The sequence below is a fragment of the Bos javanicus genome, chromosome 7 (genome assembly GCF_032452875.1).
Source record: "Bos javanicus breed banteng chromosome 7, ARS-OSU_banteng_1.0, whole genome shotgun sequence".
Lineage (NCBI taxonomy): Eukaryota > Metazoa > Chordata > Mammalia > Artiodactyla > Bovidae > Bos > Bos javanicus.
In genome coordinates this window covers 6,286,104-6,852,967 of record NC_083874.1, presented here as the reverse complement: position 1 = coordinate 6,852,967, position 566,864 = coordinate 6,286,104, and the positions used below count along the sequence as shown (strand labels likewise).

Here is a 566,864-nt window from a genome sequence, read left to right as displayed (position 1 = left end):
CATCAGCATCCCCCTGCACACGCAGGTTCACAGGCGCCCTCCTTTACCCGCCGAGGCAGTCTCTGGAAATGGGGCCAGGAGACCGGCTCACAGGCTCTGCATGTGATTCATACGTGCCCTGGAGCCTGAGGACCGCTGCCTGGCCCATAGAGGGGGGTCTCGGCAGGGGCGTGGGCAGAAGACAGCTTGTCTGCCCACTGCAGTCACAGGCCTGCCCGTTCCTGCCTCCAGGGGCTATGTTTTCCTTTCCCTCTCCCATGTCACCCAGCTCCCCCTTGGAGGTCTGGTGGGCATCAGCCCGAGTGGAGTCTTGGTCATCCACCACATGGAGGAAAGGACACTGCCCTGGCCCAGGGCTCAGGCCAAAGCCCTTATAGGCGCCCCTGATGCCCCACCCCTCACTGCCATGCCCGCATCTGCAGCAAGCCCTGGCGGCCCCCTCCAGAAGACCCTGGGGAGCCACAGCGTACAAAGAGACAGTGGCCAGAATTTCCCCAGATGAATGAAAATCTTTAAATTCTCAGATTCAGGAAACCAGTGAGCCCAAATCAGGATCAATAAACCTAAGTCTATAACTAAGAAATATCACAGTCAAAACACAAAATATCAGACACTCAGTGAAGCGTATAAAAGCAATGCAAAGAAGATTAAAAACACAGAACACAAAAAAGAAAGAAGAAAAAAACAGGCTGAGAGCTGGCTTCATGATGGCAACAATGCTCAGATTGCTCAGAGAAGATGACCAATCTTGACAACCAATTCTGTGCCCGGCTAAGCTGCAAAAGAAGATGAAACATTCAGCAGTAACGACCCTCAATGAAGCAATGTGTGTACATCAGGGAGATTCAAAGGCTTCCCGGGTGGCTCGGTAGTAGAGAATCCACTTGCCATTGCAAGAGACGCAGTTTCGATCTCTGATCTGGGAAGATCCCACATGCTGCGGAGCAACTAAGCCCATGCACCACAACTGCTGAGCCTGTGCTCTAGAGCTCCGGAACGGAACCACTGAAGGCGGTGTGCTGTGGAGCCCATGCTTCGCAATGAGAAAAGCCGCCGCAACGAGAAGCCTGCTTACTGCAACGCAGAGTAACCTCCACTCTCCGAAACTGGAGAAAAGCCCTCTCACAGCAGTGAAGACCCAGCACAGCCAAAAGTCTATAAAATTATTTTTAAAAAGGAGATTCAATGCATGAGGAAGGAAAGAGACAAGGAATGCTGAAAATGCTTGGAAGCCATTGGGAATATCTAAACTATTGTTGACTATATATAAAGCAGTCATAATATTGAACGAGTAATGTCTGAGTAGTAACCTAAGGTACAACTAAAATTCTGCACAGCATCCTGCAAAATAGAGGAGATAGGAGGTTGGCATCAGTGGCTCCCAACATCTTTATACTGTTTGGGAGGAAGATGGACTAAAGTCTAAAACAGCTATGTATCCACGTATAACGCTCAAACCAGTGGTTGGGAAAGGATTTAAAAATTTTAACGAACCAACAGGAGAAAGAAGCATAGGAAAATCAGAATAAATGCAAGTGTCCTAAGAATCTTTTAATGATAAACAGCACTTAGAACTGCACCACGTGAGATTTCCCTGGTGGTCCAGTGGTTAAGATTCCACACTTACAATGCAGGAATGCAGGGGGCACGGGTTTATCCCTGGTCAGGGAACTAAGATCCCACATGCCACCCAGCGTGGCCAAAAAGTAAAAACTCCACTACAACTTTTCATTTTGTGCCATAGAAACTAAAAGTAAGATTGTAAAAATAAGTCCAAACATTAGGAGTCATACACATAAATGTAAATGATGCACATCTGCTAGTTTAAGATACTGTTAAAGAGACGGAACTAAAATCCCAAATCCAGCTATACCTTGTTTATGAAATACGTGCTGAGTCACTTCAGTCGTGTCTGATTCTGTGACCGCGTGGACTGTAGCCCGCTGGGCTCCTCTGTCCATGGGATTCTCCAGGCAAGAATACTGGAGTTGGTTGTCATTTTCTCCTCCAGGGGATCTTCCCGACCCAGGGGTCAAACCCACGTCTCTTATGTCTCCTGCTGTGGCAGGTGGGTTCTTTACCACTAGCGCCACCTGGGAAGCCCGTTTATGAAATACACACGTAAACATAAGTACACAGCACAGTTAAAAGTAAAAAGATGCTAACTTACCAAGATAAACCTCATGTAGTTACATTGATATCAGACCAAACAGACCTCAGGCAAAAAAAAAAATGTGATAGACCCTGAAAAAGTTTTCACAAATTTCTAAGAATTCTTAGTATTAGAGTCTACATTCTCTAAGAAATTCTCAAGAGAATTGAGCTAGAATTAACAACAAATGAGTTTTTTTTTTTAATTTCCAAATATAATTAGCTTTTAAAGGACACTTCTAAATTACCATGTGTCAAAGAAGAACATGTAATGGAAATTAGAAAATAATAGTGAATTTTTTTTAATCTGTATGTAGATTACAAAAGTGGTCTTACTTTTGAAAATGCATCAACAACTTACAATTTACTCACTCTTCTGTATATAACATTTCAGTAAAATGTTTACAGAAAAAACTAAAACCCTTAAAGCAGCCAGGGGGGGGAATATTAAGTTCAAAAGCATGACAGTGAGATAAACAGCTTACTTTACATCAGCAGCAAAGGAAGCCAGATGAAAGCAAAGTGACATTCTCAGCATGCTGAAAGAAAACTGCCCACCCAACAAAAACACTTCAAGACTGAGGTTGAAATAAAAACTTTTTCAGACAAAACCCGTTAGTTTGCCAGCAGCCGACTCACACTAAAGAAAATATTAAATTATAGTACTTCAGGCAAAAGGAAAGTAATGGCAAGTCCAGATGCAAGAAGGAGTAAGGAATAAAGTAAATACATGTGAAAACGTAAACCTAGGTTGCGTAAGACAGTGTTTCCTGAAGTTAAGAAAAATGGTAGAATTAAAATATACACAAGAAAAAAAACACGTCCTGAAGAAGTAAATGGAGGTAAAGTTTCCCGGTACGTGATTGTGACGGAGGACAGTGAAAAGCATGGATGGAATCTGCATTTTCATAAGCGTGCATTATCGTCTCTAAGGGCTCCTCTGGTGGCTCAGCTGGTAAAGAATCTGCCTGCAACGTGGGAGACCTGGGTTCAACTCCTGGGTTGGGAAGATCCCCTGGAGGAGGAAATGGCAACCACTCCAGTGTTCTTGCCTGGAGAATCCCATGGGCAGAGGAGCCTGGTGGTCCACAGTCCATGGGGTTGCGACCGAGCGACTAAGCAGAGCACATTATATTTGCTAAGAGAATCACTAAAATAATAAAATAATTGCAATTTCCAGATGTTCCGAGGAAAAGCAATTATTTTTTTAAAACCACACACACACACTGCTGCTGCTGCTGCTAAGTTGCTTCAGTCGTGTCCCAACTCTGTGTGACCCAATAGACGGCAGCCCACCAGACTCCCCCGTCCCTGGATTCTCCAGGCCAGAACACTGGAGTGGGTTGCCATTTCCTTCTCCAATGCATGAAAGTGAAAAGTGAAAGGGAAGTCGCACAGTCGTATCTGACCCTCAGCGACTCCATGGACTGCAGCCCACCAGGCTCCTCCGTCCGTGGGATTTTCCAGGCAAGAGTACTGGAGTGGGGTGCCATTGCCTTCTCCGACACACACACACAAAACAACCTTAAAGACGGCCAGAGAAGATAAAAAGGAACCTAAGGGGAAGAAACAGCAAACAATACAGTAGATTTAAACCTAGGTTTCAGTGTCAGATCGGTTCTTACATTAAATGTAGACGGGCTAAATATTCCAGCTAAAGGTCAGTTTGTCACGCTGGATTTCTTAAAATTCCAACTCTATGTTGTTTATAAGAGATGCATCAAAACCATTAAGATGCAGGCAATTTAAAAATAACAGCATGGGGAAAGTAACCATAGAAATACCAAAAGAAAGCTGGAATTAAGTTAATATTAGACAACATATGCTTTAAGGCAAAATCATTGCTGGAGATAAAGGACATCATAATAAAAATAATAAAAGATTTACTTCATTAGGAAGATAAATTTTTTTTTAATTTGTGTGACCCTAATAGCATGGTCTCAAAATACATAAAGCCGAAATCGACACAACTACAAGGGTAGCTAAGTCCAGAGTAAAAATGAGCACCTTAAATTCATCTCTCTCAGCAGCTGATAGAACAAGTAACCCCGAAGAAGTAAAGGGAGTATTTGAACAGGGCAGTGAATCTTACCTAATGGCCCTGTATTTGTGGAACACAGTATTCAGCAACTCCAGAAGACATTTCCCTTTGTTATAAAGCAAGCCTGAAGGAAGTAGTCCCTTGGCCAAATGCTGCTTAGTTAGGAATCAGTTTTAAAACAATAAGGAGAAAAATCTCCATTCTTTGGGAACCAGTTCTAAATAATCCATTGACCAAGGAAGGAATTCTAGGAAAATTATAGATTTTGAACTGAAAAGTAATGAAAATACTGCATTTCAAAACATGTGCAATGCAGCTAAACCAGCACTTTGAAGGAAATTTGTGTGGCCTTAGGTTTATAAATACTAGATATTACAATATATGTTTATGTGATGTATGTTGCATATATGTAACATATAATGCATGCTGCATGCCAAATCACCTCAGTCACGTCCAACTTTTTGTGACCCTGTGGACTGTAGCCTGCCAGGCTCCCCTGTCCATAGGATTCTCCAGGCAAGAATGCTGGAGTGGGTTGCCATGCCCTCCTCCAGGGGATCTTCCCAACCCAGGGGTGGAACGGCGTCTCTTATGTCTCCTGCGTTGGCAGGCAGGGTCTTCACTACTAGTGCACCTGGGAGGCCCATATACTATGACATTATGGATAAAATGTAAAAGAAAGACTTTTGCAACCTCATGGGCTGTAACCTGCCAGGCTCCTCTGTCCATGGGACTTCCCAGGCAGGAATACTGGAGTGGGTTGCCTCTTCCTTCTCCAGAGATCTTCCCGACCCAGGGATTGAACCCACGTCTCCTGCATTAGCAGGCAGATTCTTTACCACTGAGCCACCTGGGAAGCCCACTGTATATAAAATATAAAAGAAAGACTGAAAAGAATGAGCTTAGCATCCATCTCAAAAAGTTAGAAAAAGAATAAAATAAATCTACGAGCATAGAAAGGAAATAACAAAGAACAGATATGAGGGAAATAGAAAGCTTTCAATAAAAAGAATCAACAAAACAAGTTGGCTATTTAAAATTGAAGATCTTCTGGAAATTTTGAGCAAGATAAAGGCACTAAGGCTCTTATTGGAAATGGGGGAGAAACATTATTACGGCTTAAAAGTATTAAAAAGATGAGCGCAGGGCATGTGCCACTTCACAAAGACACTCAGTCCACTTTCTGTCCACCAAGTTGTGTGCCCGGCTCAGACTTCATCCACACTGGGGAGAGGTATGTTTTTCTGATCCTCCTGAATTAAACCATACGGGCAAGAAGAACACTGGATAAAGAGAGATTATGAGCAACTTTATGCAAGCAAACTTGAAAATTTTAGATACCTTGGATAAATTCCTGGAAGGGAAAAATATAACCTCAAAAAGAAATTAAAATCTAAATAGTCCTATAACTACTATAGAAATTAAGCTAGTCAGAACTCCAAATCCAAATGACTTTATTGGGAAAGTTCTACCAAGCATTCAAGGAAAAAAAAAAAAAAGAATTTAACAAACTCTCCCAAAGAATAAATAAATATGAAACACTCATTTTATGAGACTAGCATGTCCCTGAAGCAATATGAGACAAGAGAATTATAATCTCTCTTAGTGAGATTAGATGTGACCATAGATGTGGAAATCCTAAATAAAATTCCAGGGGTTCAGGGCAGGTGGTGGAGTTGGCATTGTATAGAAAGGACATACCACTGTGACTAAATTCAGGGTAAATCCTGGGAAGGCAAAGTTGGCTTCATACTGGAAAATCCATCCACTGTCTTAAAAAAAAGTAAGGAGGAAAGCATATGTGATCATTTCAATAGGTAGGTGCAGGTAAAGTATTTGATAAAATTAAACATCCATTCATGATTTAAATGAATAAACAATCCTTAAGCAAACTACAGGGCTTTCCTGGTGGCTCAGTGGTAAAGAATTCAACTAGAAACACAGGAGATGTGGGTTCGATCCCTGAGTCGGAAAGATCCCCTGGAGGAGGAAATGGCAACCCACTCCAGTATTCTTGCCTAGGAAATCTAATGGACAGAGAAGCCTGGTGGGCTACAGCCCATGGGGTCACAAAGAGTCTGACACGAGTGAGCACAGGCATGAAGCAAACTACAACTAAGCCACAGTGTCAAAAAATGAAGCACCCAGGGTTAAATTTAAAGAACTCTCCAAGGTCTGCATGGGGACTGCCGGGAGCCGGTGAGGCATTCCACTCGTGACAAAAGTCATGAGGAAGGAGGCTCGGCATATGCAAAGGCAGGATCGAGCCTCAGGAGTCCCCCGGATATTCTCGAGCATCTACCCCCCCAAAAACCAGAGTCTGCCTACTTTATTGCTTTGTGCTCTCATCTCTGACTTTACTGGGGGCTGTCCCCCACCACCATCTCGCTCTCTCTGTCAAAGAGTTAACTTATAGCTCCAATTAATCAAGTTCCTGGGCAATTAGGAGTATTTAAATCCAAACCCCTCAGATGGCTCTCTAGCTCGCCTGACAAGTTTACCCGGACTCCTACAGCTGTGCATACGATTGTTTACAGTCTCCCAGCCTCGAGAGGCACGGGAAGCTTAAGATATTCAAATAGCTTAGAGCCTCTCAGAGAGTTAGAAACTGTCAGAATAAAACTAGTAAAAGATTTCATTGATGAGCCAATGCTTGTTGCCGAGTTTTCACATCCCCTGAATTGTATCCTTGAATATGTATTAATTAATAGTTGGTATGTAGAAAAAATAAGTAGTGGCCTTGGTGTTAGTAACTTTAGACCCTTACGGTAATAAATTCTTTCCTTTGTTGTAAACCCATTACACATCCGCCCTATAAGAATGCAATTTTATCTTTGGAAGATGGCACCAAACCTTAAAATAATTACTCTTAGAGAAAATAAGTCTTTGTTGATAAGTCCTCGTCAAGAGTCATAAAATGTTAGTAGGCCTTCTGGCCAGAAGATGATGTAAATCACCTAAACCATTTGTATACGATAAATTTGCAGGAAAGAAACCCTGGTTTTTGATAAGGATCAAAAACTGCTGACTCTGCATCTCCTATTATCCTCTATGTGTAACTTAGGGTATATAAACCCCTGATGAAAATAAAGCTGCGGGCCTTGCTCACCAACGCTTGGTCTCCCCATGTCATTCTTCCCTTTAACTTCTGGCTGAAGTCTCCATCTGGAGCGTGGATATCCTCTGCGACCATTTATTTGCCTGGGCTTCTAAGACCCACTCGAGAAGGTGTCTAAGGTGGGGCACCTTCCGCTATTCGAGAGGGCGCCTGCGGCCTCTGTGGTCAGAGCTAACCTGGTGTCACAGGTTATATTGATTTTCCGTGTAAACTAAGCTACTCAGCCTCTTTTCTCCACTGAATTTCCCTACTGAGCTATCCTCATTCTATTACTCTTTATATCTCTAATTAGCATATAAATAGTCACCTAGGCTCTCTCTCCTTCGAATACCCTGGATCAGCCGGGGCTGGACCCCGGCAGGGACTTCATGCAAGTCATTGGAACCTCCTGGAGAAGGGACTGGCAACCCACTCCAGTATTCTTGCAAGGACAATTCCAGGGACAGAGGAGCCTGGTGTGCCACAGTCCTTGGGGTCGCCAAGAGTCTGACACGACTGAGTGACTAACACACACACACATGGTTAGATACACCCTGAGTATAGAGTCGCAATATCAAAGACGCCAACACTCCTTGTGGGTTCTCAAAGAGTCGGGCTCAACTTACCAACTAAACAGCAACAGCAACACTTCTTGTGGAAGGCAGAAGAGTGCTTCCCCCCACCCCAACTCAAGATGCCCACGTTCTAATCCATCAAATCTATGAATATGTTAAGTTATACGGCAGAGGGGAGTTAAGTTTGCCAATGGGCTTGATTGCTAATCAGCTGACCTCAGTAGGGAGATTGCCTTGAATAACCTAGGTGAGCCCAACATAATTACAGTAGTCCTTAAATGTGGAATAAAGTGGCAGAAGAGGAGGAGCCGGAAAGTGGCAGTGTGAGCACTCTGCCTAGTGTTGCTGGGCTCTGAAGATGGACGAAGGGGTCAGGGGCAAGGACGCAGGCAGCCTCGAGAGGCTAGAAACACTGAGGAGACATATTCTCCTCTAGAGACGCCAGAAAGGATACTTTCCTGCTGATAACCTGCTTGTTAGCCTGGTAAGACCCATTTTAGACTTCTGACCTCCAGAACTGTTATGTTCATCCATCTGTGTTGTTTTAACCTGGTAATTTGTTACCACAGCAATAAGAACTAACACACTCCTCAAGTTGAATTATGGATTAAATGCATTTCCCAATAAAATCTCCATCAGGTTTCTGTGAAACTTGACAAACGAATTCGGAAATGGACATAGAAGGACTTCTCCGGTGGTCCAGTGGTTAAGTATCCACCTGCCAGTGCAGGGGACATGGGTTCAATCCCTGGTCCGGGAAGATTCCACATGCCTTGGAGCAACTAAGCCCATGGGCCACAGCTACTGAAGCCCACACACTGTAAAGCCCGTGCTCCACAACGAGACAAGTCACTGCTATGAGAAGCTCCCGCTTGCTGAAACTAGTGAGGAGCCCCCATTTGCGGCAACTGGAGAAAACCCAGTGCATCCAAAAATTAACTAATTAAATGTACATAGAAGATCAAAGGGCCAAGAAGAGGAATCTTGAAAAAGAATAAGATGGGATGGCTTTCTTAGCTGGGCACTAAGACCTACTCGGGCTTCCCTGGTGGCTCAGAGGTTAAAGTGTCTGCCTGGAATGCGGGAGACCTGGGTTCAATCCCTGGGTCAGGAAGATCCCCTGAAGAAGGAAATGGCAATGCACTCCAGTACTCTTGCCTGGAGAATCCCATGGGGGGAGGAGCCTGGTAGGTTACAGTCCACAGGGTCGCAAAGAGTCGGACACAACTGAGCGACTTCACTCACTCACTCAAGACTGACTCAGTGAGCAGTGATTCAGACACAAAACAACATAGACAGTGTGATTCTTTGGGGATGAAGTTTAAAAACAGGCTTAACCTAAACTATATTCTTCAGGGATGTTTCTAGGGTCAAGGAAAACCTCTAAAGAGTGAGATGAAGATCAAGTCAGAGCACAGCTACCTGGGGGAGTGGGGAGGAAAGGAGAAGGACCAGAGGGTGTGGGTTGGGATGCTGGCCATATTCTATTTCTTTTTTTTTTAATTTATTTTTAATTGGAGGATAATTGCTTTAAAACATTGTGTTGGTTTCTGCCATACATCAACGTGAATCAGCCATAGGTATACATATGTCCCCTCCCTCTTGGATCTCCCTGCCACCTTCCACACCTCCAGGTTGTCACAGAGCCCCAGGTTGAGCTCCCTGTATTATACAGCAACTTCCCATTAGCTCTCTATTTTACATATGGTAATATATATATGTCAATGCTACTCTCTCAGTTTGTCCCACCCTCTCCTGCCCCCACTGTGTAATAATCTCTTCTTCATCTGAATCTCTATTCCTACCCTACAAATAGGTTCATCAGTACTATTTTTTCTAGATTCCATATATATGCATTAATATACAATATTTATTTTTTCTCTTTCTGATTTACTTCACTCCGTAATAACAGGCTCTGGGTTCATCCACCTCACTCAAACTGACTCAAATTCATTCCTTTTTATGGCTGAGTAATATTCCATCGTGTGTATGCACCATGACTTCTCTATCCGTTCATCCGTAGACAGACATCTAGGTTGCTTCACGTCCTGGCTCCAGTAAGTAGTGCTGCAATGAACACTGGGCATGTGTCTTTTTCAGTGGTGGTTTTCTTGGAGTTTGCTCAGTTGTGGGATTGTTGGATCATGTGGTCGTTTTAGTTTTTAAAGAAATCTCCATACTATTCTCTATAGTGGCTGTATCAACTTACATTCCTACCAACAGTGCAAGAGGGTTCCCTTTTCCCCACATCCTCTCCAGCATGTATTGTTTATAGATTTTTGATGATGGCTATTCTGACTGGTGTGAGGTGATACCTGATTGTAGTTTTGATTTGCATTTACTATGCCAAAGCCTTTGACTGTGTGGATCACAATAAACTGCGGAAAATTCTCAAAGAGATGGGAATACCAGACCACCTGACCTGCTTCTTGAGAAATCTGTATGCAGGTCAGGAAGCAACAGTTAGAACTGGACATGGAACAACAGACTGGTTCCAAATAGGAAAAGGAGTACATCAAGGCTGTATATCGTCACCCTGCTTATTTAACTTATATGTAGAGTACATCATAAGAAATGCTGGACTGGAAGAAGCACAAGCTGGAATCAAGATTGCCAGGAGAAATATCAATAACCTCAGATATGCAGATGACACCACCCTTATGGCAGAAAGTGAAGAGGAACTAAAAAGCCTCTTGATGAAAGTGAAAGAGGAGAGTGAAAAAGTTGGCTTAAAGCTCAACATTCACAAAACTAAGATCATGGCATCTGGTCCCATCACTTCATGGGAAATAGATGGGGAAACAGTGGAAACAGTGTCAGACTTTATTTTTGGGGCTCCAAAATCACTGCAGATGGTGATTGCAGCCATGAAATTAAAAGACGCTTACTCCTTGGAAGGAAAGTTATGACCAACCTAGATAGCATATTCAAAAGCAGAGACATTACTTTGCCAACAAAGGTCCGTCTAATCAAGGCTATGGTTTTTCCAGTGATCATGTATGGATGTGAGAGTTGGACTGTGAAGAAGGCTGAGCACCGAAGAATTGATGCTTTTGAACTGTGGTGTTGGAGAAGACTCTTGAGAGTCCCTTGGACTGCAAGGAGATCCAACCAGTCCATTCTGAAGGAGATCAGCCCTGGGATTTCTTTGGAAGGAAAGATGCTAAAGCTGAAACTCCAGTACTTTGGCCACCTCATGCGAAGAGTTGACTCATTGGAAAAGACTCTGATGCTGGGAGGGATTGGGGGCAGGAGGAGAAGGGGACGACAGAGGATGAGATGGCTGGATGGCATCACTGACTCGATGGACATGAGTCTGAGTGAACTCCGGGAGATGGTGATGGACAGGGAGGCCTGGCGTGCTGTGATTCATGGGGTCGTAAAGAGTTGGACACGACTGAGTGACTGAACTGAACTGAACTGAATTGAATAATAAGTGATGCTGAGCATTTTTTCATGTGCTTATTAGCCATCTGTATGTCTTCTTTGGAGAAAAATCTGTTTAGATCTTCTACCCACTTTGATTGGGTTGTTTGTTTTTCTGATATTGAACTGCATGAGCTGCTTATATATTTTGGAAATTAATCCTTTGTCAGTTGTTTCATTTGCAATTATTTTCTCCCTTTCTGGGGGCTGTCTTTTCATCTTGTTTATGGTTTCCTTTGCTGTGCAAAAACTTTTAAGTTTGCTGTTAAGTCTCGTCAGTTGTGTCCGACTCTGTGTGACCCCATAGACGGCAGCCCACCAGGCTCCTCTGTCCATGGGATTTTCCAGGCAAAAGTACTGGAGTAGGTTGCCATTTCCTTCTCTTTTGCTGTGCAAAAACTTTTAAGTTTAATTAGGTCCAATAAAAAAGTGGTTAGATGCCATGAAGTAGGAGGCAATGCCTTAACGATATGGATGTTGTCAGGCCCAAGGGCCTCTTCCATCCTTGTTAAAGGGAGTGCTAACCTTCTCTCCTTTCATACAACACCATATTCTATGTCTCAAGTGGGTGGTCATGACACAGATGTTTGCCTCATAATTCTGTTAAATTGTACATTTTTTTAAAGGAACATTACAAGTATAATATTATAATCCCCCCAATTTAATGCATTAAAATCAGATGACTCTAATTCCAGGCAATCAAAATGGTGGAAAGCTCCTGAATTCATTCTTTGAAGGATCCAGCACTTGAATACTAAAACAAGTTAAAGATAGGAAAAAAAAGGCAACTGTAGATGAGCCTTAGTTTAGGGCTTCCAAACAGAATATTCAATTCAGTTCAGTTCAGTCACTCAGTCGTGTCCGACTCTTTATGACCCCATGAATCGCAGCACTCCAGGCCTCCCTGTCCATCACCAACTCCCGGAGTTCACTCAAACTCATGTGCATTGAGTCGGTGATGCCATCCAGCCATCTCATCCTCTGTCATTCCCTTCTCCTCCAGCCCCCAATCCCTCCCAGCATCAGAGTCTTTTCCAACGAGTAAACTGTTCGCATGAGGTGGCCAAAGTACTGGAGTTTCAGCCTCAGCATCAGTCCTTCCAGTGAACACCCAGGACTGGTCTCCTTTAGGATGGACTGGTTGGATCTCCTTTCAGTCCAAGGGACTCACAAGAGTTCTCCAACACCACAGTTCAAAAGCATCAATTCTTTGGCACTCAGCTTTCTTCACAGTTCAACTCTCATATCCATATATGACCACAGGAAAAACCATAGCCTTGACTAGACGGACCTTTGTTGGCAAAGTAATATCTTTGCTTTTTAATATGCTATCTAGGTTGGTCATAAGTTTCCTTCCAAGGAGTAAGTGTCTTTTAATTTCACGGCTGCAGTCAACATCTGGAGTGATTTTGGAGCCCCAAACAATAAAGTCTGACACTGTTTCCATTGTTTCCCCATCTATTTCCCATGAATGCAGAGTTCCAAAGAATAGCAAGGAGAGATAAGAAAGCCTTCCTCAGCGATCAATGCAAAGAAATAGAGGAAAACAATAGAATGGGAAAGACTAGAGATCTCTTCAAGAAAATTTAGAGATACCAAGGGAACATTTCATGCAAAGATGGGCACAATAAAGGACAGAAATGGTATGGTGCTGGGGACCAGCTTCAGCAGAGTCCAGGGATACCCTCAAGATGAACGGCGTTGGTGAATAAATGACATGGGGAGGCCAAGCTTCGGTGAGCGAGGCCCGTAACTTTATTTTCAAAAGGAGCTTTTATACCCTGACTTGTACATAAAGGGAAATGAAAGATGTAAGGTCATGTAGAGTCAGCCCAAACACTCCAGCAGTTTTGTCCTTATCAAAACCAGAATTTTTTTCTGTATGCCTTTCCATAAACAAGGGTCTTATGTTATTTATTATATTTTGGCCTGGAGGCCTGTTGACATTTTATGACCCTTTTTTGATAAAGGTTGATCCACCAGAAAACTTGTTTTCCCTTGAAGTGTTTTTTCTTTATATTTTTAATCTGTATCAGCCTCAGAAAGTACTAAACAGAGTTACATTCTCACAGAGCAAAGGTGCAGTGGGTCACAACAAAGAAAGAACTTATTAGCTCAAAGGCTTGATGTGGTTAATTCCAAGGCCACTACTTGTTTTTCTTACATTCCAACTACATTAACTAACGCACTCCCAGGTGCACAATGGATAAGGGATATGGGAACTTGGCAGCAAGCATTGGCCCAATAATGAAGCCCTTTACCAGTGCTATTTTAATAATTTTTCACCCCTTAAAGGGCTCTATGCCCATTAGGACTTTTAGAATGCTTAGGCTTCCCGTGCCTTTCATGGTTGGGGAGTTGTGAACAATCATGTGCGTTAGTTGTAAGAGTAAGGAAAAACCTGTCAAGCAAGCTAGAATGCCAACAGAGGGGTTAGAATAGAAATATTCCTTTTATGCCCTGGAGACTTATCAACTTAGAGCCCTAAGTTGATTTTCTCCAGAGAAAGGTGATCGGGGATAGCCCCCTGCTAATATCAGAAGAGTGGTTGAAAGGCATAATATAGTAGACAGTAGACAGACAGATTTTGGTTTCAGGGCAGATGTTCTAGCAGGTCCAGGGAATCCCTCGAGTCCTGATCCGCTTTTGCCTGTCAGGTCTTCTCCACATGACCTTTGTCATGGGTGGGATCTCCCGTGGTGGCTCCCGGAAGTATGGACCTAACAGAAGCAGAAGATATTAAGAAGAGGTGGCAAGAATATACAGAAGAACTGACAAAAAAGATCTTCACAACCCAGATAATCACGATGGTGTGATCACTCACCTAGAGCCAGATATCGTGGAATGTGAAGTCAAGTGGGCCTTAGGAAGCATCACTACAAACAAAGCTAGTGGAGGTGATGGAATACCAGTTGAGCTATTTCAAATCCTGAAAGATGAGGCTTTGAAAGTGCTGCACTCAATATGCCAGCAAATTTGGAAAACTCAGCAGTGGCCACAGGACTGGAAAAGGTAAGTTTTCATTCCAATCCCAAAGAAAGGCAATGCCAAAGAATGCTCAAACTACCACACAATTGCATTCATCTTCCATGCTAGTAAAGTAATGCTTAAAATTTTCCAGGCTAGTCTTCAGCAATACGTGAACCATGAACTTCCAGATATTCAAGCTGGTTTTATAAAAGGCAGAGGAACCAGAGATCAAATTACCAACATCTGCTGGATCACTGAAAAAGCAAGAGAGTTCCAGAAAAACATCTATTTCTGCTTTATTGACTATGCCAAAGCCTTTGACTGTGTGGATCACAATCAACTGTGGAAAATTCTGAAAGAGATGGGAATACAAGACCACCTGACCTGCCTCTTGAGAAACCACTATGCAGGTCAGGAAGCAACAGTTAGAACTGGACATGGAACAACAGACTGGTTCCAAATAGGAAAAGGAGTACATCAAGGCTGTATATTGTCACCCTGCTTATTTAACTTCTATGCAGAGTACATCATGGGAAACGCTGGGCTGGAAGAAGCACAAGCTGAAATCAAGATTGCTGGGAAAAATATCAATAACCTCAGATATGCAGATGACACAACTCTTATGGCAGAAAGTGAAGAGGAACTAAAAAGCCTCTTGTTGAAAGTGAAAGAGGAGAGTGAAAAAGTTGGCTTAATGTTCAACATTCAGAAAACAGAATATTAGCAATCAGAATTGAGTGGTGGTCAATATTACAACATGACCAAGCAGGATTTACTCTTAGGAAAATATCTTTCCACAGAGTCTAATTGAGCCACATAACTCATCCCACCACCAAACTGAACCACATCAGTAAATTTGGGAAAGGAATGCTTAAATATAGCAGACATTTCTAACAGGAACAGGTGTAGAAATAGTCAGAAGCTACTTCCCCTTCACAAAGGAGTCCCATTCACCATCAAGCATCAGAAAGTGCTTCCCAGGTGGCGCTAGTGGTAAAGAATCCACCTGCCAGCACAGGCATAAGAGATGAGTCTCCACACAGAAGAGATATGAGTTCCATCCCTGGGTCAGGAAGCTCCCCTGGAGGAGGGCACGGCAACCCACTCCAGTAATTCTTGCCTGAAGAATCCCCAAGAACAGAGGAGCCTGGCAAGCTGCAGTCCATGGGGTCACAAAGAGTCAGACACGACTGAGCATCTAAACACGCACAGCAGAAAGTGCTCGTCTTGGAGGTCCTTGGAGGTTCTTTGCTTCTTGAATCACAGAAGGAAAGGTGTAGTAATGGCCTTCTCTGGCAGGAGCTCACAGCAGGGAAGAAGGGCCAGGAATCAATACCCCCAGCCCGTTGAGATTTCATAGCCCTGGCTCAGAAATGCTGAATTTTAATTGCATGCTCAGTCACTGAGTGCAGTGGTGTCTGACTCTTTGCGACCACATGCACTATAGCCCTCGAGGCTCCTCTGTCCATGGGATTTTTCAGGCAAGAATACTGGAGCAGGTTGCCATTTCCTCCTCCAGGTATCATCCTGAGCCAGGGATATAACCCACGTCTCCTGCTTGGCAAGCTGATTCTTTACCACTGAGCCATCTGGGAAGCCAAATTTTCATTAATTTTAATTAACTTAAAGTAACGATGCCATTGTTTTCCCCTGGCCCAGGCCCAAATTCCATCGCAGGCCCCCCTATACCCCTCACACAAGCGCAAACGGTCTAAGAACACTCACCACGGCTCTGTAAGAGCTAACAGTGGAAAACAACCAAATGGGAACAGGTGGGATGATGGCAGAGCAGTTGTCAATTCATCCATGCGAATATTCCGCTCACTCAGTGAATGGCCCAGGGCTGGGAATGCTAACACATCTCTCAGCTCCACCCAGTAGTCTTACCAAAGTTGACCGTTTGCCCAGCCTGGGATTCTGCCATTCCACCCCTGGGCACTCACCCCAGACAACTGAGCACACATATCATGAAAAGACAGGGGCTCCAAAGTTCACAGCAGCCTGACACACGAGAGCTTCAGACTAGAAACACAAGGAGTGGATGAGCCACGCGACGGAAGAGTTACAGCAGTGAGAAAGCCACGAGAGCCCGCCCATAACGTCACAGAGTCACCCCACACGAGAAAGCAGCAGCTGCTGGGGCCAGGAGGCTGCTGCCCGGACGGGGCCTTCTGGAATGATGGGAGATCGATTTCTACATAGTCAGTTGGGTGCCGCTCGTGGGCATGCAGCTCACGTGCACTGAAGACACGCACTTTAAACACTTCGTGCACACGTGCTGTCCCTCAGCTTTTCAACACTTAAAAACCAACGGAAAATACTAACAACTAGAAATCTGGCAACGTTGTTGATGAGATGAGCAAACCGCAGGAGGATGTGTCCGCCCGCCCCCCCTCCCCCCGCCCCATTCATACAAAGTTTAAAATCGCGTAGAACAGCACTACAACATTAATAGCCACATGGTTCACTGGTTCACGTGCTCAGTCACGTTCGGCTCTCTGCGACCCCGTGGACTGTAGCCTGCCAGGCTCTTCTGTTCATGGGATTCTCCAGGCCAGAATACTGGAGTGGGTTGCCATTTCCTCCTCCAGGGGATCTTCCCAACCCGAGGAAGGAACCCACGTCTCCTGCATTGGTAGGCAGATTCTTCAGCACTAGTACCACCTGGGAAGCCCTTATGGTCACATCAGTTCAGTTCAGTTCAGTCGCTCAGTCGTGTCCGACTTTTTGCGACCCCATGAATCGCAGCACGCCAGGCCTCCCTGTCCATCACCAACTCCCGGAGTTCACTCAGACTCACGTCCATAGTATATAATAAAATGCAAAATCACATAAGGGAAAGACTGGGGCTTCCTTGGCTCAGATGGTAAAGAATCTGCCTCCAATTCGGGAGACCCAGGTTGGATCCCTGGGTCAGGAAGAGCCCCTGGAGAAGGGAATGGAATGGGAATGGCAACCTACTTCAGTATTCTTGCCTGGGAAATCCCATGGACAGAGGAGCATGGCAGACTACAGTCCACGGGGTCGCAAGGAGTCATACACAACTGAGCGACTAACACACACACACACACACACACACACACACACACACACAAGAAAAGACTAACTCCAAATTCTAGATAACAGCACCTTCTGGGGCAGGGAGAGGAATGTCCAGGGCTGAGCTGGGGACCATGAACCTCGATTGCAATTGTCAAGTTTTATTTCTTCTGGTCAGTGATGCATACATGTTAAACTATCACCAGTGTTTTTGTGACAAGCCTAGGATCACTCTTTTTTTTAAAAAAAAAGTACTTATGGTTGTGCTGGGTCTTCGTCACTGCTCACAGGTTTTCTCTAGTTGTGAGAAAGGCAGAGAGCAGGCTTGGTAGTTGTGGCTCAGGGGCTACATTCCTCCTTGACATGTGGAATCTTCCCAGACCAGGGATTGAACCCACACCCTCTGCACTGGCAGGCGGATTCTTATCCACTGCACCACCAGGGACATCCCCTAAGATCACTCTCAATACAGACTGTAATTGAGATCATGTCCCACCCTTGCTCAAAATCCTGCCTTGGCTTCCCAGTGCCCCCCAGAGTAAGACCGTCCCTCTTGGCCTGAGTGTCTGGCCCCGCTCCGTCTAGATTTCCACTCTTGCGCTCCTCTCCCGCTTTGTGTTCTTCCCATCCCCGCATCTCTGCCCCAGGCTGTCTCCACCTCGGAGCCCGTGCACTCGCTGTTCCCTCTGCCTTGTGTACCCGTCTTTCGGCCGCCTCTTTCCTGACACTGCTTAACTCAAATCTCAAGTTCCCCCAGCCACGCCAGCTTGTTCCTACAAACAAAAGTTCTTTGTCCCACATTTCCTGTGTCCCCAGTCTGCCTAGAAGCCCCCGGAGGGAAGGATCCCCTGTGTGGCTTATCCTTGCTGTGTCCCCAGGGTCCAGGGCAGTGCTGAGCTGAGTTTCAAGCCTGTGGACACTCCCACAGGCTCTGCCAGTCGTGACCACCAGGAGGCACCCACAGGTCATAAGTAAATGCTTGGCTACCTTTGAATAGGGCAGGTCCAAGGCCACAGAGATAGGTGAGCGGTACAGACCTGCGGATGGGAAGGATCAGGCCCTCTCTGAGCACAGAGCTGCCCCCAAACACCTGTTATCCTGTATGGGGATTCTCATTCAGCCTGAGCAGGACAGATGTAGAAACCGAGGCTTGGGTTCGTCCTAGAAAGGTCTCAGGTTCTGACTGCTCCCAGATTGCCTGGTTGTGCCCTCTCAGCCCCTGATGGGTGGAGGGTGGGCAGAGTCGCTGGGGACTCTGATCTCAGGTAGTGCCTGTGGTACCCACCGAGCGGCCTGTCCTGGCTAGAAGGATCAAGTCAGGGCCACCAAGGGCTCAGGCTGACTCTCCCAAACTCAGGGGAACTTAGCTCATGTGGATGGCCCAGTACCTGCCTGAACCTCACAGCCCCGCTGTACACATGGGGAAACTGAGGCCCAAAGACAGGCTGGAGCAGTCCCCAGGGCACCAGGACTGCACATGTCCCCTATACCCAACTGCCCCCTGGGGGCATGCAGACAGGGGACCCCTCACCCGCTTCCTTCCAGCCATTCAACAGATGGGGAACTGGGTCTGTGCCTCATTCAAGCTCACCCGGGAGCCCCAGTCCACAGCCGAGCCTTGCTGTGTGACCTCAAGCAGACTCCCGACCCTCTCTGGGCCTGTGTCCATGACCACATGGAGCTTCTACATGCCATTTTGTTAGAAGAAAGCGAGTTCTAGGTTGCTGTCCACCAAGTAGGAATGACTCGTTGCCCTTTCCGAGGGGCCAAGATCCTTTGAGAAGGTGTAAGACCCTGGTGTTACCAGTTCACTGTGTGTGTGCTGTGTGCTCAGTCGTGTCTGACTCTTTGCGACCCCATGGACTGTAGCCCACCAAGCTCCTCTGTCCCTGGCATTTTCCAAGCAAGAATACTGCAGTGGGCTGCCGTTTCCTCATGCAGGGGACCTTCCCTACCCAGGGACTGAACCTGAGTCTCCGCAGTGGCAGGCGGTGCTGTGTTTTCAGCTGAGGTGAAATTCACATAACCTATCACCATTCGCAAAACCCTTTTGAAGTGGGCAATCCCATGGCATCTGGCACATCCAGAATACTATGCAGAAACAAGTAACCTGAAAGGGAAACCCTGGATGAGTAACAGCTGAGCTTTCAGCAGAATCTCTGCAGGCCAGAAGGGAACGGCAGGATATATTCAAAGTGCTGAAAGGGAAAAATCTACAACCAAGATTACTCTACCTGGCAAGGATTTCATTCAAAATTGATGGAGAAATGAAAAGCTTTACAGACAAGCAAAGGTTAAGAGGATTCAGCACCACCAAGCCAGCTTTACAACAAATGCTGAAGGGACTTCTGTAGGCAGAAAACATAAGAGAAGGAAAAGACCTACAGAAATAAACCCAAAGCAATTAAGAAAATGCCAGTAGGAACACATATATCAATAATTACTTTAAATGTAAACAGGTTAAACGCTTCAACCAAAAGACACAGACTGGCTGACTGGATACAAAAACAAGACCCATATACATGCTGTCTACAGGAGACCCGCTTCAGACCAGAGATCCATACAGACTGAAAGGGAGGGGATGGAAAAAGATACGCCTTGCAAATGGAACTCAAAAGAGCCTGGATAGCAATTCTCGTATCAGACAAAATAGACCTTAAAGAATATCATAAACGGTAAGGAAGGACACTAACACAGCTAACAAGGACCCAGAGGAAACAAAGAATGAGAGGCAAGCAACTTTGTGCAACCACAACCTCCGTCGGATCCCAGACCTTTCTCCACCCCACATGGAAACCTGTCCCCGTGAGCAGCCACTCCCATGCTCCGCCCTCAGGCCCTGGCAGCCACCAGCCTGCTTCCCACCCCTGTGCTTTTGCCTGTTCTCTTCATTTCCCGTAGATGGAATCGCGCTCTGTGTGCTCTTTTGTGTCTGGCTGCTTTCACTCGGCATGCTGTTTTCAAGACACGTCCACATGGAAGTGTGTGTCACTGCTTCCCTTTCTATGGCAGAATAATATTCCGTTGAGTGGATTGACTCATCTGTCGACAGATACTTGAGTTGTTTCCCCCTTTCGGCTCAGGGGAATTGTGTTGTTAAAAACACGGGTGTGAAAATGTCTATTTGCATCCTTGCCTTCAGTTCTTTCGGTTATGTACCTAGGACTGAAACTTCTGGATTATAAGGTACTTCCATGTTTTTTTGAGGCGTTTAACTGGTATTTTTTAATAAGACTAAAAGGTCATGGCCAAACTGGGAATACCATGCTTGGAAATTTCCAGCAAGTTCTTTCCAGTAATCACTGCCCAGCCTCCCTACCAGCGAATCACATGCATTTCACGTGCTGTCCAAATTGTTTTTGCCTTGTGTGCTTAGTCATGTCTGACTCTGCGACCCCATGGACTACAGCCTGCCAGGCTCCTGTGTCCATGGAATTCTCCAGGCAAGAATACTGGAGTGGGTTGCTGTTTCCTCCTCCAGGGGATCTCCCTGACCCAGGGATTGAAACTGGGTCTCCTGCATTGCAGGCAGATTCTTTACCATCTTGAGTTTTTAGTGACTGTATATATTTACCTTTGGATTGAGAGATACACAGAAATTCGTGCCAAATACTCAGATCTGAGGTGTACAGCCTGATGCATTTTTAACTCTGTGGCTGTTCAAATCGACACATAACAGCCCTCCATCCCCTGGGCAGTATCTCCCAGAAGAAACTATCCTGTTGGCCAACACCATTGGTTCATTTTGCCTATTCTTGAACTTCAGATGCACAGACTCACACCATGTGTCCTGTTTGGGATCTGTCCACTTTTGCTCATCATCATAACTTCAAGACTCACCCACATCCCCCTATCTTTTTGCTTTGCTGTAAACTATCCCACAGCACAACTGTGGGATACAAACAACTCAGCGGTTTGTTGGCTCAGTCCTGTCACTGGGCGTTTGGTTTGTGTTCAGAGCTGCTCCGAGCACGTGTGCCCAGGTCTTGTGGCTGCTGCATGTCTTCATCTCTTGCGGGTAAATACCGAAGGGCGTGACGTCTCGGTTATAGAGGAGGGGGAGACCTACGCTCCGTGGACACTGCCACACCATCTTGCAAAGTGGCTGGACCATTTTACCTCCCACAGCAGTGAGTGAGAGTTCCATCTGCTCCACGTCTTCACCACTTAGGGGCCAGTCTTCTCCATTTCATGCCTGCAGGTGGGGCTGTGGTCCATGCATGTTCCAACTCCACTGCACTGGGACTCTGTGCCCTCCAGAATTTTTTTTTAATATACTTACTTATTTGGCTGCTCCGGGTCTTGGTTGAGACACATGGGATCTTTGATCTTCACTGTAGCATGCATGATCTTTACTTGTGGCATGTGGGATCGAGTTCCCTGACCAGGGATCAAACCCAGGCTCCCTGCATTGGGAGCCCAGAGTCTCAGCCATCGGACCACCAGGGAAGTCCCTGCCCACTGGATTCTATGCCAAGCTCCCCTCTGGGAACTACAGGAGTGCAGACCACACCCACATCTTTGAAGGTTGGGGGGCCTCTGTCCTTGGCTTCCAGGCCACCATCTCCTTCTGTGTTTTGTCTACCCCTGTTTCTTCTCCATTCCCTCAGGGGATCCTCTATCTCAGCTTGATCTGGAAACAAAGTCTCCAGGTCCTCCCTCCTCGCAGGAAATGGCCACAGAGTCAAGGGATCCCCAGAAGGACTCAGCATTCTACTTTGCCTCCTCGGCCTGAGTGAGCAATTGCCCAGCCAATTCAAGGCACAAACGGGAACTCAAGGAGCGTGTATCACTGACTCTCCTGCCCTTTTCACCTCACTAGTCTCAGCTCTCCCGCTCCTCCCCTCGCCTCCCATCCCCATCTAGCCTAAGCCCCTGCATCTCCACCATCTCCACCGGATGAGCCCAGCTCCTGACACAACCTCCCAATCCTGGCACTTGCCTCTTGTCCAACCCACACCAAAGTGATGCTTCTAAGACCACCTGTGGCCCCCTTAGGTGTTCAGATAGCTTCTCAGCATCGGTCCTTTGCCTAAGCCCTCAGGTGCATACCTGCTGGATCTGGCTCCTCTGACCTCTCCAGCCCCTCCTCCCACACTCATTCATTCATTCATTCATTTGGGCATTTATTGAGCACCTGCTGTGTACCAGATCTCATTCTCAATGCAGAGAGGCAACTGTACCAGACCAAAAAACCTCTACTCTGGAAAGCATGAAGTAGGGGGTGGGGACAACAGTTATCTCCATGCTCACAGCATGTGGGGGGGCTGTGTGAGGGCAGGGACGCCTCAGCCTGACAGGGGGTGGGGAGACATCCCCGGGGAACTCAGTGGAGAGGCCAAGGCTGGGCGTGGCAGGGAGAACAAAGACCAGGAGCCCCCAGAGAATGGGATGGGGAGCCCCAGAGAGGTTGAGGTTTTCACAGCTTCCCCTGGTGGCTGATGGGAGAGCGGTGAACCCAGGCAGGAGGGAGGTGGGGAGGCCAGGAGTGCTGGGTGATGGAGAGAAGAGGTCGGATTTGGAGTGTGGCCCGAGAGCCAAGAAGGCCTGGGGACCCAGGACTGTGGGATGGGGAGGGTGTGGGGGGTGATGACGCCGTGGAGAGACTTCCCATAGTCTCTGGGCAGCAAACACATCTGAGCGGGGGATTCACTTCCTCAAAATTGCCACATATGCACGTGTGCATTTGCACACACACACACACGGGTGCATCACACACACGGGTGCATCACACACACGGGTGCATCACACACACGGGTGCATCACACATACATGCGTACACACCCAGAGACACATGAAAAGCACAGATATACACATGACAGACACAGAGAGACACACCTGCAATACAGATACACAGAAGGACACACACACAGCTCACACCTACAGGACACAGGCACGCATTCACCCTCTCCAACCCAGCCTTTAAGCGACATTCCTTTCTGCCCCTCTATCTCCCGGCCAGGGCCTCCAGCTCCCCCTGGCAGGGCCAGGCCAGGTGCTGGAGTCACTGAGGCAGAGCCAAAGGGCCCCACTGCCGCTCAGCCCCAGCCCCATCCTGACCACACGCTGTGCGTCCTGCTCTGTCCCCCACAGTGGGAGCTCCTCAGGGCACAGGGCAGGTGTGGGAGGGGCGGTCAATGCCTACTGAACAAATGGTCTTGGTTCCCAAGCCTCTCTCCCATGCCGTTGCCCCATACTCAAAGCAAGATTCCCCACTTCCCAACTCCTCACCAGTTCAGCCTCATCCCTTGACTAGCCAGACACACACACCCCATCTCAGAGAGGTCAGGGATGAGCCAGAAGAAGGAAAGGGCTGGGAGGCCCAGTGGCAAAGCAGGATCTACTAGGGAGATCCGAGAGGGCTGCCTGGAGGAGGGGGTGTTCGAGCTGGGTTTTGTAGGATGAGCTGGAGCTTGGCAGGCAGATGGTTTGGGGGTCTTCTAATCAGAGAGACAAACCTGGTAACTTCCTCTAGTGCAGTCTGAGCCCAGAACAGCTCCAAGAGGAGGGATCATTGGGCTCTTTCCTTCTTTCTTAAAATCGTGATAAGGCACATAAAATTCACCAGCTTAGCCAATTTGTAAAAATTTCCCAGGTGGCACTAGTGATAAAGAATCCACCTTCCCAACGCAAGAGATGAGGGTGCGATTCCTGCGTTGGGAAGATTCCCCTGAAGGAGGGCATGGCAACCCACTCTGGTATTCTTGACTGGAAAATCCCACGGACAGAGGAGTTACGTTCCATGAGGCCGCAGAGAGTCAGACACGACTGAGCGACTAGCGCATGCACACGTGCACTTATTTATTTGCTCAGCTTGCCAGGTTTTCGTTGCGGCATGTGGCATCTCCGATTTTTCACTGTGGCATGCAGAATCGTTTGGTTTAGGAGCGTGGGAACTCTTAGTTGCGGCGCATGAGATCTAGTTCCCTGACCAGGGCCCAAGCCCGGGCCTCTGCATGGGGAGCACAGTCACTGGACCCCCAGGGCCGTCCTACCGTCTTAGCCGTTTTAAAGAGCACAGGTCATGACATTAAGTACATTCACACTGTTGTGCAACCATCACCACTGTCCATCTCCAGAATTTTTCATCTTGCAAAACTGAAACTCTGTCCCCATTAAATGCTAACCCCCCTCATTTCCCTCCTTCCCTGGCAACTCCCATTCGACTTCCTGTCTCTACGAACGTGACTACCTTCGGGCTCTCGCATAAGTGGGATCACATGGTATCTGTCCTTCCACGACCGGCTTCTTCCACCCAGTGTAACATCCTCCTGGTTCATTCCACCTGCAGCAGGTGTCAGAATTTCCTTCCTTTTAAAGGCTGAATAATAGCTCATCAAACATATATGCCACATTGGGTTTATCAATTCATCTGTTGCAATTCTATTTTCAATTTTTTGAGGAACTGCCAAAATATACTGTTTGCTTTTTTTTTTCTTTTTGGCTGCACCGTGAGGCATGCGGAACTTCCTCTGACCAGAGATCGAACCCCTGGCCCCTGCAGTGGAAGTGCAGTTTTAACCACTAGACCCCCGGGGAAAGTGTTAATTGCTCAGTGGTGTGCAGCTCTTTGCGACCCCATGGACTATAGCCCACCAGATTCCTCTGTCCGTGGGATTCTCCAGGCAAGAATACTGGAGTGGGTTGCCATTCCCTTCTCTAGGGGATCTTCCTGACCCAGGGATTGAACCCAGGTCTCCTGCATCTCAGGCAGATTCTTTACTGTCTGAAGCCCAGAGTGTTTCTCGCGTGTCCCATCTAGGATCCAAACAGTCCTTCCTGTCCCAACTTCCACCTGCCAAGCAGGGCTCCCCCTTGCCTGAACCCCTAATTGTCTCATCCATCCCTCACACTGGGCTTCCCAGGTGGCTCAGTGGTAAAGAATCCACTTGCCAATGCAGGAGACACGGGTTTGATCTCAGGATCAGGAAGATCCCCTGGAGAAGGGGATCCAAAATTCTTGCCTGGGAAATGCTATGGACCGAGGAGGCTGGCGGGCTCCATGGGGTTGCAAAGAGTCGGACGTGAACTAGCGACTAAACAACAACAGTAATCCCTCAGATTTGCTCTGAGAGGCAGTAGCTCTCATAAAGCCCGTTTCATGGCAGAAAACTGAGGTTGGAGAGCAGGAGTGATGTGCCTAGCGATCACCCAGCAGGGGCTGCCCTGGCCCTCCTCCCGCGAAGCTCAGACTGCTCCCAGCTGCTCCCCCGAGCAGTTCCCGCAGAGCCCCTCCCCCACCCCGCCTGCAATCAGATGCTGAGCGCATTTCCCATCCCACTGCTGGCTCTGCTCCCTTCCAAGAGAAACAGGTTACACCTGGCACGGCTTCCCAGAAGGCCCAGGGCAGCAGGAGTCCAGCCACGTGAGTGGGTGTGTGGGGGCGTGTGGTCACATTGCAGCCCCCGCCGCACCGCCGCCTGGGGGAGGGAGGGGTCCTAGATCCGAAAGCGAGGGCTGGGGAGGTATACCAAGCACACCGTGCTGGAGCCAGCCGGACCTGAGTGCAGCCGGGACTCGGCTGCTTGCCTTCTGTCTGGGTGACCAAGGGAATCTGAGCCTCAACTCATCATCTGGGAAGTGGGCTCACAATGGCCCTTAGGAGGGTTCTGTGGGGGGACTGGGAGCTGGTGGGGGGCGGGGCGTGTGTGGCGCAAGGTCCAGCAGGCAGGCAGAGCTAAAGCTTGCAGGCATTTCATTACAGCAGGGTGGGACCACCTCGCCCCAGCTCTAGAAGCAGGTCTTCCTATGGAGCACTGACTGCCTAAGGGCACATCCCGTCCTCAGCCAAGAAAATCAGATCATAGCACAAGGCTTCACCATTTGAAATTTTAAACACCTCCCCCAGCCCTAGGACACTGCCACACAGCTAAAAAATCTTTTTTTTTTTTTTTTTGTAAATAAGCTGAAATTCACATGACATGAAACAAACCATCTTAAAGTGAACAAACAATTCAGGGGCACTCTGCATTTACAAAATTGTGCAAGCACCAGCAGTATCTAATTGTAGATCGTTTTCATCACCCCAAAAGGGAACCCTGTTCTCATAAGCAGTCCCTTCTCATAACCCCTCCCTCAGCCCCTGGAGCCACTAGGCAGCTTCCTGTCTTGATGAATCTGCCTCTTCTGGACATTTCATATAAATGGAATTACGCACTGTGTGACCTTCTGAGTCTGGCTTCTTTTGCTCTGGGTGATGAACTTGAGGTTGATCCACACTGTATCGTGTATCAGGCTCCATTCATTTTTATGGCTGAGTAATATTTCCTCATATGATGGACCACATTTTGTTTACCTTTCACCCATCAACAGGTATTTGGTTTGTTTCCACTTTCTGGCTACTGTGAAAATGCTGTTGTGAATATTCATGTACATGTATTTGTTTGAGTGGGGCTTCCCAGGTGGCTCAGTGGTACAGAATTCACCTGCTAATGCAGGAGATGCAAGAGACTGGGGTTCGATCCCTGGGTCAGGAAGATCCCCTGAAGGAGGAAATGGCAACCCACTCTAGTATTCCTGCCTGGAGAATTCCGTGGACAGAGGAGCCTGGCGAGCTGCAGTCCTTGGGGTCGCAAACAGTTGGATATGACTGAGTGCACACACACGTTTGTTTGAGTCCTCCAACCAGGAGCCCCAAATAGCTGAGGCCCCACAGAGGTAGCACTGATTTATGAACGAAGTTCCATATTTCACTCACGTCTCTTAAAAATGAAAGAGGAGATGAAAGCCAGCGGTTCCCTCACCTCTCACCCCATTGACCCTCCTTGTGTTCTGCACAAAAGCTCTAAACATGAGCCAGTATGGGAGATATGGGCCCAGCAGGCAGGGGCTGGGTCCTCCTGGAGAAACAGTCCTAGGACCCTGCTGTTCTGTGGCATCTTGGTCCCTGCCTCCGAGGGCAGGGAGGTGTGGACCACGTCCCTGAAGCCAGAGGCCAAAACAGCGGCAGGGCCAGCTACCCTGTCTCAGGCCTCAGCTGGAACCTGGAGATGCATCATTGACCCCGGTCCCTCCCTGCTTCTCCCATCAGAGCCCCCAGACTCAGGCCCCAGGGCTCAGAGGACCACGGTGGAGCCGGCGAGAGTCAGAGGTGAAAGACTGTTTTGAGAATCAGAGTGAAATGAGTAATGTTTAATCACAGTGTATCAATCTGATAAAGCGGTAGACACAGTGACTGAGCAGGACACAGCAAGGCAAGAAAATGTGTCACACTTTTACAAAATTGAGGATGTTGAGTTATGACTAGAGGCAACTTTAATTTTACACCTGCTGCCAAAATGAACTTTGTTTCCTAGAAAATATTATTCCTTTTATTGCCTATAATTTAAAATGTGCATACATATATATATATATAGTTTATTATGTGAATGAACTAATGCTATTATTTTGGTTGCAATAAAATCTATTTGGAAATTTAAAAAAAAAATCCCCCAGATCCCAGGGTCTCGACCGAGACGGAATGAGTCCTCTCCCAGGAGCTCAGGTCTTGGTCGGCAGATCTAGGAGGAAGAATCAGGTTTCAGAGCCATGGAATCACCCCCTCTTGGAATCTCAGCTTCCTTCTCTGTGAAATAGGGAGAGTGTCACTTGACTCCAAGCCTTCACACACGCTGTTCCCTCAGCCTGGTCATCCCTTCCATGCCTTCTGCCTGATGAACTCCTACATATCCGCTAAACCCTAGCTATGACACCATTCCTCCAGGCAGTCACCCTAGACAGACACCTGGATTCTTCCAGCCTCCTTCTAGCTGAGCTCTGAGCCTGTAGGGCTGTGTGTGCAGGAGGCATCTCCCCCAGACTGGAGGCTCCTTGATGCCCAGGCTGGGAAGGCCAGGGTGGGGAATGTTAAGTGAAAATGAAGCCACCACTATCCCCATTTGATGGATGAGGGTGACTCTGAGTGGGACTCAGCTCCTGAGGGTCACACAGTCACTGTAGCCGCAGAGCTGCAGTTTCACTTGGGGCAGTCGGGCTCCACTCCATCTCAAAACTTGAGAGTGGACCTAACTACCCACCACCCTCAGAGGGCTGCTCGCCCTGACCCCCTCCTGGGTCCCTGCAGCCCCTTCCCTGGGGCCTAGAACAGTCTGTCCCCTTGTTGGGGGGGGGTGTCCTCCTGGTGGCCCCAGGGTCACAGATAAGGCCACTGGGCCCAGCTATCAGCAGGAAACATCTTGGCAGGACAGGAAGCCACGGCATTGGCCTGCCGCACCCTCAGCCGCCTCAGCCTATCCACGGCCTGATATTTTGGGAGCCGCTATATAAACCCTGACTGGGCTGCCAGTTGTTCCCGGGGGAAGCGCGAAGCTTCACGTTCTTCGGCAGCCCTGTGGCCCTTGGGCAAGATGCTCAGAGCGGGGTGAACCAGAGCGCCAGGCTCGCTGGAGCGGCCGGGGCCCGTGTGCGACTCCCCCGCCCCATTCAATCTCAGTGCGGCCACTGGCTGGCTGAGCGACCCAGGGCAAACAGCTTCACCTCTCCGGGCCTTGGTGTTTCCGTCCCCACAGCCCTCCCCGGTCCTGTCCCAGGAAACAGTGCGTGCTCCGTTGCTTTAGTCGTGTCCAGTTCTTTGCTACCCTACGGACTCCAGCCCACCAGGCCCCTCTGTCCATGGGATTCTCCAGGCAAGAGTACTGGAGTGGGTTGCCATGCCCTCCTCCAGGGGCTCTTCCCGACCCGGGGATCGAATGTGCATCTCCTGTGTCACAGGCAGATTCTTCACCGGCTGAGCCACCAGGGAAGCCCCTCAGGAAACACTCACCGGACTCCAACCACACTCACGGGTTCTAGAGCGTTTCCTGAAGTTTGTCGGCCTGACATGGCATCTGCTGACACCTGAGGGCCAACCCTCCCCTGCTCCCTCCACACCCCCAGAAGTGCCTGGGAATCTGCATTTTATTTTTTGAGTTGCTAGTTAAGTTTTATTGGGGACAAAATGAGGACTGCAGCCCAGGAGACAGCACCTCTGCTTCCAAAGAGGCTGGAAGTGGGGAGGTCAATATATGTGATTTTGGTGAGGGGGGAGCTCAGGAATCTGCACTTTAAACTAGCCTCATACAAGCTCAAGCTTCTCAAGTTCGACACACCTTTGGTTCAAAGTCTCCAGGACTCCTCACCTCCCCCGGACAACCACCCAACCAGACCCCAAACAACCGCTGGGTCAGAGAAGCAACATTCCAAGGACGTGGTCGCAGTTATTCCCATCTTACAGAGAAGAGAACTGAGGTCCAGAGTGGAGAAGGGACTTGCCTGAGGCTGCACGGCAGGCCAGAAGCAGGGTGGCATCAGAACCCAGGCCCAAGGTCCCCTCCTGCACCCCACGCCCCTCTCAGGAGGCTCAGAGGGGCTAAGGATCGCTCCAGAGGCCACACAGCCCGCCGATGTCAGGGATAGAATTCAAACCCGGGTCTTTGTGCCCGCCCCCATCCCCACCCCTGATCGACACACAAGGGAACCAGCCCAGACGCAGCAGCTACTGCTTGGAGCCTGACTAAAATGTACATGTCACCCACGACCAGTAAAAGTGAAACGCAGAAGTGAAATAAAAATACTCAAGAGCTCACTGGTGCTCAGAGTCGGCTCCTGCTCTGAGACCCCGGGGCCCTTTCCTGGTGAGAGTCGAGGGGGCAGGCCGGCAAGCCAGGCGGGGGAGGCCAAGCATGGCTATGTAAAGCGGCCGGCCCAGCACCTGCGGCGGCCTGACTGTGCGGGTGGTGGAGCGTGCCCAGTGGCCCCCCGCCCCGGGCAGCTGCAGCCAGCGAGAGGGAACCGCCATGCCAGATATAACCTGACCTGAACTCCACCCAAAACCAGAGCCCCAAGGCCAGCCCGTGCCTGGAAAGCCAGTTTGGGCCCCGTGAGTTCGGGTAGGTTCTGGGCTTCTGTCTCCCTCCCAAGAAAGGTCCCAGAATGGCCACACGTCTCCTGCAGACCTCCACGCCCTTCTCTCTGCCAGGCCTGGTGTGATGTAAGAGGCTAGACTACCCCTGTCTTGGCGAGCCTGCAGTAATGAGCTCCTGCTCAGCTTGCTGTCCTGGGGAATCAGGCTTCCATCCCTCTCCTAACGGGATGATCACTACCATTAAAGGAGCCCAAAAATCCACACGTTGCTCAGAGGGGACCCTCTGCCCCTGCTCTGCCTTGCTCTGCCATTGAGCCACCTAAAGCCGGTGACAAGGACCTGGGCCTGTCCTTCTCTGAGTTAAATGCATTAAAGCCTCCAATGCCTTCTCCCAGGGCACACACAAGCACACATACCATGGTGGTCTTCACTGAACCCTCTGTCTCTGTGCCCCATTTCAAAGCGGCAGGGGCCACCGTCTGCCTGCTCTGATCAACCCAAAATGAGGAGAGAAATCACCTCCCTTGTTCTGGAGTCTATAACTCTATTAATGCAACCCATGGACCCAGCAGCTTATCTGGCAGCTACATCACAGACAGCAGGGCTATTATGTAATCATTAACCATCAATTCAAAAATTTTGAGCCCACCAGGGTTTGGCAGGAAGGATTAGGGCTGGGAATGTTCTGTTTCTTAATCTGGGTGCTAGTTACACTGGTGTGTTCACTTGAGGAAAAGTTATTGAGCTGTAGATGTCTATATGCTATACTTGAACGAAACATTTAAAAAGAAGGAAAGAGTTTGACATCAGGCTGAGACTGACAGGTAAGTAGACAACAACTAGATGAGGTTTGGAGACATGGGTGGATGCAGGAAGAGCGAGTGCTGGGGTCCTAGGGGATTCTGATGTGTTTGAGGATCTGGCAGAGACCCAGGTCTGGGGTGGGGGCAGGGACTGGCCACGTAGAACCTCCAAAGCCACCAGCAAGAGCATGGACATGACTCTGAAACCAATGCAATGCCAACAAGAGGTTAAAGTGGAGGCTGACGATGTGGAGTGGACACATACAAAGGCCGCTAAAGTCGCAAGCAGAAGTGGTCCCCAGTCCATGTGCCAGAGGGGGATACTGAGACCCAGTGAGGCCAGGCTACTTGGCTCCATGTTGCTGGTGGAGATGCAATGTGAGCCTCCTTGACCCTTCCAGGGGCTCTTTCTTTCTAGTCTGATGCCCTTGTGGAGGGTAGGCAGGCTCACTGCACCCAAGAGGTGAGGCTCCCTGAATTCGAGTCCTGGTCTAAGCTCGCTGGCCTCGGGGTCTCCTTTGTAAAATGGGGCTGGCGAGGAGGTGTCCTTTCCAGCCTCAGGTGCAGGGGGCGCTCGGTAGGCAGCGAGTCCAGCAGGGTCTTCCTGGCCAGCCCAGGGGTCATTTCACAAACCGGGGACCGCGGAGGTGGCTTTTCTGAGAAGCCTGAAGCTGAGGAGGAATTCCTCTGCTCATGGGGAACCGTGTGGTAGGAGCTGCACCGCCCCCCACCTCAGCGTGCACCAAGAGAAGGCAGGAGGCAGAAGTTTTAAAAAGAAGAAATGTCCCAATGATGCAAATTCAGACCCGTGGGGGTGAAACCAAAGCAGGAAAGAGAGCGACGAAAGAGATGCCTTGTCAGGTACCTTGTCAGGGGGTCACCATCAAGACCCCGCCAGCCCGTTTCCCCCGAGCAGGCCCTCGTTGCAGCTCTCAGACCCCACTACCATCCCACCATACTCTGTAGAATCACCTTGCTCATTTGGTTCTCTCTCATCTGTCCCCTGGCTATAGGCCATCAGTCATCTGGAGAGTAAGACCATTCTGGCTTGCTCCCCATCAAATTTCCGGCTCCCAGCCCCAGACCCTGGCACCAGGAGGAACTTAGTAAATATTTGTTGCCTGAATAAATGGTGGCAGGCCGTCTCCCCAGCTTATCTCAACAGGGGCTTTATCAGCCTTGGCTTGGCAACAGGCCAGCACCTCAAACCCTAGCCTGGCTTTGGTCTGGCCATCACACCTCTATGAACCCCATGTTCTCAGCTGAACTGTGGGCCTGGGGCTAACACATCGTTTGGGGGTCCCAGGAGATGACCCACAGCACAGAGAAAGCCAGGGACATAGGAAGTGCTCTGTAAATGGGCCCTGTCACCTTCCCCCACCCCAACCCTTGGCCTTGATCCCCTGCTGACCCCAGGATAGAGCTGCAATCTGCACCCCACCCCAGGGAAAGAGAGGACAAAGGTGGTGCCCGGAGTTGGTGGGGGTTGGCAGGCTCCCCCACTTTGAGCTCTTTCTAAGAAGACAGTAGTGATAACATTCCCCCAAAACAGGAACCAGCGGGTCACACTGGGTATTGCAGAAGCTTCCAGCGAGGGCTTCCCTGGTGGCTCAGTGGTAAAGAAGCCGCCTGCCAATGAAGGAGACTGTGGGTTCGATCCCTGGGTTGGGAAGACACCTCAGAGAAGGAAACAGCAACCCACTCCAGTATTCTTGCCTGGGAAATCCCATGGACAGAGGAGCCTGGCGGGCTACAGTCCATGGGGTCGCAAAAGAGCTGGACATGACTTAGCAACTAAACTAGCGAGGTCACCCCTTGTGCACAGCCCGAGGACCCCATGGCCGGCTTCAGGGCCCACTGGGCACAGCCTGGAAAGATTTTTATGTAAAAGTGGCCGATGCAAATCCAGGGGCCCTGGAACCACGAAAAGCCCCACTTCCCCCTTTACCATTCTAGCCTGAGTAGCTGCCACCTGGGCATGGCGGGTGGGGTGTCATTAGACACCCCAAATCTATCCTGGTCACTGAGTCAAAAAAGGGGGAAGGGACAGTACCTGTGGCCACCCCCCGCCACCAGCCCCCTGCTTTAGGGATGGTCTTAGAGGCTAGCTCTGATTTTTTTTAATCGAGACAAAATTTACATAACATAAAATGCACCATTTTAACCATTTTAAAGTATACAATCCAGTGGTTTTTTAGCATACTCACAGTGTTATGCAATCATCACCCCTATCTAATTACAGAACATTATCACCCCACAGAGAACTCCTGCCCCCCTTACCAATCACTCCTTATGGCCCCACCCCCAACCCCTGTCAACCACACATCTGCCTTCCGTCTCCACGGATTTGCCTGTTTGGATATTTCTTATAAATGGAATTGCACAGTATGTGGCATCTGGGGCTTGGCTTCTTCCACTCAGCATATTTTTGAGGTTCATCCACATTGTAATATGTATCAGAGCTTCATTCCTTTTTATGGCTGAATAATGGGTTTTCCCCATGGCTCGGCAGTAAACAATCCGCCTGTGATGCAGGAGCTGCAGGAGACGTGGGTTTGATCCCTGAGTCGGTCCCTGGGTCGGTCCCTGGAGGAGGGCATGGCCACCCGCTCCAGTGGTCTTGCCTGGAGAATCCCATGGGCAGAGGAGCCTGGCGGGCTGCAGTCCACGGGGTCACAGAGAGACACCACTGAAGTCAGTGAGCATAAACGCATGTGGTGAATAATATTCTATTGTACAGAGGGACCGCATTCTGTTTATCCCCTCACCTATCAATGGGCATTTAGTTGTTTCTGCTTTTCGGAGACTGTGACTGTTGCTGCTGTGGATGTGTGTGTGTGCAAGTGTTTGTGGGGACATGTGTTTTCACTTCTCCTGGGTCTGTACTGAGAAGTGGAATTGCTGGGTCATATGGCAACTCGATGTTTAACTCTGCAGAACAACCAGATTTTTCTCCAAGCTACTAAGCCAGTTTACATTCTGATCCGCAGTGTGGGGACTTCCCTGGCAGTCCAGTGGTTACGACTCGGCACTCCCAATGCAAGGGGCACAGGTACAATCCCTGGTCAGGGAATTAAGATCCCTGCACTGGGAAGTCCAAAGATTAAATAAAAAAAAAAAAATTTACTCTCTGTATGTTCCAATTTCTCTACATCCTCGCCAACCCTTGATCGTTTTCCTCTTTTTGAAGATAGTCATCCCAGTGTGTGAGAAGTCTCTGTTTTATAGATGGGGAAGCCGAGGCTCAGAGAGAGGGACCTGCTTGCCCAACATGAAAACTCAGCTCCTCAGACTTGAAGGCAAAGAGGAACGTGGGTGTATCACAAGGAGAACAAGATGGAAATGCTCCAGGGAATTCTTCTCAAGTGGGAATTGGACATCTGCTCATCCCATCCAACTTCCCTGTGCTTGCCAGAGCACTCCATAAGATCTCCTTAGGAACCCTTGGATGGCAAGGAGATCAAAGCAGTCAATCCTAAAGGAAATTGATCCTGAATACTCATTGGAGGGACTGATGCTGAAGCTGACGCTCCAATACTTTGGCCACCTGATGCAAACAGCTGACTCATTGGAAAAGACCCTGATGCTGGGAAAGACTGAAGGCAAAAGGAGAGGAGGGTGATAGAGAATGAGATGGCTGGATGTCATCACTGATGCAATGGACATGAACTTGGGAAAACTCCGGGAGATGGTGAAGGACAGGGAAGCCTCGTGTGCTGCTGTCTATGGGGTCTCAATGAGTCAGACATGACCTGATGACTGAAAAACAGAAGCCCAAACAGAACTTCCTTACATGCCCCCATGACAGGGCACTCACTACCTACAGAGCAGCCTGGTGGGACCCTCACCCCTGACAGCTCCCAGAATTAGCAGATTCTTTCCCAGATGGAGCCTCAATTTTTCCCTGGCTTCCTCGAAGCATGCCTTTGACCTTAGGGACCTCCTGCTCAGGGACAGCCTCACAGAAGTCCACAGACACCACCCAGCCCTTCATTCAAACCTTCTCCAGCTTCCCAGCTGGGTTTCCAATATATGTGTGTGTTTGTCACTCGGATTTGTCTGACTCTTTGCGACCCCGTGTGGCCTGCCGCCTGCCAGGCTTCTCTGTACATGGAATTCTCCAAGCAAGAATACTGGAGTGGGTTGCCATTCCCCTCTCCAGGGGATCTTCCTGACCCAGGGATCGAACCTTGGTCTCCTACATTACAGGCAGATTCTTCACCATCAGAGCCACCAGGGAAGCCCTTCCAATACGTGGAATCTGTATTTTAATTTTATTTATTTATTTGAGAGGAGAAAAGAAAATTCCTTTATTTAATTTTTTAAAAACTTTATTTTTGTCTGGGCTGGGTCTTTGTTGCTGCAAAAGGGCTTTCTCTAGTTGCAGTGAGCAGGACTGAGGTACATGGGATTCTCATTGTGGTGGCTTCTCTTATTGCGGGGGACGAGCTCTAGGTATGCAGGCTCAGTAGCTCTGACTCACAGGCTTAGTTGTCCCGTGGCATGTGGGATCTTCCCAGACCAGGAATCGAACCCATGTCCCCTGTATTGGCAGGCGGGTTCCCAACCACTGGACCACCAGGGAAGCCCTAGTGTCCATATTTTTAAAACAGCGCGGTGACTAAATGCAGTGTGGGATCCCGGAACCAAAGCTGGATGCCAGTGGAAAAGCTGGTGATGTTCAAATAAAATGTGGCATTTCATTAATAGTAACGTAAACATGAACGTCCCTTCAATTTGGCGAAGATACTGTGAAAATGTCAAATGTCGAAAGAGGAGGGTGAGGGGAGGGCTGCAGCGCTCCCTGCACTTCCTGTGTGACTTGCCGGGAAGCCTGAAATTATTCCAAAATAAAAAGTTTATTTAAAGAGTTAGCCGGACCCGAACACACATCAACCCTCAGATCCCATGGACAAGGGTGGGGAACAGAGAAAGAGATAATCTCAGAACTCGGGGCCTGAGCAAAGCCTGGGGACTCCGGCGACCCCTTCGCCTGGTGGTTCCCGGTGGCTCTGTGCCTGTCCTGGGTCACACCTGGGCCGACTTCCCCAGGAGCAAACTCTTCAAGCCTCCTTTCCAATGTCAGGTCAGAGAGGTCCCCCACAGACCTCCCCAAACCCAAACCAGCCCCACCTCACACCTCCGCTTGACTTTATCCATCTGTTCACAGCGATTTATTTTATTTTATTTTTTACTTTTTATTTTGTGTTGGGGTATAGCCGATGAACAAACAATGGCGTGAGAGTTTTGAGTGAACAGGGAAGGGACTCGGTCATACATACACATATATCCATTCTCCCCCAGACTTGTTCACAGCTATTTACTATGCAGTTGCTGCATGCCCGGCTAGGGTACCACAGCGAGCAAGAAAGCCATGATTCCTGACCATGAAGAAAAAAAAAATGTATAACAAGCAACAAGACATCAACATTGTTGTTCAGCCACCAAGTCATGTCCAACTCTTTGCAACCCCATGGACTGCAGCACACCAGGCTTCCTTCTCCTTCACTATCTCCCAGAGTTTGCTCAAATTCATGTGCATTGAGTCGGTGATGCCATCCAACCATCTCATCCTCTGTCACCCTCTTCTCCTCCTGCCTTCAATCTTTCCCAGCATCAGGGTCTTTTCCAATGAGTCGAGTGTTCACATCAGGTGGCCAAAGACTGGAGCTTCAGCTTCAGCATTAGTCCTTGCAGTGAATATTCAGGGTCTATTTCCTTTAGGAACATAACATCAGGAAAAATCTCTGTAATACAGAAAAACGAATCAGGGCAAGGAGGTGGGCAGGACTAGGGAGGTTATTTCTGCTGAGAAGGTCAAGGAAGGCCTTGTTTGAGCTCAGACCTGCAGGAAGTGAGGGAGTGAACCAGAGGGAGTTATCCATGGGAACAGCATTCTTGGCAGAAGGAACAGCTAATGTAAAGCCCAGAGGCAGACTGAACCCAGTGTGATCACAGCACAGGAGAGAGGCTAGTGAGTTAGGAATGAGAGAAGATGGGGTCAAAGGACATTAGGGATCAGATCACAGGGTCTGGATTTTTTCCCAAACGTGCCTGTGGATATACCTGGGACAGGGCCTGCATGCTCTGGTTGTTCTGAAAATATTTGCTCAAAATGGGTGGATGTACTGCAGACCCAGCCCTGCCTTTGGAGCTTGGGAGCTTTCAGGCCTATCCTTGGAGACCCCAGGGTGCAGGGAATTTGAGCCTGTTTTCCTGAGAAAGCTGAAACAGTGCGAAACTGTGTGGAATAGCTTGGATGCATTCTGGAGCCAAGGCTCTGTTTCCATCAAGGTTCAGCTGAGTTGGCCTCTCCAGGTCCCAAGTCCTTGGCTGGCAACTGCCAGCCTCAAACCTGAACCCAGGAAGACTGAAGCGCCCCTTTGCAGAGACATGACCATGTGACAGAAAAGAAGCCACCATTCTAGACATAGTCTCCTAAGCTACTGGCACTTCCTGCCAACCCCTAGGACAATCCACAGTCCCCCTGGATAGCTCCGGGCCTGATGGCAGCTCATTCCACTACTCCTGAACCCTATCTATGAACCAAGAGTGTTTGAGACCCATCTGGATGCCCACTTGGCCAAGATAGACCCAAGGAATGTGGCTTGTGGACCAACCAGACCTCAATTTCTCTTTTGTTGTTAATAACTTTATTTTTACTTATTTATTTAGTTTTGACTGCACTAGGTCTTCGTTGCCGCGTGCAGACTTTCTCTAGTTGCAGCAAGCAGAGCTATTCTTCATTGCTATGTACAAGCTCCTCACTGCAATGGCTTCTCTTGTTGCAGAGCACAGGCTCTCTTTGCACCGGCTTCAGTAGCTGTGGCTTGTGGACTCTGGAGAATTGGTTTAGTAATTTCGGCGCGTGGGCTTAGTTGCCCTGCAGCATGCGGAATCTTCAGGGATAGAACCCATTTCCCCCGCATTTGCGGGTGGATCCTTAACCACCAGGCCTGACCAGGGAAGTCCCGGACCTCAATTTCTTCAGTGTGAAATGGATGGAAAAAGCCCCACTGTGCATAATACCAACCCACTGCTTTCATCAGACGCTGGGGGCCCCCTGCCTCCCCCTCGTATCCCTGAGTGCCCCACGCGCGGCCCTTCACTCCTGACCACGGCTGGGCCCAGATACTGTTTTGATCTCACTCGGCTCGGTCGACCTAGCACCACAAGTCTGACTGCTGCGAAAACCACAGCTCGGGCGCTGTTATCTGCTATCAGCGCCGGGTGGGGGAGGGCGGTTTGGGGGCCTCTCCATATGCGTACTTCTGAGAAGAGTTGGCCCATGTCATCACAGGGCAGCTAGCACAAAACAGCTGGGTTATCAGGCCCCCCCATCGCGATTCCGGCCTATGAGAGCCTTTAATGCTGCCAGTGACTTGTTTACAGGACTTATTTTTCAGATTTTCAGCCAGATGCCTCCTGGTCTCACAGCCAAGGGCTCAGGGCTGGGGAGGGGGCAGGGAACGGCTATACCAGGGCCTCCAGAGGGTTTCCTGGGGGAAGGGATGCTGGAAGGGGTCTCGGGGGAAAGAGTGAGGGTTAGTTGCAGAAAGTGGGGAGGATGCTCCAGGAAAAAGGACCCACATGGGCAAAAGCTTAGAGGGGAGGACCACTTGACAAATTGAAGTTAATAGGCTGGGCCTTATCTCAAGGGCAGTGGGGACTTTGCAGAGCTAAAGCTGGGGAGGTGAAGGTTCAAATCCCAGCCCCCGCTCTGTAACAGGACCCAGAGCTTGCAGTCTCTGAGCCTTGGTTTTCTCATCTGTGAACTGGGCACAGTGAGTAGCACTCACCCCATGTGGGTGATGTGAAGATAAAGCAACACCACTTGACGTGGGCTGGAGGGAGACGTGCCAAGCAGGGACAGGCTGGAGGGAGCTGGACCAGTGACGCCGTCAAGAAATGGAAGCTTTGGGGACTTCCCTGGTGGTCCAGTGGTTAAGGATCCGCCTTGCAAAGCAGGAGATGTGGGTTCAGGCTTTGGTTGGGGAAGTAAGATCCCATGTGCCAGGGAGCAATTTAGCCCTTAATTGCTGGCGACTGCTGAGCCAGCAAGCTCTGGAGCCTGCGAGCCACAACTAGAGAATACACGCGCTGCAGCCAAAGATCCCTCCTGGTGCGACCAAGACCCAGTGCAACCAAATAAATAAAGGAAAGGAAGAAAGACAGAATCGGAAAATCTGCATGGCTGGAAAGTAGATTAGTGGTTGCTTAGGGTCAGGGGAGGCGACTGGAGCAGTAGGGAGATGATAGCTAAAGAGTAGGGCTTTCCCAGTGGCTAAGCGGTGAAGAATCTGCCTGCAAGGTAGGAGATGCGGGTTCGATCCCTGGGTCGGGAAGATCCCCTGGAGGAGGAAATGGCAACCCACTCCAGTATTCTTGCCTGGAAAATCCCATGGACAGAGGAGCCTGGAGGGCTACAGTCCATGGGGGTCTCAAAGAGTTGGACACAACTGAGCATGCACACAGCTGAAGGGTACAGGGTTACTTCCTGAGGTGATGAAAATGTTGGAAAATGGACCGTGGTGATAGATGCACAGCTCTGTGAATACACTAGAAACCATTGCATAAGATACTTCAAATGGGCGAATTAAAGGCTTTGTGCATTTATATCTCAATAAAACTTAAAAACAAATGAGGGGAACTTCCCAGGTGGTGCAGTGAATAAGAATCCACCTGCCAAAGCAGGAGACGTGGGTTCAACCCTCGGTCCGGGAAGATTCCACATGCCTCGGGGCAGCTAAATCAGCGTGCCTCAACTACTGAGCCTGGGAGCCGCAACCACTGAAGCCCGCGGGCCTAGAACCTGTGCTCCACAGCAAGAGGAGCCACCGCAGTGAGAAGCCTGAGCATCCAGCTAGACAGGAGCCCCACTCACTGCGGCTGGAGAAAAGCCCGCACAAAAGCAACGAAGACCAAGCGCAGCCAAAAATAAACAATGTAAAGAACAGACGAGGCCTTTTCTTTCTTGGAGCTGGAAAATGCAGGAGGCAGTGGCGAACCTCCTGTAAGAGATGTTTCAAGGGATGCTGAAGGACAGAGCTCATGAGTGCTCTGATACCCAAGCCGGGACTACGTGAGCCTCCACTGGGAACCCCAGCTGCCACAGCTGTTCCTGCCTCTCCTCAGCGGGGGAGGTGCCAGGGGCTGCCCTTCAGATGTGGCAGCAGGCACCGGGCCCCCCGCCCGCCCACAGCACCGGGCCAGCCTGGGGTTTCCATGCATTTGTTACCTGTCTACCTGCTAAGCCACTTCCTCTGCCGGCTGCCACCCGCCTGTCTGTCTGTCTGCTCACAGGTGTTTGGGTTCTCCTGGCCCTGACATGCCAAGGCCCTCCTTCACCTCGCCCCTCACCTGCAACCCACCATTTGACATTTTGGTAATACCTCCCAGAATGAACTGGGGACAAGTTGAGAGGAAGGCCTAGTCCCGACCCTCTTCCAAGAAAAAAGGGTCCGAAGTCAGAGACGGCTTTACCACAAACCCCCCGGGGGTACTTCTCTGGGATAGCTGAGCCTCAGTTTTTTCACCTGAGCAATGGGGTTAAAATTGCCAACCATTGGACTTCCCTAGTGGCTCAGTGGTAAAGAATCAGCCGGCCAGTGCAGGAGACGTAGGCTCGATCCCTGGACAGGGAAGATCCCACATGCCACGTGCGTGGGGAGCAACCAAACCAGTGTGCCGCAAAAATTCAGCCTGCACTCTAGAGCTGGATATCCGCAACTACTGAGCCCTTGAGCCACAACTCCTGAAGCCTGCGTGCTAGAGCCGGTGCTCCCTAACAAGAGAAGCCACTGCAGTGAGAAACCCAGGTACCACAACTAGAGAATAGCCCCTGCTTGCCACAACGAGAGAAAAGCCCATGCAGCAATGAAGACCCAGTTCAGTTCAGTCGCTCAGTTGTGTCCAACTCTTTGCAACCCCATGAACTGCAGCACGCCAGGCCTCGCTGTCCATCACCAACTCCCAGAGTTCACTCAGACTCACATCCATCGAGTCAGTGATGCCGTCCCGCCATCTCATCCTCTGTCGTCCACTTCTCCTGCCCCCAATCCCTCCCAGCATCAGTCTTTTCCAATGAGTCAACTCTTCGCATGAGGTGGCCAAAGTACTGGAGTTTCAGCTTTAGCATCAGTCCTTCCAAAGAAATCCCAGGGCTGATCTCCTTCAGAATGGACTGGTTGGATCTCCTTGCAGTCCAAGGGACTCTCAAGAGTCTTCTCCAACACCACAGTTCAAAAGCATCAATTCTTCGGTGCTCAGCTTTCTTCACAGTCCAACTCTCACATCCATACATGACCACTGGAAAAACCATAGCCTTGACTAGATGGACCTTTGTTGGCAAAGTAATGTCTCTGCTTTTGAATATGCTATCTAGGTTGGTCATAACTTTCCTTCCAAGGAGTAAGCGTCTTTTAATTTCATGGCTGCAATGACCATCTGCAGTGATTTTGGAGCCCAAAAAATAAAGTCTGACACTGTTTCCACTATTTCCCCATCTATTTCCCATGAAGTGATGGGACCAGATGCCATGATCTTCATTTCCTGAATGTTGAGCTTTAAGCCAACTTTTTCACTCTCCTCTTTCACTTTCATCAAGAGGCTTTTTAGTTCCTCTTCACTTTCTGCCATAAGGGTGGTGTCATCTGCATATCTGAGGTTATTGATATTTCTCCTGGCAATCTTGATTCCAGCTTGTGCTTCTTTCAGCCCAGCGTTTCTCATGATGTACTCTGCATAGAAGTTAAATAAGCAGGGTGACAATATACAGCCTTGACGTACTCCTTTTCCTATTTGGAACCAGTCTGTTGTTCCATGTCCAGTTCTAACTGTTGCTTCCTGACCTGCATGCTGGTTTCTCAAGGGGCAGGTCAGGTGGTCTAGTATTCCCATCTCTTTCAGAATTTTTCACAGTTTATGGAAACTGTGATCCACACAGTTTATGGAAACTATGATCCACACAGTCAAAGGCTTTGGCACAGTCAATAAAGTAGAAATAGATGTTTTTCTGGAACTCTCTTGTTTTTTCGATGATCCATCGGGTGTTGGCAATTTGATCTCTGGTTCCTCTGCCTTTTCTAAAACCAGCTTGAACATCTGGAAGTTCATGGTTCACGTACTGCTGAAGTCTGGCTTGGAGAATTTTGAGCATTACTTTACTAGCGTGTGAGATGAGTGCAACTGTGCGGTAGTTTGAGCATTCTTTGGCATTGCCTTTCTTTGGGATTGGAATGAAAACTGACCTTTTCCAGTCCCGTGGCCACTGCTGAGTTTTCCAAATTTGCTGGCATATTGAGTGCAGCACTTTCACAGCATCATCTTTCAGGATTTGAAATAGCAAGACCCAGCACAGCCAAAAAATAATTTTTTTTTCAAAAAATAAATTAAAAAAATTTTTTTTAAAAATCACCAACCATGCAGGATGGCTGTGAGGAGCACGGGGCCTTTGCACTGGCTGTTCCCTCTGACCTCTCTCACCTCATGGAAGACACCCTCCTGCCTCCTTCCAGCCTCAGGCATGAATAAGCCCCCCTCTCCCCCTAAGAGCAAGCACCTCAATGCCTAGAATTCTTTTCTGTGCCTGTTTACCAGTTCCTCTGGTGGCTTAGATGGTAAAGGAATCTGCTTGTAATATGGGAGACCTGGGTTCAGTCCCTGGGTTGGGGAGATACCCCGTGGGGAAGGGAATGGCAACTCACTCCAGTTCTTACGTGGAGAATCCCATGGACAAAGGAACCTGGTGGGCTACAGTCCATGGGGTCACGAAGAGTCAGACACAACTGAGCGACTAACACTTTCCAGTGGTCATGTGTGGATGTGAGAGCTGGACCATAAAGAAGGCTGAGCACCAAAGAATTGATGCTTTTAAACTGTGGTGCTGGAGGAGACTCTTGAGAGTCCCTTGGACTGCAAGGAGATCAAACCAGTCAATCCTAAAGGAAATCAACCCTGAATATTCTTTGGAAGGACTGATGCTAAAGCTGATGCTCCAGTACTTTGGCCACCTGATGCGAGGAGCTGACTCACTGGAGAAGACCCTGATGCTGGGAAAGATTGAAGGCAAAAGGAGAAGAGGGGGCGATGAAGGATGAGATGATTAGAGAGCATCCCCGACTCAAAGGACATGAACTTGAGCAGACTCCGGGAGATAGTGGAGGACCGGGAAGCCTGGTGTGCTGCAGTCTATGGGGTGGCAAAGAGTCAGACACAATTTAGCAAATGAACAGCAACAAATATTGCTATATCTTCTAGTGTTGGCTTTAGGAACAGGAACAACCCAATTAGCAGGAACATAAGAAAGATAGAAAGCTCATTTCATTCTCTTACCAAACTTGGAGACAGATTGACCACAGCTTGATTTTCTCATTTATACAATTGATGATGGCAGTACCTAGTTCATGGGCTTGTTGTGGCTTATTATCATCATTTCTTTTCTTTCACATTAAAAAAATTATTTTTAATTGAAGGGTAATCGCTGTACAATATTACGTTGATTCCTGCCATTCATCAACACGAATTAGCCATAGATATCCATATGTCCACTTCCTCCTGAACCTCCTTCCCATCCCCACCACTTCCCACTCCCACCCCTTCCCACTCCCACTACTACCCTGCCTCTAGGCTGTCACAGCACTGGGTTGAGCTCCCCACATCATTGCAGCGAGTTCCCACTGGCTGTCAATTTTACGTACAGTAACGTATATGTTTCCATGCTACTCTCTATCCGCCCCATATCGCTTGTTTCTATGTTTTGGTGTTTGGGCCCGGAGGCAGCTAGGATCTTAGCTCCCTGACCAGGGATCAAACCTACAACCCCTGCATTGGAAGGAGAACTTCCAGTCGCTGGACGCTGGACATGGGGATGTCCTATCCCATGTGGTTTCTTTGTATCTTGTTGCCGGCAGAGGTGTGTCCAGGTAGAAGGATGGCAACATGGCAGCAAAGGGTCCCGGGTCCCAGGCCTGCCTCAGATTTAGTGACTATTCACTCAGTAATGATAGGATTGAGTCTGGGGAAGTGTACGCACAGATTCAACAGAAAATTGCATGTGGTTTTACAGCAAAGTTAACAAGAAAATGTCAAGGGGGTGAGCGAAAACTTCAGAAATGTTTCAAAATACATCCTGAAACCTCAAAGAAATTCTCTGCTTGAGGTGGGTCAGGTTGGATCCAACCTCACTCCACCCCCACCTCCCACCTCCAAGAGGCAAGGTTTGAGCAGCAGAACCCTGGGAACCCCCCAAGGCCTGCCCTGGTCTCACCCCTGTCTTCAGATAGTCACAAAACTGGAAGAAAAAAAATGGTAAAGGACACTTCCCTCCAGACCTTTGGGTGCTACAGAGCTCCTGGTGGTTCAGGGACTGTCCTAAGCCCCAGGCCTAAAAGAAGGAAGAGCCAGGATTCAAAAACACTGGGCCTCTCAAAGCCAACCGGAGCTCCAGGCAGGGGCCTGAGCTACAGCATACGGCTACCCCATACAGCTGCTTGGGCGCAGGCCCCGGTTTGGACACTGCCTCTGAGAAGCCCTCTAGGATACTCTTGCTCATCCTGGGTCAGGTTGGGGGTTCCTAGGGCTCTGCCATGGTTCCTACACCCTACCCGACCACCACACACACAGACATGCACCTGGAACCTAGAGGGACCTGGTGAAATGCTCACCGCTTCCCTCACCCTCACCTCGAGCACTTATCGTTGTTGTGCAGTCGCTAAGTCGTGTCCAGCTCTTTGCAACCCCATAGACTGCAGCACACCAGGCTTCCCTGTCCTCCACCATCTCCCAGAGTCTGCTCAAGTTCATGTCTTTTGAGTCAGTGATGCTCTCTAATCGTCTCATCCTCTGTCATACCACCCACCACCCCCCAACCCCACATCAGGGTCTTCTCCAATGAGTCGGCTTCTTGCATCAGGTGGCCAAAGTACTGGAGCTTCAGCTTTAGCATCAGTCCTTCCAAAGAATATTCAGGGTTGATTTCCTTTAGGATTGACTGGTTTGATCTCCTTGCAGTCCAAGGGACTCTCAAGAGTCTTCTCCAGCACCACAGTTGGAAAGCATCAATTCTTTGGCGCTCAATCTTTTTTATGGTCCAGTTCTCACATCTGTACATAACTACTGGAAACTAAGCTTTAACTAAGTGCAGTATTTATAACTCGTTGCAAAGCCAGGGGAGATGATTCTACTTTCCAATGCACACCTCCAAGATGAGAGGCAGGCAGATGGGGATGTGAGGGTAGATGGAGGGCTTCAGAGGCACTACACAGCCACATGGCCCCAGAAAGGCAGATGCTATGAGAAATTACATCTGAAAGCCTGATTCGAATGTTTATCCCCGAACTGATCTCCTGGTTTCCTGAGGTTTCTGGCAAACCTCCACCCACCTCTCCACCCCGGGTCCCTCCTTGCCTGGGCCACAGGCTTTCAAAAGCCCAGCTTGTTCTCTACCCCAGGATCTTTGCACATGCCGTTCCCTCTGTCCAAAGCATCTTCCCCCAGATTCTCACACAACGCATTCCTTCACCTCCTTCAGGCCTCAGCTTAAATGTCACCTCCTCAGAGAGGGCCCCCTTGGGTCCCCTAGCTACTAAACAGCCCCCATAGCACCCCTGCCTCAACACCCTATTTATGTAATTCCCCGTCTCTGTCATGACCTGTCATCAAATCATCAGACGTGATCCCCTTGGAATGTCAGGACCATCAGGCAGGACTCGACCTGTCCTATTCACTGCTGTGGCCCTGGGACAGGGGTGGGGCTGAGCTCAGCACGTAGTAGGTGTTCAGGAAACTCAGAGAACCGGGGAGGTCAGTTTTTGGAAGCCTGAAGTCTGTAGACAGAGAGGGAAGCAGAAGAATGGGGCTGCCATCTCAAACTACAGGTGAAGCAACAGAGTCAGGGAGGGCAGGAAGGTGACCGGGTCCTCTCTCCCCTACCCCTCCACCCAGCAACCAGGTGACCTTCTTCTTTCTCAGTTTCCCTGTTTGAACCACTTCCCTTCCAGGACCACCTTGTCCTGGGGGAGGGAGGGGGCCAAAAACACTCTCCTGCCTGTGGGTTCCTTCCAACCTCACTCCAACCCCATGGTGGTAGGGGGGAAGATATTATTACTATTATCCCATGCAGATGAGGATCAAAGTCAAAGGGGTCCAGAGGAGGGAGGTGGGGGGCCCAGAGTGCTCTAAGAATAGACATCAATAATATGTAATGCAATCTTTTTGAAAATCAAATGAGTGCAAAAATATCCATGATGAACAAAGTATTCCCTTTCTAAATAAAGACGAGTCTGAGCCAGCAGGGGTGGGATTCACCTTGCTGTCCTAACCCCAGTCCCAGGGGGAATCCGGGCTTTAGAGGGACAGCTGTCCGGCCCCAAACGCAGCCCACTCAGAGGCTGGGGCTCCAGTAGGTGGTCACTGGAGGCTGTGAGGACAGGACGTGACATTGTGGGGTCCCTCAGATGACACAGAGCCCCGGGACCTGTCCTGTGTCTCAAGGGGGCCAACCATGCTGGAAAATCCACACCGAGCCACAACCAGGTGAGTGACACACACGGATGCCAGTGGCAGAATCTAGAGGCGACCCCGGCCCCTCAACAAATAGAAAGCAAAGGGGAAAATGAAAGGAGAGAGGAAAAACTACATGTTAAAGAGACAAAAGAGACATTCCAACCTAATGCACATTAGCTTGGAACAGGATTCAAACAAACCAACCATAAAAAAGAAAAAAAAATGTATATATCAGTTCAGTTCAGTCACTCAGTTGTATCTGACTCTTTGTGACTCAGTGGACTACAGCACACCAGGCTTCCCTGTCCATCACAAGCTCCCAGAGCCTGCTCAAACTCATATCCTTCGATTCGGTGATGCCATCCAACCATCTTATCCTCTGTGGTCCCCTTCTCCTCCTGCCTTCAGTCTCTTCCAGCATCAGGGTCTTTTCAAATAGGTCATCTATTCGCATCGGGTGGCCAAAATCTTGGAGTTTCAGCTTCATCATCAGTCCTTCCAGTGAATATTCAGGACTGATTTCCTTAAGGATTGACTGGTTGGATCTCCTTGCAGTCCAAGGGATTCTCAAGAGTCTTCTCCAACACCACAGTTCAAAAACATCAATTCTTCCACACTTAGCTTTCTTTATGGTCCGACTTTCACATCCATACATGACTACTGGAAAAACCATAGCTTTGACTACACGGACCTTTGTCAGCAAAGTAATGCCTCTGCTTTTTAATATGCTGTCTAGGTTAGTCATAGTTTTTCTTCCAAGGAGCAAGCGTCTTTTAATTTCATGGCTGCAGTCACCATCTGCAGTGATTTTGGAGCCCAAGAAAAGAAAGTATCTCACTGTTTCCATTGTTGCCCCATCTATTTGCCATGAAGTGATGGGACCGGATGCCATGATCTTAGCTTTTGAAATGTTGAGTTTTAAGCCATTTTTTTACTCTCCTCTTTCACTTTCATCAAGAGGCTCTTTAGTTCTTCTTCACTTTCTGCCATAAGGGTGGTGTCATCTGTGTATCTGAGGTTATTGATATTTCTCCTGGCAATCTTGATTCCAGCTTGTGCTTCATCCAGCCCAGCATTTCTCATGATGTACTCTGCATAGAAGTTAAATAAGCAGAGTGACAATATACAGCCTTGACGTACTCCTTTCCCAATTTGGAACCAGTCTGTTGTTCCATGTCCAGTTCTAACTGTTGCTTCCTGACCTGCATACCGATTTCTCAGGAAGCAGGAAAGGTGGTCTGGTATTCCCATCTTTTTAAGAATTTTCCACAGTTTGTTATGATCCACACAGTCAAAGGCTTTGGCATAGTCAACAAAGCAAAAATAAATTTTTAAATTAATTGTATTGGAGTATAGCTCCTTTACAATGTTGTGTTTATATATATATATATATATACACACATAGTATTTTTAAAATGTGTGTAAATATGTTTATATATAAAACTTTACATGTATTACACATTTGTGTATTATCACATATTTGCATATATTTACATATGTTCACATATTGTGTGTGTGTATGGTCAGTTCTCATTATACTCCTAAAACACTGAATTAGCCAATATTGGACCCATAGCCCCTAAAGAAAATACAAGGCTAGGTTCCTGCAAGCCTCTGGTCACAACGTCTTCATCAACCAGTAAATGCATAGCCTTGTTTTCCACATGTTTCTATTTCAATACACTTTTTAAAAAAATTTATTGATTTGCATTAATTTTTAAAAAATTTTTAATTGAAAGATAATTGCTTTAAAGTATTGCATTGGTTTATACCAAACATCAACATGAATCAGCCATAGGTGTTGGTTTTTTTTAAGATATTTTTGGTTGCACTAGGTCTTCGTTGCTGCGAGAGGGCTTTCTCTAGTTGCGGAGAGCAGGGGCTACTCTTCATCGTGGTGTACGGGCTTCTCGTTCCAGTGGCTTCTCGAATCAGGGAGCACAGGCTCTAGGCACGTGGGCTTCAATAGTTGCAGCGCGTGGGCTCAGGAGTTGCAGCACGCGGGCTCAGGAGTTGTGGTGCATGGGCTTAGCTGCTCCAAGGCATGTGAGATCTTCAGAGACCAGGGATCGAACCCATGTCCGACAACATTGCAGGCAGATTCTTATCCACTGCACCGCCAGGGAAGTCCTAAATACACTTTGTTTAATATATATTGTTGATTCACTCACATTCACCTCACTGCCAACAGAACTCACACCTGAATGAAGTGACACGTGTTTTTCCCCAACATGCATCCCAGCCTCTATTCTCCTAGGCACACCAGACAGTACGTGAGCATTACCCTTGGGGCCTTCTTAAACAGCAGGATCATCAATGAGAAGCATAGAAGTGGGGAAACTGTGGCACTAAAAAGGTACGAAAAGGATGCTTGTTTACAGTCTGGAACAGGAAGGCAGAGCGTGGCCTTGTCCGGCCTCGGATGGGATCCTGCACTAAGTGATTCAGATTTGTCGCCCCTCTGTGTGTGTCCTTGAATTGATTTGGGTGTTATAGGTAAATTTTAGCAAGTTGGAGAATTCACAGACTCTCTGACTAACAAGGATTGACTGTCTATATCTGCATGTAATAATTGTGGAGCTGGAGAAGACTCTTCAGAGTCCCATCGACACCACGCAGACCAAATCAGCCAATCCTAAAGAAAATCAACCCTGAGTATTCATTGGAAAGACTGATGCTGAAGCTAAAGCTCCAATACTTTGGCTACCTGATGCAAAGAGATTGGAAAAGACCCTGATGCTTGGAAAGACTGAGGGCAGGAGGAGAAGCGGGGGACAGAGGATGAGATGGTTGGATGACATCATTGGCTCAATGGACATGAATCTGAGCAAATTCCAGGAGACAGTGAAAGACAGGGAAACCTGGCATGCTGCAGTCCATGGTTTGCAAATATTCAGACACAACTTAGTGACTGAACAAAAACAGCAAATATAGTAAATTATATAAGATATATAATATATTGATACATAAATATACAAATAGTTATATAAATAAATATATAAGAAAAATATTTATATATTTTTATACTTATAAATATTTGTTTAGGTAATTATATATTGGGAGAAGGCAATGGCACCCCACTCCAGTACTCTTGCCTGGAAAATCCCATGGGCGGAGGAGCCTGGTAGGCTGTAGTCCATGTGGTCGCTGAGGGTTGGACACGACTGAGCGATTTCACTTTCACTTTTCACTTTCATGCATTGGAGAAGGAAATGGCAACCCACTCCAGTGTTCTTGCCTGGAGAATCCCAGGGACGGGGGAGCCTGGTGGGCTGCCGTCTATGGGGTCGCACAGAGTCGGACACAACTGAAGCGACTTAGCAGCAGCACCTATATATTGATACTATATGTATAGGATGTTGGATATTTGCTAGTTAAAAACAATAAAGATAAATGAGCCTTGATCCATCCCAGCTTGCCCCTCCTCTTGGTCTCACCTCCTAGAATTTGACTTGATGGGACCAAGTGTCATAGTCACAGCTATGAACTCCACTCGCACGAGACCCTCAATAAATCTCTTATGGAATAGGAAAGCGGTGACTTCCTTGGTGGCCCAATGGGTGAGACTCCGAGCCCCAAAGCAGGTGGCCCAGGTTTGAGCTCTGTTCAGTGAACTAGATCCCACAGGCTGCAACTGAAAAAAAAATATCCTGCATGCTGCATCTAAGATCCTGGTGCAGGCTAATTAATTGTATGTGTTAGTTGCTCAGTCGTGTCTGACTCTTTGTGACCCTATGGACTGTAGCTCTGTCTATGGGATTCTCTAGGCAAGAATACTGGAGAGGGTAGCCACTCCCTTCGCCAGGGGATCTTCCCCACCTGGGGATCGAACCCAGGTCTCCTGCATTGCAGGCAGATTCTTTACCGTTTGAACCAAAACAGAGGAAAGGGAAGATCAGGATGGTGGCTGCCCTGCCTGGGCTCACACAATGACAGCGGCAGAGCTAGGGTTCGAACCAAGTCCCCTGAAACCAGATCAACCACTGGCCTCTATGCAGTTTGATCCTTCTTGCCTCGTTCCTGGGGCCCTTGCAGAGTCCTTGCTAACCCCACATCCTCCTCAGAGGTGCTCTCAGAGCCTCAGATTCCCCCTCTGTAAAATGGGACTTGTGCTGTGGATGAACTGAGGACTGTTTGCTGGCCAGCACGTGGAGCTATACTGTAACCCAGATGCCCTAGGGTCTCCAGACATCAGGGGGCATCTCCCTCCTCAACACTTATCGGATGTAGTCCAGGCCCCATCTGTGTATTTCAGAAACCACCCCAGGAGTCATCACGGTCATTCATTTATTCACATATTCAACAAATAATATTTATTTAACACCTGCATGAGCCAGGGCTGGCTCTGGGTGAACTAGGCAGAAAAAAACACTGACTCTTAACGGGTGGATCAGTTGGAACTCTCAAACACAGCAGCAAGAATGTAAAAAGGGTACAACCAGTTTGGAAAACAGCCTGGCAGTTTTAAAAGGTTAAATATCTTGGGGCGATGGAAATGGTCTAGAATTAGATAGAGACGATGTTGCACAACATTGTGGATGTACTGAATGCTCTGCTGAACTGTTCACTTGAAAATGGTTAATTTCATGGCATGCAAATTTTACCTCTATTAAAAAAGTGAGACACATACTTAGAATTTGACCCGGTCATTCCACGCCTAGGTATTTACTTAAGAGAAATGAAAACACGTGTTCAGAGGAATGTTCATAGCAGCTTTATTCAGAATTGTCAAGAATGGCAACAACCCAGATGCCCATCAATGAAGGGAGAAACTGTGTCGGTGGCCACCACAGAACCCTCCTCCACTCACAGGAAGGAATGGACTGCAGATGCACGTGATGGCCTGGAGGGAGCTCAAGACTGTGATGCTGAGTGGAAAAAACCAGCCAGGAAAACTCCTGATGATTTCGTTTATGTGAAATTCTAGCAGGTGCAAACCAATCCATAGTTAGAGAGAGCAGACTGTGGATGCCTGGGATGAGGGAAGGGGTGGAGATGGGAGGGACGGGTGAGGAAGGGGAGGGGAGAAAGGAATTACCAAGAGACTCGGGAAATTTACAGGCATAAACACGCTCGCCAGTTCCACTGTATGCGTGCAGTTTTACCAAAACCCATCCAGGTGCATGCTTTGAAAGGGTTAGTTGTGTCCGACTTTATGCGACTCCATGGACTGTACCTGCCTGGCTCCTCTGTGCACGGAATTCTCTAGGCAGGAATACTGGAGTGGGTTGCCATTCCCTTCTGCAGGGGCTCTTCCTGACCCAGGGATCAAACCTGGGTCTCCTGCACTGAGGGCATTTTTTTGTTTTTTGTTTTTTTACTGTCTGAGCTACCAGGGAATTCTTCATGCAGCCACTGTATCACAGTAAAGCTGCAAGGAAGCTGAGACAGGTTGGGACCTGGGACCCCTTGCCGCAGTGTTGCCAAGCTTGCACCTGGACACACCTCTCCTCCAGCAACAAAATACCAAGAAACTGAATGGGACTAAAAATAACTGGGTGCATCCAGCAGTTAGGGCCAATTCTAAAAGACACAAGGAGACCAAAAAACCTAATTGCCACTTTTAAAGAGCCTGGATCAAAAGCAAAGCGTTGGGGCAAAAGCAGCTTAGTGTGCACGCACCCTGCACACAAAACCACCTAAGGGGTGGGCAAACCACCTAAGCCATCCCTCCAGCCTGACCCTCGGACACATTCTCTACCCTCATCCCATGAACGGAATGAGCTTGACTCCCCCGCCCCAGGGAGCAAGCAAGCAAGGAAAGCTGGTACATGCAGCTGCTCTCTCCTGCTGCAGTAGGGGCCCCAGTAAAGCCTTGCCTGAATATTTTGTCTGGCCTCTAGTCAATTTCTACTGGCTGGGGAACACCAAGGACCCTGGTGGGTAACACCTGTCCTCCTGGAAAGTGAAGACCTGGCAGGGGAGACAGATGATTCAGCAAAGCAGCAAACAGATGAGAGGGGACTGTTTAATTCAGAGTGACAAGGATGACTGCTCCCAGGTGACTCTGGAGCACAGAACAGGAGGAAGTTAGAGGAGGAGCCACATGGCTTCCTGCGGGGAAGGGTATTCTAGGCAGATGGAATAGCCAGTGCAAAGGCCCGGAGGCTGAAAAGTCCTGGACAAGGGGGTCAGGGTGGCTGGAACAGAGTGATGGAGGAGACGAGGCTGAAGAGGCCAGAGGGATGGGTTGGAGCAGGGATGAAGGCTGGGTGGTGCCAGGTAGTAGAGAGAACAAAATCAGGATGCATTTTGGAGGCAGAACCAACAAGACTTTCTGGTGATCCAGAGGAGAAGGGGAAAAAAAGGAAAGGGTTGGGTACTTATCCCTCTTGTTCCCAAGCCTGCTCCTCCCTCCAATCCTCTTGGCCCCGAGGCGGCCTTACACTCATGTCTGGTGAGCCAAGGCCCCCTGACCCAACGTCACCGATTCTCGAGGGTGACAAAGGGCTCCGTGTACTCTGTAGCCTGAAGCATAAGCCTCCCCCAGAGACACAGCCCCATCTGGGCCAAAATTCATGTTGACTTCATGAAAAGGAAGTTTTTACTTTGGATAGGTTTAGCTCATCCAGACTATTATTTCAGAAAAGTTGCAATGATGTACAAAGAGTTCTGTCTTCCCTACCTCCACTCCTCAGCCTCCCCAAAGCCATCTTCTCCCATGTCTGCAGTCCATTTGTCAAAAGGGAGCAATTAAATAGCTGCAGACGGTGACTGCAGCCATGAAATTAAAGGATGCTTGCTCCTTGGACGAAAACTATGACAAACCTGGACAGCATATTAAAAAGTAGAGATACCACTCTGCTGACAAAGGTCTATCTAGTCAAAGCTATGGTTTTTCCAGTAGTCATGTACAGAAGTGAGAATTGGACCATAAAGAAGTCTCAGTGTCGAAGAACTGATGCTTTTGAACTGCGGTGCTGGAGAAGACGCTTGAGAGTCCCTTGGCCTACAAGGAGATCAAATCAGTCAATCCTAAAGGAAATCAACCCTGAATACATGTTGGAGGGACTGATGCTGAAGCTGAAGCTCTGATACTTGGGCTGATTTGAAGAGCCGACTTATCGGAAAAGACTCTGATTCTGGGAAAGATTGAACGCTGAAAGAGAAGAGGACAACAGAGGATGAGATGGTTGGAAGGCATCACCGACTCAATGGACATGAGTTTGGGTAACATTGTTGACGAAACAACAACCTTGGAACAATTCTGGTTTGCCGAACTCCAGACCTTTTTTGGATTTTCTCCAGGTGTCCCTTTGCTGTTCCCCAGGCTCATCGGGAATGATCCCTCCTCCCCACAATAGCATTTAGGTAGCACATTTTTAAAATAGCTCTTTCCCCCACTTCCTCACCACAGTGAAGAAAACGAATATATTTTGCATTTATGAAAGAGTTGTGCAGCTAGGACAGAGTTCTGATCACCCAACCACGCTGTGTTGTATCAGAAGAACCCAACGCTGCCCCTGTCTCTGAACCATCAAGGGGAGCCTTCCCCTGTTTTTCAGGGCCTTCACAGCTTGGGCTCAGGCAAATTAGAGCTTCTAGTTCCACCCCAGCCACATCCTGCTGGGTGACCTGGAGCGAGTCACTTCACCTCTCTGAGCCTCAGTTCCCTCTTCTGTAAAATGGGTGGATACAATGCTGGCCAGGCACGTGGCAGGCACGGGACAAACACCAGCACGTTTGGGGGTTTTGTTTTCTTGTTTTTTATTTTTTTAGAATTTTATTTATTTACTTTTGGCTGTGCCGGGTCTTCGTCACTGCCCAGGCTTTCCTCTCGTTGCAGAGAGCAGGGGCTCCTCTCTGGTCTGGGCACGCAGGCTTCCCGTTGTGGCAGCTCCTCTTGCTGCAGACCCCAAGCTCTAGAGCACGGGCTCAGTACTTGTGGTGCAGGGTTTAGTTACTCCTCAGCATGTGGGATCTTTCTGGACCAGGGATCGAACCTGCGTCTCCTGCATCGGCAGGCAGATTCCTTACCACGGAGCCACCAGGGAAGCCCCAAGTTTTAGTTTTACGGTTGCTCAAGGTGCTTGGCATCTTTCTGTGCAATAAAGTGCAGGCATGGTGCTCAGTCAGCCAAAACAGAACATTCAAGGTTTGATTTCCCAAGCAGGACCTGCAAAATGTGGGGCGCCCCTTCCCAACCCCATCTGGTTTCCCTACATGACATGTTAACCTTCCCAGTGACACCGGGAGGGGGGCCCCCACACCCCCAGTTTGCAGTGGAGGAAACAGGCACCCAGAGAATGAGCTGTTCACCCTGCATCACCCAGCGAGCCCCACCCTGGGTACAAATGAATTATCTATTCTCTTACAGACACATCTCAGAGTGTGTGTGGTTTTTTTTCAAATTGTGGTAAAAATTGTGGTAAAATTCACGTAACATATAATTCACCATCTTAACTATTTTTAAATGCACAGCTCAGTGGCCCTGAGTACATTCACACCATCATCACCATCCATCTCCAAATGCCCTTCACCTTGCAAAAACGAAACCCTGTCCTGGTTAAATGCTAACTCCCCACTCCCCCTCCCCCAGCCCCTAGCAACTAGCATTCTGCTTTCTGTCTCTGAACCTGCTCTAGGAATTTCCCATAAGCAGAATCATGCCCGCTTGTCTTTTTGTTACTGGCTTATTTTACTCAGCATAATGTCTTCAAGGGTTATCCACGTACTGTGCGACAGCTTCCTTTCTTTTAAAGGCTGAATAATATTCTGCTGTATGGATGGACCGCGTTGTGCTTGATCATCCGTCCTTTGCTAGACACTTGGGTGGCTTCCACCTTTCAGCTATTGTGGAAAATGCTGCTATGAACACGAGTGGACAAGGATCTCTTAGAGACCCCAATTTCAGTTCTTTGCGGGATCTACCCAGAAGTGAGACTGCTGGATCATAAGGTCGTTCTATTTTTAATTTTTCGAGGAACTCCTGTACTCTTTCCACGGCAGCTGCACTTTTTCACTTTCCCCCCCAACAGTGCACAAGTGTTCCAATTTCTCGACCTCCTCGATAACATTTGTTATTTTCTGTGTTTTTGATAGGAGCCGCCCTCATGGGTGTGAGGTGGTATCGCTTTGTGGTTTTGATTTGCATTTCCCTGGTGATTAATGATGTTGAGCATCTTTTTATGTGCTTGCTCATTTGTATAACTTCTTTAAACTAGAACTGGGGCGGGTGGGGGGCGGCTTTAATTCCTAGGGGCCAACCTGAAGCAAAGAGGATGGAATTGGCTCGTTTCCTCCAGGCCAGGGCAGGCATCTGAAGCCGTCTGAACACCTACTGTGTGCTGGGTGTGTCTGAGGCGGAAACCCAGCCTCTCTCCAGGTCTGCCCACTGTTCATCATCACTCTGCCACACAGCTTCACATCTCCAGGGCTTTCCCTATGCCATTCCCTCTGCTGGGAATAGTGCATTTACCCCAAGCCACTGAGTTCTCACAGCTGTTATGAAACAGGTCCTATTCTTTTATTTTCTTTTTAATATTTATTCATCCGGCTGTGCTGAGTCTTAGTTGTGGCACTTGGGATCCGCAGCATGCAAACTCATAGCATGTAGGATCGTTCCCCAACCAGGGATCGAACCCAGACCCTCCACCCTGACCCTCACCACACTGGGAGCGCGATGTCCCAACCACTGGACCACCAGAGAAGTCTCAAAACAGGTCCTATTCTTAACCCCACTTCACAGTTGAGGAAACTGAGACTCAGAGAGGCCCAGTGGCTTGCCCAAGGCCATAACGGCTGGTAAGTGGCAGAGTTTGGGATTTGAATGCCATCAGCCCAGCTCTAGAGTTAACACTGACTATTTCTCTTTGAAGGGATGGGTTCTGAAATTTTCTCAGCCCTGCAGAGCTCTTCCCCAAATCCCCTGCTCTTTGTCTTTGCCTCACTCCACGGCTGTGGTCTGGCCAGGGAACCCACCTCCCTCTTCCAGACCCTATACCCCTGTTGAGGGGCAGAGATTCACTGCGTCCCGGCCCCGCCCCTCCCCCCGCTGAGTCATATCAACCCAACGGAACCCCGAAGTTTTTTTTCACAGGTGTTGCTGATATGCCGTTATCTCCCCCACCTGCTTCCAGACACTTCCTTTCCTTGAACCCAAGGGTAGAGCTGAGTTGCTTTTTTTTTGCAATGAAATTCACATAATGTGAAATTTACCATTTTGAAGTAAATTTAGTGGGCTTTGTAGGTTCACAAGGTTATGCAGCCATCATCTCTAGTTCACCACCTAGTTCCAGAACATTTTCATCACCCCCAAAAGAGAACCTGTCCCCATAAGCAGTCACTGCCCATCTGCCCCTCCCCCAGCCCCTGGCAACCACTAGTCTACTTCCTGTCCCTACAGATTTGCTGATTCTGGGCAATTCCTGTAGATGGGATCGTACACTCTGTGGCCTTCTGTGTCTGGCTTCTTTCAATCAGCATGATGTCTTCAAAGTTTATCCACATGGTAGCACGCATCAGTGTTTTTTCTTTTGATGGCTGAGTAATATTCTATTGTACACCTCACCTCGTGCTTGCTCAGTCATGTCCAACTCTTTGCGACCCTGTGGACTGTAGCCCACCAGGCTCCTCAGCCCACGGGCTTTCCCAGGCAAGAATACTGGAGTGGGTTGCCATGCCCTCCTCCCAAGCCAGGGATTGAACCTGCATCTCTTGTGTCTCCTGCATTGGCACACGAATTCTCTACCACTGTGCCACCTAGGATCAATTGCATGCATGGACTGCATTTTGTTTATCCATTCATCCTCTGGTGGACATTTGGGTTGTTTCCACCTTTCAGAGACTCTGACTAGCGCTGCTGTGAACATGCATGCACAAGTTTTATTTGAACGGGTACAGGAAGCACATGCATGGATACTCAGTCGCTCAATCGTGTCTGACTCTTTGCAACCTCGTGAACTGTGGCTCACCAGGCTCCTCTGTCCATGGAATTTTTCAGGCAAGAATACTGGAGTCGGTTGCCATTTCGTACTCCAGGGGATCTTCCTGACCCAGGGACTAAACCCCATCTCTTATGTCTTCTGCATTGGACTATCACTGTGCCACCTAGGAAGCCCTTTTTCATTTGAACCCCTGTTTTCAATTCTTTGTGGTAGGACTGGAATGAATGGATCATTGCGTAATTCTAGGCTTCCCTGATAGCTCAGTTGGTAAAGAATCTGCCTGCAATGCAGGAGACCCTGGTTCGATTCCTGGGTCGGGAAGATCCCCTGGAGAAGGGATAGGCTACCCACTCCAGTATTCTTGGGCTTCCCTTGTGGCTCAGCTGGTAATTCTACCTTTAACTTTTGGAGGACCCACCAAACTTCAGCGACTTGACCATTTTACACTCCCACCAGCCAGGGCTCAACACTGTCTAACCCTGTGACGTTCACCTAGGTAGGGCCCAACTTCAAATCTTGGCTCAACCACTGTGACCACATGACTGTTTTCATTCCCATCATGCATCCTGCTTTCTCTGGTAGAAACACCCAGGCCTCCTTCCAGGAATTGTTCATCTCATCCTAGCCAGTCAGCCCATCAATCCCAGAGACCCACCCTCTCCAGGCTTGGGGTGATGGGGAAGTGGAAATTTGGGGAACCAGGGACAGCTCCTGCAGGTAGGAAAATCTCCATGGACAAGGCAAACCTGAGATTCCCCTTGAGGGGAGTTGAGAGAACAGGGCGGCCTTGGCAGCTGCCAGCGGCTTCTGAGCCATCGAGATTTTAAATCTGTTTTTGCACAGAAATAGTCGGATAGACCTTAAAACAGGAATAAAAAAGAACCTGTGTTTAGAGCCTCAAGCCGAGCGTCTAGGCAGCTGGCAGCATTTAGCCTGGCACAGACTATCGAAGGCAAGTGTGCGGTTACGGTCGTGTTCAAAAATACGGCTTCGACGCAGCAAGCTTGGGGCTGGGCTGCACGCCCTGTAATTCTCTTTCCAAATAAAAGGCAGAACTATTCCTGGCTCAGCTTGGGGACTTCTGCGGCTGCTGGGCTCCAAGGAGACTGGCCTGGAATGTCAGGCACGGCTGGGCCTTCTATGCCTGGGAGTTTACATTTCAAGTCTGTCATTCTAAGACCTTTTTAATTAAAATGTTACTCCCACGGGGGCCATCGAAGGATGTCCGAACCCCGAATCTTTTCAATAGGAGACCCTTGGGCTTGTGGTTAAGCGTTGGGAGTGTGTGATGTTTGGCAGCTTGAGTCAATTTTGAGCTATTTGTGGAGGGGATAAAAAAAAAATGAAACCAAACATCATTTGATGTTTGCCAAATATAGCATTTTGCATTTCTATAAGCAAAGCCCTGATTTTAAAAAATAACATATTTGGTCAGCCCTAAAAAGGAACAACTGAAGGCAAAAGGAGAAGGGGCAGCAAAGGATGAGACGGTTAGAGAGCAACATCAACTTAATGGACATGAGTTTAAACAAACTCCTGGAGACAGTGAAGGACTGGAAGCCTGGTGCGCTGCCGTCCATCGAGCTGCAAAGAGCTGGACACAACTTAGCGACTCAACAACAAGGAAGAAAGCACTGACATAGGCTGCAACACGTAGGAAGCCCGAAAACTGATGAGCAATAGAAGCCAGACCCGAAAGGTCACATTGTATGTGATTCCATGTATATGAAACATCCGGAACAGGCAAATCCACCGAGATAGGAAAGAGACTGGCAGGTGCCAGGTGTGGGGGGAGAGGAACGAGGAGTGACAGCTTGTGGGGACGGGGTTTCTCTGCCCTCAGGCGTGACAAGCACATCAGTGTGTGGCCGACAGGCCTGTCAATGCCCACTTCTGCAAAATGGAGCAAACACTGCTCTCATGAGGGACAACTCAAGAGACCAGAAGAGAAAGGGACTGAGGCCATTAAGGTGGGGGAGAGGCCGGAAAGGGGCATGTGGACCTTGCCCAAGACTGTACCCGACGCCCACCCTGGCACCACCATCCCCACTGGCCCTCGGAGAAGGGCCCCTGCCCTGGTCCTGCTGTTGCAACCATGATGCTTCCATAGTCCATGGACAGAGCAGCCTGGCAGGCTACAGTCCATGGGGTCACAATGAGTCAGACACGACCGAGCGACTAAGCGTGCACATAAGGACACCAGTCGGATTGGGTTAGAGCCCACTGCGCGGCATCATTTTAACATAATCATCTTTTTAAAGACCATACCTCCAAATACAGTTATATTCTGAGGTACATCGGAGAAGGCAATGGCACCCCACTCCAGATGGGGTTAGGGCTGCAACACATGCATGGGGAGGGATATAAATATTAAGTGCAGAGCAATGTAATATAATTTTTAACTATTTGAGAATACACAGCTGACATCATGTTCCATGGCCCCTAAATTCTTCTGTTTGTATATCCTGAGATACAGGCGATTCCTGAGAACCAGGAGATTCCCACCCAACTCCAGGACAAATGTTGCACTCCCCAAATTTTTCATTGAGAAATGCCATGATCTTACTCACATTTTGTAGGGTTTCCCTGGTGGCTCAGCAGTGAAGAATCTGCCTGCCAATGCAGGAGACCCAGGTCCCATTCCTAAGTCAGGAAGATCCCCTGGAGAAGGGAATGGCAACCCACTCCAGTATTCATGCCTGGAAAATCCCATGGACAGAGGAGCCTGTTGGGCTACAGTCAATGGGGGTGGCAAAGAGTTGGACATGACTTAGCAACTAAACAACAATAAACTGACATTTTGCAGTCAAGTGAACCCCGCTGCTGCTGGTCTGATGCTTGTGTCCTCCCAAAATGCATACTCTGGGATCCTAACACTCAGGTGGTGGTATCAAGGAGGTGGGCCCTTTGGGGGATGATTAGCTCATGAAGGTGGAACTCCTCTGAATAGGATTGCTACTGCTAAGTCACTTCAGTCGTGTCCGACTCTGTGCGACCCCATAGACCGCAGCCCACCAGGCTCCCCCGTCCCTGGGATTCTCCAGGCAAGAACACTGGAGTGGGTTGCCATTTCCTTCTCCAATGCATGAAAGTGAAAAGTGAAAGTGAAGTCGCTCAGTCGTGTCCGACACTTAGCGACCCCATGGACTGCGGCCCACCAGGCTCCTCCGTCCATGGGATTTTCCAGGCAAGAGTACTGGAGTGGGGTGCCATTGCCTTCTCTGGTGAATGGGATTAGGGCCTTTATAAAGAGATCCCAGAGGGCTCCCTTGCCCCTTCTGCCATGTAAAAACCCAGTGAAAAGACAACAACTATGAGCCAGGAAGACCTTATCAGGTGCCGAATCAGCCCTTACCTTGAACTTGGACTTCCAGCCTCCGGATCTGTGAGATATAAGTTTGTGTTTATAAGCCACTGAGTCTCTGGTATTGTGTGGCGTGCATGTGTGCCCAATTGTGTCTGAGTCTGTGACCCCATAGGCTATAGTCCGCCAGGTTCCCCTGTCCATGGGATTTTCCAGGCACAAATACTGGAGTGGGTTGCCATTCCCTTCTCCAGGGGATCTTCCCACCCCAGGGGTCAAACACTTGCCTTCTGCATTGCAGGTAGGTTCTTACCACTGAGCCACCTGGGAAGCCTTGATATTGTGTTATGGCTGCACAAGCAGACTAAGTCAATATCCCTTAAGGCAACATTTTCTTTCCTCATTTAGGATCCAGTCCAGACTCACCTGTTGTCTTTTTTAATAATTTTTTTTAATATGCATCACTTTTAAAGTCCTTATTGGATTTGTTACAATATTGCTTCTGTTTTTTGTTCTGGTATTTTGGCTGTGAGGCACACGGGATCTCAGCTCCCCCACCAGGGATCGAAGCAGCATCCTGTGCATTGGGAGACAAAGTTTTCATCCCTGGACTACCAGGGAAGTTTCTCACTGGTTGTCTTTTGTTCTCATGTCTTTCCGTTGTTGTTGTTGTTCAGTCACTAAGTCATGTCCAAGTGACCCCATGGACTGCAGCACGCCAGGCTTCCATGTCCTTCACTCTCTCCCAGAGTTTGCCCAAACTCATATCCATTGAGTCGGTGATGCTATATAACCATCGCATCCTCTGTCACCCCCTTCTCCTCCCGCCTTCAATCTTTCCCAGCATCAGGGTCTTTTCCAATGAGTCGGCCCTTCTCATCAGGTGGCCAAAGTACTGGAGCTTCAGCTTCGACATCAGTCCTTCCAATGAATATTATATTCAGGACTGATTTCCTTTAGGATGGACTGATTTGATCTCCTTGCTGTCCAAGGGACTCTCGAGAGTCTTCTTCAGGACCTAGTCTCCTTTATCAGGAGCATTTTTTTTTTTCAGCCTTTCTGTGTCTTTCAAGAAAGTGACATTTTTGCAGAGTGCAGTTAGTTATCTTACAGCCATTCACCAATAAGCACGCCTGCTGGTTGCTGGTGCCCAGGCTTGGTTGTGCATCTTGGGGGCAGGATCTGGAGGAGCCATGATGGTCCTCCCCATCCCTCGTATCCCAAGGCACCTGACCCTGGCTTATCCCTTTGCCGGGGATACCGTGTTCACTGAGTTCAGATGGGATCGTAGGTCTTCAGGTCTCCCCGAGGTCACTCGAATATTCAGGCAGAGTTGGAAACAACCGGCTTCAATAGCCTTCTCTTTTCTGAAAATGCAGAGAAGCCTCAAAGCTCTAACAGCCTGAGCCTCTAACAGCCTTCTCTTTTCTGAAAATGCAGAGAAGCCTCAAAGCTCTAACAGCCTGAGCCTCCACGCTCTTCTCAAGGTTCCCTCACCTCGACATCTTGTCTCACCAGTTGGTGAGGAGCCTTCAGGGCCCAGGGGTGGAGGCTTCCCTAAACTTGAGGAGTTTTATAAAGCAGACCAGGTGAGAATGGAAGGAATGCACTCCTGGAGGCTTCCTGGAGGAGGTGACCTCTAATCCATGCCTCCAAAGCTGCACCCAGCACCATCTCAGGGTCCCACATTCTCACCAAAATGTCTGTAGGAGCCTCCTTCTGAGCTCACTGAGCAGAACAGCCTGGGGTGGGACTCACTGGCAGGGGCTCATTTTGTGATGGTTCCCCACTGCCGTGGGCAAATACAACCAGGCCCCCTCATCAGGGACCAGACTGCTCTGCCTTCTTTAAAGCTTGTGATCTCCAGTGGATGAGAATTGAAGCTTTTAAAAAAAATCTCTGCAGCTGGGAGTCTGAACCACAGGCTAGTGTGTTCAGCAGCTGCCTTGGAGAGAGAGAAACAAGCTATTTGGGACTCTGAGGGCTGTAATTTCTGCTGCCTGGAGACAACTTGAGGGAGCAGGAGGGTAGATTACTGGCTTTCCTGGCTAGGTCTCAGTTTACCCATCTGCTAAAGAGGCGAGTAATCGACATATTACAGGAGGGCGCTGAGGAGTGGGAGAGGTGTCAGGTGTGAAAAGCCCAACTCTTGGTGTGTCTGCGTGATGAGGGGGAGGTCTCTATTCACTTTCTATGCTAAGTCACTTCAGTAGTGTCCGACTCTGTGCGACCCCAGAGACAGCAGCCCACGAGGCTCCCCGTCCCTGGGATTCTCCAGGCAAGAACACTGGAGTGGGTTGCCATTTCCTTCTCCAATGCACGAAAGTGAAAAGTGAAAGTGAAGTCGCTCAGTCATATCTGACTCTTAGCGACCCCATGGACTGCAGCCTAACAGGCTCCTCCGTCCATGGGATTTTCCAGGCAGGAGTACTGGAGTGGGGTGCCACTGCCTTCTCCGATTCACTTTCTACCACCCACCAAGCCAGGCCTGGTGGGGTCAGACAAAAGGGGAAGGTGATTTTAAGCCCCGGGGACGCTGGGCAATGTCAGGGGACATTTTTGGTTATGTTGGTGGGGGAGGTTTTATTGGGGGCTGCTGGTATCTGGTGAGTGGAAACCAGAAATGCTGCAATGCACCCCACAATGCACAGGACAGAGGTCTACAGCAAAGAAGGGTCCCCGTCCACGTGTCAGCAGTGCCCAGGCTGAGAGGTTACCGGGGACGAATACTGTTTCTCAAACAGCCAGATGAGTCTCATGTAGGTCCTTTTGTGATTTAAAATATGACTCAATGTTACACACAGGAAGCGTGTTACATTATTTCTAAGAAAGGGGAAAAACCAGAAGTAGCGGACGCATCTATCAGCAGGGAAAGAGCTACATATACACGTAATATTGAATATTAAACTGCTTAGATACAAATGAAGCAGTTCTATTGCAGGGATCCTCACTCAGGGGCAATCCTGCCCTGAAGGGACATGTAGCTACATGGGGCCATTGTTGGTCATCAGTGCCAGCAGGTAGAGGATGCTGCACGCGTGTGGTGGGCAGACATCAGGGTTGCTGCTTAAAACTCTACAATCTGGGACTTCCCTAGTGGTCCAGTGGCCAACACTCCACGCTCCCAAGGCTAGAGGCCTGGGTTTTATCCCTGCTCAGGGAACTAGATTCCACATGCTGCAGCTCAAGAGTTCACATGCCAAAACCAGAGATCCAGCACGCTTCGACAAAGATCAAAGGTTCCAGGTGCCACAAATAAGACCCAGCACAGCCAAATAAACAAACACTCAGAAAAGCACCCCTACCATGCGCGGGATGGCCCCCCACAGAGGACAATCCCGTCCCAGATGTCCGCGGTGCTGGCCCTCAGAATTCCAAGCTAAGGGAGCCACTGGATGGGACATCTGAATTGAACTCTGAACACACCATCCACAGTGATGTTTGCAGGGCCTCCCTGAAGGAGGCATCCTTGACACTCGTGCTCCTGGGCATAACGGTCTGTCAAGGAAGGAAGCAGGAGGCTGGTGCTGACATCCCTGGGCAAGATGGAGGGGGCTCAGCTGGATTGGGGGGCTTCTCAGGTGACCGTAGCAGTAAAGAACCCACCTGCCAATGCAGGAAACATGATGAGACGTGAGTTCTATCCCTGGGTCGGGAAGATCCCCTGGAGGCACGCACGGCAACCCACTCCGCTCTTTTTGCCTGGAGAATCCCATGGACAGAGGAGCGTGGTGGGCTACGGTCCACAGGGTCACAAAGAATCAGACATGACCTAAGTGACTTAGCATGCACACACAGCAGGACTGGAGCCTGGATGATGAGGTGCAGAGAAATTGCAGGGTCAGCAAACTTTTCCTGCAAAGGTATACACGGTACCAAGGCTCAGCTTTGTGAACTATACAGTCTCTGCCCAAACCACCCAACTCTGCTACTGTGGCTTGAGAGTAGCCAGGGACAAGATACATATCTGGGACTCCTCTGGTGGTCCAGTGACAAAGAACCCGCCTGTCAATGCAGGAGACATGGGTTCAACCCCTGGTCTGGGAAGATCCCACATGCCATGGAGCAACTAAGCCCGTGAACCACAACCACTGAAGCCTGGGCTCTAGAGCCTGGGCTCCGCAACAAGGGAACTCATTGCAAAGAGAAGCCAGCACAGCACAGCACAGAGTAGCCCCCACTCACTGCAACTAGAGGAAAGCCCACGCAGCAACGAAGACCCAGTGCTGCCAATAAATAAATAAATATTTTTTTTAAAAGACTCTGTGCTTCTAATGTAGGGGGTATGGGTTCAATTCCTGGTCAAGGGATTAAGATTCCACATGCCACGCACCAGAAAGAGAGAGAGAAAAAAAAATTAGTATGATTATGCTGTGGGTGAAAGAATAAAACTTAAAAAAAAAAACTTCTTAAAAAAAACAACCAGATGTACATCAATGGGCAGGGCCAGGTGCCAATAAAACGTTATTTATGGACACCATTTAAATTTCATAGAGCTTCCTTTTGTCTCCAAATAGTATGTTTCCTTTTGTATCTTTTCAACTACTAAAAAATATAAAATCATTTGTATCAGGGGGTTACAGTTACGAGATACAGGTTTCTTTCATGGTAATGAACATGTTCCAAGATCAATTGTGGTGACAGCTCTGTGAATACACAAAAATCATGGAATCGTACACCCTGGGTGGGTGAAATTATATGGGATGTGAACTATATCTTAGTAAAGCTGTTATAAAAAGAAAACACACAATAGCTAAAGGTGGAAACAACCCAAATGTCCATTGATGAGTGAATGAATAAGCAAACTATGGTCCATCTGCACAATGCAATATTATTCAGCCTCAAAAAGGAAGGAAATTCTGACACAGGCTACAACACGGATGAATTTGGAGGACGTTACGCTAAATGAAATAAGCCAGACACAGAAGGACAAATACTGATCTCACTTATATGACCTCACTGAAATGATCTCACTTATATGAGGTCCCTAGAGGAGTCAGACTCACAAGAGACAGGAAGGAGCATGGTGGGTGTCAGGGTCGGGGGAGAGGGAGGGGGAATGCAGAGTTCATGTTTAATGGGGACAGAGTTTCAGTTTGGGACGATGAAAGAGTTCTGAGGATGGACGATGGTGGCACAGCAACGTGAATGTACTTACTGCTACTCAACTGTGCATTTTTAAAATGAATTTTATGTTATGCACCAGGCTTTCCCTGGTGGCTCAGACAGAACAGTAAAGAATCTGCCTGCAATGCGGGAGACCCAGATTTGATCCCTGGGTTGGGAAGATCCCCTGGAGGAGGGAACGGCAATCTACTCCAGTATTCTTACCTGGAGAATCCCATGGACAGAGAGGAGCCTGGCAGACTACAGTCCATGGGGTTGCAAAGAGTTGGACATGACTGAGAGACTAACACTTTCAATTCATGCATATTTTACCACAATTTAAAAAAGAAAAGATAACAAATAGTCTCAGCTCCCAGGCTTTACAAACGCAAGCGGCAGGCAGGATTGTCACCCGCCCCAGGCTACAGATTATAGACCCCTTGTGGTGTTGGGTTTAGTTGCTCAGTCGTGTCTGGCTCTGCAACCCCATGGACTGTAGCCTACCAAGCTCCTCTGTCCGTGGACTCCTGGGCCACCCCATATGGGTTGGTTGGCACTGGGATTAGCAGCGTGTGAATCCCAGCTGGTGGTGGCCAGTGGAAATCAAAGGGGAATTTGTTCCTGAGGCAAAACTGGGTGAGGAACGCATCTGCTCTGGTAGATGAGCCAGGGGTCGTGGAGGACCAAAGCAGGCTGAGTGCCAGGCTCCCCAGGGACAGGGAAGGCATGACTGAGATGACTGAGTAAATGAATAAAGGAATGAGTGAGTGGGTGCGGAGATAAATTGTGGGAGGCAGAGGGGGCATCCATCATGAAGTAAAATGCTCCACATTTAGACAAGCCACGGGTCTTGGAAATGAGAAACCAGGAGATGTTTGCAGCTCTTCTAGGCGAAGGCAGCAAGATTCCTCCAGCTCAGCTGCCCCCACACTCCCCCCTGCCATGGACCCTCCCGGGTAGGATGGAACCCAGCTGTCTCTCCCTGTCAAGAAGGCCCCTCGGGGAGAATGGATACAGGTTTGTATGGCTGAGTCCCTTCGCCATTCACCCGAAACCATTACAACACTGCTATTCGGCTATGCTGTCGAGTCATGCGCAGTCGTGTCCGACTCTTGGCAACCCCATGGACTGTAGCCCGCCAGACTCCTCTCTCCGTGGAGTTTTCCAGGTAAGAATAGTGGAGTGGGTTGCCATTTCCTTCTCCAGGGGATCTTCCTGACCCAGGATTGAACCTGAGTCTCTTGAGTCTTCTGCACTGGCAGTAGGATTCTTTACCAGTAGAGCCACCTGCAAAGCCCCTGTTAATCGGCTATATCCCAATACAAATTAAGTTGTTTTTTTTTTTTTTTTAAAGAAACCCTCTTGGGCTTCCCTGGTGGCTCAGTAGTAAAGAATCCACCTCCCAGTGCAGGAGACACAGATTCAATCCCTGCTCCAGGAAGAGTCCACGTGCTGTGGAGCAACTAAGCCCCTGGGCCACAGCTACTGAGCCAGAGTGCTCGAGCCTGGGAGCCGCGGAGAGGGAGTCCACGTGCTGTGGAGCAACTAAGCCCCTGGGCCGCAGCTACTGGGCCAGGGCGCTCGAGCCCGGGAGCCGCAACGAGGGAGCCCACGTGCCACGACTGCTGCAGCCCCTGCACCCTAGAGTCTGAGCTCCAACACCAGAGGAGCCACCCGCACACCACAGCTAGTCAGTAGCCCTCGCTCGCTGCAATTAGAGAAAGCCCACGCCGAGCGACAAAGACCGGGCATAGCGAAAAATAAATACAGAAATAAAACAAAAGCTTAAAAGAAAGAGAAATCTGCTTGCCTTCAGGTCAAGTCCAGGCTTCCAGTCTTCAGGCACCGCTGACCTGGCCCTGGGCATCTCCACCCCTCTTGGCTGGCCCAGGCTGCCTCAGTTCTCCAGGTCTTTGCACATGCAGTTTCCCTACCAGGGGATCCCCTCTCTGCCCCCGCATCTCAATTCCATGTGTCAGATCCCATTATGGAGCCTGCTGTCTCCCCCTCCCCACATCCCGTCCCGCCCTCGGGTCCAGCCCTGACTGCAGTCTGGGGTGTCTGTGTCCTGCTCTTTCTCCCCGGACCCAGGGCTCCTCGGGCATGGCCTGCAGGGGGTTGTATCCCCCAGCCTCACACAGCCCAGAGGCTGAGGGTTTGCTGAGTGACTTCAGGGACCCATAGCTATGACAAGGGGCTCCACCCAGGGCTATGCGAGGTCAGAGGGTTAAGTTCAGTGCTGGGACCTGGCTGGTGGAGCCAGCTACAAAGGGTTAGGTGTCCAGGGCAGCAGACCCAAAATAAGGTGACAAGAAATAGCTGCAGGCTTGGAAGCTGCTTCGGGTATTAAATTTAGGTGCAACTTTTAAACTTGCCCTGAGTTGAGGTCCCCTGTTCCTACTGGGATGAGGTTCCCAACCACAGCTGCTACCACCTTGTAAGATGCTGGGGCAGGGATGGGAGGTGACAAGAGAGAGGATCCGGTCCCCATAACTGCTCTTCACACCACCTCCAACTCTCAGTGTCGTTGCTGAGTCTCTGAGTCGTGTCCAACTCATTGCGACCCCATGGACTGTAGCCCGCCAGGCGCTTCTCTGGGATTTCCCAGGCAAGAATGCTGGAATGGGTTACCATTTCCTCCTCCAGGGGATCTTCCTGACCCAGAGGCCCGACCCACATCTCCAGCCCTGCAGGCCGTTTCTTTGCCGATGAGCCACCAGGGAAGAGCCACTCACATTACAATCTTTTCTAATCTAGGTTCACTTCCCTAGATTTCCTTCTGACATACTGAATTCCTCCTGTTTCCCAAATTTGCTGAAGTCTCGCCTCCAGACCCATGCCCTCTACCTGGAACACCGCTCTGCTTGTTTGCCTGAACCTACATACCATTTCCCTGGGCGGTGCTCCCCAGTCCCAGGCAGAGACCCTGTTCCCGCTCTGGGAGCCCCCAGCACTGGGTCCTTCCCACTGCCCCGTCCGAATCCCACAGAATTGGGGATGTCTATGTCCAAATGTCCCCCTCAGGCTGGAGCCCCCCCACATGCCAGTTCCTCACCAGAAGTCTGTGTCCCTACTAAACCGTACCTGGCCTAGATAAACACTGATGAAGGCTTATTCGGTGACAAGCTGGGCTGCCATTCCCCTCTTCAGCGGACCTCCCCTCCCCAGGGACAGATATGGTGGTCCATGCCTGGACCCCCAGGAGGAGCCCAATGAAGCTGGCCCCCTCCCTTCTGCAGCCACAGCCTGCAGCTGCTGTTACAGAAACAGCCCTGCTCGTCTCTTTCTCTCTCCAGTACCTCTCCTGAACCCTACTTGGGTCGCCCCCTCCTTCTTGGAGTCCTTTAGCTCTCCCAAAGGGGTCCCCTCGAGGCTCCCTGCCTCAGTCAAGCCCACATCCGGGGCCCAAAGCCATCTCCCCAACACAGACTCAACTGGTTTCCTCCCTTGCTTTAACACCTCTCATGGCTCCCTACTGCCCTCAGAGTGCAACCTGAGCTCCGCTTCACACGCAAGGCCCCTCCCCTCCCTGGGTCCCAGTTTCCTCACCTGGGGATAAAGGATCCCACCTCACAGGGCTGTAGGAGGATTCCAAGTCTTGGGAGGTGGGAAGGAGCCAGCCCACAGAGGACCCCGGCCCTTTCTGATACAGACACATGAGTCATCGCTGGGTTGGGATTTCTTGGCACTGCTGATATTTGAGACTGGCTTGTTATCTGTGATAGGTTAAGTAGGTAGATAGATAGGAGATAGATAATTGATAGATTATAGATATGGCGAAAGTGATAGTCGTTCAGTCCAACTCTTTTTGACCACATGCACGTGGGATTTCCCAGGCAAGAATGCTGGAGGGTGTTGCCACTCCCTTCTCCAGGGGATCTTTCCTCCCCAGGGATTGAACCTGGGTCTCCTGCATTGCAGGCAGATTCTTTACCACCTGAGCCAACAGGAATAAATATGGTAGATAGATATAGACAGATGACTAACAGATAGATGCCGGATAATTAGATGGATGGTAGATACATAACTGATAGATGATTGATTGATGATTGAAAGATGATAACTAGATGATCAATTGACAGATGATAGACTGGTTGATGATAGATAGACAGCAAACAGGATCTCTTGCATGTTGAGGCAGGGTCTCTCTCATGTCAGTGCTGACATTTGGGGTCCATCATCCCTGTGGGTAGGGGACATCCTGGGCCCTGTAGAGTGTTGAACAACATCTCTGGTCTCTACCCACTCAAAGCAAATAGCACCCTCTACCCCAAGTTGTGACAACAAAAAATGTCCCCAGACATTGCCAGACATCCCCTGGAGTGCAGAACCTCCATCAGGTAAGAACCACTGACTCAAGCAAATGTCTTTAGACATGGTGACAAGATCTTATCTCAGACAAAGCCACAAAGGAGCAAACAACAGGATGGGTGACTCCAGGAGGTACTGACAAGAAAAACTGGAAAAGGAGGCAGTGGCTCCTCTGAGGGGCCAAAGAAAGGACCCCGGGAGGGTCAGGAGAAGGCTGCTCACAAGGATGCCAGCCCCCAACCAGGAGAGGAGCCCACCCAAGATCAAGCTGGGGCTGCATCCCTGGCATTTTTGTTTTGTTTTGTTTCCTTTTTATTCCCCTTTGGCTGCACTACGTGGCATGTGGGATCTTAGTTCCCCGACCAGGGATCGAACCCGCACCCCCTGAAATGGAAGCATAGAGTCTTAACCACCGGACCACCAGGGGAGCCCCACCTCTGAGCTTCTTGTACCCCTGAGACCCTGGGCAAGTCATACGCCCTCTTTAAGTCTCGGTTTCTTCATCTGCAAAGGAGAGGGCCCTCCCAGCACAAAGATCTCTGGATACTGGGGGCTGATGTCAAAGAATAAGGGTTTTAGGCTTTAAGAGAACCAAAGGGCTTTGTCCAGCGTCCCATGGTTGTTAAGCAAAGGAGGCTGGATTGAACCAGATCCTAGCTGCCCCCAGCAGCTCACTGCACCCCCCGGTGAGAAACCATCACTGCGCACAAAAGACCACGGGAAGAACAGGTCAAACCAGAACGGAAGTGCTGAGATGCCTCTGTCGCCAAGCGCTTTTCCTCCGCACCTGCTGCCAAATCGCAGACACTATGGATGACTCGCTCTGCCCTCAAACGGCCACACTTCCAAAAAAAAATGACACAGCATTGACAAAAATAGTTTCTTCTGAACCTAAGCCTTCAAAGTATGTTGGAAAGCAACATCCATCCATCAACAAGTAGGGACTTCTCTGGCAGTCCAGTAGTCAAGACTCCCACCGCAGGGGGCATGGATTCAGTCCCTGGTCGGGGAGCTAAAATCTTGCCTGCTGCCGCCAAAACAAACAGAAGAACACAGTGGGGTGGATAACACAAAACACGGGGGCCTCCATGCAGTGGAATAGTACTCAGTCATAAAAAGGAGTGAAGCTGCTGATTCATCCTGCAGGGTGGATGAACCTCGAAAACTGCTATGGGAGAGAAGACAGACGCTAGAAGCCACACAACGCACGATTCCATCTCTAAGAAATGTCAACGACAGGCCAAGCCGTAGAGACAGAAAGCAGATCAGTGGTTGCCGGGGGCTGGAGGAGGAGGAACGGGGAGTGACTGCTGATGGGGGCTGGATTTCCTTCTGGTGTGGTGGAAATGTTTGGGAACTCGGTAGAGGTGATAGTTGCACAGCACGGAGAATGGACTCAATGCCACCAAATTTTCCCTTTGAAAATGACTAATTTTATGTTACGTGAATTTCCCCTCAGTAAAAATACATAGGTAAAAATTTAAAAAAAACAGAAGCATAAAAAAATCCACCAAGGCAAGTATTTGTCTCTCCAAGGGGCGTGGTGGGGGTGGGGTGGAGAGCACAGGTTTTTCTACCCACCTTGGGAAGGGGTGATGGAGTTGGGGGCCCCCTGCCTGAGGGCCCTGGACACAGTCTGGACCAATCTATCAGCCCTGCGGGGGCCATGCTCTGGCTGGCGGGAGCGCTGGGCTCTTAAAGGGTTTTGTCAGGGCTTTGAAAGGGGGCCAGGTTTTTTTTTTCCCCCGGAGCCGAGCAGTCTTGAGCCTGTTGTTCTCAGCAATCTCAGGGCCGCGTGTTAGCAGGAAACACAGCCAAGTAGGGCTTCCTGCGAGTCGGAGAGAGGAAGCTCCGTAATGTTCTGGAAGGCCGGGTTAAAAATAACCCCGGTATATAAGGACGGCGGAGGGTCCCCTCTCTGCCTCACTCACACGCAGGCCGGCTGGACGCTGGGCCGAGCAGGTGGTTTGGGGCCTAAGGCAGGCCAAATCCTGGTCCCTGGGCCCCTGGGGCTAGGGGAAAACACCAGCCAAGTTCAGAGTCCTGAGGCTGCCCCGCTTCCAGAACTTAGGCAGACTTAGGGCCACCGTGGGTGTTCCTGTTTTAAATCACTTTTCTCCAGCTGAATATGCAAACCCAAGCAGAGAGGAACGCGGGTGGAGCTGTGATTTCGGTCGGCAGTAATGACCAAAGCGCACACAGGCTGGGGCGCTGACAGCCAGAGTTCGAATCCTGTCTCTGCCACCAGCTCTGGATCTCAGTGTTCTCATCTGTAAAATGGAGCAAATAATGGCTCTAAGGAAGCTAAATAATTATTATGAATCCTTCCAAGGTGGCTCAGCGGCAAAGAATCCGCCTGCCAACGCAGGAGACACGGGTTTGATCTCTGAATTGGGAAGATCCCCTAGAGGAGGAAATGGCAACCCATTCCAGTGTTCCTTGCCTGGAGAATCCCATGGACAGAGGAGCCTGGAGGGCCACAGTCCATGGAGTCACAAAGACTGGGACACAACTGAGCATGCACACACCATCATTATTTTCAGGATGTTTACTTCCCTGGGTGTGGCATCCATATATTATTATATATTTAATCCGTGCATCAGTTCTAATTCCATCTCCTCCCCCTCTTCACAGGTGTAGCAAGCAGGGATTAGCATCACCTGTTGTCATGGTAACCCAAGACACCAATGGCCAAGTTGTCTCCGTGAGCTTTCTCCAACCTTGCCTTCCACAAGCCTGCTGATGGACACCTCTTTCCATTTTACACTTGGAGGCCTCACTTGCCTTACTCTAGCCCAGTCCTGACAAAAAGGAACGGATTTGAGCCAGGGACTTTGGACTTCACAGGGCCCAAAGTTCTTTCTGTTCTATGCTTAGAAGTTAAAGTTAGGGAGTTCGAAGGGTGCAGCCAGAAGATGGGTTGACCATCACCTTTACATAGGCAGGTTGTTCGCACAGGCGGGGTGGCCTTTCCAAAAGGACCTCTGATGTCATTGCCATCAGAACAGTGAGAACCACAAGCCCACTACTGCCCGAATTTTGGGACAAAGTCAACACCAAGGTGCGGAGCTTCTCATCCTGGGCTGAGCCACATGGATCAGAAAAATAAAAGAAGACACAAATGATCAATGTCAGGAAGGAGAGAGGGGACCCTGGGGACAAGTCCTACACATATCAAAAGGTTCACCAGGGCATTCTATAAAAAACTTGCTGCTGCTAAGTCGCTTCAGTCGTGTCCGACTCTGTGCGACCCCATAGACGGCAGCCCACCAGGCTCCCCCGTCCCTGGGATCCTCCAGGCAAGAACACTGGAGTGGGTTGCCATTTCCTTCTCCAATGCATCAAAGTGAAAAGTGAAAGTGAAGTCGCTCAGTCGTGTCCGACCCTCAGCGACCCCATGGACTACAGCCTTCCAGGCTCCTCCGTTCAAAAACAACTTGATTCCAATCAATTCAATGGCTCAGATGACACGGACAAATTCCTTGAAAGACTCAAATTCCCCCAACTTACTCAAGAAGAAGCAGATCACCAGGGGACCACCCTGGTGGTCCAGTGGCTAAGACTCCACACTCCCGATGCAGGGGGCCCTGGGTTCAATCCCTGGTCTGGGAACCAGATACCACATGCCACAGCTAAGAATTCACATGTGGCAACTGAAGATCTGGGGTGTTGCCACCAAGATCTAACTCAGCCAAATAAACAAATATTCTTAAAAAGAAGACAGAGATCGCCAGGATAGCCCTGTATCTATGGAAGAAACCGATGGGCTGGTGGAGAACTTTCCCGCGTAGCAAGCCAGGTCTGAACAGCGTCACTGGTAAATTTCCCCAAGCATTTGGGAAAGAAAGAATGCCAGTGCTACAGAGCCGCTTTCATAACACTGGAGAAGGAAGCCTTCCCAACTTACTCTAAATGGGGGAAGGGGGCTGCCTTGGGGTGCCCCGGGAGCTTCTCTCTGTGCCAGCATTCAGTAGAGCCCTGGGGCTCCCCCCACACCCCCAAAGAGATCCTGTTCCCTTCCAGGGGATGTTTTCTTCTGCCGTTAGGGCAGATCCCTGCCGGGGCTCAGGGAAATGAAAGAAGCGTTTGCTCTCCAGAAATCCGATCCAGACACGCCGGTTCCCCTGAAGGCGCCTTTGTACTCTGAGTGCTGCCACAGTGAATGCCGTCACTGGCTGTGGCCTGCACGTCGTGGCTGGCTGGGCTGAGGCCCCTTTCAGAAGTCACCGTGGTCCTCCACTAGCTATTTTTAACTGGACTTGTGGGCCAGGGGGATGCAGGAGTGGGGACAGAGGACATCCGTGAGGCTGGGGGATGTTGGGGGCTCCACCAGAGCTGCACCCACGGGTGCGGGTGATGATGAAAGGAGGGCACTCCCTCCACCTCTCAGCTTCTTTCTGCATCTGTCAGATGAAGGTTTGAATCCCATCAGGGGCTTCAATTCAAAGTAGCTCAAAGGCTGAATTCTATCAGCCAATCTCAGGGTCCCTCTCTCACTTTCTCTGTCTCTCCCCATCTCTCTGCAGTCCCCTCTCTGTCTCTTTCTCTCTGCCTTTAACTCCCCTTTGCATGGGACGCTGTGCCTTTCTGTTCAGCTCTGCCTGAGCAGGGAACCTCTCTCTCTTGCAAGAACAAGATGACCCCATCTGCTACCTTGTTTTCTTGAAAGTATTATCCATCGTTCAATCCATCAGTCAATGGATTATCCTAAATCTCCCACCCAGAGCACCCTGTGTGTGCTTGCCCCCCAGCCCCCAGTTCTCAGCAGGGTGGACTGACTTTGGTCCTGTTTAAACATTTCAGAATAGCCGGTGTCCTCTCCGCGATGCTCATTTCTCAAACAGATAACTAGATGTCCAAGCCCCTCGGGGGAGGGGTTTCAAGGCTCGATCGAGATGCCCTGGGGTGTGGTGAACTCTCTAGGGATTGGGTTCAACGCCACACCAGCCCATGCATAGCATCACCTTCTGCTAATGCTGACCCTCGGGGGGAGGGGCAGGTTCAGGGGGGAAATTGAGGCTCAGAGGGGTGAAGTCCTTCCCCTAGCCCAACAAAGCCAGCTACTTGGTTCCAGGAACCCAGCTCTTAACCAAAGCATCTCCTGATTATGGGGATTCTGGCCTTTTTCTGATCCTCCGTCAGCCCCTGTATGCTGGGCCTGCCAGGGGCTGTCAGAGGAGAAGCCCTTGGCTCTCCCCGCTACAATGTCCTGCGATGGCTTTCCTGGGCCCACCCCCAGTGTGACTTGAGCACCTTTGGCCTGCAAATGGTATTTCCCTGGAAGGACCTGCTGGGCTTGAGGTCCCACAGGCAATCCCAGCTGCTCACGCTGAGTCCCTGGGCGAGTTCCCTGACCTCAAGGGCCTCAGTCGCCACTTCTGTAAGGGGGCAGCACACCGGTGGTCCTGCCTCCCAGCATTCAGTGGAGCCTGACATCTATAAACGGCACGGGTCCTGACAGCAAGTAACCAACCAAAGTGGGCGCGTGCCTGCATGCACGCTCTGTCACTGTCGTGTCCGGCTCTTTGCAACCCTATGGACGGTAGCCCGCCAGGCTCCTCTGCCCATGGGATTTCCCAGGCAAGAATACTGCTGTGGGTTGCCACGTCCTCCTCCAGGGGATCTTCCTGACCTGGGGACTTGAACCTGCGTCTCCTGCATTGTGGGTGGTTTCTTTACCCACTGAGCCACCTGGGAAGCCCACCAAAGAGGGTCCCTGCTCACAACTTTTCCAGGAATCTGGCCACAGGCCTGATGATAGCCCAAGTTTCCTCTTAGCCAGCCCCTCCCTAATATTTTTTAAAAGTTGTGGTCAAATAAACAATATAAAATTTACCATTTTAACCATTTTCAAGTTTGTGTTTCAGTGGCATTTACTACATTTATAGTGTTGGGCAATCAGCGCCTTTATCTAGTTCCTAAACATTTCCTTCACCCCCAAAAGGACAGCCCATCTCATTAGCAATCACTCCCCACGTCCCCTCCCCCAGCCCCTGGCAACCACCAAATCTACTTCCTGTCTCTGTGGATTTGCCTATTCTGGATCTTTCATATAAATGGAATCACATATAAACTTTTGTGTTTGGGCTTCCTTCACGCGGCATGGTGTTTTTGAGGTTTATCCACATCATAGCATGAATCAGCGCTCCATTCCTTTGTATTATTCCTTTGTAATTGTATGGATGATCACATTGTGTTTATCCATTCATCCACTGATGGACATTGGGCTTGTTTCTACCTTTTCCCTTTTTCTTTTGGCCACAACTCACAGCCAGCAGGATCTTAGTTCCCCAAACAGGGATTGAACCGAGCCCCCCGCAGTGGAAGCTTGAAGCCCTGACCACTGGACCGCCAGGAAATTCCTTTGTTTCTACATTCTGGCGATTGGGACCAGTGATACTGTGGACATGTGTGTGCAAAAACTCGTGAAAACACTTGTTTTCAGTTTGGTGCGGGTGGGATGGGGTAGATCCCCAGGAGTGGAGTAGCTGTGTCATGTTGCAATGCTACATTTAATTATTTGAGGAGCTCTGCTCTGGCAGGATTAAACCTGAATTCTGCATGCCTGTGTGGACACGCCTGCAGCCGCCCACCAGAAAGACCTCCACTCCGCACCAGCATCCCGCAGCCCTCAGCCTCCTCATCTGTTCACTGGCTGTGGTGATGACGTAAGGAGATGACACTGCTGGCCTGGCACCCACTACCACCTCAAGCTAGGATGCGTGCTCCCCCACCACCTCCCGACAAAACACAGGACACCCAGTTACATCCGAATTTCGATAAACACTGGGTGACTTTTCAGTATATCTCATTCCATGCAAAATTTAAGATATACTTACATTTTAAAATCTTTGTTTAGGACTTCCCTAGCGGACCAGCAGTTAAGACTCCACGCTTCCAATGCAGGGGGTGAGGGTTCAATCTCTGGTCAGGGAACCAAGATCCCACATGCCGTGTGGTGATGAGGTGGAGGGAGAGGAAATGGTTGTTTATCTGAAGTCCCAGTTTAATTGGGTATCCTGCCTTTTATTTTCTCAATCTGGTGACTGGATTTTGTTACAGCTTGTTTCCTTTTTTAAAAAGTTTATTTTTTTTAATTGGAGGATAATTGCTTCCCAATATTGTGTTGTTTTTTTGCTATACTTCAACATGAACCAAGCATAGGTATAGGTATGTCCCCTCCCTCTTGAACCTCCTCATAATCAGGCAGAAATCACGCAAAAATCATGGACATCATAGCCAGACAGAAATCAAAGGCAGTTCTGGGTATTTGGGGCCCCAAATATCTGATCCACCTGGCTCATCTCAACAAAACCCAGCTGGGGCCCAAGCTGCCAAGATGGCTCTGACCCTCTAGTGGTTCCTCGAGAAAGGTCTGGTGACAACTTGTTAAAACCCTGGGAAATTGTTGAAGGTCTACTTCAGTCAGATGACCAACGATCTAAATTTGTCCTCAAACCCCAGGCTGTCGGAAGGCCAGTGAGCAAAGGGGTGAGCATTCAGGGTAGCCCCTTGGAAAGACACCTCACTGGGCCTGCCTCCGGGGGCGCCGAGGTCTGATTCATGCTTCCTTGTATTCAAACAGAGCCCCTCAGGACCGGAAGCATCTCTGTGAGGGGCAGAGCAACCTGAACCAGCGACACTTCTCCCCGATTTTTCCCAGAACTGGCCTGAGGCCTGGGAGATGCCGGACGGTGTCACTTAAGGGAATCTCTGTGGTCACTGTCCACCCAGGGAACTTGGACTTAAATGAAGGCCACCTTTTCCAGGGCCAGCTGATACATCACGGACAGGAAGTCCAGAGCCCTGGTACTTTTAGGAGTTCACAGAAATGTTGTAATTTCTTTTTTTTAAGATTTTTTTTTTTAACGTGGGCCATTTTTTTAAAAAAGTCTTTATTGAATTTGTCACAACACTGCTTCTGCGTTATGGTTCAGTTTTTTGGCCTCAGGGGATGTGGGATCTTAGCTTCCCGACCAGGGATCAAACCCACACCCCCTGCATTGGAAGGATAAGTCCTAACTACTGGGACTGCCAGGGAAGTCCCTTGATATCTTTTCAAATCAGAAGAAAAAAAAAATTTAGGGCAGAGGAAAAGAAAAGTTTTATTTTTTCTTACTTCAGAGGGTGAAAATGAAATTTTTAGGTTCTAAAACCTAAAAAAAATTTTAAATGGAGGAAGTATGTCCCATTTCATGTGAAATTTGGTATATATTTATGCTAAAAATGTGCTGTTTGAATCTCCATTTAACTGGGTACCTCACGTTTTATCTGATGAGGTTAAATTCTGTGATGTTAAATCTGACGACCCAGTCATTTGGTAACACTTAGACCTCTTGGCCAGGCAGAAAACTAATGAAAAAGGAAATGTGCCTCAGACCCCGTGAAGACATTTTTTTTTTCTTTTTCATAAAAATAAACAGGTAACTTTCTTTTAAAAAAAATATTTATCTGGCTGCGTTGGGTCTTAGTTGCAGCACACGGGATCTATAGTTGGGGCATGCAGGATCTAGTTCCCTGACCAGGGATTGAATCCAGGCCTCCTGCATTGGGAATGTGGACTCTTAGTCATTGGACCACCAGGAAGTCCCTCCCAGAGGTCATATTTCAACCCTGAGCTTTACTCACAAAGATCAAGGTGGCCTTGTTACAAGTTTGCACTACAAAGGCAGGAAAAAGCCTCCTCCAGCGGACATGTCAGTATCTGGTGGAGTGTGGGGAGGGACTCCAGACCACATATCTAGCAAGTATCAGGAGATAAACCCATTTCTCAGATAACAAAACTGAGGACTGGAGAAGAGAAGCAACTTGACTCAAGCTCTAGGCCATGGTTCTCTAAAAAATCTCTTTGGAGGAGCGGTTTTGTATTTTTTTTTTTTAAATATTATTTAGCTGCCCCAAGTCTTAGTTTCAGCTCATGGGATCTTTAGTTGTGGCTTGTGGGATTTAGTTCCCTGACCAGGGGTCGAACCCAAGCTCCCCGCATTGAGAGGGGAAGTCACTGGTTTTGTGTCTTTTTGATGTCCTGGGGCCCTGTGTGATGAAAGCTGGAATTATTCATGGTAGACATATGCCAGCAACTTACCTTCAGTTTCAGGGGGTCCATGGAGGCTAGGTTCATACAGGGAAACAAGCCTGGGTCAGGATCAGAGACTTCACACTCGGACAGTGGAACTCCTGGCTAGCCAAGGATTAGCAGTACCTCTGATTCCTTCCCCCACCCCCAGAAAAACTAATGGCTCTCTGAATCCTGAGGCCCAGTGGGGGCTCCACATAGGCTCTGGCACATTGTAGGTCTTCAATATTAGTAGGTCCCTCAATCCTCAAACACACATACACACACACAACCCTGGGCTGGCCATTTTAAACTCAAGCCTTCATATCTACTCTTGGGAGAAAGAAAAGGAAAACTCCTACTACACATATTTAAAAAAAACTGCCCTTGCGGTGGAAAAGTTTTTACATCTGAAGAAAACCCTGATTGTTAGACTCAGGTCTGCAATAAACCGTGGCTATTTTTAAGCGCCTGGGGACATGTGCTCACAACCCCGGGAAAAGCAGCAGCCGTTCGCCCTCCTCAGCACGTCCGGAGTGGCCCGAGTGATGTGGTGTGGAGGGTGAGGGGCACGGGCTGTCAGCCTGCCAAGAGCACAAGGGCCTCCTAGAGTATTCCGGAACATTCTTCCCCAGGTCGTTAGAAATCCTGCAATCGGGGCCGTGCCTCCAAGTTCCAGTTCTGCCAGCAGTTGTTTTCCATTTCATTTTTCCTCTTTTTTTTTTTTTCCTTTTTCGATTTCTCAAATCACATTTGTTTTTCCACAATCGAAAGCACTCACACACATTTTGGCCGGGCCTCCAGACACGCTGTTCTAACCAAGACGTGTAAACAACCCCTTCCCCATCCCCCCTCCTGCAGCTGGGTATTTGGGTGACACTGGAAAATCTGGAGGGAAAGAAAAAAAAAAAGGTGCTGGGAGGAGGGGGTGCGAGTTTTCCAAAAATCAGCTCAGGGCTTACGTAACACAGAGTTTATGCAAGCGGCCCCTGGACACACACCCGAGGCTGCGAACCAGCGAACGAGCGCGGGGCGGAGGGCTCCGCTGGCAGCAGGCGGACGCGGAGAAGGGAAAGTGACGCCTTGGCTGGGATCTCTGACTCCTCCACCGGAGTGATAAGGGGAATGTGGATGCGGCTGGGAGGCCAAGCACATATTTGAAATATGTTGGCAAGCCCCACCGCTTGTAAACCGTCACAAATCTTCCGAGGAAAGTAAAGGAATCTTCCTCTAAGAACCACCGGCAGCTGGGATCCAGCGCTCATCTGCGGGTCGCCCACAGTGAGCCGGGATTTTTAAGTCACTTTCTATCAACGTCTCCCTTTAAATATATATATTTGGCTGTGCTAGGTCTTAGTTTCGACATTCGGAATCTTTAGTTTCAGCATGTGAACTCTTAGCTGGGATCCAGTTCCCTGACCAGGGATCCAACCGGGGCCCCTTACACTGACGCTGTGGAGTCTTAGCCGCTGGAGCACAAAGCCCACTAGCAGCGTCTCCGTACTGCTCATAGTGCCCTTGGGAGTTCCCAACGCCTTTCCCATTTTACAGAAAAGGAAGGCCGAGGCACAGAGAGGGGAGGCGACTTAGCCCAGCAAAGTCACACTTGGCTGAATCCGAAGCCACAGTCAATGTTTTTCAATATTTTCCTGAAAGGCCACTTCCGTGGGCATAGAAGCTGGTGATTGTCAGAATAAGCACCTGTGTGTGTGTGTGTGTGTGTGTGTGTGTTAGTTGCTCAGTCATCTCTGACTCTGTGACCCCGTGGACTGTAGCCCACCCGGCTCTTCTGTCCATGGGACTCTTCAGGCAAGAACACTGGAGCGGGTTGTCATTTCCTCTTCCAGGGGCTCTTCCTGACCCAGAGATCAAGCCTGAGTCTCCTGCCTTGCAGGCAGATTCTTTACTGTCTGAGCCACCAGGGAAGGCCATCAGGACCTGAGTGGGCATAATAAATGTTCTCCGGCTCAGATGTAGTGGGAATGTCTCATTTCACAAAATTCAACCCGAGCATTATTCCCTTACCTGCTACATGCCCCCTCATCAGCCAGTCTAGGGGGTACTCTCAAATCTTGTCCACGGTTCGTGTTCCGGATTTTCTTTTTGCAGACTCTGCAGGCCATGCTCCTTAAGTAGCTGCAGTCTCCCCTCGGGGTGGTTGTTCTGTTTTCACGAGCAATAAATTGGTCCAGCCACTTTGGAAAAGTGTTTGTCAGTATCTCCTAAAGTTACAATCCTGTAATCCTGCTCCTAGATGTGTACCCCTAAAGGAATAAATCTGTATGTTTGCACTAAAGAAATATAGCCACAGTATTCACAGTGAAGAAAGAAGGAAGGGAGGGAGAGAGAGAGGGAGGAAGAAAGAAAGAGAGGAAGGAAGGGAAGAAAGAACCCAAATGTCATCAATGAATGAACTATAGTATATTCATTTAATGCAAGGAGAGAAAACCAGTCAGTCCTTAAGGAAATCAACCCTGAATATTCACTGGAAAGACTGGTGCTGAAGCTGAAGCTCCAATACTTTGGCGCCCTGATGCAAAGCTCTGACTCATTGGAAAAACCCTAATGCTGGGAAAGGTTGAGGGGAAAAAGATCAGGGGGCACCAGAGGGTGAAATTGTTTAGCATCACAGACCCAACGGACATGAATTTGAGCAAACTCGGAGACAGTGAAGGACAGAGGAGCTGGAGTGCTGCAGTCCAGGGCTTGCAAAGAATGGGACATAACTTAGTGACCGAATAATAACAATACACCAATGGCAGGGTAGGCTGAGGTGGAGGAGTTCTACTACATACAGAACGTGGGAACCCCTGAGCACCAAATTGAGCAAAGGGACCAGACATGACAGAGGGCATAATGGTGATTCCACAGTGAATTCCATCAGTGAAATCAACAGCTGGCAAAACTCATCTCCTGGGATAGAGGGCAGAAGCACGGTTTCCTCAATGGCAGACGGAACCTTGGGGACACTGGATGTTCCCATGTTTTGATCTGGGTGATGGTCACATCAGTGCAATCCACTAAGCGTACCCTCCAGGTTAGAGCCCTAAGCTGTGTGCAAGTTTTTTCCTCCTTTGAAAAAAATTGGGCAGGTATTTATTGAGCACCTAGTGTATTCACTAAGGGGCAGCAATGACTTAGGCTTCAGCAGAACCTTCCACACCTGGATCGGAGCTGGTGCTCAGAGTCCCACCAGCCCCAGGACCCAGGGAACCCTGCTCTAATGGTGCTAACTCTGGCGGGATTTCCCAGAGGAAGGATAAGGCTTCGTCTTACAGGCCATGGAAGGGTGGTGGTGAAAGGATCTGGGCTCACAGGGGCCACCTCCCTGCCCACGAGGAGCTGTCACTGATGATGGTGGCCACTGTAGGTGACTGCTCTCCATGCACCACGTGCTTTATAGCCATGGACTCACGATCCACCCCTCCCCCACCCCAAGCCCCACATGGAAGCAGCCTCAGTGACATGCCCAAGGACCCCAAACTGAACCCAAATGTGAAACAGGAATCCCTGAAGGAGCTGATGATCCACGTGGAACCCCTTAGGCAGCCCCCTCAAACCTGCCGGTGTCCCCACTGCCCAGCGGTTTCCCTGGTGACTCAACCAGGTGTGTCCGGGAGCCACACGCATGCACACACGCAGCCTCCCCTGACGGTCACCACCTTTGGTACACAGCCTCCAGGTGCCTGGGACACCATGAGTCATGGGGACTCAGCCCTCTGATTGTCTGCAAAAGGTCCTTCATCGCAACAAATCAATAACCTCGGTAAGAGGTCTGGCCATCAGCCAGTCAGTCCTTTGAAAACCTTTCCGAGGGGTTCTCTTGGACCCGATAGGGACAAAAACCAATGGCCAGTCACTTCCAAAAGGTCTCAAAAGTGAGCAGATGCTTCCTCTGTGCATGGGGACAGGGGACTTGCAACTTGAATGCGGTCCCTCCATTCCTGCCTGCAGGGTCTTGTCATCCAGGGCATTGACACTCAGCCCAGAGGACAAAGGACTATCATTATCTCAATGCACGTGGTCTTTATTTGGAAGGATGGGGCACTGTGTTTCTGATGAGGAACTCCCCACTCCCAATTCCACCCCCCAGCCTCCAGAGCAATCCTTTCTAACTGCCCATGGGCAATGGGAGGTGGTGGGGCTCATGGTAGGAGGGACTCAGGTTCCTAAGATTCCTGTCTGGTGTAATACCTTACTTATGGGTGGGACCAGTGAATAGTTGGGACATTGCTCCCTTCATTAGGTTACATTATAGGGCCAAAGTGAAGGGATTTTTGCAGATGCAGTTAAGGTTCCAAATCATTTGATTTCTGAGTCTGTGTAAAGGAGGGTGGGCCTGGCCTAATCAGGTAATTTTAGGTTATGTCTTTGTTTTTTTAACAACAGTTTTCTTAATCAAAAAAATTTTTTAACTAAGTTGGATAGTAGAAGCAACCCAGGTGTCATCAATGGATAAATGGATAAACAAAATATGGTATATCTGTACAACACACTATTAACCATAAAAGAAATGAAATTCTGACCCATATGACATGAATGTACCTTGAGAATATGACTGTGCGTGAAACAAGCCAGGCGCAAAAGGACAAATGCAGTATGATTCCACTTACCTGAGGTCCCTAGGGTAGACAGATTCATAGACAGAATGTAGAATGGTAGTTCCAAGGGCTGGGGGAGGAGATATTGGGGAGTTAGTGTTTAATAAAGGCAGAGTTTCAGTTGGGGGAAATGAAAAGTTCTGGACATAAACAGTGGTGATGGTTGCACAATAATGTAAATGTACTTAATGCCACTGAGCTGTACATTTAAAAGGGGTTATACCCAATATTCTTTAATAACCTATAAGGGAAAAGAATATGAAAAGGAATATATATATATATATATATATATACATATGGACAGAGGAGACTGGTGGACTATGGCCCAGAGGGCCGCAAAGAGTTGGACATGACTGAAGAGAGTTAGCACACACATATGTGTGTGTGTGTGTGTGTGTACATATATATTTGAATAACGTTTCTGTATACCTAAAACTAACACAACACTGTAAATCAACTACACTTCAAATTTTAAAAATTAAACAAAGCATAAAAGGGGGGCTAATGTTATGTATACTTTATTTTACACAATTTTACAAAAACAATGTTGGACAATCCAAATTAAATTAAGTATTTGAAGGACAATTCTTTTAGAGAAGAAGGTCTAGCAGCCAGAAGTTGGAGGCAGCAGAGAACTGCGATGCCACGAGCCTCGAGGAAGCCTGTGGCCAGGTTGTAAGGAGGAAGAACAAGCAGCCTACAGGAGCCGAGGGGCTCAGTCCTACACCCACAAGGAACTGGATTCCGCCCGCACCCAGGGAGGAGGACCCCAAGTCTCAGGTGAGGCTCCCCCACCTGGACCTTTGCTGGCAAAGTGATGGCTCTGCTTTTTTACACCTTGACTGCAGCTTTGTGGGATCCTGTGTAGAGGACCATCTATGTCATGCTGGGCTCCTGACCTGTAAATTGGGAGATAATACAGACTGTCTCCATCAGCACAGGCTGCTGTTAGCAGAATACCATAGACTTGGTGGCTTGTAAACAGTAGATTTAAAAAAAAAATTTTTTTTTTTAATTTGTTTGTCCGAGCCAGGTCTTAGCCGAAGCATCTGGGATCTTTAGTTGCAGCATGCAGGATCTTTAGTTGAAGGCGGCATGCGGGCTCTTAGCTGAAGCACACAGGATCTAGTTCCCTGCAGGGATTAAACCCTGGCCTCCAGCACTAGCACTGCAGAGTCTTAACCACTGGAGCACCAGGGAAGTCCCTAAACAACAGATTTTCACCTCTCACAGTTCTGAAGGCTAGTAGTCTGAGATCAAAGTTCCAGCATGGTCAGGTTCTGACACAAGCCTGATTCCCAGCTGCAGACAATATATATTGATATAAACACTGATACAGTATATATGGTATCCTCACAGAGACGGATTTTATCTTCTTGGGCTCCCAAAGCACTGCGAACAATGACTGCAGCTGCAAAATTAAAAGACACTTGCTCCTTGGAAGAAAAGCTATGACAAACCTAGACAGCATTAAAGAACAGAAACATCACTTTGCAAACAAAGGTCCAGATAGTGAAAGCTATGGTTTTCCCGGTGGTCATGTACAGATGTGAGAGCTGGACGATAAAGAAGGCTGAGTGTCGAAGAATTGATGCTTTCGAATTGTGTTGGAGAAGACTCTTGAGAGTCCCTTGGACAGCAAGGAGATCAAACCAGTCAATCCTCAAGGAAATCAACCCTGAATACACATTGGAAGGACTGATGCTGAAGGTGAAGCTCAAATACTTTGGCCACCTGATGCGATGAGCCGACTCATTTGAAAAGACCCTGATCCTGGGAAAGATTGAAGGCAGGAGAAGGGGACGACAGAGGATGAGACGGTTGGATGGCATCACTGACTTAATGGACATGAGTTTGAGCAAGCTCTGGGAGACAGTAAACGACAGGGAATCCTGGCGTGCTGCAGTCCATGGGGTCACAAAGATTTGGACGTGACCTAGCAACTGAACAACACATGGCAGAAGGGGTGAGCAAGCTCTCTGGGGTCTCTTGTATAAGGGTGCTAATCCCATTCATGACAACTCCACCCTCATGACTTAATCACCTCCCAAAGGCCCCACCTCCCAATCCCATCACATTGTGGGTTAGGAGATCAACATGTGAATTTTAAGGGGACATAAACATTCAGTCCATAAAAAAATAAGTTCTGTTTTCACTCACTAAAAAAAAAAGGAGAAAATCTTTTGGGAGACAGCTGGGTCAATGCATCCCCCAGGACACAGCCCAGATAGATGCTCACCCTGGGTGATTGGGGAAAAGAGGCAAAGGGACAGGGTTTGGGAAGCCAGCCAGGCTGGTCCAGCCTCCAGGATGAGCAGTGCTGGGGGGACACCCAAGGCAGCAGGGGTAAGGGAGGGGCAGGCAGGGTGTCCTGGGGAGGGCAGTGTAGCCCTCAGCAGAAAACAGAGCCACCACAGCCTCCCGCAGGAGGGACCCCAAAGAACCAATTCCCTAGTCACTTTCCTTCTGCCCTCTGGGCCAAACTCAACAAGGAGCCTTTGATGTTTTAAAGGCCAGCCTCCCAGCCCAGGGCAGGATGAAAAAACAGGGTGGAACCAGCAGAGGAGATGACTGGCCCCAGAGCAGACCCCCACCTCCGACCCCAACCCTTGGCCTCATCTCTCACACTCCTCTCAGGTACTGGACAACCCAACCAGACAGAAAACCTAGAACACCATTCCTGATCATGCCAGCTCATGAGTCGGAGTGATGTACACACTGATCCTTCTTAGCTTAAGAGTTGGCAAAGTTTTTCTATAAAGAGCCTGACATAAACATTTTTACCTTTCTCAGTCATACATTCTCTCGAAATGATTCAATTCTGCTGTTATAGTGAAAAGCAGACATAGGCAACATGTAAATGAGTGAGCATGGCTGTGTTCCAATAAAACTTTATTTGCAGGCTTCCCTGGTGGTCCAGTGGCTAAGAATCCACCTGCCAATGCAGGGGACATGGGTTTGATCCCTGGTACGGGAAGTTTCCACATGCCCTGGGGCACCCAAGCCTGTGCGCCGTAACTACTGAGCCTGTGCTCTAGAGCCTGGGAGCCGCAACTACTGAAGTCCTTTCCCCCTAGAGCCTGTGCTCTGCCACAAGAGGAGCCGCCGCAAATGAGAAGCCCAGGCATCATAACTTAAGGGTAGCCCCTGCTTGCTGCAGCTAGAGAAAGCCTGCTCGCAGGAACAAAGACCCTAGTGCAAGCAAAAATAAACAAAAATTTATTTGTAAAAACAGGCAGCTGACCCATGGGCCATAGCGCAAGACCCTTGTAAAAGTGAAAGTGTTAGTTGCTCAGTCCTGACTCTGCAGACCCCATGGACTATAGCCTGGGAGGATGCATGGGATTCTCCAAGCAAGAATACTGGAATGGGTTGCCATGCCCTTCTCCAGGGGATCTTCCCAACTCAGGGATCGAATCCTGGTCCCTCTGCTCTGCAGATGGATTCTTTACTGTCTGAGCCACAAGTGAAGCTCTGTCTGATCCATTTCTCCCAGGAAGTCTTCCTGGGTGCCCCTCCTAGCCTGGTCAAGAGACATATGCTCCCACTGTTCCAAGAGTCCCCATAAATTCTTCCAGGCCCCAGGGACCACTCCCCCTCCCCCCACCCCCATAATACTTGGGACAGAGTCTACACAGAGCAGATGCTTTAAAGTGGATGCAAATCAAATTCACTAGGTTGCCTCCTGCTCCCCACCAAAAAAAAAAAAAACACAAAAAAATAAAACAGGAAAATAACAAGTGTTAGTGTGGAGAAATTGGAACCTTTGTGCACCACTGGCGGGAACGTAAAATGCTGTAGCCGCCATGGAAATCACTTTGCCGGTTCCTTGAAAGGTTAAACATAGAATTATCACATGACCCAGCAACTCTACTCCTAAGTGTAGACCCCCCAAAATTGAAAACAGGTGTTCAAACAAATATTCGTACACACATGTTTGGAACAGCACTACTCACAATAGCCAAGAAATACGTATATATCCATCAATTGATGAAGAGATTTAAAAACTGTGGTTCATCTACACAATGGAATATTATCCTGCCTTAAAAAGGAATGAAACCCTGATTCCTGTGCTAATGTAGGTGGACCTTGAAAACAAACGGAGTGAAATAAATCAGCCGGCACCTTGATCTTTAACTTGCAACCTTCAGAACTTTGAGAAACGAAGTCCTGCTGTTTCTAAGTCACCCGGCCTATGGTAGTTTGTTATAGCAGGACTAAAACAGGTTAATTTTTGTTGTTGTTTAGTCATTAAGTCGTGTCTGACTCTGCAACCCCATGAACTGTAGCCTCCCAGGCTCCTCTGTCCATGGGATTTCCCAGGCAAGAATACTGGAGTGGATTGCCATTTCCTCCTCCAGGGGATCTTCACAGACCAGGGATCAAACCCGAGTCTCCTGAATTGGCAGGCAGCTTCTTTACCTCTAAGCCACCAGGGAAGCCCAGGTTAATTCTATGTAATAGGAATTTCATCTCACTTTTTCTTTTAAGTTAAAGACAAAAATGAATACACAGAACCAGAAGGCACGTGTCTGAAGTTCTGCTCCCCTGCCCCTTTTTCCATCCCCAGGAGTCTCGGCCCAGCACCACCCTCCACAGCTGACTCAGCCTGCCTCCTGCAAACAGCCCGGGGCTCCCCAGGAGGGTGCAAAGCCATCGTGGGTCCCACATCCCTTCACACCCTGGGTGCCGCGAGCAAGCACAGGGCCGAGCCTAATGGCCATGGCTTGAGCCAATATTTTCTCAGAAGGGTGCCGTCCCTGGGCTGCAGCACAGGTATGACATCGCCGTGAGTCAGCGCTTGGCCGAACTCCCAGCACAGCAGCATATGAGTCAGGAGAGCTGACAGCCCCTCTGGTTTTTCTTGCTCTTCACATACCCACATGTGACAGGCTTTCTGCAATTCCTCAGTCATTGTTTGGTGTAAACAGTACTGATCGCTGAGTACAAGGCTCCCCTGAGTCAGGGGAGCTTAGACTTTTATTAAATTGCCAAAGTCCAACGTCTTCCAAGCTGGCTGCTGATGGTGACAATGGATGGAGGGAGATTTCCTTCCAGCGCTGGGAAGCGGGCCCACCGCCCAGCTGGGCTCCTGGGTTTGTTGGAAATGCAAATCACAGCTGAGTAGCAGGCTCGCCTCCTGTGTTTACATGGAGGGTCTCTCTGCTCCCTTGGGGAAAGCTTGGAGACATTTTTGGTTGTCACGACTAGAGGATGCTATTGGCATCTGGTTGGTGGAGACCAGAGACGCTGCTCAATACCCTGCAGTGCACAGGGCAGTCCCATCCGGCCCCAAATGTCAGCAGCACCAAGCTTGGAAAATCCTGCTCACAGGCCGCCCTGACCCAGCTCTCATGATGGCCTGCCCCAACCCCAACCTTTTAAGAACATATCCTAGGTCTTGCCTGGTGGTCCACTGGTTAAGAGTCTGCCTCCAATGCAGGGGACACCGGTTCGATCCCTGGTCCAGGAAGATCCCATATGCTGCGAAGCAGCTAAGTCCATGTGCCACAACTATTGAGTCCAAGTGCCCTAGAACCTGTGGCCTGCAACAGGAGAAGCCACCACAATGAGAAGCCCGGTCACTACAACAAAGAGTAAGCCGCCACTCACCGCAACTAGAGAAAGCCCACATGAAGCAGCAAAGACCAGGCACGGCCAAAAATGATTAACTAAAACATGTAGGTATGCTTGCACAGTCGCTGAGTCGTGTCCTACTCTTTGCAACCCCAAGGACAAGAACCTGCCAGGCACCTCTGTCCATGGGGTTTCCCAGGTAAGAATACTGAAGTGGGTTGCCATTTCCTCCTCCAGGGGATCTTCCTGACCCAGGGATCGAACCTGAGTCTCCTGTGTCTCCTGCATTGGAGGTGGATTCTTTACCACTGAGCCAAATAAATGGATTAAGTAAAAAAAAGAACATATTCTAGGGAAGATGCAATTTAACTACTGAGGTTTCTTGCGATAGGGAGCAGATTTGGTGGAAGCAAGCAAACCCAAGCTGCTGTGTGATCTTCAAGAGGCTCTCTGAGCCTCCATTCTCCTTGGGAGAATTTGGGTAACATCACAGAGCTGCTGTGAAGATGAAATCAATTCCGAGAGTTAAAATGGCTCAGCCCAAGTTCTTCAGGCTATTAAATGAGGAACACGCTTCAGGCACACTTCTCAAAAATGGCTGCCTCTCTTATCGCTTAAAGAAGCTGCAAAGTATGCAGCCTCGGGAAACTGGGCAGAAGATAAGAGGACCATTTCAGGATTCCAGGCTCTGAAGTTGGAGAGGTTCTTCTACATCCACTTTCTCCCATTAAAATCTGTCGTCTGGGACTTCCCTGGCGATCCAGTGGTTAAGAACCGATCTGTCAATGCAGGGGACACGGGACCTTAAAGATTCCACATGCTGCTGGGTAACTAAGTAAGCCCGGGTCCACAATTTACTAAACCTGTGTGCTCTAAACTCTTGAGCCTATGCAACCCAGAGCTCATGATCAGCAACAAGAGAAGCCACCGCAGTGAGAAGCCCTCGCTCCTCAACGAAAAGTAGCCGCTGCTTGCCGCAACTAGAGAAAACCCATGCACAGCAATGAAGGCCCAGCACAACCAAAGATAATTAATTCATTTTTAAAAATCTGTCTTCCAGCAGCTCGAAGTGGGTTCCTCCCAGGGCCTGGCCCAGTGCCTGATGCGTCCTGTCGCTGCCTTCCGCTTTCAAGGAACCAACGCTCCATCTGGTTCCTGAAGATGTTTAGGGGTATGCTCATGGTGCCCCCAAGCATGAAGCGCAGTGTTCACATTACAGTAAGAAGTCATGACGACATCAGAGACCCCTGGGACGGTGTGACACGGAGGACCCCTCACCTCGGTGGTCCTCTCCCTAAATCCCCTCATCTAGTCACAAGAAAACGGCAGACAAACCCAGATGGGGGAACATTCTGTGGTCCTGGGGGACAGCCAGCTGGCACTCTGCAGGACTGTGAAGGTGATGGAAAAACCAGACCCAAGAAACTGTCACAGACCAGAGGAGACTGGGGTGACGTGATGACTAAACGCTGGACGGGACCCAAAACTGAAAAAGGACACTCATGGACGATGCGGGGGCATCGGATACAGTCTGGAGTGTAGCATCAATAGTTTTGCCCAGTGTTAATTTCTCAGTCTCGACAAACACACCGTGGTCTTGTGAGACGTTAACTTTCAGGAAAGCTGGGTCGGGGAGACTTGGAAACTCTGCGTATGATTTTCACAGCTTTTCTGCAATTAGCTCTGTCACTTCAAAAGTAAAAGGTTATTTGTAGGGGTTTCCCTGGTGGTCCAGGGGTTAATTTTATTTACTTATTTGTTTTTGTTCGTGCTGGGTCTTCTTTGCCTCGTAGGCTTTCTCCGGTTGCACCGAGTGGGGGCTGCTCCTTGTCACGGTGCGTGGGCTTCTCTTTGTAGTGGCTTCTCTTGTTGCAGAGCACGGCTCTAGGCCTGTGGGCTCTACAGTTTCGTCTCCCAGGGTCTGGAGCACGGGCTTTGTTGCTCTGCGTTCCAGTGGTTAAGACTCCACACTTCCATGGCAGGTAGCGTGGGTTCAGTCCACTGCAGGGGCTCGGGTTCAATCCCTGGTTGGGGAGCTAAGATCCCACATGCACGTGGCACAGCCAAGTTGTAAAAACAACTCTAGGCTAAGCATGGGCAGGGGAAGGCAGTTATACGGGGAGATTCTTATATGAAAACATCTTTCCTCAGCTCTCTGAAATTCATATTTCACTGGGCGTCTTATGTTTGATCTGGCAACTCTAGCCTCAGCAAAAGAAGGGGGTTCCATTAACTGGGGTGGGGAAGGGAGGGATGGGCTGGAGTAGGGGGAATAATGAGCCCCCCATTTCACGGAGACCAGTAATGACTCAACAATAATGATAATGAGAACGATAATAATTGTGCCTCTTTCATGGCATTTATCTTGCTCCACCCTGGCTATTTGTGGGCACACCTTACTCCCGGCTGGGCCCAGGGCACCTCAGCCTCAGCGGGCGATCTCAGTCACAATCAGGCCAGGTTCAGTGTGCAGAGACCCCTGACCACCCCTCCTGTCCCCGCCTTGCTGTGGCTGCTTTAAAAAATGATTACAAACTGGGTAGCATCGCACAGACATATTTGTCTCTCAGTCCTGGAGACCAAGGTGTGAGATGAAGGTGCAGGCAGGGTTGGTTCCTTCCAGAGGTTCGCAGGGAGCATCTGTCCCACCTCTCTCCCAGCTTCTGGTGGCTGCCAGCAACCCGCCCTCATCACTCCTTGGCTTGTGGGTGCATCACCCCTTTCTCTTCCTCCGTCTTCACATGGCCTGCCTTTCTCTCTCTGTTTCCCCTTCTTTTTCTCTGCAAAGACACCTGTCCCTGAACTTAGAGTCCACTCTAAATCCAGAATGATCTCAAGATCTTTCATTTAATCACATGTGCACGTGCTCCTTCAGTTGTGTCCGACTCTTTGCAACCCCGTGGACTGCAACCTGCCAGGCTCCTCTGTCCATGGGATTTCCCAGGCAAGAATACTGGAGTGGGTTGCCATTTCCCATTCCAGGGGATCTTCTCTACCGAGGGATTGAACCCGAGTTTCTTGCGCCTCCTGCGTTAGCAGGCAGATTCTTTGCCACTATGCATCCTGGGAAGAAGGTCGCATTCACGGATATGGGAGGCTAGGATGCGGGTGTGTCTTTTAGTGGGGACACCACTGACCCCACGATACTGTAGATATTTTTCCATCAGGGCCTATCACTCTTTAAGCTTTTGTTTAACCTCGCTCCCCAAGATTCAATCAGAAAAGCATTTGTAGTTCAGGGACCACAAGCCAGCATTTGCCCAGGGTTGATGAGCATAGATGTTGAAGAACTGGGGATGAGAGGGGGCTGGTGTGGTAGCAGTGAGCCTCAGGTTCCTCATAAAGGGGGCTGACTGCACCATCCAGGTGTGTTCCATCCGGTCAAAGCTGCAGTGTTACTCATCCATCCCGTGGCTTGGCTCCCAGTGGGAAGTGGGAAAAGGCTTGTGTTCCTGGAACAGGGGGAGAAAGCGTTTGGTAGAGAGAGCCATCATGGGGTGTCTGGAGGGAAAACATGAGACTGTGCTTGTATAGGCTCAAATCAATGTCATCAGAAGAAGAAATATCCTGGGGCAGCGGTGGGGGGTGCAGTCAAGGCTAGAAGACCCAGTACTGTCTCCAACCCAGGTGAGCCTTTTCAAAATGGATTTGATCAGGCAGCTCCCCCAAAAGTTAAACATAACGTTATTATAAGATCCAGCCATTCCACTCCCAGGCGTAGACCCCAGAGAGCTGAAAACAGGGACTCAAGCAAATACCTGTACACAAATGTTCACAGCAGCCCTAGTCACCATCACCCAAAGGTCAAAAGAGCCCAAATGTCCATCAACAGATAAACAAAATGTGGTCCTCTAGATCTTGGAATATTATTCAGCCATTAAAAGGGATGAAGCACTGAGACATGAATGTGCGTACAATGTGGGAGACCTGGGTTTGATCCCTGGGTGGGGAAGATCCCCCGGAGAAGGCAGTGGCTACCCACTCCAGTATTCTTGCCTGGAGACTTCCAAGGACTGAGGAGTCTGGTGGGATACAGTCCATGGGATCACAAAGGATTGGACATGACTGAGCAACTGTGACACATGTTAAAACATGGATGAAGTCTGAAAACATTACACTGAGTATAAGAAGCTAGACGAAAAATGCCACTTACTGAATGTTTCCATTTATGAAACCTCCAGAATAGGCAAATTCATAGACAGAAAGCAGATGAATGGTTGCCAGGGACTGAGATGGGAAGGGAGTAATGGGGAGTGAGTGTACCCACTAATGGATCCAGGGTCTCCTTTTGGGGTGATTAAAGTGTTCTGGAACTAGCTCGAGGGGATGTTTGTACATTTTGAATGGACTTAATGCCACTGAGCTGTACACTTTAAGTGGTTAATTTTTCCTTTTGTGAATTTCACCTCAACTTAAAAAAATGAAAGTAAAAAAAAAAAAAAAAGGTGGATCTGAAAAATATTTATGCTTCTTTGCTTTCCAGAGAAGCTGTTCCAGGCATCCAGAAATTCCTTATCCCCTTGCCCAAATAAAAGATGTGGAGATTTAGAAATAAAGTTTAGCAATGTTAAATGGGGTCCTTAAACTCTGCATCCCTTGAAGAGCACTGGCCAACCTGTCTAGTGCCCATCATTATTAACAATATATAATAATGATATAATAACATAATAACTTAATCGTGTCATTATTATTTTCCACCCTGATTACAGCATTGCAGGTCAGCAGGGTGAAGCAATGTGCCTGAGGCCATCTACCAAGGAAGGAGCAGAGGCAGATTCAAACGAGGTCAGTGCCAAAACCAGCTCCTTCAGCTGACGACAGGAAATCAAAGCAAGCTGTGTGACAACGGGCCGTGATCCCTAAGGAGAGGAGGCTCTGTGCAGGCTTGTTATGCATACGAGCGAGGCTCAAGCCTTTCTTGAAGTCAGAATGCAAGTCAGGGGACTGTGCGAGGAAAAGGGTCTCCCAGGTGCCAGACATGGGGGGCTCAAAATTGGTGGTTGTTGCCCCAGCGCCCAGGCCTTTCCTGTTCCTCTTGTTAGGTCAAGCTGTTTGATTATGCTGGGCACGTGAGTGCAGAGAACCCATGGGTGTCTCAGAGGGCAGGACGCTATCCTCTTCCTCCTGGCTAGGTGTGGCAGGGAACCACACAGGTCTAACCAGCCGCCCAAAGGGGTGACTTTGCAAACAGTGCTAGAGTCCCCAGCCAATGAGGGACGGGGAGGCCAGGGCACACGAGGTGGGAAAGGACATTACTGCATTTTCTTTAAAAATTGTATATATTTTTCACTGTGCTGGGTCTTCATTGCTGGGCAGGCTTCCACTGGTTGTGGTGAGTAGGGGCCACTCTCTAGCGGCGGAGCGCAGGCTCCTCACTGCAGTGGCCTCTCTCGTTGCAGAGCACAGGCTCTAGGGCCCATGGCCCTCAGCAGCTACCACATGTAGGCTTCGTAGCTGCGACTCCCAGGCTCTAGAGCACAGGTTCAACAGTTGTGGCTCACGGGCTTAGATACCCTGCTGCGTGTGGGATCTTCCTGGATCAGCGACTACACCTGTGTCTCCAGCACTGGCAGGTGGATTCTTTACCACTGAGCCATCAGGGAGGCCCTACTGCCCTTTCTAAGCTATGCGTGTGGGATTGTTCCTGGGCTCCAAGAAGTTACAAGGACAACACAGTATTACTGTGTCCATCAATAGACGAAGGGGTGACGAAGTTGTGGCTCACACGTAAGATGGAATACTATTCAGCAATGAAAAGAAACCAGGGGCCGTTACTCTCTGCCTCGAATTATGTATAGTGAAAGCAACCAGATGAAAAGGTTGCGTTTACATGGAGTATCTGGGAGAGGCAAATCTATAGACTTAGCACATCAGTGGGTGCCTGGGGCTGGGGGGGGAGTGGGGATGGATTGAAAGGGGGCCATGAGAGATTCCCCTGGAGTGATGGGAACAGTTCTAAAGCTGGACTGTGGTGATGGTCGCACCACGTGGAAATTTCAGAGTATGCAAAAGATCCCACAGAAAATCGAAACAAAATTAAAATTTAGAAAATCTGAATAATATTCAAAATTTTAAACGAAAAGAATTAAACCTAAACAAAACTTAAAATTTTTTTTGACTCTGCTGTGCGGCTTGCAGGATCTCAGTTCCCAACCGGGTATTGAACCTAGGCCACAGCAGTGAAAGCCCAGAATTCTAACCACTAGGCTACCAAGGAAAACTCTGAAACTTAAAAAATTTTTAAATCTAAATAAAACTAAAATTTTTTAAGTAAAAAATTAAAATTTAGACATTTGAAATCTAAATAAAACAAAATATTAATAAAATAAAAATTTTAAATCGAAATAAAACTGTTTTAAAAGTAAAAATGAAGTAAAAATAAAACAAAAAGGCAGCCCCTAGCCCAGATGCTATGGCCAAAAGGTAACAAAAAATCTAAGCAGAAAAAACAAAAAACCTATGAAGTCAGTCATCACTAAAAACTGTACCTCTACAACCAGGTGTTGTGATATCCCAGATGCTGAATGTCCCTACATCCCTGATCTAAAGGATGTCTTGCGATTCATCTCCGTATCTATTTGGCTAGTTATCGATTTAACACTTGGGAGCTAAGTAAGGGCAGAGACCCACTCACTCTTGATGACAACTCACTCTTCAGGACCTGCTCAGTAAGAAGAATTCCGTAAATGTCTATTAAATCCACACTCAGAGGCAGTTATGGTTTGGGGACCCAGCTCAGTCTCTGGAGTCCAGAAGGGATTCAACTTCTCTAAGCTTTGGTCCAGAGATTCAGTGTTTTCTGCTTGAGTTCATCCAGTCTCTTTTCTGTGCATAGTCTCAATACATCCATGAATGGGTGTGTCTGTGTGCCAATAAAACATATTTAGGAAGGCTTCCCTGGTGGCTCAGCAGGAAAGAGTCCACCTGCCAATGGCAAGAGACACAGATTTGAGCCCTGGTCCGGGAGGATCCACATAGTATGGAGCAACTGAGCCACGAGATACAACTATTGAGCCTGTGCTCCAGAGCCGGGGAGCTGCAACCACTGAAGCTCCTGCGCCCTAAAGCCTGTGCTCCACAGCCAGAGAGTAGCCCTCACTCCCTGCAACTAGAGAAAAGCCCGCACAGCAACAAAGACCCAGCACAGCCAAACACATAAAGTTATTTAAAAATAAATAAAAAATATATTTATGGACATTGAAATCTGATTTTCATAGAATATTCATGTATCCTGAAACAGTATTCTTTTGGTTTTCTCCAAATTATTCATAAGGGGCTTCCCTTAAGAAGCCGCTTGCAATGCAGGAGACCCAGGTTTGATCTCTGGGTCAGGAAGATCCACTGGAGAAAGAAATAGCAACCCACTCCAGTATTCTGGCCTGGAGAATTCCATGGACGGAGGAGCCTGGTGGGCTACAGTCCATGGCGTCACAAAGAGTCAGACACGACTGAGTGACTTCCACAATCTATCTAATCATTCATAAAGGGGAAAATAACGCATGTAACTATTGGGCAAACAAAAGCTGCTTTGGTCACAAAGTGTGCAATTCCCTTCAGTTGAAATGTCCAGAACAGGCAAATCCATAGAGACTAAGAGCGCATTTGTGGTTACCAGGGGCTGGGGGAGAAGGGGATATGGAGCGCTGGCTGATGGGAACGGGGTTTCCTTTTGAGGGGATGGAAATATTCTGGAACTATATAGAGGGGATGGTTGCATAATACTGTGAATGTCCTCAATGCTCTGAATTTCTCACTTTAAAATGGTTAATTTTATATTATGTGAATCCCACCTTCATAAAAATCATACACACATATGTACACATCTATAATTAAAATTGAAATATATGGGAGATATGACGAACACTTTGTTGTACACCAGAAATTAACACAGCATTGTTAATCAACTATACTTAAAATAATCTTTTTGAAAAAAGAACAATATTCATGACATCTTCATACACACACACACACACACACACACACATATTTGTAAAAAGCTACAAACAAGGATGTACCAGCCCTTGATTTAGTCAAATAAAAATAGCTTCCAGGAACAGAGGGCCTCTTCTGGGAAAAGTTTTTTTACATGGGGTGTCTCTTATCTTCATTAACATGTGACAAGGTATTCTCATGCTCCTGTGATGGAAGAGGGACAAAGCTTCAAAAAAGGAAAGGCCATTCACTCAAAGTTACTGATCTATAAGTGCCAGGGCCAGGATCTGACCTGGGGTTCTGGCTCAGCACCCCCATTCTGTTCATTGCTCACCATGCTGAACAGACCTGCTGTGATGATTAAACATGAGAAAATACATGCAGCTCTTTAGTGCAGGAGCTGGCATACAGTAGGTGCTTAATAATTGTTCCCCTCTCCTGTCCCTGCATTGATGAGACTGAGTCACAGCCTGACTGGTGAGGAGATGATGAAAGGTCCTCATAGAAATCCATCAGTCATCAACCAAACACATTCTGCAGCCTCCCTACACGCTCACTACTTAATTGTTCATAAGCGATAAGAAAACCCCAGAGACTGGAAGGCAAATCGGCAAGTGCCCTTTCTCAATGGGTCTCTGCCACAAGCATGGCAGTGGCAAGGCAGTGGCCTGCAGGAAAAGCCCACTTGCAGGGTCATCCCTGCCTGCATCATTTCTCATCCTCGAGAAACACCGAGCCTCGAAACGTCAGGGAGCCGAGTTTGGCAACGTGCTGCAAAAAACTTGTGCAAACTTAAGCAGAAATACCCTGATTGCCCCAGCTGGGAGTCATCGTCCAGTTGCTGCTGTCATGCGACTGTAATTCCTCTAGAGCGTTCACAATTTGTCTTGGAAGCTCAGCTGTATTTTAAGTGACGTGTTTTCTGTAGAATTCCTGAGTGCTTGCTCTTGGGAGCTGAGCCAAGTACACACAATAGCTATTTGGGACAGAACAGCTGTTAAAGGGAGAGGCAATCTAGACTTGAGAAGTAAAGGGGAAAGAAGTACAGGATCCTAGAAATGGCCAGGACCCAGTCAAAGGAGACTGTAAGCTCTCTGTGGGCAGAAACAGAGCTGTGTACATTTTTATTTTCCTCTCCATGTCCAGTAGAATGTGGAGAGGAAGCTCAACATTTATTTGTTGCTCAGACTCAAAATTTCTGAGTTGCAAGTTTTCCGAGTTCTTAAAGACAGCCTGGCAAGAGACGGTAAACGTGAAGCTGCATGCCTACTCCCCTGAAGAGCAGCCCTCTCCGGTATTCCTGCCTGGAGAGTTTCATGGGCAGAGGAGCCTGGCATGCCTACTAGCCCTACAAGGCTTCACTGGTGACCGACATCACTAATCGATCACGGCACTCTTTTCCAGCACTGAACCTGGATGTAATCTCAGAATCTGTGCAACCACAGTGCTCCAAACATTATTGATGGATCGGAGAGGCTTAGACTATTCATGTGGGGCTGCTAGGAGAGGGTGGGAGGACTGGGGAAAGAGATGAGAGCAAGCACATCACTATCAAGAGACATAAACTTCCTGACTGGAAGAGAGGGCTGGTGGGGCGGACAGGGCCAGTCACTAGCCTTTAGGAATTTACCCATGACAGGGAGAAGGGTACTCAACACCCACTGTGAGCTTCAGCATCAGCAGTTTGATTACTGACCGTGTAATGCTTGGACACATGCCTTATTCTCCCACGCTTAGCAATGGGACAGGCTGCTTGGAAGCTTTGCCAAGACACCCCAAGACTCCCCCCGCCCGGTGGTCCAGTGGTTAAGAATCCGCTTGCCAATGCAGGAGACATGGGGTTGACCCACGCTCGGGGAAGGTTCCCAGGTGGAGCTAGTAGTAAAGAAGCTGCCTGCCAATGCAGGTGATGCAAGAGACGCCAGTTCAACCCCTTGCTGGGAAGATCCCCTGACTAAGCCCATGCGCCGTAAGTCCTGAGCCCATGTGCTCCGGAGCCCATGAGCCGTGATGACTGAGGCCCACATGCCCTAGAGCCCACGCCTGGCAATGAGAGAAGTCTGTGTACCACAACGAGAAAGTTGCCCCTGTCTGCCTCAAGTAGAGCAAGCTCACATACAGCCACAAAGACCCAGCACAGCCAAAAATAAATAAATAAAATTTTTTAAAAAGGAGTAAGTCACCCCACTTGTAAGAGGTGAACTTGGGGGTCCAGAGCTCGTTTTCCAAAAGTATCATCATCTGAGACATCACACACATACCCACACAGGACGGGGCGCAGCCTGGATAGTAGGGAGACAGACCTGCAGCCAGAGAGGGGCCGTGCCCCGAACTCCTCGGTGCCAAGTCTCTCCCTCGGCCCAGGATCTCCTATCCGGCTCACTCCTCCATGCCCATAATCAGGCAGTAAGGACTCCTATCTCACCATGAAACTGAGGCTCGGTTACATGATGCGCCCGCAGCAACCCAGCTATGTGGTAACTAAAGCGCATGTTCCTTCCACCCCCTGGAGGGACGCTGTGTGGGTTCCCTTCCCTGGATGCTCTGCTGAAGTGTCTCACGCTGCCCCGGGAGGTCCTCGGTGGGTGGCCATCACGTCGTCTTTGTTTCCGCACCAGGTCCGCAGCTGGGCCCGGGGGACACAGAGAGTGCGGGGCTCCCTTTCTGAATGGAAACCAGGAAGGCAGAACAGCTGGTTACCATGACGTCTGAGCTTCCTGGGGCTGCCACCACACAATGACACAAACTGGGGGGCTTAAGATAACAAAAATGTAGCCTCTCTTTAGCCCTAGGGGCCAGAATTCCAAAATAAAGGTGCTGATAGGGTTGGTTCCTTCTGATGGCTCCGAGGAAAATATCTGTCCCAGGCCTCCCCGCTGGCCTCTGGTGACCCCTGGCAATCTCCAGTGCCCCTTGGCTTACAGCTACCAATCTCCGGTCTCTGTCCCACCTTTGTATGGCCCTCTCTGTGTTCGTGTCTCTGTGTCCTTTCTCTTTTAAGGACACTTATCATTGGATTTAGGACCCATCCTCACCCAGGATGGTCTCATTTCGAGGCCCCTAATTATATCTGCAGAGATCCCCTTTCCAATTAAAGTCACAATCACAGGAACCAGGAGTGAGGACTTGGACATAACTTTTGGGGACATATTTAACGTATTATCACCCACGGTGATGAGGAAGGTGCGCAGGAGGCTGGGTGAAGGGGAGAGAGTATAGACAATCCCGCAGGAGTAGAGAGCTACCCGCAGAAGTTCCTATGGCTGCAAGAGATGTAGCTGATCATCTGCTTGCTCATCCCTCTGGCGAACATTTATTGAGCACCCACTGTGTGCTGAACTGGGCTTGAAGAACACACGCAATGGATCCAATATACACCTGGCTCCCATCCTCCCCGAGAGTGATCCACCATTTGTAGGACAGACAAAAAAAAAAAAAGGAAACGGGTGGATTAAAATAATGATCAATGGTGAAAAGTGCCGTACAACAAAAATACAAGGGGTGGAGGAAGGCACTGTATGGCCTGGGGAGGGGTCAGTAGCTGTGGGGTCAGGGAGCCAGGGAAGCTCATATTTACACTGAAACACACAGTCAGATGAGCTGAGGACAGCCTTTTCAACAGAGGATGCTGGAGCCACTGTGCATCCACAAGTAAAACCAAACTATCAGCCAAGCAACAACAAAGTTAACTCAAAATGATCGTTCACTTCAACATAAAATGCAAAACTGTAAATCTTCTAGATGATAACATAAGGGAACATCGAGATGACCTTGGGTTTGGCACTGACTTTTCAGATACAAGACCAAAAGCACAATTTGTGAAATGGAAAACTGACAAGCTAGGCTTCATTAAAATGAAAAACTTCTGTTCTACAAAAGGCACTGTTAAGAGAATCAAAAGACAAGCCACAGACTGGGAGAAAATCTTCACAAAACATCTACCTGGAAAGGGCTAGTGTTCAAAATACACAAAGAATTCTTAAAATCCAATAAGAAAATTAAAAAAACAGTTAACAGCTGGTCCAAAGAAGACACACAGATGGCAAATAAGCACATGGAAGGGTGCTCCACATCAGATGTCATCAAGGGATTGTAAACTAAAACAAGATACCACCAAACATCTATTAAAATGGCTGAAATATAAAAAAATTGACACCAGTAAATGCTGACGATACTAGAGATGTAGAGATACCAAAGGAATATTTCATGCAAAGATGGGCACAATAGAGGACAGAAACGGTATGGACCTAAGAGAAGCAGAAGATATTAAGAAAAGGTGGCAAGAAAATGCAGAAGAACTATACAAAAAAGATCTTCATGACCCAGATAACCACGATGATGTGATCACTCATCTAGAGCCAGACATCTTGAAGTGTGAAGTCAAGAGGGCCTTAAGAAGCATCACTACGAACAAAGCTAGTGGAGGTAAAGGAATTCCAGTTGAGCTATTTCAAATCCTAAAAGATGATGCTGTGAAAGTGCTGCACTCAATATACCAGCAAATTTGGAAAACTCAACAGTGGCCACAGGACCGGAAAAGGTCAGTTTTCATTCCAATCCCAAAGAAAAGCAATGCCAAAGAATGTTCAGACTACCACACAATTGCACTCATTTCAAATGCTGTCAAAGTCATGCTCAAAATCCTCCAAGCTAGGTTTCAACAGTACATGAACCAAGAACTTCCAGATGTTAAAGCTGGACTTTAGAAAATGCAGAGGAATCAAATTGCCAACATCCATTGGATCATAGAAAAAGCAAGCGAATTCCAAAATAACATCTACTTTGCTTCATTGACTACACTAAAGCCTTTGACTGTGTGGATCACAACACACTCTGGAAAATTCTTCAAGTGATGGGAATACCAGACCACCTGACCTGCCTCCTGAGAAATCTGTATGCAGGTCAAGAAGCAACAGTTAGAACCCGACATGGAACAACAGACTGGTTCTAAATTGGGAAAGGAGTATGTCAAGGGTGTATATCGTCACCCTGCTTATTTAACCAATATGGAAAGTTCAGTTCAGTTCAGTCGCTCAGTTGTGTCTGACTCTTTGCAACCTCAAGGACTGCAGCATGCCAGGCCTCCCTGTCCATCACCAATTCCCAGAGTTTACTCAAACTCATGTCCATCGAGTCGGTGATGCCATCCAACCTATCTCATCCTCTGTCATCCCCTTCTCCTCCTGCCTTCAATCTTTCCCAGCATCAAGGTCTTTTCAAATGAGTCATCTCTTCGTATCAGGTGGCCAAAGTATTGGAGTTTCAGCTTCAGCATCAGTCCTTCCAATGAACACCCAGGACTGATCTCCTTTAGGATGGACTGGTTGGATTTCCTTGCAGTCCAAGGGACTCTCAAGAGTCTTCTCCAATACCACAGTTCCAAAGCATCAATTCTTCAGCACTCAGCTTTCTTTATAGTCCAACTCTCACATCCATACATGACCACTGGAAAAACCATAGCCTTGACTAGACAGACCTTTGTTGGCAAAGTAATGTCTCTGCTTTTGAATATGCTATCTAGGTTGGTCATAACTTTCCTTCCAAGGAGTAAGTGTCTTTTAATTTCATGGCAGCAGTCACCATCTGCAGTGATTTTGGAGCCCCCAAAAATAAAGTCTGACACTGTTTCCACTGTTTCCCATACACAGAGTACATCATGTGAAATGCCAGGTTGGATGAAGCACAAGCTGGAATCAAGATTGCCCAGAGAAATATCAATAACCTCATATATGCAGATGACACCACCCTAATGGTAGAAAGTGAACAGGAATTAAAGAGCCTTTTTGATGAAGTGAAAGAGGAGAGGGAAAAAGCTGGCATTCAAAAATGCAACATTCAAAAACTGAAGATCATGGCTTCCATTCCCATTACTTCATGGAAAACAGATGGGGAAGCAATGGAAATGGTGACAGACTTTATTTTCTTGGGCTCCAAAGTCACTGCAGATGGTGACTGAAGCCATGAAATTAAAAGACATTTACTCCTTGTCTAGGAAGAAAAGCTATGACAAATCTAGCCAGCATATTAAAAAGCAGAGACATTAATTTGTCTGCAAAAGTCTGTATAGTCAAAGCTATGATTTTTCCAGTAGTCATGTATGGATGTGAGACCTGGACAATAAAAAGGCTCAGCACTGAAGAACTGATGCTTTCGAACTATGGTGCTGGAGAAGACTAATGAGAGCCCCTTGACAGCAAGGAGATCAAATCAGTCATTCCTAAAGGAAATCAACCTTGAATATTCATTGAAAAGACTGATGCTGAAGCTGAAGCTCTAATACTTTCATCACCTGATGTGAAGATCCAGCTCATTGGAAAAGACCCTGATGCTGGGAAAGATTGAAGGTAGGAGGAGAAGAGGATGACAGAGGATGAGTTGGCTGGATGGCCTCACTGACTCAATGGACATGAGTTTGAGCAAACTCTGGGAGATGGTGAAGAACAGGGAAGCCTGGCGTGCTACAGTTCATGCAAAGAGTCGGACACGATTGAGCAACTGAACAACAAAATGCTGACAAGGATGTGGAGCAACCAAAATTCTCATTCATTCCTTGCTGATGGAAACGCAAATGGTACAGCTCTTTTGGAAGGCAGTTTGGTGTTCTCTTACACCAAGCTAAATACAGTCTTATCCTACAATCCATCAGTTGTGTTCCTAGATATTTATCCAATTAATTTGAAAACTTATCCAGGCAAAACCTGCACATGAAATTTTACAGCAGCCATAATCAATGCCTAGTCAATTGCAACTATATGGCCCCAAACTGGAAGCAACCAAGATGTCCTTCCAAGGTGAATAGACGGACTTCCCTGGTGGTCCAGTGGCTAAGACCCCACACTCCCAGTGCAGGGGGCCTGGGATTGATCCCTGATCAGGGAACTAGATCTCGCAAGCCACAACTAAAGATCCCACATGTTGCAACTATGACCTGGTGCACCCAAATAAATACATAAAAATAAGTATTTAAGAAATAATTTACTACTATCATCATTATAAAAAAATAGGTAAATGGACGTGAAAGTTGCTCAGTCATGTCCAACTCTCTGTGACCCCATAGACTGTAGCCCGCCAGGCTCCTCTGTGCATGGGGATTCTCCAGGCAAGAATATCAGTGTGGGTTGCCATGCCCTCCTCCAGGGGATCTTCCTGACCCAAGGATCAAACTGGGGTCTCCCGCAGATTGTTTACCATGAATGGATAAACTGTGGTGTATCTATACCATGCATGGTATGGATATAACTGGACTATTATTACAATGGACTGTTATTCCTTGATACAAAGAAATGAGTTATCAAGCCACCAAGAGACATGGAAGAACCTTTTTTTTTTTAATTTAACTTTACAATATTGTATTGGTTTTGCCATATATCAAAATGAATCTGCCACAGGTATACATGTGTTCCCTATCCTGAACCCTCCTCCCTCCTCCCTCCCCATACCACCCCTCTGGGTCATCCCAGTGCACCAGCCCCAAGCATCCAGTATCGTGCATCGAACCTGGACTGGCGACTCATTTCATATATGATATTATACATATTTCAATGCCATTCTCCCAAATCATCCCACCCTCTCCCTCTCCCACAGAGTCCAAAATACTGTTCTATACATCAGTGTCTCTTTTGCTGTCTCGTACACAGGGTTATTGTTACCATCTTTCTAAATTCCATATATATGCGTTAGTATACTGTATTGGTGTTTTTCTTTCTGGCTTACTTCACTCTGTATAATAGGCTCCAGTTTCATCCACCTCATTAGAACTGATTCAAATGCATTCTTTTTAACGGCTAAGTAATACTCCATTGTGTATATGTACCACAGCTTTCTTATCCGTTCATCTGTTGATGGACATCTAGGTTGCTTCCATGTCCTGGCTATTATAAACAGTGCTGCGATGAACATGGGGGTACACGTGTCTCTTTCAATTCTGGTTTCCTCTGCATGTATGCCCAGCAGTGGGATTGCTGGGTCATATGGCAGTTCTATTTCCAGTTTTTTAAGGAATCTCCACATTGTTCTCCATAGTGGCTGTACTAGTTTGCATTCCTACCAACAGTGTAAGAGGGTTCCCTTTTCTCCACATCGTCTCCAGTATTTATTGCTTGTAGACTTTTGGATCGCAGCCATTCTGACTGGCGTGAAATGGTACCTCATAGTGGTTTTGATTTGCATTTCTCTGATAATGAGTGATGTTGAGCATCTTTTCATGTGTTTATTAGCCATCTGTATGTCTTTTTTGGAGAAATGTCTATTTAGTTCTTTGGCCCATTTTTTGATTGGGTCATTTGTTTTTCTGGAATTGAGCTGTAGGAGTTGCTTGTATATTTTTGAGATTAGTTGTTTGTCTGTTGCTTCATTCACTATTATTTTCTCCCATTCAAAAGACATGGAAGAATCTTAAATGCATGCTGCTGAGTGAAAGAAGCCAGTGTGAAAAAGATACATACATTGTGATTCCATCTGAATAACATTCCAAGAAAGGCAAAACTATAGGGCCTAATCCAGGACTAAGAGGCAGGGAGGGAGGGATTTTTAGGGCAGTAAAATGGAATAGCCATCATGGTCAACAAAACAGTCTGAAATGCAGTACTTGGATGCAATCTCAAAAATGACAGAATAATCTCTGTTCATTTCCAAGGCAGACCATTCAATATCACAGTAATCCAAGTCTATGCCCCAACCAGCAATGCTGAACAAGCTGAAGTTGAATGGTTCTATGAAGACCTACAAGACCTTTTAGAACTAACACCCAAAATAGATGTCCTTTTCATTATAGGGGACTGAAATGCAAAAGTAGGAAGTCAAGAAACACCTGGAGTAACAGGCAAATTTAGCCTTGGAATACGGAATGAAGCAGGGCAAAGACTAATAGAGTTCTGCCAAGAGAACGCACTGGTCATAACAAACACCCTCTTCCAACAACACAAGAGAAGACTCTATACATGGACATCACCAGATGGTTTACACCAAAATCAGATTGATTATATTCTCTGCAGCCAAAGATAGAGAAGCTCTATACAGTCAACAAAAACAAGACCGGGAGCTGACTGTGGCTCAGATCATGATCTCCTTATTGCCAAATTCAGACTTAAATTGAAGAAAGTGGGGAAAACCACTAGGCCATTCAGGTATGACCTAAATCAAATCCCTTATGATTATACAGTAGAAGTGAGAAATAGTTTTAAGGGCCTAGGTCTGATAGATAGAGTGCCTGATAAACTATGGATGGAGGTTTGTGACATTGTACAGGAGACAGGGATGAAGACCATCCCCAAGAAAAAGAAATGCAAAAAAGCAAAGTGGCTGTCTGGGAGGCCTTACAAATAGCTGTGAAAAGAAGAGAAGTGAAAAGCAAAGGAGAAAAAGAAAGATATAAGCATCTGAATGCAGAGTTCCAAAGAATAGCAAGGAGAGATAAGAAAGCCTTCCTCAGCGATCAATGCAAAGAAATAGAGGAAAACAACAGAATGGGAAAGACTAGAGATCTCTTCAAGAAAATTAGAGATACCAAGGGAACATTTCATACAAAGATGGGCTCGATAAAGGACAGAAATGGTATGGACCTAACAGAAGCAGAAGATATTAAGAAGAGGTGGCAAGAATATACAGAAGAACTGTACAAAAAAGATCTTCACAACCCAGATAATCACGATGGTGTGATCACTCACCTAGAGCCAGACATCCTGGAATGTGAAGTCAAGTGGGCCTTAGAAAGCATCACTACGAACAAAGCTAGTGGAGGTGATGGAATCCCAGTTGAGCTATTTCAAATCCTAAAAGATGATGCTGTGAAAGTGCTGCACTCAATATGCCAGCAAATTTGGAAAACTCAGCAGTGGCCACAGGACTGGAAAAAGTCAGTTTTCATTTCAATCCCAAAGAAAGGCAGTGCCAAAGAATGCTCAAACTACCGCACAATTGCACTCATTTCACATGCTAGTAAAGTAATGCTCAAAATTCTCCAAGCCAGGCTTCAGCAATACATGAACCGTGAACTTCCACACATTCAAGCTGGTTTTAGAAAAGGCAGAGGAACCAGAGATCAAATTACCAATATCCGCTGGATCGTGGGAAAAGCAAGAGAGTTCCAGAAAAACATCTATTTCTGCTTTATTGACTATGCCAAAGCCTTTGACTGTGTGCATCACAATAAACTGTGGAAAATTCTGAAAGAGATGGGAATACCAGACCACCTGACCTGCCTCTTGAGAAACCTGTATGCAGGTCAGGAAGCAACAGTTAGAACTGGACATGGAACAACAGACTGGTTCCAAATAGGAAAAGGAGTACGTCAAGGCTGTATATTGTCACCCTGCTTATTTAACTTCTATGCAGAGTACATCATGAGAAACGCTGGGCTGGAAGAAGCACAAGCTGGAATGAAGATTGCCAGGAGAAATATCAATAACCTCAGATATGCAGATGACACCACCCTTATGGCAGAAAGTGAAGAGGAACTAAAAAGCCTCTTGATGAAAGTGAAAGAGGAGAGTGAAAAAGTTGGCTTAAAGCTCAACATTCAGAAAACTAAGATCACGGCATCTGGTCCCATCACTTCATGGGAAATAGATGGGGAAACAGTGGAAACAGGGTCAGACTTTATTTTGGGGGGCTCCAAAATCACTGCAGATGGTGACTGCAGCCATGAAATTAAAAGACACTTACTCCTTGAAAGGAAAGTTATGACCAACCTAGATAGCATATTCAAAAGCAGAGACATTACTTTGCCAACATAGGTCCGTCTAGTCAAGGCTAGTGGTCATGTATGGATGTGAAAGTTGGACTATAAAGAAAGCTGAGCGCCGAAGAATTGATGCTTTTGAACTGTGCTGTTGGAGAAGACTCTTGAGAGTCCCTTGGACTTCAAGGAGATCCAACCAGTCCATTCTGAAGGAGATCAGTCCTGGGTGTTCACTGAAAGGACTGATGCTGAAGCTGAAACTCCAATACTTTGGCCACCTCATGCAAAGAGATGACTCATTGGAAAAGACCCTGATGCTGGGAGGGATTGGGGGCTGGAGGAGAAGGGGATGACAGAGGATGAGATGGTTGGATGGCATCACCGACTCGATGGACGCGAGTTTGAGTGAACTCTGGGAGATGGTGATGGACAGGGAGGCCTGGCGTGCTGTGATTCATGGGGTTGCAAAGAGTCAGACATGACTGAGCGACTGAACTGGACTGAAAACTGTTGTATATGATAGTATAACAGTATATCAATGTCACTATGCATTTGTTGCAACCCCTAGAGTGTCCAACACAAAGAGTGTACCCTAAGGTAAACTGCGGGCTTGAATTAATAATATTGTATTGAGATTGGCTCCATAATGATGTATCAGTACATAACAAATGTATCTAACGCAGGGTGTTAATAACAGGGGAACTGTCATGGGAGGATATATGGGGACTCTTTGTACTTTCTGCTCATTTTTTCTGTAAACCTGACACTCCTCTATAAAAATAAAGTTCATTAGCTAAGGGAGGAGGGGGTGGGAGATGAGCCAGAGCCCAGCAGGTGGAAAGTGAGAGGACTGAAGGCTTGGTGGAAGGCACAGAAGTACCAAAGCCTGGGGGGCAGGGGCAAGGTAATGTGCTTGGTGTGTTTCAGAACCTGCAGGGAAACAAGAGTAGGGAAGGAACAGGGATGGGCTGGAGAGAGCTGTAGGACCTCTCTGAGGGGAAGGAGGACCCAGGGGCCATCTGAGCAGAGGTCTGAGATTGCCTGGGAATCACACAACCTGGGAAACACATTCTCTTTCCCTTCGACTTCCGCTCATTATCGTTTGGGGAAACTGAGGCCCAGAGAATGTCAATGAGCAAAGCAATCAGCCCTTCAGGTAAGGTCACAGGATCTCATCAACACTTCCACCAAAGAAAAAGCATCTGCATGACTCTTACAATATCCCTGTGGGGGTAAGGCATTATTATGTTCTGTGAGCTCAGAGAGGCAAAGCTACTTGTTTGCGGTCACACAGGGAGCGGTCAGTGGCCAAGACTGACTCTCCACCATCACAGTGGCTGGCCGCAGGAAGCATGCTGGAGCTCAACTTGAAGTCGTGAACTGTGACTGGGACTGAAAGCACCTCTGGGTGCCCCACAGCTGGCAAACAGGGCTTATCAACAAGTGTTTGCCTAATCCACAATCTGATGAATCACGATGAGATGGCACACCCCTGAGCTCCTTCCAGCTGGGAGAATCCAGGACTGTGAACCCCAAAGAGGGTCTCTTGGTATCTGTGTGATGGCAAGGCGGTCCCCCTGCAGTGGCCCTGGGCTTTGGTGGGGGTTGGGGGTCCAGATGCTATCTGTGACAAAGTCTCCTGACCCCAGGGAAGGTTTTCAGGTTAGGAGCTGCCTGCACCCCTCCCCACCTGGCCGTGGGACTCTACCTGATTATGGACACCTCCAAGCCTGAACGTGGGTGCTGGTATCAAGAGATCAAGGCTGGATACTGGCTCCAGGTTACACCATGAGATACTCTCCCTTTGATACCCACTTGGGCTCCCCTTTCCCCCACATCTTGACTCACACATCTCCTCTTGGGTGAGGTTCAAAATTCCACACATTCTCTCTCTCCGTTTCACACACACTCACTACCTATCTCCGGCCCCTGCTTTCCCCCAAATAGTCCTTCATTTGACATCTCCTCCCCACCCCCCATTACAGTGAAAGCCTCGAGGGCAGGGATTTGTCTGCCTGTTGGCAAATGCGTTCCCAGTGCCCACAGAGAACAGCACACAGTAACAGCAGAAGGGACAGTCCCTTCCTGGCAGGTCGTCAAGCATGGTGTGGGGCACCTAGGAGGCCGTGTTTAAGATGCTCCCAGGGGAGGCTTGTTGCCACTGGCCCCGCTGGTTCTGGGTCTGTGTTGTCAGATTCCTTGTCTTGAGTCTGTTCACTTACATGAGTCAGAAAAGGCACGAAGCCTGTGGACAGCTGTCAGACCTCAAGCCTCTCCCAGCACGTCCGGAATCTCAGTTTCCCCTCCCTGAAGGGCTTCTTTGAGACGGAGAGTCTCAAAATTTTAACACTTCTTGATATCATCATGAAAGCAGAGTGGTGGGCCTAGCAGTGATCAGGGCTTGGTGGGTCCCAAGGAAATGAGCCGCAGAGTCTCTCCATCCATCAGGAGTCGAGGGAACACCACCCTGAGCTCGCCAGACCCATTACCCCCATCCATCAAGGATTCTGGGGACCCTTCTGTGACTGCGGGGCCCATTTCCCCATCCGTCGGGGATCCCGGTCCATTCACAGTCCCGGGTCCCCGATGCCATCCCCCGCTCCGGGTCCTCACGCAGGCGGGAGCCCAGGACGGGACAGCGGGGATCCCTGAGCGTCACGCTGCTGTTGTGGAGCGTGTGTTGACGCCGTCGCCTGGGAGACGGGCGGGGGCGGGCCCGGGGTGGGGGAGCGGCCTGGCTGCTTGCGCTAGGGGCCGAGCCGGCCGTGCAGGGCCCTGGCGGCCTCAGTGGCCACGGCCGCCGCCGCCCGCCGGCTTATATACCGCGGCTAAATTTAGGCTGCGCCCGGAGCTCGTCCCCATCCGGGACGCGTTTCCGCCGCCGCCGCCTTGGCCCGGCCCCCGCGCGCGCCGCGCCTATAAGGCTTGGGCGGGCCCGGCCGCGGCCCGCAGAGCCGTCCCCGCCCGCCCGCGCCCCGACCAGCCCGGCTTCGGGCAGCCACTCACCGGTGTCCCGAGTCCGCGTCAGCCCCAAGTCCCAACCATGGCGCTGAGCGAGCCCATCCTCCCGTCCTTCTCCACTTTCGCTAGCCCGTGCCGGGAGCGCGGCCTGCAGGAGGTGAGGGCGGCAGGGACCGCGGGCGGCGGGGGCGGCTGGCTCAGGGTAGCAGAACGTGGGCTGCGGGGTAGGAGAACGCAGGCGGCAGGCACTGCGGGCTCAGGGTAATGGAAGGCGGGTAGCGGGCCGCGATCTCCGCCCACCGCGCGCTCACGCCCGCGCCTATCGCCCTGTCACCCGCAGCGCTGGCCGCGCACCGAGCCCGAGGCAGGCGGCACCGACGACGACCTCAACAGCGTGTTGGACTTCATCCTGTCCATGGGGCTGGACGGTCTGGGAACTGAGTCCGCCCCAGAGCCCCCGCCGCCCCCGCCGCCCCCGCCGCCTGCGTTCTACTACCCGGACCCTGGCGCGCCGCCTCCCTATGGCGCCCCCGCGGGCGGTTTGGTGTCCGAGCTGCTGCGGCCCGAACTGGACGTGCCACCGGGACCCGCGCTGCACGGTCGCTTTCTGCTGGCGCCGCCGGGCCGCCTGGTGAAAGCTGAGCCCCCCGAGGCGGACGGTGGCGGCGGCGGCTACGGCTGCCCGCCCGGCCTGGCCCGCGGACCACGGGGCCTCAAGCGCGAGGGTGCCCCGGGCCCGGCAGCCGCGTGCATGCGAGGCCCCGGGGGCCGGCCCCCGCCACCGGCCGACACGCCACCGCTCAGTCCCGATGGCCCCGCGCGCCTGCCTGCACCCGGCCCGCGCGCCCCCTTCCCGCCTCCCTTCGGCGGCCCTGGCTTCGGCGCGCCCGGGCCCAGCCTGCATTACGCGCCGTCCGCGCCCGCCGCCTTCGGTCTCTTTGACGACGCGGCCGCCGCCGCCGCGGCTCTGGGTTTGGCGCCACCCGCTGCCCGAGGTCTCCTCACGCCGCCTGCGTCTCCGCTGGAGCTGCTGGAGGCCAAGCCCAAGCGCGGCCGCCGGTCCTGGCCGCGGAAACGCACGGCCACTCACACCTGCAGCTACGCGGGCTGCGGCAAGACCTACACCAAGAGCTCGCACCTCAAGGCGCACCTGCGCACGCATACAGGTGGGCGGCGAGCTCGGGCTGGGGACCACTGCGAGGGCGCGCTAGAGGAAGGGCATGCTTAGGAACCCCCAGAGGGCGTAGCCCAAGGGTTGGGCAGTGGGCAAGGTCTTAGAAAGCCCCCTGGGGGCGTGGTTCGGGAACCTGGGGCGTGAGTGCGCCCCTAGATCCTCCTGGGAGTGTGGCTCGGGACTTTGGGCAAGGGTGAGCACTTAGGAAACCTAGGGGAACCCTGTGTCTCAGACTGTTGCGGAGAGAGTGCAGGCTTAGGAGCCCCCTGGGGGCTTGGCTCTAGACACCGAGGAGGAGCGGACAGGGTGCGCCTCGGACCCCGGGGGAGTGAGGATCGCGAGACCGGGGAGTGAGGGATAATGTGCCTAGGATGCCTACAGGTTTAAAAAGTAGCCGGGAGCACTTCGGAGAGCTGGTTAGGGGTAGGATGTGCGCACCCGAGTAGCCACTAAGCAGCGGGGTGAGTACCGGGAGTCTCCGGCAGGAGGAAAACTAAGACCGGCTCTCGCCCTCTCCCTGCAGGCGAGAAGCCCTACCACTGCAACTGGGAAGGCTGCGGCTGGAAGTTCGCGCGATCGGACGAGCTCACGCGCCACTACCGCAAGCACACGGGCCACCGGCCCTTCCAGTGCCACCTGTGCGACCGTGCCTTCTCGCGCTCCGACCACCTGGCGCTGCACATGAAGCGGCACATGTAGCCCGGACGCCCCCCACCCCCACCCGCGCGCGGCCGTGGCGGGTCCCACGCGCCGGGCACGGCCCCCTTCCAAACTGTGACTGGTATTTATTGGACCCAGAGGACCGGGGCCGGGCACAGCGTGGCCACCGAGGGGGTGCTCCTCTCCGCACCCCCCCCCCTCCACGATGCCCGACCCCCAGCAGAGACTGAAGGCCCGGTGGGAGAAGACCACGATCCTCCTTGACGAGTTTTGTTTTCAAAATGGTGCAATAATTAAGCGTCGTCTTCCCCCGGCCCCACCGGGTCTACACTAGAGGATCGAGGCTTGATGCCTTGTGAAAAATAACGCCTTAACTTGTACTGTGCAACCTTTTTTATAATATTGTACATAGAAACTGTGACATATTGTATTATTGTAAATGAGACAAGTGGGCATTTTGACTACCTGGTAGAACATTTTTATAAGATTTTGCTGTTTTTTCTAATTAAAAAAAAGTTTTGCATCGTTTGAAAAAAAATCACAGCCCTGGTCTGGCCGCTTGGATAACTGGGGGCTTGGGACAGTTGGGAGGGGTGAGAGGATGTGGGGACAGGCAGCTTAGATGGAGGGCAGCCTGGCAGTGTCTGGGTGAGGGGGGTCCGGCCCCAGCTAGCACCGGGGTTGCCAGTTGCAGCCCCCAGCTGCCAGGAACCTGTGGGTTCTTCTATAAATTTAAACACTGCATTTTAGGACTGAAGGAGTTATTTTAAGGTTGTTCCCTGAACCATAAATTGCCTGCTTTTCCCTAGAGCTGGAGAAACTGCTTGCTGGTCCCACTGACGTGGCCTTCTCTAGGCTGAAAAAAGTCTTACCTCTTTTTGGAAGCTTCTGAGGTTTTAGCCAAACTTTTGTAAAGCACAGACTTTTTTTTTTTTTTTGGAAGGGGTAAAATGCTGAGTTTCTGACCTTCATTGCCTTTCACTAGTCTTGCCTTTTAGTAGAATTTTTTTTTTTTTTTAAAGATGAGTTCCCCATCCTGTTAGGAAAAAAAAATGAAATCCATGTTTGAGGGTCATGAATGGTGAGTGTTCTTTTCCAGAGGAGAAAACAAGAGGCCCAGAGAGATAGCTATGGAACAGTGATGTCAAGGTGTCAACCTGGTCTGTCTGCCTCCCAAGGGTCCCCAGATCCCACTAGAGGGATTTCTGTAATAAGCCACCTGCTTCTGGTGTTGGAGGGTTAGAAGACCCTCCCCTGCAGCCTTTGTGTGACAGAGTCACATCAGAGCCCCAGCCTTGTTGGTTGGAGGTGTCCACTCAGGAAGTCGTGAGCAAGGCAGCATCCCTACACAGCCCCCTGGATGCCTCGGATCAGGCACGGAGGTACCGCTCCCTGCCAGGTTCCCCCTCTTCCCCCTTCTGGGAGCCCTGGGTGGGTAACTATGGCCACTAACAATTGCACAAGTTGTTTGCAGAAAGTGAAAATAGCTTGTAAGCAGTGCCTGTTTTAAAAACACTCTTGCCCTGTTGCGACAGAGGCTGGGATTTCCTCCCTCCCTCCCTCTCTTCATCCTTCCTACCACCACCACCCCTCCTCCCCGCCTCCCCAGCAGCCCTGGAAACAGCTGAGAGTATTTGGCAATCCACAAAAAGCAGAAATGGAAGATGACAATCTGATTCATCTTTCTTGAGTCAATAGCCTGGACCCACTTCCGCTAGCGATACAGGGCATGCGAGTGTGTGTGTGTGAGCCTCTGTATCCTCTCTCTGCAGCTTTTGCAAAAAAAAACCAAAAACGATTCCAGAGCAGAGCACTGGCCCCCTCCATCTCTGGAAACACCCCCTCTTTGCTCAGAGCTGGTTTCAGAGGCAATAGGAATAGAAGAATGACTTGAAAGAGATTTTAAGTAATTTTTGGTAGGGTCCTCTGATCTTTCTTATTGAGTTTTGGGGTAAAACCATTTTTCTCACTGGCTTGAAAACACCTCCCAGAGGCCTCTGGCTCCAGTGAGAGGCTACTTGTGAAGGGACTGATGCTGCTGAAGTTTCTGTTTCCTGAGTACCTCTGACTGATACAATAGAAAGTGTCAGGCTCCTACACAGCTGTACCTTTCGGCAAGAGACACGGGCCTGCAAAGAGCCGGCTCGCACTGATTAATGCAGAAACCCTCGCTTATTATTTTCTCTGCCCCTTTCTGAAACCCAAAGCTTGACTAACATCTTCCAGATGGGTGGTTCTCAGCCAGTGGCAACCTGGTCTCGAGATATTTGGGGTTGCCACAACTGGGGGATGCTTCTTGCATCGAGTGGGCGGGAGCCAGGGATGCCGCAGAAGCATTGTAGCAGACCCAAGGCAGTTCGCTCCTCAGAGAGTCATTCGGTCCCAGTGTCGTTAATGTCACAGTTGAAATGCTCAGGTTCCTAAACGATCATCTTCATTCATCACTTTTATCAGCAAGGAGGGGGCTCCATCTCAGGGAGCAAGCTTCCATGATAGATGATGCTACCCAGATAAAAGTATGAATAAAACTTCACTGCTGGGCCCCGTCTCCATCCCTGTGAGAAGACGCAGAACACTTTTCCTTCCTGGTGTCCACTTGAGAAAATACAAAGTATTAAACCAGAAAAAAAAAAAAAATAAGTTTTGCCCTTCATTCGATAACCCAGTTCCTATCAAAGGTTTTTTGGAGAAAGGGATTGCTGGTCAGTGATTGAGCTGTTTTCACATGGCTGTGACTATCACTGTATCTTTTGGCTTTTTTCCAGGAAAGATTATAACTATTTTTCCATCTATTTTCCTCCATGATATGGTTTTATCATCATTTTAAATGGCTGCATAATATTCCATTTAGATGGGCCAGGAGTTGCTTATGCAGACAAGCACTGGGCATCTGTATATACATGCTGGGCCATATTTCAGATTGTCCCCCTAGGGTTGAAAAAGACAACAGTTTTGGAGGGCTTTGGGTATTGCCCAAAATGCTCTCCCAAGAGTGACTCCAGTGATGGGAGAAAGATATAGGAGCTGTTCTTCTCACAGGAGTTTCCTGTATGTCAGGGAGGTCCAGGCATCCTGCAGAATGATGTGGTGTGAAATGGGGGCAGGGAGAGCCTTCAGAGGAGGAGGTGAGTCCCAGTACACGCCTGACTCAGCACCCTACCCCATCAGTAAAGCTGAGCTAGCACCCAGATTCAGCCACACCCTACAGAGTTTCAAGGCGACAGGTCAGTGATGAATGGTTTTCAGAGGCACCAGCACGAGGCAGGTGCCTGGACTCATGCTGAGTAGGTGTGTGACATGTCTCTAGATATAGAAACAGATAGACAGATAGATGGATATGACGGATGGGCAGATGATAGATCGATAGATAGATGATAGATGGATAGATATGATGGATAAATGAATGGACAGACAACTGGATGGATGGATATATAGATATGATGGATAGATATGATGGATGAATGTGGATGAATGTATGGATAGATAGATGATATATATGATGGATGGTTGGATAGATGATGGTTAGATATAATGAATGGACAGATGAATAGTTGAATAGATGGATGGACAGATAGATGATGGATGGATAGATGAATGAATGGATAGATGACTGGATAGATGGATGGATATATAGATATGATGGATAGATATGATGGATGAATGTATGAATGGATAGACAGATGATAGCTGATATGATGGATGGATAGATGATGGTTAGATATGATGAATGGATGGATGGATAGATAGATGATGGATAGATAGGTATGACGGATAGATGTATAGATGATAGATACATATGAAGGATGCATAGATAGCTGATAATCTTTCTCTCAATCTCTCTTCCTTTCCTTCTCTCCACCTCTGTCCCATTCTCTCTCTCTCTCAATCTGTCTCTCTCTTCCACGCATTCATTCAGCAAATACTCCCAATACCTCAGTCCTGAGCAGAGTTCTGGGGAAGCAGAAGTGATTCAGCCTCACCTCATTACCCAGAGCCAGTATCCACAAGTGTTTGTTGAGTGACTAAGGCAGTGAGAACTTGAGCTGAGCTCTTGGCTGGGGCAGGTACTTTTATCCCTTAACACAAATTCTCTCTTTCAACCTTCCCACTAAGCTGTGGTGTGTGGGGGCAGAGAATAGCCACCCCCATCTTCCAAATGTGGATAGTGGGCACCAACAGAGGAAGGCTAGCCCTTAGCCCTGTGCAGGGGTAGGTGGTGGAGGCTGGGTTCAAACCCAGGTTGGCCCAATCTTGATGTCACAGCTCCTATCCACACCTGGAAAGATCTACATGCTAAACTGCATCAAACTCACCCTCTTCTTCCTGCACACTACCTGGCGGGCCTGGAAGCCCCCAGTGAGTCCTTGAGAGGCTCCCCTCTGAATATCCTGGAAAACTCATATTCCACAAAATCTTGGGCAAAGAGGAGCAGGCTCAGGAAACATAGGTGTCTGGCGGAAGGGAGCCTAACTGGGTGGATGGACTTATTTGAGATTTTGCAATAAAAAGCAAAAGAAGGGAACATCTCTGGTGGTCCAGTGGTTAAAAATCTGCCTGCCAATGCAGGAGTCATGAGTTCAATCCCTGATCTGGGAAGATCCCATGTGCCATGGGGGCAACTAAGCCTGTGCCCTACAACTACTGAGCTCACACTCTAAAGCCTGCGAGCTCCAACTGCTGAGGCCTGTGTGCCCCAGAGCCCATACTCTGAAACAAGAGAAGCCACCACAATGAGAAGACCACACATTGCAGCTAGAGAGTCGGCCCCAGCTTGCCGCAACCAGAGAAGGTTCACATGCCACAGCAAAGGCCCCGTGCAGCCAAAACACAGACCAACTAGGGCATTGGACCCAGGGGCTCCTCTACATGGGCCACATACTGGGGACAATTTCACCTCCCCGGTAAAACCAGATGGTATCATATAGCAGGTTGTTATCATTCTAGAATAAGTCCAAAGATTTCACTGTGGTCTGTGGGGCCCCACCTCCTCCTGCCCAGCTCTCTTTCATGCCTACGTGCTCCATCAGCCACACTCTTCTCCTTACTGTCTACCAGACATGCTCCTCTTCAGTCCTGCCTCAGGGCCTTTGCACCTGCTGTTCTCCAGACGTGAAATGTTGTTCCCTGCTTTCTTCCCATAGCCACTAGTAGCAGCCAAGCCAAGCTGTACTGGGGGAATATTTGAGGCCTCAAAGCCAGACACCACCAGATCTTCAGGGGACAGGCAGGAGGCCACCAGGCAAGGGGCGGGGGCCCCACTGGCTGTCACCAGACACCAGGGGAAAGAAGCTGGCCCTGGAATCTCAAGTCCCAACACCTCTGCTTGTCGATCTGACCCAGGGGAAAGCCCCTCAGAGGCATCCTCTCCCTGTCCTTGTAGAAGAGGAAACTGAGGCCCGGAGGTGTTTCCCAGAGTCATTCACTGGTGCTAGGACTCCCGCTCTGAAGGTAGGGGTTTTCCCTTCACTGTGCACCTTCAGAAGGCCAGGTTCACTCTAGTTCATGAGAGAGGCAGAGGGAGGAGGCAAACCTCAATGCCCCATCCTCCACCCATTTTAATTCTTCTTTTAGAAGAGAGAGCGGGTGGGGGCAGGGTTACATGTATGGCCACACGCGGCTCTGCCAATAAACAGACATGCCTTCCAGCCCTGCCTCAGGGCCTTTGCACTTGCCATTCACGCAGCTGGAAATGCTGGCCAGCTGCTCCTTGCCCTTCCAGGCCCTGTCTGTCCAGCTAACCTTACACACTCTCTGGGGTAGAGGATTCAATGCCATCCTCCTGCTGGACCACACTCCCTGGGTGGGACCTTGGCTGAGACCAACCATTTGACTTCTTTCAAATGACTGGGCTCCTCCGGGCCTGACTGCACGTTGGCCAATGTTACCCAAATAGGTGGAACTGGGGCGGGCAGGGCCGATGAACTCTTTGATGTGCCAGGGAGGTGAGCAGTGCACAGGGAGGCTCAGAGAAGAGAGGAGCCCGCCTGAGGCCACACAGCAGGAAAAGCCAGAGTTTCTCGGAGTGCTGTCCCCCTACATCCTCACCCAGATCCCCAAGGCTGACCCAGCGGCCATCCAGTCCCACACGGCTCTGCACCCTGCCCCACTGGCCTCCTCCACAGGCCCCTGAGCCTCTGCTGGGCTTCTCGGAGGACATAGCTGACTCAGCCTTGTGGGACCACCACTGATCCTGCCTCCAATGCTAGGGCTTATGGATTGACCCACCTGGGAGGCAGAGGGGTGGATGGAGGTCCCACCTAGGGGGCTTTCAAGAGGGAGAAGGTGGATCTGGCTGGAACCCACAGGAGGAGGCAGGGGTGAGTCCGGGATGCAGGACTGAAGGGCAGTGGGAGCCACAGAAGGATGCAGGCCAGGGTGACCCCCAGCCTTGTGCCATGTCCCTCAAGCGCATTAACATGGTTCCTGCACCATGACTGTGGCCGGGAAGACACCCCCCTTTCTCTCTGAGGCCACACACCCTTCCCTACTCTTCTCTTGGTTCCCTTAGTATTTTTCACCCCAGACCCTGGAGGCTGGTTCTGACTAGGGGGCTCCCTGGGTGGGACCTTGGCTGAGACCAACCATGAGAAGTGAGCTCACTGTTCTAGGAGTCACACAGTTCAGAGAAAATGGGGACAGGGACTCTGACAAGACCCTGCTCCAGGACTGAGTACCATATCCACCCTCTGTCTTCTCCATTTCCTCATCTTCCTCCCGTCCATCTCTTGTTTTCTTTCTTTTTTCACTGTCATAAAATACAAGACTCTAGGAAGTCCCTTGGACAGCAAGGAGATCAAACCAGTCAATCCTAAAAGAAATCAACCCTAAATATTCCTTGGAAGGACTGACGCTGAAGCTGAAGTACCACCTGATGTGAAGAGCCAACTCATTGGAAAAGACCGTGATGCTGGGAAAGATTGAGGGCAGGAGGAGAAGGGGGACGACAGAGGATGAGATGGTTGGATGGCATCACCGATTCAATGGACATGAGTTTGAGCAAACTCCAGGAGATGATGAAGGACAGGAGTCCATGGGGTCACAAAGAGTCAAACACGACTAAGCGACTGAACAACAGCAACAAAAGTACACATAACAAAACTAACCCTTTTTTAAAGATTTTTTTTTAATGTGGACCATGAAGTGTGGTGTTGGAGAAGACTCTTGAGAGTGCCTTGCACTGCAAGGAGATCCAACCAGTCCATTCTAAAGGAGTTCAGCCCTGGGATTTCTTTGGAAGGAATGATGCTAAAGCTGAAACTCCAGTACTTTGGCCACCTCATGCGAAGAGTTGACTCATTGGAAAAGACTCTGATGCTGGGAGGGATTGGGGGCAAGAGGAGAAGGGGACGACAGAGGATGAGATGGCTGGATGGCATCACTGACTCGATGGATGTGAGTCTGGGTGAACTCCGGGAGTTGGTGATGGACAGGGAGGCCTGGCATGCTGTGATTCATGGGGTTGCAAAGAGTTGGACTCGACTGAGCGACTGAACTGATCCGATCTGATGTTTAAAGTCTTTACTGAATTTGTTACAATTCTGTGTGTGTGTGCGTGTGTGTGTGCCGACTCTCAAACCCGGGTCTCCTGCACTGCAGGCAGATTCTTCACCATCTGAGCCCCCATGGAAGCCCTGTTACAATATTGGCCCCATTTTATGTTTTGGTTTCATGGCTGCATGGCAGGTAGGATCTTAGCTCTCCATCCAGGGATCAAACCTTCCCCCCGTGCATCTGAGGGCAAAGTCTTAACCACTGGACCCCTAGGGAAGTCCCCAAATCAACCATTTTAACCAGTATTAAGTGTACATATGGTTCTGTGGCATTAAACACTCACACTGTGGTTCAGCCATTATCACCATCCATCTCCAGAAATTTTTCATCTTCCTCAAGTGAACCTCTGAGCCCATTCAACACAAACTCCCCAGCTCCAACCCCAGGCCCTGGCACCCTTCACTCTACCTTCTATCTCTATGAATCTGACTACTTTAGGGACCTCGTGTGAGTGGAGCCACACCACATATGTCCTTTTGAGGCTGGCCTATCTCACTCAGCATCATGTCCTCGAGGTTTTTCCATGCTGTCACATAGTTCAGAATTTCTTCCCTGTTTAAGGCTGAGTAATATTCCTTCGTGTGGATAGCCCACATTTGTTTATCTTTTCATCCACTGATGGACACTTGGGCCGCTCTCTCGTGTTGACTGCTGTGGGTAGAGCTGCCATGAACATGGGTATGCACACATGTCTTTGAGACCCTGCTTTCAGTTCTTTGGCGATCGACCCAGAAGTAGAATCCTGGATCTCTTGTTTTGTTTTGAAAGCTTTATTCACCGCTTCTCGGAAACTCGGATGTTTTTCTTTTCTGAGCAGCTCGCCCAGGCCCAGCTGCAAATCGCTCGAGGCGCCCATCTCTCATCAACACCAGCTCACCACCGTCAGCTCCAACCAGCCACACTCTGCGCCTCGGTTTCCTCCTCTGTAAAATGGGGGCAACAGCAGAGGGGAGGGGAGCACTGCCAGTGGCCTGCCTTTGGGGTGGTCCGGAAATTGTGTTTTCGCAGCAGCACAGGCTGTGCAGAGAGGCTGAGGCGCCCAGGGAGCTGGACCGGCCTGCGGTAGAGGTGCCGCTCACACCCGGCACACCCGCCTGCCCGCTCAGCCTACAAGATGCTCTGTGTGAAGCCAGTACCCGACCCTACCAGGTGCAGAAGGTCCAGGACAGCCTTCTCGAGAGGGCGCACAGACGCCTGGAGGCCAGACCACGAGACCCTCCACCAGGCCAGGGCCTGAGCTAGGCCAACATCATCTGCCTTCACTCTGAAGCAGCAGAGGCCACTCAGTGGGATCGGCCAGCCAGACCTCCTGGGTCCCTTGGCTGCCCTGAGTCACAAGAGCCAGACACACAGGCCGAGTGCCTGCCAATGGCCCTTGCTTCCCAGGACCTGCTCTGTTTTAACCTAGATCAGCGTGAACAGAACATGTTATTAACAAGCCTTTCTGTTCTTCTCTCCCCTCCACCACTGTTTTTTTGTTCTTCTTCGATAGAGGGAGTCTGGAAACCAATTGGGCTTTCCTGATGGCTCAGTGGTAAAGAATCTGCCTGCAATGCAGGAGACGTGGGTTCGATCCCTGGGTCGGGAAGATCCCCTGGAGGAGGAAATGGCAACCCACTCAAGTATTCTTGCCTTGGAAATGTTATGAGCAAAGGAGTCTGGCAGGCTACAGCCCATGGGGTCACAGAGTCAGACACGACTGAACATGCAGGCATGGAAACCAACAAGACTGAACAGACGTGTCTAGAACACTCCACCCAAAGGCGGCAGAATACACATGAACATTCCCCAGGATGGGCCACCAACCAACCTCAACAAATTGAAGAGGCTTGAGATAATACCAAGTATGTTCTCTGACCACAGTGGAATGAAATTAGAAACCCCAAACACAAGAAAGCTGGCAACCTTGGAAATACGTGGAAATGAAGTAACAATAGTACAGAGAGACCTGCTTCAAGATAGAGCCAGCAAATCCCAGAGGTGGGAGATTCGCTGCAGGGACCTGAGCTCCAAGGCTGGGGGGAGGCAGGACACACATCCGGCTTTGCTTGGGGGCCTGTGTGGACCCGGGGCTCATCTGCAGATATGGGGGGGGGTGGGATCTGTGAAGTCTCTGGTGTCCCCAGGGGATTTCTTGTGGTTCCGAAAGGGGTGTGGCCTACAGAATGGCAGCCTGTCCCGCTGCACATGAGTGACCCCCAAACCCCCAAGGGCAGCTCCTCATGGCTCCGGTGGGGTTCACATGGGGGTTGCTTCTGAGAGTATCCCCCAGCCATCCAGATACGCTTCTCCCTGGCTTGTGGAGAATATGCTGAAAACACTCTGCATTCCAGTCTTTAACGGTCAGCAGTCTCTCTCCTCTGAACCTCTGCTTCTTCCCTCTCACCCTTCACCTTTCATCTTAATCTCTGTCTCCCCACCACTCTGACTCACCCTGGCTCCTCCCCAACCCCACATCCTTGCAGAGACTGTCCCTGATGCTCAAAAGCCCTTTCCATGCATCCATGGAAACATTAGTCCATCCTTCAAGGCCTAGCTCAAGCATCACCTCCTCCAGGAAGTCTGCCCTGATTCCCCCAGCAAACCCTCTTCTTCCCACCGTGCAGGCCTGACTTCACTGGGGTGGAGACACTTGCATGGGTACCTGGCACCCTCATCCAGTGAAGCCTGAGCAGCCAGGAGTGAGGGGTGCTACCTACATGGCGGGGGAGGGGGGCAGTTGAGAAGTCAGTACCCACGAATGGGCCTAGCACTTGTGTCCCCAGGTCCTCATATGCAACCAAACCCCAAATTCAGGCCTTCCTGGGATGACAGGATTTCTGATCAACTCCAGGAGTTTGTGCTAATGCTAATGCGGCGTTGTATGCAGTAGGCAGTGTAGACAGGACTTGGAGTCTGGTGGCCTAGGTCACCCCAGCTCTAACACTGGTCTTCTGGCTGTGGCCCCAGGCAACTGCTCAGTCTCTGAGAGTGACAGCTTCCATCTGGGCTGGTCAGAAAAGTAAATCAAAGTCAGGTTCCTTCCCCCACACTATGGTAGCTCAGCCTCCGCTCTTTCCTCCCCCTCCATTCCTCCAGGAGAAGTTGAATCTCATCTGGGGGTGCTCGGGCAGGGCCCAGAAGTTGACATCCGTGCCACGCTCTGGGGACTGGCTCAGCCATACTTTGAGACGTGCGGCTCTAAACTGTCACAGTTATTCAGGAAATAGTTCTGCACCCGCCGAGTGCCAGATGCTGTTCACTGTTCATGAGGTTGCCGTCTGGCCTTCTCCAGTACATCTGGATTGCCCTCCACCTCCAACACCCCTGATTTCAACCTTGACCCCGAGTTGGCCTTTTGGGGACTGTCCCAAGACCGAAAGACACACTCCTTGGCTAACCCCCCGCTGTCTGTGGCCTCGGGGGTTCTATGATATTTCAAAGCAAGGAGAGAAACCAGGATCAGGAGTCCAGCCAGCCCCATTTTTCACTTGGCTTTAAAATGTGCCCAGAGGCACCAATTCCAGCTCTCGGGAGCAGAATTCTCCACATTCCCAGTGTGTTTCCGTTGAACCCCAAACCTCAAATACATCCTGATGTCTCATTTCCTCAGTGCACCCCGGGGTGACTTAGGGCAGCTCATTGGGGGCTCGTCAGTTTGTTTTGAGTCACACAGAGGTTTGTCAAAGGAAGGGTTTCTCATCTCAGAAGTTGGCGCCTGTTCCATCAAGCACGGCTGGTTCCCACCAACCCTCTGCCTGCATCTGTGCTGTTCATTGCAGGAGCCTGTAGCCAGCTTGGCCCTACCTGCCAAAATCTGAGCCCCTGCTGACTCAAAGGGGCAGCCCCAGCAACCAGCAGGGGCTTGTGGTCATCAGCCAGGTGTGAGCTGAGCTCCTGGGTTCACTCTTGTCAATCTGTGACTCCCAGGACCCCTTTCCTCCACTATCAAAAGGACCTTAGCATGTGTCTTGGTGGCTGCTGTCCAATGGCTGGGGTCTGTGCTATGCCTGGCACACAGTAGGTGCTCAATGAGGAACTCGTTATTGAGTGCAAAGTGAAACTGTTAGTCGCTCAGTCATGTCCAACTCTTTGTGACCCCATGGACTGAAGCCCACCCTCTGTCTGTCTGGCTCCTCTGTCCATGGAATTCTCCAGGCAAGAATACTGGAGTGGATAGCCATTCCCTTCTCCAGGGATCCTCCTGACCCAGGGATCGAACCTGAGTCTCCTACTTTGCAAGCAGATTGTTTGCCATCTATGCCACCAGGGAAGCCCTCATTATTAAGAGAGAGACAGGGAAATCTCTGGCGGGCCAGTGGTTAGGATTCTGCATTTTCACTGCTGAGGGCCCCAGTTCAATCCCTGGTTGGAGAGATGCATGGTGCAACCAAAACAAAAAAGAGAGACAGAGACATACACACACAGCGGAATTTCAAAGTAACAAGCCATCTCTTGCTGCTGAATCCTGCTGGCCCCTGGGAGGTGGAACTGGAAGTGAGGGGACTGCCGTGTCTCGGGACAGACCTGATACCATTGACGACTATCGGCCTCCAAGCTGACTTCTGCACGAGAAAGTCAGGAGGCCAATGGAAATGCACAAGGAGAGCGTCAGTTTGGGTGACCTCGCCCTCCAGTGTAAGCATGTATCTCAAGGATGTCTTTTTGAGTGGGAGGGGCTCCTGCAAGATTTTTGCCTGGAAGAAAAGTTTTGGCAATTATTTCCATTACTGGTGTTGCTGTTGTTGGCTTGTCTGTTTCAGAAACAACTGGGATGTTCATGGGCTTCCCTGATGGCTCAGATGGTAAAGAACCCACTTGCAATGCAGGAGACCCAGGTTCGATCCCTGGGTTGGGAAGATCCCCTGGAGGAGGGCATGGCAACCTACTCCACCATTGCAGCAGCATTCATGGTAGCCAAAAAGCAGGAGGAAGCCAAGTGGCCATCAAATAATGAATAAATAAGAAACTTCCCTGGTGGCCCCTGGGCTTCCCTGATGGCTCAGCAGCAAAGAATCTGCCTTCAGTGTAGGAGACGCAGCCAATCTCTGGCTCAGGGAGATCCCCTGCGCCAGGAAGGAAGCATGAGAAGGAAATGGCAACCCACTCCAGTATTCTTGCCTGGTAAACCCCATGGACTGGTGGGCTACAGTCCACGGGATCCCAAGAGTCAGAGATGACTTAGTGGCTAAACCAGTGGTGGTCCACTGGTTAAGACTTTGTATTTTCAATACAAGGGGCATGTGTTTAACCCCTGATTGGAGAACTAAGATCCCTCATGCCACATAGCGCAGCCAAGAAATTTTTTAAAAAAGAAGAAAACAAAATGTGGCCCACCCACAAAATGGAATATTACTCAGCTATGAAAAGGAAGAACAGACACATGCTCCAACATGGATGAAACTCAAAGACATCAGGCTGAGAGAGAAAAGCCAGAAAAGAAAGGCCACCTAATACATGATCCCATGTATCTGAAATGTCCAGAACAGGCGAATCCATGGACTTGGAAAGAAGATCAGTGGTTGTCAATGGCTGGGGAGGGGAAGTGAGGAGTGACTGCTAATGGAGACAGGTTTTTTTTTTTTTGTGGGGGATGATAGAAATGTTCTGGAACTAGAAGTGGTGGCTGCACAGCATGGTGAGCATACTAAATGCCACTGAATTATACATTTTAAATGAGTAATTTTACTTTACGTGGATCTCACCTCAATAAAAACAATTTTTAAAAAGAAACAATTGGGAATAGAGACTTCAATTATAAAATGTTGCTGTATTGAATGAAATTCTTTTCATGCATGGAAATGTAAAATAAAATTTCATCAAGGTATGTGCAGATAACAAAATATGGTACATACACACAGGGGCAGACAGAGTGCACAATGCACACACACCTGTACGACGGAATATTATTCAGCCTTAAAAAGAAGGACATTCTGACACACACCACAACGTGGATGAACCTTGAGGACATCATGGTTCAACCCTACATCATGTTGAGTAGGGTAAGCCAATCACAGAAGGACAAATACTGCTCGATTCCATTTATATGAGGTCCCCAGAGGAGTCACCACCAGAAAATAGAAGAGTGGGAGCCAGGGGCTGCGGGAGGGTGTGGGAAGTCAGTGTTCAATGGGGACAGAGTTTCAATTGGGGAGATGAAAAAATTGTGGCAACAGTTGAACAACAATGTGAAGATATTTAATGCCACTAAACTCTACACTTGAAATTGGCTAAGACGGTGAATTTTAAGTTCTGTGTATTTTACCACAATTTAATACATAAGCAAATAGGTAGGAAAATCAGAGTAATAACACAGAACTGACCTGTAGCCTCTTGGTCCCACAAACCGTAATTTTGCATCTCCTTTGCTAACAGTATTACATTAGCAACAGACACACAGAAAGGGTGAAAATTCAAACCCTCTTTTCTATTTTCATTAGGTAATTTTATGTAGAATTCTAATTCATTGTAGAATTGGCTAATGGCTACAGTCCATGGGGTTGTAAAGGGTAGGACATGACTGAGCGACTTAGCATGCACGCGCACCAGGGTTCCTAGGAGAAAGTTACAGATGACCAACAGCAGAAAAGGGTGTCCAGGACTCAGGGCTTGAACAGACTAATCCCAGCCTCTTGGGTAACAGGAGGAAGGTGATTTGGTGAGAACAGGCTCTGCTGTCATTTAACCTACTCCAACTGGGAGGAATTTTCTAGATCCAGTATCACAGACACCACAGGCCCTCGGTGAAGGCAGGACCTAGACGAGAGTAGCTCCCTGAGTCTCACTGGCTGACTTCAGCCCTTCAGATGCCTTGCAAAATCTCCCATCTTTCCAGGGTCCCTGCAGCCCCCAAGAAAGCACACAAGCCCAGGGGACCCCTCAGTCTGTTTTGCTGGGAGGTGACTCAGCCCATGACCGATGGAAAACACCTGCTTGTTTGCTCAGCCACGCTTCCGAAGAATTTTAGTTCAGGGAATACACGTGGCAGTGACCTAGGATTTGGGGTACAGTGTCAGCAAGACAATGTGTGCAAAAACAGGGTTCAAAGGGGCTGGTGTGGATGTGAGAGAAGCAGTCAGAGACAGAGACAAAGAATTGCTGGAAAACAAAAAGAGACTCACAGACTTAGAGAACTTAAGGTTGGGGGGAAGGATTAGGGAAGGGATAGTTAGGGAGTTTGGAATTGACATGTACACACTGCTATATTTAAAATGGGTAACCAACAAGGTCCTACAGCACAGGGAACTCTGCTCAATGTTACATGACAGCTTGGATGGGAAGGGAGGTTCAGGGAGTGTGTGTATGGCTGAGTCCCTTCACTGTTCACCTGAAACACCTCAATACAAAATAAAAGTATTAAAAAAATTGCTGGAAATGTGACAAATGCCCTGAAGACACACTGTCCCCCAAATGCCACATGCGGGGACTTCTCCCGAGCCAGGACACAGGTGGGGGAACAGAGATGATGCTGTCATGGGTGACATATTCTATGTCCCCGCTTCCACCCTCCCAGCTGCAAATCAGGCTCCCGTCACTTCCTCCATCAAAGGAACCACCTTCCTTGGTCCAGTCAATGTTTGAGAGAGAGAGAGGGCATCTGGGAAAAGCTTACAGCTCGAGAAAGTGGGATGAGGAATGGAAAATGGGAGAACTCTCTGCCCCTGTTGTTGTTCGGCCACTGAATCATGTCCGACTCTTTGCGACCCCATGGACTGCAGCACACCAGGCCTCCCTGTGCCTCACTATACCCTGGAGCCTGCTCAAACTCACGTGAGTCAGGGACACCTTCCAACCATCTTGTCCTCTGTTGTCCCCTTCTCCCTCTGCCTTCAATCCTGGCAGATCTATTTCTTTCCTGGGAGGGCCAGGCAGGGGAGGCAAAGTAAGCCTTGCAGGTCAGAGAACTGTGACACAGGAGAGAGGGCGATGGCTCTGTGGCCTCAAACAAGTGTCCTAAGAGAACTGGTCCTCGGGAAGGCTGAGCATCCCTGGAATTCTTCCTGGGCTGGAAGTGATCTGCTCTGTGGGAATGTCTCAGTCAAGGGCTCATGCCAGGGCTCATGCATTCCAACTACCCAGGTTTAAGTGCAGGAGCTTTCTATACAAGAAGGCCAAGCCATTTCCAGGAAAGTCTCATCATCAGCTATAAAAATAACCACGGTTAAAAAAAAAAAAAAGTAACCACGGTGGAAGTGGTGGCAAGCTCATGATACAGTCCTATGGTGCCACAGATGGGCCATGGCATCTGGTCTCCCTTGAGTAGAAAGCCTCCGGATTAATGGTACCATCTTGGTTTCAGATAAGACTGCCGTTTTCCTGAATAGTGGCTGACAATGGACTTGGTATGTACAGGGTGTTCAGTACACTTGAGCCCCCCTCTCTCCTAAGACCACAGACTCAAACAGAAAGTTAATGGCAGGGCTGGGCTTCCTGTCTTCTTCAACCCTATATGAGTTCTTTTAGAACAAGACTCCTGTAATAAGAAATAATATAGTAGCTTATTTTTAATATGGATGGAGCTACCTCTCAGTCTGTTCCTGGGTAGTAGAACCAGGATATATACACCCTACTCTCAAAATGCAAAGCAATCACTATCGAAGTAGCCACAGCTTTAATAATAACCATGTGAATCAGTAATAACAAAACCCGCTACTACTGTCTGGGGGGAGGGGGAAATTGGGAGCTGTTGTTGTTCCATGGGTACGTTCACAGTTTCAGTTTTGCAAGATGAAAACGTTCTAGAGAGCTATTGCACAGCAAAGTCTGTGTACTTAACACTACTGAACCGTACACTTGAAAGGGGTTGAGATGGTAAATTGCATGTTATATGTTTTTTTTTCAAACCACAATTCGTAATAAAAAATAAAACACACAACAACTACTACTGTTCTGACTACCTTAAGCATCTAGAAGGTTCTGGATTCTCACCACAGCCTGTGGATTCTACTGTGGATTCTCACAACCGCCCTGAGAGGTAGACGTTATTATCGCTACTTTACAGATGAGGAAAAATGACTGCAGAGGTCAAACTGGCTTCCCAGGCTCATCCCACTACCGAGAGGGGAGCTGGATTTACACCAAGTCAGTGTGACTCCAAGGCTGTGTCCTCTCCAACACACCCATGGCCTCTGCACGGCTTCATGTCTTCCGTGGTTTCCCTCAGAGAAGAGAAACTGTGGGACTCTTATCCCAGGATCTAGAACCGGAAAGGAATCAGAGTTCTGGTCTACCACGTTGCTCTCTTAGACCCAGGATCCCTACTTCCTTTAAAAAGTATGTTTACTGTGGAACAATGGCTACATCTTGTCTTGGGTCTTTTTTTGGCTCTTGGATTGGAAATTCTGTCCTTTGTCTTTAGTACAAAGAAACAGTATTCATAGCAGACAACTATCTCAAAAGTCCTTATGCTTCTGGTCTTTGGGAAGGCCTCTCTCTCCCCTTGGTTGAAGTTAGTGTAGAGGAAAAACCGTTGGCAATTCAGTAGTGTTCACTTATTAAACTAGTGTTTCTTATACTAGTTTTTTAAAGCTTATAAGATATACTTATATTATTAATATATTTATATCAATACATTATTGATAGTGATACAATTATGTTACTGATTTACACTATTTATATTCCATATTACATTATATGATATTACACTATACCATATGAAACTCGTGTTACTTTGTAAATTTTTATTTGGCTGTGTCAGGTCTTGGTTGCAGCACACAGGCTCCAGAGGACCGGGCTCAGTAGTCGTGATGCTTAGTTGCCCTGCAGCATATGGGATCTTAATTCCCCGACTGGGGACAGAACTTGCATTCCCTGCATTGCAAGTTGGATTCTTTGAAAAGGAACACATTTGAGTCAGTTCTAATGAGGTGAATGAACCTAGAGCCTACTACACAGAATAAAGTAAGTCAGAAAGAGAAAAACAAATATATCAGCACATGTATACGGAATCTAGAAAGACAGTACTGATGAACCGATCTGCAGAGCAGCAATAGAAACACAGACATACAGGACAGACATGTGGATACCTTAGGGAAAGGAGAGACTGGGACAAACTGCGAGCGGAACGTTGAAACCTACACGTTACCGTGTGTAAAAGAGATAGCCAGTGGGAATTTGCCGTATGACGTAGGGAGCTCAAACCTAGGGAGGTCTAGGTGGTGATATGTGACTACCTAGAGGGGTGGGATGGGGTGGGAGGTGGGGGGGAGGTTCAAGAGGGAGGGAACATCTATATACCTATGGCTGAATCATGTTGAGTTGATGTATGGCAGAAACTAACACAATTTCGTAAACCAATTATCCTCCAATTAAAATAAATAATAAGGAAAAAAAAAAAGGATTCTTAACCCCTGGACCACCAGGGAAGTCCCTAGTGTTATTTAAATTAATATTTCTGCCTTAGCTATCAAATCATTATCAAGAGTGGGCAAAATGTTTTTAAATTTTTTTTACATTCCCACCAGCAGTGTATGGAATTCCTGGTTGTTTTACCTTCTCATCAATGTTTAATGCTGTCAGCCTTTTTTATTTGACCACCTATGTAACATGTGGCTTTAGTTTGTATTTCCTAAATCACTATCATTGGTGAGCACTTAAGCTTGTTTGCCGTTGGCACATCTTCCTTTGTGAAAGGTCTTTTTTTAAGTCCTTGACCCTTTTTTATAAGAGCTGTTTGTAGGAGTGGTTTATATATTCTGAATACAAATTTTTTTTTGTCAGATATGGGCATGGCAAATGTTTTATTTCAGTCATTTACCTATTTATTTTTAATAACACCTTTGGTGGGATATTTTTAAAAATTTCATGCATGGAAAATGTTTTATTTTATTCAGAAAATTTTTTGAAATATATTTGACATTTAACACTGGGTCAACTTAAGGTATACGACATGTTGATTTTATACATTTCTACATACTTTTCATTAAACTTTTTGTTTTGTATTGGAGTGTAGTCAATTAACAATGTTGTGATAGTTTCAAGTGGACAGGAAGTGACACATTTCTCTATTGTAATATGATTGCCATGGTAGCAATTAGCACCTCTATCATATTACATAACGATCATTTATTTTGAGTGGTGGAAATAACCAAGTTCCAGTCTCTTAGCAATTTTGATGATTATAATGCAATATGGTTGTCTACATGTGGACAAAATATTTTCAGCAAAGATGAGGCTGGCAGAATGACATCTACTCCATTTTCTCCTTATACATTAACCGAGATCCTAAAATATGTGCCTTTTTAGAGATCTGAACAATCATTTTAAGGACCCTGTAGCTAGAAAGTCTTCTTTAGTTGCATAGTCCAAACTCCTCGGCCAAATGAGGAAACTGAGGCTGGGGAGCCAAGTCACAAAGCAGAGACCACACAGCATGGCCATCAGAAAGCAAATCAAAGTGAGGTATTTAAAGACCCGCTAAAGACAAACACAACTGCAGCCATGCAAGCCCACATCACGTAATTTCTCTGGAATACTCTCGTGATAAGATCACATTTCCATTTCCCTCTATGTTTTTCCGACAACAGCTCATGATACAATTTGTACAGCTCCTGGTAACTTTTACTGGGGAAAATTTTGGGGAAAAAAAAAGGACCATGTTTCAAAGGCACCAGATCTGATAAGGAGGCAGAAATATTTACTCCATTATTTCAAGAGGCAGGTTCTTTTGTTGCTCAGATACTTCCTGTTTTAAAAATAGCTTTCCACCACTGTTCCAGGACTAGAATGTCCTTTTAAATGAACTTGGCTTTGAACATGTGATTTCATGTCATTGGAGCAAGTGTGTAGATAATCAAGCATCCTCTGGCAAAATGCTGCTCAGACCAGGTAGCCCAGACCCTTGGGTTCCGGTCCAATTGTAGCTGGAGCTGGGTTGCTGGACCGTGAAGGGGTTGGGAACCAGTTGCCATGGGTGGGAGCCTGCGGGGGGAGGGCGCATCAGCCCCTAAGCACTCCCAAGCTCCAGCGTGGTAAATTGATGATGCTGCAGAATCACAAGCTGCTGCCCATCTGACGGATGTGACTGGTAAAAGGAAGGTGTTAGTCTTGATTTTCTTAGGTGTGACCATGCCTGCCAGTTACGAGAGAAGGTCCCACAGGTCTTAGCTGAGTGCACTTGACCATGGAAGGGTGAAGTGATGTCATCACTGAACTTTAAAGCATGTTTGCAGAGAGAGGGTGAGAAAGAAAGGGGTGGGTGAAGAGAAAGTGGCAAAATCCAGAGAGTGAGGCTAGGTGACGGGGTTTATTGTACTCTTCTCACTATTATGTTTGGAATTTTTCACAACAAAGTTTTTCAAACTGGATACTCTTTGTTTTTCAGGAAAGGGTGTGAGTATTCTCTGCCAAGGAAGAGGCTGAGCGAGAACCCATGGGAGTGTGAATGGATGGGTGGATTTGAAGCTGGCTACTTACGCAGCAGCTTCCCAGGTGGTGCAGTGGTAAAGAATCTGCCTGCCAATGCAGGAGATGCAGGTTCAATCCCTGGGTGGGGAAGATCCCCTGGAGGAGGGCATGGCAACATGCCCTAACATTCTTGCTTGGAAAATTCCATGGACGGAGGAGCCTGGCGGGCTACAGTCCATGGGGTCACAAAGAGTTGGACGCAACTAAGCATGCACACACACACGCACATTTAGACATCAGGGGGGTATGTGTGTGTGTACCTGGGGAAGAAGGAGACAGGATTTAAAACTGGTTAAGGGGGAGGTCCTTCAACACCCCACTTACACCAAAGGACAGATCATCAGACAGAAAAATAAGGAAACACCAGCCTGAAATGACACATTTCAGTTCAGTTCAGTTGCTCAGTTGTGTCCGACTCTTTGCCACCCCATGGACTGCAGCACGCCAGGCTTCCCTGCCCATCATCAACTCACAGTTTACTCAAACTCACATCCATTGAGTCGGTGATGCCATCCAGCCATCTCATCCTTTGTCTTCCCCTTCTCCCACCTTCAATCTTTCCCAGCATCAGGGTCTTTTCAAATGAGTCAGTTCTTCTCATCAGGTGGCCAAAGTACTGGAGTTTCAGCTTCAACATCAGTCTTTCCAATGAACACCCAGGACTAATCTCCTTTAAGATGGACTGGCTGGATCTTCTTGCAGTCCAAGGGACTCTCAAAAGTCTTCTCCAACACCACAGTTCAAAAGCATCAATTCTTTGGCACTCAACTTTCTTTATAGTCCAACTCTCACAGCCACACATGACTACTGGAAAAACCATAGCTTTGACTAGATGGACCTTTGTTGGCAAAGTGATGTCTCTGCTTTTTAATATGCTGTCTAGGTTGGTCATAGCTTTTCTTCAAGGAGCAAGTGTCTTTTAATTTCATGGCTGTAGTCACCATCTGTGGTGATTTTGGAGCCCCCAGAAATAAAGGCTCTCACTATTTCCATTGTTTCCCCATCTATTTGCCATGAAGTGATGGGACCAGATGCCATGATCTTAGTTTTCTGAATGTTGTGTTTTAAGCCAATTTTTTCTCTCTCCTCTTTCACTTTCAAGAGACTCTTTAGTTCTTCTTCACTTTCTGCCATAAGGGTGGTGTCATCTGACATTATTGATACTTCTCCCAGCAATCTTGATTCCAGCTTGAGCTTCATCCAGCCCAGCATTTCTCATGATGTACTCTGCATATAAGTTAAATAAGCAGGGTGACAATATACAGCCTTGACATACTCCTTTCCTGATTTGGAACCAGTCTGTTATTCCATGTCCAGTTCTAACTGTTGCTTCCTGACTTGCATACAGATTTCTCAGGAAATAGATGGGGAAACAGTGGAAACAGTGTCAGACTTTATTTTTTTGGGCTCCAAAATCACTGCGGATGGTGACTGCAGCCATGAAATTAAAAGACGCTTACTCCTTGGAAGGAAAGTTGTGACCAACCTAGATAGCATATTCAAAAGCAGAGACATTACTTTGCCAACAAACGTCCATCTAGTCAAGGCTATGGTTTTTCCAGTGGTCATGTATGGATGTGAGAGTTGGACTGTGAAGAAAGCTGAGCACCGAAGAATTGATGGTTTTGAACTGTGGTGTTGGAGAAGACTCTTGAGAGTCCCTTGGACTGCAAGGAGATCCAACCAGTCCATTGTGAAGGAGATCAGTCCTGGGATTTCTTTGGAAGGAATGATGCTAAAGCTGAAACTCCAGTACTTTGGCCACCTCATGCAAAGAGTTGACTCATTGGAAAAGACTCTGATGCTGGGAGGGATTGGGGGCAGGAGGAGAAGGGGACGATAGAGGATGAGATGGCTGGATGGCATCGACTCGATGGACAAGAGTTTGAGTGAACTCCGGGAGTTGGTGATGGACAGGGAGGCCCAACGTGCTGCGATTCATGGGGTCGCGAAGAGTCTGACTCGACTGAGCGACTGAACTGAACTGAACTGAAGGTCAGGTGGCCTGGTATTCCCATCTCTTTAAGATTTTTCCACAGTTTGTTGTGATCTACACAGTCAAAGCTTTATATTCAATAAAGCAGAAGTAGATATTTTTCTGGTATTCTCTTGCTTTTTCGGTGATCCAACAGATGTTGGCAATTTGCTGTCTGGTTCCTCTGCCTTTTCTAAATCCAGCTTGAACATCTGGAAGTTCATGGTTCACATACTGTTGAAGCCTGACTTGAATTTTGAGCATTACTTTGCTAGTGTGTGAAATGAGTGCAATTGTGCAGTAGTTTGAACATTCTTTGGTATTGCCTTTCTTTGGGATTGAAATGAAAACTGACCTTTTCCAGTCCCGTGGCCACTGCTGAGGCAAAAATAAGGAAACACCAGCCTGAAATGACACATTAGACCTGAAAGAGTTACAGGAAGTCCCCTACATATGAACAAGTCATTCTGAGAGCATGTTTGTAAGTTTAATTTGTTCAAAGTTAGCCTAGGTACCCAACTGACACAATCAGCTGTATCATACTGTACTGTAGTAGGTTTAGGATATTTTTCACACAAATAGTACGTAAAAACAAACACAAAAAAATAAACACCTTTAACCTTACAGTAGCACAGCTGACACGCAGGGGCTGGCATCGAGTGCACAGGCAGGAAGAGTCCTTGGCTAGAGGAGGGAGAGGAGGTGAGATGGTGGAGCCGAGGGATCTTTAGCAACAGGAGTCGGAGGGCGAGCTGCAGTCTCCCTCACACCTGTGATTTTACTCACTCACGTTGACGGCACAGATTCTGGCTTCCCTGGTGGCTCAGGCAGTAAAGAACCTGCCTGCAACGTGGGAGACACAGGAGACAGAGTCTGATCTCTGGGTTGGGAAGACCCCTTGGAGAAGGGAATGGCAACCCACTCCAGTATTCTTGCCTGGGGAATTCTATGACAAGAGGCTGCTGGGCTCCAGTCCACGGGGTCACAGAGTCAGAAACGGCTGAGTGACCAACACTTTCACTCTCACTGCTCTATACAGTGCTGTAAAGCACACACAGGCACAGCCACTTGTAGAGAAGGCATGCACGTGCCAGTGTACACCAGACACGTGAGCTAACTTACGTGACTGGACATGTGAACACACGTTTGCATTGTTTTGAAAGTTTGCAACTCAAAGTTTCCTAAGTAAGGGACCTTGAGTTTTGAGGAGTGGTCAGCTGTGAGCAAGGGCTTCCTCGATGGCTCAGAGGTAAAGAATCCGTCTGCAATGCAGGAGCCACGGGAGCCATGGGTTCGATCTCTGGGTCAGGAAGATTCCCCTGGAGAAGGGAATGTCACCCCACTCCAGTATTCTTGCCTGGAGAGTCCAAGGACAGAGAAGCCTGGCGGGCTGCTGGGGCTCGCAAAGAGTCGGACACGACAGAAGTGACTTAGCATGCATATGGCTCTGAGCACCTCAGGGAGAGGTGGCCCAGTCAGTTCCCTCCCCAAAGGGATACCGTGGGACAAGCAGCATGGGTTTTCAGATTTATTCTCATGGTTCCGCGGCAGGAAGAGAAAGCCTTATAAGGATTGCCTCCAGCCATGTTCTAAAAACTGCTTCCTCTTCTAGAAAGGATTAGGGCCACGTCAGAGGTTAGGAAGCCCACGAACCTCACACAGGTACCAGGTCCCAGACCCAGATCACCACTGCCGACAGAGAGGCAAGGACCTTCCACGGACACAAAGCAATCCCTCCCCCTCCAGGACCTCAGGGAGATCTACCAAGACTTGCACTGTCCTGGCTGATCTCACTCTCCTAAATCTACTATGTGACTGAACACCTGGGTTTGAAAAGCTGTCTTTCCAACACAAACCTCTCAGACTTTCCTGGCAGTTTGGTGGTAAAGAATCCACCTGCCAATGCAGTGGACAGGGGTTCACTCCCTGGTCCGGGAAGATTCCACATGTTGCGAGCAACTAAGCCTGTGCTCCACGCCTGCTCAGCCCATGTGCCGTGACTACTGAAGCCTGTGCGCCCCAGAGCCCCTTCTCCACAAGAGAAGCCACCGCAATGAGAAGCCCCTGCACCTCAACGAAGAGTAGACCGCACTCGCTGCAACGAGAGAAAGCCCTTGCAGAAAGACCCAGCACAGCCAAAAAATTAAAAACATCCGTCGCCAGGTGATGAAGGTCAACATCAATGGTAATGAATCCGGTTGATGACATGGACTCAATGCGATGTGACAAGAAGGGCGTTTCACCCCAGAGGTCCTCCCCAAACTCGTCACCCCAGACTAACCATGAGAAAAACATGGACACGTCTCAACAGGAGACCACATACAAGACAGCTGACTACTCCTCACAACCGTCGAGGTCGTCAAAATCAAGGCAAGTCTTGAGCAACTATCTCAGGCCAGAGGCACCTAAGGAGACACGACAACCAAATGTCATGTGAAATACTGGGATAGAAGAGGGGCATTCGGGGACAAAACTGACGAGACGTGAATCAGGCGTGTGTGCTCACTCAGTCGTGTCCAACTCTTTGCCACCCCATGGACTGTGGCCCACCAGGCTCCTCTGTCCACGCGATTCTCCAGGCAAGAACACTGGGGTGGGTGGCCATGTCCTCCTCCAGGGGATCTTCCTGACCCAGGGATCGAACCTGCATCTCTTGCATCTCCTTGGATTGACAGGCCAATTCTTTACACTAGTACCACGTAGGAAGCCCCATGAGTCAGGTGTAGACTATAATCGTGTCCCAGTATTGGGTTCCTTTATAACAAACATACCAGCCGGAGGTAAGATGTTAAAAAGAAAGGAAGTCATGAGGGGCTTATGGGAACTCTTCCTCTTCTCTGTGTGATTTTTCTGCACATCTCAAACCGGTCTAAAAAATTAAGTTTCTTAAAGTGAAAAAATAAGCAAAGAGATGCCTCTCTCAGAACGATTCCCTGGTTGGGCTAAAGCATCTCGGATAGGAAGGGGGTTGTCAACAGCTGCCCAAGCTGAGGACAGAAGGGGACAAGGACTGGAACCCAGGGACCCAGAACACGCTCTCAACAGGAACTTCTCAAGAAAGGACATTTATGGAATTCCCTGGGGGTCCTGTGGTGAGGACTCCAGACTTTCACTGCTGAGGGTGTGGGTTCAATCCCTTGTTGGGGAACTAAGATCCTGCAAGTTGTGAGGCTTGCAGGAAAAAAACAAGAGGGAGAGAGAGAGAAGGGCTTCTAGGTAGCAGAGGGCTGGGCCTGCGTGTGCCCTGCCATTTCCAGTAAAGGCTGCTTCTGACGTGGAACAGTCTGGGCCTCGTTAGTCTTGGAAGGGTGTCTCGCCCCCTTCCTGCCTGGTTTTAAGGTCAGGGCTTCTCTACTCCATTTCTCTGTGCTCAGGCTGCTCAGAGTCACAAGTTTGGACCATCTTCACCTGAGAGATGTCTGTCTGGGCCGTCTTGTCTCCCTGGGGATGGAAGAGGCCCAGCAGAAAGCAAATGTGTGACAGTCTCAGCTACACCAGAGGTCGTCCCAACAGTGATGTCCACGCTTCTGGAAGGTTCTAGGGGTTTCTGGGGACTGCATGCTGGTGGAAGTCTCTCCCTGTGTGCCGATTCTGAGTATGGGTTCCTGCTGAGGAGGCCCGCCCCGCCGGCCTTGCTCCTCGTGCAGACTGGACGGGGCTCCAGTGAACTGTATGGTGGGAATCTCATTTCAAATGGCAGCATGGTGACCGAGGGCCGCCTGCCCTGCTTACAGGGCAGTGAGGTCACCGCCCACCGTTCCAGAAGCACTCTGCAACCGGAGGTACAGGGTGACCTCTGAACACTTCCCAAGCTGGCTGTTTTCTGTGGCCTCTGCTCAAACACTTAGAATTTTTTTTTTCTTTTCCCTTCAGCATGCAGGACCTTAGGTCCTCGACTAGGGATTGAACCCATGCTCCCTGCACAGGCAGCGTGGACTGCAAGGAACTCTCTCAAACACTTAGGATTTAACCAGAGATGTTTGACCTGGTTTTCCACGCCTGCCCGAGGCCAGTCTGCCTTTGTGACATCACGCGTGGACCTTCATGCAAGGAAAACAACAGGTAAGTGAAAAAAAAAAAGGATTCTTGTGTTTTTGTATTAAAATATTTTATATTAATCATTCAAACTTAATTTTTATACAATGAATGCATACATCACTGGGGTGTCTGTCTGAGAGGGGAGTCAGGGAGGCGTCAGGTGGGTGTGCCCAGGTGTGAGCAGCGGGGGAGGGTAAGGAGACAGGCGCGTCCTCTGCTCGCCCTGTGCTTTGCCTGCCGGTTCCAGGAGGGAGGCGGGCATGTCACAGCGAACAGGTGGATCCTCGGCCTCTCCTCGGGCCTCGCTCTGCTAGGGTGAACCGTGTCTCCCCTTCCCGGCTGAGGCATCCAGCGCCTGGGGCTCTCTGACCAGCAAGTCCTTGACGTAACAGTGGCTGTGACTTGAGGACCGCCAAGAGCGAGTGTGTGTATACATAGGGATTTCCATGTCCTCTCCTGCCTCATGCCCGACCCGTGGCCGTCCTGCCTCCGGGCACCTACGTGCGGGGCCACACCTAGGCAGCAGGCATGTCGGCCTTGCTGAGCGCGATGGCCAGCTCCAGGTCTTCCTGCTCCTGCCGCCGCAGCCGCGCCAGCCTCTCCTGCTCCGCCTTCTCACTCTCCCGCTTGGCCCATGCCAGCTGTTGCTCCTCATTGCCAAACTGCAAAGGAAAAACGGAGGGTGGGTTACACGGTCCCCGAAATGGTGCCTGCCTGCCAGCTGGCTGGGGCACAGAGGATGTGGAGGTCTCCCTTGGGGGGATCGGTGGGGTGTGGGGAAACGCCAGGCTGGGATGCATTGAGGGGAGGTACCTGGTGTGCGGGGGTGAAAACCAGGAAAAGCCAGAAGCCCCCTCTTGGTTGGGGATGCAGAGGGGACGCGCGTGCCCCAGTCCTGACCCCCAGCCTGGAAGGCGGTCACATGCACTGAGACACGCAGGGCTGAGTCTGAACTTAACCGCCACCTCCACCTCGGAGAGAAACCAGACGCCCCATCCCTGCTGGGAGCTGAAGCAGGTGGAGGCCAGGCATCAGATTAGGGACATTGAGAGACTTCTGGGGACCCTCCCCCGGCCTGGAGGAGGCTTCACAGGGGGTGGGGAGGTGAGACGGAGAAGCTCTACTGGGCCTCCTGTCGGGGGACGGCAGAAGCGTCTGGAAGCAGCTGGGAGCGGAGTCAGCTGAATCCCAAGGAGATGGGACGCCGAACCCGCGAGCCTGGGCCTCCATGACAGCCCGTGATGCCTGGGCGAGAGGCGCTGGGGCTGGAGACCTCATGCTCAAATAGATCTCCAAGTCTCCAACGTGTACACGGGCCTTGAGGCCAAACGAGACGACAGGTCCAGAGATGCGGCAGCTCTGCCTCAGCCACGGTCCCAGGGGTTCTGGGAGATGCTAAGAGCCACTTTGTACTTGAACGTTCACAGGAGCCCTTGGCAATCACGCTGTCTTTTGGTCCAGGAGTTTTTCATTCTTGGTGGTGGTGGTGGAGGGGGGCGGGGGTCCTTTTCCAAAAGGTACTTTTTTAAAAAATTTTAAAACAAGGGAAGAAACTGTTTTGATCCCAAGATGGTGGTTTAGTTGCTAAGTCATGTCCGACTCTTTTGACCCCATGGACTGTAGCCCGCCAGGCTCAGAAAGTCCATGGGATTCTCCAGGCAAGAATACTGGAGTGGGCTGCCACTTCCTTCTCCTGAGATAGGTGATTTCAAACCATTCGAGCGATGGACTTCCAGCTCTATGCAAAGGAAAGCAAAGCCGGATGTCACACACTCTTCCCCTGGTGGAGTCCCCGCCCCCGAGGCCCCCAGTCACTGTGCCCTGTCTCCAGGTGAGGTGCCTCCAGCACCGCTGACCCCCAGCGGAGCTGCAGCCTGCGTGGACCCCTAGCCTGCCTGCGTCGGCATCTCTCCTCTGTGTGGAGAAGTCAGCTGAACCCCAAGGATCTGGGACAGCGAACCCATGTGCACCAGAAAGGAGCTAAGATTTTCCCAAGGACACTCCTGGGACAAGCAAGTGGGGCAATCAGACTGGCGGTTTGTCCATGTTTCATGACCTGACCGCCAGTCTGGGGGTGACGAGGCCAGGCAGTGGGGGCTGGGCAGGGGAGGGCTGGCTTGGGGGAGCCTGGTTTGGAGCCAAAGGAGGGGTAGGAGATGGGACAGCCCAGAAGGCCTCCCTCCACCTGTCTGGGGAGTCAGGCAGGGGCAGGTGAGGGTCAAAAAGAAGAGGAGCCGCCCTCCAGGCACAAAGGTCGAGTCCTAGTTTCTTAAAGAAATGGACCAGAAAAACACTCAGGGATCAGATGGGTCTCCAGCTTGGACTCCTGAAAGCCAGTCCCCGCCCCTCGTTTTTCCACCACTGGCCACAGATAACTGCCCTCCCCTCCCCCACCTCGTACTCTATGGGGAATTTTCCAACACCTCTTCAGGAGAAAAACAAGGAAAGAACAACAAATGCCGATGGGAATGAGTGGTGGGAGGCGACAGGCAGCTGGGTGGACAGGGGACCTCGCCCTCGCCAGCCCGGAGGAGCAGGCGGGTGGGTGGGGGGGGCCGACGAGAAACAGGCCCACACCTCAGTGGGGCCTGCTCAGCCCGGGAACCTCCCGCTCCAGGAGTCTGAGTTCAAAGCAAACGTGCTGACGGGAATGTTCTAGATGCCTTCGGGGAGGACTCGTCGGAGGCGAGCTTAGGCTCCAGGGTGGAGACTCACAGCGGGCACGCGGGCGGAGGCAGGCTGAAGGCAGGGGCTTCTCTGTAGCTCCCTCCGTGTCTTGAATCAGTGGAGCACCCCCTCCCCGGCCCTGGCGGCGGGCCCACGCCCAGGCCACGCTCTGGTCCTCTGACCTGGATACGTCAGGTGCGTCACGCGACGGCCCGGATCTGGAACACCAGCGTGTGCAGGGGCTGCTCGGCGAATGGCCGGCTCCAGGTTCTACTTCTCTCATGACGGCGAGGGACCGAGGCGACCCGGCAGGTCGGGAGCACTGTGCCCCCTTGAGACACCTCACACACTGGGGCCCGACAGACTCTGGGTGGTTTGATTTTGGCGGCCTCTCCGTGGAAATCTGAGGTTCAGAGCCCTCTGCACGTGAAGTAACAGTATCCTTCCTCCACGGGGATGGACGTGTGCGCCCCGTCTGCTGTCACCACGTGGGGGGACACTTCTCGCCGCTTCCCGTTAGCTCGCTTATCCTGCTGTTGAAAACGCATCCAACTCATCTGACGAGGCAAAGCGCAACTTATCCCATCCGATATTTGCTCTTAATGCACACTTCGGAAAGCGCTGTTTGGCCCACCTAGAAATACGACTTCCTAATAAAACACATTTGCCTGAGACAAAGAAGGCCCGTTTTAAAAGAAACGCCAGAGAGGTTTCCTGTGAGCTGCTACAAGCACAAGAAACCCATTGATGGAAACTCGGGGTCTGTAAATCAGAGGGTTCCAGAGTGGCAGCGCTGGGGCACCAAGGGGGTGGGGAGCGGACTGGGTACATGCGTGACACTGGCTTCCCTGACGGCCAACGCGGACCAAGCTGCCTCTGCATGGGTTAACAACGTGTCCTGACCACACGCTTAGAACATCTGATCTGAGAGTCACGCTGCCAGGCTGCTGAGCAGTCAAGAGACCACTCTGCGTCTCCCCCAGGGAAGCTGAAACACACACACTCGAGGAACCAACTTTGGCCTTCTTTCAGTTGGCACCTATCTCTCAGGTCCAGTGAACAAACAAAACATCGGGCAATGGACCAAATCCCTGGACACCACGAACATGAAAGACACTCCGAGCCCCCAGAGGTGGAACAGTTCTGTATGGCTGAGGGGACAACACAAATCAGCTAGATGTCCTGCCTTCCCCCACTTCCTGTCCTATCACAAGGGGCTGAACCTCCCAGTCAGCTGATTTTCCCCAGGAAGACTGGGGCGCCCGAAGTGGGAAAGGCGATTTGAAACGTAAGGCAGCAGGGCTGCAGACTGACTGCAAGTCCATCAGTCGTGTCCAGCTCTTTGCAACCCCATGGACTGTAGCCCGCCAGGCTCCTGTGTCCATGGGATTCTCCAGGCAAGAATACTAGAGTGGGTTGCCATGCCCTCCTCCAGGGGATCTTCCCAACCCAGGGATGAAACCCAGGTCTCCTGTATTGCACCTGAGAACTGGCAGAACCCAATTCCTTGCCTGGAACTAAGGGTGACTCAACCCCATGGGTGTTTTAAAATAGGAAGTTAACAACTGTGCTTGAAATGACCAGAAATGATGAACTAAATGATAACTTGAAATCTTGGGGGGTTAAAAAAAAAAAAAAGTGTTCCAAAAACCAGCCATTGGGTGGCAGGAGGGGGACTGTAAGAAATAGAACTGTGCATTTCAGAGAGAGAACAATCATTTCTTCAAACTGCTGTTCAAACCCACTTACTCTTCCCCCCTACCCTAAACACAGTACCCAAGTCACACGTGAATAGCTCAATTTTTTTCCATCAGTGTTTCATTTTTTTTTTTTTCTAACCAAAAAATAAAAGCGGTGCTATTCAAGAAACTGTAGATAAAGCGGGTTTTGTTTCTGGCTTTTATTTAACAATGTCACCGTTTGTATATATCCAGCGTGCACTAGCTGTCAACAAAACCGGGCCAACTGCAGTTGTAAAATATCTACAGGTTGCCAAGAGCCAGGAACGTGTCAGCATCTTGGGCGATGTCAATAAGCCACAGCCTAGCTGTGCATGAGCTGGATCTGACATGAGTCAGGCATGCCCTGGGCACTGGAACGGCGGTGCTCACTTTAAGATAGACATTCTAGGAGCTGGAGCATCTATAAACAATACATCTCACACCTAACGAGGAAACAAGGTTCTCTGTCAAACCAAGCGAAGAAAGCCTTTTCAAAAAAATATTAGGTGCGCAACGGACAGGGAAACCATTTCTGGGAAAACAACATCTGAAGCTCTCTGAGAACAAGATCTTTGGGTACTCACGAAGGTGCAGAAAGCACACTAACATGAAAGCCTTTTACAGCCTGGAATCTTTTTTTCAAACTGAGACACGGAGCCAGGCTTTCAAAATCCCCGGGTTAGCTTCTGAAAAGGCATTTCACGCTGCTGAACGGCTTTCTGAGTTTTGGTTTTGTTTTTTTTTTTTTTCTTCTCCCTGCACAAGGAAGGGGCTTCAGAGCAGCTGTTCTCGTTTGCATTTCGGTTTTCTCCAAAGCTGATAAAAAGTGTTTTTAAAACAAATCAAACTGCTTTCCCTTGGTGTGATCTGCCTGAATCCTTGCTGCCCTAAACTGGGACCATGAGAACTCTCGCACAGACACTTTTTTAGGACAGCAGCACCCAGATTAACTTTAGCGATCTTGTTTTCGTACTTCAGAAGTGTTTGACGTGGTGGCTTCCCCCCCACCCCCGAAAAAAAAAACTGAACGAACACAAAAGCCTCTGGGCGACAGAACTACTACAGAGAGTCTACCGTGAAACATAAAGAAACGGGCATTCTGGGCCATCCTGCTGGAAGGAAAATGCATCCTCATCACAGAGTATCCAAACCAGTGCTCTTTTTCTTTTATTGAGAAACCGTTTTTTTCTTACAGCAAGAAACAGTACAGAATAAATAACACGGGGTGATGGTGTGAGGTTCCGGGAGGCTTGGGCCAGAAGGAGCTTTGCCATTTCAAAGAGACAAATAATAATAATAATGATAACCCCAAGGAAGCTGCAAGCGGAGCAGAGGGGAGGAGGGGATGGCACGGAAGGCAGAGAACTCAACTTACAGAGGTGAAGTCTGCAAAGCCCAAAGAGGAGGCTTTAGAAGGTTTAGCTGAAGAGGAGGGAGCAAATGGATCTTTTCCACTAAACGGGTCCCCAAACCCCTTTTTATTTTGGAACGGGTCACTGCTGTCGGCCCCAAGTGGCTGGAATGGATCAGGGGGTTCGGTAAAGTCTGCAGAACCAAGCTGGTTTACGGGTGTACTTTTACCTGGAAAATTTAGGAGAAAAAAAAAAAAGGAGAAAAAAAAAAAGAAGAAGAAATACAAGTTACTGACCAGAGACAGAACAAGAGTCCTGACTGAGGAGCCGGGTGCTAGCTCCCTGGGAAACTCTATCCTTCACTTGGAAAGAGCTGGAATGTGGCTCGTGGGACGGACTCCAGGGGGAATTGGCATGGGTCTCCGCTTTCCTCTTCCTTTATCCCGGAGGCTTAATGATTTTGTGGGAGGTCTCAGAAAACCAATTCAGATGACCCTTCTCTCCCCACCCACCACAGCTAAAATTTACATCATCTTTAGAAAGCTCACATGCAGGCGTGTTTCAAAGTGATTCATTTTAGCAGGGCAACACATTCACGATCACACTGAGTTTTTACAAAGTCATGGTTGAGCAGAAAAAGATGACTGTAAGAGCCCAATTAAAAAAAAAGGGGGGGTGGAGGATTACTTGCAACTAAATAGGAAGGATGGGGAATTAGTTTCATGACGTGATGTAGAGTTAGCCATGTTAGTGGTGAGGGTCTGTATGCAGCTCACCAGACAAACCCACTCGGCCATCCTGGGTTTAAATTCATCCTGGGTTGAAATTCATTTCCGGCTCCTGCGTCTGTCCCTTTGACTCCAAGGGGGCAGGCTTTGGGCTTTTGTGGGCTCTTGCCAAGAGGGTGGCTCTGGGAGACCCAGGTCCCAGCAAGGTAGATCTCCACGAGGACATGGGAGACAGGTGTTTAGAATTGGTGGGAAATGAGGCTGCGAGGCTACGCTTGGGGGGTGTGGCTCAAGGACAAGGGGCTTCTCCCAGTGAGTCCTGCCAACACGTCAGAACCATCCACGAGCAACCAGACCCCTCTCCAGGCCTGCTTGGCAAGAGGGGCCCATGGGATGAGCCTCCAGGATCTGCTGGGTTTGGAGGCCAGGTTCCTGCCTGACGCCATTCATTTGCCCAACAGCTGCCTGGGGTAACTAAGGTACCCTGGGGTGAGACGGTCAATTCGGCAGCTCTGTGTCCAAGCCCAGGCTAGGGCACACTTAACATGACTCTGATCTGTTAACTGAGTTGCCCATGTTCTGCTCTTGCAATTTTAAAACTAATGTGCGAGAAGAAGCCAAAAGCCGAGGGCCACGTTCCATACAGAACCCTGGACATAGGCTGCATGTCCAGAGGCAGGCCCTGACCCTGAGTCACGCCTGACCTGTCTGCAGCGCCTGAGCGGAGGGCACCTGCCTTCCCACCCTGCTGGCCTCTGCCACGCCACCTGCCCACACGTCCACCTCCAGGCCCAGCTCCAAAACCACACTCTCTGACGCTGCTTCCTAAGGCCACATTTCTCAGGGTTCCCAGGGGTCCCTAAGGACTTCTGCCTCTGTCCCCTTGAGTTCTGAGACCCAGACCAGGCCCAGGGCCTCAGGCCCAGCTGGCCTGCTTCTGTCTGGGAAGTGGGCATGAAGGGTCACGGGTCAGAGTCCATGATTGATGCCCTACTGCGGGCGCAAGCGGGGCTCGGCATATGTGGGGCCTGTGACCACTTGACCTCAGGCCCCTCTGGATACAAGAGTCTTTTTACTTGTCACTTGACATAGCAGCTGGGTGGCCCTAAGGTACAAAGGCCACCCCGACTCCATCAGTTTCACTCCGAACCTCGAGTCACCGGAGACGTGGTTCTGCCCCCAGGAGAGCCCAGAGAGAAGAGATGGGGGCGGAGCCCACCAGAAGCGGTGGTGAAAATCCCCACGCCCCCTCCCACCTGAGCTGGGACCTCTGGGTGGGCGGGTGATGCCAGCAGTGTGGCTGGGACACAGAGGCCCCGAGCCACCCCCGCCCCCGAGAGCTGCTGTTGGTTTCTGTCTGCGTGTTTAAGGAAACGCTGAGAGTCTTGACTTCCCGAGGCTCGCACAGGGCTCTTGAGACACAGGCCGCTCTGCACCCGGCTCTCCGTCACCTCCCGAGGCTGGATCAAAGGACTATGCCCTTGCCCGTGGCCTCATGGGGCCCCCATGCTGACCTCTGGCCTTCCCAGGTTCTTACTGTCACAAACAGCACAGCCTCACCCACCTGTGTCTATTTATAGAGACGTTCCCTGGTGGCTCAGATGGTAAAGAAACTGCCTACGAGGCAGGGGACCCGGGTTCGATCCCTGGATTGGGAAGATCCCCTGGAGAAGGAAATGGCAACCCACTCCAGTACTCTTGCCTGGAGAATCCCATGGACAAAAGAGCCTGGTGGGCTACAGTCCATGGGGCTGCAAAGAGTTGGACACGACTGAGCGACTCACACTTTCACACACTTTCTGGAGGTGGGGCTGTGAGTCAGGAGGCGTGCCCACTGCAGCCTGACCTTCCGAGTACCTGCCCCAGGCTCTGACAGGAGACACCCTGACCTAGAAGGGCGGGGAGGGGGAAGGCTGCAGACTTGGGGAGGCTCTCTGAGGTTCCCGGTGGCCACAAGTCAGGTCACAATCAACCATGAGGTTCAGTGGGCCAGGCGAACCTCTCTCTGCCAAAACCCCTGGGTGGGCCCCACCTGCTGGGGCGGGGACACTTCCCCGGAAGGACGGGCCAAGTCCACTGCCAAGACAGTAGGAATTAGGGCCCCTCTTCCCCAGGGCAACTGGCTTCTTCAAGTGAAGTCCTGGGGGCTGTGCCCACACCCCACCTTCCATACAGGTCGAGACTTCTGGTCCCTCCTCTTCTATCTGTGACAGAGCCCCAGACTTCGGGCTGCTCCCCCTCCAGCACCAAATGCTCCTCCCTGACCTGTCCTCCTAGCTGCTGGCTTTGCTCTCCCTCCCAGACCTCAGCCCCGTGGGCTTCAGACAACAGGGAGACCCGATCTGGGTGCCGGGCTGAAGAGCCACCTCCCCCAAGCCCATCTTCCACAGCAGCCTACTCCCTGGTCCGAGGGGTGAGCTGACGGGTGAGCGCGGGCCCCCTGGGCTGGCACCGCAGGCAGAGGAGAGCCCCTCTTTGGAGGTGAGCAGGCAGCACAGGCGGGAGGGATCAGGCAAGCCCTGCCCCGCAGCTCATCAACTCCAGGCTGTACAGCCGGGAGCCGTGAATGAACGGGAAGCCGGGCAGATCACAGGGGCACCCTGGGCAAGGAGGATGGGCATGAGCCCCGGGAGCCTGGGTCCCCACAGTGGCACCACCACCCGAGGCAAGTGGTCCTCGCCTCTCCTGGGTCCCTGGGAACCAGCCCTGCGACAGCCACTGGGCAGCTCACTCTCTCAGCTTTCAGCCCCGTGGGCCCCTGCACTCAGCGAGGTGGCCTTTTAACTCAGAGTTGCGCCGAACCTGCTGAGCTCTCTCCAGCTCTCTGGGAGCACCCACCCCAGCCTCGGCCATCCTTCCCCAGCTCAGTGCAGTGCCCTGCGCTCACTGCTGCAGGCCAGAGCGCCCCTCCCCACAGGGGTGCCGCACATTCAGAGGCCACCCTCCCCACTTCTGGCGCAGACACCGCTGCAGCCCGTCCTGCTCTGTCATTAGGTCACTCGTTGTGTATTTTCTCTCTTGCCCAAGAGAACATGAGCTCCAGAGGCAGAGCGCTTGGCTGCCCACAGCTGTGTCCCCGCTCCCCAGACGGCTCTGCTGAACACAGCTTTCTAACGTGCAAGCTCCACCGTGACGAACTAAGAAAGCCCGCACAAAACCCTTCCCCACCTTGTCCCCCGACACCCCTCCAGGGGCCCGAGCCATACCTCGCTCCCCAGGACCCCAGCCCAGGGCTTCTCTCCAGACAGTCCCTCTGCCTTAAGTGCCTGGGCCCACCATCTCCCCAGGCCTGTGTTCAGCCCTCCTGGCCCAGCCCTTGGAGACAGTGAGCCGTGGACCCCTGGAAGATGGGGAGGAACATGGCAACCGCCCCCCTCAGCCTCAGCTTCCTTATCTATGAAATGGGGTTGTGATGGGATGAACTGGTCCCCCACCCCCAATTCATTATGCTCAGGTCTTCTCCCCCGGTACCTCAGGATGTGGCTGTCTTGGGACAAGGGATCTTTGCAGAGCTAATTAAGTTAGAATGAGGTCCTCTGAATGGGCCCTAATCCAGGAGGACTGGTGACCTCGGGAGAAAAGAGGAGAGCAGGACACGCACATGCACAGAGGGGAGGCCGTGGGAAGGCACAGGGGTGGACGCCGTCTACAAGCCAACCAGAGCAGCCTCAGGAGAAGCCAACCCGGACTCTACCTCAATCTCAGACTTCCGGCCTCCACAGCTCTGAGACGCTCTGTCTCGGCTGTCTCTGCTGCCCGGTCTGCAGTATGTGGTACGGCGGCCCTAGGATACTCGGGCGGCGTCAAGGAGTGTCCGCTCTCCACGGCCACCAGAGCTGAGGTCAGCCTGTGAGGGGGCTGTCTGCTTTTGTAAATCACGTTTTATCAGTCTGCCAACGCCAGGCTGGCATGGCTCCAATACCCAGAGGGCAGGACAGTTCGGCAGTCCCCCATGAGCTCCACAAGGAGACTGAGAACCCCACGTGCAGAGCTGCTCAGATGCCCCCCGAGCAGGGTGGTGGGTGGGCATGTGTAGCCCCTGGGCAGGGGTGGCCTCCCCTGAACTTCCGGGTTCCCTGCGCTGGCCCCCACCTGTTGGGCTTCCTCAAACCCTCCATGCGGCCTCCCCCTGCCGCAGTGCAGCAGCACCACAGCCCAGGCGTGCCCCCTGAGAGAAGAGCCCCCCGCAGCGTACACCCAGATGCAGACCCTGCCTCGCTTTCCAAACCCCAAGGGGTGGCGTCACCCAAGGCTGATTGTGAATAGACAGGATCCTGAGCGAACCCTGTGCCGGGGTCCCCTGGGACACCGGCAGCCTTCCCTAGGCCCCAAGGGACGAGGCCTCACCTGCCAACCAACCCGATGCATGCACCTCTGCTGGGGCGCCCAGGGGTATGGCATCCTGAGGCATGGGCACACTGACCTCAGCTGGCATGGTCCCTGCAGCCTGGCTACCGTGGTTTCCCTCCCACAGGTACCTCCACCAGGCAGACCTCCCCATGCCGTCCAGCACGGCAAACATCTGAGCACGCATAACAGGGTTAGCTGACCCTAGCCAGGCCCTGAGAGTGACCCCAACAGTGCAGATATTCAAATACACCATCACCCACTTCTGTGCCTTGTTTTTTTTTTTTTCATTTAAGAAGAGCTTCCTCTCTTGGTCTGGGGGATTTTTTTTTTCAGTCACTTTGGGGGCAGAGGTTGGAGGGTGGGAGGCAGTTAAGAATCCAGCCGGCAAGAATGTCAAGCTGAGGTTTCTAACAGGCATGGAGATGATCAATCGGGGAGATCTTGAAAGGAGGCACTCACACCCAAGAACGAACGGCCCGGGGCCTGGTTTTTGCTTGGTTGCCGAAACCGTTGTTATTTAGAAATCATGACTGTGTTAATATGAAACCAGGGCACATCAACTGCTCCTGTTTTGGAGTGGTGGTGGTGGGGGAAACGGTTTTTTCTCGGTTATCTGTTTTTGTGCTCGGGCATAGAGGCTGAGTTATCGGACCTCACACGTGCAAAACTGGTGGCCTCCCGGCTTTGGCCTGACACGACGCTCACGAGCAGAGACGCCTTTTACAAAAGACGCCCTTGCCCTGACTGCCCTTGGTCCACAACACTTCCCACTCTGCGCCCCCGTTTATTTTTAGCAGCTGCACTTTTCATACATTCTGGGGCTGGTTCCTGCTTTTATGTAACCACTTCTGCTAGGTCCTTAATTGTTTTTTTCTGAAGTGGTGCTCATATTAAACGTGACAGGGTAACCCAATCTGCCTCCGTGCCCCTGGGCAGACCTGCCGCCCGTTTTACGCCTTTCTGCGGCTCCAGGCACTGAGAGTAAAGGAAAGAGGCTTGTCTGGGGCGTGTTTCAGAGAAGAGAGCACAAATCTTTTTTTTTTTTTTGCCTTAAATTTTGGTATACAACTAATAACCAGGATGACACCTGGCCTGTCATTCCTAGACATCTGCTCAGGGCAGGGAGGCCTGAGTGGACGGGAGGATGTGACTGTAGACAATCAGATAAAGACCCTCCCCCAGCCTGGGGCTGGAAGCTGCCAAGCCCCCTGGTGACTCCCTGGCACTTAGAGGAGGCTTCATTACCAGGGTGGGGAACCAAGGTTGAAGACAGGACAGAACACGGCTGATTTGAAACCGCAGCAGTTTCAGCAGCTACCCTAGCGGTGCACCGAAACCGCACTCAGGACGGCCTTGAGCAAAAACAATATGAACCTGATGGTTTACCACGGTGTGTGCTGTTAAAAAAACCCTGCTGGCCGGCCCCACCCTGGGAGCAGTATCTTTAATTCTCCTGCTTCTGAACTTTCCGAGACCAAGAGGGCCCCCAGCACCCAGGATCGGGGACTGGCAGGCCGGGGGCGCTGGAGGGCGTGAAGCCCTGAGCCGACCTCCCCCTCCTGGCTTCTCCGGGAAGGTCTTAGCCCGGAGAGTCGGCAGGGAGGGGAGAAAACGGTGGAATACAATCCCCCCCACGACTCACAAACGTGAACACTGAAGGAAGGCAGGCTCTTCTGCTTGCAAATTTTTACCTCGAAGGAGAGTTTAACACGTTTGGGTGACTTGCGGGAGGGTCTCAATAAATCAGATGAACAGAACATAATCAAAAGCAGACATGAGCCAGAGTGTGTGTTTCATCCCGACCAGATAGTGGCTGGGCTCTGTTTATAAGGTTCAGGGCTGCAGTTGGAAAGTGCAGCTCTGTAGATGAGAGATAAATACAAAAACAACCAAACACAAAAATAAAAAACAAAGGTCTGTGGTCAAGACAGCTGCCCCACCTGAGCTATTACTCTCCACAACACAGGACGTTCCCAAGCTGCCATTTGTGGCAACACGGGACCCACACAACTGCCTCTAGTCCCACACAACACGGGACCCACACAACTGTCACTCGTCCCACACAACACGGGACCCACAACTGTCACTCGTCCCACACAACACGGGACCCACAACTGTCACTCGTCCCACACAACACGGGACACACACCACAGTCACTCGTCCCACACAACACAGGACACCCACACAACTGCCTCTCGTCCTACACAACATGGTGCACCCACAACTGCCTCTCGTCCCACACAACACGGGACCCACACAACTGCCTCTCATCCCACACAACACGGGACCCACAACTGTCACTCGTCCCACACAACACGGGACCCACAACTGTCACTCGTCCCACACAACACGGGACCCACAACTGTCACTCGTCCCACACAAGACGGGACACACACCACAGTCACTCGTCCCACACAACACAGGACACCCACACAACTGCCTCTCGTCCTACACAACATGGTGCACCCACAACTGTCACTCGTCCCACACAACACGGGACCCACACAACTGCCTCTCATCCCACACAACACGGGACCCACGCAACTGCCTCTCGTCCTACACAACACGGGACCCACACAACTGTCACTCGTCCCACACAACACGGGACCCACAACTGTCACTCGTCCCACACAACACGGGACCCACAACTGTCACTCGTCCCACACAACACGGGACCCACAACTGTCACTCGTCCCACACAACACGGGACACACACCACAGTCACTCGTCCCACACAACACAGGACACCCACACAACTGCCTCTCGTCCTACACAACATGGTGCACCCACAACTGCCTCTCGTCCCACACAACACGGGACCCACACAACTGCCTCTCATCCCACACAACACGGGACCCATGCAACTGCCTCTCGTCCTACACAACACGGGACCCACACAACTGTCACTCGTCCCACACAACACGGGACCCACAACTGTCACTCGTCCCACACAACACGGGACCCACAACTGTCACTCGTCCCACACAAGACGGGACACACACCACAGTCACTCGTCCCACACAACACAGGACACCCACACAACTGCCTCTCGTCCTACACAACATGGTGCACCCACAACTGCCTCTCGTCCCACACAACACGGGACCCACACAACTGCCTCTCATCCCACACAACACGGGACCCATGCAACTGCCTCTCGTCCTACACAACACGGGACCCACACAACTGTCACTCGTCCCACACAACACGGGACCCACAACTGTCACTCGTCCCACACAACACGGGACCCACAACTGTCACTCGTCCCACACAAGACGGGACACACACCACAGTCACTCGTCCCACACAACACAGGACACCCACACAACTGCCTCTCGTCCTACACAACATGGTGCACCCACAACTGTCACTCGTCCCACACAACACGGGACCCACACAACTGCCTCTCATCCCACACAACACGGGACCCACAACTGTCACTCGTCCCACACAACACAGGACACCCACACAACTGCCTCTCGTCCTACACAACACGGCGCACCCACACAACCGCCAGACTTCTGAAAGTCGTACTACGGGAGAGCTATGGCTGTGGAGGTGCCCTCCTTGTCACCTTGGCTGCTCCCTTCCTGCCCCCTGAACCCAGCGAAGAAGCTGAACTGGGGGAAGAGAAAAAGCAGGCTGTCCAGAGCTTCACCTTTCACACCCATCATCACTCGGAAACTTTTTATTTGCTGAAAAAGATCGCTTTTCAGCAACGCACAAGAGAAACACCCAGCCCCCTCTGGTGGGACGAGGTGACCTAACTTCTTGGGCCACGACCCACAGGGCCACGCAAGCGGTGTGCCAGCCAGGAGCCCTGCAGACTCCAGCCCACTCACTCTGGCTCAAGCACACGCAAGGAGAAGGCAAACCCCACAGATCAAAGCCGTGCCAAGCAGCAGAGCCCCAGCAAGATAAAATCTGAGGTCCCCACCATCACAACGTTGAGATTTTCCACTAAAAATATTTACTGAATTTTAAGACAAATTTGCTGAATGCATTGAAGGGAGCAGGATGAGGTTTGGTTCTGAACTGTTGAGAAAAGCTGAACAAATATTTACTATCATCCACCAGGCACCCCCACACCTGATGAGCTTGTCTCACCCTCTGCAAGGTGCCAGGGGTGGTCAGAGGTAGCGAGCCCAAGGGGAGTGGGGTCACTGCCCGGTCAGAGGGAGAAGGCGAGGAGGGGAAAGTGTCACCACACTTCTGGGGTCCTCAAAGGACAGATTCCCTTAGGACTGAAAAACACTTTTTAAGAGGTTTCCACAGAGGACTCCAAAGACATTCGTAAGAAACCTGGCGGGGGCTGTTTTGGTTCTGTGGCAAACACGGGGAGGGGGTACGTGACTTATCAATGAGTTTACAAACCATAAATCAGCCTTCACAACAAAAATAATACAACCTGGCAGGTCTCACAATTTGTTTTTTTTTTTAATTATATTTGTTTTTTGATTTGTGCCTGCAACACTCTGCTGAGTCAGCCGTGTGCTGGCCTTACACGTCCCCTTGAGGGGTCTTTTGGGGTGCCTTGGGGGGATAGGGAGATGCTAGCTACAGCCAGGTGGGGGGAGCCCTGGGGCCGCAGTGGCCCAGCCTTGGTTCCTCCCTACAGAGCGGCGCCCGTGCAGCCAGGACGCCACCTCGGCATGGGCAGGGAGGCGCCGTGCCCACATTTAACAAAGTCCCCAGGGTGCCGTGCGGCGGGTCTGGAGAGGTGAGAAAGCACTCATGTGCGCTGGAGTCAGGGGCGGGGGGCAGAGCCCACCGGGAGCCCTCCCAGCGTGGGGGCAGCGAGAAAGGAGAGCGAGCCTGGAGTGGGGGGCCCGCCCGCCCCCGCGCTCCTGAGGGCTGGTCCCCAGCACCCACTCACACACACACGTGCTGCTTCTCAGCTGACAGTGGCGGCAGGAGCGGGGTTGACTCAGTGCTTTGAATGCGAGGAGTGAAGAGCTGGGGGTTAACATTCACCCCATCAGAAAAGCCAGCACCTCGTGGGGAACGTCTCCCTGGGTCCCCCCCACCTTGCTGTAGGTAGAACCAAGGGGCTGGGGGAGGTACACAGGGCCTCTGCCGTGGGCGAGGGGGGTGCCAGGGCCAGGGTGGTAGCTGCTGTCTGTTCACACCTATACACAGACGCCAGACTGGGGAGTCCAGGCTCTTGCACCCCACCTCAAGGCCTTGCTATAAAGCCCCCCAGACCCCAGCAGGCTGAGCCCCGACTCCTCTGCTCCAGGCCCCCCAGGTCTGGGCACTTTCACCCCGCTATACAACAGGTGACAAGCGTGTCACTGAACTCCCACTCAATCCACCACGCGACTCTGGGTGCAGGAGGGCGGGCGTGGGCTAAGGCAGGCAAACGCTTCTATTTTCAAACTCGGCCGACTTTGCAAAACAGAAATTCACCCCAGAGAACAATTCGTCTCCAGGCGTTTCACACCTTAAGAAGCTGAGAGGAAAGTGACTTTCTTTCCTTGGCCAGGAGCCGGCTCATGAGCACTGTGGTCAGGGGTCCTGCCCAGTCCCAGCACGGACGCTCCTGATAGGCGGCGGGGGCGGGGGGCAGCCCACGGGAAAAGGAGGGCTCCACCAGGCTGGGTGCCTGAGGTTCCCTGGAGCTCCCCGACCCTGGAGCACCCCAACCCTGGCTGGCCGGCAACTGTCGCATTTTTCCACATTCGAGCTGGCAATGAACTGCATTTGTCCTGTTCTAGAACTATCACATGTACCCACTGAATTATCTCTCTGAAATCATCGTGGGAACGGAATTCAAGTAGTTAAGTTCAAGGCCGAGGTGCTAACCGCTACGGCTCAACTGGAGAAGCCATTTTCAGAGTGGATCCTGCGCGATAAACAAGGGGTTGGGATCCACAGGGGCACTGCTTAACCGCCCTGGTTTCACGCCACGCTGCCTGGCCTCTCAGAGCCGGGCACACACCCCGGCTGGCGCCACGGAGGGGCCCGAGGCTTCCTCTACAGCTGGCTCCCGGGTGGCAGCTCCCGGGACGGCCAAGCTGACCACCGGGCGGATGGGCCGGCCCCGGGGGCGGGCAGACACCAGAAAGACGCCAGAAGAAAGATGCCACCTTCTGTGACCCTGTTCTGTTACCGCGTGGGGTCAGTCACAGATGTGGGAGGGGACTCGGGTTCCAGGGGAGAAATGATGATTTATTTATTTTTTCAGAATCACTTGAATCAAACAGGACCCTAGTTATTAAATAGTATCCCGTTGTCTGGTATGGGTTGGAAGGATACTGAGAAGGGGGAGGGGGCAGAAAGACACCACCAGAGTGTGCGTGGCTTTATTCTGCAGGTGAAAAGGTCATTAGCTGTAATAATAATTAAACTGGGGAAAGGTTAAAGGTGACTGGCTGGTTAGCGGTGAAGGCACGCTAGCTGGTGTCACCCAGGCGCTGCAGGAACCGCAATGTGGGGCTGCGCTTACAGGAAGTGGCAAGGGTGGGGCCCAGGGCACAGGATCCCGCTATCTGTCGCCGCAGGCGCGAGGGCCCAATCACTGACACCCACACAGCCATTTCCTGCACTTGAAAAAAAAATCTGTTTCTCCCTTTGCAAATCAACAACTTTTACCTAGAAACTCTTCGGCGGTGAGTTCTGACTGATCTCGATCTCCGGTCCGTTGCAGAGAGCACACCGCTGTTTACCTGGGGGAGGTGTACCAGCGCGAATTCTAACTGACAGGTTTCGGCGGCTGCCAGAGTGGTCTGTTTTGCATCTGCCTAGAAGAAACCAAGTCTCTACCCAAACAGACACCTGCTTGTTACTGCATACCTTGATAGACCTTTCTAGAAAACACCTCTGGGCTCAGAGAACTCAGTGCCAACTCCAGAGCGCCATGCACTGCCCCAGAGGGTGATTCTCAAAGGTTCTCGAGCAAAGCTTTCTGGCCTGGGTCAGAGCAGATGGCCGGCCTGAGGGCTGCTCCAGTCACGCGCCTCGGATGCCAGAACTCTTTCCCAGAGAACCCTGGTGAGGCTCCCGGCTGGTGGGATCCCCATTGTGACTCCACAGGCTGACGCTGTGTGTTGATCTCATGTCAGCTAATCTTTCATCAAACTTAAAGATGCAACCAAAACTCAGCTCCCACAGGCTGTGAACACTGCAGCCTCTGGGGCATAAGGCTGGCATCCCCAAAGCCAGGAGTTAACTCAGACCCAAACATCCACCTGGTCCCACACGAGTGACGACAGCTGAGCTTTGCCAGAGAGGACCCTGGAGCCCTCTTTGAAGTTCAACTACCCACGCTATTTTTTTTCGGCTGCAAAGATTTCTGCTAAACTGCCAACTCATGGGGGAAAAGGATCCCTTGAGAACTCCCTGTACGCATATGACAGCCTCAGGCCCAGCCTCTGTCTTTCCCCGGGGAAGGAGGGCCCTGAGTCCTGGTCCCTGTACCCCAGGGCCGGGTTGGTGGGTACACACCACACTCGTCACGATGCTCATCAGCTGTGCAAGGCACTTACCAGAGAGGCCACACGCTAGGCCACAGGTGCGCCCGAGTTCAGGTGGGGAAACAGGCTCGGCAAGGTTAAGACACTTGCCCAGAGCCCCTCCGGGAAACGGAAGCAGCCAGAACGTGCAACCAGTCTGATCAAGCATCCTCCTGGGATGCTAGCAGGACAGGGGACCCAGATGCCCGAGGGAGGCAGCATCAGACTCGCCTCTCCTGGCCTCACACGTCGGAGCTGACTCCAGACACAAAGACCTGGTGGGGTTCCAGAAGCTCTGGGTCCCCTCCAGGTGAGCCTCGAGTGGGCGTGTGCTCAATCAGACCCATTTCCCATACAGAGTGGTGAAGGTGAGCCTGCTCCTTCCTCATGGTTTCTGGAGTGTGGGTATGAAGCTGTGTATGTAAGAAAAGCCACAGTCACCCGGCTGGCTGGAATGTCTGCTCACCTACCTCCATGAAGGAAGGGGTCATGGCTCCGCCGCCAAGACCACCCGGCCTCGGGAGCAGGGGACCCGCCTCAGCCCCTCCCTGCTCGCCCTCCCCGGACCAACACCCCCACACGTCCGGTGGCCCTTGACCGTGACAACACGGCACGTTCACGCGCTGGCCACGTGGCCCCTCCAAGCACGAAAGGGCTGGATCAGCAAGAAGCCCTCACTCGCCAACTGCTGGACTCTGATTCCTCACAAAGACAACCACCACCAGTGGACATCCCCTTGGCTGCTTCCCATCGCAGGAGCCAAGAGAGCGAGAGCTGAGCCCGAAGCTTCCGTAACAAACATTCCAAGCGGGATTTTCTGACTCTCATCTGCTGACCTGTCTTGCTAATAAGCAGACACGGCCAGGTGGCTCCAATTGAAGAGGCCTTGCTCCCTGTGACGTAGACAGGGGAGAAGAGGGCCGTGCACACGGCTGGGCTCCAATCCCCCAATCGGGGAAGTAGCCTGGAGAGGACAAGTGCATGCCCGCCACCAACATCCACCCTGCTCAATGACGCCTGCTGGGTCGGGCGGCCCTCGCAGGGCATCGATGCAGCCGGCAGTCTCCGGTTGTTACAGGTTAGTGTGGAATCACAGCAGAAGCACCGCTGGAAGTGCTCTCACAGCACCCGCCACACAGCGTGTACCTACCACCCAGCAACGTGTACAGCGCGGGGGTTTCCTGTTCAGCCACTGCTTCTAGGTAAGAGAATCAGACGAAAGATGTTTAGGCCTCATGCGGGCACAGTGTAGCCGCTCACAGGTGCAGCACTGCACACAGGCTGGCTGCTGTCCAGAGCACCCAAAGCTCGCGGCGTGGTTCTCAATACAGCTTGGGGGCGTGGGGGAGCGGGAGGCCTGGGAGGGGGTGGGGGTCACCAGGTGTAGGGCTGGCCCTGCTGCCCACCCTTGCTGCGTGACCTCGGGCGCCCACGTGAACCTCTCCCTTCCCTCTCCAGTTCTGATAAGACAGCATCATGGTGCCTGTCCAGTCTTGCGGGTCTTGCCAGAATCTGGTGGGCTTATAGTCGTGACCTTGCACCCTGAGGGTCATGATGTGAAGAGGATACTTGGGGCACCTGGCCAGCTGTGGCTCAGCAAGGGTGCAGCAGGCCAAAGCCACGACGAGCAGAGGCGGCCTGAGACCCCCGGGTTACACGCCCAGACTTCCCCCGACACGGATAGGGCTCTGAAAAGCCTGAGCCCTGGAGCCAGCCCCCAGGAGCTGAGCTGCGGCTCCAGCGGGCTCTGCTTTCCAAGTCCACGGCACACTGAGAGCAGAAGCCGCGGTGGGTGGGGAGACTCACTGAGGGAGACACAAGGGGAGGTGCCAGCCAAGGGCGACTTCAAAGGCACCCCCGCGCTGGTTCAGGGAAGGGGAGGAGGCTGAGATGAATGTTTCCAAGAAACCCTGAGAACGAAGCTCGGCGCCTGCTGCAGCCAGCAAGGGGAGCAACTCCTCCACGAGGCCCAACAGATGCTGAGCTGCCGGGTGTGTGTGTGCGTGTGTGCACAGGTGCGTGCAGGCACGTGTGAGAGCGTGTGCGTGCACAGGTTTGCTATGGCTCCCGTCTTTCTGATAGAGAAGGCCCAACGCCACTGCGTCAGGAGACCAGCCAGTGTCCCTCGAGGGTCACAGCCTCTAAGGTGTAAGCGGCCTCTCACAGACGCAGGGAATTCCTTCACAGTTCTTGCTTCCCCCTCAACTCCCCACCCCGTTTCAGGGTGAATGCTTTTGAAGCATGGTTTCTAGAAAATCTGTCATAAATTCACCCCACCCACTGGGCGTGCTTTCTCTCGTGTCCCATCCACAAGGAGGCCAAACTGGGCACTGTGGGCGGAGGGCCTGTCCTCCTGAGACAAGGCCCTGCCAGCAGGCGACAGGAGTGGGGAGGGTGCGTTTTTGAACGGCTTCCCCTCTGTGAGGTTCTAGTGACGGGTGTAGGAAGGCTGGCCATCCTTGAACTCATGACCCCCTGTACCTAGTGACCTCAGGGTGCGGGCGGAGGCCCTGGGGGCTGACTGCAGGGGCAGGGTGCACTCAGGTGGGAAGGAGAGAGTCACCTTCCAACAGAAAGGACCAGGAGAGGAGGCCATGAGAAGAAGGCACGACCGCAGGAAGGCATGGTTCTTCTATGAGCTACAGTCTAGGGACAGCACAGGGGATTCTGCTGGGGGACCAGAGCAGACCACAAAGGGGGAACAGACTAACGACTGGGAAACTGCAGTGAATCCTTCTGCCACTGGGAGCAACAGCTTCCTGCTTTTAAGTCTGATAACCTGGCCTGTTGAACCATCGCCATCACCCAAGACAGGTACCCTGCATGAGCTAACCATCCTTGGCACCCTCAGAGGGCTCAATGCTGCGAGAAGCCAGCAACATCCCATAACCAGGAGAAGGAAGGGCTGCAGGAAGCCCCCTGTTCAGAGCTATCTGCCTAGATGCTGGGGCAGGAGCAGAGGGCAAGGGAGCCCCAAGCCATGTGGCTCCTCTCACGTTAAACATGACCAAGGAAGAGCCCCACCCCTCCCCAAGTCCTGAACCAATGTGGAGGCACAGGATGGATGAAGTGGCTTCAGCCACTGCTTCCGCCGCCCCCAGCCCTGGGCCCCCCCTGAGCCAACCTGGGAAAGAGCTCGGTAGGGGTGGGGAGGTCGGAGGAGCCACAACTGCATGCTGAGCCAGGGGCCACGCAGCAGCTCTGCCAACCGCCAGGAGGGTTCTTAGCCCCCGGCCTCTGAAGACCACTCTGTAGCCCCACACAGAGCCCAGAGCCCAGGGGCCCACAGGACGAGGCGAGGATAGAAGGGACCGGAGGCGCTTCCAGGCACATGGGGTGCGCAGAGCCATGTGACGGGCAGAGGGGAGCCCCTCTGGCTCCGAACACGGACCCTCTGGGCTGGTGAGCGGAGGGGCCCGCCATCCCCCGCCGCCCAGCGACGGTGGGCAGGAAGCTTCAAGAGAAGGAAGCGTACTGACCGCTCGGCGGTTTAGGCCGCGGAGGAGCAGGTTTCTTCGGAGGCACAGCGGGAGTGTCCTGTTTACTTTTAAAGGGGTCATCTGAGAATCCTGCCCCTCCAAAGGAGGAGGTGAAAGGCCCAGAAGTTGGGGGCTGCAAGAGAGGACACGAAAAGAGAGGCAGAAACAATCATTAACATGGAGGCAGGGACGCCCACTGAGCCCTCCGCGCTGTGCGGCACGGCCCCCGCTCGGCCCGAGGGCTGCTCGCCAGCCCCCTGCTTTCCTCCACCCTCGACAGACGGCGTCCTCTGGCCCACAAGGGGGCAGCTGGCAGACACAAGGAGCAAGCAGGAACACCCACCGCCTTGATGGGCTAATGTCATGCGGTGGGGCGTGGGGGTGGGGAGCTGTTCCCTGCCACCCGCCTGGGGGTATCGGGGCTTCCTGCTCACACTTCAGAGACGTGTCCCACCCCTCTCCCTTCGGTCAGCGTCAGGCACTCAGTCAGAGTGGCACCAGACCCTCTCTGTGCCACTGAGCTGCCCCCCCAGGGACTCAAGCTGGAGCCCACCCCACCCACACTGGCACAGCCACTGCCACCTCTGATGGGCTCTTGTCGCCTCTGGCCTGGACCCTCCACGGGCTTCCTCCAGCCCTAGTCTCACCCACGCCCCGCTCCCCCCAGATATCTACCATCTCACACCCAAATCGGACCACATCACACCAGCCACAGAGAGATGCCTGGAGGGATGGGTGGGCAGGAAGGCAGGAGGGAAGGTAAACACAGCAGGTGGGCAGGGAGGCAGGAAGATGGGCAGGCAGGAGCGTGGCCAGGCCCTGAAGCTTAAAGGCAACTCCCAGTACTCCTCAAGGCACACTGGGCCTTCCTCATAGCCCCCCAACCCCTCACTGCGCAATGCTTTGGCCTCACCCCAGCAGTGGGCCCTCTCTTGGCAATTCTCTGATGCCTGGAGCCCCGAGTGCCCCATCCCTAGGCCTCCATACATACAGGGTCCCTGATTCGGGGCGCTCAGCCCTTCCCATCCACCGAGCCCGTGCTCCTTCTCAGAGACGGGCTGGAGCTCACTGCCACCCCCAGACCCCTCCCTGCCACACCTTCCTGGACCGGCTCAGATGTCCTAGGGGGAGCTGACAGGACACAGCTTATCACGCCAGGGTCAGGCAGCCAGGACCCTCCTGTCTTAATTGAGTGGCCTGAAAGGCAAGAGGCACCGATAGGGCGCACACCTGCCCGCAGCGGGCAAGGACTCGTCTATATGGGCTCCCTCTCCTGAAGCCCCAGCACGGCGCTGGGCACGACAAACCTCCACTGACGGACAGATGAGCGCAGAGGACCAGTGGCGCCCCGAAGGGAGACCGCTCTCTCTATGGGTGGGGGATCGTGTTCACTCACACAGAAAAGAACTAGGGAACAGTAGAGAGGAGACTCAGAGCTGTTGGACACAAAGGGAAGCAGTGGACACTGGAGTGAAAGCGCTGATATGATCCTCAAGAGAGCAAAGGAAAGGAGACGCACGGTGGGCACGCAGCGGCGCAAGGAGGGGCGCTTGCAATGCTCTCCCCAGTGCGGGGGGAGGGGCTGGCCGAGGGATAGGAGAGCCCACTTTGGGGACTTCCCTAGGCACCTGGTTCCCACACGTGGATGGAGCAGTGGGGAGAAGGGCGGGCATCAGTCACAGGGTCGTGGTCACGGGGACACAGATGCGGCCACCCCTGTCCCTCGTACCTAGTCCCAGATACTCGTTTCAGGTGGGAGAGAGGCGGCTGGTCCACAGAGATAAGGAGGGGGCCTGGAGAGGGCGGCGGCACCCTTAGCCAGGACCGCTGGGAACCCCAGTTCCTCCCCCAGAACCTCAGAAGGCCCCAGGGTAGGAGACGTCCACTCTGTGCTGGTCTCACCACATCGTCCCACCGGCCTGGGGACAGAGTCCTCTGGCCACCCCTTCCATCTCACAGGCAGGGAAGCTAAGGAACTGGGAGGAGACATGGCCTGCTGACAGCACAGCACCTCAGGGTGGGACCTGGAGGCCCCGGTCCCGGCTCCGTGCCTCTGTTTCCTCTTCTGTGAAATGACCATCATGACTGGCCCGCGCTCGCAGGGCTGGGCGAGAAGTCGAAAGGGAGTGCATAAGCGGCTCCACCCGGCACCTGAACCACATCAGCAGAGACAGCGCAAGCAGAATCATGCCGAGGATGTGGATGTGACTAGGATTCCCCTGGATGCCCGCAAGAATCTGCAAATGCCCGCTGGCCACCGACACTGTGTTTCTGCTGTTTCCTGTCATCCACAGAGCCCTTCCCAGACTGAGCAAGCCGGAGAGCCAAGGTGCAGCGTGGACCTGCAGCTCAGCTCTGAAGTGAATGGGTTAGGGTCTGCTGTTTGGGAAAGAAGATGGAGCAGCCGCTGAGGAGATGAGAGCGCGCGCTGCTTCTGCTTTTGCTGTTCCCAGGACACGCCCTGGGTTGACAGCTCTCTCCACGCTTGCCACAACCTGAGACGAGCAGGCAAGAACCAAAATCAATTTCTTGGCAAACAGGGGGCGTGACCAGCTCCCAAGGCCCCTGCGTGGACCCGTTCTTGTCCTGGGAGCTGGGTGTGCGCCAGCTCTGGGGAAGGGGTGCAGAGGGACACCTGGGAGCCTCTGGGTGCAGAGCCCCCGCCCCTAGAGCTGCATGGCGCATGGTGAGGCCCTTGTCCACCCGGCCTGTGCACCGCACCCGAGCGCGAGCTGCACTGAGCCTCCCGGCTGGCTGGGCACACCGTGGGCCAAGCTGACCCTCCGCACACCCCCCCGCCCCGATCTGTCTAAACCCACCGCGTGGCTGGTGGACCCGCTCCAAGGAGAAAGAGTTCGCCCACAGCAGGGAGTTTTATCACTTCTGACACCAAAAAGCCTGCGTCATTTCCGAATCCTGACTTTCATGACTTGAAGTTTCCCAAGAAGCCTCCTCTGGGACCTGACTGGTTCCTACTCAGGCTGCAGCTTCAGGGAAAGTTGCTATTTTTAGAAGGGTTTCAGTAAAGCCGGTAGGGGCTCTCTGGCTAGGCTATAGTGAAGTGTGCTCCAAAAACAGAAAAAAAAAAAAGGAAAACACACAGACAAAAAAGCTACTATACAAGACGCAGCTCTAAAAGGTTTACAGTTTAAAAAACTGACTTAAAACAAATGACTCTCAACTTAAAAAAAAAAGCCCTAAATAGAAATGCATGCTTGAAAAACAACTGAAAATGGGCTGACAAAGGGCAGTCAAGTATTTCATAGCTGGCTTTTTTAAAAAAAATCCTAGGGTGGGAGGGGTGAAATAATTAAGTTGGAGTCTTGTTTTTATTCTCAGATGCTTTCTGAGATCTATTTTGGGGAAAGTGTTCTTAACGCAAGGTAATACTGCCTAGAAAAACCGCCTCAGGTACGAGGGGACCTCAACTAAGGGTACAGGCCCAGAGCAACTCCCAGAGGAGGCCAGGGGATCGGACTGTTGGCTGGCACTCTCTCCTCCAGCACTGCCGGGCAGCGGGGGCACACTCCAGCTTTGGGTGAAGTTAAGGAAGGGCGCCAGCCCGCACGGCCTCCCCACCCCACTCAGGTGGAGAAGAGACAGCGATGTTCAAAACACACACACACACACACACACACACACACCCCCCAAGCACTTAAAAAAAAACACCTTCTTGCCACTTTACTTTCATTTCCTTTGGCATTTTATTTATACACACAATGTTGTTCTTGAAAAACAGAAAGGGAACCAAAAGGGAAAAACAGAGACCTATGAGGTTAGGGCGCTGAACTGAGCTGGGCAAGCGGCATGAGATCAGGAGCTGATGGGATCGTGGAAACAAAACAACGGAGAACTGGACAAACTTTCCACGGCCCCAGCCAGCCCTGTCCCGCCCAATGCCACCAACAGGAAGGGGCGCTGGCTCTGAAGTCACAAGTGCACGTGTGTGTGGCCTGATCCGGGACACGAGATCAAGGAGAGGGAAAGTGGAATAAAAGAGGGAAAACGCAACTGTAGGTTAGAACGCGCGCCAAGAGGGAAGGGCCAGGCTCTGAAGTGCCTGGCTCGGGGTCGCCTCTGCAGCTAGCAGAGACGCAGGTGGGTGCTGCCTGGAGGCGGCGGCTCGGGTCCCGCCAGGCGGCCACTCCACACAGCCTCCACCGCTCCCTGATACAGAGGGTTGGCTCACGCCTCGTCCTTGTCCCCTGGTCCCAGCTCGGGGGCACTGCTCGACCTCATTCCCCTGCCTCTGGGGGAGAGGGCCCACTCGTGCTGGGTTGAGATCACAGCGTGAGCCCCTTCCCTGGAGACTGCCGCCCCCACGTGGCAGAGGTTTCTTCATTTCAGGGGATAGTTTCCCGCCCGCTAAGCAGGGACATAAGCCAAGGACACACAGCTCCACTAGGGGAGTGCATGTAACAGCCACACAGTGACAGGTGAACACGAAGGCACATCTCGGGCTCTGGTCCCTTCTGGCCGATCCCAGAACACAAGCGTCCCAGTTCCCACAGGAGGGTGACTCCCTCCAGGCGCTGGAAGGAGACAGGACGGAAACCCTGGCACCCCCAGGCTCCCTCCCACGGCAGCCAATGGGCAAACAGATGCTCTGCCTCCAGCCAGGACTTAGATTTGCTACCTCGACAGTTTACACTCACGCGCTTCTCTGAAAACCTGAACAAAACCTCAAACGTTTCTTGGAAGCCACATGCCACAATCACATGTTGCTAACCACAAGCGCTCAGCACCCAGACAGCCGTGCGCCCCTCAGGCTGAGTGAAGCAGGAGGGATGCCCCTCTGAGGAGCTGGCATGTGGGGTGCAAGGTCAGGGGAGGTACGGGACTCCAGGCTGTGGGTGCCTGTTCCCACACGCTCCAGTGTTCGTTCTCCAGCCACCCCCCGACCCTCCAGCTAAGCGGCAAGATCAGGGACAGGAACTGTATCTGCATGTGGTCACCAGTGCCCCAGTGGCCATGGAGCCCGGGCCACCTGGACGGGAGCAGGTGGCTGGAAAAAACCGGAGGAGTAAGTGGAGAACACGGGGGCTTCAACAGGCTGTGCTGCACCCGGTTCTGTATCCTTGAGGGGACCCCACCCTCCTGACGAGGCCAAGACACATACACCGAACGCTTCGCTAAACTCCTGTTAACCCGGGCTCGCAGTCGAAACCAAGGGATGCTAAAGGTTAGGACGGAGAACAGGAGCTGCAAATCAACTCCCCACGGCCAACGTTTTCAACATCTCAGCAGTTTCTTCTGGAATGTACCTCAGAGTCATGGGCTTCTACTCTCATCGCTTGCTCTGTTTTGGACAATCTCTACCGACGGACTTCTTGCTATGTAAAGATTTAACTCTCCAGGCACACCTCCTTCGAGCCCCTCTCGACAGTGTGATCACACCACGTGTGGGGCTACATTTACAGTCAGTTCAGGTAATTACGGCCACGCACACACCGCCCAGGCAGAACAGGAGTGACTTGGGGGCCTTCCTGAACAGCTCACTTCTCACCCGCGTATTTATTCACCGACTGAGCCCAGCCCTCGCTTTCCACATTCTTCTCAGGTTCTGCCCACAGGCAGCTCCAGACACATCTCCTGCGTGTGGGCCCGTGGCCCCCTGTTCTGGCCTCGCAGGCTGCACGCCAGGCCTGGCCCCTGTGCCCAACACCTTCTTGCTTTGTTTGGCCATTGGGAGACTTTATCACCTGAGGTCGTGAGACACCAGCGAGGGCAGGAGGGAGCCCCTCGCACCTATGCTTGGGCAGGGGGGGACTCAGGGCTCTGGCAGCACCACTTGGAGGAAAGGAAATGGGTCCAGCCACAGCCATGGACACCTTCCAGACCCTGTCTGTGCACTCACGACGTCACGTGAGCATGCATTCTGCATTTCAGAGTTCGACAGGTGCCAAGGAAATACATACGTGGCATGAAACTACCATGCCCGGCAGCCACAAGACCACGACCGCGACCGCAGCACACGGACACCAGCAGAGGCACAGGGGCTCCACGCGAGAGCTTTACCTTGGACATCTGGCTGAAGTCGGCAAAGCCCTCAGCACTACTGAAGGACCCGCTTCCGAAGGGGTCCAGGGCTCCGAAGGGACCTGCAAGCAGCACCGGGAGAGGCAGAGTCACGGCGCGCTCAGGAGCACGCCTCGTGGGGCCAGCCCACGCGTCGCCTCCCAGTTCCCCACGGCACCAGAGCACAGCCAGGGTGGTCACATCTGCTTGTGGGGTGGTGACTCTGGTGCAGGTTCTCAACCAGGAGCCCCCCCCCGCCCCGCCCGGCCCACTCTGGCTTGTGGTTGGTGCGGCTCAGCCAGACAGTTTGCGGCCACGCGAGCTAGGGGCACTCAGCCCTGTGGCTGGGCTGCCAGCCAGCATCGTTCACACTCATGGAAGGAGTGACAAGGCCCCCATGGAAGGACAGACAGGGCCTGGTGTCTGTCCTTCTGGACCAGGAAGGGGGAGTGAGAGGGAAGGGACTGCCGCCCACACGGCTCATGTGGGGACATCATCTGTGGATAGAGATTTCTGCTGAGATTTTTCCTTTGGTGGGTGGTGTGATTTTCCTGGAGTAGCCCACAAGCCCACCTATGAAGTCAAGCTCTGTAACTAACAAGCCAAGATGCTAGGCAAGGTGGCAGTACCAAGTGGGGCCTGTTCCCACAGGCAAGGTGGGGCGGGGGTGCAATCCGCAAACACTCCCCTCCCTTAGCGGCACCTAAGGGTTTTGTGCTGTGAAGGGAGGGTCCCTCAAACCCAGCGCCCATAGGACAAGCCTCAACAGACCTTTGGATTTATTTAGGAAAAAAAGCCAAACATACAAACCAAACATTCATAAGAAAGACCGAGTAAAAAGTAACTAATACGTTAGTGTTATTACCGAATTAATCCCTACAGCCAAGCTTCCTTCCCAGCAGATGCCAGCTCCCGCTCAGGAAGACGAGGGCCGTGGCGTGGGCCACTGCCTCGGGTGAGGATCTGGGTGCTACTTACTAACCACACAAACGCTGAGGACGCACCAGCTTTGGAAACAGGTGGGCCATTCTACTGCCCAGGGACGAGTGAGAAGTAAAAGCAGCCATTGGTCTCACCTGATCCTTTTGAGGAGACAGTGGAGGATGAAAACGGATCGCTGGATTCAAAGGGGTCGAGCTGAATGAAAAGGACAGAGGAGAGAGTGAAAAGCAGTTCCTGTGCCCATCACCCATTCATTCAACCACAAACTCTCTGGATATCTGCCCCAGCCATGGGGAGGACACAGTGATTTAAACCAAATCCTGGCAGAGTCCAACAGACCAACCACTCCTGCATGTAATACCAACAAATACCCTGGACTGGGGGAAAAAAAAAAAAGCAATCACCTGAAGACATAGAAGTGAATCAAAGCAGCAAGACTTTGGAAGAGGACTGAAATTTGGCAGTAAACACACAGCACAGGCTGAGCTTTCCAGGCTTTGTTTCATCTTGGCCCACTGCTCAGCTTGTGGGAGCTCAGCTCCCTGACCAGGGACTTAACCCCGGCCGCAGCCGTGAAAATACTGAATCCTAACCACCAGACCACCAGGGAACTCCCAGGTTTTCCGTCTTGATAGCTACAGTCTGAGAATATTGAGAGGCTACGGACTCCAAAAGAAAACTCACTGTCCTTCTGCACTGAAGCTCAGACGCGAGAATCCCAGGACAGCCACAGCCATGAAAAAGGGATGTGGCCCAGCAAAAAACAAAAAGCCCAGTGGAGAATTAAGCTGTCTTCATACCTGCAAATGAGGCAGGCTATTTTTGTTAAGACTGTTGGAATTTACTGACCATAATTACAACATATAATCCAAAGAATATTAAGTAACATCCTTACCATGTTAATCAACTGTTCTCTTATGAAGATCTATTGTGTTGACTAATTGAACAATAATTCAAGTAGAGTGTCCCAGAAAGAAACCTGCTTGCACTCCTTCTCTAGAGTCTGGCCGGCGGTGCTGAGTATTGCCAGCGGCCCCGACGTGCCCCGACTTGGTGTCCTCGTTTAGAAGCCTCGTCTTCTGCACATGGCTTCATCCCCAGGTGGCTGCAAACAACCTGAGGCTGCGTTTTATTGGGGAGTTATTTGGCCAGGGCCTTCTGAACAGCAGTGTCCCAGTGAAGTGCTGGATATTATTTATTTAAGAATGAACTTTTCTTTTTTTTTTTAACAATAATATCCTTTCAGAAATTTCTAACTACCTTGTAACTGCATGACTTAACATGGTGATAAAACAGTTATTAAAAGACTATTTTTTCCAAAGCTTAAAAAGAGGGGGCGGGATGTGGGGTCTAGAAAGGAGAGGCAGAGAATGGGAGTCCCAAATTCCATGATAAGCTCCGCCCAGATCTCAGGCTGACCCCTACACTGTGTGTGGGTGGGCAGACTCAGAGCAGCCTATAGCTAAGGCCACAGGAATGAAACCACAGGCCAGACAGGGAGAGACTACAGTGTGAGTCTCACCAGTTAGCTGCCTGCTGAAACAAAACCATCCACACTCTTTGGAAGAATGCAACAGAATCAAGTCTCCACAACAGAGTACGCACAATGCACGGGATGTATCTCTAAGTTATTCAAAATACAGAGAACAAGAAAAATGTGATTCTCAAGGGAAAAAGATAATCAGTGGAGACAATCTAAAGATGACCCAGATACTGGAATTCTCAGATGAGAATGACTTTACAGCAGCAGTGACTGGGCTTAATGAGATAAAGGAAAATACACTTCAGATGAACGACAAGATAGGAGATCTTAGTAGAGAAGTGGAAACTACACAGATGAAACATGGACATTCTAAAACTGTAAACTACAGTACCCAGAATAAAAGCGTCAGTAGATTAGCTAGCCAGCAAAGGACAAAAATGGGACTGAAGCTGAGATAAATCAGTAGAAATTACATAATCGGATGGAAAAAAAGAGAAAAAAAAAAGAAAAACAGGGCCTCAGGGAACTTTGAGGACAATATTAACACCTGTGTAACTAGAATCCCACAAAGAGAGAGAATAAAAAAGAAAAATTTTTTCGAAGAAATACTGGCTGAAAACATACCAAATTTGGTGAAAGACCTAATTTATAGATGTAAATATATATATATATATAAAAAGAAAAGTATATCCAGACCCTACATAAACTACTGAAAAGCAAAGATAAAGAGAGGTTCTTTAAAACAACCAGACAAAGGAACATGTTACATGCAGGGAACAACTACATGAAAGGCTGGGCAACTTTTCATTAAGAACATCAGAGACTAGAAGATAACAGGACAACATCCTACAAGAACCAAAAGGAAAAATGATACTAGATTGGCCACAAATACACTCAAGGACGGCAACAAAGCAGCCCTGCATACAAGGGCTAATGTGAGCTCTTCAGGCTGAAGGAGGCAAAACCAGATCTTGAGAAAGGGATGAAGAACTTGAGAAATGGTGACTATACGGTGAAAGTAACAACTACTTTCTTCCTCTTTAAAACTGATCAGTTTAGTTCAGTTGCTCAGTCGTGTCCGAGTCTTTGTGACTGCATGGACCGCAGCACAGCAGGCTTCCCTGTCCATCACCAACTCCCAGAGCTTGCTCAAACTCACGTCCATAGAGTCGGCGATGCCATCCAACCATCTCATCCTCTGTCGTCTCCTTCTCCTCCTGCCTTCAATCTTTCCCAGCATCAGGGTCTTTTCCAATGAGTCAGTTCTTTGCATCGGGTGGCCAAAGTGTTGGAGTTTCAGTTTCAGGATCAGTCCTTCCAATGAATAATCAGGACTGATTTCCTTTAGAACTGACAGGTTTAAAACTGACTGTAAAACTGGTTTAAAACTGATACAGTGGATTAAAGCAAAAATTATAATACTGTCTTAAGACATTTAATACATTTAGACATGTTACATTCTTAAGACAACTGTAACAGAGACACTGCTGTTGGGGGGGGGTGGATAAATGGATCTACATGGTGGCAAGGTTTTCACATTTTACATTGCGTTGTTTGTTGCTGTTGTTCAGTCACTAACTTTTGTCCAACTTGCTGCGACCCCATAGACTGTAGCATGCCAGGCTTCTCTGTCCTTCACTATCTCCCAGAGTTTGCTCAAATTCATGTCCATTGAGTCTGTGATGCTCTCTAACCATCTCATCCTATACCACCCCCTTCTCCTTTTGCCTTCAATCTTTCCCAGCATTAGGGTCTTTTCCAATGAGTCACCTCTTTGCCATCTGTGTCCAAAATATTGGAGCTTCTGCTTCAGCAAATGACACAGTAATAATTCCAAGTAGCCTACAAAAAGTTAAGGGTGAAAATGGCAATCCCTAAACCAACCTCTAAAAAAAAAAAAATAAATAGTATAGTTAAAAGAGGCCAATAAGTACTACAAAATGGAATCCCAGAAAACATGCAAATAACCCAAAAGAAGACAGAGAGGAACAGACGAATAAAACACAGAGAATAAAAGAAAGTAAATAATAAAATAGTAGATTTGAATCTAATTATACTGATCAGTTCAGTTCAGTTGCTCAGTCGTGTCCGACTCTTCGCAACCCCATGAATCGCAGCACGCCAGGCCTCCCTGTCCATCACCAACTCCCAGAGTCCACCCAAACTCACGTCCATTGAGTTGGTGATGCCATCCAGCCATCTTATCCTCTGTTGTCCCCTTCTCCTCCTGCCCCCAATCCCTCCCAGCATCAGAGTCTTTTCTAATGAGTCAACTCTTCGCATGAGGTGGCCAAAGTAATGGAGTTTCAGCTTTAGCATCAGTCCTTCCAAAGAACACCCAGGACTGATCTCCTTTAGAATGGACTGGTTGGATCTCCTTGCAGTCCAAGGGACTCTCAAGAGTCTTCTCCAACACCACAGTTCAAAAGCATCAATTCTTCGGCGCTCAGCTTTCTTCATAGTCCAACTCTCACATCCATACATGACCACTGGAAAAACCATAGCCTTGACTAGACGGATCTTTGTTGGCAAAGTGATGTCTCTGCTTTTTAATGTGCTATCTAGGTTGGTCATAACTTTCCTTCCAAGGAGTAAGCATCTTTTAATTTCATGGCTGCAGTCACCATCTGCAGTGATTTTGGAGCCCCCCAAAATAAAGTCTGACACTGTTTCCCCATCTATTTGCCATGAAGTGATGGGACCAGATGCCATGATCTTTGTTTTCTGAATGTTGAGCTTTAAGCCAACTTTTTCACTCTCCACTTTCACTTTCATCAAGAGGCTTTTTAGTTCCTCTTTACTTTCTGCCATAGGGGTGGTGTCATCTGCATATCTGAGGTTATTGATATTTATCCCAGCAATCTTGATTCCAGCTTGTGCTTCCTCCAGCCCAGCGTTTCTCATGACGTACTCTGCATGTAAGTTAAATAAGCAGGGTGACAATATACAGCCTTGATGTACTTCTTTTCCTATGTGGAACCAGTCTGTTGTTCCATGCCCAGTTCTAACTGTTGCTTCCTGACCTGCATACAGATTTCTCAAGAAGCAGGTCAGGTGGTCTGGTATTCCCATGTCTTTCAGAATTTTCCACAGTTCATTGTGATCCACACGGTCAAAGGCTTTGGCATAGTCAATAAAGCGGAAGTAGGTATTTTTCTGGAACTCTCTTTCTTTTTCCATGATCCAGTGGATGTTTAATGCAATTATACTGATAACTGCATTAAATGTGAATGGACTAGATACTCCATTTAGAAGGCAGAGATTTCCAGACTGTTTAGAAAAGCAAGGCCCAACTGTTGATATATGCTCAACACAAAAGACATCAACTTCAACTCCCAGATAGGTTGAAAGTAAGTGGATAAGAAAAGATAAAGCATGCAAAGAATAAGCATAAGAAAAATGAGGTGGCTATTTTAAAATGTGATAAAAACAGATTAAGACAAAGATTATCACCAGAGGAAAAATGGAACCCTTTTAAAGAAAAAAGGTCACTGCATCAGGATGATACAACAATCATCAATATGTAGGCAACTGACAGCTTCAAAATATATGTAGCTAAACTTGACAGAATTAAGGGGGATATGGACAATGCTACAATCATAGAAGAGTTTAACATCTCAGCAACTGGTAGAGCTAACAAACACCTTAAAAATAGATGGTCAGTCCTTTATAGAACATAATGGAAAAGAGTATGAAAAAGAATATATATGTATGTATAACTGAATCACTGTGGTGTACACTAGAAACTAGCACAACATTGTAAATCAGCTAAACTTTCAATTAAAAAAAGGAAAGAGGGGGAATTCCCTGGCCGCCCACTGGTTAGAACTCAGCACTTTCACTGATGTGGCCCAGGTTCAATCCCTGGTTGAAGCACTAAGATCCCCCAAGCTACATGGGCGTGACCCCCTTTAAAAAAATGGGGGAAAAAATAGACCTTCAGAACAACCACCTTGACCTAGGTGGCATTTACAGAACATTATACCCAACAATGGCAAATAGATACTCTTCTCAACTGTACCCTGTATGTTCTCCAACAAAGACCATAAAATGAGTCTCAATAAATCAAAAAGGACTGAAAACACACAAAATATATTCTCTAACAACAATAAATCTAGTTAGAAACCAATATTATAAAACACCTGGAGGGGGGCAGTACTTTGAAATGAAACAACACCCTTTAAGTAATCCACGGTTCAACAGAGCATTCACAAGGGAAATTGAAAAATATCTCAAACTGAATGACAAGGAAGATACAACATATCAAAATGTGTGGAATGCACCTAAAGCAGTGCCTGAAGAGAAATGCGTAGGTTTTTTATAAAAATAACTTTATACCTGTGGTGGAAAAAATAAATTAAAAAAAATAATAATAACTTTATTTATTTTTGGCTGTGCTGGGACTCCGCTGCTCATGGGCTTTCCTCTAGCTGTGGCAAACGGGGAGTATTCTCTACTTGTGGTGTGCAGGCTTCTCATTGTGGAGGCTTCTCTTGCTGTGGAGCCCAAGCTCCAGGTGCTCGGACTCAGCAGTTACGGTTCCTGGGCTCTAGGGCACAGCTTCAATAGTTGCAGTGCACAGGCTCAGCTGCCTCGCAGCATGTGGGATCTTTCCAGACCAGGGATCAAACCCATGTCTCCTGCAGTGGCTAGGTGGATTATTTACCACTGAGCCACCAGGGAAGCCCAGAAATACATAGCATTAAACAATTACATTAGAAAAAGAAGATCCAAGATCAATGACCTAAGGTTGGATCTTAAGAAGTTAGAAACAGAAGGCCAAAGTAGGGAGAAGGAAATCATGAGCAGAAATCAGTGAGACAGAGAACAAACAGGAGAGGAAAGTAACACAGCCAATAGCTGGCTTGTGGAAAAGATGAATCAAATCGATCCACATGGAGGTGAGAACACAGACCACCAACATCAGGAATGAAAGGGGGCCCTCACAACCGGTCGCAGAGACAGAAACGCTCCGGGTTAATCCCTGCCTTCAAGGAGCTCTGGGGCTAGGGCGGCAGACCAGTAGGTCCACGGACAAGTGAAAAACCAAGGTGTGGGTAAAATGAGGGCAGAGGCGCAGCCTAGAGCGCAGGAAAGCTACATGTGGCCCTCACTTAGACGCAAAATCCTCATTCCATCACGAAGTCTCTTCTCTGCGTTTTAAGTCCTCGCTGACACCAATTTACACCAGGCTGTTGGGCCTAATGTACAAAACACAGGGCTTACTGCTTGCTGAGGGGTGGGGAGCACACTCAGCGCGGCAGCCTGTGCGTCTGGATTTCTCCTGCCACGGCGGGGACCCCCTGGGGCAGGCTGATGCCAGTGTCGCCATCTGCACTGGGCACTCAGGCAGCAGGGCAAACCTGTGGGCGCGTGTGGCGCTCTGTTTCGTCTTTGTTGGGGGATGCAGTGGCCAAGCAGAGAACCCAGCCAGTGGGCCTGAGCTGAAGTAAAGGGGCACAGAAAGGGATGGAGGGGTGACAGCTGTTCAGGACACAGAACACCCTGATGTGGGCTCACCAGACTGCTGGACGTGATACCCGGCTTCACAGGGCAAGCCTCCACAGGAACCAGCAGAGATGGTCACGGTGCCATCCAGGAAGGAGGCTGGGCCTTCTCGCCAGCTCCCAGGGAATGGCCCAGCCTCCGACGGCTCTCACTTGCCAGGCTTAGCAAGCTCAGTCTGAGAGAGGGAGGCCCTGATTTGGTCCATGCGGGTGGGAAGGGCTGCCTTCATACAAAGAGCCCGCAGACGGGCAGCACCGGGACAGCGGCCCTCCTGAGGGCACTCACCTTTGACGGTAAGGAAGGGTTCTTTGTGAACGGGTCTGAGGTAAACGGGTCGCTCTTTGTCTGCTTCTTAAAGAAGTCATCAGGGGTGGAGCCACGGAATGGGTCGCTTTCTTTGAAAGGATCCCCACCGAATGGATCTGGAAGGTGTTTTGGAAAGAGAAGAAAAAAACTGTCCCATGAATAAACGCTATGCTTAGTGAGAAAACTCCCATTTAAAAAAAAAAAAAACCACAACTGACTGACACCACTTATGTGAAATTCTAGAAAATGGAAAAACCATAGTGGCAGAAAGCCAGTTAGTAGCTGCCAGAGATCTGGTGGCACAGGGGTGGAGGAGCAGGAGGGGGCCTTTAGGGACAATGCAGACAGTTGCTCTCTCATCTGGCTACACACAGGTTGAAATGCATCCGATTCTACACTCAAAATGGGCGAGTTCTGCGGCGTGTTCATTACACCTCTCAACAAAATCAGTAGGAACAAACAATGTGCGAAAGTCCAGAAGGACAGAAAGCAGACTGGCGGCTGCCAGGGGCTGAGTGGGGGGCACTGGCAGACGCGGTCTCCTTTCAGGGTGACGGAGACGTTCTGGAACTACATGGAGGTGGTAAGTGCACAGCACGGCGAACTGACCACAGGCCAGTGGCATGTGCACTTTAAGACGGTTAACCTGTACTATGCACATTTGTCAGGCTTGTGTTACACGAATCCTACCTCAAGAGAAACAGATAAACAGCAAGGGAAAAGGAAATAAACAGGCAGCACGATGCCAACACCGCCATGCCCAGAGTGTGTTCACGTGGGGCGCGGGCCTGGCGACCAGGAGGGGAGCCCCCACCACCCAGAAGAAACAAAACACTGGCCTTTCTTTCTTTTCTCTATGATGTGTACCAATTTTTTTTTAAGTATTTAAAAAAAACCTTCCGTTTATTTTTGGCTGTGCTAGGTCTCTGCTGCCGCTCGGGCTTTTCTCTAGCTGCAGGGAGTGGGGGCTGCCCTCTGGCTGTGGTGCCAGGCTTCTCACTGCGGGGGCTTCTCTTGTTGCAGAGCACAGGCTCTGGGGCACGTGGGTTCAGAAGCTGTGGTGCACAGGGCTAGCTGCTCCCAGGCGTGTGGGGTCCTCCCGAGGCAGTGACTGAACCCGTGTCTCCTGCATCGGCAGGTGGATTCTTTACCACTGAGCCACCGAGGAAGCCCAAGATGTTGGGCTTTGGTGCAAAGTGATGCTGTCCTTCCCTGCTCACTGCACCGCCACCCCGAGTATGTGCGGGCAGAAGTGCCACTGAGTGTGGGCACCACACAGGACACCTTGATGGTGGCACAGCGGGCACAGCAGGCACAAGCGACCGGGAGTCTGCACAGTCGTCAGGCACCAGGGGCTGGCGTTCTGGCTCTCGTTCTCATTGTGCTGTGCGACCAGCAGGAAGGGGCACCAGACTGAGAAAGGGAGGCACAACGGAGCTTCCTTCAGAAGCTCGCCTAGCACAGGAGGCGGCAAGGTGTTTCTCCATTTCCCTCAAGCTGAACTAGGAATGAGAATACTCTTCTTTTTAAGTTTTTATTGGAGGAGGGCACAGCAACCCACTCCGGTATGCTTACCTGGGAAATTCTACGGACAGAGGAGCCTGGTGGGCTATAGTCCATGGGGTCATGACGAGTCAGACACAACTCAGCCACTCAACAACAACAACAAATTAATTGCTTTCCAATGTTGTGTTGGTTTCTGGTGTAGAGCAAAATAAATCAGATCTATCTACACATATATTGCCTCTGTTTTGGATTTCCTTCCCATTTAGGTCATCACAGAGCACGGAGCAGAGTTCCCTGTGCTATACAGTAGGTTCTCGTTAGTTATCTAGGAATGGGAATATTCTGAGGACCAGTTCACAGAACATTTCTTTTAAGTAACGAAGGTTGTTTTTTTTTTTTTTTTTTTTTACCTGTTGAAGCCGTCTGTTGCTCGGCAAAGGGGTCACTCTGGAATGGGTCACCTGGATTAGAGAAGAAAGAACCATTCAGCTCTGTGGTAGAAATGACCTGGGCAGAGCAAAGTGGGAAAGCAAGGGTGGCCAGTGGCTGAGGGAGTTCATCACAGCAAAGATGATGAAGATGAAGCAGAAAGAACTCGGGCTACTCAACGTGGGCCCAACGGTGGGGAAACACAGGACCAGCCTGAATTCACTCTCTTTCTATTCCCTGCTCATGGCTCACCCCTCCCCTCCCCATCACCCACCCCCTGGGGTTCCAAGAACCTGAGCCCCCAGAGCGGCCCCCTCCTCAGCCTCCTGGGACACCTGAGCCTCAGCAGCTGCCCGAGTCATCTCTCAGAACTCGGGTGCTTCTACTCCAAGTCTCTAACTGGAAAGGCACTCCCACTGCCCTCTCCCTGCCCTGGCATTTTTCTCAGGAAAATACAGATAGCCTTCTTGGAAATAGTTTTGCTCTGCAAAAAAAAAAAAAAAAGAAAACTTAGGAAATCTTGTTTTTAGAATTCTTAAGTTATTCTTGACTCGTGTGTGGCTCTGGGTGAACTCGCTGTGGGAAGGCCTTAGAGCCTGTGCATGTGGGGATCTGCTGTTTACTAGGGGCTCCATAATCACTGCTACGCCTACTTATCTTAGTCCTGCAAGGTGGATGCAGTCTCAGGGCCAAGCCAGTTACCCGTGAACGTGGGCGTGTCACAGTGAGCTTGGAGCTCTTCCCTCCCCCGTGCAACACCACAGCTCTTCAATCACCCAGGGGAACTGAGAGATTCAAGAGGCCAGTTAGGCTCCAAGAATTTCTTTCCTCCCCCCACGTCAGAGGGTGCCACCAGTCACGAGACAACCCAGAGGGGCACAAAACAAACAGCCTTGCAGTGACAAAGTGGGCGCCAAATGAGGTACCTTTGAAGGGATCGGCTCCTTTAAATGGGTCTGATTTGAAGGGGTCTTCTGCTTGAAAGGGATCCGGATGCAATTCTTGGGCGTTGTTGCTAAATAACAAGGCTTTATTTTTGAAAGGATCGTCCTGTAATTTTGCGAAGAGACAGGACAGGGATTTCATTATTTCAGATTTAAAGCCAAGCACAGAATTTTATACCTAACTGGTGTATTTTCCCTCTTAAGTGATGTGACCCTGATGAGAGTAGTTTTTATAAAAAAAAAACAACAACAAAGAAGGCGGATTTTAGTTAATAACGTCAACAACAGTCCATTCGTTGTGATAAATGTACAAGACATTAATAACAGGGTAAGCTGGCTGTGGGTTATACAGGAACCCTCTGCACTATCTTTGCAACTTTTCCTTAAGTCTTCTAAAATGAAAGTCTATTTAAAAATCGTTCAGTGGAAGCAACCCAGGCATCCAGTGATGAATGAATGAATAGGCAAAGTGTGGCATGTCCATATGATGGGGTGTCACTCAGCCTTTAGAAGAAAGGAAATTCTGACACCCACAACACGGATGAAGCCTGAAGGCATCAGGCTAAGAGAAAGAAGCCAGTCACCGGAAGACAAACACTGTGGGATTCTACTTCCACGAAGTCCCTAGAGCCATCAGATTCAGAGACACAGAAAGCAGAACAGCAGGCGGTCAGGAGGATGGGGAGCAGTGCTTAATGGTATGAAGAAATTCTAGAGCTTGGCTGTACAACATGAACACAGTTAACGCGACTGAACTGTATAATGAAAGATGGCTATGATGGTAAACTTTACGTTATGTGTCTTTTACCATAATTAAAAATATTTTTTAATATATCACTGTGTCAGAAAAAAAGTCCTATTTTTGGAAATGTCAGAAAAAAAATGTAACAAGTCCCTCCAACGACTGCAGCTCAAAGCCTCCTGGTTCAAAGGTGCACCTCCCTCAAGCAGCTTTTCAGAGAGCGTGTGCGTATGTGCGCATTTTTAAAAATGCCTGTTTCCACACCAAGAGGCACGATGGCTATTTACATCCAGAGAGGAAGTGCGTGCTTATACAGTTAGAACTACTAGAGCATACACAGCACTTTGCATTTTTTCTTTAAAAAGTGCTTATTTGTAGAAACAAACAGCATATTTAAATCAGCGGTGCATGGGGGGGACTTGCTTTTGAAGAGCAAGTTTTTATAGTGGAAAAATTACCTGAAAGGGGTTGGGGACGGACCTCACAATATATGCGGGAAAACAGTGCACTTGGTTTAGAAATACTGAGATATTTTGGTTCAGAAAGACACACCCTCAGTGAAAACACAAAGGTTTCACTATGACATTAAAAAGCACAACATCCTCCTCGAATCTGGCAAATGTGTCAGCATCCTTGGGGCTGGCGAATTCAGCCATTATTCCCACTGACCGAGACCAGGTGATGAGAGAGCCGGGGCTTCCATGAAAACACAGGGCAGTGACGTCAGAGGTGCCCACGGGAGGGTCCTGACTAGGCTGGGTGACTCCAGGGAGCGGGATGTGTCTCAGAGGTACCAGGGCAACAGAAGCCCCAGGCTCCCGAGGAATGGACCAAACACCCCTGCCCTCTGACGGACATGGAACGGTTTTCCTTACCTGAGAAAGATTACCTAGGGCCTCCAACCACAGGGCTTCCCGAGGTGGATAAGCCAAGCCAGGTCTTGGGCAATTGAGTGCCGATGTCCCCAAGCGCGGCGCCCATGTCTGCGACACACAGACTCAGTAAGGATGCTGTGGTGCCAACTACCATGAGATGCCCATGCCAGCAAGCACCCAGTGGGGGTCTGAAACAGACCAACATGCTGGAGGAGTCCTAACCTACGGAAGCCAGGCGGCCAGCAGGGAAAATCAACACCCTGCAGCCCTGGGGAAAGGAACATGTTTGTTCCAGAAGAAGAAACAGAGATGGTGAGCGACCTGAATAAAGTAGTGAACTGAGAACGACAACTTGGAAAACTAAATAGAATGGAAGCTTCTATTTGGTTTTTAATTAGCAGTGACGTACCACTGCTAATTGGTACTTTTTTTTTTAATGTTTTCAATTGCCACTTGGAAGACTTGACAAGTAACAGTGGACGATGGCAGAGAAGACACTGATTGCTGGGTGCTCCGGCTGCAGTCCCCCTAACTGAAAGGCAGGTCTGCCATCTCTCTCTCAGGAGCGACTGCTTGGCCTGAGGTAGTAGCCGCTCCCTCCCCTTCAAAGGAGAAGCCTAAGACGACCCCGGCAGGATTCAGGTGGTTAGGGTAACCATTTACCATTTACGGATTCCATTTCAGGTTCAGAGCAGAAAGCTAGATTTGCCCTGGCACAAAGACGCCATCAACTCCACCATCTGCTGACCACCTACTGAGAAGCACGGAGCCATCCGCCCACCTGGGAGATGCAAGTGTTGTGGCCAAGCTCACGGCAGAGAGCGAGCATCGTGAACAAGGAGCTCCCTGACCAGTCTTAAGTTCTGCACGTCTCAGGAAACAGACGTGACAACTCCGAAAGGGCATCAAGGTGGCATTCTGCGACGCTCCTCGCCTTTAGACAGGGGCTGGGCGGTGGTGTGCTGGTGCAATCAACACTCTCAAGAGAATAAAAGCTCTGCCTGATAGCCACTGCCAATTCCCATGGTGCCACTACCCCACTGTGGCTGATGTCCAGTTACCAAAGGTGGAGCTTAGGTTTACAAAATTGCTATTCAATCATCGGCTCTGAAGTGTCAGTAAAAGCGGCTCCAGTAGGCCAGGGGCTGAATGTGACAGGCCAGCCCGGCCTCCGTGATGAGTCTGTGGTGAAGCTGAATTCTGCTCCTCTCTAGCAGACAGGCTGGCTGAGCACCGACTCCAAGGATGAGAAGCCAGTACCCTTATCAGCAGATGAGACACAGGAATAAACACGGCTTTCAGATCCCTGCCATCTTGGACAAAGTCAAGTCACGTGGGCCTAACAGAAACCCAGTGACTTCAGTAAAACTGTCCAGACTTAGAACGCTCTAGACACACCTCTTTGGTTACACTGGTTCTCAGGAAATTAAGCCCCTTACTTTCATCCCCTCCGAAGAGAACTAAGAGACCTCCCTCTCCTTGGGAACAGTCTTGAAATGTCCAGGAGTGAACAAAAGCCCTCTTCACAGTGTTTATTAAGAAATGGAAACAAACCAAAAAGTGAGTGCTTTAAAGATTGTATTTGTGCAACAAGATATAGTTTTTCTTCCAAACAGTGGTTGTGGGTTTCTATGTAACACATGTGACGTCAACGTTTCAAGATGATTGACCATCATGTAAACATCTGTAATGAGATGAATAAAAATAAAGGCAAAAAAATCTGGGGGGATGCCGGCAGGGGTGGGGAGAATCCCTGTTTTCCAAATGACACTTCCCCTGCCAACTTTTTATCCAAGGAAACCCATCTTATCAAAGCCTGCGCGACAGAATTTAAGAGTGAGCTGTCCCGTGAACTAAGACGGAACGGGCAAGCCAAGAGCTGTGAGGGTACCTGGACAGACGGCACAAGGAAGAGCAAGGCTATGAGGCTGGAACACACGCTGAGGCAGACAGACGGTCAAGCAGGAAATTCCGCCTCAGGCGGTGCATGAAAGAGGACCGTTCACAGTCTATTCAGAGGATGAAGCTGCCTAAACCGGCCCTGGAGCGGATACGGAAATCCCTCGTTTTGCCACTTCCAAGTGGAGAGGAATGTGTGAAGGGCAGAGGGAGGAGGTGAGGGCCAGAGATGGGAGACAGATGAGAACACCAAGAGCATCTTCTCAGCGCTCTGGAGAATTAGGCATAAGCTTTCCCGTAAATCCTAGGGACAGAGCACTTGGCCACTGAGAAAAGAGACATGTCGAGAAAGGCCCAGAGTCTCACATAAAGAGAGACAGAGAGGCTGAACAGTTACGAGGAGGGGAAGGACTCCACAAAGCGAACAAGGCCAAGAGCAGGAGCCTGGAAGAGAGAGACGGCAGTGCAGGGCGTGCGGCCAAAGGCTTTGGGGCAGCGCACAAGGAAACTAGAGACCAGCTGTGTCCCCCTGGCTCCCGCAGCAGCACAGAGACGCCCTCATTAGTCCGAGTGAGCCAGAAACCGCACACGCCAGGACTCAGGGCCACGGCAGTGAACTCCAGCCACAACAGGGGACTAAGTAACACTGTCTGGAAGCCAGCAGCCCCCCACCAGGACCACCAGGGTCCTGCGGTGTGAACCCAAGTGCTGACATTTCAAATGTGACCAACATTTCAGGAGACGGGCCAATTCGTGGGTGATGCAGCAACACCCCGGGAGGGCTGATTGCCAATCCTATTGCTCTTTATCTCCACCTGTGATTCTTCAAGATGCTCCTTGTAGAAACATGGACACACACACACACTTTTCCATCTTCCCAATGAGGAGAATGTGGGGTTTCACAATGTGTGAGAATTGATCCCATTTTAGGGAAGCCCTCCCAATGGGAGGCACTAGCCCACAGAGATGGAGGTCTTCACAAACTGGTTTCACAAAGGATCCAGGCCTATCCTCAGCTTTGTCCCGGAGGATGCCGGGCTGCAGGGCTGGTGGGGAAGAGGCAGAGCAGCTGCAAAAAATGAGCAACACCCTGCACTTGGATAGGATTAAGGCTGGCGAGGGCTGGATCCAGCAGGAGGGGCCTTCTCTGGGCCCAACATGGGACCCAATCCCAGGACTGGGAAACACTTATTCAACCTTTACCATGGCTCCAAAACCTCCCCTCTCTGTCAGGGAGACGCCCGTGCTCAGGTCTGCTAGGCTGCTCAGGCTGACGCCGGGGGCCCCGTCCAGCATCTCATCGTGCTGCTCCAAGCCGCGCTGGGCTTCCCGGTGGCTCTCGTGCAGCTGGGAGAGCCTGCTTCTGGCCTGGACAAGGAAGACATGGTTGGCGTGGAGGAGGGTTCAGGCGGAATGCATCAGGCAACGCATTTATCTCTCAGGGCATCCTGCCCCAGATGATTCACGCAGGTAAGTGAATTACCTGTCTACAGAGCCAAGTTTACAAGACTTGAGGCTGCTCATAAACCGAGAGGGAGAAAGAGAGACCGAGAGAGAGAGAGAGAGAGGGGGGGAGACCCCCTTCTGGCTGCCCTCAGGCGGCCTCTATGTATCCCCGGTCCCCAAGAGAGGCAAGTGTTCAAATACAGGTTTGCTGATTTGGAATGAACTGAAATGGGATAAAACCCAGATTCACTATTTATTCAGAGTGGTGTTCAGCAGCCATTTCACTTTACGGGATTCTTATTGCCCCATTTGCTCCTCCTTGTTCCCGGAGAAGGCATGCGAGGCCAGGGAAAGGACGGTGATCTGTGGAGGCAGACAGACCCGGCTTTAACTTAACTGTCTCCTGCACACTGGTGACCTCACCTGTTTCCTCTTCTCAAAAATGGAATTGATGAGTAAGAGCCCTCTCGCACTGTCTGGCAGGGTGGCCTTAGTAAGTAGTAGCTATCATGTTTAATATCATTATTATCATCACTAACATACATTTATGTCTTGGCTGCTGTTTTATAAAGGCTGGAGGACCGATGCTCAAGCTCCAGTGCTTTGGCCACCTGATGCTAATAAGAACCGACTCACTGGAAAAGACCCTTCGGCTCGGAAAGATCGAAGCCAGGAGCAGAAGGGGGCAACAGAGGATGAAGTGGTTGGATGGCATCATCAACTCAACGGACATGAGTTTGAGCAAACTCCGGGAGTTGGCGATGGACAGGGAGGCATGGAGTGCTGCAGTCCATGGGGCCACAAAGAGTCAGACACTGAGCGACTGAACAACAACAACAAAAAGGCTGAGTGGGAGAAGACTCTCCAGATATTAACAGTAAAGCACACTGTCAGTGTTAGCTGCTCAGTCGTGTCCGACTCTGTGACCCCATGGACTGTATGTAGCTCACCAGGCTCCACTGTCCACGGAATTTTTCAGGCAAGAATACTGGAGTTACGGTAGCCATTGCCTTCTCCAGGGGATCTTCCCACCCAGTGATCAAACTCAGGTCTCCCATATGGTAGGCAGATTCTTTACCATCTGAGCCACCAGGGAAGCCCCAAAAAGCACAATATATATTATCAAATCCCTGAGGTTTGAGTTTGTAATCAACTTTTGCCTGTAAACTGGCAAAAAGAGCCAAGAGATCAATTCAGTCAAAAAAGGAAGCACAGATGTGCATTCTGATATTGCCAAGGTCAAACATAACCTTCAGTGTGTAGGTGGGACATCCGAGGGCCAGCAAGGAGGCCTCTGGCCGTTCCACGCAGGGCAGTGGCTGCAGGCCTTGGGGCCTTCTCCCCAGAGAGGGCCAGGGAGAGCGGAGCTCCTGAGGGGGCGGGGCCTCCTCGCTGTGCCGCCTTTGAGCTGCAGCGGGACAGAAAGCATCCTGGACTCTGTCCTCTTGCGTGTGCAAGGACCCAGGCTGCTGAGACAGGTCCTGAACCTAGACTCTCTTCAAACCAGTTAACGTCCTGCGCTCAGCCAGCCCGCACCCGCTCCAGCAGGGAAGCAGAAGGCTGGTGAGGCAAAGCAGACCCCACAAGGCCAAAGTCAACATGACGGGGGAACATATGCTGGGGGTTCTCAGCACTTCACCTTCAGGCTGAACAAAGCCTCCCAAGGAGAGAACCTAATGTGGATGAGGTGGGCAGGAGCCACGGAGACACCTACTGCAGCGCAGACACCTGGGACCGCGGTCGCACACACCTCCGTACCTGCTGTGCTTGTGGCACCCCCTGCTTGGCAGGAGACCCCAGAAGCCGCATCCCACTCCCACCCCCAGCCCCAGCCAGGGGTGGCAGGCCCTGCCCCACCCCGCCCCCTTGGAGATACCTGGTTGATTTCATCTTGAGTGGATTTTAGGGACTTGATGATAGTTTCCAGTTGAACTTTCCCAGCCTGGATGCTCTGTTCCAGCTGCGTCTCCTCCTGCTGCAGTCGGTTCAGCTCAGACTTGGCCCGGTTCAGGTCGTCTTCCTGGGACTTGAGGTCAGATTCCTGAGACTGGATCTGCGTCTTCAACGAGGAAATCTGAAATGAGATGAAATGCGACTTCGAGGAAGAATTCTGGTTCGTGTTTCTTGAGATGAGCTGACCCAGGGAGGGAGATACCAGCCCGAAAAGTGGATGCCTGGCTTCCTTACAGGGACCCCTCCCCACATGTGGGAGAGGCATCAGCAATCTGTCTGTCCCTTGAGGCTGAACATCCCCTCATCTCAGAGATCTGCTGAGGTCACAGCCTCCCTGCTTTGTGACAAGCAGCAAAGACACCCGGGGGAGATGAGATGGGCATGCTGTGTCCATGGGCCAGGGTGGTGTGTCCACACATAGATTCACACTTATATGTCTAACAAGGCGGCTAAGATGGAGGTCAGGCCACAGATGCTTGGACACTTTCTCAAATGATCCGTTCAACAACTCTACTAAACCAGTAGGATGTCTTAGCCTTGATTCAAGGTCATGGTGAGCTCAGGGAAGTTCCCAAAAAGCATTCTCCTCCTGCTGGGCCTGGGGCGTAGGGAGATGACGACTCACCATCTGGGTCTCGTCCTGGCACTTCTGCCTGACGTCACTCAGCATGTCTCGGAGCTTGGCCTTCTGCTGGTCCATTTCATCCAGGCGGTCTTGGGCATCCTGTTTTTGAGCTTCCAGCTCTTGCAAACTACTTGTTTCCCGGTCTAAATCATTTTGTAATTCCTAGGGAAGGGTCACATGAATTTACCCGAGACTCGTTAAAATGGGGACACGTCCAAGCTAACTGTCACAGCCGAGGCCGGAGCCCCCAAGACAGCTTCCAGGGACTTCCCTGGGGGTCCAGTGGCTGGGACGCCAAGCTTCCACTGCAGGGAGCCAGGGTTCAATCCCTGGTTGGGGAACAGAAGATCCTGCATGCTGTGCAGTATGGCCAAAAAATAATAAAAATTATTTCAAAAAATAGAAAGATGGCCTACAGAACGACACATACCACAGCGAACAATGCACACATCCCGGCGCAGTGGCTCCAGTTCGGTCTCTCACTAAGGCCCTCAGGAAGTATTTACTGACGTCCTAAGAGAGGCCAGGCACCAGCAGAGGGGCTGGGTTCCTGGCAAGAGGAGCACTTCAGTGACTGGTGGTCATGAGCGGGGAGGGAAGAGGCGTTAGTCAGACATAAATGAGCAGAAATGAATGGACAGCTTGGGTGCTGTCGGTCAGGGTCTCAGGGGCGTGGGGAGACCAGACCAATGCTGCATGAGGGGGGAAGAGCCCAGGGAAGCACGTGGACCCAAAGGACGAGCAGGTGGCAGCCAGGAAAAAAGCCAGGAAGGTGAAGAGAAGAGGGGGCCACAGAGGACCTGTAAGAGAAGAGGATGCCGTGCTCCACCTGGATCAAAGGAGAGCAGGCTGAGAGCACCCGAGGCCACATGCCACGCCACAGATGCCATTGGCTTCTGCAGCCAGAAACCCCTGCAGTTGGCTGAACGCGGGGAGCAGGACATGATGGTTCCCAACCGCTAAAGCTCCTCCAGGCAGGAGGAGCTTGGCTCCAAGACAGCCATTGCAGGTGTCCTCGGACTTCACTGTTAAGACTTCCAGGGGAAGGATCCTAGAGGTGGAAGGGCGAGTGTGAAAATGTGCACTGTCTATGATGGCAAAATCTGAAAGCGATGTAAATTTCCAAGCGGAGCTGGCTGGACTTTTAGCACAACGCACCCTGAGGGGCACTGCACCCCACGGCCGAGCTATAGAGCAAAAAGAACAAGGCACGCAGCAGAGCATGCACGTGTGAGGCACACCAGCACTTGTGCACACAGGAAGGCAAGAACAGGCACAGATCTCTCTCCTTAAACACACACAAGACCTTTGTGCGAGGCCTCGCGGGAGCTGATGGACTGTGCCTCTGGGGGAAAGGGGGTGGGGGTGGGGGGTAGGAGGCGTCTCTGTCTTATTTTCAACCAGGTGAATGTCACATCTACCTGCAAGGCAGAGAACTAAAGGAGACAGAGTGGGAGGGGAGAGTGCGGCCTGAGGCTGACATGAGGAAGCAGTGGAGCTGGGGCAGGGACTCAAGCTGTGGCCCAGGGCAAGGCGGCGGCAGCCTGGGCACGGGGGTGGCTGTAGGACTCGAGGGGAGCGGTGGACTCGAGGTGACCCCTGGGGGGTCAGGGAGACAGGAGTGGAGAGACCGATCCCCAGGACCGGCTGGGGCTGCCAGAGGCTGACGTCATTTCAGAGCACAACCCAAAGGGGGTGCAGGGTCTCCCTTTCCCTGCTTTTCTAGTGTTTATGGAATACGTATTCATGCGTTTGGCTGTGTCGGGTCTCAGGTGTCTCACGAGGGATCTCAGGCTGTGTGCAGACTCTCTAGCTGTGGCACCTGGCCTTAGTTGCCCCTCGGCCTTTGGGATCTCAGTTCCCCGACCGGGGATCGAACCCGCACCCCCTGCGCTGGAAGTCAGATTCTTTACCACTGGACCACCAGGGAAGTCCCTCCCTCTCCCTGCTTTGACAACAAAAAGTCATGGCTCGCTCCTCTTTGTCCGCCAAAGCACATCTCTGAGTTATTTGTGGGACTGGGTTTTCTGCTCCCCAGTCTCCTTGTCCCTGACCTCTAATTTGAAGAACAGACCTTGAGTGTGACAAGTCTGGAAGGGATAAAACCAAATGTCTTTGAGAGGAGGCTAGTGGCAGAGTGGAAACGTGGGTCCGCCACATCCAAAGGAAGGACAAGTGATGGTGGAGGCGGGGAGACAGAGGAAGAAGGAGGGTCAGACCCAGCAGCTTCGTCACGCGGGACGTCAAGGAATCTGGGCCTCTTTCTGTAACACAGAGGCAGTCGTGGAGGAGCCCAGGGGAAGACGGACTGCCAGCTGCTGGTTAGGAAGGATGCCGGGGTCAGAGTGGAGGAGGTATCTGAGCAAAGAGAAGACAGAAAAAAAAACCCAGACAACCTACAGACCCAGGTCAATCCCAACTGGAATGCCAGTCGTCTTCTGACAGGCAGACTCCAAGACTCAAAAGGAAATGCAAGGGATCCAGAACAGACAAAACAGCCTTGAAAAATCCAAACTTGAGGATGCATATTTTCTGATTTCAAAACTTACTACAGAGCAACAGCAATCAAGACAGTGTGATTCTGGCATAAGGAGAGACAGGAATCAGTGGGACAGAACTGAGAGGTCAAAAATAAATCCACATGTCTATGACCAACTGATTTTTGAAAAGGGTGCCAAAACAATTGAGTGAGGGGAAAAAAAGAACAGTCTCTTCAAGAAAAGGATCTAACTGGCCCTCCTCGTGCAAAACAATGAGGCTGGACCTCTACCTCACACCGTATGTAAATATTCCCTCAAAATGGATCAAAAGCATAAATTTAACAGCTGAAACTACAGAACTCTTAGAAGAGAATGTGGGGTAAATCTTTGTGACCTTGGATTTGAGAATGGGTTCCTGGATATGACACCAAAAGTAAGGGTAGCGACTTCCCTGGGGGTCCTGTGGTTAAGACTCCTCACTTCCAATACAGAGGGTACAGGTTCATCCCCGGTTGGGGAACTAAGATCCTACAGGTCGAGTGGCACAGCCAAAATATTAAAAAAAATTTTTAAAAGAGCAAAAAATGGAATAGATAAGCCAGACTTCATCAAAATTTAAAACTTTTGTGCTTCAAAGGACCAACGTCAAGAAAGCAAAAAGACAACCCAAGGATGGGGACATGATATTTGCAAATCATTTAACTGATAAGAGAATTTATCTGGAAAATATAAAGAACTCTTAACAACTCAGCTACAAAAAGGCAAATAATCCAATAAAAAATGGGCAAAGGAGATGAGTTGGCTTTCTCCAAGAAGATATACAAATAGCCAATGAGCACATGGTAAGATGCTCACCATCATTAGGGGAAGCATTATGGGGAATGAGATACCACTCCACACCCACTAGGAAGGCTATTAAAAAAAACAGGACTAACATCAAGTGTTGGCGAGGATGTGGCAAAACTGGAATCCTTACGCATTATTACTGGTGAGAATGAGAAATGGTGCAGCCACTTTGGAAAACAGTCTGGAATTGCCTCAAGGGTTACACACAGAGTTACCAAGTGACCCAGCAATTTCACTCTTAAATATACATACCCAAGAGACGTGAAATCACAGGTCCACACAAAAACCTGCACGTTAATATTCACAGTGGCATCATTTGCAATAGCTAAAAAACAGAAAAACCCGAACAGCGATGAACTGGTGAACAGATGACTAAAGTGTGGTGCAGCCACACAGTGAAGCAGAGTCAGCTATGGGGCTTCCCTGGTGGCTCAGCGGTAAAGAATGTGCCTGTAAATGCAGGGGACATGGGTTCCGTCTTTGGTCCGGGAAGGTTCCACATGCAGCAGGGAAACGAAGCCCGTGCACACAGCTACTGAGCCTGTGCCCTGGAGCCTGTGAGCCGCCACTACTGAAGCCCGCGTGCCTAGAGCCTGTGCTCCGCACCCCAACCAGAGAGCGGTCCCGCTCACCCCAACTGAAGAAGGCCCACACGCAGCAACGGAGACCCAGCACAGTCAACAACAAATAAATAAAACAGAGAATAAAAAATAAATAAAAACCAAATAAAAGATAAATAAATCAATCTTTAAAAGAAAAAGAAGAAGAAATGAAGCACTGATACATGCAACATGAATGAACCTTGAAACTACACTGAGTGAAGAGAGGCCAGACACAAAAGGCCACAGTATATGATTCCACTGACAGGAAATGTCCAGACAGGTAAATCCAGAGGCGGAAGGTACACTGGTGGATGCCAAGGGCCGGGAAGGACTGGGGACCGCTAACGGGTATGGAGGCGCTTTTTGAAGGGATGAGAATGTTTTGTAATTGACTGTGGGGACAGCTGTGCAACTTCGTGCATATTCTAAAACCCACCGAATTATACACTTTAAATGGATGAATTGTAAGGTATGTGAGTTACATCTCAATAAAGCTGTTGTTAGAAACACAAAACAGAACAGTAAACCAGGCAAAGATGCCACAGGACCTCACTAGGACGATAGTCATGGAAACGGAGAGACCCCCTCAGGCAGGAGGGGGAAGGGGGGCCTTTGGGGGCAGAAGCTGAAGCTCCCACTGCTTAAAACCCAACATAAACTGGCCTGAGGACCAAGGCCTCCTAGTCAATGCTAGGCCCTCTGAAGCCCATGCTGGCAGGCATGACAGATGATCTCCTGGACAAACCCATCTGGGAAAAGGCAACAGGAACCGGAGTCAAACCTGGTTCTCACAAAAGAGCTTTAATACATACAGTGCTCTGAGAGGACCCTGGTGGTCCAGTGGTTAAGACTCTGCCTTCCAATGCAGGGGGCACAGTTTCAATCCCCGGCCGGGGAAGTAAGATCCCCCATGCTGCACATGTCATGGCCTGAATAAATAAATAAATAGTGTTTTGTTGCTGCCTAAGGAGCTGCCATCTCGTTAGACTAGAGCCCCATCCTGGTTTGAGTACAAATGAGGCTCCCATGCAGCAGGGGCTGGCCTGGCTGGCACTGGCCCCGCTCCAGCTCCGAGGGGCTGTGGGGTGCACAGGGACACCACATCTCAAAGGCTACAGGAGTGTGCTGTCAGAGCCCAGCAGCAAGGTTCTGGGGGTGCCTCATCCAGCCTGCTGTGCAGACCAAAGGGACAGCACCTCCAGACACCAGACTGACCTGACGGCTTTCTCAGAATCGCTGAGGACCTGGGGACTGGTTTCCCTGGAGTTCAAGGACATCACAGCACCCAGATCCCCGGGGACAGCAGACCATATGGAATGACAAAGACACGAGAGGGAGGACCGGCCAGGCATTCGCGTGGCTGGCTGGGCCAGGGCCGAGGGGAGATGGGGGATGAGACCAGCGTCCCTGCACCAAACAGGGTGGAGAGTGAGTGATACGGGAGGGCAGTTCCAGGACATGGGTAGAAATCAGAGGGCTGAGATGACAGCAATACACCAGAACAAGCAAACACCCAGAAAAATAGTCCCTTCACCTGTGGCCTCATACATGATGCAACTTACTTGAGCAAAAAAGCAAAACAAAAAATATGATGACAGAGGCAGGCTGTTCCCTGCCTTTTGATCCAAAACATACCAGGGGACCATCTAAGGCCCAACCCCTGATGCCAGCGTGTACAGAGTGAGAAGCCAGGAAAGAAGCGTCTGGACACTGCAACGTGTGAACCAATGAGAACCCACCCTACCCCGCCTGCAGATGGAAGCTGTGACAAAGGACACCTCCTGCCTGGTGAGCGGGCACTGCGCGTCGCCAGTCCGCTGGGTGTCTCATGACATCCCCCAGCCCTTGTGGGACAGGGGATGGGGAGGGCGACAGAGTGCTGCCCAGACCCCTGAGCCTCACGGAGTCGGGTCCTGCCGCCCTAGGAGGCGGCCCAGAAGAAGCACCCACTTCAGGGTGGTGGGAGGGCGCCTGCACATCATGGCCAGACGCTGCTCCCGGCGCTGGCCCTCGCTGCCGGCGGGAAGACTGAGGCTGGGAGGCTGAGCCAGCTCCCGCAGTCCCCCAGGTGAGCCACGGTGGGGCCACAGTGCTGACTGCTCCACCTCACTCCTCTCCCCCCAGCTCTGAGCTCAGAGCACTCAAAGGCCCCACACAGAGACCAACAGGCCCAGCAGTAGGCATTCTCGGCTGGGGGGGGGGTGGGGGCGGGTGGAGACAGACAACTCGCGTTTCCCCCTGGTGGCAGGGCCATTCTCTATTCATTGAGACCTGAGGCATCTTGGGAACCAAGGTGTCTTCAAGGGTGCAGCTCCTAGGCACTGACCACTGTGTTTCCAGCATAGCCTCACTCTGCCCAGATGAGTGAGCGCCTGCCAGATCCCGGGCACCAGCCCACTGCCTGGAGGAGCGGAACACTCATTACCAATGTTGCATAAGGTCTAGAGATGTTACATAACTAGCCCAAAAGCGTACAGCTGCTAAGAAGAGCCAGGTTTGAGCCCTGGCACTCAGACCCCAAACAGCCGACTCAGTGGAAAAGACCCTGATGCTTGGAAAGACTGAAGGCAAAAGGAGAAGGTGGCAGAGGATGAGATGATTGGATGGCATCACCGATTCAATGGACATAAACTTGGGCAGACTCCAGAAGACGGTGAAGGACAGGGAGGCTGGGCGTGCTGCAGTCCATGGGGTTGCAAAAAGTTGGACACAACTGAACGACTGAAAAACAACTCAGACCCCCAGTGTCCATCGTCACCACCCTCCACAAGGAGACTCTTCAAGCAGGGCCATCCCGAGAACAGGTTACAGAGCATTGCCTGAACCTCAGAACTTCAGGCTAAGTGGGAGAAAGCAGACATCAAGGATGGGATGTAGTATGATTCCCTTTCTGTGAAATGTTCACAAGAGGCAAATCCATAGAGACAGAAAAGAGCTTATCAGGGGCTAGAGGAGGAGATGGGGAGTCACTGTTAATGGTGATGGGATCTCCTTTCGGGGTGATGGAAATGTTATGGAGCCAGACAGAGGTGATGGTTAAGCAATATAAAGAATATGCTAAAAATGACTGAATTATATACTTCAGAAGAATGGATGCTACGTTAAGTGAATATCTTTTTTCTAAAAAAAAATCCACTATCTACGGTTATAGGAAACTCAAAATAAATCACTTGTAAATCCCCAAAAGCTTGAGTTTCCAATGAGCGCCACACTGCCCCCTCTGCCCTGCCCCACATCTGATACAAGGTCCATCCTACCAAAACCAGCTGCGTGCTTACCTGTACTTCGTTGGTTTTCTGTCTGATTGCCTCTTCCTTTTCTCGAATGTCTTGTTCCAGTGAGTATTTCTCTCTGTGTGTTTGAACAGTCCATGAAAGCACAAAGAGAGGGCATGAGGCACGAGCTGACCGTCTCCCCCACACTTCTCCCCAACGACCGTCTGCCTTTAGTCACCCCCTCCCCTCCAAGTGTGGGTGAAGCCTGCGGATGCCACAAGGCCTGGCCCCCAACATGGTCACGTGAGCCTCTGAAAGTAGAGGGTGCTGGAGTGACGTTCAGGATGAGAAGGGCTGGACATGCCTCTGCTGACTTTGAAGATGGAGGGGTCACAGGAGAGGGGCACAGGGCCGCCCCTCAGAGCAGAATGAGCCCCACCGACATACAGCAGGAAAGGAGGCCCCAGCCTCCCAGCTCTGAGGAACTTGGACAGCACCCTGAACTCGGCCCTGTGAAGCCCTGAGCAGGGGCCAAGCTGAGCCCTCCTGGATTCCCGGGCTGCAGAGCTGCACACGAATGAATCTGTGCTGTCTTAAGCCATTCCATACACAGCAAGAGAAAATGAATATGCTCTCTAAATCCTTGGTACGCCTGCCCATGAATGGTGAGTCCCTGCTTCTCAGGAGACCAGGCGCCGAGGACACGTGGAAAGGGGCCTGGCTTTCAGGGAGCTCACAGGGGACAGGTGAACACACGAATGCACACAATCTAAGTGCCGTAGAGGGAAACCCAACGGGGTAAGGAAGGGAGTGGAGTGTCCCACAGTGGACGACCACGAAGGACCGAGGACATGGCCTGCGAGGGGACAATGTGACGGCAAAACATTCCTGTCAATGGGCACAGGGAGGCAGAGCTCAGCGGGGGAGCCACGGTCGAGTCCAGAGTGATGCAAAGTGGGCCAGGGACTCCAAAGGGCTGGCCACAAGGAATGGGTGAGGGTCTCTGAGCCCAGCTACTGCTCACAGGAGGCTGTGGTGGGCCGCTGTGCACTCCGGGTACCTGCTGGGGCCTTGTCTGCGACCTCAGCTGCAGACAGCTCCCCACCCCCAGCAGCAACCAGCCTGGCTCTTCTCCTGAGAGACAAAGGCTTGTGTGCCCCTCCCCCAAGTCCATACAGTGAAACCCTAACCCCCTGTGATGGTGTTAGGAGGTGGGCCCGTTGGGAGGTGACTGGGTCATGAGGACAGGGCTCCCAGGAAGGGGATTAGTGCCCTTATAAGAGACCCCAGAGACCTTCCGCGCCCCTCCAGCATGTGACAACACCCTAAGAAGACGCTGTCTGTGGACCAGGAGACACACCATACTGGACACTGGATCTGTCTACACCTCTATCTGGACCCCCAGTCTCCATGATGAGGAGACTATGTATCTGCTGTGTAAGCCCCTTCAGTCTGGGGCGGCTTGTTACAGCAGCCTGAATGCACCAAGTGCCGGAAGGGGCTGCCTCCGTGTCGGAAACCTCACGTGGCCAACACACCCTGCCTCCCCTGCCAGGAACCCAGCACTCGCTCAGCAAGACCTCCTCTGGGTCACCGGGTCAGACATGAAACAACCGTGAGAGCTTGCATATTCGTTCCCACAAGTCTAAGGACCACCTAACAATACAACGTCCCCTTCAGACCCATTAGACTGGGTCCCGTCTCCAGGGGAGAGGTGCCAGTTTGCCACGCCCCCAGACAACAGGCCTGAAGGTCACTCTCGAGGTCACCCAGGCCGGCTTCCTGCACAGGCCTGCTCTACACACGCTCGCCTCTCACCTTCACTGGGAAATGCTCCAGGCTGCCCAAGGCTGCACAGCTGTGCAGAGGCAGTCCTGGCCTGACACAGACACCAAGACCCCAACCCTCACGTTAGAGGGTCCCCTCCCTCCTCTATCTGCACGCCTGATTAACAGCCTGACCCTGGCTCTAAGAAACTAGCCCTCCATCCTCACAGACCCTCTCTGCCTTGCCAGGCTGCCTGCACTGATCTCTGGTTTGGAAATCTGGCCTCGGGGGAGCTGGGGACAGAACAGGAGCCATGTTCTGGGCTGAGCATGAAGCAGAGAATCTGGCTTCAGGAGGTAGCCAAAGCTGAGCTTAGTGGCCAGCCAGGCACCCACCCAACTGGTCTTCCACGATATCTGATCTGCCTCTGCCTCTCAGAGTTCTGCTCCAGTCAGGTGCAAACCACGCCTGAGGGGCACCCAGCTGTGAGCAGGGCCTCACTTGCTCTGGCAAAGTGACACCATTTCCACTTTCGGCCCAGAAACACTCCCTTTCTGGTGGATGGCGGGTGCCCTTGGTCCTTAACTGGCTACGCCCCACCCCCTGGCCCCAGAATAAGCTGGTAAGAGGATGCTGCTGTACAGAAGACCACATACGCTGAGAGTACAGACACAGCCGCCAAAGCCCTTGTTTACAGGTGGGTGCTGGAAGCGAAGGTGGAAACCTGGACACGAGGCCTCTCTCTCAGAGCCCAGCAGCTCCTCCTAGGCCACAGTCTCGCCACCTGAGACTAGCTGCTTTACTTGTCTGGATACTATGCCTTCCTGCGGAGGGCATGGGGTGCTCTCAGAGATGGAGACCCCACAACCCACACTGGCTCCCACTGAGGGGCTCAGGACTTGAGCTCATTAAGTCATTTCAGGAACCTGGAAGAATCTGTGTCCCTTTGCTCCTGCTGAACAAACTCGTGATGGCCAAGTTGAGAGTTCGTCCACAAGCCTCTGCTGCTTCCAGTAGCAACCTGGGAAAACAGACTGGAATTGGAGGGCAAGGGGGCATTTTAGCATACCTCTGTAACTGGGTGATCTCCTGACTGATGTCGTCAAGTTCCTTCACCCCGGTAAACTCCCCCGATCCAAGAGTGCTTGAACTATCCTGGAACCAAATTCAGACACAGAATTAAAACCGCAAAGTTGACCTCATAAGACAGCAGAGGCAATAGGTCTTGGAATGAGGTGTAAAATCATTCATCTCCAGCCCCCAACCTGGATGGAAACCATCTGGGCAGTCCAGACACACCCCACGGGGCCCCTGGCAAAGGCTGGGCAGACCGCCAGCACCCGCCTGCTCGGTGGGCTGCTGGCGCCACCTGGTGGCGGGCTGAGGGGAGCACCGCGAACACTAGAGGAATGAATGGGAATGAACGGACCTGCAGCTACTCACCGGGATGGGAGTGCCTCTCTCTGAGGGCGGCACCATGTCCGGCGAGAGCACTTGAGGGGGGTCGATGCCTTTACTGACCTTCTGCTGAATGAAATACATAGCTAACGCGAACTGGTCTTTGCTTAACTTTCCCGTTTGCCTCGTATCGGCCAGGGCCCTGGGAGAAACACGGCAATGCTGATTACACATCCCAAGCACCAGCATCGGTTCTGAGTATGAGGAACCCACACTTCTGAAACATGGACCGTGACAGTAACTGAAAACAACAGACCACACCTGCGCTTCCTTTCCTACTGAAGAGCAGTGCCCCCCCCGCCCCTGCCCCCGGCCACCAGCAGCCCCCAACCCAAGCGTCAGGCAGGAGGGGGCTCCTCTCCCAGCTGGAAAACTGCCTCGGGCCCAAACAGCAGCCAACAGGGCTGGGAGAGATCCCACTAAGTGTCTCTATTAAAGGCTGGTTTTAAGACATCTTTGTTCTTGCTCCCATTCAAGGGCAGGATAGGAAAGCTTGAACTGCAACTATTTCTCCCAGTTCTCTGGGTGAGGGCCAGTCCTGCAGCACACCCAGCCCACAGCGGCTCTCAATCTGCAGTCTCGTCTCTCCGGCCCGCCCCGTTTCCCGGTCACTGAAGGCACAGGGGCTCTGGCCCACATGTTGCGGCTGCTCTGTCCGTGTGCACTGGGCAGCGTCGCTCTGCTTGTTCTCACAGGCTCCCTGGGCACTTGCAGGGGACAGGCCCACATCCTTATGCGGTCCCTGCACCCTTCCTGGCACGTTATCTCCACTTTGGTTGCGGCCCCCTCCCGCGTCCCCAGCCGCCTGCAGACAACCCCAGACTGTCCTCTGAGCGTGCCGGTGGTGAGTCTAGAGCTCGCTCTTCCTGACCTCGGCCTTCACTCTCTGTATGCCATCCCCGCCACGTGCCTTCCTTTAATCCGAGTATATCTGTGATTTCATTATGTCACTTATGAGTCGGCCCTTACAGGTCGAGATCCATGTTATAAATTACCTTCCTTTATGTGATGATCGGGCCATAATTCAAATCCCGTTCACAGGCACTTCAGCACCCAAGGGTGCAGGCCGCCCGAGTCGTCACCAGGAGTTGGGCCTCCCCCAGTGACTGACTGGGAGGCACGTGCTCCCTGAGGAGGGACAGCCCGTTTTCTCAGCGGGGCCTCGCCTCACAATGCGGCCATCTCTCACTTATTGCAAAGGACAGTTATTTCCCCAGTTACTCCCAGTCAATGTCACAGCTCTGCTGGGAGGGCTTCATCCCTCCAGCTGCATGGAAATTCTCTTACAGCCCCCAGGCAAAGCCCTCTAAGGGAGGACTCGCCCCTCCGAGAAGAAAGCTAGGAAGTGACTGCCACTGCTGGCCATCCCAGGGCCGTGAAGACTGTCCTGCCGGCCCGGGAGGAAACGGGCAGCGGAGATGGCTCCCTGACCGGTCCTGAGGTGCAGACTGGAGCCTCCCTCTCCCCAACCCCGTATCACTGACCTTCATGGGGCAGGGCCTCTCAGGGATGTGGCCACAGCCCTGAGGCCCAGGGTGGCCCTGCTGGAGCCTTTGGCATCCTCACTGCACACTGCACCCCCAAGGGGTCCGGATCGAGCGCCTGCAGCTCCAGTGGCTGTGCTGAAAGCTGCAGGTCCACTAGCAAGAACTGGCCCCGGCCATTCAGATCGCCCCTGAGCTCCCCAGAGGGACACAACAGGAAGCCTTCCCACTGGAGGAGACTACGTGGACACGCACGGAATACAGGGAACGGGCCGTACACTCGGTCCTGACAGCCGCCCGCTCCGGCCTTGCCCACACACAGCCCAAATCTCACTGGGAGGGTCAGTGAGGCCCCCAGTGCTGAGGAGCAGAGGTCCGTCTGTCCGCCCTTACCATATGTGTGCTAGAAGGTTCTGGGTGAGGCCCGAGTGCATGAAGATCTCCTTCACCTCCTGGCCGCTCACATAGCCATCCAAGTCCAGGTCGGTCTTCAGGAAAATCTCGTCAAATCGCATCTTGTCCGCCACCGGCACCACCCAGCTCACTGTTGGCTGAAAGGGGTTTTCAGACGTTAATTCTCAAGCTTTGGGGCTTCCCTGGTGGCTCGGTGGTAAAGAATCCACCTGCCAACGCAGGAGACATGGGTTCAATCCCTGGTTCGGGAAGACTCCAGGTGAAGTAGAGCAGCTAAGCCTGTGCTCGAGGGCCCAGGAATCGCAACTACTGAAGCCCGCGCGCCCTAGAGCCTGTGCTCCGCGACCAGAGAGAAGTCTTCGGACTACAACCCTGCTCTCCACAACGAGAGAAAAGCAACGAAGACCCAGCACAGCCAAAAATAAGTAAATAAACTTCTATTTTTAAAAATCCTCAGGCTTTTTATCACCTACAGATATTACACTATTAAAGTCTTCTTGTGCTCATTTCAGCAGAAGACCCTCCATGAGGCGAACGGGCAGACAGGATCTCCGGTCTGTAGATGGGAACACTGAGGCTCAGAAAGCTGAGTGCTGACTCGGTCAGTCTCACCCAATGGCCCGTCTGTGCCTCTTGCAACCCCATCACAGCACCCTGAACCTTTGTCCCGAGAGAAAGGTGAAGACCCAGCAGGTCTATCTGCCAACAGCCCGCCCACCCCGCTGCCTGGGAAACAGGGAAAGCCGGTACCCCTGCCAGGGGGAGGCTTCAAGTGCACCAGAGAGGACCCTCCTGACCACTCCTTCTGGAAGGCCTGTCTCCCGAGCACCGGCCCAGTGGCCAGGCCGCCTCCCCGGCCCCCCATTTTCCACCCGCAGGTGCTCTCTGCTGCCACAAGGCCAGCCTCACGGCCCGCAGCTGCAGACCCCCCACTCCATCCTCCTTTGAGCCTGAGCCCACTCCCTGAGACACAGCAGACCCCCCTGGGAGGCGTCGGCACACACAAGACACTGCCACGCAGTGAGTGGGCTGACACGAAAACTGCGCCCATGGGGCAGGTTGGCACCAAGAGTCCGCAGTGCAGGTGTGGGAGCCCAGGCCTCAGAGGAGCACGACCACCACCCAGGAGGGCCCTGCTGCAGCCGACGCAGCTGAGAGCCCAGCAACGTGTTGCAACTTCGGTGGTCAGTCACCCAGCGCACGTGTGATCTCTCCTCACACCACCTGCTCAAGTCCTACACAAGAAGGGCAGATGCCAGGGGGCGCCAGGGCCAGGGCAGGGCTTCCCTGGTGCCTCAGTGGTGAAGAGTCTGCCTACCAGTGCAGGAGACGTGGGGTCAGGGCCCCCATAACTGGCCCTCTGGGGGCCCAGGTAGGGCTTTGCTCGCCTAGGGATGAGGAAAGTAGCAGGGATCGAGGACGGGGGGAGGCATGGAGTTTGTGGGTCCACAGAGATGCCTGCTCTCATATCTGTGATTCCACAAGCTGCCCCTATTCCTGCGGAAGGGGACACACAGACCCCCACCTCTGACCCCCAACCGTGGCCAGCAGTACACCGTCTAGTCGGTGGGGTCAGCAGCATGCTCCTGGGATCCGGGGAGAGTCACCAGACCACCAGGGGGTGGGCTGCCCCCATCAGCAACCTCAGCCCCACTTGCTCCCTTGTCAGTGAAACACACCACATGTGACCTAACCTATGGTACTTAAGAACTCTCGGCAAGATTTCTGCAGACTCAAGGTCTTGGGTCTGGGACTTCCCTGGTGGTACATTCAATAGGAATCCACCCACCCACCAATGCAGGGGACGCAGGTTCGATCCCTGATCCAGGAAGATCCCACATGTTGTGGAGCAACTAGAGCTGGTGCACCTAGAGGCCACACTTCCCAACAAGACAAGCTGCCACACTAAGAAGCCTGAGCACCACAATGAAGAGCAGCAACCCACTTACTGCAACTAGAGGAAGCCCGTATGCACCAACAAAGACTCAGCACAACCAAAAATAAATAAATAATTTTTTAAAAGGTGTTGGGTCTTGGAAAACAGCAGCTCATGCTAGTCTAAGTCACTGGGCCCAGCCCCACCTCTGTGAGTCCAGTTCACCATCTCCTGGCTCACTCTGCCCCAGCCTTCTTCCTGTTTCAAGGACACGGGGAACATCCCCACTTCAGAGCCTGGCCAGGCGCTAGTCCTCAGGTAGCTTCTTATTGTTCAAATGTCAGCTCAGATGTCACCGCAGCAGGGGCCTTCCAGCTGGCACCACCTGCAGGAGGGAACCCTTCCTCACCCGGGCACTTCCAGGCCAGGCCAAGTTCTGCTTTCTCAGGACTGCTGGAGCTTCCTCAGTTTACCGATGTAAACTAAGCTTATCATCTGAAGCTTAGTTTATCATCTGTCTCCCCAGAGAGCAGCCCCAGAAAGTACTGGGCACAGCTGGTAGGCTAGGAAAGGTGCCTGGGTGGGGCCAGCTGCGACTGCCCTTCACCAAGAGCCACACACAACTCACCAGCCAGAGGCCATGCCTCCCTCTCCAACGGGCTCCTAGGACTAAGCCTCCTCCTCCCTATCTGATATCTTTTTTCTCCCCCAACTCCAAGATATGTAAGCTGCTTGAGCCTCACAAGTCGAAAACCAAGCTTTAAATATATGTCACGATCACTGGAACTCGCCTGGTGGTCCACTGGTTAGGAATCCACCTGCCAGTGCAGGGAACACGGGTTCCATCCCTGGTCCAGGACGATCCCACATGCCCCGGAGCAACTAAGCCCGTGCACCGCAACTACTGAAGCCCATGTGCCCCAGCGCCTGTGCTCCACAAGGGGGCCGGCACAGTGAGAAGCCTGCTCACCTCCACAGAGCAGCCCCACCTGTCACAACCAGAGCAAGTTCATGTGCGGCAATGACGACCCAGTGCAGCCAAAACTAAATAATACTGGGGTTTTTTCAAATGTCACTATCAAGAGACCTCGCTGTTTTCTTGTGCGTTTCTCATCTCCATCATACTGAAAACACACACGTGGTGCTGGCTGGCCTTCTTGTCACAGTTCATCACCTCTGAAACCACAAGTGAGGCAGAGATGTATCTCCTGTTCTTGCACGTTTCAGACAACGTCAAAGGTGCCTTTTCATAAAGAGCTCCTCATGATGCTGCCAGAGGGAGAAGCATCTTTTTTGACAAATAAGGAGCTGTCCTGTGGAGAGGTGGAGCCCCCTCCTGTTTTCCTAACATGAGACGGATGCCTCCCTCCATCATCTGATTACTCAACATGTGTTTACTGAGCATCAAAGCACCAGAGGTTCTTCTTGACACTGACATTATAATCAGGAACTAACTCTGCTCTGACAAAGCTAACAGCAGAGGGCTGGGGGTGAGGAGGGGACCTGAACAGACGATACATAACTAACTGCAGAACAGGCCACGTGTGCTAGAAGAAGGCAGGTAGAGGGTCAGCAGTGGTCACACCAGGCTTTCCAGACAAGTGACCTGTGAGCAGAGGCCCTGCGATGCCGGCTGCCTCAGGGTGCAATCTGGGGGCGTGCCTTCCCAGCCAAGGGTCTGCCCGAGGAAGGAGGGCCAGGGGGTGAGCAGAGAGCCCCGAGGTGGGAGCGTGCTCAGTGTGTTTGGGGAAAGGTGGTGTTTATGTATAAGGGAAGGAGAAAGTTAATTCTGAAGCCCTGTTGCTATGGTCTGAATGTCTGCAACCCCCTCAATTCATACACCACACGTCCTCAGCCCCAGTGTGACGGTGTTAGAAGTGGTGGGGGGCCCTCCGGGAGGTGACTAGCTCATGAGAACAGGGCCCTCATGAACAGGATTAGTGTGCCCTTGTAAGAGGGACCTCAGAGAGCTTCCACACCCCTTCCGCTGTACAAGGACACAGCGAGAGCACAGCCATCTGTGGACCCGGAAGCGGCCCCACCAGACACCGAGTCTGCTGGCGCCGGGATCTTGCACTTTTGCTTCTGGAAGTGAGAAACAAATCTGCTGTTTAGAAGCCACCCAGTCTATGGCATTGTCACAGCACCCAGATGGCCTAAGACATGTGCTATAAAGATGTGACTTAATCCCAGACTTTACCCTTCTTGGGTCACAAATGACTCACTCCTGAGCAACCTCTTACTGGGACTCTACGCAGCAGTGCCAACAGGCGCTCTGAGGTGTGCAGCACGAGAGGGCGCTCACCTGTGCCTGCTTGATGCTGTGCTTGGGAGACAAGCTTCCGGTGCTGTTGAGGCTGCTGACGCTGCCGTGGGAAGGCGTGGAGCGCAGGCTGTCTTTCGGTGGGGGGCTGGCGGGCAGGACGGGCACAGCCCCCGCGAACATTGTCTTCTTCCTCTTGGAGGGCGGGATGAGGGATGGGGGCAGGACGGAGGGCACGGGCTCCTTCTCGAGGGCTCGGTACACCAAGTGCATAGCCTGCGAGGACAAAAGAAGGCATCTGGGGGCGAGGCCCAGCGCCAGGGCAGGCGGAGGGCAGCTCTTCAGTGGCTCAGGCATGCCATGAAGACGGCTCTTTCTGAGGCTGCTTCCAAACGGAACGAGTGAAAATAAACCTTTTCTGATGAGCTATGCCACCAAGGCATGATTTTCCAAGATGTTCATTCAATCACACAACACTGAAATGAGTACAAAAAGAGGGATTTCGCTGGTAGTCCAGTGGTTAAAAACTCCACGATCCCATTGCTGGGCGCCTGGGTTAGATGGGACCTAAGGCCCGTGGTCTTAGGCCTGTGGGACCTAAGAGCCCCCAACTACACAGAGATCTAGCACTGCTGCTATAGGAGAAGAGGACAGGAGGGTCAGGGATCTGGCCAGAGAACTAAATCCTGCACGCCACAACTAAGACCTGGGGCAGTCAAATATATTTGAAAAAAAAGAAATATAAAAATAAAGCATGAGGGGTTTGGGGATTGGTGCTTAATGGGGACAGGGCTTTAGCTCTGCCAGGTCAAAAAGCTCTGATGACGGACGGTGGTGATGGCTGCACAGCCACAGGAGTGTATTAAACCCCCAAACCTAAAAGCGGCTACAACGATAAATTCTGTTACGTGTATTCTACCATAAATTAAAAAATAATAATGGACAGCCAGTGAAAAGAACAGGATGACAGAGAAACACGGAAAATGCTCAGAGAAGCTGATGTGTGTGGGGGGAAAAAACACAACTGAGCAGTGTGGGGTGTGAGGGAGTATGAATGGAATCACATGAGAAATTTATAATTTTCTTGGAAAATGTTTAAATTTAATCTAGAAATTTAAAATTTCAAAGGCTTTATACCACTGTATAGTAAGATAGTAACAAGCTTTAATTCACTTGTATATTGTAAAATTTCATCTTAAATACATTGAAAATTCCTGGAACAGAAGATGGATATTGTTGTATTTCACTGTTTTTCTATTACTTAGGAATTACCAGATTATTCAGCTTTTTTTTTTTTTTTGCTTGAAGTTAATCATGTGTGTGCTTTTTAGTCACTCAATTTGTCCAACTCTTTGCAACCCCATGGACTGTAGCCCGCCAGGCTCCTCTGTCCATGGGGCTTCTCCAGGCAAGAATACTGGAGTGGGTTGCCATGCCCTCCTCCAAGGGACCTTCTCAACCCAGGGATCAAACTCGGATCTCCCTTACTGCAGGCAGATTCTTTACCATCTGAGCTACCAGAGAAGCCCTGAACTTAATTACTATTTATTAAAGCATTGTCCTTAACTATAAGGGGCTACTTTATTCTATTTTCATTTGACATTTAATGGAATGAGATGAGTGAATAAATGTCATAAAGCGGATAGAAAGATCAAAGATGAGAATGAGGAGAAGGGAAGGCAGAAAGAAAAACAAGGGATGGAATGACCTGGGCCCAGGGTGGGGAGATGGGGGCCAGGAGAAGTCAGCCCAGCAGGCAGCTGGGAGAAGTGGGTGGGGAGCTGCAGGGGTGTGCAGGAAGGCCAGCTGCATAGGAAGGCGGCCCGTGGGACCTAAGGGCCCCCAACTATGCAGAGATCTAGCACTGCTGCTAAAGGAGAAGAGGCCAGGAGTGTCAGGGATCTGGCATGGACAGAAGCCAACATGGAACCGTTGGGACACCTGGTGGTCATGTCTGCATATACACCTGCTTCCCAGCTCTGTCTGCTGAAAGGGCCAGAGGAAGCAGTGGCATCCAGGGGCCACTGAGCACTCCAGAGCCCAGACCGTGGTCTCTAATACCCTTCTCCACTATAAGGAACTGGGGGTCCCAGAGCAATGGCTGATAACGAGCTGAGAGAATGGGTACACAGCAAGAGCCGGGAACGTCACATCATGACAGAAGTAAGCAGATGCTCAAAGAATGATACCATGTGACCAAATGACAAAGGGGTTGGGCTGCAAGAGCTCCCACTGGGCAAAATAAATCATTCAAGTAAAGGATTCTAAACCATGGAACAGAGAACAGGAGACACGTCCCTAAGTCCACTGTGATGTGAACAAATCCCTTGCAGTAGAGGGCGAGCTAGAAAATGTACAAGGAATGACAAAACCAGAAAATCCTCATAAGGCAACTATCAGAAACCCGACTGATTCAGGTGAGACTCCTGGGAGGATGTGACAACTAGCAGGTGAGAGGCGCAAGGGTGCAGCGTGTTCCGTCTCCACGGGTCATCTCTCATGAAGACCGAGCACAAAGGGAGACAGTAACTGCAGAGAGAGCCCCGAGGCCTTCACTGACCTCGATCACGGCTGACACCAAGGTCAAAGACGTGTAATAGGACATCACACGTCCTGTGGATGTCCTGTGCCCTGGGGAGAACAAGCATCACCTCAGTGGGGACCTGTCCCACAGAAGTACACGCCCCGGATCATCACAAGGAAACAGCAGACAACCCCTCACCAAGGGATGCTCTACAAACCAATGGGGAGAACAAGCATCACCTCAGTGGGTACCTGTCCCACAGAAGTACATGCCCTGGATCATCACGAGGAAACAGCAGACAACCCCTCACCAAGGGATACTCTATAAACTGCTGGCCTTAAAAATGCCCACACAACCACAAGACAGGAAGACAGATGCAGGAGCTGACCTAGATTACAAGAAACAGGAGTACAGACACAGGAGGCTGGAGTCTCCTTCACTATAAAGGACATTTTGGGAAACAACTGGCAAAATGTGAATAATATCCTTAAATTAGACAACAGATTAATAAAATAATACACATAATATATATATGTGTATATATACAAAACATATATGATATAACCTATAATAACAGATAGTACAATAATACACAATGTCAGTGCCAATTTCCTGATCTTGAATTAGACGGTGGTAACTTAAGAGAATCCTCTGGCTTGGGGATATACACACTGAAGTATTTCAGGATGAAAAGGCCCATGTCTGAAACTCTAAAATGGTTCAAAGGAAAAATTAATGTGTGTGTATATATGCCTGTATACCCTCATATGCCAATGAGAGGAGAGAGGGGGGCAAGGAGTGGAAGAGAGGGAAGGAGAAAGAAAGTCATTGTAGTAAAATGGCAACACTGGGAATCTGAGCGAAGATTCAAAAGAAGTCTGTCAAATTAAACCCAAATTATGTCAAAATAAACATTCTTAAAAAAATTAAACAAGAGGAATTTCTTGGCAGCCCAGCAGTTAAAGACTATGGTTTTCCAATGCAGAGGGTACAGGTTCCATCCCTGGTGGGGAAACAAAGATCCCACATGCCATAAGGCATGGCCAAATAAATAAACAAGAAAAAAAAAAATCCAGGGTGGGAAGGAGGGAATATATGTACACATATAGCTACTTCACTTCATTGTACAGCAGAGACTAACATAATATTGCAAAGCAACTATACTCCAATAAAAAAAGAAAGGAAAAAGTCCAGAAATCCCCACACGAGTGGCACGTTTCCATCCTCAGGAGGGTGGGGAAAAGAGTCTCAGCAGGGACCTACCACTGCAAACTCATCTCTGTCCAAGTGCCCGTCCTTGTCGATGTCGCTGAGGTCCCAGACCTGCAAGGGAAGAGCAGCAAGGCTTAGTGGGGGACGGTACCTGGGCTTCCCGCAGGCAGGAAGGGCCTGTGTGGTGGCAGGCATGCCCACCAGAACTCACATTCTGACTGCACACCCAGGTTAAGACAAGGAAATCAAAGTGCATTTAAAAACCAGTCTTTAGGTTCTCTGAAAAGCCATCATCCGATGAAGTGTTGTCAATTCCAAGATCCTTTCCACCATATTGACGATCATTTTCACTAACAAATGACCATGATTATAATCACGTCTAATCTGGTTTTTGGAGAAGGCAACAGCACCCCACTCCAGTACTCTTGCCTGGAAAATCCCATGGGCGGAGGAGCCTGGTGGGGAAACAATCCGTGGGGTTGCAAAGAGTCGGACACGACTGAGTGACTTCACTTTCACTTTTCACTTGCATGCATTGGAGAAGGAAATGGCAACCCACTCCAGTGTTCTTGCCTGGAGAATCCCAGGGATGGGGAAGCCTGGTGGACTGCTGTCTATGGAGTCGCACAGAATCAGACACGACTGAAGTGACTTAGCAGCAGCAATCTGGTTTTTAGTCTTTGGTTTTAGTACAGCTCTGGCTCTGAACACAAGCCCGACCCCTGCACGTGCACACACATGCACACACACACACACACCCCCCCCCACCCCACCCCCATCACGGCTGGGAAGGGCCATGGGCATGCACTTGAGTAGGACTATGGGATCGTGCCTCCTCTCCCCTATCAGTGGATGGTGAGAAAGAGGCCACAAACTATGCCAGGTCAACCTAGCACCCAGAAAGACAAGGCAGGCACAGATCAAATGTCATGTGCTAGGTTTTCCAAAGTACAATCAAGGCATGAGCTTCGTGACCTAGGTCAGCCATCCAGGACCAGTAGACGGGCCGGCCTGACTCGGACACCAATGCCCAGAGCCAGGCAAAGGGCCAGGGTCCACCCACGATGCTATGGATGCTGTACCCGCACCCAGTGAGCCACGAGCTGCTTCAGCTCAGGGCTGCTTGTCATGTGTGGGCCCTCCTCTTCACCTCCTGCTGCTATGTCCTTGGCCTGGGCCACTCCATCACTCCACAGAGGCCAGAGCCTCAGCTGGCCTCCCTGCCTCCAGTCCTGTCCCCGGGGTAACCTCAGGACCTGCCCTAGAACGCACTCTCACCCCACTTCACCCCACTGACAGCATTCAGACCCTGCCGCTCCGCCTGGCACAGGGAGCCTTGTGCCCTTAGTTGGGCTCCACACCCCAGCCCATCGTCCTGGGACTCCACCTGGACCTCCAGGGCCCTCAAACCGTTCACAGTCCCCTCAAGCACATGGATGCCCTTTCAAGTGCCTGGCACTGGGCTGAGCGCTTTACGTCCATGGTCTCAGCTAGGGAAGAGCAGCTCAGGAAGAGGAGCGTTCCCCAAAACACAGCACACACAGGCCTTCCTGGTTCCATGGTCCCACCCCACCCAACAACACTGATGTCTGGGGCCAGCTCACCTCTGTGGAGGCCACCCTGTGCACGGCACGCTACTGAGCAGCATCCCTGGCCTCTGCCCACCTGCTATCAATAGCACCCAACCCACGTGGGGCAACCAAGAGCGTCTCCAGACACCGCTCAACATCCCCGTGGGTGGAACTGCCTGGTGAGAACGCCAGCCCTCCTCGGCATGCTGGGCGGCCTCTGCGTGTGCCATCGCGCAGCCAGCCTTCTCAACCCATCATAAGCCCCTGTTCCCTCCCTCTGGAGGCTACAACCCAGGGGCATCTCCTCTAGGCAGCCTTCCCTGCCTGCCCTGAACCCCCCGCTCAGACAGGTCAGGTACCTCCCCTTCTACTACTGTCCCCACCAAGCAGAACTGTGATTATCAAGGAGGCAATGGTGGGGCGGGGGAGTACCAGGGAAAAGTGAGAGCTCTGGGACCACCAGGACCTCATTCCCCTCTCCATGAAACCCCGAGCAACCAACTGCCCATTCTCAAGGCCCCCATTTCCTCATACGGAAAATGGAGGACTTCCCTGGCGGTCCTGTGGTTAAGACTGTGCTCCCAGTGAAGGGGGCACTGGTTCAAGACCCGGTCAGGGCAGATCCACGTGCTGTATCTCAAAACAGAAAAGAAAGAAAACAAAAGTGACAGCACCCGTAACACCATCCATAATAAAGGAGCTGCAGGTTACTCAGAGACTTCATTCCTGCAAAGCCCTAGAACAGCGTCTGGCACATACTAAGCCCCCAATACATAAATACTGGGATCTTAACTATTGCTTACTTATTTGACCTCCAGGACCGTATCTATTAATGATTCTATCCCCCTCTTCCCAGTGCTCAGCACAAGGCTGGCACAGAGCAGACTCCAAAAAAAGGCTCCAGATGACTAACTGGATACCCAATGTGTGGGTGCAGGGGTGCACAGATGAATGAGCGTGCACAGATGCGGGGACGGACGCCTGAGTGCACCGATGCGCGCATGCACAGATGGATGGGTGCGTGGCCGTGGGGGCGCGCATAACACAGGTAAACGGGTGCATGTGTGGGCTGGTGTTTGGAAGGAGGGAGAGAATGAGAGAAGAGCAGAGAAGTGAGCCCTGTGGAGAAAACCTGGTGCCAGGGTAGAAGGTCTGCAGAGCCCACCCTCTAAGCGGCAGCTCCCTTTCTGATAAGGCACACCCACTTCTGTCGGTCTCCTTGCCCGTGCACGACTTGGCTTTATGACACTATCGCAGCCCGCTGTCGGGTCCTCTGAAGAACTGCCAAATAAAGGCACACCCTGTGCAGGAGCAGATCACCCCGTCCTGCCCGATAAAGACCACTGGTGATCACTGTGGGTCCCCCAACAGGTCTCCATCTACACCACACCACAGCCAAGAAGACAAACGGGTCTGTGAGATCCCTTTTCTCAGTGGTCTCATTCCCAAACCAAGTCCTATCTGGGCGCCACAAAAAGGGGCCAGAATCTGCAAATGTGCGACTCAAAGAGGGGCGTTACTAGGGGACTCCACGTGGGCAGGAATCTGCCCCTTGCCCACAGTTCTACCCAATGGCGCGAGCCTGACCCACAGCCGTGGCCAAGGGCAGCGGGGGCCTTGTTCTGTCCTCCTGCTCTAGGTCTGCGCCTGTCACCTCAGCAGCTCCATCCAGACAGAGGACAACATCCATCCCCTCGATCCAGAGTGGCACGGAGACAGCCACTGCAGAGCTGGGCTCTGTGCACAGGGTAGACGTGAGCGGCCATAACCAAATCTCAGAAAGAAAACAGTCAGGTTTAGAGAGCTGGATCTAAAAAACTTGTAGGGACTTCCCTGGTGATCCACTGGCTGAGATTCAGTGCTTCCACTGCAGGGGCATAGGCTTAATCCCTGGTTGGGGGATGAAGATACCGCATGCCGTGCAGTGCAGCCAAAAAATAAACTTTTAAATACTTGTGTTTAATAGGAACAAAACTGAGGCTTTAAAATAAAGGGGTGGGGGGTGGAGAATGCATAAAATTTTATCTAAACTTGCAGCAGAATTGAAGTACCTTTACCTTAGGTTCACAGGGAGGAAAACAATAATGAAAAATAGAAAGGAAATACAGACATATATGACCACACTCCTCCCCTAGAGGTCTGGCTTCAAGTCCAGCTTGGCCTGTCCTCAGTCCTAGGCAGCGAGAGCACCTTTGAGGTTGCCACCCCACGCATGCTGGGAAGCCTCTGTCAGCTGCACTCTGTGCGGCCCTGAGCCAGCCCAAATGAAGTGACCACTCCACCCACAGCAGCTCCTGGGAAAACTGACGGTGCACGGCTGTGCCGTAAGGCCTTTAAGTGTCAGGGGAAGTGGCGGGGTGGCATACCAACCAGATTCAGCAGTAGTGCCCTGTATGAAAGAACCACTTACCCTGCCCAGGACATCAAGAGGCAGCTTGGAGTTCATGAGGACTGGCTTGACTTTGTCTCCAGACAGCAAACCATTGACAGGTAAGAGGCTTTCAAAAATTCCATCAAATTTTGCCTTTTCTTCTACCTAGTTGGAAAGAAACAGCCTGAGTGAGGGGAAAAGTATGAGTGTCCAAAATGAGAACTGACCTTGAAGCTGACTGAAAGTGGGCAAGGATCCAGCATTGGGCTCACCTAAGAGCACAGGACAGTCTTCCTGCACTTGCAAAGTAAAGTCTAGGCAGAAGGACACAGTCCTCGAGTGACTACGGATATGGTGGCAAAGGTCAACAGGGGAGAGAGGAGCCTGGCAGACCATATGGTTCACGGAATCACAAGAGTCGGACATCACTTAGTGACTAAACAACAACAAAAACAGCCCAAGGTAATCCACAGATTCAATCCCCATCAAAATACCAATGGCATTTTTCATAAGATGAGAACAAGTAATTTTAAAATTTGTATGGAAATGCAAAAGACTTCAAATAGCCAAAATAGTCTTGAGAAAAAAGGCAGAGCTGGAAATATCAAGCTCCCTAACCTCAGACTATACTGCATAGCTACAGCAATCACAACAGTATCCTATTGGTTCAAAAACAGACAAAGATCAAAGGAACACAACGGAAAGCCCAGAAATAAAGCCATACACTTATGCTCAATTAATCTAAGACAAATGAGGCAAAAACGTACACTGCAGAAACGACAGTCCGTTCAGTAAGTGGTGCTGGGGAAACTGGGCAGCTACATGTGAAAGAATGAAACCAGAACGTTGTCTTACACCACATACAAAAATATGCTCAAAGTGGATTAAAGACCTAAGTGTAAGACCAGAAAACCCCTAGAAGAAAACACAAGCACAACACTCTTTGATATAAATTGTGGCGATATTTCTTTAGATCTGTCTCCTAAAGCAAACAAAAGCAAAAACAAAAAGAAAGAAATGGAACCTAATTAAAAGCTTTTGCACAGCATAGAAAACCATCAACAAAACGAGAAGGCAGACAGACAAGATGGCAGAGGAGCAGGTGGAAGTGGAGTACATCTCTCTCCACAGATGCATCAGGAGTACATCTTCAGATGCAGAAGATCTTGCAGAGAACAGCTGAGTACAGGCAGGAGTCCCTGACCACCGGAAAGGAACACACAGACTCAAGACCCAGCACCTCCCAACTGCCGGGAGCACCCAGCGCAGGATACCTCACCCAAATAAGGAGCCAGGTAAGAACACAAACCCAGTCATCAGCAGACAGGCTTCCCCCAGATACCCCAAAACACACCACCTCACACAGCCCTGTCACCTCCTCCCACCAGAACACAAGCACAAGCCCCTCCTGACGTGAAGCCTACTGAGGCCACTGGACCAACCTCACTCGCCGAGCACAGAGACCAAGACTGAGAGGAGCTGTGACCCTCTAACCACAGGACAGGAGACCTCAGACACAGTCAGCTAGACAAAATGAAAAGATGAGAAATACGGTGCAAATGAAGGAATGAGGTAAGAACTCACAAGACCAAGTAAGAGGAAATAGGTAAACCACCTGAAAAAGAATTCAGAGTAATATTAGCAAAGATGATCCAAAATCTCAAAAATAGAATGGGGAAAACACAAGAATCATTTAACACACTTAACCAGGACCTAGAGTCGGACACGACTGAAGCGACTTAGCAGCAGCAGCAGCAAAAGAAATAAAGAAAAAATAAACAGTGACGAACAACACAATTACTGAAATTAAAAATACTCCAGAAGGAATCAACAGCAGAATAACTGAGGCAGAAGAATGGATAAGTGAAGTGGAATGGTGGAAATTCCACCTCAGAATGGTGGAAATAACTGCTAAAGAGCAGAGTACAGAAAAAAACAATGAAAAAAAAACTGAGGATGGTCTCAGAGACCTCTGAAACAATATAAAATGCACCAATATTCAAATTATAGAGGTCCTAGAAGAAGAAGAGAAAAACAAAGTGTCAGAGAAAAATTTTGGAAAGATTATAGTTGAAAACTTCCCCAACATAGGAAAGGAATAGGAAAGTCCATCAAATCCAAGAAACACTGAGAGTCCCATACAGGATAAACCCAAGGAGAAACACACTGAGACCTTTATTAATCAAACTAACAGAAATTAGACACAAAAGAAAAGTATAAAAAGCAGCAGGTAATATACTTGCTGCTTTGGGAAACCCCATATGCTTAACAGCTGATCTTTAAGGAGAAACTCTGCAGGCCAGAAGGCAGTGGCAGGATACACTTTAAGTAATGAAAGGGAAAAATCTACAACCAAGATTACTCTACCCAGCAAGGATCTCATTCAAAATTGACAGACAGATCAAAAGCTTTAATGGCAAGCAGAAGCAAAGGAATTCAGGAGCACCAAATAAGCTTTACAACAAATGCCAAAGGGACTTCTATAAGCAGGAAACACAAGAGAAGGAAAAGACCTACAAAAACAAACCCAAAACAATAAAATGCTAATAGGAACACATATATCAATAATTACTTAAAATGTAAACTGATTAAACACTCCAACCAAAGACACCAACTGGCTGAATGGATACAAAAACAAGACCCATATATATGCTGTCTACAAGAGACCCACTTCAGACCTAGAGACACGTATAGACTGAAAATGAGAGGATGGGAAAAGATTTTCCATGCAAAAGGAAATCAAAAGAAAGCCAGAGCAGTAATTCCCATTACCAGACAATAAACAATAAACAATATTATAAGAGATAAGGAAACTACATAATGATCGATCCAAAAAGAAGACCCAACAATTGTAAATATTGATGCAACCAGCATAGGAGTGTGCTCAGTCACGTCAGTCATGTCCAACTCTTTGGGACCCTGTGGACTGTAGCCCACCAGGATCCTCAGTCCATGGAATTCTCTAGGCAAGAATACTGGAGTGGCTTGCCATTTTCTTCTCCAGGGGATCCTTCTGATCCAGGGATCAAACCTACATCTCCTGCACTGCAGGCGGATTCTCTACCACTGAGCCACCAGGGAAGCCAAATACATAAGGCAAACACTAACAGACATAAAAAGGGAAATCAACAGTAACACCATAATACTGGGTGACTTTTACACCCCCACTTACACCAATGGACAGATTATCCACAGAGAAAATTAATAAGAAAACACAAGCCTTAAATAGACCTAACTGATATCTTCAGGATATTTACCCAAACACAGAAGAATACACTTTCTTCTCAAATGCCACATGGAACATTCTCCAAGATAGATCACATCTCGGTTGGGTCACAAGTCAAGCCTTGGTAAATTTAAGAAAATTCAAGTTGTATCAAGCATCTTTTCTGACTACACCACTATGAGACTAGATATCAATTAGGGATATCTAGGGGGGGAAAATGTAAAAAAACACAAATATGTGGAGATTAAATATGCTTCTAAATAACCAACAGGTTACTGAAGAAGTCAAGGAGGAAATTTTAAAAATACCTAAAAAAAAAAAGTGACAATGAAAACATGATGACTCAAAACCTATGGGATGCTGCAAAAGCAGCTCTACAGGGAGGTTTAGAGCAATACAATTCTACCTCGAGGAACAAGAAAAACATCAAATAGACAGCGTTACCTTATACCTAAAGCAACTGGGAAAAGAACAAAAAAAAAACCAAAGCTCGTAGAAGGAAATAAATCATAAAGATCAGAGCAGAAATAAATGAAAAAGAAATGGAGGAAACAATAGCAAAGATTAACAAAACTAAAAGCTGGTTCTTGGAGAAGATAAACAAAATTGACAAATCATTATCCAGAATCACCAAGAAAAAAAGGGAGAAGACTAAAATCAATAAATTAGAGATGAAAGGTAGCCTGTGAATGGAAGAAGAGATTTGGAAATGGTTTACCTCGTAAGGGGTTAATATCTAAAAATATACAGAGAACTCATTCAACTCAGTATCAAAAACCAAACAACCGGATTAAACAACAGGCAGAGGATCTGAAGAGACGTGTTTCCAAAGAAGTATTACAGATGGCCGACAGACACATGAAAAGATGCTCAATGTCATCACCAGGGAAATGCAAATCAAAGCCACAACGAGGTGGCACCTCACACCTGTCAGAATGGCAACTGACAAAAAGACAAGAAACAACCAGCGTCAGTGTGAGTGTAGAAACAACCCTGTGCCCTGTTGGCAGGATCGTAACACAGCCCAGCCACGACCGGAAACAGCATAGAAGCGCCTCAACAAATTAGAAGAGTCGTACAATCCAGCAATTCCACTTCTGGGTATTTTTCCAAAGAAAATAAAAACCCTAATTGGAAAAGACGTGATCCCTATGTCCACTACAGCATTATTTACAATAGCCAAGATACGGAAGCACCCCAAGTGTCCATCACTAGAAGACTGAAAAGAAAGTGTGGTAGGGGGCATTTTTCACCCCTATTCTTTACCACTGGGCCTGGGGGCTCAGTGGTAAAGACTCTGCTTGTCAATGCAGGAGACGGGCTTGATCCCTGATCCAGGAAGATCCCACATGCTGCAGAGCAACCAAGCCCACGTGCCACAACTACTGTGCCTGTACTCTCGCGCGCAGGAGCCGCAACTGCCGAGTCCACAGGTGGCCACGACTGCAGCCCGCGTGCCCCAGAGCTCGCACTCCACACGAGAAAAGCCACCACAGGGAGAGGCCCGTGTGCCCCAGAGCTCACACTCCGCACGAGAAAAGCCACCACAGGGAGAGGCCCGTGTGCTCCAGAGCTCGCACTCCGCACGAGAAAAGCCACCACAGGGAGAGGCCCGTGTGCCCCAGAGCTCCCACTCCGCACAAGAAAAGCCACCACCGTGAGAGGCCCGCACATCACAGCCAGACAGTGAGCCTTCACTCACTGCAACGAGAGAAAAGCCCCAGACAGCCAAAACTAAAGAAAATATTTTAAAAGATGCGGTGTGTGTGTGTATACATACACACACACACACACACACACATACATATACACAATGGAATTATTATTCATTAAAAAAACAAGAAATCTTGCCAGTCATGACAACATGAATGGATCTAGAGGGTTTCATGCTAGACGAAAGAAGACAGAAAAAAAGAAAAACCAGATGATCTCACTTACATGTGGAATCTAAGAAACAAAACAGAATGAAAACACTCTTCGATACAAAGAAGAAACAGGTGGTTCCCAGAGAGGAGGGGTGGAAGGCTGGGCAAACAGCTGAAAGGAATTAAAGGGTACACACTTCAAGGTACAAAACAAATAAGCCAGGGGATGCAATACACAGCATAAGGAATCCGGTAACAGTGTAGGGACTTTAGATGCAGACAGATGCTTACTAGGCTTACCACGGTGATCATCAACACATGCAAATGTCAAATCGCGATGAAAAGTAGCATAACTCTGAAACTGAAACTAACAGAATGCTGTACATCAACTACATTTCAATTTTAAAAAACAGTTAAGATAGTGAATCGGGACTTCCCAGGTAACTCAGTGGTAAAGGACCACCTGCCAGTGCAGGAGGCACAGGAGACTAGGGCTCCATCCCTGGGTCGGGAAGATCCCCTGGAGGAGGAAATGGCAGCCCACTCCAGTATTCCCGACAGGATAGTCCTGTGGACAGAGGAGCCTGGCAGGCTACAGTCCATGGGGTCGCACAGAGTCGGACATGACTGAGCACGCATGCATGCAAGACAGTGAATGTGTGACATATATTTTACCGCAATTCAAAAGAAACTGAAATCAGAACACAGGCAGACACTGAGCGCGCACCTCGCCGTCAGCACTGAGAAGCCCACCTCCCTGCATCTGCCTGGAGTGCGGCTTCTCCACAGATCTGTCAGACTTGCCGACTCTGGCTTCAGGAAGCCTGGGGACTTTCACAACAGAAAAGATCGCTAACAATGGTCACTGATCTCTGAAGGGACCCGAAGCTCTCTGCCCCATCACGGCACCATTCCTTCCCCAACTCCCCTCTTCAAGGCCTCACAGGCTCCTCAGTCACCAGCTCTTCTCTTGAGGACTCAACACAGCCCCTGCTGGAAAGAGGCTGAAATGGTCTGAGGAGTAATAAGAGCCCTTTAGAACCATCTTTCACAATGAAGCAGATGCTTTTCAAAGTAGATGCCATGCAACTGGACTACACAGAAAGAAATCCGTCGGAACTATGATCTCAGTTGGCAAAGTGCCTGATTTATCACAAAGGCAACTCCTTGCCCCGGGTCAGCTGAGGCCTCCCCGCCCTGTCCCTGCACAGACCTCTCCCCAGGGTTCCCTCCTTGAACCCTTCCAAGGGTCCAACCCTATAAAAAAGGACAAAACCACCTGGGCTGGGAGGTGTCTATTTTTTTTGAATTTACTTTTAATTGGAGGATAATCACTTTACAATGTGGCATTGGTTTCTGCCGTACAACATGAATCAGCCGTAAGTATACATACACCCCCTCCCTCGTAAGCCTCCCCCCCACACCCCACCCCAGCCCTCTGGGCCGTCGCAGAGCACCAAGCTTCCTGTGTCATACGCAGTTTGCCACTGGCTGGCTGCCTCACACATGGCAGTGCACACGGTCAAGGCCACTCTCCCAGCTAATCTACCCTCTCTTTCCTTCGCTCTGTCCACAAGCCTGTTCTCCACGTCTGCATCTCTACCCCTGCCCTGCAAATAGGTTCATCAGTACCGTTTTTCTAGATTCCATACATATGCACTAATACATGACATCTGTTTTCCTCTTTCTGACTTACTTCACTCTGTGTAACAGGTTCTGGGCTCATCCGCCTCACTTCAACTGAAGAGAGGTGTCTATTCAATAGCAGGACTGCTGTTAATGCTGGTATTTAAGCCAAATAAAACTGAGGCAACGTAACAACAGTGAGCTGGGAGGAATCTCACTGGGAGACCATCTGAGTCATACACAAATTGCCTTCAGGAGTAATTCTGCACTTATTAAGAGAACACATCACTCATTTCTTTTCTTTCTAGAGGCAGTAAGACAGCTCTGTGGCCTTAACATCCTGTCTTTAAAAGAACACTATAAGTGGTGAGAGAAGTTTTTCAAAAAGAAATGACAGCAACAGAGAGAAAAGAACTGTAAAGCACAAACTGGCTGGAAATAAGGGAGAAAGCTATGAAGACATTTTGGAAGTCTTCAAGCTTCAGAGTTCGCACAATTTCTCCTTCTATCCTGATTAACCTACCGGGCAGCAAAATCACAGAACATGAGCCAGAAACACAAGGTATCCACTGTGAAATTTTCAGAATGCAACATCTGCCTGCCTTAGTAGGCAACAACACCCAATTACAGGAAAAGGTGATGGTTTTTTGCAAAAGACTCTAATTTGGAAAAGTATTTCAATCAAATTCTGTGGCACAGTCACTCTGAAACAAAGTGGATACAATCATCCCATGAAACGTGCTGAACGTCATAAATGACTAAAACAAATGCAAGTGAAAGACAGCTGCGGGGGCCTGGCCGGGCACTTACCCTCACAGCCCAGTGGGCCTCTGCAGAAGGCGCCGTGACCATGAGAGGGCTGCTGCTGTCGTGCTGAGGAGAAAGAGAAAGACTCCACTGTAGCTGGCACCGAATTCTACTACAGGAGCATGTGTTCACTGTAAGGATATCCATTTCACAGTGCTTTCAAAAGGGAAAAAGATCTCAGAAAGTTAAACACAGAATTACCACATCACTCAGCAATTCTCCTCCTAGGTACAGACCCCAAAGAACTGAAAACAGGTATGCAAACAATTCCTTGTACATGAATTATTATGCCCACCAACAGACAAATGGATCAACAAAATGAGGCAGACCACAGAATGCAATCTTAATCGGTCATGAAAAGGCATGAAGTACTGACACATGCTACAAAGTGGATGAACCTTGAAAACATCATGCTGACTGAAAGAAACAAGACGCATGAGTCTATAAAATGCACAGACATAGAAAGCAGACTAGTGGCTGCCAAGGGCTGGGGGCAGGGTGGGGGGCGGGCAGAATCAAGAATGATTACTTCATGGGTACACGGTTTTCTTTGGGGGAGTATGACAATGTTCTAGAACAGACAGAGGTGATGGCTACACAATGCTGTGAATGCACTAAACAGCACCCAATGGTTCATTTTTAAAATCAATTTTAGATTATGTGAATCTCCCTGCAACTAAAAAAAAATTAAAAAGAGAGAAAAAAAACATGGAGAGAGAGAGACGAACAGATAAATTAGAGAAGCATGGAGGTCTCTGACACTTACAAATTTAGGCGGTGGCATGTTCAAATTCAGATTGCTCAAGGTAACCTCGTGGCCGCTCTGTGCGCAGGCGACTAGTCTCAGTGCAACATAGAAACCCTGCAAATCCAAGAGAGGGGGACGCGTGAACCCCGCCCAGCTGGCCGCAGTGGTGGAGGAGCTGTCTGCAGTCCGGGGCTGTGGGGGACGAGGGGTTTCATTTCGCTTCAGCAGGGGAGCCCACACATGTTCAAGTCTCAAAGACTCCAGCAGAACCGGTCTCACCCTGGGAGCACTGTTTAAATGAATGTGCTAAAACAGACTTAGCCCATCGCTTTCTGAACGCTATAAAATTGCAAATAGGTATATTTTCAGAAACAATGAGCCCTCAACATTTAGGAAATGCTAGCGTGTACAGTTTTAAGTCTAAAGGGTGGTTCAACTATGCACTGACTTTTTAGAAATGGTTTGGAATAGACGCAGCTGTTTGGGACTTGACACTCATGATTCGGTGGGTCCCCCTGGCCTCGATGAACAGAGTGTCCTCCACTCAGCCCCGCTCCTCAGCGGCCAGACGAGAACTTCATCTCCCACACAGGGACAAAGGACCCGAACTAGGGGCCCTGCCTCCTCCTCACCCTCCTCCGAAGCGAAGACTGGCCATGCCACAGGCTTAGGGCACTTGTGCAGGATCACCTAGTTCTTCTAAACTGATCAATAGGCCTAAGAACATGGATTCTTTTTAAAGCTGTAAACACAATTATGGTTTTAAAATCTTCTTCATAGAAATGTGAGCACTAGAGCAGCCTTTCTCAGGCTGATGTCTACAGAATGTCCGTGTAGCATGTAGAGAAACGGGGACACCGGTAAAGTTAGAAGAACTGCACTCAGCAAAGATAACAGGGTTCTTGGGGCTTCCTTGGTGGTCCAGTGGTTAAGACTCCACACTCCCAATGCAGGGGGCAGGGGTCTGATCACTGGTCAGGGAACTGTGATCCCACATGCCATGTGCTGCAGCCAAAAAATTTTTAAAAAGAGAAAACAGGGTTCATTCCCACAAAGGTCCTCTGACCCCTTAACACACAAGCGCGCTATGAACCTCAAGCAAGGGAGGAGCAGCGGATGGCACTTACTCCACAGGTCGGATCACGGACAGTGATCCACACCCCTTGGAATAGAGTTTGGGGAAAGACTGAACTAAATTAAAACATGACCAGTTAAAAATCATAAGTACTAGCTTCCCAGGTGGCGCAGTGGTGAAGAATCCAACTGCCAATACACAAAAAGTCTCAAGTACTGTAACATTCCACTTACAGGATATTCTCAAAATGACGGGATTCCATCACAGAAGGAACCAGCGGCTGCCAGGGTTCAGGGTGTGACACCCAGGGGGCAGCATGAGGAGGGTTCTTCGGGGCAGTGAGAATGTTCTAATCCTGACAGTGGCGGTGGTTACTTGAATCTATGCAAGTGATACAATTACACAGAATTCTATACACCAGAGACCAAAACCACACCAAAGTGCCTATGAACGTGGTCAGCTCCGGGTTAGGCCTCTGGTCTGGCGTCATGCGGACCTGAGCACCGTGCTTCGGGACAGCAGGGGAAGGACACACAAGAACAATCTCAACTATTTTCTGCAACTTCCCTGACAGAACATTTGGAAAACATGTGAATCACTTGTAACCACACAAAATATTAAAAAGATTACGCTAACCAGGAAACACGGCTCCAAGAGTTCAAGAGGCCTTTATTTTGAAATGAACCCTCGCCGCTGTAATAGTCTGACGGCCCCACTTATGTCTGGTGACACTTGTCAGTGGCGACAACAAGGGAGGAAGTGCAGAGGTGACCTGGCCTGGGGGCTCTGGCCCAGCCCCTCCACTGACCCGGTGTGTACGTGTATGTACCTGTTTGTCCAAGTACCCTTTACCTTCTGGGTCGGCCAAGTCCCATATCTGTGGAAACACAAAAGGGCTCATGAGTGTGACCGCCGATCATTTCCTCAGCAAACAGGAGCCATCGTCGCCACTCACCTATACATGTGAGCCTTATGTATAGGTCCCAGCAGCCAGACTCAGACGAGGTGAACGGCCTGGACCCCTCCCTCTCCCCAGCGAGGCACACAGCAGGCAGCAGCACAGTCCAGAGAACTCCCAAGGGTACCAGGCTCCAAGGCCAACGTAAGTCCATAGCTAAGACCCCAAGAGGGCTCAGGCCCCTTGTCTGCTGCTACCCAAGCAAAGGGGGGCAGCAACCATTAAAGCATTTGCATCCACCCGTTACAGCCCCGAGAGGTTCGAAGTGGCCAGCCCGCTTCCCAAGAGGAGTACAGACCCCACGAAGAGGGGTCTGCACAGGCCAGTGTTCACCTGCCAGGGGAGCCCTGAGGGTGGTCGCAGAAGAGAAATCGCTATCGTTCATCACCTACCTTCCCAAGGATAATGTCTGAGAGTCCAGACTTCTTTAGAAAAAGTGCAGCTTCACTCGCCCCAACTCGCCCTGTGTATGCTGGGTCTACCTGGAATTGGGGAGCAACACTTGAGATAAGGCTTTGGCAGCCGAGCAGCAGGAAAAGCAACACCCGTGACACTGGCTGCTAGCTGACAGCTGGGAAACAGAAAGGGAGGGAAGGCCTCTCTGGGTTGCAATTCACAGCTGGGGGTTTCCAAGTCATTCCCTCTCCAAGCTCAATCCAGAAAGACACTAGTGAAAACTTACCTGCTTGTAGTAAGACTCATATAATGGATTTCCAGCGGGAATCTGTAAACAAAACCACAGACATTGGTCAAATGTGGACACAAAGCCTCTCTTTAAAAAAAGTGTCATCCCTAAATCTGTCATCACCAAAATACATAAATATTAAAATCAAAATGTAAGCACTTTAAATGTCCTCTCTACATAGACTCCCTGGAGGAGGAAATGGCAACCCACTCCAGTGTTCTTACCTGGGAAATCTCATGGACAGAGGAGCCTGTCAGGCTCCAGTCCATGGGGTTGCAAGGAGTCAGACACGACTGAGCGACTTAACAACAAAAAACACAGACTGCAGTTTATTCTCAGACAGACATCTCACACTTCCTCAGTTTAGAAAAAGGAAATGCTAATGCTCTCAAATAAGTCCTGACTCCAACACAAACCAGGCGGTTGTTCAGGAAGGAGTTGGTTTCGATTCACTGACCGATGGGATTTCGGTGCGTCCAGGAGCTCACGGGGAACAGACACCATTATCCCTTGAGACTGTTCTCTGGCTCCAGAACCGGAACAGGAGTCTCCGCAAGTCACCATGAATCACCAGTCACACCAGCTTCAGACTGGTTTCCCTGCTCCAAGGCTTATCCCCACCCATCTGGTCTTCCTCCAGCCACCCACCCGAAGGACTGGGCAAAAAGGCACTGACCAGCCCCAGGCACCAGGAAAGACGTGGCCAGTGACAGCTCCCACTAGGACAGGCAGGAAGTTCAAAGTCCTCAGCTTGGCACGGAAGACACTCCATGTTCCGGCCATCAGATTTCCTAAGATGCTGCTGTTCAGAGAAGATAACCACCTGATCTACAGTCAAGAGGCTAATTGAGACACGCCTGGATTCAGCTTGGTGGAGGCCAAACCCTCACACATCCAACAGTGTCTGTGGTCTCTTTCCAACCTCAGCCAGTCGCCCCCCCAGTGACGAGATCTGCGGGAGTGTGCCAGCAGGGGCAGGAATTCAGCACCTCTAAGGAGACTCTTGAAAGTCCCTTGGACTGAAAGGAGATCCAACCAGTCCATTCTGAAGGAGATCAGCCCTGGGATTTCTTTGGAAGGAATGATGCTAAAGCTGAAACTCCAGTACTTTGGCCACCTCATGCGAAGAGTTGACTCATTGGAAAAGACTCTGATGCTGGGAGGGATTGGGGGCAGGAGGAAAAGGGGACGACAGAGGATGAGATGGCTGGATGGCATCACTGACTCGATGGACGTGAGTCTGAGTGAACTCTGGGAGTCGGTGATGGACAGGGAGGCCTGGCGTGCTGCGATTCATGGGGTGGCAAAGAGTCGGACACAACTGAGCGACTGAACTGAACTGAACTGAAGGTGCTGGCTGTAAAGGCTCTTACACGTGTTGGTCTTTTATTGTGTGAAAGGAAAAAAGCGGGACACCGCAAAGGTGCTATTGACTTAGGGAGCTGAGAAAAGCGAAGAAAACAACATTATGCTTAATCGTATGGAAGAACAGGTGTATAAACAGCTAAAGAGAAGAACGCCAGGAAAAATGAGTCCCGGATGACAGTGCTCATTTTAAAAGTCTTCAAACACTGTTGTGCAATTTTTCATAATGAATAAAACGGGGGAGGTGGGTTTGTTTCAGCTACAATCACTGACTTGAACCAGCCCAAGGCTTGCATACTACTGTGTAGTAAAGAGTCACCTCAGTTTAAAAATAATGCCCAGGTTACGGTCAGCTTCTCTGGGGGATGGCAACACCTGCAAACACAGGAAGAAGTGAAAGTACAAGAAGAGCAGCAGCAGAGGATGGAAATAGAAGAAAAGGAGCACAGAGGCCTGAACGGAGGCAGAGGAGAGTCAGAACGAAAGAAAGGGGGGAGCCCTGGGAAGGCAGACGGAGAGGGGCAGCGCAATGTGGAAAGGAGTCCTGGGAAGGCAGACGGAGAGGGGCAGCGCAATGTGGAAAGGAGTCCTGGGAAGGCAGACGGAGAGGGGCAGCGCAATGTGAAAAGGAGTCCTGGGAAGGCAGACGGAGAGGGGCAGCGCAATGTGGAAAAGCCAGAAACGGGACTTCCCCGGTGGCCCAGTGGCCAAGACCCCACTTTCCCGATGCAGAAGCCCACAGTTCAGTCCCTGGTCAGGGCACCATTCCCCGCACGCCGTAGCTAAGACTTCCCTCAAGCTGCACCTAAGACCCGCTGCAGCCAAAATGAATACATAAATATTTTTAAAATATACTGCTATGTGATACAGGTATCTTAAAAAAAAAAGGCAAGACAGGAGGGTAAAGACTGATGCTTGAGAAAGAAAAGACGACACCACAGGAAGAAACGAAGAGCTAAGGGGGCTTCCCGGACAGCCCGGCGGTTAGGACTTGGTGCTCTCATTGCCGTGGGCCCAGGGTCGAGCTCTGGTCAGGGAATTCAGATTCGGCAAGCAGTGTGGCACAGCCGGAAAAAAAGCTAAGTGTACAGCAGCTACAGCAACTCCCAGGATGGCAGCTTCCTCCCGCCCTGGGCCCTTGCAGATACCATTCTGGGAGAGGCTGTCCCCCTTAGCTTCTAATGACTTAGACAGTAGTGACCACCATCACACCCTGTTTGATTGCCAGAATTTAAAATTCCACATGAAATCACAGAATTCAACAGCAAAAAAACAAACAACCCACTATGACTTAAAGTCTTCATATGCCTATGAAGAAATAGGCAGAGGATCTGAACAGACACTTTTCCCAAGAAAATATTACAGATGACTAATAGGCATGTGAAAAGACACGCAACATCACTAATCATCAGGGCAAGGCAAATAAAAACTACAGTATCCCACCTCACACTGGGTAGAAAGGCTAGCATCAAAAAGATTAAAAAGTAACAAGCATTGGTGAGGGTGTGGGGAAAAGGGAACCCTTGAACACTGTTGGTGGGTCTAAGTGGCTATGGCTGCTATCAAAGACAATACGGAGAGTTCTCAGAAAATTAAAAACAGAACTACCATGCGATCCAGCAATTTCACTGCTGGGTGCTTATCCAAAGGAAATGAAAACACTAACTCAAAGGAGAACAAACAAACAAACACCTCCAGGGCCACAGCGGCACTGTTTACAACAGCCAAGACCTGGGAGCAACCTAAATATTTACTCACTGATGGCTGAATGGATAAAGAAGGCGTGGTGTGTACACACACATTCAGAGGAACACTACTCAGTCCTTAAAGGAGGAGGTCTTGCCATTTGTGACAACGTGGATGAACCCTGAGGGCATTATGCTAAGTGAAATAAGTTAAACAGGGAAAGACAATCTCACTTGTACGTGGATCTGAAAAACAAAAAGCCAAACCCACAGACACAGAGAACAGAAGGGTGGTTGCCAGAGGTGGGAAGGGCGGGGGCGGGGGGGGCAAAATGGGTAAAGGTAGAAACTTCTCAGGATAGAATACGTTAGTTAATAACATTGTGTTGTATACTGAAAGTTACTAAGAGGACATCTTAAAAGTTCTCATCACAAGAAAAGAAACTTTATAACTATGTGTGGTGATGGGTGTTAAGTTTTGTGATCATTTCACAACATGAATAACAAATAACAAATCATCACATTGTACAGGTGAGACTAACATAATGTTATATAGGTCAACTGCAATCTCAATTTAAACTGATTAACTAATTAAAGGTCTACATGCTCTCCAAACACATCACCCCGGAGGAATAAGGCCAAGTGAGGAAGCAGAGTCAGGCCGGCTGTTTGTGACCTCTCAGTAAAGGTGATGGTGCTGGGTCCTGATAGTACATCATGTGCTCGTGGCTCACGGGAGCAGAATGCAAGACCCTAGGGACCCCCCCCCACCCTGGAAAAAGGTCCCCTTGCTGCCAGCAATCGGAGAGGCATGGCTCTGAAATGAATTTCCAGTGGTATTTTTTTAAGATCTCATGGTAGGCAGGAGAGAGGTTTCTAAGCTACTGTGATTCCAATGAAAAACAGAGTTATGGTATTTGGAGCACCAAGGGTTAATAACTGTCTCAAACTTCCCAAATGCTTCCGAATCAGATCCACGATCAGGAGAAACAAGACCCCAAATAGTCCAGAAAAGGCCCTGAAGCCCCAGGCCCCGAGGCCTGGACTGTCAGTGCTAAGGACTCCGCTCATAGGCAATCTGTACTCAGAAGTCGATCCCAAATGACCTACAACTAATGGAAAACCACGGAGTATGCCTCACTCATTCCTCACTAAATACAGGGATCTGTCTGGGTAACCTGGAACAATGACGGCAGTTAAGAGGTTGTGATTTAATTACACACACGTCAGCCACTACATATGCAGAAGGGGGCGGGAAAGGGGAAACATCGGCAGATCTAACTGGCACTTCCTCTTACCACACAACTTCCCCCCAGGAACAGTGGAGTCATGCCTGCCAGCTGCCCGATACATGACTGCAACAGAACTGACGACAAACGCCGCGAAGCCTCGAGCCCCTGGACGCCAGGCAGACACTGTGGACACCAACAGCTCGCTGCGGGCGGCCACGCTGCAGGACAGAGCCCCTGAGTGCTGAGAGTGGGCGCCAGAGCCGCCCACCTCTGCCCAACCCCGAGTGAGGCCAGGGCAAAGGTAGAAAGGGAACAGGCCAGGGGACAAGGCCTTCAGTGTTCAGAGGCTGCGGACGGCTCAGAGATGGCTTCAAGAACAGAAGTCAGACAGAGTCTGTGCAGCAGGGCATTCTCCTCCACCAGCCCAGGGTGCTAAGAGGCCATCTTTGACTCTGAATTAGTCACTGACATTCAGTATAACTTTCACTTTGGGGACTTTCCTGTCGGTCCAGTGGCGAAGACTCTGTGCTCCCAATGCAGGGGTCCTGGGTTCAAACCCTGGTCAGGGAACTAGATCCCACATGCCACAACTAAGACTTGGCACGCCCAAATAAATACAAAACCTGTGAATCTGATCTTTCAGCTGGTCTCCTAAAATACTCCTAAAATACTAAGAAAAGTTCCCAGGGCCTCTTCACTGTCTCCTCCAGCCCAGAAGTGAAAGTTGGTCAGTCGTGTCTGACTCTTTGCAACCATGGACTATACAGTCTATGGAATTCTCCAGGCCAGAATACTGGAGTGGGTAGACTTTCCCTTCTCCAGGGGATCTTCCCAACCCAGGGATCGAACCCAGGTCTCCCGCATTGCAGGTGGATTCTTTAACAGCTGAGCCACAGGGAAGCCCAAGAGGCACTGTACAAATGGGGAGACAGGCAGGGGAACACAGCAGGGAACAAGCTCATATCCTTCTACTCGGAGGCCTTTAAAACTCCACAGTTCATGCAAGTGTGTGTAATTTTAACACCTGGGGAAAAGCAGCTTCAGATGAGGAACATGGCAGTACTGCTTTGGAGAGGAAGCCCTGAGGACTGGGCTTCCTAATCCTCTCAGGACTGAGTCCATCAGCTCCGATTCCTGCTTTCACACAGGGCAGGAGCTCTTCTGCAAAACAAAATCATGATCGCTCGCCTTGCTTGCTTCAAAACATTTGTTACGTAAACCCATTTTCATTTTTAAACTTTTAGAAAAAAGTATTTATAATCCTTGATCTGATAAACAGTCCATCACACTTACTGAATGCTCACTGTTTTCTATCCAGTATCTCATTTAATTGTTTCCAACAATGCTACAGGGCAGATGCTACTGTTTGCCCCCATATACGGGTGAAGGGACCGAAGTTACCTTGCCCGGGATCACACAGCCCAGGAGTGATGGAGCCAGAGGAGCCCCAGGCCCTGGGACACAAACCCACTCTGCACTCTGCAAAAGCAGCCAGGGCGTGACAGAGCTGGACACAGGCCTGCACAGCCTCCTGTGCACGCTCGCCCGAGAAGACGCAAACACGTGACTGTGTCGTGGTAGGCTGCAGTCGACGGACGTGGTCAAAGTGCACCACTTGACTTCAGCACAAGAACTGACTTAAAAACCAGGGCAGCCTGCCATTTCCTCAGGAACACTGAGACTCCGTAATGGCCATATTTTTCAAAGCTATTGCTAAGTTCTGCAGGAAGTTAGGCGCATACCACCAGAAGACATCCCTGTGTGAGTGCCTACTTGGAAAACCAGATGCTGAGACCAAAACAGGGCTAGAGAAGTGCTCACTTGATAATCCCTGCATTTCGCCTTCCTCTTAAGTTCCCCTGGCAGTGTGCACAACCATCCCCCTGGCAGTGTCCACAACCATCAGCCCGGCAGTGTGCACAACCATCACCCCACCCCGGCTATGTGCACAACCGTCACCCCACCCCAGCTGTGTGCACAACCGTCACCCCACCCCAGCTGTGTGCACAACCGTCACCCCACCCCGGCGGTGTGCACAACCATCCCCCTGGCTGTGTGTACAGCCCTCCAGGCAGGCCAGCCCACATTCTGCAGGCAAGGAAACCAGGATATAACTCAGTAGCTCTCACAGAGCTTCAGCAAACACTGGGGCATCCTGAACCTCCCTGAAACTGACAGCTCCCTCCATCTGCTGGATCCGAGGCCTCTAAGCCAGAGCTAAGGTGAACACTGCAGGAAGAACTGAGACAGGAGAAAGAGCCTTCATAAATCTTGAGGAAAGAGATATCCCAATTTTAAAAAACTAGCCAAGGATAAGAAAAAGGTGATTCTGAAAGAAGGGATGCAGCAAAGTTAGGGGAGATGTTCAGTTGAGAGACTGCAAAATGGAAGGAAATGCCAGTATTTGCTCTCAGGCTGGCAAAGGTGCAAACACGACCTGGGCCCTGCCAGTGGGAAGATTCAGTGGGTGGAGGGGTTTTCTGAGGCCAGCGCAACATGCGCTACACGTGCATGCCCCCACACGCAGGTCTAACATGATTCCAAGTCTTCATTGATACAGATGTGATTACTCTAAAATTTATACAGAAAGGCAAAGGAACTAAGCTAGAACAATGTTGCAAAGGAATAGAGTGGGAGGACTCTGTCCACCGGATTCCAAGGCTTGCTACAAAGCTCCAGTAATCAAGACAGCGTGGCACTGATGGTGCTAAAGACACACAAAACCGTGGAACACAACAGCGAGCCCAGAAGCAGACCCACGTAGATATGCCCAAGTGACTTCTGACAAAGGTGCCAAAGCCAGCTAGGAGGAAAGAGGCCCATGTCCACAAGGGTGCTGGAGCGACTGGCCATCCTCCAGAGAAGAAAAGGAGCCTGGAGACATTAAGTCTCCCACTTTCTACAAAATGAATTCCAAAGGGATCACAAGCTTAAATGTAAAGCCAGAAAACTTTCAGAAAACAACAAAGGAGAAAATATTCAGGACTGGGGGCTGGGGAGAGAGTTCAGATGTGCCACCAAAAGGCTGATTCAAAAGAAAAAAAAAAGGAAATCGATAAACTGGACCTCAGTTTATCGATTTAAATTTCAAATGTTTGATCTATGAAAGACTCTGATAAGTGGATGCAAAGACAAGCCACAGACTAGAAGGAAATACTGCTGACCCTTGAACACTGACTGTGGAGGTGAGGGCACCCACCCTCTGCAGTTGAAAATCCAAGTGTAACTTACAGTCAGCCCTCTATACACAGCTCCTCTGTTCCACATCTGTGGAGTCAACCAAACTCGGATCAAGTAGTGCTTGACTGGAGCACACACTTACTTAAAAAAAAAAAAAAAACTTTTAAAAAATAAAGAAAAAGAGGCCACTCCTTCAGGGCTGGCCTGCTCAAGAAAGTAAAAAGAAAAGAAAAAATTCACATATAAGTGGACCTGCACAGTTCAAACCTGTGTTGTTCAAGGGTAACTATTTGCAAATCACATATCCAACAAAGGACTGGTACCCGGAATACATAAAGTAAAAGTGAAAGTAAGTCGCTCAGTCGTGTCCGACTTTGCGACCCCGTGGACTGCAGCCTGCCACGTTCCTCTGTCCGTGGAATTCTGCAGGCAAGAATACTGGAGTGGGTAGCCATGCCCTTCTCCAGGGGATCTTCCCGACCCAGGGATCAAACATGGGTGCCCCACATTGCAGGCAGATTCTTTACCATCTGGGTCACCACAGAAGCCAGGAAGGAACACATAAAGAACTCTCAAAACTCAACAACACAAAAAGGAACCAATTCAATGAGAACATGAGCAAAGACATGAAGGGACATTTCACTAACGGGATGTACAGATGGCAAATATGGACATGAAAAGATGGTCAGTACACCTTCAGCGGCCAAGTGCAAATTAAAAACCGCAGTGACAGGGAGCCATATTCAATATACTGTGAGAATCCTAGACTGGAAAAGAATCTGAGAAGTTAGATTTATAACTGAACCACTTTTCTGTGTATCTGAAACTAACCCAATATTGCAAATCAACCATACTTCAAGTAAAAAAAAAAAAATTCTCTTGAAAAACCACAGTATGAGGCCACCACACAGCTACCAAAACGACTAAAACAGCAAACAGTGACGCTGGTGAGCATGCAGAGAAACTAGGTCACTTCTACATTGCTGGTGGGAATGTAAAAAAGTGAAATTACACTGGAAAACAGCCTGGCATGCAGTTTCTTAAAAAAAAAAAAAAACTAGACGTGCAACTGTCACAGACCAGCAACTATCCTAGGCATTCAGAGACACAAAGATTTAAATTCACAGAATATCCTGGACTCAAAGCTGAGTGCAGCTTTATTACTAAGAGTCTCGCAACACTGAAAACACGCCAGACCTCCTTCAGTGGGTTTTTGCTCTAATGGACCACGGTCCCACAGCACCGTGGAATACTACCTGGCAATGAAAAGGAATCCACTCCGGACAGACACAACAACCCAGCAGGATCTCCAGAGCACTACTGTAGTGGTGGCTGTTTAGTTGCTCAGTCCTGTTCGACTCTTTGCGACCCCATGGACTGCAGCCCACCAGGCTCCTCTGTCCATTCCCAGGCAAGAACACTGGAGTGGGGTGCCATCTCCTTCTCCAGGGGATCTTCCTGACCCAGGGATCAAACCCACGTCTCCTGCATTGGCAGGTGGATTCTCTACCACCGAGCCCCCAGGGAAGCCCCCGGAGCACTATACTGATGGAAAAGGCCAGTCTCCAAAGGCTTCATACTGTATGAGTCCACTGCACATAATCAAGTGCTAAGATTACAGAAAGGAACAGATCGGTAGTTGCCAAGGGTTAAGGAAGGAACGGGTAGGAGGGAAGAGGGTGTGGCAGTAAAGGGGCAACCAGAGAGATCCCTGTGGGGATGGAGCTGTTCTGCATCTAACTGTGGAGCACATGACTTTCTGGTCAGGATGCTGTCCTGCACGCGCGCTCAGTCGCTCAGTCGTGTCCAACTCTGTGCAACCCTACAGACTGTAGCCCACTGGGCTCCTCTGTCCGTGGGTATTCTCCAGGCAGGAACGCTGGAGTGGACTGCCACCAAACTTAAAAAATTTTAAAAAGAGACTCAGGAGATTTCACAACCAAATGCAAGATGATATTTTTAGATAATTAGGGAAATTTGAATTATGGACTGGTATCAGATACTACTAAGCAATCCTTATTGTTTTCTGTCGTGGTAGGGCACGGCAGGGATGTAAAAGAAAACAGTCTCAACTACTACAGGTGCATATTGAAATATGATTTTTTTAATTTTTTTTTTTTTTTTTTGCTGCTCTGAGGCCTTCAAAGCCACATGCAAACTTCTTAGTTGCAGTATGTGTGATTTAGTTCCCTGACCTGAGACCATTCCAGGCGCCCTGAATTGGGAGTGCAGAGTCTTAGCCATTGGACCATCAGGGAAGTCTCGAAATATGGTTTCTAAGGTGAAAACAAACTTGGGTAAAGATATTTGCAAAATGTTGGCCTCTGTTGTGAACTGGTGGTGAGTACATGAGAGTTCATTAAATTCTTCCCTGGGCTTTTAGTGTGTTTAAAGTTTTCATATAACTAAAGACCAACATTTGATGTGTTTCTGCTCTGGCAAGGATTTTCATGGTACAAGCTGCTTCAGGTTCAAGTGTGATAAATGAAGAACAGCTTCACCACTGGCAGGATCGTGCTTTTGCCAAATAATAAAATCCAGAATTTCTTTAACACAAAACCCCAGGGATTCAGTGATGATCAGATATGCCAGAAGGCAGAAGGGCAAGAAGGTTGGATCCGTGTGCCCTTCTTGCGGGCAGGGACTGCAGCCGACAGCGAAGGCCTAAAGCAGTCAGTAACCGGTTAAGCCGATAAATGAATCACCGTGTATCCTGGGACAGAATACCATCCAACAGTAAAAACGGCCCAGGCAGAACATCTATGAAGCCTGCTTAAGTGAAAAGGGCCCAGAGCAGAAGGCCGGTGATGACCCAGCTGGCGAGCACACAGCAGCCACGTGCACGGGATCTGCACCTGGTGGGACGGACACACACGTGTGCAATGATCCTTCCCCGTGAACGGGGGCCTCCCCTGGCTTTCTGAGTTCTCCAGTTAACACACACTGCTTTTAGGACAAAAAAGGGAAAAGGAGACGTGGAAGGTGAGGGATCTGAAGGAAGACACATGATTCTCCCTGGAGACCCAAATGACACCACGATGAAGGACCATGAAAGGGCACGCCCGCCATGTGGCACAGAAGGCAGGGCCTCCCTGCGACCCATGCAGACCTCGGGGGAGTTACATTTATAGTCCCGGCCTGCAAGGAGACCCCCCAGGTGGCACAGAGGTAAAGCCTCCGCCTCAATGCAGGAGAGGCAGGAAATTCAGGTTCGATCCCTGGGTGAGGAAGATCCCCTGGAGAAGGAAATGACAACCCACTCCAGTATTCTTGCCTGGACAATTCCATGAATAGAAGAGCATGGCGGGCTGCGGTCCATGGGGTTGCAAAAAGTCGGACAAGAATGAGCAACTGAGCACATACACACAAGGAGAACCATGGAGCAGGAGCGTTCAGAACCATCAGACACACCGCAGAGCCTCAGGGTGAACAAGGCAGGCAGGGGGAGTTCAGGGCGAGAAGCCATCTGGAGGAACACAGAATCAAGGTGTGACAGCTTCCACGCTCCTGGGAGACCAGAGCTCTCCGCCCCATCTACCAGAAATGGAAGGGAGAGAGGAACAAAGTCACTGGAGGCCACCTTCTGGCTCCAACACACTGATCCATGTGGGATGCAGGACCTACGCGGAGCCCCGACGTTCCCCAAGAAAGCCTCTGCCCACACCTCTCGGCAGGTCTTCCCATCACCAGGGGAAGCAGAACCACACAGAGGTCAAGGGTGCCACCACACACACGTAGACTCAAGGCCAACCCCACCACTGGGACGCCGTGCCACCCTGGGTGAGAGGGTAACAGGCAGGAAGGCCGGGGGTCTCCAAGCGGAGGAAATAGGCTGCAACTGTCAGACATTTTTCTCTCTCTTAAGCGGCAGGAGGAAACAAACTAGCAATATTTTTCCTTCTCTATACAAATTTAAAAGGAGGTTTCTCTTAAAATACTGTGTTGCCATAATGACACCTGGTTTCACCTGAAGTTAACTACTCTCAAACCTTGAGATAACCAGTGCATTTTTCTTATGGAAATGTTTGTCTTAAGCTATGTTAATGTGCTATGCATTTACCCCAGACTCTGTCTTCAAGTCGGTTCCACCTAATGGCTCAGAACCTACTTGACAAACCAGTATGTTATTCTCAGATATTGTTGCCCTAATCTATGTAAATGAAACTATTTGTATGGTGATCTGCCCTTCTACAAGATTCAAGTTAATCATTTTATGGCCCGGGATGAACCTTTTGGTGCCAAGATTATCCCAAAATGCATCTTATGAGTGAGGGGCCTGGTGCCATTCTGAGTTTTAAGACATTCCTTTCTCTCATTAACAAACTGCTAGTGACTACATAACATCCAACTCAAGACTAGCAGGGGGTACTCTTTCTGCTCCCTTCTGATGCCTATGTCAGAAGCTTTCTCTCTCTCCTTTATACTTTAATAAAACTTTATCACACAAAAGTTCTGAGCGATCAAGCCTCGTCTCTGGCCCCGGATTGAATTCTTCTCCTCCGGAGGCCAAGAAACCCGGCGTCTTTGTGTCGTTCAGCAACAACCTTTCATAGGGAGGCTGAGCAGCCTTTCTGTGCCTTGATTTCTTCATTTGGAAAAAGGACAAGGCCTCCCGCCGCTGGCCGCTGACATGCGGTGAGCTCTCGACAAACACTGGCTTGTCAAGTCCCGTCCTCTCACACCTCACTCTCCTCCACCAGCTCCTTTATGCCCAGAAATGCCCACCCTTCATGACTGCATCTCAAACTACCAAGCTCCTCCTGTCCTTCACAGACAGTGGCACGCCCTTGGATTTGCCAGTTTTCTGCTCTTGAACTTACGAATTCATTCATTCACTTATTGAACACGTACATGTTGGGCTTCCCTGGTGGCTCAGTGGTAAAGAATCCACCTGCCAATGCAAGGGACACAGGTTCGTATCTTGAGCTCTGAGGCTCAAGTAAGGGGAGAGGCAGGCGAAGTGAGCCCAGGACTCCAGCGCAGGAGCCTCAGATGTCACAACGGGAGGCACGTCCTGGGCCTGCAGAGTCAGGGGGCAGATGAGGGATGGGCAAGGCTGGCCCTGCAGCGAGTCCCCCAGCAGGGACTCGGGGTCACTCAGCGCAGTTTCAGCGAGACAGGCACAGCGAGACGACAGGTCTGCCCACCCCTCATTGGGAGGTCAGAATATCATCCCATCTTCCTGAAGGCAAGCTGAGCAGACGCACTCGTGAGGAGGAAAACCAAGTACACCCTCGGCTACTGGGAGCCGGTGACAGCAGGGAGTGGAGGAAGCTGGGGAGACACTGCCCATCCTCCAGGACACACATGAACGCAGCCACCCATGGTGCAGCAACTCACAGAACAGGGGCTGCCCACCCCGAACACGTCTCTCTGGAGGTCTCCACGGGGCATGGAGGTGGTAATCCCTTCTCCACTCCGCAGTACCCACGGACTGCCCGCCTGGTTCTGGGCGCTGGCCTCAGTAGGGGTGCAACAGTGAATATGGGGTCCCCCCTCAGCCTCCTGGAGCTCCTGCTCTGGAGAAGGCATTAGACATGACAGTGAAACCAGCAGGGCACAAGTGCTGAGAGGAAAAGGCAGGATGGGGAGCGACGCAGGGGCCCACAGACACAGGCCGCAGGGAGAGGAGCCGGCAGCCACCGTGGCCGAGTCTGCCGGAGGGGATAACAGATGCTGGGCACCCGCGCTGAAGCTCTGGGGAGGACGGGCCCCGACTGAGCCAGAAGGAGACGCCCCTGGCAAGAAAACACCCAGGGGGTGGGGTCCTGGGGGGACTGCCAGGCACAGGGGAAGGGGTACGGGGCTGAGTGCGGCCACACGGTGGAGCAGGTGGGCTGGACAGGAAAGGGACCTTGCCCAGGCCGCCTAGAGGGAGCAAGGAGCAGCTTCCAGCCCCAAACTCCTGCTTAAGATCAACGCAGCCCTGGCCTCCCTGTATCCCTGTGTGTGTTAGTCGCTCAGTCGTGGCTGACTCTTTGTGACCCACAGACTGTAGCCCGCCAGGCTCCTCTGCCCATGGAATTCTCCAGGCAAGAATACTAGAGCGGGTTGCCATGCCCTTCTCCAGGGGATCTTCCGCACCCAGGGATCGAACCCTGGTCTCCTGAACTGCAGGCAGATTCTTTAGCCTCTGGGCTACCAGGGAAGCTCATAGCCCTCCTAGACATGGCTCCTCCAGGCGTCTCAGAGAACAGCCCCTCCCCCACCATGTCCATTCTTTCTTCCCTTCCTCCATCTGAGGGACCAGGCCCTGCAGAGACTCACAGGAGTGACACCTTAGCAGTCAGTGCCCCCTACGCACAGCAGGGCACTGACTGCCCTCCTGGAAGGTGCCCACTCCTCACAGTGATCCCAACGCCCCCCCAGGCGTGCCCTGCTGCTCTCAGTCGTGTCCAACTCCGTGTGACTCCATATACTGCGGCCAGCCGGGTCCTCAGTCCACGGGATTCTCCAGGCAAGAGTACTGCAGCGGGCTGCCATTTCCTTCTCCAGGGGATCTTCCCGACCCAGGGATCAAACCCGAGTCTCCTACGTCTCCTGCATTACAGGCGGATTCTTTACCATTGAGCCACAAGGGAAGGCCCAAGCGTGCCCTGCTGCTGCTGCTGCTAAGTCGCTTCAGTCGTGTCCGACTCTGCGACCCCAGAGACGGCAGGCCACCAGGCTCCCCCGTCCCTGGGATTCTCCAGGCAAGAACACTGGAGTGGGATGCCATATCCTTCTCCAATGCATGAAAGTGAAAAGTGAAAGTGAAGTCACTCAGTCGTGTCCGACTTTTAGCAACCCCATGGACTGCAGCCCACCAGGCTCCTCCATCCATGGGATTTTCCAGGCAAGACTACTGGAGTGGGGTGCCACTGCCTTCTCCAAAGCGTGCCCTGAGCCTTCCCCAAATCCCTTTCTATGTTGGCCACCCCGGGGTCCCAACATCCCTGCCATCTTCTGACCCCTGGCACAACAGGACACCAGGACCAGGCCAGCAGCTCTCCCTGCCGCCTCCCTGCTCCCCTCTGCAGGTGGCGCCGTCAGGCCTCCCAGCGCCTACTGCTCTGTAGAGCCCAGGGGCTCTCGAAGTTCCCAGCACCAAGCCAGGCTCCCCAGTTTCACAGTGAGTGAAAAGACAGTCCCTGCCACCACAGAGCAGAGCATCACGTCTGGTCAGAGACCAAACCACAAAGGCACGGGCAGGGACAGCACAGGAATGAAGCCTCGTCCTGAAGGAGGGAAGGGTCAGGCAGACAGAGCAGCGACGGCGGCCTTCCAACCCACGCCGGGCTCCGCACACACCTCGGCCTCTCAGCTGGCTCCAGCGCTCGCCCGCTCCCCTCTCCATCCCACTTGGCACAGGGTCACAACTCCGCTCAGAAAGACCCTCGGTGGTTGCTGAAGGAGTCTGGAGTTCCACTGGGTTGTGCCCGCTACGTGCTCCACAGCCACCTTCTGACCCTGATGGCCCAACTTCCCCCCAAACTCACCCATACACACACACACACATTCACTGGCTCACAGACACACACCGCCATCAAACCCTGCCTGCCCTCCCTCCCGGCCTGGCGGATGCTCCACTCTGCATGCTGTGCACCGCTCACCCTGTCTGAGCACAGACTACCCCTAGCGGGGCGTGTGGCTGTGTGTGTCTGCCTGCTGAAAGCCAATTACCTTCCAGCCCCCACAACAAATCTCCGGCTGTAAGAAGTAGTCAGAATTCCCCACTGAAATAAGTCCCTCTCCCATGCTTCCGTAGCCCCAAATTTATAAAAGAGACACTTCTTCAAGGCTAATTTATGTTAAGACTACTGTACTGCCTGGGCCCCTTCCCTGCATTTCCCTTCTTGGGGGATGGAGTTTCACACTCGCATGTTGTGAGCTCCACCCACAACACTGGGTCAGGAAAAGGCTGTTCGTGGGATGGGTGAGATTGAGATGGTGCCTTGGAAGGGAGGGGGTGAGATGGGTGGAAGGTGGTCAGCCCTCGGGTAGACAAGGCAAAGTGAAGACGAGCTTGAAGCCTCTTGGGGCCTCAGTTTCCCTATCTGTAAGATGTCTGCTCCTATATCAAGTGAGAAAATGTAGATAATGCACACTCGGCAAAGGGAAGCACTTATGAGATCTATTATTATGGTGGCCTTTATTATTGTCACTGAGACGGAAGACCAGGTTTTATCTACGAAGAACTGTTGGGAGAGAAGTCAGACAAAGCTGTTAGGACGTGTGCAGCGACATCAAACCATGTCGCAGCTGGCCGTGCCAAACGATCTTTTCAGCAAACAGTAAAATATGTCACCAAGTGCTGGCCACGCGATGGTACATATCGCCCTCGTTTTCTCCCTCAACTCGTTGGCTGAACTGCTCTCAACGCCAGGACTGAACAGCCTTTCCGTTCTCTTAGTTTCTGTGGCTTGTTTTTATTTAACATACAATCTCACACACAGTAGGCTAAAGAAAGAAAGAAAGTTGCTCAGTCGTGTCTGACCCTGTGACCCCGTGGACTGTAGCCCACCAGGCTCCTCTGTCCACGGAATTCTCCAGGCAAGAACAATGGTGTGGGCTGCCATGCCCTTTTCCAGGGGATCTTCCCAACCCAGGGAATGAACCCAGGTCTCCTTCATTGCAGGCACATTCTTTATTTGAACCACCAGGGAAGCCCACAGTAGGCTAAATACATACAAATAAAAACCCACTTACAGGATTCCGACTGAAAGAATATTTTCTAGTGGCAACAAGGCAACAGAAAAAAAATCAAAAAGTAGAAAGCCAACACTAAAACCTTGGTCTGGAAGAAGCTGCTGATTCCACGGCCTGATGTGTGAGCAACAGAGTAACCCACAGGCTTGCCCACCTCACTCAGCATCGTGGGTGTCAGCTCACCCCCTTGGGAACCCCCCTTCTGCATAGGGAGTGCTCAAAATGGGGAGTATTCCCTGGTGGTCTGATGGCTAAGATTCCACACTCCCAGTGCAGGGGGCCTGGGTTTGATCCCTGGTCAGGGAACTAGATCCCATGTGCTGCAGCTACAGATCCTGCAACTAAGATTCAGCACAGCCAAGTAAATATTTTTCCAAGTTCAAAATGGGCATAGGAGTGCGCTGAGGGCACAGAAGCCGTTCTCACCCTTATCAAAGAAAACATCCAAAGGGAGAAACATTTGCAATCACACACACCGGAGTCAATCAGGTTCTGGGACCTCCAACATGGCCATCCCTCAGGTATGGGGCGATTTAGAGGCTGGTCCCAGCCCCAAAATTTCAGAGTCCTAATGGTTAAACTGTCTCCAAAAGAGGGCCTCATTGTCAAGTTGTATTCTTGTTCAATCTCTCCTCTTTAAAAACAGCCTGAAAGAACACAGTTTTCTGTTTCCACTGGAAATGTAAAACTGAAAAGCCCGCCCTCGGACTTCCCTGGTGGTCCAGCGGCTAAGACCGCGCACCCGACACAGAGGGCCAGGGCTCAGTCCCTGAACTAGATCCCACCTGCCGCAACTGGGAGTTCACACGCCACAGCTAAGAACACTGCATGCCGTAACTAAGACCCAGCTCAGGCAAATAAATAAATAAATATTAAATGTAATAAACCAATGAGCATAAGGATGATGGTAATGACACCTCCCTGACAAGGAATCAGTGGTGAATGCGCACAAAGCGGGTGTCCAACAATACTCCCTCACTACCACGCAAGACCTGTGCCCCAATCTCTCCCCAGCACCCCTCTGGGGGACGCCGGGTGACCAGAGTCCAGGAACTGGGGCTCTGACTGGACGGAAGGGGTGGGAGAAGGGAGAGGCTGGTCCCTCTTCCTCCTCTCCTCACTTCCAGCCCAGTGGAGGCCATTCACTCCACCTCTGCAGGCTGCCGCCTGACCTCCTCGAGACCTCTGATCATCTGGGAGCCCGGCCCCAGCTCAGCTGTCTGAAGGGCAGGCGCTTGGCTTTATTCTTGGGCCTGAGCCAGCACACTTAAGTGCTCGGTAAACATCATGGGGGTGTCCCCAGGGGACGGGCTGCGCCTCTGTGTGGGGTCTGCCCTGGCCTGGAAGACTGCTGCAAAGGTGATGACAGTCTGGTCTCAGCGGAGGCAGCCGCCACCTGGCGCCACCCCCTGGCCCCCAGGAAGGCCCGTCTGGTCCTGCGCCTGCCCACACCACCACCCCCGCCCCCCTGGAGGACCCCATCCGAGGAGCCAATCCACACACTCCTTTCATCCCCAGCCCTTCTGCCCTTCTGGCACCCTCTGGCCAGGGTGCTCTTCGTCACTGCAGGTCCCACTACAGCAAATGTCTCCGAGCTAGCACCAACTCTGGCCCTTCCCTGGAGAAGCAATCAATCTACGTGTGTTGCTTCACTCCTCAAGAACTGCCAGAGAGCCTGTCTCTCATAAAGTGGACTTGCCCAACCAGTCACCCTTTACCTCAATAGATGATTAGCAGTACCTAAGGCTGATGTTCAGTCACTAAGTCGTACCCGATTCATGCAACCCCGTGGACTGGAGCCCGCCAGGCGCCCCTGTCCATGGGATTCCCAGGCAAGAATACCACAGTGGGCTGCCATTTCCTTCTCCAGGTCATCTTCCTGACCCAGGGATCAAACCCATGTCTCCCGTATTGTAGGCAGATTCTTTACCACTGAGCCATCAGGGAAGCACACCCAAAGATAAAACCGCAACAGTCCCTGCCTTCATAGACACAGTCCACATGGTGGGGAGAAACACCATCAATCGAAGACTCCCACCAGCACAAAATTACAAACTGGTATGTAGAAAAGCACAAGGTCTCCCCCAAGGCAGTAACAGAAAAGCTGGGCCAGTCTGTCAGGGTAGCAATGTGCTAGCTGAGATATGAAGAGCAGCCGGGATTAACCAGAGATGAAAAGGGAAAAGGACACTCCAGAGAGGCCCCAAAGAGCATGTGCAAAGGCCCTGAGGCAGGAGAGAATGTGCAAGCTACCGAAAGCAGGGCCTAGAGCGACAAGTCTGGGAGGTGCAGGCTACAGGGTGTCAAGTGCGGGGCAGGGCAGGGGCCCGATAAGCCCACAGACAGCGGAGGCCAGGCACACCATCGGCTTCTTCCAGCCAATGTGCACAAAAGGAGAACCGCCTCTGTGTCGGCCGGGCCAGAACCCAGCCAGTAAATCATTTCTACGATCAAACACTGCAGGAATCCCGCCCAGCAGGCAGAGCGGGTGGCAACCCAAGGAGACGGCTGTTTGCGGTCATCTGTACCCTCTACTTCCCCGATTAGCAAGTGGCAGTAAGAACTGGGGCGGCCGTGGCGGGCGTGCGCGCAGGAGCAGCCGTGGGGCCCGTGAGCCAGCACATCTCCCTTTCTCCCCCGCGTCTGCGTCAGCCCCTCTCTGGGCAAGCGGACACCGGTCAGGCACTTTTGTCTCAGGCTGATTTGTAGGCCAGGCACAGACTCCTGTGTCCCGTTTTACCAAGCCACCTTCTTCCTTCCAACCCTAAGTCACCCTAGTTAAAAGCAGGACATGTACTCCAAAATCCCAGCCATGACGGCCCTTTGAGCTGGAGCTCCAGTTTCTCGGCTTCCCCTCATCCTGTCCTGTCAGAAAGGCTGTGCCAATCTCCCCTCCCAGGATCCCCCCTGCCCTGTCCACGCAGCTGTCTCCAACACACCCAAGCAAGTCAGCCGCCCCTCCTCCAGCTTGGACCTGAGCCGCCCTGGCCCGAGCAGAGTCCGAGCTCCCTCTGGGCTGGGCGAGGCCCGCTCATTCCTCTGTCAGCCTCTGGAAGCACTGAGGAGCCACGCCAGCAGGGAAACTTGCTGACCCCTCACAAAGATAATGAGGAGGTTTTTCCATCCCCCCTCCCCCTCCCCCTTCCACTGAGACAAGATTAAAACAATAAAAATGTAGGGCTTCCCTGGAGGCTCAGTGATAAAGCATCTCCTGCCAAGGCAGGAGACACAGGTTCGATCCTTGATCAAGGAAGATTCCACGTGCTATGGAGCAAGTAAGCCTGGGAGCCACAACTACTGAATCCATGTACCGCAACTACTGAAGTCCACACCCTAAAGTCCGTGCTGCACAGTAAGACCAGCCTCCACTTTCTGCAACCAGAGAAAAGCTCGGCAGCAACGAAGACCCAGCACAGCCAAAAACAAATCAATAAAAACATAACCAAGTGATTTTCTCCACTAGACTCTGCAGAGCCCAGCGCTGAAGCAGCATGAGCGCTGCTTAAATCAGATGAGACTCACACAACTGTAACGCCTGGCAGCGTCACAAACAAGCAAACTCCCAGACGGGAAGCCACAGAGCAGCGCCAAGGCCAGGGAGGGGGTCAGAAGAGCGCGTCGGCGTGCACTTGCTGGCTGCGACCTTGGGCAAGAGACATAAGGTCCCTGGGCCTCAGTTTACCGCTTCATAAAGGCAAGGAGGAGACCTACCAGGGTGACTGGGACAATGATCTGAGCCAACTAAATGCCTGTCCTGCCCAGTCCTTGGGTGCCTGCACAGACTCCAGGCCTTCCCAGACCTCCAATCTGACTGCCCTCCTCGGCTTTATACTTTTCAGAGCGCAGACGGCATCGCTCCACTGCACACATGTCTGTGCATTTCTGCATGTCTGTGGTTCCCAAGTGGCTCAGTGGTAAAGCATCTGCCTGCCAATGCAAGACATGCAGGTTGGATCCCTGGGTCGGGAAGGTGCCCCTGGAAACAGAGATGGTAACTTGCTCCAGTATTCTTGCCTGGGAAATCCCATGGACAGAGGAGCCACGGTCCATGGGGTTGCAAAGAGTCAGACGCGCAAAGAGTCAGATGCAGCTTAGCAACTAAAGGACACCAACAGGCCCCTCCTTAGACCCTCAGCTCCCTGAGGCAGGGGGGTCTTTAGGTTCACAGGTATAACCTGCTGCCCAGAAAGCATCTGCCCAGAGAAGATGCCCGGTAAAAACACTTGAACGAACAGCACAGTGAAGGCACACACATCTGCCGCTCTGAGGGATCCTGATGCTCCACTGTTGTGAAGCCGATAAAACAAGTAGGTATTATTCCCAATCTGCAGATGGGGAAACTGAGGTACACGAAGTACTGCACAACTAAGGTCACTGGAAGAATACCTCGGGGCCTGAACGTGGAAAACAGGCACCTTGATGGGGCGTCAGAGGATAACGGGGCCCTGCAAGCAGCGTCCCAGGAAGAATGTCAAGCAGCTTTCTGAGTGAGTGCCGGCTGCTCAGGTCGGTCAAGGTGGAGGGAACGCAACACCACTCCTTGGAGTGAGGTTCAAGAGCTGCCTCTCACCTGGGTGGTGACTAGGTCTGCTGGCACAGCCTGAGGCACCAGACAGGGCACACCCCATCCAGTGCGTGGGTGTTAGTTCGCTTCACTCACATCTGACTGTTTGCAACGCTATGGACCACAGCCCACCAGGCTCCCCCGTCTATGGGACTCTCCAGGCAAGAATACTGGAGTGGGCTGCCATGCCCTTCTCCAGGGGATCTTACCGACCCAGGGATCAAACCCGAGTCTCTTATGTCTCCTGCACTGGCAGGCAGGTTCTTTACCACTAGCACCACCTGGGAAGCGCACTCTATCCAGTTCAGTTCAGTCGCTCAGTCGTGTCCAACTCTTTGCGACCCCATGGACTGCAGCACGCCAGGCTTCCCTGTCCATCATCAACTCCTGGAGTTCACTCAAACTCATGTCCACTGAGTTGGTGATGCCATTCAACCATCTCATCCTCTGTCGTCCCCTTCTCCTCCTGCCTTCAATCTTACCCAGCATCAGAGTCTTTTCCAATGAGTCAGCTCTTCACATCAGGTGGCCACGGTATTGGTGTTTCAGCTTTAGCATCAGTCCTTTCAATGAACATTCAGGACTGATTTCCTTTACGATGGACTGACTGGATCTCCTTGCAGTCCAAGGGACTCTCAAGAGTCTTCTCCAACAGCACAGTTCAAAAGCATCAAATCTTCGGGACTCAACTTTCTTTATAGTCCAACTCTCACATCCACACATGACTAATGGAAAAACCCTCTATTTACTACATCTGATCAAAGATGCTCACTCACTTCTGCCATCAGCTGATTGGGATTAAGAACTAGGCGTGGGAAAAGTTGTTTTAAAGCTCAAAGTTGGGGCAGAAGAGACAAAACTTACATGTTCTTTGCGTGACTGGGAGCCACACAGTCAACAAAAACCAGGTTGCTGCAGGTCACTAAGAGAGACAGCCGGGATCTCTGGATCTTACAGGATGGGCCAGATTTACTCTAAAACCTGACTCTTACCCCATCCACCCCCAAGTTATACCGCATTAGCATCTGAGTGAGAAAGAAAAACTAGCGATTACTTTGGAGGGAAAAACAAGGGAGGAAAGGACAAACAAGTGTCCCAAGCCCTGAGCCTTCATTCCAGACACACTTGCTGGATGATGCTTGTGGGCGGGGTTCCCAGTGGGCCGCCTGCAACAGCAGAAACTGCAGGGCTCTGCAGGCAGACAGAAGTGGGTTTAACTCCATTTCTGCACTCACCAGCAGCGGGACTTCAGCGAGTTATTATACTTCATCTCTCTGAGTCTCCATTTCCTGTTTGTAAAATGGGAATAAAAGCTTCTCGGAACAGTGGCACACATTAAAAAGAAGTGAGCAGCGACTAAGCTGTGTGCCACAACTACCAAGCCTGTGCTCTGGAGCCTGCAAGCCGCAGCCACTGAGCCCACACGTCTACAGCCTGAGCTCCACAGCAAGAGAAGCCGCCGCAATGAGTAGCCTGTGGACCACAACTAGAGTGGCCCCCGCCAGCCACAACTACAGAAAGCTGCGCGCAGCAACAAACGCCCGGCACAGCCCAAAATAAGTAAAATAAAAATAAATATTTTTTTTAAAGAAACTTATGACGAAGGGGAAAGGAAGGAAGAAGGAACTCCGTGAGCACTGGGCAGACTCATTACCACTGAGCCCAATGCTCTCCTTCTGTTACCACTGCCCCTTGGGTCTGGGGGCCACGTAAGGTACAGGGGGGAGAACTCCCAGTGGAGCTGAGGGGAGACCCCAGTAAAGAGGCCTCTGGGGCAGACAGTGTTCAAAGGGAGGTCACAGCATGAGGTTCTGGCCATGGGGTCTGGGGTGGGAGAGGGCGGGTTAGAGTGCTCTCAACCAGAGGCGGGAACACACAGAAAAAAACGATGCAAGCAGGAGAGAAGAGAAGACGGTAAAGGCTGAGGGTGGGCTACAGTGACTGACAAGTGTCGCAGGGCTCAAGGAGGACCAGCCCCAAAGACAGGTCACCCAGGTTAAGGTCAGCAAGGCGGCCGGCAAACTACAAGAGCGCCTGGGACAGAGGGGGCAAGGAACACGGGTGCACTTCTGGGGGCGCTGCAAGAGGAGAGGCAAGGGGGCCTGGGAGAAAGAAAAATCAACGAGATGCTGATGGAGGGGGGAAAAAAATCACTGTTAGAAGGAGAACTATCCACTCTTCAGATTGACAAGATTTATATTTAGGGTCAGCAGAGAGTATAGGGGGAGAAGACATCACAGATACGGCTGCGTAGGGAGCAGAGCGGGAATGAGGCTGATAAGAAAAACCCAGACAGGGCTGGAGGCAGAGGAAAAACACCCCACCCTCCACAAACTCACTGGCTCCTAGCTTCACTCACCTTCAACTGGCCATTCACATTCCAAGCGTGCCCTACACCTCAATCCAGCCAGCTCATGGCCTCCTGATCCAGAGGGGGCTCCCCCACTGCCCCCAAACAGAAACTATCCTGGAATTAGATCCATGCTTCCCCGGTAATAATCGTGAACTTCTGGGAGGCCCCCAGCTAGACTGGAAGCGCCTGGTAGGTCTGGGTCTACAGGAACCCGTGGTGCAGCGCTTCACTTAACAAGTGTGAACGGTTGACAAGACTATCCAAGGAAGAAAGTCTGGCCACGTCATCATTCAACAAACATACCAAGAAAGGAACAGGAAAAGCACACCAGGCAGTGAATGCCCTAAACTTGTCAGAGACCAGGAGATCCACGCTGTGGAGCTCCCTACCCTCAAGGCCCAGATCCCTGGCCAAATGGAGAGAAGAAAGGCCATCTGTGAAGGGTGCTGGGTGGTGTAACTCCTTGGTCCTTGCTTCATGGGTTTACCTGCCACCCCCTGGGTGCTGAGCACAGAGGCCTGCACCTGGTCGAATGGGGACACAGCAAAGAGACCCACAGACCTCTGTGGACCGATGGGTGGTGTCAGGGAGGCACACTGCTGTGTGAGGGGGGCTTAGGACAGGTAAGCAGCAAAGGCCTCTCAGAAGAACAACACGTGAGCTGCCACCTGAAGGGAGCATCAAGGGAAGAAACAGGGACGGACGCTTCAGGACAGAGGAACAGCCTGCAGGACACCGGGAGGACAGACAGAGCTTAGGCTATGAGAGGAGGAGAAAAGCCGCAAGAAGGGCTGCGGTGTGGGTGCCAGAGTGAGGAAGAGGCAGGAGAGGCTGACAGGCACCTGACCACCAGGGATTCCTGTGGGTGGCAGGGAGGTGGTGGTGTTGGGGGCGGGGGAGGGGATTGGGACTTTAGTCTAAAGGATTCTAAGCAGGTGAATCACATGACCTGATTCAGGTTTTCACACCGGACCTCACAGCTGCCTTTCTCTAAAAACCACTGCCTTTCTCTAAAGCTAATCCTTCATCGGTAAAGAATCACCTCTATTTGTTGTGTGGGTAAGCACAAGTTAGAAATTATTTAATAAACTCTAAAGCACTCAATTAACGTTAGCTACTGTCATCAAAGTGCAAATTAAGGCAAGTGTCATTTGGATCAGAAGCTTTAAAAATCAGAGGCGCTTCATCATTAAATGAGCCTACCCGTGTTTCACCCCCCCATACCCTAAAATGTAGCGACTGGCTAGTAATAATAATATGCAACATCTGCAGGGCACTTAATAGCTTACAGAGCACTTTTATATCTGTTACTTAATAACAGGGATCTCCAGTGCTTTGAATTTACTGACAGTGTTACAAATTGGCTAGTTCTGGCAATATCTAGCAAGTAGGCACCACTTCTCTCCATGTATCAGCTGACCAGTCATGACAACCTGCCTAAGAGCTCTTCTGGGGTTGGGCATTCTCACGGCTGTCATCGCTACTTCCAAATGTCCCAATCTGCCAGAGAAGTAAATAATGGGCCTAATTACAGGATCACTGAGTGATACCGATGTGCCAAGCATTGCTATAAGCGCTTGACATGCTCAATCTTCACTTGATCCCAATACTTTTTTAACATTCCCATTTTCCAAATAAGGTGACTGAGGCATGGAGAAGATAAGGGCGTCATCCAAGGACACTCAGAGGAGTAAGACCCAGAGCCAAGATCTGAACACGTGATAATGTGACCCTGTATCCTCACTGAATCCCAGCGCTGTGCTCGATCATTCTGGCAAACTGCACATAATTCGGTGCTTGGTACGACACAGCATTCAGCAAATAAGGGCAGCTGTTATCAGCAGGACATGGGTTGTTTCTAGGTCCCACGAGAGTGTCACGTCCAGGAGAGCAGCGACCTTGTTAGTCTGGGTGACTGCTGCGCTCCCAGCACCTGGCCCTATGCACATTTGAAGGATGGATAAATGAATGAACGTGCCTCCCAGAAGGCAGGGCTGCCTGTGCATGGCTCTTATGCCAGGTCTGTGTCGCGCCACTGACACTGCCCCTCGGTAAGAACATCAGGCTGATCTGAGGCACAACAAGGAGTCCGGAGACTTGAGACCCCCACCTCCCTTTCACAGCGCAGGGGTGGCGGAAGGGGCTCCCAAGGGAAGAGACGAGTCCGGGGTCGCAATGCTGGTGGGTCCCGGCTCCGGCGGGGCTCTGCCCTCCACCGGGGCGGAGATGCTGGCCGACCCGGCACTGGGACCCGACAGGAGACAAAGACCCGCGGGGCCGCCGCACCCGCAAAAATCCTGGTGCCCCTCGCCCACCTCCCCGGGAAACAGCCGAATGCTACCATGCATCACCCGGCCTCGAAGCTGCGGAGAATACCGGGCCCCGGACGGAGCGGACACGCGATGCGGCCCTGCCTGCGGGGTCGCCGTCCGCAAAGGGTCGCTAGGGTGCGGGAGGCCGCGGGCCGGACCGGCCTGTCACCTTCAGGACCGCCCGCCCACTCGCCCGCTCTCCGCCGGGGACCCTCAGCGCGAGCCGCCGTCACCCAGCTGGGCCTCCGCACGCCTAGGACTCCCCGCAGCGCCCGCCTCGCGCCCCGCGCGGCGACGCCGCACCCTCGCCCGTCTAGCTCGTACCTGCTGGGAAAGGGGGATGAGCGGGGCCGCCATCTTCCCGCGGACTCGGGCTCCGAGCGCCGGCGGGGAATGGGGCGGGGCCGCGCGCGCGCACTGGTGCGAGGGGCGGTGCGCGCGCAGCCGAGCCCAGGGGAGGGCGGGGCCAAAGCGGGGTGGTTCACGTTCCGCGGAGCTGAAGGGGCGGGGTCGAGGGCGGGGCCGCGCGCGCCTAGCCCTAGCCGAAAGGGGCGGGGCCTGGGAGGTGCGGGGACCAGGGACCTTTGCGGAATTCCTCCTGCATTCCTTCACCACCTCTTCCAGGATTTCTCTGCTCTTATGCCAAGGTCCCTTAGCCCTCCAGGTTCCTGCCGATTCTGGGCCCTCTGCAAGGGATGCCGTTGCCATTCCCGTGCGCCTGGCAAAAAGGATCCTCACGCTTCCCAACAAGGCGCCCTGTTCCTACGATAGGGTGTGTGTGTCTGTGTGTGTGTGTACACACCACCCTTCCCAACAAGGCGACCTGTCCCAGGATAGGGTCTGTGTGTCTATGTGTGTATACACACCACCCTTCCCAACAACTGTTCCTAGGATAGGGGTCTGTATGTGTGTGTGTACACCACCCTTCCCAACAAGGCGCCCTGTCCCAGGATAGGGGTGTGTGTGTGTGTGTGTGATATGGGTGTCAGCTAAACTGGGCTGCAGTATTTTCACCTCTCTGCACCGCAGTAGCACCCGCAACACCTGGAATTATTTCCCCACTGCCACCTTCTTGATGTGTGGCCTCGGCAAGTAGCCTCTGCACCCCCAGCCCCTCTTCTGAAAGGAGGAAATGGTAATATGTATTTGCTATCCTTCCACCTCTGCACTGGACCCTGCACAGAGCAGGCATTTGGTGTTTGCCGGAGGACCATTACTGGAGAGGCATTTATTTCTTTAGACATGTGTTGCCTTCTTTTTGCTATGGACACCTGCTCATCTGTGGCTCAAATGGTAAAGAATCTGCCTTCAACACAGGATAACGGAGTTTGATCCCTGGGTCGTGAAGATCCCCTGGAGGAGGGTATGGCAACCCACTCCAGTATTCTTGCCTGGAGAATCCCATGGACAGAGGAGCCTGGTGGGCTACAGTCCATGTGGTCACAAAGAATCAAACACAACTGAGCGACTAACACTGTCTTTCCACTCATCCTTAGCCGATTTCCACTAAAAGGATGACAAAGGAAAGTTCCACTGGGTACTGACCACAGTGACACAAGGCTTCTTCAGCACAGGTTCCCCTTACGTGGTCTCTTTTGTGACAGTGGCACTTCTCAGGCAGTCAGGCTGGAAGGTCGAGCAATCCTGAGGTAGTGAGGGCACAGCTTCCAGTCCATCCCCTCTACTCTGAAGTCTCACAAGCTTCCTGCTCCTGGGTCTTCAGCAACTTGATGTACCTCGTGCCACTCAAATGAGCACAACATGCTTTGTGACTCATTCAACAAACTATTCACAGTCAAGTGTTCACTGAGCACAGGTGCTCTGTTGGTGAGCTGGGCAGACACACGCTGTCCACAAATAGGTCTCACCCTGGAGCTACCCAGGTCTGCTAAACAGACTGGGTCTCTGATTCTGATTTATAGCTCTGGGTGGGACCTGAGTCCGTTGGGCTGCAAGGAGATCAAACCAGTCCAACCTAAAGGAAATCAACCCTGATTAGTCACTGCAAGGACTGATGCTGAAGCTGATGCTCCAGTACTTTGGCCACATGATGCAAAGAGCAGACTCATTGGATAAGACCCTGGTGCTGGGAAAGACTGAAGGCAAAAAAGGAGAAGGGGGTGGCAGAGGATGGCATCACCGACTCAGTGGACATGAATTTGAGCAAATTCCAGGAGACAGTAGAGGACAGGGAAGCCTGGGGTGCTGCAGTCCATGGGGTCAAAAAGAACTGGACATGACTTAGCGACTGAACAACAACAAACAAATCCCCAGGAGGTGCTGAAGCTGCTGGTCTCAGGCCATTCCCCTGCCCCCGCCATTGTGAGAACCACAAGTCTAGAGGGGGAAAAAAAATCCAAAAGAAAAAAAAAATCACGTGAAGAAATAGATAACTATACATAGTGATAAGTGCTACATCATAGTCCAAGGGTGTGACACTTGAAGACTGAGGGTGCATTCAGTGATGGGGGGGGGGGGGCTGGGAACCACCACAAGCAAAAAGGAGCTGAAGCGCAAAGAAGCATATTTAGACTGAGACGCTGGAGCTCAGAGAGCAAGACAGAGGGCCTTGAAAGTGAGAGTGAAAGTCGCTTAGTTGTGTCCGACTCTTTGCAACCCAGGCCAAAATACTGGAGTGGATAGCCTTTCCCTTCTCCAGGGGATCTTCCCAACCCAGGGATCAAACCCAGGTCTCCTGCATTGCAGGCAGATTCTTTATCAGCTGAGCCCACGAGAGTCTTGAGACAAGGCCAGATCACGTATAGTCTGATCGGATAACACTGTGGATAGAGCAGTGAAACAGGACCATATGTGATTCAGCCTCGTTTTGAGACCATCTTGCTCTCTGAGCTCCAAGTTCTCAGTCTCACAGGATCCTTCACTTCCTGTACACAGAGAAAGGGGAGGCCCCCAGACTGTTTTGCACATGATCAGCTTTGTGTTCTAGAACAGTGGCTCTGGATAAGGCGGGCAAAGTGGATGGAGAGGGTAGAAGCAAGTGGAACAGCTGGAAAGATGCAGCAGTGGTCCAGGCGGGGGTGACAGAGGCTGTTAGCTGCCTTGGGTGCTTTATCAGTCCATGTTCCATAAGGAAAAGAGAAGCCGGCAATATCTGTATTTCAAACAGAAGGCAATTTGATACAGGAGATTGAGTACAAAATTGTTGGAAAAGCAGAGGGGAAGGCAAGGTTACCGAAGATTAGTAACATGAGGAAACTGCTAGTCTCTTTAGGGTTAAAAGTCAAAAGGGAAAGGGTGTTATGCCAAAACCCACCACCACTGGGCGCTGAGCAGGAACCCGGATGCCGGTTTCTGCCATTATTGCTTTCTGTTTTGGCCATGCCACACTGTGGGATATTAGTTCCCGCATCAGGGATCAAACCCATGCCCCCTGCGTGGGAAGCTCAGAATCCTAACCATTGGACCACCAGGGAAGTCCCTCTGCTGTTGTTGCTAAAGTCCTTGTTATTGTCTCGACTGACTAAGGGGCGGCCAGGAGCCTGGAAAAAAAATGGCTTCTCCTCTCTGCCTGTCTTCTGACGTCCTTCTCACAGAACATGACGGGACACTAGTGGGCAAGGGTGTCTGGGAAAGGTGTGCAGGTGCAGGCTTCCAGCCTGTCAAGCGTCTACAAGGGCGACAACCACACAGAGACTCTGGCCTGGTCTTGACTGGAATCAGAGGCTCCATGATAAGAGTCCCACCAGGGCACTCCCTCTACTGCTGTGGCGGCCATCCTGGGCTGTGATCAACCACCCTGGGGTCTCTCTCACCAGAGTCTAGAGCTGCACCATCCAACACAGTGGCCACTCCACATATGGCGACATGTGTGCATGCTCAGTTGTGTCCGACTCTTTGTGACCCCATGGACTATAGCAGTCCAGGCTCCTCTGCCCTCCACTATCTCCCAGAGTTTGCTCAAATTCATGTCCAGTGAGTTAGTGATGCTCTCTAACCATCCCGTCCTCTGCCTCCCCCTTTTCCTTTTGCCTTCAGTCTTATCAGGGTCTTTTCCAATGAGTAGGCTCTTTGCATCAGATAGCCAAAGTATTGGAGCTTCAGCGTCAGTCCTTCCAATGAATGTTCAGGGTTGATTTCCTTTAGGATTGACTGGTTTGATCTCTTTGCAGTCCAAGGGACTCTCAAGAGTCTTCTCCAGCACTACAGTTCAAAAGCATCATGATCAGCTTTGGCGCTCAGCCTTCTTTATGGTCCAATTCTCACATCCGTACATGACTACTCGAAAAACCATAGCTCTGATTATACAGACTTTTGTTGGCAAAGTGATATTTCTGCTTTTTAATGTGCTGTCAAGGTTTGTCTTGAGGCTTCTCTGGTGGCTCAGACAGTAAGGAATCTGCCTGCAATGCAGGAGACCCAGGTTTGATCCCTGAGTCAGGAAGATCCCCTGGAGAAGAGAATAACTACTCACTCCAGTATTCTCGCCTGGAGAATTCCATGGAGTGAGGAGCCTGGCAGGCTAGTCCATGGGGTCGCAAGAGTCGGACATGACTAAGTGACTAACACTTTCAATTTCACTTCACTAGGTTTGTCATAGCATTTGTTAACCATAATGATGTCATTTTAACTTGATTACCTCTATAAAGACTTTATATATTTTTAATTTTTATTTATGTGTTTTTGGCCACAAAGTATATGGGATCTTGATTCCCCAACCAGGGATTGAACCATTCCCTGAATTGGAAGCTGAGAGTCTTAACCATTAGACCACCAGGGAAGTCCCAAGACTTTATTTCTCATTTTAAAATGTATAGAAATACTGAATCACTATGTTATGGAATAGGAATTAACATAGTGTTGTAGGACAATTATACTTCAAAAATAAGCTCAGAGAAAAAGAGATCACATTTGTGGTTACCAGAGGCAGGGGGCTGGGAGAAGGAAATTGGATGAAGGCAGTCAAAAGATACAAACTTCCAGTTATAAGAAAAATAAGTACTAGGAATATAATGTACCACAGGATAAATATAATTAACACTGCTGTATGTTATATATAAAAGATGTTGGGAGTAAATCTTGTGTTCTCAGTGCAAAGAAAACATATATTCTTTCCTATTTCTTTAATTTTATATCTATATGAGATGATGGACATTCACTGAGTTTATTGCAGTCATCCTTTCATGATGTGTGTAAATCAAATCATTATGCTATACACCTTAAAGTTACACAGTTCAGTTCAGTTCAGTTCAGTCGCCCAGTCGTGTCCGACTCTTTGCGACCCCATGAATTGAAGCACGCCAGGCCTCCCTGTCCATCACCAATTCCCAGAGTTCACCCAAACTCATGTCCATCAAGTCGGTGATGCCATCCACCCATCTCATCCTCTGTCGTCCCCTTCTCCTCCTGCCCCCAATCCCTCCCAGCATCAGGGTCTTTTCCAATGAGTCAACTCTTCGCATGAGGTGGCCAAAGTACTGGAGTTTCAGCTTCAGCATCAGTCCTTCCAATGAACACCCAGGACTGATTTCCTTTAGGATGGACTGGTTGGATCTCCTTGCAGTCCAAGGGACTCTCAAGAGTCTTCTCCAACACCACAGTTCAAAAGCATCAATTCTTCGGTGCTCAGCTTGCTTCATAGTCCAACTCTCACATCCATACATGACCACTGGAAAAACCATAGCCTTGACTAGACGGACCTTTGTTGGCAAAGTAATGTCTCTGCTTTTGAATATGCTAACTAGGTTGGTCATAACTTTCCTTCCAAGGAGTAAGCGTCTTTTAATTTCATGGCTGCAGTCACCATCTGCAGTGATTTTGGAGCCCCCAAAAATAAAGTCTGACACTGTTTCCACTGTTTCCCCATCTATTTCCCATGAAGTGCTATATGTCAATTATATATCAGTAAAACTGGAAGAAAAAATTAATTAATTACAATTAAGTGAGATTAAAAATTCACTCCTCTGAGAAGCTACAGCACCAAGTGCAAACCCTAATGCACAGGACGGACTCTGGGTGATAATGATGCATCTGTGTAGGTTCATCAATTGTCAGAAACGAACCATGGTGGTGTGGGATGTCATTGGTAGGGCAGGGTATACGAGTGTGGGGACAGACAGTATATGGAAACTCTCTCAGTTCTGCTCAGTTTTGCTGTGGATTTAAAACTTCTCTAGAAAATGAAGTTTATTAATTTAAAAAATTATTTTATTTTTATTTTTTTGGTTGCACCTTGAGGCAACCAACCTTGAGGTGGGATCTTAGTTCCCTGAACAGGGATTGAACTCATGCCCCCTGCAGTGGAAACATGTTTTCTTAAACCACTGAACCACCAGGGAAGACCCAGTGAAGTTTATTAATCAAAAAAAAAATTCATCTCTCAGTCCCACCAGGCACATTTTAAGGGCTCACATGTGGCCAGTGGCTACTGTATTGGCCATGAAGACAAAGAAAGTTCTCCAGGATTGTGCTGCTGCAGAAGATGAGTCCTGCCAGGTCTGAGCCGGTCTGACCCACCTTTGTTCAGCTGTTTCTGGCATTTTCCCTCGAGTTCTAGCACTGCTTCTTTCCTCATTAACTTTTCCCTTGTTTAGAGTTTTGAAAGGTGGGCAGTGTTTGAGTCCCACCCCTGCGCTCCCAGGGAGTGAGTCTTTAGCTTCTGAGACTGGTTCGTGGTTGTCCAGTTGCTATTAAGTGCCCAGCTCTTTGTGACCCCATGGATTGTAGCCCGCCAGACTCCTCTGTCCATGAGATTTCCCAGGCAAGAATACTGGAGTGGGTTGCCATTTCCTCCTCCAAGAGAACCTCCCACAACCCACAGATTGAACCTGGGACTCCTGCATTAGCAGGCAGATTCTTTACCACTGAGGCACCAGGGAAGACCTCTGAGACTGATAACTCCTGATTACCTGGGAAGACCAAAATGATCTGGGAGCCGAAAAAATTCAAGGTCGCAAGTCTGCCAACTTCGACCAAAGCCAGAACAAAACTTGTCCAACCTTTACTTCCTGGTCAGACTTTTCACACCAATCATTTATCCACATGCTGTGTATCATTTCCAATTTTATTTGGCTTCCTTGTAACATGACTAAATTCCAAATTCCAAAATTGGTGTATTAAATTTGATTATTCCCAACACAAATTTCTGTGTGAAAACAGAGCTCTTCAAAACAGAACCCTCTATGTGTGACTTTTTCAAAGCAAGTCATTTGCTTTAAGGGAAAAAAAATTAAACTGCAAAGTAATCACTATTTTCACTTGAGAGAATGGATTTCATTGCTCTGTTTTACAGAGAACCAACGGCCATAGAAGTGGGCCACAGAGTGGGGGGAAAAGCGTCACCTTCTTTATGGAATGTTAAACGTCTATACACAAGGCCTGGGTTCTCTGGAATAACCAGCATGCAAGGGAGGCATGCAAAACCTTTCCAGACCAAGGGTGCTGCATAAAGATTCCATACTGGAAAAGTTTCCCACGTTATTAGGATCTTCCCAACCCAGGGATCAAACCCAGGTCTCCCGCACTGCAGGGGGATTCTTTACCAGCTGAGCCACAGGGGAAGTCCAAGAATAATGGAGTGGATAGCCTACCCCTTCTCCAGCAGATCTTCCCAACCCAGGAATCAAACCGGGGTCTCCTGTACCAACTGAGCTATCAGGGAAGCCCCAGTAATTTACAACCCAAAGCAATAAAGCATCATTTCTCCTTTCTCAAAGTAAGTTTTACTACCTTTTTTTAATAAAACATTTGAGGGGGATTAAGAAGAGGGTGTGGTGTTTTGGGCCAGAGTCTCACTGGCCTCGGGCTTCCTCCAGCACTTGGGTTTGTCCAGAGGAAATGTTTCTGGGTACCAGGATTGGGGGAGGTTGGAACAAGGGGGACCTGTGGGGAGGGGAGGGGAGGGGAGGGGAGGGGAGAGGAGACTGCTCAGGGAGAACCATACCCACCCCACTGAGAAAAATAGGAACATTTTTCAAAGAAAACTAGACAAATGACACTTTTAAAGGTAGAATAAAGTAAAGAAACAAGGTTTTACCAGTCATCTTTATCTGGGGTGGGGATGACTAAAACTCGTTCCTTCTGTGGAATCCTTTGAAGCTATTTTCTCGCCCCCTGAACCTGCCCATCAACATGTCGTCCTCATCTTCCTCCTGGGCCTTCTTCACTTCTTCCTTGGCCTGTATGGCATCCATCTCCTTTTCTGGGCCCTGGGGAAAAAAACAAAGAACCCGGTGGCCGGGGATTAGGCTTTCTGAGGGCTGACTGGGTGTCAGCATACAGCCTGCCTCTGCCTCCTGGAAGCCTCCACACCAGCTGGGGTCTGAAAAAGAAGCCCCCCCTAGGATATTCAAGTCCTCATTCCTGGAACCTGGAAATGTAACCTTAAATGGAGTAGGAGAGCGCTTCCCAGGTGGCGCCAGTGGTCAAGAGCCCACCTGCCAATCCAGCATATGAAAGAGATGTGGGTTTGATCCCTGGATGGGGAAGATCCCCTGGAGGAGGGCATGGCAACTCACTCCAGTATTCTTGCCTGGAGAATCCCATGGACAGAGGAACCTGGTGGGCTACGGTCCACAGGGTTGAAAAGAGTTGGACACAATTGAAACGATTTAGCACGCACACACACTATGTAGGGGGAAAGAGCTTTCCAGATGTGATTAAATTAAGCATGCTGAGATAAGGAAATTCTACTGGCTTACCAGGTGGGCCCTAAATTCTATCACAGTGTTCTCATAGGAGAGGGGCAGAGGGAGATTTGACACAGAGACAGAAGAGGAGATGGCCATGTGAAGATGGAAGCAAAGATTGGAAGGATGTGGCCACAAACCAAGGAGCACCAGGATCCTTCAGAAGCTGCAAGAAATGAAATAAGGGTTCTCCCCTAGAACCTGTGGAGGGAGCAAAGCCCTGCTGATGCCCTGATTTCAGCCCACTGATACTGATTTTGGACTTTTGGCCTCCAGAATTTGGGAGAATACATTTGCCATGGACCTTTTTGTTTTTGACCAGCTTCATGGCATGAGGGATCTTTGTTCCTTGACCAGGGATCAAACTCAACCCCCCTTACAGTGGAAGCTCAGAGTCTTAACCACTGGACCGCCAGGGAAGTTCCCATCTGTGATGTTTTAAGCCAGCGAGTTTGTGGTGATATTGTTATGGCAGCCCCAGGAAACAAATACCCTCTCCTTCTTCCATTCCCAGAGCACCTGGGTCTGTCTTTCAACCAGCTGACCAGTAAGGGAGAAATGAGAAGAGGCCTCAGAGCCTAAATGAGAAAATCCAAACTTTGGTAATTAAAAGAAAGTCCAGGACTGAGTGCAGATACGTCAAAGAGGTTCCCGAAGTCATTGCCGAAAAGAGTTTAGTAAGCCTTTGCGGCAGAAATCAGATTCAAGAAGAAATGGCTCATAAGAAAAATCCCTTAGTGATAACCACCTTTCATCAGTGAAGGGGAAGTTTCCCCCCGAAATGCCATGAAATGGTCAAAGTTTAAGCACCCACTTTGCAGCTGGTCCCAGGGTGATGGACATGACATCTGACGTGTGGGGCTCTGCTGACCCAGGGATGGATGGATGGCCCTTCCAAGGGGACTGAGTCTTAGAGTCAATGCCTGAAAGAACTCCTTTCATATGCAAGCTACATCCAGAGCTCACATCCCTAACCACCTCCACTACTGGGCTTTTTATATTCAGGGCTGATATCTCATCTGAATTATCCCATTGCCAGGTGCTAGAGAACTAGCGCCCCAGGGCCCACAGAAATTCTTAAAACTAGCCAATCCTAAGCCTGTTTATCCTGCTTCATCTACTCCTTCCTGCAGAGACCAAACCAAAGTTTTTTGCTCACATCTTCCACGCTTTCCCTCTGCCTCCTGACCAAACCTGGTGCTTCCCCATATGGCCGTGTGGCCTGGCGTGGCCCCTCCTCTCAGGATCTGTTAGTAAAACAAACTATCTTTTTTTGATGGTGCCCACTTCCTGGTCTGGGAGTCTTGCCATACCTGATTAACAACAAAACTTACATCTTAACACACAGGTATTACATCTTAACACACAGGTATTACATCTTAACACACAGGTATTACATCTTAACACACAGGTATTTCGGACTTCCCCGGTGGTGAAGACTCTGGATTGCCAGTGCAGGGGGGCTGGGTTTGATCCCTGGTTGGGGAAATAAGATTCCTCATGCCATGCAGTGGGGCCAAAAGATTTTTTTTTTTTTTAAATTTAAGAACACAGGTATTTCACAAATGAGGATATCCAAATGGCCACAAAAGCCATGAAACAGTGCCCACGTCCATTCCTCATCCAAGAAATACACACAAAACTAGAGCGAGATACCCCCCACACACCTATAGAAACCCACTCTCCCCAGTGCTGGGGAGACTGGAGGAAGCGCAGAACAGTGCGGCCCCTCGGGAAACAGTCTGGCAGTTTCTCATAGACTTAAAGACACATCATGCAGCTCAGCAAACCCCATCCTGGATTTTAACCAAAAGAAATAAAAGCGCTTATCTACACACACACAAAAACTATATACGAAATTGTTCACAGCTTTGATCATACTGTGAAAAACTGGAAACAACCCAAATGTCCATTAGCTGGTGAGCAAATAAACTTCTCAGTGAGATGGAGAAACAAGGTACTGATGAAACCCCAGCAACATGGAGAAATCTTGGAGACACTGCACTTGGTGTGGAAAGCAGACTCAGAAAGACTCCATGCCTCCAGTGGTTAAGACTCCACGCTCCCAGTGCAGAGGGCACAGGTTCAATCCCTGGTCAGGGAACTAAGATTCCACGTGCCGCACAGTGAGGTCAAAAAAGAAAAAGACAAAAAAAGAAGACCCTATACTACATGATTCGATTTATATGACATTCTGGAAAAGGCAAAACTATAGGGGCATAAAAACAAGGACTTATTGTACAGCACAGGGAACAACTATATTCAACATCTTGTAATAACCTATAAGGAAAAAAGAATCTGAAAAAGAATACACACACACACACACACACATATATATAGAGAGAGAGAGAGCACCTTGCTGTATACCTGAAACTAACACATTGTCAATAAATTATACTTTAAAAAAAATCCAATAGGGACAGATATCAGATCATCAGTAGTTGCTGGCATAGGGGAGGGCTTGGCTACAAGGAGACTTCTGGGGGTGGTGAAATTGTTCTGGGCTTCCCAGGTGGCACAGTGGTAAAGAATCCACCTGCCAATCCAGAAGATCCAAGAAAATCAGGCTCGATCCCTGGGTTGAGAAGATCCCAGGAAAAGGAAATGGCAACCCACTCCAGTATTCTTACCTGGGAAATCCCACAGATAGTAGAGACTGGGGCTACAGTCCATGGGGTTGCAAAGAGTCAGACACGACTGAACACACACACACGAAATTGTTCTACATCTTGATTTTTAGTGGTGTTTTCATAACTGTATGTGTTTGTCAGAATTCATGGAACTGTACATTTCATGGCACGTAAGTCAGCCTTCAATAAATCCGACTCATCAGCAATTGACAGTAACGCCTAGCATGGCCGAAGATTTGCATTCCCTCCTGCATGGAAATTCTCATCTGTGCAGAAGGGAATGTAAATAGGATGACACGCTGGAAACCGTTTGCGTATGAACTGGTGACTGCTCTGTCTACTCCTGGGCATGTGGCCACTGAAAGACAGGTACGGGAGTGATGGTACAGGAATGACGGGAACCAGCTTATCCCTGAGGCCACAAGCTGGAAGTCTCCCAGAGCTGTATCCACAGAGAACAGATGCATAGCTTCTAGAATATTCACAAAGGAAAGACAAGCTACTGCTCTATGGGAAAATACAAATGAGCCTCACAACATGGCCTGAATAAATAATGGGTAGCTACATTGATACAAATTTCAAAAGGAGGTCAAATCCATCTGTGGTGATGGAATAGTGGAACTGCCATTCCTTTGGGGATGAGTGCCGGCTGGGAGGGGACATGAGGAGGCTCCTAGAGCTCTGGTGACATTCTATATCTTGATCTGGGTGGGGTGTTTATTATAGAAAAAGTGAAGCACCTTTTTCTATATGTGAGACTCAAGTATGGAAATAAATGAATAACAAAAGCAAAGTTCATCATGTTCATGGACTTCCCTGGTGGTCCAGTGGTTAAGAATCCACCTGCCAATGCAGGGGACACAGATTCAATCCCTGTTCCGGGAAGATCCCACATGCCGAGGGGCAAATAAGCCCGCGTGCCTCAGCTACTGAGCATGCGCTCTAGAACCTGTGCTCTGCAACGAGAGAAGCCACTGCAATGAGAAACCTTTGCACTGCAACGAAGAGTAGCCTCCACCAACCAAAAGTAGAGAAAACAAACGTCCGACAGTGAAGACCCAGCACAGCCAAATACACACATAAATAAATAAAGGGCTGTCTTCTTTAAAAAAAAAAAAAAAGGTTCATTGTATTCATCGTACCTTGGTTTCACCCCAGGTGGCCTTGCCAAAATTCTCAGCATACTCTTCGTCATCCGTGATCAGGAAGTTGTCAAAGATGGTTCCGGATCTCACCTGTGGATGAAAATAAGTCCTTTGATACTGGTGTGGAAAATGAAACTTTCCACAAAGTAAAAACTGCTGTGATTTATTCGATACTGTCACAGAGATTAGCTGTCGACATTAGCACATGCTGAAACCCTTTTCTGGAATGTCAGTTCCCTCCAGAGCACTGGTCCTCAAACTTGGCTGTGTATGGGGACCACTGAGAACATTGACAAGACCGCTGATGCCTGGTCTCACTCCCAGGGATGCTGGTTTAGCAGGTCTGGGCATGACCCGACACAGAGGCTTTGACGGTCTCCCCAGGGACTCAAGCATCCAGTGATGTTTGAGAACCGTGATTGAGACCCTGCCTGGGCAAAGTGTGAGCCATGGATGGGCAGCATCAACATCACTAGGGATTCAGGATCTCAGGTTCCACCCTGGACCCACTACATCAGAACCTGCAATCTTATCCTAAAGCTGATAGGCACCACAAGGTCAGCCCCAGGCAGATTTCCAGGGGGTGTGGGGGGCAGACAAGAAGTGTCCAGCGGACAGGAAGGATGTCCGTTTTACCTAGGGCTGTAAGTTTTGGGTCTGGGTAAGGGTGCCAGGTACACGACAGGAGCAGGAGTTCAGGGTGAAGTTCAGAGTTACTAAACCAGAGCAAGTTTAAAACCCGGCAATTTGCACGTCCCTCGCAGACCAGTGACTAAGAAGCCACCTGCCAACGCAGGGGACACGGGCTTGACCGCTGGTCCTGGAAGATTCCATACACCTCAGGGCAACTAAGCCCGTGCACCACAACTACTGAACCACACATGGCAACAGAGACCCAGTGCAGAAAACAACAAAAAGACAAAATGAGCGACCTGCCAAAGCTCCAGTCCAACGGCACCAATGTTCTCAAATTCTGAGAGATCGTATTCGGTCAAATAGCTGTTTTTCATCTTCTGATGGAGCCAAACATCTTTGTCTATGCCCTCAGGTTTCAGGCCATCCTGCAACAACAAACCATATGTGCTGGTCCCCGGGGACACGGGTGGGGAGGGGACTGGCAGGAAGATGGTGCCATATACGCACCTGGTATGGAGGCTTCTGGAGCATGGCCGCCTGCCAGTCCCCGTCCAGTTCGCCCTTCCAGTCACTCGGCTTGCTGGCGCTGGCATCCAGAAAATGCTTCTCCCAGTCCTTCAAATGCGTGCAGGGGGAAAAAGTTAGATTCTCAGCTTTGAGAAAGGAAATCTGCCGAGAGGCAGAGGCAGGCCTGTGACCCCGGGTGCCCTTTTCTCCTCCTCAACTTGATGGTGGAAGGGCTGAGTGCTGGGGTTCCTAACTTCACCAGGGGTTTCGACCACAGCCTGCAGTTTGAGGTCCTCTTGGTTAGACAGCATCACCAACTCAGTGGAAATGAATCTGAGCAAACTCCGGAAGGTAGTGGAGGACAGAGAAGCCTGGCGTGTTGCAGTCCATGGGGTCGCAAAGAGGGGGACAAGACTTATTGACTGAACAACAAGAGGAAACTAATACGCAGCTGTTACAGTCATGGATGCTTGGCTGCTGGTTACAAGCATGATGCTCAAAAATGCTATGTTCAAATGCAGAATGAAAAGAAAATCATTTTTATAAAGGTTGCTGAGGCATTTTCTTTTTTTTGGAAAAAGACATTGGTTTGGAACTTCTCTGGTGGTCCAGTGGTTAAGACTCCATGCTCCCATTGCAGGGGCCACAGTTTGATCCCTGGTCAGGGAACTAAGATCCCACATGCCACAACTAAGGCCTGGCACAGGTGCAAGCATGCTCAGTCGTGTCCGACTCCCTGCAACCCCACTGACTGCGGCCCACCAGGCTCCTCTGTCCATGGGATTGTTCAGGCAACAATACTGGAGTGGGTTGCCATGCTCCCCTCCAGGGGATCTTCCCAACCCAGGGATCGAACTCAAGTCTCTTGCAGTGGCCAGCGGATTATTCTTTACCACTTGAGGCACCTGGGAAACCCAAGACCTGGTGCAGCCAAATAAATAAAGATTTTTAAAATATCGGTTAAGAAAACAAACCCTTCTTGCTTTCATCTCAAATACTTCTAACTCCTTCACAATACCGTGCAGTATGCAGCTGTGTGGCTGGTCTCAGCACATGCACTCTAGGGAGGGCTCCTTGTTTGACTGTTAGCACCATCACTACCAGCCAGGCAGCACTTGCACGGCACCTGGGCACTCACAATCTACGCTTTACACCTTCTAGCAGCTGTGTGGGAAGAATCCACACCTGGGATTTGTCCTTGGCAGCCTGGTCCCAGCCCTCAGCCTCTGCTGATGCCTTCTCCATTTTCTTCAGTGACGTTAACTGCCAGTCATACTCGATGCTTCCGGATTCAATCGACTGACCATCAATTTTCACTTCGTAAGTGAGGTCTGGTCTTAAAACCAGAGTGTAGAGGTGTGTAAAGCTATCAACCTGTGTGTTTTGTGGGGAGAAGAAGAAAAGAATGAGACCCTCGATGTTTCCTAACACTCTCCTGATGAGTTGTCCAACAACTGAAGCTTGGCTGGGGCAGGCCTGGTTTCTTTCTTGGGCATGGTTAAAAGCCCAGACTGGACATAAGGAAAGCATTTAACATTCAATAAAGGAGGTCTGGAGACTTCCCTGGTGGTCCAATGGTTAAGAATCCACCTTGCAACGCTGGGGATGAGGGTTGATCCCTGGTCGGGGAACTACACGAGAGGGAGCGACAAAGCCCATGTGGGGCACAGCTACTGATCCCGGGTACCACAACTGGAGATCCGTGTGCCGCAATGAAAGATCCCAAGGATGCAACTAAGACCAATGCAGTCAAATAAATATATTTTTTAAAAAAACAAAAAAAACTCTGTGCTTCCACTGCAGGGGGCATGGGTTCAATCCCTGCTTGGGGAACTAAGATCCCTTCAAGCCACACAGTGCGGCCAAAAATAAATAAAATAAAGGAAGATTGGAAGGTGGGTGGGAGGGTGCCTAGGGAAGCTGGGGGTTCCCAGGACATGCCTGTCACCAGCAGAGGAGACCCCAGCACCATACCCCGGCAGCATCAGTGTCACTGGGGGTACAGGGGCGATGCTCATTCCCAGGTCAGCCCTGATCTGCTGCGTTGGAACTCAGCGGACCCTCTGGTCACTTTCACAGGCCCTCCGGGGTCTCTGATACCACTCAGGTTTGAGAACCACCACCCCGGCATAAAGGCCCTGCCAGGAGGAGTCTCTCCCTGCTAAAAGCCAAATCCAAACACTTTCAGGGGCTTCCCTAGTGGCTCAGTGGTAAAGAATCCGCCTGCCAATGCTGGAGAAATGGGTTCAGTCCCTGGTCCAGGAAGATCCCACATGCTGTGGAACAACTAAGCCCATGCGCCACAACTATTGAGCCTGTGCTCTAGAGCCCGGGAGCTGCAGCTACTGAGCTTAAGTACTGCAACTATGAAGCCCATGCACTCCAGAACTTGTGCTCTACAATGAGAGAAGCCACTGCAACGAGAAGCCCGTGAACCCCAACGAGAGAGTAGCCCCCACTGGCCGCACCTAGAGAAAAGCCCACCCAGCGATGAAGACCCCACATGGACAAGAGTAAATAAATACAATTAAAAAAATTTTTTTCAGTATCACTCTGATCTGCCATACTGTGTGGCCGATAACTCTATCCAGAATCAGCACTACAGTCTATTCTGTGTCCCCCTCAACCCTTGTAGTCCGCTCTGACAGCTGAATGCATGATTCTTCCAATGCTCTCCCCCTGCTCTCTGCCTGCCTCTGTCTCCACTCACCTTTCTTAGCTTAGAGTTTGAGCTGGCTGGCAATGCAGGAGACCTGGGTTTGAACCCTGGTCAGGAAGATCCCTTGGAGAAGGGCATGGCAGCCCACTCCAGTATTGTTGCCTAGAGAATCCCAAGGACAGAGGAGCTTGGCGGGCTGCAGTGCACAGGGTTGCAGAGAGTGGGCATGACTGAGCACGCATTCACGTATGCTCCCTCTCCTTGCTGTCAATCATCTTGCAACACACTGGCCTCCTGCCCAGATTCCCAGAGGCTATGGGTGCTAGGGATTCCTCAGGGGCCAAGTCCCTACTTCCTGGTGCTTACCTTCAAAGTGGGGGCTGCACACTGGGGAGGCTACTTCTTCTTCCTAGGCCCAGACACCAGGGACTTAATGCAAGCTGCCTCTTTGGAGGAGCCCGGCTCAGGATCATTGAGTATAAACAGGCCCTAGGACCTAAAGGGTCATTTTCACAGGATCCTCTGGGTAAAAACGTCAAGGATGTATGCATTCATTTTAGAAATATTCCCATTTTAAAATGTTTTGGGGGCCTTCCCTGGTGGTCCAATGGCTGAGACCCTTTGCTCCCAAAGCAGGGGGCCTGGGTTCAATCTCTGGTCAGGGGACTAGATCCCACATGCTGCAACTAAGACCCAGTTCAGCCAAACAAATAAATATTTAGAAAAAAAATTGTTTTGGTATTTGGAAGATGAATTCCTCCAGAATGATTTTTCATCCTGAATACTTCATTCCTTAATGATGATGGATGTGCATTCGTGCTAAGTCGCTCAGTCTGTCCAACTCTTTGGGACCCCATGGACTGTAGCCCTCCAGGCTCCTCTGTCCATGGGATTCTCCAGGCAAGAATACTGAAGTGGGTTGCCAGGCCCTCCTCCAGAGGATCTTCCCGACCCAGGAATCGAACCTGAGTCTCTTGCATCTCCTGCACTGGCAGGTGAGTTCTTTACCACTAGCGCCATCTGAGAAGCCCAATGATGATGGAGGCTGAAATGCCACCATTCTGCTATAACCATTATGAAGCAAATTATAAATGGGTGTCACAGCTCAGGGTGAGATGTAAGTGTGCCCTTCTGGTGGGAGGGGAGTTTGGGGGAGAATGGATACACACACACACACACACACACACACACACACACACATATGGCTGAATCTCTTTGCTGTCCACCAGAAATTATCACAACATTGTTAATCATTGTTAAACTATATCCCAACATAAGATAAAAAGTTTAAAAAAACTGTAAATTTAAAATAAAATAATTTTTCATCAAAAAAAAAAAAAAACCCAAAAGACTTCAGAACCCAATCCAATCCAAGTTGTGGACAAGTGTCTCTAATGGGCCTGCTAAACTGGAAAGTGGGGACAGGAGAGACAAGGCTCACCCCCATGGTTCCCTTAAATATTTTAAGGTCAAAACTATTTTCTACAAACTTCCATTATCATCTTTTCAAGAGTTAACACGATCACCAATTTAATAGGAAAGCATTTACCTTACACCTGATTGATTTCTTGTTTGCATGATACTGATTCTTGAAATGTAAAATAACATGAACTGTCTTGATGTCAAATCCACAAATATCAGGTCCTACAAACAAACAAACAAAAATTAACCGCTCTCAAATTCCTTCCGTAATACATCACCAAAGCAATATCCCCACCGTTCTCCTGAAACAGTACACAAGACACAGGGAGCATACATGTCTGGGAATAATTAGATGCCCCAGGGAGATTTTTTAAATGGACGGCAACATTCAGTTCAGGTCATGGTCACCGCAGCCACTTTGAACTCAAGGGTAAGCCAGCAGGTGAGGAAGAAAAGGAAGGTCTAACAACACTCTGGTAAGCGTCCCCGCCACATGCAGTCTGAACTTCAGACCCTCCCTCGGAAGCTCTGATCAGGGCTCCTGTACCCACAGGAGGGCTCCAGAGCTGGACTGACTGGCTCTGATCCCAGCCACCTTCCATGTTGAGACGTATTTGCAAATAACATATTTGCCTCTCCCGCCTCAGTGTCCCAGTCTCTAAAATGGGGGTGTTAATCTTGACTTCACAAAGCTAATTCAAGGGGCTAATGTATGTAAAGCTTTTAGTATGGCAATGCTCAATATTTGTTATTATTGTCATGCTCCAAGAAAATATACACATATATAGATATTCTTTCTTAATAATATCCCCACATCAGAAGCAAAAGAGACGTTAGGATCAGTATGTAGATTCTGCCAAATGGTGAAGTCTGTAAGAAGTTCTATTTAATGATTTGGGGATTTCCCTGGTGGTCAAGTGGTTAACACTTTGCCTTTCAATGCAGGAAGTGCTGGTTCCATCCCTGATCAGGCCAAAAAACATGGCCAAAAAACAAAGAAATGTAAAATGGAAACAATATTGTAACAAATTCAATAAAGGCTTTAAAAGTGGTCCACATTAAAAAAAAACCTTAAAACAAACACAACAAAGTTAATGATTTTTAAATTGGTATGAGATCAAGTTTCAGTCACCAAGGAAATGGAATTCTGTAGGATACTCTATGGAGAAGACAATGGCACCCCACTCCAGTACTCTGGCCTGGAAAATCCCATGGACGGAGGAGCCTGGTAGGCTTCAGTCCATGGGGTTGCTAGGAGTCGGACACAACTGAGCGACTTCACTTTCCCTTTTCACTTTCATGCATTGGAGAAGGAAATAGCAACCCACTCCAGTGTTCTTGCCTGGAGAATCCCAGGGACGGGGGAGCCTGGTGGGCTGCCATCTCTGGGGTCGCACAGAGCAGGACACAACTGAAGCGACTTAGCAGCAGCAGCAGCAGCAGCAGCAGGATACTCTATTCCTTGCTCAAAGACTAGGAAGTTCTGAATATTCTAAGCAAGGTTTACAGGAGGGATCTAGAAAATCTGTCAAGCCTTCTGAGAATGTCTGGAATTACCCAGCTGTGCCTTCATTGACTTGAAGCCGTAGGAATGCATGAGAGTGTCCGCGTGTCTTTCTGTCTCAAATAGAACTCCATTACATCCACAGACCCAAACCTGTACCTACCCCCATGAAAAAACTCTGTAAACACAGCAGATGACTGCGATTTCTTCTAGAATCTGTAGAGATGAACCTCCAGATTAAATAAGAGATAACTAGGCTGCACATAATTACTTAAAGAATATTAACAATTTGTCAGAGTACATGCGACGTTGAACTTAGAAATAGCATCCTGCTGCTGCTGCTGCTGCTGCTAAGTCGCTTCAGTCGTGTCCGACTCTGTGCGACCCCATAGACGGCAGCCCACTAGGCTCCCCCGTCCCTGGGATTCTCCAGGCAAGAACACTGGAGTGGGTTGCCATTTCCTTCTCCAATGTATGAAAGTGAAAGGTGAAAGTGAAGTCGCTCAGTCGTGTCCGACTCTTAGAGACCCCATGGACTTCAGCCTATCAGGCTCCTGTGCCCATGGGATTTTCCAGGCAAGAGTACTGGAGTGGGTTGCCATTGCCTTCTCCGAGAAATAGCATCCTACAGGAGGACAAAAAACACCACATCTATCTCCCAGTGGAGTTCCCTGAAGATGTGTGGTTTATGAAATTTCTTTTTTTTTGTTATTGCTGGAAAAGAGTTTAATTTTTTAAAAAAACAAAAGCTATGTGAACTATTTGTATGAAAGTCTATTACCTTGGATAACCTCACATATGCAGATGACACCACCCTTATGGCAGAAAGCTAAGAACTAAAGAGCCTCTTGATGAAAGTGAAAGAGGAGAGTGAAAAAGTTGGCTTAAAGCTCAACATTCACAAAACTAAGATCATGGCATCCAGTCCCATCACATCATGGGAAATAGATGGGGAAACAGTGGAAACAGTGTCAGACTTTATTTTTTTGGGCTCCAAAATCACTGCAGATGGTGATTGCAGCCATGAAATTAGAAGACACTTACTCTTTGGCAGGAAAGTTATGACCAACCTCGACAGCATATTAAAAAGCAGAGACATTACTTTGTCAACAAATGTCTGTCTAGTCAAGGTTATGGTTTTTCCAGTGGTCATGTATGGATGTGAGAGTTGGACTATAAAGAAAGCTGAGCACCAAAAAGAATTGATGCTTTTGAACTGTGGTGTTGGAGAAGACTCTTGAGAGTCTCTTGGACTGCAAGGAGATCCAACCAGTGCATCCTAAAGGAGATCAGTCCTGGGTGTTCATTAGAAGGACTGATGCTGAAGCTGAAACTCCACTACTTTGGCCACCTGATGCGAAGAGCTGACTCATTTGAAAGACCCTGGTGCTGGGAAGGATTGAGGGCAAGAGGAGAAGGGGACGACAGAGGATGAGATGGTTGGATGGCATCACTGACTCAATGGACATGGATTTGGGTGGACTCCGGGAGTTGGTGATGGACAGGGAGGCCTGATGTTCTGCGGTTATAGGTGAAATTGCTTAGTCGTGTCCGACTCTTTGTGACCCCATGGACTGTAGCCCACCAGGCTCCTCCATCCATGGAATTTTCCAGGCAAGAGTACTGGTGTGGGTTCCCATTTCCTTCTCCCATGCTGCGGTTCATGGGGTCGAAAAGAGTCGGACATGACTGAGTGACTGAATTGAACTGAACTATTACCTTGGAATTGGAACATGAAATTTATTTTTCCCTCGAAATTGGTCAGAAATTTCTTCTAAGTACCTGCACGTTTTTACTATTAAATTCAGCTTCAGAATGTGCCTAGATCTGACCAGAAAAATCTGGACTTTTTCCATTAACAGCAATCATAAAATAATTATGCAGGAGTGGATTTTTGTGAAAAATGGAAGCATATGGGCTCTGAAGTGGGGCTGACCTGACTTTTGGGCAAGTATTTTAATCTTTCTGAGCCTCAGTTTCCTTATTTGCAAAATGGGGGCCACATTACCCATTTCTAGCATCTTAAACATAATCTAAGATCACATAGTTAAGGCCCCTGGAAGGGCCCAGTGAAACATACTCCTCTCTTCCTCTTCAACACCTGCAAGCTGCTCTCAAACCAAAAACTGCAGCTAAGGGGATTTCCCTGGTGGTCCAGTGGCTAGGACTCCGCACTCCTAATGCGGGGGGCCTGGGTTCAATCCCTGGTCAGGGAACTAGACCCTACATGCCAACTAAGACCAGATGTAGGCAAATACATAAATAAATTTTTTTTTTTTTAAAAAACTGCAGCTAAGAAATTGCAGGAAGTGTTTTAAGACTGACACAATGGATTTGAGTGAAATGTAACTGATTTTGAGTTAAAAACAAAGTTTTCTGTATTAACAGAAAACTTTAAATATCTTCTTTACTCCAAAATATGCTGCTTTGCAATTTACATGTAGCAGACATGTTGAGTGTATTTAAAGGTAGTATTAGGTAGATATTTGCAGTTATTTTGTTTACCAAATCCAACTAAATCAAATATTTATGAAATCATCTTTAATTCAACAGGTGGTAATATTTTTTTGCCAGATATCTCTGCTATCCTGTCTTGAGGGAATAATTACATAACCCAAATTGAGCCACTTAAAATTGTTTCTTAATCTAAAGAAAGACCTTTTTCATTCCAGATTTTAAATTCAAGAGTAAATGTGAGACATGGCAGGGGTTTTGGAGCCCAAAAAAGTGAAGTCTCTCACTGTTTCCACTGTTTCCCCATCTATTTGCCATGAAGTGATGGGATCAGATGCCATGATCTTAGTGTTCTGAATGTTGAGCTTTAAGCCAACTTCTTTCACTCTCCTCTTTCATTTTCAGCAAGAGGCTCTTTAGTTCTTCTCAGCTTTCTGCTGTAAGGGTGGTGTCATCTGCATATCTGAGGTTATTGATATTCCTCCGGGCAATCTTGATTCCAGCTTGTGCTTCATCCATCCCAGCATTTCTCATGATATATTCTGCGTATAAGTTAAATAAGCAAGGTGACAATATACAGCCTTGATGTACTCCTTTCCCTATTTGGAACCAGTCTGTTGTTCCAAGTCCAGCTCTAACTGTTGCTTCCTGACCTGCATACAGGTTTCTCAAGAGGCAGGTAACGTGGTCTGGTATTCCTTTCTCTTTGAGAATTTTCCACAGTTTGTGGTGATCCACCCAGTCAAAGGCTTTGGCATAGTCAATAAAGCAGAAATAGATGTTTTTCTGGAACTCTCTTGGTTTTTTGATGATCCTACGGATGTTGGCAATTTGATCTCTGGTTCCTCTGCCTTTTCTAAATCCAGCTTGAATGTCTGGAAGCTCACGGTTCATATACTGTTGAAGCCTGGCTTGGAGAATTTTGAGCATTATTTTACTAGCATGTAAGATGAGTACATTTGTGCGGTAGTTTGAGCATTCTTTGGCATTGCCTTTCTTTGGGAGTGGAATGAAAACAGACCTTTTCCAGTCCTGTGGCCACTGCTGCTGCTGCTGCTGCTGCGTCACTTCAGTCGTGTCTGACTCTGTGTGACCCCATAGACGGCAGCCCACCAGGCTCCCCCGTCCCTGGGAATCTCCAGGCAAGAACACTGGAGTGGGTTGCCATTTCCTTCTCCAGTGCATGAAAGTGAAAAGTAAAAGTGAAGTCGCTCCAGAGTTTTCCAAATTTGCTGGCATATTGAATGCAGCACTTTCACAGCATCATCTTTTAGGATTTGAAATAGCTCAACTGGAATTCCATCACCCACACTAGCTTGACTTGACTTCACATTCCAGGATGTCTGGCTCTAGGTGAGTGATCACACCATCGTGATTATCTGGGTCGTGAAGATCTTTTTTGTACAGTTCTTCTGTGTGTTCTTGCCACCTCTTCTTAATATCTTCTGCCTCCATTAGTTCCCTACCATTTCTGTCCTTTATTGAGCCCATCTTTGCATGAAATGTTCCTTTGGTATCTTTAATTTTCTTGAAGAGATCTCTAGTCTTTCCCATTCTATTGTTCTCCTCTATTTCTTTGCATTGATCACTTCGGAAGGCTTTCTTATCTCTCCTTGCTATTCTTTGGAACTCTGCATTCAAATGAGCATATCTTTCCTTTTCTCCTTTGCTTTTCGCTTCTCTTTTCACAGCTATTTGTAAGGCCATTGTTTCTCTTCTCCTTATGCAATTCCCACAGTGCAGTATGTTGGTTTGTTTGATGGTGTCCTATAGGTCCCTTAGGCTCTGCTTGCTTTCCTTCAGACTTGTTTCTTTCTGCTTCTCAGCCTTAATCATTTCCACTAACCTGTCTTCAAGTTCTTGGATCCTTTCTTCTATATGCTCAAACCTGCCTTTAACTCTTCTAGTGAACTTTTCATGTCCGTTGTACTTTCTAACTCCAGAATTTGATTTTGGGTTCTTGTTAAGTTTACCATATCCTTGGCTTTCTTTCTTTCTTCTTCTATTTTTTTTTCGCCTTTTTCCTATCTCCTTACTGTATTTCCATTTTCTCATATTTTTGACTTTCACTACATCTTCATTTAGTTCTTTGAGAGTCATTCAGACAGATATTTAAGTCTAACAGGTCTGTCATTAGGTCTTTTTACCAGGGACAGTTCATATTGATTTTTTTTTTTTTCATTTGAGTGGGCCATACTTTCTGGCTTCTTTGTATACTTTGTGATTATTTGCTAAACACTGGACATTTGAGGCTAATGTTAACTCTGGAAATTGGATTCTCCTCCTTCTGTAGGCTTTGCTTTGTTGTTTTTGGTTTTTTGCTTGATTTGTTGAAGGCTCACTCTGTACCAAGGGTCAGCCTGGGACATAAATAGGGTTTTCTCAGGCTTTTTTCTGAGTGTTTTCCTGGGTATGTGCAGTCACTTTTTAGTTTCCCTTGCATATGCATTTGTCGTTTTAATGTCCTAATCTTTAACGCCTAGTTTCCTAAAGGGGGAAAGGTGAAAAATGAAGAGTGGGAGGGGAGGGTTCTAGCCCTTTTAGTCCCCTGAGATTCATTTCAGGGGGAAGAGGAGAGGCTTACAACAATGTATGGAGATGTAACAACAATGGCTGGCCATCTGTTTTTCTGTGCCTCTACCATCAGAAGCAGGAATCAGCCATTGGACCTCAGATCTTTGTTATTTGGAGGACAGGATCCTTTTTGCCTACCCTGGTCCCAGTAAAAGCTGCTCCAGGAACAGGGTGCACAGCTGTCTGTCAGCCATGTGGCTTAGAGGTGGGAGATGGGTAGGTACTACCAGGCAAAGAACTGAAATTCACCGCCGGTGACCTCCCCAGTCTTCTGCTGGGAGGTGCAATACTTCCACTGACTGCAGAGTTCCGTAATAGTTACATCAGAAAGATTCTGCCAGTGCAACTGTTGTCTAGGTGGGGAGACAGATTCCTGGTGCTTCCTTTCCCCCCATCTTCCCAGAATCCTCATTCTTAAAGGTTTTTGAATCCACACACTTCAGTTATGTCTGGTTCCTATAGCCAAATGTGGTCCCTTCCCAATTCCAGCACAGATGTTAATTACTCCTGGTGTTATGAGACATTTAATGTATTCTAGCAGTCACCACAGAGAAGGCAATGGCACCCCACTCCAGTACTCTGCCTGGAAAATCCCATGGACTGAGGAGCCTGGTAGGCTGCAGTCCATGGGATCGCTGAAAGTCGACACGACTGAGCGATTTCCCTTTCACTTTTCACTTTCATGTATTGGAGAAGGAAATGGCAACCTACTCCAGTGTTCCCTTGAGAATCCCAGGGATGGGGGAGCCTGGTGGGCTGCCGTCTATGGGATCACACAGAGTCAGACACGACTGAAGCAACTTAGCAGTAGCAGCAGCAGCAATCAACAAGCTTTTTATGTAAGGAGCCAGACAGTAAATAGTTCTGGTTTTGTGAACTACATATTCTCTGTCATGACCATTCAATTCTGCCACTGCTGCTTGAAAGCCACCATAGACAAGATGTGAATGAACAGAGTGAGGCTGCATTCCAATTAAGACTTCACTTGTGGACACGGAAATCTGAGTGTCTATTATTTTTATGGATCAAAAGTACTGTCCTTTTTTTAATCATTCAAAAATGTTAAAAACCTAGGAGTTCCTTGGGGACCTAGTGGTTAGGATTCTGGGCTTTCACTGCCGTGGCCAAGGTTCAGTCCCCGGTTGGGGAACTGAGACCCTGCAAGCCATGCAGTGTAGCCAAAAAAAGAGTTAAAAACCCATCCTTAGTTCACCAGCCATAATACACACAGGCTTTGGGCTGACATGGCCCATGGTCAAGGTATACATTCCTGAGGCATTCAAAATACCTGGGCTATATAAATGTTGGATAAATAAATTTCTCCCCAGAACAATAGAATGGTACAGTTGCCTTTCTGCTATATTAATTAAATCTGTGTGGGGGCATGCTAAGGTGCTTGTCATGTCCGACTCTTTGTGATCCCAAGAACTGTAGCCCGTCAGGCTCCTCTGTCCATGGAATTCTCCAGGCAAGAATACTGGAGTGGGTTGCCATGCCCTTCTCCAAATTAATTAGGTTTAACAGCACTAAAAACCTTTAGTTAGATTTTCTCAACACAACTTGAGCAAAGTCAATCTAAGGATCCTATAAGTGGAAAGGTTTTCAAAAATCACCAGAAATGGTTGTCAGTACTATCGAAACTCACCAAACATAATATAGTACTGGGACTTCCCATTCAGGTTCTTCTGATCCACGTCTGCAGGGAACAGCTTAATGTAGCCCCCTCCGCAGTCCATCTTCTGCTCATGTTTCACTGTGTACTGAATGATCAGAGTCTTCCCCTTATTGCTAAATGGTTTGAACCGTGCAGAGATGGCATAGAATCGGCTATTTTGCGTGGTTTGCAGACCTTTAAATAAAAAGTACTCATGAAGGAATAGGAATGACACCACTCAGCAAGACAGGAATTAAATGGCTATCCTCCCCTACCTAATAAACCTCCCAATCATTTATGTTGATCCTGAACCTATAGCACATCTGTACAATAATATGCAACGGGCGTGTCACTAACAGGCTCTCTGCTGCCACCGAACTTCTATCTTACATACCCATGTGTGTGTTTTTGTATTTAATATACCAGTTAGGTCTTAAGTTATAAAAACGCTTCAGTTCTAACTGACAGATATGCAGTCTAATTACAAATAAAAGATTCATTTTGCTTCCCTTCATTTTCCAAGGGGTGGGAATATACAAGGAAGCTTTGTAGCAACTGGGTTAAAAAATGGAGCATTCTGGGACTTCTCTGGTGGTCTAGTGGTTAAGAAACTGCCAGCCAGGGCAGGGGAAATGGGTGTGACCCCTGATCCAGGAAGATTCCTCATGCCGTGGAGCAACCAAGCCTGTGTACCACAACTACTAAAGACCGTGTGCTCCAGGGCCCACGCGCTGCTGGAAGAGAAGCCAGCGCCACGAGAAGCCTGCGCGCCACGACCAGAGTAGCCCCCACTCACCACAACTGGAGAGAGCCTGCGCACAGCAACGAAGGCCCAGTGCGGTCGAAACTAACTAATCTTCTAAAAAATGAAATAGTGCCATCTGCAGCAACACGGATGGACCTTAGACTTACTTACTAAGTGAAGTAAGTCTGACAGAGAAGAAGAGATGTCCTATGACAGCCCTTATATATGGAATCCATATTTAAAAAAAAATCATGCAAATGAATTTACAAAACAGAGACTCACAGGCTTAAGAGAATGAATTTATGGCTGCTGGGGGTAAGGATATGGGGAAGGGATAGTTAGGGAGTTTGGGATGGACATGCAGACACTGCTACATTTAAAACGGATAACCAACAAGGACCTACTGTAGAGCACAGGGAACTCTGCTCACTGCTCGGTGGCAGCCTGGATGGGAGGGGAGTCTGGGGAAAAACAGATACTTGGGTATGTATGGCCAGTCCCTTCGTTACATTGTTTGTTAATTGGCTATATCCCAATACAAAATACAAAGTTGAATAAATAAATACATGGAGCAGTCTACTTCTTTACCTTAATTCTCATCATAAAACAGCTACTTTAGAGACACAATAGCTAAAGGAGAACAGAGTGCGGATCTGGGAAAAAAAAAAGGTGCTTCACCACGTGGGGTGAGTTGGTTCGAGGTGTCACCTGTATAGCGGCTCTTTTTATGAGGACAACCATCCTTTTGTTGTGTGAATCATCTTATACAAGCCTAGTCATTTACTTCAAGACCAAACTCCCTTTTCAGCTGCCACATGGCCCTGAACCAACTCCTTACCTTTTACTGGGCTATAAGACAAACCTGACCACAAGGACCTACTGTAGTAGCACAGGGAACCACACTCAATATTTTGTAATAACCTATAAAGGAAAAGAACCTGAAATATATATATATATATAAAACTGAAGCACTGTGCTGTACACCTGAGACTAACATGATATTATAAATCAACTATCAACTGTACTTAAAACAAGAAAGACAAACGTGAAAACAGCCAGTCTTCTTATAACCTACCCTTCTGTGCAACATAATCCTGTCCCCATAATTGCCTCTGCTGAGAGCCATCATTAATGAACCTGGCATTCTACATCAGTATGTCTAAGCCTGAATTCACCATTGACTTCCCACTCCCACACCTACTTCTCTCTTCTCCATTCTTTCCCCCCTCAACCTCTCTCAGGTGATCTGCAGTCCCTCCCGCTACCATCCAGGCAATTCTAAGGCCATCTGGTTATAGCAAACACCCTCTTCCAACAATACAAGAGATGATTCTACACATGGACATCACTAGATGGTCAATACCAGAATCAGATTGATTATATTCTTTGCAGCCGAAGATGGAGAAGTTCTATGTAGTCAGCAAAAATAAGAACAGAATCTGACTATGGGTCAGATCATGAACTCCTTATTGCCAAATTCAGACTTAAATTGAAGAAAGTAGGGAAAACCACTAGACCATTCGGGTATGACCTAAATCAAATCCCTTACAATCATACGGTGGAAGTGGCAAATAGATTCAAGGGGTTAGATGTGACTGACAGAGTGCCTGAAGAACTATGAACAGAGGTTAGTGACATTGTACAGGAGGCAAGTTCAGTTGGTAAAGAATCCATCTGCAATGCAGGATACTTCGGTTTGATTCCTGGGTTGGGAAGATCTGCTGGAGAAGGGAAAGGCTACCCACTCCAGTATTCTGGCCTGGAGAATTCCATGGACTGTATAGTCCATGGGGTCACAAAGAGTTGGACACGACTGAGCGACTTTCACTTTCAGAGATCTCTTCAAGAAAATTAGAGATACCAAGGAACATTTCATGCAAAGATGGGCACAAAAAAGGACAAAAATAGTATGGACCTAACAGAAGCAGAAGATATTAAGAAGAGGTGGCAAGAACAGACAGAATTATACAAAAAAGATCTTCACAACCCAGATAATCATGGTATGATCACTCACCTAGAGCCAGACATCCAGGAATGTCAAGTCAAGTGGGCTTTAGGAAGCATCACTATAAACAAAGCTAGTGTAGGTGATGGAATTCCAGTTGAGCTATTTCAAATCCTAAAAGATGATGCTGTGAAAGTGCTGCACTCAATATGCCAGCAAATTTGGAAAACTCAGCAGTGGCCACAGGACTGGAAAAGGTCAGTTTTCATTCCAATCCCAAAGAAAGGCAATGCCAAAGAATGTTCAAACTACCGCACAATTGCACTCATCTCACACGCTAGTAAAGTAAAGTAATGCTCAAAATTCTCCAAGCCAGGCTTCAGCAATACGTGAACCGTGAATTTCCACATGTTCAAGCTGGATTTAGAAAAGGCAGAGGAACCAGAGATCAAATTGCCAACATCCTCTGGATCATCGAAAAAGCAAGAGAGTTCCAGAAAAACATCTACTTCTGATTCATTGACTAAGCCAAAGACTTTGACTGGGTGGATCATGATAAACTGTGGAAAATTCTGAAAGAGATGGGAATACCAGACCACCTCCTGAGAGGTGCCTGCCTCCTGAGAAATCTGTATGCATGTCAAGAAGCAACAGTTAGAATCGGACATGGAACAACAGAGTGGTTCCAAATTGGGAAAGGAGTATGTCAAGGCTGTATATTGTCACCCTGCTTATTTAACTTATATGCAGAGTACATCATGAGAAATGCTGGGCTGGATGAAGCACAAGCTGGAATCAAGATTGCCGGGAGAAATACCAATAACCTCAGATATGCAGATGACACCACCCTTATGGCAGAAAGCTAAGAAGAACTAAAGAGCCTCTTGATGAAAGTGAAAGAGGAGAGTGAAAAAGTTGGCTTAAAGCTCAACTTCAGAAAACTAAGATCATGGCATCTGGTCCCATCACTTCATGGTAAATAGATGGGGAAACAGTGGAAACAGTGTCAGACTTTATTTTTTGGGCTCCAAAATCACTGCAGATGGTGACTGCAACCAAGAAATTAAAAGACGCTTACTCTTTGGAAGAAAAGTTGTGACCAACCTAGACAGCATATTAAAAAGCAGAGATGTTACTTTGCCAACAAAGGCCCATCTAGTCAAGGCTATAGTTTTTCCATTAGTCACATATGGATGTGAGAGTTGGAATACAAAGAAAGCTGAGCACCAAAGAATAGATGCTTTTGAGCTGTGGTGTTGGAGAAGACTTTTGAAAGTCCCTTGGACTGCAAGGAGATCCAACCAGTCCATCCTAAAGGAGATCAGTCCTGACTGTTTACTGGAAGGACTGATTTGAAGCTGAAACTCCAATACTTTGGCCACCTGATGTGAAAAACTGACTCATTTTAAAAGATTCTGATGCTGGGAAAGACTGGGGGGCAGGAGGAGAAGAGGACAACAGAGAATGAGATGGCTGGATGGCATCACTGACTTGATGGACATGAGTTTGAGCAAGCTCCAGGAATTGGTGATGGACAGGGAAGCCTGGAGTCCATGGGGTCGCAAGGAGGTGGACACGACTGAGCCACTGAACTGAACTGAAGGCCATCTGACTCACCCCACTCCTCAGCCATCACCATCACCTCTCAGCACCTCGCTTCTCTGTCTAGTTTAATTCTGTGGATCTTTCCATCCATGACTTCTATGTCATGATCCTGGGAGACCACAATGAGGGGTGGAATTAACCAGTATACTCAGTGTCTTGCCTGTATCTGCTCTCAGTAGACACATGCTGGAGTGAATGAAATGCAGAGTCTAGAGCCTCAGCATTCCAGGTTGGAGGAAGGAAAAATATTATGGTGGAAAAAAAACAAATGACAACTCTGCTCCTTAGACAAGCTTCATAGAACTTGTCATTTTCAACTCCATTTTTTCCATTACAGCCTGACAATTTGGAGCACCATGTATCTATGAAACAATACAAGTACATTCCAAAACCAGAGGTTGCCGGGTTTTAGGGCAACATTGCTGTAACAGGGCCAAGATGGAAGATGAATGGAAGGTGAACGGAAGGTGGTAAAGAGGGGAACTTTTCATCTAAATCAGGGGTTGGTAAACTTTTTTCTGTTAAAGCCAGGGAATAAACATTTTACACTTTTGAGAGTCTGAACTACTCAATTCTGCCTTGAGAATTGTAGTCCGAAAGCAGTCACAGACTGTATGCAAATAAGTGAGCCTGGCTGTGTTCCACTAACCCTTTATTTACAGACTGTGAAATTTCAGACACTGCATGGAACGCTTCGTATAACTTTAACGCATCACAAAATACTATTTCCCTTTCTTTTTCCTCCAACAACTAAACAATGAAGAGGGGACTCCCTGGTGGTCCAATGGTTAAGAATTGGCCTTGTAATGCAGGAGACAGAGGTTAAGCTCTGTTCTGGAAACTAAGATCCCACATACCGCACAGCAACTAAGCCAGGATGACACAGCTAGAGAGCTCGTGCATGGCAAGAAAAAGATCTCCTCGCCATGGAACGGAAGCTCCCGCATGCTGTGACTAAGCCCTGAGGTGGATTAAAAAGAAAATTTAGAAATCTAACTGGGTGTATAAAAAAACAGGCAGTAGTTTGTCTACTTTTAATTATTAGGAATGAGAAGCCAAAACGGAGGTTATTCTTGGTACCAGAAGGCTACTGACTTGGGGCCGGGTGGGGGTGGGGGACTTGTCTCTGGGGGTGGAAGTGGGGCCTGAAAGTTCCTACCTTGATCTGGGTGTGCAGTCATATACTATATTCATTCTATCGGACCCCCTAAGATCCATCCACTTGACAGCATATAACTTTTACCTTAATTTTTTTTTTAACTTGAAAATAAAAATGAGAAGTATCTTCTAATCTTTTTCCTTCTGGAGCGTAAGGCCCTCGGGTCTCCAAACCCATCTGACTAGTGCTTGTAAAGAGGCATCATCCTGGTCTCTTCTAAAGAGAGAAAAGACAAAACAACCCTACCCAGGTCTGTTTCCCGAATTGTGAAATGGGTTTTGGGGTGTGCCACACCTACCTTGAAAGGTTTCTATGAGGCGTTTAATATTCATTTAATTAATTTCACGTTTCCTACACTAACCTTTGTCTTTCTCTTTATGACCATAAAAATTCCCGGACGAAAGTCTAAAATGCCCAAATTGTGAGTCATTAGTGGAATGCACCCATCGGTTCCGCCAGCGCTCTGTAGGGGGTAAATAACACAGGTTAGGGCTGAAAACTGTTAATGTGTGCCGTAGGGAGAATGATGGGGACGCTCGAGGCTTCGAGGCTTCAGGGTTTTGATACCACCGATCCTTCGTCTAAAGGCCGGGCCAAATGGCAACTCAGGCCATCCGATGGGCAAACGGGGTATGCGGGAGCTTACACCCCCGCCACCATCGGCGTCGCCCCTTCACCTCCATCTAGAAATTCCTCTTGGAAGTAGACGGTGGCCAGTGCCACCCGCAGCACACAGATTGCCCAGAGCGGGACGCGAGCCGCTGCCATGGACCGTGCGGCACCACTTCTTCTCGTAACTGCCCCTTGGCGCGTCCAGCGGTCTCCGCGGCCCGCCAGGCCAGTCCCGGAACTACAGCTCCCGTCACGCCTCTCGATTATGACCCGAGAGACCATTGGGCTCGGACGCGCGGTGCACACCAGGCCCGCTCCAAAACTACCACTCCCATGAAGCCTTGCGATTGTGATCTGAGGCGCTATTGGTCCTCAGGGCGCGGGGTGACCCGGGAGATGTAGTCTCTTTCGCCAGGGCGCTATTGCCGAGGGCAACGGTCCCCTCTGGCACGAGTGTTCCACCGTGAGCGGCGGCAGCCTCCGCGGAAGGACTTCGCGGGAGGAGGTTGGCGGGGTTGGCTGGGCGGTGGCCGGGCTTGATGCCTGGACTCGGGAGAGGAATTGAGGGGAAAGGGGCGCGCTCCGGAGCTGAGTAGGTCGGGCAGCGGGAGGGCGGTTCAGGGGCCTCAAGCCTCAGTTTCCCCGTCTGAGGCGCACAGGAGAGATGGTCCGATGTGGGTCGCTCCAGGCCTTGGGGGAACAACCCGCTGGTCTGAAGGGCGCCCCTATTTTCAAAAATTGGTTTATCTTTTAACAGCTTTATTGATAACTCATCTACATACGGTACAATTCACCCTTTTAAGCTTACAATTCCCGTTATTTTACTAAAAATTTACCAAATGGTACAAACATCACCACCATCCAGCTTTCGAACCTGTGGGTCACCCGAAATGTATCTCTCCATCCCCGCTACCACCCGCAGTCCCAGGCAACCACCCATGAGCTTTGTGAGTTTGTGGACTTGGCTTTTCTGGACAGTCCTTGTAACTGGAATAACAGGGTGTGTGGTTTTTTGCATCATCTGGTATTTTCACTTAGTGTGGTGTGTTTGACACGTGTGCGTGTTGTGTGTATCATTATTTGTTCTTTTTTATTACTGAATAGTTCTCATCCATTCACTGCTGCTGCTTTCTGCGTCGCTTCAGTCGTGTCCGAATCTGTGCGACCCCATAGACGGCAGCCCACCAGGCTCCCCCGTCCCTGGGATTCTCCAGGCAAGAACACTGGAGTGGGTTGCCATTTCCTTCTCCAATGCATGAAAGTGGAAAGTGAAAGTGAAGTCGCTCAGTCGTGTCCGACTCTAGCGACCCCATGAACTGCAGCCTACGAGGCTCCTCCGTCCATGGGATTTTCTAGGCAAAAGTACTGGAGTGGGGTGCCATTGCCTTCTCCGTTCACTAGTTAATGGCTATTTGGGTTGTTGCCACTTTTTGTGTATTATGAATAAGAACTGTTACGAACATTTGCATCCATTTCAGTTATCTTGGGCTGCAGGGGATTGAAATTGCTGGGTCCTATGGGAACTACGTTTAACTTTTTGAGGACCTACCAGACTGTTTTCCAGGTTGGCAGATGCATCGTTTTACAGTCTCCTCCAAGGGGTATGATGGTTCTATATAATATCTTCACATCTTCACCAACCACGTGTTCCTTTCTGTACTTTTGATTACAGTCACTCTAGTGGGTGTGAAGGCAATGGCACCCCACTCCAGTACCCTTGCCTGGAAAATCCCATGGATAGAGGAATCCATGGGGTCACTAAGAGTCAGACACGACTGAGCGACTTCACTTTCACTTTTCACTTTCATGCATTGGAGAAGGAAATGGCAACCCACTCCAGTGTTCTTGCCTGGAGAATCCCAGGGACAGGGGAGCCTGGTGGGCTGCCGTCTGTGGGGTCACACAGAGTCGGACACGACTGAAGTGACTTAGCAGCAGCAGTGGGTGTGAAGTGGGATTTCATAGTGGCTTTGATTTGAATTCCCCTCATAGATAATGTTGAGCATCTTATTACATGCTTATTGGCCATTTGTATACTTTTTTGTGTGAAATATCAGTTCATGTATTTTGCCTATTGGTTTATTTTTAATTGTGAGTTTATAATGTATTTTTACAAAAAATACATGTTTCTGAAGCTAACACAATATTGTAAATCAACTATACTTCAATAAAAAATTTAAAAATACATATCTATTTTAGTTGTGGTAAAGTATATATAACATGAAATTTACCCTTTTAAACATTATTATTTTTTTTTAATTCTTTTTTTTTGCCTGATCTGTGGGGCTTGCAGGATATCACTTCCCAGATCAGGGACTGAATCCCACCCCCTGGAATCCTAACTACTAGGCCACCAGAGAAATTCCCCCCTCCTTTTTTTTTTAATAAAAAAAATTTTTTAATTAATTTTTAAATTTATTTTAAACCTTTCAGAAGAACTAGATGCCAGAAAACCTGGCCTGGTGGTCAGACTTGCCCTCTGACCAGCACGGAATGGCCTGGAGCCTTAACTACAAAAATATTCACAGAGATAGCTGTTGTTGTTCAGTGCTTTCTACTTCCCCTTCCCCATGTCCTTGCAGCTAAAAGTTAGCCCATTATGCAGGTAGTCCAAATACTGTCATTGTTATCATTTTGTTTAGTTGCTAAGTCATACCTGACTCTTTTGCGACCCCATGGACTGTAGCCTGTCGGCCTCCTCTGTCCGTAGGATTTCCCAGGCAAGAATACTGGAGTGGGTTGCCATTTCCTTCTCCAAGGGATCTTCCCCACCCAGGGGTTGAACCCACATCTCCTGCAGTGGATGGCAGATTCTTTACCACTGAGCCATTTGGGAAGGCCCCCAATACCATCATGACAGCTATCTAAATTTTATTGTATGCCGTACTGAACATAGGATTCCTATGTTCTTATGAGGAATTCCTATGTTCCTATGTTATTCCCTTTTTACAGATGACCAAACTGAGGCACAGAATGGTTAAGTAATCTGACCAGGGTCGCTCCCTCTAGGAATTCTGCGTGGTTTCCCATTCACTGACCCCTGTGGTCAGGCCTATGCTGGGCACTCTTAGTGTATGAATTGTTAAGATGGGGATAAGAAAGCAAGCACACTAGTCAGAGAAACAGACAATAAAATAATAAAAATAATTCATTCTTCTCCAGAATCTTAGGGATTGGGTTAAATGCTTTGCCTAGCACAAAATTTGCAACCCACTCCAGTACTCTTGCCTGGAAAATTCCATGGACGGAGGAGCCTGGTAGGCTGCAGTCCATGGGGTCGCTAAGAGTTGGACACGACTGAGCGACTTCACTTTCACTTTTCACTTTCATACATTGGAGAAGAAAGTGGCACCCCACTCCAGTGTTCTTGCCTGGAGAATCCCAGGGACCGGGGAGCCTGGTGGGCTGCTGTCTCTGGGGTCGCACAGAGTCGGACACGACTGAAGCGACTTAGCGGTAGCAGCAGCAGCAGCACAAAATATTTGAACTCAGCTTTAAAAGGTGTCTAAGATGTAGAGTTGCCAAGTTAAATCAGAATACTGGACACCCAGTTGAATTTCAATTTCAGATAAATTTTTTAATATGAAGATATTTGGAACATAATGCTTTTTAGTATAAAATGTTCAGAACATTAGCTTTTACCATAAAAATATTTGTGTCATACTTAATTCTTAAAAATTATTTGCTGTTTGTCTAAAATTCAAATAACTGTCCTCTGTTTATTCTGGTAATCCTAATAAAGTAGTTTTCCAAGTGGATAGAGAGGGGGAAAAGGCTTTTTTGGGTCTCACAGTACTTTTTTGTTTTTTAATAAAAGTAACATATATAGTCTTGGTAGAACATTCAACAGTATTTTTTTTTTTTTTTTTTTTTGGCTGCACTGTTCAGGATGTGGGATTTTAATTCTCTGATCAGACATTGAACCTGTGCCCTCTGCATTGGAAGCGCAAAGTCTTAACCCCTGGACCACCAGGCAAGTCCCACCATTCAAACAGTATGGAGCTGAGGCATGGTTCTACATCTCGTCTTTCCTGCCCCACAGACCATTATGCTGGAGATGTTACGCACACAGATTTCCCCCTTCGTTTAATGGCTGCCTAATATTCCACTGTGTGCCTGTGGTTGTCTGGACCTCACTGGGCCTCTGTTTCTGATTAGTACAAATAATGCTACCAAGACATTCCTTGGACATCTCTATGTGCCTTTGAGAATGTAATTGTAGGTAAATTCCCAGATGTGGAATTGTGGGGTCATGGTTCTGTGCATTTCATTGCCATTGCCAAGTTCACTAAAGGGCCTGCAGCAGACACCCACCCATGCCATACTTTTCCCAAGTCTTTAAAATCTTTTGAAACCTTGGTAAGTCTTGCAGTGGATTGTTCCTATTCTTTTGGGGTACACGAGAACTCTGAGAATACGATGAAAACTCAGGCCCTTCTCCCCAGAAAAATGTACGCTAGCACACACGCACAACACATGGCTGGCATTTTGTGCAGGATGGGAGGAGAGGGCAGCCTGTGTCTGTCCAAAGGCCCCAATCCTGCTCCCGGGGCAGAGGTTCTTACACTAAGTAAAATAAGATTTCTGGGGAGCTCATTAAACATATAGATTGAGTTTCAAAAACAGCTTTTTTTAAAAAATAGTACAGCCAGTTTTAAAAACTATTTTTATTTATTTAGCTTCACTGTGTGGCATGCAGGATCTTAGTTCCTTGACCAGCGGTTGAACCTGGGCTTCCTGCATTGGGAATGTGGAGTCTTAACCACTGGACTACCAGGGCAGGCTCTCAACAGCTCTTTTTTTGGGGGGGGATTGTCAAATAATCCTTTATTTTTCTTTTCCCTTTGCCGTTCTTAACTGGCTGGGCACTCCACTGCACCACTGTTAATACCATCTATGATGTCATAAGGGTGGCGGCCATCAACATTGCAGCCCACAGACTGGGCGGTCCCCAGGATCTCTTTAATGGTTCCAGAAAGTTCCCTAGCTAGAGACCGATGCTGCATCTGCCAGGCAATGTTGACGATCTCATCAAAAGTGATGTTTCCACTGTGCTTAATGTTTTTCTGCTTCTTTCTGTCTCTTGGTGGTCCCTTGAGGGCTTTGATGATCAGGGTAGAAGCAGAAGGTACCACCTCAATCTGGGCTTGTCTATTCTGAATGGTCAGTTTCACTGTAATCCTCAGACCCTTCCAGCCACCAGTTGCCTTGGCGATGTCATCACCGACCTTTTTTGGAGACAGACCCAGGGGGCCAATCTTGGGGGCCAGGACAGACATGGCACCGACCTCCCCACCAGTGCACCTCAGGTACACGACTTTAATCTCGTTGGGGTCAAGCTTAGGTGGCATGCTGGAGGCGGCTGGTGTCAGATGAACCCAGATTCGGGACTACTGAAGAAAGTTGCACTTTGGCCTCCTCTGAGCCAAAAGCCGAGAGCTCAACAGCTCTTTTTTTTTTGAGAGAACTGAGGACACTTGGATAAAGGAGGAGACTGGACTTGGGGTGCGACTGGGGAGTAGGACTGACTTGGAGTTGAAGTGGGGCATCTGGAGAGACTGTGAAGAACTCTGGGGGTGAGCGAGATCTTTGGAATCGGCCTAAGCTCTGAATTTGGCTCTGCTACTCACTGGCCATACAGACAAAGCTATGGTTTTTCCAGCAGTCACATACAGATGTGAGAGTTGGACCATAAAGAAGGCTGAGTGCCAAAGAGGTGATGCTTTTGAACTGTGGTGCTAGAGAAGACTCTTGAGAGTCCCTTGGACTGAAAGGAGATCAAATCAGTCAATTCTAAAGGAAGTCAACCCTGAGTATTCATTGGAAGAACTGATGGTGAAACTGTAATACTTTGGCCACCTGATGCGAAGAGCTGACTCACTGGAAAAGACCCTGATGCTGGGAAAGGTTGAGGGCAGGAGAAGGGGTGACAGAGGATGAGATGGTTGGATGGCATCGTTGATTCAATGGACATGAGTTTGTGCAAACTCTGGGAAACAGTGAAGAACAGCGAAGCCTGGCGTGCTGCAGTCCATGGGGTCTCAAAGAATCAGACACGACTTAGCAACTGAGCAACAATAGCAACTCACTGATCAGGATCTAACCTGCTGCGGCCTTCATTTCCTTCCTCTCCTTCTATGAGAGAGGGATGACAATAACCAACTCACAGGGTCAAGTGAGGGTTAAATGAGATACGGCAGCTCTGAATGAAGTACTGGGGCTCCTGCTGGGGCCTGAGAATCGCTGACTTTTGTCTTTATTATGTAACATGTGTCACTTAATACCTGGCAATTCAGTGTAATTGCCAGGTAATTCAGTGGTAACATACCAGATATCTTATTTATATATTTTTAATTTATTTTTTGGCTGCCCTGGGCCTTAGTTGCTGCTCCAGGGTGCTCTCTAGTTGCACAAGCAGGGGCTACTCTTTGTTGCGGTTCATGGGCTTCTCATCGGGGTGGCTTCTCTTGTTGGGGAGCACGCACGCTAGGGCACGCAGGCTTCAGAAACTGTGGTGCTCGGGCTTAGTTACTCTGTGGCTTCTGGAATCTTCCTGGATCAGGGATCGAACCTGTGTCCCCTGCATTGGCAAGCGGATTCTTACCCACTGTACCACCAGGGAAGTCCCAGGTGTCTTATTTTCATGGTGGTCATCGGGCTTGGTGGGGCGGATCTGGCCAGAGGGCAAAAGGGAATGTGGTCTCTCCCAAGTGGTGGGAGCTGTTGAGAGATTTGAACTGGTAGTATGAACATCAGATGTTCTGATTCTTAAGTTTTCTGTCTTTACTCCCTAGAATGGCTTCAATAAGAAAACCCAGCCGTCCTGTGCGTGACATCTTTGGCGACCTCAGTGATATTTCCTTAGAAGATTCAAAGTTGGGGGACATGTGGAACTCTGATATCAATAGACATCTTACCAAAATAGCACCCGGTCCCAGCAGATTTTTAAAAAGAAACCAGACTCTGGGTGGAAAACACTTCCTGCCAAAAGAGAACGCTGTCCTGGGGAGCGAGCACTGGCACTCTTCAAGTAGACCGTCAACCACTGCCTCCAAGGTCAGGGCCAACGCGGCGCTCATGAAGCTGGCACAGATAGAGACCAAGATCAGGAACCGGAAGGTGCGGGTGGATCCATCGGACGCAGAATCCGAGGACTGGCTCCCTAGCAGAGCTGAAGAAACTCCCCCTAGGAGGACGGCTGACCTTTCTTCACAGAACACAGGACAACTCTCCCAGGAACAGGCCCTTGAAATTCCTGTCCCTGAGACAGACATGCCGAGTGGGAAGGTCAGTAGGTTTCTAAAGAAGAGAGAAGCACAGGTGGAAAAGATACCCATGGAAGCCCAGGTTGGGAAGGAGAGGGATGCTCAAAGACCCAGAGAGAAACAACCTCCTAGAACACTGGATTCGCCAGACAGTGATGAAGAGGAAATGAAAAAGTTGCTGGGGAGCTTGACAGAATCTTCTGGGGAAAAAGAAACAACCACCAATCAGGGTTTCACCAAAGCCACTGAGAAAGAACAAACAAAACTGGTCTCGGTAAGGTTTGCATGTATTTATCCATTTTTGTTTTTTATTTGTTTATCTGGCTGCACTGGGTCTCAGTTGTGGCCCGTGGGATCTTCCCTGTGGCGCAGGGACTCTCTAGTGCCAGCACACGGCTCTGGAGCTCCTGGGCTCAGTAGGTGGCGACACAAGTTGCTCTGTGGCACGTGGTATCTTAATTCCCCAACCAGGGATCGAACCTGCATCCATGCCCTGCATTGCAAGGTGGATTCTTAACCACTGGACCACCAGGGACATCCTGCATTTTGCACTTATTTATTTTGTACTTGTTTGTATTAATACTTTGCATTTGTACCTTTATGTCATAGCACTAGAGTCTTGAGGAGTGCCATCACCTGTGAGCTCCTTGAGAGAGTGTTGGATGAGGAAGGGCTGGGTTTCAGCCCATCACGGGGCCGCACTCCTGGCCTGCTCTGTAAGGGATCGGGTTTGGACACGGCAGGTGTTTGCACCATGCGGTGCTGGGGACTGTGTACCCCGCAGGACGGCACTTTGCATGACTGAGGCAGCCCCGGCCGGCTGTGAGCACTGCCGTTAGTGACCTGTGCCCGCTCGCTGGTTGGACCATATGGGAATCACTAACTTGAGAAGGCTCCGTTTCCATTTTTTTTTTAAAAATTGAGGTGAAATTCCTATAACCTAAAATTCCTAATTAACCTATTAAAAATGAACAATTCAGTGGCATTTAGTACATTCACAGTGTTGTATAACTGCCATCTGTCTCATTCCAAAACATTTCCATCCTCCCAAAAGTAAACCGTTACTGATTACTATCAGTCTTCCTTCTTGGCTCAGTGGTAGAGAATCTGCCTGCAATGCAGGAGTCACAAGAGATGCAGGTTTGATCCCTGGGTTGGGAAAATCTGCTGGAAGAGGAGGGCATGGCAACCCACTCCAGTATTCTTGCCTGGAGAATGTTGTGGACAGAGGAGCCTCGTAGGCTACAGTCCATAGGATCACAAAGAGTTGACGTGACTGAAATGGTTTAGCACGGACACGTGCACCAAATAATCACTCCCTGTTTCTCTGTCCTCCAAACCCTAATAATCACTAATCTGCTTTCTGTCTCTGTGGGTTTGCCTGTTCTGGACATTTCTCCAGTGGAATCATACAACCTGTGACCTTTTGTGTCCAGTCTCTTTCCCTTAGCATGATGCTTTCGGGGTTCACTCACATTGTAGCATGCATCAATGCTCCATTCCTTTTTATGGCTGAGGAATATTCCACTGCGTGGATGGACCACATTGTGTCTATCCACTCATCCACTGATGGACGTCTGGGATGTTTCCACCTTTTGGCAATTATGAATAGTGTTACAAGTATCTGTTTGAGTCCCTGTTTTCAATTCTTTGGGTTTTTCCTAGGAGCAAAACTGTTGTGTCTTATAGTAAGCCTGTGTGTAACTAATTGAGGAACAGACAAACTGATTCCCACAGTGGCTGCACTGCTTTGCATGAGGGTCCCAATTTCTCCACATCTTCACCAACACTTGTTATTAAGGGAGATTACGGTAGAGGTGCTTTGGCCAATTTTGCTTAGTCACTCTTGTGACTAACTTTGTCTGACTCTTTGCAACCCTTCTGGACTGTAGCCCACCAGGCCACTCTGTCCATGGGATTTCCCAGGCAAGAATACTGGAGTGGGTCGCCATTTCTTTCTCCAGCCATGCAGGCATCGTGGGTTCAATCCCTGTGTCAGGAAGATCCCCTGGAGAAGGAAATCGCAACCCACTCCAGCATTCTTGCCTGGGAAATCCCATGGACTGAGGAGGCCAGCAGGCTACAGTCCCTGGGCTTGCAAAGAGTCAGACACGATTTGAAAGCCAAGCAATATTTCTGAGTATTTCTTATTTATTTATGAGGGGAGAAGAGAGAAAAGGGCTGAGAACGGTAACGGTCATCATGAGGCCTCACACTGTCCACCAACCCCAATGTCGCTTGATCAGGACTTACTTAGCATGTTTGGTTAATTTCCCTTCTTTTGTTTCTGCCCACGTAGGGTCAAATCCCAACTCCACCAAGAGCCCTTTCACGGCCCAGTAAAGATCTTCCCAGCTCAAAGCCATTCGCCACTTCATGGCCGTCAACCTCACGGTCAGCAGACAGGTCCCTTCCCGGTGCCGGCTTGAGAGCTCCCTCCCCACAGACGCCTGCCTCCCGCATCGTGTCGCATTCCATCCCTGGTGCCTTTTTGAACTCAGCGCCCTCGACCTTGGGGGCCGACGAGCTCTCATCCTCCCTGAGAAGGAGCGAGCCTGGGCCTCAGGAGGAGCCTCCCTCAGAAGCCACTGATGACAGTCTGAACGGTAGCCTTCATCCCTGTGCAGAGTTGTCACCCTGGGCAGGGAGGGCGAGACTGCCTTTAGGGTCCCCAGCATGGTGGTCACAGGGTATTATCATGAGGGGTGCAAGGCACCCTCGGCTCTTCCACACCCTCTTTCCTAGTTGAGGGGCCAAGTCAGATTTCTTTTTCCCCTCGGGGCCTGTGGGCTCTTAGTTCCCTGACCCCCTGCATCTCTGTGTCTGAAATGCAGTCTTAACCACTGGACCGCCAGGTAAGTCCCTGTTCTGTCTTTAAAGTCTTCATCTAGTGACCCTGCCCAGTGACAGAGCAAAGGCAAACCCTTCTCGAGCCTCATATGAGAGAAAGTTTTCCTTGTTGTAAAAGAGAAGTGTATTTCCTTTCCTTTTTAATTGCAGAAAACAAAACCAACCTCTAAGCAGTCACAGACATTTTTATTATTTCACCATCATTCAACATGATTTTTTATGTACTTATTTATTTTTTATTTTTGGCTGTGCTGCAGTGGCCAGGGTCTTAGTTCCTTGACCAGGGATCGAACCTGCATCCCCTGCCCTGGAAGCCAGGGTGGATTCATTTTTTTTTTCTTCTCTTTATTGAACTCCCCAGATCTTTTCTTTTTAAAAAAGAGAAAATTTTTATTTTGTATTGGGGTATAGCCGGGAAGGCGGATTCTTAACCACTGGACCACCAGGGAAGTCCCCAGCATGAGTTTTAATATTGTATGTATTTAAGAAAAGAACAGAAAAAGAAAACATGGATTTCTCCCCTCTGCAGTTGCCTTGCCATCAAAACCCAGTTAAATAACTGGGTTGAGTACCTGCTGTTTGCCAGCAGGTGCCAGGCGTGGTGGTGTCAGTCAGGACCACAATGAGAAACAGGCAAACCTGCCCTGCCCCGGCCCTAGTTCCCAGGTGCTAGGATGATCTTTAGCCAGTGAATCAGTGGTCAGGAAGGAAAAATAGTTTTTTTCCTTGTGTCCTTTTAACTTCTCAGCTGGATCTCTGTAACCAAAGACAGGTTAACAGGAGAAAAGCATTCTGAGATTCAATAAAGATTTCATATAAGTTTTATGTGACCCAGGAGCCTTCATAAGGAAATGAAAATGAAAAGTAATGGTGATGCCTCCTGCTAGGTGTGATGAGCAGTGGAGAGTCCTGGGAGAATGTGATAGAAAAAGGATAGGAGTAGATGAGGGGAGACAGAGCAAAACCTGCTGGTGAGGGGTGGCTCAGTTCCCCCCATCCTGGGCATAAGGATGCTCCTCTCCCCCAGGTAAAGGGAAGGTGAGTCTTACCTGAGGGACAGCCTGCTTCGGAGGAGGTCAGGGAGTCCTTGCAGCCCCTTCTGTGTCTCAGATTCCTGCAGCTCAAAATATTCAAGATGCGGACTTCCCTGGTGGTCCAGTGGTTAAGACTCTGCACTTTCACTTCAGGGTCACAGGTTCAGTCCCTGGTCAGGGAACTAAGATCCCACAGGCCGCGTGGTGTGACCCTACCCCCGAAAAAAAATCCAAGATGCTAAGGCACCATGATGTAGGGGCAGGGAGGGGAAGCACAGCCGACCAAAGTCCCCTCCCTGTGCAGGGGGATGGGCTTGAGGGTGCGAGAAAGCCCCCTTGGAGTCCCCTCGGGGGTCACCACACATGCCACGTGGCACCTCACTGCTGTTGGCTCGGATCTTCAGGCCCGAGGAAATGGTGATGGGTGTCCTAGCCAGCCTGGTGGACGTTGATGAGAAGGTGGGCGTACCTGCACGGGAAGCCTGTGAGGGTCAGGGTTGGCCGACGTGACAGCCGACAGGAACGCCAGACCTGGGTTCTGGCCCTCCCTGACTGCCCCTCCAGGCTGCGCCTCAGCCCTCTGCTGCTGGCCGGGAGGGGTCCCCTCTGTGTCCAGACCCCACCTTCCCCTCCAGATGCAGCTTCAAGAGAGGAGGGCAGCAAGGAGTGGCGAAGACAAGTTTGAGTTTGGGGGGTCCAGCCCATCTGGGGTGGGGGCTTCCTGGTGGCTCAGACAGTAAAGAACCTGCCTGTGATGCGGGAGACCCAGGTTTGATCCCTGGGTTGGGAAGAGCCCCTGGAGAAGGGATGGCAACCCGCTGTAGTATTCTTGCCAGAACTCCATGGACAGAGGAGCCAGGCGGGCTACAGTCCACGGGGTCGCCAAGAGTCGGATAAGACTGAGCGACTAACAAGCACACTACCTGGGGTGGACACACTTGCCCTGCCGCCTTCTGGCCACACGGCCTCAGGCTCTGTGTCTCGGTTTCCTCATCTGTAGCGTGGGGCAGAGCTATGACAGTGAGCTAGTGCACGTGGAGGGCTCCTGCACGGTGAGCCTGTGAGAGGCAGGGTTGGCTGACATGACAATATTACTAGTCCACGGTCTCCTGCTGTGCCTTGGCCCAAGCCAACCGTGATGGCTTAGTTCAGAGGCTTGTCCGTGAACGTATCTCAGGACCTGTGTGCCACAGGCATGCTGGCAACTGGCAGTGTCGGAGGAGTTCAGAGGCGGGGTGGGTGAGCCCTTAGCACTGAAGTGCTGAGCTAGGTTTTCATTTCCGTCTAACATTGCTGGGCAGCCTGGCGTTTGGGATTGCACTCAGCTAGCCTTTCCAGGAGAAGGCAATGGCACCCCACTCCAGTACTGTTTCCTGGAAAATCCCATGGACGGAGGAGCCTGTGGCCTGCAGTCCATGGGGTCACTAAGAGTCGGACAGTACTGAGCGACTTCACTTTGATTTTCACTTTCATGCATTGGAGAAGGAAATGGCAACCCACTCCAGTGTTCTTGCCTGGAGAATCCCAGGGACGGAGGAGCCTGGTGGGCTGCTGTCTCGGGTTGCACAAAGTCGGACACGACTGAAGCGACTTAGCAGCAGCAGCCTTTCCAGGAGGAGTGAGCCGCTTGGTCTTCCATCTCCCATTCACCCCCAGCTCTGTGCCTCCCACGTGGTGGGCGATGCTCCAGCTGCCCCCGCTGACTGCCCCCTGTCTGTTCCTGGAATTGCGGGCGCATCCTGCCTCCTCTGGGAGGCTCATCCCTCCAGCCAGCCAGGCTGCTCGGCGCCACCAAGTGTCCACCCAGCTCAGCTGGGGTTGCATGCACCTGCTGGGGCTTTGAGGTCCCACAGGGTGGACTCCCCCGTCCCCCTAGCATCACACACACCCAACCTCTGTGCTTCAGTCATGAAGTGAGCCATGTGGTGGAGTTGCTCCTCACCCTGGGTGCCCGTCAGCCTTCCTCCTCCCGGGGAAGAGCAGGCCCACATGTTGATGGGGCAAAACCTGCTGGGGCACTGGAACTACGTGGAGCCTTCCTCTTCTAGTAACCTGCACTCATGGCATTCAGGCATTGGCAGCTGGCTAGCTGGCACCACAAAGTGGAAGTTAACCTGAGCTAGAAACGAAAGTGTTAATCACTCACTCGTGTCCAATCCTTTGCAACCCCATTGACTGTAGCCCACCGGGCTCCTCTGTCCATGGAATTCTCTAGGCAAGAATACCAGAGTGGGTTGCCATGCCCTCCTCCAGGGGATCTTCCTGACCCAGGGATTGAACCTGGGTCTCCTGCATTGCTGACAGATTCCTTACCGTCTGAGCCCCCGGGAAAGACCCCCTGTGCCCTTAACTTGCTTTAAATGAGAACCTAGGATGAGGTGCCCTCTCCCAGTGGAGGGCCCACCCCTCCTACCTCAAGCACGCTTACCACTGCGCTTCCCTCTTTGCATTGTGAGCTGCTCTGTGGAGGCCAGGGGCTGGGAAGCTTCTGGCCTGTTTTTCTTTTTTTCCTTGCTTCTCTATTTTTCAGATCTTCCTGAAAAAGGAAATGGCAACCCATTCCAGTATTCTTGCCTGGAGAATCCCATGGATAGAGGAGCCTGATGGGCTATAGTCCTTGGGGGTCAAAAGAGTCAGACACAACTGAGCAGCTAAACCACCCCCACCACTATGTTTTGGATCTGAGTTCCCTGACCAGGGATTGAACCTGGGTCCTTGGCAGTAAGAGCATGGAGTCCTAACAACTGGACCGTCAGGGAATCCTCCCGTTGTCTGTTTTTAAATATGTATTTATTTGACTGCCTCAGCTTTTAGCGGCCACGTGCGGGATCTTCGCTGCAGGGCAGGGGCTCAGTAGTTGCAGTGCCTGGGCTTAGTTGCCCCACACCATGTGGATCTCAGTTCCCTGACCAGGGATCGAACCTGCATCCCCTGCATTGCAAGGTGGATTCTTAACCACTGGACCACCAGGGAAGCCCTTCCCATTGCCTGTTTTTATAAGTAAAGTTGTACTGGGACACAGCCACGCTCATTTGTTTATACACAGTCCTTGGTGGCTTTCCCGTCATCACAAGGGCAGAGTTGACCAATGGTGAGAGAGACAGACTAGCCTGAAAAAGCCAGACTATTAATACTTACTACCTCGCCCTTTAAAGAAAAAGTGCTCAGATGCCCGGACTAGCTTTCTGAGGGCACTTTTGCATCTTCCCATCCCTAGCTCTTAGCCCAGTTCCTTCAACAGGATGGTCAATACCTGTGGAGTAAATGAGTAAATATTGCCATGTTACATTTTTAATTACAGATTTTAGAATAAACATTTTATCCCTGGATGACCTGGCTCCAGTTGTCAGTGAGAAATCAGACTTGGAATGGGAAGTAAGTACAGTGAACCGATTTTTTGTTTCTTTTTTTAAAAAAAGATTTATTTAATTACTCTGGCTGCGCCGGGTCTCAGTTGCGGCCTGCGGGATGTTCTGTCTTCATTGTGGGAATCTTCGGTTGCAGCATGTGAACACTTAATTGCAGCATGTGGGATCTTAGTTTGCGGACCAGGGATTGAACCCGGGCCCCCTGAATCGGGAGCTTGGAGTCTTAGTCACTGGACCATCAGGGGAGTCCCTGAACTGATTTTTCACTTTAGATCTTTATGCAGAACGGTTTGCAGCCGTGGTGCTTCATTTAGGTCAGCGATTCTCACCTGGGAGCACTTGGCAATGTCTGGCAATATTGTGGTCATAACTGTGGTGCTGGAGAAGGCAATGGCACCCTACTCCAGTACTCTTGCCTGGAAAATCCCATGGACGGAGGAGCCTGGTGGGCTGCAGTCCATGGGGTCACTGGGAGTCGGACGCGACTGAGCAACTTCACTTTCACTTTTCACTTTCATGCATTGGAGGAGGAAATGGCAACCCACTCCAGTGTTCTTGCCTGGAGAATCCCAGGGACAGCGGGGCCTGGTGGGCTGCCGTCTATGGGGTCGCACAGAGTCGGACACGACTGAAGCGACTTAGCAGCAGCAGCAACTGTGGTGCAGGGTGCTCCTGGCATCGAGTAGGCAGTGGCCCAGATGGCGCTCAGTGTCTCAGAGTGCACATGGTGGCCCCCACTGCAGGGAATATTTGTGTCTTGAATGTCAACGTGTCAATGTGCAGCGACCCTGATTTAAGATGATAAGAGAGGAGTTATTTAACGTATCAGACAATTAGAGCAGGTCCGACTTCAGCCTCCCCACAGCAATTCCTGCACTGACCTATATTTATTCCAGCGCCCTGTGGTGACTCTTGCTGTATTAGTAACCACCTCACCATCAGCATTCAGGATTGCCATGCAGGATCACCAGGGTTCCCCCACCAGGGTTCCCTGACCAGGGTTCGAAACAGTGTCCCTTCCAATAGAAGCGCAGATCCTTAACCACTGGAACGCCAGGGAAGTCCCAGCACAGGTTTTAATGGTACAAAAATGACACACATATTTCACCCACCTGCTGCTAACACACGCTCACACCATCAGTGTTAAGTGCAGCAGCTTCGTGCCGAAGGGTTTCAAGAATTCTGCTCCCAATACTTGGCCTGCCCAAATCTAGAAAGGACCGTGTAGACCCTCACCTGCCGGGTCCCTGGGGTGCCTTCACTTCTAATGCAGTGGTACTTTGATTGTGTATTTTGATTGTGTTGCTCATTTGAAAATACTTTCCAGTTGCCTCTGCCATCCTTCATTTTAGAAAGAAGGTCAGGGGGGCAAGGCATCCAGCAGAAGGCCCTGGGCAGGGGATCCCCCCTCTGAGAGCGAGATCTCCGAGCGCCTGAGTGAGCCGTCGGCCTCATCCCCTGGGCCCCAGGGCATTTGTTGCCTGGGGCCAACGTCTCCGGAACCTATGGCCAGCGTGGTGAACTCGACTTACTCAGAAGATTTTGAAAAATCTCCCAGTCCCACAGCATCTGAGTCAATGGCCCCTTCAGAGGAGTCTCCCTACAGGACGCTGGCCAGTCGGCCTGAATTTTCTGCAAGTCTGAAGTCAGACCTCCCTCCCTCAAGTCCCAAGTCCAGGAAGAAGCGGGCCAGGGGTGGACACCCAAGAGTCGTGGTGAAGGAAACGGCTGTGCAGACGCCCGATCCTGCCTTCACCTACCAGTGGGCTGAGGGTAAGGACGTGGCCCGAGGGTCGGAGGAGGGAGGGGGAGGCCTGCGGCGGGGATCGGCAGGAGCCCCGGACCAGGAGGCCTGGGCTGTCATCAGCCAGCTGGTGGGACCTCAGGCCCCTGCTTCCTCTTCCACAGAAAAGGGGAGCTCCCTGGGTATTCCCCACTGTCTCCCAAGCTTCAAAACACTGAAAGGTTTCAAACCAAAAACTAAAGCAGTGGTTGTCAGCGGGGCTGATCCTGGCCCCAGGGGACATCGGCCAGGGTGGGTGACTGACTCTCTGGGTGGAGGCCGGGCTGCTGCTCAGCACCCTGCAGTGGCCAGGAAGGCCCCACCAGAGTGCGACCCCGCCCGAAACATCAGGTGTGACAGGGACCGCCTCTAGGACAGCGCATCCTCAGATGCTTTGGGGTCCTTGAGCATGGCGGCTCCAAGAGCTGCTGCATCGCCGGTCCAGCTGGTGGTCTGCACTCGCCGCGTGTGTTTGGTGGATTCCCTTCTGGCGTGCAGCAGGCACGGCTCATCATTTCTCTTGTTCTCAGCATTGGCCCATGTGGACGGAAAGGTCGCTTTCTTTTAGTGATTCCCCTTCTTTGTTTCGGGGCTTCCCCAGTGGCTCAGCGGTAAAGAACCCACCTGCAATGCAGGAGACACAGGAGATGCAGGTTTGATTCCTGGGTCAGGAAGATCCCCTGGAGGAGGGCATGACAACCCCTTCCAGTATACTCGTGGAGAATCCCATTGACAGAGGAGCCTGGCGGGCTACAGTCCATGGGGTTGCAAAGTGTCAGATGTGACTGAAGCAAATTTCCATGCACACATGCACTGCTCCTTTTTTTCGTCAAGACCAGGGGTCCCCAACCTCCAGGCCACAGACCACGATGGGTCTGTGGTCTGTTCAGAACCTGGTTGTACAGCAGGAGGTGAGCAGGTGAGTGAAGCATCTTCTGTATTTAGAGCTGCTCCCCATCACTCGCATTACCACCTGAGCTCCGCCTCTTGTCTGATCAGCGGCAGCATAACAAACGTAATGCGCTTGCTGCTGCTGCTGCTGCTGCTAAGTCACTTCAGTCGTGTCCGACTCTGTGTGACCCCGCAGACAGCAGCCCATCAGGCTCCCCTGTCCCTGGGATTCTCCAGGCAAGAACACTGGAGTGGGTTGCCATTTCTTTCTCCAATGCATGAAAGTGAAAAGTGAAAGTGAAGTCGCTCAGTCGTGTCCGACTCTTAGCAACCCCATGGACTGCAGCCTAACAGGCTCCTCCGTCCATGGGATTTTCCAGGCAAGAGTACTGGAAAGAAGTTCAGAGTACTGGAAGTACTGGAGAAGGCAAAGGTGCCATTGCCTTCTCCGCTTGAGTCATCCCCAAACTGTCCCCCCACATCACCACCCCCACCCCAGTTGGTGGAAAAATTGTCTTCTGCAAGACCAGCCCCTGATGCCAGAAAGGTTGGGGACCAGTCGTCTAGACAACACCCACAATGCAGACAGAGCTTGTTCCCGGGCTGTGCGCTGGGGTGTGATGCCTGCTTTTTAAAATTTACTTATTTATCTTGGCTGCATTGGGTCTTTGTTGCAGTGCATGGGCTCTTCATTGAGGCAGGTGGGTTTTTCTCTAGTTATAGCACTCAGGCTTAGTTGTCCCATGGCACATGGGAACTTAGTTCCCGGACCAAGGATTGAACCTGCCTTGGAAGGTGGATTCTTAACCACTGGACCATCAGGGAAATCCCTGTGGTTCTTGCTTGATCTGGTCCTTTGGATCTGGGGCTTTGTGATACTTCTGTCCAGACCTCGCACCTGTCCACGGGGTGTGACTACTCTGTTTTGCAGGGAGGCAGGTCAGTCAGATGGGCCCAGCTGAATCACTGGAAGGTGTTCAAGAGGATTTTCAACTCTGGCTCTGTGACTCAGAAACCTGAGTCCCTGCCCATGTCTTCCTGCTCCCTTTCTTGCAACAGAGCCTTTGGGCAGCAAATGAGCACATGTCTGTTTCCTTCTTTGCAATTTAGAGATGCTTTCGTAAAACATCAGTGGTGCTGATTTCCTAGATTAGGCCTGACATCGAAAGGAGAGAGGAAAAAGGCAGCCTCTGAAGCTCACAAATGGCTGTCAGAGGAGGGCCCATCCAGGGAAGGGCAGCCGCCCTGAGCTGAGTGACTGCTTCAGCCAGCTCACCTGACCTGTGTATTGAACAAGGAGAACCTACCAGAAAGATGGAGGCAGGTTTGGGGAAACTTTAAGAAGCGGAAAGATTAAAAAAAGCAAGGAGAGTGGCCATCACATTCAGGAAGAGAAAAAGACAGACTCACATAGCCTATTTCAGCATCTTACCTGTTGATGAGAAGCTCATTGCTCTGGACTCTGCCCACTCACCTCTCCCCCTGTGTGTCTGGAGCAGCGGCCGGCATGGCGGCCATCGGACCAGCCCTGGGAGGTGCCTACGTGGACCCGGCACCCATCGCCAGCCATGTCATCAGTGCAGACGCCATAGAAGGTAACAGCCCAGCCCACCTTGTGGGTTCCTTTAGGTGAAGCAGACACATTTTACCTGCAGTTTCACATCCACCCTTGGAGGCGTAGGGCCACCCCTAGGTGCTGGGTTTGGAGAATCTGTTGGTGGGACGGTCACAGCCACAGGTAACTGCCACAATTTCTGGGCTCCCAGACGACAGACTGGGTGTCCCAGAACCTTTTCTGTCTTGCAATAGGACACCCATGTTGGAGAAAACAGGAAGGTTGGCAGGGACACACTGCAAGCCTCCCGCCCCGACAGGGCCGTCTTTATGTGTTCCCTCTGAGACCGTCTCTCCAGATTTCATAGCTGCTTTCCTCCAGCAGGTGCTCAGCCAGTGCTGAGTGGCCAGTCCCGTGGACACGGCCCTTGCCTTCTTGCTGAGTGTGGAGGGGTCACGGGGCCTTGGGGAGGCCCCGCCAAGCCTGGGGTGAGAGGAAGGTGCCAGTGAAGAGGTGACGGTCACTGTAGGAAACCCAGTCTGTGCCAGGTCCCCATGGGGCCACTGATGGCTCACACGACAGAAGCCGGGGGGCGTCTGGAACCTGTTCTTTTCCTTACCGTTTCAATTTTCTTACCATTTTTAGAAGATGAAGATGTTAAAATGTATTGGTTATAAGTAAAATGTTTATATCTTTAAAAAAAAAACACCCTCATCCTTTTTTTAAACATAATATTGACCTCAGTGACTTTTCCATGAGTATAGTCTTAGTAATGATCTTTTTTATTTTAGTAATGAGCATTTTTAACCACTGCAGTTATTTTTAATTGTACTTTTATTTTGTTAAAATTATATATAAATATTTTTAAAAAATTTCTGGCCATGCCATGTGGCATGTGGGATCTTAGTTTCCTCACCAGGGATCAAACCTGTGCCCTCTGCAGTGGAAACTCAGAGCCCTAACCACTGGACCATTAGGGAAGTCCCTAAAAATTTTATCTTAATTGCATTTTAAATTATTTTAATTACGTGTTTAAACATGCATGCGTGCCTGCTCGGTTGCTTCACTCGTGTCTGACTCTGCAACCCCATGGACTGCAGCCCGCCAGGCTCCTCTGTCCATGGGATTCTCCTGGCGAGAATACTGGAGTGGGTTGCCATGCCCTCCTCCAGGGGACTTTCCCCACCCAGGGATAGAACCCGTCTCCTGCATTTCAGGTGGATCTTTACTGCTGAGCCACCAGGAAGCCCCACATGTTTAAACATACGAAGTGTAAAATTTCCACTCTTCCTTATTTTGAAGTGTACAATTCAGGAGAGTTAGACCCACACCATGAGGCTGCACTGTCTGGAGAGCCACGTCGCTGGCCTTCCTCCCTTGTGTTGGACACCGAGATTGAGGCTTCCAGTGGTGCCTGGGGGCCGATGGTGTGAGACCCACACACAAGTCAGAGAGCGCAGTTCATCTACCGCTGAGCAGAAAGGCACATAATGAGGCGAGGCGGCTGCTGCTTCCGGAGGGGCAGTACCTGCGGAGAGCATCCTGCCACAGCCGAGGGGTGGGGGTGCAGGGCTGGCCGGGGGGTGCAGCGAGGGCTGGGGGCTGGGGCCCCGGGGGGCCGACAACTGACCGGGAGCCGGGATGGCAGCCCTGACTGCATACAGCCCGGCCGTGTTCGCACTCAATGATGTGCTGAAGCAGCAGCTGAGCCTGACGCAGCAGTTCATCGAGGCCAGCCGGCACCTGCACGCGTCCCTCCTGCGCTCCCTGGATGGAGACTCATTCCACTACCACACCCTGGAGGAGGCCAAAGAGGTGACCTCGGGCTGCCCCACTTCCATGGGGGGAGAGGGCAGGGGGCTTCCAGGGTCAAACCAAAGAGGTGACCACAGTGCTGCCCCCACTTCCATGGTGGGGAGAAGGCAGGGGGCTTCCAGGGCTCCCACTTCCATGGTGGGGCGAGGGCACAGGGCTTCCGGGGCCCCCACTTCCATGGAGGGGAGAGGGCAGGGGGCTTCTGGGGCTCAAACCAAAGAGGTGACCACAGCGCTGCCCCTACTTCCATGGGGGGGAGAGGGCAGGGGGCTTCCGGGGCTCCCACTTCCATGGAGGGGAGGGGGCAGGGAGCTTCCGGGGCTCAAACTGGGGCGCTGGGGATGCTGGGGCCCAAGCCCCCTTCGGTCCTGGCCAAAGGAGCCCCTTTCTCTCCTTGGCTGTGACCAAGGCTGGGGCAGGGATGCCGTGTGACATCAGAGCAAAGGTGCCCTTCTCCTGGGTGAGGGCCCTGCCCCTCCACAGACCCTTCCTGAGGGCCACCAGTCCCAAGGGCTGGCGCTCCGGGGATATCACACTCATCTCGCTTTTTCCCCTGCAAAATTCATTTCTTGTCCGATGACAAAAAGACATTATTTTATAAAAATCCTGTTGGACATCTGTTACTTATAAAGTTCTCCATAATTTCAGGGATAATTATTACCAGCTTGATATATATCCTTTAGATTTCTCCTATGTAATATATAAACTGTTGAGCATGTATACAATATCATGTCACGTATCCTATACAACGTATAAAATATATAGAACAGGTGTAGTGTTATACGTGATGTGACAGGTGTTTCTTTATAGAAATGGCATCCTACTATATGAATTGTTCATTTTTAGCATTTCAGCTACATATATTTTAGTACGTATTTCTTAAGAATAAGGACTTTAATAATCACAATACCACTGTAATACCAAAACCAAACTGACTTTTCTCAGTTACCATTACTAGGTGTCCAGTGTTCAGATTTTCACTCATCTCATAAAAGGTGTACATTTCATTCCTGTTTTCTTCATGTGTATCCAGAGTCCTACATCAAATTTACTTACTATTTTTTTAGACTCCTAACCTATATATATCGGAGAAGGCAATGGCACCCCACTCTAGTACTCTTGCTTGGAAAATCCCATGGACAGAGGAACCTGTTAGGCTTCAGTCCATAGGGTCGCTAAGAGTCGGACACGACTGAGCGACTTCACTTTCACTTTTCACTTTCATGCATTGGAGAAGGAAATGGCAACCCACTCCAGTGTTCTTTCCTGGAGAATCCCAGGGACGGGGGAGCCTGGTGGGCTGCCGTCTATGGGGTCGCACAGAGTCGGACACGACTGAAGTGACTTAGCAACCTATATATATAGCAGAGGTTCTCAGCCCTGAGCAGTGAGACCCCCGAAGGCCTGACCACCTGGTTTGCCTTGGCGGTAGGGTGGGCCTGGGAGTGGGTGTTCCTCCCATGGGCCCACTGGGGACCCACTCTGAGAACCGCTGCTTACAGGCCACCCCGCCTTCCCCACCTCTTGTTTCCTTAAAGTTTATTGGTTGGAAGAAAACAGGCTGTCCCACTTTCCCACGTTCTGGACTTGGCTGATGGCACCCCTGAGGGGTCCTTGAACTTGTTCTGCTGTTGGACGTTGTTAGCTGAATGCAAGCTGAAGTGATCTGATTGCTTCTGCCTACAGCCCCTGAGTGGCTGGTGGCCTGCTCTGCTCCAGGCCCATATCCTGAGGGTGGCACCCGAGCCCTTCTCCCCAGCCTGTATCCTCTGGGCAGCCGGGTAGCCCTGCCCCTGTCCCCTTTACCACAACCCCTCTTCCTCTTAGCCCCTGGAGACAGACAGGTGCCATCCCCAGGCCCCAGGACCTCAGTGCACGGAGGCAGCAGCGGTGATGGCTTCCTTGTGTCCTCTGCCCCACAGTACATCAGACAACACAGGCCCGCCCTGCTGACCATGGAGGAGGCCCTGGAGGAGGTAAAGAAGGAGCTATGAGTGCCAGGAGAGATGGGCTCGAGTACCTGAGGAGCTGGTCCCGTACACCGGCTGTGACACTCACCCCCGAGACCCCAGGGGGCATTCGGTGGTTGGGGTGCTCATCATTTCCAGCTGAGTAGCCATCTTGTTGGTGTGCCTGTCGTGGGAGAGGACACCACAGGCCAGTGAAGTGGAACCAAGTGGAGCCTGTCACCACGCGCACAGGATGGGGATGCCAGCATGCCAGGGGATGCCACGTGGAGTGGCTCCACTGGGGCAGGTGCTGGCTTCTCAGGCTCACGAGACGGTGGGGGTGAAGAGCCCCCTCGACTAACGAGGGAGCAGGGCCACGCGTCCATGCTGGGGACCCCCGTGAGACACCCAGGCAGAGCTCCGACCCAACTCCACGATTCAGACAGTCTGCACTCAGGACGCACCTCCGCCCTCCTCAGCCTGAGTACGCTTCTGATTTAAACACAGGGATAAAAGTCTTTTAAAAAAAGGTCTTTATTTGAAGGCAAAACAGTAAAATCCACAAGAAATTGTTAACAACACGTTTACATTTTATCCTGAATCAGACACGTTTGAACAATTCACAGCTACAGGAAATCTAGAACAAAAATCAAACAGTTTATCCTATCAGGTTGAAAAGTTGGAGAGGATTTTGCATCTTATTGAAAAGAATTTTCCAAAAATGTTTCTGTACAAATAAACAGCACTGCACCAAGCTGCCCGGGGATGCCAAGGAGGGCGGATCCCAGGCGGCTCCTGGCAGAGGCGGCCCCCTCTGGCCTTCCCGCCCTTTGGGGGGTAGGCGGGGACCCGAGAAAGAAGTGGCCGAGCAGGAGGCAGGGCCAGGGCTCGCGCGCCACACTCTGGATGAGAATGGGCCGTCTCACACGAGTGCTGGTGTGGGGGTTCCTCTCAGTGAAAAAAGCAAGTGGAGACGCCAAGGGTGCAAGTTCTCCGAGGGCGTCATTGTTCCGTGACCTGAAGATGCCTCAGGTGAGTTTCCTCAGAACTTTTTGTTTCTGCAGGTAACAGCAAATGGCTAATGTTCAAAAAAAAAAAAAAGAAAAAAAATCCTCAACTTAAACAGCTAAGTAACTGAATTAAGGGCTGGTATGTCTCAGGGGAAATAGGTTTCAAATTATGTCCCTGGGGATCAGCCTAGATCAGTATTCTTTTTTCTAAAACTAAACCGCTTGGAATAAAAATGAAAACCCCATTTAACTCTGCAAATCAAAAAGGTTCTGCTTTTTTCTATTTTTAACGAGTGAGCAGTAGCAGCGCCTGGCCTGGCGTGCGTGCGCAGGGCCCGTGCACACACGCCCCCTGGTTTCAGAGGCTCAGGCTGAGGGGAGAGTGAGACGGCCGTGCCTTCAGACGGTGGGAGTTTTTATCCAGGGGTCTTGTGTCTCTTGCTTCACTGTCCGGGGAAATAAGCTTGTGGCCGCGTGGGCTGGGCACCCCTCGTGACGCCTGCTGCTACGTTAGAGCTGGTGTGCGGGTGGGGTCTGGGCCTTCGGCACCATCCAGCATGGCACTGGTCACGAGACCCGCGCCCGTCTTCCTCCTCCTGTCGCTCCCACGGGCAGAGCCGAGGGGAGCGGGCTGCCCCTGCCATCCTCCACCAGCAGTGGGCCCAGCAGCGGGGCTCTGCCGGCCTACTTGCACTCCTCCCGGGCCTTCATGCGGGCGATGAAGGAGTAGCTCTTGTTCCTGCGGTAGTTCTCATAGGGGTCGTCCAGGGCCACGCCCACACCCTTGTACTGGTCCCACTTGTCCCGCACGTCCCCCCCCTTGATGGGGTCCTGGATCCCTTGCTCCTTCACGCCGAGGCCACCGGATCCACTCCAGCCTGAGAGAGAGACGGATGAGTGGTTACGACCCAGGGGACCCAGGGGAAGCCCGAAGCGTTGCGCCTTTACCCTGATGTGAAGTTCAGTGCAAATGCCTACAGGGAGTCCACGACACGCAGGGCACACACTTGGAACTAACGCGGTGAGAAAGAGCACCGGCAGAAGCCCTGCAGGTTTCTGTTTTCCAAGCAGGAACCTTCTGACTCTCTCAGCCCCGTCAAACCCCGAGTGCCCAGAGCGGGCTGTTCTGTCTTCCCCGGAAACTTACCCATTTTCACCAGCATCTGATGTCCTTTGTTCTCTTCCCCAAGCCTTGAGTCGGGTATAGGAGGTGCTGAATTAGAACCCAGACCAGCCGAGGAACTAAAATTAAGACAGGTAACGTCTTTTACAAAAGAGCGGATACATTTATTGGAATGAAAACTTAGAGTATTACAGCATGTGGCTTCTATGAAGGGTCGCCAGCGTGAGACGGACACACACACACACGTTTCGGGTCTCTAGCCGCCTTCTTTATCCTCTTCGCCGGCCAGTTAAGGGGGTCCCCTAAGATGACGGTCCCTGCCCCACACTTGGTGGCAACGGCCGGCCACACCGAACCCGTCAAATGGTTAGAAAACAGAGCCCAGCCCTGGCCTTGGGCTTCACAACGTGACCGCAGAGGTAAGAGCGAGGAGTGAGACGTGATGCCACCGTCACTGCGCTAGCGAGCGCCCAGGGGCCCCCAGGTGCCGCCTGGGCGCGGGCCACCTAGAGAGGATCTTCTAACGACACGTTTCAACATTCACAGCAAAGCATCAGAGGGTTCCAGTGCTACCAGAGATCATTGGACAGTTAAGACAGAAATCTTACGGCGGGGTGGGGCTCCTGGACCGTGACCGGTGCCTCCTTCCTGGGGAGTAGGACTTGGACCTTGAGCGCGAGCGGGAGCGGGAGCGGCTGCGAGAGGAGCGGGAGCGGCTGCGGCTCCTGTGGGCCGGGGAGAGGAAAGGGTCAGTACGGCCACCGAGAGGCCCCAGGCCTCGCACCCCGTGTAGCGGTGCCCTGCTCACCTGGATCTAGAACGGGAGTAGGAGCGAGAGCAGGAGCGGGACCGTGACCTCGAGTAGGAGCCGGACGACTTGGAGGACCTCGAGTTGGAGCGTGAGGAGGAGCGCCCTCGGCTTTTGGATCTGCTCCGAGACCTTGAGGGTCCACTGCGGGGAGAGGCCTGGTGAGCCGGAGGCACCCCCCAGCCCTGCCCTAGAGGACCCAGAGGAGCCCAGTGCGGGGGCAGACACACCCCTTCCCGCACGCTGCGCGCCAGCCGGTGCGTCCTGTCTTACTCTGGCCGTGTGGGCGGCGGCTCCCGGCACCCTTACCGTAGGGTGCTTCACCCAAGACCCAGGCAAAGACCAGAACTAACCCCATCCCTGCCCCTCGCCTTGGGCGTGACACCACAGAGAGCCTGTGGGCCATGGTGGAGTTGCCTGCAGGCCGCCCTGGGACGAGACTGTGGAGACTGGCTCTCCACGGGGGACGTGGCGGGCACGCGACTCTCACCTGTTCCTCTTCTCCTGGCCTTTCCTCCGCCGGGCCCGCATCTTTGCTCGGAAGAACTCGTAGAGACCGTTCTGCTCCCAGCCTTCGCTGTAAGACACAAGTGTCCCAGGGCTGAAGGGAGACCCAAGTCTCCCTCCTCAGGGACCTTCTGCCCGACAGGCCATCCCTCTTTTGCTTGGGATCCTGAGCAAGGACCCAGCACGAAAGCCCTTGGGGGCTTGCCTCGACAGGCTGCCCCTTGGAGGAGGAGCCAGGCTGAAGGGCGGGCCAGCCCCGGGATGCGCCCCCAGCCCTGCGTGGCTTCCTCGCCTTTCCAGGCTGGGGTTTCTCTGAACAGCTGAGCAGGTTACCATAACGGGGGCTGAGGCACTCTGATGTAGGCAGGTAGGCCTGTGCCCTGCCACACGGCAGGGTAACCACTGAAGTGAGATCACCAGGGGAGAGGCTCCTGAGGGACGCCTATGACAAAGCCTGCTGGGCGGCAGCTGGCCGTCTCTGAAACACACCTGCCCCGAGATAAGCGCTTGTCTGATGTGATAAAAGCTTTCTATCGAGGGCACTGCACGTGTGACACGCGAGCTGGGGGAGAAGTGGGCCCTCCTAGTCAGGCTCCTCACGCCACCCCGGGGCACAAGGTGTGCCTGCTGTGAGTTTCTGGTGAAGAAAGACCCGGGAGGACAGGCCGGGAGGGGACAGCAGCCTCCCCTCCTGCTGCCAGCCCCCCGGCGGGTCTCCGGGAGTGCCATACCTGTTCCTGGGCCTGTCATGGGAGGGAGGGCTGTAAAAGGCCTCCACGGCCGCCAGCAGCCTCTCGCTGGGTGGCATGGGGGGTGGGAGGCGGATGTCTTTAGGATCCAAAGGCTTGTACTCGTGGTCTTCCAGCTGCAACAGAGAACACGCTGTCACCACTCCCTGCCTCAGCGCCCCAGGCCCATCCCATCCAGGGAACCGAGGGGCAGCAGACAGCTGTCCTGGGCATCAGAGTGCCTCAGGCGGCCCTTCTTGGGAAACCCCATACTCTTGTAGGGCTTTAACCACACCAATGACTCAGTAGCTACAGAATTCTCTCTCTACCAAAAATGCAAAGACCCTGTTTATCCAGACCCTCCGTGGACCCCAGATCCCCTCACTTGCCGACCACTGAGCTGTGCCCAGATGCCCACCTCCGGGGCCCCGCTCTGTGCCCCCTTCTCTGCTCCAGCCCCTACCCCAAGGGCAGCCCCCTGGCACCTCGACCTTTAGCTCTCCACGCTGCCCTGAGCCCTGGCCCTGGCTCCCTTCTGACCCCCTTTCCTGCCTTGCTTGGTTGGTTGACCACCCCTCTTCTGAGAAACCCCTGTCCTCAGTCCCTGGACAAGGGGCTTCCAAGTCCAGGACCAAGAGGACCCCCCTTCACACCCAGCCTTCTCGAGCAGTACCAAACCTGCAGCCCAGGACGGACGCTCAGAGGAGCAGAGGGACATGGGCCTTGCTCACGGCCACGTGTGAGCATGCAAGGTAGGGTCGTTAACTGAGGCACACCCTTAATGACAAGCTGATCAAGTTCATTGGGGTGCAGGAAATGGGGGGGACAGGGGCCTGGGAAACAACGTCTTGTAGCCAAGTGGGGAATGGATCCTACCCGTGACCGTCCCACCTGGAGGACAAGCATGCGTGGCGAGGCCTGGCGCTCAGCTCTGCAACGTTACCTTCACGAGGGGGGCCATGAGCCCAGCAGGGAGGTCGAAGTAGGGCACGTTGGGGACCAGGCTGGGGTCGTCATGGTTGATGTGCGGAGGGCCCTGTCGCCGCATGTGCGGGGGCTGCCCGTTGAAGCCGTGGGGTGGAGGGCCGAAGTCAGGGTGCTGGGGCCCACCCCAAGGCGGATGCTCGTTGATCCCAGGGTGAGGCATGCGGTGGCCGGGGTGGTGGTGAGGGGGTCCCATTTCTGCAGAACAGAAACTGCACTCAGGCCTGCTGGCAAGTCAAGAGCTGGGCAGTGCTTCGTTCACAGCCCCGAGGAATAGCTGGGGCTGGCAGTGGCCTGTCCTGCACACACAGCTGCACCTAACAGACCTCCGGGGTGAAAGAAGGAACCACAGGGAAATCACATAACCTTCAGAGAGCCATGTTATGAGCTCAACTGTGCAAATTCCCCTGCAAATTCACTCCTAGTCCTGAGAAACTGAGGTCCTGTGAGTGGGCCCTGATCCAATACTGACTGGTATCTCTGTAAGACGAAGACACTAACACATAGAGGAGACGCGGGGAGAGGTCGGCCATCTACAGGCCCCCAGGAGGCCTCAGGAGGCACCAAGCCAGCTGACACCCTGATCTCAGACCTCCAGCCTCCAGAACTAACTGTGGAGAAATCCTTGCTGTGGGAGGCACCCAGCCCATGGCCCTGTTACAGCAGCCCTAGAACACTTCACATAAGCAATAAACCTACTGGTTTCCCAGCTCAATTTATAGTCAAGAATGGATGCGAAAATCCAGGAAGAAGCTACGAGTAAAAACGAAATTTTTTTAGAAAACACAGAATCAGCCTGCCCACGTGTGGGAGGTGCCCACAACAAGGCTGCCAGTGTGCGCTCACCTGCCCCCTGTCCGGGCCTGGGCCGGGCTTCCCTGTCACCCTACAACCCCCCCGCCTGCCACCCTGGCTCAGGGCATGCCAGGTCACATGGCAGGCTGGCGAGTGAGCTGGCCTCGGGGATCTCGGGACAGGTGAGGATGTGTTCACTGGCCCCAGGACAGACCCCGCCCCCCAAGGCTGATCTCACACTCACCCGCTTGAAAGTCCCCTTGAGGGTAGTCGAAGCGGTGAGGGTAGGGCGGCCGCTCGAAGGGGTGTCGTGGGGGGAAGTCATCCTGCATGAAGCGGGGTGGGAAGCGGTTGAAGTTGTGGGGGTGCGGCGGCTGGTTGAACTGCGGGTGCTGCTGGTGGGGCGGGAAGGGCCCGCGGAAGTGCGGCGGCCGCTGCATGCGGAAGGGCGGCTCGCGCTGGCCCCCGCCCCAGGGCGGCTGCTCGTGCTGGCTGTTCCAGGGGCCCTCGAACTGGCTGTTCCAGTTGGGGTCAGGTTGGCTGTTCCAGGGGGCGTCGCGCTGGCCGTTCCAGCCGGGGTCCCCGCGCTGCTCGCCCCACATGCCCTCGTGGCTGTTGTTCCAGGGTGGGCAGTGGGGCGGCCCGCCCTGGTGGTGTGGGTAGGGGGGCTGCTCAGGAGGCTGCAAGGCAAAGAGCAGAGGTGAGTCCCGGCCCGTGCCGGGCACGCGGGGTGCGCGGCAGCCACCTGCCGACACTGGTGTCTGGCTGCAGGGTGGGCGGCCGTGAGCCCAGCACCTGAGCTGCAAGCCTACAGTCCAGCTGGGCATGACCGCCTTCATGTCACTCTGACCCCGGCGGAGGATGTGAGGTGCCTGCCTGCACCCCGGGCCCAGAATCTCAACTGCCGCACCCACATCAGGGCCGGGGAGCACCCCAACCTCATGCCTGACAGAAGCCGTGGGATGAACACCCGTCCACGAGCCCCTCAGCGGCACAGGGCAGGGGTGCTTCCCCAGTGCTCCCCGGGTGTGCAGGCTGAGCCATGGGGCCCCTGACCACACCCCTGCCTGCCTGTTCCCCCTTCCGTCGCGTCTCTCCCCAACACGGTTCTCTCATCCTGTCTCAGTGTCTGCTATGCCACCAGGAACTGTCTTACCATGAGTCGAAGACAGTAAGTTCCAGAGCCTGCCTGGCTGCTGCTCTCAACACTCAATGAGCCAGGACTGCAACCCAGACTCAGGACCAGCGTGAGGCTGCCCAGAGGGCCACCTCCAGGAGCAGGGCTGGGAGGCCGGCTCAGGCCACCACACCCTCAGGTCTTTCGAGAGAAACCCCAAAGCCAGATTTTCAATATAACAACTATTTCAAAACGCATAAGATGCCACATGGGCAGGCCAGGCCGTGGTGTCCTACCGTGCATGGTAGGCACACTGCTAGCCTTCAGTGAGGGAGCCCCACTGTTGTGAGCCTAACCTGCTGGTCCCTAGAAAGACTGAGCCAGGAGACCTGAGGCATGTCTGTTTCCGCATCAACCGAATGGGCAGAAGCGCCTCCACGTGAGAGGGTGCCCATGACCTGGCTATCACCGCAGGCACCCACAGATGGGGGCCGCTTTGTGCAGACACCCAATCCTTTGTGAAGCTGAGGGTAGGCTGGGGGAAGGGGGGCAAGTCACAGCCACGATCCCTTACTCGTCAGCCCAGAGCCATCTCCCTTACACACCCCCTCCAAACAGGATCACAAGGGAGGGCCACACCCAGCACAGCCGGCCCACAGGCAGATGGACGCCCAGAGCTGGACCTGGACGCTCTGACCAGGCCCAGGCCTGGACAGCAAACTGTGGGCTGCCTGCCAGTCATGCTCTGCCTGATAAGTTGCACGCGCCCTGGCCTATGAGTCTGACTCCAAGGAACCTGGAGGGAGGGATGGACCAGTGTCCCAGCCCCAGAAAACGCTGCCGGCTGAACGCTTTTCACTTCCTTCCCTTTCTAAGCACCAGGTTCTTTCTAAGGTGATGAGATGTTGACACTGCTGGCCGAACCAGTTAAAAAGGGAAGGAAGCACATCACCGCACTATACTCAACACGGTGAACCTTCCGAGCATTCACGTGAACGTGCGGCCTGTGTGAGAAGCCCAGGCAACCCAAGCGCCCAGGAAGGATGCAAAGGCCCAGCTTTCCTCCCCAGCTCCGTCCCCACACCTTGGGAAGATGACCACCCTCTGGCCACCCCTGCCACCCCGTGCCCTGCTGCAGAATCAGTTAAAGGCCCATGAACCCACACAGGGGCCAGCACCCACCTGCCTGCCATCCACCTACCCCAGCAGCAAGTTCTAAGAGATACCTGCTGTTGGCCCCAAGGAGCAACGGGGTGAGGCTGGTCGAACCAGGGGGGCTTGTTAGGTGGGATCTGGTCATGGGGCCCAGGGCCACGGGGGCCGCTGGCGGCAGGGTCCTGAACCCCTCCTGAGGTGTCGTATTCAGAAGACCCGGGCATCTGGATGGGAGGCTTGCTGTCATCTAGAACCAGACAAAAGAGCAGTCAGAGAAGGGGGCGGCAGGAAGCACCACCAGAAATGATCTTCAGCAAGCACCCAGGGCCTAGCCAGGCTGGGCTTTACCGCCCAATAAACCCTTCATTTTTGACCCCAAGGAAAACTGCTACTGCCTCGGGGAAGGCAGCACAGATAGAAGACTTGTTAGGGATACACACCTCTCTTCTTTGAAAGCTTGACAGTAAGTATCCTACTTATTGACTGCTATACCATATGGACTTTAGCTTACTCAAAAATTTTTATCCTCATTTTATTAAATACACTTACTGCATCTAGCTGAAAAATCATTTCTTCCCAACTGTTATTCTGCTAGATTTTCTAGTATTTACCAAAAAAAAAAAGATTTTGAATTTAGTTAGCTGTGCCGGGTTTTAGTTGCAGCATGTGGGATCCAGTTCCCTGACCAGGGGTGGAAGCCGAGCCTCCGCATCAGGAGCACAGAGTCTGAGTCACTGGACCATTAGGGACGTCTCAGACTTTCTAGTATTAAACCACCCTTACATATTCCTAAAACATACCCTACTTGATCATGGTGTACCTTTTAAATCCTCGGCTAGACTTCACTTGCTGAGGTTTTATTTACTATTGTCCCATCTCTGCTCAGAAATGACAGTGGGTTAACATTTTTCTATATTATTACCACAACAGACCCAGGTCTTCCTAGACTTTAATAATTCTTACTCCGTTGGCTCTCTTAGGTACTTGATATCTTTAAAAAAAATTTCTTTCCCTGCTCACGTGCATCTTGTATAAGTTATCCTGGCCTAGAAAATGACTTGGAGAGCCTTCCTCTCCATTCTCTGGGATGGTTTGTATTCAACTGTCTCAGGTGTAAGGGCTGGGTTGCATGTACCCGTGAAATCACCTGCCTGGTGCTTTTAAGTAGATTAGAATCTGATCCTAGGATTGGACCTGAGACTACAGAACCCGAGCCCTTCCTGAGGGGAGAAGACTGCTTTCTGGAGGCTGCCTCCGGAGGGTGGGTGCTGAGGAAGCCACGTACCAGGCTGGGTGGTTGGCGGGATGGCCGGGGCGGGTGTGGGGGCTGGGGGCGGGGCAGGCGGCGGCGGTGTGGCCTTGACGTCAGCTTCCATTTGCGGCATCTGGATCTGCTGCTGCTGCTGCTGCTGTTGCTGCTGCTGCTGAGTCAGGCTGTTGACAAACTCCTCATGCTGGGTCTTGAGGGTCTGGATTTGCTGCTGGAAGGCCAGCTGCACTGGCTGGACCACTGAGGAGTATTCAGTGATGAGGGTTGCCTGGGGGAGAGCATGGAAGCCAGCGCTCAGCATGTGGGACTCAAGGTCCGAGACCCTCTGGAGCAGCACAGGGACAGCACCCAGAAGGTTGGGGCGATGCTGTAGGCAGCAAGGTCCAGGGATCCAAGGCTGGCGAGGGACTGTCACGTAAAATAATCAGCTTGGACTTGACAACCACAGAGCATCTCAATCTAGCCAGATTTGGTAAAGAACAGTGCTGCAGTAGCTTAGAATTCCCTCACAAAGGGAATACACAAGGACGGCCGTGCCCTGGGCTGACACACACCCTAGGACGGGCTCACAGGCCATATGGCTTTGAACAAGTCACCACCTCCCTGGGGCCTCAATTTCTTCATCTGTAAAATGGGACGATAACAGAACCTACCTCTGGGGACTAGGAAATAACACAGTGAACAGGACCAGGGCGGCTCAGTAACCATGAGCTACTGCCACCAACTCAAGAAAAGAAAAGCAGGGAATATCACTGTGGTATGGTGATGTGAGCCCGTTCTTATTTAGCAACAAAAAAAAGTGGGTAGAATTTTTTAAAAGCCTGAGATGCACTCTCCTCGTTTGCCTCTCTGAGCTCGAAAGCTTCTCCCCTGTAGGGAGGGCGGCGGTCAGGAGCATCACAGGGGCAACAGTCAGCATGTGGCTTCTGACGCTCAAGCTTCTGACACTTCTTGATGTGCAGGAAGACGACACCTCACGGCCTGACAATCAGGGGTGTGAGCTGTGTCTTTTATCCAGACAGCTGTTGCTGGGGTGGCAATGCCAGAGCCACGGCAGAGGGAACCAAGGAGATCTGGCCCTCCTCTCCCTGCCCTGCAGCCCTGTCCTCTGAGCAGATGCCCCCTCTGAGAAGCACACAGGGGACCCTGCGCCCAACACAATGACCATGGCAGCCTACTTAAGGTTTTACGCACGTCCCTATCATGCCTGGAGGACCAGGGCAGACGGACCAAAGACATCCCTGAGAGCAGGGCCCACACCAGGTAGCTGGTCATGGCAAGCCAGGAGACACCCTGACGGGCTCCCTTAGGGGGAGCTCACTGGCTGTTGTGGAGGGGGTGGGCCCCAGTGCTGCTCCTCAGACCCCGCCTCCTGCTGCTCACCACCACACCAGGGCACCCCTGGGAGTTGGGTTTGGAAGATGCTACCAGGACCCCAAGGGCACCACCCAGCCCCCCAACCTCAGGGAGCAGCGCCCACCTGGTACTGGCCAAGCCCCAGGGCCGGGCTCTGTAACTGCTGGATGATGGAGTCGTCGAAGTAGCCGTTCTTCTCCCAGAGCTGTAGGAGCTGGACGTGGAGAAGGGAGAGGCTTGTCAGGGGGAGACAAGCACACACGCCCCCAGCGTCTGTCCCCGCCCCGCCCCGCCCCGCCCGGCTGTCCCGCGTACCCGGGCGATCTTCTGCTGCTTGTCCTCCTCCACGGCCAGGAAGCTGGTACAGTAGATGGGCACCACGACCTTCTGCAGGGCGGCCAGCAGCTCCCGGGCCTGCTTGCGCTGGCTGTGAGGGAGAGACCTTCCGCGCGTCAGGGCCCTGGGGCGGGACCCAGCCACGCGCCCGTTACCATTGCGGCTCCGGCCACAGCCCCCTCTGCCTTCTTGGGAAACGGGCCCCCAACCCGGCCAGGACAAGGGCTGGGCCCCCAACAAGAGCCGTGCTGGCACCTGGGCCCGAGGGACAGACGGCAGTGGGAAAGAACACAGCCCTGGGGCTCTCAGAGCACGGCCTGTCCCCCCCGGTCCCCTCCTCAGCACCATGACCCTTCCCTTCCAGAGTGGCCTGAGGACTGCCAGACATGGGCTGGTGAGAGCCCCTGCTGCCCACAAGGGCTGGGCTGGTGCTGCTGTGGGTGTGGGGCCTAGTCCCTGAAGCCTCGCTCAGCAGAGCTACCCTCTCTGCACAAGGCAATCTGGGATGGGACCCTGCCTTCCACGAGGGAGCACGTGGGCTGTCAGGGGGCCTAGCAATCAGGTCCGCAGGATGAGGTGGCCTTTCAGCGGGGGCAGGGCACAGCTGCGGGTATACTCTGAGCGTGAGTGAGTATGGGGACTCCCCAGGCTGTACGACGAGGTGTCAGAGCCTGGGAAAGAAGCAGGGCAGCTGGAGCCCCTCCCAGAGGCGAGCCCACCCCAGGGAGCTCAGAGACAGCAGCAAGGGCCTGAGGCTGGGGGAGGGCAGTCCAGGCAGGAGGACAGGGCCGGCGGCACTGGGCTTCCCAACAGCGGGGCTCAGGAAGGGCATGGCTGCAGAAGTGCCAGAAACAGGGCTGTCTCTGCTGAGCTGCCCTGAGTCCGTGGAGCGGCTGGTGGAGCAGAAGGGCACACAAGGTTCTGAGCAGCTGCTAGTTTCCCAGCGGCAGAGAAATAAGGGAAGGTGAGGCAGGGAGCGCGAAGTGGAAGCGGAACTGCCCACGTGGCCCAGGAAGCAGGGAGTGGCGGGCCAGCTGCATGCGGGCGGAAGTGGGCAAAAGCCGGGTCTGAGCCTGCTGCCCTCATGGGAGCTGTCTCTTCAGCCGGTCAAGTTCAAGGTCAAATGTGGCAGCCAGTCTTCACAGCGACAGGCTAGCCTCACTAGCCCCGTGAGCTTCCACCTGTCTTTGGCCCAGGGATTGGTTTCACGACTTAACCTTTGTTGTAAGACACCAGAAAGGCCATGAGCAAGTACATACTGGCCCGGCCTTAGGATGGCTGGGTGGAGAGGGGAGGCAAGTCTCTGGGCTGGGACACAGGATTAGCCAGGAGGCCCTATGGGAAGACTCCTGAAGCAGAGTGCATTCAGGGCAATGGAGTGTGTGTAGATCAGTGAAGAAAGGAAAATGAGTGGCAGGTATGAACAAGGCAGCCAACGGACACTGGAAAACACGCAGAAGTTGCCCTGAAAGCAAGGCGCAAGGGGACAGTGGCCTTGGGGGGACGCGGGGTCCAGGGTAGGGGCTGAGGGGTGTATGTGAGGGGAGAGGGGGTGGCTGTCCTCCCCGTGGGGGCTTGTGGTTCAGACCAACCCTCAAGAAGAGGGATCCCAAGACAGGCCGGGCTCCTGCGGGCAGAGCAGTGGCCGGGAGGGGGCGGAGGAGTGGGGGATGGCGGGGCTGGCAGGCGCTCACCAGTGGTGCAGCACGTCGTTGATCAAGTAGATGAGGTGCAGCCGCAGCTCGAAGTGCGCCCCGTCGGCCGTGATGCGGTTGCGGAGGTGGCCCGCCATCAGTTCGCAGTGCGGCGGGGACTTGGCGTTGCTGAACATCCAGTTCTTCCCGGCCTGCAACGGCCAGGACAGCAGGTGAAGCGGGGCTGGCTTCCCCAGGCCCGAGGGTGTGTGGGTGCCCAGAGTGCCCAGGAACCTCCACCCACCTTCCCTCTCTCTCTTGGCGGGAGAGCCCACGGAAGTGCTCAGGCAGAAAGCAGAGGGAGAAACGGGGTGCCCCGAGAGTAGCCCCGGCCCAGACCGGCCGTGGGCGCCCACCTCGTCAGGAGCAGCAGATTCTGGAGCACGCCCCGCCCCCGCCCCTCACCGAGATGGCGTCCTTGGTGCAGGTGTCGATGATGGGCTGCAGCAGGCTGTCAAACTCATTCATGTCCAGCTGCGTCTCCTCCAGGAGCTTCTGCATCTGCTGCTCCAGTGCGTGGGCCACGGCTGCCGTCACCTGCTCCTGGAAGGCAAGGGGACGCCAAGACTGTGTGAGGAGGGACCCCGGCCCAGGCACACCCAGGCTGGCCCATCCGTGCCCCGCCCCCAGCATTCACACCGGAAGCCTGAGACACGAATCGGAGAGTCACGCCGCAGTACAAGAGTAGGCAGCGGGGGTAGCCAGGCAAGACACAGAGGGAGACATTTCCCCCCGAGAGGTGACAGGTGGAAACGTTAAGGCCCAGAGGAACAAGGAACCTCTGCACGTGAACTCACCAAAAAAAGAAAGAAAAATGAGTGGCGGTGTGAACAAGGCGTGGGGAGGATGCACATCAACAGACACCAGTCAATAAATGCAGGGCCATCGTGCTGGCAACCAGGAGTCCAAAATTAACACGCGGTGCCAGACTTCTGCCCATTAGACTGGCAGACTGAAGTATGGCTGAGACCCAGCACTGCAGGGGGACAAGCGGTCAGCCCAGGGCTGGCTGAGGCTGGACTGCTCGGTTTGTGAAGAGTTTCATGTGCAAACTGAGAGTGAACATTCTGGAGTGTCTTGTTTCCAATACATCAATTTGCGTCTCAACTCCAGTAATAAAATTGGGGCTGGTGTTTCAAGTGTCCTTATCCACCTTGGGTTTCCAGCAGTTGATCCTACTGTATCTGGCCAAAGTACCAGGCTGTGATGGACTGGGACAAAAGGGTCCACCTCACAAGAGCCTCCTCCTAACTGGCAAGAACTGTGCGAACGGCACCAGAGGCCACCTGGCGTTCTCTGTCACACCATTTCCGACGTGCAGGCTCACTTATCACACCTGCTGCAGCATGATGGGGGCATGTGTGTCAAAGCCTATGCAATGAGCTCACTGGGAGGAGACCCAACCTTAGGGTCCGGCGTGAGGGGTTGAGCTAAACACAATAAAGGCGGTGGCAGTGCGGGAGGAGCGACGACTGTCTCACTCCAAGCCCTGGGCAATGGGACAGCCCCGTCCTTAGCGCCAGTGCAGACATGAAACCCGAGGCACAGAGGTGAGTGCCGGGTGCCCCTCGGGAGGAGGGGTGGGGCGGGAGGAGCGGGCCCGTACCTGTCTGAGGGCCAGCAGGTGCTGCTCCTGCTGCTGCAGGTTCCACTGGCTCTGCTGGATGAGCTCGTCCATGGATGGGGTGCCCTGGGCTGGCGCGACGGGTGCCGCAGGGGCCAGCGGGGGCTGGGGCAGGGGAGGCAGGGTCGCAGCCGGTTCCAGCTCCGGGGCCTGCTGCTTGCAGATGACTGGCAGGAGAGGAGGAGAGGCAGCCCCTGTGAGGAGGCGGCGGGGGTCCAGGTATCCCCTTGGCGGCTACTTGGGCAGCTCCCCTCCGTATACTCACCCCCCAGCAGAGAACTCCTATGACCTGTCCCAGCTATGTTCACCCTGTCTCATAGGGCCTGGCCCTGGGCCCTTTCCACTTGCCCTCTCCTCGGAGACCTTTGGGATGGTCTCCACTCTCCAGCTAACACCATCTGGCCTTGCCCACGGTCCATTAGCCCAGAAGCCCAAAGCCACCCGCTTCCACCCTCGCCTGGGCCTGAACAAACAGTCCCTCCCCAAGGGGTTCTCTTGACTCCGAGCATCCTTGCCTGCTGTCCCCCAGTCTACTCTTCCCTTCCCAGGTAACAAAGCTACCGAGCCTCTGGAGGGCCAACCAGCAAGGCCAAACAACTGTGGCCCTGTGGCAGGAGCGCGGCAGTGACCCGACACACGCGGTGGCCTCTGGACACTGGGCCCCTCGCCTTCCCTTCCACAGACTCTACTCTCCTGTATTCAGGGGTCAATCCAGATTGAGGCAGCATAGGCTGCCCCATCCTGCTGGCAGGAGACAGGATGGGCAAGTGCAGGCCCCGAACCTTGCCAGGTAAGACAGGAAGGGAGGACTTGGGGAAGGGTCCCGGGACAGATGGCTGCCCTCTCTGCCTCTGGGCCTCATCTGGTCTGAACAGGACCATACTCTGCTGGAGCCCTTCTGAGTCCCACCCTCAGGGGGCCCAGCCAAAGAAAGAACAATGGGGTGGAGTGTGCTGCCCAGGGCCCGCCAGGGCGCCTAGGTCTGAGGTGGGCCTTCTGGTCCTTGCACCCAAGGGCAGCCCATGGGACCACCCCGACGTGCAGTCTGGATCGCGCCCCTCGATGCTTCAGCACGTGTCGCCTTGCTGTCTTTCATTTTCTGTCTTTACTGGCTCCTCCCATTAGCATCTAGTCATGGTGGAGTCTTCAGTCTTTACAAACTCCCCCTTCAGCCTGTGCCTCCCCATCCAACAATTTTAAAGCCAAAGTTCATCTTCAGTTCTTCTCTCCTTTATCTCAACCCACAGAGGCCTGGGCTCTGCCTGCCCACCCCACCCTCAAAGCCACTGCAGTCATCCCCACTCAGCCAGATGGCCCCGTCTCAGCTCCTTGTCGCATGTGGCTGGCGTGGCTGTCCCCTTTCTCTGTCCGACTCTTACATGCTGGAGGCCTGGACTGTGAACTAAATGCTCTTCTCTGAGCAAGCCTCTAGGGGAATGTGATGTATTGCTGTGGCTGCAGTTACAATCTGCACTCTACGACAGGGAGCCTCCAACCCTTGGCCTGTGAGGAAACCAGCTGCACGGCAGCAGGTGAGCAGTGAGCAAGCGAAGCTGCATCTGTATTTACAGCTGCTCCCCATCGTTCCCATTATCGCCTGTGTTCTGCCTCCGGTCAGGTCAGTGGCAGCATCAGATTCTCACAGGATCATGAACCCTACTGAGAGCCACGCATGTGAGGGATCCAGGTTGCGAGCTCCTTATGAGAATAATCTAATGCCTGATCTAATTATGGTGAGTTGTGTAATTATTTCATTATATATCACAATGTAATAGTAATAGAAATAAAGTGCACAAGTATAAGGCACTTGTATCATCCCAAACCAGTCCCCCCCTGCCCCCACCATCGTCTGTAGAAACGATTCATTCTGTCTTCCATGAATCTGGTCCCTGATGCCATAAAGTTTGGGGACCACTGCTCTATAACCCCTAAATCTACCAGTGGCACCCTGGATTCCTCAGGCTTTAGGTCTTAGACCAAATAGCCACTGTTTTCTGCAGATGCCCCAAACAAGTATGGTTTCCTCTCGCCCTGTGCCCCACCCCTTCCAAAGCCCCACTCCTGATCCATGGCTGGCACAGCCACGCCCACTTACCCAAGCCAGAAGCGAAGTTCGTGCACCTCTCTCTCCCTTGCACCCCACATTAACCAGCTGCCCCACGTAGTCAAGTCACCCTTCTAGATCACACACCACTCTGCGCGGCCATCACTGCCACGACTCTGGCTTGACTCGTCACCTAGGTTTCCCTGCGCCCAGTCCTGCCCCCTTTCCTCTTCTCTACCCCATGGCCGTAGTGCTGCTGATCCAAGTGGGGTCCAAGGGGCCAGCCCCAGGTGACACCGAGACAAGCACAGAAATAGCAGAGGAGTGTTTGGGCGCTTTCACGGCAGTTTGATGTTTCATGGTTTACATTTTTTGGGGGCTGTGCCGTGCAACTTGCGGGATCTTAGCCCCCTGTCCAGGGACTGAACCCAGCCCCTGGCATTGAAAGCACTGAGGTCCTAACCACTAGACCACCAGGGAACTCTCATAGAAGTTCACATTTTTATTGTACTTTGCAAAACTGTACTTTCTGCAACAGATTGGAGGGAAAAAAACAAAACCAGTTTGCTGTGTAGGGTGTAGGAGTTTGTAGGGTATAATTCCTGAGTGGTCCCGGAACTCAGTCTTCTCAAACCACCAGGCTGGCTACAAAATGGCTAGCCCTGCTCCAGAACACAGTACCAAAACCCTTCCAGAGCTTCCCTAGAGCTTCCAGAATTTCTAAGTCCTTTGCAAGCCAGCCCTCCCTGCTCTGCACTTCTGGCCACTCCAAGAATCACTCGTTCTCTGGGGTTTGGGAACCCTAAGCTTCTGTTCCCACTACTCCTCAACCCCTCCTAAGGTTCCATCTTCTGTCTGAACACTCTTGTCTCCTCAATTCCTACTTGGTTAACTCTGTCACAGACTTTAATGGCAACGGAGATACTGTTACCTGCAGAAAGGATTCCCTGAGCCCCGATCTTCGCCTGCTAGAAGCACCCCAAGCTCCCCACATTATGGCACCAAGTCCCAGGCCACCTCCTACTGCTGACCTTCCAGAGTGGGAGTGGGCTCCCCTTGAAGAAGTATCTCTCACCTCATGGTCACTCAAACCGAAACACAGTCCTCCCTTGCCCAGTTACATCACCCACATCAATATCCACCTGGCATTTCAGTTCATGTATTCTACCCCTTAACCCTAGCTGTCCCCAGGCCCACTTTCTCTACTCTACTCACTGACTTAATCCAGACCTCATCACCAGCTGCCAGCCTCACTGGTCCTGGTCTCCATTCATGCTCCCTCCAGCCTGTCCGCCACATAGGCCACGCAAACCCAATCCACCTCTTCCTGTTTCAGCCTCTCTAGTGGTTCCCTACTGCCTATATCAGGGGTTTCAAACCTGATGGGCTGAGGCGAAGGAATGGTTTGCTCCAGAAACACATAGGTAAGTGAGTACATTTTGTCTACAATTTCAGGCAACAAATCTCCCCTAATCACATATCTAACCTAAATAGGCAAGACTTCCTTGGTGGTCCAGTGGTTAAAAATCAACCTCCCAATGCAGGGGATGTGGGTTCGATCCCCAGTTAAGAACTAATATCCTATATGCTGCAGGCAACTTAAGTTCTCACAACACAACTACCGAGCCCCTGAACTCTGGAGCCCATGAACCACAACTAAATAAATATTAAAACAAACGAAAAACCTAAACAAGTACCAGAAGAACCCCTGAACAAAGGAAGAAAACCCAAACTTTCCCCTTGGAAACTTTCCCACTCCAGAGCAAACTCTTCTGTCTACACAGGTCTAGGTGCCATGCTGGATCTCTTACGCTTTGGTTTCTCTCTCGGCTCTCAAAACACACTGTGCCTGTTCAAGCCACTGTACTTTTGCCATAAGAACACCTATTACATGCTGCCTGTTAGGCACAATAATGTCCCAAACAAGGTCTGGTTGGCCTCGAGGAGCTTGTAGTCCAGGGAGCATTCACCTTTCAATGTCCAACTGCTTGGCAATCTGCAACACAAAGGTATCTAGAAGCTAGGGATTTGCTATTGAACAAGACAGACGTGAGCTCAGGGACTATCTATCTGGTGTCTATATTTGTTATTCATAGGCTAGCTGTGATAACAAACTCCATCTTAAACTCTTTAAGGTCAAGGCCTGGTTTCTGAAGCACAAACCAGTGAACATAAACAGTTACCAAGTAATAAAGTCCACAGGACAATTCATTTTGATCTGGATTGCAACCACCAGAAATGCACAAAAACCCTGCTGGACGCCCCAGAGAGCCCGCAAAGAGGGCTGGACGGTATTCATCGGGAGGGTCCCACTCAGCCTGGCTTCTATCACTTCCTCTCTGTAAAACACTGAAGCACTCTACTCGGTGACATCAGTCATCAAGTTTGCAAAACAACAGGAATCCTTGATTCCGAGCCCAGAAGGAAGATCAATAACTTCGTTCTCCGTAACACTCGGACCCTGCAGCCTCAGGGCTGCAGGACTCCAGGAACAGCGGGAAAGATCATACATGCCGAACTAACCCATTTTCACAAAGAAATAGCATGCGACCCCAAATAAGGCGTTTAGTGGTAGAGCCCGAGATGGAATCGGAGAAAGGAAGGGCTAGAGGAGGGGGCCCGAGAGCTGGAGAGGACTCACGCTGCTGCTGCTCCAGCGCCAACTTGCACTTGTAGTAACTGTAGAACTCGCCTCCGAACAGAAAAGAGAATTTCGGGTTATCCTTCTGCTTCTCCATCGTCATCTTTTCAAACTCGGGCCCGTTCCGAGCCACGAACTGGGCCAGCTTGTCGATGACATTTCGGAGCTCCTGGTCTGGAGGACGGAGAAAAGGCCACACGGGGCATCAGCTAGGACCGCCCAAATCCGGGGGCCCTGGTTTCCCAGCCCGCGTCCGCCGGTCGGGTCCCTAGGGGTGGGCCCCGGAGAGGCCGCCCTTGTACGGGTCCCGATAGGGGCCAGAAGCGCGCCGGGAATGCGAGGACCCGCGGGAGAGGCCGCGGGCAAACCCGGGAGGCCGAGCCCCGCCCCTTCCTAGGCCCGGGGACCCTAGGAGGCGGGGCGGGTCAGCTGGGGGTCCCGGGGAGAGATCAACGGGCCCCGAGTCAGGGCTGGGCCTCACCGTCTGGCGGCAGCGGCATCTCCATGGCTCCGGCCGCGGGGAACGTCCTCCGGCGCCTCACGATCGCCCACCAGGGCCGTCTGCGGAAGCCGGCCGGAAGTGGCGCGAGGGAGCCTTTTACGGCTGGCCTCGCGCGCTGCTTCCGCCCGCCACTTACGGCCGTCGCCAGGAAACCCCGGAAGTGGGGGCACGGGGTGGGCGGGAAGAAGCCGCGCGTGGCTGAGCGCGCGGGAGGGGCTAGCGATGCGTACGTGCGAAGGCTTTTCCGCGCATGTCCAGAGTGGGCTCATGATGCGCGACGCCGGGCAACGGCTGGAACGGCGCGGACGACCGTTAGCCGCGGGCGTGCTTGTCCGCGTTGCAGTCCTAAGGCTTGAGTGGCTGAGTTCTCTGCGGGAGTAGGGAACCTGGGGAATTCCTGCCCATGTCAGGGCCTCTTTTCTCCTCGCGGGGCCACGGTGAAGAAAATACGAGGTGAGGTACGTCCGGGAGGCTCCTGGACGCGGCGCCTGTCACATCTCCCCGGGCCCGCCCGGAGGTAGAAGCCGAACCGGGAAGCTACGGGCTTCGCAGGGATGGAACTGGCTTTTTGAGGTTCAAGAGATCTTCAATTCGGTTTCTTCTTCTCGATCCAGCGGTTTGATAAGATATTAAGGCGAGGGAAACCCCTACCTCCGCTAGCCTCCGAGTGCGCCCCTCTGGGGCTCCCGTGGCTTTTGTGCAGTCGTTTAAGCAGCAGTGATCGAGCGAGCGCCCAAGACCTGCGGGTGCTGGGCCCTCTACACCGCGCGTCCAGAGGCCACGGCGCCATCCTGAAAGATGCAGTTACAGTGCTTCCAAAACGATGATGTTAATGTATGCCAATTGTGGGGAAAGGTAACAAGCTGCAGTATGCATTAGACATGTAAACTGTGGACTTGCCCGGTAATCTGACGCTGAGATAACTTTGTTCACATTAATACTTGGTTGGCTATACGGTATTTTATTTTGTGGAAATGGATGTCTGTGTGTTTAGATACGTTTCTTTTTTGTTGTTTCGTAATTTCTCCCATCTGACGCTTATGGTTTGTCTCCTGTACGCGAAATGTTGCCTTAGACCAGAAGCCGGCAAGCTTTCTATAAAGGGCCAGATAGCAAGTATTTTATAGGCTCTGATGGCCAAGAGCCAAAAACGAGGCTTTTATGTAGGTGCTTATATAACCAAAGATAAAAACATCCAGAGTACTTGTTGGTGGAATTTAAAATATAACAATTGAGTACAGTTTTTAAAATATAGGTCTAATGAGAAGAATGCAGTGCTGTTTTTGAAGATTGCAAGTCAGTCTTTGCTGTCCTCAGTTGATTACAAATGTTCACCTGTAAAGACCATCCTTGGCTCACAGAAAGGCAGGTTGGATGTAACTTGTGGATGAAACAGTGAACAAGTCCAACCTAATCTCTGCTCTCATGAGCCCACTGCTAAGATAGGCAGACCCCATAAATCAGTAACAAATATATCACCTCAAAGGTGTTATTGAGGAAAACCAAAGGGTGTGAAGACTATGAGAAGGGAGAAGGGCAGTGTCTACACTGATAAGGTTATCTGAGAAGGCCCTTGGGAGGTAAGGTTTGATTGAGATCCCCACTCCGAAACCAGCTATGTGAACACTCCAGGCAGAGGGACTGACTATCAAGGGGATGTTCTGTTTCTTATAATGCTCAGAAATATAGATAGTGTGATTGCTCTGTATCGATCAAGATCTGTATCAAGTAGCTTTAACCTGGGGTTTCTCCAGTGGTCCAGTGGTTAAGAGTCCACCTTGCAGTGCAGCAGACACCGGTTAAATCCCTGATCTGGGAAGATCCTACGTGCCATGGGGCGGCTATGTCCCTGTGCCACAACCACTGAGTCCACGAGCACTGGGGCCTTGCTCCACAAGAGAAGCCACCACAGTGAGAAGCCTGTGCACTGCTACTAGAGAAAGCCTGTGCGCAGCAATGAAGACCCAGTGCAGCGAAGAAGAAACTTAACCTGTGATCACCACAGCTGGACCACAGAGATAGCCCTGTTGCACACATGTATTTTCGTGAGATGAAAATACTCGGCACTTACCAGATTCTTAACAGGATCTCTGAACCAAACAAATTGTATCCTTTTTTCTTTGGTTGGCTGCACCTTGGCATGTGGGATCTTAGTTCCCCTACCAGGGACTGAACCCGTGCCCCTGCAGTGGAAGTGCAGAGTCTTAACCACAGGACCACCAGGGAAGTTCCCATGTGGTCATCTTTAATGACTGCATAGGACGACGTGGTGTGGATTTACCATACCTTAGTGAAGCCAGTCTCTGGAGTCTCTTGGGTTGGTTGTGCTTTTAAACCACTGTTAAAAGTTTTAGCTTGTGCACAGGTGTTGAGGTCAGAGAGTTTGCACTTTCAATGCTGATGTTGCTCAGCTACCACCAAAAAGGTTGTATATCCTTGACCAGTGTGTCATACATTCATCTCATAGTGTTTAAAATGTTGTTTGAGACTGAAAATTTAAGCATTACAAAGCCTCCCCCAGGCTTATTTCAGTGGGCCAAATCAGAATCCACTTGTCAGGAGAAAGCAGGAGAGAGTTGCGAGAAGTCAAGGCTGCTGCAGACAGAGATGATCTTCAAGGACCTAGAAACAGAACTCTTTAAGAAAACAAGTAGAGTGCACACTCCTTGGTGAGATGAACTTGCCGAGGGGACCATGTACCAAAAAGGCAAGAATTTAAGACCCATGTGCATGCCCATTTTTGTCCTGCAAATGTGCTGGAAGGAATTTATCCTAGATCAGAAGCGCGTGCAGCGTTGTGCACTGCAGACTTATCCCATTAAAATAGTACTTAAGATGCAGCAATAGGGGTTGGTTAATTGTAGCACATCCTCTAATACCATATACAGCAGACACAGAATCAAGGAAGAATATTTAGTAACACGAGGAAGTGTTACTAAAACGCAGCTTACAAACTATTATGGGCAATATGCCCCTTTTGAAGAAAGTGCACAGATCCTTCTTAAAGGCAGCGGCTATGTCTAGCTTCTTGTGTACCTTTTCAGAGATCAACTGTTCACAAGCACCTTTATATAAAACAAGTTGTTTTCTCTCTTTCTTTTTGACCTCTGTATATTTGGCTTTAATATTTTTTTCCAAACTTAAAAAATTATATGTAGACTATAAAAATTGTTATTAAAAAAAGTAGTGGCTGACTGAGGAAATCTAGGCCCATCTAGATCCATGGTTTCAATAAAGCCAAAGCTTTGTGTGGCTATAGCCTCGTCTGCAATAACTGAACGCTGTGTGGTCAACAAGCTGAAGCCACGGCAGGAAGAATGTCTTGTGGGAACTGAGAAGATCCTTTCATGTCCTAGACAATGAGCATTCCTTGGGCCTGATTGCCTGTCACCAAACCAACCTCTAGTCACAAAGGAGCTGCCCTGGGGTGACAAAGGAAGATTCCAGTGTCTGAGAGAGGACATCTCTGAAGAGGGGTTCCAGCTCTGGGGTCTGAGCAAGGAGGCCATCCTTGAACCTGGCTCTGCCTGACTCACAAGACGGTGGCACTACGCGTGGAACTGCAGCAGAGAGCTGCCAAGCTGCTTGGTCACCTGGCCATCAGGGCTCCTCCAGGGTCTTCCTGTCACAGGGGGCCCAGGCGAGCGAAATGAAAGGATGTACCTTTGACTGTGTGAGGCAAAGGTGACAAAAAACAGAACTGCTCACTTACTGAGGCTGTTTTGCAGGGCAGAGGGCCCTGGGCCTGGAGTCTGACACTTGGGTTCCAGCCCTGTTCAGTGGGCCAAGCCTGACTTTCTGTTGCCATCTCCCTCTGTAGAATGGGGCTAATATCTGTCTTTTGGGTTCTGATAGTTAAATGAGACATGTGTATCAAAAAATGTGTGGATAAAATATTCTATGAATTGAAAATGTATGTCAGCACATCCCCACGTGCCCCTCAAATAACCCTGCACTTTAGCATTTTCTCCCCCACCTCTAACACAGCACCTGTGTGCTCCTTAGTCACACATCTAGAAATTGAGCTGAGTGCTCAGAGGGCAGGAGGCTTATTTGTTTCCTGTTTTGGGCACCACCTAAGCACAATGGCACCCCACTCCAGTACTCTTGCCTGGAAAATCCTATGGATGGAGGAGCCTGGAAGGCTGCAATCCATGGGGTCCCTGAGGGTCGGACGTGACTGAGTGACTTCACTTTCACTTTTCATTTTCAAGCATTGGAGAAGGAAATGGCAACCCACTCCAGTGTTCTTGCCTGGAGAATCCCAGGGACGGGGGAGCCTGGTGGGCTGCCATCTATGGGGTCGCACAGAGTCAGACACGACTGAAGTGACTTAGCAGCTTAGCAGCAAGCACTCAGTAAATCACTGAACAGAAGGATGTAGGCAACTGTTTTAGAAGAAACTTACCTATCCATTGCGATGAAAAGAAACTGTTGGCAGTGGTTTCTGAGTGATATGGGGGGAAATGCAGTACCTGTGTGATCCTGGACAAATTACTTAACCCGTCTGGGCCCCATTTTCATCTGTAGCAAGGCAAAGGGTAACCGTTTGTGGAGTGTGTATAAAAAGCCCACATGTATCAGGTACTCACTATTATTCCTTCACACAGATGCTGGATAAGCATAGCTGTTGCAACATTCTTGGATTTTCCATGTTACTCTGTTCAATAAAGACACGTCATTAACTGTGATGCTGTGATTTCTACTTTTATCCTACTGTCTCACAAATCCATAAATCACACATCTAAATTTGGGCTCAGAAAAAATAAAAAGGTTGCAATATACCTGGATGTGGGAACCAAGTTGGTGTGTTCTTTCTGCCTCTTACACATTTTGTGGCTGGACACGCTGATGACAGACTGACTCAGAAGGGGCCCTTCACCGACAAACTGGGACCAATCTTAATTCCCTGGAGACCATCATTTATTTTTGGTAAATGCCATCCAAGAATATACACAGTATCATTCCTGCAGAACAGTCTATAGCATGAAAAGTCCTGAAAACACGGTGACATAAAGAGTTCACGATTTTCAGATTCTTCAATAATTTAATGTTCTCTGCCTTAAGGCTGTTAGACCTCAAGGGATCCAGGTCTGGTTATGTCCCAGTGATAACACAGGACCTGCTGTGCGATGCGTGCTACATACACAGCAGAGTTCAGAAATTCCAGGTGCTTCTTCATTTGAACCTGTTTGACTTCTCTCCTTTGTAATAGGGGTTTGATTTTTCCAAATAATGAATGACTTAAGGTGCTTAAAAATTCTACACTGAGTCTCAAGATAGTGAACAAACACTATTTAAAAATGCCCTCTGAGCCTCAGTTTCCCCTTCTGTAAAATGAAGGGGTTGGGTTTGAATTAGTTTTGCAGACCACACCGTGGATGGGTGAACTAAATTTGCTGTTACAAACCCCAGCAGGGAGGAGGGTGAAGCAACCCAACTGCAAATGTGGATGTGAGAGGAGGAGTAGTGGGGGCTGAGCCAGGGCAGCAAGTGGCTGGAAAACCAACCTTCAGGAGGTCAACGTCCGCTCTGAACTTTCAAGTCTCAAAAGTATGTCTTTGTCTTCTGATCTGATCGAATATGATTGTCTCATTCCAGTGTATGTACTCACTGTAGATTTATGTACAGAACTAAATATTTGTTTATTCATTTATAAACCGTAAAGAAACCAGTCAGGTATCTCCCCTCACCAGCAGATCTTGCTTTAGAAAAACAAATACACAAATTCCAGCAACCTCAGAAATTTCATTAAACCTGCAGAGAAGCATAATTCATTTTGGAGTTCAATTTTATGTTCAAGGAATCAGTTCCTATCATAAAGACAATTACTGTAATCTCTGTGCCATGCAAAACTACCTCCATTTATTGTGGACCAACTGCAGGGCCAACTCCTGCCCCTGCTGAAGGCACTCGGCAAGTTCATGAAAACATCCTTGAGGACGGCCCCTTCCTGTTTCGCACAACGTAGTCTCAGAACTTGAGGCCAAAGTAAGGAAAAAGCAAGCCAACGCCAAATGGGTTCTCCTGAGGCCAGTGGTACTAAACAAGCCAGAAGGCGACCTCATGACCTCTCCAGGAGCGGCCCATCCAGGAGTGACAAAATGTAACCTCTAGGTACAAAGTTCCCATCATCAAAAACAAACAGGAGTCGAGCATAAGCAATGGTTGGCACTTCCTCTCGGAGCAGAGAACCATCTCACATGCCAGAAGGTAAAAGGTGACCCGAGGTCCCATCTGCTGATCAAGCCAAGTGCCTGTTGAAGAGGCTAGGTGCAGGGCAGAAGGAAGAAGGCAGCCAGCAGTCAAGGGAGGGTCCTCTCTGAGGCCACAATTTCTTATGCCAGTGTCCCAACCTGGACCTCAGCACACGGGTTACCCTCGGAGCTCACATAATCTTCCTGGTGATGTGATTCTGCTAAAACGCAAACTTCTTGACCAAAGACCGATTTGGCAAACCAAATCCTAGCCTGGTGCTTGCCCCTTCCCTGGGACATGATTCATATCCTGACGGAAACATCGCTAGAGCAGCTAACAGAATCAGAGCGCCAAGCTCTGTGACACAAAAGTATGGAGATGACCTTCTTGATTAATCTCACTTTCAGAGGTTGTGGTCACTAGAAAAGCGCTTCAGAACACTTCATTCCTTCCTACTAAATGCAGACATGTGCTGAGACAGGCATCGCCAGCAACCTTTCTTGTTTTTAAACGTTTAAAAACCAAAGGGGTTTCCAACCATAAGCCAATCTGCATGCATCCTGCATCCCCTAAGAGGGGGGTGAGGGGTGGGGGACCGAGGCGAAAAACACAGACAACTACAAAATATGCCCTAGAAAAATGCAAGATCCTCATAAAACCAACATCTCACCAGACACCCTGTTAAGCACAGAGTGTTGAAGGCTCATGAGAACAAATTGAGTATTGTGGTTGAGCTTGAAACGCTGAACATGATTTCGAACGATCCTTCTCGCTGCTCCGAGAGGAGGGTCGTTCCACTCCAGCAAAGGAAGAGAGTCAGGAGTCAGCAGCAGCCCTTCCCTTTCGGTCGGCACACCATCTCTGACTTGCGGGTCAGAGAATTAGGCTGTAAGGATTCAGTGCTAATTGCAATTGCTCTGCATTGAGGGACGTTGGCCAGAATTGCAAACCGTCATGGGGCTGACCCAAAGCTGAGTCTACCTTTGTGGCTGGAGAGGTTTTCGTAACCCTTGCACTCCTCTGCTCCACACCTGCTTCAGTCCTGTGCCTGCCTGAGAAAGTGGCCAGTCACAAAGCACCACCCTAGGGTCCTTTCCTTGCCACCCTCCCTGCAAAGCACACTTCGCCCACTCTGAGGTCTGTGTCCTTTCCAGAGAGGGTCCTGGCTGGAAAGCAGAAAAAGAACTCTGAAGAACAGACTTGGGGAAATAAGTCTACACAGAAAGGTAAAAACCTAGACAAGGTTTCCAGAGTGACGCCGCCCTCAGAAGACAAGGCTCCAGGAAGAAAGGGCGTGAAACACCGGAGCTCAGGGGTGGTCCCCACGGCAGGGTCTGCTTCCTGCTGCCCCTGGGCGGGCTGGGGGCCAGGGACCCCAGGGTCTTCTGCTGGTTCCGCACCATCCCCCCGTGGCTGGGTTGTACATTCACTGGTGGTCAGGAGTTTCTGATGCTGCTGGGGGCGGGGATGGAGGGGAGGACTGGAAGAACGTCCTGCCCAGCTCACTAGGCTCTACACGTCATATCGGTTCAAAGTATATGAGTTTGGGTAGCTCGGCCGGCCGTACTGGAAGTGATCTGTCAAGATGTTGTTGCGGCCGTACTGGTAGTCACTGTGCGGGGGAAAGAGCGTGCCGTTGTGGGGCTTCTCCAGGGGGCTCCGGTGGTGCTCCTTACTGCTCAGGTCCCCTGTCGTGACGGGGAGGAGGTGCTTCCGGGCTTGCTGGTTCGCGTCATACTTGGTCTGCAAGGTCAAAAAAGCAGTGACGCCATCAGCTTCATGCCTGGGACGCAGAGGACACAGCGGGGGCTCGAGATTCATGGCCAAGAGGCCTTCAAGGTGACACAAGTGTCACCCCGAGTGGAGCTGGGGCACGCTCACTGAACGGTTAATGGAGCAGCCCTCCCTGTCAGCCATCCCACAGCTTCACGGGAATACACAGAACCTTCGCAAGGAAGGAGTGAAATTCCCAATAGAGCTGCGGTAGAACTGAGCCAAAACAGAGTGAGGCGTGAGCCTGGGGCATCTGTGAGGGAAAACGGAAGCCCAGGGTGGAGGGAGCGGAGCCAAGACCGTAAACCAGGCAGTGGCAAAGCTGGGAGCTGGAACCCCTGCCTCTCAGTTCCTGGTGAGGCTCCATCCTCTCCACCAATGCTTGGTGCCTTCTTGGGTGTCAAGGGGACAGCCTCCCCCAGCCCAGACTCACCTTGTTGTACAGAAAGACTCCGAGGATGGCCGTCAGCATGCCCAGGACATTGGTGCTGGTGACGGGGTTCCGCAGCATGATCAGGGACACTGTGATGACCATGATCCGCTTGGTGGCGTTGGCAACTGAGTAGCTCAGAGGGCTGATGAGGTTGAGGATGCTGAAGGCGATGACGTTCTGGGCAAAGTTACAGAAGCCGCTGACGGCCAGGAGCAGGAGCGTCCAAGGCCACTGGGACACATAGGTCTGCAGAGACGGGGGAGTGAGAGCAGCACTGAGGTCAGAACAGCACGCCCGCCCTGGGGGGTGACACACAGTGGTTTCTCGGGGGCCACACTCCCGGTGAGGGAACAGGCCCGGGCAGGCCATGCTGTGATACCAGGTGCTTATACGTACAACCTCCATCCTTCACGACGCTCTGCACGGCACAACAATAATAATAATCACCACCCGTCCCTGCCAAGGAAGTGGAGGTTCGGGGGGGGCATCAGGTATTTAAGGGGTGCAGAGGACATGAACCAGAGCTTTCCCCTGTCCCTGGGCAGGGAGGGTTGGGGCTCTGGGTTAGCAGAGCAGGGTCTACATACTGGACATCACCTGTTTGAGCTGCTATGACAAAGTACCACAGGCCAAAGGGGTTACCAAAAAATGTTGATTTCTCACAGTTCTGTGGGTTGAAGTCCAAGATAAAGGCGCTGGCAGACTCCATATCTGGTGAGCGCCCTCCTGGTTCAGTGGGTCTCACTGGGTCCTCACAGGGCAGAATTGGCAAGGGAACTCTTTGGGGTTTTTCTCTTTTTAAAAATAATTTTATCTGTATATTTATTGGCTGTGCCAGGTCTGCACTGCTGCGTGGGCTTTCCTCTACTTGCAGGGAGAAAGGGCTACTTTCTAGTTCCAGTATGTGCGTTGCTCTGTGGTGGCTTCTCTTGTCGTGGCGTGCAGGCTCCAGGGCTTGTGAGCCCTACAGTACAGGCTCAATAGCTGTGGTGCACGGTCTTAGTTGCTCCATGGCATATGATCTTCCTAGATCAGGGGTCAAACTCCCATTTCCTTCACTGGTGGGTGGATTCTTAATGCTGAGCCACCAGGGAAGCTCTGGGGTCTCTTAGAAGGGCACAAATCCCATTCATGATGGGCCCCACCCTCATGTCCTAATCACGTCCAAAAAGCCCTGTCTCCAAACACCATCATGTTGTAAGGTTTAGGTTTCAACATATGAATTTTAGGGGACACAGACATTCAAACCATGGAGACATTTTGCATTGTAGCAAATGGGGAAGTCCTGGGGTGGCAGCCTCTGGGTGTGTGAAGAAGTTCCCCCACAAGGCAGAGAGCCCAAGGCTCTAGTCTGCCCCATCACTGGGAGTCCCCAGGCAAGCTGCCCAACCTCTCTGGCTTCATCTCTGCAATGGGGAAGATTGATCCTGATGAGTCTGTACAACACTGCTGCTGTGAGGACCAAATGCAATCATGGTTTTGAAAGTGCTCTAAAAGAATCCCAAGCCAAACGAACAGAAAATGATGTTATCATCAAAACTTTAGTTGCTGACTTCCCTGGTTGTCCAGTGGTTAAGAATGCACGTGCAGGGGACACGAGTTCAATCTCTGGTCCAGGAAGATTCCACATGCTGCAGAGCACCCATCATGGCAAGGAGCTCGGCATGCCACAACTAGAGAAAGTCTGCATGCAGCAACAGTCAAAAATCAAATAAAATTTTTAAAAAAGGAAGTGAAAATCTTAAAAAACAAAATTTTACCATCCGACTCTCGCCAGAATGAAGCCACCATAATAAAGGGGGCCTAGAAGTAAAAACTAAGATCACAACACCCAGCCCCATCACTTCATGGCAAATAGATGGGGAAAAAATGGAAATAGTAACAGACTTTATTTTCTTGGGGTTCCAAAATCACTGCAGATGGTGACCAGAGCCATGAAGTTAAAAGACATTTGCTCCTTGGAAGAAAAGCTATGACAAACCTACACAGCACAGTAAAAGCAGAGACGTTGCTTTGCCAACAAAGGCCCATCTAGTCAAAGCTCTATTTTTTCCAGTGGTCATGTATCAATGTAAGAATTGGACCACAAAGCAAGCTGAGCACTGAGGAACTGATGCTTTCAAACTGTGGTGCTGGAGAAGACTCTTGAGAGTCCCATGGACAGCAAGGAAATCAAACCAGTCCATCCTAAAGGAAATCAATCCTGAATATTCATTAGAAGGACTGAAGTTGAAGCTGAAGCTCCAATACTTTGGTCACCTGATGTGAAGACTCAATTCATCAGAAAACACTCTGATGCTGGGAAAGACGGAAGGCAGAAGGAGAACAGGGCAACAGAGGATGAGATGGTTGGATGGCATCACCAACTCAATGGACCTAAGTTTGAGCAAACTCCAGGAGATGGTGAAGGACAGGGAAGCCTGGTGTGCTGCAGTCCATAGAGTCACAAAGAACTGGACAAAACTGACTGGCTGAACAACAGAAGAAACACCAACTAGCAAACATTAGGACCACAAACTCTTCAAAGAGCCTGGGCTGATCTCAGGCCAATTCCCAGACTGCTCTGACCTCTCACACAGGAGGACACAGCTGGATCTCTCAGACAGTGGGGTCTAGTGGCCTTGCCAGGAAGAGAGCTGCAGCAATCCTTGGGCAGTGGCCTGATTATATCTCCAGCACCTTCTGATAGGGAAGGATCACATAGTCCTCTTAAAAGTGAGGGAGATCCAAGTAGGGACCTGCTCAGAATTACCTTCAGGGTGAGCTGGCCTGTTCCCCCAGGAATTCTTCCCTGAGGTGACCCACAGGGACTTACAAGCTATTTTTACAAGGCAGCCTGCTTGCAAAGCAACCCAGCCAATCCAGCGTTTTAAAAGAACTGACATACAAAAAAGTTGAGTGTTTCTTCCTTCTGGTGGATAGTTCCATGTGTATTAACACACATATATTGATTTGTGTAGCCAATACCACAGTCAGAGTTCAGAACAGCTCCATCACCCCATGGCACTCTCCAGGGCTTCTCTGTGCACCCTCCCTCCCCCACCCAGGCAACCACTGAGGTGTTCTCCACGATAGGTTTGTCTTTTGGAAACAGTCCTCTAACTGGAAAGATGCAGCATGGAACCTTCTCAAACAGGTTTCTTTGATTCAGCATAATGCCTGTGACATCCACCCAACTTGTAAGGGATGACAGTTGGTACCTTTGTTCTTGCTGAGAAATATTCTGCTGTACAAACACATCGAAGTTTCTTTCTCCATTCACCTGTTGAAGGACATCTGGGTTGTTTCCAATACTCTGTGATCATAAACAGAGTTGCTAAACATTTGTGCACAGGCTTCTATGTGAACCTGAGTTCCATTTCTCTAGACACCCAGGAGTGAGACTGCTGGGACATGTGGTCAGTGTATGTTTAACTTCAGAAGAAACTCCCAAATGTTTTCCAGAGTGGCTGCGCCATTTTGCAGTTGCTCCAACAACAGGAAAATGCCAGCTGTGCCCCATCCTTGACAGACACGGTACTGTCAGTACTTTTCACTGGAGCTATTCAATCAGATACAGAGCGGAATCTCCTCATGGTTTTAACTGGCTTTTCCCTAATGACTAATGATGTTGAACATATTTCACATCTGCACAATCTCAGTGGTGAAATTCAAGTCTTGGGCCTATTTTTAAACTACTGTTGAGTTTTAAGAGTTCTTTATATATCCTGAACACAAGTCCTCTGTCAGTATCTCAGTGGCAAGTATTTTTTTCCCAGTCTGTAGCCTGTCTTTCTTTAGTAGTATTTTGGGGAGCAAAAGCCTTTAACTTTGATGAAGCCCCCATTTAGCAATTTTTTTTTTTAATGGACTGTGCTTTTGGTATAATGTCTACAAACTATTTCCAAGTCATGAAGATGTTTCCTCTGTTTTCTTCTAAAGGTTACCATTTTTGCTCTTATATTTAGGCCTAGAATACCTTATGAGTTAAATTTTGTATAATGTGTGAGGCTGAAGTCAAGGCTCAGATCTTGCATATGGATGTTCATTCGCTCCCACACCATTTGTTAAAGAAACCATCCTTTCTCCATGGAGTTGCCTTTGAACCTTTGCAAAAAATCAGTCACCCGTATCTGTGAGTATACTTTCATGCTGTCTATCTGCTCACTGATGGACGTCTTTTTCCACCAATATCCATAGCTTTATACTAAGTCTTAAAATTATGTGATTCCTCCAACTCTGTTCTTCTTTCTCAAACTTATTTAGCTATTTCAGTTCTCTTGCCAGTCAATGTAAAATTTCCAATCAGCTTTTATTAAACAAATTTTAATATCTATAAGTATCTATCTCCAAATATATACACATAGGGAGATAGTTTCTCAACTTTTTTTCATTAATGCCTTTGCCCAGCAGAAGTTAAAATTTAAGTAATGATTTATAGCTGAATGTAAGAAGTATAAGATTTTGTTGAGTAGAAAGAATTTTATTTCTTCCTTTCAAATCTATTTCTTTACCTTGTTTATTGTTCTGGCTACGATGTTAAGTATCATGGGGAATGGGCCTATTGAGAGTGAACATCTTTACCTTATTCCTGAATTTAGGGGAAAAAACTTTCAATTTCTCATCATTATGTTAGCTATGTATGCCTTTGGTCAAGTTGAGGTAGTTTCCTCTATTTCTAGTGTGTTGACTTTTTTTTTTTTTTTTTTTAAGTTATTTTTCTTTTTATTGAACAAATTTAACATATTTATTGAATAAATGTAACATGCAAGTTTAACATTGTGTACAAGTTATTTTGATATATTTATATATTGTGATTGCCATTGTAATAACATCTATCACATTACATAATTATAGTATAGTATTGTCTTTATTCATTATATTGTTTAGTAGATCTGTATGGCTTATTTACTGCTCATTTTTCCCTCAACTTATTTCACTTAGCATAATGGGCTCAAGGTCAATCCATGTTGTTGCAAGTGACATGATATCCTCCTTTCTTGTGGCTTAATAACATTGCATTGTGTATATGTCCACCACATCTTCTTTATTCTTTCATCCATTAATGGGCTCTGTGGTTGTTTTCACGTCTTAAGTATTGTGAATGATGCTGCAATAAATACAGGAGTACATAGATCTCTTCAAAATCCCACATATTGTAAAGTAATTAGCCTCCAATTAAAATAAATAGCCTTTGGATATATGCCCAGAAGTGATCATATGGCAGATCTATTTTTAAAATTTTTTCTGTATTTCTAAATCAGATTTTCTTACATATTGTTTTCCACCATGGTCAGACCAGTTTACATTCCCACTAACATCTGTGAGAGTTTCCTTTTCCCCACACCCTCTCTAGCATTTATTGCTTGTAGATTTTTTGATGATGATCATTCTAACAGGTATGAGGTTCACTGTGGGTTTGATTTGCATTTCTCTGATCATTAACCATGTTGAGCATCTTTTTATGTGACTGTTGGCCATTTGGCATTCTTTTTGGGAAAAAATCAATTTAGTTCTTCTGTATGACTGCTATTTATTCAAGCAGTAACATAGTCTTATTACCAAAAAAACATATTCTCCAATTTGATAGCAGCTTCACAACTAGATAAACATTTGGACTAATAAGAAATCAACCTGGTTTAACAAAAGGAAATTTTCAGCTGTTTGTATTTGACCAGTGTTTTTCTAAAGCCATTTCTTCTGGATAAGATTCTTTGTGTATATGTATTGCATTCTTCTTCCTGCCTACTACCACCCAGTGCTTTTATAGTGGTTAAAAAAATTAATGTCAAGAAAAAAAGGAAGTCTGAAAGTGAAGGCTAGTTATCAGAGTAAGGAAGGGTTGGCCCAGTGCTTTGCCTTGGGAGCAGCTAACTGACCACTTGTAATAAAGCATCAGCATTTTGAAATGCTGCTACAAGAACCATCTCTCTCCCTGCTGTTAGCTGTCTCCTTAAGTTCTGTTTGAGAGTCACTGAAATGTTGTGACAGTTTTGCTGAATTGTGAAGGTTTTCATGACTTGACCCCATCCTACATGTCTGACTTTTATTTCCTACCATTGTCTCTGTGGATTCTCTGGAACAAATTTGCTGGGTTTTCACCTCCCTTGTATTCTATGCACCTTCATCCTCCTCATTGTCTCCTTTATTAACCCGTAAATGACTTTCATAAGCAGTGACAATAGGCCCCATTGTCATAGCACTTTCTATAGATCTCTTTCAGCTCTTAGCATCTTGTAAATTTTTCCAGTTCATAAATGGAATTCTAATACAAACAAACAGTAAGAATCATTCAATAAAAATGCTTTTAAAAATGAAAGAAGTTTAAAGAAATATATAGCTGGAGGCAATTCATACTATGTCATTAATCCATTATGGTTGCTGCTGCTAAGTCGCTTCAGTCATGTCCGACTCTGTGCGACCCCAGAGACGGCAACCCACCAGGCTCCACCGTCCTGGGATTCTCCAGGCAAGAACACTGAGTGGGTTGCCATTTCCTTCTCAATGCATGAAAGGGAAAAGTGAAAGTGAAGTCGCTCACTCGTGCCCGACTCTTAGCGCCTGACTCTTAGCGACCCCATGGACTTCAGCCTACCAGGCTCCTCCATCCATGGGATTTTCCAGGCAGGAGTACTGGAGTGGGGTGCCATTGCCTTCTCCAGTAGTGTGTTGACTTTTTAAAACTCATGACTGGATGTTGCATTTTGTCAAATGCCTTATCTGCATGAGTTGATATGACTATGTGTTTTTTATTAGGCTATTACAGTAGATTACATTGATTGATTTCAAAGTATTGAATTAGCCTTGCATTCTTGATTTAAATCTCACTTTTTCATAGTGTAGTATGTTTCTTAACATATCCCTGCATTTGATTTATTCTAATATTTTATTTATTTGATTCTAATATTTTATCACAATAAACTGTGGGAAATTCTGAAAGAGATGGGAATACCAGAGCACCTGACCTGCCTCTTGAGAAATCTGTATGCAGGTCAGGAAGCAAGTTAGAACTGGACATGGAACAACAGACTGGTTCCAAATAGGAAAAGGAGTACGTCAAGGCTGTATATTGTCACCCTGCTTATTTAACTTCTATGCAGAGTACATCATGAGAAACGCTGGACTGGAAGAAACACAAGCTGGAATCAAGATTGCCGGGAGAAATATCAATCACTTCAGATACGTAGATGACACCACCCTTATGGCAGAAAGTGAAGAGGAACTAAAAAGCCTCTTGATGAAAGTCAAAGCGGAGAGTGAAAAAGTTGGCTTAAAGCTTAACATTCAGAAAACGAAGATCATGGCATCCAGTCCCATCACTTCATGGCAAATAGATGGGGAAACAGTGGAAACAGTGTCAGACTTTATTTTTTGGGGCTCCAAAATCACTACAGATGGTGACTGCAGCCATGAAATTAAAAGACGCTTACTCCTTGGAAGGAAAGTTATGTCCAACCTAGATAGCATATTCAAAAGCAGAGACATTACTTTGCCAACAAAGGTCCGTCTAGTCAAGGCTATGGTTTTTCCTGTGGTCATGTATGGATGTGAGAGTTGGACTGTGAAGAAGGCTGAGCGCCGAAGAATTGATGCTTTTGAACTGTGGTGTTGGAGAAGACTCTTGAGAGTCCCTTGGACTGCAAGGAGATCCAACCAGTCCATTCTGAAGGAGATCAGCCCTGGGATTTCTTTGGAAGGAATGATGCTAAAGCTGAAACTCTAGTACTTTGGCCCCCTCATGCGAAGAGTTGACTCACTGGAAAAGACTGATGCTGGGAGGGATTGGGGGCAGGAGGAGAAGGGGACGACAGCGGATGAGATGGCTGGATGGCATCACTGACTCGATGGAAGTGAGTCTCAGTGAACTCCGGGAGTTGGTGATGGACAGGGAGGCCTGGCGTGCTGCGATTCATGGGGTGGCAAAGAGTCGGACACGACTGAGCGACTGAACTGAATATTTTATTAAGGACTTTTGTCTCTATTCTCACAAGGGATATCTGTCCTTTTTATGGTTTGTTAATATGAACCAAAAGTCTTCTTTTCCACTTGTTTTCCAGAGGAGATTGTGCAGAACTGGTGTTTATTTTTCCTTAAATGTTTGGTAGAAATTACCCATAAAACCATCTGGGCCTGATGACTTCTTTCTAGGAGGCTTTAAACTATGAATTCAATTTCTTTAATAGTTATAAGATTCAGGTTATCTTCTTCATCTGGAGTGGGTACATTCTGATACTGTGTGGTTTATGAAGAACTGGTCTATTTCAGCTGTCATTGATTTTATGTGTGTAGAGTTGTCAGTAGTATTTTTATGGTTTTAAGTTCTGTGAGTTTTGCAGTACTGCTCCCTTTTTCATTCCTGATTATTTGTATTGTCTTATCCCTCTCTCTTTTTTGGAAGGGTCAGTTTTGCTTCAGTTAAAATGTTTTTTCTTTTCCCTTGAGACTTCCTCTTTGGTCCATGGATTATTTAGAAATGTGCTGTTTAGTTTCCAAGTGTTTGGAAATTTTCCTGTTACTTCTTTGTTATTTACTTTTAATTTTATTGTTCTCTTAAGGTTTTTTTGACATACAATATGATCTATTTTGGTGAATTTCCACATATACACTTGAAAAGATGTCTATTCTGCTGCTGCTGGGTAACATATTCTATAAATGTCAATGAGATTTCCAGTTGGTTGACAGTGGTGTTCAATTCTTTATTCCTGATCTATAGACCCAGTGATTTTGGAAATTCTATATTTGCTGGATATAGAATTACGTGTTAACAGTTCTTTAGTTTTAGTACTTTACGAATGTTATTCTACTTCATGGTTTCTGATGAGAAACCCACAATTGTCCAAATTTCTGTTCTCCTATAAATAATGCATCCTTTTTCTGTTTTCAAGCTTTTTTTGTCTTTGAATCATTTTCTTTCTGTGGCTCAAAGTAGACACCTTCAGCTGACTTATCTTCAAGTTACGGACCTCCCTCTGTCATCTCTATTCTGCTACTGAGTTCATCCAATACCATCCAGTGAGTTTAAGTTGTTTCTTCCATCCTGAAATTTCCACTTGGTTCTGTCTTCTATTCTTCCCATTTGTGTCAAGAACATTCTTGGAGCATGATTATAAATAATTGCTTTAAAGGCTTTGTCCAATAATTTCAATATCTGGGTCATCCCAGTACTGGCATCTGTTGATTGTCTTTTCTCATAAGACTTGAAATTTTTCTGTTTCTTTGTGTTCCCAGTAATTCTGGATTATATCCTGGACGTTTAGAATATTATACGACTGTGCTGCTAAGTCACTTCAGTCGTGTCCGACTCTGTGTGACCCCGTAGACGGCAGTCCACCAGGCTCCTCCGTCCCTGGGATTCTCCAGGCAAGAACACTGGAGTGGGTTGCCATTTTCTTCTCCAGTGCATGAAAGTGAAAAGTGAAAGTGAAGTCGCTCAGTCGTGTCCGACTTTTAGCGACCCCATGGACTGCAGCCTTCCAGGCTCCTCCGTCCATGGGATTTTCCAGGCAAGAGTACTGGAGTGGGGTGCCATTGCCTCCTCCATACGACTGTAGGTCCCATGGATAATGTTGATACTTGGCTTTAGCAGACTCAGCTAGGTTCAGGCTACAAGCCTAACCAGCCTCCAGTGGGCTGTGGTCCCAGCACCAGCTCTGTTTTCAAGCCTTTCAGCGGCACACAGCAGCACACAGTGACCCCACGCAGCGGTCAGCCACGGGCCTGGGCAGTAGACTGTTCTGTCTTTGTGTGCTGTTAGGATCAGATCCTCACATGTGCAGCTCAGAATTTTGTTGTTTTATTTTTAAAATGGTAACTTTGTCTTTCCAACTTTAACTGAATTTCAGATTTCTGCTTGCTTTTCCATTTTGGCTCTGCCTTTTTTGTGTTTTTTTTTTTTTGGTTGCACTGCATGGCATGCAGGATTTAGTTCCGTAACCATGGATTGAACCCATGTCCCCTGCAGTGGAAGTGCAGAGTCTTAAGCACTGGAACACCAGGGAAGTCTCTTTTATGGTGTTTTATGAGATCATTTCCCCCAGGTTCCTTCTTTCCATGTCTCCTTGGTATTTTCTGGTTTCTGAGGTCTCCCTCTTTCAATTATCCACTTAGAAAGCTGGACTTAATAACCCCACTCTGATTCCTTCCTACAACTCTACCTCCATTCGGGGCCAAGCAGTGGGAGGATGAAGAAAAGAAAAAAAGTGCAACAGGGGCTAATCCTGTCCTGCGATTGCAGAGGGAGGTTCCCACCTGAGCATCTCAGGGGCCTATGGGACCTTGCTGCCACCACCAAACGGGACTGCTGGGGGCCTGGGACGTGAGAGGACAAGGGAAACAGAAACAGAGGATTCCCCCCGTGCTCTCAGAGCACCACGAATCTCCTTTCCCTCAGCAAGCCAGTAAAGAGGGCTTTTCACTCTCTTCCTCCCCCAGTGCCCACTTCTGTGTTTCCAGATGCTTTAAGTCCAGGCTGAAGACACAGGAGGCAGAAGAAAGCAAACCCACAGCTGGCTCAGTGGTGCTTTGTAATCTGGTTTCTCCATCAGCCTGCCTGTCCCCATTTACTTTTCAGTTCTCAAGTACTGGCTTCACCCATCCTGTCCAAGCTTTAAAACTGGGCCACCTGCTTCAGAGTCTGGAAATCCATACCTGGCTACAGTTGAGCTGTTGGCAGCAGGTCTGGATATGTCTGGGAACTGTCTGCTGTAGCTTTTGATTCTTGGAAACATGGTGAGTAGCAGGCCCAGATGATGTGTCTCCAACCTGAGCTTTCTCCCTTCCACTGTGGAGCACAGCACTAGGACACACCTAACTCACCTGGCTGCTGCGGGAAGACACGGGAGGGCGGGGGAGCCCCACTAGGAACCCCACTTTTGGGGGCAGCAGTGTGGAATACTGTGCGCTGCTAGGGCTGCTGTTAAAACGCACAAGGGTCCCATCAAGGCAAACAATATACGGCTTCAGGGCTTCCCTGATGGGCCGATGGTTAAGAATCCACCTGCCAATGCAAGGGACACAGGTTCAGTCCCTGGTTCAGAGCCCACGTGCCGTGGGGCAGCCAAGTCCATATGCCACAACTGTGGAGTATGCATGCCAGGGCCTGTGAGTTGGCAACTACTAAAGCCTGCACACCCTCGAGCCATGCCCCGCAGCGAGAGAAGCCACTGCAGTGAGAAGCCTGCACACCACAAGTAGAGCAGTCTCTGCTCACTGCACCCAGAGAAGGCCTGCATCTAGTGACGAAGACCCAGCCCAGTCAAAAATTAAAAAAAAAAATGACCTGACGAGAAAAAGAGATCACCAATGGCAATGGAAGTAAGTTTATTACTAAAAGAAAATTAAAAAATGTCCTAAATGCAAGAGAAAGCAAAGCAAAGAGAGCAAGGAGAGAGCAGAACACAATCTACACATGCCTGTTTGTGAGTGTGCACAGAGACACCAGTGCGTCAGAGCAGCGTAGCAGCGCTGATGCCAGACCGACAGGCAGTGCAAAGCAGCAACCAGAGGAAGGAGGACCTGACAGGCCAGTATGGAACGATCCCCACGATGCGTTATTGAGTGAAAACCTTTTCTACCTTTTCTAAATATCTAAAATATCTAAAAAGTCACTATTTGTATAAGGAGGGTGGAGGAATGAACACACTTGGCCCTCAGTACCTGTGGGGGATTGGTTTCAGAAGTCCCCAGATCTGAGGATGCTCAAGTCTCTCATATAGTAAGATGGGGTAGTGCAGGGACTTCCCTGGTGGTCCAGTGGTTAAGAATCTGCCTGCCAATGCAGGGAACACAGGTTTGATCCCTGGTCCAGGAAAATTCCATATGCTGTGGAGCAACTAAGCCCGTGAGCGGCAACTGCTGAGCCCACGCACCTAGAACTTGTGCTCTGCAGCAAGAGAAGCCACTGCAGTGAGCAGTCTGGGCACTGCAATCACGAGCAGTCCCCACCTGCTCCAACTAGAGAAAGCCCAAGCAGCAATGAAGACCCAGCGAAGCAAAAAGTAAAATAAATTTTAAAAATAAGAATTGATACACTGATCTTTAACAGAAGAATCCAGTCGGACCTCATTAAGCCCTACATTGACTCCATCCAGCTCAGACCAGGAAGAACCATGCCCACCTCCTTATCACTACTGCTTGCATTGGTTTCCAGTACCTTCTCTGGAGGCTGGTCCTGTAGGCCGTGGGTGGGAAGATGCTCTCTCCTGGGCTCAGCTCAGAGAGCTGTGGGTACATCTGGAGTCAATGGCAGTACAGACAGAGATGACACCAAGAAAGGACTTGAGCAGTGCAAGCAGAGTTTCTAAAAGGCCAAGTGAGACCTGAACCAGACCGTCAGGGTGGGAAAGTTGCCTGTGCTGGCATTTTTTCTTCCTTGAATGCACTGGCACAAATGCAGCAGTTATGAGCAGCTGGGATCGAGCACGACTGAGAAGAAAACGCATAAGAAGCCGACTTCCTTGACTGCACTCAATGTTGAATCATCAAAGAGCTGAGAGCTAAAAGGGCTGGCGGTCAGAGGCCCGATGCCCCAGTCAACACAGAGGCATAATTCCCTGACAAAGTACCTACTTCGGAACCAGCTAAGAAAAGGGCATGTTCTTGGCACAGGCCAACTCACCAGGTCGCTGCTGACCAGGAAAGCCGAGAGATCTACCAGGACCCACGTGGGGATCATAAAAAAGACGGCATGGCAGCCCAAGATGTTCAGCAGCCGGAGATGGTGGATCCTTGAATCTCTTAATACCTGAAGAGAGAAAACCTCTTTAAAGGCTGGTTGTAACTATAAGTGGCAAGAGAGGCTCCGCTTACCCAGGCCCGAAACATGGTGGCTGCACATTATCCCTGGTATCTGACCTTGACCGCCAAACCTGCAAGTGCGCCCATGACGAGACACACGGCCCATGATGAGGCACACGGCCCATGATGAGGCACACGGCCCATGACGAGACACACGGCCCATGGTGAGGCACACGGCCCATGACGAGACACACGGCCCATGACGAGACACACGGCCCATGATGAGGCACACTGCCCATGACCACAACAAGCGCCGTGTTTCATATGCAAAGGACCGAGAGAAGAAAAAACAAAACCCAGCAACACTCAATTGCTGGTAAAGCTACAGTGAAACAGGCACTCTGAAATGGTGCTGGTTCGTGTCTAAACTGGTATATAGTTCCAGAAAACAAGCAGGAAAAGTATATCAAAAGCTGTAAATATCTCATACCCTCTGACCCAAGAATGGTAAACTCATCAAAAGGAAATAACCCGAGAAATAGAAAAATGTTTTGCACAAAGATGTTCATAAATTGTATTATTTGTAGGGATTAGTTGGAAATAATCTGCATGTGCAGTACGGAAACCAACTGTGTTAATTATGACACCTGCAAAGAATGTGATTATTATGAGTTAGGAGCAATAATTTTTAATGATATGGGAAAATGCAATGTTAAAATAATAAATGAACAAAGCAAAACTTAAAAAGTATGTGTAATATTGCAACTCTAAAAACCATGCAGGAAAAACCCCCTAGCATTAACAGTAGGGAACAGCACTGTGGCTTTCCTCAAGAAAGAGGAAACCCTGAGCCAGCGGGCAGGTCTCTGTTGAGTCTTGGTCCCCAGCACCTACTACAGCGCCTGTCACACAGTAGGTGCTCAATAAAATTTCTGATTTCTTTTCACTGTGCTTTTCTCTATTTTTTCACATTGAATGTAAGTCAGCTTCCTATATGATAATAATAAAGCTATTTATAAAACAAAACAATAGAAAAGCAGCAGAAAGGCGACAGGATGTTTTTGTCCCAACAATGAAGAAATCGTTACCTGGCTGCTTTCTTAGACGCCACCCACCCACCCCAGAAACAGCAGGTGCACCCTGGACGGTGTCCCAGTACCTTTTTGGAGAAAATGTTCTGAAGCGAGAAGCACAGCGTGGCTGCAAGGGCGCTGACCAGCCCCCACATGTCGAAGGACAGCTCGGTGACGGTGGCCAGCAGGACGCCGCTGATGATGGGGATGAGGGACAGGTACACCTGTGAGAGGATGCAGCAGTGGCCGCCAGGCCGGGTGGAGCTGGGCCGCCCAGTGCTGACGCCTGGGGGGGCCCGACTGCTCTCTCCTCCCCAGAGGGGCACCACCTGCCACTCTGCATGCAGGTGTTAGCTGGGACCGTAACACTCTGGGGAGTCAGGCAGAGGCAGATGGTTCTCAGAGTACCCGAGGGCAGGGCCGTGTCACTGTGGGCGCCCCAGCCATGCCAACACCCCCATTACATTAAGAGCCACAAGCCAGGGCTGGTCCTAACAGGATCTACCCAGCTGCCGCCACCAACACCAGGATCTGAAACTGTTAGCCTCTGATGGGTTTCCTGGGTCCCTTTTATTTTGCACTCTTCCAACATGCAGTTATCCCTAGTGAGGACACTCCCCCTACACCTTCTTCAGCTGGAGATCTCCGTTCCCTTCAGGGGTCACAGTTCACAAAGGCCAAGAACCTTCCCTGACCCAGTGCCCCCTAGACAGGGTAAGGTTGCCCAGCTGTGTGTTTTGGGAACAGCGCTCTCCACCCACTAGAAGCACCCTTTACATCGTCTGCATCCCTGCACTCCTTTAGGGCAGCTCTTTGTTCACTGCTCTATGCTGGTACCTGGCACTTAGCGGGCACCCAACAACTGCTGGCCCCAAGCACGAGTAGTGAGTGCTGTGACCGGGGTCTTCCAGAAGGGTCAAGCATTTCCGGGCCTGGAAAGTCCCTGGAACTCTCACAGCTAAATAGGCTCCCAACTTCCAGAGAAATAGGGTCCGTCCCCAACATTTGGCTTTCCTTACTCCTGGCTCATCCTTCCCCTACAAACGATACTCATAAAGCACTCTGGGGACTTCCCTGATTGAGACTCTGCTCCCAATGCAGGGGGCTGAGGTTTGATCTCTGTTCAGGGAACTAAGATCCCACATTCGGCACAGAATGGCCAAAACAAACAAATAAAGAGATTAAAAACAAACAAAAAAATACTTCAGAGATTTGGGAGGGGGTGGTGAAGCTCCACCCCCATCCCCACATACACAGGGTAAGAGAGCTCTGAAGTCCAGAATCCCTGCCCCTCACTACTGGCTGGTCCTCAGGCTCTTCCTTTTGAAGGCTCATTGCTTTCCCCGAGATGAAATGATCACCAGCCTTACCTGGAAAGGGTGGGGCCACAACTTAATCTGTCGTCATCATCATTAGTCTCCTGCCTAAGCCATTCCCCTGTCTCTCCTCCCTGTGAAAGGTTCTGGCTCCCTGCCCAAGCTGGGTACAATGACCCTTACCACAGGAAACCTGATAAACACAGTGTGACACTGAGAGAGGCAAGACACACACCTCCTGGCCAACTCCGACCTGGGGAGACCAGGCACATCTGACAGCACCTTGGGGGTGGGTTGCAGGGCACACCAGATCTGGCAGGGGACAAGACTGACCGAAAGCAGACACCAGCCAGGGGTGGCCCCATTTCTATAAGCTGATCCAGGGCACTGCCGTTCTAAGTTACATAAAATACAGGATGCCAGAAACCAACCACATAGAGAAGAGGCGCTCTGTCCAGCATGAAATGGATTCCAGCTGGGACAACAGGAATCCCACTTCCACTTAAGGACACAGGGCAAGGCTGTCTCTGGCTGAAGCCACAGCTTCTCTCACTCCAAGCCAGGAAATACCCTGGCTTGGCATCTCGAACAGACCCTGGATTGTGCCCAGAGCATCTTCCCCATGCAGCCCTGGGCTCTGCGGGCTGCCATCACTTCCATTTCCAGACATTCACAATTCCTGGCTGTTTTTATTTCGAAGACTTTGCTGGGCTTTGCCAAAATCAGATTCCTCTGACTAGCTTCTCACTTGTGACCCCAGAAATCCTGAGCCTGACCACTATCTCTTGCAAAGATGTAAAACTCTGTCAGAGTTCCGTTCCAGCAAGGAGTCAGATGTTCCAACCCTCATTCCACTGGAGGGGGTGGTCTGGTCAAGATGGGACCAAGTTATCCAAGTTGCCTACCAGCAACCCCAGGATGGGAATCCAAACAGGGAGGAAGGCTGGATCTGAGATGGGCAGCAGCATCCTGAGGCCACACATCAGAAACAACTCAGGAACACACACCCCACTTGCTACTGCCCCGGGGGGTGATTCCAGAACGTTAGCAGCAAAAGAGGTCTAGAAGATGACTTCCTTATTTGACAGGAAGCCAGGCAGCCTGCAGACCAGGAACCTGGACCACGTCACCAGCTCAGCAACAGCTGGGAAGCCTCTGGGGCCCCCACCGGCCCAGAGCCCGCCTAGGTTACCTTGGTGCTCTGTTTCTCCTTCATGATGATCCGGGACAGGAGGACCACCCAGATGGGCATGGTGGCCTTGACTGCAAAGAGAGGGTAGGGGCATTCAGGGAGCTGCGCTAGTCCCAGAACCCACTCTGGGACCTGTCCCAACCCCACTAGGGGGGAGGGGTGAGAAGGCTTGGCTGCCCCTCAAGCCACTTCAGCTCTTCTCTATCTGTGGGCCTTCCCCGAACCCAACACTTCTGATCCGCCCTGCTCACTTCCCAGCTTTCTTCTCAGTCCCTTCCCTCCCGGAGACCCCTGTGCGTGTCCCTCTCTTGCTAAAAGCTTTGGCGGCCTCCAGCGCCTTCTGGACTGAAACGGACTTCTCAGCCCGACATTCCAGACCGTCGAGGGCACCCCAGCCGGCGCACTCCGACCCAAGCGTCAAAGCCCCAGGTGGCGTGCGCCAGCCGCCGCCCCCTAGGCCAGCCTGGGCACCCACCGGTGTGCGCGTAGGACACGGGCACCTTCCATATGCTGACGTGCGCGGACACTGATGCGAAGTACTTGCCGAAGGCGAGCGGCAACACGTAGCGCGGGTAGAAGCGCGGCGGTAGCAGCGGGCCGGACGACTGATGCGGACCCGGCCCAGGGCCCGAGACGGGCGGCGCCGGGGGCACGCGCCAGGCCCGGAGCAGAGGCGGGAGCCCCGCGCACAGCGCCAGGATGTGGCACAGCGACACGGTCACGGGGAATGGGAAGGCGCTCAGGATCACCTTGTTGACCACATTGCCGCCCGCGCTCAGCGCGTACCACAGCAGGCACAGCGCTGCCACCCGCGCGCCCTCGCGCGCCCCCCCGCCGCCGCCTCCGGCGGCTCCCGAACCCCCGGCGCCCGCGCCCACTCCCACCGCCGCCGCCGCCGCCATCCTTCCCGAGCGGCCGCCCCTTCCCGCCTATCCGACGGCCGGACGCCGGGCGGGGGCGGGGCAGGACCGGGGCGGGAGCGCCAGCCAACGCGGCTGCCTATTAGCCACCGGCGCTTCCGTCAGCGCCACGCGCCGGCCGACGCGCCCGCCACCACGTAGCGAACGTAGGCTCCGCCCTCCTTTCGATGGGCTTCCTGGAGGGCGGGGTCTGTCCCGGAAGCGGAAGGAAAGGGGATGGTGAGCCCCGAAGGGCTCTGAGAGCAGTAGGCTGTCCTCCTTCTGCTGCTGCTGCTGCTGCTGCTGCGTCGCTTCGGTCGTGTCCGACTCTGTGCGACCCTAGAGACGGCAGCCCACCAGGCTCCCCCGTCCCTGGGATTCTCCAGGCAAGAACACTGGAGTGGGTTGCCATTTCCTTCTCCAAGTGGGCTGGCCTGAGGGAGCCTAACTGGGTCCCGGAGCACAGACAGGAAGGGCGGGAGGGACCGCTATGTCGGTGTCTGTGAGCGGGCGATCGAGTTCGCGGGTCAAACCTCGATATCCGGGCTTCATTGGCGCCCTCCAGCCAGATTCCTGATGGTCGGAAGACAAAGGTAAAAGACCAGACCTTACGGGAAGAGAAACCGAATGGTGAAAACCTCTCCATGGGCTAAATTCCTTCTGCAAACCGGGAGCGAACTCCCGTGGCCGCACTCCAACAAAAGGACCAGCCCAGAGCGCCCTGGAAGCACGTTCTGGGAACGCGCTGTGCGGTATTACTGTCTTCATTTCACCGACTGATGGACCGAAGCCCAGGGAAGGGAAGCGACGTGGCATGGGTCCTCTGGCAAGTTTGGGAGTCGCAGTAATGGCAACCTCCTCGGGCACCTGTCTCTAGGGATCTGCAGGAGGGAGGGGCGTGGTGCTGACCCCTACTGCTGATGCTCAAGGACCGGTTGGGATAGAGCAGCCCAAAGCCGCAACGGAAAACAAAGCGGTGTTTTCAGCAAGATGATCTTACACTGCAGGACTTTGTTTCAAAAATCATGTACTTCCAACTTTGGGGGCGATAGGGAATGTAAAATTTTCCTTCTACTCTATCTTTACTTGGCAAATTAAAAAGTGGCAACCCAACTTGATCCGCAAAATGTTGATGGGAAGTCACAGCTTAACCTTGTGTTCTGAGTCAGGCAGTATCCGTACCCTAGGGCTTACTAGATACTCAGACACAGGAGAGGTGGGGCTTGCAGGGGGTTAAGGAGCAGTGACCTCCCTCAGAGCCCAGGTCTGAGAAAAGGAGATGCTCATGGGGCGCCAACCTGCACCTTAATAGCTTCCAGCTGTGCCTCTGACCCTTTGTCGGGAGGATGTCATCCTCAGGATGCCCACATGTCAGCTGGCCACAATACATGTGAGAAAACAGGCACAGTGGACTGAGGAAACTAGTTATTCCCCAGCACAAATGGTCCTGATGACAAGCTTTTTGCCCCCCCTCCCCACCGCTAAATTTGGATCATATAATTTAATCCTCACAGCTTTGGGGTATCATTTATATCTCCCAAATGGGGACAGGTGTATAGGAGTAAAGTGATTAGCCCAGCTCCATACAGGTGGTAGATGGCAGGGGCTGCCCTCAAAGCTACTTCACCCTCTTGTAGGAGAGGGTATGCCCTGCACCAGGGCTATGTCAGAATTCCCCAAGGCTCTGCAACTGTGGCTCTGGGTTGATTGCATGTTTCTGGACCTCCTGATTTGCCTGGTGGGGCTGCTCCTCTAAAGGGGGAGTTGATTCTTCATCTGACATCAAGTAAATATGGTCAAGATGACTTATTATTCCAGACTGAAAAAAATAGAAAGCCAAAGCTTATGGTTTCAGAGATGAGGGAGAAGAATTAAAAGATCATCACTTTATAGTTAAGGAAGAACTGCAAATATTTCAGGGGTAAGACAAGGTCACTTGAGACCTGGGTTGTGGAGCCTGCTTGGGAGGGCAAAGCTGTTTCTAGGGAAAGTGAGGTCTGGAATGGAGACAGATGTGGTCTCTCCGACTCTGTCACCCAGAGTTAGCAGATGACTCTGGAGGTGGGAGAGGCATTGTGACCCTGAATGAATGAAAGGCAAGGTAGAGGTCAGTCTCCATGCAGAAGGCTAATAGGCTGGACTTGGTGACTGCCCTGCCCACCTCCCCACAGCCTGGCTAGCTATAGGGCCTGAACCTTGGATATGGGGTCCAGGTTGTCTTGGCTAATCCAGAATCCAGAGAGGATGAATGTGGCTATAAAGGACCAAATTAAAAAACAATTCTCAGACTGGTTTGTGCAAATGTTTTTTTTTTTTTATTATTTCCACATTTATATCACAAGGTGTCCACTTACTGGACCAAATAGCAAAGTTGCTCCCTTCTGCGTCCTGAGAACACAGAAGTCTAGGTACTGTACATTCACTAAGGCTCCTTGTTTTTGCAAATCGCGTTTATGACAAATAACCATAAGGCAAACGAATCTAAAGGAATGGTTATGAGTGTTTCCAGCATACAGACAGGTCTCTTCTCGCCCAACAGTACAGCTTACACACCAGTAGCACCCGCGGTTACTTTTGTGTTTTGAAGGGAAGGGAAGTCTAGAAAGGTGAACTTTTCTAGATATGTGTGGGAAGGGGAAACTGAAGAGGGAAGAACAAAAGGCAAGTTACTCGTCTGGTGGTCAGATGGAAGAGGGGGCAAAATAAACTTTAGAAAACAAATTTCTGCAGCATTTCTTTAAAAACTGGGCTGTAACTGAAACCAGATACAAATGTGTGGACGCCCAGGGAGCATGGGTCGAACTGGGTGGCCAGCCGGCCTGCCTGATGCCAGCAGCTCACTACAGCTGAGGCACCGTGATGGGAAAGCTGGCCAATGGGGTGCAAACCGAGGCCACAGTACTGCCCACTGCCTCAGACGCTTAGGGCCATGTTAAAAACAGAAAATGCAAAGATGAGATGCGTGCTTCTGTCACTGTGTTAAAGGTAACCTCTCCCACAGGTTTTCTGTGCCTGCCTGCAACTGAGGTCCCAGCTCACCAGGGCTGGGAAGCATCCGCACCTCTTCTGGGGTGGGAGACTAACGCTTTTTATAGCTGGTTTGCTATAGAGTTCTGAACTCACTTTGCTGGCCTTCCTTTCACGCGGTCCTTCCTTTGCAATTTTGTTAGTAAACTGGTAGCAGCATTTCACAAAAGGAGAATTTAGAGGGATGAGTGCAGAGAGACCTAGAGACTCTCGCCCCCTCCCTCCCGCCCCGGGCCGGACCCCCCGGATTCCCAACCACTGGAGGCGGCGGGCCCTGGCGCCCGTCCTCCCTGGCTGACTGCAAGGTGGGAATGCACTTAGAGCCCGAAGGGCCGGTCAGTCCAAGCAGACATAAGGCAGAATGTTCAACCGCCCGTCGTCGCCGTGCGGGTCGAGCGATATGCACTGCGTCCAGTCATACCAGTTACCCTGTGTGTCCTGACACCCGTTCACCCCTGGCCACTGGTGGGCCTGGATTTTGTCCAGATCGTCCCGGGTGACCTCGCGGCTCAGCCCAGGGAAGTCCGTGGGCGGGCCATGAGGCACCAGCACGTGCGGCTTCCGGGCCCCGCGCCGAGTGCTTTCCTCCTGCTTCAGGTACTCGGACATGAAGTGGTGAGCGCCCGGGGTCTGTGCGCCCGACGACGAGAGCAGGCTGCTCTGCCGGCTCAGGTAGGACTGGATGATCTCGTTGCGCGACAGTTCCTTCCAGTTCGTCTGTTCAAAAGGGCTCTGGAGGCTGGCCTTGGCCTCGGGCTTGTCCAGCTCTGTCCTGGGCTGCTCCGTGTGCACGGGGCTGTCGGCCCGCACTGGCTCTTTCTGGGTCAGAGGTTTGATCTGTCTTGTCATGGGGTCAAAGGTGAGCTTCCGCTCTTTTAACCGGACAGGCTTGACACCAGCCTCAGCCACCTGCCCGTCCAAGTTAACCGTGTAGTCACGAGGCCGGTACCTCTTCTTCTTTTTGCTGTCTGACCCACCGGAGGAGGCAGCATCGCTGTCCGCCTTGGAGGAGTCTGGGGAGAAGCCTGCCCGGGGCAGGAGGGGCTCGGCCGGCGGCAGCCCCGCCTTGCAGCCCAACCCTGCAAGCCGCTGGTGGCCCTCTGGCTGCTCCAGCCAGCGCACAGGGCTCTCTGCGCTGGGCAACAGCTCGAGTCGCCGCACAGGGGGCGTGGACGGCTGGGCCAACGGAAGCGGTGATGGCACCTGCGTGGCATCCAGCGACTGGGGCCGAGGTGATGGGCTGGGCAGGGAGCCCTTGTACGTGTACGGGCTCCGCTGCCGGGCAAAGGAGCCCTCGTGCCGTGAGTTCCGGGAACCAAGAGAGCAGCGAGGTGGCCCCTTGGGGTGGGGGGGCCCTGGAGTCTCGTCCACCTTGTCCAACTGCTGCAGCACCACAGCCTTCGTCTGCAAACAGGGCCCGGGGGGCTTGCCCAGGCCCGGGGAGCTGGTGTGCGGCCTCACGGCATTGACGGGGATCTTGCCACTGTGCTTGTCGTTCTCGCCGTGCTCCAGGCGGTTGCCCTCAGGGCCCACGTGCCCACTGCTGTCCAGGGGGCTGGGGAAGCTCTCGGGACTCCCGCTGATCCCATTGGTGGGGAGCGGGGATGAGTTGGGTACCAGGGAGTCATGGCTCGCCTTGGAGACCTTGGGAGGTGGCCCAGGGTGACCAAGGTCACGCTGGTCTCCCCGGCGCTTGCGGCTGCCCAACCTGTCCAGCCGCTGCCCGCACAGCCTTGGCATGTCATTGCGGTACTTCAGGTCGTGGACACTCTTAGGCGGGCCGGCCGCCCCTGCCTCTGGCCGGCAGTTATGGGCACCGCCGTTGGCCGAGCCGGGGGCACCCGCCAGCCCCCGCAGCGCAGCCTCATTCTGGTGCACGGGCTCGATGAGCTTCTGCCAGCTCCGCAGCAGCTTCTTGGCCCGCTTGGCGAGCTCCTCGTTCTTGGTCTTCTTGCGGACGTCGTTGATGAGCTTCCCAAGGCGGGTTTCCTACAGCCAGAGAGACACAATGACACGCTTTTAGGACAGGGACACCCCGTGAAAAGAGAGCTGGGCAGAAATGGAGCTTCCCATGGAGCTGGGGGAAGGGCTCCATATCTTTGTAATGACCCCACAGGCCCCCTAAACCACGGGTCTCCCAGACACAAAACCTATCAAGATTTTGGGTCCCTTGTGACATTTAAATTCTCAAACCCAAGTCCTCAGATCTTACAGTCCATGGGACAGACAGGGCATTCTCAGAAGCATCATCTCACAGGTTCCCAACTCCTGAAGGCTGCGGACCATTCACAGCCACCGCGAGGACACTTTGCCAGAGGAGATTTCTAGGTGAGAGTACACTGTGGCAAAGGCAACAGCACACGGGACCTCGAGCCAGCATCACTCACTGGAAGCCCTGCTGCGCACTGCAGTGTGCAGGGCCTCCTGCAGAGAAAGGGGCCTCAGCTCTGAACTAAAGCCTCGTATTTCCTGCAGTGCCTGTGTGCTGTGGACTGGCACAGTGCAGGCCAGGAGGGCATGCCCCCCTCACTCTTCCCTTTAAGGCCTTGCTGGGCCAGTGAGCAAAGTCTCTGAGGCTCTAAGAAGTCAGGAAAGCCCAGGGTTGGGGCAGCCCAGGCCCCGCCCTCACTGCCCGCCCTAGTGCTCAGACCTGGAACGCTCACCTCCAGTGCCTCTTTGGTAATGGGGTATTTCTCCAGGCTGGAGATGACTTCCTGCACCGCCACCATGTTCCGGATCTGTAAAACAAGAGCCACTGTCAGACCCTAGGCACTTCTCCCTTTCCCAAGAGCCAGTGGGGCCAGCATCACCAGAGACCCACCTCCTGTGGCCTCCTACCTGCTCCCAGGGGCCAACACGACACCTAGTGCGCACCCTCCCATCTGCCTCCTCCAGTGCACGGTGAATAGGTGACTGAGTCTGTCCACGGACACACCCATCTGCCCAAGTGGCTGCGCACAACTGAAATTCACATTTATGAAACAAGATTCACTCTTGATGTGGGAAATGCACTTAAGTCTGACATCTGACAGGAGGTTGACTTATTGAATAAAATTCGCCACGTTTAAAACAGCTGTGCATAATAATCTAATCAACTTAGTTGCATTAACAAGATCTTTATAGAGTTCATCTAAAGACATCACAAGGAGAGCAGAAGTCACAAAGTGGGAGGAGATCAATGCCACAGGCCCCCCCGGTATGTGTTTGAGCCCACAGAGAACAAGGGCGGGGAGACACGAATGGGGACTGGGCATGACAAAAGATCGTGCAGCAGTGCTCAACTCTCCTGGCCATCAGGCGAGGCAGACCGAACCCACAAGCGGCTGCAATGAATACACACCAGACTGCTGGAAATGGCATCTGACAACACCAGGTAGTTCTGGGGTGCGGCCAACTCTGGGGAGCACTGGGCTGTGTCTGGTCAAATCAAACACTTGTGTGTCTTGTGACCAAGCAATTCTATACCTCGGATGACACGTGCTATGAGCCAGGCCCTGTTCTACCAAGGTCTGTTTCCATACAGCACCACTCCACTGAATTATCACAACCTCAAGTGGAAGGTGTTAGCTATTATTACATCACATTTTATGAATGTGATGTAAAGGAGTGGGTCATGTGGCCGTATGTTGTAATGACATCACTGTAGTCCAAAAGCTGAACAGACTAAGAAATTCAAGAGCTCTAGAAATGAGCACACTGCAGCTTCAGTACATCAACAAGATGAACTTCAAACCACGGTGGATGAAAAGTCACAGGAGATACACACTGGGTTGATTCCAACTACACTAAGCATCACAGCATACTCAAAAATTAAAATGAACCCCAGATCTAAATGTGAAAGCAAAAACTCTAAGGCTTCTAGAATAAACAGGAGACTATCTCTGCAACCCTGGGGTAGACAAAGATTTTTTTGGAGCCCCAAAGCAATGATGTCTAAGAAAATATCCTGACAAACCAGGCAGTGAGGAGGCTGGTCCCACAGGAACAAGGCCACCTGCTCCCTGTCCCCAGCCCTAGGCTTCTGGCCCTGACAGGGTCCTGGGCTTGCCACATGGCCTCTCTCCACCCCAGTGACCTCACCCTGGTATATTTAGAGCCCTGGGTCCCTACACACTCCTGAACCAGCAGTGCCCACAGAGCGAGCCCAGTGGCACAGAGTGTCCTTGTCCTTGGGCAGACGCTGTCCTGCTGCCAGATAGGAGGGGGAGCCAGAACACCCGAGCAACCCTGGGGGTTGGAGCAAGCTGGCACTGTAGACCCTCGCACAGCCAGAGACCCTCCTGGAAGCTGCATAGGGTGGGGCTGGGGAAAGGCCTGTCACCCCACCGTCACAGCCGAGCAGCCCCTACACTCAGGCGGGTATCCAAAGAGGCTTTCGGCTTTGAGGAGGCGCTCAGGCTCTCCGCGCTGTGGAGAGCACTGTCTGCTGCCTTCCTCAAGTTCAGGGCCGCCCGAGGGCTCATCCCTCTGGTTCCCCTGCTTCAGCCATGCTAGCAAGGGCACTGAGCCTGTGTAGGGAGCATTATCTGGGCATCTGGAGGCAATCAAGCCCTAAGGACCAGGGAGCAGGCCAAGTTCTGCCCTCACCACAGCTAACAGGCAGGTGTCCTGGGCTCTATGCAGTGCGAGGTTGGGCTTCCAGCCTCAGATCCAGCAGACAGTAATAGCCTAGCAGCCTGCAGCCCTTGCCTCCACCCTCAACGAGAGGGCCCAATGCACAGCAGAGACGCCAAGGCTCAGATATAGCCAAGGGGAGGCTTCTAGCCAGGCTCCAGGCCTGTGAAAAAAACCCAGTACAGGACTGCTGGGGCAGGGAGGGAGGTAGGCGTCAGGTAGAAGGCAGGCCAGGGGTGCCTGTGGTGAGAGCAGTATCTAAGCTGGGCCTCCAAGGTGGACAGCAGAAGCCTCAACACATCCAGAGAAGGTGAGATGGTATCAAAGCCCTGGAGAGGGGAGAGAAGTCCAGAGCAAAGACCTTGGCGTGAGCCAGGATGCCAGCAGGAAGAGCAGACCTGGGGAAAGCAGGCTGACTACACAACGGCCTTCCATTAACCTTAGCCACGGTGGGAGCCAAACTGCTCCCGCTACCCTAACAGACCACCCTGTTTTTAGGTCCTGCCTGGCACCTGTCTGTCCAAAAATACATTCACCCACCATCACAGCAGAGACAGTATGCCACTGTTGCGCAGGAAGGAAGCCTCTGAGCCACTCCCAGACGCTGACCCCAAGGGGGACTTTGGGGCAGCTCTACAGGCCAGAGAGCCCAAGGGTCATTCACAGCCTCCTGCTCTCAGGAAGAGCCTGGCACATACATGGCCTTTGGATATCTCCCCTGGAATTCATTGCCATGGAATGAAACCAAAACAAAACTACTAAACAAAAAACCACCTCTCAAAACCACTTGCCAAACAGCTTTCCCAAAAGGAGCAGAATTCACATGCAAGGGACGTCTGAACACTTGCAGCCTCATCTTATCATTAGGACTCCTTCAACAGCTACAGATTCATCTTTATTTCCTTAATAATGAATGAAGCCAAGTGCTACCTACCCTTTCTACTAATGTCGACTTTTCCTGTAAGTTGTTCACTGTCCCAGCCCACATATTTTCATTATTTGATTGGCCTCTTTATTGCAAGTAAATATCCTTCCAGGTGATGATGTCTGCCCCTGTGCATGGGGATGCCTAAGTGTCCCCAGGGCAGGCGCCAAGGAGCAGTGTCAGGAGCAGGGAGGGCTCCTCTGGAGAGGCAGGCATCAGGCGAGGTGGGCCAGGCAGCAGCGGAGCACTCCGAGGAGCAGAGGCAGGGCCGGAAGTCCGTGGGAGTCAGCGGGCAGCCCTGGGCGAGGCCCAGGTGAGCACGGTCACTTGGTGACCAAGGGTGGAACTGCCTTCTCCTCTACTGCACCAAGGGCTTGCAGATTCTAGACTCATGATTCACGAGGGATAACTGGGTATCCATGGTCAGACAGGAAAGTGAACCAATATCCATCCCAGGCAGAAAGGAGGGGAAGCAGCCCCCTAAACTGGGTTCCTCCCAGCCGGGCTCAGGCAGGGAGAGAAAGAACCCTTCCCAAACACATCCCCATTTACACCTCAGGGACGCCCCAGGGCACATGCTGGCAAGCGAGGAGGGGACCCTCCTTACCAGCACCAGACCCCAGGGTTCTTATGCGGACCTCCCGTCGGGAGAGGACCAAGAGCACGGGGGAAGCAGCCAGGCCTCCCTCTGGAGAGCCCCACATCGAGTGCTAGGTCACGACCGCAGCCAGTCTAACCCACATTTGCTGCGTGACTCACAGTGAATGAGGAGGAGGAAGGGGCACTGGCTGCCCACAAGTGACAGGACCAGGGGAGGGCGGCGGCCCTCACAAGCAGCTGGGTCAGAGTTCAGACCATCTAGTGCAGGATGTCACTACCTCCTCGGCACATGTCTGAGAGCTGTTCTGCGGCTGGGTCACTGCTCTGCATCTGGATCCATGTGCGGAGGTGGGGCCAGCCCAAGGGGGCAGATCCACCACTGCTCAGCCTCCTGCTAGCAGTAATTCAGGGCAGAGGTAGGTAAACCTCAGGCCCTGAATAATTACCGCCCTGTGGGGGATTTCCAGCCCTGATGTGAAACAAGGAACTGAGACTTCTTTGGCGTCTATCCGCTCACTGCTCCCTTTTCTCCACGCATCAACGGTTCCCACTCCACTCGAAATCCCCAATCTCTTGGCAGTGCAGCTAGACGTGTGCAGCCCTGGTGGCAAAGGGGAAACCCTGTACTCCCCAAGTTCAAGAACTGGTGAGACCCAAAGGCACTAGAGTAAGCTAGTAAGGCATTTCAGCCTGACTCTCACAGGACCACTCCTTGTTGGGTTCCTGCAGGCACCGAAGTCTCTAGCTTCTCTTTCTTGAAACTCCACTTTACAGATAAGAAATCTGAGGGTCCAGAAAGGCAACAGAAGCCTAGTGCTCACCATGCAGCTGAAGATGGAGGAGAGTGGCTTTACACTAGCCTGGCACGGGGCCTGCCCACCATACACAGCCCAGCTGGTGCTTTACTGGGGGGGCTCCCAGACACCACCAGGCTGGTGACAGCCTCCCATCCACATACTCTCATCAACCTGCCACAGTGGGAAAATGGACAGGTTACAGAGTTCCTGGTAGCCACACAGGGTGGCTTCGTGCCCAGAGCACCAATGGATGATGGTCTCTGGGCTGCCTCTGTCTCCCACCTAGGGTGCTCTAGAGCTGAGAGGTCTCCAACAGCAGGGCCTTCAGCCCATCCCCAGTGCTTGCCCTGAGCTGCAGACCACTTGGTAAATGACAAAGGCACTGCAGTCTCCCTGCCAGGGCCTGAAATGACACACACTGAGGTGGGACTCACCCCGCCTGTCTAGCCAGCCCGTGAGCACACTGTGGCCCTGCACCTATGCAGCACAGCCCACACCAACTCCTTCAGGGGCTTAAAGCCCACCAGGTCAGTGGTAAAAGCTAGTTCACTTTAAAACCAGCCATGTGGAAGTCACACTTTTTTTTTTTTTTTTAAGCAGAATAGTCTAGACTAGAATTTACAAAAACCAATTAGCTCAAAAGGCTTTGGAACTGTTCATCAGCAAGCAAGCTGTCCTTCCAAACCAAAACACGACACAGATGGCACCCAGAAGCAAGCAAACCTCGAGCTTTTTGACGTGCTGAGCATTCTAAGGTCATCCTTGGCTGAGTCACCATGCCCTGCCAGCCCCATGGCAGGTGTCAGTCGTGTTTGCTGAGGGTGTGCACGCTGGTGAAAGGGGCTTTGCCAGGCGAGTGTGTGTCTGTGATTTGGTCCCAGCCTCACTCTTCAGCCACAGCAAGTCTTCCCGCTTCTGATGAACTTTACACGTTCCCAAAACGGGTGCCGTTCTGTGACTCAAACTGCCTCTACCACAAGTCAGTGCAAGAGGTGAGCCTGGTGGTGACCAGCGTGTGTCCCACCCGACTTTCCCGAGTGAGGAAAACAAGTCGATGTGCCTTGAGTCTACCTCTCAGCTCTGCAAGGTGCAGCCTCCTGGCCCCGCTCTGCCTTGCTCTGTCCCACAGCCAGGCAGGCGCCAGGGGAACCTTCCTCAGGCAGATGCCCTGTCAGCGCCCTGCCTGGCTTTCAAAGGCGCCTCCTTCTGCCAGGACCCCATGGGAACCTCACACCCACAGGAGCTAAGTCACTCTCATTCACGGCTGCTGAGAGGAAGAGCGACACTGGGGCGGGGGCTGTGTCTCAGCCGCAGTCGCCAAGCTCACCACTTGCAAAAGCACAAAAGCACTTCCTCATCAGTGGGGCCCATCTGCTCCCCGGGAGCGTCCACAGCTGGAGGGTGGCCGCTGCCTGCGTGGCCCTGCCTGCTGTACACTCACAGCCCACAGAGCACCCGTGGCCAGAGCAGCCGACTGCAGCTGCGACTTGGCCCAGGAAGCCGGCAGAGAACACTGCCTGCACCTCATGAGCAGCCCAGGAAGAGGGAGCCCAGGGCCGCTACCATGAACGGCGGCCAACCAGGGGACCTCTGTGAGAGGCTTGCGGAGGTGAGAGAGGCTTGCAGACAAAGCGGGGGACGGGGGGGAGACCAGCACTTCTCTCCACAGTGCTGGCCCTCAAGCCCTTCTCTCAGCTGTCCCAGCAGCGCTTCCCAACAAAACCACAAGCTTCAGCTCTCCTGACCTCTGAATCAGGTCAACGCACAATTCCTGTTGTAACTTGGCCCTTTCAGAGAGTGTAAGAGCTCTCAATGTGTCGTATCTGGGAGTTGGTTCATTCCTACAGTTTGCAGTTGCAAAGTCAGAAAGCCAAGCAGAGTGTTTTCTATCTGCATCCATGCTTGCAGAAGGGTCCGGTTGTCAGTGCCTGTGACAACATACAGCACACCATGTGGGTTCCTCCCTCCCAGCCGTGCTCTCATGGAAACAGCCAGTAAGAATACCAGCTGTGTAAGACGAAACGTCCGATGCCCGTGGGAGGGGCACACAGTGCTCGGCCCACATACACCCAGAATACCGGCAACCCCAAATGAGAACCAGCCAGCTTTTCAGGAAGCGATGGGGCCAGCCTCCGAGAGAAGGCTGAGTGAAGCCGCAAGGGGACGGCAGGGCACTCCCGCACTGCAGTGAACCCTCCTGGCACTCGGGCCGGGCAGAGAAGCAGCCGGGCCGGACCTGGCTTCCAGTGCCGGCCCAACCAAGACTTGAAGCAAGACCAGCCACCAACCCGAGCCCAGCTCTCCTTCCAGGAGTCAGGAAGCCTGCGTGGAATGTTGGGAAATTCACAGATCATCTGTAGACATTGAGGCACGCTGACTACCCTCTAGGGAGACTGTGCCCACGGGGGTCAGGCCAAGCTGGTCCTATCCACTGCCCACCAGGCCATTCTGTGGTTTCTAAGATCCTTTCAAGACAGCACAGTGCCCAATGTGGCATGCCAAGAGTCTGCCAGTCTGCTCACTTGGGCTGCTATGGGAGTCCTGAGAACAGGGGAGAGCCTAAAATTTCCCTCAACAAGGCACCAAACACAGGCCAGGGAGATAATAGGAAGGGCTGGTTACGGCCCAGTGTTGAGGCATGGGTAGAAATGGCCGAAGGCAAGGACAGAAGCAACAGGTGAGGCACTGCAACTGAGGCTGAACTGAGCCGCCAGGAACACCATGGTGGCAACACCCAGCAGGCTCCTTTACGACATCTGAAGGACTATGGAGAAGAAAGCCAAGGCCGTACCCCTTCTCAGAGGGCCTCAAGCCCAAACTAGCCCCAGAACCTGAGGCTGCACCGCTGACGACCAGGCTGCCTGGGGTAAGCACTGAGGGTGAGTCACGGACATGCGACAGACACGCAGCCCTCACCTTCCTGGGTACTCCACACGGGGTCACCATGTCTGTTCTGAGAGCAGAGTAACAGGAACTGCCAGTGCCACAGCAGATACATCACTTGGCAAGTCACAGGTTAGGTATAGAGGAGCCCTCGTCTCCTTCCACAGAACAGGATCTGAGATCTGCAAACTCACCAGGCCCTAAAGGTAACTGAGGGTTGGGTGAGCCTGTCCTACGTGATACAACAGCCACCAGGCAGGACACAGCCTAATGGGCTGCACCACACACTCCAGGGCAAAAAGCATGAGCGAACACTGCACACAGGAGGTGAGCAGAGAGCTCCGAGCCCACCCACCTAGCTCACTCAGTCATTCCTTCAGCCACGAAGTGGGAGGATGACAGAAGTGTTCTACAGGCTCCTGGGAGGGGAACAGGAGACACACATGAACACCCAGGACCTGGCCTGACTGGCTCACAGTAAGCACTCAAGAAAGGGGATCACCACGGAGCCGTCATGGGACTACACTTGAGAGGGGTCAGGTTCAAGGCCACCTCTTTCCCCCACCTGCTGCCCTGAGCTTTGTGTGGAACCAGAAGACCAGCAGTGGGTGTGGGGACTTTCTCAGTGGGCATTCCTGCAACAGGGGAGGCATTCCTGCAACAGCCGCTGTGGAGAAAACCAAGGACATCATCACGTGGAGCAGGAAGGGAAGTCTGTGCATGGTATCAAACACCATGTAAGGATGAACATTCACACCCCAGGACCCAGCAAATCCTACTCTGGGGTAGGGACCAACAGAAACCTGAGCGCATACATGTCGAGAATGGTCAGGGCGGCCGTATTCAGAACAGTCCCATCTGAAAACCATCCACATGGCCACCAACACTAAACAGATGATGAAGTCACGATCCAGCTGTTCAATGTCAAATGAAGACAGTACTGCTATACATAACATCGAAGATAAAACCTCAAAACAAGTCGAATGAAAGACTGGAAGCTCAAAAGCTGGCAAAATTTGTCCATGGTGACAGAAGTCAGGGGAATTGGGGGTGGGGAGAGGCTAGGAGAGGGAAGAAGAATGGCTTCTGGGGAGAAGCTCTATTCCATGACCTTGGTGGGAGTTACTGGGGTATGTTCACTTCACAAACACGCACTGAGATATAAACTTAGAACTTACGCACTTTTCTGGGTATATGCTATACTTTTAGGAAAAACTGGTCTGAGAAGCCATCCCATCCTAGAAACAGATGCCAGAGCTACTGGAGTTGAAGAGGAGGGAGAGGTACTGTCAAGCCAGCCCCTTGCCCCCCATATGGGGGGCAAAGACCCTCTGAGGGTCCCATAGAACAAGGTCTGAGAACGTGGACCAGGAGCCCAGGCTGCCTCTGAGATACCCAGCATGTGCTATGTTTCACAGCTCACAGAGAAAGGCATCCACACCACTCCCACCCCGGGCAGAGGCCAGTCCGGGGAAAGCAAGGGCATTCTGAAGGCTCTACAGCAGGAGCACTGAGCAGGCCAGTGTTCCCAGGAAGGAGCAAGCTCTTCAGTTACTGAAGAGAGGCAGGCAGGCAGTAACCACTACCTGGGCATCACCAGCTGGCACCCCGGTTAGGTGGGCCTCTGGCTCCTACCACTTAGGTTCTCTCCTAAGAACACAGACCTCCAGAGGAGGTGTTATGCCACTTCCCCAACGAGGAAGCCAGGGTGCCCGTTATACACCTGGCCACAGTTTCAATACTAACCTAACCTTCTAATCCTGTGCAGTTAGCCCATGTCTGCCTCCACTCAATGGGCCACCAGCAAGTCGTATTGATGCCAGGAACAGAGAGCTGGCTCAAGGGAGGACAGTGCAACAAATCAGATAAGGGAAATTCCACATGCCTACACCAGGAATGAAGACAGAAAACAAAGACTAAAAATTAAAGTGGGGAAGGCAGATTAACATTCAAAAACCAATGTAATCCTTTTCTAAAAAGGAAAAGCCCATGATCATTTCAACAGATGTAGAAAAAAAAATTGACAAAATTGAACATCCATTCCTGATGAAAACTCTCAGCAAGCCAGGAACAGAAGAGAACTTCCTTGGCCCAGCAACACCCACAGCAAACATCACACCTGGTGGCGAAGAGTCGAATGCTTTCCCCCAGGAAAAGGCACAAAACCAAGGATGTGTGTCACCACTTCCACTCATTTTTGTCAGGAGATTCCACGTAGTTCAATAAGGCAAGGGAAAGAAAAGGAAGAAAGAAAAAGAGGGAGGGAGGGAGGAAGAAAAATCCATCTAGATTGGAAAACGAGAAGTAAAGCTGTCTTTATTCATAAATAACAGAACAGTCTATATGGAAAATCTTAACACAAATTCTACAAAAAAAGTGAGTTTAACAAGGCTGTAAGATATAAGTTCAATATAAAATTCTATGATATTCCTATACGCAAGCAACAAACATTCAGAAATTGAAAAATTTTAAACCAATTCTATTTACAACAGCAATTAAAAGTATGAAGAACTTACAGATAAATTTGACAAAAGGCCTCAACACTGAAAACTACAAAACAGGGCTGAGAGACATTAAGAGGGGCATCCGTTAATGCAAAGATGGCTGCTGTCTAGTCGCTAAGTCGTGCCTGACTCTTGTGACCTCCATGGACTGCAGCCTGCCAGGCTCTTCTGTCCATGGGATTTCCAAAGCAAGAATACTGGGGTGGGCTGCCATTTCCTACTCCTGGGGATCTTCCTGACCCAGGGATCCAACACGCGTCTCCAGCATCAGCAGGCAAATTATTTACCACTGAGCCACCAGTGAAGCCCAATGGAAAGATATACCAAGACAATAGCTTGGAAGAGTTGATATTGTTAAGATGTCAGCTCTCCCCCAAACTGATCTATAGATTCAATGCAATTCCAAATGGAATTCCAGCAGGGTCTTTGGGAGAGATTGACAACTTGATTCTAAAATTTATACGGAAACACAGAGTTCCTAGAAAGGTAACAAACTTGGAAAAAAAGAAAACTGGAAGCCCGTATTACAAGCGTGGTACTGGTGCAAAGACAAACTGACCAGATCAATGGGACAGGACAGTCCTTTAACAAACCCACACGTGGGCAGCCAGCCGACGCTTAACAAAGATGGTAAGGCAATTCAGGAGTGAATGAGTAATCTTTCAACAAACAATGCTGGAGTAACTGGGTAGCCATAGGCAAAAAACAACACTGAAAGAAAACATCAAACCTTGACCTCTATCTCACAAGATACACAAAAATTAACACAAAATAGATCATAAACCTAAGAGTGAAACTACAGAATGTCGTCTTTTCTACAGAAGAAAACAGGAAAATCTTAGTGACTTTGGGTTTAAAAGGCAAAGATTTTAGTAATAATACACAAAAAGCACAAACTACAGAGAAAACAAACTGAATTTCATCAAAATTGAAAATAATTTGCTCTTCAAAACATGACACTGCTATGAAAATGAAAAGGCAAGTCACAGACTGGGAGAAAAGATACACAAATCATGTATCTAAGAAAGGACTTGTCTCTAGAATATATAAACACCTCTTTCAATAATTACACAAAGAACCCAAGGGAGGGAGGAAATGGGCAAATGATGTGAACAGATATTCAAATCTTTCACCAAAGAGATATGCATGGCAAACACAAATACTTCAAGAGATACTCAACCTTATTAGTCATAGTGAAAGTCGCTCAGTTGTGTCCGACTCTGCGACCCCATGGACTATACAGTCCATGGAATTCAGGCCGGAATACAGCAGTGGGTAGCCTTCCCTTCTCCAGGGGATCTTCCCAACCCAGGTCTCCCGCATTGCAGGCGGATTCTTTGCCAGCTGAGCCACAAGAGAAGCCCAAGAATAGCCTACCCCTCCTTCAGCAGCTCTTCCTGACAAATTCAAATTAAAACCATCGTGAGATATCACTATACACCTATTAAAATAGCTAAAGCTAAAAAGACTGACCATACCAAGTGATCACCAAAGTGTGGGACAACTGATACTCTCATACACTGCTGGTGGGTGGGGTGGCAGTATAAAATGGTATAATCACCTCGGAAGACATTCTGACAGATTATTAAGCAACCCAAAAGTCCATCAACACATGTATGATAAATTTTAGGATACTCATAAAATGAAACATTACTTAGCAACAAAAAAGAACAAACTATTGATATACACAACATGCATGAATCTCAAAATAAGAAGGAAAGAAGAGCCTAGATTAAAAAAAAAAAAGAGTACATGATTTTACAAAATTCTAGCAAAGGCAGATTAATCTACACTGACTATAGATTAGCAGTTGCCTAGGGATGGGGGTGGGCTGAAGGGAAGATTACAATGGGACAAGAAAAACTTTTGGAAATATGTTTAATACCATGATTGTGATGATGATTTTTCAAGTGTATTCACAGATCAAAATATATCCGATTGGGTACTTTAAGTGTGCACAGTTTATTATATGTCAATTATACCTCAATAAATTTGTGAAATGACTATGGAGGCAGATGACAGATGCAACAGGTCCTGGAAAAAAAGGAGAGGGCGGGAGGCAAGAGAAGGCAGGCTTCTTTGTTGGAGGTTAGCTCCCCCTGGGGTGGAGGGCGCAGCATGAAGGCCCTTCTCCCTTTAGGAAAATGAAGAAGGCTGTCATGCCCAGGCCTCTCACGGGTATCATAAGGCCTGTGTGACAAAGGCACGTGTGTATGATGCACTCCTCATAACAGACTGCGCTCCAGTCTGCCTAGGCATTATCTCAATCCATATGCGCTGTGCCCCCCCCCACCCCACCCATTCTGCTTGCCCTGCAACACCTGTGCACCAGCAGACTGCACAGCCTGCCTGCGGGCCGGGAAAAGGCGCAGCAAACGCGCTGTGGCTGGAGCTGGGTGCCGGTGTCTTACAGGTTGTGAAATGACAGGCTCACTAGCTCCCCGGGACTGAGCTTCAGGACACGTGCTCTCCTCAGCCTGCCTGTGGGGTTCTGTCATCCTTCAACTGGAGACCCTGGCAAGGGAGCCAAACTCCTGTCCTCACATGGGAAAGGCCAGTGGCCACAAACATCTACAGAACGTCTTAGGTAAACAGCAGTCTGTTCTCCTCTCCAACAGGTGGTGTGAGTGATAACCTATTTCCATCCTCCTGACGAGAAAACAGCCTCTGAGCATCTGACAGCTTCTTTCTCCCCCTCACTCTTCAGTCTTCTCCAATGTATTAAGCTCCTGGGCATGAAAATGTCTGAAATCCTGCCCTCCCCCTCCCCCGAGACAGCTGAGCTAGACCCTTACTACTCTCAAGCGTGAGTGAATGAAGGACAGATAGATAAATGAAGTCCCACCTTACTGTCCTCAACAGCTGGCACTGTGTTAAGCCAATGTTATAAACCTCTCAGGGGTCTCCCTCTGTAGCAAGCGGGGATCTGCAGTCACCAAGTTAGCATCTGGAAAGCAAACAGGCCTTTCCTGTTGCCAGCTGTCACCTGCACCAGCCGCCCCACAAGGGTCACAGGGAACAGGGAGGTGACTCTCAGTGCCGCTCACACACAGCCCCATGGAAGACAAGAGGAAAAGCACCATGCCTGGGTGGCCAGCAGAGGGAAGGCTGGGACAAGAGCAGCAGAAGGCTATGACCAGGGTTGCCACGTTGGTCAGTAGGACCCAATGGCTTTGGGGAGAGTCTTCTATTTTAAACACAATGGTCCTAGAAGTTACCACAATGACAAAGATTTTTTCCAAATTACCTTGGCCACCATGAAATGATTCCAAAGGATTACATAAACAGGGGGAAGGAAAGCCAGGTGAGGTTTTTGCGAAGGCAACATTAAAGCAATGGGGACGTCGAACACCACAATCCAGTGTGCTAATGCAGTGACGGCAAGATCTGCGAGGTGGTAGCCCTGCCTGACATGCAGCTGAGCGGAAGGCTGCTGGCAGAAGATTAGGGCGCAGGGGAGGACCTCGACGGCTCCCGAAGCCATCTACTACCAAAAGCCAAATCAACTGCTTCCTCCCAACCTTCCCTGATGGGGACCCTTGGGAAAGCCTGACCACTCAACAGTCGTCCCCACTGGGCTGGTGTGGACCCCATCAGCACCATCTGCCTCACCCCAAACCACCTGCATCCCACAGGGGAAGGGTGGTAAAATTGATCCCGAGGATGAGCACCTACCCCATGGCTGAATGTCAGAGGACAGCCCTGCAGCGAGACATGACATCCCAGTCATCAAACATTTGAGGCAAGGTGGGACCCAGCTCCAGGAGAAGCACCACAGCAGCTTTTCCTTGCTTTAAATGTACCAGGCAAAGAACACTGAGGAGAACTGGGAACACAGAAGACTTCGCTTTTTACTGTATTTCCCTCAGTATATAATTTTTCTATTATTATTTTCTCACTACTTTAAACCAGTTTTTTAAAACTTTTTAAAAAAGTTTATTTCTTCCCTTTTCTGTAGCCACCATTACAGGTGGATACCAAACAGAACTGACAAGGCAACTAGGTGAAGAAACAGCACAAGTTTTCACTAAAACTTACATTAACACTGAAACGGAAATTGAGAGAGAGGTCTAACTGGGCCTCCCAGGTGGCGTTAGTGGTAAAGAACCTGCCTGCCAATGCAGGAGACTGAAGAGATGCAGGTTCAATCCCCGGGTTGGGAAGATGCCCCGGAGGAGGGCATGGCAACCCACTCCAGTATTCTTGCCTGGAGAATCCCATGGACAGAGGAGCTTGGCGGGCTATAGTCCATGGGGTTGCAAAGAGTCAGACATGATTGAGCATGCAGGCTGTCAACGCACCCAAACTGCTCTGCCCAGGTAAGTTTTCACCAAAGTCGGGGACCTTTCAGCCCTGCCTTGCCTCATCTCTTGGACCCTGGGCAGATCCTGACATCCCTCTGCATTCAAGACCTCTACATCCTCCTCTCAGAGCTCTTCAAGGCACAATCTCAGTCCCTTTCCTTCTCTCACCGCACTTCTCCACTGCCTGAGTAGTCCCACCCCCAGGCAGCATCACAGCTGCATCTGGGGCCCAGGCATCACCTCTGGATGCACTTAGAGGCACTTGTGCACCTGACAGGTACTGACGCTTTCTAAGCACCACCGGCTGACTCCACTGCTCCCCGCCCTCACAGAAGTGGGCTAGGACCCTTGGTGCAGGCAAGCCTCCCTTTCTCTCACCTCCAAATAAACCCACTCACACTAGCCCCATTAGACATATGTTCTTTTTTAAAAATGTATTTGTTTTTAATTGAAGGATAACTGCTATACAATACTGTGCTGGCTTCCGCCATCCATCAACATGAATCAGCCATAGGTATACATATGTCCCCTCCCTCTTGACCTCGCCCCCACCTCCCTCTCCATCTCACCCCTCTAGGTGGTCACAGAGCACTGGGTTTGAGATCCCTGCGTCATGCAGCAAATTCCCACTGGCTGTCTATTTTACATACGGTAATGTATGTTTCAATGCTACTCTCCCGATTTGCGCCCCCTCTCCTTCCTGCCACGTGTCCACAGTCTGTTCTTTATGTCTGAGTCTCCACTGCTGCCCTGCAAATAGGTTCATCAGTAGCATCTTTCTAGATTCCATACCTATGCATCAATAGACAGTATTACTTTTCTCTTTCTTACTTACTCCACTCTGTATAATAGGCTCCAGGTTCATCCACCTCATTAGAACTGACCCAAATGTGTTCCTTTTTATGGCTGAGTAATGTACGTGCCACAACTTCTTTATCCATTCAAGATGTTGATAGACATCTTGGGTTTCTTCCATGTCCTAGTTATTGTAAATAGTGCTGGGATAAATACTGGCGTACACGTGTCATTTTCAAATATGGTTTCCTCAGGATATATGCCCAGTAGTGGGATTGTTGAGTCATATGGTAGTTTTGGAGAAGGAAACAGCAACCCACTCCAGTATTCTTGCCTGGAGAATCCCAGGGACGGGGGAGCCTGGTGGGCTGCTGTCTATGGGGTTGTACAGAGTCAGACATGACTGAAGCGACTTAGCAGCAGCAGCAGCAGCAGCAGCATGGTAGTTTTATTCCTAGTTTTTAAAGGAATCTCAATACTGGCTGTATCAATTTACATTCCCATCAACAATGCAAGAAGGTATCCTTTTCTCTACACCCTCTCCAGCATCTGTTTGACGATGGGCAGATCTGACTAGTACGAAGCGATACCTCACTGTAGTTTTGATTTGCATTTCTCTAATAATGAGTGATACTGAGCATCTTTTCATGTGTCTATTAGCCATCTGTACGTCTTCCTTGGAGAAATGTTCGTTTAGGTTTTCTGCCCACTTTTTGACTGGGTTGTTTGTTTTTCTGGTATTGAGTTGTATGAGCTACTTTGCATTTTGGAAATTAATTCTTTGTCAGTTGTTTCATTTGCCATTATTTCCCCCCATTCTCAGGGCTGTCTTTTCACCTTGTTTATAGTTTCCTTTGCTGTGCAAAAGCTTTTAAGTTTAATTAGGTCCCACTTGTTTATTTTTGTGTTTATTTCCATTATTCTAGGAGGTGGGTCATAGAGGATTTTGCTGTGATTTATGTCAAGTAGTGTATTGCCTATGTTTTCCTCTAAGAGCTTTATAGTTTCTGGCCTTTCATTTAGCTCTTTAATCCATCTTGAGTTTATTTTGTGTATGGTGTGAGGAGGTGTTCTAGTTTCATTCTTTTACATGGAGCTGTCCAGTTTTCCTAGCACCACTCACTGAAGAGGCTGTCTTTTCTCCACTGTATAATCTAAGGCATGTCTTCTTTGGATCCTGATTTCAACCCTGATACGGTGAACCTGAGCTTACCTTCTAGCCAACTTGTGACGGTTGCTTTGTCTGAGCACGCCTAAATCCAGCCCCATAACTGACCAGGCTCAGTGATGAGGACCTGAGGCTTGATGGTGCCCAAGCTCCTCACCCTCAGTTCTGGAGTTTTCCTCCACCCACTCTGGTCTTCCTTTCCTCTGAGAACATCTTCTAGGCCACTACCTACATCACTCTTGAACCCCAACAGCCCCAGGAGGCAGATAACAACAATATGGCTCAGGTCTGACCTCAGAGGCTAAGTTCTGCCTTAGTCCCTCAAGCCACAACCAGCCTGGGCCACGGCAATGTTTCTCTGGGTGACTTTCCTGCTCTTATCCAGAGTTTGCAACAATTATGTAGTTGAAACTGCATCACAGATACTGGTTTTTCTTTTTTTCATTGAACACTTCTTCCTGTTGCTGCATACTCTTCATAATGATCTTAACAGCTAAACATCCCATTTATGCGTCATAATTTCCTTGACTTTCTCCACTGCTGGGCATCCCATCTCCTTCTGGGCTCTCCTACTGCAACCAATGTTGTAATGATCATCTTCACAACTTCCTTATCTCATTTTTCCCTAAGAAATAAATTCAGGTGTTCAACTCTGCCCCAGGGGTCCAAATACTTTTATGGCGACTGGTACTGCCTCAACTGGTTTTCACTCTCACCCTGGGCAATGCAATGACCCCACTACAAAGAGGAGGAAGAAAGCAGAGCCAAATCTGCTGTACCCTGCACAGGGTCCTGAAGAGGCAGGCCCAGCTGTCTGGCAGACTGGACTCAGATGTCAGGGCTGTTATCTTTTCCTGCCTTCGTCACCTATTCCATGACTCCACCAGCAGGAAGGGAGAGAGCACCCAGTGCACACAACTCTCCAGGACCAGCACTAAGGCTGCTCTGCCCCCCGCCGCGCCCCCCCCCCCCACCAACTCCAAGGCTGCTGAGAAGACAGGTGAGGATCAATGGGACCGTCACTCTACCTGGGGAGATCAGCTGGGATAGAAGCAAATATGGCATTAATCTTGCTGAAACCTAGAGCAATTTTTACAGCTCAGTGGTGAGATTATCAAGAGTAACTGAGATCTGCCAGGAGAACACAGCCAGAAGACAAAGCTGCCACTTCCGAGGAGAAAGGTGCCCTGCATACAGAGATGGAATGGCTGTCTCCAAAATCAGGAAAACCGTGGACGTGGGAGCCAAAACCATTCAGATTGCATACTGAAACAGCTGCAGCTCACAGAGAGAAGACACCAGAATTCATTCAGTGGCTAAGCATTTACCAGGAAAATCAAAATGTGTTTGTGCTGAGGAGGAACTCAGGGAGCAGGGGGAGCTGGAGAGACTTACAGTCATGGCAGGGAAGAAAGGAGACTGACAAGGAAACAGGACAAAGTGACTGTATGCAAAGCTATGAAGAAAATCACCAACGCGACACACTAGAGGAAGGCTTCCTCCCAAGCCCTGGGCCAAGAGAGGTGGTCACCCCAGCCTGGAGTCCCAGAGAGAACCCAGGGAAGCAAAGGGTCTGGAGCAGAATGCTGGACCCAAACCATCTTCAGAATAGCTGGCCTCCAAGACACTCCAACCAAGAGAACCATCCCAGGAGTCAGTTGCAAAGGCACTGACGCCATCTTGGACAAGGAGCCTGCGGCCCGCAGCCCAGATCCAAGCAGGACAGGGGTAGGGTCTCAACCCCAGAGTGTGCTGCATTCAGCTCTCGCCAGCCAGCACTCAGGAACCTTGGGAGCCAGCTGTTATACACAGCCACTGTTAAAACATGCGATGATCAATCACTTGTGGTACAGTGGATGAGACTCCATCTGCCAACGCAGGGGACACGGGTTCAATCCCCGGTCCAGGAAGATTCCACATGCCTCAGAACAACTAAGCCCATGTGCCACAACTACTGAAGCCTGCGTGTCTAGAGCCCGTGCTCCGCAACAAGAGAAGCCACTGCAGTGAGAAGCCTGTCACTACAACGAAGACCAAAAAGAAAGTAAGTAAATTTTTAAAGAAATGCTACAATAAGGGAGTGGTTGGGACTGCCAGCTGAAGGCTGCTGTGGGCAGGCAGTTATCTCCTGCCTGGTAGCATTCTAAATTTTCTAGAAAAGTCACATATCTGGATTTTTGTAGGAAACCTCCATTTGTATTTTTGTGGCTAATTACAGTTTTAAAAATACTGTACTAGGAGATGTCACAAATCCTTGAGCTCTACCCAGCTCACAAATCACCTCTACTTATGCTCAGTGTCAGGTAGACCGCAGACGCTAAGAGCGATAAAACTGCACAAGCAGGCCTGTGTGTCGGGTGGACATGACATGTATTAACTCAGTGAATCCTCAAAACCACCCCGGGAGATAGGTATTACTACTACCTCTCATTTTCCGCATAAGCACAGTGAAACTCCAAGGTGTTAGGTAACTCGCCCAAGGCCACACAGTCACGGAGCCAGATCAAGTCCAGGCAGTGTGGCTCAAGTTGGTGCTTGTAAGCTTTATTTCTAGTTCCTGAAAAACAAAGGCACCAACATGCATAACAGAGACAGTGTCTAAGGGAGTAGGGAGGAATGAGTTCAGAGCTCCTCTGACAAACACTCTGGTGAAAATAGATATCACTTGAGATGTTCCTCTGAGCAGCAAGGATGGATGTCACCTCTGCGTTACTTCTGTTGTATTCCTGGGGTCTGGGGTGACTACTATCCTAGATCACTTGAGTTCCTATCTGTTTTATAGCACATGTCCTGGATTTAACATTTTTTAAACAAAGTTTTAGAATTTCATTAAGACTAGCTTTTAAGTGGAATCTTTATTGCTTCTTAATTTATGGTTTAAAAATGTGTAACGTAATTTACTTTAGCACTCCCTTTCACTTCTACGGGATATCTTCATTTGGATAGCTTTTTTTGTTTTTAATTGATGTCTAGTTGATTTACAATGCTGTGTTAGTTTCAGGTATTCAGCAAAGTGATTCAATGTTAAAAAGGCTGAAAGAGACAAATATCATGATATCATTTGTATGTGGAATCTAAAAAGTGATGCCAATCAATTTATTTACAGAATAAAAACAATTCACAGACATAGAAAACAAACTTACAGTTGCCAAAGGGGAAAAGGGGAGGGATAAATTAGGAGTCTGGGATTCATTTACACTATGACATAAAATAGGTAAGCAGCAAGGACCTACTGTATAGCATAGGGAACTATACTCATATTCTGTAATAATCTATAGCGGAAAAGAATCTGAAAAGGGATATATGTGTATGTGTGTGTGTGTAAAATTGAATATAACTAAATCACTCTGCTGTACACTTGAAATTAACAACACTATAAATTAACTATACCTCAATTTTAAGTGTAACGATTTTTTAAATTTGAAAACAAAGGTGATGAAATACTCATTTTTCCCCCACAGTTACTATTATTTGGGGCTTCCTAGGTGGCGCTCATGCAAAGAGTTGACTCATTGGAAAAGACTCTGATGCTGGGAGGGATTGGGGGCAGGAGGAAAGGGGGATGACAGAGGATGAGATGGCTGGATGGCGTCACTGACTCGATGGACCTGAGTCTGAGTGAACTCTGGGAGTTGGTGATGGACAGGGAGGCCTGGCGTGCTGCGATTCATGGGGTCGCAGAGTCAGACACGACTGAGCGACTGAACTGAACTGAAATGAGGTGGCGCTAGTGGTAAGGAATCCACTTGCTAATGCGGGTTAGATCCTTGAGCTGGCAAGATCCCCTGGAGAAGATAATGGCACCCCACTCCAGTATTCTTGCCTGGGAAATTCTATGGATAGAGGAGCCTGGCGGGCCACAGTCCACAGGGCAGTGAAGAGTCGGACACCGCTGAGCACAGCATTATTATCTGGGTTTTCGAGTTTGTTCATGACTACCATATCTTGGCCATGTCTACTACTGCAACATGTCTTCCCAACTTCACGTTGGGTGACATCATGCTAGTAGCTTGAAATCAGACACAGTGAAAGTATTTATACCATGGAAACCGGCAAACACTACAAATCAGGGCTTGATTTATTCTCAAGTTGGTGGCCTCTGTAGAGTCCTGGGCTGCATCCAGACCACTGCCTGTTTTCGTAAAGAGTTTTAAAAGTTTCATTTTATATATTTTTTATTGAAGTGAAATTCACATAACATAAAATCAGCCATGTAAATAAAGTTTTAATGGAATACAGCCATGTTTGTTTGTTTACAAATTATCTGTGGCTGCTTCTGTGGTATGCATAAAGGCGGAGTTGTGACAGAGACGGTATGAGCTACAAAGCTGAACTGAAAATATTTACTATCTGGTCCAGAAACAGCTCACCAGCCCCTGGGATTTAGACTTAAGGAAATACTGATTATGCAGATTAAACTTCAAAGTGTGCCGCCGGTAGGAACAGCACAAACAACTGAGGAAATATTCTTCCAGTATTTGAAAACTATTATCTGATTTTGCAAAGATATTACTTCACTCACTAACATAACAATTATCAGTCAATGTTCATGTCAAAATTAAACTCTTAAGTTGACTATGGATACAAAACTTCAACAAAATACAAGCAAAGCAGTCTGGGTGAAACAACTGGCTACATCGAACTGAAAATAAAGTGTTGTGTTTCATGATTACTTGTAAACTGTCTGCTACCTATCCTTTCTATGAGTATAATCATGTATGTACATATAAGGCATTTTTCCTGGAAAGCCAGCTGTCAAACATTTATAAGCACACCACATAGAGTAAATTAGAGTTCTCTATTACTTCAAAGTGCTTAAAATAAAGGCTGAATAAAACTAAAATCCATTTGCATTACTATAATTCAGCATAACATATAAATGAAAAGAGGAAAGAACCTGCATTCTTTAGATGCTAACTCTTATAAATTATGGCGTACTTAAAAAATGGTTCTAAGTTTTATCATCTCTGCAAGCAAACTGAACTTCTCCATGGTGATTATCAATGTCAAGGAAAAACAAAAAAACCCAGCTAACACATAAAAGTTGTGTTCAAGGACACAGTGCTCCCTTTTAGGAACATCAATAATGTTACTGGGAGATTCAATAAAGTTCAATATTCAGCACATCCCCTAACACTTTACACTTTATTTTTCTCAAAACTATACTGAAGAAACGAACTGCTCGCCCCTCATTCCCAGCTCCAGTTTCCCAGTGCCCTGCCTGGACACCCTATTTCCTATGTGTTTCGTGAACTGACAAGAGTCTGGAGACAGGCAGTGTGACAGCAGGGAGGGGAGGGGAGGGAGCTCTTTACAAAGGCTGGACAAGAGAAGCCTGAAGGAATCTGAGGTCAGATCTAGGGAGGTGTCCTACACAGCCATGAATGAGGGAGAGGGAAGTAGAAATGAGACAAGAAAGGAAAGAAGGGGCCAAGCCATACAGCACCTGTCATTGTTATTGTTCAGTCGCTAAGTCGTGTCCAACCCTTTGCAACTCCCCGGACTGCAGCACACCAGGCTACCCTGTCCTTCGCTATCTCCCGGAGTTTGCTTAGATTCATGTCCATTGAGTCGGTGATGCTATCTATGGTGTACTTATCTACGCCTCTGTAGGGCGTACATCTCACCCTCTGTCGCCCGCTTCTCCTCCAGCCCGCAATCTTTTCCAGCATCAGGGTCTTTTTCAATGAGTCAGCTCTTGGCATCAAGTAGCCAAAGTGTTGGCGCTTCAGCATCAGTCCTTCCACTGAAATTCTCGTTGATTGGTTTGATCTCCCTGCTGTCCAAGGGACTCTCAAGAGTCTTCTCCAGCACCACAACTCAAAAGCATCAATTCTTCATGACAATAGGAAAGGGGATGCCTGTTCTAATCACAGAGGATCTTAAGCCAATGGTGTGATCTGATATCAGTTTGGAAGGGGCAAGACAGAGAAAAGATGATGAAAGGAGAATATACATTTTGGTAGTAGAGTTACCTAAGTCATCTGTAGGATTTGCAGGTGGATTGGGCGCATTAAGGTAGAGAAAAGCGTGGCGCACAGATGACCCCAGGACTTGAACAGAGCCACAGCTACTGCGGCACTGACTGCAATGAGGAAAACTTCATACACGTCTTCTCTGTCCTGGTGGGCTGGACTCCTGTGCTCTGAGAGCATGAAAAGCATGATGGGTGGGCTTGACTGGGGTAAGGAGCTGCACACTCCTGTTCTGAACCTTCCAAAAAGGCACGAGAGAGAAAATAACCCTCTTCTCGCCGCTGGTTGCAGTACACAGAGGCCCCATGATCCACTCCACATCTTGATTGCTCTCAATAGTTTAAGTACTCTTCAGGCTAAATCAATCTACTTTTTCTTCTTCTTCTTCTTTTTTTTTAACTGTTTAATTGAAAAAAACAATAGGAAAAGCAAAAACAAAACCATTCCTATTGCCCCAATACAAATGCCTCCCATTTTACCCTAAGTTCTAGTTTTTGTGCCTTTCCTAGTTGTGCGATGCTGACCAAGAAAAAAAAAAAAAAGCCCCTTTTCTTCATCACGACAAAGCGTGTCCACTTCCCTGCCATCTTCAGGGTCAATCTCCACAGCTCTCTGCTGTCTGACTCAGTGGATGCACCATGTTTCCTAAGCCTCTCCCATGCCATTTAATTAATGATACTAACAATTACTATTGGATAAATATATTCACTAACATTGTTATTAAAAATGATCATGTATCTGTAAATAAATTTCCAAGAGTTAAAAAATGTCTAGATCAAAGGACATGACCAAAGCTACACCTCCTGTCAATAAGTATTTCTCAAAAGGAAGAAGTATGAAGTTTTCCTGGGTCCTGCCAGCGGGGCTGGGTGGGATGAGGGGGGAGAGTAGGAGATGTAAAATAGCAACAGGACGGTTTGACGCCCAGTCTTGCTTACCTGCCAATGCCATTTTACCTACATATTTGAGTATAAGGTATGCATTTCTCAGTTATTCATCACATTAGTATTTCCCTATCTGGTAATGTCTCTGGGAGGTTGTGACTGTTAGCTCTGAGTAAGTTCTCCACATTTAAAGAACACTGCTTCGTAAATTAGGCGATTTCACACACACAGAAATCTGTATTTTGATCCCTTCCCTCCCCTGGTCTGCACTGCAATATAGAGGGATTCGGAGAAGTTCAGGCAGGTGATAAGTCCGGTTGGGAGTTCCAACCCTAGCACTTCTTCTAAAGAAGTGTGTCTTTCCGTCTACAAGCCTGAGATTTTGTTCTACAACCAATTTCTTCCCACTTCCCCCCAGGGAGCTTTCAGAAATGTGCAAAATTATGCAATGTTGTCTGGTAACTGCTCACACTAAAACGAAGACTATCTTTGGGAAAAAATACCATCTGTGAAAACCAAAGTTAAATATCTACAAACTCATCCAGGAGGAAAACTGGCCCCAGCCCCACCCGTCAAGAAAAGCAGGGGTGGGGGCATGTACTTGCCTGTGTTCAGTGTCTCCGATGTACCCAGCGACTCCCTTGGGCATTACTTACCCTTTGGCGGGCAGGGCCTGTCTTCACTTTACAAGAGGACAGCAAGTCTGACAGACTGTCCGCAGTATCTGCTGCGATTTGCCCAGAGACAAGCACCGCAGAAACAGAGCTATATAGATTTGAACCCAGGTCTACCTCCAAAACCCCTGCATAGGAAATACTTTTCTATCTGCCCATCCATTCGTCTTTTTCATTTGGCGGGAGGCTCAGACAATTTTGCACCCATCAACCTGTAGTTAAGAAAAGGGAAGAAGGCTTTCTTCTCCAAAAGACAAGACCTCATGAATGGCACTGACACAGCTCAGAGGGCCCAGAGATACCAGAAAAACCAGGAGGTGCGAGGGGGTGGGGGTTGCCAGGAGGGGACGGGGGCTGTGCTCTGCACCCCTAAGCTACCCCATGCCCCATGTGGAAAAACACAGCAAAGGCCTCAGTTCTTACCCAAAGCACAAGGGATGAGGCCCAGAAGCGCACTGGCCAACTGAGGTAGGCATTAAAATTAAACCCACATCAGGCAGGTGCTCCCGAGGCACATGTGGCTGGGGTTGCCACATGCACGGGCAAGCAGAGACCATCTCCATCAGCACCAGTGCTCTGCCAGGAAGCAAAGAGCTCCACAGGGATTCTCACTGTCGCCTCCCCTCCTTGCAGAGGCTCTGAGGTCAGTTGTGCGGTGGCCAGCTACTTACCCTGGCTAAGCCTGAGTCTCATCTGTTAAATGGGATACTATCCATCACAGAGTGAGCGTACAATGAGTTGCTACTGTCCTGCTTCTGTTATAGTCCAAAGATAAAGTCCTTACAAACATACAACCCTTAAAAGATGACATCAAAAGACACTGAACACTTGGATTTGTTAAGTAGGGTTGCTTACTAGACTGACTGAGATTCAGTCCCTCCAGGCTGACTCCACCTGCAGGTCTATTACCCACTAATAGAATGAAAAATCCGCTCTCTGCTCCTTCCAGCTGCAAGGCCTCAGGTAAGAACAGGCTCCCTCACTCTTTTCCTTATCTTTACCACAGAAACAGCAGCAGCTCCCGCCCTCCTCTAGGTGACTAAGCCCAAGTCAGACATTGCACCAGGCACCTAACACACTCAACCCCTCAGGACAACACCGCCAGGTGATGGCACAACAGCCACACATCACAGGTAGAGAGACTGAGGCCCAGAGGCTTTAGGTGATTCACCCTGAGGCCACTCCGGCAGAAGCAACTGAGGAGGACCTGGAGCCACTGCTCTTACAGCACAGCAGGGCTTCAGGGTTCAGAACCCTCTTCCAGGGGGAGTCCAGGTGGCCCAAAGGAGAGAGGAGGTATGCGCACTCCTGGGTGGGGGGTTGGTGCTGGGACTGAGGGATCATCACACCACAGAGGAGGCTAGGCAAGTGCTGCCAGACCAAAACTGCCCACCTTCTCGCCTGTCCTGTTTCCAGCCTCTAGAATCTCCAGACTCCCTAAAACTGAGCGGCACACACAAGACACACTCAATGCCTGAGTGCTGACCATGCCACTATGGCTAGAAGGGAACTGACGCACCATAGGAGGACCCCAAACAGCTGAGGTCCGGAGAGGGCCAAACAGTCAAAGGAGAGGGCTGCCCTTTGGGGAACCAGCCACCCCAACCCCAATGCTTGTGAGCCAAGCAGCTGCCCTGCCCAGTCCCCACCAAACCTGAACTCTTTCTACCCTGAACCCAGCTTGGTGCTGCCAGATTAGGCAATGCTTGTGCTCACCCACAGCTTGAAATCAGAGATGGACCCACAGTAAGCTGGTCATCGGCCCTAAAAGAATTAACTATATGCAACAGCAAGAAAGGGACCAAAGCAGAAGGGGACACAGGCACGCCAGACAGGTTAAAGGTGGGCAAGATCAGACCAGGGTGCCAGGAAGAGAAGACAGTGCTCCTTGGACAGCTGGCAAGGGCCTTGCTGTGGGAGGAAAGCCACACCTTGAGCCCAGAGAAGCAGGTAGGAAGGAAAGAGAATGGAGGGCAGACTATCCAGGTGGGGGTGCAACAGCAGGTCAGGAGCTGACAAGCAGCTGAGAGAGGCTGGAGCAGGGCAGGAGAGAGGAGGCCAGAGACCAGACACTGTGCTCAGCTGGCTCTCTTGGTTGCAAGTGACAGAAAGGTCAGATCAAATAAATGGACTTCACCAAGAAAAGACGCCACCAACTCACCTAGGGCCAACTGAGCCCCGGCAACTTATTCCTCCCCATCCCTCTGGGCCAGTCTTACTCCTGGGCAGGCTGTCCTCATGCAGCAGACCCTAGCAGCAACCTGTTCACATCCTTCCCATTTAAGTCTCCCCCAAGTACCCCAGCAAAGCATTAAAACTTTCAAATGGTCACAGGTCCGTCCCTGAACCAATCACTGGCCAGGAAAGATGTAGCCCCATGACTGGCTAGACCTCAATCACCAAGCACCCTAAGGACGTCCACCAAGGGATGGAACCTGGGTGAGCTGCCCACCGACAAGTCTGTGAACTGTCAGCTACCACCCACACATCAAGACCCAGGATGCTTCAGGCCAGGGACCACAGCCCACTCTCAGTAGAGGATGTCCCACTAGCACATCCTCCAAGGAAAACTAAGGCTGCAAACCTAACTTCATCCAAAACTACATGGTGAACAGCAGAGTCACACTGCCATCTCAGTTCTGCCCAACTCTAAAGCCCAAGTTTTCCACCTGGAGAAAGACTGCCTTCTTCACTATGTCATCTACAGAGCTCCCATGCTACCCAGTCAGCCACATGGCCCCAACAGAGAGAGTGAAACATCCCAGTCTGTTTTTGAACACTCACTCTGGGGCTGGCACACACAAGAGCTGGATGCAGAAGACTGGCTGGGAAGAGGCTACATCTCCCTAAGGTCCCATTCACAGGAATGGGGCAACCAGGGGAGGCAGCCAGCAGAGCAGTCGATTGTGGCACCACCAACCAACAGCACAGCATGCCGAGGGCAGTAGCTGGCTGGCCTGCAAGCGCCCAGGGCTCACCGGAAACCATGGTGAGACATCTGCGGAAAGTCTTAAAGGCCAGACAGGGGTCCTCAAAGCAAAGTCAAATATTCGAAGGCAAGGTGGTACAATGAGGTACAAGGAGGAGAGAGCAGAAAGGCCAGTGCAGTACAGTTCAGGGGCCCAACCACAGCAACTTCTAGCGTTAGTCCTCAGGCTTCCTGAGTTCCCAAGCAGCTGCATTCAGCACTGAGCCTGCGGTGGGTCACTAAGGACAGCATAACACCCAGGGAGACGGCCTCAAGTGACAAGTGTCAGTAATGCGTCCTCATGCCCAAGGCCAGCTCATCTCACAAAGCAGATGATGCCACTTCCTATTTCCTGACTTGGGGGCGCCCACCACCGACAGGACAGAAAACCATGCCGACTACACTCCTGACAAAGGAGCATCATCCCCAGGGCAAAAGGCAGACGCTTACTCCCCTAACTCTGAGGGGGGCCAACAAGCAGGTCCACCAGCAACCCAAAGACAGCCCCTACCTCCTGGTCCAGACCAGTGTCTCACTGTCTCTGCCCTGCCACACGGGAGGGCTACAGCAGTCAAGGGACACCTGCGGCTTCTGTCTGCACAGCAGAGCTGCTGCTTCTGCAAGCTCCTCCCCGACTTCCTGTGGACATTACCATTTTCACCCCACCCCCAAGCCAAGCCAGAGTAAGTCTCCAGGAGTTTTCAAGCTGAAAGCGAATCCATCCTTGTCCAAGCCTTCAACAGTTCTAATCCCAGAGCTACTACGTTTCCCACCACGTGGAACAAGTCTATCCACATAACACACAGATGCACGTAGTATCGAGGACAAAAAAACAGAACAGTTTCCCTCTCAGTGCTCCCACTCCAATTCTAATCCCAAACAATATTTTGACTCAGTGGTGCAAGGAGAAACCTTACAAACAAATACAGGATGAGCTCACCTCATTAAGGAGGGTGATGGTGAGAAGTGAAGCTCCTGCATGCAGCAGCAGCAGCTTTGGCTTGCTGACCAGCCTTCAAAGGGAGAACTTTAAATGCTTAAGAATAAGAAGCTCCTTTAAAATAAAAGCGAAAGGGAAATGTCCATTCACAAACCTCTCTGCCCCCAGACACACCTCAATCGTAACACGTGGCCCACATTTGCCACTGCCCAGATGCCAGCATCCAGCCAAGGGGGAGCAGACATCACCAACTTTGGGTGCTTGTCAGAGCTCCCCAGACACATAGGAAGGGGAAAATGAAGGGCCGTGAAAGATCACCTGACCCGCTCTATCTCAGCTAACCTAAGTGAAAGAAACCAAACTCTGAAATGCAAGCAGGTACCAGCTTCTGTTAAGCAGGGGAAGGGGACAGTTAAGAGGAAATGGACACAACAATCAGCTGTGACCAGACCTCCCAGGAGCCATCCATGCTGAGCCTGAGAGAACACAAGGCTGGAGAGCTCGGCTGCTGCTTGGCCATAGGCACCGCTTCCTCCCACCCAGCCCCACGCAGGCAGGAGAGGTGACGGCGTGCTGGACAGAGCACAAGCAGGGCCGTGCTGAGGCTCCCCTGGACTCCCAGAGGGCTCCTTAGCCCAGGATGGGGCCAGAAGCTGCAACCAGGCACCTGCGCTAATACAAGGCACCCAAGTGTGACTGCAGGCAAATCAGAGTCTGCAGTTCAGCCAGAACAAAGGGGTACTTAGAACCCCATGCTGCGATCTGACGCCATGCAAACCACCCGTTGCTTACTCCAGAATTCATATTTCAGTTATGTCCATTCTGTTACCTGGACCCAATCCCGGGCCCAGCAGAACACTCAACTACTTGAAGGCGCGATCATATCAAAATTTTAATTTAAAGAGGTGACGAAAGCAGCACCTCAAAGGCATCACCCAGGGTCACTACCAGGCAACTCCCACCCTATTCTCCCATGAACAGTGCCCTAATGTTTCTTGGGGACACCTCCTCTACTCTGGGTCAGTCCACCATGTCCTGATTTAGGGGTGAACCAATCAACACAGTCTGCTAATTCAATCAAAGTCCAGACAAATTCAATCAAAGGACCAGAAAACGTCTGCTCGGCCTTCTGGGGAAGAGGTACCTTCCTCTTCTGCCCTGGATGATGGTCGGTAAGAGTGATTCCCAAAGCTACAGGGGCTGGGGAGACAATACCCACTGTGCAAAGGCAACACAACCAAAAACAAAACAGAGAGATGGAGTAAAGCCAGGGTGTCACCTGAGAAGAAATCCACTTCTGGGCCTCTGTGCAACACAAGCCAATGCAGAAGTCATAAAGGTGCTTTGCCTGCAACTATCTAACTGAATGCTTGAAGGAAACAATGTGAAGTAATTAGCAGAAACCATTGTTTCCATTTTACATACCTCCACATCAGTGTCACTCACCTCCCTCCCCCCCACAGCACTAAAAAGCTGGCTTGCCAACTATCTGCCTGGCACAGATCCCAAGGCACACCAAGGGGGTAAAAAAAAAAAAAAAGCTGGGACGTGTTCACTGGAAATGGCTTTCAAGAAGGACTGGCCTTAAGGACACAGATAGCTATGTTGGGGATCACCCTGTGGCCACCAGCCCACCACTCACCCCAAGCTGGACCAGGGACCTGATGGCAGAGGGGTCCAGAGAGCTAAGCTGGAATAGGGGAGGGGGGATATCCAAGTAAGGCATCGTAGGGACAAGGGAACCCCAGCCCGCAGGTGTGTGCCAGGAGAGCCAAGGCCAGCTTAGCAGGCCAGGTGCTCTGCAGAGCCAACTGTGACCGGGGAGTGTGTAGGGGACGCAGCTGAAGGTACAAGCAGGAAAGCGGGGCTACTGGCACCTGGAAGAGGACAGCCAGGCCACCAATGGCCTCTCGGTGTGAGCCATGGTCACATGCAGCTGAATTCTCCATCAGTAACTCTCCTGACTCCACCACAGAACCCCCCGGGCACAGAACTAGGGCCAGCCACCTACAAAATCACTTTGCACACAGTGGACAAGTGACTAGAGTCTCCATTGCAGCCACCAGGCTGGCCTACCATGAAGTGTGGCCTGGAAAAAGCATCACCCACTTTCTGGCCCTGAAGAATGAAATCTGTGAGGGTAGGGGGTGGGGGTGTCCAGAAAGGGTATGGTTTGTCAATGTCAATGATCAAAAAAGGCCAAAGAGTCTCTAGGTGGCATTTGATCAGTGTCTCTAGGGATCACATATAGACAGGGATCTAAGATCGAGAGCCACCTTCTCTATCAGGGGTGGAAAATGCCAGCCAAGAAACAAAAAGTGAAAAATACCTTTTTCTCAGCTGATTCAAGAGAAAGCAGAGTATTCAGGTACAACTTTCCTGCTGAATAAGCATAAAAATGCTGCACAGAAGAATCCAGCCTAAGGATCCAAATCTAGGCAGGAGAGTGGACTGCCTGCCCTGTATCCACTGCCCTCTCCCAAGTGACATGGGAGGCAGCAGCAGATGGGTGAGGACCAAGTGGGGAGGTTCCAACCCGAGCCATCCCTTCTAGCACTGTGTCCACGGAGCCCCAGTTTCTACACTGGTACCTGCCTCACCAGGTTGCTGTATTGCTGTACAGGTTAAATGTGTAAAGTACTGGCAACCTGCACCTACTCAGTAAATGCTGACAGCTGGCTCTGAAGACCAGCCCTTTCACAAGAACATCATCAAGCATCTGAGCACCCACTCACTGAAGAAGTTCTTTATGGATACTTGGGGAATAACTCTGGCTCTGTTATCAAGGAACTTGCCATCCCATGGGAACAGATATAGTCTCAGCAGGAATGTAGAATTTTTAAGTTCTGTTAGGTGCCTGAAGGAGACTGTCTTGGATTAAAGTGGGAAAGGTTTCTGGAAAAGGGAAGAGGTAGGGATGACAGGAGGCCCCAGCCAGAGGCAGTGCAAAGGGTCCGATCCAATGTGCCACACACAAACAGGGAGTCAGCTTGTAGGTTTCCGTAGATGCTGTCTTGATGACAAGCTATAACTTTACTTCAAAACATTACTGGATTAGGAGCAGCTTCTGTCCTTGAATTTTTTTAAAACAAAACAGTACACCTGATCAGTGTACTGATGGCATCAGGTGGATGTTCCTGAATGTTTCTGATCATAAAAATGGAACTTGATATCCCAAAAGGTTAGGAGCCAGTAGGCCAGAAGATTTTTAGGGGGGAAAGGTTGTAGGAACTGGGAAGAAAATGGAAAGGCAAAGCTTAACGTTTAAAAACACTTCACATTTAAGGTAAACCTCAGAAGATGCACTGGACTTCAACTTTCATTCTGGGCACTGCTTATGTAACAGGTTGTTAGGCCCACTGGCTTTGGAGCCAACCAGCACTGAGTTTGGGCACCGAGCTTTCCCATATCCACCTCTGTGACACTGGAAAGATCCCTCAACCTCTGCTGCTGCTAAGTCACTTCAGTCGTGTCCAACTCTGTGCGAACCCACAGACAGCAGCCCACCAGGCTTCCCCGTCCCTGGGATTCTCCAGGCAAGAACACTGGAGTGGGTTATTTCCTTCTCCAATGTATGAAAGTGAAAAGTGAAAGTGAAGTCGCTCAGTCGTGTCTGACTCTGTACGACCCCATGGACTGCCGCCTACTGGAGTGGGGTGCCATTGCCTTCTCTGCCCTCAACCTCTGCTCTTCCCTAAAATGAAGATGGAGCATCCTTGTGTAAGAGTGGTTCAGAGAACCACCCAGGATGCAAAACACACTACACATCCCTGGCACACAGTAAGTGCTAGTAAATGGCAGCTCTTTGTTTTATAGTCGCCAATGGACGAATTTCCAGGAAACTCTGTTGCAGTCCCAGGAGCATTTGAAGGCTTTTAACCCCACCCACCTGGCTGGGACACATCTGACATGACCCTTCATTTTAACAGGATCCATATATAATCACAGAACCTCCAGGAACTCACAGGTCAAGAGTCTGAGTCCTGACCAAGGGCCCAGTCCTGTGCGACACCCTCCTGGCACCCTGGCCCTGGACCCTTGAGCCAGGTCTGATGATCATCAAGAAGAGCTCCCCCGAGTCCAACAGCACCTACCTCCCATGAACTCCTGCCTTTCGAGTCCTAAGTTTGCCTCCAGAAGCCACACAGAGCCAACCTAAACCCGTACTGTAAACCAGCCTCCAGGCCCTTCACCAGCCTTCTTCCTATCCCATTGCTGAGACGGTAAACTGTTCAATGACTTGCCAGTGATTCCTCCAAACACTCCATTCCCCTCAGGTCAGAGACAAACCAAGAAATGACTTCCTTTTCCTTCTGAAAACACAAATGATGGAGGAAAAAATGATTCTACAAAGTCATTTTACGTTCTTGAGAATTCTGAACCATCTCTGAATAAGACACATGAAGAACTGTTCCATTTGGATCTAAGAGCTGTAGCCCTGTGAGGCTGCCCCAATCCCAGACCATCCATGCGCACACTACGCCTGCTCCAGGTCCCTGCAGGGTAGTGGCTGGGTATCCCCAGGTCTGCCCCCGCCACAGCCAGCACCATAAACACTCACTAGAAGTGTTTACTCCACAGCTCATCCACCTTTTCCAGTTTTATCATATATCTCCATAAACAGCGTGAGTCGAGTTGATGATTGAAATGTAGGTGTACTGCCTCCCAAGAACTGAAATTCACTCGGAGTGTACTTTTAAATCCAGCATGCGGAATACTGGTAGGCCCTCCTTATGCAGGAAATGCTCTCCAATTCATGGAATCCCTGTGTCAACACCTGCTCAGTCTGGAGAATGAAAAGGAGCAGTGGGAGAAGGGGGCTCTAAGTGTGGGCACTCACAAGGCTGGACTGAAAATGCACTGCCTATGCAGCCAGCCACTGAGCCACAAACTCAGGCACCCAACCTGACAGCCAGCTATGTGGGCCCCACAGGCACCAGGCAGACTCAGGACAGCCACCACCAGGAATAAAGAGAAAAAGCACGACTTCTGCTGAGAGACAGAGAGCCCCCAGCTTCCAGAAAGCAGCTGACAGTGGTGGGGTGGCAGGAGACCACTGGAGGCAGTCACAGAGAGGTCATGACGGGTTAAAATCAGTTCTGGATAAACCAGAACTCCATCTGCGAAGACAGACACATGGACAAATTGAGGCAAAGTGAGCAGAGCGCTCCTCCTTCACAGAACGCCAAGCCTGGCCCCTTGGAGGGCATGGCCCACCACTCAAAGCGGTGTTGTGAGCCCACATGGCCACAGTGCCTGTGCCTGTTTGTATCTGTATCAGGACAAATGCCTCTCCCCTAAGCTGATCTGAACTGTCTTCCAGGCCTCTGTGACCTGCAGCCAGGACAACATCCCCTGATGAGAGGCACCTCTGAGGACCTCCGTGAAGACAGAAAGCAAAGTCCACCTTCTTCTGAGGAAGAGGGCAAGTCACAACAAGGACTTAAACCTGATGACAACCAACACTGTCACCTGTCCACTTCCCAAAGCCACAAAATGCCATCCTGCTGTCCTCACACATCCTGGCCACAACAAAAAGAGCAAAGACAGGAAGGCTACTGAATCTGGGCCACCGGCGTGATCAGGAAGAGTCCACATGTTTCGATTTCATATGTTCTAATATATTAATGAGAATTGGAACTAACAGCCTTCCATTTTAGAACTTAAAAGATTCCTCTTTTCTGCAGGATCAATGGTGTTTTATAAAAACACCAGAAGTGCTGAAATCTTGAAGCAGAAAAGAAAGCTGGAACACCAGACCCATGACAAGTTCCACATCAGTTGGCAGTTACCACATCACGGTGTGGTCTGGCCCAGGATTCTGTTCCCCAGACAGAAACCTTCAGATGTTTCCGGGACAGGTTGTCTAATGTCATCATCCTGTTGGATCTATCACAGGTAAAGTTGTAATCTCTTATAAACTTGTGTGGGAGAGAAGAGGCACCCACATCTTTTCTTACCAGCTCAAGAACACTGCCCTCATGGCCTCTTCTGAAGCCGTCTCTCCATATTTGAGATCACTACAGTGCATTTAAAGTTGGAAACATTATCGCTTAATAACTCTGGGTAAGTCCCTAACTTTAGGGCAGTCACCTCACATTAAGTCAGTAGGAAACAAAGGCATTTTGTCCTCTCCAGACCATGGAAGACACTAAACAGCACCTACTGTCATGATGTCGGCTTCTGCACCCACAGAAAGGGGAGACTGGCCACGCACCCCACCTCCCTTTACAGGCTGTTAGAAGAAAGCAGGAGATTTTGCTGAAGTGTTGCACAAAGTCAGATAAAGCATACATCTCTGTGCAGAAGTGTGTTAGTATTTGTTATTCAGAAAATTCACACAATAGATACTGCATTAAAAGACAAAACTTCTCGAACAATTCACGTTAGCGTCTGATGCCCAGGTCCAGAATCTGAACCTGGATCTAGAAGGAGCTTTATGGGGCAAACACACCAGTCCCCAGTCCCAGATTGTGGATGAGGAACCCACAGCCCAAGGAAGCTCACTGGTATCCTCACCTTCCAATTCCTAGGTGGGAAAATGATCTTTTCCATGTGTCTCTCTGCAGAGGCCCCTTGGTCATCTCCCCTTGGCACCTGAAGTCTGCAGAATACTGAGGAAGAAATGTAGTCCTGAGATTTCCTGCTGGAGAACCCAAGAAGGAGTCTAGGGTTCAGTAGTTTAACCAGCACTTAGAAAGTACGCCTAACACTTCTGCTCTAGACGGAGCAGACAGAGAAACAAACTCCTCCTGAAGGCTGTCCTCTGGAAGACAAAGCCCGAACTTTAGCAAAATAAGGAGTGTCCAATACAAAAGGGAATCTAATCACTTGCTGATGAGGAACCTAATCACTTGCTGATGAGACTATGCTTGAGTGGACTGACTCCGATTTCTGGGCAGGAAGAAGACAGTCCTCCTCAACTTTATCCATGACAAAACAAGATTAACAAAGGCACACACTGCACTTCGGAAAGATTTTCAACACCCTGGGCTGCCATACAACGGTAAGAGTAAGGCTTTCACTGTTCTAAACAACTTTTAGTTGCTTCTTGAAAAGGAGTGTACAGAATTTTTTACTGAGTTGGCAAAAATTATTAAATCAAAGCCTGATGCTATAGATATTCAAGTACTCCAGAGGCTAGAATTTAGAGCAAAGAAGTTTCCTCTTAAGAACCCTCTTTGTCAGTGAGATGATCAGAAAATGTTACTTTGTTACTTCCCTAACTTTTTAGATACTTGTGGATATTAGGTCAGCTCCCTGACATTGACTTTTCAAGCAAAAGTTAAGTTTGTTATCATAATTGCATGCCCATAAAGGTAAGCATTAATGACACAATTCTCTATTGCTTCTCTCAGAAGAGGTTTAATTTTAGTGTTGGCTCTTCAACAGTGTCCCCATTTTTATTTTCCAGGAGCATCTTAAATATGTGTCAACTAACGATGCAGAAGTGGAGTTTCTACTTGGTTAAGGCAGAGAAGAGCAGCTGTGTGATGGCAATGCCTTGATGAAGCCACCTAGCTCTCACCTGAGCCCAGTTCAATCAAGAGAAACTGCAGAAATATGGTCACACCATCTCTACCAGCAACCTATTCCTCCACGGCTCAGAGTTCTCTGTGGAGTTTGCTCCAAGCCACACTCCTGTCAAACGGCTTGTAACAATACTCAGGAACATCACTGACAACAGCAGCATTTAAAGGAGGCACTTTCTCATCACTCATATTCAGAGACAATACCCTGATTTCGTCCACTATACTTACATCAGTATGACTCTAAGTCATCCCAGATAACCCACGTGAAATGTGCACTCCATGATACGTAACACAACCATAGGCTTGGACCCTCTTCCTCTTGTTCTCCTAGGAACCCTTTAGAGTCTTACAAAACAGTGGAACCCCAGGTGGTATTAGGATCAGGGCTAATATCTCAGCAACCATTCAGAATCTCTGGAAAGCAAACAAGCACATGGAATTCAAGAAATTGCAGCACCAGTTACTGCAAACATTCTGCAAGGTTTTATATAGCTTGTGCCTACTCCACCCCCAAAGTCATAACAAAAATGTATACATTTGTTAAAGACAAGTACCACCAAGTCTATCTTCATGGGGCCTGAAGACCAGGAATGACAGAATTACTTATGATACAGAAATCGGTCTCACAAAGATGTGCTGGCTAAAACCTACTGCTAAAAGTAATCCGCAAAACTCATGTAAAGGAAAAGCAAAAGTCCCCACAGGGACAGAAACCTAAGTTACCTGGCCAAGCCAAAGATGATTTCTTCCATCCCCAGCACATTAAAGTGGTTTCAATGGCCACTTCCTGGTCTCCCAGGAAATGCAGGGACTCACTTCATACCTGGATGCTACAACATCTTGCCATTGCTGAACTTACTCTGGCCACAAGGGAAAATGACCCCTATCACGGACAACCACTCAGAGAAAACATGAGAATATGATGACTCTTTCCCAACACACACGGTGGGGGGCAGGGGAGATCCCTCCACAAACAGCAGCCTCGGTGGAGCACCACCTGAGAAAGCGACACCCTGGGGTTAACCCTGACTGTCTAGGTCACAAACCAACAGGCTAGGGCCCCACGTAGGGGGCAGACGAAGAAGGGCTCTGGGTGGAATGGGAGAGCACACAATCACCTCTACTTCACTGCCAAAAAGCGGGGCTCTGCCTTGGTCTGAGACGCAAGGAGTACTTAGGCCCAGAAAGGTAATAGGAAGAATCCCACTCTCCACAAGATCATCTTCCGTCGGCAGCGACCCCAAGAGAGACCCAGCGAAGGCAAGTCCACTCTCAGAACCGAAAGGGACTCTCCACGCGCCTTGGGCACCCGGCTAGGTGTAAAGGAGGCCGGGGGGGCTCCCTTCGAAGCCAGAAAGGTTCTTCCAACCGGGAGGAAAGGTAAACAAGACTTCCCTCATCACCGAGAAGGCCGAGACACCGGCGGCACGGGCTCCCCGAGTCCTACCCCGGACACCAGTTGCTCACAGCCTTTCCCCCTCCCCTCCCCCCCGCCGGGAGGGCTTCCCGGGGGTCGCGGGTCCTATGGTAAGGGCGAGGCGGGGAAGCACCGTCAGGAACAGCAAGGGTCGTAGAATTAGAGTGGATGAGGGGGAAAAACTCTAGTCTCAGCTCCCATCTGCTCCCTTCGCCCAGGCCGCACGAAAGCCTCGGCCTCACGTACCGAGCGCTGCCGGGCTGCCCGACCAGCCCCCGGCCCGGGCCCGGGGGAAGAGAGACAGGGATGGCAGCGGCCCTCAGGGGAAGCTGGGTGTCCGGGGGATCCTTCGGAGCCCGGCGGACGAGGAGCACTAGGGAGGGGGAGGGTCCTGGGCCCACGCGGCCTCCACCTAAACCCGTGTGAGGAGCACTTACGTTGCTCTGAGGGTCGATGGCCTGCAGCAGCCGGTCCCTGATCTGCTGCGGAGACGGCGGAGCCGCTGTCATTGCCTGGGCGAGGCGGGGGGGGAGCGGCCGGGCCAGCGGGCGGGCGGGCTGAGGCGGAGGACCGGGGTCACTCACTCGCCGGCCTCCGGGAGCGGAGCCTCATGTTCCCCGCGGCGCCGGGGAAAGAGGGGGCGCGCGGGGTGACGGAGAGGTGAGCCGGGGCCGGGGCTCAGGCCCGGGGCGCCGCCACCACCAGAGGAGGAGGAGGAGCCGCCGGAGCCGTCGCCGCTGCTGCCGCCGCCTCGAGAACCAAACTCCAGTGAGCTACCCCCGCGCGAAGCACTCTGGGTAACCCGCGCCGCACGCAGCGTCGGCGCCACGCTGAGGAGGTTGGGAGATAGGGCGGGCAGAGACGCCGAGTCTGGGCGGGGCCACTTGCAGGCCCCGCCCCTAGACTCCACGCATGCGCAGTCACCCCCACCTCTGTTCCGCCCAGTCGCTTGGCCCAGGGAGCCGTTGGGAGGCGGTTGGGCGGGGCAACGGCCGCCGCCTGGAGGCCCCGCCCCCACCCAAGTCGGGAGGTTGAGGGGGTGGCGGCCAGAGGTTTCCGACGGAAACGCTAGGTGAGCGCCGAGTCCTTGAACCCTGGCGCTCTGGGCGGACGCCCTCAGGGCAGCGAGGCGGAGAGGGCAGATGAAGTACCCCACTCCTAGGGTAGAAACGCTTTCCCCATTCTGACGAAGATGACGGGAATCGTGGGCGGGAGAAGCTGCCAAGTTTCCTGAGCCCCGGGGTCCTTCCCAGCTCCTCTGCGTTCGGGGAGGCCAGGAGGCAGACGTCCACGTTGTAATTCTGTGCGCCGAAGGGTCAACTGAGGAGCGCTGTGGGACGCTCCAGAGGGGGTGGGTGCGAGTCGGGGGTCTGCAGCGCCTCGGGCTACTATCCCCAAAACATGAGACAGCAAAGTGTCTCACGGAGGAGCCGCTACCGCAGCTAGGAAAGCCCCGAGGCCGCATGAGTTGACACCAACGTTGCAATCCTGTGTCCACGCGTTTCTCAGCCTGGGCACCAGTAACATTTGGGGCTGGATCACTCTGTCCTGTGCGTTGCAAAATGTTCGGCAGCATCCCTGGTCTCTGCCAGTAACACCCTTTTCCTGCAGGGGACCAGAAATGTCCCCAATCACTGCCAGAGGTCCCCTGGCTGGTAGACTCGACCCCTGTTGAGAATCATTGGTTTAAAAAACCCTCCCACCCTGCTTTGAATGGTGGTGCTGGAAAACTGAAACGCCCTTACAAAGGAGGAAACTGAGGCCCAAGGTCACCCAGAGTTATCGGTCGAACCCAGAACTGTTAAATGTCAAGTCTAAGGGCTTCTCCCCGCCCCTAGCCTCATCATTGCCTTCTTTCATTGCCGGCTCTCTCCGTGGAAGCTCTTGTTAAATATACGGTTATGCAAAGGGGTAAAAAAGGCAGGCTGAGTGGATCATTAGCCGCAGCCTCGAGAGAAATAACTTTTCTTCTTGTTACAGGAAGACCTACATTTAAAACAGGAGAGAGGCAGCTGATGAGAACCACATGCGCGCCTCGGCTCTGTGCTACACCTGTTAGTCTTGCATTTGTCATGCTTCTGGGAAGCATTTTTATTTGCAAAAAACGGCTGCTTCCCCACGTGGTTGTGGTTGCCTGCTCCTGCACGTGTGAAAAGTTTTACATCACACTTGTAGGAGAAAATAAATATGGGCAAATTACCTCTCTTTATTCACTCTCCCTCCTAGAATGAGGTGCTTTGTGTACATGGTGTCCAGGTTGGAAACCAGCCCATTTGGAGATACTTTTTATCTCACTACAGATAAGCAAAAGAAACAAGCCCTCCCCCGAGTATATTCGGGTTCTGCCATTATTTTTAACCTCAGACTTGTCTTTTTAAATCAAGGTTCCTTAGAAATAAGCTGCTCCCCCCCACCCCCAGCATGATTCAGATTGTTTAAGAAAAAAATCTAGAAAACACTCCATTGACCTGCTCTTAGTAAACTAAGAAGAAACATTAAGATGACTGTGAGCTCTGTTAAAGGTACGGATTCTGTGTCCCCAGTAGATAAAAGTGCATGTGGATGTGCTAAGTCGCTTCAGTTGTGTCCAACTCTTTGCCACCCTACGGACTGTAGCCCACCAGGCTCCTCTGTCCTAGGGATTCTCCAGGCAAGAATACTGGAGTGGGTTGCCATGCCAGTCCTCCTCCAGAGGACCTTCCCAACCCAGGGATTAAACTTGTGTCTCTTATATAAGTCTCCTGCATTGGCAGGTGGGTTCTTCTACCACTAGCACCATCTGGGAAGCCCAGTATATAGAAGTGAAGTGAAAGTTGCTCAGTCATGTCCAACTCTTTATGACCCCATGGACTATACAGTCTATGGAATTCTCCAGGTCAGAATCCTGGAGTGGGTAGCCTTTCCCTTCCCAACGCAGGGATCAAACCCAGGTCTCCCACATTGCAGGCAGATTCTTTACCAGCTAAGCCACAAGGGAAGCCCAAGAATACTGGAGTGGGTGGCCTATCCTTTTCTCCAGCAGATCTTCCCAACCCAGGAATTGAGCTGGGGTCTCCTGCATTGCAGGCAGATTCTTTACCAATTGAGCTATCAGAAAATCCCAGTAGACAGAAGAGTCCTTATTAAATACATGTGAAGTAAGTGAATGAATGTCTCATCCAGATACATGGTAGTTGTATACACACACCCAGACACATTTATGCAGATCTGTCACACAGTGGAGGATCAAATATTTAATAAATGAAGTATTGCATTAAATATACACGAGGATGAACATGGGCACACACAGACGTATGGAGAATATGTAGTTACCCATTTGAAACATTTATTTGGCTGCGACCGGTCCTAGTTGTGGCACTCAGGATCTTTTGTAGCCATGAGCGGGCTTCTCTTGTGGCATGGGGGTGAGCGCTTAGGTGCTCTGCAGTATGTGGGATCTTAGTTCCCCGACCAGGAATCAAACCTGCATGCCCTGCATTGGAAGGCAGATTCTTAACCACTGGACCACCAGGGAAGTCCCCTGTGGAGCTAGTTTTGAAGCCAAGTCCTAAAGACGGGTTAGGGGCTCATTAATACAGTACCATAATTGCACTGTCCAGGCAAAGCGTAGCAGAAGCACAGGGAGGGGAATCCTGAAGTAACAGGATTGACAGACGCAGCATGTCAACTGAGAGCTACACATTCACACCCCCTGACTCAGGATTTTGCAACTTTTAGAAATGTATCCAGAGGAAGCAGTCAGATACAAATGTGTCCGTACAAGGAAGATCAACGCAGCAGCATCTTTATAAGGGCAAAAGATTGGAAGCCACCTATGTGTCCAGTAATAAGGTGGTATATAGATAAACTGGGAATCATTTCATGAAAATGGGATGGTTATAGACTAGAAGAGATCAGAGGATCCTGTAATTCCATTTGGGTGGTGGTCTTGTCTTATGAATGTGTGCAACATGTAGAAATTCACCAAGCTGTGTCATTATAAACTTTGCAAATTACTAAGTAAAAGGACATAGAGCTAGCTAGATCATGTAGCCATTATAAACCAATACTGAATAATATGGGAAAATGCTCCTAATTTAATGTTAAATGATAAAATGCAACATATAAACTATGTATCTTACAATCTAGTTTTATTAAGATATGCAATATATGCTTACACACATAATTCATGAAAAAAATACTGGAAGGAAAGAAACCAAAGCACTTATCTCTCACAGGTGCTTTTTATTCTGACGATTTTGCCTGAAGTTCCACATTTTCTGGAATGAATATGGGATGCCTCCTGATGATCTTGTCCAGTGCTGGTGGTCACTGTGACCTCTAGTAGCCTCTAGTTCTCACTTTCCGACTCAAATACTGTTAATCTGTAATCATAATCTCCAAAATCCTGAGGACGGATCTGCTGTCAGGCTGACTGATGGTTGTCAACCTAAGTCCTGACAGTTTGTTTTCCCTATGGGCCTCAGTTTTGTATTATTCTTAGTAATCAAGAGAATGACAACAGGGAGTATGTAATATTTATCAAGTACCTCCTATGTGTCAGGTTCCACTCTGAGGGCTTGACATGAGGGCCCTGATCAAGCCCTTTGGACAGTCAAGACCCTTGTAAGGCTCTTCTCCTTGACTCGGTGTGGAGGTCTGCAACTCACTTTGGTCTAGGGGATGCAGTAAAAGCCACACTCTGCCTGATCCAGAGTAAACCTTTAAGAAGGTCTTAGTTACTATATAACTCAGCAATTCCACTCCTTCGACCACCACAGGAAAAATGAAAACATACATTGGCATGGACGTGTACAGGTAAATGTCTATAATAGTTCTATCCTTAATAGGTTCAACATGCAAATACCAAATGCCCATCCACTGATGACTGGATAAACGAAGTGGATGGCTATACACTGCAATATTACTCAATCATAAAAAGAAGTGGAAGGAGGGCAGTATAGGGGTAGGGGAGTGGGCAGTACAAATTACTGGGGATAAGATAGGCTACAAGGATGTATTGTACAACAGGGAATATAGCTAGTAATTTTGTAAAAGAAAAGGAACCTTTAAAAGTTGTATAATTTTTTTTAATCTTATTAAAATACTGTATAATCTATTGAAATGCTCAAATAACCTAATCTTTTGATTGTGATGATCTAATCATCTGTTAGATTGAATTAGAGGCTATTCTTTTGTTTACTATAGTTTCCTGTTCTCTCAATTACTTTCAGGAACAAAGAAACAAAATCAGTCACTCCATTAATTCTCCAGTGAATTGTTTTATTTTAGTGTCTACAAAAGTAAAATAAGTTCAGTGAAGGAACTGCAGGATAAAGGATAACGGTATTGTAGCTTTTATCCATGATTGGCCTTTTCTACTCCAGGCAGCTGTAACATAGGGTTTGAATCTTACTGTTCTGCCTGCTCTAAAAATGCAGTGGTCTCGTAGTTCATCTTGCCTAAGTCCTTGGCCTACTGAGGTCCTCCTGTCACATACCACATGTCACACACTGGTACACACCATACACGTGCATTTCCCATGTTCCTGGCCAGCCTTATTTCTCGCCATCGCTAAGTGGGTTTTCTCCACTCCTGTCTGTCATGCTGGTCACCTAATTCTCCAACTGGGTGACTTGGCTCCTCAGAAGACCTGGTCAGAGTCATGTGGCTGGATTGGGAGTGAGAAATGGAGTAGTCCTGCCATATCAATAAACAAGGGGGTCACAATCAGTGAATTTCTGAACCCTAAGGGCAACCAGGAAAGAAAACAATACCTGTGACCCTGCAGCCATGAGGCAGCACTGGGGAACTTGGAATGTAAAAAAAACATAGGACACTGGCCCCAGACAGCTGAGACACATATTCAGTTCAGTTCAGTCACTCAGTCACGTCTGACTGTTTGCGACCCCATGGACTGCAGCGTGCCAGGCTTCCCTGAGATACTTATAGAAGGCATGATTTCAGTGAGCCCAGACTCTTGCATCTTCCCCTTCATAGAAAAGCGCTAAATTCCTTCACTTTAGATAGCAGGTTTCCTTTAATTAACAATAATCTCTTTATGTTCAGGCTACGTGTCCATTGTTGTACAACTTCATAACCTGGCTCCTCCCCTTGCTTCCCTGGAGCTGCTCTCTCAGGGTTTCTTGAGAGGCTGTCTCCCGGGCTTGAAGTCCTAAAACTTCCCATTGAAAAAAACATAACTGTCAACTTTCAAGTTGTGACTATTTTTTAAGTTGAGAGGGGCAAGATGATGACTGTGGTCCAGAGCTCAGGGTTCCCAGACTCATGGGGAAACACAGGAACCTAATCAGGTATAAGCCATTTCCCTAAAGAGCAGATGACGGTCAAGGGGTTTTGTGGAAAATCAAATGAGGAGACTGACCTCTGGGGGTGGGGCGGCAAATGGAAGCAGATGGAAGCCAGGAGGAAAGATTCCCAATGTAACTTCTCAGAAACATACACACAAAAACACATGCACAGGACCAGGTCATTTATCAAAATTTCTTCTGGCCTTTCCTGAACCTTCCATGCACTTTTCAGCTTTTCAGGGTTGCTGAATCACAAACTCCCAAGTGAAAGTACAATTTTGATGCAAAGTGGTCAAACCTGGGATCACCCATCCCCCACCCCCACCCACCATCCAGGCAACTATAGTCTACTTGCCTTAAAGCAGAACTGGATTATTGCATCAGATGGCCCAGACAAGAATCTCTTATCTCAAAGCAACTTTAAGGGGGAAAGGTCAGGGGACAAGCGCAAGCAGGTTCTATTGGAAGGGTCTGACCTACCCAAGCCGATATGATTTGAGATCTCGCTTGCCCTGAGAACGTCCTGATCTCTGCCTACCACTCAGGCTCACGGGTGATGACTGCAGAAAAGGACGGAGGTTCTAATAAGCTCTATTTGCATCTTTTTCCTTTTTAACCTCAAAACGCAGTGTTGGTTTTCCTCATGTTTCCTGGATGCTCGGATGTTTACTTCTTTGTGGTTTTTCTTTTCTTTCCTGATTACACGAGTAATAGATATTTGCAGTATAGACAATTAGTCAAGTACAGCAAAATATGAGAACGACTTAAAAATCATCCCCTGATGGGTACACGGAATCTCTGCATTGGTCTACTTCTGTGTGCATTTGAAATTTTCCATGAGTTTAAGACAAAAAAAGGGAAAAAAGAAACCACTCACCCAGGCCCATGTGTTTGTGTGGTTTTGTGTGTGGCAAATGCAAGTTCTGTAGTTAAGAGATGGTGTTGTCTGCAAAACCAAAAATTTTTACTGTCGGACAGAGTAACACCCCATGCCTCAGGCCCCCATTGATTTGATGTGATGTGTTCTGTCTGAATCCTTTACAAAACCCACGGATGGTAGCGCCTCTGTCCATGGAATTTCCCAGGCAAGAATACTGGAGTGGGTTGCCATTTCCTCCTCCAGAGGATCTTCCCGACACAGGGACTGAACCTGTGTCTCTTGCATTGGCAGGCAGATTCTTTACCGCTGAGCCACCTGGGAAGGCAGCCCCCAAGACAGCCCTGTCCTAATCCCTGGAACTTGTAAATAGTGTTTGATGTCCAGGGAGAATTAAGACTGCAGATGGAAGGAACGGGGCTTCCCAGGTGGCCCTAGTGGTAAAGAACCCGCCTGCCGATGCAGGAGACATGAGAGATACAGGTTCAGTCCCTGGGGCTGGGAAGATGAGGAGGGAATGGCAACCCACTCCAGTATTCTTGCCTGGAGAATCTCATGCACAGAGGAGCCTGGTGGGCTACAGTCCACCGGGTTGCAAAGAATTGGACACGACTGAAGGGACTTTGCACACATGCCTAAAAGGAAGGTTGTGACTCTGCTGACCTTAAGATGGAAAGATGTTCCTGGTGTAGCCACAGCCGTCTTAAATGGGGAAGAGGGGAGGAGAAGAGTCAGAATGAGAGAGAAGGCATCATGAGAAAGATCAGACCAGCCCCTGCTGGCTGGGATGACAGAGGAAGGGGCCATAAACAAGGATGCAGAGAGCCTATAGAAGCTGGAAAAGGAAGGGAAACAGATTCTCCCCTACAGCTTCCAGAAAGAACCAGCTCTGCCAACACCTTGATTTTAGCCCAGTGAGATTCATTTTGGACTTCTAACAACATTCAGAAAACTAAGATCATGGCATCCAGTCCCATCACTTCATGGCAAATAGATGGGGAAACAGTGGCAACAGTGGCTGACTTTATTTTTGGGGGCTCCAAAATCACTGCAGATGGTGACTGCAGCCGTGAAATTAAAAGACGCATACTCCTTGGAAGAATAGTTATGACCAACCTAGACAGCATATTAAAAAGCAGAGACATCACTTTGCCAACAAAGGTCCATCTAGTCAAGGCTAAAGTTTTTCCTGTGGTCATGTGTGGATGTGAGAGTTGGACTATAAAGAAAGCTGAGCACCGAAGAATTGATGCTTTTGAGCTGTGGTGTTGGAGAAGGCTCTTGAGAGTCCCTTGGACTGTAAGGAGATCCAACCAGTCCATCCTAAAGGAAATCAGTCCTGAATATTCATCAGAAGGACTGATGTTGAAGCTGAAACTCCAATACTTTGGCCACCTGATATGAAGAGATGACTCATTTGAAAAACCCTGATGCTGGGAAAGATTGAAGGCAGGAGGAGAAGGGGACAACAGAGGATGAGATGCTTGGATGGCATCACCGAGTCGATGGACGTGAGTTTGAGTAAACTCCACGAGTTGGTGATGGACAGGGAGGTCTGGTGTGTTGCGGTTCTTGGGGTCGCAAAGAGTCGACCACAACTGAGCAACTGAACTGAACTGAACTGAACCTCCAGAACTGTGAGATAATAAATGTGCTGTGTTAGGGCTTCCCTGGTGGTTCAGGGGTACAGTCTGTCTGCCAATGCAGGAGACATGGGTTTGATCCCCAATCCAGGAGGATCCCACACACTGTAGAGCAGCTGAGCCTCTGCACCACAAGTTCCGAGGCCTGTGCTCATAAGTGTGAGGTGATAACCTCACTGTAGTTTTGATTTGCATTTCTCTAATAATAAGCAATATTGAGCATTTTTTTCCCATGTATTTATTAGCCATCTGGATGTCTCCTTTGGAACAAAGTCTGTTAAGTACATCTTCTACCCATTTTTTGGATTGGGTTGTTGGTCAACACACCAGAAAAACAAACCCAAAAAAATTATTTAAAAAAAAATTATTATTTTTTTTAATGCCTCAAAGCATACTATTTTAGCCAAGTAGATGAACTAATAGCTGTTGAGTATCTACTACAGCCCAGACCCTTGACCATCTATTATGGACTGAATTGTGCCCCTGTCCAAATTCATGTTAAAGCTGTAAAAGGCTACGTCAGGACACAGCAAGAATGTGGCAATCTGCAAGCTGAGGAAAGGGGCCTCACTGGGAGTAACACTGCTGACATCTTGCTCTTGGACCTGCAGTCTCCAAAAGCTATGAGATAAGAAATGTCTGTGGTTGACGCCACTCAGTCTGTGATATTTCGTTACGGCAGGGAAAGAAGACAAAGACCTCATCTCAATTAAGCCTTACAAAACCCTGTTGAGGATGTCTTTTAATAAATGTACTGGACTTCCCTGGTGGTTAAGAATCTGCCTGCTAGTTTAGGGGACAATGGTTTGATCTTTGGTCTGGGAAGATTCTACATGCCGTGGGGCAAGGCTTTGTGCCACAGCTACTGAAGGTCAAGTGTCTAGAGCCAGTAAGAGAAGTTACCACAGTGAGAAGCCCACTCCCCTCAGCTAGAGAAAAGACCGCTTGCAGTAACAAAAACCAAATTAATACATAAATATTAAAATGATTACTTAAAATGTGCTGGCCCTAATGAAATGACCACATCATTCCACTGAGTGCCTGCCCCACATCAGGCAGGTCACAGACACGTGTCAAAGCTCTCTCCTTCGCTGTCTCCGTATCACAGACAAGGATATGGGGGCACAGAGAAGCCAAGATGCAGCCCCGAGTCACGGTCTGTCAGTGCCAGAGCCAGGGGCTCAGCCAGATCTCCACCGTGCTTTCCGCTGCAACCTTCGTTACCATCTTGTTTCTGACTCACACAATAAACTCTAACTAAATGCACCATGCTTTACTCCCCCTAAAGTAACTTCTACAACCTTTCCAGCACAGTCACTCTTGCAGCCCATGTGTGCAAAGTCACTTCCGTCATGTCCAGCTCTTTGTGGCCCCCATGGACTGTAGCCCGCCAGGCTCCTCTGTCCATGGGGATTCTCCAAGCAAGAATACTGGAGCGGGTTGCCATTTCCTCCTCCAGGGAATCTTCCAGACCCAGGGACTGAATCCAAGTCCCTTACGCCTCCTGTATTGGCAGGTGGGCTCTTTACCTCTAGCACCACGTGGAAACCCATCTATACCACTAACAGCCACTGACACTAATGCAGACTAGACAAAAACGAGTAAGAGCCACCCATGATACATCCTTTTTGTTTTTAATTGTCCAGTCCTGGGACGGGCAGGCAACCCTTCTGTAAATGGTCAGCCAGTCAACATGTTCAGTTCTGTGGGTCAAATGGTCTCTGTCTCAAGGACTCAATTCCGTCCTTGCGGTTTGAAAGCATCCACTGATGATACACAAACAATTGGGTGCGACAAAGTTCCCATAAAACTTCATGGATGAAAAAACATGAATTTCCTTTCCATTTCCGTCTTGATTTGCTTTTCAACCACTTAAAAACATACGATTCCACCTCCTAGACCACGAAGAGACAGGTGGCGGGCAGCAAGAGGACAGGAGGGAAGCCAGGTGTGGGAAGCAGCTTGCCAAGCCCTGGCCCAACCACAAACCAACCAACTGGTCGGAAAGAAAGCCATGGGCCGACACTGATGAGCTCTTGCTGTTTTTTACTGAAAAATGTAGATTTTGAATTTCCAGTTTGCTACAGATCCTTTCGCCCAATTTCTCATCCAGGAACACTTGCTATTAACCAGACTCCTTTCCAGGAACTCTCAAGTGCCAAAAATGGGCTTGAAGGGGATAAAGTGCCTTCCTCTGCATAATGAAAATCAAGGGAATGGTGAAAACAAACCCCCAGGTAGAATTTATATCTTTTCTTTAAAATATTTATGTTTTATTTTTATTTATATGGCTATGCTGGGCTTTAGCTGAAACATGTGGAATCTAGTTCCTGGGCCGGGGATCAAACCCAGGCCCCCTGTGCTGGGACCATGGAGTCTTAGCCACTGGACCACCAGGGAAGTCCCCCCCCCACCCCTTTTTTTAAATAGCATGTTTTTTGCTTTATACACAAACAGCACATGTCTTGCATCAACATAGGAAAACATCAGGTAGTTTGTCAAATCTTTCATGAACTCAGATTTGGTTAAGAAGGAGCTAATGAAAATGCTTGACATGAACAGGAAATGCCTCCCTGGCTTTGCAAATCTAACCACTTCAGAGGAGGGCCAATCTCATTATCACATCTCCTGCAGCTGCTTAAGAGGAATCCCAGGGAGCCCGGCAACGATTTACCCCCTAACTATCCAGGGAACTAAAATTGGGTCTGCTCTGTGAACCACCAAGGGAATATTTCATGTAAAGATGGGCTCCATAAAGGACAGAAATGGTATGGACCTAATAGAAGCAGAAGATATTAAGAAAAGGTGGCAAGAATATACAGAAGAACTGTACAAAAAAGATCTTCACGACCCAGATAATCACGATGGTGTGATCACTCACCTAGAGCCAGACATCCTGGAATGTGAAGTCAAGTGGGCCTTAGAAAGCATTACTACGAACAAAGCTAGTGGAGGTGATGGAGTTCCAGTTGAGCTATTTCAAATCCTGAAAGATGATGCTGTGAAAGTGCTGCACTCAGTATGCCAGCAAATTTGGAAAACTCAGCAGTGGCCACAGGACTGGAAAAGGCCGGTTTTCATTCCAATCCCAAAGAAAGGCAATGCCAAAGAATGCTCAAACTACCACACAATTGCACTCATCTCACACGCTAGTAAAGTAATGCTCAAAATTTTCCAAGCCAGGCTTCAGCAATACGTGAACCGTGAACTTCCAGATGTTCAAGCTGGTTTTAGAAAAGGCAGAGGAACCAGAGATCAAATTGCCAACATCTGCTAGATCATGGAAAAAGGAAGAGAGTTCCAGAAAAACATCTATTTCTGCTTTACTGACTATGCCAAAGCCTTTGACTGCATGGATCACAATAAACTATGGAAAATTCTGAAAGAGATGGGAATATCAGACCACCTGACCTCCCTCTTGAGAAACCTATATGCAGGTCAGGAAGCAACAGTTAGAACTGGACATGGAACAACAGACTGCTTCCAAATAGAAAAAGGAGTACGTCAAGGCTGTATATTGTCACCCTGCTTATTTAACTTATATGCAGAGTACATCCTGAGAAATGCTGGGCTGGATGAAGCACAAGCTGGAATCAAGATTGCCAGGAGAAATATCAATAACCTCAGATATGCAGATGACACCATCCTTACGGCAGAAAGTGAAGAACTAAAGAGCCTCTTGATGAAAGTGAAAGAGGAGAGTGAAAAAGTTGGCTTAAAACTCAACATTCAGAAAACTAAGATCATGGCATCTGGTCCCATCATGGGAAATAGATGGGGAAAGTGGAAACAGTGACAGACTTTATTTTTGGGGCTCCAAAATCACTGCAGATGGTGACTGCAGCCATGAAATTAAAAGACGCTTGCTCCTTGGAAGAAAAGTTATGACCAACCTAGACAGCTTATTAAAAAGCAGAGACCATTACTTTGCCAACAAAGGTCCGTCTAGTCAAGGCTATGGTTTTTCCAGTAGCCATGTATGGATGTGAGAGTTGGACTATAAAGAAAGCTAAGTGCTGAAGAATTGATGCTTTTGAGCTGTGGTGTTGGAGAAGACTCTTGAGAGTCCCTTGGACTGCTAGGAGATCCAACCAGTCCATCCTAAGGAAATCAGTCCTCAATATTCATTGGAAGGACTGATGCTGAAGCTGAAACTCCAATACTTTGGCCACCTGATGTGAGGAACTGACTCATTGGAAAAGACCCTGATGCTGGGAAAGATTGAAGGCAGAAGGAGAAGGAGACGACAGAGGATGAGATGGTTGGATGGTGTCACCAACTCAATGGACATGAGTTTGAGTAAACTCCGCGAGTTGGTGATGGACAGGGAGGCCTGGTATGCTGCGGTCCATGGGGTTGCAAAGAGTCAGACACGACTGAGCGATTGAACTGAACTGAACTGAACCGAGGATGGTTAACTATCAAGGCAAAGGTGGAAAGCCAGCTGGTATGAGGTCAGCTGCTGTTGCCTAAGACAGTTATCTGGGTGGAGCTGAAAACCTCATCCTGGCTCACAGATTAAGCAAATTTAATCTGCTTAAGTGCCAGACACTGCTCCCAGTCACAGATGACAGGGACTTAGAACCAAGTTCTTTGGTATGTATGTTAAGTATTATGTATGTATGCATAAACAATACATACCATAGGAGCAAATGAATATTAACAAAAACAAGAAGTAAGGTGCCTAAGATGCATTTCTGGGGGTGGGGGCGGTTCTTAGCCTAAAGCTGTCAAAATGTTTGTGTTTTTTTATACGTAAGTTGCAGCAGTAGCTATAAGTTTAGTCATTTTACCATCCTATCTTTTTTTGATATCTGGGTTTTTAATTGAAGCATAGTGAATTTATAATGTTGTGTTAGTTTCCAGTGTACAGCAAAGTGATTCCATCATATATATATTTGTGTGGTTTTGTATGTGTATTCCTTTTCAGATTCTTTTCCATTATAAGTTATTACAAGACATGGAGTGGAAATTCTTTTTTAAAGTGACTCCAAAAACCCACTAGGGATGAGACACTGAGATGTCCACTGCTGTGTTATTTATAATACTCAAAAACTAAAGACAACTCAAGTCTCCATCAGCTGGGGACCAGTTAAATTAATTATGGTATGTCCACACAATGGCTTACTTACAATTAATAAGAATGGTATCATGGGGAAAAAAATGCAGAAATGTGGTCATATTATTAGGTGAGGAAAGCAGGCCAGAAGATACACAAATAACCATTTGTGTAGAGTAAAATGTATCCACCATACCCAATGCACATGTGTGGAAAAGGAGCCAGAAGAATGCATACCCAGAGAGATACTCCCTGGGGGAAAGTGATTATGGGTGATTTTTCCCCTTATAGCAAAGCTGTACTTCATAATTTTTCTACAATGAACGGGCATTGGGAGTAAGAAACTTTAAAAGAAAATAAAACAAACAGAAGCTACGGTGGTGGCACCTGACAAGGGAGCCCCCCTGGGTGCTCTGGGAATTAGCAGTGAGAGAAGCCAGCAGAGCCACAACAATGGTGCCCACAGTGGCGTTTATAACGGCGGACACAGCACAAGTTCAAAGTACATGTGAGAGGGCCAAGGTTAGAGAGATTTATTGAAGCTCCACGGGAATTAAAAATGAGAACAATGAGACCTCTCTGGCAGCCCAGAAAATATGAAGGAAATGATGCTGAAATGAAAACAGCAGAGGCTCAGAGATACAGAAAACAGAATTATGGTTACCAAGGGGGAAAAGAATTAATTAGGAGTTTGGGATTAACAGATACATACTACTATATACAAAAGAGATAAATAACAAGGCCCTACTGTATAGCACAGAGAACAACATAATGGAAAAGAATCAGAAAAAGAATGTATAGATATGTATACAACTGAATCACCTTGCTATCTACCTGTAACATTATAAATCAACTGTACTTAAAACAGCAGAACCCAAACTGCCTTATCCACTGTAGAAACTACCAATATGTATAAGGAAAATGCTAGAAAAGGAATGGGAAGACATAAAAGGTCTTCCATGCTGGACGTTGTTCCCAATTGTTTGAAATCATGTGGGTGCTCTTTTCACAGTCTGTGTGGGGCTGTCTGAACGAGACAAGAAGGGGGAAACTCAGGCAGCGAGGGTACACGCGTGCTGAATGCCGACCGTGCCGCCAGCCCAGCACTTGGCCTGCTTTCAGGTCGACCGCACCTGACAGCTAACCCGAGAGCACACCGCATGGCTTGGGGGACCCACGTTCCCCAACTAGGGATTGAACCTCGGGGCACAGTGGTCAAAGTGCTGAAAGTGGTCAAAGTGGTGAAATCTTAACCACTAGACCGCCAAGAAACTTCTCCCCCTTTTTTCTTCCCCCAAAGCCCGTTTTCAAGATGTGAAAACTCTTTAAAATGGCTTAAGGGAAGGCTTACAGGCAAGAAGCAATCAGTCAAGGAAGAAGGAGCTTCCAGGGAAGCTTTCATGGAAGAGGCAATCAGTCAAGGTCCCGTTAGCAAGACACAGAGATTGGATCTGAACCCACATCTTCAGACTCAGAACACCAGCACTTGCATGCTGTAGGGTCCTATGCATCCTAAACTCAAACTCAGGTAACCTTTGGTGCTAACGTGGGTTCCTGAAAAGCTTCCTGAAGATACAGATCCACGAGTTGCCACTTTAAAAATGTATAACAGCCTTTGATGTGCGTCCCCCAAAGCTCCATTGCTCATAAGAACTGAACAATGAGATAATAGTTCTCCAGAGAAAAATACAACTATTGAAGCAAAATCTCAATGACAGCATTCTCTTCTCTGAGTTCGATTCATCTCCACGATGCACAAATGCCTCGCTTCATTGAAACCTCAGCATCGGGTCTGAATAAGGCGAAGAGGTTTCCTCGCACCATTCATATGGCTTGAGGACTGACCAGCCAAGATCTTGGCACGTCTGTTCCTGCTGACGAGAATACCAGCCTGGGTGAAGCTCAATTCAGCAGCCCCATTCCCCGCAACTTACAAACCATGGGATGATGCTCAGCCTGGATTTGATCAGGGAATAAATGACAGAAGCAATGAAGTATTGAAAGTGAAAGTGAAAGTGAAGTCGCTCAGTCGTGTCCAACTCTTTGCGATGCCATGGACTGTAGCCTACCAGGCTCCTCCCTCCGTGGGATTCTCCAGGCAAGAGTACTGGAGTGGGTTGCCATTTCCTTTTCCAAATGAAGTCTTGGGATGGCCAAAAATGAAGTCTTGGGATGGCCAAAAAGTTTGTTTGGGTTTTTCTGTAAGATGTTATGGAGAAACCTGAAAGAAACGTTTGGCCAACCCAACAGAATGAATTAGCTAAGCAACAGAATAAGTGATTGCGACCTGGCCTAGCAAAACCCCTCCATCATCTCTCACTCATTCTACTCTTCCAGGTGCAGCCCATCAAAATCTTAATCGCCCAATTCTTGCCCAACATATACTGAACAAAATCTGAAAAGGAATATCTAACGATGCTTCTCTAACTTTTTGAAAGCCTCCATAATAAAACAAACCATAGGTGTTTCCCAACAACTCAAACTGAAAGTCAACTTCTATAGTAGAAATTAATACAACATTTTAAATCAACTCTACTTCAATAAAATAATTTTTAAACAACCCAGTGACAGTGACAAAAAAATAATGAGTAAAATACAAAAGTCAACTTCTTGGTTAAAAAAATGTATAAACAAAAGGCCCTTTTTAGAAATGAGCTTTATTTTCAATCCTACTTAGTTCTAAAAGCCTGCATATTTATTTTTTCCTCCCACCAGGTTACCTAGAAGCTTGGATTTCACACATCACAACAAATAAATCAAACACCTGCAGGATCCAGGTGCTGACCACCAGACAGCCATGTTGATGATAAAATTCGGACTCGGATTCAAAGAAGCTTCTGTGCAAAATGCTGTATTTCCTCAAATGAGGCTTATAGTTTGTCAATCTTGATATCATCCACTTAAAAAGCAGACCCCCGAAACCAAGCTTTCAGAACTGGATCCCAGTACCACCACATAAATCACTCTCATTCTAAAAACTCTACAATTAATGGTCCCCAAAAGTTACTTTAATAGAGGGCTTCCAGGCAAGGGAAAGTTTCTCATAAAACCCCCATCCACCCTGCCAACTGCTCTGCACCTCTCTTCCATGGGAACCAATAATACTTCACCCTTGAAGTCCTGGGGCAACCTTAGTGGTACCATGTGGCTGAGTACGTCGAGCACAAACCATTGTGATGGGGAAGGAATCTGGACACTGACCCAGCAACAATGAACTTGCTCAGTCATCACAAACACAGTCCAATAAGAGGCTGCATCAAACCGAAAAGCGAACCTTTCTGCTTCAGATCCCTGGTAAGAAAGATTTTTACAAATCCGTATAACTCGAACCAAAAAAGGATGGTTATTGAAAATAAACCAAGAAAGACACAGAAACAGGTTTCCAGGGAAAGCTTGGTAGAAGAGAGATTCTGCTCTGATTAAATAGGTTCTTTTATCTTTGGGGAATGCAACATTATCCCAGCCCTTTACATACACTCTCCTCAGACTCCTTAAGTAGACAGCATTTCAAGGCAGCGATCAAAGAAAACATCTTTGTAAAGAAAACAGCGATGTGGCTGGGAAACCATGAGCATCTTGGCGAACATCTTTTCCACCCACCACAAGCTTGGACTTTCTGGGAAGGTCAGTCGGTTTCTGGTCAGAAACATTCTTGAAGTCGTCAGGAACGGAGCAAGAGAGACTCAGAAGGTGTGTTCTCGGTTCTGCATCTGGAGCTCAGGAACCAAACAGCCTGGAAAAATTAGAGGGCAAACCTCCATGAGGATGGGAAGCTGTAGGCCTGAAAACGCTGTCAGGAAATATTTTCCGGTTACCATTACTATGGGCTTCCCAGGTGGCACCAGTAGTAAAGAACCCAGCTGCCAATGCAGGAGACTCAGAGAGGCAGGTTCAATCCCTGGGTTAGGAAGATCCCCTGGAGTAGGAAACAGCAACCTACTTCAGTACTCTGGCCTGGAAAATTCCATGGACAGAGGAGCCTGATGGGCTACAGTCCATGGGACCGCAGAGTCAGAAACACACTAAGATTATTTTATACCATTTTCTGATTTTACAAGTAACTCTATTACACAACAATGTAAACACACTTAACACTCAACTGTACACTTTAAAAAAAGTAACTCTTCCAAAAAGTACCTACATTTTATTTGAGCCCATGCTCTATCACTGCAAGTCAGTGGTGACTTTCATAAATGAAAAAGACCTTTGAGTAAACAAGTATTAGAGACCTGTTAACTGAAAAACTCTGGAACAAGAGAGGCCTAGAAACTGTATAAATGTTCATGAAGTTTGGGAATGGGTATATAGGTTATGATACAGACCTACAGGGGAAAACTACAGAGTTGTTAAAAATATACACAGCTGACTCTTGAACAACATAGGTTTGAACATGTACCAGACCACTTATACGTGGGGTTTTTTTTTTCAATAGTTTTTTTCAATATTGTTTTTTTTTCAATAGTAAATTCTGCAGTACTCCAGGATCTAAGGTTTGGTTGACTGGATTTTTCAACAGGAAACACTGCACTGCTACATGACCCAAAGCTGGTTGACTGGATTGTTTTCAACAGTAAGGACTGCAGTACCACACGATCCAAGGTTGGCTGACTGTGGATTTTTTTCAACTGTATTACTGCAGTACTACACAATCCAAGGTTGGCTGAACCTGTGGATGCAGGACTGCCGATATGGAGGGCCAACTGTAAAGTTACACTTGGATCTTCAACTTCGAGGACGGTCAACTCCCCTAACCCTTGTGCTGTCAATGAATAGTATAAGGGAATTCTCTGTATTATCTTTGCGACATTTCTATAAACCTAACTCTTTCCAAGATAAAATGGTTATTTGAAAAACTAACAACAGATGGGGAAGGAACAACTGAGTCACACCACATACAAACGAGAGCAGCTGGATCCCCACTCCACACCATACACAAAAGTTAACTCAAAATGGATCACAGACCTAATTATTAAAACTATAAACGTTTACAAGAAACTTGTAGGTGAAAGTCCTTGTGACCTTGGGTTAAAAAGTGAAGTGAAAGTAGTATCTGACTCTTCTCGACTCACAGACTGTAGGCTCCTCTGACCCGCCTCTGTCCACGGAATTCTCCTGGCAAGAATACTGGAGTGGGTTGCCATTCCCTTCTCCAGGGGAATCTTCCCGACGCAGGGATCGAACCAGGTACCCCGCATTGAAGGTGGACTCTTTATTGTCTGAGCCACCAGGAAGCCCTGGATGAGGCAATGACTTCGAGGCTGTAACACAAAAAGTACAAGCGACAAAAGGAACAGACGCGCTGCTGCTGCTGCTGAGTCGCTTCAGTCGTGTCCGACTCTGTGCGACCCCACAGACGGGAGCCCACCAGGCTCCCCCGTCCCTGGGATTCTCCAGGCAAGAACACTGGAGTGGGGTGCCATTTCCTTCTCCAGTGCATGAAAGTAAAAAGTGAAAGTGAAGTCGCTCAGTCGTGTCCGACTCTAGCGACCCCATGGACTGCAGCCCACCAGGCTCCTCCATCCATGGGATTTTCCAGGCAAGAGTACTGGAGTGGGGTGCCATTGCCTTCTCCGAACAGACACACTGGACTTCATCAAATTTGTAGAATTTTGCGCTTCAGATGACACCATCAAGAAACTGAAAAGACAATTCACCAAATGAGAGGAAATACTTTCAAATCATTTACCTGATAAGGGACTGGTATCTAGAACGTAAAAAGAACCCCTACAATTATAACTTTAGTAATAATCCAACTAAAAACTGGTAAAAGATCTAAACAGGCATTTCACCAAAGAAGATATACAAATGGCCAATGGTTCAATGTCATTAACTGTCAGGGAAATGTAAATCAACCTTCATATCCATTAGGAAGGCTATAATCAAAAAGATTGACAATAACAAGCATTAGCAAGGTCATGCAGAAATTGGAACCGTCAGACACTGCTAGTGGTAATGTAAATTGCTGAGCCACTTTGAAAAAGAGTCTGGCGGTTCCTCAAAAGGATAAATATAGTTACCATATGACCCAGCAATTCCACTCCTGGGTATATACCAGAGATTTGAAAACTTAAATCTGCATAAACACTTGTACACAAATGTTTGTATCAGCATTATTCAAAATAGCCAAAAAGTGGCAACATCTCAAATATCCACCAACCGATGCACAAACTGCGGCATCTCAATACAATGGACTATTATTCAGTCACAGAAGGAAATGAAATAGTGACACACGCTACAACATGAAGAACGGAGAAGACGTTATGCTGAATGAAGGCAGCCAGACACAGACAGCCATAATGACCCCACCAGTGTGAAATATGCACGACAGGCAAATCCAGTAGAGACAGAAAGGAGATCAGTCGCTGCCTAAGGGTGGGAAAGGGAGGAATGGGAAGGAACTGCTTAATGGGCAGTGGGTTTCCCTTGTGGCGGGTGAAAACATTCTAGAATTAGAGGTTATGGTTGCACAACCATATGAGAGTACTACCAGATACTGAATTGTGAAGACTGACTTCCACTTTTTACTTAAAATCTTTTTCCATGGTTTGACACTTTCCTTTTCTCCCTATCTTCCCCTGCCCATAATTTTTTTACGAATATTTCAACATAAAGAAGAGTTAAAAGGACAGTTCAGCAAACACCCACAAACACACGACCTACATTCTGCAATTACACTTCACTTTACCATGTATCTATCCGTTTATCTACCCAATTATCCATCTACATAATTTTGGATATGTTTCAAAGTTGCAGATATCAGTGCCCTTGGTCTCTAAACATTCAGACACCTTTCTCCCTGTGAAATGAAGTGAAGTGAAGTCACTCAGTCATGTCTGACTCTTTGTGACCCCATGGACTGTAGCCTACCAGAGCTCCTCCATCCATGGGATTTTCCAGGCAAGAGTACTGGAGTGGGGTGCCATCGTCTTCTCCACTTCTCCCTATATTTCAAGCTTTTTGTTGTTGTCGTTCAGTCACTATGTCATGTCTGACTCTTTGTGACCCCATGGACTGCAGCACGTCAGGTTTCCCTGACCTTCACTATCTCCTGGAGTTAGTGCAAACTCATGTCCATTGGGAAAAGGCAATGGCACCCCACTCCAGTACTCTTGCCTGGAAAATCCCATGGGCGAAGGAGCCTGGTAGGCTGCAGTCCATGGGGTTGCTAAGAGTCGGACACGACTGAGCGACTTTTCACTTTTCACTTTCATGTATTGCAGAAGGAAATGGCAACCGGCTCCAGTGTTCTTGCCTGGAGAATCCCAGGGACGGGAGCCTTGTGGGCTGCCGTCTATGGGGTTGCAGAGTCGGACACGACTGAAGCGACACAGCGGCGGTGGCAGCAGCATGTCCACTGAGTCGATGATGCCATCCAACCATCTCATCCTCTGTCGCCCCGTTCGCCTCCTGCTCTCAATCTTTCCCAACATCAGGGTCTTTTCCAGTGAGTCAGCTTTGCGCATCAGGTGGCCAAAGTATTGGAGCTTCAGCTTCAGCATCAGTCCTTCCAATGAAAATTCAGGGTTGATTCAAACTTTTTAGGACTTTTAAAAAATTTCCAACTGAGCTCAGCTCCAACAATTACAAAAGTGAGTGCACAGAATACTGAACCATCCCCTTGGACCCGCTGACTTCCTCAGCAGTCACAGCACGGTTACCTCAGTGGACAGGCTGGACTAGATCCTTCCGATTCCTCACTGGCAGTTGCTTCCCCCACTCACTCATTCAGCATTTATTCAGCGTTACTGTGTGCAAGTCACAACACCAGAGTGTGACGCTAGAGTGTACCTACAGGTGATATCCCACCTTCTTTACTTTCTAAACATTTTCCTGGGTGTGCGTGTGGGTGGCAGTGGGGAGGCAGAATTTCCTGACAGTCCAGTGGTTAGGACTCCGCACTCTCACTGCCGAGGGCCCAGGTTCTATTCTTGGTTGGGGAACTAAGATCCCACAAACCATGGAGCATGACCAAAAAGAAAAAAGAAAATTCTTTGTAGACATGTTATCAATGATGGTGTCATCACCATCGGTCATATGAGTATCTTTTGAGCTACCTGACTCTTCTCCTATTCTTGGAGATTTAGGTGATTTCCACTTTTCAACATCCTGGAAAAGCTGGTCGCTACCTCCCTGACAGAGCCCTTTCTGGAGAGAAGCTTCCCTCACTCAGAGCACAGGCTGAAAAGAGTTGGCCTAGGTCAGGGATCTATAAAAAGCCACAATCAAAATCAGGATCCTGGGCTACTGGCTAAGCTAGCCTTGGGCTGAGCTGAGAGGTTACGAAGCCTAAGGCTACCATCCTGATGGTCACAAGCCAACAGGCAAGTAGTGAAGAAAGCTGGTCAGGTAGGAAAGGACGATGAAGCCGATGGACAGAGAAAATGATGAGAACATAATGAGCTCTCTTCTGCCCCAGAACCTTCACATGCTACTTCCTGCACTACTGTGCCTCTCTCCAGCTCTGTAAATGGCAGATTTCCTCTCGTTCTTTAGGTCTTGATTTCAACGGCATCTTCTTAGCCTCTCCCTGACCATCCTAAACCAGGAGCCTCCCCCTTCAATTCTCCACCTCGTAATTGATTTTTTTCCTATTTTCTTGCTATGCCCCTTTTATTCTGTGCATTCGCTGAAAAGAAAAATGTTAGTCGCTCAGTTGTGTCTCACTCTTTGCGACCCCACGGGCTGTAGGCCGCCAGGCTCCTCCATCTGTGGGACTTTTCAGCACGAATACTGGAGTGGGTAGCCATTTCCTTCTCCAGTGGATCTTCCTGATCCACAGTTTGAACCTGGATCTCCTGCATTGCAGGCAGATTCTTAACCATTTGAGCGACCAGTGCGTTCACTGAAGGCAGGGACTGTGGCTGATTCGGTCTCAACTGTAACCCTGGAGCACAGCCCTCAACAGACACTTGTGAATAAATACTAATAAATCAATGAAGGAGGAGCTCCCCAACACTTCTACTTTCTGTGAGGACTTAGTTATACTTCCTACACTCCTGCAAATTCCTTGATCTCTTCATGAGCCCTCTTTGTACCCAGGTAGGCCTCATCCAAACTCCCCAAAAGGGTCTTTCCAAGCATATTTTTGGGCTTCTCTGGTGGCTCAGACACTAGAGAATATGCCTGCAATGCAAGAGACCCGGATTTGATCCCTGGGTCGGGAAGATCCCCTGGAAAAGGGCACTGCAACTCACTCCAGTGTTCTTATCTGGAGAATTCCATGGACAGAAGAACCTAGCAGGCTACAGTCCATGGAGTTGCAGAGAGTCAAGACACAAGTGAGCAATTAATACTTGTCAGGCATACTTTACAGTCCTCTTTCTGGCCTCTAAAATACTTTCTAATGCCACAGAAACCCCTGCTCACCTGACCTCCTACACCCTAGAATCATCCCCTTAAACAGCTACTTGGTTGACACAAGGACCACCCAGCAACCGCAAATTCAGCATCTCAATGACTCAAGACAGCCAACTTTTCACTCTCTTCCTCTTTAGAGAAAGGACACGGGGTGGGCCCAGCATGCCCCAGAACCCCTGATTCTCTTGTGTTTTTTTTTTTTTCCCCTGAGTCTCATAATTCATTAACAGCAGTATTGGAATTATGGCCCTGACACTGACAGGAAAACCAATCCAACTGGATATTTTTCACCTAATGAGAAAAATATAAATAGGCATAAAAAACAGAAATAAATTCTGAATACACTTCTGCTGGCTTCCAGCAGGGTGGGAGCAAAACCCAGCAGCACACTGGTCTCTCAAGCCATATTTTCCACTTTGACCAACGCCAAGCATAGGCTAAGGACAACAGAGCTGGCAAGAGGTGACGGAGCCACAGGCTCCAGGGAAGGCATCTCTTGGCAGCTCCCGCCAAGGCCCCGGGCATAGCCAGGACTTGAAGAACGCCATGTTCTAATCAAAGCTTCAGCCTGGACTGCAGGGACATAGTTTAACTCGTGTAGACCCCAGTTCCCTCTCGAGCATAGAGAGTTACTTTGAAAGCACAAAGTATGACACAGAAGTGCAGACTGGGAGGACAGAGAATGACCATCAACGGGATCATTCTAGAGAACGACACTGAGAACAATAATGACAGAGGAGACAGGCGGGCTGGACTTACACGATCATGCAGAACATCATGAAGACATTCCACAGGGCGATGAAGATTCGAAAGTATCTGAGGCTCAGCAGGAACTCCCGGATGTTGTCACCTGGGAAGTCAGAAAGCATTTTCACAAGCAGTGCTAACACTTCTGTTTTCACCACTGCAGTGTACTTCTGGGGTCCCTGCCCGCCCCGCACCCACTGCCCCCGTATTCCAGCAGCAGCATGGCTTTTCCTTTGGGCCACCTCTGTTCCCCAACCCTGAGCATGCAGGCTATAGATGCCACTGACCAACCCCCAGAGAGGACCAAGCCCCCAGCCTCTGAGTGGCTCAGGGAAGAGCACGTGACCCAAATCTGTCCAGTGAGAGGTGGCCCTGGGACTTTGGCCCCAACTACTGGGAAAGAGGCATCTGCTTTCTGCCAGGGTTGCTGGGCTGTGAAGATGGAAGCCCAATTCTCTAAGGCAAGGGTTGGAAAACCATGGCTGGTCCACAGGCCAAAACTGGCCTCTGCTACCTACTTCTGTATAGCCCATGAGTGAAGAAATTTTTTTTTTTAATAATTAAAAAAAAAAAAAATCAACAAAGCGTTTAGTGAGACACAAGAAATTACATGAAATTCAAATTTTAATGTCTGTAAATAAAACTTTATTAAAATACAGCCATGCCTATTTATTTACATATTGTCCACGGCAGCTTCCAAATCACAGAGGTGAAGTGTTGCACCAGAGACTGATGGCCCACAAAGCCTCAACTGTTCATGATCTGGCCCTCCACAGAAAAAATGTGGGTCAAGGGTCATCTTTATCAGCACAAGCCAGCCTGAGAGTAAAACCAACCCAGGAGGAATAAGAGCTGGGGAGGGTCACGTGCTACAGGTCTGGTGTAAGCCCTGAATACACATGTGTCTGAAGACCATGCTACCCTTGGATGTTTCAATTCGATTTACACATTTTGAGCTGGTTTCCAGGATTTTCAACTGAAGTGATAGTGTTAGTTGCTCAGTCATGTCCAACTGTTTGTGACTCCATGGACCGTAGCCTGCCAGGCTCCTCTGTCCATAGAATTCACTAGGCAAGAATACTGGAGTGGGTAGCCAGTCCCTTCTCCAGGGGATCTTCCCGACCCAGGGATTGAAGCCTGGTCTCCTGCATTGTAGATGGATTCTTTACTATCTGAGCCACCAGGGAAACCCCTTACAACTGAAAAAGCATAGTAATTCAGGCAAGTAAAACGACAGTTCTGCTTTGGTGACGACTTACTCTAGTATACACTGATGCCAAGGAATAGAAACCACTCCAAGGAGAGGGAATTTGGTACATGAAGACTCCAGAGGGACTTCCCTGGCAGTCCAGGGATTAAGAATCTGCCTTCCAATACAGGAGATGCAGCTTAGATCCCTGGTTGGGGCAAGAAGATCCCACATGCCTCAGGGCAACAGAGGCCGTGTGCTGCAACTACTGAGCCCATACAGCACACTAGAGAGAAGCCTGTGCACAATGAAAGATCCCACATGCCACAGTGAAGACCTTGTGTGCCACAGCTAAGATCTGACACAACTACAAAACATAAATATTAGGGGAAAAAAAAGATTCCAGAGATCTGGATTCCAGAACCTTCCTCTGGGGTTTTGAGTTGATTACCCAGCCTCTTAAGGCCTCCAGAATGAGATGAACGGATCCAGATGAGGTGCTCCACAAGGGTGGCACCCCAAGTGCCATCCATAGATCAGGGCTGTCTGGGAAGTATGGAATACCAGGCAGGAGCTTGGAAACTTCCAGAGCAACCCAACATGATGGCCACTTGGCGCTGCTGCACCATCCAAGCACAGAAGCAGCACAAGGGCTTGCTCAACATAGTTTAGACAAGTCCAGCACCGTCCAAAGGGGCTTCCCTGGTGGCTCAGTGGTAAAGGACCTACCTGCAATGCAGGAGCCGCAGGAGACGTAGGTTTGATCCCTGGGTGGGGAAGATCCCCTGGAGGAGGGCATGGCAACTCATTCCAGTATCCTTGCCTGGAAAATCCCATGAACAGAGGAGCCTGGTGGGTTGCAGTCCATGGGGTTGCAAAGAGTCGGACCCAACTGAGTGACTAAACAACAGTGTTGTCCAAGTCATGGGGTTAGTGACACGAAACACACCCTCCATAGTGTTGGCCCAGCACGGACTGCAAATGTCAGAGACAGGTCTATCCCCAGGATGTCTGCAAGGCAATGCTTGGTGAGGCCCTTCTCTGAGCCCAGGATCATAAAAATGGCCTCTCTCCCTCTCAACAAAGGCTGATTAAAGGCTACTAGTCTAGGGAGTACAGGGAGGAATGAGACGGGTATCCCCGCCCCAAGGAGCTCACAGGGAGGACAAACACTAAACAAGTAACCACATAACTGATAATTCACTATGAGTGCCGTGGAGCTATAATGGGGTTCCCAACCTGGCATGCGTCAGGAGGGGGGTGGGGTCAGAAGTCTCACCGAGAAAGTGTAGAGGCTCGGATGTTAAATATGGGCAGAAGTTTGCTGCCCTTCCGCATAGGTGACTTGGGCCTATGTGTGCCCCAGTTTCTTCCAGTGTAAATAGGGGTGATGCAGGACTGGGAAGTCCAGTGCACAGTGCCCATTATATAGCATGCTCTGATAAATGCAGTCACTATGATATCAGGGGTCAACCAAGCAGACGATGGAGAGAGAGGAGCATTCTCTGTGGGGGCAACAGCCCACACAGAGTCCTAGCTTGAAGGAGCCTTGCAAGAAGCCCCCAGTCAGAGGAAAGTCGCTGTTCTGACCATCCTTGTCATCAATGCTCCTGCTACCTCTAAGCTAGAATAGTGCCTTCCACGTAGTGGCGAGCAACGTACACAACTGCTGAATGAATGATGCATGTATGAATGACTGAACAGACGGACGGTCTAGTGACTGAGGGGACAATCTCTGGAGACAGAAAAACCCAGGCTCAAATCCTCATGCTGTCACTGATTTGCTGGGTAGCCACAAAAAAGTTGAGCTACACTTCTGAGCCTCAGTTTCCTCATCTGTAACACAGGAAATGCTCCTTACCTTTTAGAAACAGAGGTGGAATGAAATACCTGTAGGAAGAACCTAATAAGGCGGCCACCACCAGGCAAGCCCCCGATAAAGGAGAGCTGTCAGACTGTCTGTTCAGATTCACAGCTCCTCAGGGTTCCTGCTGTCCCCATGCAATGCTCCATCATAGCACCCATGACCTTGGCTCCACACAAGGAAGCTGGAGCAGCAACCCCATTGCTATCCTACATCTTCTCCTTTACTGTCTGTTCTTTGTTGAGGAACTGTTTGTCCCACTCTGTGTGACCACAACCCAAAGGCAGGAATTACCTCTGTCTTGTTCCCTGCTGTGTTCCCAGCATCCAGCACAGTAGCTAGTATATAAGAGGAGCTCAATAAATGCTAGGTGGATGAATGGATGAATGGATATAACAGTCAGGTACAGGTCCCATTAGACTCCAAAGTTATACGAGTCAATTTAGCTGCAAGTATACATTCGAGGGCCACCAGGGGCCAGGTGGGTAAAATGCTATAAAGATAAGGGGCGGAGGCTGGGATAAGCTAGAGTCCACAAGCCCCACTTCGATGGGGTCCTGCTTCTCAACTCCCATTCAACAGATGCCAAAAGGTCTCTTGATCTCCAAGTAGTAGAATGTTCTGATTTACATTTGAATTTTTATATGATATGTCCTGGCTTATTTGAAAGCTAATCTACTAGAAAATTAATCTAGTTGAAAATTAAACAGGTCTACAGCATTCTGAACCCACTCCAATATTCTTGCCTGGAGAATCCCACAAAAAGAGAAGTCTGTGGGGGCCCTGTGGGGGCTCTGGTTCATGAGGTTGCAAAGAGCTGAACACAGCTGAACGACTGAACAATAACAACAGCATTCTGAAGGTAATACTTATTTGTGAGGATATTCACTCATTCACACTGGAATGTTGGAACTTCAAGGACACAAGGAAGCCAAAACAAGCTGGAACCTCTTTTCTGGAGCTTAAGATCAAGTGTGAGAAGTAGATATTAGCCAGATGATAGCACAGACAGAAGAAAATTATAATTGTAAAAAGTGATATGAATGCTGATCTACGCAAGGAGGCCTGGTAAGAGAAACAAGTGGATGACAAAGATGGGTAGAAGGAACAGCACAAACTCAGGCCACCCCCCACCACACACACTTAAAACTGATGAGAAAAAACTGTCCTCTCCGAAATGTACCAATTTCAGAGTCCTGATAGGAGGCCTTACCTGTGCTGGGCTCCCTCGACTCCTCCCCAAAGCCCTGCGTGTCCTTCTTTTTCCTACAAAGAGAAGCAGACAGCGTCCACTTTCAATAGGACAGACACACCACTTGGTCCCCAGGCCCTGATCCCCAGCTCAGAGGAGAGTTCTAGCCCTACCGCTGGTCTACTGTGACTTCGAGCAGTTCAGTGATCCTCCCTGGACCACCACTTGCCCCGCCAATCATAGCTATGACTACAGCCATCGACGAGGTGGAGGTGGTGGTCCGAGGGTGCCAGATGTGGGGCTGAGGATACACGTTAGGGCTAAGAGATTCTCGGGGGATGGGCCTGAGGCTCTCCTGGGTGCGAGCAGAGGGATACCGGGGGAACTGAGAGTCTGGATTTCAAGTTGCGGTGGCGCAGAGGATCATAGAAGACGGACCAGAACGGAGGCGGAACTAGAGGCCGGGACTTGGGGGCGGGGCCGGGGTCCTAGGGCAGGCTCACGCTTGCAGGGGCGGGGCTACAGTTCCCCCGGATGGAGCCACGGTCCAACGCGGCCTACTCACAGCTTAAAGTTGAGCACCGCCCCGGCGTTCATCAGCAGCGTCCTGCAGAGGAAGAATACGGTTACTTATACCGCCCCCCACCGTAAAGGGCCCTCATGTCCCATCCTCTGGTCCCCCTAATTACCCAAACAGCAGGATGTCCCCGATCATCGTTACGGCCGGAGCGTCCGTCAGAACAGGAAGCGGAAACCTCGGGGAGGGAGGGGAGAGACACATGAGCCAGCCAATCTGGAAGCAGCTCTGGCGAGGGCTGAGCCAATCAAAGACCAAGACGGTCAGGGTCCCGCCTTCTACAGGCCAAGCCCCTTAAAGGAAGAGCCAGCGCCGCTCCTTGCTTGAAAAGTGTTAGTGAAAGTGTTAGTCGCTCAGTCGTGTCCCACTCTTTGCGACCCCATGGACTGTAACCCTTCAGGCTCCTCTGTCCATGGACTTCCCCAGGCAAGAATACTGGAATGGGTTGCCATTCCCTTCTTCCGGGAACCGTTCCGACCCAGGGCTCGAACCCACATCTCCCGCATTGCAGGCATATTCTTCACCATCTGAGCCCCCAGGCCTTGAACGTAACCAAGAAAGGGCGGGGCGAGAACCAGACGTCATCCAACGGGAAGGAAGCATATGAGGGCAGGATTGGGTCACGGATTGGAAGCCTATCGCCCATGTGTGAGTGACCAGCGCTCCACACCACTAGCGCAGCAGCTTTTCCTTCTGCTGGGCTAGGCTCTCAAAGGATGCGGCCTTTGGAAAAACGGGATTTTTTGATCATTAAACTGCATAAGGGAATGGATCCCGACGCAGTGGGCTCTCCCTGACATGTACATCCCGACTGTTGGGTTCCAAAAGGGCCTCCTCCTGGGCCCCACGGAAGGCAAGATCCCCACTAGCCGTGGGCACTATCGGGGGCGGGGGTTCCCACTGAGCGGTTCCCTCGGAGGACGTGATTCCTCGCGGGGGACAGAAGTTATGACTTAGAGCTGGGATCATGACAGATCGATAGAGGACGAGGGATCTGACCGAAAAGACCCTATGGGGCACGGGAGTATGAGGTTCACAAGTGATCCGGTCCCACGGGGGGATGGAGGTCTCGATCCAAGGGCTCCACAGAGGATGTGGGTCCTAACCGAGCCCCACAGGAGTGGGGTCCTGAATGATCCGTCCTGCCTCAGTGGGCTCCTTGAGGAACGGATATCGCCCCCCTCCAAGGATAGATTCCGTGTCCAACTCACAGTCCATAGCGACCCCGCACCCGGCATCATCCACCCACCCCACTCCCCCGGGCTGGGCTGTATCGGGTCATGATGGCTCGAGAGGCAGAGTGTGGGATGCTGGACCGATCGAGCTCCGTGGGACAGGACGGTCCCACGACCCGCCGGGAGGCCAGCGGTCGCTCCTCCTCTCCCGCGGGGGCCGGGTTGGGGCGGCGCCTGGCGGGCGGGGGCGGGTCCAGCGGCGGGGGCGCAGTTGCCAGCGACTGGACGCACCGGGCCGGGGGCTGGGGTGGGACCCGGTGGGCGCCATGGAGCTGCTCTCGGCGCTAAGCCTGGGTGAGCTTGCGCTCAGCTTCTCGCGGGTGCCCCTCTTCCCTGTTTTCGACCTTAGCTACTTCATCGTCTCCATCCTCTACCTCAAGTATGAGCCAGGTGAGCCAGGGCCGGGGTGCTGAAGAGGGCTGGCATTACGGGGCGGGAGACGGAAGGAAACCCAGGGGTCTGGAGGAGGGGAAAGGCCTGGATCGTGGGGAAACAGTCCCAGGGGTCGGTTCGGGGACGCCGGCAGGTTCTGGTATCGTGGGGGCGGGCAGAGGGGACAGATGTGAGCGAGGGCAAGGAGAGAAGCCCCTGGGATTGTGGGGCTGGGGGAGGGGAAGCAGATGCAGGAGAGGAACGTGATTGTTCAGAGGAATGGGGAACAGGTGCTGGGGAGGATGCGGGGAGAGAGAAGGTCAAGGATCCTGGCAGGAGGGGGTCGGATGAACTTGGGCGAGGGGCTAGGTCGTGGTGAGGGCGCAGGCAGGGGTCGGCTCTGCTGGCCAGGTCACAAGTCCTGGCTGCCTGCAGCCCTGACCTCTCTCCTTGCCCTTGGCGCCGGGAGCCAAAGCCGCAGCTGAGTGTCTATATAAGGGCCGGCAGTGCTGGGGGCTGTGATCAGGTTCAGAGAAAGTGACACCGATGTCGCTTCCCTGCTGTGGCTCTGGGGCAACCTCTTCTCCCTTTGCCTGGGCCGAGGCTGTGCTGGAGCCCAGCGGGAATTCTTCCAGCTCTGGCCAGGATCCTTTCCACTTCCTGAGCAGGACCGGCCCTAGGGCAGGGTAATTTGGGGTCAGCCTCCTCCCACCGGCTCCAGACCCTTTTGGAGAATCTCTGGGGGAAGACCCAGAGTCTTGGATTTTTTTTTTTTTTTTTTTTTCCAGTAGGGGTAAATGGCCTCCTTAGAATGCAGCCTATTTTTATACAAGGCTTAGGGAGTGTTTCTTATTCATCTCCTCCTGTTTTAATAACTCTAGCACAACAGCAAACTAAAGGGATAATAGAATTTTAGCTTTAGAAAAAAGACCAATCACCTGAAACTTTGTGATCTGTTCTCCCACTTAGATGTAAATTACTCCTGTATCCTCTCAGAAATAGCTTTTCTTTTTTTTTTTAAGATGATAAAGATAGCAGCTGCTGCTAAGTCGCTTCAGTTGTGTCTGACTCTGTGCGACCCCATAGACGGCAGCCCACCAGGCTCCCCCGTCCCTGGGATTCTCCAGGCAAGAACACTGGAGTGGGTTGCCATTTCCTTCTCCAGTGCATGAAAGTGAAAAGTGAAAGGGAAGTCGCTCAGTCGTGTGGGACTCTTAGCGACCCCATGGACTGCAGCCTACCAGGCTCTCCGTCCATGGGATTCTCCAGGCAAGAGTACTGGAGTGGGATGCCATTGCCTTCTCCAAAAGATAGATGCTAGTGTACATTAAAGAGAAAAATCAAATTGAAAAGCCTAAAGGAAAAAAGAGATAATTACAGTCGATGTTGTGGCCGCCTTCCAGACCTCACTTCTCTGCTTTTATACCCCTGTAGTTATGGATGTAAATGCGCAGTCTTATGCAAATAGGATCATACTCTGCCTGCAGAGTGTTTCTGTTCTGTTTTATTTTAGCTCGTCCACATGCCAGAGCCTATTTCTTTATAAGGGCTTTTGGAAAGCAGTTACTTTGCAAAGCAAAATAAGCTTTGTGTTGTCTTAGCCTGAACACAGGGCTGTACTTCCTGTCTGCAGATGAATTGCTGGTGGCTCATACCAGGTCTCTTGGGCAAGTACAGAGCCTAGCACACATTGGGGAATCTAAAATTGTGGAGGGCAGGAGCCCGGTAGTGATGTAGGACACAAGTGTCTGGAAGGAAAGCGGTCTCTGGGCTGGCTGGGAGCATGCAGTAGGGGTTGAGACATTCCTGCTGGAGTCATAGAGTAAAACTTCTGGACTTGAAGTGCTGGAGCCTGAAGGTTCTTGAAGGTTGAGAGGGTGCCTTAGAGGCTCCCCGGGGCCCTTCTTCCCCTATCTCATCTCTGCTGCTGCTGCTAAGTCGCTTCAGTCGTGTCTGACTCTGCGACCCCAAAGACGGCAGCCCACTAGGCTCCTCTGTCCCTGGGATTCTCCAGGCCAATTGAGTCAGAAAGTCTGGGATAGTGACCTGGCATGCTCCTGTTTCAAGCTCTTCTCCCCTAGGGATGCTGAGGAAATAGAGGCTAAGCTAATTTACATACACAATGAACCTGTGGTCCCATAGCTGGAACCCAAGAATGACTACAATTGTTCCGGAGGACTCGCCTACCCTTAGAAAAGGGAGGCATTGGGTTTAGCTATTGAGCCCCCAAGTTTGGTGTTCCTGCTAAGCCTCTGTAAAGGTTTCTTCTCAGAGTCTGTGTGCTGTTTGCAGGGCCAGCTAGAGAATGCATGGGCCCCTAAGAATTTTGTGAACCTGAGAGCCAATCTGGCTTAAGGAATAATCTTCAAACTAGAAGTCAGTTCTGCCTTTAGCAGTGAGTAAACACCAGGCAGGTTGTTTTGCTTACATGAGCATCAGTTTATTCATCTGTGAAATGGGCTCATTGGTACAATAATCTGGATTCCCTTACCTGGCTCTTGTGAAGATCTGTAGAGAACTTGATCAGTAGTCAGGTCTAAGGCACTTGTGAGAGGTAGTAGAATGATTTGTAAGGCATGGGGCAATGTGTTTCCTGGGCTGCAGGCATTTTCTGGGTCAGGCTTTCATGAGAATCCTGAATGAGGATGAAGCACAGCGTGTGGTCCTCACGTGAACAGCATCTGTGACCCCTGAGTTAAGAAATGCAGAATGCCTGACTCCCCACTCAGACCTACTGAGACAGACTCTGCATTTGAACAGGATCCCTGCAAGCATACTAACATTTGAGAAATGATGGACTAAAAGAAGCTGGAGCTCCTCAATAGGGCAGGGAGGGCCAAACCTGACTCACCTCTAAGACCCCTAGCTCTATGCAAGAAGAGAAGAAGAAGCTGTGGATGCTGGCTGCATGATTGAAGGAATGAGTGGATGAATGAATGACAATCAATGGCTACTTTAAGACCTGATCCATGCAAAGAGCCTTCCAGACTAGTGGTTCTCAAGTATGACTACACATTAGAGTCACCTGGAGAGCTTTGAAGATTCTTGTTGTCCAGGGAGTACCCCTTCATCATGAAAATCAGAATTTCAGGGGATGGTACCAGCATCAATATTATAAGTTCCCCAGATGAGATCCAGCTTTCTGCACCAGTGTTTCCCAACCTCAACACTAGTGACAGTTAGAGCCAGATCATCCTCTGTGGTGGGGGCCATCCTGTGAGTTTCAGGATGTTTCACAGCATCCCTAGCCTGACCCACTGGAAGCCAGCAGCACATCCCAATTGTGACATCCAAAAATGTCCCTAGACATTGCCAGTGTCCCTTCAGGGGGGCACAGCTACCTCCAGTTAAGAATCATAAATCTAGACTGAGTCTTAAACTCTCGTGCTTCCAAGGGCCTGTCAGGTCACATATAGAAAGCAGTAAGACAGCCAGGTGAGGACAGTCCCCAGGTGAGATCCAGCCACGTGCGTCGCCACCTGATTGGGGCTGGAACTAGCAGAACTAATTTTTCAAGGGAAGCTAGAAATGTGATTTGCAGCTTCCTATGTTTATATGTTGGCTGTTTGAATATCTTTATTCTTTTTTTTTTTTAATTCATAGACAATTTTTTTTAGAGCAGTTTTAGATCCAGAGCAAAAAAATGAAAGTAGTTTTCCATATAGGCTGACTACCTCCTCCACATACAGCCACTCCTACCATTAAGGTTCTGCACCAGAGGGGAGCGTTTGTTATAGTCGATGAACAAACATTATTGTCAACATCATTATTGTCCTATTAGCATTATTGTATTGCATTATCAACATCATTATCAACTGGTCTATAGTTGACATACGGGTTCCTTTGTGTCGTACATTTTATGGATTTTTATATAGTGACATGTATGCATCATTATGGGGCCTCCCTGCTGGCTCAGTGGTAAAGAATCTGCCTGCCAATGCAGGAGAAGTGGGTTCGATGCCTGGGTCAGGAAGATCCCCTGAGAAGGAAATAGCCACCCATTCCAGTATTCTTGCCTGGAAAATCCCATGGACAGAGAAGCCTGGCAAGAGTCAAACAATACTTTCTGTAACTAAAACAACAACAACATCCATCATTGTAGTATTGCACAGAAATGCCTCACTAACCTAAAAATCCCACAAGCTCTGCCTATTCATCTCTCCTGCCTCTTCTCCCCAAATCCCTGACAGCCTCTGATCTTTTTACTGTCTCTATACTTCTGCCTTTCTCAGAATGTCACAGTGTTGCAGTTGTACACTATGTAGCCTTTTCAAGCTGGCTTCTTTCACTGAGCAATATGCATTTAAAGCTCCTCTGTGTCTTTCTGTGGTTTGATAGCCCATTTCTTTTTAGTGCTCAATAATACTCCATGGCATGACCGTTCCAAGGTTTAATTATTCACCTATTGAAGGACATCTTCGTTGGAGTTTGAGCATTTAAAAATTACCTGGGGAGCTCAGCAGAACCACAGTGAGGAAGAAAGCTGAGCACAAAGGCTTGGGGGAGGGAGACTTGTCTTAGAGAAACTCTGCGCACACTTCCCATGTTCGGACCTCACAGTAAACAGCACAGAAAGGCAGCAGCACCAAGAGTGCCCTGTGGGGACTCCCTTGGTGATCCAGTGGTTAAGACTCCTTGCTACCAATGCAGGTGGCCTGGATGCAGCCCCTGGTCCAGGAACTAGATCCTGCATGCTGCAACTAAGACCTGGTACAGCAAAAAAAAAAGTACACCGGGGAATCTTCTAGCACTCCCCAGCCATCCACAGACAGGACACTAACCCCCAGAGAGGGAATGTGTGGAGCCCATCACAGATCAGAAATAGGGTCAGCATCAGTGCTTCTTCCTTAGGCAGATCTGATTTTTATTATCAGTCCATCCACTAAAATCTCCACCCACAGGTACTTTCCATTTCAGCCCAGTTCCAGAAATAACCCTCACATAATTGCTAAGCACTAAGCTTCATTTCTTTTCATCTTTCACAGATGAAATGAATAATAGCCCTTTGAAATGAGTAATAGCCCTAGGTGACCACCTCACCCAGGTTTGCCCTAGACAGACATCCAAAGCCCCAGAAACCTCTCAGCCCAAGCAAACAGCGACAGTTGGTTGCTCTAGACAGCATCCCCATTCTACAGATGACTAAATCAAGGCCCAGATGGGGAGTGAGCCACCAGAGCTCACCCTTGAGAGGGGAGTGCTTTTGTGGCAAACCTGAAATTGAAACCCACATTCTTCTGCTTCCTGGCACTGCTCTAAGACCCAGCAAAAGAAATCAGAATGAAGCATGGCAAAGGGAAAGAGCCAGGGGGACAGTTTCTCCACCACTGCCTTGCTGTGGATCCTTAGGGCAGACTGTCCCTGCCAGCCTCAGTCTTCTCATGTGGTGATGGGGAGACTCGTCCTGTCTTTCCAGTGTTGCTGGGAGAGTAGTGATAAAGACAAAAAGCTCACAGACATAGAAAACAAAATTGTGATTGTCCAAGCAGAAAGGGGAAGTATAAAATAGGGGTATGGGAACAAGGATACACATGGTTGTGGTGGTTTAGTCGCTAAGTCACGTCTGACTCTTTGGCGACCCTGTGGACTGTAAGCCTCCATGCTCCTCTGTCCATGAGATTTCTTAGGCAAGAAGACTGGAATAGGTTGCCATTTCCTTCTCGAGGTGATCTTCCCCACCCAGGGATCGAACCCATGTCTCTTGCATCTCCTGCATTGGCAGGCAGATTCTTTACTACTGAGTCACCAGGGAAGCCACAGATACATATTGCTATATATAAAATGGATAAACAACAAAGCTTTGCTGTATAGCACAGGGAACTATATTCAATATCCAATAATAATCTATAATGGAAAAGAATCTGAAAAAGTATGTATTTATATATGTATACCTGAATCACTTTGCTATATATCTGAAATTAACATTATATTGTAAATCAAGATCCTACAGTTCAATTTTATTTATTATTTTTTTGGCCACACTACGTGGCTCGTAAGATATTAGTTCCCTGATCTAGGCCCTTGGTAGTGAAAGCACAGGATCCTAACCACTGGACTGCCAAGGGAATGCCCTTTAATTTTTTTTAAAAAGCATAATTATGGTAATAAACAGCACTGAATCATCAGGATAACTCAGTGAAGGGAATGCTCTCATTCTCCCTTTGACAAAAGAGGAAACAGGCTGGAGGTGAGAGGGGGTGGTGGTCATCTGCCCAAAGCCACTGCAGAGTGAGCCGCAGAGCCAAACCCCAGACGTGTGGCTTTTCTACCAGGCTTCCCCCATAGTGAGGAGCCTACGGAGTTCCTGCAAAACCCAAGCTCCCCACACCCCCACTCCACCTTATCGTCCCAGCAGGCAAAGGAAAGATCCTGGAAAGAATTCAACCTCTGGGGGTTATTTTTAGTTGCAGAGGTATCCATTTCTGCAAAACATGGGGGCCTCACCTGACCCAGCCCCTATAGGACCCACCAGCTGCTCCCAAGGATTAACTCTCAGCTGGCAGCGTTTTAAATAGATGCCCGGGGGAGAGAAGAGGGCACCGGGCTTCATAATGGAGGAGCTTAGTAGATGCAGAGAGGATATACTTTAGGCTTCTGACTTCAGGGTGAGATGGAGGAGGGAAAATTTGATTCCAACCCCTGATAGGAGTTAGGCAAAGAAGGGATTAGGGTTCCCACCTGACAGAAGGAAAGAGATGGAGGGGAAAAAAAGATGGTTTGTCCAAGAACATGTGGTTAGTCAATGAGGGTGTAAAAAGAAAGGGAAGTGTGTTGCTGATTTAATCTGAAACGACTTTTATGAGGCAGGTTTCTGATTATAGTATGTATTAGTATATGCCAGAAAATGGATAAATAACTTGTGATCTGTTCCTATGATGGCATATAGTACAGCAGTGGAAATGAATATTCCCCTTGAAAATACTGAGCTCAGTGAAAGAAGCCAGATGCAAAGGGCCATATTATATGAGCCCATCTGTATGGAATGTGGGCCTTCCCCGGTGGCTCGGCGGTAAAGAATCCACCTGCAGTGCAGGAGACTTGAGTTCGATACCTGGGTTGGGAAAATCCCCAGGAGAAGGGAATGACAATCCACTCTAGTATTCTTGTCTGGAGAATCCCATGGACAAGGAGTCTGGCGGGCTACAGTCCATGGGGTTACAAAGAGTTGGACACGACTGAAGCGACGGAGCATGCACGAATATGGAATGTATAAGTTCAAGAACCACCTTCATCACTTGAAAAGGAAACTCCGGTCCCCGTTAGCAGTCGCTCCCCACCCCCTCCTCAGTCCCTGCGTTCTGTCTCCATGGCTTTTCCTTTCCTGGATATTCCACGTCAGCAGGGTCACAATGTGCGTTGTGCCGTGCCTGGCTTCTTTCACGTGGCGTGTTTTCAGGATTCACCCCTGTTGTAGCACCTGTCAGTGCTTCATTTCTTTTCAGGGCTGAATAGTACTCCGTTATGTGGATGGACCACATTTAGTTTGTTCGTTCATCTGCTGATGGACGTTTGAGTGGCTTTCACCTTTTGACAATTGTGAATAGTGCTTCTGTGAACATGACCTTTTAAGAGTCTTCTAGAACCTATTGGTGGGTTGTTGTGCATAAAACCGTGTGCTGCCCCACCCTAGGCTGTGAGACCTCCTGTTCCTGGGTCCCCATTCACAACTACTGGGGAGGGGGCAGGTAGTGGGGGCCCCCCAGGGGGTTTGGTGTGATAAGGCAGGAGAGCATCAATCCCCGTTTACAACTATTGGGGAGGGGCAGGCAGTGATGAAATATTTCAAACATACAGAATATGCATGACACAGATACCTCTGTGTTCGCTACACACTTACCAGATGTAAACATAGATTTGCTTCAGATCTTTCTTTTTTTTTAAAGAAATAGTGACAAAGCCAGTCCCCTCCCTTCCCCTCTTTCCCTCTCTAGCTATGTTGTTGTTGTTCAGTCGCCAAGTCGTGTCTGACTCTTTGTGACCCCATGGATTGCAGCAAGCCAGGCTTCCCTGTCCTTCACCATCTCCTGGAATTTGCTCAAATTCTTGTCCATTCAGTCAGTGATGCTATCCAACCATCTCATCCTCTGTCACCCGCTTCTCCTCTTGCCTTCTGTCTTTTCCAGCATCAGGGTCTTTTCCAGTGAGTCAGCTGTTCGCATCAGGTGGCCAAAGGATTGGAGCTTCAGCACAGCATCAGTCCTTCCAATGAATATTCAGGGTTGATTTCCTTTAGGATTCAGTGGTTTGATCTTGCTGTCCAAGGGACTCTCAGGAGTCTTCTAGATATGATCACTGCCCTAAAATCAGCCTATATTATTCCCATGCCTGTGTGCATACCTTCACCGATGTACATATGTCTATGAACTGCATGGAGCAGTTTGTGTTGTTTTACATATATATTATACATAGAATGTACATAAACATATCATTTTGCAACCTAACTTTTTTATTCAGCAGCAGCCTTATGGGATTTATCAGTATTGATGCATCTGGAGTAGGGGTTCTCAGCCAGAAGATCTGTCCTCTGGGGATGTTTGGCAATATCTGGAAACATTTTTGGTTGTCACAACCAGGGTGAGGTGGTGGTTTATGCCCACCACACTAGAAGTGTCTTGACTCTTTGCGACCCTATAGATTATAGCCCGCTAGGCTCCTCTGTCCATGGGATTTCCCAGGCAGGGATACTGGAGTGGGTTGCCATCTTCTTCTTCAGACTGGGGGTGGGCTATTAGCATCCAACAAGACAAGGCCCGGGATGCTCCTTGACATCCTACAAGGAGCATCCCGGGCCATCCTACATCCTGTGGAGGGGCCCCACCACAGCAGAGAGTGATCCAACCTCACATGTCAGCAACGCTGAGGCTGAGGAGCTCAGATCTGGATTTAGTGTGTTGCTGGTGTTTGTTTTGGCCACGTCACACGGCTTGCAGGATCTTAGTTTCCCAGCTTGGGACTGGAGTCCTAACCACTGGACCACCAGAGAGTTCCCTAACTGGTTCGTTTTTGTTCTTAAGGTTTATTTATTTGTCTATTTTTGGCTGCACTGACTCTGTTGCTGCAGGTGAGCTTTCTCTAGTTGCAGTGAGCAGGGAGGCTACCCTTCATTGAGGTGTTGGGTTTCTCACTGTGGGGGCTTCTCTTGTTGCAGGACCCAGGCTCGAGGTGTGCAGGCTCCGTAGCTGTGGCACACAGGCCTAGTTCCCCTGTGGCATGTGGAAGCTTCTCAGACCGGGGATCGAACCCTTGCCCCTGCATTGGCAGTGAATTCTTAACAACTGGACCACCAGGGAAGCTCCTTGTTCACTTAAAAATAACTACTCTGTGGTACTCCATTTTGTATGACTCTGGGTTCACTCACTCAGTCGTGTGTGACTCTTTGCTGCCCCATGGACTGTAGCCCGCCAGGCTCCTCTGTCCTTGGGATCTGCCAGGCAAGAGTACTGGAATGGGTTGCCATTTCCTACTCTGGGGAGAGGGGGATCTTCCTGACCCAGGAATCAAGCCCACGTCTCTTGTGCCTCCTGCATTGGCAGGTGGATTCTTTACCACTAGCACCGCCTGGGATGCCCTTTGTGTGGCTCACCCCTTACCAAGAATCAGTAGACTCTGCTTTTCTCCTGCTGCCACAGTGTGGCAGCGAAATGCGTCCCCACCCCCATGTCTCTTTGTTCACGTGCATGAGTTTCTCTCTTGGGCAAATAGTGAGGAATGGAATTGCTGGGGCCAAGTGACTCACAGGTGACTCGTTTCCTCAGTGTTTCCAAATTGCCTCTCAGCTGGTTCTGCCTATTGATCCTCCCAACTGTGTACCTGCAAGGGAAATGGGCTTTTTTCCTCTGTAGGAGGGGCCGATATTCCCCTCCCCAACCTTCTCTCTGAGGTTCACTGATCTGAAAAGAAGGCAGCTCCTTCTATAGAGTAGAGTGAATTCCATGTTTCTTTCCCCAACATGAGCTTAGAACACTGGACACAGGACCCGGAAAGAGGCTTGGATGCTGACAGTGTATTGTTCGGGTTTTGTGTGTGTGGGTGTGTGTATTTCTTTGTTTCTAAGATGTTTTTGATGTGGACCAATTTTTAAGTCTTTATTGAACTTGTGACAATATTGCTTCTGTTTTTTATGCTTTGGTTTTTTGGCTGAGAGGCATGTGGGATCTTAGATCCTGACCAGGGATCGAACCCCCACCCCCTGCATTGGAAGGAGAAATCTTACCCACTGGACCTCCAGGGAAGTTCCCTGAACACTGTATCTTGTGCTGAGTGTCCCTTAGCTCTTAGCTTCCCTGTCTCCCCTTCTGACCTTCTCCCATGCACTCTCTTTGCCTGGGTCATCTTCTCTCTTCCACCCCTCATCCTCTAGGAAATCCTTGCTCATTGTTCAGATCTCAGGTTAAGCTGCTGCTGCTGCTGCTAACTCTGACCTCCTCAGTTAAGACAGTTGCTGAATTAAACCCTTCAAAGCACCATGTGCCTCTCCTTTATGAGTTTTAACCTCCATTTGTGGAATTATTTAACCATTTTGCCTCCCTACCAGACTACGGACCCCACAAAGGTAACCCCTGAACCAGCTCTTGCTATAGCTGCTTCTCTGGTGCCCAGCAAGAGCCTGGCACATGGTCAGAACTCATAAATCCTCACTGAAGCCTGGGTGATCTTGAGAAAGCCACTCAAGATCTGTTGCCTCTTCTGTCCGGTGCTGTGTTAGTCTCCTAGGGCTGCCATAATGAATGACCACAAACCAGAGGGCTTGAAACAACAGACATTTATTCTTTCCGTGTTCTGAAGGCTAGAGTCCAAAGTCAAGGTGTCTGGGTCCTTCTAGATACTCAGGAGACGAACCATTCATGCTTCTCTCCTGGTTTCTGGTGTCTTCCAGCCATCCTTGGCATTCTTTGGCTTATACACAAATCACTCCAATCTTTGCCTCTGACCTCATATGGCTTTTTTAAAAATTATTTTATTATTCTTATTTTATTTAGTTTTTGGTCATGTGGCATGTAGGATCTTGGTTTCCTGACCAAGGATCAAACCTGCACCCCGTGCATTGGAAGCATGGAGTTTTAACCACTAGACATCAGGGAATCCCCCTCATCTGGCTTTTTGTATAAATTTCCTTTGGCTGCCATAATGAAGTACCACAGACTGGGTGGCTTACAACAGAAATGTATTGTGTCACGATTCTGGAAGCTGGAAATCCAAAATCAGGGTGTCAGCAGGGTCATCCTCTCTGATGGTTCTAGGAAGGAAGCTTAGGAAAAGCTTCCGGAGGTGGCTAGCGTCCTTGAAGTTCCATGACTTACAGCTCCATCAGTGCAGTCTCTGCCTCCTTGTTTATACAGCCTTCTCCTCTGTGATCCATCTCCTCTTATCAGGAACATCAGACACTGTATTAAGGCCCACATAATGATTTCATCTTAAATTAATTACATCTGCAAAGACCGTATTTCCAAATAAGGCCCCATTCACAGATACCAGGGGTTAGGACTTAAACATATCTCTCTGTGAGTTTAACTCCTAACACCTTCTTATCTGTGTCTACATCTCCTTTTCTGCCTTTTACAAGAACACTCATTGGATTCAGGACAAACCCAGATGCTCCAGTATGATCTCATCTTGAGACCCTTACCTTAATCACATCTGCAAAGACCCTATTTCAAATGAGGTCACTTTCTGAGGTTCTGATGGACATGAACTTGAGGGGAGAAGGGAGTACTGGTCCCTCCTGTAACTGACTGTAGGTAGGGATATCAATCCCTATGTTACGTGGGGTGGAAGCCTGGGGTGTGAGGCTGAAGCCTTGAGGATGCTAAGAAGGTATGTAGTTGCCTAGGATACAATAGTAGGGACAGGGGAGCCTGGTGGGCTGCCCTCTATAGGGTTTTACAGAGTTGGACAGGACTGAAGCGACTTAGCAGCCCAGGATACAATAGTAACTCAATTAAAACAAGGAACTCAGTAGGTAAAGAGAGCAGGGGAGGTTGTTGTTATAATGTAACTAAAAGTGCCCAACATAACTGCAATGCTTAAGAGTGTTCAGTCCACATTTGCTAGAATGTAACAATTATTATTAGCTACCATGTATCAGGACAGTGCCCAGCATGGAGGAAGGGAGGAGGCTGGGATGGAGGGTTCCGCAGCAGTTAGGAAGGATAAGGTCCTTGTACTCAGGGAAGGATTAAGATCAAGTCAACTTGATGGGGGTGCTTCCCAGGTGGCGCTAGTGGTAAAGAACCTGCCTGCCAATGCAGGAGATATAAGAGATATGAGTTCAATCCCTGGGTAGGGAAGAATCCCTGGAGGAGGGCATGGCAACCCATTCCAGTATTCTTGCCTGGAGAATTCTATGGACAGAGGAGCCTGGTGGGCTACAGTCCATAGAGTTACACAAAGTTGGACATGACTGAGTAACTTAGCATGCATGCATGCAACTTGTTGAGTGTATCAACAGTATATAGTTATTTATATCAAAAGCTTCACACTTAGTACATGGCCTAAAGAGGTCAAGCCTTCAGATTTGACAATTTTAAATTTTTTATTTATTTTTATTTCTTGGGCTGCACTGGTCTTTGTTGTAGCATGCAGGCCTCTCTAGTGGCAGCACATGGGCTTCTCTCTAGTTGTGACCCGCAGGCTCAGCAGTCGCAACACACAGGCTTAGTTGCTTCAAGGCATGTGGGATCTTAGTTCCCTGACTGGGGATTGAACCCTCATCCCCTGTACTGGAAGACAGATTCTTAACCACTGGACCACCAGGGAAGTCCTAGATTTGACAATTTAGAGACAAAAGTCATCCAATCTCTAGATATAAAGAGAAACTTTCCCTTCAAAATCCCCAGAGCTGGACTGACTATATCTTTTGATTAGTCTCCTGATTAACAGATCATATATTGTAACCTTGTTATCTCACATCCACATTGAGTGGAGTTTTCATTGGATTTAAGTAAACCATTTAAAGAGAGCTACTGGGGGAATACTACTCAGCCATAAAAAAGAATGAAATCATGCCATTTTCAGCAATGTTGATGGACCTAGAGATTATCATACTACGTGAAGTAAGTCAGAATGAAAAAAACAAATACCATATATACATGGAATCTAAAATATGACACAAATAAATTTAGCTACAAAACAGAAAAAGACACCCATAGAGAACAGACTTGTGGTTGCTGGGGTGGTGGGGGAGGGAAGGAATGGGAATTTGGGATAAACAGATGCAAACCATAGGCAGATGAATGTGTATATATACACACGCGATGGATAAACAACAAGGTCCTACCATATAGCACAGGCAACTCTATTCAGTATCCTATGACAAACCATAATGGGAATGGATATGAAAAGGACTGTATGTGTATACATAACTGAATCACTTTGCTGTACAGCAGAAATTAACACCACCTTATAAATCAACTATACTTTGATAAATTTAAAAATAAAATTTACAAAATAAATAATAAAGACAGTCATTGGTACCACCTCTGGCTATGAGAGCTAAGTAACTGTGTCTTACAACTTCATTCTAAATTCATTCTCTGGAAGATGAAGCTAGTGGGGGAGGGAAGGAATCAAGATGATGAACTAAGTTGTCACACCAGAAGACACCTGAGTTCCAAGCTGGGGGGTGGTAACTGGAAGATTATGACAATAACAGTATAAAGATAGACCTGAACTATTTCAAAAGATTTGCGAGACTTTCAGTGGGTAGTACAAAGTGTACAGTTTGACTAACAGACATCAGTCTTGTACCTCTAGTGGTTTTGTAAACATGTTTTTAAAGAACTAGACCCCCCACACACACACCTTCATTTTAATTTGGGATCTTAAAATAGCTTTTATCTTGAAAATGTTCAAGACTCATAAGTAATTTATTATTTATTGTGCCTATGCCACACAGCTTGCAGGATCTTAGTTCCCCTACCAGGGATTGAACTCTCCACAGTGAAAGCACCAACCAAGTCCAACCTCTATGCTGTGCTGTGCTGAGTCGCTTCAGCTGTGTCTGACTCTTTACGACCCTATGCACCATAGCCCACCAGGCTCCTCTGACCATGGGATTCTCCAGGCAAGAATACTGGAGTGGGTTGCTGTGCCCTCCTCCAGGGGATCTCCCTGACCCAAGGCTCAAACCCAGGTCTCCTGCACCAGTAGGCGGATTCTTTACCACTAGCGCCACCTGGGAAGCCCCCCTAACTGCTGTACCACCAGGGAATTTCCAGAAGTTGCAAAAATGAAGCAAAGAGTTTCCAGCTTTCCCAGCTTCATCCAATGACAACATCTTACCTGATGATAGCTCATTATGAAAAAAAAAAAAAAAAAAAACCTGAAAATTGGGACTTCCCTGATGGTCCAGTGGTTAAGAATCTGTCTTCTTATGCAGAGCATGCAGGTTCAATCCCGGGTCAGGGAACTAGGTCCTACATGCCACAGGGCAATTAAGGCTGTGCCCCACAGCTAACCCCACTGGCTAACCACAGTGAAAGATCCTGTGTACACAACTATGATCAGACACAACCAAATACATATTAAAAAATAAAAACACTGGAGATTGACACCAGTATTATACCATTAACACCTACTATAGACTTTACTCAGCTGTTTTTCCTTGCACTTTAAAAAAATATAGTCCTTTGAAATTTTTCTTACATGTGTAGATTTGAGTAACCACCACCACAGTCAGGATATAGAATGGTTCTGACACCCCAGGGAAACTCCCTTGTGAAAAGAAAGTGAAAGTCGCTCAGTTGTGTCTCAAGGCTAGAATACTGGATTGGGTAGCCTTTCCCTTCTCCAAGGGATCTTCCCTACCCAGGAATCGAACCCAGGTCTGCCGCATCGTGGGTAGATTCTTTATCAGCTGAGCCACAAGGGAAGACCAAGAATACTGCAGTGGGTAGCCTATCCCTTCTTCAGCAGATCTTCCTGACCCAGGAATCAAACCAGGGTCTCCTGCACTGTAGGCAGATTCTTTACCAACTGAGCTATCAGGGAAACCCCCTATAATTAGATCTTCTTTAGAAGCCTAACCTCTGGTAACCACTGATCTGCTCTCTGCCACTCATCACTATGGTTTTATCCCATGGAGAATGTTATATAAATGGAATCATTCAGTACATAACCTGAGATTGGCAGTTTTCACTGAGCATTATACTCTTGAGATCTGTTCAGATAGTTTTTGCATCCCTGGTTCGTTCCTGTTTCATTATTGAATAGTATTCCATGGTACAGATATACCAGGGTTTGTTTATCCATTCACCCATTAAAGCCATTTAATTGTTTACAAATAAAAACTGCTATGAACATTTGTATGCATGACTATGTGAATACCAGATTCTCCTTTTCAAACAAAATATGCCAGAGTCTGAGATGAAGCAGTAAATGAAATTGTGCTCCATTTTAACTCCAGCATACCCACCTGATTTCTCTTTTGCTCCTGCAAACCCTCACGGTTCCCAGGAACACAGTTTGAAAACCATTGCTCTTGGGAGCCCAACTTCTCAGCCATGGATGGAAGGTTTGGGGTTATCAGGGCTGCAGGATGTCAGGACATGGACCAGCTCATTCCCCTATCTCTGTGTGCTCGACTATGTTGCACAGAAGAATCACTCAAGAGCGTTAAAAAATCCACAAGCCCAGCCACACCCCAGAACCACCAACCAAGACACTTGGCTGGGGCAGAGGGATCAGGTGTTTGTAAAGTCCCCAGGTAATCCTGATGTATAGTCAAGGTAGAAACTAACACACTAAGCCATCTTCCTTAAGGATGGGGTCCCTGTTTCTATTTGCTAAGTAAGTCCATTGTTTCACATTTTCTTTCTTGGGTTGAATAAGAAGACTCAATTAGTATCATTTGTGTGTATATGTATCTTCAGCTGTGGGCTTCCCTAGTGGCTCAGTGGTAAAGAATCCACCAGCCAATGCAGGAGACATGGGTTTGATCCCTAAGTCAGGAAGATCCCTCGGAGAAGGAAATGGCAACCCACTCCAGTATTCTTGCCTGGGAAATCCCACGGACAGAGGAGCCTGGTGGGCTTACAGTCCATGGGATCACAAAAAGAACTGGAGGTGACTGAGTGACCAATAACAAAGCAATGATCTTCAGTCGCAGAAACTGTGAAATATATTGCATCTTTTCTTTGCTGGCCTTTTATTTTTTTTAACAGCTTTATGGAGGTATAATTCTTGTACCACCCATTTAAACCATCCCATTCACTGGTTTTGAGCATATTCACAGCATTGTGCAACCGTCACCTCTCAAAGAAACCCGGATCCTTGAGTTCTTACCTTCCCACCTCCCGTCCCCTCCATCCCTAAGCAACCACTAAGCTACTTTCTCTTATTCGATGTGAAAAAATTGCATAAAGTACCAATAGCATGGAGTCCACAGGGGAGTGGAAGTCCTCAGGAGTGACTGGCTCTGTAGAGCCAGGAAGCCTTCCTGGAGGAAGTGACATTTGTGCTTGGCCCGTTTTGCTTTGTGTCTTTGTCCCTTCTATGCTGCTAATAGGGTTGCTCTCTCTCCCTCCACACTCTGTCGGTATAATTCTATAGTCAAGGACTCCCTTATCCAGCTTTGCTCATTGCTCTTTCTGCACCCTTCCACACACATGGGCCTGTCTGCACTGTCCGTCTTGGTACCAGTATCTGGTGACTTCCCTCTGCCCTGATGGCACTCTCCCAATAAGACAAGACTTGGAAGCAGGACTTCAGATTCTCCTTTCAAATTTCTTCTGTACCTTCCTATCTGGGGCCAGTCAAAGCAAGTAAACCTTCTCCATAAGAGCACAACTCAACAACAGAGGGACAGCCCAGTTTTTTCAAAAATGCACAAAGGACTTGAATAGACATTTCTGCAAAGAAGATACTGTAATGACCAATAAGGACCTTCCCTGGTGGTCCAGTGGCTAAGACTCTGTGCTCCCAATGCAAGGGGTCTGGATTCAATCCCTGGTAAGGGAGCTAGAGCCACACGCTGCAACTAAGACGCAGTGCAGCCAAATAAATAAGTTAAAATATTTAAAACAATGGTGGTGCAGAGAAAAAAAAAAAAGACCAATAAGCATTTGAAAAAAGAACTCAGTATCACCAGTCATTAGGGAAATGCAAATCAAAACCACAATGAGATACCACCTCCCACCCATCAAGACAGCTATTCCTAAAAAACAAAACAGTAAGTGTGACCCAGGAGGTGGAGAAGTTGGAACCCTTGTGCATTGCTGGTGGGAATGTAAAATGGGGTGGTTGCTGTGGAAAACAGTGGGAAAGTTTCTCAAAAAGTTAAAAATGGAATTAACCTTTGATTTGGCAAATCCACATCTGGAATTATACCCCAAAGAATTGAAAGCAGGAACTCACATATATTCATATGCTCTTGTTCTTAGCTGCCATATTCATAATAGCTAAAGGATGTAAGCAACCCAAATGTCCACTGACAGATGAATGGATATGCAGAATGTGGTAGACGCACTCAAGGAAATATTACTCATTCTTAAAAAGGAAGAAAACTCTGACACATCCTATGATGTGGATGACCCTTGAGGATTTTATGCAAAATGAAAGGATCCAGTCACAAAAATGCTGTATGATTCCACTTACTTGAGGTCTCTAGAATAGTCAAATTCACAGAGATGGAAAGAAGAGTGGTGGGCGTCAGGGGCTGGAATGAAGGGGGAATGGAGAGTTAATGTTTGATAGGCCAGAGTTTCAGTTTTGCGAGGTGAAAAAGCTATCAATATGAATGATGGGGGTGGTTGTGCAATAACATAGATGTGCTTAACGCTATTGAACCATACCCTTAAAATGGTTAAAGTGACACATTTTATGTATATTTTACCACACCCACTTATTTTTTCTTTTAAATAAGGAAAGACCAAATGTACAGGCGTAGGCTTACAGGAATCTTGGCATCCTCCCAAGGCTGCATCAGATGTTCTCAGCTGCGTGTTGCCCTCTTCAAGCTTTAGTCTCCTCATAATTCCCTGGTGGTCCAGTGGTTAAGACTCCAGGCTTCCACTGTAGGGGGCACGGGTTCAATCCCTGGTCAGGGAACTAAGATCTCATGAGCTGAGAGGCATGGCCAAGTGAAACAAAACAAGTTTCAGTCTCCTTGGGCAGGATAATAACAGTGATCACTTGGCTGCAGTCATCAATGAGGATTTAATGAGTCCTTCCTATAAATTCTAAAACCCAGTGTCTGAGAGGGCTTCCCTGAAAGCTCAGTGGTAAAGAATCTGCCTGTGATGCAGGAGACCTGGGTTTGATCCCTGGGTTAGAAACATCCCTTGTTGAAGAAAATGGCAGCCCACTCCAGTATTCTTGACTGGAAAAATCCCGTGGACAGAGGAGCCTGATGGGCCACAGTTTGTGGGATCACAAGAGCCGAACACAACTTAATGAGTAAACCACCACCATCACCACCTGGGACCCAGGAATGCTTGCTAAATATGAAAGTGAAAGTGAAGGTCACTCAGTCGTGTCCAACTCTTTGCAACCCTATGGACTTTACAGTCTATGGAATTCTCCAGGCCAGAATACTGGAGTGGGTAGCCTTTCCCTTCTCCAGGGGATCTTCCCAACCCAGGGATCAAACCCACATTGTAGGTGGATTCTTTACCAACTGAGCTATCAGGGAAGACCTGCTAAATATGATTTGTTTTAATTATCATCCTCTCTGAGCTCAGAGGAAAGAGCCCCAACCTGGTCCTGCCTTCTCTCTGTGTGATCTCAGACACATGTACAGTCTCTCTGAGCCTTGGTTCTTCCTCTGTAAGTGGACGAACTGCAAGGCTTTGGACGGACACTCTGAGAAGGCGGCTGAATTAGGATGGGCTGGTCAGAGGGCATGATGGTGAAGCATGCCCTCAGCGCCCTGGTGATGGTGGGGACACCCCCGTACCCCTCAGGAGCAGTTGAGCTGTCCCGGCACCACCCCATGGCATCCTGGCTGTGTGCCATGCTGCATTGCTTTGGGAGTTACATCCTGGCTGATCTGCTCCTTGGGGAGCCCGTGATCGACTACTTCAGCAACAACTCCAGCATCCTGCTGGCCTCAGCAGTCTGGTGAGCGTCACGGGTCCGGCGGGATGTGGGAGAGCAGAGCAGGCGGGCAGGGCGATCCCACCACCTGGGAGGTGGGAGGAACTAGGACCTGCCAGCCAAACCTTCACAGTTAGCCCTGACTCACCACCCTCTCCGCCCAGCTGTCCTGAGTCTGGACACAACCTCGTCTCCAGGGGCCCCCAGGGTCTAGCTCCCCCCTGATGCTTGGCATTCTCTCCCCAAAGGTACTTGATTTTCTTCTGCCCCCTGGACCTCTTTTACAAGTGTGTCTGCTTCCTGCCAGTGAAACTCATCTTTGTGGCTATGAAGGAGGTGGTGAGAGTTCGCAAGATCGCCGTGGGCATCCATCACGCCCATCACCACTACCACCACGGGTGGTTCGTCATGATCGCCACCGGGTGGGTCAAAGGTAAACAGGACCATGGCCAGAGCAAAGGGAAGCCACCCCACTGAGAACCCCTTCTCTCAGCCATCTTATCCAATCCCATGTGGGAGCTAAGACCCCATATGCCTTGGGACCAAAAATCAGAACTTAAACAGTAGAAGCAGTATTGTAACAAATTCAGAAGAGATTTTTTTTTTAAGTAAGTAGGACAATGAAACATTGATAGCTAATGTCTCTGGAGAAAGCTTTCTCAGCTGCGCCCTACTCACACGTGGGGCTGGACCCTTCTGTGTGTGGAGGCTGTCCTGTGCATTGTAGGGTGTTGAGCACATCCCTGGCCTCCACCCACTCGATGCCTGTAGCACCTACCATCAGTGCAACAACCAGAAATGTCTCCAGACGTTGTCAAGTGCCTCACAGAGAGGAAATCATACCCCTGTTAAGTTTTGTGGACTATGGCCCTTTTGCCAGCCCAGTAAAGCCTACAGACCTTTTTATGTTTTCTTAAGTGCATAACATAAAATATATAGGAGAATAAAGGAAACCTAATCTTTTAAAGTAGTTATAAAGTGTTTTAAAATAGGCTTTAGTAGTTTTATGCCTATTTGTTATTGCTGTTTGTTGTTTAGTCACTCAGTCGTGTCTGACCCTTTTTTGATCCCATGGACCATAACCCACCAGGCTCCTCTGTCCATGGGATTCCCCAGGCAAGAATACTGGAGTGGGTTGCCATTTCATTCTCCAGGGGATCCTCCCAATCTAGGGATCAAACTTGTGTCTCCTGCATTGGCTGGTGGATTCTTTACCACTGAGCCACGTGGGAAGCCCTTTATGCATATTTACTATTGATTAAATAGCAGACTTTCCACTGACTTCTAATAAGTCTCATGCTCTTGGAGCAGTGTTGAGCACAAATGGTATTTGAAATCATCTACAACAATGATAATGTGAAAAGAAAAAAATCCATTAGTTCTGTTGATGACAGTCATAGACTTGCAAATCCTGCCGAGGTAATTGCCTCCCTTCATGATAAAAGGAAAGGCTGTGTTTCAGTGAAGGATGTGAAAATGAATATGTAATTCTGTTTCCTCTCTGGGTTCCTAGACTCTAGGTTAAGATCCCTAAACCAGGGTAAGTTTTGAGTTGAGCTCATTGTGCCTCTTACTTGACCTTCTTTAGCAGAAAGTTAGCATCACCCCTTTCTACTGACGAGGGGAATGAAATGACTTCCCCAAGTAATGAGGCTGTGGGGGCACAGATGGGGTTTGAGGCCATGTCCTCTGAATGCAACATTCACATTCGTAACTATTTTGAAGCCCCCCCTTTCCCCCTCCTCTATCTATGCTAAGAGGCAGACCGAGATAGACATTACGACCAAAACAAAAAGTTACTAAAATTACATAGGGACAGTTTATAATGATGGGTCAGTCCACTAGGATGATATAACCATTTTAAACAATTATCACCTAAAAACAGAGCACCAAAATACATAAAGCAAAAACCGAGAGACGTTAAAGGAGAAACAGACAATTTAACAGTGTTAGTTGCAGAGGTGAACCAGGGAGTGACAAGAAGGCAGGGAGAGAAGGCTTGAGCAGGTGCTGAATACCACTAAGCTCTGTGTTCCTGTTTCCTGACAACCAAAGTGGGTACTCCCAAATGCCTGGGAGTACCCTCCAGCGAGCCAGTGTCCTGAGGCACCTTTGACGCTTAGGGCTGGATCACGCTCTGGTGGGGGCTGCCCTGTGTGTTACAGGATGTGCAGCATCTCTGGCTTCAACCCGCTAGTTGCCAGTAGCAGCTCCCTCCCCAGTGGTGAAGTAAAAAATGTCTACAAATATTGCCAAATGTCTCTTTGGGGCAAAGACACCCCAGAAGCAAACTCCTGGGCCAGTGGTACATATTGGGCACCCCAGTTGGCACAACCACTCCTTCAGTGAGTGTCTAAGCCTCTTTAGCCAATACATTTGGAGTAAATGGGAAGATTCTTCTAGAAATTCAACCAAAAATCTTGATATGGGTCTCCTTATTGTCTCTCTAGGAAGCCTATACTAAAGAGAAAGGTCCCCAGGGGTATAACATGCCTTCCAGAGGGCAAGTGGCTCAAGAAAGGTTGAAAGCTCAGAACCCAAGGCGGGAGAGGCTGGGGTGCCTCTTGCACAGTTCAAGGTCCTGGATTGAAAACATCAGGGCAGACAATCCAGATTTGATCAAGACATATCTTGCAGGTGGGATATGACCACCCCACCCCCTCTTACTTCATGCTGGTTTTGCTCTGAATATGCCTTGTGATCCTTGGGAAGACTGTCCCTTCTTGGCCTCAGTTTCCCCACCTGCAACACTTTAGGCTCAATATACCTCTGGAGAAGACTCCAGAAACTTCTTGCTTGGGAATTCAGCCAAGAAGAATGGGAAGCTGGGGGTGGCAGGCTTGTTCAGAAGTACCCTGTCCCATAGGCTCTGGTGTCACCCTCATGTCCAACCTTGAGCAGCTGCTCCGAGGGGTCTGGAAGCCAGAGACCAACGAGATTCTGCACATGTCCTTGTGAGTATCCCATCTCCCCCACCCCCTGGGCCTGACCCTGGGTTGGATACTCTGGTAACTTAGGAGCCTTGGTTCCTTAATTCTCCTTCCAGAAGCTTCCAGAGGCCATGGCTGGGGGACCTCAGAGGCAGAGCCTTGATACTACTCAGAGGGTAGGCAGAGCTTCAGGGAGATAAGACACTCCTTCTTCTCCCATGTAATGGGTTTTGAAGATTGAGTAGGAGTTTCCTGGCAAAGAAGGAGACTCTGGAGAGAGGCCAGTGCTTCTGCCAACTATCAAGTCAGAAAAGATTCTGCCTGGTTCTTCAGGGCCAGGGTACAGATTTTGGGTGGGAAGTGAGGGTGTGGTGGGGAGTGTGGCTGGGGTTAGGTGGAGAACAAAGGGTAAGACCAGATGGTCATATACAGGACTCAACCAAGGACCCCATGAGGCATTAAGTCTAGTACATTTTTAAAAGACCTGAAAGGATCAGGCTAGTTAAATTTTCTTCCATAAAGCTGTTGCCATTAAAATATGACAACATTGAAAGACTCACCCGTGTGCCAATGATGCTTTTGAACTGTGGTGCTGGAGAACACTCTTGAGAATCCCTTGGACTTCAGGGAGATCAAATCAGTCCTAAGTCAGAAAGGAAATCAACCCTGAATATTCACTGGAAGGACTGATGCTGAAGCTGAAGCTCCATACTTTGGCCACCTGATGTGAAGAGCTGACTCATTGGAAAGCCCCTGATGCTGGGAAAGATTGAAGGCAGGAGGAGAAGGGGATGACAGAGGACGAGATGTTGGATGACATCACTGACTCAATGGACATGAGTTTGAGCAAACTCCGGGAGATAGTGAAGCACAGAGGAGCCTGGCATGCTGCAGCAGTCCATGGGATTGCAAAGAGTCAGACACAATTTAGCAACTGAACATCAACAACATATGCCAGTGAAAACTACCTCCCATGTCGTATGTTGCAAAACATGGCATGATCTCATTTTATCCTCATGAGAGGTGTGTTCACACACTCAGCTCATGGGCAAGTCAAAATATCGGAAGCCTATTCTTCAAAGAAGAAAAGGAAAATCAATAAAAATTGTGTGTTATAATCCCACATTCCAGGGGAGTGCATTGTTCAGGAGTCCCCAAGACCACTCTCAGGTGCAACGATTTGCTAGGAAGAGGCATAGAACTTGGCCAAGCTGTTATACTTAGGGTTGTAGTTTATTAGAGTAAAAGGGAACATTAAAACTGGCAAAGGCAAAAGGCACGAGGGATAGAATCCAAGGAGAGACCAGGTGCAAGCTTCCAATTGTCCCCTCTCCGAGGAGCTGTGTGGATAGCACCTGTTGCTCCCAGTATCCATGTGTGACTGTGTGTATTTAAGATTGCCAACCAGTAGTGTTCCCTCAAGCCCTGGTGTTCAGGGGTTTTCCTGGAGCTTGGTCACATGGGCCTAACTGACACCCTGGATGGCCAACCTCAGTCTCCAGTCCCTCCAGAGGTTCAGCTGATACCATGTGGCCCTAGACCCCACCCTAAATCACATCGTTATCATCTGGTGTGACCCAGAGTCCCCAGGTGAACAAAGACATTCCGATCAGGCAGAACTTAGTGGGTACCTCTCAGGAGCAGGCCAGAGGAGAGAGCTTTCTTTGCACCAAGTTACCTCTTTACTGCCCAGGGGGGCACTGTCTCGTCCTTGTCACATGGGCATCTTCCCACCGTGCACCCCGGAGAAGCTGGGGTGGGAGCTGGGCACAGCAGGGGCGGGTGGAGAAGGGGCCCTGGGCCAGAGGAACAAAGCCCTGAGCCATGTAGACCCCCCGGATAACCAGAGCCACCCCGTGCAGCCCCACCAAGGCCAGCCTGTATGGAGCCATCCTCTTCACCCTCCAGCAGACCCGCTGGCTCCCGGTGTCCAAAGCCAGCCTCATCTTCATCTTCACCATGTTCATGGTATCGTGTAAGGTAAGTCCTCCTGTCCTGGCTAAAGCTGACCCATGCTTCCTGGGCTGAGGATGGAAAACTTAGGCTGATAGCCTTGGGGGGTCTGGGGAAAGGACAGCCCTAAGGTCGAGGTGTTGGGGGGAGGAGCTTGTCAGCAGGTTCATGCCTGAGAGCAGGGTATGAGATCAGGGTCCAGCAGGTGGGGGTGAGAGTGAGCAGAACAAGGTCTCCCTGGCAGAGGGTCCCATAAGGCCAAGATGGGAGCAGGAGAGTATGGAGTCTGTTTGGAGTATGGGGGCCTGTGCCTTGGGCATGGAGAGTGGGCTGGACCAGGAATGGTGCGAGTTGCAGTCACTTCCTACTCAGGAAAGGTCTTTCAGGGCCACACACCCTTCCCTGCCCCGTGGAGCTGGGGAACTTCATTGCTGGCTCCCTAGGAGGGGACCACACTGAACAGAGGAAGGGAGTGAGTGACCCCAGACCAAGCATAGCTCCTCTCTGATCCCAGGTGTACGTGTGGTGGGTGGGGATATTCCTGGGGAAAAGGCAACCAACTGATTCGGTGTGGCTGGGATTTTAAGCACCAAAATCTTTGCATCCTGGAAATGGCAGGATAGTTGATCACCTTCTTGGGGGTGCATGCGGCCAGAAATCTGAGTCTAGGCTCCCTCTGCCCTTGACCTTTTGACCTTCTCTCTCTATCTCCCCTCCCCCCGCCCCAATCTGCTTCTGCCTCATCCTCCCGCTGGCTCTCTCGCTGTCTCCTGTACCTCTGTCATCCCACCTCAGGTGTTCCTGACGGCCACCCACTCCCACAGTTCCCCTTTTGATGTCCTGGAAGCCTACATCTGCCCTGTGCTGTTTGGGTCGGCCTCGGGGGACGACCATCACCATAACAACCATGGTGGATCCCAGGGTGGCAGCGGGCCCGGCTCCCCACACTCACCCCTGCCCACCAAGTCCAAGGAGGAGCTGAGTGAGGGCTCCAGGAAGAAGAAGACCAAGAAGGCAGATTAGGGGGCAGCCCAGGGGGTCTTCAGGGCACCAGGGAGAGGACCCAGACCCAGGACCTGGGCTCCGTTCTCCCCTCTCCAGGCCTCTGCTTCCCTGTCTGCAAACTGGGGCCATCAGCCCGCCCTCCAGGGCTGATGTGGGGGGTTAAATGAGATATGGGGGGTGAAGGGCATTTGTAGGAATGGGGGGTCCCTTTCTTCTTCTGCCAGGTCCCCATAGAGTTACAGCTTTGGGGGAGCGGTCCACAGAATCCCAGCAATCGCTCCAACCAGAAACCTTGGCAGTTATGTTCTTGGTCTTGTTACTCCCTCTCTAAAATGACACCTTGACTCCGAAAGAATGTCAAGCCATGTTGACGCTCATCCATCTGATGGATGTTTACTGTCTGCTGTAAGGTAGCTGCTGTGATCTCCACGTCTCTTCCTATCAACTTCTCCTGGGCATCCCTGGGCAAGCTGCCACCTGCTCTGAGCCCTGCATGCCCATCAGTATAACGGCCCCTCACCCCATTCTGTATACAAGGGCTGCTGTGAGGCTGGATCTGACAAACCAGCTTTGTAAGCTCAGAAGCACAACGCAGTCAGGAGGTGAGGCCTTGATGGGTGTTCATCATGCTTAAAAAACAGTTTTGCAGTTTAGATCTTTTGTGTTTGTGGCTTGGAGAGCCCCACAAGTTACCTGGAACAAAGGAGGCCATCAGTAGATGTGTCTAGGCCAGACTGGGGAGCCTGGAGGGGTGGGGGAGGCTTGTTCTGATCCTTGGCTTCAGGTTGCCCCCTAAACCAAAGAAATGCAGCTGGCCGGGCGGGGGTGCCAAGATCTGGCTCTAATCCAGGGGCTTCAAGCCCTCACTGTCGGACTCCAGAAGCTCCATGAGACCTCCCTCAGTGCTGGCATCCTTCATTGCCACTCGCTCAGTCATTCAACAAACACTTGCCTACTATGTGCCAAACCTTGTGCTGCTACTGGATGGGCTGGGAACTTGATTCAGGGTGAGCAAGGGGGATGGGAGCTGAGCGCCCCTCCTGGCCACCCTCACCTCAGCCTAGGTCACCAGGGTATTTGACAGGGGTAGGTGGGTTGGGCATGGCCAGTCTCAGGTGGGATTTGGGCCCAGAATTGGCCAGCTTGGGACTGTTCTTTGCATGTGGGTGCTCAGGGCATGCTCAGGGCATCAGCCTGTGGCTGTGTCACATAGGCCTTGGGTTGTTGGGGTCCCAGGTTTTGCCCAGTTATTGGGAAAGTGCCTTGGTCTGGTGATGCCCGGGAGCTTGGTGGGTCCTGAGGCTGTAGGGCCCCCAAATTCCTCCTCTTGTATGTCTATCAAGGCTCAGCGTGAAGGATCGGCAAATAAATTTGTTGTGAAAGAATCCTGAAGGCTTGTCTGGTTCCTTCTTGCTCTTTTGGCCTCAGGGCACAACGGGAGTGTGTGAACTTAGAGACACATGGAGGTTCTAGGAGAATGAAGCTCACGGTAGCCCTTAGTCACCAGGGGGAGATGGAGGCGGTGGGTGAAGTCTGTAGGGATTAGGTAGACTTAGGTTTAATCCTCACTGTGCCATTTGCAGGTCATTGGGCTTCCCCTTCTCTAAGCCTGTTTGCTGCTTGGGAAAAAGGATGATGGCTATCACTACCCTTCAAAATAGGCTGGATGATCAATGGGATTAATGGTTGGGATTTGCAGCTAAGAGTCTGTGCAAAACCCAGTTAATGCAAGTCAAGCCACAGACTAGGAAAAAATCTTTGAAAATCACACATCTGATAACAGGAGTGGATCCTGCATATATGAAGAATTCTTAAGCCTCACTGACAAGGAAACCCCTCAACTTAAAAAGGAGCAAAGGATTTGGGCGGACATTTCGCCGTAAAGAATATACAGGATGGCGTAGAGATAAACACACGAAAGATGCTCAACATCCTTGGCCATCAGGTAAATGGGTGGAAAGATACCACTTCACACCTGCTAGAGGACTAAAATTAAGGAGACCGACCACACTAAGTGTTAGCAAGAACACGGAGCAACTGCAACTCTCATACATGGCAGGTGGGAATGTAAAATGGTGCAGCTGCTTTGGAAGACAGTCTGGCAGTTTCTTAAAAAGTAAAGTTAAGAGAGTCTGGCAGTTTCTTTAAAAATTACTGTATAACCTAGACATTCCACTCTTAGGAATTTGTCCAAGAGAAATTAAAATATGTGTCCATACAAAGACATGCACATGGATGTTCATAGCGGCTTTTAAATAATAACCTCAAACTGGAAACAACAAACGAATTTCCATCAAAAGGTGAATGGGGCCTTCCCTGGTGGTGCAGTGGTTAAGACTCCATGCTTCTGATGCAGGGGGCTTGGGTGTGCTCCCTGATAGGGGAACTAAGATCTCACATGCCACACAGTGTGGCCAAAAGAAAAAGAAACAAACTGAATGAATAGTGCTCAGTAATAAAAAGGGACAAACAATACCATGAATGAGCCTCAAATGCATCGTGATGGGGGAAGAAAGCTGTACCAGAAAGTATGCACATGGGATGATTCCCTTCATAAAAAATCATAGAAAAGGCAAATTCATCTATAGTAACATCTAGTCATGGGTACTTGGGGGGAGAGAGAGAGATGGGGGTGGGGTGGGAGGGATGGCAATGAAGTAGAAGAAAACTCCAGGTGATGGAGGCCTTAACCTTCCTGATTATGGTGACGGTTTCACGAGGCTATATACCAGTCGTGTGTGTGTGTGTGTGCTAAGTTGCTTTGGTTGTGTCTGATTCTTTGTGACGCCGTGGACTGTAACCTGCCAGGCTCCTCTGTCCATGGGATTCTCCAGGCAAGAATACTGGAGTGGGTGACCATGCCCTTCTCCAGGGGATCTTCCCAACCCAGGGAACGAATCCCTGGGTCTCTTGAGTCTCCTGCATTGGCGATCGGATTCTTTACCACTGGGAAGCCCTACTGTGCGGTTACCTATATATCAATCACATTTCAATAAAGCTGTAAAACAAATTTAAATAAAAAAACTTGATAAAAAATGATCAAAAGATTTGAACAGACAGTTCACCAAAGAGAATAGATGTATGACAGTGTCCATATAAAAGAGAACATTAGAACACAGACATGCACAGAGAAAAGATCATGTGAGGCCACAGGGAGAAGATGGCCATCTACCGGGAATGGAGAGAGGCCTCAGCAGAAACAAGTGTGCTGTGGACACCTTGATGTCTTGCTGCCAGAGCTGTCAGAAAACAAATTTATGTTAAGTCACTATATCTATAGGACTGATGCTGAAGCTCCAATACTTCGGCCACCTGATGCGAAGAGCCAATTCACTGGAAAAAGACCCTGATGCTGAGAAAGATTGAAGGCAGGAGGAGAAGGGGACAACAGAGGATGAGATGATTGGATGGCATCACTAACTCAATGGACATGAGTTTGAGCAAGTTCTGGGAGTTGGTGATGGACAGGGAAGCCTGAAGTGCTACAGCCCCTGGGGTCACAAAGAATCAGATATGACTGAGTGACTGAACTGTGTTCGGTGTTCAGACTGTGAATAGTGTTCTGCTAAGTCAGCCCTAGCAAACGAATACAACACTGTTGAGAGTGAGTAAAATAAAAATAACTCAAAATGTCAGGTGCTGGTAAGGATTTGGCACTGCTGGAATGCTCACGCACTGCTAGTGGAAGAGTTAGAAGACAGTAGTTTTATATAAAATTTAACATCACTGACCATATAACACAGCAATCCCATTTCCAAGTAAAGCAAAAACTCAAGTTCAAGCAAGAAAATTTATAGTGGCTGGTTTGGGTAATCAGCAAAACCTGGAAATATCCCAAATGCCCTTCAGCTTGTGAGTGGCTGAACATCATACAATGACTCCATCCCACAATAGAAAACTACTCAGCCAAGAAAAGGAACGGGCTTGTGACACATGCAGCAATGTGGATGAATCACATATGCATTTGTTCACCGAAAGAAGTCAGACTCAGGCTACATCCTGTGTCGCTAAGCTGTGTCCAGTTCTATGTGACTCCATATACTGTAGCCTTTCAGGGTCTTCTGTGCTTGGAATTTCCCAGGCAAGAATACTGGAGTGGGTTGCCATTTCCTTCTCCAGGGGATCTTCCTGACCCAGGGATCGAACCTGCGACTCTTGTGTCTCCTGAATCGGCAGGCAGATTCTTTACCACTGAGTCACCTGGGCAGCCCCATAGGATGCTATAGGAAAGGCAAAAGCGTAGAGACAGAAAACAGATCGGTGAGTTCCAGGGTCTAGGAGTGGGAGGAGAGATTGTCTTCAAAGGGACCAGGGGCATTTCAGGGGGAGAGGGTGGCAGAACTGTTCTGATTTTTGATCATGGTCAAAACTCACAGGACTTATGCTGAGAATTCTACTTAACCCAAAAGAAAAGGAAAACTAGAATAGGCTCTGAAGCTTCTCAGACCTGTTCTTATCCTGTCTTTTCACCTTCAAGAATGCGTGGCTTTGGGCATGTGAACCCCCTTCTCAGACCCTCAGTTTCTTCCTAGGACTACCAGTAGGAGTCACCAGAGTTGGATCACAAAGCCAGCTCTGTAGGGTCCCCAGAGAGTCTGCTGTGCTCATCTAGCGCCTGCCGGGGGCTGGTAGTAAGCCAGCTCCCTGCAGTCCAGCACGAATGTTCTGGGATCTCATTTTATGAGAGAACAGATTGTACCAAAATAGCCTCTAGGCCTATTTTGGGAGGGGGATGGGCAAGCCACCGGCTGGCTGGGGGACGATTGGCTGGGCAAGCTGACTCTGCCATCTGGGGTAGTGCGGGAACTCCGAAGGCTGGCTCTCAAGTCCAGAGTAATTTTAGCAGCAGGAGTCAGGCTCCATAGTTTCTTTGGTCTTGAGAGAAAAGTTATTTTATTGCTATTACTATTATTCTGCATGTGCTCAGTTGCTCAGTCATGTCCAGCTCTTTGCAACCCTTTGGACTGTAGCCCACCAGGCTCCTCTGTCCTTGGGGATTCTCCAGGCAAGAACACTGGAGTGGGTTACCATTTCCTGCTCCAGGGGATCTTCCCAACCCAAGGATCAAACCCACAGCTCCTGTGGCTCTTGCATTGGCAGGCAGGTTCTTTACCACTAGCACCACCTGGGAAGCTTCCATCACTATTATCATTATAAAATCCACAACATGGTATTATTATTATTGTAAAATGCACAACATGGTATTATTATTGTAAATAAACAACATGGTTTTATTATTATTGTAAAATACACATGGTGTCATTATTGTAAAAGACACAACATGTTTATTTTTTATTATTACTGTAAAATGCACAACATGGTATTATCATTATTGCAAAACACACAACATGAAATTTGCTATCTTAACCTTTTTTTTTTTTTTTTTGCTGCCCTGGGCAGTTTTGGGGATCTTACACCCTCAGTATGAAAGCCCAGGTCACAGGGAAATTCCCACCATCTTAATAATTTTTAAGTACACAGTTCAGTGGCATTAAGTACACACTCACGTTGTCATGCAACCATCGCCATAGTCCGTCTCCAGAACTTGCTCACCTTCTCACGCTGAAACTCTATCCTCGTTAAGCATGAACATCCCATTTCCCACCCCCAGCCCTGGCACCCACCGTTCTACTTTCTTTCTCTAAGACACCGGCTGTTCTAGGGGCCTCACAGAAGTGGGATCATACAGTACTTGTCCTTTGCTGACTGGCTTATTTTACTCAGCATGATGTCTTCGAGGTTCATCCGTGTTATAGCGTGGGTCAGAATTTCCTGCCTTTTTCAGGGCAAATATTATTCCTTTGTATGGACATACCTGGTGGCTCAGTAGTAAAGGATCCACCTGCAATACAGGAGACGTAGGAGACGTGGGTTCAATCCCTGGGTTGGGAAGATCCCCTGGAGCAGGAAATGGCGACCCACTCCAGCATTCTTGCCTGGAGAATCCCCAAGGACAGAGGAGCCTGGCTGGCTAGAGTCCATGGGGTCACATAGAATCAGACATGACTGAACACGCTCATGGACATATCACGTTTTACTTATCCACTCATCTGTTGACGAAAACTATGGGTGGCTTTTACCTTTTTCTTTTGTGAAAAAGCACTGCTGAAACATTGGTGGACAAATACCTCTTAGGTTTTTGTTGTTTAGTCGCTAAGTAGTATCCAACTCTTTGCAACCCCATAAACTGCAGCACGCCAGGCTTCCCTGTCCATCACCAACTCCCAATGCTTACTCAAAGTCATGTCCAAAGAATTGGTGACACCATCCAACCATCTCATCCTCTGTCGCCCCCTTCTCCTGCCTTCTGTCTTTCCCAGCATCAGGGTTTTTTTTCCAATGAGTTGGCTCCTTGGATCAGGTGGCCAAAGTATTGTAGCTTCAGCTTCAGCATCAGTCCTTCCAAAGAATATTCAGGGTTGATTTCCTTTTGGATTGACTGGCTTGATCTCCTTGCAGTCCAAGGGATTCTCAAGAGTGCTCTCCAGCGCCACAGTTTGAAAGCATCAATTCCTCAGCACTCAGTCTTCTTTATGGTCCAACTCTCACATCGGTACATGACCACTGGAAAAATCAAAGCTTTGACTAATATGGACCCTTGTCAGCAAAGTGATGTTTCTTTGAGACCCTGCTTTCCTTTAAGAGGGAGATTGTTGTAGCGAAGATGATGGGGTGGATGCAAAGCCACTGGGTACCGGAATCCAGTTCTACAAAGAAAGAGAACAGTGACCACATTACAAGGCCTTTATTTCTTGGTACCACATCTTTTGGCTAGAAACGTACATGCCTTTTGTTGGGGGAGGGTGGTCATTGCAGGTGTATGAACTTCCTGTGGCTACTCTAACAAATTACCACAAACTTGGTCACTTGGAACAACAAGAAATTATTCTCTCACAGTTCTGGAAGCCAGAAATCTGAAGTCTGGGCATGCTCTTTCTGAGGGCTCTAGGGGAAGATGCTCTTTGCCTCTCCCAGCTTCTGTGGCTCCTTGACTTGCCGCTGCCATCACTCATATCTCTGTCTCCATCTTTACCTGGTCTTTTGTCTCTCTCTTTCCCTTTCTTTTTTTAAGGACGCTGCCCAATACAACAGTATAGTCAAAGATCATTGATCATAGATCAGCATGAAGAGTATAATAACAATCAAAAAGCCGGAAATAGTACAAGAATTACCAAAACGTGACAGAGACATGAAGTGAGCAAATGCTGTTGTTAAAATGGTGCCGCCCAACTTGCTCAAAACAAGGTCGCCACAGGTCTTCAATTTGTAAAAACAACACTCGGCCACACAGAGTATATTGTACTTTTCCCCAGTAGGGAGAAACCTGCAAAATCTTGTCTGCCAAACCATGAAGTGATACCTCTACCCACTCTTCACCTAAGAAAGGGAAAGAGGAATCAAAAGAATATTTATCAGGCAAACTACATTAGATGTTTGTACCTCCAACAGATGTTAGGTGGGATGAACAGGGGTTCAGTCTCGGAGAAACTGATTAAAAATGTGACCTGAAACCAATGAATTTATCTCTTTTTTTTAGAAAAAATTGTTATTATTTTTATTTAATGCTTAAAGTTTTAAATAATTTTTGGCTGCCCTGGGTCTGCACTGCTTTGGGCAGGCTTACTCTAGTTGTGGCAGGTTGGGGCCACTCTCTAGCTGCAGTGTGCAGGCTTCTCACTGCAGCTTCTCTTGTTGCAGAGCACAGGCTCTAGAACATGAGGGCTTCAGTAGCTTCAGCAGTCAGCCTCAGTAGTTGTGGCTCATGGGCTTAGTTGGTCCACTGCATGTGGGATCTTTCCAGACCAGGGGTCAAACCTGTGTCCCCTGTATTGGCAGGTGGATTCTTATCCACTGCACCACCAGAAGTGTCCCTCTTGAAATTCAAGCATCTTGCCTCTACAATGGGCTATATTAAGAATTGACTAAGGGTGTTGAGGCTGTGGTCTCATCCTAAGGCTTGACTGGGGAAGAATCTGCTTTCCGAGTCCACATGGTTGTTGGCAGAGTTTTGCTTCTTGTGGTCTGTTGGACTGAGGACCTCAGTTTTTTACTGGCTGTTGGCAGGAAGTTGCCCTCAGTTTCTCAGCCATGACAGCCTCTTCAGTCCAGCAAAATTCATCAAAGCCAGCACCTTTCCTGTTAGCAAAATGGAAGTTGCAGTTTTTTTTTTTTTTAATTGAGGTGAAATTCACATAACATAGTGGTTGGTTAGTTTTAACTAACCACTTTAAAGTAAGTAGTTCAGTGGCAGTACAATCACAATACTTTATACCCATAATTTCTATTTAGTTGCAAGACATTTTCATCCCCCAAAAGGAAACCTCATGCCCATTAGCAGTCATTCCCCATACCTAATTCTGCAGCCTCAGGCAACCACCAATCTGTTTTCGGTCTCCATGGATTTGCCTGTTTTATAAATGGAATCACACAATATGTGCCCTTTTGTGTCTGGTCTCTTTCATTTGCTGCTGCTAAGTCGCTTCAGTCGTGTCTGACTCTGTGTGACCCCATAGACAGCAGCCCACCAGGCTCCCCTGTCCCTGGGATTCTCCAGGCAAGAACACTGGAGTGGGTTGCCATTTCCTTCTCCAATGCATGAAAGTGAAAAGTGAAAGTGAAGTCGCTCAGTCGTGTCCAACTCCTGGCGACCCCATGGACTGTAGCCTACCAGGCTCCTCCGTCCATGGGATTTTCCAGGCAAGAGTGCTGGATGATCTTTAAGACTCTAAATCCCCAAATCTGATAATTAATAGAAAAAATGAGCAGTACAATTAACTAGGTAAAACCAAAGCAGTTTGTATCAAACTCTGTGCCACCCCACAAAGGGACATCTCACTATCCCTCAAGTATTCACATTTCCTCAATAAAAATCTACCATAATTAGGTTGGGCTGCTATAACAAATTATCACAGACTGATAAAATTGGGCTCGTTAAGCAATGTTTATTTCTTACAGTTCTGGAGGCTGGGAAGTGCAAGATCAGGTTGTCAGCACATCCACTGTCTAGTGGGCGCTCTTCCTAGTTTGTGAATAGCTGTGTTCTTGTATTTTCACAGGGCAAAGAGGGAACCACTTTCATGTCCTCTGCCTGCCTCTTGTTTGTAGAAAAAACTTAGTCTTCTAGGCCTTCACCAAGTTCCAAATAACACATTTGAATCAGAAAAGCGAGAAAATGCAGAACCAAAGAAAAACAGTCAAGCAAGACAAGATAATGATGTGTTCTCAGTTGCTCAGTCCTGTCTGACTCTCTGTGACCCTATGGACTGTAGCCCATCAGGCTCCTCTCTCCATGGGATTTTCAAGGCAAGAATACTAGAGTGGATTGCCATTTCCTTCTCCAGGGGATCTTCCCAACCCAGGGATCAAACCCGTGTCTCTTGTGTCTCCTGCATTGGCAGGTGGATTCTTTACCTCTGCACCACCTGGGAAGGCCAAAACAAGTCAAAGACTTTCAGTTCATCCTTCAGTTCAGTTCAGTCGCTCAGTCGTGTCCAACTCTCTGCGACCCCATGAATCGCAGCACTCCAGGCCTCCCTGTCCATCATCAACTCCCGGAGTTCACTCAGACTCACGTCCATCGAGTCCGTGATGCCATCCAGCCATCTCATCCTCCGTCATCCCCTTCTCCTCCTGCCCCCAATCCCTCCCAGCATCAGAGTCTTTTCCAATGAGTCAACTCTTCGCATGAGGTGGCCAAAGGACTGGAGTTTCAGCTTTAGCATCATTCCTTCCAAAGAAATCCCAGGGCTGATCTCTTTCAGAATGGACCAGTTGGATCTCCTTGCAGTCCAAGGGACTCTCAAGAGTCTCGATAGTATCCTGAGCCATATTCTTGAGCTATTTTGCAGATACTGAAACCCCCATTCAGGAGGAAGGTGTTAACTGTATGTTGACCCCAAACATAGACCCACAGATCAGTTGGAACCAGAAGGTTGATCATGTTGACTCATGAGTATTTCACCATCAGTCACTCAGAGGAATGCCTGTGAACTGATCATGTACCCTGAAAACCTCTCCCTCATCCCGTCCTTAAAAACCTTTCCCTGAAAGACATTGGGGAGTTTGGGTCTTTTGAGCATTAGCTGCCCAGACTCCTCACTTGGTGACTGCAATAAACACAGTACTTTCCTTTGACATAACTTGGTGTCAGTAGACTGACTACACTGTGTGCTGGTGAGCATACTCAAGTGTGGTTTGGTAATAACCCCCCCACACAGAAAAAAAACACAAATGAAGAGAATTCTGAAGATGAGATGCAAAATCATGCTTGGAACATAACTGAGGGAGGGTGCAGGAATCTTTCAAGCATTGGAAACATTCTATTTCTTAAACTCGTTTAGAGTCAACTGATTTTGTACAACCCCTGAACTAAGAATGGATTTTACATTTGATTAATGACAGGAGTGGGGAGAGAGGACAATTGTCTCATGCCATGTGAAAATCATGTGAAATTCAAATTTCATGTGCCCAGAAATAAAACCTTATTGGCACACATTCATGACCATCCGTTTATGTATTGTTTGTGGCTGCTTTCAAAGAACAATGACAGAGCTGACTAGTTGAGCCATAGGCTGATCTGCAAAACTGAAAACATTTACTCTCTGGACTTCAAGAAAGTGTCCATTATGTTATTTGTTATATCTAAATGTGTTGTATCTTATATGTCATATGGAACCTCTCCAGACGATGCAGTTTCTTGAACATGCTATGCTCTCTCTCAGAGCATTTGCACGTGCCACCCTCAAGGAGAGAATACCTCTTGGTTTATTCTAGCTTCTGGTGGCTCCATTCCTCCGCTGGGGCTGCTCTACTCCAATCCCTGCCTCCATCATCATATCGACTGCTCCTCTGTGTTCGTATATTCTCGTCTTTCTCCTACAAAGATACTTGTCATTGGATTTAGAGGCCATCTGGGTAATCCAGGATGGTCTCCTCTTGAGATCCGTAACTTAATTACATCTGCAAAGACTCTTTTGCCAACTTTAGGGTCACATTCACCTGTTCTGGCAGTTAGGGCAGGAATATATCTTTCTGGCAGTCCCCATTCAACCCAATAGGCTTGGTTACATTGAAATTTTGGGTTTGTCCGAATGGACCTCCTATGAACATGGTAGGTAGCATTGGTCCCTTGGAAAATATCAGTTTCCTGAATTATGCAGAGGTTGTCGTGCTTTCTTCTTCAACAACAGAAAGCTACATTCATTAAGATCACCACCATTCTGTTGCAAGAAAAAAAGCCTTTTAAAAATGTCAGGAAGTGGTAGACATGGGATTTCCAAAATTTTGATTTCCCTTGAAAGCTTATATCTTACCATTGGCAACAGCACTGACAGTTGTTTTCCTTGAAGTAACAGGCTCCTTTTGTTCATTTTTGAGGAAAAATCTGCCAAACAGCCAAGTCTGAATCATACTTTGTCAGATATTTCAAATGAAAATGGTGTTCCCTGAAAAAGGATGCCAGCTGGATGCCAAAATGTGTTCAAGTGCTTTTCTTTTGGAGATGATCATCGAACTTCATGCTCAATAGGAGGGCTTTATGTGTATTTCCCATTTGTCACACAAAATATTAAAAAGACATGGACTCACCTATTGTGTGGTGAATTGTGTCCCCCTAAAAGGTGTATAGAAGTCCCTAACCTTCAGTATCTAAGAAAGTGACCTTATTTAGAGATAGGGTCTTTGCAGATGTCATTAAAATGAAGCCACCAGGCTGGGCCCTAATCCAGTAAGACTGGTGTCCTTACAGGAAGAGGAAAGCTACATTTAATGTCTGAACTCAGACATTAAAGAGGAAAAGGCAAGGTGACGATGGAGCCAGGAACTGGAGTGATGTGTGTGCAAGCTGTGTGTGTCCCAGTGATGTGACGCAAGTGATGTGTGAAGTGGGTCACAAGGACTGAGCCATCACAGATGCTGGCAAAGACAAGGAAGACTTTCCCTACAGCCTTGGGAGAAAGTGTGGCCCCTGCGAATGCCTTGGTTTTGGCTTTCTGTCCTCCAGAAGCCTGAGGGAATAAGCCTGTGTTATTCTAAGTCCTCCAGGCAGGCCCAGGACACTAATCCATCATCCAAATATGCTGAGTAGATAGAGACTGATGGAAAAGAAAGTGAAAGTGTTAGTCAGTCCAAGAGTCTGACCCTTTGCCATGCCACGGACTGCAGCCCATCAGGCTCCTCTCTCCAAGGAATCCTCCAGGCAAGAATACTGGTGTGGGTAGCTATTCCTTCCTCCAGGGAATCTTCCTGACCCAGGGATCAAACCTGGGTTTCCTGCATTGCAGGCAGACTCTTTAACATCTGACCTACCAGGGAAGCCCATGATTCTGTTTATGTGACATTCTCTAAAAGAACTTATCTTTTTAAAAAATGTAATGTGGACCATTTTTAAAGTCTTTATTGAATGTGTTACCTTATTACATCTGTTATTTACGTTCTGGTTTTCTGGCCATGAGGCACGTCAGATCTTAATTGCCTGACCAGGGGTCTGAACCCACTCTCCCTACATTGAAAAGTGAAGTCTTAAGCCCCAGAATGCCAGGGAAGTCTCCAAGAGAACTTACCTTGACAGAGAAATGGGAACATGCCAGGAGCTTGGGAGGGCTGTCCAAACAGACAGCCTAAGGGAGTTTCTTGTTGTTCAGTTGTTCAGTCGTGTCCAACTCTTTGTGACCCCATGGGCTGCAGCACACTAGGCTTCCCTGTCCATCACCAACTCCCAGAGCTTTCTCAAACTCGTGTCCATTGAACTGATGATGCCATCGACCATCTCACCCTCTGTTGTCCCTTTCTCCTCCCACTTTCAATCTTTCCCAGAATCACGGTCTTTTCCAATGAGTCAGCTCTTCACATCAGGTGGCTAAATGGAGCTTCAGCATCAATCCTTCCAATGATGAATATTCAGGGCTGATTTCCTTTGCGATTAACTTGTTTGATCTCCTTGCTCTCCAAGGGACTCTCATGAGTCTTATCCAACACCGCAGTTTGAAGGCATCAATTCTTTGGCCCTCAGCCTTCTTTATGGTCCAACTCTCCCACCCATATATGACTACTGGAAAAACCATAGCTTTGACTATACAGACCTTAGTCAGCAAAGTAATGTCTCTGCTTTTTAAAATGCTGTCTAGGTTTGTCATAGCTTTTCTTCCAAGGAGCAAGCATCTTTTAATTTCATGGCTGAGGTCACTGTCTGCAGTGATTTTGGAGCCCAAGAAAATAAAGCCTGTCACTGTTTCCATTGTTTCCCCATCTCTTTGCTATGAAGTGGCAAAGATGGGACCGGATGCCATGATCTTTGTTTTTTGAATGTTGAGTTTTAAGCCAGCTTTTTCACTCTCCTCTTTAACCCTCGTCAAGAGGCTCTTTAGTTCTTCACTTTCTGCCAAGGAGTTTGAGGGGATGATAAAGCTAGTTGGGTCAGTATCCTGATTGTGGTCATGGTAATATTAACATGCACATGCGCCAAAGTCTGCTAACCTGCACATTAAAGAGTCAATTCAACCGTACATGAATTATAAAATAGTATGAGAAAGTGAATGAGGGGGAAAATATACTCAAGGGTTGAAATTTTCTTAATAATTTTTACTGTTTCACCAAGCTTCAGAGATAAAATCAAGTGACAATGGCTCCCCCCAACCCCTTTTTCTGCACAGGTGCTGTGATGAGCAGTATCACGACTTCCAGTACATTTGGTGCTGTTGCTGATTTCTGCTAAGGCACCAGCAGGATGCCTGAGTACCTTTAGGGTAAATGCCAGCCGAGAGAAGAAGGCAAATGATGTAGCATTAACGTCATGGTTGGCGGTTTAACATTGTGGGTCCTGGAAAGGATTTGGGGGACCTCAGGGGTGTGCTGGACACATTTGGAGAAGTGATTTCTAGCACGTGGGAGGCATGGATAACCTTCCCATTTTGCAGATGAGGAAACTAACATTTGGAGAGGTGAAGTCATTTGCCCAGAGGGACAGGAAAAGGCTTAAACACTGGACTTCTGGACACAGAGTAGGTGCAACTGTCCAGGGAGCTGGACAGTCCAGTGCTTGTAAAGCTTCAGAGCATGGAGGCCTTGAATAATTTAAAACAGCTAAATCATATTTAGTATCATTAGTATAACAGTATACTATGATACAGTCTAGGTTTATATGGAATTCGATTTAATATGTACTATAAATAGCACAAGTACATTAATGTACTGTGAAAAAGGGAAAGTGTTAGTCGCTCTGATCTTCCTGACCTGGGAGGGAACCTGGGTTTCCTGCATTGCAGGCAGATTCTTTACCATCTGAGCCACCAGCTGCTGCTGCTACTGCTAAGTCGCTTTCAGTCGTGTCCGACTCTGTGCGACCCCATAGATGGAAGCCTACCAGGCTCCCCCGACCCTGGGATTCTCCAGGCAGGGGATCTCTGGGAATCGGCTCCGACACGTCGTTAGTCGCCGACTCCTTAGGTGCATGGACACTGCAGCTACCATGGCTCTGCCGCTCTCGGTGAAGAGTCTCTCAGCCCGGCATAAGCGCTTAGAAGAGTGCTCGAGGGACTCCAGGTGGCAGTGGCTCAGTCAGGTCCGACTTCTAGTGACCCCATGGACTGTAGCTGACCCAGTGAAAGTGTCAGTTCCTCGGATTTTCCAGGCTACTGGAGTACTGGGGTGGGCAGGTGCTTTCCTTCTGAGCCACCAGAGAAGCCCACTAATGTATTGTATGCCATTTAATTTACTATGTTCTATAACAGCATATAATAAATGAATATACTATATATAATTTGATTATGTACTATAATAGCATATAGTGAACATAGTATATGCATTTAATTTGCTATGTGCTATCACACAGCATACAAAAATTATGTGATTTAATTTCTACACACTATAGCATAACATACAGTAAATTAATATGCTGTAAGTAATTTACTAAACTGTATACATTCATCATATATTACATGTTATGCGTGGGTGAGTGCTAAATCATTTCAGTAGTGTCCGACTCTGTGCGACCCTATGAAGTGTAGCCTGTCAGGCTCCTCTGTCCATGGGATTCTTCAGGAAAAAATACTGGAGTGGGTTGCTATGCCCTTCTCCGGGGGATCTTCCCAACCCCAGGGATCAAACCCATGTCTCTTACGTCTGTTGCATTGGCAGGTGGGTTCTTTACCACTTGCATCACCAGGGAAGCCCATAACACACTATATACAGAGTAATAAATACATATATTTCTAAAAAAAAATGTAACCTCATTACAGAACATCTGGAGAAAGAAAAATAACCCTTAATTCCAGATGCAGGTTGTATTTTAGTCTATTTCTTGTCATTCCCGCCCTCTCCCCCCGCCCTTGTACTTCTAGCTGTTTCTTTTTAAAAACAAAAACAAAAACAAAAACAAAAAAACATAATATCTACCAAATTCTACCTCCACTTCTGGACCTGGCTCTTTTCACCCAATATTTAATCCTAAGATGTTGTCCACGATGCTACACAGCTGCACTGTCCAATTTGGTAGCTGACAGCCATTTAAATTTAAATGGATGACACTTGCATAAAACTGACAGTTTCCTTTCTCCATGGAACTAACTCCGTTTCAAGCACTGAATCGCCATGTGTGGTAGGTGTCTGCCCATATTGGGGAGCACAGAGAATATTTCCATCATCTCAGGAAATTCTATGGGGGCAGCACTGCTCCACAAGCTTTCTAACCAGCATTTTTAACTTTTTTTTTTTTTTTTGGCTGCAGAGGATGGAGGATCTTAGTTCCCTGACCAGGGATGGAATCCGTGTTCCTTGGAGTGGAAGTACAGAGTCTTAAATATACTGGGCCTCCAGGGAAGTCCCCTATCTGGCATTTTAAAATAAAGACTATCTCTGTGATAAAAGATGCAAAGATTTCAAAGGGTAAGCAGTGTTCGTGTCTCCTCCCCCATCCCCAACTTCTGTCTCTCTCCCCAGACACCACCATGGCCTCTTGCTATCCTCCCTTTAAAAAATATTCTTTCCCTATGTGAGCATGTGAGGGCTTTCCTAGTGGCTCTGTCAGTAAAGAATCTGCCTGCAATGCATGAGAGCTGGGTTTGATTTCTGGGTCCGGAAGATCCCCTGGAGGAGGGCATGGCAACCCACTCCAGTATTCTTGCCTGGGAAATCCCATGGACAGAGGAGTCCGGTGGGCTATAGTCCCTGGGGTCACAAAGAGTCAGACAAGATTGAGCGACTAAGCACAGCATATGTTAGCATGCATACATATATATGTCCCCATCTTCTCTCTCTATATTTTTAAATTTTGTTTTGGCTGTGCTGGGCACACAGGCTTTGTTGCGGCATGGGGCTTCTCTAATTGCAACACACGGGCTTAGTTGTCCTGTGACACGTGGGATCTTAGTTCCCTGGTTAGGGATTGAACCCACATGCCCTGCATTGAAAAGCAGGTTCTTAACCACCGGACCACCACAAGTCCCCACATCTTCTTTTTGAAAAATACCTGCTGTTTTATACCTTGTTTTCCCCACTATGTCTATTGAGAATTGTTCCTTGTTAGTCGCTAGGAGTTGGACAGGACTGAGCGACTTCACTTTCACTTTTCACTTTCATGCATTGGAGAAGGAAATGGCAACCTACTCCAGTGTTCTTGCCTGGAGAATCCCAGGGACAGGGGAGACATGTGGGCTGCCGTCTCTGGGGTCACACAGAGTCGGACACAACTGAAGCGACTTAGCAGCAGCAGTACTATGAAAGCTGTAGGTGAGGATGTTTCCTTGTCTCCTCCAGCTTCTGGGGGTGTCAGTATTCCCTGGGCTGTGACTGCATCACTCCAGTCTTTGTCTCTGTCTTCACTGGGCCTTCTCCTCTTTCAGTTCAGTTCAGTTCACTTCAGTCGCTCAGTCGTGTCTGACTCTTTGCGACCCCATGAGTCGCAGCACGCCAGGCCTCCCTGTCCATCACCAACTCCCGGAGTTCACTCAGACTCACGTCTATCGAGTCAGCGATGCCACCCAGCCATCTCATCTTCTGTCGTCCCCTTCTCCTCCTGCCCCCAATCCCTCCCAGCATCAGAGTCTTTTCCAGTGAGTCAACTCTTCGAATGAGGTGGTCAAAGGACTGGAGTTTCAGCTTTAGCATCATTCCCTCCAAAGAAATTCCAGGGCTGATCTCCTTCAGAATGGACTGGTTGGATCTCCATGCAGCCCAAGGGACTCTCAAGAGTCTTCTCCAACACCACAGTTCAAAAGCATCAATTCTTCGGTGCTCAGCTTTCTTCACAGTCCAACTCTCACATCCATACATGACCACAGGAAAAACCATAGCCTTGACTAGACGGACCTTTGTTGGCCAAGTAATGTCTCTGCTTTTGAATATGCTATCTAGGTTGGTCATAACTTTTCTTCCAAGGAGTAAGCGTCTTTTAATCCGTCTCGAATTCCATTCTGCCCTTCTCTCTTTAAAAAAAAAAAAAATTTTTTTTTAAATCTAGTTGCAAAGAACAGAGGCTCCTCTCTGGTTGTGGGGCATGGGCTTCTCATTGAGGTGGCTTCTCTAGCTGTGGAGCACAAGCTAGGGCACACGGGCTCAGTACTTGCAGCTCCCAGGCGCTAGAGCATGGGCTCAGTAGTTGTGGCACTGGGGCTCAGTTGCTCACAGCATGTGGAATCTTCCTGGACCAGGGATCAAACTTGTATCCCCTGCATTGGCAGGCAGATTCCTATCCTCTGCGCTAACAGGGAAGTCCTTTGCCTTTCTCTTATAAGGACATGTACTGGATTTAGAGCCCATCCTAACATCGGAGCTGATCTCATTCAAGATTCTTAATTATGTCTGCAAAGAGCCTTTTCTCAAATAAGGTCACAGTCACATGTTCCAGGGGTGAGGACTTGGACACACCTTTTTTGGGGGGGTTCTATTCAGTCCTCTACCATGAGTCTATGATACATAGAGTGACTGATGAGGTCAAAGAGACAGGTAGGGTCTTTTTTTAAGAAGACTAGATTTTACTCTAAATGTTGGGGAAAGAGACTAAATAGTTTTCAACCGGAGATGCCACCAGCCGGCTGAGACAGGGAAAACAAACTTCAGTGGATCAAGCTGGAGACAGGAAGATGAGCGGAGAGGCGATGGTAGAACCTGGACTGGGTGGGAGGCTCCTGAAGGGTCGAACTGGGGACAAACAGGAGGAATTGAGAATAACTCTGGGTTTGGGGCCTGAACAACTGAGTGAATGAATGACCATTAATGAGATGGAGAATACTGGGGGCCAGTCAGATGGGCCAGGAGGGAGGTATTGGTCATCACCCCCATACTGTAGCTGAGTCTCAGAGAAGGAAGGGCTTGGCCAAAGTCATGCATGCATGTTTAGTCACTCAGTCTTGTCCCATTCTCTGCAATCTTTTGGACTGTAGTCCACCAGGCTCCATGGGATTTCCCAGGCAAGAAAACTGTAGGGGTTGCCATTTCCTCCTGCAAGGTATCTTCCTGACCCAGGGATTGAACCTGTGTCTCCAATGTCTCCTGCACTGCAAGCAGGTTCTTTACCCACTAAGTCATATATATACACACACACACACACACATATATATATATATATATCACTAACTGAATTAACCACCTAGTGTGTGTCCTCCAAACCCATGTATGGTGGCTTGAATTGTGTCTCTTCATAGAGATGTTTGATTCAAGTCCTAATCTTTGTTACCTGTAACTATGATCTGACTTGGAAATGGGGTCTTTGCAGATGTTAATCAAGTTAAGAAGCGGTCATAACTGGATTAGGGTAGATGATGTCCTTGTAAGGGAAGGGAAAGCTGGACACAGGCGCATAGGAAGGACATCATGTGATGATGGAGGCAGAGCTTGGGTGATGTAGCCCCAAGCCAAGGGATGCCGTGGAAGCTGGAAGAGGCAAGGAAGGACTTCCAGCATCTCGAACTGGAAAAGAATAGATTTCTGAGAATGTTCATGGTGGCCCAGTGGCTAAGACTGTGCACTCCCAATGCAAGGGGTCTGGGTTTGATCCCTGGTCAGGGAACTAGCTCCCACATGCAACTAAAGGTCTGGCATGACCCTGCACGCTGTGACTGAGACCCAGTGCAACCAAGTTAATTGAATAAATAATAAATATATTTTTAAAAAAGGAATAGATTTATGTTGTTTTAAGCCACCTTGTCTGTGGGACTTTGTTATAACAGCCCCAGCAATCCAGTTCACCAAGCTTTGTCCAGGGGGCTCCACCATGGTGTGACCTGGAGCAGCGAGCTCCACGGCTCAGCCTGCTGGCACTGTGACAACCAATATGACAGAATGTAGAGGCAGAAAGCCCAAGAACAAGGTGCTGATCAGATTTGGTGCCTGGTGATACCCCAGTTCCTGACTTGCAGACAGTTGCCTTTTTGCTGTGTTCTCACATGACCTTTCTTCTCTGTCTTTCTCTTAGAAGGACACTGATCTTATCATGAGGGGCCTACACTTTTGACCCAATCACCTCCCAAAGGCTCCTAGTCACCTCCAAACACTATCACAAGACAGGTAATTTTATGTGTCAACTCAGCTGGTTGGAGGGATGGCCCAGGTAGCTGGAGAAAGGGGTGTGTCCATGAAGGTGTTTTCAGAAGAGATGAGCATCTGAACTGGTGAACTGAGTAAAGCAGATGGCCTTTGACAACACATTTGCGTCTTTCCAATCAGCTGAGGCCTTGTTCAGGTCAGTTCAGTTGTTCAGTCATGTCTGAAGCTTTGTGACCCCATGGACTGCAACATGCCAGGCTTCCCTGTCCATGACCAACTCCTAGAGCTTGCTCAAACTCATGTCCATCGAGTTGGTGATGCCATCCAACCATCTCATCCTCTGTCGTCACTTCTCCTCCTGCCTTTCAATCTTTCCCAGAATCAGGGTCTTTTCCAATGAATTGGTTCATCACATCAGATGGCCAAAGTATTGGAGTTTCAGCTTCAGGATCAGTCCTTCCAATGAATATTCAGGACTGATCCCCTTTAGGTTGGACTGGCTGGACCTCCTTGCCATCCAAGGGACTCTCAAGAGTCTTCTCCAACACTACAGTTCAAAAGCTTCAATTCTTCGGCGCTTAGTTTTCTTTATATTCCAACTCTCACATCCATACATGACCACTGGAAAAACCATAGTTTTGACTAGATGGACCTTTGTTGGCAGAGTAATGTCTCTGCTTTTTAATATGCTATCTAGGTTGGTCATAGCTTTTCTTCCAAGGAGTGTGCATCTTTTAATTTCATAGCTGCAGTCACCATCTGCAGTGATTTTGGAGCCCCCCAAAATAAAATCTCTCACTATTTCCATTGTTTCCCCATCTATTTGCCATGAAATGATGAGACCGGATGCTATGATCTTAGTTTTCTGAGTGCTGAGTTTTAAGTCTACTTTTTCTCTCTCCTTTTTCACTTTAAGTAGAGCAAAAAAATAGGAAGGGCAAATTCACTCTCCCTGCTTGAACTGAAATATCCATATTTTCCTGCCCTTAGACATTAGTACATCTGACTTTTTTTTTTTTTTCATTTGCCACATCCTGCAGCATGTGGAATCTTACTTCCCTGACTAGGGATTCAACCTGTGCCCCTTGCATTGGAAGGAAGTATGGAGTCAACCACTGGGCCACTAGGGAAGTTTCTGATTCTTGAATAATTTGTTATGACAGCCTCAGAAAACTAATATGCCCACTGAACAAAATCCTAAAAGGACCTTCCCTCCACACCATGACCCTGGAATAGAATTGCAACTAGATAAGTGAATGACAGGCCTGTTCTGTCTGAATGCACACATGGGCACTTGTCAGTTGGCAGTCACACATTTTTTTTTTTTAAACCAAACATTCCAGACTGTTTCCTGAAGGGATGCACATTTTTCAAAACCCTATAAAGCAAAGGCTTTTGTTTGTGCATCTTTCAGATTTTTTAACATTACAAAAGTAGTACAACGTGGATAAGTGAATCACTTTGCTGGGAGCCCAAAATAAGAAATCTAAAACAATTAAAAAGGAAAAATGAAAACTACAGGGAATTCCTTGGTGGTCCAGTAGTTAGGACTCTGCACTTTCACTGCCGAGAGTGTGGATTCAATCCCTCACTGGGGAACTAAGATCCCACAAGCTGCATGGTGTGGCCAAAAATGTAAAATGAAATGACATAATATAACGTCACACAAAATAAAAAGAATCTGTTATTTAAAAAGGACTTCCCTGGTTGTCAGGAAGCATTTAACAGGAGGCTTCCTGTGTGCTGTTTTGAATCTGTCAGGAATTGTCTGCTCCTTAATTCCTGAATATTCAGGAATTAAGAGGAGAGGCAAGCCTCTCCAGGGACTGAGGAATCCAGGCATTTCCTTCATTAGCATTTCTATATGGTGATAAATACCCTCCTCTTTCTTGTGAACCATACGGTAAAAGTGATTGTTTACAACTCTCTCTCTTTAATATGGATCGCCTATGTTTTGTAAGTCTTGAATTTTAATCTTTATCTTTGCTGAGAATAACTACTTTGTAAGACAGTATATATGCCCACATCATGTTGATTAAAACACCTTTGCTCCATCAGAGCTCTGGTCCCTGTGTCTGTCTTTCTCTCTCTCTCTCTCCCTCTCCCTCCCTCTCTTTTTCAGGCTGATCCCCTGGAGTGCAGAGGCTCTCTGAGTTCACTTCCCTGCCTGGGCTTCTAAGACCCTCTCGAGAAGGTGCTCTTCGCCTTCACCCCATCGAGAGGGCGTCTGAGGCCTCCGTGAACAGAGCAAGCCCCGTGCAGGGGCTTCATTGGCTTTCTGTGTAAACCAAGGAATATCAGCCTCTTTCTCTCCTTTACTTTCTTATCATCTACTCCAGACCACCAAGTTCCGGTCCATTAAAGGACCTCAACAAGTGGCACCCAGAACAGGGACTTGGTACACATAGGCAGATTCTCGGACGGAGTGACCCCAGGGCCTATTGAGGCCGGTAAGTACTAAGACATGGGTAAAAAGGCTGGAAAGCCCCATCACTTTTCTACTTTACTTCATCACTTATTTAAAGTTCAGGGATCTAACGAAATGCATGCTGATTTTTTAGCTAGATTAGCAACTGCTATTTCCCGTACTGTAATTGGAGAAGAAGCCAAAAGGCAACTAGAGAAATTACTTGCTTATGAAAATGCAAATCAGGAATGTCAAAAAGCTATAGCTCCAATTCGTGAGATAGGGACGATTATTGATTATTTGAAGGCTTGTCGCGATCTAGGATTAGAAACTCAAAAGATGCAAATGGTAGCTGAAACAATCGCTGCTGCCTTAAGAAAGGGAAATAAAGGATGCTTTACATGTGGAAATAAGAACCATTTAAAAAGGGACGGCCTTAAGAAAGCTAAAAAAAAAAAAAGAAAAGAAAAAATATATAAAAATAAAAAACCTCCAAAAATCTGCCCTCACTACCATTGAGGAATGCATTGGGCCAAAGATTGTAAGTACATTGAAAGAAAACCTATTCTGGAAAACTCCAAGCAGGGACCCCCAGGTCCCCTTCAACAAAAACCTGGGGCAAATTCCATCTTTTACCTGAAACCCTCAACATCTGGCAGTGCTGCCATCAATACACCAGCTTTGTTCTTAGAATGAGCTCTATTTAAATTCAAATTCTCATGAACTGAAAAATATTAAATATGTATAATGTTTATTTAAATACAAATATAATTTAAATGTAATTGTTTGCTAATCTAATTAAGACATGTCTTAAGTCATCAACATTATATAATACTTTTATTATGCCTAGGTTTAAGGTAAACTAAATTTGTCAACAAAATATATATATATATATATAAATGCATAAATGAGATAAAAACTTTTAGATAAACTCTATTAAAAATAATTATATTTTTAATAGAATAATCTATTATTATAATCTAAAATAATCTCTTAAGGTTGGGATAACTTAAATTTCTAGAGTTGTAGTAAACTAAATAATAAAAGTTTATTAAATAGCTAGGTCATTTCCAAATAAAATAAGATTTTAAAACATTAATTAGTAAACATTAACTTCCTCTTACAAAAAGTTTTTCTTACAGAAAAACTAAAGAGATTTTAAAATATTAATAAATATATAATGTATTCAGTTCAGTTCAGTGGCTCAGTCATGTCTGACTCTTTGCGACCTCAAGAATCGCAGCACGCCAGGCCTCCCTGTCCATCACCAACTCCCAGAGTTCACCCAGACTCTCACATCCATTGAGTCAGTGATGCCATCCAGCCATCTCATCCTCTGTCGTCCCCTTCTCCTCCAGCCCCAATCCTTCCCAGCATCAGAGTCTCTTCTAATGAGTCAACTCCTCGCATGAGGTGGCCAAAGGACTGGAGTTTCAGCTTTAGCATCATTCCTTCCAAAGAAATCCCAGGGCTGATCTCCTTCAGAATGGACTGGTTGGATCTCCATGCAGCCCAAGGGACTCTCAAGAGTCTTCTCCAACACCACAGTTCAAAAGCATCAATTCTTCGGCACTCAGCCTTCTTCACAGTCCAACTCTCACATCCATACATGACCACAGGAAAAACCATAGCCTTGACTAGATGGACCTTTGTTGGCCAAGTAATGTCTGTGCTTTTTAATATGCTATCTAGGTTGGTCATAACTTTTCTTCCAAGGAGTAAGCATCTTTTAATCTCATGGCTGCAGTCACCATCTGCAGTGATTTTGGAGCCCCCAAAATAAAGTCTGCCACTGTTTTCACTGTTTCCCCATCTATTTCCCATGAAGTGATGGGACCGGATGCCATGATCTTAGTTTTCTGAATGTTGAACTTTAAGCCAACTTTTTCACTCTCTACTTTCACTTTCATCAAGAGGCTTTTAAGTTCCTCTTCACTTTCAATATACAATATATTCTAATATATTCTAATGTATAATATATTGATGTATATATAAATATAAACATATATTTATATATATAATAAATATATATTATAATATGATATAATAAATATATTCACCAATCTATAAAATGCTAATATACAAGACACTTCATAGTTGCTAAGGAAAAGTAAGATATATGATTTTAATAAAAAGATATAAGATATGACATACTCAGATATACATTCCACATTTTTCCTGGGGACCACTGCTCATTTAACAAACAATACAATTATTAAAATAACCTGGAAATATGACAAGCCTATTTGGACAGAGTAGTGGCCCCTCACAAAAGAGAAATTACAGGCAGCTAAAGAACTTATAGATACACAACTAGAATTAAAGCATATTGAGGAATCTTGGTCTCCTTGGAACTCCCCTATTTTTGTTATAAAAAAGAAATCTAACAAATGGCGTCTCCTAACAGACCTTAGAAAAGTTAATGCATCTATGAAACCTATGGGTGCATTACAACCAAGAATCCCATCACCTACCACTATTCCTCAAAATTGGTATATTATTATTATTGATTTACAAGATTGCTTTTTAAATATACCTTTACACCCTTTAGACCGAGAGAGATTCGCTTTCTCTCTCCCTTATCCTAATCATATTGGACCTCATAAACAGTACCAATGGAATGTACTGCCACAAGGGATGATGAATTCTCCCACCATGTGTCAGTACTACGTAGCCAAAGCCCTTGAGCCTGTGAGAAAGCAGTTTCCTAACTTTCTTGTTATTCACTATTTGGATGGTATATTGTTTTTGGCTCCATCTATCTTAAAAACTGAACACATGTTTGATATAGCTCAACTATGCTTTAAAAACTCTAATCATTGTCCCTGAAAAAATTCAAACCTCTACACCTTACCATTACTTGGGGTTCGTTGTTAATAGGCAACGCATTACTCCCCAACTAACTTAGATCCATACTGATAAATTATCAACCTTAAATGATTTTCAAAAGCTCTTAGGTGATATTAATTGGATTAGACCTTCTTTAGACATTGCTAATCATCAACTGAATAACCTATTTAATACTTTAAAAGGAGATCCTGATTTAAATAGCCCTTGTTCACTTTCTCAAGAGGCACGAGAAGAACTCTGGTGCAAAATAAATTACAAAAACAATTTCTTACTCACATCAAACTAGATTTACCTCTAGAATTGTTTATACTCCCCTCTCCTATATTTCTAGACACTTTAAACAATTTTTACAATCTTTTCCTATTATCCATTTACAAGTATTCTTTATAATCCACAGACACAAGACATAGTCAAACAAACACATCACACACTAAAGTTACAAATAAAGAAATTAAAAAAGGGGGAATACACGGGAACACTACTGTCTTCGTTATCTAAAGCAGACTTCACTAGATTCCAACATATTTCCTAAACCTATAACTATTGTTAATACAGCTTTATTTGTTTTAAAGTTTTTAACCTCTTCTTAAGATTCGACCCAAGGGGGCCCCCGGAGTTCAAAATGGAGATGAAACAAGAACGCCTGGAAGAAGAAATTCCAATACGGGCTATATCTGCTTTAAAGATCTCCAGAAAGCACTGCCCTTGGGGGCATCACCCCAATGATCTTCCCACCTGGGGACAAATAAAAACCCTTACTAATCGAGCTGAAAATTTGGTCTCTCAACAGGGATTGCCTCCGAGTCCTGAATACATTGTCCTGGCAATGCTCAGTCTTTTGGCCTGTACCTCCCCCCGGCTCAAGCTCGGACTAACACCCAACCCCCCTCTATTACTGGTGGTCGAATGGACAGAGAGAGGACCAATCGTTTCAACTAATGATTCTATACATATGCCTTCTCCCTAGTACAGGAAAGGGCCCTCACACCCTGGGCAGGAAAGAAAACTAATTAACATTTCTTTAGGCTATGAAGTCCTTCCCTTGTGCATGGGCACAGCAGAATTGTGCGTAAACATCAGCCGACAAACTTGGGCTTTCCTCCTGCCTCCAAAAGAAGATTTTCAGACATTGCTTGGATCATTTACTACCCTTTCTTTGTCTGTAAACCATGTTTATACTACTGAGACTTTAGGGAAAGAGTTAGGGAAAGAACAAAGAACATTATGCAAAGGGTTTACTTATAAAAACTGTACTTATACTCCCGTTTGTTGGGACAAATGTCAAACCAAATCAAGAAAAATCAATGTTTGTGGCTAATCATACAATTGTTGATTGGGGACCCCATGGTATGTGGTTATCTGACTGCTCAGAGGATATTACCAACACTGTGTGTGATAATGGAAGGTCACGGACACCACGATGGAACATTACTATGGCAAAGGACTTCTTGAGTGGCTTGACGGTGGATTAGCCCCACCTCGTCCTAGGATCGTCCTCGATAAACAGAGTGGGCCTGAACAATGGGACATTTGGAAATTTGCTGCATGCACCAGAGCACGGAAAAACTTGGGACTTGGACTGGACATTTCATAGGGACCAGTCGTGGTCATAGTAACTATTTCTTTCGCTATAATCAGTCATATTTTATACAGGCCTGTGTCTCACTTCCTTTTGTTATAGCCATAGAAAATTTACAATTTAATAAGACTTTTACATTCTGTAACTTGTATTAATTGCAAACTATACACTTGTCTTAACCCTTCTATTTCTTTAAGCTACTCAATTTTGTGTTATTCCTGTTCAATTCAATCATAGTGCCTACAACTGGGAACAAATCAAATTTCATTTACAAAATATACATGGTAACACCTCTCTGAATGTACAATTACTGCAAAAGAAAATGTTTAACACTTTTTCTAAAAATCTGCTCTCTTCCCCTAATTTGGAAACTTTAGCTGAACAAATTAACTGGACTAGACCCTCGAGGATGGTTTCAAAGTATTATCCACAGTATCAGATCTGGAACTGTAACTTTGGTGATTGTCATGATAATTATATTTGTTGTTTACTGTCGCTTTTCTATAAGGTTGGTTAATACTAACCAAACTCATTTGGTCAAGACCTTTTTTTACAAATATAATAAAATAGGGGGAATTGTCAGGAAGCCTTTAACAGCAGGCTTCCTGTATGCTATTTTGGATCTGTCAGGAATTGTCTGCTCCTTAATTCCTGAATATTCAGGAATTAAGAGGAGAGGCAAGCCTCTCCAGGGACTGAGGAATCCAGGCATTTCCTTCATTAGCATTTCTATATGGTGATAAGTACCCTCTTCCTTCTTATGAACCATACGGTAAAAGTGATTGTTTACAACTCTCTCTCTCTTTAGTATGGATCACCTATGTTTTGTAAGTCTGGAATTTTAATCTTTATCTTTGCTGAGAATAACTACTTTGTAAGACAGTATATATGCCCACACCATGTTGATTAAAACACCTTTGCTCCATCAGAGCTCTGGTCCCCGTGTCTTTCTTTCTCTCTCTCTCTAACTCTCTCTCTCTTTTTCAGGCTGATCCCCTGGAGTGCAGAGGCCCTCTGAGTTCACTTTCCTGTCCAGGCTTCTAAGACCCTCTCGAGAAGGTGCTCTGCGCCTTCACGGAGGCGCCTGAGGCCTCCGTGAACAGAGCAAGCCCCGTGCCGGGGCTTTATTGGCTTTCTGTGTAAACCAAGGAATATCAGCCTCTTTCTCTCCTTTACTTTCTTATCGTCAACTCCAGACCACCAAGTTCCTGTCCATTAAAGGACCCCAACACCTGGTGGCTTAGATGGTAAAGAATCTGCCTGCAGTGCAGGAAATGAAGGTTCAATCTCCGGACTTGGAAGAGGTTTTTTTAAAAATGCAAAGTATAGAGAAGCGTATGAAGTGAAAGGAGAGTGAGACTTACTTCCTCTCATCCATAACGTGCCTTCCCGGAGGTAACCACTATGAACAGCCTTATTATTATGCACATATGAACATAGGTGAGGCTTCCCAGGTGGCGCCAGTGAGACTTGGGTTCAATCCCTGGGTTGGGAGCAGCCCACTCCAGTATTCTTGCCTGGAGAGTCCCATGGACAGAGGAGCCTGGTGGGCTAGAGTCCATGGGGGTCACAAAGAGTCAGACATGACTGAAGTGACTTAGTATGGATGCATGAACATATGTGGAGAAAAAGTTTCTATTTTGACCAAAAGGGACTCATCCAACATGCACCCTTTGGCATCTTGCTTTTGTCGCATAATAATATAACATGGACACCTCAGGGCAAAGCCTTGAAGATCTAGTTCATTCATTTTCATGGCTGCATTGAATTCTATCAAGTGAATGGTATATACTTTATTTACGCAGTTTCTTAAGATGGATGTATACACTGTTTCTAACTTTCCTTATTACAACTTAAGTTGGGCAGTGGAACCAGACTACCTGGGTTCAAATCCCACCTCTGTCCATTTCAAGTTGGTTGATTAGTTATTCACTGCTGTGTAACTAACGTCCCCCAAAACACAACAGCTTAAAACAGCAAGTACTAGTTATCCACAGTTTTAGGAGCAGAAATGTGGGAGTTCAGCTCAGTAGTTTAGGCTTGGGGTTTCTAAGGAGGCTGCAATCAGATGTCAGCCAGGGCTATAGTCATGGAAGGCTTCAGTGGTACTGGAGTATGTGTGTGTGCGTCTTAGTCGCTCAGTCGTGTCCAACTCTTTGTGAATCCATGGACTGCAGGACGCTAGGCTTCCCTGTCCTTCGCCATCTCCCAGAGCTTGCTCAAACTCATGTCCACTGAGTTGGTGATGCCGTCCAATGATCTTGTCCTCTTCACTCCCTTCTCCTCCCGCCTTCAATCGTTCCCAGCATCAGGGTCTTTTCAAATGAATCAGTTCTTCGCATCAGGTGGCCAAAGTATTGGAGCTTCAACTTCAGCTTCAGTCCTTCCAATGAATATTCAGAATTGATTTCCTTTAGGGTTGACTGGTTTGATCTCCTTGCAGTCCAAGGGATTCATAAGAATCTTCTCCAACACCACAGTTCAAAAGCATCAATTCTTCCACGCTCAGCGTTCTTTATGGTTCAACTCTTATATCCACACACGACTACTGGAAAAACCATAGCTTTGACTATACTTACCTTTGTCGGCTTTCCTGGTGGCTCAGATGGTAAAGCGTCTGCCTGCAGTGCGGGAGGAGAAGGCAATGGCAACCCACTCCAGTACTCTTGCCTGGAAAATCCCATGGACGGAGGAGCCTGGTAGGCTGCAGTAATGGGGTCGCTAAGAGTCAGGCACGACTGAGCGACTTCACTTTCCCTTTTCACTTTCATGCATTGGAGAAGGAAATGGCAACCCACTCCAGTGTTCTTGCCTGGAGAATCCCAGGGATGGGGGAGCCTGGTGGGCTGCTGTCTATGGGGTTGCACAAAGTCGGACACGACTGAAGTGACTTAGCAGCAGCAGCAGCAGCAGCAGTGCGGAAGACCCAGGTTCGATCCCTGGGTTGGGAAGATGCCCTGGAGAAGGAAACGGCAATCCACTCCCATACTCTTGCCTGGAAAATACCATGGACGGAGGAGCCTGGTAGGCTGCAGTCATGGGGTCACTAAGAGTCAGGCACGACTGAGCGACTTCACTTTCCCTTTTCACTTTCACGCATTGGAGAAGGAAATGGCAACCCACTCCAGTGTTCTTGCCTGGAGAATCCCAGGGATGGGGGAGCCTGGTGGGCTGCTGTCTATGGGGTTGCACAAAGTCGGACACGACTGAAGCGACTTAGCAGCAGCAGCAGCAGCAGCAACAGCAGTGCGGAAGACCCAGGTTCGATCCCTGGGTTGGGAAGATGCCCTGGAGAAGGAAACGGCAATCCACTCTCGTACTCTTGCCTGGAAAATTCCATGGACTGAGGAGCCTGGTGGGCTACAGTCCACGCTGTCGCAAAGAGTCGGACACGACTGAGCGACTTCACTTTCACTTTCACCTTTGTTGGCAAAGTAATATCTCTGCTTTTTAATACACTGTCTAGATTTGTCACAGCTTTTCTTCCAAGGAGCAAGTGTCTTTTAATTTCATGGCTGGGGTTACGTTCTGCAGGGATTGTCAAAGTGAAAATGAAGCCACTCACTCGTGTCCAACTCTTTATGACCCCATGGACTCTAACCCAACAGGCTCCTCCATCCTTGGGATTTTCCAGGCAAGAATACTGGCTTGTGTTGCCATTTCCTTCTCCAGGGGATCTTCCCCACCCAGGGATCGAACCCGGGTCTCTCGCATTACAGGCAGACTCTACTGTCTGAGCCACAAGGGAAGCTAAAGCTAACACAAGGAGCCGGGATCGCTTGTGGTGACGTGCAGAGGCAGCGGAAACCAACGAAGTGAAGAAAGGGGCAGGAAGGCGATCACCTGGGGCTGGACCACCCCGCCCCACCTGCAGTGAGGACTGCTGACAGCCCATGCTTGGCCCATGAGGGGCGTGGGGGCAGTAGTGGTGGCGCAGAGGAAAGAGGGGGAGACCCCAAAATAAAGTCTGTCACTGTTTCCACTGTTTCCCCATCTCTTTGGCATGAAGTGATGGGACCGGATGCCATGGTCTTAGTTTTCTGAATGTTGAGCTTTAAGCCAACTTTTTCACTCTCCTCTTTCACCTTCATCAAGAGGCTTTTTAGTTCCTCTTCACTTTCTGCCATAAGGGTGGTATCATCTGCATATCAGGTTATTGATATTTCTCCCGGCAATCTTGATTCCAGCTTGTGCTTCATACAACCCAGCATTTCTCATGATGTACTCTGCATATAAGTTAAATAAGCAGGGTGACAATATACAGCCTTGATGTACTCCTTTCTCAATTTGGAGCTGGTCTGCTGTTCCATGTCGAGTTCTAACTGTTGCTTCTTGACCTACATGCACGTTTCTCAGGAGGCAGGTCAGGTGGTCTGGTGGTATTCCCATCTCTTTAAGAATTTCCCACAGCTTGTTGTGATCCAACAGTCAAAGGCTTTAAGCATGGTCAATGAAGCAGAAGTAGATGTCTTTCTGGAACTCTCTTGCTTTTTCTATGATCCAGCGGATGTTGGAAATCTGACCTCTGGTTCCTCTGCCTTTTCCAAATCCAGCTTCTACACATGCACACACTGTTACCTCTGCTTTATTCTGTTCAGTAGAAGCTGGTCATTAAGTGCAACCCACACTCAAGCGGAGGAGAATTAGCGTCTACTTTTTGAGGGGATGACCATCAAAGAGTTTACAGTCAGATTTAAAAACCACCACACTGTGCATCTGGCCAAGTTATTTCGCCTTTCTTTTCTCCACTTCTCCTGCTGAAAATGGAGATAAAAACTAGCACCTGATTATTGAATAGGTTAGAAAGAGTGACAGGTTAGTATCTGTCACTAGGCAAACACTCAGGGAGGGACAACTGTTTTATGTGCCTGGGATATGTCCCTTCTGCATGTCACTTTCGTAGCAAATTATGCTGTTGGTTTAAGAATGGTTGAATCTCACTAGGGAATGGGAGAAGAAATTTGCCGGTGAAATGACTGACAAGAGATTAATGCCAACTAGCTCACACAGTGCAATCTAAAAAAAAAGCAAACAAATCAACAACAACAAAAAATGGGCAGAAGATCTAAACAGACATTTCTCTGGGACTTCTCTGGTGGCTCCATGCTAGAGACCACAATGTAAGAGATTCCTTGCAACTCTGGAGATGAATGTTCAGCCCCTGCATCAGGACGATCCCCTGGAGGAGGAAATGGCAACCACTCCAGTATTCTTGCCTAGGAAATCCCATGGACAGAGGAGGCTGGTAGGCTACAGTCCATAGGGTCACAAAAGAGTTGGACAGGACTTAGGGATTAAATAACAGCAACAACATGGCAATTCTGTGTTTAACTCTGTAATGAACTGTCACAGCAGCTAAAGCATTTTACATTCCCATCTAGCAGAGCTCCAAGTTTTCCATATGCTCATTCACACTTGTGATTTTCTACTTTTTTTATTACAACTGTCCCAGTGGTTGTGAGATGGTGTCTCACTGTGATTTTGATTTACAAATAAATGCTATTTTTAAGTAATTAAAAAATCAAAATCAATGCAAACAAAAATCCGTGATGAACAAAATATCAGAATCTTAATGAAAACAGGATTCTGCATTTGTATACTCATTTCACTCACTTCACTGTTTTCTGTTTGTTGGTTTATTTTGTTTTTTGTTTTGGCTTTTTTGGGAGGGTCACACTGCCCCATTTGTGGGATCTTAGTTCCCCCACCAAGATCTAACCTGGACTCCCTGCAGTGAAAGTGCAGAGTCTTAACCACTAGACCACCAGGGAATTCCCACCTCACCGTATTTTAAATTGTGATATTTAATTTATGTAGGTTTTTCTGTGCTGATTTTGATTTCCTAAAAAATATTGCATGGAAATATTTTTATCCTTTTACAACAATTTAAAAAATATTATTTATCTTTACCACTTTGGTTTTTTTTTAATTAAATTTATTTATTTTAATTGGAGGTTACAGTATTGTATTGGTTTTGCCATACATCAACATGAATCCACCACGGGTGTACACGTGCTCCCCATCCTGAACCCCCCTCCCACCTCCCTCCCCGTACCATCCCTCTGGGTCATCCAAGTGCACCAGCCCCGAGCATCCTGTATCATGCATCGAACCTGGACTGGCGATTCGTTTCTTATATATTATACGTGTTTCAATGCCATTCTCCCAAATCATCCCACCCTCTCCCTCTCCCAGAGTCCAAAAGACTGTTCTATACATCTGTGTCTCTTTTGCTGTCTCGCATACAGGGTTATCGTTACCATCTTTCTAAATTCCATATATATGCGTTAGTATACTGTATTGGTGTTCTTTTGGCGTCCCTGAACCCAAATGCTGCACCCGGAGCAGCCGGCATCTCTCATGCGTTCTCAACCCACTCCGCACCCTGTTCAAGTTCACGAGGCAGGCCCAGCTATGACCTCCAGGGGGCGCTGCTGCTCTGCTCAAACTCAGCCCAGCACCTTCCATGCTAAGCGCCGGATTCAGTTTACTGACGTCTCCTAGTGGGAAATAGACAGGGAAACAGTGGAAACAGTGTCAGACTTTATTTTTCTGGGCTCCAAAATCACTGCAGATGGTGACTGCAGCCATGAAATTAAAAGACACTTACTCCTTGGAAGGCAAGTTATGACCGACCTAGATAGCATATTCAAAAGCAGAGACATTACTTGGCCAACAAAGGTCCGTCTAGTCAAGGCTATGGTTTTTCCTGTGGTCATGTATGGATGTGAGAGTTGGACTGTGAAGAAGGCCGAGCACCGAAGAATTGATGCTTTTGAACTGTGGTGTTGGAGAAGACTCTTGAGAGTCCCTTGGACTGCAAGGAGATCCAACCAGTCCATTCTGAAGGAGATCAGCCCTGGGATTTCTTTGGAAGGAATGATGCGAAAGCTGAAACTCCAGTCCTTTGGCCACCTCATGCGAAGAGTTGACTCATTGGAAAAGACTCTGATGCTAGGAGGGATTGGGGGCAGGAGAAGAAGGGGACGACAGAGGATGAGATGGCTAGATGGCATCACTGACTCGATGGACGTGAGTCTGAGTGAACTCCGGGAGTTGGTGATGGACAGGGAGGCCTGGTGTGCTGCAATTCATGGGGTCGCAAAGAGTCGGACACGACTGAGCGACTGATCTGATCTGATCTGAGACCAGATTCCTCCTCTGTAAGATGGAAATGATAACGTTAGGCTTGCGGGATGGCTGAGCAGCCTTGGAAATGCCCTGCCCAGGACTCAGTCCCGACTCAGTACACAGTGATAATCACGACTATTTCCTCAGAGTGCAGATAGAAGAATATTTTACAATTTTACTACAGAGAATTTGAAAACCTCATAAAAGTAGGCAGACTGGTATAATGAGTTCCCAGCCCCAGCCCTGACCACCATCACCCCCTGGCCAACTGTACTCCATCCACCTTGCCTAGGATTATTATTTCAAGGCAAATCCCAGTCCTTCTGTAAATACTTTGAGTCTCTAAAAGATAAAGACTTGCAGGGAAGGCGGGGGCGGGGGGTACTAACCACATTACTATTATCATGCTTTAAAACCTTTGCCAAGAATTTTTGAATACACAGATTCCAATATAGCCGGAAAAGGAGTGGGGTGCCTCTCAGTTCCATCAGCCTCTTGTCAAGAGAATGTGGGCAAATTGTTGAACTTCTCTGGTTTATTTTCCTCATGAGGCAACCAGGGTAGCATGTGCCTTAGGGCCCGTGTGCCACAGCTACTGAGCCCACAGTCTAGAGCCGGTGCTCCACAATAAGAGAAGTCACGGCAATGAGAAGCCCTTGCACTACATCTAGAGAGTGCTGCTGCTAAGTCGCTCCAGTCGTGTCCGACTCTGTGCGACCCCATAGACAACAGCCCACCAGGCTCCCCCGTCCCTGGGATTCTCCAGGCAAGAACACTGGAGTGGGTTGCCATTTCCTCCTCCAATGCATGAAAGTGAAAAGTCAAAGTGAAGTTGCTCAGTCGTGTCCGACTCCTAGCGACCCCATGGACTGCAGCCCACCAGGCTCCTCCGTCCATGGGATTTTCCAGGCGAGAGTACTGGAAAATCCCGTGGACGGTGGAGCCTGGTCACTTATGGAAACTGGAGAAAGCCCTCATGCAACAGTGAAAACCAAGCATAGCCAAAAGTAAATTTTTTAAGAAAAGAAAAGCAGGGTAGCAAACTGAAGTCCTCAGGTCACTGGGAATATTGGTGACAGTATGTGTATTAATACCTGCAACTTCAGAGTCCCTCGAAATACATTAATATGACTATGTACATATGTAAAAACAAACTTGTGCTTCAGTTCAGTTCAGTCCCGCAGTTGTGTCCAACTCTTTGCAACCCCATGAACTGCAGCACGCTAGGCTCCCCTGTCCATCACCAACTCCCAATGCTTACTCAAACTCATGTCCATAGAGTCAGTGATGCCATCCAACCATCTTATCCTGTGTTGTCCCCTTCTCCTCCTGCCTTCAATCTTTTCCAGCATCAGAGTTTTTTCAAAAGAGTCAGCTCTTCGCGTACGGTGGCCAAAGTATTGGAGTTTCAGCTTCAGCATCCGTCCTTCCAATTAACAGGACTGATTTCCTTTAGATGGACTGGTTGGATCTCCTTGCAATCCAAGGAACTCTCAAGAGTCTTCTCCAACACCACAGTTCAAAAGCATCAATTCTTTGGCGCTTAGCTTTCTTTATAGTCCAGCTCTCACATCCATACATGACCACTGGAAAAACCATAGCCTTGACTAGACAGACCTTTGTTGGCAAAGTAATGTCTCTGCTTTTTAATATGCTATCTAGGTTGGTCATAGATTTTCTTCCAAGGAGTATGCATCTTTTAATTTCATGGCTGCAGTCACCATCTGCAGTGATTTTGGAGCCCAAGAAAATAAAGTCTCTCACTATTTTCATTGTTTCCCCATCTATTTGCCACGAAGTGATGGGACCAGATGCCATGATCTTAGTTTTCTGAATGTTGAGTTTTAAGCCAACTTTTTCACTCTCCTCTTTCACTTCCATCAAGAGGCTCTTTAGTTCTTCGCTTTCTGCCATAAGGGTGGTGTCATCTGCATATCTGAGGTTATTGATATTTCTCCTGGCAATCTTGATTCCAGCTTGTGCTTCATCCAGCCCAGCCTTTCTCATGATGTACTCTGCATGTAAGTTAAATAAGCAGGGTGACAATATACAGCCTTGATGTACCCCTTTCCCAATTTGGAATCAGTCTTTTGTTCCATGTCCAGTTCTAACTGTTGCTTCCTGACCTGCATACAGATTTCTCAGAAGGCAGGTCAGGTGGTCTGGTATTCCCATCTCTTTCAGAATTTTCCACAGTTTATTGTGATCCACACAATCAAAGGCTTTGGCATAGTCAATAAAGCAGAAGTAGATGTTTTTCTGGAACTCTCTTGCTTTTTCCATGATCCAGCAGATGTTGGCAATTTGATCTCTGGTTCCTCTGCCTCTTCTAAATCCAGCTTGAACGTCTGGAAGTTCACAGTTCACGTACTATTGAAGCCTGGCTTGGAGAATTTTGAGCATTACTTTACTAGCGTGTGAGATGAGTGCAATTGTGTGGTAGTTTGAGCATTCTTTGGCATTGCCTTTCTTTGAGATTGGAATGAAAACTGACCTTTTCCAGTCCTGTGGCCACTGCTGAGTTTTCCAAATTTGCTGGCGTATTGAGTGCAGCCCTTTCACAGCATCATCTTTTAGGATTTGAAATAGCTCAACTGGAATTCCATCACCTCCACTAGTTTTATTCGTAGTGATGCTTCCTAAGGCTCATTTGACTTCACATTCCAGGATGTCAGGCTCTAGGTGAGTGATCACACCATTGTGATTATCTGGGTCATGAAGATCTTTTTTGTATAGTTCTTCTGTGTATTCTTGCCACCTCTTCTTAATATCTTCTGCTTCTGTTAGGTCCATACCATTTCTGTCCTTTATCAAGCCCATCTTTGCATGAAATGTTCCCTAGGTATCTCTAATTTTCTTGAAGAGATCTCTAGTCTTTCTCATTCTGTTGTTTTCCTCTATTTCTTTGCATTGATCACTGAGGAAGCCTTTCTTATCTCTCCTTGGGTATTCTCTGGAACTCTGCATTCAAATGGGTGTATCTTTCCTTTTCTCCTTTGCCTTTATTTAGCTTCTCTTCTTTTCACAGCTATTTGTACGGCCTCCTCAGACAGCCATTTTGCTTTTTTGTATTTCTTTTTCTTGGGGATGGTCTTGATCCCTGCGTCCTGTACAATGTCATGAACCTCCATCCATAGTTCATCAGGCGCTCTGTCTATCAGATCTAGTCCCTTAAATCTATTTCTCACTTCCACTGTATACTCATAAGGGATTTTATTTAGGTCATATCTGAATGGTTTAGTGGTTTTCCTTACTTTCTTCAATTTAAGTCTGAATTTGGAAATAAGCAGTTCATGATCTGAGCCACAGTCAGCTCCAGGTCTTGTTTTTGCTGACTGCATAGAGCTTGTCGATCTTTGGCTGCAAAGAATATAATCAATCTGATTTTGGTATTGACCATCTGGTGATGTCCATGTGTAGAGTCTTCTCTTGTGTTCTTGAAAGAAGGTGTTTGCTGTGACAGCGTCACAAAACTTGGCAAAACTGTTAGCCTTTGACCTGCTTTGTTTTGTACTCCAAGGCCAAATTTTCCTGTAACTCCAGGTAGCTCTTGACTTCCTCCTTTTGCATTCCTGTCCCCTATAATGAAAAGGACATCTTTCTCGGGTGTTAGTTCTAGAAGGTCTTGTAGGTCTTCATAGAATCATTCAACTTCAGCTTCTTCAGCGTTACTGGTCAGGGCATAGACTTGGATTACCGTGATATTGAATGGTTTGCCTAGGAAACAAACAGAGATCATTCTGTCATTTTTGAGATTGCATCCAAGTACTGCATTTCGGACTCTTGTTTACTATGAGGGCTACTCCATTTCTTCTAAGGGATTCTTGCCCATAGTAGTAGATATAATGGTCATCTGAGTTAAATTCACCCATTCCAGTCCATTTTAGTTCACTAATTCCTAAAATGTCAGTGTTCACTCTTGCCATCTCCCGTTTGACCACTTCCAATTTGCTTTGATTCATGGACCTCACATTTCAGGTTCCTATGCAATATTGCTCTTTACAGCATCGGACTTTACTTCCATCACCAGTCGCATCCACAGCTGGGCTTTGTCTCTGCTTTTGCTCAGCCTTTTCATTCTTTCTGGAGTTATTTCTCCCCAATCTCCAGTAGCATATTGGGCACCGACTGACCTGGGAAGTTCATCTTTCAGTGTCCTATCTTTTTGCCTTTTCATACTGTTCATGGGTTACCAGGTAACTTGTGGTTGCCAGAGTAGAAAATGGTGGGGTTTGTGAAATGGGAGATTGCTATATACACACTGTGATGGTGTTTAGTTGGGAAGTTGTGTCCAACTCTTGTGACCCCATGGACTGGAGCCCACTAGGCTCCTATGTTCATGGAATTTCCCAGGCAAGAATATCGGAGTGGGTTGCCATTTCCTTCTCCAGGGGGTCTTCCTGACCCAGGATCGAACCCACGTCTTCTGCATTGCAGGCTGATTCTTTTCCACAGAGCCACCAGGGAAGCCCAGCACACTACTATACATAAAATAGATAGCTGGTAAGAATCTACTGTCTAGCACAAGGAACTCTACTTGTGCTCTGTAATGACCTATATGGAAAAAGAATCTTAAAAAGAGTGGCTTTACGTATATATATATATAACTGATTCACTTCGCTGCACAGCAGTAATTAACACAACACTGTCAATCAACTATGGTGCAATAAATATTTACAAAATAAAAGACAAAAAATAATTTAGAAAATAATATGGCTATGGTAACATGAGCTTCCCAGGTGGCACAGTGGTAAAGAATCTGCCTGCCAGAGCAGAAGATGCAGGAGATGTGGGTCTGATCCCTGGGTTGGGAAGATCCCCTGGAGAAGGGAATGGCTACCCACTCCAGTATTCTTGCCTGGAGAATCCCATGAACAGAGGAGCCTGCTGGGTTGTGGTCCACAGGGTCTCAAAATCTGCTAACCCTCTGAATGGTAACCCACTCCAGTATTCTTGCTTGGAGAATCTCATGGACAGAGGAGCCTGCTGGGTTGTGGTCCACGGGGTCTCAAAGAGTCAGACACAGCAGTGATTGAGCAGGCACGCCTGCAACATGGGTATAGTAACAGAGTGGAAGGATGGCTCTCAACCAGGAGCAGGAGGTGAGGACTCTACCACACAGGGCGTACTTGGCCAGGTTGGAAACATTTTTGAGAGGGGTGCTACGGGCATCCAGTGTGTGGAGGCCAAGGATGCTGTTCAATATACCACAGTGTACAGAATGGCTCCCCAACAAAGAATGATCCAGCTCCAAAGTCAGTAGAGCCAAGGCAGAGAAACTGTGTTCTAGAGACTTGGAGTTCGTTAACTGTTGCTGAAACTTTGACAGTTGGAGCCTTTGATTCCTGACTCTGCCACTAGTTGGGTGGACGAGGTGGTAGTAAAAATATTGCAGAAAGGGGAACCCTTTCGAGGGCCCGAGAGTGGGCTCTTGTTAACACTTGAGAATGAGTTGTCCAGGAGATACACGTGCTGACAAAACAAGAGAATTTATTGGGAAGGGGCACCCTGGAGGAGAGCAGGAGGGAAAGGAAAAGTTGAAGGATTTCTCTGCCATGTGGCTCCCACCTTCAAGTTTTACGGTGATGGAATTAGTTTCGGGGTTATCTCTGGCCAACATTCTGAGTCACTGTCCTTCCTGGTGGTGCCTGCATTACTCAGCCAAGATGGATTCCAGCGAGGTGGATTCTGGGAGGTTGGTAGGACATGTGGGCATCTCCTTTTGACCTTTCCCAAGTTCTTCCTGTTGGTGATGGCTTGTCAGTTCCATGCTCCTTACCAGGACCTCCTGTCACAGAGTAACTCACACAAATGGTTATTACAGTGCCTGGCCAGGGTGGGTGGTCTCAGTTAGTGTTTGCCCTACCAAAAACAGCCTTTAACAGGATCTCTCCGGTGGTCCAATGGCCAAGATTCCTTGCTCTTAATGGGACGGGGCAGGGAGGGGCCGGAGTTCGATCCCTCGTCAGGAAACTGGATTCCACGTGCCGCAAGCAAGAGTTCAGGTGCTCCCACTGAAAATCCTGCATGCCGCAATGAGGCTCAGTGATTTCCTGTGCTGGGACTAAGGCCTGGCACAACCAAATAAAAATAAATAAATGAAAATAGCAATTAATCACACCAGGCATGATGCTAGCCTCACAGTCTCTGTAAGTACATTTCATTCTCTCACCCTCCAGGAAGGTGGTTGAGAAAATTTAGGCCCAGGGAGGCCAAGTGGCCTGAACAAGGGGCTGCATCTCTTTGGACCTCATTTCCTTCATTGGTGGCCTTCCCTGGTGCCTTAGACAACAAAGAATCTGCCTGCAATGCAGGATACCCAGGTTTAATTCCTGGGTCGGGAAGATCCCCCGGAGAAAGGGAATGGCAACCCATTCCAGTATTCTTGCCTGGGGAATCCCATGGACAGAGGAGCCTGGCAGGCTGCAGTCAACCGAGTCACAAAGAGTCGGACACGACTGAGCGATGAATACACACACTTCTCATTGGTGGGACGGGATTATGATGTGTGCCTCTCGAGGTTGTTGGGAGGACTGCCCTCCACAAAGGGCATCTGCTAGGGATGAACCCATTAGCCGGCACACAACAGTTAACCACCAAGTCTGGCTAAGTGCCCAGCCTAGCCAGGGCTGGAGAGCCAAACAATTTCTTTTATTATCCTAGTTGCTGGGGGAATTGGCAGAGACCTGTGAAGTGCCTAAGACAAAAGTTACTAGGGTTGCTGGGGGCATGCCTTTCAGGCAATGCGGAGCCCAGGAAACTTTCTTCTCCAGCCTACTTCCCCAGAAGATTATAAATTGGCCCTTTCACCACCAGCAGGAGCTGGAGGAAGGCTGGAGCCCCCAAGGCAAACCTCTGTCCTTCCTGGGGAATCCAGGCTTGCTTAGCTGTCTCCTTATGTGACCAACAGGAGTTGAGAAAGATGGATAACTGGTGATGAGCTGACTGATTGGACGGTTATGGACTCAGCACCTGCTATGTGCCAGGCACGCTGACCTTGGCAGACGCGGACATCACGTTCTCTTAGGAGGAACAAACAGTAAACAAAGAAGAAACATCAGCTGGTGGTGAGTACTGTGCAGAGAATTAAAATAGGGTGATGGTCAAAATAGCAATTTGAGACGTCAAGGAGTAGTGGCATGGTCAGAGAGAGCCTCTCAGGAAATGGCGTTTAAGGTGGAATGTGCATAACTTGAAAAGGTGCAGCATGGGAGTTCAAGTATGGCATATGCAAAGACCCTAAGGCTGAGAGCAGTTAGCCAGCATTAGACTGGAGGAGAAGGGGACAACAGAGGATGAGATGGTTGGATGGCATCACCGACTCAAGGGACTTAAGTTTGAGCAAGCTCTCGGAGTTGGTGAGGGACAGGGAAGCCTTGTGTGCTGCAGTCCATGGGGTCACAGAGAATTGGACATGACTGAGTGACTAAACTGAACTGAAACTGGCTTCCCAGGTGGCTCCGTAGTAAAGAATCTCTTTGTCAATCCAGGAGATGCAGTAGATGTGGGCTCAATCCCTGGGTCAGAAAGATGCCCTGGAGAAGGAAATGGCAACCCACTCCAGTATTCTTGCCTGGAGAATTCCATGGACAGAGGAGCCTGTCAGGGTTATAGTCCATGGGGTCGCAAAGAGTTGGACATGACTGAGCAACTAACACTTTAACTTTTTGCTGTAATAAACCATCAGGGTGAGTGAAACAGCATTTGTGAATCCTTCGAGTCCTCCTAGGGAATCCTCCAAACCTAGGGTGGTCCTGGGACCCCTGAACAGCAAAGCCTTTCCGGATGGACAAAGCAGGGAAGGGAAGTTGGGGCAAAGAAGAAAAAGATGAGCAAAAATTCAGGCTGTTAGGTAAAACTATTTCTTGAGTGCCTGTATGTAAAGTGGGGCCTTCTAAAAAATATATATGAACAAATGGAAAAGCATATCATATTTTTATTTTTTCTTTTATTTTTTTGACCACACATGTGGGATGTGGGATCGTCATTCCCCAACCAGGGATCGACCCTGAGCCCCTTGCATTAGGAGCATGGAGCCTTAACCACTGGCCCACCAAGGAAGTCCCTTTTTCTTTATTTTTTTGATTGGAGTATCATTGCTTTACAATGCTGTGTTAGTTTCTGCTGTACAGTGGAGTGAATCAGTCATATGTATGTATATAAACCCTCCCTGCTGAGCCTCTCTCCCGCTTCTCCTTCCCACCCCTCTAGGTCATCGCAGAGCAACGAGCTGAGCTGAGGCGGGTACTTACATACCTCTCTCCCAAAGGCCTTGTTCGCATTTGCTTCCTCATGGAACTTGGGGAATTTATTTTGGTTGTCAGGCACATTGTGCTTTCTTCCTTATGTGTTGTTCCTGAGATGAGAGCCTCCTCTTCTCACCCTAGCCCACCCGGGAGTGGTTCTCACTCCCATTTCCCAGAAGATGGCAGCTGATGGAGGCTGTTGGCTTAAGTCCTCCAGGAAGGCAATGGAGGAGTCAGCATTCCAAGCAAACCCATGGACACCAAGGTATCCATTCCTCCAATCTGTGGTTTGTCAACACTGAGAGGTGGGTGAGGCAGGAGTAAGGTCACCAAAGCATCTTCTGTAAGGCCAAATCCTGAGAAAGTCTTTTCCTGCTCACTTTTTTTTTTTTTTTAATTTTTCCCCAGGCTTTATTGAAATACAATCAACATATAACATTGTGTAAGTTTAGGGTGTATCATATCCATATGATGCACTTCAGGATGGCTACCCACGGTAGCATTAGCTAACAGGTGTCACATAATTACCATTTCATTTTTGTGGTGAGGACACTTAACTGTCTTAGGAACGTCCAGGTGTATAACACAACATTGCACAGTATTGTTAACTGTGATCGTCATGCTACACATTAGATCCTTGGACTGACTCATAAGTGGAGGCTTGTAGCCCTTGGCCAACCTCTCCCCATTTCCCCACCTACAGTCCCTGGCAACCACCATTCTCCTCTCTGTTCTGAGTTGGGTTTCTTTTGTGCGGTTGTTTGTGCTGGGTCTTTGTTGCAACACGTGGGCTTCTCTGTTGGGCAGCACAGGCTCCAGGGCACGCAGGTTCAGTTGCGACACGTGGGCTTCGTTTCCCAGCAGCATGTGGGTTTTTAGTTCCCTAACCAGAGATCAAACCTGCATCTCCTGTCTTGGAAGGTGGACTATTAACCACTGGACCACCAGGGAAGTCCCTGAGTTGGACCCTTTTTGGATTTCACATATAAGTGAGGTCTTGGAGCAGTTATCTTTCTCTGACTTGTTTCACTCAGCACAATGCCCTCAAGCTCCATCCATGCTCTTTCAAATGGTGTATTTGATTATTTCAAACAGCACATCTCGGTTGCTCAATCAGGGATCAAACTTGCACCCCTGGCATTATAAGCGTGGAGTCTTAACCACCAGGTCATGAGAGAAATCCCTCAGTCAGTTCCAGGTGGGTAGGTACTTAACTGCCCCTCCGGAGACTTGCTAATTTCCCTTCTTCTCAAGGAGAGCAGGCCTCAGGTTCCACACCTCGTGCAGGCAAGCAGATTCAGCTAGAGTTGATTTAAAGTTGGTGTCCCAGTTTCTCAGCACTGCTGACATTTGGGGACAGATGGTTTTCCGTGGAGGCCCTGTCCTGTGCCTTGTGGGGTGTTGGGCAGTATCCTTGGGCCCTACCTTCTAGATGCCAAGAGCTTCTCCTCCCCCAGTCGTGACAACCAAAAATGTCTCCAGATATCCCAAGTGTCCCCTGGAGGGGGGGTGCAAAATGGCCCCCAGTTGAGAACCGCTGGCTTAAATAGTACACCTTGTGCCCATACTTCACTGGAGGGCACGGTGAGCACAGGATGATGGGGGTTCCCCCGAGTTGTCCTTCTTGCCTGCCCTGCCAGGGCTTGGCACCGTGCCCAGCATCACACAGCCTCCCACTGCACACCTGGGCCAGGGCTCAATTTTCATGGAGCCCCAGGGGACCCAGGTGTTCGGGAGGCTGGTTTGTCCCTAGACTCCAAAGCTGAGCGCCAGGAAACCGCAGTTACTGTGGCTACCGGTGAGCTCCCGGGGCGAGAAGCTATTGGTTGAGGGGGAAAAGGCTCGGGTGCCTGGCGGAGTCAACATCCAAGGGATGTCAGCTGGGAGGCCATTGTCCAACATCTCTCCCCATTAGCTTTCGCAGACCAAGTGGAGCCGTGAAGAGCCACTGGTTCATCTCCCCAGGGGCCCTGGAGGTGACAGAGGCTGCGGGTGGTCAAGAAACCTAGGAGGGTGAGACAGGTACCCCACTGCAGATGGCCCTGCCCGGCTGGCCTCCTAGGAAGGCCATCTGGCCACTGGTGTGAGGTGTCTGAGGCCCCGGCCCTTTCCTGGGGAAAGACTGTCCAGGTAGGTGGGCAGCATGAACTGCAGCCCCCTCAGCCCGGGCACCCGCCGGCGGCTTCTCCACGGTCAGGCAGGCCCCCTCCCAGCGCCTGCATCCAGAAGCGTGGCCATCTTCATCAGCTCTACGGTCTCAGGTAAGGGACAGGGCTGGACTTAGAGCTTGGTGGGGTGCCAGGGCCAGTGGGCATGGCTCACAGCATCCTCTAGGAGACCTGGATGTGAACACAGCCCGGCCAGTGACCCACACACATAGGGACTGGTGAGGGAGAGCCTCCCTGACCCTTTGCTTCCTCCCCTATAAGCCCGCCTTAGAGCCTGACTTGAGAGAGTTGTCAGTGGCAAATGATACTGCAACTAATATTAATGATGAATGTTCTAAGCTAGGCTTAAAAAGTGCCCGAGTCTTCCCACAGCTACAAAGCTCTGTATGACAGGATCTGGTTTACTCCCCAACTTTATCTGGTGTAACTCTCACCTCACACCCACACCCACCCACACTGGGCTCCAATAGGTCCAGGAACCCAAGCCCCATAAACTGTAGTTATTCAACTGATCTGTTTATCTAATGCATGACTCCTCCAACCAGGCTATAAGCTCCATGAAGGCAAAGAGTCCACAGTGTGTGCAGGTAAGGGTTTAATAACCCATTCTTCGAAAATTAAAACAAAAACCCCTGATTCATACTGTCTGCCAATTTCTGTGGTGTAAATTCTCCCACCATGGTCAATTTCAAGCTGTCCTGGGTGACCTCATAAACATGCAGCCAGATATGTTGGGTAGCTCACCATCCTCGAATATTTCCCTAATGCAAAATCAATAGCTATAAACAAACTCAAGAGCAGAAACCAGGGTCAAGGGTAGTAAAATAGTTCGGAAGTGATGAGGTTTGAGTATTTGCAATCTCCACTTTCACTGTCATGTATTCCATCCCAAGTTCAGACAGTTTAATGTTTCACGTTATTATTATTTAGTTAAGTCATGTCTGACTCTTTTGCGATCCCATAGACTGGAGCCGGTCAGGCTCCCCCGTCCGTGGGATTCTCCAGGCAAGAATACTGGAGTGGGTTGCCATTTCCTTCCCCAGGGTATCTTCCTGACCCAGGGAATCTTCCTGACCCAGGGATTGAACCCGAGTCTCCTGCATTAGCACATGGGTTCTTTACCACTGAGCCACCTGAGAAGCTAATTTTTCACAGTGGCTGTTTTAACAAAATCCCTGATGATTCAGCCATCGGCTCTCCCAGGACAGCAGGGGCCGGCTCCAGCATACTGCATTGCCTACATATGCACTGTTTGCCATTGTATCCTTGATGCTTTTTTTTTTTTTTTGGCATTTTTGTCTTGCGGGATCTTGGGGCTTCCCAGGTGTTGCTGGGTGGTAAAGAATCTGCCTGCCACTGCAGGAGACATAAGAGATTCGGATTCTATCCCTGGGTCAGGAAGATCCCTTGGAGGAGGAAATGGCAACCCACTTCAGGGTTCTTCCCTGGAGAATCCCATAGACAGAGGAGCCTGGCTAGCTACAGTCCATGGGGTTGCAAAGAATTGGACTTGACTCAAGTGACTTAGCACGCATGCAAACAGGATCTTAGCTCCCTGACCAGGGATTAAACCTGTGTCTTAACCACTGGACCACCAGAGATCCTTTGTAGTGTTTGGACATAAAGTAACTTCACAGAGGACATTTTATGGACAAATATAAATAACCTGTGGAATTCATAGGACAGGCACAGGAAGGGAGTAGGAGGCAGGTCCAAGATTGGCATTCAGGTCAGTGCCTGTGCTAGGACCCCGGCAGCTTCTTCATACTAGCCGCTTTGGGAGTCTTTTCATGGACACTAAAGTGACCCTCCCCTGGCTACGTGGAGAAAACAAATAATTCTTGAATGCTTACATTACAATAGGTGCAGCCTCAATGGTTCCATCAACATTTATTCGGTACCTGTGTTGAGTGCTGAGAAATTAGCAATGACTTAGACAGAGCAGAGGTTTTTGACTTTGGGGAGCTTGTAGCCCTGCAGAGTAGAGGCATCACCCACTTTTTACGGAGGAGGAAACCAAGGATAGCATGATGCTTGGCACAAGGCCATACAATGAAGGCAAGTGGTAGAAAATAATCTTAGAATCCAGATTTACCCTAGGCAGGGCTGCCAGATTTATCAAAAATAAGAAACCAAACCACCACCATAACCAGCAAAACCAGGACACCCAGCTCAGTTTGCGTTTGAAGTAAACAACCAATGATCTTTTAGTATAAGATAGTGTGCAGAGCTGGAGAAGGAAATGGCAACCCACTCCAGTACTCTTGCCTGGAAAATCCCATGGACAAAGGAGCCTGGTAGGCTATAGTCTATGGGGTCGCAAAGAGTTGAACACGACTGAGTGACTTCACTCACTCACTCAGCGTGCAGAGCGGCTTCTCTGGTGGCTCAGCAGTAAAGAATCTGCATGCAGTGAAGACTGCCTGCAATGTAGGAGACGTGGATTCGATCCCTGGGGCAGGAAAATCCCTCGGAGAAGGAAATAGTGACCCAGTCCAGTATTCTTGCCTGGGAAATCCCACGGGCAGAAGAGCCTGGCAGTCCATGGGGTCACAAAGAGTCAGACACGACTGAGTGAGTAATCCACCACCGCCAGTGTGCAGAGAGGGACATACTTATGCTAACAAGTGATCTGTGTTACACATGGAACAGGGCTTGTCAGAAATGCACATTCTGGAGTTCAGGGAGTGGGCTGCACTTATGCTACCAGGCTTCTCATTACTTATCTGAAATGCAAATCAATGGGGTGTCCTGTATTTTATCTGGCAACCCTAACCAAAGGTGAACAACCATACTGGTTAGCTGGGTCTGAGGGGTTTCCTCGGATGTGGGATTTTTAGCACTAACACTAGGAAAGTCTCAGGCATAGTTGGTCTTTCTGGCATGCCTCCTATTTTTTGTAGCTTTTGATTCTTCATGAACGGTCCTAACCTTTGTAAGAGTTGTTGTTGTTCAATCACCAAGTTGTGTCCGACTCTTTGCAACCCCATGGACTGCAGCATGCCAGGCCTCCCTGTCCCTCACCATCTCTTGGAGTTTGCCCAAGTTCATGTCCATTGGGTCAGTGATGGATCCATCCAGCCATCTCATCCTCTGTTGCCCTTTTGTCCTTCTTGATCTTTCCCAGAATCAGGGTCTGTTCCAATGAGTCAGCTCTTCACCTCAGGAGGCCAAAGTTTTGGAGCTTCAGCTTCAGCATCAGTCCTTCCGATGAGTATTCAGTGTTGATTCCCTTTAGGATTGGCTGGTTTGATTTCCTTGCAGTCCAAGGGACTCTCAAAAGCCTTCTCCATCACAATTCAAAAGCATCAGTTCTTCGGTGCTCAGCCTTCTTTATGGTCCAACTCTCACATCTGTACATGATTACTGGAAAGAATATAGCCTTGACTATACAGACCTTTGTTGGCAAACTGGTGTCTTTGCTTTTTAATACACCGTCTAGGTTTGTTGGTGCCAGTGGTAAAAAACCCACCTGCCGATGCAGGATATGTAAGAGACGCAGGTTCCCTCCCTGGGTTGGGAAGGTCCCCTGAAAAAGGGCATGGCAACCCACTCCAGTATTCTTGCCTGGAGAATCACCATGGACAGAGCAGCCTGGAAGGCTAGGCTACGGTCCGTAGGGTCACAGAGTCAGACACGACTAGAGTGACTGAGCACACACACTAGGTTTGTCACAGCTTTCCTTTGTAAGAGCACCTGAGGCTAAAAGCAGAGCTGTGAGGCAGGGACAAGTTCTGAGTTTGTCCGGTTCCTAGCCTCCATGCTGTTCCTTGCAGATATGGACGCAGAGAGGGAAGCCCTCCAGAGCACCGCCTACCCCGAAGTGCAGACCTTCTGCCAGAAGCATGGCCTGATGTTCGAGGTAATTGCCCCCCGACCCCTCACTGTCTCAGCAACCCGGGCAGGCATATGGGCTCCTTGCTCAGAGGGGCTCCACACCAGAACTACAGATGAAAGTCCTCTGAAGAAGGCAGGCGGAGAGGTCGTGGCCATGGGCACTGCAGTCAACCCTGGTGGTGTGCCAAAGTACTGGGAGTGGATGCCTTGCAACTCTGCTCCTTGGGCATGCCACTTTTTTTTTTTTTTTTAATAAGATTTACTTTCTTCTTCTTTTTGGCTGTGCTGGGTCTTCGTTGCTGTACGTGGGCTTTCTCTAGTTGCAGAGAGCAGGGGCTACTCTTCGTTGCTCTCAACGCAGGGGTCCCAGGTTTGATCCCTGGTCAGGGAGTTAGACCCCACATGCTGCAACTAAGAGCTCACATGCCACTCGTAGACCTAGCACAGCCAAATAAGTAAATCAATAAGAAAAAATACTTTACAAAATGACGGTGGGGCCTGTAGGTGTGATGGATGACGCAGGCTTCTCTTGCTGTGGAGCAGGGGCTCTAGAACATGTGGGCTTCAGCAGCTGTGGTTCCCAGGCCCTAGAGCATTGGCTCAGTAGTTCTGGTGCAAGGGGTGAGTTGCTCTGTGGCACGCGGGATCTTCCTGGATCAGGGGTCAAACCTGTGTCTCCTGCATTGGCAGGCTGATTCTTTACCCCTGAGCTACCAGGGAAGCCTTGCATGTCACTTTCATCGTTGCTTTGTCCTGTCCTCCAGCCTTCCCGACACTGGAACAGCTTTAGCGGGTATCTATGAGGGCTGTGGGATATTTGGGTGGGTATGCATGTGAGACGTGCACCAGCTGGGCAGTCCCCATGGGCCCTAGATAGAGGGCACCGATCCCAGGGTGGGGATGTAGATGGCTGCATGTTTCTAAGTGGAAACTGATAAACCATCTTTGGAATCTCAGCCTCAGTTGATGCTGTCTCTTTGCCATTTACAACAGTCATCCAGAGAGCCTAGCCACTGGACTACCAGGAAAGTCCCTCTACATTACTAAGAAAGGGGCCCTCACTGATCATGAGACATGATTCAGTGGCAGAGATGCTATAAAGGAAGACATAGGTGCTGAGCACTGATGAAACGCCTCGTGTGCATCCCTTTAATGTGCGACTAAGGCAACACCCTCAAGATGCAGGCTGGGAGACAGTGGCCTAGAGAGATGGAGTTTCTTGTGCGGACCCAGTGGCTGAGCCTTTTTCCTTTTCCCTTTCCTCCTCCAGCCACATCCGGTACTGTAGTTCTTTTACCCCATGCTGTAGTTTATTAGGAATTTTATGTCCTTCTCTCTGGACAAAAGAATTGAGACATGGCCTGTTCTGAGTCCCACCCACTCTCTCCTCATCCCAGCTTTCTGCCTGGTCAGCTTCACTGCTTGAATTAAACCATTCTACTCAGCCCCACCTCCAGCCAGTGGGCCAAAATGGACTGAAAGTGTGCAGTTCCCCAGGACACTTGGCCACGTCTGATTCTGGCCAAGTGAAAACCCTCCTTTGCAAAGAAAGCTCTGCAAACAAGGGTGGACATGTCCTTGTTTAAAAGGAACAGTTTGAAAATGCCCAAGTTCTTTAAAAATGTTTTAAAATATTTTTAAGTAAACGTTTGAGTTTGGAATTCAGATTTGCAGGAAAATTGCCTGTAGGATAGAGTCTCCATATGCCCCCACCCACCCACTTTTTCCCCTGTTGTGAACATCTTCTATTATCGGAGCATGTTTGTTATGACTAAGAAATGGACATTGGTACATTGCCTTTAAGCAACCTCCAGACTTTCAGACTATCACCATCTGTGTCTCCTTTCTGGCTGGAGAACTCGGTTACATTTAGAAGGCCAAAGAACTCTTACATTGAGTTGTGCCAGCTCCCCAGTCTCCTGTGGCTGGGACAGCTCCTTGGTCTTCTCCTTCGTACTCATAAGCAGTACAGTTGTGGGGAATATTGCCTGGGAGTCCTGTGGCATACCTCCAATTTGGGTCTGTCTGATATTTTTCTCATGATTACACTGGCATTATGGGTATCATTCGAGTTCTTTTAATCCAGACATCCCTCTTTGAGGAAAGGTTGTCAAATTACTGAAAGAGGGCCTTCTCTGGTGGTCCAGTGGCTAAGACTCCGAGCTCCCAAGGCAGGGGGCCAGGGTTGGATATCTGGTCCAGGAACTAAGATCTGGCATGCTGCATGCTGCTGCTAAGTCGCTTCAGTTGTGTCCAACTCTGTGTGACCCCATAGACGTCAGCCCACCAGGCTCTGCCATCCCTGGGATTCTCCAGGCAAGAACACTGGAGTGGGTTGCCATTTAAATAAAAAATGACTGAAAGAAACTTTATGCCTTTATCAAAAGGAATTGAAAAACATCACCCATCCTGCCACTTTCCTGACAAACCCATGCTTGTCATTTCCAGGTGGTTGACCTGAGGTGGGGTATTCGGAACACTGAGGCCACTAACCACATGACCACAGAACTCTGCTTGGAGGAGCTTGACCGGTGTCGGAAAACATCCATAGGGCCAGCTTTTGTTGTGAGTCTCTTGGGAGGGACAGATGAACTCTTACTTCTCATTCTAGCCCCAGGATATGGCCCTGTTTCTAGACCAAACCCGTCAATGGAGGGAAGTGGGTGGCATGTCTGCTATCATGCTCAATCTTCATAGCCTGCCCATGGCAGACATTGCTAATTGATCACAGCACCCATTTTTCTGGAGAGCTAGCCAGAATCCAGACAGTAGCAGTCAAGTGGAAGCAGCAGGTGAGTGGCAGAACAGAGTGCTGAAGCCCAAAGGCATCTTAAAATTTGCTCTGAGCTTTCCCACATCATGAGCTTTGTTTGGGGGACTTTTAGATCCTAGAAAACCATAGAGAAGGTGAAAATCTACAGGGTATGCAAATTTTTTTCTCTCATGTGCCCTGTGTTATTGGGAGCAATCTCTGTGTCCCTTTTTTGAGCATGCCTCAGGAGCTAACTTCTTCTGATCCTAGGCAAGACTAACCAGGGTCTTCTCTTCTCCCCAACTAAACTCTCTCTGATACCAGAACAATCTCCAGCTCACAATTAAAGGTTTATGTTATAATCAGCATATGATATTCCAAAACTTTGATTTATTACATCACCAAGTTTCAAATATACCAAGAACTAGAGAATTTTGGCTCGTAAATCCTAGAGCAGGGATCAGCAAACCACAGCCCATGGGGCAAATCCGGCCTTCTACTTGTTTTTGTAAACAAACCTTTATTGGCACAAGCCTTTATTTGGCCCTTGATGGAAAGTTTGCTTAAACCTGTCCTAGAAAGTAAAGAGAGAAAAAGTCAAGAAAGTATCTTTGCCCAATACATCTTAATCAAAAACAAGCTTTGAGCAGCTCCCCAAAAAAACTTCTGGAGATAAGCATATAGCAAGTAAAAGGTAAAAGAAGGTTTATAAAAGCTGTTTTCTAGAGAAACAAAGACAAATAAATGAAGCCCATTTGGACTTAAAATTGCCCTGCCCAGTCAGTGTGCATGCATGCATGCTAAGTCGCTTCAGTGGTGTTCGACTCTTTGCAACCCTATGGATTGTAGCCCACCAGGCTCCTCTGTCCATGGGACTCTCCAGGCAAGAATACTGGAGTGGATTGCTGTGCCTGCCCTCTCCAGGGGATCTTCCCGACCTAGGGATCGAATCCATGTCTTTTATGTCTCCTGCCTTGGCCGGCAGGTTCTTTACCACTAATGCCACCTGGGAAGCCCACTGCCCAGTGTAGTAGCCACGAACCACATGTGGTGATTTAAATTGATTAATATCAGGCAGAATTAAAACTTCAGTTCCTCGGTTGCACCAGCCGCATTCCAGCGGCTCAGTGGCCGCATGTGTCAAGTGGCCACCGTGTTGAACAGCATGGGTATGAACACTTCCAGGGTTGCTGAAAGTTCTAGTGCTGCTTTAGAGATTAGTTCAGTTCAGTTCAGTCGCTCAGTCCCGTCCGACTCTTTGCGACCCCATGAATTGCAGCACGCCAGGCCTCCCTGTCCATTACCAACTCCCGGAGTTCACTCAAACTCACGTCCATCAAGTCGGTGATGCCATCCAGCCACCTCATCCTCTGTCGTCCCCTTCTCCTCCTGCCCCCAATCCCTCCCAGCATCAGAGTCTTTTCCAGTGAGTCAACTCTTCGCATGAGGTGGCCAAAGTATTGGAGTTTCAGCTTCAACATCAGTCCTTCCAAAGAACACCCAGGACTGATCTCCTTTAGAGATTACGTCTCCTTAAAAAAAAAAAAACTAAGATCTGGGTGGCAGATGTGAAAAGCTTTACTATGTATTAAGTTTTATCTGTACACTTACCACTGTGTTTTCATGCTTTCCTCTTATACTTTTCTTTGTAGGTTGACATCAATTTTTCTTTCTTCCCTGCTTTGTTGAGCTGTAACTGACATCCAGCACTGTATGGGTTTAAAGTATACAACATAATGACTTGATTTACATGTATCGTGAAATGATTATTAAATAATATTAGTTGACACCCAGCTGCTTATATAGATATGAAAAAGGGAAATGGTTTTCCTAGTGATGAGAATGTCTAGGGTTTACTTTCTTAGCAATTTTCAAATATGCCCTACAGCGGTGTTAACTGCAGTCACCATGCTGTACACTACGTCCCCAGGACTTACTTATAACTGGAGGTTTGAATCACTTGATTTCATGTCTTTATTTTTTATTGAATTCTTTATTATTTTTATTTTATAGCTGATGTTCAACTTGTGTTGGTTTCAAGTGTACAGCTAAGTGATTCCGTTATATACATCCATAACGGCTCAGCAGGTAAAGAATTCATCTGCAATGAAGGAGACACAGGAGGCATAGGTTTGATCCCTGGGTGGGGAAGATTCCCTGGAGCCTTGAAGAAGTGGCAACTCATTCCACTATTCTTGCCTGAAATATCCCACAGACAGAGGAGCTTGGCAGGTGTACTTCAAAGAGTCGAAAAGAGTCAGACACGACTGAAGCAACTGAGTACAAATGCATATATATGTTTAAACTTTTTCAGATTCTTGTCCCTTAAAAATTTGTTGCCAAGTATTGAGTATGGCTCCCTATTTTAATCATTATTGTTTTAAGTACAGTCTAATATTTTAAAGGCTCTACCCTCTGAGTTGCTTCCCTTGTGACTCAGTGGTAAAGAATCTGCCTGCCAATGCAAGAGATGTGAGTTTAATCCATAAGTTTGGAAGATCCCCTGGAGAAGGAAATGGCAACCCACTCCAGTATGCTTGCCTGGGAAATCCCACGGACAGAGAAGCCTGGAGGGCTACAGTCCATGGGGTCACAAGGAATCGGACACAACTGAGTGATTAAGCAACAACAGCAAAATCCTCTGATTTATGTATCTCCTTTGCGATTCCCTCCCCCACCCCTCAGTTTTCTGCTTTTGCTGATGATTGAGACTGATGATTGATCATTTTGTTGCGTTTCAAAGAAAAAAAGAAAAGGCAAAAGTTTCGTAAAGAAAAAAAGGGAGATGGGGAGAAAAGGAACTCCAGGAGGACTTCCATTTTGCAACCGAAATTGCAGGCAGCCAAAAGCGCAATGCAGCTTCCAGGTGGCATGGGGGATGGTGGATGGGAGGGAGGGTGATCTCGGAGCTTCCCCCAGGCCTGAAAGGCCCAGGGACCTCACAAATCCTTCCAGAAGGGTTCCTTGGGCGGCAAGCTGACCTTTAGCCACTTCCTGTGTTCCTCCTGAAACAGGTGTCTCCCCTCTAACTCTTGAGAGTCACGGCTTCATTCTCCTTCAGTGGCTCTGGTTTAGGGGGCTTTCCACCAAACTCAGAGATGCAGTGGAGGCCCTTGGAGAGGCATCTCTCTGGTAAATAAGTCATTAGGCAGTGCGGCAGGGGACGGCTCCCCGTGGCTCTTCCTTCTAGAAGCTCTGGGTCTCTCGGGCCACCTGCAGCTCCAGCATCTCCAGAGAGTTGCTCCTGGTGGTGGCAACTTGAGCTTCTTTCAAGCTCCTCCCATTCCTGTTGCTCTGGTCCCACAGACAGGAGCATCTTGTGTCTTCTGTCTCCTTCCTGAGAGCTCTGGTTTGTGGTTGGCTGGCTGCATCTTTTCCAACTCCTCTTGCTTGTCCAAGGCTCTGCCTTCAAGAAAGGCAATTGGAGAGTGGAATCCTCTTCAACACCTCGTTCTTACCAAACCAAACTTGGATCCACAAGCCCATGCAGAATAAAACCAATCTACCAACATTGAGTTGTCATGAAGGAAGGCACAGCATTGACTGCAGGTGCCAAGCAAGGATTTCAGGGCAGCTAGTGCTCAAAACCCCTGAACTCCCAGATGACTTTTAGGAAAGCATTTTTAAAGGCCAGGTGAGGGAGTAGAGTTGCAGGGTATGGGATCAACTCGCACAATTCTCTGATTGGTTGATGATGAGGTAACAGGGTGGTATCACAGGGGTTAACGTTACCAGTCCTTAGGTGCCATAGGTCTGGGGGCTATGTGTTCATGATCATCACAAAGTGAACTTCTTCCATTTGGTGAGGGTTTTCACACTGGGCTTTCCTGGTGGCTTATACAGTTAAGAATCCACCTGGAATGCAGGAGACTTGGGTTTAGTCCCTGAGTTGGGAAGATCCCCTGGAGAAAGGAATGGCAACCCACTCCAGTATTCTTGCCTGGAGAATCCCATGAACAGAGGAGCCTGGTGGGCTACAGTCCATAGGGTTGCAAAGAGCTGGACACAGCTGAGCGACTCACACTTTCTTTTTTTGCAAGACAACTCAGGAAATGTGCATCAGATACTGTTTTCTATGTATTTCAGGGCGGAGCTAAAGGTGAGGATATGGGGCAGGGGTCTGTCCCCTAGGGTCCTGCTCCATTACACCATCATCACAGATTCAAGTCATTCAGGTTTCCCAGGTACACACCCCCTGGAATATTCTGGTATGTCCCAATGAAGAAGGGAGGGTTGATTGCTTCCATTTTACATAGTGAAGAAATTCAAGACTTTGGGTCCACTGTCCTAGGCCTTCTCCAGCCTAATTCTCTTGAATTCCAGTTTGCACTTTCTTCATGCATGCTGAAGGTGGAAAGACGGCCTCCTATATTCTTGCAATAAGACCCAAATCTTAGGGGCTCTGCAAGCCCTGCAAAATCATCCCAGGGGATGGCCTTATCCCCCTTTACTGCCCCTTCCCTGTTGGTTCTGTAGACCCTGTCTTTTCCGCACAGTATATCCCAGGGCCTTTGCATGTACCGTTCCCCCTGCAAGCCCTCTGCCAGGGACATTCCTTCTCCTGTCTTATTCTTTAGCTTGATCCTCACTCCCTCAGGGGAATTTCTCTGAATCCACGGCCCTCGTGTGACCTAATTTGCCTTTTCCTCTTAGGACGATGAGCAGCTGAAATACTGACACTGGTGCAGTTCTCAGACTGAAGCCTGTTTCTCCTGTTAAGACTCCAAGGTCCAGGAAGGCAGGGCCCAGCACTGTCTCGGTCACTGCTGTCTGCTGAGCAGCTGTCATGGGTTTGGCTCAATATATATATTCGGGGAAGATATTCTGCATGGGGATCTCACCATCTCCCTTTCCAGATCAACTCTTTTTTAAAAATTTTTAATTAGTTTAGTTTTGGTTGCTCTGGGTCTTTGTTGCTGCACGTGGGCTTTCTCTAGTTGCAGCGAGCAGGGGCTACTCTCTGAGAAGCTACTCACCGGCTTCTCATTGCAGTGGCTTCTCTTATCACAGAGCAGGGTCTCCAGGGCACGAGGGTTTCAGCAGTTACAACACGTGGGCTCGGTAGTTGCAGTGCGCAGGCTTAGTTGCCCGGAGGCATGTGGAATCTTCTCAAACCAGGGATCGAACCCATGTCTCCTGCATTGCCAGGCGGATTTTTTACCACTGAGCCACCAGGGAAGCCTGGAAGGACTTATCACTTGCAACAAGTCAGGAAAACACCAGAGACTTTTTCCAAAGCAGTGTCTCCCTGAACAGCAAAACTGAGAAAATTTTAAGCCAAGGGGGCATGCATATTCATGAAGTGATTTGAGCAGAGGTGAATTCAGCCTAGAATTGGGACAAAGGTCCACAGCGTCCAAGCTTTGGTTGATTGAAGTCAAGGAGGGTCTACACCATCATCCTATATTCCACCTGGGCAGGAGTCTTAGTTCCTGCAGAACTCAAAGACATATTATATCTATATCCTTTGAAGATTAACGAGGAGTCTGTTTTATCACTGTGTTGCAAGAAGGGGAACACTTTCCAGGACCCAAGAGCAGGCTCCTGTCCAACACTTAGAAATGAATTGTCCGAGGAGACATACATGTTGACAAAGCGAGAGACTTTATTGGGAAAGTATGCCTGGGCAGAGAGCAGTAGTATAAGGGAACCCAGGAGAACTGCCCTGCCACGTGGCTCCCAGCCCCCAGTATTATGGTAATTGACTTGGTTGCTGGGTTGTCTCTGGCCAGTTACTCTGACTCCGGGTCCTTCCTGATGGTGCATGCACCACATCAGCCAAGATGGATCCCAGCGAGAAGGATCCTGGAAGGCTGGTAGGATATCTGAACTAGAGTCTCTTTCTGTATTGTTTCGTTGCTAAGTCACGTCTGACGTTTTTGCGACACCATGGACTGTAGCCCTCCAGGCTCCTGTGTCCATGGGATTCTCCAGGCAAGAATACTGGAGTGGGTGGCCTTCCCTTTCTCCAGGGGATCTTCCGCAACCAGGGATGGAACTGCATCTGTTGTATTGCAGGCAGGTTCTTTACTGCTGAACCACCTTTTGACATTTCCCTCCTCAGGGGATTCTGCATCCCTTACCAGGACCCCCTGTTTAAGATAACTCATGCAGGTGGTCACTACTGGGCCTGGCTAGGGTGGGTGGCTTTAGTCAGTGGTTCCCCCTAACAACTGGACTATTGGACTGTTTCTTGACTGCTTTTCCTTTATTCCTGCATTGTCTCACTTCCCTTAAGATAATTAATTACTTAGATGTGTTCAAGGGCAAGCATTGAGGCCAGGCTTCAATCACAAAATGGCTCAGGCCAAAATGGTTTCTCTTATGTCAAGAAAGCCATTACTGGTTCCCTTACTCTGGGGACCCCTAACCGATCTGCTTACATTAATCTGATTATCTCTGTGGAACAACCACCAGGCTCATTTTAAGGGCTCGGCATGCCTCACCCAGGGTTACTGAGCTAAGTGCCTGAGCCGAGACTTGAGCCCAATACCACCCCTCTCCAACTCTCTCTCCTCCAGGCCCTCGTGGGTGACCAGTACGGCCCCTGCCCTGTCCCCACGCGGATCGAGGAAAAGGAGTGGGAGGCGCTGAAGGCTCAGCTGACCGCCAGGCCCCGCGACCTGGAGCTGGTGGCACGATGCTTCTGGAGAGACGAGAACGCGGTGCCCCCCGCCTACCTGCTGCAGGCCCTGGGCACTGGGGAGGCCTCTGGGCCTGAAGAGGCCACCCTGCTCTCTGCACTGCGCTCCGGAGCCCAGGAGGCCCGCAGGCTGGGGCTCATCAGCCAGGAGCGGTGGTACTGCTACCACCGGTCAGGTGAGGCTGCCAAGACTCCCCTAGGGGTCCCTGGGAAATGCCCAGGGGTTCAAAATACACGTCACGCTTTATCCAAACACCACCGCCTGCATTTCTATAAATGCTAACCCAACCTGGCTCCCGGAAGCCCAGTTCTGAGAAAGATTATTTTTCTGATCCAAGAGAGTGTAGTCACATCCTGGTTAATTTCAGCGTCTTAGGGTTCTTCTCTTCGGGCTCCTTCCCTTCTCTCAGGCAGGCTCCTGGCTTTGGGGGACTTGTCCTAGGATGACCACCATCCCCATACACCTGGGACCGAGACCCTCCCAGGATTCAGGGTTCTTAGGGCCAAACCCAGGACAGTTCTGGGAAAACTGGAAGAGTGGGTCACCCCGGGCTAGCTGAGAGCCGGCTTCTACTGAGGAAATTGTCCTTCATCAATGTACCTGCCTCTGAAAACTGAAGCGAAGGAAGAAGGAGTCTCTGTTGCCCAAGGAGGGGAGTAGAGTTTCCCCTCTGTGCTGAGTTCATCACCTGCTCCCTTACCTCTCACCTCAAGCCTCGTCCTCTGCCCCTTCCATCCTCCACACCGGGCTAGCAGAAAGGTGTTTCTAAAAAGGCAGTGAGATCAAGCCATTGCCCCATTGCTTGCTGACTCAGGAAAGAAATAGGTTCTTTCAGTAAGAAAAAGGTTCTTATTATTTATGGATTAGTAAGTAACACACAGAGTCGGACACGACTGAAGTGACAGCAGCAGCAGCAGCAACGTCAGTTTACGCTTTATTAGTATGACAGTTTACATCACCCACCTTATTTTTTATATAATTTTATTTATTATTTTGGCCGTGTGGAGCCTTCTTCCTCGCTGCGCGGGCTTTCTCCAGTTGCAGGGAGTGGGGGCCGCTCCTCAGTCGCGGTGCACCAGCTTCTCATTATGGTGGCTTCTCTTGTTGCAAAGCAGAGGCTCTAGGGCACGAGAGCCTCAGTAATTGCAGTGTGCACTCAGTAGGTGTGTTTTCCAGGCTCTAGAGCACAGATTCAATAGGTGTGGGGCACCAGCTTAGTTGCTCTGGCATCTGGGATCTGCCCGGATCAGGGATCTAACCCGTATCGCCTACAGTGGCAGACAGATTCTTTACCACCAAGTCACCAGGGAAGCCCTCACATTATTAAATATATGAATTTATATTATCCAAACTATTAACTATATGAATTCATGTTATCCATACTATTAAATATATGAATTTATGTTATAAAATATTAAATATATGGATTTATATTACCCACACTATAAAATATATAAATTCATTTGATCAACATATTACATATATTGATTTATTAAAAGGTATTGAATGTAGTAATTTATACTAATAGTATTTTATTAAAATATATTGACTGCTATTTACTGTATATATAGTAATTCTAGTAAGGAGATAATCCATTTTTAAAAATTTTATTTGAGGATAATTTTAGATTAACAAAAAAGTTACAACGTTATAAAGATACAAAGATAGTGTAGATTTCTCTTACTCATATAAGAGTAAGTATGATCGAGGTACATTTACTGGAACTCAGAAATGAACATCAATATTTACCATCTGTACATGACTAGTAACTAGACTCCAGACTTCATTTGGATTTCTACAGTTCTCCCATCAATGTCTTTCTGTCCCAGGATTCCACACTTGCATTTCATCCTTTGTCTCCTGAGGCTACTCTGGTCTGCAACAGGTTTTCATGACTGTTTTGAGGAGTACTGGCCAGGTCTTTTATAGAATGTCCCTCAGTCTGGGCTTGGTTGGTGCTTTCTCATGATTTGACTGGGATTATAGGTGAGGGGGCAGAGAAGGCAATGGCACCCCACTCCAGTACTCTTGCCTGGAAAATCCCGTGGACAGAGGAGCCTGGAAGGCTGCAGTCCATGGGGTCGCTAAGAGTCGGACACGACCGAGCGACTTCACTTTCACTTTTCACTTTCATGCATTGGAGAAGGAAATGGCAACCCACTCCAGTGTTCTTGCCTGGAGAATCCCAGGGACGGGGGAGCCTGGTGGGCTGCCATCTATGGGGTCTCACAGAGTCGGACACGACTGAAGCGACTTAGTAGCAGCAACAGCAGCATAGGTGAGGGGGAGGAAGACCACAGAGCTGAAATTCCCTCCCCATCCCATCATATCAGGAGCACCTGAGGCCCACCTGGCATCACAGGTGGGGCTGACCTTGACTGGTTAAGACTAGTCATGACGGACCGGTTTTGGATACACCGTTTGTGTGTCTAACAATGTTGAGTCCACTGTTTGTTGAGCACTTACCCTGTCACTATAGCTTGCTGGAGTCCAGCTCCAGCAGCCAGGGATTCAACCTGAAGGGGTGAGCGGTGTTGGAGAGAAACTGAGGCAGCCTCTCATTTTTCTTGGACTGCCTGTTTATTTCAAGCTTATGATTCTCTTTTATACTTTTACAAAAGCATTAGTTTAGAGGTTTGATATTTTTAGTTCCCATTGACCCAGATTTATTTTTCTCCAAAAATCATTGTTGCCCCTCAAAAGGGGTTCCTTCCTCAGCGATTCTCTTATCTACTTTTTCTCATGTGTCCTTGTGAATACCCTGTAGCTCATGCTAATGTCTGGGCTGCATACCACATTCCTCAGTTTAATTCTTATCTTTCTAAGTCCTGTTTACCCCTAGTATCCTAAGCTCACTATTTCTTAGAAAGGGCTTCCAGCTAATAATATCTCTAAAGTCCCTAATCTCTATAAACTATAGTAGAATATGCTAACATTACAGCATCCCTTAAATCTTTAGCTTCTAACTATTTTAATTATTCCTAAGCCCTAAATTCCTGGTGGCTCCGACGGTAAAGCATCTGCCTACGATGCAGGAGACCCGGGTTCAATCCCTGGGTCGGGAAGATCCTCTGGAGAAGGAAATGGCACCCCACTCCAGTACTCTTGCCTGGAAAATCCCACGGATGGAGGAGCCTGGTAGGCTACAGTCTATAGGGTTGCTAAGAGTCGGACACGACTGAGCAACTTCACTCACTCAAGCCCTAAATTCACCAAATTCCTTTGCCATAACACTTTCCTCACAAATAGGCTTCAGATAGCAATCCCTCCCATGGTCTCAAGCTGTGGCCTGTGTGCTCACCCTGGAACACTTTTTTGTAAAAGTCCTTGAACAAATGTCAGTGATTAACTTTATGAATTATTCTTTGAGCACAGCTGCAGAAGGCTTTATGCCTTCTTATGCTCCTCTCAAAAACAATAAGCACCTTAATATTCTCTTCAGTCAACTCAGCCGAGGAAAGGAAAAAACAAGTCAGAATCACAAAGCCTAATTCCTTCATTCTGGGTCCGTGCCTACGGAACAAAGGGAGGGGGTTTAGGGCCATGCCTCCATTTTGTCAGTAATGCCTAACGCGGCTCCCGACAACAGCTTGCTCTACGACACAGAGCCAAGTGTGCCAATTGTTCTCAGAGAGAAATCTGACCCTGAGGTCATACTCAGCATCTGGGGTCTGTACTTTGGGATGGGCCCAGATTAGCATCTCAGCCCTGCCCCTTTCCAGCGCATGACCTCTGGCAGGCTTGCAGCCTCTCTTTCTTCATCTGTAAAATGGAACTGCTGCTGCTGCTGCTGCTAAGTCGCTTCAGTCGTGTCTGACTCTGTGCGACCCCATAGAGGGCAGCCCACCAGGCTTCCCCGTCCCTGGGACTCTCCAGGCAAGAACACTGGAGTGGGTTGCCATTTCCTTCTCCAATCCATGAAAGTAAAAAGTTAAAGTGAAGTTGCTCAGTCGTGTCCGGCTCCTATCGACCCCATGGACTGCAGCCCACCAGGCTCCTCCATCCATGGGATTCTCCAGGCAAGAGTAGTGGAGTGGGGTGCCACTGCCTTCTCCCAAAATGGAACTAGTCAGAAGTAGTACCTAGGGGAGTCGTTATGGAGATCTGAAAGGTCCTGTCTCGGCCGTGATCTTATTCAACAATAAGATCACTAAGCAATCATGTCAAACCTCACCCACTAGTAAACCCCTTTTGAAAGAACAAATAGAAATTCCTAGACATCAGCAGGGATAAGGCAGTGGCACCCCACTCCAGTACTCTTGCCTGGAAAATCCCATGGACAGAGGAGCCTGGTAGGCTGCAGTCCATGGGGTCACACAGAGTCGGACACGACTGAGCGACTTCACTTTCACTTTTCACTTTCATGCATTGGAGAAGGAAATGGCAACCCACTCCAGTGTTCTTGCCTGGAGAATCCCAGGGATGGGGGAGCTTGGTGGGCTGCCATCTATGGAGTCGCATAGAGTCAGACACGACTGAAGTGACTTAGCAGCAGCAGCAGCAGCAGAAAGCACAAATGGGTGTGGAGGTCAGAGGCGTGTCATAGACAGTATCTTTAGACCATATTATTTTTCAGGCACCTTGCTAAACTTTCTTTAAAAAAAAATTTTTTTTATCTTGAAATAGAGTTTCATAGGAAACTGGAAAAAAAAAAAAAAAGAGGAAGAGGTTTCATGTATCCTTTACCCAGATTTCCCCAAAGGTAACATCTTGCATAACTAGGGTACAATATTATAACCAGGAAGTGGACATTGTTAGAATACAGAGAGAGTAACAGAAACCATTTGTGCATGTGTGTGTATGAGCCTTTTCTTTCTCTGCAATTTTATCACCTGTATAGCTTCAAGTAACCACCATGGTTGATACACAAGGACTGTTCCCTGACCACAGGGTCCCTCCCACTGCCATTTAGAGCTACACTCACCCCTCCCCACAAACCCCAGCCTTGGCAAGCCCTAACCCAACTCCATCTCATTTCTTTTATTTCGACCATGTCACAGAAGATAAAATCGCAGACTGAAACCTTTTGTTCCTTCAGCATAATATGCTCAGCTTTTCACAAGCATTATTTCATAGAAAATCCCCATAGCAGCCCTTTCAATTTTGGGATTAGTACTCTTGTTAAAAGGAGGAAACAGAGACTCAGAGAGGTGCAGTGATTTTTCCCAAGGTCACACAGCCTATTGCTGGCAGACAGATAGTCTTGGATTGGTTCATGCCAAAATGTGTCCAAGAAGCATCCCATTTAAGGACTGCGAGTTGCCTTCATCTCTGATCTCCATTCATGAGGCTAAAGGGGTTGTGGGGTCAGATCAAGGAGGACTTTTGAGTGGCTCTTGTCTTTGGCTCTGAGACTGAGTCCTGTCTCCAAGGTCCTGACTCACTCATCTGCAGAGATCTGGGAGCCTCTGATGAGCCCAGAGCAGCTTCAGAAATAACTCAAACCTGATTGCGATTTCAAAACAAAGGCCTCCAAGGAGAAGTCAATGTGGGCTCTTGGCTCTAGAAGATACAGGTCCTCAGGGCAGCTGCTGCATGCTCTGGGACAGGAGTCAGCAAACCATGGCCCAAGGCCCAAACCCAGCCCACTGCTTGTTTTTATAAATAAAGTTTTATTGGAACACACTCAAGCACATTAGTTTGTAAGTTATCTATGGCTGCTTTCACATGGCATGACATTAACCTTTTTGAAATGAACAATTCCTGCATACAAGTGTTTGAGCTTTTGTTTTCAGTTCTTTGGGGGCCATACCTAAGAGCTGTATAAACTCCATATTTAACTATTTTGAGTTTGATGGCATTGTTTTATGATGAGACTGCTTCACATACACACTGCTTCACACAATCTGTGTGTTGCCTACACCAAGGTATCTTTGATTTTGTTGTTGTTGTTCAGTTGCTAAGTCATGTCTGACTATTTGCAGTCCCATGGGCTGCAGCATGTTGGCTCCTCTGTCCTTCAGTATCTCACAGAGTTTGCTCAAACCCGTGTCCCTGGAGTTGGTGATGCTATCTAACCATCTCATCCTGTGCTGCCCCATTTTTGCCTTCAGTTTTTCCCAGCATCAGAGTCTTTTCCAATGAGTCAGCTCTTCTCGAGTAGTGGCTAACTCAATGCCACTCTTGGTGTGGCCTCTGAACCCCAGCCTCAGCATCACCTGGGAGCTTGTTGGAAATTCAAACCATAGGCCCTACCCCGACATGCAGAATCAGAACTTCTGGAGGCAGGGTCCAGCCATGTAGGTTTTTGTGAGCCCCCAAGTGACTCTGGCAAACTGTGGCCTCAAGGCAAACCTGGCCCATTGCTTGTTTTTATGAAAAAGTTTTGTTGGAACACACTGGAGCCCATTATTTTGGATGTTGTCTATAGTTACGCCAAGTAACTCTGGCCCATGTTAAGCCTGAATTCCAGTGTTCTCATTCCTGGAATGTGTCTCCCAAGTGTCCCCATTTGAGCCAGCTGATGACATAATGCTGACCGCACTCTCTTCTACTTTTGCAGTCATTGAGTGGGAAATAGAACGGGCCTTGCTGAGCTCAACGGTTGGGGATCACGGGGCAACAGTCTTCCTGAGAGAGATCCAAGACCTCAATAAACACATCCTAGAAGACTGTGCCCTCAGAATGGTGGACCGTCTTGCAGATGGTTGCCTGGACACGGATGCCCAGAACCTTCTCAGCAACCTCAAGGGGCGCATCGCTGACCGGCAGCCTGGAGTTCTCAAGGCCCACCACCTAGCGTGGAGCCGAGACCTGGTGAACCCCCAAAACAAGGCTCATGCCCGATACCTGAAGGAGCTGGGGGAGCAGTTTGTGGCCAGGGCCAACCATCAGGTTCTTGAGTGCCTCCGGGAGCTGGAGGCAGGCAGGCAGGAGTTGGCATGGCTCTACCAGGAGATCCGCCACCACCTGGGACTCAGTGCCGAGGTCAACCGGACCTTCTGTGGGCGCCAGGAGCTCCTGACCCAGCTGGGGCAGCGACTGCGACAGAGTGATGGCCACCCCCACCCACCCCTGGTGCTTTTTGGACCCCCAGGGATTGGAAAGACGGCTCTGATGTGCAAGCTGGCTGAGCAAATGTCGGGGCTGCTCGGCCGCAAGACAGTGACCATTCTGCGGCTTCTGGGGACGTCACAGATGAGCTCTGAGGCCCGAGGCCTGCTCCAGAGCATCTGCTTCCAGGTGTGCCTGGCCTACGGGCTGCCCCTGCCCCCTGCCCAGGTCCTAGAGGCCCACACCAGGCTGGTCCAGTTTTTCCACATCCTCCTCCACACCATCTCCAGCCGAAACTTTGAGTCCCTCATGATCCTGCTGGATTCAGTGGATGAGGTGGACTCTGTTCACTGTGCTAGGAGGATCCCCTGGCTGCCTCCCAAATGTCCTCCGAGGGTCCACCTCATCGTCTCGGCCTGCTCTGGACAGCGGGGGGTTTTAGACACCATTCAGCAGGTGCTCACGGACCGAGAGGCTTACTGGGAGGTGAAACCCCTCTCCGGAAACCAAGGGCAAGAGATGATCCAGCTCCTGCTGTCTGCCTCGAGGAGGACACTGAGTCAGGTGCAGAGGGACATGCTCTGGGCCAGCCTCCCAGAGTGTGGACACCCAGGGCGGCTGAGGCTGGCTTTCGAGGAGGCCCGGAAGTGGGCCTCCTTCACTGTGCCAGCCCCGCTGGCTTCCACTGCTAAGGAGGCGATGCAACAGCTGTGTGCCCGCCTGGAGCAGACACACGGGTGGCTCCTGGTGGCCCGCGTGCTGGGCTACATTGTGTCTTCCCGGTGAGTCTCTGCTGGGTTCACTCTGTTTTGAACTGAGATAGTATGCGTGCATTCTTCTCCAAGGGCTGCCATAACAAATCACAACCTGGGTGCCTTAGAGCAATGGAAGTCTTTCTCTCACAGTTCTGAGGGCCAGAGTCGGAATCGAGGTGTCAGCAGAGCCACACTCCTGGAGGCTCTGAAGGAGAATCTGTTCTAGGCATTCTCCTTCATTTCTGGTATTGCTGGCCATGCTCAACGTTCCTTGGCTTGTAGAAGCATCACTCCAGTCTCCACCTCTGTCATCTTGTGGTCTCCTCCCTGTGTGTCTCTCTGAATTTCCCTCTTTCTTGGAAGGACATCACTCATTGGATTAGGGTCTACTCCTATCCGGTATTGTTACTGACCAGGGTTCTTGGCCTTCTCAATCAATAGAAATTGATCAGAGGCCAGACAAGAAATCCAGGCAAGGATTTACTGGTACTTCTGCTGTGAGCACAGGCTTTCTAGGTGGCACTGGTAGTAAAGAACTTGCCTGCCAATGCAGGAGAGGCAAGAGACTCTGGGTTCGATCCCTGGGTCAGAAAGATCCCCTGGAGGAGGGCATGACAATCCATTCCAGTATTCTTGCCTGGGAAATCCCATGGACAGAAGAGCCTGGTGGGTTATTGTCCATGGGGTTGCAAAGAGTCGGACATGACTGCAGCAATTTAGCATGCATGCATTGCTGCAGCAGTGGGGAGGGAGTACAAATGACAAGCTCCCTAGCTGCCTGCTCCCAGTGAGCTGGTTCCTTATTTGGGTGAAGGTAGGTGTCAGGCTGGAGGGGTAGCTTAGGTGGTTTGTCCACCCCTTTGGTGGTGTGAAACACCCTGCTTTTGCTCCCAGCTCTTCAGAAGTGGCAGTTGGGTTTTTGGTCTTTTTCTGTCTTATCCATAATTTCCCCAGTGGTGCATGCATGAAGCTATTTTCAGTTCTTCATAGTTTGTTTGTATTCTGTTGTTCGAGGAGACGTTTGTCCAGGTGCAAGCACCACAGCAAAGGGCCCCCAAGTCCCAGGTCCCAGCCCGTCTCAGTGGGACCTCATCTTGACCACTTCCCCAAAGACTGGTTTCAAATAAGGTCCTACGCACAGGGTCCCCATGGGCATGAATTTTGAGGAACACTTTTCAACCTAGTATCATTCACATCATAAAGTTCACTCTTTTGAAGTGTCTGGTTTGGTGGCATTCAGTACATTCACAGTGTTGTGCTACCACTAACCGTGAGGAATGGGTCCTCACCCTGCAAGGGAGGCCCTGTCCCTGTCGGCAGTCACTCCTCCTCCTCCTCTCCCAGTCCCCAGCAGCCATGAATCTGCTTTCCGTCTCCATGCATTTGTCTAGGTTATCTCCCTTTCCTTCTGCCTGTCTATGTATCTGTCTATGTCGCATCACCAGTTCAATGGACATGGACTTGGGTGAACTTCAGGAGATGGTTAGGGACAGGGAGGCCTGGCATGCTGCAGTCCACAGGCCTGCAAAGAGTTGCAAAGAGTTAGACGACTTAGTGACTGAACAACTACAACAATACATATCTATCTGTCATCTGTCAGGGCTTCCCAGGCGGCTCTAGCGGTAAAGAACGCTCCTGGCCATGCAGCAGATATAAGAGATGAGGGTTTAATCTCTGGGTTGGGAAGATCCCTTGGAGAAGGGAGTGGCAACCCACTCTAGTATTCTTGCCTGGAGAATGCCATGGACAGAGGAACCTGGTGGGCTACAATCCATGGGGTCACAAAGAGTCAGACACGCCTGAAGTGACAACACAGCACGTCACATCATCTCTCATCTGTCTATCATGCTGCTTACACCTAGTGGTTGGAGGCTAGGAATTCCACTATCATCCTAGATGATCTGACCCTTAGCATCACGGTGGGAGGCTGAGAAACTCTGTTAGGCATGCATTGTGGCCTTTTCAAACACCCTCTGTACAGAGTGGGTAGCTGAGTGTCTGTTGTATAGGGCTGCTGAAAGAAAGAATGAGACTATACTTGCAAATAGACATCACCTGGCCAAGGTCCCTCAGCCAGCACCAAATGCAGAGTGGTGTGACCTCACACACAGAGCTTGTCTGCAGTGCAGGAAAGGCAGGTCCCATGTTGGGGGGCAGGTGAGGTGCCTGCTTTGGGTCCACATTGTCACAGGGTTGTCTCTGGGGATGGAGAAGGGCTCTTAACCTAGTGGTTCAGTTGTGACCTTAGGCACACCCCCCAGCGCATATCTCTAGCACCATCCAGTAGAATATTGGCAATGAGGGCAACGCTCTATATCTCATTGTCCACCGTGGTAACCACGAGCCACGTGTGGCAAATAGACACTTGAAAGCCAGCTTATCCATCCCAGAAACCGGATTTTAAACTTCATTAATTTTTACCTTTCAATGACTGTGTGTGGCTGGTGACAACTATACTGGACATCGTGGCTCTAGACTCGATGAGACACAACATCTTCAAGAGCAGGGATGGAATTGAATTCCTTTCCCCCTGGCCATCCAGGACCATGAATACGCAAACCTCAGTTTCCCCATCTGACAAACAGAAGAAGGCCCCCTCCTGCACAATTCCAGCTCTCGAGGGCACCTTATCAGAGGGACTCACATGCTCCGAGAACCATCTCTCCCTGCCACTTACCTTGTCTCTCTCCTTCCTGTGAGTTGGCTTATCTTCTTCCTAGCAACTGGTGTTGCTGTTTCTTTTTTCCCGGTTATTTTCTATGTGGCTCTCTGCACTGGAAGATCAGCTTTGTGGGCCCCGAGCTCTCTGTCCTCCAGGGGGCAGCACAGACATAACACTCCATGAACAGGGGTTAAGCAAAAGTGCCCATGCTTTACTGATGTCAGTGGCCTTCCAGAACGCAGCCCTCTGCTTCTCTGAGAATGAATGCACTGGCCTGGTCCCTACCAAGAGGGCCCGGTGCAGGGGTGTGATGCCAGAGAAGTGTGGGGCTGTGCTTCCCTTGGATATCCAGGGTGAAAGCCTCTTAGGATGTCCCATTTTTTTGATCTGGTGGACAAGTCATTCATTGTGCCCAAAACCGCAAAGAGAGAATCTAAGCCTGCAGAGTACATCATGAGAAACGCTGGACTGGAAGAAACACAAGCTGGAATCAAGATTGCTGGCAGAAATATCAATCACCTCAGATATGCAGATGACACCACCCTTATGGCAGAAAGTGAAGAGGAACTAAAATGCCTCTTGATGAAAGTCAAAGTGGAGAGTGAAAAAGTTGGCTTAAAGCTCAACATTCAGAAAACGAAGATCATGGCATCTGGTCCCATTACTTCATGGGAAATAGATGGGGACATGGGAAATAGATGGGGAAACAGTGGAAACAGTGTCAGACTTTATTTTGGGGGGCTCCAAAATCACTGCAGATGGTGACTGCAGCCATGAAATTAAAAGACACTTACTCCTTGGAAGGAAAGTTATGACCAACCTAGATAGCATATTCAAAAGCAGAGACATTATTTGGCCAACAAAGGTTCATCTAGTCAAGGCTATGGTTTTTCCTGTGGTCATGTATGGATGTGAGAGTTGGACTGTGAAGAAGGCTGAGCCCTGAAGAATTGATGCTTTTGAACTGTGGTGTTGGAAAAGACTCTTGAGAGTCCCTTGGACTGCAAGGAGGTCCAGCCAGTCCATTCTGAAGGAGATCAGCCCTGGGATTTCTTTGGAAGCCATGATGCTAAAGCTGAAACTCCAGTACTTTGGCCACCTCGTGTGAAAAGTTGACTCATTGGAAAAGACTCTGACGCTGAGAGGGATTGGAGGCAGGAGGAGAAGGGGACGACAGAGGATGAGATGGCTGGATGGCATCACTGACTCGATGGACATGAGTCTGAGTGAACTCCGGGAGTTGATGATGGACAGGGAGGCCTTGCGTGCTATGATTCATGGGGTCGCAAAGAGTCGGACATGACTGAGCGACTGAACTGAACTGAATTGAACTGAAGCCTGGTTTGTTTCGAGAGTATACTGAAGATTGAGAAAGAAGATTTTATTCTTTTTTTTCCTTATGGCTGCACCTCGAGGTATGTGGCTTCCCTCATAGCTCAGTTGGTAAAGAATCTGCCTGCAATACAGGAGACCCTAGTTCAATTCCTGGGTTGGGAAGGTCCCCTGGAGAAGGGATAGGCTACCCACTCCAGTATTCTTGGGCTTCCCTTGTGGCTCAGCTGGTAAAGAATCCATCTGCAATGAGGGAGGCCTGGGTTCGATCCCTGGGTCGGGAAGATCCCCTGGAGAAGAGGAAGGCTACCCATTCCAGTATTCTGGCCTGGAGAATTCCACAGACTATATGTATTGTCCATGGGGTCGCAAAGAGTCGGACACGACTGAGCGACTTTCACTTTCACTTTCGAGGTAGGTGGCATCTTAATTCCCCGACCAGGGATCAAAGCTGTGCCCCCTGCATTGGAAGTAGAGTCTTAACTACTGGACTGCCAGGGAAATCCCAGAAGATTCTATTTTGAAAGAGTAAATGTTTGAGGAAACACTGGACCACCCCATGTAAACCCTCGTGTTGTGGCTCCCAGGAATATTGGTTTGGAAAGACCTGTCAAGAGGAGAAAAGCAGATTAGGGAGATGGCCTGGCTACTCCAATGGGGAAATTGTGGAGAACACCACCATTGACATAGCTGTGACTGTCAAAGATGAGATGAACTCAGTGGAAGAGATCTCAGAGAATACTGATGTTAACATCTACCTCGTTGGACAACAGAAAATTCCAAGTGAGCAGGCATTCTGTATGTGTAAAGAATGTGGGAAGCGTTTCCAGCAAAATGAAGACTAATCAATATCAGGGAATTAAACGCACACACACAAGGTGTTTGTATTCTTTGTAAGCAGAAGCCAGCCTCTCTCTCTCATCTGCTTTGAAATGAACTCTGCTTGTTCTCCAACCCAGAGGAAATTTGTGGACAAGTCCCTTAGTTTTTCCAGGCAAATGCTTGCAGGTATTATGAAGTCCATTCCAGTCTGATGCTCATCGTGTTTAAAGCCACTTCCTTTTTCAGGCAAGAACACATGGGGTGGTTTATGTATTATTTTCACAAGTTACTTCTCTTCCTGTGCTACTCGACTCATCTGAGATTGGGGGAGGGATGGTTCAGGGTTCTGTAGGTGTGAGAAGGAAAGAAAGATCAGGAAATGTCTTACTTGATGGGTACAGCTGGAACCAGGTATGAGTACCAGCTAACCGTGGGCTCTGTCCAAACGCTGATCTCCATGGTGAACCCTTCAGTGATGGGCAGGATGCCATAGAGCTGGTCACATCTGTCCCTCGCTCAGCTTCTGCCTTCTCCAAGTGCAGGAGACACAGGTGTGCCCCCACGCCCGTCCGTCCTTTCCACAGGCAGGGGCTCTCAGAGGCGGAGTTAAAGGATGTTCTGTCCTTGGATGATGAGGTCCTGCAGAGCGTGTACCAAGACTGGACCCCACCCAGCAAAGAGCTTCTGCGCTTCCCACCCCTGCTGTGGGTGAGGCTTCGTCGAGATCTGGGTAACTGCTTGGCCAGGCGGCCCGTGGACGGCTTCACCCTTCTGGCCATTGCTCACAGGTGAGTCGAGCGGGTTGGTGACACTGGCTGGGTGGGACGCCAAGAGCAAGGACTCCCTGATCGGGTTCCTCTTCGTTCCAGATCCTTCTTCACTCCCCATTCCCAGGGAATCAAGTCCACTTAGCACAGCAAGCAAGGGTCTCCCCCCCACGAGCTCTAACACAGCTAACTTGTTTGTTATCATTATTAGTCACACCACACGTCTTGTGGGCTCCTAGCTCCCTGACCAGGAATTGAATTCGAGCCCTCGGCAGTGAAATGGCAGAGTCCTAACCATTGGACTACCAGGGAGCTCCCACAATGAACTGCTTCTTTAAAGTGAGGAGAAATTCACACGAAATTCATCATTTGAAAGCAGAACAGTTGAGTGGCATTTGGCATATTCACATGTTGTACAACTATCACCTCTACTTCCAGAACATTCCCACTGCCCTAAAAGGTACCCCATCCCCATTAGCAGCCACTCCCCAGTCCCTGCTCCCCCAATGCCTGGCAACCCCGAGCCTGCTTTCCGTCTACGGATTTGCCTGTGCTGGACATTTCATATGGACGTGATTGCACGCAGTGTGGTCTATTGCGTCTGGCTTATCTCACTCAGCGTGACATTTTCATGGTCTGTCTGTGTCACAGCACGTGTTAGCGCTTCATTCGTTGTTATGGTTGAATGATATTCCCCTGCAGGCATGGATCACATTCTGTTTATTCACTCATTCGTTGACGAACACGTGGCTGTTTCCACCTTTTGGTGACTGTGACTAGAGCTGCTGTGAATAGGCATGCACAAGTTTTTATTTGAACGCCTGCTTTTCCATTCTTTGGGGGGTATATATGGAGTGAAATTTCTGGATCATACAGTAACTTGTTTTATGTTTAATTATTGAGGAACCCAAATTCTCCGATTTTAAATTGGAAATCCCATGGACAGAGTCTGGAGGGTTATAGTCCATGGGTTCCCAAGAGTCAGACATGACTTAGCAACTAAACCACCACCATAGTTAATTCAGTTTTGTGTTAGTTTCAAGAAAACAGCAAAGTGATTCAGATATATACATATATTATATATGTTATATATATATACACACATATGTTATATATATAACATATAAAAACATATATATTATATATGTTTTATATATAAATTAGTACTTATACATACATTATCTTATATATTATTATATTATATAAGTTATTTGTATATAAATTATCTTATATCTTATTATATATTATTTATACTTATATATTTTGTCTTATATATTAATATATATTTATATATATCAGTATATTTTTATATATATATTCTTTTTCAGATTCTTTTCCATTATAGATTATTATAAGATACAATTCCCTGTGCTATACAGTAGGTCTTTTTGTTTATCAAATATTCCTTTTTAAAGTAAAATTACTTAAGGAAAAAGGTAAGATGGGCTGATTTAGAGCTAAATGGTAGGTACCAAGTAGTGCAGGCGGCCAGCTGAGCCAGGAAGCATCTAGAAGGAGTTTAGGATGGACTGGCACTTGGGAACCACTTCCTGAAGTGGTGGCCAGTCACCACCTCTGAGCCCAGCCTGTGCCCCAGGCCCATCAGCCCATGTCTCCTCTCTGCAGACAGCTGACCGAGGTGGTCAGAGAGCTCTACCTGTCTGGGCCTGAGAAAGCCAAGAGTCACGGAGTCTTGGCCGACTTCTTCTCAGGGGCCTGGAGCCAGGGCATCAAGAAACTCATCACCCTGCCACTCGTGGGAAAACCCCTGAACCTGGACCGCAAGGTGAGGTGTCCGGGGGCCCCTGTTCCCCACTCTCAGCCTCCGCACTTCTGTGGCCGGAAGGCCGGGGCCACGTGCCCCCTTCCATTCCCTATTTCCAACCCAGACACACTCTGCCTCCTTTCCTTCTTTGCTCACAAAGGACAGAAAGTCCCCAAACATTATTTGAAGGGTGGGGAGCAGCAGATGAGGAATTGATGCTCCACTAACTTTCAGGATGAGAAAACAAAATCACAACATTAAAAGCTTATCTCCAAAGTCATGGCATCCCAGAATTTTAATTCCTTATGCTCTGATTCATCCTGAAACACACAAGTTTCCTCCTTGTTTTGTGTGTGTGTGTGTGTGTGTGTGTGTGTGTGAGTGGTGGGGGTGTTGATGTTTTCCTTGTGAATCCCCTGATACAATTCAATTTTCAATCATTGGTTCTCCCAAAGTGTTACTCATTTTAAAAATAACACTCATTTCGCTTCCCACCTAGGAGAGTAGTGTGTAATTGTTGGAGAACACAGAGAGGATCAAACAGTAAAATAAGAGCTAAACCCACAAGTCCCTGCTCTGAAGAGCTGCTCCCAGACTTCCAGTCACTATTCACGTATTTCCTCCGTCTTTCTTTTGTACTCAGGAGCTCTAAGACTTGGGTCCTTAGCTTACAAGTTGCCACCTCTTTTTTTTTTGCCTTTCAAATACCTCGAGGCCCAGCTCAAATGCCTCTCCTTCAGTAAGTCTTCCCTAATTTCCTTCCTTTTGCTTATTTGTTCTTTTTCTTTTTTTTTTTGCCATGCCACGCAGCTTATGGGATCTAGTTTCCAAACCAAGGATCAAACCCGTGTCCCCTGCAGTGGAAGCGCAGAGTCCTAACCACTGGACTGCCAGGGAATTCCCTTGACTACTTGTTCTTTACTCCATGTGCCCTTCTCTCCGAGTCAGAACTCAGACTGTGTATTTATTTTATTCTTGTCTGTGCTGAGTCTTCGTTGCTGCAAGCCGTCTTTCTCTAGTTGCGGATCATGGGCTTTAGGCGTATGGGCTTCAGTAGTCGCAGCACTCGAGCTTAGCTGCTCCTCTGCACGTGGAATCTTCACGGACCAGGGATTGAACCCATGTTCTCTGAATGGGCAGGCAGATTCTTAACCACTGGATCACCAGGGAAGTCCAGAGCTCAGACTTTTTAAAAGAAGCTTTTAGTTTCAAGATCATTTTAGAGTCACAGACTAGTTGCCATGAGTGTAAGAGTTCCCGTGGACACTTCTTTTAGACTTCCCTATTGTTAACATTTGCCCTAAACATAGCACAGTGACTACAGCTAGGGAATACACTTTTGAGTCTTTTATTATAGTTTGATTTCTCTTTTGCATTTTCCCTCCTGGACAGGGAGGCCAGAGGCAGGGCCAGGCCTGATTCTTTCTCCTCTCTGGTTTCTCATAGACGCTCTCCTGTGCGCCCAGAACTCCTGCAGGCTCAGCCTCATCTCTTTAGGATGTGGCTTGCCCCTCTTCCTGGTTTCACAGCCTCAGGACCTCCCACTCCAGTCCCTCTTCCCCAGCAATGCCCCTGACCATCCAATCTGATCATGTCTCTCCTCTAATATCTCACATGGCTCCCCAGCACCCTCTGTCTCCAGTCCAATCTCCCCAGCCTGATGTTCGGTGCTTTTGTTATCTACTATCGACATCCTCCCTAGTCTCATCCCAACCATGATCCTTCACTCTGTCTTATAATTCAGCCTTCCCAAACTCTGATCCTGCTCTCTCCCACCACTGGGCACATGATGCTCCCTTGCTCTGAAATGCTATCATTTCCAATGTATTTTGCCAGACAGGCTCCTACTTACCCTGTGAGACCCAGTTTCAATGCCCCTTGGATTCCCGGAGCCCCAGACCCCTCCTATCCCAGCCTGTGTGTGGGTATGTCCTGTGTGTGGGTGTGTGTGGGTGTCCCCATCTGAAATTGTGTCACTGTCCCTCCAGTGTCACCTGGTACCTGGCCTGGCCCATGTTTGTGGAGTGAATGAATGAGATTGTGTCTTAGTGGCCTGGCTGCCAGCTCTCTCTTCCTCTGCAGGTGGCCCCTCAGCCCCTGTGGTTCTCCGACACGGTTGCAAACCTGAGGAAGCTGAAGGAGTTACCCTACCACTTGCTCCATGCCGGCCGTATCGAGGAGCTGAAGCAGGAGGTTCTGGGTAAGGTCTCGGAGGGGCTTGCGTGGGTCCCTGACCCTCTGGTGCTCCCACTTTCTGGAGCCTGACAAGGTGGAAGGGTGAAGGTTAAAATCTCTGGCACCTTTTAAAGCACTAGTTCTCACCAGAGGCGGTTCTGCACCGTCACCGCCCCGACATACACACCCACCAAGGGACCCTAGGTGATGTCTGGAGATACTTTGGTTGCAGCTGGCATCTAGGGCTAGCTGGTAGTATAGAGGATGAGAAACTGCCTTAGAATGAGAGAGACCCTGTCTACCTGTCAATCTATCACCTACCATCTCTATTCATCTACCATATACGGCTGTCTATCTAGTATCTATCTATCGCCTATCTACCTGCTGCTGCTGCTGCTGCTAAGTCGCTTCAGTTGTGTCCGACTCTGTGTGACCCCAAAGACAGCAGCCCACCAGGCTCCTCCGTCCCTGGGATTTTCCAGGCAAGAACACTGGAGTGGGTTGCCATTGCCTTCTCCGCCTATCTATCAGCATCTATCTATAATCTGCCATATCTATCATGTCTCTCTCTCTCTCTCTATATATATATATAAACATAAAATCTCATCTAACATACATATCTCCTTCTACCATCTGTATCTATCATCTTTATATTTATCTATCCAATATCTATCATAACTATCTACCTACCAACCTACCTAAATTTCTCTCTCTCTACCATTATATCTATCATCTTTATATCTATCTATCCATCCATCCACCTATTTGCCTATCAATCTACCGTGTGTGTGTGTGTGTGTGTGTGTGCACGCTCAGCTGCTCAGGTGTGTCTGTCAGACTCTTTGCAGCCCCATGGACTATATAGCCCGACAGGCTCCTCTGTTCATGGAATTTTCCAGGCAGGAATACTGGAGCAGGTTGCCATTTCCTACTCCAGGGGATCTACCCGACCATCTACCATCTATGTCTGTCTATCTGTCTGTCCATTGTCTATCCGTCCATCCATCTTTCTGTCTATCTATCCCTCTCTCTCTCTCCCCATCCATCCATCCATCTCTTCATTCATTCTCATCCATCCATCCATTCCTATCATTCTCAACCAGGGATGACTCTGCTTCCTAAGGGACACTTGACAATATGCATCTTTCCGACGGTCATCACTTGGGAGGCGTCCCTGGCATCTAGTGGGTGGAGACCAGGGACACTGCTCGTCCACCCTACCTAATGGCCCCACCACAGAATACGACCCAGCCCCGAATGTCAGTGAGGCTGCGAGTGAGAACCTCAGAGAAAGGAGCTGAGAAGCCACCTCCCACGATGCGCTGAAAGAAGCTGCAGGCTCCCCACAGCGCCCCCTTCTGCCCACAGGCAGCATGACCTGGATTTGCTGCCGGGGCCTCTCTGGGGGCATCGAGGGCCTGCTGGAAGACTTTGACCTGTGCGCCCCATACATGGACTGCCCTGAGGTCAGCCTGGTCCGGGAAGCTCTCCAGCTGTGCCGCCCGGCAGTGGAGCTCCGAGGCATGGGTGAGTGGTGCGGAGACGGCGGGACGGGGGAGGTGCGGTCTACTCTGCACCCACTTCTAGAAGCCCAGTGTCTTCACTGAGTCACTCACACACCTTTCCTGTTATAGCTGAGGGCTTTCTCCTAGCTCCAGCTTCTAGAACTTTGAATTGAATCTGGGAGAGTTTAGGAGTAAAAACTACCAAGGCAGAGCCCTTCCTCTCACCTCAGCCCAGGGATGTATTCTATTAAAAAATTTTTTTTAAGTTTATTTTTATTGTTTTAGCCTTGCCATGCAGTCTGTGGGATCTTAGTTCCCAGACCAGGGATCAAACCCAGGCCCTCAGCAGTGAGGTCACAGAGTCCTAACCACTGGACTGCCAGGGAATTCCTCCAGTATCTTATTCTAGAAAGGGCCACATAGGAAACATTTTAGGCAAAATTGAGGAAATTATGTTGACAGTATAGATAGATGGTGTTCAGTCGTATCTGACTCTTTGCAACCCCATAGACTGTAACCCACCAGGCTCCTCTGTCTATGGGATTTCCCAGGCAAGAATACTGGAGTGGGTAGCCATTTCCTACTCCAGGGGATCTTCTGGACCCAGGGATCGAACCTGCAGGCTCTTTACCACTAGCGCCACCTGGGAAGCCCATGACATTTAATATAACAAGGGAGAAAACGTTCCCACAGATTTTTTTTTTTAATTGATGAAACGCATATAATGATAATAACTGAGCACAGCTTTTTGTAAGTTAGGTCTACTCATGAGAAAGCAGGGGAAGTCTTGATCAGGCAGATAACATTTAGGGCTCAGCTGGGGTTCAAAGTTGGCATTTCCTGTCATCCCACTAATTACGCATATCAATTTAAAAACATCAATGGTTTTACAAAAACCATTCTTAGCTCTCAGGGAAAGTCGTTGAGCAGGGTTTGGCCCACGCTCTGGCCTGGAGTTTGAAGGATCTCTTGTGTCCTCAGGTGATACTCTGTCCAGGATGGAATTTTGTTTGTATTTTTTTAAAGTGTGGCAAAATGCCCGTAACATAAAATGAACCATTTTAATTGTCCAGGTCAGCAGCATGAAGTCCATTCACACCCCGTTGCACGACCATCAACCCCATTCATCTTCGTAACTTGTGTGTCCTCTCAAACTGAACCTCCGTCCTCATTAAACACTCGCTCCTTTTTCCCCCTCCCTAAGCCCCTGGCACTCACCCTTCTACTTTCTATCTCTAGGAATTTGACCATTCTAGGGACCCATGTAAGTGGACTCATGCAATATTTGTCCTTTTTGTGAGTACTTATTTCACTTAACATACAGTCCTCAGTTCATCCATGTCAGAATATCCTTCCTTTTTAAGGCTGAATACTGTTTCGTTGTGTGTATGTGTGTGCTAAGTCAGTCCAGTTGTGTCTGACTCTTTGTGACCCTATGGACTGTAGCCTGCCAGGCTCCTCTGTCCATGGGATTCTCCAGGCAAGGATACTGGAGTGGGTTTCCATGCCCTCCTCCAGGGGATCTTCCTGACCTAGGGATCCAACCTGCATCTCTCGTGTTCCATTGTGTAGATGGGCCATTCTTTGATCATTCATTAACTCTTCAATGGACTCTTGAGTTGTTTCTACCTTTTGTCGATTGGAAGTAATGCTGCTGTGAATATTAGTTCCATTCAGTTCAGTCACTTAGTCTTGTCCGACTTTGCGATCCCATGGACTGCAGCGCTCCAGGCTTCCCTGTTCATCACCATCTCCCGGAGTTTGCTCAAACTCGTGTCCATCGAGTCAGCGATGTCATCCAACCATCTCATCCTCTGTCATTGCTGTGACTATGGGGGTACAAATATCTCCTTGAAACCCCACTTTCGGTTCTTTTGGATATATACGTGGATGTGGAATTGCTCAATCATTTGGTAATTTTGTGTTTAATCTCTGAGGAACTGCCAGCTCTTTTCCCACACTGGCCGTGCCGTTTTACATTCCTACCAACAGCACACAAAGGTGCTAGGTTCTCTATATCCTCTACAACACTTGTTATTTTCTGATTAAAAAAAAAAAAAAAGCCATCCTATTGAGTGTGAAGTGGCCAGGCTGTGCTTTCTTTTCTTTCCCCTGCTATGTTCGGTCTTAGCTGTGGCATTCAGGATCTTTGCTGTGGCTCGAGGGCTTCTCTCTAGTTGCATCGCAGGGGCTCAGTAGTTGTGGCACGTGGGCTTAGCTGCCTGATGGCATGTGGGACCTTATGTCCCCAACCGAGGGATCGAACGTGAGCCCTGTCCTGTGCAAGCAGGATTCTTAACCCCTGGACCACCAGGGAAGTCCCCATGATGGTTTTTATCATACATTTCCCAACTGGATTTTTTGTTTGTTTTTGTCTGGCCACACTGCATAGGTTGTGGGATCTTGGTTCCCCAACCACGGATACCTTGGCCCTCGCACTGAAAGCGCCAAGTCCTAACCACTGGACCACCAGGGACTTCCCATCCCAGTTGGTTTTGATTTGAGTGTTTTTACAAGTGATTTTATAAGGATGCTTAATTCCTGTATTCCTTCCATGGTTCATTCATACCTGCAACTGCTGCTTGTCTGAGAAGCCTACCTGGCTACCACTGAGGCTGGACACCCCTGGCCCCCACACCCCTGCATATTCCATTGCTACATGCTACTTCCACATATCTTAACTTTTTAGTTATTATTTTCTCTGGCTTTCTTTTGCATCCTCTATCTGCCCCTATGCTATGCTAAGCTGCTTCAGTCATGTCTGACTCTTTGCACCCCTATGGGCTGTAGCCCACCAGGCTCCTCTGTCCTTGGGATTCTCCAGGTAAGAGTCTGTCTGCCCCTGCTCCCTGCCAAATGTCCACCCCTATTACATAGATCAGTCCAAGTGCATGGATATTGGTCTCACCAAGTTGACTTAAATCTGGGCTCTGGCATTTACTGGCAGTGTGACCTTCAAGTCCCTTACTACCTCATCACCTCCCTCACTCTCACCCCTCCCCGTGCCTTGCAGCCTTCAGTTTTCCCATCTGCAAAATGGGGGATGTTGGTGAACCCTCCCACCTAGGGCTGCTGGGGAAACTTTGCAAGTCAATTCACGCAGAGCCTGTCCCCATGGTGCCTTCCGAGGAGCCTTTTACTGTCATGTGACAGCACTGATGCTGTTGACCTGAATGGCCTTGGAGGGGCCATTTCTGCCCCGAGCCTCCGCTTTCATCATCTGCAAAATGTTGGATAGCGCTAAGGTGGTGTCTACACGACTGAGCGACTTCACTTTCACTTTTCACTTTCATGCATTGGAGAAGGAAATGGCAACCCGCTCCAGTGTTCTTGCCTGGAGAATCCCAGGGATGGGGTAGCCTGAGGGGCTGCCATCTATGGGGTCACACAGAGTCGGACACGACTGAAGTGACTTAGCAGCAGCAGCAGGATCCCACCCAAGTGGATGATGCTTTTGCCTTCCTCTTCTTGCATTCATGCTCACCAGAGGTTTTAAACCTCAAAGGGACTGATTTCCCAGGAAAATACCCTTGGGCCAGTTTAAGAAAAGATTTCAAAGCTCAAATCACAGTATGTTCTTTGCAGCGCTCCTTGACTGACAACCTGTGGCTGCCCGGGGCAAGGAGAAGGTGTAGAGAGAAATGTTGCCACCAGATGGTGCAGCTGAGCAACCGTGCATTCTCACAACATTCCAGTACTTCCCAGCAAGCTCCTAGAAACCAGTCCTATTATGGATATCTCCCGTTGCCTCAGGCTCCAGGATGACTTGGCGTGGTGCCATTCCTGTTTGTTTTTATTTAAAAGACTGATATTTTGTTCATCATGGATCTGGGGGCATGCTTTTGATTTTCTTAAAAAAAAAAAAATTGCATTAAAGTAGTGTTTATCTTAACAGTTAAGTTTGTTAGCACCACCTTAACTGCTACGCCTGTGGTGAGTGGGACACTTGCTCCTGTTCCTGGCCTTACCCGATTTCACCCACCAGCAAACCCAGGCACAGGGCGTGGCCACCCTTGCCCCAGGCCCCACAGTTCGTGTGAGCTGTGTAAGCCGCTGAAACCTCGTGTGTGTGTGCTAAGTCGCTCAGTCATGTCCAGCTCTTTTGCGACCCCATCAGCTGTAGCCCACCAGGCTTCTCTGTCCGTGGGGATTCTCCAAGCATGAATACAGAAGTGGGTTGCCGCTTCTGAACCTCACCATGCCTCAGTTTTTGGGGTGATAGTGATGATACATCTAGACTGCCCCCTCCCCAAGATGTAGTTACTTTTAAAATACATATTTATTTATTTATTTAGCTGCATCAGGTCTTCATTGCTGTGCACGGGCTTTTCCAGTTGCCGTACATGGGCTCTCTAATTGTGGCATGCAGTCTCAGGAGTTGCCACACACAGGCTCTCTAGTTGTGAGAGCTCAGTAGTTGTGGTACATGGGCTTAGTTGCTTTGAGGCATGTGGGATCTGAGTTCCCCAACCAGAGATGGGACCTATGTTCTGTCCTGTTCATTGCAGATTCTTAACCACTAGACCACTAGTTCAGTTCAGTTCAGTCGCTCAGTCGTGTCTGACTCTTTGCGACCCCATGAATCGAAGCACGCCAGGCCTCCCTGTCCATCACCAACTCCCGGGGTTCACCCAAACCCATGTCCATTGAATCGGTGATGCCATCCAACCATCTCATCCTCTGTCATCCCCTTCTCCTCCCGCCCTCAGTCTTTCCCAGAATCAGGGTCTTTTCTAAGGAGTCAGCTCTTCGCAGCAGGTGGCCAAAGTATTAGAGTTTCAGCTTCAACATCAGTCTTTCCAATGAACACCCAGGACTGATCTCGTTTAAAATGGACTGGTTGGATCTCCTTTCAGTCCAAGGGACTCTCAAGAGTCTTCTCCAACACCACAGTTCAAAAGCATCAATTCTTTGGCACTCAGCTTTCTTTATAGTCCAACTCTCACATCCATACATGACCACAGGAAAAACCATAGCCTTGACTAGATGGACCTTTGTTGACAAAGTAATGTCTCTGCTTTTTAATATGCTGTCTAGGTTGGTCATAACTTTCCTTCCAAGGAGTAAGTGTCTTAATTTCATGGCTGCAATCATCATCTGCAGTGATTTTGGAGCCCAGAAAATAAAATTAGCCACTGTTTCCACTGTTTCCCCATCTATTTGCCATGAAGTGATGGGACCAGATGCCATGATCTTTGTTTGCTGAATGTTGAGCTTTAAGCCAACTTTTTCACTCTCCTCTTTTACTTTCATCAAGAGGCTCTTTTAGTTCTTCCCATCTGCATATCTGAGGTTATTGATATTTATCCCAGCAATCTTGATTCCAGCTTGTGCTTCCTCCAGCCCAGCGTTTCTCAAAATGTACTCTGCATATAAGTTAAATAAGCAGGGTGACAATATACAGCCTTGACGTACTCCTTTCCCTATTTGGAACCAGTTTGTTGTTCCATGTCCAGTTCTAACTGTTGCTTCCTGACCTGCATACAGGTTTCTCAAGAGGCAGGTCAGGTGGTCTGGTATTCCCATCTGTTTCAGAATTTACCACAGTATATTGTGATCCACACAGTCAAAGGCTTTGACATAGTCAATATAGTCAAAGGCTTTTGGCATAGACCACTAAGGATGTCCCAATATAGTTATTTCTTAATCCCTGGTGGTTGTCACTAAGTTATATTTAACTCTTGGCGACCCTAGGGACCATAGCCTGCCAGGCTCCTCTGTCCATGAGATTCTCCAGGCAAGAATACTGGAGTGGGTTGCCATTTCCTGCTCTAATCCCTAGAATCTATAACTATCACTTTATATGGTGAAAGAAAATGTGATTAAGGTTCTTAGGATGGAGAGTTTATCTTGGATCCTCCAAGCAGGCCCAAAATGCAATCACAAATGTCCTTATAAGAAGGCAGAATGAGATTTGAAACCCCCCCAAAAAAGGGAAAATGCGGAGACACACAGATGAGAAGGCCATGTCAAGACACAGGCAGAAATTGGGTGGATGCACATACACGCTGTTGGTGGGAATATTGTTGCAACCACTGTGGAAAACAGTATGGAGGTTTCTCAAAAAAACTGAAAAATAGAGCTACCTTATGACCCAGTAATTCCATTCCAGGGTAAACAAAACAGAACAAAAACGCTGAAAGATACATGAGCCCCCGTGATCATAGCAGCATTATTTACAATTGCCCAGATATGAAAGAAACCTAAAATGTCCGTGGACAGATGAATGAATAAAGATTTGCTACATATATTCAATGGACTAGTACTCAGTCATAAAAAAGAATGAAGATTTGTCATTTGCAGCCATGTGGATGGACTTATAGGGGATTGTGCTAAATGAAATAAGCCAGACAGAGAAAGACAAATACTGTATGATATCACATATGTGGAATCTAATAGAACAAACTAGTGAATATAATAAAAAAGGAGCATACTCACAAGAATAAGCTGGTGGTTACCAGTGGGCAATGGCACCCCACTCCAGTACTCCTGCCTGGAAAATCCCATGGATGGAGGAGCCTGGTGTGCTGCAGTCCATGGGGTCGCTAAGAGTCGGACACGACTGAGCGACTTCACTTTCACTTTTCACTTTCATGCATTGGAGAAGGAAATAGCAACCCACTCCAGTGTTCTTGCCTGGAGAATCCCAGGGATGGGGGAGCCTGGTGGGCTGCCATCTATGGGGTCGCACAGAGTCAGACACAACTGAAGCGACTTAGCAGCAGTAGCAACCAGTGGGCGAGGGGATGGTGAAGTGAACATCACTCAGCCGTGTCTGACTCTTTGCAACCCCATGGACTGTACAGTCCATGGAATTCTCCAGGCCAGAATACTGGAGTGGTGTTCTCCAGAAGGTGTTCCCTTCTCTAGGGGATCCTCCCAACGCAGGGGTCAAACACAGATCTCCTGCATTGCACGTGGATTCTTTACCAGCTGAGCTACTACGGAAGCCCTAGAGGGAATGGAGGGGGCAAAATAGGAGTGGGGGAGTAAGATAGACTACAAGGATGTATTGTACAACATGGGAAATATGGCTAATATCTTGTAATAAGTGTAAATAGAGTGTAACCTTTTTAAATTGCATAAAAAATTAAAAATAAAAAAAAGAAATTGAGGACTTCCCTGGTAGTACAGTGGATAAGAATCCTCCTGCCAATGCAGGGCACGTGGGTTCAGTCCCTGGTCCAGGAAGATCCCACATGCCACAGAGCTGCTAACCCCACAAAGCACAACTTCTGTAGCCCTGGCACCTGGAGACTGTGCTCTGCGACAGAGAACCACCACACAGAAGCCTGTGCACCGCAACCAAGAGTCGCCCCTGTTTGCTGCAACTAGAGAGAGCCCACAGCAACCAAGACCCAGTGCAGCCAAAAGAAAGAAAGAAATATTTTAAATAATAAAAAAAGGAAGTTGAAGTGATGTGGCCACAAGCCAAAGATGCCTGGAGCCCCCAGAAGCTGAAAGAGGCAGGGAAGGATGCTCCCCCAAAACCTCTGGAGGGAGCACAGCCTTGGCCACACCTTGATTTCAGACTTCTGGCCCCCAGAACTGTGAGAGAAGAAGGTTCTGTTGTTTGAATCCCCCCAAGTTGTCTTGTTTCCAGCAGCCACAGGGCACTAACCCACTCAGTAACTATGAACTGCTGGTGAAATGATCCTACACATTGGTTGGGTGCCTGGGTTTCCCTGTAGGCTCAGACAGTAAAGAATCTGCCTGCAGTGTAGGAGACCAGGGTTCAATCCCTGGGTCAGGAAGATCCCCTGGGGAAGGGAATGACTACCCACTCCAGGGTTCTTGCTTGGAGAATTCCAAGGACAGAGGAGCCTGGTGGGCTACAATCCATGGGGTCACAAAGCATAGGACACGACTGAGTGACTTACACACTTGGCATTCAGAACGTAGCCATAAGCAAGACAGGCATTGTCTTTGTTTTCAGGAAACCCAAGGTCTAGGATGTGAGGTGGGGATCCTCCTGGTGCACTTGAAGTAGGGGCGAGTGGGTGGAGAGGACAGAAATGGAGGCAGAAGCGGGGAGGGCTCCAGCTGGGGGAGCAGGGCCCCTCCCCTCAACCAGCGTCCCCTCTGTTGCAGAGAGAAGCATCCTGTACACAGAACTCCTGGCCAGACTCCATTTCTTCAGCACTTCACATCCCGGGCTGGTGGGACAGCTGTGCCAACAGGCACAGAGCTGGTTCCGGATGTGCCCACAGCCTGTGCTGGTGCCCCTTGGAGGATTCCTCCAGCCCCCTGGAGGGCCTCTGCGGGCAACCCTCAGCGGCTGTCACAAAGGTAGGTGTCCCCAGCGCAGTCCCTGTCTGCCTGGGGGCAGTGGTTGCAGGCTGCTCTCTGGGGCTCCCCTCTGCCAGCTGGGAAGCCCCAAGGGTGCCAGCTGGGCCTGGCCCTGCTGTCTCATGCTGACTTGACTCCATCTGTCCCCCAGGGACTGTAGACGACTAGTGTAAATACGGCTATTGAGCCCAGAGCAAGCAGATGCTGACTGCCTCTGGGGTCTCGTCACTAAGAGTTCGGTGCCCATCTTACCATAGCTTCTGTGATTTTACAGCCTCATGCTAGTAAGTTTGGAAACTGAAGACTGGCTCCTGCCTGGCCCTGGAGAGGCTGGTGGGACTTTTAGGTTCTCCATGAGACACCAGAATGTCAGGATGAGAGGGTTTTGTTCTCTCCATCCATTTCCAACCCATCTTTCCGTCCGTCCACCCATCATCCCTCTCTTCCTTCCATTTGTCTGCCTTTCCATCCATCCAAACTCCTTCCCTCCCTCTCTTCCTTTCTTCTAACCACTCAGCTATCCATCCGTCTTTCCATTCATCCACCCCTCCCTCCATCTGCCCTTCCTTCCTTTCATCTATCCATCTGTATGTCCTTCCATCCTTCCTTCCCTTCTTCCTTTCCACCCATCTGCCCATCCATCCACCATCAGTTGTCCATATTTCCAATAGTCATCCTTCCTTTCACCATTCTATCCACACCACTTACCTTTCATTTTCCCCAAATTGCCACCTTCTATTTGCTCAAATACCCCTCCTCCCATCCAGACACTCAGCCATTCATCAACTCACCCACCCACCTATCAAATTCATCTACCCTTCTAATACCCATCCGTTCACTAACCCACTCGTGCGGCCAGTCATCTGCCTGTCCACTTACCCGCCAGCCCACCACCACGCATCCAGCCCTTTATCTGCCCACCCACAGCCTCACATTAATCATGAGGCTACTGAACACAAATGGCTTGTTGTTCAAATACCAGCCATTATAACTTGTAGGGAAAGCTACACTCTCAAGGCACAGAGCTTCAAAAAGAGAAATTCTAAGAGACACTTGATACAATGCATGGAAAAAAAAAATGATTTAGGGACAGCTACCAGAATACTGTGTTGAGAAGGATTATAAGACTGAGTCTAACAGGAAAGAATGTACATTTATTACGATACTGATTCTGATGCTGTAACAAAAGCCAACATAGCAATGGCTGAAATAAAAAAGAACTTCATTTGTCTCACACACAACGGTCCATGCATAAATAAAGGTAATACGGTGTCTTCAGGTTGTCAGGGACTCAGACATTTTCAAACTTTTTGCTCTGCCATTTTCAGTGTGAGGTTTGCATTTAATGGCCCAAAATGGCTGCTCCAGCCCTTGCCATCACAGCGGCATTCCAGCCGGGGAAGAGGGAAGAAGTAGACGGCAGTCCCCTTCCCTTCGAGGACACAACCTTGAAGCAGAACTTGTCACTTTTGCTCCTGTTTCACTGGAGAGAACATGGCCATCTTTGATTATAAGGGAGCCTGGGAAATACGCTCTTAGTCTGGGTAGCTACATACTCAACGAAACGTGTGGGCTGTGGATTTTATTACAAAAAGAAGCATGATATCAATAGAATGGCTACTGTAGGGGGTGGGGCCGATCACAGAGCGTGGTGATTGATTGGTGAGATCTGTCCAAGCATAAGGAAAGGCAGTCACAGCGCACACGTTTTTTGGTTTTTCTCATCTCAGTAGGAAAATGTCTTGTGTTTCAGACCCACTGTGCCAGTTGCATGAGCTCTAGTCATGTCGCCCGGTGGTGCTGGTGGTAAAGAATCTGCCTGCCAGTGCAGGAGACATAAGAAACGTGGGTTTGATCCCTGGGTCGGGAAGATCCCCTGGAGGAGAACATGGGAATCCACTCCAGTATTCTTGCCTGGAGAATCCCACGGACCGAGAAGCCTGGTGGGCTACAGTCCACAGGGTCGCAAAGAGTCGGACACCACTGAAGCAATTTAACACATACACACACACGACATGTTGAGGTTGGGAAGCTTCCTACCCACTCTGGGCTTCAGTTTCTTCATTTTTATTTATTTATGGATGTACCATGTGGCTTGCAGGATCTTAGTTTCCTAACCAGGGATCGAACCTGCATCCTCGGCAATGAAAGTGTGGAGTCCTAACCACTGGGCCTCCAGGGAATTCCCAGTTGCTTTGTTTTTAAGATGAAAAGTTTGAGTTCTCATTTCCAAGGTGACACAGTTCGTGAGTGATCACAAATTAAAAAAATAAAAATAAAAAAATAAGGAAAGAAGAGAAAAATCCCACCTCCTCATATCCTGTCCCAGTGAGGTGGAAATACAATCCTGGATTCTCGGACCTGGACTGGCGCTGACTTTAACACCTCCCCCACCATCTTGGCTTTCCTGGTGGCTCAGCAGTAAAGAACCCGCCTGCCAATCAATACAGGAGACACAAGAGATGCGGGTTTGACCCCTGGGTTGGGAAGATTCCCCTGGGAAAGGGAATGGCTACCCACTCCAGTATTCTTGCCTGGAGAATCCCATGGACAGAGGAGCCTGGTGGGCCACAGTCCATGGGGACAGAGTCGGACACAACTGAGTGACTGAGCACGTGGACACCCCAGTTGTAATGACCAGAAATTTCTCCAGACATTTCCCAGTGTGCCCTGGGCGTGTGGGGCAGAATCACCCCTGGGTAGGAATCGCTGAACTAGAGACACTTACGAATGAAGAGTGGTTTAGCCCATCTTCCTGCCTCAGAGCAGCTCAGAGTCTGCATCTGGCGTCTGACAGTGCTGGTTTTAAAATCCCAGCTCTGCCACTTCTAGATGTGTGACTCTGGACAAGGAACTGATTCTGTGCCTCAATTTCCTTATCTGCAAAGTGGGGGAGTATTTCATGGCTGAGAACTCAGACCCATGAGCTCTTGTTTCTGTGTGGCTGCAGGCATCACTGCCATGGCATGGAGCCTGGAGGAGAAGCTGCTGCTGGTTGGCACGCAGGAGGGCATGGTGGCTGTGTGGGACATGGAGGAACAGCAGGTGATCCACATCCTTCCTGGACACACAGGTGAGGCTTGGAAAATGGGGCTGACGATCAGGCTCCTCCTAGAGTCCTGCAGTGATCAGCCAGTTTTCAGGGTCCATTTCCCACCAATTCACTTCTCTGTATAAAAACTGTGGTCTTTGTTCCTGCATCAGCTAGCTACAGCCATGTAACAAAAACCCCAAACAAGAATGCAAATCAGAACAGCCACTGTGGAGAATAGTAAGGAGGTTCCTCAAAAAACTAAAGATTGTTGCCGTATGATCCAGGAATCCTATACCTGGGCATATATCTGTACCATAATTTGAAAAGATACCTGCCTCCCTGTGTTCATAGCAGCAGTATTTAAAATAGCCAAGACTTGGAAGCAACCATCAATGGATTAATAGACAAAGATGTAATATATACAATATATATGAATATTAGCCACAAAAAGAATGAAATAATGCCATTTGCAGCTACACACATGGACCTAGAGATTATCACACTAAGTCAGAAAAAAGACAAATTCTGTATTGTATCACTCATATGTAGAATCTAAAATATGATACAAATGAACTTATATACAAAATAGAAACAGACTCACAGCAAAGAGAACAGACGTGGTTGCCAAGGGTGGGGCTGGGAAAGGGCTGGACGGGAGTTTGGGGTGAGGAGATGCAAACGTGTGTGTAGAGAAAGGATAAACAGCAAGATTCTATTCTATAGCATAGGAACTATATTCAGTGTCCTGTGATAAACCGTGATGGAAAAGAATACGAAAAAGGAAAATGCAAAATCAAGATCACCCCAAACACAGTAGCTTCAAACAATAGCTTATTTAGCTCACCTCTGTGAGTGGGCACTTCCCCGGTGGCTCAAACGGTAGAGTCTGCCTGCAATGCGGGAGACCTGGGTTTAATCCCCGGGTCAGGAAGATCCCCTGGAAAAGGGAATGGCACCCCACCCCAGTAGAATCCCATGGACAGAGAGGCCTGATGGGGCGACAGTCCATGGGGTCGTGAAGAGTCGGGCACGACTGAGCGACTGACACACAGTGTGAGTGGGCGCTCCAGCCCCGTGGCAAGCACTCATGTGCTTTCTGAGGCTGTAGATTTGTGCTTTTGGGGCATTTCTTATACGTGAAATTGTATACTATGTGATCTTGTGCGTCAGTTTTCTTTCTCGCCACTTAACACGTTCGCAGTTCATTTGTATCGTTACAAGCATAGATAGTTTGTTCGCTTGCATTGCTGAATCGTATTCCCTTGTATGCAAGCGACAGGTTTTCAACCATTCGTCACTTGAAGGACATTTACACTGTTCCCAATTTGGGGCTGTTGTGAATAATGCTACTCTGATTCATTGTATCATCATCTTTATACTGTTTAAATGCACTAAAAATATTTCATTTATCTTAATAGATCATATTCCAGAATTTGTTAAATGTTTAAAATTATTTAAACATTTTGTGGCTATTTAGGCTTTTTTTTTTTTTTTTTGGATCTTCCCTGGTGGCTCAGACCGTAAAGCGTCTGCCTACAATATGGAAGACCTGGGTTTGATCCCTGGGTCGGGAAGATCTCCTGGAAAAGGAAATGACAACCCACTGCGGTATTCTTGCCTGGAAAATCCCATGGACGGAGGAACCTGGTTAGGCTACAGTCCGTGGGGTCGCAAAGAGTCGGACACGACTGAGCAGCTTCACTCACTCACTTCACTCAGGCTATTTCTAGTTATCTTCTATTTGGATGATACTGGGATGAATCTGTTTTAACTCTTGGTCAGTATTTTTTTCATTCTGTTTAATATTTCCAGTGAGTGGCACTCTTGACTTGGAAGGTATGAACATTCCTATAGGTTTTGAGAAGTGTCATCATATTGCTTTCCAAACAGGCTGCAACAGATTAAAACACTCCCTAACCCCAAAGTTCTCAGCATTAGATACTTGAATTTTATTCTTTTTGTCTAAGGGGTTGCAGTGGAGTACGTACTGATAGAGTATTGACAAATGAGTCTCTTTATTTTATTATTTTCATCAGGATGGCTATTTTTCCAGAGGATGATTCAATCTCTGTACAGTAGCTGACTCATGGCGACCTTGATTCATTTTTTAAAGTCTTCAAACTCTTATTATTTGTAATCAGAAAAACTCAGTAATCAATTTACTGAAAAAAAAACAAAAACACTGTGTGTGTGTGTTAGTTGTTCAGTCATATCCAGCGTTTTGCGACCCCACAGACTGTAGCCCCACAAGGCTCTTCTGTCCATGGAATTCTCCAGGCCAGAATACTGGAGTGGATTGCCATTCTCTTCTCCAGGGTATCTTCCCAACCCAGGGATCGAACCCGGGTCTCCTGCATTGCAGGAAGATTCTTTACCATCTGAGCCACCAGGAAAGCCCTGAAAACACTGTAGACCTAAGTAATAGGAAAAGTAAAAGTTTCCCATCACATGGTAGGGTGCTAGAGGTCTTTTGTACTGGCTTCTGAGAGTCAACTGTGAAATTTTCAAGAATTAGGAGAGGTGGTCATTCTTTTTCTTAAAAAAAATTTTTTTTTATTGAAGTATAGTTGATTTACAAAGTTGTGTTAATTTCTGCTGTACAGCAGAGTGACTCAGTTATACACATATATGTGTTCTTGTTTACATTCTTTTCCATTGTGGTTTATCCCAGGAAATTGAAAAGTGTTTTCTATGCTCTACAGTAGGACCTTGTTGTTTATCCATTCTGTATGTAAACAGTTGGCATCTACTAATCCCAAACTCCCAGTCCGTCCCTTCCCTGCTGCTGCTACTGCTAAGTCGCTTCAGTCGTGTCTGACTCTGTGCGACCCCATAGACGGCAGCCCACCAGGCTCCCCCATCCCTGGGATTCTCCAGGCAAGAACACTGGAGTGGGTTGCCATTGCCTTCTCCAATGCGTGAAAGTGAAAAGTGAAAGTGAAGTCACTCAGTCATGTCTGACTCTTAGCGACCCCATGGACTGCAGCCTACCAGGCTCCTCCGCCCATGTGATTCTCTAGGCAAGAGTACTGGAGTGGGGTGCCATCGCTTTCTCCGCCATCCCTTCCCTACTCCTTCTCTTCTTTGGCAGTCACTAGTCTGTTCCCTATGTTCAAACAGCCATTCTTAAATGTTAGATTATAGAAACATACGATTAATCAATTCTATTGAAACAAGGTAATAAATACTCAAAACGCATCATTTTCTAAATATTTCACAACACTCTACTCTTATCTCTCTTCTTGGTTATTATATCTGTGTGATATATATGGTTATATATAGACACATAAACTTGTACAACCTGTTTTTTTTTTTGCCTCTTTTTATATCATGTATATATCTCTAGCTCATTTTTATTCATTTTCTTTTTGGCTGTGCTGGGTCTTTGTTGCTGCTCATGGGCTTTCTCTAGCTGTAGTGATCAGGGGCTAATCTACATTGCGATATGCAGGCTCTTCACTGCAGTGGCGTCTCTTGTTGGAGATCACAGGTTCTAGGGCGCGAGGGCTTCAGTAGCTGTGGCGTGTGGACTCAGTTGCTCTGTGACACGTGGAGTCTTCCTCGACCAGGGACTGAACTTGTGTTTTCTGCACTGGCAGGTGGATTCTTAACCACTAGACAACCAAGGGGGTCCACTAATTCATTTTAACAGCAATATAATGGCCTATGTATGGGAAGTATTATAAAGTGTTATTATTTATAAAAACTCTGGTTGAAAACTACCCCAATCTCAAGTAATAAAAATCATTCCAAATACTGGTGCCATGTGAATTCTAAAACAAAATGCCCTTCCTTTACTCTCCCTCGATCCTTCAGTGTTCCCCCAAAAGTGATCAGTGCACACACTCTGTTATATGCCATTAGCAATTTTTTCTCTAGGCTTATGCAGACATAGCTCTGTCTTTTGAGCTCCTGTCAAAAATCACATCGTGCTGTTTTATACACTGGGCTGCAGCTTGCTTTTGTCACAATGTACGTGTGTTAGTCTCTCAGTCGTGTCTGACTCTTTGCAACCCCATGGACTGTAGCCCACCAGGCTTCTCTGCTCATGGAATTCTCCAGGCAAGAATACTGGAGTGGGTTGCCTTTCCCTTCTCCAGGGGAATCTTCCTGGCCCAGGGATCGAACCCAGGTCTCCAGGCAGATTCTTTACCATCTGAGCCACCAAGGAAGCCCAATAGATTGTATCAATGTTTTGTAGAGATTGAGAGTCTGGGCTCCTGGCTGAGATCCTGGCTCAGTTACTTATTAGCCATGTGGCTTTGCATAAGTTACCATCCTAGGCTATGACTCAGTTTCCCCATCTATACAATATGAAAGTGAGTCACTCAGTCATGCCCAACTCTTTTTGACACCATGGACTATGCAGTCTATGGAATTCTCCAGGCCAGAATACTGGAGTGGGTAGCCATCCCCTTCTCCAGTGGATCTTCCTGACCTAGGAATTGAACCAAGGTCTCTCGCATTGCAGGTGGATTCTTTACCACCTGAGTCACAAGGGAAACCCAATGTGATAATAATATTATCTCAAAGAGTTGTTATGAGATTAAAGGAGTTTAATGCATGTTAACAGCTATGCTTGGCACATAGAAAGCACTCAGTAAATATTGGCTATTGTAGTAATAATGACTATTATGGTCAGGTCAGTGCATATATGTATATATGTGTGTGTGTGTGTGTGTGTGGTCAGTCCATGGCATTTTCCCAGCAAGAATACTGTTGTGGGTTGCCATTTCCTTCTCCAGGGCATATATATATATCTCCTTCCTTCTTATTATTTTTAATTCTTGCATAATATTCTTTATACGGGTGTACCATATTATTTGGGCTTCCCTGGTAGCTCAGATGGTAAAGAATCTGCCTGCAGTGCAGGAGACCTGGCTTTGATCTCTAGGTGGGGAAGATCTCCTGAAGAAGGGAATGACTATCCCCTCCAGTACTCTTGCCTGGAGAATTCTATGGACTGAGGAGCCTGGTGGGCTACAGTCCATGGGGTCCCAAAAAGTCAGACGTGACTGAGCAATTAACACACACCATATTATTTAACCAACTCTCTTTTCATAGGTTGTTTTTGGTTTTTTAAATATTTGTTTGTTAATTTATTTTGCTGCGTCGGGTCTCAGTTGAGGCACACAAGATCTTTGACCTTCATTGCAGCATGTGGGATCTGGTTCCTGGACAAGGGATCGAATCCTGGCCCCCTGCACTGGGAGCATGGAGTCTTAGCCACAGACCACCAGGGGAGTTCCAGGATGGGCTTTTCAGTTTTATATTTCTAGTGGAAAAAGAGAATTATCTTCTTTCAGGCTGCTGTTAAAGAGGAAAGATTAAACAAGAAAAAACCTTGAAACGAGGTTCTCTTTTGGAGACAGTTTAACCAGGACCCTGAAGCTTTGGGGCTGGATCAGCCCTTTAAATCCCCCCACACCTGAGAGATCCCAGAACCCGATCGACTTCAGTGTGTGTGACTGCACGTGTTTTTCCCTTTGGGTGTTTTCTTTAATAAAAATTAGAATGGCTTCTGTGCCCTCAGGGTACCCCCTCCATCCATTTTGAACATTAAAAATATACATTAATTTATTTGACTGCACTGGGTGGAATTTTTAGCATGTGGAGTCTAATTCTCTGACCAGGGATTGATTGAACCCGAGCCCCCAGTTTTGGGAGATCGGAGTCTTAGCCACTGGGCCACCAGTTAAGTCCTCAGTTTTTTTTTTTGTTTTGTTTTATTTAGACAATATTGCAATTAAAGTCCTTATCCATCTTCACACACTTACGCTATTATTTCTGTAAGACACCATTTCTAGGAGTGGGATTTCTTAGTCAAATCGTATGCACATTTTTCATGTTTTCTCTCTTTTTCTTAGCTTCTTGTACTAAAAAAAATCTATAGACTCAGAAAAACTTTTGAAATAGTACAAAGAGTTCCCATGTACTTTTATACACCTTCCCAGACTAGCAATGCCTTGTACAACTATAGTATATTATCAAAACCAAGAGGTTGCACATTTTAACTTTAAAAAAATGTCACCAAGTTACATCTTTGCAAGTTTTTTATCAACTTATACTCTAATTGGAGAAGGAAATGGCAACCCACTCCATTGTTCTTGCCTGGAGAATCCCAGGGACAGGGTAACCTGATGGGCTGCGGTCTTTGGGGTCGCACAGAGTTGGACATGGCTGAAGCGACTTAGCAGCAGCATACTCTCATTAGTGGAGTATAAGAATAACTGATTTCTTGTATCTCTGCCAGCACTCCAGCAAGCAATCCATCAAATTTTTGCCAATACAATGGATAATAATAGTACTGGTATTTCATGATGGATTTTTGTGGTTACTAGTGAGGTTGAGTATCACTTTCAAATGCTTATTGTTCACTTGTACTGTTTCTGTAAATTTCTTGTTTATATTCTTTGTCCCGTTTGTGAGTAGGTTATTTGTATTTTTCTTGCTTATTTGTAAGAGCTATTTGTTTATTAGGGAGGGTCTTCACTTATCTGTTATGGACTGCAAATATTTTCTCCCAGTGTGTGATATCTTTCAAGTTTATCCTTCTGAAGTTTTACATTTTTATGCAATCCAATCGGTCAATTTTTCCCCTTTATGTCTTGCAGATTTCATGTTTTTCCTAGAAAAATATCTCTCCACGAGTATGACATTTTCTATAATCTCACTTCGGTTTTTTTGTTAGTTTATTAACTTTAAATACTCCCTAGATGATGAACTTTTATACATTTCAATGATCTGTTTATTAGCGAGTCAACATTTGGGCAAATGATTTAATCCCAACCGGTTGTTTCATTCAGTTTAGTTTTGCCACATTCCGTTATGGTTTCTGATGTGTTCATGTATGCATGCATTTATTTTTGGCTGTACTGGGTCTTCGTTGCTGTGCAGGCGTTTCCTCTTGTTGCGGTGAGCGGGGGCTACTCTTACGGCAGAGCACGGGCCTGAAGGCACACAGGCCTCAGGAGCTGTGGTGCCAGGACTCGGTAGTTGCCGCTCACGGGCTCTAGAGTGAGGCCTCAGTAGTTGCGACTCACAGGCTGAGTTGCTCCTCCACATGTGGAATCCTCCTGGACCAGGGATCGAACCTGTGTCCCCTGCGTTAGCAGGCAAACCCGTAACCTCTGGACCACCAGAAAAGTCCCCACATTCCATTATTTGTAATTCAGACGTGTTCTAATCTGTACATCTCTTCTTTGGTAAACCAGGGATTTCCAAGCCCATAGATGTTTTAGTAGTCAGAAGGTCGAAATGTTCCCAGCTAATGTGCTCTCCTCCACCCTGGTCTGTTGCAGGAGAGGTGAGGTGTGTGGAAGTGTTTGCCCAAGGGACACATGCCATCTCTGCCTCGAAAGACCAGACCTTGCGCTTGTGGGACTTACTGTCTGGCCAGGAGAAATTCACCATTTGGGATGGAGGTTCAAAAGATCCCACTGAATCTCAGACCTGGAGCCTTCGTGTGGATGAAGCAAAGAAGGTTGTGTATTCAGCTTCAGGCTCAAAGGTAACAAATACCTGCCCTGTTGGCAAAGGAAGGCTGAGACCAGAGCAGTCAAAGATGGCACATTGTGTTTATAAGAGGTGTTCCCTGAAATGAGGCTGAAGTACACCACCACTTGAGAGGGTGCCATAAGGGACTTCAAAACTTAGAGTTTTGAAGATTAGATAACCTTGATAGTTCTTTCTGACCTTAAGATTTGAGACCTTTCATAGTATTTAATACAGTCATTTTTAGTGCTATAAATTTCCCTTTGAGCACTGCTTTACCGACACCCTGCAAACTTTGATATGTTATGTTATTTATGTTCTGTTCTAACTATTGCTTCTTGACCTGCATACATATTTCTCAGGAGACAGGTCAGGTGGTCTGGTATTGCCATTTCTTTAAGAATTTTCCAGTTTGTTGGTACATAGTAAGTACCAAATAATTAATAGCTATTAATTGTTCTACAATGAAGTAATAAAAGTAATTGGTACTTGTTAACATGTGAGTAATATTGGTAGTTTATAAGCTCTGCTGTCCAATATGGTGACCACCAGCTATATGTTGCTATCGAGCACTTGAAATGTGGCTACTCCAAATTGAGATGTGCTGTACACAAAGGCCTCCTCAGACAACCATTTTGCCTTTTTTGCATTTCTTTTCCTTGGGGATGGTCTTGATCCCTGCCTCTTGTACAGTGTCATGAACCTCCATCCATAGTTCTTCAGGCACTCTATCTATCAGATCTAATCCCTTGAAACTATTTCTCACTTCCACTGTATAATTATAAGGGATTTGATTTAGGTCATACCTGAATGGTCTAGTGGTTCTCCCTGCTGCTGCTGTTACTACTGCTAAGTCGATTCAGTCGTGTCCGATTCTGTGCAACCCCATAGACGGCAGCCCACCAGTCTCCTCCATCCCTGGGATTCTCCAAGCAAGAATACTGGAGTGGGTTGCCATTTCCTTCTCCAGTGCATGCATGCATGCTAAGTCGCTTCAGTTGTGTCCGACTCTGTGTGACCCCATGGACAGCAGCCCAACAGGCTCCTCCGTCCACAGGATTCTCCAGGCAAGAACACTGGAATGGGTTGCCATCTACTTTCTTCAATTTAAGTCTGAATTTGGCAATATGGAGTTCATGGTCTGTGCCACAGTCAGCTCCCAGTCTTGTTTTTGATGACTGCATAGAGCTTCTCCATCTTTGAATGCAAAGAATATAATCAGTCTGATTTCAGTGTTGACCATCTGGTGATGTCCATGTGTAGTGTCTTCTCTTGTGTTGTTGAAAGAGGGTGTTTGCTATGACCAGTGCATTCTCTTGGCAAAACTCTATTAGCCTTTGCCTTCCTTCATTCTGTACTCCAAGGCCGAATTTGCCTGTTACTCCAGGTGTTTCTTGCCTTCCTACTTTTGCATTCCAGTCCCCTCTAATTAAAAGGACATCTTTCTCAGGTGTTCATTCTAGAAGGTCTTGTAGTCTTCAAAGAACCATTCAACTTCAGCTTCTTCATCATTACTGGTTGGGGTATAGGCTTGGATTACTGTGGTGTTGAATGGTTTGCCTTGAAAACGAACAGAGATCATTCTGTCATTTTTGAGATTGCATCCAAGTACTGCATTTCGGACTCTTTTGTTGACTATGATGGCTACTCCATTTCTTCTAAGGGATTCTTGCCCACAGTAGTAGATATAATGGTCATCCGAGTTAAACTCACCCATTCCAGTCCATTTTAGTTCGCTGATTCCTAGAATGTTGATGTTCACTCTTGCCATCTCCTGTTTGACCACTTCCAATTGCCTTGATTCATGGACCTAACATTCCAGGTTCCTACGCAATATTGCTCTTTACAGCATCGGGCTTTACTTCCATCACCAGTCACATACACAGCAGTGTGTTGTTTTTGCTTTGGCTCCATCTTTTCATTCTTTCTGGAGTTATTTCTCCACTGATTTCCAGTAGCATATTGGGCACCTACCAACCTGGGGAGTTCATCTTTCAGTGACCTATCTTTTTGCCTTTTCATACCGTTCATGGGGTTCTCAAGGCAAGAATACTGAAGTGGTTTGCCATTCCCTTCTCCAGTGGAACACATTTTGTCAGAACTCTCCACCGTGACCTGTCCGTCTTGGGTGGCCCTACACGGCATGGCTCATAGTTTCACTGAATTAGACAAGGCTGTGGTCCATGTGATTAGATTGGTTAGTTTCCTGTGATTATGGTTTTCAGTCTGTCTGCCCTCTGATGGAGAAAGGTAAGAGGCTTATGGAAGCTTCCTGATGGGAGAGAGTGATTGAGGGGAAATTGTTTTGTTCTGATGGGCAGGGCCATGTTCAGTAAATCTTTAATCCAATTTTCTGTTGATGGGTGGGGCTGTGTTCCCTCCCTGTTATTTACCTGGGGCCAAACTAGGGGCCTCCCTGGTGGCTCAGACAGTAAAGCGTCTGTCTGCAAAGCGGGCAACCCGGGTTCGATCCCTGGCTTGGGAAGATCCCCTGGAGAAGGAAATGGTGCCCCACTCCAGCATTTTTGCCTGGAAAATTCCATGGACAGAGGAGCCTTGTAGGCTACGGTCCATGGGGTGTCAAAGATTTGGACACGACTGAGCGACTTCACTTCACTTCACTTCAAACTATGGTGGAGGTAATGAAGGTAATGGCGACCTCCTTCAAAAGGTCCCATGCCCACACTGCTACACGCAGTACCCCCAGCCCTGCAGCAGGGCACCGCCGACCCACGCCTCTGCTGGAGACTCCTGGACACTCACGGGCAAGTCTGGGTCAGTCTCTTGTGGGGTCATTGCTCCTTTCTCCTCGGTCCTGGTGTGCACAAGGGTTCTGTTTGTGCCTGCCAAGAGTTCATTTCCCAGTCCCATGTAAGTTCTGGCAGCTCTATGGTGGGGTTAACGGCAACCTCCTCCAGGAGGGCTTATGCCATACCCTGGTCTACTGCACCCAGAGCCTCTGCCCCTGAGGCAGTCCACTTAGAGTCCAAATTAGAGATACCAAGGGAACATTAGAGTCCAAATTAGAGATTCCAAGGGAAGATTTCATGCAAAGATGGGCTCAAAAAAAGGACAGAAATGGTATGGACCTAACAGAAGCAGAGATATTAAGAAGAGGTGGTGAGAATACACAGAAGAACTGTACAAAAAAGATCTTCATGACCCAGATAATCACGATGGTGTAATTACCAACCTCGAGCCAGACATCCTGGAATGTGAAGTCAAATGGGCCTTAGGAAGCATCACTACGAACAAAGCTGGTGGAGGTGATGGAATTCCAGTTGACCTATTTCAAATCCTGAAAGATGATGCTGTGAAGGTGCTGCACTCAGTATGCCAGCAAATTTGGAAAACTCAGCAGTGGCCACAGGACTGGAAAAGGTCAGTTTTCATTCCAATCCCAAAGAAAGGCAGTGCCAAAGAATGCTCAAACTACCACACAATTGCACTCATCTCATAGGCTAGTAAAATAATGCTCAAAATTCTCCAAGCCAGGCTTCAACAGTACATGAACCATGAAATTCCAGATGTTCAAGGTGGATTTAGAAAAGGCAGAGGAACCAGAGATCAAATTGCCAACATCCATTGGATCATGGAAAAAGCAAGACAATTCCAGAAAAATGTCTGTTTCTGCTTTATTGACTATGCCAAAGCCTTTGACTGTGTGGACCACAACAAACTGTGGAAAATTCTTAAAGAAATGGGAATACCAGACCACCTGACTTGCCTCTTAAGAAACCTGTATGCAGGTCAGGAAGCAACAGTTAGAACTGGACATGGAACAACATACTGGTTCCAAATAGCAAAAGGAGTACGTCAAGGCTGTATATTGTCACCCTGCTTATTTAACTTATATGCAGAGAACATCAGGAGAAACACTGGGCTGGATGAAGCACAAGCTGAAATCAAGATTGCTGGGAGAAATATCAATAACTTCAGATATGCAGATGATACCACCCTTATGGCAGAAAGTGAAGAACTAAAAAGCGTCTTGATGAAAGTGAAAGAGAGTGAAAATATTGGCTTAAAACTCAACATTCAGAAAACTAAGATCATGGCATCTGGTCCCATCACTTCATGGCAAATAGATGGGGAAACAGTGGAAACAGTGGCAGACTTTATTTTTTGGGGCTCCAAAATCACTGCAGATGGTGATTGCAGCCATGAAATTAAACGACGCTTACTCTTTGGAAGGAAAGTTATGATCAACCTAGATAGCATATTAAAAAGCAGAGACATCACTTGGCCAACAAAGGTCTGTCTAGTCAAGGCTATGATTTTTCCAGTAGTCATGTATGGATGTGAGAGTTGGACTATAAAGAAAGCTGAGCACCAAAGAATTGATGCTTTTGAACTGTGGTGTTGGAGAAGACTCTTAAGAGTCCCTTGGACTGCAAGGAGATCCAACCAGTGCATCCTAAAGGACATTAGTCCTGGGTGTTCTTTGGAAGGACTGATGTTGAAGCTGAAACTCCAATACTTTGGCCACCTGCTGTGAAGAGCTGACTCCTTGGAAAAGACCCTGATGCTGGGAGAGATTGAGGGCAGGAGGAGAAGGGGACGACAGAGGATGAGATGGTTGGACGGCATCAGCAACTCAATGGACGTGAGTTTGAGTAAACTCCGGGAGTTGGCGATGGACAGGGAGGCATGGAGTGCTGCAGTCCATGGGGCCACAAAGAGTCAGACACGACTGAGCAACTGAACTGAACTGTATACAAAGGGCACCCCAGGTGGCGCTAGTGGTAAAGAATCCCCTTGCCAACGCGAGAGGGGTAGGAGATGGAGGTGAAATCCCTACATCAGGAAGATACCCTGGAGGAGGAAATGACACCCCATTCCAGTATTCTTGCTGAGAGAATGCCATGGACAGAGAAGCCTGGTGGGCTTCAGTCCATGGGGTTGCAGAGTCAGACGTGACTGAGCGTCTGAGCATACAGGCACAGTAAGGATAAAACACACATTGGATTTCAAAGACTCAGTATCATAAAATATAATGTAAAATATTTCAATAATAATTTTGTATTGATTATATGTTGAAATGACAACATTTGAATATATTGGGTTAAAAAGGTATATCATTGAAATTGATACCTCTTGTTTCTTTTTACCTTTTTAAATGTGGCTTATAAAAAATTTAACATCATATGTGTCTTACATCGTATTTTTATTGGACAGTGTAGGCCTAACTATTACAGAGATGTGGGTTGTTTTCAAAACTGATTCTAGAAATCAGCTATGTTATCAGCAAAAGTTGGGAAAATATAGTAAAGGAATAGTATATAATAAATAACTGCAAACCTAACCATTATCATAATTTTGCTTTTTACGGTGTGCGTGTGTGTATATATGTGTGTATGAAACAAAAGGGGGATAAAACCATATGTACAGCTTTATAAAAGGATCTTTGCCCACAACCTTAAAAATTCTTCAAAATCAGCATGTTTAGTGATTTCATAAGATTCTGTTGCATGGCTGTGCTGCAGCTTATTTAACTAATCCCTTAATACTGGACATACAGGTTGCTTCCAGTTCTTTGCATGTTCAAATAGCTGAGGTAACTTTCCTTATACATATATACACATGTATATATCTTTCTGTGTATCTTTTCCGAGTCCTTTAGTGTAAACCCCACAAGTAGAATTAATAGAATTATTTAAATGATTACTTTTGATGAAAAGATACTTTTGGGGATAAGGTTAAGGATGAAACTTCTCTAATTATACATCAGTAATTACTTGGAATGAACATATATGCATATGGCACGGCTGTTTTTCTATTTTTTTAAAGCTGTATTTTAGAGCAATTTTATTTATTTATTTTTTAAAAATGATTTGAGAAATAATACCCTTTTTTTCCTAAAAATATATATATTCATTTATTTTTGGTTGTGTTGGGTCTTAGTTGCAGCTTGCAGGGTCTTTTGTTGTGGCTTGTGGGCTTCTCTTTAGCTGTGGTGCCTGGGTTCCAGAGTGTGTTGCCCATGGCATGTGGGATCTTAGTTCCCTGACCAGGGATCAAACCTGTGTCCCCTGCATTGAAAGGTGGATTCTTAACTGCTGGGCCACCAGGGAACTCCCAGCAGTTTTAGATTTGTAGAAAAACTCCAGAGATAGTAGAGAGGGTTCCTGTATGGCCTTGTTCCAGCTTTCTCCAATGCTGTCTTACATAACCAGTGTACATTTATCAAAACTAAACATTAATATGGACAATTACCATCAATTCAACTCCACACTTCATTTGGATTTTATCAGTTTTTCCACACATGTTCTTTTGCCGTTCCAGAATCCATTCCAGGATCCCTTCCACTTCCCCACTCCTTTTTGCTTTTTAATCAAATTTTTAAAAACATTGCCGGTTACTTCTTTTTCAGTTGATTTACTTGTTTTTGGTTACACCAGGTCTTCGTCGCTGTGCTCAGGCTTCCTCTAGTTGTGGTGAGCAGGGGCTACTCTTGGTTGCGGTTCATGGGCTTCTCATAGCAGTGGCTTCTCTTGTAGCAGAGCTCCGGCTCTAGGCGCACGGGCTTGAGTTATTTAAACATATGGGCTCAGTAGCTGTGGCACCCGGGCTTAGTGGGATAGAACCCATGTGCCCTGCATTGGCAGGTGGATTCTTACCCACTGTACCGCCAGGGAAGTCCTTCCCTCCTTTTTCTTTAAACTGATGGAGCATTGACAATAAAATGCATAAACTCTAAAAAAGAGCAGGTTTTAATATTGTCAATATTTTGTAGTAACTATAAATGGATGGCATCACCAGTTCAATGGACATGAGTTTGAGTGAACTCCGGGAGATTGTGAAGGACAGGGAAGCCTGGCGTGCTGCAGTCCACGGGGTTGCAAAGAGTCGGACACGTCTGAGCGACTGAACAAAAACCAATAAAGGGAAAGGAACCATTAAAATTTGTATAAAGATAAAAAGACTTCAAGTGCAATGACCAAAAAGAAAAAAGAACAGGTCTTGCATTTGACTCTGGCAAACTTGCGATCTAGGTCTCCCTCTGACATGGCTCTGTCTTTTCATCATTCTGTTAGATCAGTGCTTGGAACCTGGAAACTGCAGAGCTGATTTTCCGTATCCTGGGGGATGCCTCTGACCCCTGGGTATGCATGGCAGTGCTGGCTTCCCAGGCCACACTGCTGACTGTGTCCCAGGGTGGCGTGATCAGTCTGTGGAGCTCAGCCACGGGAACACTGCACAGGAGGCAACGTTTGTCCAGCGTCAAAGAAGATACAGTTGCCTGTGGGGTCTCAGTCCAGAAACGAGGAATGATGGTTACTGGGTCCAGCACGGGCTCCATCTCTTTGGTAAGCAACAAATGTTGACTGAGTCAACATTAATTCAGCTCCAAAGTGCTTAGATGTCCCAGAAGTTGGGAGAAACCATCTCACCTTTGATCTGTTTTTTTTTTTAACCTTCTATTTCATATTAAGAGTATACCTGATTAACAATGTTGTGATAGTTTGGGGTGGACAGCAAAGGGACTCTGTCATACATATATGTGTATCCATTCTCCTCCAAATCCCCTTCCATCCAGGCTGCCACATAACATTGAGCAGAGTTCCCTGGGCTATACAGTAGGTCCTTGTTGGTTATCCATTTAAATATAGCAGAGTGTACATGTCATTCCCAAATTCCCTAACTATCACTTCCCTATATTCTCCCCCCATCATAAATTCCTTTTCTAAATCTGTCAGTCTGCTTCTGTTTTGTAAATAAGTTCATTTGTATCATTTCTTTTTAGATTCCACGTATAAAGGATGTCGTATAGATCCACCCGTGTGCTGCAGATGGCATTATTCCATCACCTTTGATCTTTTAATGAATGACACTAGGCTTCTTCATTCTAGGGGTTTGCAATTCAGCACAGTCCAGGAAACATCTCTTGGTGTCTCCTGGGGGCTGGCCAATGCGCAACTGTTGATGCTCAGTCTTTCTGCGGATGCTCTGGGAGAAAGTATAGAACATGTATCAGAACTGTCCCTGATGAGGGGATAGGACTTGGGTTTCTATCCACCAGCTCCATCAGTGGTTAGGTGAGGGCTGCTCCAAGGAGCATTAACACAGGGGCCAAGTGTATGAGGGAATGAGGTCAGAAAAACAACCTCCCAGCACCGAGTTGCAGGTGTGCAGTGCGCACCCTTCAGGGATAGAGGAGTGCATTGAGGGGACATGGATGGGGCACCAAGATTGCATTATATCGGAGTTGCAGGTGGAGGAGCAAGGGCACCACGCCATGCATTAGAGTCTAACCGCATCGTCAGTCTAGGGAGGAATTCAGTCTAGGGAGGGAGCCAGGCTCTCCAGTGACTCACAGTCATACTAAGAGGAACAGAGTCTGTTTTCAGTAGAGGTAGAAATAGCATGTTCTTGCTTGGGTGAAGGAACAAATGCTTCTGATAGAGGCAGTCTTGGAAGGTTCCTCTCCAGGGAGACAGCCTCAGAAGAAGAAAGGATTACTAAGATGAATAAGCAAAGATGGAGGGAATAGGGGGTTGCGTGGTGAGGCGGTAGGAACATGCTTGGTGTTGTGGAGAAAAGAGAAGTGGAGTGGAAATAGATCACAGAGGGTTTTGCGTGTCCTATTGAGGAGGTGAGAGTTTCAGGAAGGGAGAAATATGGCCACTAAAGAATCGTCCCATAACCAACAAGGACCTACTTTATAGCACAGGGAATTCCACTCGATGTTGTACAGCAGCCTGGATGGGAGGGAGGTCTCGGGGAGAATGGATACATGTATACGTATGGCTGAGTCCCTTTGCCGTCCGCCTGAAACTATCACAATGTTGTTAATTGGCTATGTTGTTGTTGTTGTTCAGTCGACCAGTTGTACCTGACTCTTTGCTACCGCATTGACTGCAGCACAGCAGGCCTCCCTGTCCCTTACCATCTCCCGAAGTTTGCCCAAGTTCCTGTCCATTGCATTGGTGATGCTGTACTACCATCTCATCCTCTGATGCCTTCTCCTTCTCCCCTCAATCTTTTCCAGCATCAGGGATTTTTCCAATGGGTCAGCTGTCCGTATCAGGTGACCAAAATACTGAAGCTTCAACTTCAGCATCAGTATAGTGTATTGGCTATACTCCAATGCAAAATAAAAGGTTTAAAAAAAGAATCACCCCCAAACTCCAGATTTCTGGACCTCATGCCTCGTAGCCTCCCTGAGCAATCAAGGCACCAACCATGATCATGGAAGATAATCCCAGTCCTTTCATCAGGTCTCTTGGTTGCTTCCCATTACTCCTTCAATCACTGATTATTTTCACTAATATCCTGCAGCCTAGCAAGGAACATGAACTCTAGGATCAGACTCACTGAATTTGAAAACCCCAGTCCTGAATGTAAGTTGGTGCAGCCACTATGCAAAACAGTACAGAGGTTCCTTAAAAAACCAAAACTAGAGTTGCCCTATGATCCAGCAATCCCAGTCCTGGGCATAAATCCAGAGAAAACTCCAATTCAAAAGGATCCATGAACCCCAATATTCATTGCAGCACTATTTACAATGGTCAAGACATGGAAGCCACCTAAATATCCTTCAGACAGATGAATGGATAAAGAAGATGTGGTACATATACATAAGGAAACACTATTCAGCCATAAAAAAGAACGGAATAATGCCATTTGCAGCAACATGGATGGATCTAGAGAGTATCTCACTAAGTGAAGTAAGCCAAAAAGAGGAAGACAAATACCATATGATATCACTTCTATGTGGAATCTACAAATGAACTTATTTAAAAAACAGAAACAAACTCACAGACAGATAACAAACTTTTGGTCACCAAAGGGGAAAGAGGATGGGGGGTAGGGATAAATTAAGAGTTTGAAATGAACAGATCCAAGCTACTATATATAAAATAGATAAATAACAAGGCCCTGCTGTACAGCATAGGCAGCTATATTCAATAACCTGTAATAAACTATAATGGAAAAGAATATATATACTGAATCGCTTTGTCATAAACCAGAAATTAACACAATGTTGTCAATCAACTATGCTTCAATAAGCAAACAAAGACAAACCAAAAAAAAGGAAAATCCCAGTTCCACCTCTACCTAGTTGTATTCTTGGGCTACTCAGCCCTTTGCTGAGCTTCAGTTTCCTCATCTGTAAAACGGGGGCAAACAGGGAGCCTACATGCAGGGCGCTGAAAGGGATGCACAGACGGGCACCTCTCCAGGCTTCCAGTCAGCCGGGGTAGGGTGGGAGCGCTGGCATAACAGTGGAGTAAACTGAACATAATGTTAGTTGAGTTCAGGTTTCTCCCTGTGTAACTCATCTTTGATGCCCCATGCCAATCCCCTCGATTCAGAAGGCTATTCTTTCGGTCCCCTGGCTACTGATGGTAATGCCCTCGGTTACGAATGCCTATGGTGCTTTCCTGGGCACACATCACTCATAGGGGGCTCTAACACGTTTCTCCCACGGAGCCCCTATTTATGACTGGGCCGGCTCTTGTGGCTCTTTTTTTTTTTTTTTTTTAATGATCATGGGATGCACTTCAGCTAAAACCCATCAGAGAACTTTGAGGAAGGTAGATAGCATGCCCGAGGACCACACAGATTTGAGGGTAGGGTGCCAAGCCTTTTGTGGATCCAATCTTTACTGGAAAATTTAAAACACATGGGGAGGAGTTAGGATGTAGGAAGGGGAAGGCAGGGTCACCCACGTGGTCAGTTATCTAGGTTACCAGCGTTTTCTGAAAGAGGAACCTTCATGGTGGGCAGCCTGGTTCCTTATCCAGTGGTTTTGCTAGCAGCTGCCAGCTTGTTTATTCAAGATGGGTGTCTTTAGAAATGGATGCCTCAGCAGTCAGAAGGCTTGATGTCAGGCACTGATATTACAGTTGCACATCTGTGACCCTGCACCTAGCTGAGTCTTTTTTCTTTCCTGCCCCTCTCTCCCTACATCCGCACACTTGGTCTCGGCATTGCTGCTCCTGGGAGCAGCCTCTTCCCAATCTGAAATAGAGGTGGTGGGTAGAACCCCACCCAGCTCTTGATCCCTCAGTGGGGGCAACTCTGATGCATGCTCTACTCTCTCTCAGGGCACCCCCAGCAGGACTCACGTACATTTGCCTGCATTGGTAACTGCTTCTTGAGCCACACTGATTGGCTGCCTTTCCTTCCTTGTCTCAATTCTCCACACTATACCAGTGTTTCCTAGGATCGACCCCCAAATAAACTAGTTGCACTCAAATACTATTCTCAGTGTCTTTTTCTGGCAGAACTCAAACTAGATTCCTAGAAACATGTATATCGGGGCAGAAAACTGTTGGCGTGACTGGACGACAATCCCCAGCACCCCCAAAAAGCGGGTGGTCAGGCTGAAGAGAGATCAATTCTGCTATTTAGAAGGATGGTGACTGGGTTGTAAGAACTAGGGGTCTCTAGAATCTCACTAGTGTTCAGATCCTAGCCCCGCTGGGGAGAAAGTCTTGATTCTACTTTCAAAACATGTGAAGACAGTGGTAAGATCAGCTTAAACTAAAGACGCAGTCAAGTCCAGGCCCACTCGAAGTACAGATTAAATTGATTCAGACCCCTCCACTAGAGGCTCGAAGGAAGCATCTTCTTTCTAGGTTAAATATTATTTAGGTTCTACTCTGCTTTTCGAGGGCCTTCCTAGGATGTTGCTAGCAGTAAAGAACCCGTCTGCCAATGTAGGAGACGCAGGAGATGTGGGTTTGATCCCTGGGTTGGGAAGATCCCCTAGGGAAGGAAATGGCACCCTACTCCAGTATTCTTGCCTGGGAGATCCCAGGGACAGAGGAGCCTGGCGGGCCACAGTCCATAGAGTTACAGAGTTGGACATGGCTGAGCGACTGAGCACACACACATGTATAAAATAGATAACTGGCAGGAAGCCACTGTGTAACACAGGGAACTCTGCTCAGCGTTCTGTGGTGACCGAGATGGGAAGGATATCTGAAAAAGAGGGGATATATATGTGCCTTGTGTGCTAAGTCGCTTTAGTTGTGTCCGACTCTGTGCGACTCTTTGGACTGTAGCCCTCCAGGCTCCTCTGTCCATGGGATTCTCCTTTCAAGAGTACTGGAGTGGGTTGCCATGCCCTCCTCCAGGGGACCTTCCCAGCCCAGTGATCAAACCTGTGTCTCCTGTGGCTCCTTCATTGTACGCAGATTCTTTACTGCTGAGCCACGGGGAAGCCCTCTATGTATACGTATGGCTGATTCACTTTGTTGCACTTCGTTTGTTAGTAGAGACTAATATAACACTGATTGAGAGACTGGGATTGACATATATACACTATTATATATAAGATAGATAACCAATGAGAACCTTAAAAAGACTCTCCTTCACAGTGAAATATCTATGGAAAAGAATTACTCGTACTACTATCTCCATTTCCCTCAAAATTAAAGCATAAATTGTAAAAAGAAAAAGAAGAAGAAAGGAAAATTCATCTTTGTGGTTGAGCAGGCACTCCCATCTTTGAGGAGAGCTGGCTACTGTGTCAGGCAGACGCACTCTACCCCTTAGGGAGGGAGAAGGCCCAAACTAACACACAGAGAGAATTTTATGTTTAGTTTCTTCTTGTCCTGCCTTAAAATAAAAATTGTATTTCATCAACAGCCATTGCAGAAATTAACTTCCTCCTGCCCCTCTTCAGGCAAAAACAACCAAAAATAAACCCAAACCTTCCTCTAAGAGCTGAACAAAATCAGTTCATCTCTGCAACTTGGGAACGGGGAGAATGGTACTGCCGTCTTCCAGCTGTAATCTATCTTTCAATCTTATTTATGATCTCTGAGCTCTTCTTGGGGCAGAAAACTAGAGTGCTGTGATAGTCGCTGGGTCCCTGAGTTGGTTACAACAATAACATCAACAGTAATAATAATAATAGCTACCACTTTGGGAGGGTTGATTATGAGACAGAAGGCTCCATCCCATGCACTTCTCACCCCATGATAGCCCCGTGAGGCAGTCCTGGGATCATCGCCCACTTAACAGATGAGGAAACTGAGGCAGCCTGGGGCTGAAGGAATTTACTTAGGATCATAGAGCTGGTGAGTGGCAGGGCCTTGCATCACACGCAAGCCCTTGACCTTAAACCCTTAACCTGGTGGAAACGCTTGATGGGCATCCTTGATTCTGCACAGGTTTCCTCCGAAGGAGACAGCCTGCTGGAAAAGCTTCCGGAAGCTGTGGGGTTCCTGGTGGTCTCTGAAGACGAGTCTCTTCTCGCTGCAGGTAGCGTTTAGCTCTCATTTGGAGCCATGAGGCAGCAACTCTGGGTTTGGTCGGCAGTGGAGAGGGGCCTGGGGAAATGGGGACGTGGGTGGGCAAACTCTTTCTGCACAGGGCCTCATAGTAAACATCACTGCTGGTCTCTGTCATAACTATCCAACCCTGTCCTTGTAATGCGAAGCCCACCATGGATGAGATTTCAAGTGAGTGTGGCTGTGTGCCAATAACATTTGCATGGATGCTGAGAGACTTCCCTGGAGGTCCAGTGGTTAAGACTCCACACTTCTAATGTAGGGGACAGGGGTTCAATCCCTGGTCAGGGAATTAAGATCCTATATGCTATGCAGTGTGGCCAAAAAGTTTAAAAAAGTACTTTCATGATGCTGAAATTTGAATTTTATACCATTGTCATGTGTTATGAAATAGTAATCCTAGTTAGTTTCTTCAAGGATGGAAAAAACTTAAAAACTACTAGCTCACATATAAAAATAGATGACCAGCCAATTTTTGCCCACGGGCTGTAGTTCATCAACCCCTGTTCTGGATAAATCTCTGAAACATTCTGGACTTCTGTTCCATTACCTCTGAAATGAGAGTGGTTATTCCTGCCTGAGTTACAGGGATAGAGAGGCATGGGGTGAGAGGAGAGAGTACACCCAGCCCACACAACCCCTCATATCAGGAGATATGAGTGATTAGGTAGCCACAGGAAAGGCTGGTTGGTGCCATGTTCAGACAAGAATCAGGGGGTACAGGAACCTATGACTTAGCCTGAAGTAGTCAGGGAAGGCTTCCTGGTAGAGGTGACAAACAGGTGCTCCATATCCTGACTTTATTTTTAAAGAAAAACATTTTAGAGTAGTTTTAGGCTCACAGCCAAACTGAGCAAAAGGCACAGAGAATTCCAGGTACCTGCTTGCTCCCATTAGCCTCCCCCGTTTTCAACATCACCCACTAGAGCGGCACGCTTGTTGCAGCTCCGAGTTTGATGAAACCCCACTGACACAGCATCCTCATTCAAAGTCCGTGGCTCACATTACGGTTCATTCTTGGTGCTGTGTACTCCGTGGGTTTGGACAAATGGGTAATGATGTATATCCATCATTGTAGCATCATACAGATCGCTTTCACTGTCCTTGAAAGGGAAAGGGTATCCGCTCAGTCTGTCTGACTCTTTGCAACCCAGGAACTGCAGCCCGCCAGGCTCCTCTGTCCATGGAATTCTCCAGCAAGAATGCTGGAGTGGGTAGCCCTTCCCTTCTCCAGGGGATCTTACCAACCTGGACTGAACCCGGATCTCCCACATGGCGGGCAGATTCTTTACCGTCTGAGCCACCTTAGATCAGTCTAATTTTTTTTTTTAATATTCATTTTTATTTTTTTATTTGGCTGTATCAGGTCTTAGTTGCGGCATGTGGGATCCTCCTTCCATCGTGTGAGATCTTTTATTACTGTCATGGACTCTCTAGTTGAGCATGGGCTTAGTTGCTCTGCGTCATGTGGGATCTTAGTTTCCCAACCAGGGATTGAACCCTTGTCCTCTGCATTGGAAGGTAGATTCCCAACCACTGGACAATCAGGGAAGTCCCAGTCCAATTTTTTAAAACTAATCAGTTTATTTTTTTGGCTGCACTGGGTCTTAGTTGCCACAGGCGGCACCTTTGATCATTGTCGCATGTGGGATCGTTAGCTGCAGCCTGTGGGGTCTAGTTCCCTGACCAGGCACAGAAGCCAGGCCCCTGCAAAGGGAGCATGGCGTCTTAGCCACTGGACTACCAGGGAAATCCTTCAGTCTGATTTTTACAAAGCCATTTCCAGGGTTCAAGACACTTTAGACCAGCGCTGTCCAGGAATGAAAAGTACAAATGTGAACCACATTTGTATTGTGTACGTTCTCGCGACCCCATTTAAAAAGGTAAAGAGAAATAAGTGGCATTTGTGTTATTAATACGTCTTATTTAATGCAATAGACCCCCAAACCCAACATGAAATCAACATGATTTTAATGGGGGCCTACCCCTCCAGATTGTCACAGAGCCTCGGTTTGAGTTCCTCAAGGCACACAGCTATCCCACCGGCTATTTATTTTACATACGACAGTGTATATGTGTCCCTGCTCATCTCTCCACTCGTCCTGCCCTCTCCTCTCTCCCACCCCCCACCCCTGCAACCTCGTGTCCGTAAATCTGTTCTCTATGTCTGATTCTCCATTGCTGCCCTGAAAATAGGGTCATCAGTACTACTCAAAGGCAGGTTCTTAACCACTGGACCACTAAGGAGGTTCCTGTTGCTGTTTTGCTAAATCTACCCCCTCCTTCCTCTCCTTCACCTCCTCTTCCTTCTGCTCCAGCCACACTGGCTTCCATGCTTCTCTCAAACACAGCTGGCCTTTCCTTCCTTCCGGGCATCTCATGCTATTCCCACCCTTCCAGTGCTTGCCACCTCTTCATCTCTCTAAAGGCAATGCAAATGTCCTACAATAAATTACCGCACAAGCATGGTGGCTTAAAACAATAAGAGTATCTTTATTCATGGTTCTAGTGTCAGGAAGTCCAAAATCAAGGCATTGGTAGGACTGGCGCCCTCCAAAGTCTTCTGAGAAGTATGTTTTTTGTTTGTTTGTTTGTTTGTTTACGCTGTTGTTTTTTCTTCACTTGTTTGTTTTTTGCTTCTTCCAGCTTCTGCCGGGATTCCTTGGCTTATGGCCACATCTCTCCAGTCTCTGCCTCCATCTTCACGTTGCTTTCTCTGCTATGTGCGTCTCTGAGTCCTGTTTTTCTCATGGCACCCAGCCCCTGACTTCATTGCCCTTAACACAAGCTGTAATCATTTTATTTTCCTTCCTTCCTCCTGCCCTCCCACCCCTCCCTCCACCTTCAAAACGTATTTACCATGTGTCCAGCTTTGTTCTGGGAGACCACCAGCAACCCAAACAGGCAGAATCAGCTGTCTGAAAACTCATAGCCTTGTGATAATAAATAACTTTACTGTTTTCTATGAGGTTATTGATCACTGGTGTGCTCACCCTTCCCCAACTGTAGGCTCTATGATGGAGGCCTGGTCTAGCTTGTTCACCACTGTATCCTTTCCACCTGCGTATAGTAGGTGCTCAAAAAAAAATCATTATTGATTGAATTCAATTACTCTCAAATTCCTCAAGGAGTGAAAAGTATAATCTTGGTCTCTGCTGTTTTAGGTTTTGGAAGGTCCGTGAGGATATTTTTGGCAGATGCACAGGGATTTCATCGATTCCTGGCCACTGACCTTGAACACGAAGATGTGGTAGAGACAGCCGTTTTTGGTCCTGAAAACAATCTGATTGTCACTGGGTCCCGGGATGCACTCATTCAGGTGAGGGAGAGATGCATGGCCCATCGTCCTCACCTTCACCTCTGGAAGAGAAAGTATGATTCTTTTTCTAAACAAAAATATTTATTTATTTGGCTGTTCCAGGTGTTAGTTGCAGTATGTGGAATCTTATAGCTGTGACATGCAAATTCTTAGCTGTGGCACATGGGATCTCCAGGTCCCTGCATTGAGAGCAAGGAGTCTTAGCCACCAGACTACCAGGGAAGTCCCAAAGTATGGTTCTTTAGGGATCATTTGGCTTCAAAATACAGAAACCCACAAAGACTAGTGCAGGCAAAACAGAGCAGGTCATTGGATGACACGGTGGGGGTGGTCTTCTGGGACTCAGAGACAGATCTAGGGGCAATTATTAAAGCATTCAACAAAAGAGAGAGCATTCCCGGTAAACATAAAATACTGGGAAGAGTTTGACTTTCAGAGGAGCAGGGTTGGGGAGATGGGGAAAAAATCCTATTAAGCTCAAAGTTCTCCAAGCTGGGGAGAAGAGCATGTGATACAGTAGCAGCAACATTCTGGTCTTAGGACCTCTTTAGATTTTTAAAGGTTATTGAGAACCTTCAAGGAGCTTTCATGTATGTGGATTATATCCGCATGATTCATATATTTTTAACAAATGATCTATTTTGAAATAGTTTTAGGTTCTTACAGAAGAATTGTGAAGAGAGCCCAGATAGATCTCAGATACATACGTGTGTGTCTTAGTCACTCAATCATCCACCTCTTTGTGACCCCATGGACTGTAGCCCACCAGGCTCCTCTGTCCATGGGATTTTCCAGGCAAGAATACTGCAGTGAGTTGCCATTCCCTTCTCCAGGAGATCTTCCTGACCCAGGGATTGAATCCGGATCTCCCACATTTTAGGCAGATTCTTTACCACCTGAGCCACCAGGGAAGCCCCATATATATGTGTGTGTGTGTGTATGTATATATATATATATATATATAACTTTCAGAGGAGCAGGATTGGACATATATATACACACACATATATATGTATATGATTATACACACACATATATACATATATATATGATTATATACACACACACACACACATATATGAGTACTCTCTGGGTCTCTTCGCAACTCTTCCGTAAAACATAAAACTATACATATCAACTCTTCATCCAGCTATCCTCAGGGTTAACATCTTATATCACATTGATCTCATTATCAAAACCAAGATATTAACATTGGGACAATATCATTTGGGACAAAACTCATCTACAGACCTCGATCCTATTTCACCAGTTTTTCTACAAGTGTCATTTTTCAGATCCTGTATTGCATTTAGTATCTACTGATATTTACCATGTTAAATTTTTAAATGCCAAAATCTAAAAATACTTCTCCATTAATTCCTCAATGTGACATATGAATATAATAGCATAATTTTGTGAAAACAGTAATTATTTTCTGAAACACACACACAAAAATCATGAAAAGTGTTATCATTTCATATTTTGGCAAATCTCTTTCTTGTCTGGCTTCACAGAAGACAATCAGATTCTCATATTTGATTCTACATTCTCCCATCTGTTCTGATAACATATTCCATAGTTTCTCGAAGACTATTGCTCATTTATGAGAGGAAGAATGTGTAAAAAAGACAAATGACTTCTTAAATAACAGCAAAAATAATTGTGTTTTTGTAGAACTCCCTGAAACTCCCCTTTTGCAGAACCACCTGGAGGCTAACTTCCAGGGGTTCCCCAGAACACACTTTGAGAACTGCCATGGTAGCTGATTGATGAGATGTAGGAAAGTTTGAGGGGGTGAGGAAATGTGAGGGCCCTTGACCTCCAGCCTGAAAGTTTATCTTGGGCAGACAAGTGATCTTAAGAATATTCCTCCTGAACTGCAGCAGCATAAGGAGAAGTTCTGCCGCTCTGCTTCCATCCTCAGGTGTGGAGTCTGTCAGCGCAGGGGACTCTGCTGGACATCTTGGACGGTGTCGGGGCCCCTGTGAGCCTGCTGGCCCGGGGTGGGGCCTTGGTGGCATCTGCTTCCCGTCAGTCCTCATCTTTTAAAGTCTGGGATCTCACCTGTGCTCAGAAGCCGAGGGCCTCTAACCCATTCTTGGACCGCACTGGCCTCACAGCAGTGTCACACAACGGCAGCTATGTCTATTTCCCTAAAACTGGGGACAAAAACAAAGTCAGCATTTGGGACTTGGCAGAAGGTTTGTAAGACTTAAGCACAGCCATTTGTGTGGGTAAGAACTGAAGCCCCTGTCTTGGTCTGTTTGGGTTGTCATAACAAAACACCATAGACAGGAAGAGGAGAAGATTAAAGAACAGACACTTATTTCTCATGGATCTGGAGGCTAGAAAGTCTGAGATCAAGGCCCTGGCAGATCAATGTCTGTTGAGAGCCCACTTCCTGGTTTGCAGATGGCCACCTTCTCAATCTGTCCTCCAATGGCAGAGAGCAGAGAAAGAAGCAATCTCTAGAGTCTCTTCTTACAAGGGCACTAATTCCATTAATGGGGACTCCACCCTCATGATCTAATCACCTTCCAAAGGTCCCACCTCCTAACACCATCACATTAGGGGGTTAGGACTTCAACACCTCTTTGGGGGTAGGACCCAAACATTCAGTGTGTAACACCCCAGTTAGGTTAAAAGTGGCTGATAGAAAACAGGACTCGATTTCATAAATTTCTAGCATATGGTCATTGACTATTTGATGGTCAATTCCTGTTTTAGTTGAGGCTTCCCTGGAGGCAGGGTTCCTGATGGGGATATTTGCACAAGTGGTGTACAGAGGAGAGCTCCCAGGAGGAGAGAGTGAGGAAGCAGGCTGGGTGGCAGCAGTGTTGAACATGGAGCTGGTCTCAGCTTGATTCCACAAGGAGCCCAGGAACACGAATTGCACTTCACAGTTGTCCCATCTTGAAGCAAAGGGACCAGCCTTTTTACTCCCATATCAGGCAGTCACTGTCCATCCTAGGTGGTGGGCTCAGCCCCTAGGCATTGCTAAATGAGGTGCTTCCTTCACTCAACAGCCATGAGATCTTAGATCTGGGTGAACTGACTGGTAAAGGGGATCTAAGCATGTCAGTAGTAATACCTGCCCAATCCCCACTGGGTAGACGGAGGTATAGAAATTCCTGTTGTTGTTCAGTCACCAAGTCATGTCCATTGAATCGGTGACGCCATCCAACCATCTCATCCTCTGTCATCCTTTTCTGCTTCTGCCTTCAATCTTCTGCCTGGCTGATCATAAAATGAGAAAAGAAATTCACTCTCAAGTTCGTGTCTGGATTCGACAGACATTGGTTTAGTGCTAGTCTTGGGGCCAAACTCTGGGCGTTAACAGTGAGCAAGGCAGATGAAGTTGCAAAATTTGAGGTGCTTGCCTGCTAGTCATGGGGGAGAGTAGGATGTGAAGAAACAGAGCAGGGTGGTGGGCAAGGTGATAGGAGTCAGTAAGCCACAGCCCAAGGGCCAAATCCAGACACACACTTGTTTCCATGTTGTTTGTGGCCGCTTTAGGGCTGTGCCAGCAGAGTTAAGTGGTGACAGCAGAGAGCATACGGGGCAAAAATATTTACTCTCCTACCCTTTACAGAGGGTGGCAAAAGGAAACATTTGGGATGAGAGGTTCCGAAGACCTGAGAAAGGCATGTATATTGGTTCTGAGAAAGCTTCAGAGGGTCTGAGGCAGGGCAGTGAGATGTTGTGATTGTCATATTTTAAAGCTTGGATGATTGGTGGGCAGGAGCGAAACCAGGGAGACTGGCAATAGCTAAGTTGAAGGGTAACAAAAGCATTTTTTTAAATCCTTAAAAGATGGGAACCAGTATCCCTGTGATCCATTCTTGATGCGGTCTTCTCTCTGTGACAGGTGAGGAGCAAGATGCTCTGGACACCTCCAACGAGGTCAGGTGTCTGGAGGTTGCCGAGCAGGCCAATCTCCTTTTCACTGGCCTCGTTTCGGGGATTGTCCTGGTGTTCCCCCTGAACTCCAGACAAGACGTGATGTGTATCCCTCCTCCAGAAGCCCGGAAAGCCGTCAACTGCATGGCTCTTAGTAAGGACGAGGGGCACCTGGCCATTGCCTATGACAGCACCATCCTGGTGCTGGACATCAGCCCGGGGGACCCCTGTCCAGTCATCGACGGGCCAATATACACCTTCTATACCCAACTGCCCGACACCATAGCCAGTGTGGCCATTCTGGCTGACTGTCGTGTCATCTACGGCATGATCAACGGTGACCTCTTCCTTTACGAGTGTGTGAATTCCAAGGTGTTCCCTCTGGAGGCCCATGGGAGCCGAGTCACCTGTGTGGAGGTCAGCCACAAAGAGCAGCTGGCAGTCAGCGGGGCCGAGGAAGCCCTACTGTGTCTCTGGGACCTGCAGGTGTGCAAGTGGAAATTCGAGATGAGCTACACGGTGGGTAGCCTACCACACCATGTGCATGTCCTGGCATTAGAAAATGGATGATGGGCATCATTTATTAAGGGTGCAGCCAACCACATGCAGCCAACCAGGGTCGGAACTAGTGTGAGTCAAGTGAGAGAGGTCCTCGCCTCCAGAAGAGAGTTTTAGGGGATGCCAAAAAACTTGGCCATCCAGAGAAATAATGGTTTAGTTCAATGTTTAAAAAATAAAAATAGATGCAAAAATACACACAAAATAAAATATCAACATTTATTTATTTTCAAATGTTTTATTTGTGTATTTATTTTTGGCTGTGCTGGGGCTTCATTGCTGCACGGGCTTTTCTCTGGTTGCAGCGAGTATGGGCTACTCTCTAGCTGAAGTGCTCAGGCTTCTCATTGTGGTGGCTTCTCTTGTTGCAAAGCATGGGCTCTAGGGCACGCAGGCTTCTGTAGTTGTGGCTCCTGGGCTCTAGAGCACAGGCTCAATAGTTGTGGTGCACAGGCTTAGTTGCTCCATGGCATGTGGGATCTTCCAGGACCAGGGATCAAAGCTGTGTCTCCTGCATTGGCAGGCTCTTTACCAATGAGCCACCAGCGAAGCCCAAAATAGCAACATTTAAAATAAAGACAGGATGGGAACTTTGCTGGCAGTCCACTGGTTAAGACTCCGAGCTTCCAATGCAGGGGGCCCGGGTTCGATACTGGTCAGGGATCTAAGATCCCACATGATACACAGCACAGTCAAAAAGTGAAAATAACGACAGGATCAAATCCTGCACTGGCACAGTCCTGCCTCACTCTTCTCACCCTGATCCTGTCTGGCCTTTCTTTCACCCAAAGGTTTTGATTGTATGACCCATGCCAGGGCTCTTTCTAGTGCCAAGGAAGGCACTTGACCATAGCAGACGGCGTCCCACCTCTTGGAGCCACGTTCTAGTCGGGGAGACACTGTGAGCTCTGTGAGGGCAGGATTTTTATGTGTTTTGTTCACTGAGGTGGTACCTGTCCCTCGGAGAGCTCCTGACCATTAAATGTTTGTGAAATTAAAACAAAGCAGCATATACATGATGTTTGGGGTGCAACAAGACCTTTGAAGAAAAATAGGGCAAGAAAAAGAGGTAGAGCGTGGCAAGGGCTGCTATTAAGAAAGTCAGGTAAGTCTGGTGGAATAGCATTTTAGGCAGAAGGAACAGCAACTGGGAAGGCTCTGAGGAGGGAAACTGATGACTCCTTTACATACAAAGTGTTCGAGAGTTTTCACATCCATCTCTTAAGAAGTTATAAATTTTGTATCAATATGATTGAGTGATATCATATATTTACATATTCATATATATTATGCAAAATTGTTCAGTCACTACTGCCGACTCTTCATGACCCCATGGACTGCAGCCTGCCAGGCTCCTCTTCACTATTTCCCAGAGTTTGCTCACATTCATGTTCGTTGAGTTGGTGATGCTATCTAACCATCTCATCCTCTGCCATCTCCTTCTCCTTCGGCTTCAATTTTTCCCACCATCGGGGTCTTTTCCATGAGTCGGGTCTCCACATGAGGCAGCTAAAGTACTGGAGCTTCAGCTTCAGGATCAGTCCTTCTAATGAATATTCAGGGTCGATTTCCTTTAGGATTGACTGGTTTGATCTGCTTGCAGTCCAAATATACATATTAAAATACCATTTTATAATTTATTCCTCACAACAATCTTGTAAGGTTGTGCTAATATTCCAGTTTTCTCAGATGCGGAACAAAGATAGTACCTGAGGTTGCAAGATATAAGCATTCTTAATAAACTAAGGGAGACAATCTTGTAACTAAGAGAACAGAATATAGGCAGTTTTATCTCAAAATGCCTTCATCCCCCCTGACTTATCTTGATGAAGTCACTATAAGGCTGAGATATAAGTAATCTTTTGCCTTGTTGAGTTGGGAAATATCACCACAGCAGTTAAATACACCTAGCTTTTTCTTTTTAAAAAAAATAAACTTAAATTTGGAATCATTTTAGATTTACAGATTAAGTTGTGAAGATAGTTTGAAGGTTCCCATTTACCTGCTCCTGACCCAGCTTCCCCTGATATTAACATCTTACATAACTAGAGTATGTTTGTCAAAACTAAGAAAGTAACATGGGAACAATATGATTAGCTATCAACTTTATTGGGATCATATGTTGTTGGGTTTTTTTTAAAATTTGTATCTTTTTAAAAATTTATTTTTGGCTGCACTGGGTCTTCATTGCTTTGCGTGGGCTTTCTCTAGTCGCAATGAATGGCGCTACTCTCCATTCAGATGCCCAGGCTTCTCATTTCTGAGGCTTCTCTTGTTGCAGAGCACAGGCTCGAAGCACACGGGCTTCAGTAGTTCAGCATGCGGGCTCAGCAGTTGTGGCGCACAGGTTTAGGGGCTCCGTGGCATGTGGAATCTTCCCGGATCAGGGATTGAACCTGCGTCCCCTGCATTGGTAGGTGGATTCCCACCCACTGCGTCACAAGGAAGTCCAGGATCATATGTTTTTCAGTGAGTTCCTTTTTTCTGTTCTAGGATTCCTAATTTCATTTAGCATATAGTTTTTAATTAAATACAATTGGAGCTAATACTTGTATAACCAAGATCATTTAAGAAATTAAATCCTATAGTTCCTGTTCTCCAATGCAAAATGTCACTAATCCTCTCAAACCAATCTCTTTGAAGATGTATTTTGGGCCAAGGAATATCAATGCGTAGCATCTCTCCAGGTTTTAACTTGATCCATCTCGCAAGAAGGAGCTTCCCAGGTGGTGCTAAAGAACCTGCCTGCCGATTCAGGAGACATAAGAGGTGCAGGTTCAATCACTGGTTCAGGAAGATCCACTGGAGGAGATATTCTTGCCTGGAGAATTGCAGGGACAGAGGAGCCTGGTGGGCTACAGCCATAGGGTCACAAAGAGTCAGAGATGACTGAAGCGACTTAGCACATATGCATCACCCAAGAGGTGTTTACAAGTCTGGCTTCCTATACAAGTGCCTTGGGGCTGGATTCCTAGGTGTCTTTCAGTCTGAAATAAAGATCACATTGCCTTTTTCTACAGAATTCTTACTGTATAGGAGTCCAATGTGCTTGCTTCTCCAAGGATGACAAGTATGTCTACGCAGGCTTGAAAGATTGCTCCATAATTGTATGGAGTGTGCTGGATGGTGAGTCATTTTGCTTTGAGGGTAGGACTGAGCTTAGGTCTGGAGACAAAAGACCCTGTTCTGGATCCTTGACATTAGAGGGCTCTGCTCTGACCTCCCTTCATTGGGTCCATCTGCTTGGGGGGCAGGTATCTGCAGCTTCAGGGAACAGGCCCAACTGGAGCTATACCTCTTCTTCTAGAACCCATGCTCTGAAAACCTGGAACTCCAGAACACCCTCCCCACATGCCCCAGAAGTCCTCTTTAGGGCCTCTGTGGGCCTCTTTCCCAGGTCTATCCTTCTGAAAGTGGGCTATGCCTTGAGCGTGCACACCCCCAGGCTGTGAAGGTGATTGTGGAATGGTGTGCATGGAGTCTGGATGTGTGACCTGGGTGGGGATTCACATGTATGTATCTGAGGCCCCTTAGGGATGTAGGATGGAGCTGGATGTGGGAAGAGAAGGGGAAAATCGCAGACATCTGGGGTCTCCCATACTGTTATATTCAGACATGGAACTGAAGAGCCTGAGAATCCTCAACCCAAACCTGACCTTCCAGGTGTTCTGAAGGTATATCAACCAATGTAGAAGGATAGAATATATTTCACTTAATACAACAGTTTATTAGCTGGGTTTACAGTGTTTACATATTGTATCTTATAGGACGTTGACCATTCATTCTCTTTCCTCAGGCCCTGTAAATGTTTGGGGAGCCTTGTTTAAGATCAGCCACTTTGAAAACTCCACATTTCTCATTCTGTTTAACATCACACTAAGGACATATTAACAGAAGTTAACATTTCTTGTGTACTGGATACTGTCACCAAGTCATTTCATTATCTCAGTACACACCCACCTTTTATAAAATTTGAGGCTCTGAGAGATGGGGTGGGCTGTGGTTTGAAGCTGGTCTACCTGCTCCCCAGGGTTACCTTTGTCACATTCTCCTATAGAGAAAGGAACCCTTATGACACTGGCAGGGAGGGGTAGGAGTTATTGCTATCCCCATTTGACAAATGAAGAAGCTGAAGTTCAGAGTGATTAAGAAATTTTCTCAAGGTCATAAAGCAAGTAAGTGGCTGAATGAATAGCAGATAGAGTTGAATATATTGTAATCAAATACATTATAACTGAAAACACTGTGATTGAATCAGTATAATTGAATAGTTATGTTCTAATACATTGCAACTGAATACATTGTATTCTAATACAGAGTAATAAAGATGCTAAAGTCTGTGGACTGTGGCCTTAAAAGCCCATCCTGCACAGGTTCACAACCTCTCTTCCCGCTCCTTCTCCAATAATAATATTGACTGAATTCACTTTGGGATGAAACTGATACTTAGCACTTGACATGCATAACATCTTCAAATCTTCAGAATTCCCCTCAGCAGGTAGGCTCAGTTATCATTTCCATATTGTGGATGAAGCAAGAGGGAATGAGAATTTTGCTGTCATGCCTAAGCCAGTAAGGGGGATAGAAGAAATTTGACCCCACGCAGCTAAGTCTCAAATGTGTGAGATTGGATCTCTGTGGCTGAATTTTTACCATTTGTGCCCATCCCACCACTTCTCCCTACAGGCACACTGCTGGCTGTCCAGTTTGTGCATGCCGTGGTGAACAGAATCATCCCAACCTCCAATGGCTTCATTGCCCCCTCCAGACACGGCTATCTCATCCGTGAGCGTTTCCAGTGCCCTTCATCAAGAATCTCACAACAGGACCCTCTCAAGAACTTCAAGAAAGCAGTGTGGATGGTCAAATCCAGGCAGAGAGAAGAGCTGGCAGCTGCTGCAGGAGCACTCCAGGACTTGAGATCGGAGAGTGCCCAGGGAAATGAATCCAGATCAAACAAACGCTCACAAGTCTGCCTGCTGGTGTAAAACCCCCGACGGCGCCAAGTGAGTTAGTCCCATTCAGTCCAACTGAAGCAAAAAGAAAGTATGTGTTGATATATATCTGGACTCGAAGCCTCCAGTTATGTGACCAGACCTTGTTTCCTACCATCTTTCCATTTTTTTTCTCTCCTCAGCTCTATTCTCCAGTCCACCCCCAGATTAGCATCATGACAGCCAAGTTCAGCAGAAAAGAAGGTCTCTTTCCAACAGTTTGAACCAAAGTCCTGGTTCTAAATCTGTTAGCCCCAATTAGTTCATACACCCATCCCAGAACACAAAGCTATCTTTGAGGAAAATGCAGCACTCTGCTTGGCGGTCCTGACCCCACGTCCATCCAGACTGAGGTTGGAGTCAACACCACCCAACTCTGTAGACTGAGAGGGGGAGAGGCTACTCCCCACGGTAACTGGGGTGCTAGCCAACATGGGGATGGATGGATATGAGACCAACCAGACCACAGACGTGGACCACAGAGCCAATTTATAAAGCACCAGTTGGTATGGTCTGATCCTTATCACAGCCCATACTTCAGAGAGGGCAGGAGTTTCTGCTTCCATTTTACAGATAAGGAAACAGCCTTGCAGAGTTAGTCGTGATTTGCTCAAGATCACGAGCAGAGAGAACTCTGAGAAATTAGAATCTAGAGCCTTCCTGTTCCAATTTTTGTTGGGACCACCTCACTCTAATTTTAGACCCAGAAGCACAACCATCAGTTCCATGGGTGGCACATTCAAATGCCCACAGGCACCAACAAGTAATCAAGATAATTGCTGTGCACTGGGGTGACCAGCAGATTATGATGGTGACCATGCAAACATGGAGGGCATTGCTCTGTCTTGGCACGAGACACGAGAACCTTGACTCTACCCCTGAATGGCCCTGGGGAGAGCAGCCCACTGGTGCCAGAGCTTCCTGTTGTCATAAGTAAAGCCAGAAATCTGGATTTTTATGAGAAATGTCCTCATTTTAACCAAGTTGGCAATGGGTTCAAATTTGCACTTATAGACACACTTGGCTCATGTGTCTAGTTCATTGTGACCCAAATTGGCATTAAAACAGTAAACCTGTTATCATTCTTCCATCTATACTCCTTGGCTCTCAAACTCTGAGGCTAGAGATGCTTTTTATCTTAAAAACTGGAGGCTCTTGGAAGCAGATGGATAAAGCTGCCGACATCTTCCTACCATGCTTTTGAACCATCTCTGCCTTGTGCAAGTTCAAAAGTCTGTCTGTTTCTGCTCCACTTAAATGGCTTTTTCTTTTATGCCTGCAGCCTTCTAAAAGCCCCCACTTGCTTCTGGGGCTTTTGCTGTAAGGATAGCAGAGTCCAAACCTTCAAGGTGCTATTCCATCCTCTCCTCCTCCCCAACCTCCAGCTGAATTCCAGACAGAAAAAAAACAGCCTTAGAAATAGAGGCTTTTGAGCTGGATGTGACCTGACCAATGGTCTCATTCAGCCATTTTTAAAACTAGTGTTCCAAGGAGGGCTTTGACAGTTCTGCAAATGTCACTTAGCATCAAATTTCACTTAAAAATGTTTTATAACTGTAATTTAAAAATACACATTGGGTAGCAGTTTTTAAGGTGTTGGAAATGACTAGCATAGGATTCTCCTGCCATCTCCATTTAACTTAGAGGGGAGGGGAGCCCTTGAAAAAAAATTAAAGCTACTCTTTGCACCATGTCTCTGTGAATCAGGGGTTTACCCAATGCATAAATAAGATTTAGCTACAACTTCTGGTTTAAAATATGAGTGCCCATCTCAGCAGCCTCAGTGAAAATCAGTTGCTTCTTATGTAAACACTAATTTGCCTATAGGAAAGAATTTTTTTTTTACTAATAAAATGCTACTTTGAATTGTTGCTTACCGTGGTATTTCTGTAAAGAGTCTTCATTTAAGAAAGTGTTCGGTTGCTATGAATGTTTGACAAGCACACTGCTTTGTAGCGGAGTGACTTGGTTGAGGTTCCCCAGCTACGGTGGAGCCAGGGTGAGAGCATGGTTATTGTGCCAACAGGACTGTATTAACATACTATCCGAACTGAAGCACTTTTTGAGAGTGAAATGGAGTGATCCAAACAATTACTCCAGGACAACTACAATGAGCTGGCTCTCCCAGGACAGTTGGAATATATAGCTCCTCTAGTTACAGCAGGGATTGCTGCTGCTGCTGCTGCTAAGTCGCTTCAGTCGTGTCCGACTCTGTGCGACCCCATAGACGGCCACCTACCAGGCTCCTCTGTCTCTGGGATTCTCCAGGCAAGAACACTGGGGTGGGTTGCCATTTCCTTCTCCAATGCATGAAAGTGAAAAGTGAAAGTGAAGTCGCTCAGTCGTGTCCGACTCTTAGCGACCTCATGGACTGCAGCCCACCAGGCTCCTCCGTCCATGGGATTTTCCAGGCAAGAGTACTGGAGTGGGGTGCCATTTATATTAAATTCTAGACAGTCCTTTTAAAAATTAAACATGACATATAACATTGTATTAGTTTCAGGTGTACAACGTAAAGATTCGATATTTGTATATATTATGAAATGATCCCAAGAAGTGTAGTTAATATTCAATACTGGGCTTCCCAGGTGGATCAGTGGTAAAGAATCCACCTGTCAATGCAGGAGATGCAGGAGGTGTGATCTCTGGGTTGGGAAGATCCCCAGAGGAGGAAATGGCAACCCATTCTTGCCTGGGAAAATGCCAAGGACAGAGGAACCTGGTGGGCTACAGTCCATGAAATTGCAGAGTCAGACACGACTGAGTGACTACACACACACACACACACACACACAGTTGATTTACAATAGTGTCTTAATTTCAGGTGTACAGCAAAGTGATTCAGTTATATATAGTGGGTTGGCCAAAAAGTTCACTTGGGATGTTATGGGAAAATCTGAATGAACCTTTTGGCCAACCCACTATATATATGTGTGTGTCTGTATTCTTTTTCAGATTTGTTTCCCTTACAGAATATTATAAACTATTGAGTTTAGTTCCCTGTGCTATACTGTAGGTCCCTGTTGGTTATCTATTTTATATATAGTAATAGTAGTTGCTGCTAAGTCACTTCAGTCGTGTCCGACTCTGTGCGACCCCATAGACGGCAGCCCACCAGGCTTCCCCGTCCCTGGGATTCTCCAGGCAAGAACACTGAGGTGGGTTGCCATTTCCTTCTCCAATGCATGAAAGTGAAAAGTGAAAGCGAAGTCGCTCAGTCGTGTCCAACTCTGTGCGACCCCATGGACTGCAGCCTACCAGGCTCCTCCATCCATGGGATTTTCCAGGCAAGAGTACTGGAGTGGGGTGCCATTGCCTTCTCCGAGTAATAGTAGTATGTATATGTTAATGCCAAACTGTGGGTGAATTTCTGTTTTGTATATAAGTTCATTGGTATCTTTTTTTTAGGTTTCCCATATAAGCAATATCATATATTTGTCTTTTTTCTGTCTGGCTTACTTCACTTAGTATGATAATCTCTAGGTTCATCTATGTTGCTGCAAATGACATTATTTTCATTCTTTTCTTGGTAAGAACTTTTAAGACCTATTGTCCTAGCAACTTTCAAATATACAATTCAGTTCAGTTCAGTCACTCAGTCGTGTCCGACTCTC

The 566,864-nt window shown here is 49.0% G+C and overlaps 10 protein-coding genes, 3 long non-coding RNA genes and 2 other non-coding genes across 41 annotated transcripts; 6 read left to right on the top strand and 9 right to left on the bottom strand.

Moving 5' to 3' along the window:
* Nucleotides 1–11,711: 11,711 nt before the first annotated feature.
* Nucleotides 11,712–11,837, bottom strand: LOC133252229 (U6atac minor spliceosomal RNA). Its single transcript, XR_009737852.1, has one exon. It is a non-coding gene; the product is annotated as a U6atac minor spliceosomal RNA (small nuclear RNA).
* A 59,146-nt stretch (nucleotides 11,838–70,983) lies between these two features.
* LOC133250462 (uncharacterized) lies at nucleotides 70,984–86,767 on the bottom strand. The gene is made up of 3 exons (XR_009737334.1): nucleotides 83,723–86,767; nucleotides 80,072–81,272; nucleotides 70,984–72,324 (listed from the first exon to the last, which is right to left on the bottom strand). It is a non-coding gene; the product is annotated as an uncharacterized LOC133250462 (long non-coding RNA).
* A 23,910-nt stretch (nucleotides 86,768–110,677) lies between these two features.
* Nucleotides 110,678–113,235, top strand: KLF2 (KLF transcription factor 2). The gene is made up of 3 exons (XM_061421745.1): nucleotides 110,678–111,015; nucleotides 111,199–112,024; nucleotides 112,556–113,235. Exons 1-3 carry the CDS (start codon nucleotides 110,941–110,943, stop codon nucleotides 112,729–112,731), a joined length of 1,077 nt encoding a protein of 358 aa, XP_061277729.1. The 5' UTR covers nucleotides 110,678–110,940; the 3' UTR covers nucleotides 112,732–113,235.
* Nucleotides 113,236–138,685: 25,450 nt separating this feature from the next.
* On the bottom strand, nucleotides 138,686–245,955 carry EPS15L1 (epidermal growth factor receptor pathway substrate 15 like 1). 12 transcript variants are annotated; one of them, XM_061421733.1, is made up of 25 exons: nucleotides 245,844–245,933; nucleotides 220,138–220,179; nucleotides 219,848–219,937; nucleotides 219,327–219,374; nucleotides 217,441–217,536; nucleotides 216,678–216,740; nucleotides 209,190–209,315; nucleotides 205,260–205,319; nucleotides 201,515–201,748; nucleotides 197,313–197,470; nucleotides 195,421–195,577; nucleotides 195,047–195,132; nucleotides 192,274–192,346; nucleotides 185,068–185,229; nucleotides 184,366–184,563; nucleotides 182,247–182,411; nucleotides 177,510–177,633; nucleotides 176,565–176,615; nucleotides 174,628–174,764; nucleotides 167,486–167,546; nucleotides 166,410–166,492; nucleotides 160,392–160,524; nucleotides 158,063–158,110; nucleotides 144,404–144,609; nucleotides 138,686–139,302 (listed from the first exon to the last, which is right to left on the bottom strand). In XM_061421733.1, exons 1-25 carry the CDS (start codon nucleotides 245,874–245,876, stop codon nucleotides 139,156–139,158), a joined length of 2,781 nt encoding a protein of 926 aa, XP_061277717.1. In that variant the 5' UTR covers nucleotides 245,877–245,933; the 3' UTR covers nucleotides 138,686–139,155. The 12 variants fall into 12 exon arrangements, with proteins under 12 accessions (XP_061277717.1, XP_061277716.1, XP_061277719.1 ...); XM_061421732.1 differs by lacking the exon at nucleotides 245,844–245,933 and adding an exon at nucleotides 220,365–220,549; XM_061421735.1 differs by lacking the exon at nucleotides 158,063–158,110 and having other exon boundaries at nucleotides 245,844–245,955.
* Nucleotides 245,956–253,162: 7,207 nt separating this feature from the next.
* On the bottom strand, nucleotides 253,163–277,798 carry CALR3 (calreticulin 3). Of its 2 annotated transcripts, XM_061421726.1 has the most exons (10): nucleotides 277,481–277,798; nucleotides 277,165–277,266; nucleotides 271,341–271,544; nucleotides 263,291–263,385; nucleotides 260,268–260,456; nucleotides 259,083–259,190; nucleotides 258,872–259,000; nucleotides 257,937–258,029; nucleotides 253,513–253,684; nucleotides 253,163–253,358 (listed from the first exon to the last, which is right to left on the bottom strand). In XM_061421726.1, exons 1-9 carry the CDS (start codon nucleotides 277,695–277,697, stop codon nucleotides 253,541–253,543), a joined length of 1,281 nt encoding a protein of 426 aa, XP_061277710.1. In that variant the 5' UTR covers nucleotides 277,698–277,798; the 3' UTR covers nucleotides 253,163–253,358; nucleotides 253,513–253,540. The 2 variants fall into 2 exon arrangements, with proteins under 2 accessions (XP_061277710.1, XP_061277709.1); XM_061421725.1 differs by lacking the exon at nucleotides 253,163–253,358 and having other exon boundaries at nucleotides 253,489–253,684.
* On the top strand, nucleotides 266,811–266,883 carry TRNAR-CCU (transfer RNA arginine (anticodon CCU)). Its single transcript has one exon. It is a non-coding gene; the product is annotated as a tRNA-Arg (tRNA).
* A 14-nt stretch (nucleotides 277,799–277,812) lies between the features above and the next one.
* On the top strand, nucleotides 277,813–301,201 carry C7H19orf44 (chromosome 7 C19orf44 homolog). 9 transcript variants are annotated; one of them, XM_061421711.1, is made up of 8 exons: nucleotides 281,402–282,724; nucleotides 284,210–284,954; nucleotides 286,980–287,286; nucleotides 291,866–291,939; nucleotides 293,285–293,705; nucleotides 296,106–296,201; nucleotides 297,810–297,976; nucleotides 299,899–300,062. In XM_061421711.1, the coding sequence occupies exons 1-8, from the start codon at nucleotides 282,576–282,578 to the stop codon at nucleotides 299,968–299,970; spliced, it is 2,031 nt and encodes a 676-aa protein (XP_061277695.1). In that variant the 5' UTR covers nucleotides 281,402–282,575; the 3' UTR covers nucleotides 299,971–300,062. The 9 variants fall into 9 exon arrangements, with proteins under 9 accessions (XP_061277699.1, XP_061277697.1, XP_061277700.1 ...); XM_061421713.1 differs by lacking the exons at nucleotides 296,106–296,201; nucleotides 297,810–297,976; nucleotides 299,899–300,062 and adding exons at nucleotides 277,815–277,920; nucleotides 281,304–281,388 and having other exon boundaries at nucleotides 282,602–282,724; nucleotides 293,285–295,685; XM_061421714.1 differs by lacking the exon at nucleotides 297,810–297,976 and having other exon boundaries at nucleotides 299,899–301,201.
* Nucleotides 300,448–319,707, bottom strand: CHERP (calcium homeostasis endoplasmic reticulum protein). Of its 2 annotated transcripts, none has more exons than XM_061421708.1 (17): nucleotides 319,599–319,707; nucleotides 319,118–319,291; nucleotides 314,415–314,599; nucleotides 313,214–313,351; nucleotides 312,809–312,960; nucleotides 311,094–311,238; nucleotides 310,903–310,992; nucleotides 309,438–309,690; nucleotides 308,224–308,399; nucleotides 306,125–306,560; nucleotides 305,045–305,283; nucleotides 304,105–304,238; nucleotides 303,357–303,443; nucleotides 302,867–303,010; nucleotides 302,667–302,783; nucleotides 302,083–302,177; nucleotides 300,448–301,813 (listed from the first exon to the last, which is right to left on the bottom strand). In XM_061421708.1, exons 1-17 carry the CDS (start codon nucleotides 319,621–319,623, stop codon nucleotides 301,620–301,622), a joined length of 2,784 nt encoding a protein of 927 aa, XP_061277692.1. In that variant the 5' UTR covers nucleotides 319,624–319,707; the 3' UTR covers nucleotides 300,448–301,619. The 2 variants fall into 2 exon arrangements, with proteins under 2 accessions (XP_061277692.1, XP_061277693.1); XM_061421709.1 differs by having other exon boundaries at nucleotides 311,094–311,205.
* A 4,817-nt stretch (nucleotides 319,708–324,524) lies between these two features.
* Nucleotides 324,525–345,284, bottom strand: SLC35E1 (solute carrier family 35 member E1). The gene is made up of 6 exons (XM_061421728.1): nucleotides 344,794–345,284; nucleotides 344,319–344,389; nucleotides 341,897–342,034; nucleotides 340,619–340,744; nucleotides 328,024–328,269; nucleotides 324,525–327,560 (listed from the first exon to the last, which is right to left on the bottom strand). The coding sequence occupies exons 1-6, from the start codon at nucleotides 345,218–345,220 to the stop codon at nucleotides 327,330–327,332; spliced, it is 1,239 nt and encodes a 412-aa protein (XP_061277712.1). The 5' UTR covers nucleotides 345,221–345,284; the 3' UTR covers nucleotides 324,525–327,329.
* A 2,225-nt stretch (nucleotides 345,285–347,509) lies between these two features.
* MED26 (mediator complex subunit 26) lies at nucleotides 347,510–387,747 on the bottom strand. 4 transcript variants are annotated; one of them, XM_061421722.1, is made up of 4 exons: nucleotides 387,662–387,747; nucleotides 369,259–369,391; nucleotides 350,908–350,982; nucleotides 347,510–350,233 (listed from the first exon to the last, which is right to left on the bottom strand). In XM_061421722.1, exons 3-4 carry the CDS (start codon nucleotides 350,971–350,973, stop codon nucleotides 348,581–348,583), a joined length of 1,719 nt encoding a protein of 572 aa, XP_061277706.1. In that variant the 5' UTR covers nucleotides 350,974–350,982; nucleotides 369,259–369,391; nucleotides 387,662–387,747; the 3' UTR covers nucleotides 347,510–348,580. The 4 variants fall into 4 exon arrangements, with proteins under 4 accessions (XP_061277706.1, XP_061277704.1, XP_061277705.1 ...); XM_061421720.1 differs by lacking the exon at nucleotides 369,259–369,391; XM_061421721.1 differs by lacking the exons at nucleotides 369,259–369,391; nucleotides 387,662–387,747 and adding an exon at nucleotides 384,795–386,167.
* Nucleotides 387,748–388,172: 425 nt separating this feature from the next.
* Nucleotides 388,173–389,433, top strand: LOC133250459 (uncharacterized). The gene is made up of 2 exons (XR_009737333.1): nucleotides 388,173–388,296; nucleotides 389,205–389,433. It is a non-coding gene; the product is annotated as an uncharacterized LOC133250459 (long non-coding RNA).
* Nucleotides 389,434–403,732: 14,299 nt separating this feature from the next.
* On the bottom strand, nucleotides 403,733–416,582 carry SMIM7 (small integral membrane protein 7). Of its 2 annotated transcripts, none has more exons than XM_061421729.1 (5): nucleotides 416,132–416,310; nucleotides 416,008–416,049; nucleotides 415,464–415,516; nucleotides 411,210–411,300; nucleotides 403,733–404,826 (listed from the first exon to the last, which is right to left on the bottom strand). In XM_061421729.1, the coding sequence occupies exons 1-5, from the start codon at nucleotides 416,221–416,223 to the stop codon at nucleotides 404,811–404,813; spliced, it is 294 nt and encodes a 97-aa protein (XP_061277713.1). In that variant the 5' UTR covers nucleotides 416,224–416,310; the 3' UTR covers nucleotides 403,733–404,810. The 2 variants fall into 2 exon arrangements, with proteins under 2 accessions (XP_061277713.1, XP_061277714.1); XM_061421730.1 differs by lacking the exon at nucleotides 403,733–404,826 and adding an exon at nucleotides 413,116–413,209 and having other exon boundaries at nucleotides 411,216–411,300; nucleotides 416,132–416,582.
* Nucleotides 416,583–417,448: 866 nt separating this feature from the next.
* TMEM38A (transmembrane protein 38A) lies at nucleotides 417,449–443,931 on the top strand. The gene is made up of 6 exons (XM_061421727.1): nucleotides 417,449–417,644; nucleotides 436,526–436,682; nucleotides 436,907–437,091; nucleotides 439,525–439,612; nucleotides 441,451–441,568; nucleotides 442,337–443,931. The coding sequence occupies exons 1-6, from the start codon at nucleotides 417,521–417,523 to the stop codon at nucleotides 442,562–442,564; spliced, it is 900 nt and encodes a 299-aa protein (XP_061277711.1). The 5' UTR covers nucleotides 417,449–417,520; the 3' UTR covers nucleotides 442,565–443,931.
* A 38,757-nt stretch (nucleotides 443,932–482,688) lies between these two features.
* On the top strand, nucleotides 482,689–565,121 carry NWD1 (NACHT and WD repeat domain containing 1). 2 transcript variants are annotated; one of them, XM_061421706.1, is made up of 20 exons: nucleotides 482,689–483,056; nucleotides 484,377–484,500; nucleotides 490,180–490,265; nucleotides 492,689–492,805; nucleotides 499,514–499,811; nucleotides 506,139–507,411; nucleotides 512,785–512,988; nucleotides 514,594–514,753; nucleotides 516,815–516,932; nucleotides 518,276–518,434; nucleotides 526,504–526,701; nucleotides 529,652–529,774; nucleotides 537,037–537,245; nucleotides 544,267–544,539; nucleotides 550,360–550,450; nucleotides 553,644–553,798; nucleotides 555,723–555,999; nucleotides 557,667–558,217; nucleotides 561,277–561,382; nucleotides 562,943–565,121. In XM_061421706.1, exons 2-20 carry the CDS (start codon nucleotides 484,425–484,427, stop codon nucleotides 563,242–563,244), a joined length of 4,776 nt encoding a protein of 1,591 aa, XP_061277690.1. In that variant the 5' UTR covers nucleotides 482,689–483,056; nucleotides 484,377–484,424; the 3' UTR covers nucleotides 563,245–565,121. The 2 variants fall into 2 exon arrangements, with proteins under 2 accessions (XP_061277690.1, XP_061277691.1); XM_061421707.1 differs by lacking the exon at nucleotides 492,689–492,805.
* Nucleotides 553,753–557,032, bottom strand: LOC133250451 (uncharacterized). The gene is made up of 3 exons (XR_009737332.1): nucleotides 556,890–557,032; nucleotides 555,863–555,957; nucleotides 553,753–553,839 (listed from the first exon to the last, which is right to left on the bottom strand). It is a non-coding gene; the product is annotated as an uncharacterized LOC133250451 (long non-coding RNA).
* Nucleotides 565,122–566,864: the final 1,743 nt, after the last annotated feature.

Excerpts from the sequence above, each read along its gene's own strand:
- SLC35E1 (XM_061421728.1), bottom strand. The coding sequence starts at position 345,220 with ATGGCGGCGGCGGCGGCGGTGGGAGTGGGCGCGGGCGCCGGGGGTTCG. Across the intron at positions 344,390-344,793 it reads CGTGTCCTACGCGCACACCG|TCAAGGCCACCATGCCCATC; the intron begins GTGGGTGCCCAG and ends CTCTCTTTGCAG. Across the intron at positions 340,745-341,896 it reads AGAACATTTTCTCCAAAAAG|GTATTAAGAGATTCAAGGAT; the intron begins GTACTGGGACAC and ends TTCTCTCTTCAG.
- KLF2 (XM_061421745.1), top strand. The coding sequence starts at position 110,941 with ATGGCGCTGAGCGAGCCCATCCTCCCGTCCTTCTCCACTTTCGCTAGC. Across the intron at positions 111,016-111,198 it reads GGGAGCGCGGCCTGCAGGAG|CGCTGGCCGCGCACCGAGCC; the intron begins GTGAGGGCGGCA and ends TGTCACCCGCAG. Across the intron at positions 112,025-112,555 it reads GCACCTGCGCACGCATACAG|GCGAGAAGCCCTACCACTGC; the intron begins GTGGGCGGCGAG and ends CTCTCCCTGCAG.
- CHERP (XM_061421708.1), bottom strand. The coding sequence starts at position 319,623 with ATGGAGATGCCGCTGCCGCCAGACG. Across the intron at positions 313,352-314,414 it reads ACCTGCTGGCCCTCAGACAG|GAGCAGGTGACGGCAGCCGT; the intron begins GTACGGGCCCGC and ends CTTGCCTTCCAG. Across the intron at positions 303,444-304,104 it reads CATGACAGGCCCAGGAACAG|CGAAGGCTGGGAGCAGAACG; the intron begins GTATGGCACTCC and ends TGTGTCTTACAG.
- NWD1 (XM_061421706.1), top strand. The coding sequence starts at position 484,425 with ATGGAGGCTGTTGGCTTAAGTCCTCCAGGAAGGCAATGGAGGAGTCAG. Across the intron at positions 537,246-544,266 it reads ATTCAGCTTCAGGCTCAAAG|ATCAGTGCTTGGAACCTGGA; the intron begins GTAACAAATACC and ends TCATTCTGTTAG. Across the intron at positions 561,383-562,942 it reads TGTATGGAGTGTGCTGGATG|GCACACTGCTGGCTGTCCAG; the intron begins GTGAGTCATTTT and ends TTCTCCCTACAG.
- SMIM7 (XM_061421729.1), bottom strand. The coding sequence starts at position 416,223 with ATGTGTCTCTCCCCTCCCTCCCCGAGGTTTCCGCTTCCTGTTCTGACG. Across the intron at positions 416,050-416,131 it reads GGGGACATCCTGCTGTTTGG|GACGCTGCTGATGAACGCCG; the intron begins GTAATTAGGGGG and ends CTTCCTCTGCAG. Across the intron at positions 415,517-416,007 it reads GCGGTGCTCAACTTTAAGCT|GAAAAAGAAGGACACGCAGG; the intron begins GTGAGTAGGCCG and ends TTCTCTTTGTAG.
- TMEM38A (XM_061421727.1), top strand. The coding sequence starts at position 417,521 with ATGGAGCTGCTCTCGGCGCTAAGCCTGGGTGAGCTTGCGCTCAGCTTC. Across the intron at positions 436,683-436,906 it reads CTGCTGGCCTCAGCAGTCTG|GTACTTGATTTTCTTCTGCC; the intron begins GTGAGCGTCACG and ends CTCTCCCCAAAG. Across the intron at positions 439,613-441,450 it reads GAGATTCTGCACATGTCCTT|CCCCACCAAGGCCAGCCTGT; the intron begins GTGAGTATCCCA and ends CACCCCGTGCAG.
- EPS15L1 (XM_061421732.1), bottom strand. The coding sequence starts at position 220,409 with ATGGACTGGAGCCTGACAGGCTCCTCTGTCCATGAGATTTCCCAG. Across the intron at positions 195,578-197,312 it reads AACCTTCTAGCACACATATG|GGCCCTGGCCGATACGAGGC; the intron begins GTAAGGGCGGAC and ends TGTTTCTCCCAG. Across the intron at positions 192,347-195,046 it reads GAGATCACCCAGTTACAGAG|AGAGAAATACTCACTGGAAC; the intron begins GTATGCTAAAAT and ends TCAAACACACAG.
- CALR3 (XM_061421726.1), bottom strand. The coding sequence starts at position 277,697 with ATGGTCTCTCGGGTCATAATCGAGAGGCGTGACGGGAGCTGTAGTTCC. Across the intron at positions 277,267-277,480 it reads AGAGGAATTTCTAGATGGAG|AGCGCTGGCGGAACCGATGG; the intron begins GTGAAGGGGCGA and ends TACCCCCTACAG. Across the intron at positions 263,386-271,340 it reads CCAGTACTATATTATGTTTG|GACCTGATATTTGTGGATTT; the intron begins GTGAGTTTCGAT and ends GTTTGTTTGTAG.
- MED26 (XM_061421720.1), bottom strand. The coding sequence starts at position 387,733 with ATGACAGCGGCTCCGCCGTCTCCGCAGCAGATCAGGGACCGGCTGCTG. Across the intron at positions 350,983-387,661 it reads CCATCGACCCTCAGAGCAAC|ATCCGGAACATGGTGGCGGT; the intron begins GTAAGTGCTCCT and ends CTTGTTTTACAG. Across the intron at positions 350,234-350,907 it reads TTACCAAAGAGGCACTGGAG|GAAACCCGCCTTGGGAAGCT; the intron begins GTGAGCGTTCCA and ends CTCTGGCTGTAG.
- C7H19orf44 (XM_061421710.1), top strand. The coding sequence starts at position 282,576 with ATGGTCAGTTTCACTGTAATCCTCAGACCCTTCCAGCCACCAGTTGCC. Across the intron at positions 284,955-286,979 it reads AACAAACAAAACTGGTCTCG|GGTCAAATCCCAACTCCACC; the intron begins GTAAGGTTTGCA and ends CTGCCCACGTAG. Across the intron at positions 291,940-293,284 it reads AATCAGACTTGGAATGGGAA|AAAGAAGGTCAGGGGGGCAA; the intron begins GTAAGTACAGTG and ends CCTTCATTTTAG.